Source organism: Callospermophilus lateralis, chromosome 4, assembly GCF_048772815.1.
Source record: "Callospermophilus lateralis isolate mCalLat2 chromosome 4, mCalLat2.hap1, whole genome shotgun sequence".
Lineage (NCBI taxonomy): Eukaryota > Metazoa > Chordata > Mammalia > Rodentia > Sciuridae > Callospermophilus > Callospermophilus lateralis.
In genome coordinates this window covers 41,518,917-42,095,632 of record NC_135308.1, presented here as the reverse complement: position 1 = coordinate 42,095,632, position 576,716 = coordinate 41,518,917, and the positions used below count along the sequence as shown (strand labels likewise).

Sequence of the window (576,716 nt, the reverse complement as noted above, 5' to 3'; positions counted from 1 at the left end):
CATTGGTAGGCCTTTTTTGGCAAGAGTCTGTTAAAACCTTGACCATTTCTAATTGGCTGTTGCCTTTTCGTTATTTCAGTATCCTATTGCAAAGACCTTTAAAACATTTTTGAAGTTTGAATGTATGAACTTAAAGAATAGTGAAGTAGTCAAATGTCTATATAAAATATTTATCTCATTAATATTGATAATACATGCATATCTCAAATGGTATATCATATATAATAAGATACCAGTATAGAAGTACTGAACTTTTCCCCCTTTCTGATCTCATGAAATAATTTTAGAGGTGCCTGATGTCTAAAAAGTAAGGACTTAAGAATTTATATATTCATTTTTTTTCACAGGGTTAACTTAGAAAAGTATAAAATGTCTCACCGATTTGAGCTTATGAAGTAAGAATCAAAGATTTTAAGAAATATAACTTGTCCTACATTGCTCCTTGGAGCTGGAGAGGCATAACTACAATTTTCACCCAGAGGTTAATGAACAATTTGAACAATGATTCTTGCATTTTTTAAAAACATATTCACTATCGATTATAGCAGATCACTCCCAAACTTAACAGCTTAAAACAAAAAATAATTCATTTATTCACATGGTTTCTGTTATTTGGGATTTTAGAGAAGCTTTAGCAGGAAAGCTCTCTCTCTCAAGCAGAAGTCCTCATGCAGGCACAGAAACATATCAGCTGTGACTGCAGCCTTCTGAAGACTTGACAGAAGCTGTACAACCCACTGTCAAGACAGCTTACTCATGTGCTCCATCATTGCAAGCTGACAGTGAACTGGGAGCCTCAGTCCTCGTGAGGTTGTTTGGGTTTCCTCCTAGCATGGAGACTGACTTCCCAAGAGTGAGTGGTCTGAGTGAGATCGCACCTGGCTCAAGTCACATTTCCATTTATGATCCAGTCACAGAGGCAACACGGGTCACATCTGCTGTTTGCTGTGAGTTAAGACAGTTAGAAAAGATAAGGGACACAGACAGCTGCCAGACGAACTTGTCAATGTCAGACTGTAATGGGATGGAACAGGTATTGTCTCAGTCATCTTTGTTAAACACAATCTTTCACAGCTCTACTTTAGATTCAACCAGCAGTAAATACCCACCATGATCTAGGTTACTCTGCTTCGTCTAACTTGATCTTCAAAATAACCTCTGGATCTTTTTTTTTTCCACTTCATTCAGTGGAAACTGAAGTTGAGAACAATTCATTTTTCTGAGCTCTTCCCATAAGCAATATGGAGGGGTACGGCATAATTCTTTTAGATTAAATATAGGTTCAAATTCTGATCCCATTACTTATCAATCATGTGATCTAAAACAGAATCGAGTAATTAGCTAAAATAAAATAGAACTTTTAGAAACATATGCATGTTTTATACTAAATAAAATGTGATTTGCTTTTATATTATTTCACAGTTTGCAAGGGTCACTCACCTTATTCACAACTGAAAGATTATGTTACAGATAAGGAAACAACAATGAAGTGCCCTGACAAGCCTGTGCCTGGGAAGAGGCAGTCTTTGGCATTACATCCATCTTTTGACTTTTAGGGCAATACATATGTCCTTACTATTATTTTACGTCTTGCTGCTAATTCAGATTAGCCTTTTTCTATTAAGGAAATTTGAACTTAAAGCAATTTTGATAAAATTTTAAAATTTGCCATTTGAAATGAATGAAAGAACACAGTAAATAAAAAAACTTGTATTAATTATATATTACACAAGTGAAGAATAGTAGATATTGCAAAGCTTAAGGGAAAAGCTTTCTAGCAGTTGACGTATACCACTTATTTCATCAGATAAAAGCAAAAGAGAATGAAAACTTGAGGCTTTCAGTCTAGTCAGTACCTATTTCTACTCACTACATTTCTAAGTTTTTTTTTGTTTTTTTTTTTGTTTTTTTGCTAATGCATTTGACATGTTTCTTACTTTTTCATGGTTAATGTCATTATGAAAGACATTCATTATTTTATTCTGTAGTTATAAGTGCTTAGAGCTCCGCTTTTTGATTAGAGCTTGAAGGATACAGTCATGATAAGGATGTTCAACTTTCTCCTGTACTACTTTAGACTTCCAAAAGCATTAAGAAAATGTAGAGCAAATAAAATACATTAGGATAATCATCTCACAGTAAGATTTCCAGCTCTACCTAGGTATTAAAATGTGTATATATAGCTAAAGGCAGTACTGGGTTTGAGACCAAAAAAATCTTGTTTTTACATCCATCAAGCTATATCCTTGGGTCAGACCCTTGTTTACTCATGGTAACTAATATTCAGACCTTGGATTTTATATTTTTTTTTCTGCCATTATGTCTTTAAGTACTCAGGAGAGAACACCTGCATTGAAATACTAATCTATTAAATTCATCTCTACTCTTGCATAAAATGAATGTACCCTTTGGATAATGTGAAAAAAATCCAACTTTAAAAAGTTATACCAAAGTAGCAGTATGAGAAATACACAGAACAATGCCTTTGGAACTGGATAGGCCTTTGTTTTAAACTCTTTCTACTTCTTGGCAGCAAATTGTTCAATTTTTCTGAATATTATTTAGTCAATGGTGAAATGGAATTGTTAGGTATAGGAGACTCTGCTGTGAAATACCAGCACTGTGGCTGGAAGTACTCCTCCGAAGTTCTTATTGCTGCTGAAGATTTCAGGAACTAGTAAGTGAGATATTTTTGATGCTCCTTAAAGCACCTACATCTAGTTGTGTTATTCATAAGACCACCTTGGCAAACCAAGGACAATTTACATCAGTAATAGATTCAGTAAATTGAATATTGTTGTGCCAGGCATGATATTCTATATAATGATAGCCTTTGGCTTTATACAGAACTTCATTTGCTACAGTTCTGAAAATGCACTCAAAACATTTTATTATAATCCAGAAGTTAGGCAGAGTAGATACCATTATCCCCATTTCAAAGATGATAAAATTAAGCATGGCAATCAGAGTTCCAGCAGAAAATACATGGAACTTTGATTTGAATAATGTGAAGAAAGTTTAATAAGGACAGTATTTACAATGGTGTCATCACCATAGGAGGAAATCATAGTGTATTAGTCTTCCAGTGCTGTTTTTCAGGTATCAGCAGAGTCAGTTGGTACTCTCCGACTGGAAGGAACAAGCAGTGATTGGGGGGCATTACCTAAACCCACAGTCAAACAGCTGCCTAACTAAACTGTGACTATAGTTGAGGAAAGCAGCCAGGGCGTATGGCTTCGGCAGGGATGAAGCCAGGAGAATAAACATCTGATCTTCCTCTATCTTGCTTTGAACTATTGCCATTTCTTTCATAAATCAAACTCAACTGGTAGCCAGGGCTCAAAGAAGCCCAATAATGCAATCCATAATAATCAGTCAGCTAAATCACAGGGCAAGATGAAACACAAAACAAACAAATAAAAAAACCAAACAAAAATAGGATCAAAAAAAGGGCAAAGAGAAGTTATTCACAAAACAAATTTAATGAATTCAGAGGCTTTGGACTCAGATGTTTTAACAAATTCAGATATTTTGGACTATATTATATAAATTTGGGAGTAAAGACTGGACCCCAGGGGTTATGTATTATAGACCACTGTTTTAGTCAGCTTTCTCACTGCTGTGGCCACAAAACTTGACAAGAACAATTTTGAGGAGGAAAAGTCTATTTGGGAACTCATAGTTTCAGAGGCCTCAGTCCATCCATCCCTTGGGGTCTGACATGAGACAAAATATCATGGTGGAATGTGTGGCAGAGAAAAGCAATTAGGAACCTGGCACCAGGAAACAGAGATAGAGAGAGACAGAGACCAATTCCCCTCACCACAGACACAATGTATACTCAAACTCACACCTCCAATGACCCATCTCCTCCAGCCATATCCCACTTGCCTACAGTTACCACCCAGTTAATCCTTAAAAGGGATTCATCCTCTGATTAGGATAAGGTCTCGTAATCTAATCATTTTACCCTTCAACTTTCTTGCATTGTCTCACATATAGCTTTTGGGAGAATAGGTAATACATAAACCATAACAATCATTTTCTTTTATTTTTTAACCATACAATGTTACCTCTCTTTATCTTAGTATTTCCCTCCTACATTTGTCTTTTGTTTTGTTTTGTTTTGTTTTGTATACTCTTTTCTCATTTTTGACTTGCACTATCTTGTCTCCATATAAATCTGTCAATACTTCTAAACAGTTTATTGGTTCATTAGTAGTAAGAATCCCTTTTTTTTTTTTTTTGGAATCATTGTATCATTTCACTCATTAGAAATAATGCAATAGCTATTAGCTTAATTAATCCACTCATTTTCACTCATAATTATGTAATAAGTGCTAGCTGTGTACCAGGAACAGACATATGTAAAAGCACCCATAGCCCCTGCTTCCACATCTTATGTGAGATAGGCTTTCATCAAATGATCACTGAGGTTAAGTACTCTAAAAACAGGCATATTTGCACAATTTTGATGTGAGATTTTGTGGACTGCTTCCCCGAGGAGGATATGCTTCACTTGAGACATGAAAGGAGAGCAGGAGTTAAGCCAAAGATCTAGGATGGAGGACTTTATAGACAGTGGAAACAACACATGCAAAATCTGTGGGGCTATATGAAAGAGGAAATATCCAAGAAAATACAGCCTGTGTCAAAGGGGCACAGAGAGAAAGGAAGGAAAAAGTGAGAGAAGGGCCCAAGAAAGCTGCCAGAATGGAGAAGACATAGTGCCCTGAGGATCTGTCCAAGATTTTGGTATTTTTCCCAAAAGCAATGGAAAGCAATTGAAAATTTTAAAGTGGAGAGCACAATGACCAAGTTTTTATTTTAATAAATAGCACAGACATTGCAATGTGAACAATGTGTTTGGAGGGATCAGAGAAACAAGGAAATCAGAAATCTGTTAAAGAAAATGAAGCATAGTATTTTACAGAATGGAATGCCATAGTTTACTTAACTTTTCCTTTATTGTTTGCATGATTTTCTTATTTTAAACAATGCTATGAAGAACATAGTACATGTGACTGCTAATTTATGCATCTGAGTATGGATTTCTCTAGAATAGGCACCCTGTTTTTCCCTAGGAAATATTTTCTTCCTTACTCAGGATGATTTGACTGGCCCTGAACTCACCTTAGATGTCAGGGTGCAAATGTGACCAAGGACTTGCCAAGAAAAGCAGAAATTTTCAATTATTGAACAGTTTTCAGGAACCATTGGGAAAGAAAGGAAATAACTTTGATGGGGATGTTAATAAATAATAGTTTAAGTGACAACCTCCACCCCAAATAGAAATGCTTGCTTAAAGATAGATCCAACAAAGAGGAAAGCAATGCCAAGTTATGGTGATAAACCAATTTCTAATAATTTGTTTACAGTTGTGGATTTAGAAGTACTGAGGGCATGTATTACTTATGGAATTGTATGGTGTAATAAATTTCTTATTTTTGTTTAAGTCCATTTGAGTTTTGTTTCTCTAATTTGCAACTGGAAGTATCCTAATAAACAAACAACAAATTGAAAACCAAGTAAGTGATATCTTTTACTAGGTTGTTATAAAAATTTACTGCTATGAAAAAATATTTTACTCTGAACAATATTAGTTATATTCTTGAAGTGCAGACATTTGAATGGAAAAAAATTACAGAGAATTATTACAATGCATAGTGAGGCTATGTTAGGAATTAAGACATAAACAACTGTGAGACAGATTCTTTTAACATTTCCTAATATATTAGGAATACGTTTTCTTCCTTACTTAGCATGTATGCCTACAGAAATCATTCAAATTGGAATGTCTAACTATTATCTAGGTTGAAAATACTTAAATATTATTACAGAGGACATACTGAAGCTGTGCTCTGTGTGTTCCACACCAGATGGTTGACTCAACAGGTGAAATGATTTAGAGCTTCTTGGTTGTGCCTTTCTAAGCCAAATGTAGACCCAAAAGGTGACCAAAATAGATGCTAACTATACAGGTAGACATTACATTTAACAATCTGAAAATGACTCATCAGGAGAAATTCCAGTCCAGTCTGATTCCTCAAAATAGCTATTTTCCTAAGAAGTTACTTTGTTTTTATCCTCTAGGTCTCTGAATCATATAATTGACCAGGTTTTCCTGTTTTGAAATGGTTCCCAGAAAAAATTTAGTGCTAAAACTGATATAAAGCTATTAAGATAAGAATGTTGTTTAATTCTCTCATGGATTTAGTTTTTTTTCAATTCTGATTAATTTTCTTCTTTTGTTAAAGATACATTGCATATTTTTTGGTCAATTATCAATTTATATGAATTTATACTATCTAGATTATTTACCCTATTATAATATATATTTAATTTACAATTTAATGTACATTCATTATTTCTATTAAAATAATCTGAAAATATTTCTGAAAGTGACTTGAGGAAGTATCTTAAAAGATACAGAGTTAATTTATTAATTTATTTGTTTATTTAATTATTTATTCGATAAATTATAGGAGAGTAAAGAGTAAGAATAAAGAGATAAAGTTATTAGAAGAACTTATTTAAAACACTGGGTGGATTCTCAAACTGAGTGCCTATTCCTCCTTCATTTTAAATTGTCATGAAAGAAATATGGCACTAACTGTAAACTCATTGCTTTTTAGTAAAACTAATAAAGTTCTGCAGGAGCTAGTAAATATCTGGTTATCTGTTCCCAGTGAATTGTTTCCTTTCATGCTATTCACATGTAACCATAGTATAGATAAACATGCATAAGAAATAAGACTGATAAATAACCTAATGAGAGAATCCAGAAGCAATTAATGACATAGACTTTCTCCTTGATCAAAACTTATTCAGGATCCTCTGCGATCTCTTCTCAATTGGACCTTACCCTAGGCCTTCTGTATCCAGAACCTATTGAAATCCAGTTTGAACAAGAACCCCCCCCACACACCCTATATGTCTGATCAAACTTCCCATCTCCCACTCTTGATAGTGAACTCCTCCACCTATCTGTAGCAAGAAATTTGTTAAGCCAACTTAGCAAAACTCTTCCTACCCATTCCAGCTCCTCTTGATAATTTTCCATCCACAAACCCTCTCACTCTGCTTGTCAGCTATAAATCTACAGCTATTTTTGCTATATTCAGAGTTAATCTCAGTTCTATACTGAAATCCCCTCCCTTACTGAAGTTTTTTGAATAAAATATGTCATGATATTTTAACGTGTCCAGTGCAGAACTTTTTATTATATTCATAAGTAACTGTTTGATAAAATTATACACACACACACACACACACACACACACATACACACATACACACACATCCTACTCAAGCCATAGCACATGATACATTGCATTTTGCTTTACAAAATGGAGTGCCTAAAAAGTAGGAAGAGGTTTCTTAGTGTTAAAGACAAAATTATTCATGGCACTTGTTAAAGAACAGTAAGGCAGACATATTCAGGAATATTACTGTGATACCTATAGCCTCTATTGCAAAAATAAATAAATAAATAAAATAAAATTTTGCAGTAGGGAAGAGTTTGGGGTCAACAACAAAGAAAACAAAACAAAGTGGAAATTTATAGCCAAAGAGCCAGGAGTTGGGTGGGGAGGAGGGATGTCAATGGGTTGAATAATATTCAGAGGAAATATCAGAAATAAAGGGAGACTCTGTCTAAATCAATTTAGCAGGATTCTTGCTACAGGCAGTCCAAGGTGATCTGACATTAAATGGAGTATGGTGAAGGATAAGGAATCATACTAAGCGAGGTTAGCCAAAATTCCCACTGGGATTAGAGCTGCATAGTGGGGATCTTGGCTAAACTCACATAGCAGGGTTCTTCTTAAAACTAGACAATATAGAGATAAAGAGAAAAGTTCAAAAGTTAGGGCTTATTTGAGAAAAGAGCTCAGAAAATCCTGACTAGAGTTTGGGCAAAGAACCTCTGTCAATATTTTCAAAACATTTGTTCTCTGACTCAGAAATATAGCATTTATTATATGCAGAGAGGAAGATAAATATCATCCTACTCTCTTAAAATGATATCCAGTGAAGCAGGTAGATACTGTTTTGCCTTTCCTTCATCTTTCCACTTGTTAGTTTTCTCCATCTTGAAAGAAATATGACAGTCCCTCAAACCACCAGAGAGGAAGTGGGAGCAGATTGATGGCACCGTGCATTTGGGGAAGTGCATTAATATGTAAATCAATGGATGTGCAACTGATGTGATGGTAAAAATGGGAGTTCATATCCCACTTGAATCAAAGTGTGAAATACGATATATCAAGAACTATGTAATGTTTTGAACAACCAACAATAAAAATTAATTTAAAAAAAAACTCATCTGCCCACTTCACAATATGTAATTGGAAAATTAAATTAAAAACAAAATTGTAAAAAAAAAAAAAAGAAAGAAAGAAAAAGAAAGGAAGTAGGAACTGAACGCTGGTACAGAGTGCAGCCTGGGAACTTTAGATGCGCTGAAGTTTTTGCCCCAAGCTGGGAAAGCTTTTTTTTTTTTTTTCCCCTGTGCTGTGTCAATTTAGGTATCAGAGTATAGGCATCAGAAGCAGTTGAACTAAGAGAAACCTTATTAGAAATTTGACAAAAGGCTATGAACATCAAAAACTCTCTCACTGAAGATCTGAGAGTCACCTCCAAATACATTTGTAGAAAGCAGAGAGAAGGAAGGAGGACAATCAAAAGACTGTCTAGAATTTATCGAGTCCCAAATCTGTTTTAAATAACCAGGAAACATGTTTGGAATAATCAACAGCATAAACATCTGGCCTCTTTGGAAGAGAGGCAAAGTTCTTGTGGAAAGAAGAAACAGAGATGAAAGTGAACAGAAAAGATGAGTAGGACAAAAATGGAGGTAAATGAAATAAATAAGAATTTTAAATAAATAAAAACACAGCATTAAAAGGGAAATTCACATTGGTAGTAAAGAATGAAAGAACTACTGAAGAATAATCAATTGTTGATGGGAAACCAATACAATTGCCCAAATGCAGCGGAAAAAATGAGATTAAAATAATGAGATGACAGAAATTATACAGTGTACATATGCATAATGGTGTTCTTAATCTAGTGCAAGATAAGCTATTTAAAAACCTAAAAAACGGGCTGGGGATGTGGCTCAAGTGGTAGCGCGCTCGCTTGATATGCGCAGGGCGCTCGGTTCGATCCTCAGCACCACATACAAATAAAAAATAAAGATGTTGTTTCCACCAAAAACTAAAAAATAAATATTAAAAAATTCTCCCTCTCTCTAAAAAAAAAAAAAAAAACCTAAAAAACATCCTTTCAAGAAAAAAGGAGATATATAAAAAAAATCAAAACAATAACTATATGTTTCAAGGATATAGTCTTAAAATCCAGAAGACAATACAGCAAGATCTAAGGAGTATTGAAGGGAAAATGTATAATAACTCAATAAAATTTATACACATAAAAGTACTTCAGCTGGCAGAAAAACAAAGACAAAAATTAAAAATAAATGAAACTACATAAATGAAGATGATAGGGCATTAATGGAATTAAAGACACAAGTTTAAATTCCTGTTATGTACTTCATCATAAACCTAAAAATAAATGTTAAAAAAGGTTTTCTGAGAAGAAATTTTAAATGCAATAAAATATTTTTAAATTGAAATGCTGAAAGACTAAAAATATGGTGGCTAATGAGAAATGAAAAGAAAAAAATACACTGGATGTCTTGTTTAAAACTAACTTCACACAAAGATTCTGTCACCTTTGATGTTCTTGATAGTAACATGTCTCAGAAATATAGGTTAACAATTATCTCTAAAAAACAAAGAATCAATTATGGCATTTTTTTTTCTAGTTTTCTTTAGGAGCAGCTATCCCTATCTCCTTGTAAGAAATCAAATGTACATGACATAAAATGTCAGAAAACTATTACAAATAAAAACAGTAAGTTTTTTTGTTTGTTTGTTTGTTTGTTTTTAATTCTAAATTGAGATGCCATCAGATAACAGTGGCTCTGGTACTTTCAATCCCTACATGAACATACCAAAGCCCAATGTAAATGATCGTTTCCAACTAAGGTGCACCTATTAGAATCTACAGCTAAACTCTAAATAGGAACTTACCACCCTAGTAAACTAACCAATCAAAAGACTTTCTTTGTCTTGCTTCTGTTCCCCTTTTGACCCTCTTAACCATCTGATGCTATCCTGTTTCATGAGCCTCTGATGCACAAATAAGCTCTTTAAAATTTAAATGTACTATATTTTTGTCAGGTATCATGGAAGATCATACAAAAAAAGAAATGGACTTCTCATGTTTATATAAGACAATGTATAATGTAAAAAATAGAAAAGAAAATCATAAAGGAAGCAAAGATGCACTGTGCAAAATGGAATCTCCTAGGTATATGTGAATATTTAAACTAAATTAAAGCTAATTAAAGGTGGATATGGGAGAACAATCTAGCATGTGACTGGGTCTGACTCCCCTGCTGAGCAGTGTGGCATCCAGCAGTGGTCACCCTGCTGGATAGCCTGGTCTTCTAGGGTTCCAGAGACTGTGTCTTCGTGCAGAGGCGTTTCTCTCCATAATCCCAGGGATCCAATCACCTCACCTGTACTTGTAACCCTGTCCCCCTTGACTTTCATTGGATGGGATTTCCTAAGAATTTAGATTCCTCTAATAAAAGCTCACTCCAAAGTGTGCTTGCTCTCTCTCACCAACCTCACTCTCCCATTTGGAGAACTTGAGGCCAAGGGCAGAGGAGCCATTCTGGAGCTTGGTTTAAAGGTAAATTGTGTGTCTGTGTTTTATATTTAATGCCTTGGGAATTTCCCCTGAGTGACCCTGAGTTAGCTGTTTGTGCTGGACGCAGACAGCAGAGAGCTTTGTACAAATGAGAAATTAGGGCTGTAAACATCACAAGTGGTTTTTAAAAAAAAAAAAAAAAAAAAAACTCTTCTGTAGTTTTAAAAGAAATTAGACAAACAGCAGGTGGGCTTTAAAGAATTTAATTCAGTGGCCAACATTTGAAAACTGTTAGATTTCACATTAAAAACTTCATCTTTTGCATAAAAAAAAGATAAATTAAGTAACTGAAGCTAATTAAAATATACACACTAGCAATATTTCAAGTAATCAGTGACCACACATGGTCAGTGGCTAATACATCAGATGTTTCCATTATGACAGAAAAGTCTACTGTACCGTGAAATTCTAAAGGGTAAACTTATTTGATATAAGCGAAATCCACATATCAAAATCACTTTGGGGAACTTTCCCTCTCTCACAGGTAAACCTCCCAGTCTTTCATATATTCTAGTATTAAAAAATAGTTAGGCCAATATGAAAAAAAGAGTACGTAGAGAAATGTTTATTACAACATCAAAATAGTAGAAATGTTTTGCCTTTAAGATAGGTTAAATAAATAATGTATCTATCATGTAGAACATTATAGAGCATTTTGATTTAAACATTTTAATTGAAATGGAAAGATATATATAATGCATTATAAACAAAAAGAAAAAGTATTCCTAAAAAGTATGTGTGACACAAATTTGTATATATATTTGTATATATATATACATACACAAATTTGTGTGTGTGTGTGTATGTATTTATATCACACTCAGAAACATTTGGAAGGATCTACTGTCGATATCATTTCCGTGTGAGTAGTGGAATTTTGAAGTGTGTGTGTGTGTATCTGTTTATCACTATTTTCTATTATTTAGTTTCAGAAGGATCAAATTCTACTTATGTAACAAGTTTAATAAGTAACAAGTTTAATAAGTATTTATAAAGAATGAATCAGAAAACTACCACTTTACCCATACATGGTACATACATTTTTTGGTGTATTATTTAGGGCTGACACTTTCCCATTCAAGATGGTCTTTTGAAGAATACAATTAATATATTTTTATGAAGATAGCTTCAATTACAAAAGTTCTATTCATCAGAGATTTTAGTTACACACCAACAGACACTAAACAGAAAATAAACATTAAAAGGGCACTGGGTAGCTCCTGGAATTTCCAGCTGGCTGAAGAAATACACAGAACCTCTACAAGCAGAAGCAATGCCCAACATATCCCACTGCGAGGACACCAAGCTCTGACAACCTGCTTGCTGAGCTGACCCTGGCAGAGAATCTAAGGCCAGGATTAGCATCATCACTCACCTGTTTGAGAACTGTCACTGCCAAAGAGGAGTGTCCACAATCCTTTTTCTATACATCACTAGTTTTGGGTTCACAAGGAAGGGGAGAGATTGGTCAACAATGTTACAGTCCAATAGGAGGATTAAATTGGTATTCTATGGCACTGTGGAGTGAATACCTAGAAGATTTTCAAAGAAATGATAGAAGGTTAAGGTGATGGGCGAGCTAATTACCTTAATGTGATCATCACTCCATGTACACATGAATCAAAACATCATATTGTACCTTACAAATATGTATTACTTTCATGTGTCAATCAAAAAATTAAAATCTAAATTCAACTCATCATGCTGGGTCATAAGCCTGCATCGCCCTCTGCAGAGGGAGGTTAAAGGAGCCATTATGTGGCTTTGACATTGTGATATTATAAGAAATAAATATTTTGGTCTTCTCCCAGGTTCCTGGCACACAGCTGCTAAAACCATTGGAATTTAAGTGATAGCTTGATAAATGGGTCTTTTGACTGATAATGAGAAGATTGTGGCTGAGAGATCCTGGATAGCCTCAGGATAAGGGCTGATTGCCAGGAATATCAACCATATATTAGAAGGATGGAATAATTAGTCCCAACCCCCTAACCTTTGGAGAAAGAAAAAAGACTGAAGTTTCAGTTGATCACAAATGGCCAATGATTTAAGCAGTCCTATGCAACAAAGCCTCCATAATAAATTCAAAGGACAGGGCTGGGGATGTGGCTCAAGTGGTAGCGTGCTCGCCTGGCTTGTGTGCAGCCCGGGTTCGATCCTCAGCACCACATACAAACAAAGATGTTGTATCCGCCGATAACTAAAAAATAAATATTAAAAAAAATTCTCTCTCTCTCTCTCCTCTCTCTCCTCTCTCACTCTCTCTTTAAAAAAAAAAATGAAGAAGAAGAAGAAGAAGAAGAGTTTCGCTCGCATTGAAACTTAAAAAAAAATCCAACGGACAGGGTTTGTAGAGTTTCCTGATTACTCAACATGCTCAACATGTAATATGCTGGGAAGGTGGAATACCCAGAGAGGGCACGGAAGTTCCACTAACATTCACACATACCTTGCACTGTGTCTCTTCTTCTGGGCTGTTTCTGAGTTGTATTTTTTTCAATAAATAGATAATAATAAATTATACACTTTCCCAAATTCTGTGCACTATTCTAGCACATAGCGGAACTTGAGGAAGAAGTCATAGAAACCTCTGAGTTACTGCTTGTAGGTCAAGAATAGGTGACAAGTGGTCTTGTGATAGACGTCTGAATCTTGTGGAGCTGAACCTTTAAACTGCAGGGCTATTTGCTATCTCCAGGTAGACACTGTTAAAACTTAGTTTGTAGGACATTCAGTTGGTATCTGATCAGAAGTAGAAAATATCTTATTGTTGAGGGAGAAAACTCCACATATTTTGGTGATCAGAACTATTATCCGAGTATAAAAGAGAAAAAAGAGTTTTTTTCCTATACAGTAGCATTTTCAGCATTCACAGCGTGAGGTCTTTCCAGATAATAGGCAGCCCAAGGGGTAATGATGTTGCACCGAAGTAATGAGAACAGACTAGAAAGTTCTCAGTACCATGGTCACTGCCCATCTCCTCCAACACCCCTGCCATTGTGGGGACTACTGGTAGCAGTGTTTCCCATGGATTGAAGTATGAAATTACTATTTGCTATGTGTGTAAAAAGCACTTCTTCAAATATTTTACCTGTAATATCACATTTAATTTCCATAAACCACCATGTTAAGTAGTTATTAGTATCCTCACAAAATTTAGCCACAGAGAAATTATGAAAATTGACCAGGGTCACAGAGTTAATGAGCAAGCAGTATCACAGAATTTTCCTCCAGGAAATGTGGTTATAGAGCTTAGACTGTGAACTCTGAGGCTGAGCTGCCTCCTATACATTCAAATAATTTTTTTGTGGTAGTGGTAAAGTGAGTATGTTTTAGTCTTAGCAACATGTCTTAAAATATCTTTCCACACCACTAATAAAGAAGTTGGGGGAGAGGGGATTGATCACTTTGCTTTCAGTGTCCCATCTTTATCAAGGTGGACTTGGACTTGTTTTATTTGTTTGGGTTTATCTTGGATTTCCTTCTTGACCATGAGGCTGTGATATGCACCCAAAGTGTCAGCCTTATTTCTTGGAAAGAAAACCTTTGTCAACAAGGGAACATTTTCTTTGCTGACTATCTTCCCACTCTCCCCTCTTATCTAATTGGTTTAATTTTTTTTTTTTTTTGAGTTTCAGGCTCAAATACTGCATTTCTCAAGGTCAAAACCAAAATTTGGATGAATTTCAAAATTAAATACAAGAAGAGATAATAGGAAGGAAAGCATAGGGCAACTGATTACTAACACCTTTAATGAAGTGCATGTGGAAATTATTTTCTAGATGATATCTACTTAAAATCTACAACTTTCTCCAATTTTAAAAGAAGGGACAGCAATAAGTTCTACTCCTCTTCAAGTAGTGTAGTACATTCATGCTACAGTATGCTGGGGATCTAGATATGGATGAATAAGCCCTTCCATTTTTTTTTTTTTTTGTAAAGGTCAACACACAGCTTATACATGTGATTGCTCATAAACTGTCAACTGGGACAATGTTTTTGAAGAATGTCTGTTCATTTGACTTCACATTAGTGTGGTAATGATTATTATTTATCATAATTATTTCAAATTTTAAAAATGTCCCCAAACTGGAAAAAAATAGACTCTTCATCCCCAGTCACTGAAAAACATGTTGATCGAGTGTATACATTTATTCAATGTTCATTTAATCTAAAAGGCATTGCATGCTTACTTTTATAGCACCACTAAAATAGCAAGTAGCTCCTGGCTGCTTTCCTGTCAGCATCTTTCAAGAAAAAGTGGTAATTTTCCATCAGACTTTTGACTCTTGTCAACTTGTGCAAATTGACTTGATGCAACGGCTCTAAAACATTAAAAAAAAAAAATCACTTTCTTTTCCCATCCAGTTGCAGTTTCATTAGCTATGACTGTCACATTTTCAACACATGCATATATGCATGAATTTCTTGAATAGCCAAGAAATAGACAAACAGGACCTAAATATATTCATAGAACATTCTACTTAGGGTAATCACTTGGGACTTTGTAAAATTACACAGAGGACTAGTTCTCAAAGATAGGATGACTGTTTATTCCCAACACGGTCCTATAGATTATATATAGATTATATTTAGCTAAAGGAACTTATTTTGTCATGCCAGATTTTCTGGTAGAGATCAATGTTCAAACTAATTTCCAAATAACTATTTGTTTCAATTCTGTCCTCCATCAGGAACAGAACTTTTCTCTAGCTAGCTGTTTATTTTCTGCTTCAGGGTTCTTCTTTATAAAAATCAATCAAATATTACTCTAACTCAGATGGAACCCTTATTGTGTATGCATTCTATAACTGGAATAGTTTTGATAAGGAGATGTTGTACTTGCCTGCCCAATTCTCAGAATTAAGTATGTAGGCAGAGTTGGTTTGGAAGCTTATAGACTAAATTTGTTGGGATTTAATCAATGATATTTCTCAGCATGTCAATTGCCTTATATGTATTTGTATACTAACTATAAGCCTTTTTTATGTCTGATTTCCAAGTTTGTTTAAAGTACAGAGCCCAGTTTAAAATTTTAGGAAGTGTTCCTAGTAGCTATTACTGGCTCCCTCTTTCAAGGTGAATTCTAAAAGAATTAAAGAGAATAAGAGTAGAAGAATTCTATGAGGAATCCTAAAGGCAATGGAAAATGGAAGGGAAGAACCTTTTTCCACAATTGGAAAGGTGACTGACTTAGACCTGAGGCAGGAGATAGCCTCAGAGGACAGGAACAGTGGTAAAGGAATCACTGTTGGAGTTTGTGCTTATTCCTACCTATGTCTTGGAATACATGCCCTTGTATGAAGATCCCAGAAAAAGGAGTGCATATCACTGATGTCTAGCATTTGTTCCATCCTTCTTCTTTCAAAGCCCCAAGGCTGGTGAATCATAACCTGAGAAAACCTTAATATAACTTCTCTTTGAGAGACGCCAAGAGTTAAGCACAATGTGTAGATATGTTCCATCCGCTGAGAAGGGAGAAGTAGTCTCCCTGTCATGTGGGTTTCTTACCAGGGATCCCAGGGATCTAGATGATAAGATATTCAAGGAGCATAACTATTTAAAGTGGAGAAAAAGGCAGACTGAATTACAAGTTTCTATAAGAAACAATCACTAGGAAAGATGAACTAAGAACACAAAATGAGCCTGAAAAAAATATTCTAAAAAGTAATTAGGAAGAGATAAATAATATATCTGTCAATAAGAAAACATAAGAAAAGGCTGAGCAGAAATACAGATATAAATTTAAAAGAATGAATAAAATATATAGAGTAGATATCTGAAAATATAAAATTGAAGGATGAATTAATACACTGGAAATCCAGGCTGAGGAAATCCTTTTGAATAAGAGTCAGCAAGCTCTTTCTATACAATGCCAGATAATAAATTTTAGGCTTTGCAGGACACACGTGGTATTAGTCAACATTTTTATATAAACGTTTATGATTTTTTTTAGAAAACTACTTAAAAAGTAAAAGCCATTCTTAGCTTCTGACCATATGAAAATAGTTTTCAAGCCAATTTGACCCTTGGATTACTTTCCTTTTGATTAGATGGAAGAAGAAAGAAAATTGAACAGAAAATGAAGACCACTATAAAATTTATGTGAAAAACAAAAGGAAATAGTAATAATTGACATACTACAGAAAAATGAAAAGATGACTTGCTGATCAGCATTCTGGATCTATTATAAAGTTAAGGTAATTAAGAAAGATTGGTAATTAGATAGGAAAAAACTGCATCGATGAAATAAAATAAAGAGTTTAGAAATAGTCTTTCATTTGTGGAATTTTGGTATAAGCATAGACAGGTAGGGAACAGAAGGACTCTTTGATAAGTGAAGCTGAAAAAAATAATTATTCATATGGATAAAGATAAAATTGGATTCCTACCTCACTTCACACATTAAAAATCAATTCCAGATGCATTAGGAAAAATGAACCAAAGCAAAGAAGGAGGTACTGGAGGAAGTGAAGGAAGAGGTGAAAGTCTTTCTTCAAATAGAATTTGTTGCATATCTTTTAAATCTAAATAAATCTTAAATAAGATACAAAAGGCATTGATATGAGTAAGAAAAGATCATGTTAAAATGAAAAACATTCACTAAAGGACACCATTTATGAAAGTGAAAAGACAATTACAAGTTGACAAAAGATATAGATGATGCTGAAATGTTAAAGACTAATATCAAGGATGTATAAAGAACTCTACAAATTAATAAGAGAAGCACAAACAGAAAGGTGGATATTTCTGAAGGAAAAATAATATGGCCAGAAATCATGTAATCCAGAAAATGCAAATCAAGACCAAAATTTACTACTATTTTAAAATTCTTTCAAAAAACCTAAAAGTCTTATAATACTGTTTTGGAGAAAGTATAAATTCATATTTCCATACTCTATCACTGAGTAATTTATGCAATCAAGAGAAATTGTTGCTCATATACTGCAACATAGATGTATAGAAAATTTCAAAGTTGTTAAAGCACTTATCTAGTATGTATGAGGCCTTGAAGTATCTATCCCCTGTACAGGGAAAGAAAGGAAGGAAGGAAGGAAGGAAGAAAGGAAGGAAGGAAGGAAGGAAGGAAGGAAGGAAGGAAGGAAGGAAGGAAGGAAGGAAGGAAGGAAGGAAGGAAAAGCACCCTGATAGGAAAGAAAATAAATTAAAAACATAATATTTACAAAACAGAATACAAGACTTAAGGGTGAATCTTAACAAAATAATATTAAATTTTAAAAAATACTGTATGATAACATACAGCCAGATACACTTACTTTTTATTTATATTTTAATATCTACATGACAATAGAGTGTTTTTTGACAGTGATATGGCCACATCAGTGTTTACACTAGCTCAATTGACAATATTATGCATACATGGAATATAACTTATTATAATTAAGATCCCATTCTTGTGGTTGTAAATAATGTAGAATTTCACTGGTCATGTATTCGTATGTGAACATAGGAAATTTATGTTTAATTCATTCTGTCTTTCCTACTCCCATTCCCCTCACTTCCCTTCATCTCCCTTTGTCTAATCCAATGAAGTTCTATTCTCTATCCCCTCTTATTGTGTGCTAGCATCCACATATCAGAGAGAACATTTGGCCTTTGATTTTTAGGGATTGGCTTATTTCACTTAGCATGATAAGTCTTGAGTTCCATCAATTTACCTGCAAATGCCATAATTTCATTGTTCTTCATAGATGAGTTATAGTCCATTGTGCAAATATATCACATTTTCTTTAACCATTCATTTGTTGAAGTGCACCTAGGTTGGTTCTATAGCTTAGTTATTGTCAATTGAGCTAGTGTAAACACTGATGTGGCCATATCACTGTAGGATACTAATTTTAATTCCTTTGTGTATATACCAAGGAGTGGAATAACTGAATCAAATGGTGGTTTCATTTCAAGCTTTCTGAGGAAACTCCATACTGCTTTCCAGAGTGGTTGCACCAATTTGCAGTCCCTCCAGCAATGGATGAGTGAATGAACCTTTCCCCAACATCCTCATCAACATTGATTTTTACTTCTATTCTTCATAATTGCCATTCTGACTGGAGTTGAGATGAAATCTCAGTGTAGTTTTAATTTGCATTTCACTAATTTCCAGAGTTATTGAACACATTTTCCCATATTTGTTGACCATTTGTATTTCTTCTTCTGTGAAGTGTCTTTTCAATTCCTTTGCCCATTTATTGATTTAGTTATTTGTTGTTTTGGCATTTAAGTTTTTTTGAGTTCTTTATGTATCCTGGAGATTAATGCTCTATCTGAGGTGCAGGTGGCAAACATTTTCCCGCATTCTTTAGGCACTCTCTTCACATGCTTGATTGTTTCCGTGCTGTGAGGAAGCTATTTAGTTTGATACCATTCCATTTGTTGATTCTTGATTTTATTTCTTGTGCTTTAGGAATCTTGTTGAGGAGTCTTTTTTCCTAAGCTGACACGATGGACAGTTGGGTCTGTTTTTTCTTCTAGTAGGTACACAGTCTGTGGTTTAATGTCAAGGTTCTTAATCCACTTTGAGTTCAGTTTTGTGAAGGGTGAGAGGTAGGGGTCTAATTTCATTTTGCTGCATATGGATTTCCAGTTTTCCCAGTACCATTTCTTGAAGAGGCTATCTTTTCTCCAGTGTATGTTTATGGCACTTTTGTCGAGGATGAAACAACAATATTTATGTGGGTGTGTCTCTGTGTCTTCTATTCCATACTATTGGTCTTCATGTCTGTTTTGGTGTCAACACCATGCTGTTTTTGTTACCATTGCTCTGTAGTCTAATTTAAGGACTGGCATTGTGATGCCTCCTGCTTCACTTTACTTGCTAAGGATTGCTTTGGCTATTCTGGGTCTCTTATTTTTCAAAATAAATTTTATGACTGCTTTTTTCATTTCTATAAAGACTATTATTGCTATTTTAATAGGAATTGCATTAAATCTGTATAGCACTTTTGGTATTATGGCCATTTCTTTTTTGGTTTTAGTTTTTAAAATATTTATTTAGTTGTCGATGAACACACAGTATCTTTATTTATTTTTATGTGGTGCTGAGGATTCAACCCAGTGCCTCGCACATACGAGGCAAGCACTTTACCACTGAGCTACAGCCTCAGCCCTAGTATGGCCATTTTAACAATATTAATTCTGCCTATCCAAGAACATGGGAGGGCTTTCTATCTTCTAAGGTATTCTTCAATTTCTTTCTTTAATGTTCTGTAATTTTTACTGTAGAGGATTTTTACCTCTTTTGTTAGATTGTTTCCCAAGTATTTTATTTTTTTCTGAAGCTACTGTGAATGGGTTAGTTTTCCTAATTTCTCTTACTTGATTACATTACTGATGTATAGGAATACAGTTGACTTACAGGTGTTCATTTTATATCCTGCTACTTTGCTGAATTCACTTATGAGTTTTAGTTTTCTGGTGGAATTTTGGGGTTCTCCTAAATATAGAATCATGTCATCAACAAAAAGGGATAATTTGAGTTCTTCTTTTTCTATTTTTATCCCTTTAATTTCTTTCTCCTGTCTCATTGCTCTGGCTAGAGGTTCCAGGATTGTGTTGGATAAAAGTGGTGAAAGAGGGAAACCCTGTCTTGTTCCAGTTTTAGAGGGTATGCATTCATTTTTTTTTTTCCATTTAGAATGATATTGGCCTTGGGTTTAGCATATATAGCTTTTGCAATGTTAAGGTGTGTTCCTAGTATCCCTAGTTTTTCAATATTTTGGCATTGAAAGGGTGTTGTATTTTGTCAAATGCTTTCTTCTGCATCTATTGAGATACTCATACAATTATTATGTTTAAGTCTATTGGTGTGATGAATTATATTTATTTTTTTCCATACGTTGCATACCAACCTTGCATCTCTGGGATGAGCTGTACTTGATCATGGTGTGCTATCCTTTTTATATGCTTTTGTATGTGATTTGCCAGTATTTTTAAAAGAATTGTTGGATCTACGATCATAAGGGATATTGATCTGAAGTTTTCTTTCCTTGATGTGTTGTTATCTGGTTTTGGTATCAGGGTGATAGGGTTCCTTCTTTTCTATTTCATGGAATAATTTGAGAAGGATTGAAGGTCTAGTAGAACTTGTCTAACAATCTATCTAGTCCTGGGCTTTTCTTTCATTGTCTGAAATTTATCTGTTTTAATTTTCTATGTCTTCCTTATTCAATTTAGATAGGTCACATGTTCCTAGAAATTTGTTGATATCTTCAAAATTTTCTAGTTTATTTGATACATTTTCAAAATAATTTGTGATTGTTAACTGTATTTCAGTAGTGTCTATTGTGATATTTCTCTTTTCATCACAAATTTTGGTATTTTGAGTTTTCGCTCTCTTTCTCTTCATTAGTTTGGTTAATGATTTATCAATTTTATTTATTTTTTTCAAAGAACCAATTTTTTTGTTTCATCAATTTTTTTGGATTTTGTTTGTTTGTCTTTGTTCCAATATTATTTATTTCAGTTCTGATTTTAATTATTTCCTGTCTTCTACTGTTTGGGTGATGAGTTGATCTTCTTTTTGTAGTGTTTGAGGTGTTATGTTAGGTCATTTATTTGTTGGCTTTCTATTCTTATATTAAATGAGTTCGATGCAATGATCTTTCCTCTTAGAGCTATCTTCATAGTATCCCGGAGATTTTGATAAATTGTATCATTACTCTCATTTACCTTTAAGTATTTTTTATTTCACCCCAATTTCTTCTGCTATTCATTGATATTCAATAGTATATTTTTTAGTCTCCCAGGATTCAGAGTAGTATCTATTTTTTATTTTATCATTGATTTCTAATGTTTTTATTATGATATGATTCAATGCAAGGTATTATATCATTTTTTTATTTGCTACAATTGCTTTGTAGCCTTTCAATTTTAGGAAAGCATTTGTGTGCTGTTGAGACGAAAGTACATTCAGACATTGATGAAGAAAATATTATATACATATTTATGTCTGTTAAGTCTAAATTATTAATTGTATTTTTAAATATATAGCTTCTTTCTTTAATTTTTGTTTGGAGGGTTTAATCTAGTCATAAGAGAGGTGTGTTAATGTCACCCAGTACTATTTTCATGTGGTCTATTTGATTCTTAATATTAAGATGGGTTTGTTTGGTGTACATAGATGCTCCATTGTTTGGGGCATAAATATTTATGATTATTATGTCTTGCTCATGTATAATTCCCTTAAGCAGTATAAAGTGCCATTCTTTGTCCCATCTGATTAGGTTTAGCTGGAAGTCCACTTTATCTGATATGAGGATAGAAAGCCCTGCTTGCTTACGAGATGGACATGAATGATATATTTTTCCCATCCTTTTACCTTCAATCTATGGATGTCTTTGCCTATGAGGTAAGTGTTTTGGAGACAGCGTATTTTAAATTCAATGTTAGTATTGAGAAATGATTTTTTCCCTAGTATTTTCCATTTCTGATTTTTAATTTGAATTAGTATCTTCTTTGATTGGCCATTCTTCTAGTGTAGCTCATCCCTTTGCTGGTTTTCACTTTTATTATTTTTCATTTCTTCTTCATGAAATGTTTTATTGAGTATGTTTTGTAGTGCAGGATTTCTATCTGTGAATTCTTTTAAGTTTTGTTTATCATGGAATGTTTATATTTCACCTTCACGTCTGAAGTTTAATTTTCCTGGGTATAGTATTCTTAGCTGGCATACATTTTCTTTCAGATCCTGGTATATATTATTCCAAGACTTCCTAGTTTTGAGGGTCTGGGTTGAGAGTTTAGCTGTAATCTGGATTACTTTCCCTCTAAATCCGATCTGTTGCTTTTCTGACAAGCTTTAAAATTCTATTCTTATTCTCTCTGTTGGGCATCCTCATAATAATATGACTTGGTGTGGGTCTGTTGTAATTTTTTTATATTTGGGGTCCTATTAGCCTCCTGTATTTGATTTTCCATTTTATTCTTTAGGTTTGAGAAATTTTCTGATATTATTTCATTGAAAAGATTCTACAATTTGCATTTGGGGTAAAAATGGGAGTTCATAACTCACTTGAATCCAATGTATGAAAGATGATATGTCATGAGCTTTGTAATGTTTTGAACAACCAATAAAAAAAAAGATTCTGCATTCCTTTGGTTTGTATCTCTGAGCCTTCATCTATCCTGATAAATCTTCAGTTTGGTCTTTTCATGTTATCCCAAAATTCTTGGAAGTTCTATTCATGGTCTTTTCCATAGTCAACTTTATTTTCAAGATCATGTATTTTTGTTTTCATTGCCTGAAACTCTGTCTTCCAAGTGGTCTGGTCTGCTAGTGATACTTTCCAATAAATTTTTAATTTGTTTTATTGATTTTTTTTTTATTTTGAGGATTTCTGCTTGTTTTTTTTTCCAGAATCTCTATCTTATTATTGAAGTGATCTTTTGCTTCCTATATTTTCTCCCTTACATCATCCTTTACCTCATACATCAATTTAGCCATGATTATTCTAAACTCCTTCTTTGATATTTCTTCCATTGTTGTGTTGATGTATTCTGTTATTAAAGTTTTTTTTTATTTTCTTAGGGTAATTTATTCCCTTGTGATTTCAAGTTGTGTGGGTGTCTACCTATCTAACAGTTGGTTTTGTGGCAGTATAGTTTCTACCCTGTAGATTTTTAGTATCCCTGAAGTTTCCAGTACCTCACAGTTTAGGGAGAGACAGATAATAACAACAACCAATGCAAACAATTTACAGCATTAAACCAAGTAGTGCTTGCTATGAAAATCTACCAAGTTGATATCATTGTTATCACGAAAAATATAATCAGTTCTTGCTCAAGGAAAAAAAACAGTAAGTTTAAAAAAGGGTTTATAATTTCAAGTGATGAATAAGGATAGAATAAATGTGATAGAGGATGTTATCCTTATGAGGGAGGAGGGGAGAAAATAAAAGTAAAAAATTAAAAGAAGAGTGACAGAGAGATTAATAGAGATTCATTGTTAGAGGAAAAGAATAGAGTCAAAGGAAACAGACAAGTGAGAAAAAAATGTATAAAATAAAAATTAAAATATAGAAATGAAAAATAAATAAATGAATATGAGAACAAAATCAATATATAATAATTAAACACCTTAGTCTCCAAAATACTGACACATAAAAATAACTGCCTTCAAAAAATGCTAGAAATGAGGAAAAATAAACAGTTATGAATATGTATAAGTATCTAGTTAGAGTTTTTAAGAGGAAAAAAGAAGAGATGGAGTGGGGTAAGGGGTTTGTAGATTCAAGAGGTGAATAGGGCAAATGCAGAGGTGATATAATATGTGTTTATGAGTGGGTAAAAATAAAATACAGAAGTAAAAAGAATTAAAGGGAGAATGAAAGAGAGAATAATAGATTTTGGTGGCTGGTAAGAAAAAAGACACACACAAACAAAGGGAAACAGAGTTGTGAAACAAGACAATAGAAAATCAATCCATAATATCCTAATCGAAAACTCTAACCCTCAAAAAACAGATAATGGAAAAATAACTACCTCAAGAAATGCTAAAAATTAAAAAGCAGAAAGAAATATGTGTGTGTGCAAACATATAAATGTTCATCATGTATCAATCAATGCACATTCAAAAAGAAAACAAAACAACAGAATATTCAATGAGAGTATATGCACACTGTCTGTGCCCAACCATCTTTCCTTTCCTCTGATTCCCTTCTCAGCTGGACAGTGTGAGGAGCTGTGGAAGTACTTTCACCCTGCTTCCAGGTTATAGTTGCTACTGGATTCTATGAGATGAGTTTCTACAAGTGAAGTTCCCAAGAGTGAGGCTTAGGTCTGGTATTGTCCCAGGTATTTTATTGTGGGTGAATGATGAATCAATGCACTTTTAGGACTGTACTCCACTACTCTCCCCAGGAACACCACTTGTTCTGATGGGTTCTGTTGTTCAGGGATACTGCCCTTTCTAGCAGGCCTCCCAAGTACTGTTTCCCAGCACTGAGCTCACTCACTCAGCTTGTTCTGATTCTCCCTGCTGCTGGAGTGCCTTTTTGCACTCACCTTACAGAGAGGTAGTTTTCTCACTGTTTGAGACCCAAGTCATAGAGCTATGAGAAAATTCACTTCTCACTAATCCAAATCTTATCTCTCCCTAGCCAGATAACTTTCTAAAACTAAAACAAAAAACAAACAAAACAAAACAAAACAAAACCCCTAATACTTAATATTGTCCTTTTTGGAGCTACATGGAGATGCATTAGCACCAGATGGATGAGGTTGAAATCACATGACAAAACAGGTTAAGTTCAAGTCCCTCATTTTGGGATAAAATGCCCACAGATCTTTATTTCATTATTATAAAATCTGACTACATAAAAGCAGGCCATCATGCATGGGTCCACAATGAGTGAGTCACTTAATAATAATCAATCTATCATCCAGTTCTTATACCTGAGGTCCAATTTTAAAAATTTAGTGCATAGCAGTCCTCCTAATTTTTTTAAAATAAAAGAACTTTCTATAGAACTCAGAATTCAGGTAAATTAATACCAAAAAGTAATGTTTAGGATCATCCATTTATCTTTACAAGGATGAAAACTCCAGTCCCTTCTAAGTTATATTTGGAAAAAGAAGTTGTGAGTTTTAGCCTTACAGAGGACAAAGCATTAGTATATAAACTTCTACACTTTTGAAAGGCCATTTTAAATCCACTAGTTTCATAAGCCCAAAGAGACTAAAGTGGGCTTAAGCTTGTGAATCTTGGAAAAAGTGTTAAAACCAAACCTACTCTTGCCTTTCCTCATATAAATTCAGCTGTGAATCTTCTCACCAAGTGGACCAATTTTTTTTATAATATCCCAAATGTTCTAGATCCAAGCTGTCCTTAGAAGTTAGAGTATCTATAGTTTTAGCCCTATCACTGAGTTTTATGCTTTGTAGAAAAAGCAGAAAAATATCCCTTTTTAGGAAAAAAAAACTGAAAATATCCCAACTGTGATAAAATGTCATCATTATGATATTTTCTATGTTTGGTTTAACCTTAACAAATTCATGGCTGAAGTAATATTAGTTTGTATCCAGTAACAATGTTGACTTTCTAGTTCCAAAGCTCCTTCTGTTCTAAAGAAATAATGGGAATTGTTTTCAAACATCTATTTCATTATTATTAATGGCTATCAATCTTCTTGTTCAATTTGAAGTTGAAGAAACTCTTTTCTTAATAAATAATTAATGTAGATTTTATATATATATATAAAATTTTATATATAATATATAAAATTTTATATATATATATATCCGATTAAAAATAGTAAGAAATATAAGGCTTGAATATATATATTCAAATTAAAAGATTGAAATGTTGGATTTCATTTTTAAATGAATTTACTTCATATAAAGAACTTTTTCATGCTGCTAACAATTATTAAATTTTACAGAAATATAATATGGATCTCTGGTGAAAGTCACAGTGGTGAAAAGTGAAGGAATTGCTGAGGTATGGTAACTGCTTCAAGTGACAGGACAGGCATCAGTTCCTCAGCTATAATTGCTTTCTTTATTTAATTTCTTCTGAGCAAGTTGTATTCTAAGACACTTGGATTCTGTGAAATATCAATCTTTAATAGATAAAGAATAGTAATTAGAAATACCTGATCCAAGCTTCATAGTAATCACTTGTGTCAGGTGGATGAAGGTATCTTAGGGAGGAAGCACCAAGCAGGCTGCATGCAAGAAACATCAATCAGGCTCGAATGGAACCGCCTGTCAATCAGCGGGGTCTCCTGGCCAATCCTAGATCTCAGCCAGTTCCCATGACCAACTCCAGTGGGACAAGAGACTCTAAAAACCCCTTTTCCTGTCCCAAGCCCTCCCTTCTTTCCCTAAACCCCATAAAATTCCAGTCTGTTCTATTCCCACCCACCCCCCTTTGCTGGGGTTTCTCCTCAGACCCTCTTCCTATCTGCTCTGTGGGTCTGATAGAGTTTCACCTGGGAGTCGAATCTCAAAAAAGCCTCCTTCAGCAGCCTTTTTAAATCTGCCTCCTTTTGGTTGCCACCATTGGCTGACTTTGCAACTTGTATAAATACTATGCTCAAGTTTGAGCAGTTTGCATGACATAATCATTTAATTTCTTACAACAATCAATGAGGAAAACAATTTTTCAAATTGTCTATATAAATAGATATTACAACTTAATAATAAAAAGACAACTCTAAAAATTGGACAAGGGATTTGAACACATATTTCTCCAAAGAATATGTGCAATTAATCGATTGCTATTTTTATCTTCTATATGAGGAAACTGAGGCACAGAGTGCTAAAGAGACCTTCAGGAGTTGAACCTATACAGACTAAATTGTACCATCTATATGATAACTGCATCTTGAAGTTATCTCCTATGAAATAAAATATATTTTCAGAATTTGGAAGGGTATTTCTCTAGAGGAATCTAAGTATTTTTGGCTTAATGAACTGCAGTTTTTTGGATAGTAACCAATTCCGTGTTAAAATTAATATGGTATTTTTGTACAGACATGACAAAAAGTCGGTTTGCAGGAATTTAATTCTTGAAACTCCATCTATTATGCTGGCATGTGGTGTTACTAATATCAATTTCCCTGCCTGACAACTTATCTTTGCACCTGTACAAAGCTGTTAAAGCTCTGGCTTCAGAAATGTGTTTCAACAATGAGCAGAGGGATGCTAGACTCTTAGCAATAATTCTGAGTCACCAACTCCCTGGGTCAGTGAAGCTAAGTGAAAGAGAATTTGCTTTTTTCTAGTAAGTGTGGAACAAGTCCAAAACCAAAACCAATTTCTCAATTGTAAAAGGAGAGTAAAGAGAGAAAATAAAATGACTTCGATTATTTCTTTTCTACTCTTTTTTCTTTTTTATTCTTCCTCCTTCCTATTCCTCTTTCTTCTTCCCCTCTTCTTTTACTTTTTCCTCTCTTTCTCCTTACCTTCCTTTATTTCTTTTTCCATTTTTCTAGAAAATTTTTGTTTTGACCTAGAAAATCACAAGTTTGTCTCCAAGTAATTATGGAATGAAATTTTTCGTCAGGAGACTGAATTACTACTAAATTACTTAGCATGAATATTAAACTACACATATTCTCAGGTATAAAGACATATGCCATTATTTTTGTTAGCCTAAAATTAGAGGGGTCATTCATCTCTGATTCACATCATAAACTGGAGTCAGTGGAATTTTTTTCCTAGTAGCATAAAACAGTTTCTATATGACCAGTGGGAAATAATTATTTCTTGGTCAAAATTATTTTTAAAGATAATTTTATTATTGACACCTTAATTGGACTTGATAAGCTCATCTGATTGTGCGATTCATGTTATTCTCATTTTATATGTTCTTAATTAGAAAGCATCTGGCAAATGAACACCTGAGTGGCAGAAAGGTAGTAGAATAAAATAACAGCTCTTCATATTGTTTAATGGGCTGTTCTGAAACAACTTCAGATCATGAAGACTTTTGATTATTACCAAATAATTAGTTCTGCAAAGCACCATTAAGTTATCTTTATTCATGCATCTGCATTAAGAGAATAGAAAAGGAAGAATCACATAACTTGTCTTACCTTCTGCTCTCAGAGATGGTTATCAATGTATAATTTCTCTAAAACCATAATAGTCATGCCACTGTAGTGCAGTGACTTACCCTCATTTTTAAGCACTTCAGAGCTGGCTTTGACATCACATCTTTTCAAAACTAAACATATGAAGTTTGTTCTTTTTGTCCCCTCAGGCTGCAGTTGCCCTTTTGTACATTAACGCACTTGTGAATTTCTTTATTAGCATGTCTTCACCATAACTTTGCAGAAGAAGGGCCTTTTTAACCTTCCAAAAAAAATCCTAAAATTACAGAAAGATGCTATGTTGTTAGACTCTAACAAACCGTACTCTAAAAGCCTCACAGTTAATCAACTGTAAATGTAACAGTAATGCCATTTAGAGCATGGGAAACCAGTCAAAATGGTTTACTGGTTACTGTGATTACTGACTCCTCCAGAATAGAACTGAAGTATATTCAACTAGAATATATCACAGTAGAGCAAATAGAGAGTGACTAATGTCTGCCAAGTGGATGGATCTGCTTACTGGACTGTTGTGATAGGTTAGATCTGGAATGTTCCCAAAGACTCATGTTGAAAGCATGGATCCTAATGCAGCTGCATTCAGAGGTGGGGGCTGTAGGTAATGATTGGATCAGGAGGGCTGTCACCTCATCTGTGGATTAATCCATTTGATTGATTAATTTGAATGGACTACTGATGGTAACTGTAGGTAGATGGGGTGAGCTGAAAGAAGCTAGGTCTCGATCTTGGCAATATTAGAAAGAAGAAAAGACAACATACGTCCTCAGAGATTTTGTAGAGATTTTTGTGTATATTTTGTTTTATAGAGCTGAGGTCTCTCTGTGTTGCCTAGGCTAACCCCAAACTCCTAGGCTCCAGCAATCCTCCTGCCTTAGTCTCCAGGTAGATGGTATTATAGTCGCACAACACCAAGCCAGCTTCCTTGCAGATTTTGAACCAAAATCTGATTCTTGCTCTGAATTTGTGTTACAGTGTGCTTTAAAGAGTCATGAAGAATATTCAATTTAAGATGGTCTCAATCTATCCCAACAATTAAAAATCATTATTGATTGTAAAATGCAAACTGGTTTAAGAGATGTTAAAATATTTTTAAATAAATACACCTTATATTCAATTCAATGTGATCAAAGTTTTGCTACATAAAACTGCATTTAGTATTCCTGATATTAAATTATAAAAGGCTTATTTTTTAGAACAGGAAGTCAAGTTCAAGTAGAACTTTCATCTGGAAACATCTTTCATCAAGACATGCTTAAAATAACCCATAGCATTTTGGAATTAAAGATCAAACATAAAAGTACTTTATGAATTAGTTACTTCTCTGCCGTGCATCCCTGTCCATTTCTCTTGACTTACATGCTGGTTTGGTTGATTTCTTTAAGTTCTAGGTGTCAAACTTAACAAGCATTTCCTCTTGTTCTGTCACTATACAGTGGCCTCAAATTCAGCACATAATATTGAGGGAATGTTCAATAAATACTGAAATGAATTTAATCCAAGAGCTTTATAATGTTTTGGTTTATAGTAAGCCTTTCAAAGAAAAGCACTATTAAAGTGACTTAATAAAAAACTCAAATGCAAAAGTTTTTGCCTGAGGCAACTTTTATAAATTGACTATGTGCTTCTTTTACAGTTACATCATTTTTACTGTAACAAGTTGTAATGAAATCACTATCATTTTAGAAGGTATATTTTAAAGTTATTTTTCTCATAATGGTAGTATATTTTCTACCAAGGCCTTACCATAGCAGACACATTCTTTTTGAACAATTTCAGTACAGTTAAAGAACTACACATCAAGAGGAAATCGCCTAAAAATTACCTCAACCTAGTGAATTTCTTTAGAACTGAAACCGTTTTCTTTAGACTGCCCAGAATCTTAATACTAAAAACAATTTTGTGACTTTTATAACTTAGAAATATATAGATGGAGATATAAATTGGTATTTGGAGCTATAGAAAATTAATTTTAGTATCAAAGCAGTTATGTCCAATGTATGAAAAATGCTTATAGAAAATGATTCTTAACTGATTTTTAAAGTTAAGTTCAACAATACATTTATAAGCCACAAAGAATCTTGAAGCAGTAATTATCAATAATATTGAGTTCAGAGACTTTCACTCTACTCTTAAATAATATTTCAATTAAGCAGCAGATTTCTCAAACACACTTCTGCATTTGTCTAAAACGTGGAAACGGCAAAAGTATATGAGCTTTTCTTTAATTCTCATTTCTTTCTGTCATTATTGAAAATGAGTCAGTCTTTGTTAAAGCTTTGTTAAAACTTTGTTAAAGTTTTTCCTTTTCTGGTTTTCTTCCCTTGGACTGTACTTCTCTAGGTCATGACAGAGAGTGTGAGTCTGTTGTACTGCTTTTAATTGGTCATTGAGAGGGCCATTGTGATGGATCATTATCTTGTCCTTCAACGTAAAAAAACTTCTTTCCTTTAGGATAAAGAAATCACTTTCTGAATATTTAAATTCATGACTTCACCTTCCTTTTGATTGTCATTTCATTGACATCTGGGAAGTAATCCCATTCTGTGCAGCTAAGGACAGAGCCAGAAAAGTGTAGAGTCCTCCGGGCCACCCAGATGAAGAGCTTGACATATTTGGAAAGGATTCAGAGAAGAGGCCTGCATTTGATTAAAAAGTAATACAATAAGATCTTTGAGTGGATGAGATTACTAAAAAGCAATATTATTAAGGTTATTTTTCAGGGCCCTCAACAAGTATGCACATCCTGGTAGCATTCTGTTCAGATTCACTCTTACCTACTGTCATTCCAAGGTATTAAAAAGTAAATGTCTTTAGATCAAAAATTTAAGTCTGGACTCATCCTTTCACAACAACATTTCTGGGTCTGGGTCTTCCTAAGTCAACAACTGGATCAGAATGCAAAATAAGAGGGAATCTGAGTGAACAAATTCTAATCAGAATCAACTGCTGTCAATTATAAACGACTCTCTATATTACAACTGTGCTTTGGGATGGGGCACTTTTCTAATTCCCAAACCATATGATAGTAGTACTTTGCATCAATTTATTCTTTCCTTTACCCCCGCCCCCCAGTTTCAACAAAGATAGTCATATTAGTCCTGAAAGAGGAAAGCCTTGCTTCTTAGAGACCTTAAGAAAGCACTTATTTGTTTCCAGTAGAAACCACTGAGACTCTGATAAACTCCTCTACCAAACTCAGCAAGTAACACTGTGGTGTTGACTCTGTACCTGAAATCTTTACCCTCTAAGGTTCTTGTGTGTCTGATCATCATCTTGAATTATGTTTCTTGCCCACACCTTCTCATTTCTCCATTTTTTCCCCTCAGAACACTATATCTTATTTTGGATAACTATGCTTCTAACTTAGGATTTGTTATATAAAATATCTTTTTTCCATACTCTCTTATTTAGAATTCAACAGTATAATTTACTCTGTTTCTCATGAAGTAAGCCAGTAAATAACAATTTTTTAAAAAATACTTAAAATATAGACTTGCCAAGAAGATGGGGATGTCAGCAAAGGAATGTACTACAAAGTAGAAAAACAACTTATGAATGGGCAAAATATACACTAGTTAATTAAAAAGAGAATGAATGCCACATACACATCAGAAATCTGAAGTATTTCTGCTAAATATATTCTTGTGACCATATTGAAGAGTAATACTAAAAACCATTGTGTAATGATCATCTTGAGAAAAATATGAATTATTTGTTTGTTTTGTTTTTTCCCTGGAGAGAAGAGAACAAATTCCCTGGCAGAATTCCAACAGTTTCTTCATGTGAGAGGGAAAAAAAAAAGGTATTTATGTAAAAGATGGAAGCTCACAGAGAATTGCAGAGCTACTCAAGGATCCCAATGTCACTGCACTGACTGTACCTCTATGGACAAGAACACTGGGGCACATTACTGAGAGGGAACTGCTTCAATTCAAGGACAGCCTGGATATGACCCAGTCCCTTAGGATACCTTCTTTGCCTATGCAGACACATGACTCATGATCCTGGCTCTGCCTACGATGGGGAAATAGCTGAGTCTTGGGTGATATTCATTTTGGTGACAACTCATTCAGTCTTGCCATACCACAGAACAACACTAGTTCAGGACACATACTTCCAGACAAGGATAAAGAAGCTGAAAAAATGGCATGGGTATTTAGTAAATCCTTCGTATTAGTAGAAGGGGCACTTTCTGGAGATTAAGGAGATTTATGTGAGCATATAATTTTATACTATTTACTAAGGATCTTTTATTTTTAAAATATTGTTTAAAGATTTTAATTTCTCAATGAAAAGGGAATTATCTGAATTGAGTAGAAAATACAGATACATAGAAAAATCAGATGCTGATTTAAAAATGAGGGAGGCAGAATAGAAAATCTAACCCTGAAGAGAAGTAATTAATAAAAATAAGACATGCTATAACATTCTCTCAGAACACAAAGGAAAAAATGAAAATCAAGACTAGTAGTCATACTAAAATAGGCATTTCACCCTGAAGATAAATAGCTTCTCAACATACCAAGTCATCGTGCATAAAATAAATAATTGAGAAGCTGGACTTCATTTAAGTTGAAACCTTTTTCTCTTTGAAAGACATCGTCAAGAGAAGAAGAAGATAAACCACAAACAGGGTGAAAATATTTGCAAAAAAAAGAACATGTATAATAAAAAACCCAAACATCCAAAGAACTCTTAATATTCAATAACAAGAAATCCAACATCTTGTAATAGACAAGACACATTATTGAAGAAGATATGCAGATACCAAGTAAGCATATAAAAATGTGCTCAACATTATATTTCACCTGGGAAAAGCAAATTAACACCATCGTGAGATAACATCACATAAGTATATCAGAATGATCAAAATCTGAAATGCTAACATCAGTGCTGGATATGGAATAACAAGAACACTCTGTCATTGTTACTGGGAATTCAGAGTTCTATTTGAGACAGTTTGGCAGTTTTATTGTTCTTGAAAGAAGGAAATTTAAAAAAAAAATTTCTGAAGTAGAAATGTTCTGTCTTATTACTATTAAGGTTTTTATTTCATGTCACCTCTTAAATTTAGTTTATCTTTTAGGGAGGAAGTAGACATTTACATAAATCATTTTATAGTATTATAAATTTTTTTAAAAGTAAAATTAATTTCATTTCCACTTTTATAACATAATTAAATAACATAATTTACAAGTATCAGCTTATCCCCTGAATACGTAAACAAGGACATTAATTAAAATATGCTACCTTATTCAAATAGTATAAACATACCAATTTTTTCAGTAATATATGTGACATAAAATAATTCTTATCTGTGAGAAAAAAAATTGGTGCATTTCCAATGGGAATATATGAGAAGAATTTGTCCAACTAGAATTAGTATATTTCAAATATCAAATAGAGAAAGCAAAATGAAAATCTTAACTTTTGCCTAAAACTTGATAAATTTGCTTTTTTCTGGTGTCTTCCAAATTATTTGCCTCAAATGATTTTTATCATTTAAAATCCAAGGTGTGCTCAAAGATTTGTACAACAAAGATAATCAACCACAAAAATAAAAATCAAATAAATTTAAAAACTTCTGTCCATAAGAATGAACTAAAGTTTCTGTATTACCCTAAGGTAATTTATATTAATTCTATGAATTAATTAATTTTCAGGTGATATTTTAAGATTTAGATTTTTTGACTTTTCCTTTTGGTAGAGAAAAACGTATGCCCAGCATCGTGAAAACCCTCTCCTATCATGGCAATTTCCTTCTTAATATTTGCCAAGTCAAAATTAGGAACATCAAAGCGAATCATAGTTTTTCTTCTGAAACAAAACACACTTCAGTATGCCCAAATGACGTAAGAACTTATATAAGACGATAGTTTGCCTGGTACTCTCCAGTCTAAACTTGAAATTAAGTTAACTTTTAAATTTTTTACTTCATTTGGTATCAACTATTCACATTTCTACTCCTAACAAAGAAGATCAAATGTATTATAGCATATACATGGTAAATGCATAACAAATATAAGGAGAAGAGCCTATGTGTGGGGTGGAATGTACACACAGATCAGATGCAATCAGTTTACATTTATGTTATATAAAGTCACATCTAAGATTGCATGTGAACACTGTATTCATCTGAAATAACTTAAATTTTGCTATTTACATAAACTTCATGATATAGTCACTATTTCATTTATTCTGTTAAATGATAAATTGTCATTAATATGCTGCCTTTAGATCTCTAATCTCAGCTGTGAACCTCAACAAGGATGTGAGTTTAAATTTCAGATTATGAAAAATAATGATTCCATTACATATATATTCTTAAAATACACAAAAATGTTTGTAGAGATAAAAATTTATTTAAGCTTTGTGGCCATGGAACCCATAAACAGCTTCCCAAATTTATTGAGTTAATCTGTATAGTTTTCTGTCAGAAATATTTGCCCAAACATGTCTACACACTAAGGATGGAAAAAAGTCAATCCAGTGTAATTTTAAATTTGCAAGAGAAAAGACCAAAAGTCATATTCTTTTTTTATTTCTCTTTTCCATATTTTTTATTAATACAATTATAACTATACATAATGGGGAAATTTACAGTTACATATTTATATATGCACACAATATAACAATAAAAATCTGGCCAATATCACTCCTCAATACTTCCCCTTCCCACCCACGCCACCTCCTTTGCTCTACTGATCTTCCTTTGATTTTCATGAGATTTCCCTGCTCAAATTTCTTTTCCTTTTTTTCTCTCTCTTCCACATATGAGAGAAAACATATGATCCTTTGCCTTGAGTTTCTAGTTTGTCTTATTTTGCTTAACATAATGTACTCAAGTTTCACCCATCTTCCTGCAAAAGACATATCATTCGTTTTGTTTTTATGACTAAATAAAACTCTACCATGTATATGTACCACATTTACTTTACCCATTCATCTGGAATACTTAGGCTGGTTTCAGAGTTTTGTTGTTTTAAATTGTGCTGCTATATATATGTATGATGACTTTAATTCTTTAGGATAAATTCTGAATGGTAAAGCTGGGTCATATGGTGTTTCCATTCCTAGTCTTTTGATAAAAGCATATACTGATTTCCATAGTGGTGGTACTAATCTACAGCCTACCAACAGTCTAAAAGGGTTCCTTTATCTCCATGTCATCTCCAGTATTTATTATTGTTGATGTCTCTGATGTCTGCCATTCTAACTGGAGTGAGATAAAAACTCAATGTAGTCTTGATTGGCATGTCCCTAATTGCTACCAACATTGAATTTTTTTCATATATTTGTTGGTGTTTGTATTTTTCTTTGAATAATTCTCTGTTTATTTCATTTGCCTAATATTAACTGGGTCACATATATTCTTGATGTTAAGTATTTTAGTTCTTTATATATCCTGGATATTACTCCTCTGTCAGAAAAGTAGCTAGCAAAGATTTTCTTCTGTTTTCTGGGTTCTTTCTTTACATTGTAAATTAGTTCCTTTGCTGTGCATGATCTTTTTAATCTGATGCCAACCCACTTATTAATTCTTGGCATTATTTCCTGAGCTCTAGGGGTCCTATTGAGAAATTAATTTCCTGCACCAATATGTTAGTGTGTTCATTCTACATTTCCTTCAAGAAGTTGAAAGGTTTTTGGTCTAATTCCCAGGCCTTTGATTTATTTTGAGTAGGTTTTTGTGTAGGGTGAGAGATAAGAATCTCATCTCATACATATGGATAATCAGTTTTTCAAGCACCATTTCTCATAAAGACTGTCTTTTCTCCAATGTATGTTTTGGTCAACATTGTCAAGGATCAGATGACTGAGACAGAAAGATGGTGGAATAGAGAAGTCGCTTCCCTGGAGGCTCCATGTTATGAAATCAAGAAAAACAGAGAGCTTTTCAGCAAAGTGTGTGAATAAACAAAAAATTAGGGGGTATTTTACTGGACTTTAATACTGGACACTCAAAAGAGAGTGGGAACTCAGGAAATTGAATATAATGAAATGAGGAACACAGTTTATAGTTGCGGCAGCAGCTGGAGGCACAAGCCAGAATGGTCCCTCCTCTGATGCAATAATGATAAGGGAATTAAAGGAACACCCATTTCCAGAGGACTGAAGGTATGGAGAGTTTGGAGATCAGAAACATTGTCCAATCAAAACAGTAAGGTGCACTACACAGTATCCTTGTACAGGAAACAGCTGCCATCTCTCCCAGAGGCATGCACAGAGGACAGCAGAAGGAAACATTCTGCAGCTTCAGCATGGGAGCCAGCAGCTAGGAGAGCCAATTTCTGGAAGACACAAGTCTGGCTTGTAAAAGAAGCCAGGCAAATCCATGCTGCATTACAGAGTGTGTGCCTAAGTGACCAGGAAAAAAAATCAAGCATGAAGAAAGGTTTATACAGGGGAATACTGGTTATGGAAACCCATGTGGCTTCCCTGTCCCCATCCAATCTGCTAACTGCAGGCTTAACTGGAAGAGAAGTGCTGGACTGGGAATTCAAAATGGTGAGAGCAGGAGAAGCTGAGTTTGGAGACTGAATCACAGACCAGGAATTGTGGGATCCAAAGGTAACATAGTGGGCTAAGAAGGGCTCCTATACCACCTGAGTGGAACCCAAAGATATTCCTGTGGTTCAGTCTTCCAGCAAGGACCACAAAGTGCTGGGTCCTGAAAATGCAATGATTTAAAATCTGCAGACCAATTGGTATTCAGTAAAGAGACTGGAGCATACATAAGCCTAAACCTTGTCTCCAGGAATTTTACTTCCAGGATTAATATTCTCAACCTAGCAACTCCTCCACCCTTAGGGTAGAGCAAGTATCATACTCCAGAAAATCCCACCTAACTGCTGAAAAGGGAAGCTGAGAATCTTTTGAACTCCAACAGAAACAAGCATTCAATTTTTCACTGGGAACTTTTTTCTTTTCTTTTTTTCTCTCACATCTCTACCATTTTTTAAACCAATTATTTTTTCATGCGTCAATTTACTGAGAACTAGGATATCTAATTAGTGTATTTCAGTTTTGTTTTGTAACTTTTTATTTTTACTTTTTCAATTCTTAATTTTTTTTAATTTTTACTTTATGTATGTTTTTCTCTCACTAATCTGTTTTCCTCAATTCCTTTTTACTCTTTTTCTCCTGCTAACAGCCAACCAATATTATTCCTCTTTCACTCTTTATTTTTTTTTACTTCTATCTTCTGTTCACCTTCCTCATAAACATTGTATCCTACCACTTCTGTTCTCTCTTTGTCCACCATTGAAATTGTAAACCCTTTTGCATACTTATTGTTTTTATTGTAGGCAATAACTGAGCATATCATTTCTGTTTATTTTGTCACATTTGTAGATGTCCTAGTAGGAACTATTTGGCTTAAGGCTGTATATTGTTTGCACTCATTTTAAGGAAAGGTACTGGAAACTTTCAAGGACATTATAAGTCTATAGGGGAGAAACTGTACTGCCTCAGATACATACTGATAGATGGGTAGACACAAACAAGAAAAAAGAAAGAAAGAAAAAGAAAAAAACAAGGGAATAAATCACCACAAACAATCCAACATGCTCCAATAATATAATACTTAAACTACAGTGAAAGAAATGTCAGTTTAGAATGTACATAAAGTGTACTTAATGTTTTCTATGATATGCAGATGCTAATTTACAATAAGGGGTGGGAGGTTATGGAAGAATAGAAAACTTTGGATTAGACAAAGGGGAATGAAGAGACAGGGGTGGGTGGAAATAGGAAAGATAGTAGAATGAATTAGACATTACTATCCTATGTGCATGTATGATTATATGACCGATGGGATTCTTCATCATGTACAACCAGAAGATTGAGAAGTTATACTCCCTATATGTATAATATTTAAAAATAAATTCTACTATCATGTATAACTAATAAGAACAATTAATAAATAAAAAACAAAGGATCAAATGACTATATCTATGTCATATATTCCATACCATTGATCTACATGACTGTTTTTTTTCTATTTTTTTATTTATATATGAAAGCAGAATGCATTACAATTCTTATTACACATATACAGCACAATTTTTCATATCTCTGGTTGTATACAAAGTATTTTCACATCAATTCATGTCTTCATACATATACTTTGGATAATAATGTCCATCACATTTTACCATCATTAAAAACCCCATGCCCCCTCTTTTCCCCGCCAACCCCACTGCCCTATCTAGAGTTTGTCTATTCCTCCCATGCTTTCCCTCCCTATTCCACTAGGAATCAGCCTGTTTATATTAGAGAATATATATTATATTATATTTATAGTCAGCATTTGGTATTTGGGGATTGGCCAACTTCACTTAGCATTGTCTTCTCTAACTCCATCTATTTACCTGCAAATGCCATGGTTTTATTCTCTTTTCATTATATAGAATTTTCACCTCTTTTGTTAAGTTGACTCCCAAGTATATTATTTTTTTGAGGTTATTGTAAATAAAGTAGTTTTTCTCATTTCATTCTCAGAGGATTTGTCACTGATATACAGAAATGCCTTTGATTTGTGGTTATTGATTTTATATCCTGTTACTTTGCTGAATTCATTTACTAAATCTAGAAGTTTTCTGGTGGAATTTTTAGGGTCTTCCAGGTAGAGAATCATATTATCAGTAAATACTGCCAATTTGAGTTCTTCTTTTCCTATGTGTATCCCTTTAATTTCTTTTGTCTGTCTAATTGCTCTGTCCAGTGTTTCAGGAACTGTGTTAAATAGAAGTGGTGAAAGAGGGCATCCCTGTCTTGTTCCAGTTTTTAGAGGGAATGCCTTCAGTTTTTCTCCTTTAAAAATGATGTTGGCCTTGATCTTGGTGCACGATCTTTTTGATATGTTTTTGTATTTGATTTGCCAGAATTTTATTCAGAATTTTTCCATCTATGTTCATTAGAGATATTGGTCTGAATTTTTCTTTCTTTGATATGTCCTCTTTCTGGTTTTAGAATCAGGGTTATATTGGCCTCATAAAACAAGTTTGGAAGTACTCCCTCTTTTTCTATTTTCTGAAATAAATTGAGGAGCACCAGTATTAGTTCTTCTTTAAAGATCTTGTGGAACTTGGCTATGTAACCAACGGTCCTGGGCTTTTCCTAGTTGGTAGACTTCTGATGGTGTCTTCTATTTCATAGCTTGAAGTTGATCTGTTTAAATTGTGTATATCATCCTGATTCAATTTGGGCAAGTTTTATGACTCTAGAAATTTGTCAATGCATTTGATATTTTCTATTTTATTGGAGTACAAGTTTTCAAAATAATTTCAAATCATCTTCTGTGTTTCTGTAGTGTCTGTCATGATATTTCCTTTTTCATTATGTATGTTAGTAATTTGAGTTTTCTCTTTTCTTCTCTTTGTTAGCATGGCTAAGGGTTTGTCAATTTTATTTATTTTTTCAAAGCACTAATTTTTTGTTCTTTCTATTTTTTCAATTGTTTCTTTTGTTTCAATTTCATTGATTTCAGCTCTGATTTTAATTATTTCCTGTCTTCTACTGCTTTGGGTGTTGATTTGTTCTTCTTCTTTCTTTTTCTTCTTCTTTTTTTTAGGGTTTTGAGATGTAATGTTAAGTCATTTATTTGCTGACTTTTTCTTCTTTTAAGGAATGAACTCATGCAATGAATTTTCCTCTTAGAACTGCTTATAGAGTGTCCCAGAAATTTTGATATGTTGTATCTACGTTCTCATTCACATCTAAAAATTGTTTAATCTCCTCCTTGATGTTTTCTGCAACCCATTGTTCATTCAGTAGCATATTATTTAGTCTCCAAGTGTTGGAGTAGCTTTTATTTCTTATTTTATCTTTGATTTCTAATTTCATTCCATTATGATCTGATGAATGCAGAGTTAGTCTCTCTACTTTTTTATATTTACTAAGAGTTGCTTTGTGGCATAATATATGGTCTATTTTGGAGAAGGATCCATGTGTTACTGAGAAGGAAGTGTATTCTCTTGTTGCAGTATGAAATATTCTACATATGTCAGTTAAGTTTAAGTTCTTAATTGTATTATTGAGTTCTATAGTTTCTTTGTTCAGCTTTTGTTTGGAAGATCTATCTAGTGATGAAAGAGATGTGTTAAAGTCACCCAAATTTATTGTGTTGTGGTCTATTTGACTCTTGAACTTGAGAAGAGTTTGATGAATTAGATGCTCCATTGTTTGGAGCATATATATTTATAATTGTTAAGTCTTGTTGGCATATGGTTCCCTTGAGCATATGTAATGTCCTTCTTTATCCTTTTTGATTAACTTTAGCTTGAAGTCTACTTTATTTGATATGAGGATGAAAACCCCTGCTTGCTTCTGCATTCCATGTGAGTGGTATAATTTTTCCCAACCCTTCACCTTCAGTCTGTGAATGTCTTTTCCTGTGAGATGAGTCTCTTGGAGGCAGCATATTGTTGGGTCTTTTTTTAAATCCAATCTGCTAGTCTATATCTTTTGATTGGTGAGTTTAGGCCATTAATATTCAGGGTTAATATAGAGACATGAGTTGTATGCCCAGCCATTTTTGTTATTTAGCTTGACTTGGGTTCTCCTTTGATTAGTTTTTCCTTTAGTGTAATATCTCTCTCTGCTCATTAATATCATTGTTTTTCATTTCCTTTTCATGGAATATTTTGCTGAGAATGTTCTGTAATGCAGGCTTTCTAGTAGTAAACTCTTTTAACTTTTGTTTATCATGGAAGATTTTTATTTCATCATCAAATCTAAAATTTAATTTTGCTGAGTATGATTCTTGGTTGTCATCCATTTTCTTTCAGAGCTTGGTATATGTTGTTCCATAATCTCCTGGCTTTGAGGGTCTCCGTTGAAAAATCTGCTGAGATACAAATTTGTCTCTCCCTGTTTGTCATCTGATTCCTCTCTCCTGTGGCCTTTAATATTCTATCCTTATTCTGTATGTATTTTTATTATAATGTGCCTTGATTGTAATTTTGTACATTTGATACCCTGTAAATCTTTTGTATTTGGTTTTCCAATTTGTTCTTCATGCTTGGGAAATTTTCTGATATTATCTCATTGAAGAGTTGTGCATTCCTTTGGTTTGACATTCCATTCCTTTGTCTATTCCAATAACTTTTAGATTTGGTCTTTGGATGCTCTTCCATAATTCTTGGATGTTCTGGTCATGATTTCTTACTATCTTCACTGTGTGGCCAACTTTATTTTCCAGATTGTATGCTTTGTCTTCATTATCTGACATTCTTTCTTCCAAGTTATCTAGTCTGTTGGTGATGCTTTCTATTGAGTTTTTTAATTTGGTATATTGTTTCCTTCATTTCAAGGATTTCTGATTGTTGTTTTTTTTTTCCCCAGAGACTCTATCTCTTCTTTTTTTTATTTTTTAGAGTCTGTATCTTTTTCTTGAAGTAACCTTTTGCTACTTGAATTAGCTCTCTTATCTCTTTGTTGGATTGATCAATTTTTGCCTATATTTTCTCATGTAGGTCATTCTTAATTCACAGATCATTTTAATTATGAACATTCTGAACTCCTTCTCTGACATATCATCAATTTTGCTATCCATGAGTTCTGTTATTGCAGTATCCTGGTTTGTTTGGGGCACTTTTCTCCCTTGTTTATTTATGTTGTCTATGTGTCTTCCTTTCTTGCAGTGTGGATCTGAGATATTATGGTTTCTACCCTATAATTTTGTACTATCCATGCAGATTATCTGTACTCACTTTGATATCAGGCTTCCAGCTTCGGCAGCTGTCCCTTGATGTATGCTACTGCAACTAAAGGTGGTGGTGGCAAAAGTGAAGGTAACTCGAGATAATAGTAGAGGTGCCCTAACATGGATGCAGGTCTTTCAGAGATGGGACTGAAAGGGTGTGCCTTACACTATCTTTGGGATGCCTGCTTTGAGATTCAGCTGCTTCTAGGCCCTGTCTGTGGTAGAGGGTACTTCATGGGGAAGGCTATGGCAATGTCTGCAGTGTCCCAAGATGGAAGTGGGTTAGGCCTGGGCTCCCAGGTAGAGAGGAGGGTGATGACGGACTCAGACCTACTCCGGGCCTGGGGCCTCAGCAGCTCTGCAGAGGCAGTCCTGCACTGGAGCCTGAGCTCCAGCGGGTGTCTCAGGTTGTTAGTTTCTAATTTCATTCCATTATCATCAGATAAGATGCAAAAAATTAACTCATTTTTTTAAACATTTGTAAGGGTTCTTTATGACCTCAACTATGGTCTGTTTGGGGAAAGTTTACATAAGTAGCTGAAAAAAAAATTTATTGAGGTGTGGTTGAATAAACTATTCTAAAGATTTTTACTAAGTTCATTTGATTTATAATATTTTTATGTTTAAACAGTCTTTATTAAGTTTATAGTTCAATGACCTATTTATTGGTGAGAAAGGTATATTGAAATCAACCAGTGTTATTGTACTGGTTTCTGTCTTATACTTTAATTTGAGTAGTGTCTGTTTTATATAATTAGGTGACCAACATTTGGTGCATAAATATTTACTATCACTATATTTTCATGTTGAATCTTTCCCTTTACTGGTATGAAGCGATCTTCTTTGTCTCTTAGGATTATTTTTGGCTTGAAGTCCACTTTGTCAGATATGAGAGTAGCTTCTCTGCTTTGGGGGACTTTTGGAGATGGAGGCTCCATTTGCATATTATCTAAATTTATATCATTTTGCTTTCAGCCTTTGGATGGCTGTGTTTGCCTCTAAGATCAATCTCTTGCAAGCAACACATAGCTGAGTTATTTTTAAAATCCATTCTGCCAGTCTGTATCTTTTAATTGGATAGTTAAGACCATTTACAGTCAATGTTATTGTAGAGAGATGTTTGTTCATTATTGCCATTTTTATTTATTTCTAATGTTAAATTAGGCTCTTCTTTTCATTTGCTTAACAAGTCTTCAAAAGAGTTTTGTTCATTTGTGAGTTCTGGAGTTTGTTTTTTATTTCTTCTGTGTATAATATTTCTTTAAGTATTTTCTGTAGTGATTTCTTCAGAACCATGAGGTAAGTAAACCTCTTTTCTGTGTCTATTTTCTAGCTTTAGGTGTTTTATTATGGCTGTGGAAATCAAACTAATGCAATATCTAGTAAAAACCATTTTTTGAAAGGGTGAGACTTCTACATGCAGAAAAATAAACACAAAATTTACCTCTGGGTAAAGATAAGAAAGGAACAACAGGTAAAAATAAGAGCACTGATAATATTCTATTTTATTCATCTGGTGATGTGTTCAAAAGTTTGTATATTATTATCATCATCATCATTAATATTATTTTACAGAGTTCCTACATTCTCTTATATTTATTAAATTGTTATGAAGTTTTTCAAAGTTAAGAAAGAAGAATATTGAGTCAGGATACATTTTTGTTTCTACAGTGAATTTCTAAAACCAACCATCTCACAATATGGAAAAGATAGAGTAGTCAGTTCACTTTTCAAAGTTTTATCTCTTTCTTTTTAATGTACAGACTGAAATTTGTTAATGTTTTACATATTTCTATGAGTTTGGAGTATTTGTAGCATGTGTACCATACCTATGATGAAAATACAGAGAATTTCCATCACCCCCCTAAATTACTTTCTGCTTCCATGTTTGAAGTCAATCTATCCTCCAGCTCTTGAAAATCACTATGTTCTCCATCTTTAAATTTTAAATATCCAGAATGTCATATAAATGTGGTCTTTATGTATATATCCAGTGCCTTCACTTAGCAATGCAATTGGGATTGATTGATACTTGTTCTTTCCTATTACTCCATTGTATTGATATACCAACATTCATTTATCCATTCCCCAACTGAGCACTTGTGGATTTTTTCTCACTTTTGGCAGTTGTAAACAAAGTTGCTCTAAATGTTCATATGCAGTTTTTTTTTTTTTTTGTATGAACATCAGTTTTACTTTACCTTGAATAAGCTCCTGGAGTATGATTAATTGGTCATGTGTTAAGTATGTTTAGCTTCATAAGAAACTGGCAAACAGAAATTGTACTTCAAATACTTTTTGCATTCCTCCAGCAATGTAGTAGAATTTTCATTGTCCTGTATCCTTGTGAAGATTTGATATTGTCATGGGGATTGGCATTGTAGTTATTTTTTGTTTGGTTGATTTTGCTATTCTAATAAGTATGAAGTTGTTTAATTGTGGCTTTAACTTACATTTCCCTATTGGGTAACAGATGTTTTTGCATGTGCTTATCTGCCATTACTATATTTTTCTCTGGTAGAGTATCGGTATAAATCTTTTGCCCATATTTTAAATTTGGTTGTTAGATTTCTTACCATTGAGGTTCAGAGCTAAATAATGTTTAATGATAAAGTAAAATTGTATTGGATGGAGAATTCTGTAAATTTCAAATAATAAATTTGGCTGATTGTGTTGTTTGGGTATTCTATCATTATTATCTGTCTGCTTGATTTATTGGTTACTGAGAAAAGGGAGAATTAAAGTTATCAAGCATAAGTTGTTTTTACTATCTTCTGGATACCATGCGTTTTAATATGGGGTCTAGACCCATTAACATTATTGTAATGTGGATATTTTCCCTTGATGCTTTCAAGAATTTTTCTTTATCACTGGTTTTTAGCAATTTGGCTATGATGTATTTGAATTGAAGTTTCTTTGAATTTATCCTTCTAAAAAGCATTCACTGAGTTTCTGAAACACAAAAATTATGTCATTTACCAAATTTGCAGATTTTTAACCATTTTTTCTCCAAATACTTTTACTTCATCAAACTCTTCTCTGTGATTCCAATGATACTAATTTAAGATATTCTTGTACATTTAAATTCATTTTCTTCAGTTTTTTTTTGTTGTTGTTCTTATTTGTTTGTTTTGTTTCAAATTGAATGATACCTATGGATTTCTCTTTATTTAATCCTTTCATTTCTGTTTTTTAATTACTGTTGTTGTTGCTGTTATTTTTCTTTTACGTGGTGCTGAGGATTGAATGAGGTACTTAGATATGCTGGTCAAGCATTGTAACACTGAACTACATCCCCAGCCCAAATCTTTCATTTCTAATGTGCACTCTGCTATTTATCCATCCAGTAATTTAAAAATTCCAGATATTGTATTTTAGAAGTTCTAAAACCTCATATGGATCTTTTTATAGTTTTTGTTTATTGACTGAAATTTTTCTATCATTCCATTAATTTAAAATGTCCTTACCTTTATGTCTTAAAATATTTTATTTCTCTTTGCAGTTTCAAGGAAAAAATTATCAACATATTTTAACCTGAGATAAAAGCCAGATAGTTTCTTATAATGGGTCGTATTATAAGGGAGGAGGTTCACATTCTAGGAGACTCTAATCTTTCACAGACTTCCAGTAGATCTGAAAATCTTCAGAGTGAGAGAGAGAGCAGGAGAGAGAGAGAGAGAGAGAGAGAGAGAGAGAGAGAGAGAGAGAATGCTCATTAAACTGAAATGTAAGTAAAAGTCCTCCAGAAACAGAAGGAAATTACAATTCTGGAGTATTTCCAGAAGTCTCAGACTTAGGGAGATACAATGTCTAGCTTCCAAGATATTTTTCTGTTCAAACATGGTCTTTGTTCAGAATTTTCAGACTATGAAGGAATTTGAAAAATCCATGGAGAATTGCTTTATAATCCAAGGAATAAAAGAAGGGAGGGATTACAGAGGGAAGGAAGAAAGGAAAATATAAATCTTAGAAAATGAGCAGATACAGGAGGAATTAGGCGTTTAGCAGAACCACAAACAGTTATTTCACCATTCCAATACTGAAGATATTAACACTATTGCCTAAGTTTATATCATTTCTCCCATTCATTCTGGACACCATTGTTAGAAGACTGTGAATGATGAAACTATGAAATATCTGTCCCTAGATATTCAGTATTGCTGCCAACTCTACCACCATCTGCTCTCAAATGGATGTTTTATTAGCTCTGAATCTTTGCACAAAAATTCTAGATTCAAAGTCTGAGATGAGTGCACAGGAAAAAGGAATTAGTTCATGTTAACTCCACAGCATCAAAAGAGATTGAGAAAGTGATTATCTACTATTTTGGGTTTCTACAGAGAGGAGCAACCTCAGCAAAGTGCCAAGAAACAAGGCTCACAAGTTAGGAAATTTCCCAAATATAAGAAATCCAAATATCCAAAGGGCCAAATATCCATCAAAATGTATCCTAAGTTAATCAATTTGTCTAAACATAAATTAAAACCAAAATATTATCATCATTAGCCAGATTTAAAGCTAAAGATATTTGTTTTAAGACACTAAGTACAAAGAGATAAAAGTATTGGCAGATATGGTCCAAGTAAGTTCAGAAGTGTCACTCTAATCATCTGCTTGGAATTATAGGTTCATAAAGTAAGTGGAAAAACTCCAGTTTTCCTCAGCAAAGTAAGCTAATACCATTGACACAGCAACTGTGTCACAGAACTTCAATAGGAACAACAAATGGAGCAGGTATAGGAAAAGCTGCATGTATCCTAGAATTTAAAAAGTTTATGATTGGGAAAATTTAGAGATTATAACGTATCATTTAGGTCTGGGAGCTTGGGATCATAGCTTTTAATAAGGAATTGCATGGCATTTCTTTTCATAATAGAAAAACTTTGTGCAAAGAAATAAGAAAATATGTTTTAAAATAAACGAAATAACCATGGAATATTGACAGTTTAGGACTTGATATTTATTTCATATTCTATCTTCTTATATATTTGCCTTTATATGCGCATACATCACATACACACACTACCCATCCCATTCTCATCTGATCTCAATTCTGAGCAACCGAACTCCCAACGTTAGTCATTTTCATAGTGACAAAATCATTCTGCTAACATTTTTTCATCTATCTTTAAGCCATTCCTCTTCTGGACATTCAGAGGTTTAGAGTTTAATTCACCTTATTTTGCTTTTAACTACTAAAATGTTTTGATGTCCCTGTGTCCTGCACAAGGAGGAATCGGATAACTGCAAGGAGGTTTGAGTGGCTGAGAAATTAAAAATCTGAACTAATAAGAAATAAAAGACAAAATATCCAGGAAAATAGTTTGAACAGCGAGGGCCTGGTGGGAGGATTGGACCTGACGGATCCAGTCGCTAACAAAGAGTGAGGCTCCTTTTGCTTTATTTGCAGGGGGGTACACTAAAGACTTATTGTGAGGAAGAGTTCTTCAAGGTAAACAAGGAGTGAGGCCCTGGGAAAGTTGGCCTGAAGGGAGCCTTATCACTTGAGCAGTAATTCTTCCTCCTCCAGGCAGAGGGCGCCTCAAGGCTACTTGGGGGCACTGATATCTCTTTCCACCTCTGGGAGTTAGTTGTGTTTGAACCAAAGACTGTTTGAACCCATAAGTTCCGTCCTATCAGAGAATCTTTTGAGCAGGACATTGCAACGGAGCCTTTCTGCTCGGTGAGATGACCCTGAGAGTTCTCCAAGGGGCACACGTGCACCTAGAGATGGCTCAGACAAGCCCACAATTCATTCGGGGTTCCCCGTATTTTGATAATTTTAATTTCTGAGTTTACAGGTATTCCTTTATACGTCATTTGCTTCTATATGACAATAGTAGCTAATTCCATTGAACAATGATTATGCTGTCAATTTTTTCTTTCTTGGCCTGTTTTTTGTTGCTATTATAGAATACCTGAGACTGGTAATTAACAAAGAAAATAGGTTTATTTTGGCTTATGTCTCTGGAGACTGGAAAGTCCAAGAATTGCATGCTGGCATCTGCTTAGCTTTTGCTTGGCCTACTGATACTTCATCTCATGGTTGAAAGGAGCAAGGCAAATGGGTATGTGTGAAAGAGGCAGACTATGAACAGCAGCCTCATTTTTAAACAATCTGTTCTCTTAGTAACTGATCCAATCCCACAAGAGTGATAACTCACCAACATAAGAGAAATGTTAATAAAAAGGACTCTGCCCCCACGCTCCAAATATCTCCCATTAGGCCCCAAACCCCAAGGCTCCTACATTAGGGACCAAGCCTCAATATGAATTCCGGTAAGGTCTAAGCATATTCAAAGCATCACAGACAATAATAACGTGTGTGTGTGTGTGTGTGTGTGTGTGTGTGTGTGTGTGTGTGTGTGTATCCGCCCTGGGATTTGAACCCATGGACTCATGCTTGCTAGGCAAATATTTTAACAACTGAACTAGATCTCCAGCACAATGATGCTAATTTTATTGAGCAATTTTGCACTGTCAGCACTGTGATAATCATGAAGGTTTAAATTATCCTATGTTTTCTTCACAACATCCCTAGAAAGTACATATGATTATGAAATTCACTTTACAGCTATATATACCTTAGTCTAGAAATGCTGAGAAACTTGCCTGAGGTTACTGAACTAGTAACAGGCAAGCTAATTCCAGAATTCAAATCAGCCTGTCCCCAGAGTAGAGCTACTATTCTACACTATTTCTCTATGCCCTTTGTATGGTGCTTACACAGTTAAGTCAGGATTTGAGACAATTTTAAAGTAATGACATCTTTTGCTTCAGTTAATTAGCACCAATATTATTCTTCCCATATGTCAGTTTTCTGTTTATCTCTCAACCACTTAGCCAAATTCTAATAGAGATTTTTAATTCCCCTAGATAAACTTTGAGATCATAAACTGTTTAACCCTGTACAGATACTTTCATTTCTGCTGAGTTAAAAGAAAGAGTATAAGTAAGTAAACTGAAAAACCCCAGCTTCGATATATTTTTGGAAACATAACAATACAATAGAAAATTTAAAAAAATGAATCATTTTCATTTTACATAAAGACTATTGGCTTATGTATGTTTTGCTTTAGTTTAAATTGTGCACATTAACATAAATACACAGAGTAAAGGGAAGTAACTAATTTGCATTTTATAAGTGTAATTAGCATTAATAGAATGAATGTACTCTGATAGTCTAGATGACATAGTTGCATTAATTCTCTTCCCTGGAAAGATTTAAGTGATTCAGAATATATTCCTTTCTAATTAGATTTTCTAACAAGGATAATTCAGTATGATGTACATTTAGGACTCAATAGAATAGGACTTCCGGAATTTTAACAACATAATGAGTTTCTTTCTTTCTTTCTTTCTTTCTTTCTTTCTTTCTTTCTTTCTTTCTTTCTTTTTTGGCTTTCTGTACATCAAACTTTCAAAGATATCTTTAAAATTATTCCTACAATACTTATTTGTTCCTACTTAGAAATTTCATTTTGAATAAAGTGCATTTTTTTAAAAACAGACCAAAATGCAGCCTGTTCCCAAAGGATGACTTTGTAATTGTGTGATTTTTCAAAAATGTTTTAGGTTGTTATGTAAGAAAATAATCCATTTAAAGAACTTAAAAAAAAAAAAACACGTAATATCTAATTCAGTGGGAACACTGAGTAGAATAGAATTTAAAAACTACAATAATTTCCAGAAAATAAATCACACAATATGTGTCATTTCAGAGTACATTGTATTCCTTTATGTTCTTTTTTACCTAATTTTTTTTTATAATCCAAGGGTTGAAAGAGTGTGATGGCTTTAACATACCATGGGATTTGTATTTATTAATTAAGGTCATTTTCCCCTCAGTGGCATTGTAGCTATATCACTAAAACTAGTAAATTCACAGGTATTGAGGTTTAAGATAGTGCTCATTTATATTTTTTAAGTGTTATTTACATGGTGTTTATTATGTATTATGCTCAAAAATTGGAATGTTCTGCGAGTACTTAGGACTAAATCAATCAGTATCACTCTGAATGAATTTTGGCTGACTAAATAAAGACACAGAAACAGAAAATACCTTTTGGGGTTTAGTGACCACTCTGCAGGCACAGCTCCCACAAGGGGGGCAAGGCAGTCAAGAAAGAGAAAGAGCACACCTGGAACCCAGGTTTTATTGGGAGAAGCCATTCAAATGAAGCAAGGGGTAGGGTTACAACAAACAAATGGGTGTAATCCACTCCATTGGGTGATGCCCACCCCTGGAGCTACACCTCTCTTATCTGAGCCGAGGTAAATTCCAATTGCATTGCAATGGGTGCAATACCAGTTCAGTACCTCTTTACTCAGGACTTAAAGGTGTGTACTTAGCTCCTGTCCAAAGCGGCTCCCGACAATTTTCCAAGTCCATTGATCAAAGAGTAAATGTGTCTCCATCTAGATGTCCATGAAGATATAACCAATGCTTTGCTTTTTTTTTTTTTTATAGTTTTCTAGAATAGAAGCAAGGAATGTTGCCTACAACTTAACAACCCAATTTCACTGAAAAAAAAAGTTTAATTCTTCAAATAATTACTTGTAGTCATTTAACTAACCTACAGAATTGACCCTACTCTTTATATTGAAAGATTATAAGAAATAAATACAGTAAGAAATACATTTGTACGTAAGTGTTTGTTTCCTTGAAAATTATCAAAGAATTCTAGATGTTAGTAAAATGATCTCTTTTATTTCTTCTGGTTTTGTGTTGTTTCACCTTATTGCCCTCTTTCTTATTTCTTTTCCAATTAGGCTTTACAATGTTGCAGAAATCAATAAAATATCCATGGAAAGTTTTGTGAAAAGATGTTATACTGGATTTTTCTATGTCATGACTGCCATAACATAATTCCACAATATGGGTGATTCAAGCAATAAAATTTCAAGGACCAGTGCAAAAATTCAAGATATAGGTGCCAACACGCTTGGGTTTTTCTGAGGCTTAGATTGAGGTGACTGCCTTCTGGCTACCTTTTTGACCTGTTCATGACTCTAGCTCATATCCTTGGTGTCTCTCTGTATGTCCTAACCTCCTCTTCTTGTGAAGAGACTAGTAAGTTTGGAATAGAGGCATTCATGTGAATTTATTTAGCAATTTATATATCCTACCTCCCAAATACTATCTACATTTAAGATATTTGGAGTTAGGACATTAACATACAAATTTGGGGGTGAAATAATTTACTATATAACATGACTACACTAATTGTCTACAAATAATCAATTTTTCCTCATTATAGCATCCCTATTTATGAGAATAGTAGCATTATGCAGGCCTGATCTTGATCCTTGAGATAGCCAATGAAATATGAGAAAAACTAGTTAGTGACTCACATGATCTCTTGTACTTGGACAGTGTTCTGCATGAAGGCTTCTTTGCTAGTATCCATTCTAGAATAAATGCAACATGGAGCTGATTCCCAGCCTACCTTCAACTGACAGCGAGGGTGGGCAAGAAATATGTCTTCATTGACATAATCCACTGAGATTTGGAGTGTCACTTTCTTCCTGCAGCATACAGTATTTATGATTAACCCAGATGTATATATAAAATCACTGATGTGCTATTAAGTTCTTCAAGTTACTTTATAAGATGAGAAAAAAAAATTGAACATATGGTTCCTTTTTTTTTTTACACTGGCCTTGAAAACAGAAAATTAAATTCTTTTATAGATTAACAAAATAGGCATATGAAATTTTATGAATTAGATGCTTTGTTTTCAACCCAAGAATCTTCAACATTCAATCTCATTCTCCAAGACATATTAAGACAAGTTATAGCTTCTAATGGTAATTTTATAGTTAAAAAGATAAATTAGAAAAAGAAGTCAAGTATCAGCATGTCAATCACTCTTCCTTTAATCATATGTTTCAACCACCGAACATCCAAGGTTATTTGTATAGTTACCCTTCCAACTGTATAAATTATACTTACTTAACCTAAATCATTGTACAGATATTCAATGAAATATTTTTGATCATCGAAAGAAAGTATATGAAGAGTTTATAATAACATAAAAAATGAATGCCATGATCTGCCTAACATGCACAAGGCCCTACCCTAGGTTCAATCCCCAGTACAACAACAACAACAACAAGCTATAGTAGAGGAAAGCACAATATGAAAAAGATCAGAAAATGGTGGAGTGGATTGAGTGGACCTAGATCACAATCCTCAACTCCTCCACAGCCCAGAAATGAAGCAGTGAAAGAACAGTTGAACAGAGAGAGCAAGACGGAGAAAACACTCTAAAACTCAACAGTGAACAGCTTGAGACTTGGAAAGCTTTGGCATTTAGTTACCAGAGCAGAAAATAAGGACAATATTCCTTGACCCAGAACCCTGACAAGGATGGGGGCATAGGACAGGGGTAGCAGGGAGGAAGAGTCTAAAGGCTTACTTCCTTAAAAACAGCTGAGGGGAAAAAAAAAAAAAAACAGAAAACAGCAGCAAAGTCAGTGATCACACAGTATGGGCAGCCATTTTGTAGAGTCCACTGCTGGCCAGCCATCCTAGAATAAATTATTTCAATACAACTTCTCCCCTCCTATATATAATAACAAAAATAACCAGAGGGAATACCTCTGAAACAGGTTGTCTCAATAATCCATCTAGAAGGAACTTTTAGAGGGGTTGCTACTTAGTGGAAGTTCGTGGAAGGCCTCTTCCTCTCACCTCAGACAAAGTGAATGGGGTATGACTTACCAAGAGTAAAACACTCCCTGAGAGTATGAGCCCCAATCTATCACTTTTCACAGCCTTTGTAGGATCTCAGGCAGAAACAGGCCACCTGACACCCTTCACTCATCATGTCATGGAGACAGGTAAAATTCTGAGGCTTCTGCGCTACAGACCGCTGGTAGGCCACACTATCACTGACAGCCACCAAGTACATTTACAAAGAAGCCCCAGTGCGGGGGAGCAGTGGCTCAGTGATTAACATTTGTGGGTTGTGGAAGCTCATACGGAGGTGTGTCAACTGACTGCCTCCATCATGGGGCTGGGACCCTGGTGATCTACATCAGTCAGGGTGGAGGTTTCTGTGCCACAGATGGAGCATAGTGAGCCTGTATTCACAAGTCTCACAACTGCAAACAGTCTCCCAGCTATATGCCACTATAAAGAAACCCTTTAGAGGGAGAGTGGGCGCTCAGAATCCCACAGCAGTCAGAAAGTTCTGAGCCCTACACCCTGCACCCTCACACCCAACAGAAACCACCAGCAGATGCAGCACCCTTCGAGCAAGCAGACTCGGGCCTCTAGGCTAACAAGCACCAATTGGAAAGAAACCCATAGCAAACATGGATGTAGCTCCTGTGCTCCAGCATTTATAAGAGGATCCACAGCTATGAGTCCCAAAGTTGATGGTTAACTCAATACTCAATTAGATGCATGGACTCACAAAAGGCATTTCCTGAGAATAATTCCAAGCAGCCAATGTATAAACCTCAGTGCTCACACAACAGCAGTATATCACAAAAGGGGGCTCCGAGAGGAGCATTCCACAGACACCAGACACCAACCAGTGTGCCCAGATGTAAACCTAGTGACCTTAACCTGGGCAGTCCAGAGGGGGTACATACCCCCTCACAGGTTCTGTCAACCAGACTACATCTACCTTAGACCAGTATGTGTGTGCCACAGTCTGGCTGGGCACAATTCAGGAGCCACTTGTCAAAAGAAACTAACTTTATTTTTAGAACCACACACGCCAAACAAAACAGCTCCTCAGGAAAAACCCTCAGAGCCCAACTGCCACCACCGGCTTCCCACCCGCCACTCCCCCAACCACCAGCCTCTCCACCTCCCACAATCCTCCTGCTCTTGAGGCCAATTGGTTGGGTTGCATGGGCGGAGCCAAAAAAGTCCCCCAATGAGCAGCTCCGTGGCCTGAAAGGGCAGGGAAACAGCCCAATGAGCATCACTGCAGAGGAGCCAATCAGCTAGATGTTGCTGGGGCCTCTGTGAGCCAATTATCAGCTGGCAGTCTGAAAGTTTGCTGGGGCTCTCAACATGTGTGTGTGTGTGTGTGTGTGTGTGTGTGTATCCCCACACTGAGTTTGACAGCACTGGATACATAGAGTTTCTCCTCAGCAGGTACCAAGACTGAAAGTCCTAACAGGGAGGAACCTGGCTGCTATATCACAGTCCGTTAGGAACTGTCTTCTCAGACTCAACAGAAAGCTGGTAGTTACCTGGTCACACCAACAATCAGAGGGGACCTCTTAGAATTGTATCAGAGTTGATCTGGTGTGATCACTACCTATACACCCAAGGAAACTTAGAAGTAAAGCTGATGAGTGATGAGCATCTTCTAAAGGGCCCAAATCCTGATAAAATACAAATCAGGAACACTCAATAAGAAATCTTCCCACTTTGTAAAAAGTTACATTGTATAAAAAGTATAAAAAGTTATACATTGCTGGTGACACTGCAAACTGATGCAACCACTCTGCAAGGCAGTATAGACATTCTTCAGAAAACTTGGAATGGAACCACCATTTGAACCAGTTATCCCACTCTTCAGCATATACACAAAGGACTTAAAATCAGCATACTACAGTGAACTCAGGCACATAAATATTTATAGCGTATTTTCATAGCAGCTTAATTCACAATAGCTAAGCTATGGAACAAACCTAGGTGCCCTTCAACAAATGAATGGATTAACAAAATGTGGAATATATACACAGCAGAATGTTACTCAGACACAAAGAAGAATGAAATTATAGCATTCGCTGGTACATGGATGGAGCTGAAGATTATCATGCTAAGTGAAATACGCCAATCCTAAAAAAACAAAGGCCAAATGTTCTCTCTAATATGCAGTTGCTAACACACAATAAGTGTGTGGTGGTGGTAGGGGTGGAAATAGAAGCTTATTGGATTAGACAAAGTGGAATAAAGAGATGGGAGGAGGGATGGAAATAGGAAATACAGTAGTAGGTCCTGACCCAGTGATTGTCTGGAGTCTGGGCTCTGTTTGTGTTTTTCCACGGGGGGAACAACAACCGATTTGGATTCCAGAAAGACTAACTAAAACGATTTCTACAGATCAAAAAGAAGATGATTTGACTCAAATCCATAACAACTGATATCCAGAACTCCAGCTTGGCCATTCTTACATCTGTGACAGTGATTAACCAGGATGCTTTTTTCAATATCTATTTTATTATTGCATTTTTCCACATCATAAGGTTCTATTTTTATTTTTTGAGCTCATACACACCTAGGTTAATGTTTTTCTGATCAGTTTTATTTTTTGACTGGAGTTTTTAAACATTGCAATGGAGATTTCCCCTAGGTAAAGCTACAAGGCCTTTATTATTATCTTATGTGTTGTACGTTTGTTTGCACATTTGTGTTTTGTGTTATATGTCTGTGTGTGCATATGTCCATATTTCATATATGAGGAGCGCTCATGAAAAATGGATCCAAATTATTATTTTTTTTTATTCACGTGATTTAAATGGCTTAATTTAAATTAGGTAAACAGCTGTTAAGGATTGTTTTTAAAGGTGGTTAACAGACCTGTTTGTTTACTAATTTAAATCAGGTAAACAGCTGTTAAGGATTGTTTTTAAAGGAGGTTAACAAATCTGTTTGTTTACTTTCATCTTTCCTTTTCATTTTATTTAATAATTCTTTTCAGGATAATGTCTCTTTAGCATCATTGCCAGAATTCCTATCTTCATCCCAATGAATATAACTCAACAAGTATGCTCAATCAAGGAGTCAACTTACTTTGGGAGGAAACGGACTTTGGGAGGAGACACACATATTGATAGATTCCTCCACTTTGAACCGCTTGCAGTACTTGCCTGGACTATGTAACTATCGTTTAGCGCAGCAAATTGTGGTAATGCTGGCATATCTTTGCTGATGGTGTCATCAGTGATGCAATTTTTATTTCCTTGCCAGCGCACCACATGTTAATTGTGGTAATGCTGGCATATTTTTGCTGATGGTGTCACCAGTGATGCAATTTTTCCAAAGGAACTGTCAATTGGCTTGGTGTCGTGGCATTTCTGTATCCTCCTCCTTTCTGCTAGTGATGGTCTAAATTTGGGGGCCAATGGCTATATGCTGGACCGGTAGTCAGTGACGGGTATAATCCACTTGCAGTGGTATCAACCTAAGACAGGAGGCTGACGCCTAAAGGTCAGTTTTCCGATGACGGGTAAGAACCATATGTTGAATTGGACAACCTACCAGGCACGGTCCTTAAGCCACATTACTTGTTGTTTAATTAATCAGAAGGGGGGAGATGCTAGGAGCCATCAGCCAAGTAGGTATGACAATTTCCTTGCCAGCGTACCCCCATGTTTCTTTAGTGGAAGGACTCGTGGAAATAGGACATTTTGCAGCGACATTGCATGTAAGGTGACCTTGCTCAAGGACCAGGGCGGATCAGTGTTTAGGGTGTTCCCGGTTTAGCATAATAGGAGATTAGGGCGTTCCCCGTTTAGAATAGGGCGTATCCTGCTGCCTGAGTTCCTCTTGAGTTCTTAGGGTCAGACAGTATATATTTGGGAGACAGAAGCCCATGAGGTGTGGATTTGGGCAGAGAATGTGGATTTCCCCAGAACGTGTTTGTAGACGGCCGGTGTGAGCTCGGGAATAAAGAATTGCTGTTTGAATCTACAAGCTGTGTGGAGACTCGTGATTTGTGCCCAGCCAGACTGCGGCACTTTTCTATGTTCATATATGAACACATGACCAGTGTACTCCACATCATGTATAAAAAACAAAAATGGGATTCTAATTACAATAGGTTATACTCCATGTATGCATAATATGTCGAAATACATTCTATTACCATGTATATCTAAAAAGAACAAATAAAAAGGAAAAAATCTCACCTCAGTATGGAACATCATAAATATCTTAAAGGTCAGTTTTGATCTTACACTTTTTTATATTTAATCAATAGTTGTCCCATGTTTTTATTTTGCAGATATTAACTAAAATTGATTGTATTTCTTCTAATGTTTTAAAAGCACTAACTGGGATCATTCTTTCTATCTTTGTTTTCATAACTCATATTTTCACTTGCTCCATTTAGATTATCTTTTCCCTCTTGAATAAACTTCTTCTGCCTTGTATATCCTACCCCCATTTCTTTATATTAGTTTGTATTTTTTTCTCTCTGTTTTCTCTTTTTATCTTTGTTCATTTTTCTCTTCTCCTTTTACAATCACTATATAGTTTAATAGTAATTTTATTATTTTTATTAGCTAATTTCTCAACTTATTCAAAAAATTACTACAATTATATACTTGGATTAGAGAAACTATGCAGAACATTTTCATTTATTCCCCTAACATTTACTAGTACATGGCTTTTTTTCTGAAGATTGCAGCTAATAAGTGGTGCTGATACTAAGCATAGCAGAAGATATACATTGATTAGGAGTATTGATACTTGTATATTTGTACACCCTAGTGTACTTAAGAGAAAGATGCTCATTAAATAGACCTTCATATGAAAGAGAGAGAGAGAATATAATCCCAGCGATGGACAGACATGAAAAATACAAAAAGGCAAGGAAACAAGTCACCCCAAAAGTCCACAAAATTTCAATAGTTGATCCCATCAAAAAAAAAAAACCAGTGGAGAAAATGTTGGATAAAGAATTTAGAAAGTTCATCATTAAAATTGTTTTGATTTAAATATGAGGTGCTCCTGAAAAAACTCATGTATGAGAAGTACAAGAAAGTTTAGATGTAAAATGATTGAGTTATGAGAGTTTTAACCTAATCAGTGTATTAATTCACTGATAGGGATTACCTGGGTGGTAACAGGTAGGTTGTAACTGTAGGAAATAGGGCACTGGAGGTATGCCTGTGGAGTTTATATTTTGTTCCTGGTGAGTAGAGCTCTCTCTCTGCTTCCTAATAGACATGTCTTGAGATGCTTTCCTCCACCACACTTTTCCACCAATATATTTTGCTTCACCTTGCCATAGAGCAATGGAGCCAGCCATATATGGACTGTGACCTTCAAAACCATGAGTCAAATAAACGTTTCCTCTAATTGTTCTTTTCAAGTCTTTTGGTCACAGTGACAAAAAAAAAAAAAAAAAAACTAAAACAGAAATGTTCTGTAAATCAAAAAAGATGTAGAGAATAAATTAAAATGATGCCAGCAAAAAAATACAGAAATTTTTTAAATTTAAGAAAATTAAGAATAACAAATCACTTAGAAACACCAACACTCATAGATCAAAAACACCTTACCATTTACAGAACATACAAAATATTATTCTATTTGTATATTAAACAAGAAAGAAAGACTATAAACATTATTTGAAAAGAAAGTGATAACTCATGTGTTCTTTTTAAAAAAATTTTAATTTTTTTAGTTGTAGATGGACACAACACCTTTATTTTATTTATTTATATGTGGTGCTTAGTATCAAACCCAGCACCCCACACAGGCCAGGTGAGTGCTCCACCCCTGAGCCACAACTCCAGCCCAACTTACATGTTCTTTTAAGTTAAATCTCATTGTATTTTAGTGTTAAGTGAATTTCACAAAAGAAACAGGAACTGGGCTAAATAGTAACATATCCCTAATTTTCAGATAATTTTTTTAAACAACTTGAGTTTTTATTTCCTTAAAAAACCCATTTGAGATTAAGAATTAATAAAACTGCCAGGGAACAGAGAGATGAGGGTTGTGGGAACACAAGATTAAGAGCATAATTCTATAAAATGGGCGCACATGCTTTCTTTCCCAAGAAGCAATTTACCCTCAACCCTGTCAGTCCTAAGTAGACAGGATGTGTCTCACATTCCTCAGCAGGACTACTGTTAACAGCAGAAGTGCAGGCCCAAAATTATGTTGACAAGAGGAACCCCAGTTACCCTGAAGGAGGACCAGATTCTGAAACTCTGGGAGATAAGGATAGCTCCTCCCATCCATAAATTCTATAAGAGTGTACGGTTAAGAATCCAATTAAAATACGTCAGCATGGGCCACGGTGGTCTTGAGTTGCCGTGGCAGCGGGGACTTAAATGTCTGATGTCAATTTGTTGTCCGTCATAAGTCCAGAGGTGGACCTGGGTGGGACTCTCTGGAAACTTCTCTGGGATCACCAACAAAACTAGAGAGCAGAAGAGGCGTGTCCTCCCCTTCCTCTCTGAGAGGACCCACTCTCTCCCTGGTGAGTGCTCCCTTTTCTCTTTTCCTATCCCTTCAATAATAAACTCATTTCTTTTAATCTGTGCGACATGTCAGAAATCTTTCTGAGTTGATTGCAAGAATCCAGGTTTGAAGAGGGGATCCTCACCGTGCCTCAGTTTCTCGAAAGGCCCCGGCTTTGCAACAAAACCACAGTAATTTTTAAGTACATATTGATTGAGTCACCTGGCAAATGTTAAGGCAATAGCATTGCTCTATGTTCTTTTTCTTTTCTCTCTCATTCTGTCATGTAAGTTATATTGTGTCAGCTTCAGTGAGCTTTTGAAAATTCACGTGTGTTTACACAACTTAAAAATTTTGAATTGTTTTTCAAATCCTTTTCATGATTCAAATCTTAACTCAAATTCCCTCTTCACCCTAAGCTGAATTTCCTAGGGAGCCTTGTATTATATTAATCTTTCCTTATCAGAAGGGATCTGATTTAATATTTAATTATTCTCTAGTTGCTTCATTTGTGCTCATTTATATTTATGATTATTTCATAAAGCTACTGAAACAAATGCTTTTGTTTCTTCATGTTTTTTAGCACAACTGAGGATACACAGTAAGTACTCAATAACCCCATGTTATGTTTGTGAGATACCTCTAAGTAGTCTGTGAAATGAGACCTAACGTATTTATCCTTTTCTCATTCCTGTGTAGGACATAGATGAAAGATAAAATTAATCTTGAGAACCACGCTCTTTGCACGAAATAATTTGGCAAAATGCTATTATTCTACATATAAATCAGTTGCTAAATGTAGGCAATTCTTATTTTGCCCAGTAGTGCAGAAACATAAAACTGACTATAAGCTGAAACCATGCAAAGCAATCTTAATAATTAGTGAGGAAAAAATTGTAACTGTTCAGTAATCTTTACATTTTTGTCAAAATATTAAAAACACTTTTACTATTGATTATAAATATGTATGAAAATTGAAAATAGCAAAACTAATATACATCTTGATATTATAATTTAAACGTTTAAAAATTGAGGATTAATAGTGCTTTATCCCTTTGTAAAGAAATTGTTAAGAGCAATATGAATAAGTGATTACTTTCTGCTTCGGATAGCATTGCTGATGATGTGAAGTGAGCATCTTTTCCACACCTTGGTAAGATGTCATGCTTCCTTCTAAGTTTGGATCAGCTCATTCATTTATCATATGCACTATCAGTGTTATATCTTTAAGATTTCCTGGGAAGTGCAGGTTTTTTGTTTGTGGGTGTTTTTGTTTTTGTTGTTATTTGTTTTGTTTTTACCAGCATCATTTCCTCTGGGATACTTTTATCTTTTTTGTCATAGCCACATCCCTCATTTGTATCTGTAAGGTGGCCTTCACCAGGCTCCTCTGCCTATCTAGATATCTACAGTCTTTTGCAAAGCGGCTGCAGCAACAACATTCCCATAGCAACTACGTTTTAGAACCCCAATTATGTTCAACTAAAATTTCACTTCCCATGTTATCCTTTTCCATTTATTTGTATCACTTTCATATTTCTTAGCAAATTTCCTCTTTTGATTATCTATTTTTGTAAAATGTCACAGGGATTTATCACTGGAAGAGAGGGAAACAATGTAACTACACACTTGATTGTCTCTGGATGAACTGAATAACACATGCACAGTGGTTAGTTACCCATGGACTTTGAAAGAAAGAATGTGATTGGTCATTGTTCATGATGGGCATCTGTAATTTACACAGTGATTTGCAGACTGAAGAGTTAGCAGTGAAGTTTGTACTTCATAAAATTATTCACCATTATATATTGGTAACTGAAACTTGAACTCTATTGTTGAGGGATTGGTATATAAGTAAAATGTGGTAACTAAAATTTGTGCATCTCTGACTAAATAAAGCCTGTACTTGGTTTAAGTATTTCTTTAGACTGATGATTCGACAGTCCACAAAAATAATCTTTTCTTCCTCTTCAATGTTTTCTGAGGTAAACATATAATTTTCTTTGTAAAAATTTCAGGAATATATCGATACTTTTTTAAAAAAATTGAAACTAATAACACAAATCTTAAGCATCTTAAGTATGCTTGACTATTGAATATTAGCAATATATCCAGATACTCTATATATTTTCCTAATAAATTAAATATTGCATTTTAATATAAATGGAACATGATTCAGCTAATCATATAATATGTAAAAGGACTAGAAGATTTATATAAATATATATACTTACTTATATATTTATATATTTATTTATATTAAATATATATTTATATAAATCTCCAGTTTTTATAACACCATAGATTATTAGTTTATTGGTTTTCCCTTTTGTGACAGAGCAATAAAAATTCTATCTATTCTTTCTTCACTGACTATTTTATTTGAGGAATATATTCCTGTTTTTTCTTTTATTTTATTTTTGTGTTTTAATGCTCTTACTTTATTTCATATCTTTCTTTTTTTCAGTTATCTGACCTAATGTCTACTACTTTGATTTTTTTCTGTTAACTTGAGAATATTGACTTTAAATCTGTAATGCACTGTTTTCTTCTTTTCCAAGGAATACATTTGACTTGAACACAAGCCCTTTTTAGTTTCTCAATCTTTCTTTTCATTCTGCATTTAAAGTACATGTCATGCCACTTAATATGTTGCTCCAATATCAGCACAACTTTTTTCATAAGCTAACGCCCCATCTCCCTAAATTCTGTCTTCCTGTATTTACCTACAAAATATATTCAAGTTATCTTAATTTTTTTTCTATATTGTCTCCCCCATGTTAGATGTTCTAAAGAATCATTTATCTTTGGCACAATGGCTATACAATGTCAAGGCAAACTATCCCTAATTTGTTATCTAGTCTTCCTTTATTCATTTTTGTCACTGGAATAATCAGTATGCTGACAAAGAGGTTTTCCCACTGAAAAGAAGAACAGCAGTGTGCAGTCATTGAGTGCCCAATCACCTAAGATCCTATTCTCTTCCTAATTCCATCTAAGCAGTATGGCCTTTAGAAAATCATTTTTTCTTAGCATCAGTTTCAATATCTATAAATTATGTGTAGTTAGGAAGAAAAGGGAGACTTACAGCAAATCATGTCTATATTTCTTTGACTCTGTGTCCTATCCTGATTGAATTTCTTTTTCCTAAATCACCTAAAAATTTTCTCCACTATCAACTCTGAATATATGCATAGATCTCTAAAATGTTTCTCCACTATGGTGGTGATATGGACTGAATGTTTGTTTTGATATTCTAATCCCCAATGTGAGAAGATCTTCTGGATGTGATTAGTTTTAGAAGCGGTGATGAGGGTACAACTCCCACAATGACATTAATGTCCTTATATGAAGAGGAAGAGATCGCAGCCCTCGCTCTTTCCCCGCTGTGAGAATACAGCAAGAAGACAAATACTCATTGTCTGCAAGCCAATGAGTGGGCCCTCTCTAGACACTGAATCTGCTGGTGTCTTGATATTGGACATCCCAGACTCTACAAATAGATGCTTGTTGTTTAATGCACAGTTTATGGTGTTTCCTGACAGCAAAGTGGTATACGGTATTGTTATATCTAATACAGGTACTTTCTTTCTCCCAGCTAGGAATACAAATAAAAATGTTGAATTTGAGGCCAGCCCTTATAACCTCACAGCTTATTTCTAAAGACTTTTATCTACTACAAATATACTCTAATCACAATTTATTCCATCAACAAATTTTATGTATAAGATATCAAGATTTATTCCAATATGACTAGACATTCATGGATGGTTAAGTTTTGTAATTCCATTGGTTGATAGGAAAAGAGTGTGTTCTTTTGTGTTGTTTTACTAAGGTATTTATGGTAAGTCTTTAACCAGGAAGACAGGATCCTCAACTGTTTTTTATAACAGGCAGCTGATTCACAAGGCAGAGACTAGGAAAAATAGAGTTAAGCACCATATGTGAACCTTAGATAGTTTTCAGTTTCTGCCCATTAACCCAGAGACATTAACTGAAGAGAACAGGTAATATGGCCTGAATACCTCAAAAAGTTCTACAGCCAAAAGTAATAGCTAACATGTTAAAAAATTCTACCTGCTGAACTCTTCTAAGTAGTTTAAATGGCTGAGCTGTTCCAAGTGATTTGCATTGATTTATATGTTAACAACTTCAATATTCTTTAATGTAGTTTATTCTCTATAACTACTTAGAGTTACCTCAAATTACTATATTGTTTTATACTTCCAAGTTTTCAAGCGGTTTCTGCTCCCTGAAATGCCTTTAATCCTAATTTACCCAGCCACATCTTATTCACCAGTTGATTTGTGAAACATTTGTTGAGTACTTACCACATGGCAATCTTTTGAGCCACCATCTTGGACTTACCAGGTCATCCATATGTTCAGAAGGCTGTGGAGCATAAAGAAGAGGTATCTTAACCCTATTTGGTTGTAGTAGTGATACAAAGGACGAGGAGAAGTATCACCAACTCAACAACTCCTCACTCTTTATCCTTGACTGATCACTCCTCATTTCAATAATATTAATTTATCAGTTAACATAAACCTCTTGATGATAATGTTACTTCTATTTAATTATTTAAAGTGCTTATAGGCGGTGCAGGCTTGTCTATTTACTTTCAGAATGCAGATTAAGGTCAATGAGAAGAAAGTCAACAAGCATTCTAATTGTTTTCACCTTAAAGATTAAATATTCTAATTTTAAGAGCTATCCCCAAACTTGAGACTTAGGTAGTAAAAACCATGTTTCCAGAAGCGTTCAAACAGAAATTGAATGACCCATGTGAGGGATATTATAGATAACATACTGAGTGAGAGATTTCACTTGGTCATCTCCTGAATGACTTCAGACATGATTATGAAATTTTAAAAATACGTCAATTAATGATATCCATATGAGGTTGCATCCTTGCATATTCCAAAAGTGCAAAGGTACAATGTATGGGGAGTTGACTTTCTAGTGATGATGCTTTACTTTCTTCATTAAATCCAAAAATACATCAAAAGACATAACTAATCGTAGTAGTTATCATTTATTAAGACTATATTCCATGAACAATGTGGAGTGCTTGGCAAATTTAATCATTAATCTCAGTTTTAAAAAATTCTGCAAGGGAGGTATCATTAAAATAATAAAAAAAATAGTTAAGCAGTTTATCCAAAGTCACACAGCGAATAAGATCTAAAATTTAATCTACCTTGGTCTGACTGCTGATTCTGTGTTCTTTTACAAAGTTACAAGACCCACCTTTGGACATCATCTTAAAAAATGGATCACCAAATATTAATCTAATGTTCAGTATTTGAACAACACTGGACAGGTACAATAAAATTTTAAGTAAATATAAAATATAGTTCCTGCCCTCAGGGATTCAACTATCCAGTTAGGAAAAGAAGGCACTATATATTGAAAGGCTAACTTCACCCTTGAGGGCAAATAATGAGTATAACAGATGAAAATTACATTAATTTTCCATCTAGAATATATAGTATGTGATTTTACTTCTTAATCAATTATCCAATTATAACCTTTAGTTTCTACTGGGTTTGGAAACTAAGATTTAAAATGTCTAAATATTACCATTCTTCCAGGATAAAGGACTCTTACTGATTTTTTTTAACTGAAAATATCAATAAATATGCTAAACCTCTGTACATTGTATGGTAAAATTTGCCCTTTGATTTACATGTCTGGCTGTTATTTGCACAATACGATGTGATTTGTACTTTCTTCTCTTAGATGCATAACATTTTTGAAATCTTTGTTCAAGAATAACCCACCATACCAGCCTGCTGTTCCACCAGCTGTTCTGCTCTCTGCTGCTGCCATTGTCCTCACAGTATCTACTATGCCATGCCATTTCAAGTGGTCTTTAAGTTGCTTACATAGTCAATGAAATTTGAATTTGAATTCCTTCTTAATATGTGGATGCCATATGGAATCTATTAACTAAATTCGGTGAGCAACATGGAGCAGTGTTTTATCTAACAGGTAATAAAATTAGATCCCTTAGATAAAAGATATCTTTGCAACAATGACCCACATCTAGTCCATTGATTTTCAACATATGAACAGTGCATCACCACTGGATTAAAGAATTATTACTAGCAGTTCTTAATTCATATTCATGACATAGGCAGTAATATACATATATTGTCATATATGTATCAGTAATAAAGCACAAACTTAGTCATTACTGACTTTACATAGCTTTTTGCCATTTTTAATCAATGGATGCTTAAAGATCTCTGTTGTAGATTAACATTCCTGGGAAGCAGACTCTGAGAGTAATTCTAAATATTAGGAACAATAAGAAGTCACCAACACCCCAAGGCCGGAGAGACAAAACTAGGCACTGCTACCAAAAGGCAGGAGATGAAGTTTAGCTTGCAGAATAATTATTAAGGGGTGCCTGTGGAAGAAAGGATAGGAAACAAAAGTGAACATGGAGAGGAAAAGAGCTTTGCTGTAGAACAATGACAGGTCTGGGTTGAGGGCACATGACTGAGCATAGGAGATAGGCATATTAAGTGAATACTTGCATCATATGCTGAGCCTCAATAGAGAGCATGTATCAAGGGAGAGATATTGGCTTCACAGAAAGATTTGGCTAGTTGATGTTAGATAGCTTCTGTCATTAGTCAAGCCCATTATCCTTTCTGTGTGACTGCAAACTGTTTCTGTTTGTCTGCTTTGGTAGAAATGGAAATAAACTCATTCATCACATCCAGAGCTACATACCATGTTAACCTCTTCTAGCAAAATGGAGCACATATGGCATGGAAAACACACTTGTGGATTCTGGGGGGTGGGGGGCTGTTGTTTTGTTTTGTTTTGTTAGCACTAGTCACATTCTTAGATCCCTTGTGGGTTTTGCATGAGCACCAAACTGGCAAATTCAAAGGAGGTGTGATAGAAACTAATATCCCTGTAACCTTTAGATGTTTAACAGTGACACATTTTTTTTTGCCATCCATCTAGGATAAAATGTTTGTTTATATTTGTTTCTTGGCTCAAGTGGGAGGAACAGTTTCTAAGGCTCCCATTTTGGCTTATCCAGATATAATAAATCTGAACCTGATCTAATGTTAGTGTTTTGCCAACCATCAATTCTTTCTTCTGAGGGTGTATACTAAATAATCATGAAAACGACCTTTCAATAAGTTCACAGACCAAGTGAATCCACTGTGCCTGGACCTTGACCAGGACTTTACATATAACCTGTCCTAAAACAGAGGAAGGGCGGCAGCTGAGTAGAGGCACCCAGAGAGGTTCTGGGTGGGAACGATTTCCAGTGATACACAAAATAGCAAGCAAAGGTTTGATAGAGCAAGAAATGAGGTGACAGTATAGCATAGGAACTTCACCAACCACCTCAAAGAGATCATGGTGTGATGCTCACAGAGTTGGAGTTTTTAAGTAAATGGGGTCCCCCTGTCCTTGCCTCAATTTCTCTTGCCCCTTTAATCAATTTATTACCCTTTGCATAACCCTCAGAAAACTTTGTGAAGGTTGATATCCTGATCTCAAGGGTGGTTGTGTAATAAACAGTGTCAGTGATAAAGGAGGGTCCTGGTGACCTGGTTACAAGAGATAGTGATGCTTCTATTTTGGAAAAAGTTTTCCTTGAGAGGTTACAATGAACTATTGCTGCCGGAGGTTCCAACACATAGGCCCACTTTTCTGAATCTTGTCTTCTTTGATAAGATTCTGGATGATTTTATATAATAGTTTCCTGAAAGGGTTATAATTGCTTCATTTGGGAAAGGTTGGGCATTCTAGCTTTCACACTCCTAATGACTGTTTTGATAAGATTCCCCGCACTTTTAGGACTTTTAGGACTCACGGATTTTTCTTAACACATATGTCTGATATCTGCCCTTCATTTTCTTTTTCCCTACCAACCTGTTCACGGCTAACTAATCACCTAACAGTCCTAGATATGCCTACCTTGAGCGGGACCCATGATGGTGATCATAGTCTCCAGGTATTAGTGAAAACTTGGATATTCTTTGTGTAATGGCCCTTGAACTGTTTGCATAGTCCCCTTCTTCTGGTGCACAATTTTGTCCAAGAAAATGTCCATAGGTTCCTTTAGGGCAGAATGAAATTTTTTTGGTCAAGGATATTTGTTATGATATGGCAATTATTCTTTCATGGACATGAAACGTCAGTGAGCTCCAGGTTCAAAAATGGCTGAGGTATAGAAAGAGAAAAAGATGTGATAACTTTGTATTTGAGAGTGCCCACAGATTCATAATGATCTACCTTTAGTCCCTTTCAATAGAACAAATTGAGTAATACCTTTGCCATTCAAAATGAAAATTGCATCTACCTGACTTCTGAATGTTAACCCAAGGAGCCTCAATTGTTTCAAGATTCTATCATCTCTATTTTTACTAGTGAGTCTAGTTCTCAACATTCTTTCATACATTCAGCCCTGAACTACACAGGAGAGAGGGTACCTTCCACGACACACTGGAACATAGCGTATATGGTCTAAATTATTCAGAAACTTGGAATCCACATTTACTAAGACAACGGAAAGAAGGATATTTCCCCTGTAGTGTTTCATTTAAAAATGTGAATTTTTCCTATTGCATTTTAGTTCCCTGGCCACAGAGGGTTGTTATAATATGAGAGAGAGAGAGAGAGAGAGAGAGAGATATTGAGAACTTTGATCCTCTTATAATCCATGCCTTACCAAAATTCTCTTAATATAGATTTGTACAGTTGAATATTTGCTGAAAAATCAGGCAGATTGTGATCTGGGAAAACATCCATGTTTTGCTCTATTTTTCAGATCTCAGTTACTTTTTATAGTTAAAGAAAGTCATGATTCTGTGCCCTTTCTGAGTTTTATCAATTTTTTCAAACATTAAATGAAGCTCTTTTAAAGTCAAAGGAGTCTGTAAAGACAGAAGATTTAAGTCAGGATGATTTCTGTAACTGTCCATATTCTAATTCAATAAACACTTCATAAACAAGGAGAATTTTTAGTTCAGGAGAGACAATAAATAAGCCTTTGCACTCTGAGTTAACAATATGCTTGAGAAGAGAGAGAAGTAAGAAAAGAATTATAGGATAGTGAGAAACATGCAAAGGAAACAAAGAGAAATAGCCTAACCAAGAGGTACAGTCAGGTGGAAAAGAGGAGAGACGAACATGCCTTAATAGAAGAGGTAATAGTTGAGCCTAAATAGTGAAAGATGATGTAAAATCTATTCTAGACATATTATGGTAACAACAACAGGAACAATTCTGAATGGGATGTACCTAAAGATAGTTTATTAACTGAGGTGAAGGCCCTTGAGAATAAGAGGGATGAATGATTGACAATATTTCAGTGAAGAAAAGGACATGCAGGATTTAATAGCAGAAGGTCAGATTAGCAAAAACCAGAGATGGAGACCTTTTCCGCTGCAAACTGTCAAAATGGTTGAATTGAATTAAGTAATATTATAGATAAATGTATAGGTCGAAAAGCGAAAATGAAGTCGTTAGAAATCTAAACCTTCCTTTTCAAGTAAAATAGGAAAAAAATAGACATGAATAAAGACAATAAAAACTGAAGTATATTAACCTTACTATGTTACTCATTGTGTTAAGAGCTTTAAATACAGAACCTTAATTAACTCCTCCATATAAGTTGGCACTGTTACTGTCTCCATTTTACCAAGTGGGAATTTGAAAGTTTAAGAAGTTATATGACTGCCCCCAGGTTACAGAAGTCTTGCCTGGTGGAGTTGTCATTTAAAATAAGATTGCCAGCTCAGAACTAGAGGGTAGAGTTGAAGAGTGTGCATAAACTGCCCTGGGCAGTAAGAGATGAAGCTGATAAGGAAAGAACAGGAAAAGGTGAGGAACACAAAGGAATCTGATAAAGATGAAGTCCTTTGCTCCAAAAAATCAAGATGCTTTTCCAACAGAGTGAGGTAGGATACATATTGGAGAACAATGAAGGACAAGGTTTTTTCCTTCTCTTTAAATGTCCTTCCTTTCCAATAATTAAATGGCAACACTGTGACACCATTCTTTTTATATTAATCTAGTGCTCTGTGAAATTCAAAATCATAATAGTATAAAAACATTGGACTAGTATTAGCAGAATAAAATATTTTATTCCTAACTTTGACTTCCTAATTTTTAATATCTCTGTGATTTACTACTTTAAAATACATGAAATTTTGAAGATCACATTCACCTCTATAAATTAACTGGCCTAATAATTGAAAAGTAAGATAAGTATCAAGTACTAATTTGAGGAGGATTGGCATCAGGTCTTTTTAAAGATATGATAGAACTCAACTAAAAATCTATCTGGTCCTGGGCTTTTCTTTGTTGAAAATATTTTGATACCTGCTTCGATTTCATTATTTATACTTATCTATTTAAGTTCTCTATATCTTCATGGTTTAACTTGAGTAGGTCATATATATCTAGGAAGTTGTTCCTATCTTCAAGATCTTTCAGCTTATTGGAATATAAATTTTCAAAATAGTTTCTGATGATCTGTTGCAGTCTGGCTGGGCAAATAACCGGGAGGTGACAAGCAACTTGAAGGTTCAAGCGGGAATTACTTTATTGCCAGTGAACTCAGCAGGAACTGAGCGAGAACTCAAAGTAGTGGGCACCCGAGATAGCAGGCTTTATTGTGGGACAGCAGGGGTATATATACCCAACTGATTACACACAGCTTGACTCAATTAACATCATCTAGATACAGCAGCAGTCAGCCAAAAGGAATCCTCACCATCTTAATGGTTCCCTTAATGGTTACTTCACAAACCACTCCTCCTAGCAAGCTGCCAGATGTCATCTTGACTTGTATTTCAGTGGTGTCTGTGGTGATATTTCCTTTGTCATCTCAAATTTTGTTAATGTGAGTTTTTTCTTTCTTTTGGTTGGTTTGGCTAAGGATTTATCAATTTTGTTCATACATTCAAAAAGCCAAATTATTGTTTTGTAGAACTTTTTTATTTTTTTTGTTCTCAATTTCATTGATTAGGCTCTAATTTTAATTATTTCCTGTCTTCTGCTGATTTTGGTGTTGACTTGTTCTTTCTTTAGTGCCTTGAGATGCAATGTTAGAATTTTTTATTTGATATCTTTCTATTCTTTTATTGTATGATCTCAATGCTATGAACTTTCTTCTTAGAAATTTATTCCTATTGTCCCAGACATTTTGATATACTGTATCATTATTCTTATTTACTTTTAAGAATTTTTTTCTTTTTCTCCTCTAATTTCCTTTACTATCCATTTATCCTTCAAAAGTGTATTTTTAATCTCTAGGTCTTAAAGTGTTTTCTGCTTTTCATCTTATCATTGGTTTCTAATTTTATGCCATTATAATCTGATAGAATGCAAGGTATTGTCTCTATGTTTTTTATGTACTTGCGAAAATTTGCTTTGTGGACTAAAATATGGTCTATTTTAGAAAATGTTCCATGTACTGCTGAGAAAAAAAAGTTAATTCAGTCATTGATGGGTGAAAGATTCTGTAGATGTCTGTTAACTACATGTTATTAACTGTTATTTTTAGTTATGTAGAATTTTTACTAAGTTTATGTTTGGATGATCTACTCAGTGGTGAGAAAGGCATGTTAAAGTCAGCCAGTATAATTGTATTGTGTTCTATTTTAATCCTTAAAATTGAGAAGGGTTGTTTATTTACATAGATGTTCCATTGTTTGGGGCATTAATATTTACAATTATTATGTCTTTTGATGTATGATTCCCTTAAGGAGTATAAAATGACCTTCTTTGTCTCTTCAAACCAATATTCTTGATGAACATAGATTCAAATATTCTTTATAAAATATTGACAAAGTGCCTGCAAAAACACATTGAAAAGTTAGTACACCATGATCAAGTGGGTTTCATCCCAGGAATGCAAGGTTGGTTCAATATACAAAAATCAAATAGACATAATTCACCATGTAAATAGACTTAGGTGAGAAATGCATGATTATCTCAATAAATGCAGAAAAAGCATTCAACAACTACAGCACCTGTTCATATTTAAAGCTCTAGAAAATCTAGGAATAGAAGGAATTTACCTCAACATTGTAAAGGCTATACATGACAGAGCCAACTCCAACAGTACACTGAATGGAGGAAAAATTGAAAGCATTTCCTCTAAAAACAGGAACATGAGAAGGATGTCTATCCCTATTCAATAAAAGTCCTTAAAATTCCAGCAGGAGCTATTAGGCATGATAAAGGGATACGAATAGAAAAAGAAGAGCTCAAATTGTCTCTGATGACATGATCCCATGTTTAGAAGGCCCAAAACTCTCCACCAGAAGACTCCTAGAACTTATAAATGAATTCATCCAAGTAGCAGGATATAAGATCAACACCCATAAGTCAACCAATGATAAATCTTCGAAAAAAGAAATTAGGAAAACTATCCCATTCATAATAGCCTCAAAAAAAAAAAAAAAAAACAGAAATAAATCTAACAAATGAGGTGAAGGACTGCTATAATGAAATCTATGTAACACTAAAAAAAGAAATTGAAGAAAACCTTAAAAGATAGAAAGAGTTTACATGATCTTAGATAGGCAGAATTAATACTGTCAAAATGGCCATACTACCAAACATATAGATTCAATACAAGTCCCATCAAATTCTAAAGACAATTTCAACAGAACTAGAAAAAGCAGTTAACAAATTCATTTGGAAAATTAAGAGACTCAGAAAAGCCAAAGCAATCCTTAATGAGAAAAGTGAAGCAGAAGGCATCACAATACCAGAACTCAAATAATACTACAAAACTAGCATGATACTGGCACCAAAACATGTATGAAGACCATACTGTTGACTTAATAAGAACAAAGTATATTCCATGATTTTATAATTTTGTCAAAATTAATTCTTATGTTACATATAACTAAAAAGAATCAATAAAGGATGGATATGAATGCATAAGGATATCATTTTCTCATATATTAGTTGATCAAAAGTGTGCCATTTTTTAATAAGTTATTTCTTCATCTAACTAATGATGTCTTGAAGATTCTAGAAATCTTTTCCTGCTCAAATGTCAAACAGTAATAAAATTAATCCCTTTATTTTATATAAGCACTGGATTGACAAGGCTTAATTTTCTCTATATATTTTAATCTGCCAAATGTCTAGTTTAATTCAGTAGCCAGATTTAAAGTAAACCTAAAGGTTTACTTAAGGCAAAGAGAAACTCAATATTTAAGTTACTGAAGAATAAAGAAATGGAATCCTTTTTACTAAAGCTTTAACATTGCTGAGCAACTTCAAAACTTGTACAATAAATTTGTTCTTGGCTACAGTTATTACTAAACATCTTAATTATAATTTTATCTTTTTTCACCTTAAACTTGTTTAGTTTATAAACAAAAAGTAAATATAAATAAGTTTAATCAAGTCATTTTTGTCCAACACGGAGATTCAAAGTTTGAGTGCATGCTAACAGAGTTTAGCCCTAAGCCCTTCAATATATTAGTACAATTATTCAATATATTAGAAGAGGCAGTTTATACTTAGCACATGTATTTGATTTAGTCTTTTTGTTTTTTATGTTTTTTTTCTGTGTACTGGGGATTATACCTAGGGCATCACACATGCTAAGCAAGTGCTCTACCATTGAACTACACCCCCAGCCCCAAAAATGTATTTTAGGTACCACTTTTTTATCAAAGTTTAATATAAATATACATTCAGAGATATAGATATAAATCAAAATCATACATCTTAATGAATTTCCACACCCAAATAAACAGTGATACAATCAGAAACAGAAAACAAAAGTCATAAGAAACTTTAAGACCTCCACCAAGGTTAACAACTATGTTGTCCTCTATCACTATAGATTAGTTTGCCTGCACCTGAAATTTCCATAAATAGAACAGAGGGCTGTGTTCTCTTTGCATCTTTGATGCAATATTATTTTTAAGATTCATCCTAGTTATGGTATATATTAATAATTCATTAATTATCATATCAAGCACAGGAACATCAAATGAAAATATGAGTCTTTGCAAAGAAATGAAATTTTCCAGATATAGTAACTAAATGAATTCGTATTCAAGATTTTTAAAATTGTTTAGTTCTCCTTAAAAATGATTGTTTCAAAAAAATTAACAACAGAGTGTGACATTTTGTGACGTAAGGAATATATACTTCATTTTTGTCTTTTATGCCTGATGCAAAGCTCAATCCCTTGAACTTTCCTGGTTGATAGAAGCATCTTGTGTTCTAATGAGGCAACTGTCTGTCGTGGATTGCTAGATTCTGAATAGAGGTTTAACACCAGAAAGATGAAGTCATTATTAGAAGCTTGGAACTTTCAACCTCACTCTTCATCTTCTGGCAAGAGGAGAGTGGTTGGAGATTTAGTTAATAATCAATCGTGTATATATGATGAAACCTCCAAAAAAAAAATCCCTATACCTTGAGGTTCAGAGAGTTTGCAAATCGGTAAATGCATTCATATGCCAGGGTAACAGCACACCCCATCTCCCATGGGGACAAAAATCTTGGGCTCAGAACCAGACATTTTCCCATGTAATTTTTCATCTGACTATTCATTTGTATCCTTCCCTGAGTTGTGTGAGGCATTAGAGAAAATTATTGAACAGGAGGATCAGGTCACAGTAATTCTTGATTTACAATTATATCAGTCACACTAAGAACAGAATAGGGAGGAAGAGCATGAGGAGAAGATCACCATTAAACAGGGTCGAGAGGGGGGAGGGAAAGAGAGAGAGAAGGGAAATTGCATGGTAAAGGAAGGAGACCCTCATTGTTATACAAAATTACATATAAGAGGAAGTGAGGGGAAAGGGGGAAAAAAACAAGAGAAAGAATAAATTACGGTAGATGGGGTAGAGAGAGAAGATGGGAGGGGAGGGGAGGGGAGGGGAGGGGGATAGTGGAGGATAGGAAAGGCAGCAGAATACAACAGACACTAGTATGGTAGTATGTAAAAAAAGTGGATGTGGTACCGATGTGAATCTGCAATATGTATACGGGGTAAAAATGGGAGTTCATAATCTGCTTGAATCAAATGTATGAAATATGTTATGTCAAGAGGTTTGTAATGTTTTGAACAACTAATAATTAAAAAAAAATATTTTAAAAAATTTTAAAAAAATAAAACACTGCAAATCTCAAAAAAATAAAAAAATAAAGAACTTAAAAAAAAGAAAACAATTATATCAGTCAGAAGTGTTAGAGGCTCAGGATGTACAGTTAGCATATGAACTGGGAGAAGCCTCAGAAACTGAGTCCTTAACCTATGTGGTGTGCAATGCACCCAGGTAGATAGTGTCAGGATTTAGTTAAATTGTAGAAAATCCTGATGAGGTTATTAGAGTTAATATATATATATATATATCAGGAACATGGCCGCGGGCAGGGAGGTAGCACTCCTATGACCTGGGCCATTGCGCTTGCAGTGAGTGAGTTCAGAACAGAACTCAAATAATACTACAAAACTAGCATGATACTGGTACCACAGATGCTGTCTTGTCAGGAACATTCAGCAAAGCTGGGCTACAACGAAACCTAAGGGAAGAGTTTGAACATCACAGAGGCTGCAATGTGAATCCAAGCCATCCCGTGCATGGAGGTACTGGCTAGTTGATCAACAACCCGCCGCAGCTGGAGGCGATTCAGAGGAAATGAAAAACAACAACCAAAACCAACAGTGGGAAGTACCTCAATAAAGGGGGAAAAAAACTAATCAAAGAGGAAAAACAAGCCAAATTAAATAAATAAATAAACAAACCAACCTGACTGGAAGTATAAACCATATATTAATAGTAACCCTAAACGTTAATGGCTTAAACTCACCAATAAAGCGACATAGGCTAGTAACCTGGATTTAAAAAGCAGATCCAACAAGATGCTGCCTTCGGGAGACTCATCTGATAGGAAAAGACATACACAGGCTGAAGGAGAAAGGTTGGGAAATTCATACCACTCACATGGACCTCAGAAGCAAGCAACGGTGGCCATACTCATATCAAATAAAATCGATTTCAAGCTTAAGTTAATCAAAATGGACAAAGAAGGACACTATATACTGTTAAAGGGAACCATTCACCAACAAGACATAACAATCATCAATATATATGCCCCAAACAATGGCACTGCTACGTTCATAAAACAAATTCTCCTCAAGTTCAAGAGACAAATAGACCACAACACAATAATTATAGGTGACTTCAACACACCTCTCTCACCACTGGACAGATCTTCCAAACAGAAGTTGAATAAAGAAACTATAGAACTCAATAGCACAATTAAAAATCTAGACTTAATGGACATATATAGAATATATCAACTTTTATCAAGTGGATATACTTTGTTCTCAGAAGAACATGGATCCTTCTCAAAAATAGATCATATATTATGCCATAGGGCAACTCTTAGCAATTATAAAGGAATAGAGATAATACCATGCATCTTATCTAATCATAATGGAATGAAACTGGAAATCATGGATAAAAGAAGGAAGGAAAAATTCTACATCACTTGGAGAATGAACAATATGTTACTGAATGATCAATGGGTTACAGAAGACATTAAGGAGGAAATTAAAAAATTCTTAGAGATAAATGAAAACACAGACACAACATATCGGAATCAATGGGACACAATGAAAGCAGTTCTAAGAGGAAAATTCATTGCTTGGATTTCATTCCTCAAAAAAAGAAAAAAAACAACAAATAAATGATCTCACACTTCATCTCAAAGCCCTAGAAAAAGAAGAGCAAAACAACAGCAAAGGTAATAGAAGGCAAGAAATAATTAAAATCAGAGCTGAAATTAATGAAATTGAAACAAAAGAAACAATTGAAAAAATTGACAAAACTAAAAGTTGGTTCTTTGAAAAAATAAATAAGATTGACAGACCCTTAGCCATGTTAATGAAGAGAAGAAGAGAGAGAACTCAAATTACTAACATACGGGATGAAAAAGGCAATATCACAGCAGGCACTACAGAAATACAGAGGATAATTAGAAATTATTATGAAACTTTATACTCCAATAAAATAGAAGACAGTCTTATGAAGACAGTCTTATGATCTGCCCAGATTGAGTCAGGAGGATATACACAACTTAAACAGACCAATATCAATTGAGGAAATAGAAGAAGCCATCAAAAGACTACCAACCAAGAAAAGCCCAGGACCGGATGGGTATACAGCAGAGTTTTACAAAACCTTTAAAGAAGAATTAATACCAATACTTTTCAAGCTATTTCAGGAAATAGAAAAAGAGGGAGTACTTCCAAATTCATTCTACAAGGCCAAAATCACCCTGATTCCTAAACCAGACAAAGACACTTTAAAGAAAGAAAACTACAGACCAATATCTCTAATGAACATAAATGCAGAAATCCTCAATAAAATTCTGGCAAATCAGATACAAAAACATATCAAAAAGATCGTGCACCATGATCAAGTAGGATTCATCCCTGGGATGCAAGGCTGATTCAATATATGGAAATCAATAAATGTAATTCATTACATCAATAGACTTAAAGATAAGAACCATATGATCATCTCAATAGATGCAGAAAAAGCATTCAACAAAATACAGCATCCCTTTATGTTCAAAACACTAGAAAAACTAGGGATAACAGGAACTTATCTCAACATGGTAAAAGCTATTTATGCTAAGCCTCAGGCAAGCATTATTCTAAATGGAGAAAAATTGAAGGCATTCCCTCTAAAATCTGGAACAAGACAGGGATGTCCTCTCTCACCATTTCTATTCAACATAGTTCTTGAAACACTAGTCAGAGCAATTAGACAGACAAAAGAAATTAGAGGCATAAAGATAGGAAAAGAAGAACTTAAATTAGCACTATTTGCTGATAACATGATCCTATACCTAGTAGACTCAAAAGGTTCTACCAAGAAACTTCTAGAATTAGAAAATGAATTCAGCAAAGTGGCAGGATATAAAATCAACACCCATAAATCAAAGGCATTCCTGTATAACAGTGACAAATCCTCTGAAATGGAAATAAGGACAACCAACCCATTCACAATATCCTCAAAAAATAAAATAAAATACTTGGGAATCAACCTAACAAAAGAGGTGAAAGACCTATACAATGAAAACTACAGAACCCTAAAGAGAGAACTAGAAGAAAACCTTAGAAGATGGAAAGATATACCTTGTTCACAGATAGGCAGAATTACTATCATTAAAATGGCCATATTACCAAAAGTACTCTATAGGTTTAATGCAATGAAAATCAAAAGCCCAATGGCATTCCTCACAGAAATAGAAAAAGCAATCATGAAATTCATCTGGAAAAATAAAAGACCCAGAATAGCTAAAGTAATTCTAAGCAGGAAGAGTGAAACAGGTGGTATAGTGATACCAGATTTTAAACTATACTACAGAGCAATAGTAACAAAAACAGCATGGTACTGGTACCAAAACAGGTGGGTAGGCTAATGGTACAGAATAGAGGACTCAGAGACCAATCCACAAAATTACAGAAAATTATAACTACCTTATATTAGACTAAGGTGCTAAAAGTATGCAATGGAGAAAGGATAGCATCTTCAACAAATGGTGCTGAAGAACTGGAAATCCATATGCAACAAAATGAAATTGAATCCCTTTCTCTCACCATGCACAAAATTTAACTCAAAATGGATCAAGGAGCTAGGAATCAAACCAGAGACTCTGTGTCTAATAGAAGAAAAAGTTGGCCCTAATCTCCATCTCCTGGGGTCAGGCTTCAAATTCCTTAATTGGACACCTGTAGCACAAGAGTTAAAATCAAGAATCAACAAATGGGACATATTCAAACTAAAAAGTTTTTTCTCAGCAAGAGAAGTAATAAGTGAGGTAAATAGGGAGCCTACATCCTGGGAACAAATTTTTACCCCTCACACTTCAGAAAGAGCTCTAATCTCCAGAGTATACAAAGAACTCAAAAAATTAAACAACAAGAAAACAAATAACAGACACTTCTCAGAGGAGGACTGGTGGAGGCGATCCCCCACTCACTGTCTTGACAGGGTCACAGTGAGAAAAAGTGTTGGCAAAGCCGCTCTCCCACTGTCTTGACAGGGTCACAGTGAGGATGAATGCTGGCAAAACCATGCTGGTTGGTGGGTAACCGAAACCATGAGACCCTTTTTTATGTAATTGGGACTTTGCATTTTCATGCTTATGTTTCTCACAGGAGGAATGAGTATGTCAAATGCCAAACAAATTAAATTTCAGATGGCTAGAACAGAACAGGTAGTTCATGCCTTGGAGGCCGTTCTACCCACCCCTCAGCATATCTAGGACAAAGTAAAAGGCTATTCTTCTATCTTAGTGCATTGTGGACAAACCTAATAACGGACAGCAATCATCCTCTGAAAAACAAACTCTTTGAGAACTAGTGCACCTTAACTGAGAAACAAATTCTTTGAGAACTAGTGTACCTTGACTGAGAAACAAAGAAACTCTTCGAGAAAGCAGCTCAACCAGTTTTATGAGAATAAATTTAGGAATCAATTAAAATAGGTTTATAAGACACAGTTTTAGAATAATGTTAAAAATATTATTTTATTTAGATTCTTAAGTTTAGAAATTCTTAAGTCTTTAGTTGTATAGGTTTCTGATATGTTTTAAGGATGATTCATAAACTTTAGGATATTTTAAATATAAGATTTAAAGGGACTTTTTTAGATGGGAATTTTAGATTAAAAATAAAGTACAAGTGCACTTTAGGATAATGATTGGCTAGGAGACTTAGAGTCTGGTTACGTAGTTTGGCATTAGTTAATAAGGAAATAACATATCTTGGGAAAAATAGTAAATCTTGGGAAAATCTGAAGGATGTAAATTGGTGACATGTTTTATTGATGATTCTGTACTTTGATGATTGTATGGCTGGGGGTCATATCCTGGAAAAATGTAGATCGGTGTGCTCTCAATCATGGTTAAGGAAATGTCATGTCTTGGCAAAGTTTTAAATTATATAATCAATGACGTATTGTGAATCTATAATGATGAGAAAAATTGTAATAAAAAGGGGACCCAGAGAAAGCAGCTTTAGCTCTCTCTCTGGAGATTGCTCAAACGGAACGACTCCTGTCTCATCATTTCGCCGACGCCACTCCTCCTTCAGGACTCCCTGGACCCCGCTGGGGCTGGACCCCGGCAAGGACATACAATCAATCAACAAGTACATGAAAAAATGCTCACCATCTCTAGTGATCAAAGAAATGCAAATTAAAACCAGTCTAAGATACCATCTCACTCCAGTAAGAATGGCAGCCATTATGAAGTCAAACAATAACAAATGCTGGCGAGGATGTGGAGAAAAAGGTACACTTGTACATTGCTGGTGGGACTGCAAATTGGTGCATCCAATTTGGAAAGCAGTATGGAGATTCCTTGGAAAGCTGGGAATGGAACCACCATTTGACCCAGCTATTCCCCTTCTCGGACTATACCCAAAAGACCTAAAAAGAGCATACTATAGGGACACAACTACATCAATGTTCATTGCAGCACAATTCACAATAGCTTGACTGTGGAACCAACCTAGATGCCCTTCAATATATGAATGGATAAAAAAAAAAGAAAGTGGGATGTGGCATTTATATACAATGGAATATTACTCAGCACTAAAAAATAAGAAAACCATGGCATTTGCAGGGAAATGGATAGCATTAGAACAGATTATGGTAAGTGAAGTCAGCCAATCCCTAAAAAAACAAATGCCGAATGTCTTCTCTGATATAAGGGGGGTGACTCAAAATGGGATAGGGAGGAAGAGCATGAGAAGAAGATTACCACTTAACAAGGACAAGAGGTGGGAGGGAATGGGAGGGAGAAGGGGAACTGAACAGCAGATGGAAGGAGATTCTCTTTGTTTTACAAAATTACATATATGATGGTGTGGGGGGTAGAAAAAAAGAGAGAGAAATGTGTCACAGTAGATTGGGTAGAGAGAGGTGATGGGAGGGGAGGGGAGGAGGGATAGGAAGGGCAGCAGAATACAACAGACACTAGTATTGTTGTATGTATAAATGTGGCTGTATAACCAATGTGATCCTGAAATCTGTACATGTGGAAAAATAAGAATTCATACCCCATTTGAATCAAATGTATGATATGTCAAGATCATTGTATTATCTTGAGCAACGAATAAAAAAAGTCCCACACACTTAGTGTCAGAAATGTTGTGAGTATAGAACATAGTTTTTCCTTTTAGGTTAATAAAATAGCATAAAAAATAAAATGAGTGACAACAGTAAATTAAAATCAAGAAAGGAGAAATGGAAGTACACTGAAGTAAGTTTCTACCATACATGAAGTGGTGCATAATTTGAAAGCACACTGTGGTAAGTTAAAGATGAATACTATACATCTAATGCAACCACTAAAGAAACACAGTTCTGAGTTATAAATAAAAACCAAAAAATTAAAGAGAATCATGAAAAATTATTTCTCAAAAAGGGAAGAAAATAAAGGAAAATGGAACAAAGAATGAACAAGATAAATAAGAAAAGAATGATATTATAGGGTTAGAGTTTGTCAGTTATCTTATTGTCAATTCCATTTTAGTTAAGAGACAGAGATGTCCAGATTAGCTATTTTTAAAAAGATAGTTCCAAATCTATGCTGCCTGCAAAAGATGCACTTTAAATCTAAAGACAAAAGTTAAGTGTAAAAAATGGATATGCTATGCAACATAGCATGCAGAAGCACCAATAAAAAGTGTGAGGAATGAAATTTTTGATGATTGATTTTCAAAGCAAGATATTTAGTCTAAAGGATGTAAATGGCTCAGTTCGGAATGAGGATTACTGGTAGCCGATTTGCACAACAGCTTGCTGATGAGACCACCACAAAACATAAAACCAATAAGCTATCAGCATGTCCTTATCTTGCACTGATAGACATTAGGAGTAAACCCTCTCATGCCCATTCAAACTCCCCACCTTAGTACAGCCTTGAGCATACACCTAGACTTGACAGGTGGTTAGCCTGTACAGCGCTGTTTTTCAAAAACATATACCTAGCTTTGATTGGTTCAGGGGCCAACCAAAAAGGGAATAACCTCATAAGGAAACATAGGCGATGTCCGGGAAGATCATAAACCCATAGTACTCAGTCCTATGAGGAACTAGGGGAGGGTCCTGTGTGCTAGGGAACAAATTAATTCCTTTAACTGTCCTGGAGTGACTCTCACCAGATACCGGATCTTGCACAACAGGCATTAAAGTCTCGCTTCCACTGCACCTCGTACTCTAGAGTCCATTATTTGGGTTTGGGAAGGTAAGTATGTTTCTTATGAAAAGAAAGTTGGAGTGACTATGTTAACACCATACAAACTATATAATAAATGTCCGTTCATCAAAAGAACTAATAATCTCAAATACTTATGCATTTAATATAAGAACTTCAAAATGCAGAGAGCAAACCTGATAGCACTAAAGAAAAAATAGATAATAACACAGTTCTAGTCAGATTTCGATAGTTCTCTCTCAATAATTGATGGGTAATTATAAAGTAGACACAAAGTGATAAGGATACAGAAGATTTGAATAACACTATCAACTTCGCCAACAAGAAAATACACCTTCTTTTTCAAGTATGCATGGAACATTTATCATATTCTGAACCACAAAACATGACTCAATAGATTTTAAAGGACTCAAGTCAAAACAAATATATTCTCTTGGAAAATGTAACTGAATTAGAAATCAATGCTAGAAATATATCTGGAAAATTCTCAAATATTTGAAAACTAGCTAACACACTTGCAAGTATTATGTGAGTCAAAAAAGGAACTAAAATGAAAATTAGAAAGCATTTGAAGTCATAAGAGATTGAAAACACAATATATCAAAATTTCAGGGTGTACTTAAGACAGTATTTAGGAAGAATGTGCGGTACTAAACACCTCTGGCCGAAAAAGAAGCGGGTCTCAAATGAATGCCTTCTGCTTCAAATTTTGAAAAATCGAGAAAAAAGGAAATTAAAACCAAACCATGTAGAAAGAGAGAGAGAAAAAAATCAAACTGGAAACCCATGCAATACAAAACCTCAAATGAAAAAAAAAGGTGAGGGGAGAATCAATGAAAGCAAAAGCTGTTGAGAAGATCAGTAAACTTGATAAATTCCTAAAAAGACTGATCATGAAAAAAAGGGAAGATACAAATCACCAACACCAGAAATGAAATAATGACATTACAGTAATTATATATATTCAAAGTTATAATGAAGGAATATTATGCATAAAGTATGCCAATAAATTCAACAGCTCATATGAAATGGATTAATTACTTGAAAGATAATTTTCAATTCTTACTAAAAGTACAAAACCTAAAAACACACTTACTTTTCATTAAAAAAATTGTAGTTAAAAAATAATAACCTGAAGAAAAATTTAGACCCAAATGTCTCTACTGGTGAATTATACCAAATACTTTGGGAAAAGTTGGTACCAATTTTGGAAAACTTCTTCCAGAAAATTGAAGAGGAGGGAATACTTCCCAACCTATTTCATGAACTCAGCATTAAGCTCTACACCAATCTAAAGATGTTATAAGACAATAAAACCAGACTAAAATATCCCTCGTGACTATGAATGCGAATAATCTAAACAAACTGCACCAATTTAATTCAATGATATCTAGAAAAAGACAATATACATCATTATGAATTTTGGTAGGGGAGGTTCATTGCTGGAATGCAAGATTTAATTCTATAAAAATCAGTAAATGTAATTTACCATATTAACAAACTAAGAAAGAAGACCATTTAATCGCCTTAACAGATACAGAAAATAATTATAAAAATATTTGTCATCCACTTCTGAGAAAATATTTATCCAACTAGGAATAAAAGAAAAGCTCTTCTACCCGATCAAGAGCATCCACAACAAAACATGTAATTAATATTGAACTGGATGAAATCCAGAAAGTTTTCCCTAAGTTCAAGAACAAAGCAAGATTGTCCACTCTCCACTGCTGACCACTTCTATTCAACACAGTAGTGGAAGTTCTCCACAGTTCTTTGAAGGGAATAAGAAAGGAATAGAAGGAATGAAGGGAAGGCATCATGGTTGGAAAAGCAGCCTTTGGAGTATTTTTGGTAGATGATGTAATTGTGCAGAAAATGTGGAGTTCAACAAAATAGTTGTAAGAATACATAAGTGAGTTTAATAAGGATGAAGAAACCAAAAATAATATACAAAATGAGTTCTATTTCCATACATTACTAATGAACAGTAAGAAACTGAGATTTAAAAAACAAAAATCCCACCAAGTTTGGTATCAAAAATGTTAAAACTTATAGAAATGTAAAGGTGGTTGAGATCTGTTCTCTGAAAATTTTGGAATTGAGATTAAAGAAACACCTAAATAAATGGAGATATACACAGTGTCCATGGATTAGTAAACTAAATATTAATATATTAATGATCCTAAATTTATCTATAGGCATAATGCAATCACAATAAAAATTTCCCTAGGAATTTGTAGAAATTGACAAGGAGAGTCTAAAGGTCATATGGAAATGCAAAGAACCTAGACAATATAAAACACCTTGGAAAAAAACTTGTACTCTTTGATTTTGAGACTTATTTTAAACCTACAATAATTGAGACTGTGGGATATTTGTGAAAAGATAGAAAAATAGATTAATGAAACAGGAGAGAGATTCCAGAAATAGACCTACAAATGTTTGGACAATTGATTTTTGGCTAAGGTGCAAAGGCAATTCAACTAAAAAAGGAAATTCTATTCAACAAATGGTGAGAGAAAAATTGGATTTCACATGCAAAAAAACAAACTTCAATTCATACTTCATAGTATATATAAAAACACCAAATGGATCATACACCTAAATTTAAAAACTATAAAGCTTCTAGAAAATAACAGAGAAGAAAATCTTTTGGACCTTGGACAAGACAACATTTTTTTTTAGATATAACACTAAGAGTATGATACACAAAAATAAAATAAATTGAGTTTTGTCAAAATTAAGAACTTTTAATTTTTGAAAGACAATCAAAATAATGAAAAGATAAGCCACAGGGTTGGAGAAAACATCTGTAACCCACATGTACCACAAAGAACCTATTTCCAGAACATGTTAAGAACTCTTGAAATTATATTAAAACAAGGAACCCAATCAAAAGTTGATAAAAGACTTGAACAGATACTTTATCAAAGATAGTAGATGAGTTGAAATTAAGTATAGGCAGAAAATAATAAGCATTACTAATAACTGGTAACATTCAAAATAAAACCACAGTGAGATATAGTGCAGGAGAGAAAGCGAACAGGAGAAAAGGTTTCAAAAGTGACATGAGTAATCTTTTGATAGTACTGAATATGTTTATTGTCTTAATACAATAGTTTCTTCAGTATGTACCTATATAAAAACTTACACACTCTGTGCTTTAAATATTCTAATTTTGTTTATATTAAGTATACTTTTTAAAATGCTGTTTTAAAAATCTCCAAAGAAGTTGCGGAAAGAGCTATATGTGGTTGCCTCTGAATGGCAAAAATGAAATAAGGAGGCTTAAATGTAAGCAATTGCATCTACATGAATGCACTTTGACACATCATATATAGATGGAGCATAATTCCTCATTCTTCTGGATGTACATGATATAGGATTACACTGTTTGTGTAATCATATACATACATAGGGTAATAATGTCTGATTCATTCTACTATAATTCCTATCCTCGTACCCTCTCCCCTCCCTTCACTCCCCTCTATCTAATCCAAAGTACCTCCATTCTCTTCGATCCTCCCACAGACACTACAGAAAGCAATATGAAAATTCCTCGGAAAACTTGGAATGGAGCCACCATTTATTTGACTTAGCTATCCCACTCCTTGGTCTATACCAGAAGGATTTAAAATCAGATAACTACAGTGACACAGTCACATCAATGTTTATAACAGCTCAATTCACAATAGCTAAATTATGGAACCAACCTAGGTATGCTTTCACAGATGAATGGTTAAAGAAAATGTGGCTGGCGTATATACATAATGGAATATTACTCAGCCTTAAAGAAGAATGCCATTTTCTGGTAAATAGATGGAACTGGAGAATATCATGCTAAGCAAAATAAGCCAATTCCAAAAAAACCAAAGGTCAAATGTTTTCTCTGATATACAGATGCTAATTTGCAATCAGATTTTTTAACACAGTGCTTCTGATATTACTTAAATGTTTAGTAGAGTATTTTGATGAAAATAAAAAATAAAATCATCTTTTTAAATTCTAGGTAAACAACACGAGAAAATATAAAATTGTTAATTTTATATAATATTTTCAAGTTCAAAGTGATTTCTCCATCTGTCAACTCTTATATTTTAATCTATCAGTGTCTGTGGATGACTGAATCTTCCTAATGTTGTTCTTCAAACATTCAAATCCTCTTTCCTGAAATTTTCCTTGGCTCCACACTGATTTACAAAAAATATCTGAGTATCTCAGAGGAGTGTTTGCTACATGGCAGGTGGGCTACTACTGACTGGTAGGAAAAGATAACATGCATAGCTCTGCTCTAAACTCTGTGTCTATGAGGCCTGAGGTAAGGATCACAATAGCAGAGAGATGTCACAATCTACTGGAACAGATGGGCCTCACATTAGAGAAAGTTTTCTCGTGCACCTGAGTCCCAAGAAGACTGCACACCTGTCTGTAACTCTTCCACATTGTACAGTTAGGGATTCTGAAAAATCAGGGCTGAGAAAAACACTTATGTCTCACTACTCAACAGCCCTTCAATAATCAGGCTTACATCATCACTCTGAATGAGAAGACAGAGTTTGCAAATCATTAGGAACTCCTGTATCATCAAGGAATCCCGTACTCCTGGGATGAGAGTGAAACTTGTATAATTTTGAACCTTGACACATTTCCTCCTACTTATCTTCCCTAATGAAAGAAAAAAAAATCAGAAAAGAAAACAAAGATAGTTAATACCCTAAGATGTAAAATAAATTTAACATTAAGATCAAGATTGTGGGGAGACATTTCTTAATAGGATAACTTATGTTTCCTATAAGAACTGAGAGCTTTGTTCCAGATTATGTTTTCAAGGATATTTTAAGCAAACAACCTTGGAAGATAGAAATAGTGTTTTCCATCAAGTTTGAGGGTACACATGTCTTGACCTCAAAGATAAAAATTTATAACTCTGAGACAAAGTTTAGGAAGGTTTGCTAGCAGTCCATTATTAACTTTTTAATTTCTTAAACTTAATACCCAGTTGAGAGGTAAACAGGCTGTATGCATGATATCCACCTGCTGGGATTTTCCGGGCAAGGAGAACCTATGCAAACATGAAGCTCATGCTGATGTACCATGAGTAATGAAGCACATTGTCTCTGCTCCTAGAGTCTTCTGTCCTTTACCAGTATCAGTGCTACTGTGGCACTCATTCATTAGCTTGCACCTAATATAAAAATCACTGACCTTTGAAAGTTATTGACAAAGAAGTGTCACACATTTCAACTGATTGTGCAAAAAGACAGTCGCTACTGGGGGCCCAGAAACAGTTCTTCCTTAGAGAAGATTTGGTGATATGATTAGACTTTAGTAGAAGCCTAAACACTGCACTAGACAACCTGTAAAGGTCTAAATATAGAGATGGAAAAGATTCACAGGGTGAAAAAAGGAAAATCAATCATGCCTAGCAGACCCTGGCTAAGATTTTATAATTTAAGTACAAAACAAGAATCTTGTAAGAATTAAGAAAAAAAAATGAAATAGTTCCTTACCCATGAAGGATGAAGAAGGACATAAAGATGATGAGGAGCAGGAATAGGAGAAGGACAAGATAATCACAGGGTCTTTTGAGTAGAAGGAAAAAGACATGACCATTGAAAATTAATTTTGTGTCCCAGCTTCTCAGGGACGGGATTCCCTGCCCAGGTATTTGGCCAAATATTAGCCTGGATATTTCTGTGAAGGTATTTTTTTGGATGAGATTAACATATAAATTGGTGGCTGGATCTGGTGGTGCACTCCTGAAATCCCATCGACTGGGGATGCTGAGGCAGGAGGCTGAGGCCAGCCTCAGCAACTTAAATAGACCCTAAGCAACTTAGCAAGACCCTGTCTTAAAAAAAACAAAAAAAAAGGACTCTGGAAGGAACTCAGTAGCTCGGTTGTAAAGCATCCCCAGCTTTAATCCCTGGTACCAAAATATCAACAAATAAAAATAAAAACATATGAACTATTGAACTTTAAGTAATGCAGATTATTCTCCATAATATGAATGAATATACCTCATCCAAACCTATACTGGTCTTATTTGAGCAAAAACTGTTCTCCTGCAACAGAAAAGAAATTCTGTCCATAGACTTGACCTGCAACTAGTTTCCATCTCCTGAGCCCACCCTGTCAATCTATCCCAACAGCTTTTTAGGTTTTTGACTTCCCAACTTCCATAATTGTATGAATTAATTCTTTAAAGTGTCTCCTCTCCCCCCACTTCCTATATACAGCCATGCACTCTATTACAATGTTTGGTCAGTGATAGATTACATGTACAAAGGAGGTCCCATGTGATCATAATGTAGCTGAAAAATTCCCATCACCTAGTAATGTAATGCCTCAGCCATCATGACATCATATCGCAATGCATATCTCATATGCTTATGGTGATGCAGGTACAAACAAACCCACTGTACTGTCAGGCATACAAAAGCAGAGCAAAGTTATTTCCAATATAAAATACAGAATAACTATATAAATAATAAATGGCTAGCTTACTAGTTTATATTTCTACCATACTATATATTTTTAAATTTGTTCTACTTAGTTATACATGACAGCAGAATGCAGTTCAACTCATTTTACACAAATGTAGCACAAGTTCTCCTATCTCTGGGCTGTACAAGATGCAGATTCACTCTGTTCATGCAATCATACATGTACATATGGTAATAATGTCCATCTCATTCCACCGTTATTTCCACTCCCTCCACCTCCCTCCCTCCCCTCACTCTTCTATGCTCAATCTGGAGTTCTTTCATTCTTATCTTGCCCCGTCCCATTATGGATTAGCATCCTAATATCAGAGAAAACATTTGGCCCTTGTTTTTTTGGGATTGGCTTATTTCGCTTAGAATGATATTCTGCAGTTCCATTAATTTACTGAAAATGGCATGATTTTAGTCTTCTTTAAGGCTGAGTAATATTCCAGTGTGTGTGTGTGTGTGTGTGTGTTTGTGTGTGTGTACACACACACACAAACACACACACACACATATATATACATCCATTCATCTGTTGAAGGGCATCTAGGTTGTTTCCACAGTTTAGCTATTATGAATTTTGCTGCTATAAACATTGATGTGGCTGAGTCATGAAGTCTGCTAATTTTAAGTTCTTGGGTATAGATGGAGGAGTGGGATAGCTGGGTCAAATGGTCGTTCTATTCCAGGTTTTATAAGGAATTTCCATACTGCTTTCTAGAGTTGTTGCACCAGTTTGCAGTCCCATTAGCAATGTTTAAGGGTACCTTTTCCCCAAAATCCTCACCAAACCTTATTGTTGCTTGTATTCTTGAAAATTTCCATTCTGACTAGAGTGAGATGATATATTAGAGGAGTTTTGATATATGAACATTTTTTCATACATTTGTTGATCGATTGTATATCTTCTTCTGTGAAGTATCTGCTCAATTTCTTAGCCCATTTACAGGTTGGGTTATTTGTTTTTTTTTTTTTTTTTGGTGTTAAGTTTTTTGAGTTATTTATATATATTGGAGATGTGCATCTATCTGATGTGCACATGGTAAAGATTTTCTCTCATTCTGTGGGCTCTCTCTTAACAGTATTGATTCTTTTTCCTTGCTGAGAAGAAGCTTTTTAGTTTGAATACATCCCTTTATTGATTCTTGATTTTATTTCTTGTGCTTTAAGGAGTCATGTTAAGAAAGTCTGGTCCTAAGCCAACATGATGAAGATTTGGACCAACTTTTTCTTCTATTATGTGCAGGGTCTCTGGTCTAATGCCTAGGTCCTTGATTCACTTTGAGTTGAGTTTTCTTCAGGGTGAGAGGTAGGGGTTTAATTTCATTTTGCTACTGCTTTAACAGCACCATTTGTTGAAAAAGCTATCTTTATTCCAATGTATGTTTTTGGTAACTTTGTGTAGTATGAGAGAACTTTATTTATGTGGATTTGTCCTTGTGTCTTCTATCCTGTACCATTGGTCTTTGTGACTATTTTGGTGCCAATATCATACTGTTTTTGTTGCTATACCTCTGTATAGTTTTAGGTCTGTATCGTGATGCCTCCTGCTTCACTTTTCTTGCTAAGGATTCTTTAACTATTCTGGGTTTCTTATTTTTCTAAATAAATTTAATATATGATTTTTCTGGTTCTATGAAGAATGACATTGGGTTTTTAATAGAAATTGCACTAAATATGTATAATACTTTTGGTAGTATGGCCATTTGACAATATAACCAAATGGGAAATCTTTCCATCTTCTAAGGTCTTCTTCAATTTCTTTCTTTAGTGATCTGTAGTTTTCATTGCAGAGGTCTTTCGCCTCTCTTGTTAGATTGACTTCAAGTACTTTAATTTTTGTGAGGCTATTGAGAATGCAGCAGTTTTCCTAATTTCTCTTTCAGAGGCTTCATCACTGATGTAGAGAAATACATTTGATTTATGAGTGTTGATTTTATATCCTGCTACTTTCCTGAATTCATTTATTAGCTCTAGAATTTTTCTGGTGAAGTTTTTTGAATCTTCTAAAAATATAATCATATTGTCAGCAAATAGTGATTGTTTGAGTTCTTTTTTCCCAATTTGTATCCCTTTAATTTATTTTGTATGTCTCAAGGACTATGTTGAATAGAAGAGGTGAAAGAAGATATTCCTTTTTCCAATTTTTACAGAAAATTAATTCAATTTTTCTCTATTTAGAGTGATGTTGGCCTTGGGGTTACCTGTAAATAGCTTTTACAATATTGAGGTATGTTTCTACTATCCCTAGTTTTTACAGTGTTTTTGAACATCAAATGGTGCTGTATTTTGTCAGCAGTGTCCCAGTGATTTTTCTGTATCCATTGCAAATATATATTTCTTTCTTTAAGTCTATTGATGTGATAAATTATGTTTATTGATTTCCATAGGATGAACCAATCTTGCATCCCTGAGATGAACCCAACTTGATCATGGTGTGCTATCTTTTTAATATGTATTTGTTTGTCATTTGCCAAAATTTTATTAAGAATTTTTGCCTCTATATTCATCAGAGTTATTGGTCTGAAATTTTCTTTTCTTGATGTGTCTTTATTTGATTCTGGTATCAGGGTGATAGTAGCTTCATAGAATGAGTTTGGAAGGACTTCCTCTTTTTCTATTTTGTGGAAAAACTAGAGGGATATTGATGTTAGTTCTTTTTTGATGGTCTTGTAGAACTCGGCTAAGAATTTGTCTGGTCCTGGGGCTTTCCTTGCTTGGTAGTCTTTTGATGTTGTCTTCTATTTGATTGCTTAAAATTGATCTGTTTAAATTTTGTATGTATTCCTGATCCAGTTTGGGTAGATCATATGTCTCTAGAAATTTGTCAATGTCTTTGAGATTTGCTATTTAATTGGAGATTAATTTTCAAAATAGTTACTAATTATCTTCTCTGTTTCAGTAGTGATTGTCATGATATTTCCCCTTTCATCACAAATTTTAGTAATTTAAATTTTCTCTCTCTTTCTCTTCATTAGCATGGCTAAAGGTTATGAATTTTATTTATTTTTTCAAAGAACCCGCTTTTCCTTTTGTCAATTTTTTAATTGTTTCATTATTTCAATTTCATTAATTCCTGCTCTGATTTTAATTATTTCTTGTCTTCTATTACCTTTGGTGTTGATTTGTTCTTCTTTTTCTAGAGCTTTAAGATGTAGTGTTAGGTCATTTATTTGTTGACTTTTTGTTCTTTTAATGAATGAGCTCAATGCAATGAACTTTTCTCTTAGCACTGCCTCCATAATGTCCCAGTGATTTTTACTATGTTGTATTGGTGTTCTCATTTACCTCTATGAATTTTTTATTTCCTCCCTGGATTTCTTCTGCTATCCATTCATCATTCATAGTGTATTATTTAGACTCCAAGTGTTGAAGTAGCTTCTATTTTTTTAATTTCATCATTGACTTCTAATTTCATTCCATTATGATATGATAGAATGCAAGGTAGTATCTCTATTTTTTTCTGGTTTTGTATTTGCTAAGAGTTTATTTTTTGGCAAAACATATGTTCTATGTTCCAGAAGGTTCCAATTGCTGCTGAGAAGAAAGTGTATTCACCCATTAATGGATGAAATATTTTGTATGTGTCTGTTAAGTGTAAATTATTGATTTTATTATTTGTTATAGTTTCTTTGTTTAGCTTTTGTTTGGAAGATCTATCCTGTGGTAAGAGAAGTGTGTTAAAGTCATTCACTATTATTAGTATTGTGGTCTGTTTGATTCTTGAAATTGAGAATTGTTTGTTTGATGTACATAGATGTTCCATTGTTTGGGGCATAAACACTTATGATATGTCTTGTGATGTATGATTCCCCTAAGCAGTATAAAAATGTCCTTTTTATCCCTTCTGGCTAATTTTGGTTTGAAGTCCACTTTGTCTAATATAAAGATGGAAACCCCTGCCTGTTTACACAGTCCATGTGAGTAATAAGTTTTTTCCCAACATTTCACCACCAGTTTTGGATGTCTTTTCCTATGAGATGAGTCTCTTGAAGACAGCATATTGGTTTTGTTTGTTTGTTTGTTTGTTTGTTTTGTTTTGTTTTGTTGGTAGTAGGGATTGAACTCAGGGGTACTCCACCACTGAGTCACATCCCCAGCCCTATTTTGTATTTTAATTAGAGACAGGGTCTCACTTAGTTGCTTAGCAACTTCTTTTTGCTAAGGCTGGCTTTGAACTCATGATCCTCCTGCCTCAGCCTCCAGAGCTACTGGGATTACAGGTGTGTGCCACCATGCCCAGTTAGTGTCTTTTTTTTTAATCCAATTTTCAGTCTGTGATTGATGAGTGTTAGGCCATTAACATTCAGGTTATTTTGGTTTTTAATTTGACTTGGTTTCTCCTTTGATTGGCTTTTGCATTAGTCTAGTTCCTCCCTCTGCTTATTTTAATTTTTTTTCCATTTCCTCCTCATGGAATATTTTGCTGAGAATGTTCTGTAGTGTAGGCTTTCAAGTTGTAAATTCTTTTAACTTTGGTTTATCATGGAAGGTTTTTATTTTGTCCTCAAATCTGAAGATTTTTTTTCTGGATATAAGATTCTTGGTTGACATACATTTTCCTTCAGAACTTGGTAGGTGTTGTTGCAGGACCTCCTAGCTTTGAGGGTCTGGGTTGAAAAATCTGGTGAGATCCGGATGGGTTTCCCCATATATGTAATCTGATAATTTTCTCTTGAGGCCTTTAAAATTCTACCCTTATTCTGTTGTGTGGTAGGCATTTTTATTATAATGTGCCTTGGGGTAGGTCTATTATAATATTGTACATTTGGGGTCTTATAAGCCTCTTATATTTGATTTTCCATCTTATTCTTTGGGTTTGGAAATTTTTCTGATATTATTTCATTGAAAAGATTTTGCCTTATTTTGGTTTGTAATTTTGTCCCTTCCAAATCTTAAATTTGGTCTTTTCCTGTTATCCCATAATTTGTGGAAGTTCTGTTTATGGTTTCTTATCATTTCACTGTTTGGTCAACTTAAACTTTATTTTCAAGATTACATATTTTATATTCTTTGCCTGAGGTTCTGCCTTCCAAGTGATCTAGTCTGTTGGTGATGCTTTCTATTGAATTTTTAATTTGGTTTATTGTTTCTTTCATTTCAAGGATTTCTGTTTGGGTTTCTGTCTCCCTCCCCACCCCCAGAATTTCTGTTTGATTTTTTTACCTCTTTATTGAAGTGATCTTTTGTTATATGTATTTGCTTTCTTAATTCATTTTTTACTTCATAGATCAGTCTAACTATGTACATTCTGAAATCCTTCTCTGACATTTCTTCTACTGTGTTGTCAATGGATTCTACTATTGTAGCATCTTGGTTGTTCAGGGTGATTTCTTCACTTGTTTTTTCATGTTGTTCATGTGTTTTCCTCCCTAGCAGTGCAGATTCGAGGTATTACAGTTTCTACCCTATAGACTTATAGTGCCCCTGCAAGTTTCCAATAGTTTACAGCACCAAAGCAAACAATATGCAGCCTTAAACCAAATAGCTCCTATTAAGATGTTTACAGTTTTGTTGCAATAAACAGAAATAATGTGTTCAATTATTGTCTACAATATAAACAATAGGTTTGCAAAAGGATCTATAATTTCTAATGGTAGAAAAAGAGAGAACAGGAATGGTGTATGATATGATATTTATGAGGTGGGGGAGAAGATAGAAGTATGAAATCATAGAAAAAGTGAAAAAGAAATCAATAGAAAATGGCTGTTAGTAGGAGAAAAGAGAGAAAGAGAATCCAGGGAAACAGATAAGTGAGAGGGAAATATAAAGAGTAAATAAAATAATATAAAATAAAAATAAGTAAGAAAAAAATTAAAAAGAAAATGAAAAAAATGTAAAAATAAAAGACTATATAACAAAACTGTAATACACTCTTTTTACTTCCTGGTCCTTGATAGCCTTGTGCATGAAAAGTACTTGGTTTCAAAAATGGTGGGGATATGATAGTGGGAAATGAAAAAAAAAAAACTCAAAAAAAAATTGAACAATTAATTCTTTGGGAGTCCAGTAGTTTCTCCTTCCCTTCTCAGTGGACAGGTGAGATTGTCTGGAGTTTACTGGTATCTCCACTTTCAGGAAGGTGAGTGTTACTAGGGTGTGAGAATTAGTCTTGGAGGTAGAATTCCTGGATGCATGGTGTAACAATTGCCAGTCTCTGTTGGAATACTGCACCCAAAAAATCTCCTTTGGATCTACTCATGTGACATAGGAGCCTGATCTGAGCCCCTTATGTCACTTGCAGACTCCACAATTTCTTAGTCTTTAAACTGTCTTTCCCACCCCCACCCTTTCACTTCCCAATCAGGCACCTCTCTCTCTAGATGCCTGGATCTGTGGACCTGTTATAGAGAGTTGTTAAGTATCAGGAGGATCAGGACCAGGCATTGAGAGCTGCAGACTGGCTATGTAGCTGCAAGCACTGGGCCAGGTTTCTGGCTAGGGAGAGAAGTTGGAGGTCCCTGTTGATTGTCAAATCATTGGACCCAGTGATTGATGGATGCTGGATTAGGAAGGGCATCAGGGACTGCGCTTGTGTTGGGTCCTAGCACATGCAGATCCAATTTGGCCCTGGAAACCCTGTGGGTGCCAGACTGATTGGCTAGGAGCTGAGAGCAACATGCCCTCACCCTCTTCCAATGTACCAATAATTTACAAGGCTCTCTCCTGCCTCTGCAGCAAGATGGTGGCTATTAGCACACCTAGCAGGGAGACCTCAGGTATTACCAAGCCTGCAGGCCCCTTAATGATGGTCTTCTAGTTCCTGGTGTCTCTAGATGGAAGCAGCCACATCTCTAGGTGGTGGCATCAGCAGTTGCAAACCTGTAGGTATCTTGACTTAAGACTTCCAGGCCCTGGTCCATATCTCAAGATGGAGGCTGCCGCAACTGGAGATGGCAATGGTAATGGTGGAGGTAACCCAAGATGGTAGCAGAGATGTCCCAAATGGAGGTGTCCACTTTCAGAAATAGGGCAGTGAGGCCAGACCTTGTGGTAATGGTGGGCGGCCATGTTTGGAGATGCAGTGCTGTGGCAGGCACCTGTCCCTAGGCCCTATCCAGTGTCCCAATGTGGAAGCTTCCTGTTGGTGGCTACAGTGGCAGCTGGTTGCCGTGTTAGTAGATGGGGAGCCTGCTGCGGAGTAGGTCTGCTCTGCATAGTAGGTCGGCACTGTGCCTATACCATGCTTTTATTCATTATATTAGATTCTTTTTTATTCATGTCTCACAGTGGCAGCCTCGTGGATGCTATATTTATTGTCTCTTGAAATCATTTTCTCTTGTGCTTGGTTTAATTTCGTGTTGTTTTGTTCATTATGGCCCGAGGAATAATAGGCCTTCATAGGGTGAATCAAGAGGGAGTATTTAATTTGTTGGAAATCAATTGAGAATTGTGGACTATAATTGAAAGATATGAAGGCAAAATCTAATGTTAAAAAAAAAAAAAGAGTAAATTCAAAGTTTTCAGAAAGTGCTTATGAAAAGGAAAGTGACCAGAACACTCGGAGTGACAAAGAGATCTTTATTGCAGCAGTGCAAAAGAGAAGAAAGGACGGCGGGGGATGGGGTGGGGTTGGGGGGGTGTGGAAGGGAGGGAGGAGAGCAAAGCACAAGAGAGAGAGAAAGAAAAAGAAGAAAGAAAAAGAGAGAGAAAGTGAGAAAAGAAAGAGAGAGCAAGAGAGAGGGGCCCAGCAGGAAGGAGTTTTTATAGCCCAAATCTAATGGGGTCTTTGGGTCTGCAAGCTGCCTTGTTGGCGTACAATGATTAAATCATACACTAGTTGCTAAGGGTGTCATCTTGCGTCTTCAGTCAGATGGGGCAGGGGTCAGATGTGGGTTTCCGTTGCACCAGACGGGTGAAGGTCGAGTGTTCAGCCGACTCTGCAGCCAACATTTGTTCAGCCTCTTCCGCAACTAACACTCATTAAGCTGTGAGTCAAGAAGCAAAGAAAAATATACCCAAACTTATGATAGAAGAAGTCCCAATCTTCCATTTTAAGATTTAATAATTTTATTAAGGATGTAGGTGTTAGCTTATTGACATGAGGTTTAATGGTCTTCAAGATACTTTTAGAAAGGAGTCTAGTCATAAATTTGGGATATCTATATATCCATATAAATGTATATAATAGTTTTGGGCAAAGCTTATTGTATGTCTTAGTCTGTGCACAGATTCCATCCCAGTCAAAAGCAGCTGGTTGGTTTGAAAAGAGAGAAGTCACACATCAGTGGCAAAACCCACAGGACTCCAGGGCACCTATATCTTCTAAGGTGTGAATGAGCAGGCTCTGTTTTCAACCTACTGCTTAGTTGTCCCCAACTTTTGCCTCTTTTTTCATCTCTACCTCCTTTGCCTGGTACATAGTTTCTCTTCCTCTCTTTTCTTCCTCCCCCTTCTCATCTGCTCCCAGCTTCCTCCCCTCCCTTCTTTACATACATTCTTCCCTCGCAACATCTTGGACCATATACTTTTCACTCTAGCGGTATAATACTCCTTCTGTGCATCATTGCTTCCCAAATTATCAATAAAAAGAAAGTTGTTTTCTGTTGGTATTTAGAATTTACACTGTAGAATCTAACTAGATTCAATGTAATGTTATTTAGATGTTTTACTTTGTGTAGCATTTCTTGAAGGAGCACTGCGTTCTTATAATTCTGTACTTAGATCTGTTTTGTTTTCACATGTCATCAGTGATGAAAGAGTCAGTAGGTGTAAGCTGACAAAATATATATTTTTTTCTTTCAAAATAACACTTAGACTTGTGGTAGCAATTTATTTTTATGTTTTAGATATTTTCTCATAACACCGTGCCAAGAGTGAAGTTCAGCAAGAAAATTAATATAACAGGGATACGAAAATTGTTCATCATTATAAAGCATACAAAATAAAATGGATTCCTGAGGATGCTGTGATATTTTAAAAATATATTAACTATAAAAGCTAAAAGTAGAAGTCTGTGGAATTTGCCATGCAGACTCAACTTGCAATCATTCAGGAGGTGTGCATCATTTCTTCAGGGTACAGAACTTCCTGTCTCTTGCACATTCAGGATGCATAGTCACTGTATTTTGTTCTGTTTACATTTTTCATATGACACATCTTACGACATGTGCTTATGAAACTATACTTAAAATTAGGTTTATTTGGTGTTTAAAATATTTTGAATATTCACTTCATTTATTTTATAGATTTGTCAAATTGATGTTGTATGAGGTCTCATGATTCCTTTTAAATCTAGCTGTATCATCAAGTGACCCAGGACCCAAATTACCATTAACTTCTACGTGGTTCATTTAAACTCAGCCTCAGATTCCTTATCAATTAAAGCAAAATAATAAAAACTACCCTGCTTGGCTGCAGCTGAGATTGGAAGAAAATATGTAAATATTCTAGCTTAATAACTGGCACATAATGAATATGCCATAAAAGATAATATTATTATTTAATTTTGATAGGACAATGCATAGATCATGGTATTGTGGGTTTACTTCTGAACGCTTAATTTTCCCCCCATTGATCTGTATGTCTGTCCTGAGCTCCAGATCACACTGTCTTGATTACCAGTAGCTATATGGAAAGTTTTAAAATCACAAACTGTGAGTTCTTTGCCTTTGTCCTTCTTTTTCAAGATTTGGCTATTTGTGGGGTCTCATGAATTTTCATATAAATTTTATGATGAAGTTGTCAATTTCTACTTTTAATATTTTTCAAATAATAACTTAAAATCGAGTTCTGTCAGGTGCCAAACCTCAGTGAGCCATTGATACTCCTGAAGTTAAACACACTTAGATTTTTTCCTAACTTGCTTCTCTGAGGAATGAAGACAAGACTTATGGATGATGGATTTAAGGATGATTGCCTGATAATCTAGATGTGCATTTTGCTCAAATTCTTCTGTATTTGTAATATGAACAATCATTCAGCATCTTCCTGACTCTAGAAAATGGCTGTTACATTTTCCTTGGCTCATTATTAGGTGTACATTTGAAACCAAATTTGGAGGCTCTTATATTAACAACAGCCTAGAGAAAATGAACATGAAGTTTTGTTAATCATGTGTTTTCAGACAGAAGAATGTATACAGTTTATTACAAAAGAAATTTTATTCATCAAAAAAATTGTTTGACTAGAACTTAGTGCTTTCTCACAATTTCCTACTGGATGAAATTATACTAAACAAGTTGTAGAGAACTTTGGAAAAATGTGCAATGAGGTCAGGTAAGTATAGATTTTTATAGTAACTCTTTGTTAATGACTTTCATGGTTGAGTCAACTGAATTTGACTCACCTCATCTATCGTATGAGAGATGCTTCACTGATCTTAGAATTGACATATATTTCCTATATTCTGTCCTTGATATTTGCAGCATAGAGTGTGTATTAAAATAATTACAGAGGAATGCATTGACAATCAATAGACAGAATTCATGTTTTATTTTAACATTTTAAAGCAAGTTATTAAAATGTTTCTAATGTTCTCACCTGACTTTAATTACTGACAATTTCACTTTGTTTACTAGCTTCCTTTGTTGAAGAACGCTTCTCACTTTGATTACTTTAGGGCATTATTCATTTACAATACATTACACTTGGGCTCTATGAGTTTCTCTTGATACATACATAGCTTCCTGGTACTATGGCAGGTGATTTTTTTTCCTTGAAAATGGTTTGGGTTTCCATTACCATACAGATTACTTTTCTTAATTAAAGTGGGTAGGTTTATAAATTGGAGCTGAAAGCACTGGGCTCCTTCTTGAAAATCTCTGTTTTGCCATTCATTACTTGAAGTGTTCTGGCTCGCATTCACACTACCATTAACCACAGAGCAAGAATGCTTCTGATTTAGACAAGCTATATTTAGACAAATTAATTTTATAAAGTATAAAATTTCACTCTCTATTCCTCCAACATTTGTTGAAGAAAATGATGAGTATTATACCATCAGACACAATGTAAAAATGATGGTTTTCCATTACTAAAGTTGTACTTCCAAATAGGTCTACGGCTTTACCTAGTAATATGAGGATGCTCTTATTATTTAATTTTAGAATGAAATTATTAATTTTTTTGTGGTGTTGGGCATTGAACCCAGGGCCTTGTGCATGGAAGGCAAGCACCAACTGAGCTATAATCCCAACCCAGAGATTATTAATTTTATACTCTTTTAAAAATTGTTTGGTTGTTATGCAAACATTGAACATATTAATAGTACTCTGGGTTTACTTCTGAACCATGTGATGTTTTGACAACATGAATTCATTGTACAGTATTCAAATCACGATAAATATATATATCTCCTCACACATTTACCATTCCTTTATGTTGAAAATATTCAAAATCCTTTGTTTTAGGTTTTTAAAAAACATATAATGTATTATCTTTATCTATCTCCAACCTACTATGGAGTAGAACACCAGAACTTCTCTCTTCTAGGTACCCATTAATCAACCTTTTGCCATCTCCCCGAACCCCATTCTGGATTTCACTTGTGAATGTGATCATGCAGTAGATGTCTTTCTTTACCTTGTTTACTTCATTTAACATAATGACCCTGGGCTTACGTTCTTTTAAATGCAATTATTTTAACTGAATGTTAGCTAGGCAAAAAGAAAATTATCAGTAAGTGATAAAATTTTAGGAATAAGAAATTCTTTGATGACCATCTACTTTGTGGCTCTAGGGCTTTGATTCCTTTCTTCCCTTTTCCCCATGATTGATGTTACTAATCAATACCTGCATCTTCCTTGGGAACCTGTGTTACAGGCTCAGTGGGTTCTTGGGTTTTCTATCAGAGAAATCAGATACAAAAACTGTAATGAAACAAGATCCATTATTGGATCTTCTTGCCAGACTGGACACATGGCAGCACTGACCAAAGCAGTGTTAAGCTGGTTCCTGTACAAAGAATGGAGCTAATTCTATTCATGTGAAAGGGTGGTAGGACTGAACTAGAGTTTAGCAATAGTAACTGGCATTAGTTATATTTCAAAGGTGTTTTTCTTTTCGTTGTAAGCACTTCTACCTTGAGGGAAGAGTTGCCAGTCAGTCTTCCTGGTACTAAACGTTCTATTTCTCGTATTGATGCAACATCCTGCATAAACATCTTTGCCCTGTGATAAGGACAAGTTTCTGTATAGCTGTTAAGAGAACACACAGGTGGGGAGTGGAAGCAAATGCAAATCACAAGTAACAAACAGGTCCTGGGAACTTGCTGTTTCAGGGACTCCCCAACAATTTTATCCTGCATGTTACTAGTCCTTGTAGAGTAATGGTGACATTATCCTGACTTTAGTGATGCACCTGGTTTCTGAGGCCTTAGTTAAACTGTTGGAGAGTAAGCGAGTGAGAAGGCATAAATGGGCACATAGGATATTAATAGCCAACAAGCCTTGAGTTAAGTTTGGAAAATAGGGAAAAGCATGCTTTTAATAGCTAAGGAGCTTTGTATGAGTTAAGGCCCAGGAGCTCATTTGCCTTTGGGCAGGAGTGACTATCTTTTTCCCCCAAGAGCTTTTATTCTTTTATTCTTAAGGGATGCTGGTTTTCATGGGGGTCCCCGAATATCTCACCTGGACCTCCTCTGAAGAGAGAACTCCAGGGTCCTCTATAAGTAGCTCAGAGTCATAACTTGATATTATATGCATTTTCCAATTTCTTTATTTTATTCCTTTATTTTTTTAAATTTTATAGGTGACAAGTAAAGCAGTAAGTTGATTTACTTACAACATCATGAAAAGTTATTTCCATAGCTAAAATGAGAACTCAAGTTGTCTGCGTAGTGCTACAGTTTCTGTACCTCATAAAGCTGAGTTCTATCTCAGTCTGCACTATTCTATTCACAATTTCATATGTGCACATGTATAAAGTCAGATATGAACATATGTACGTATACATACCTATTAGGGAGAAGATGACAATAATTGTAAATCTAAATGACCTTGAGAGCTTTCTCATATTTAGAATGAGACAAAACTACCACAACTAGTACATTCAAGGGTTGACAACTGTTGGGTGATTGTAGTTTCTGGAAAAATAACAACATTCAACAATGTATACCTCCAAATGAGATGTTTTTTTATATTTCAGTAAATACTGCACACTAAATAATTGTTAAACATCAACTGTATCATAAATTTCATCTTTGATTAGATATTTCACATTTTGTGCTTGTTTGACTTCCTTTCCCTGGGAAATTGACAGGTTTCTACCAATATTGGCATATATAGTCATCCTCAAATAAAAGAGTAAAAGATAGAATTTTAGATTTTTTATTGAAATATAATTCACATGATATAAAATGTATACTTTGAAGTATGCAATCCTGTAGTTTTTGCTATATTCATAAAGATTTGCTGCTATTACCCTTATATAATTCCAAAACACTTTCAAACCTGCCCTCAAAAGAAAATCCATACCCATCAGTATTCACTCCCCACTCCCCAATCCCAGCCTCTGGTGACCTGTGTTCCATGTGTCTATATTTACCTAGTTTGTGTCCTTTGCATCTGGATTCTTTCACTTACCCTAGAGTTTATACTCCTCTCTTAAAATCCCCTTCCAGCTTTATAGTTTGCTTAGTATTTATATTATTTTTACCCTTTATCTTTTAAAAGAAAGTGTCTGTCAATCACAATAAAGTATGTTTTTAATTTGCTAGATCGTCAGTTTACTGTAATCTCAAATTATGATATAGTTTATTCTTATAGAAAGTGATGTTAAGAAAACAGAAGTATAATATTAGATAGAGATTTCAAAAACAGAAAAAACAGAAAAGTTGTCAAGGCTTTTTTTCAAATCTGTATTTTATTGTCTTTAATGGGAGAAAAAATATATATGCAAATGGAGAACGTTTTCTATATATATATGTATATCTATATATTTTAATTACTTGGAAATTTTCATTTAATTTATTCACTTAGTCATGGTCTTGATATTTTGCTCAGGCTATACTTGAACTCCTACACTTATCCTTCTAAGTAGCCGGGACTATAGGTGTGTACTACCAGGATGGGCTTTGGACATTTACATTTTAACTAATTAGATTACATAAGGACATCATCAAATAATGTCTTACAAAACAATGCTCTGCTTCCACAATGTGTATGTTCTTCTCTTTCTTTCATAGAATTATAAAGAGTCATAAATTAGTACACATTTGTAGGGATGATAACTAGTCTGAGCAGAAAAACAGAACTTTGAGAGAAAACTATAGGGTTACAGCAATTTTATGTCACTAAAGATTTATGCAGAAGGACTTGTGGTATATACCTAAAGGAATATTAAAAGTTAGGAATGCTAACAATCCCTCATTTTTTCATAAAATTAAACATAAATTTTATGCTCAAATTTGCATATAAATGTGAAGATATAACTCCATTAAACATGGAATCAATCTAAATTATACTATTCTCTCTTCTCTATTTGAAAATGTTTATTAAAATAGGCCCATGACATTATAAGTCCATCGTAAAATGGAATCAATAAATGAAATCTCAGTATGCAAATAAATCACAAAATAGCATTTGCTTATACAACAAAAACGTTATTATAACGATGTTGTGTGGTCCTGATTTTGGCTCATTGATTTGGCTCACTGCTCAACCTGATATACACATCTGCTGACATAAGATTTATCACCCATCTTTTAATTAAATTGTTGAAGCATGATGTAGAAGTCATGATTGAGGGAATAATGATTGCATTTTACTCTCTTATTTGGCTAATTTTAGGATAGTTTAAATATTTTTGAAGATAAAATTCTAATTGAAAGTTATTAAAGATTGTAAGTATTAATCCCAGAAGTATATTTTATACAATTAGCATTTGTCATAGTTCTTTCTTAATTATACCTATGTAGGCTTTCAACTAACTGATTATACTTAAATTATAGAAACCTGAAGTTTTAATGAATTAAATGATTATTTAAGTTGTAGAAAGGTAGATATCTGCCTTTAAAGGCAAGTGGACTTCTGTTTTATTTTCACATGGGCATGAAAATTCTCCAGTTTTTCAAATGGCCTATTTGGTATCAAATACTATTGTTGGAAATATCCTCTTTCTTCAAGGAATTATGGAAATACCAAGGAAGGAGAGGGGGGGGGAGAGAGAGAGAGAGAGAGAGAGAGAGAGAGACATATTTTTTTGACAATAAGGATTTCTGATTTTGTAAGTATATAGACATATTTGAGTATCTTTTAAAATCACAAAAACAAATTAATGCTACATTAAGATCAGATTTTCCTTCTAGTTATATCACTTAACATTTTGACCTTGAATAAGACATTATATAAACCTCCAAAATCTTTCATCTTGTCATTTGTAAATGAGATAATTTATGCAAACCACTTAGTCTAGTGCTTCATACAGTTCTAACAAATTATTGGCCATTGTTACCTAATGTTATTTAAATGGTATCAATCTGTATTTGTATGACTGAAATATGGCATGAAACATTGCCACTTCAGTATTGTATTAAGCCTCTGCATTGCGAGATAACAAAATTTTTATTGTATTTCCCTTGGAAAATAGATGAAATTTAGGGTTTAACTCCTCCAAAATTGTCTTCAGCCATACAAATTTCTCCCTACCTATCTAATTCAAGCCTGTAGCCTATATTGTCTCTACTCAAAAAAAATTCCTAGAAATGCTATCGCTTATTCAACAAAAGTAGAATAAGTGTTTCCTGTGTCTAGGAGATCTAGAAATAAATAACTCTAAATTCTTGCTCATATAGACTTGTTGACAGAAAGAGAGAAATAAAGAAAGAAAGAGAAAAAGAAAGAAAGAAAGAAAACTAACACAATGAAGGGGCAAAACTGATGGATAGTGCAAAGCCAGAAACAAAGACTATATGCACATATCTTTATTGGAAGTGATCATAGGGAAGAAGTGAAGGGCAGTGGAAGTGAAATATAGAAGAGGGAAGTCTTAAAAGGATGAGTTATCTAGTTTGTTCCAACTATTGGTATATCATCCCATTGGACTGAGATACTTTATTAAATGTTTCAAAACTGATACTTTGTGTTGGTATTGACTCCTTTTTCTCACTGGTCCCCTTCCCCATTGGTCAAGTATAGCCTGTCACTGGAAAAGTTCCTGGAGAGGGGAACCTCTACTCAGGACAAGTGGGGTTCTTGAATAATATGATAGAAAAGAATTTCATTCAGCCACATGCTGGACAGAGACATAGATTTATTTAGGAAAGCAATTACACATTCAAGAGAGAATGCAGGCTATCCTGAAAGAGAGAGAGAGGAGGGAGAGAGAGTGGGGAACAGAGGGACAGAAAAGGAGAGAGAGAGAGAGAGAGATTTGGGGGTAAAGTAAAAAAGACATTCCCCTCAAACTAAAGGCCAAATGTTTTCTCTGATGTGCAGATGTTAATTCACAATAAGGGGAGGGGTGTTAGGGAAGAATAAAAGTACTTTGGATTATACAAAGGGGAATCAAGGGAAGAGAGGGGAAATGGGAATAGGAATGAAAGATAGTAGAATGAACTGGACATTACTATCCTATGTGCATATGATTACATGACCGATGTAATTCTACATCATGCACAACAGGAAAAATGAGAAGTTATACTACATAAACATATAATATGTTAAAATACATTCTACTATCATGTTTAGAACAATTTTTTAAAAAAGAAATATACATTCAAGGGAGAATGCCAGCCATCTTGAGGGCAAGAGACTTTTTAGGATAAAGCAAGGAATACAGGTCAACTCCAAAGGGAGAGACAGCAACCCATTGTTCTACAATGTCTATATTTATAGAAGAATGGTAACTAGGGGCTGAGCCGCAGGTAGAGTCAGGGTGGAGTTACACAAGTTCTCACTAGTTTTTCTAGGACTTGAGTATTGCCATCACTTACTTACTGCAGGAAAAGGAATGAACTCAGGCTAGGTCGCTCAGATATACCTCTTTTGCATTCCAACTGGCCACATGGGAATTTACTTCTCTTTTTAGACTCTATTTCTTTTTCTGTATCCTTAGATTCCTGTCTCAGTCACATGGCTTTAACTCCCTTGCACTGTCCACTGGTATATAACTGAGTGATTAGCTGACCTTGCCAGTAACTCAAGCCACAGGGGTAGGAAATGTGAAGTATGTTCCAACATTCCAACTTTCCAATACTCCAGTCCCTTCCTTAATATTATGTATAAGCATTTCTGGAATCTTAACCTCAATTACTGTAGACTTTTGTACCCAGATTCAAAGAACTATCAATTTTTTTGTACCATACCCAGGTATATGGTGTTCCATGATAATAGCATGTTAAATGATTAATTAAATAAAAAATTTATTTTCAGCTTCCCAAAATTTATTTATTTATTTAGGGACTTATAACAATAGTAATTTCTTAAACTTACCTAAAATCCAGGGCTTTGCTTGAGGTGATATTAAGACCTACATATTTTGTTCTTAGACAGGATAGACTATGTGGAAATGATGCCCAATATTAGTATTGGGAAGGAGTTACTTAGGTTTAAAATCTTAAAGAAGGTAATCTATACTTGAATATTTGTGAACCCTTGTGATTTCCTTTTTCCTTCTATATTTTGCAAGTAGAGGAGTAGAGTACTGATAGACTAATTTTTAAATATCCAAAGGGGTCTCTCACAAGAATATATTGTGGAGGATATATTGTGATGTATAACTAAGTCTTTTATTAAGTTAGAAATTAAGAAGATTGGTAAAAATTTTCAACAATCAGATCTTTCTGATTTTTTGATAAAAATATGCTACTTATGTCAACAATAAATAAGCTTACTATTATTTTTAAATAGTTTATTTTTGTTTTATTTTATAATATGGCAAATAGAAACAACTATAGGCAACATAAATTAAAGTTCTTAGATCCTCAATATTTTTCGGGAGTGTAAAGAGGTCTCCCTATATTGAGATTTGATGCAATATATCACTAATTGTCCAGTGACAGGCAAAGAATTCAGAAATAGAGCCAATGGTGATTGGAAGATTCTGTGAAGACTTCTTGGAGAAATAGAAACTTGCATGAGGTATTCAGTGAAAAGAGGGATTTAAGTATTGTAGAATGGAAAGGATTTCTATGCAATGAAGCTGGTGAGGGCAAAAACACAGGTACAAAACACTGAATGTAGGAGTAGGGAGACCGGATCAGTTTGGCTGCAATGGGAAATAAAGTAGTAGCAAAATACATAGAAAACAAATGAATGGTGGGAAAGACAAAAGCTGGAACACAGGACTAGGGATTTAAATTTGATCATATTAGCTATTGGGAACCATTGAACATTTTCATGGTGTTGGGGGAGTGATATGAATATAAGTGGATTCAACTTTATAGAGCGGGAAACTAGTAGAAATCTTATCACATTAGTACATATGTAAAACGATAAGAACCAATGTTGAGGGTTTACGGTTTGAAGCATGAATGATGTGGGAGAATTGAGCATGAAGGGAAACAGTACTCGGTAGGGATTTGAAGAAAGGATAAACTATTTACAATGATGCTAAATCACTATTTGGTGTTAAAGATGCTCCGGAATCATAAATGCAAAATGATATTTGATATAACTTAAGTATTTTTTATTTTTATATCATTAGGATTTTAAATTATGTGAATATATAAACAGAGTATATGAAAGATTTAAAAATTAATTTGAATAACTGGTTAATTAGAATTCCTTATATTTTTAAACATGCCAGGTTTACTATAATTTGCACATGGACACACATTATCAAACTGTCTCATTTATTATGAATAAAGTATAGTTCTTGTTGATTTAAAATAGTCACTTCATATATCATTAACCCTTTTCAATGTGAAGTTTGAATGCTTCTGAAACTTACTTTATTCTCAGTTGGAAAAGCACTATATGCAAGAACTAAACCACTACTGAGAAACAGTTTCTAAGACTTTGGAATAAATAAATTCCTTGCTTAAAATAATGTGGTTTGTTTGTTTGTTTTACTCCAACATTGTGCACACATTCTCCTTTTCTGTCCTACACACACACACACACACACACACACACACACACACATATCCATTAAAAAATGAACAAATTATTTTTTGGAATACAGCCAATGTAGATTAAGCCCATTAACTAATAAATTGGTACCCTTAAAATTAGAGCTTCCTGGTCAGTCCTGGTTTTAGTACAAAGAAATATATTTAACATATTTCTTCATAACCAATCTAGCCTCTGAAACAGATGATGATGAAATCTTGCAGGAAACCAAATGGATTTGTCATAATATTCTACCAATAAAACTTAATGACTGGTTATAATTTCAATTAAATATTTCATTTTGTTAATATGAAAAAAACCTCATCCACAGCTTAGCATTTGTGGTGTTAAGGAAAAAACCTATTCATCATTTCTTTCCTTGAAAATGACAAGGTTAAAATGAACATTTATTCGGTGAAATAAAATTATTGGCATGTAAGTTATTACCTCATTTGATGAGTGTAGGAAATAAATTGAGAAGAAAGCCATGTACTTGGAGATTCAGCATATGGTTTACTCATTAATTTTAAAAGTTCAATTCAAACTTTTATATATAATTCAAAAGAAAGGGATAATTGAAAGGAAGTCAGAATATGTTGAATTGGTCATTTGTACACAAACAAATTACAGCATTTTAAATCCAGGAGAACCAGAAATCAAAATACACTGTTAAGTATTCTGTAGCAAACTCACATCTATCCAAGCCCACACAATTTGTTTGGCATAATAAGGATAGCAAAATTATCTCTGTTGCTCACCTGGCTTCATAGTTTCCTTTCCAATGTTTCCCTGGCTCTGTAGAACCCTTTTTCAATTATTTCCAGAATCTTAGAGATACTCTCTAAATACTCCTGTGACCCTCTTGGATTCTTTTCTCTTTTTAAAAAAATTCCTACAGTTGGCTTAAATTAAATGGCTTCAATCATTTGTCCATATTCCTACCCTCTCTCTGTATAATTTCATTAAGATAAAGTGAATCTTCCTAGTGAGTCTTGGAAAGCTCTGAATGCACAAAAAAGTAGCCACTATTGGACTTTGACCTCAGAATATCTGATATACCAGAATTTAAGAAAATAATTCCTTCCCTTTTTCCCCTTATTATTATTCCCTCCTTTGAGTTACTAACCAATTTACAGTTCTTTGGAATTATATTTCTTGGCCCTTATGTATACTCTATGGGCTTCTTTAGATACATGGAACAAATACGTGAGATACTGTTTGAGATAACCAAATGTTCAACATAACTATACTGCATGCTGGGGGTTGTTTCTGAAAACATCTCAACCACAAATACTGGTTAAAATCCAATTGCACAGGTGCTTGCTCTTTGTATGATCATTTCAGTTAGAAATTGGACTATTCCTTAATACAATGTTTTAAAGATAAATTTATATTTGCCTTGGCAGAAATCCTAGGGCAGAAATCAAACTATATAAAGAAATCAAAGCATTTTATAAATGTTACCATTATATAAAAATGAGAATATTTTAATTTAATAGTATGGAATGTGGCATTAGGTTGCAAATAATTTAATTGCTGTTTATTGTATGAACATATTACTTTGAAATTTCAGTTATACAGTTTAAAAATAATTGAATGAATTCCTCATAATATACAAAATCACTTTTATGTTAGAATATTTGTAGAAAACAGTATGGAAACTTAATCAACTGTTTGAAAACTACTATTATTACTAACCTATTATTATGTTTAGGGAAATAAGAAAAGGCAGGTAAGTTTAAATATGAATGACTGATATTTTCAATTGTTGGTTTTTAAGCTATTTTTTGGGAGTTTAGAGGTTTTTCCTTTAAAATTGCATTCGTATGCACATGTTGTCATCTATATAATCGTTCTGGAGACAAAAAGGTTTCTGCTCTGATATGGTGTCACAGACAGTAACAGGAACTTGGAGCTGAAATCTGCTCCCATCCTTGTTCTTGGTATTTGATTGTTTACCCATCAGTTAAAGAGACACTTTGACATCACTGTTCTCTTGTTTCTCTAATGGGAACATGCTGAAATTTCTGTGTATGCTTTTCAGAGATGGATATTTCATTTTTGCCCCTTCTCTTGTATTCACCCAGTATCTCACATAATGAAGGAATTATTGTCTGGAATTCAGTCAAATATTTATTGAGTACCTTCTACCATAATGGAAGTTAAATACATAGCATTTACCAGTTTTTAGATGCTGTTCTAAATACTTTGCATGTATAAACTGATTCCGTCTTCATGGTACATTATTATCGTCATTTTACAAGAAAATAAATGAGACAGATGGGAAGAAACCTGTCTAAAGTCATACAACTAGAAAGAGTTAGAACATGGACTTTAGCAAACACTGTACTGTGACTGGCACGGGGAGAACAAAGATGAACACAACAGAGTCCCTGTTCAGCAAGAGGGAAACTAACATACTTTTAATGTAACTGTAAATCTAGTAATAATAACACTAGCAAATACTTATGAATTTTATAGCTATTCTGAACCCTGTAATCATCTTTTTTTTTTTTTTGGTATTGTTTCACTCTCACAAGAATCTTATGATTTTCTTTTTTTAGGAAATAAAGATAATTTTGCCCCATGTGGGAAAGAACAAACCACTCTTTGATTGTCAGTTTGAAGCTGGTCTGGCTCTGAAAACAGTCCCCTGAAAACCAGAACACTAAAGAGTTCTTTTGGATATCAAATATCTCACAGAATGTTACTTTCAGGCAAAGCTACATGGTGACCGTGACAGAGCAAGATAAAATTGAGTACTCTCCACCATCTTGTCAGAGCATAGATAAAAACAACACTGACCAAACAACAAAAATGACCCATCATCCACCTTTCTTGGATAATATAATGTGACTGCTCCCCTTTAATCAATTGTAGCTTTAGATCTACTTTGTTCTTTCCATTTTCTAGCAAGAATCAGTAAGATACCCTACATAAAATCTTTCATTTCTGCCAGATTTGAATCAAGCAAAATCACTCCTTGAATCCTCTTGAAAGCATACAAAGAAAGTCTATATGAAGCCCCATCTATCATCCTCTTTTGGAACTTCTCACAGTTCCTGTAGTGTTGCCTTCCTTGCTGCAATGAACCAACAAATCCAAATCTTACTTGGTTTGATCCCAAGTGTGTTCCTATGGTCTTTTGCTCGAGGGTATTAACAGAAAGGAAGGTATTTAATCAAGGATGTGCTGCTGGAGCAAGACCCTAGACACAGTTTACAATGTGTGTATTGTAGGCCCCTGGGGAGCTTCTCATGTTCAGGTTTTCCAGTTGACTCTGGCATATGTTCTCATGGGACTTTTTTTGGTTTTTGGATCAGAATTTTATTGTTCCTCATTGAAATTGTTCTCTGGCCTTGAAGTTCTACTTCTATGGTCTACTGTTTAGTGTTTTGTCTACATAAGGAAACGCCATAAGGAGAAAATGGATATAGACCTGCATTGTCTACTTTTGAGCCAGTTCCAGGAGGAATTCAGAAAATATCATTAGATTGGTGTTCTTCAGATAAAAGTTGCCAGGGTCACCATTTTAGAATCTTAAAAGGACTTTTCTCTTAGCTTTATGAGAAATAAAAAAAAAACCCTGGACTCTGGAGAGATGAAATAAAATAATTTCATGAAATAAAATAATTTAATCCCTCCAGAATCCAGGTTTTTTTTTATCAAGTCCCTGATCACTTAGCTTTTGCCCAAATTCCAGATACACATAATTACACAATTATCAACCTTATGGACCCCTTGAGTTCCCATATGGTCCTCTTAATCTAAAATTGCACCTTTTAAGCCAAACACTTGTTTCTTCTCTGTTTTCTGAATATAAACAATACTTAGGCTCTGACTGGTAAAATTTCCCAGAGCAATTCAGAATTGTATTGACAACTGGGGGAACTCTGACATCAGCAAAACATAAAGTATTTACAGAGTGTGCATAAAATGTCCCTGTCTCATGGCATTTGTATACTAAAGTAACACGTTAGGCTACAAACAAAATGAATATAAATGGTATGATGTCAGGGAGTGAAAGGCCAGTACTATAAAAAGTTTGGGTGTGCCTAAAGAGAAAGGTGTTTATTTTTTAGATATTTGAGGGTCTATAGAGAGATATAATTTTAAGAGAGGTAGACCTTGGCCTGAATAAAGGGATGAAGTACACCAGGTGAACATCTATCTAGGTGAAAAGGATTAAAACAAAGAGCAAAGCAGTGCAAAACCTAGAATAGAGTGTGCATTTTTTTTTTTTTTTTTTTTTTAGAGAAAACAAAACAGCTGGTCTGGCTGGAATACTGTGAAAAAGCAGAAGAAAAATAGAAGATGAATTTGGAAAGGTAGCTGGGAACAAGGTAATGTGAGGTTCTGAGGGCATGGAAGATTTTGTTATTTCTAGTGTAGACAGAGGAGATACTTTGCACTGATTTATGTATTGAAGGAGACACCCTGGCCGCTCTACTAACAATAGAAATCAGGAAGGCAGCATTAAGGACTCTTGGATTATGCTGGTTGAGGATGTAATTAAGATTGTAAGAAAAAGGAGGATCAACAAATAAAGCTGTCTGGTGTCCTTCTAAAGAATGCTAGAGTTACAAAATGGGAAAAGGAAGGCAAATTCCTAAGACATTGCAGAGGTAGGGTAAATTGGAAAGTGAATGTGCATGGCATCAGGATTAGAGGGAATAAAAAAAAGGAATACAGATGTGAGGCTCTGAAAATCCACAATTGGGACAGTGGTTCCAATAATTACAAAAAGGGATTTAAAACAAGTTTGGGAAAAGGGAGATAATAGATTTTATGTTCACTATATTTAGAAGTAGGGGTAGAATTGATAAAATCATAAGTTCACTCAAATACCAAAAGTTGAGTCTAGTTTCACAGGTCTCAAGGAAAAAGCAAGGGGCTATACTTTGGGAGTGTTTTAGCAAAATAGGCAGGAGACTATTAGCCAGGAGTTGTTTCTATACCAGAACTCTAATGTAAGCATACTCTGAGTTGCCTTGGAAACATTTCTTGTAACCAATTAGGGAAACAACTACTATAAATGGAACCTCAGCCAATCACAAGCATCCCAATAAGATGACTGGATACAATCACCCACCCCCAAACCATGTCTAGCTGTGCATAATCAGGCAATTTCCTCACTTTGCTATTATAATAAGCCTTGTATGTTGTCTGCTAATATTGCTGGAGCTGAGCTCTCTGAACCTCTTCTGGTTTTGAGTGCTGCCAGATTTATGAATTGTTCTTTGTTCAAATAAACTGTTCAGCTTAACTTTTTCTTTTAAAAGAGTGATAACTAATATAAGCAAAATGTTCACAAAATAATGGGAAATGAAAAGCCTGGGAAATAGGAAAGAGGGATTTATTTGTAAATGCCTTTTAAAAATGTGATGTAGCATAAACATGACTGCAGAGCTAGACTGCCAAAGTCCAAATTTCTGCATTAACCTTTTCTAGCTGTACTACATAACCTTGGATAAGATCGTCTGGGCCTTAATTTTTGCATTTGAAAATTATTATACTAGAACTTCCCTGATAAAAGTGTTGTGGTGCAAACATTCTTGATCTGGAGGCCTTGAAATTTCATAACATCTGTAAACATTATAATGGAAAGAATTATAATCCTATTTCTATTAACCATTCACAAAATTTGATTCCTTTCTTCACAAAAACCCCATATAGTGTTAGTATCTATGACTTTGTTTCCTATAGAAAGTATATTTTCATATTGCAATACAGTGGTTGCAGACATCATGAAATATTGTGGTCGCTGTTACTTCAAAATTACCAAATTTATTGCAACTGCTGTTAGATTGCATGTGATGACTGAATTTATCTATATCCTCATAACATTTAGTAGGCCAAGTCTCCTGTAATTTTATGCCTCTTGGTCAAACACAATCATGTTGGGTTGCCTGAATGTTTATAGAGTCACATATCTATATTGCTGTCCAATATCCACAAAATACAAATATTTGTTCATCAACATGAGGAAGGAGAATTGTTTTAATTTGATATTTCCATTATGATGGATTCTTTGAAAATCTTATACATTTAATTTCATACATTTAAAATATTATTTTCAGATTAGGTCCATAGGGTTAACCCCATTATCAGACATGTTCATGGTACAAGAAATCTTGAGGTAGAAGAATAAAATGAGTACGCATGACAACACCTGGCCCTTATCAAAAGTTCAATAAAATGTCTGCTACTATTCTTAAAATTTTAGAGGGACAGAAATTGAGTTAAATTCTATTCATTCTTGCATTCAAATCAGCTAGAGCACTGGTCTGTCCATTGGCAATCAATAAACACTGAAAGAATGAAGCCAAGTCTATGTTGGCTTCTCAGGATCTTCAGTTGGGGTTGGAAAACAGGTGTCAAGTGGTGGGGCCACTTCTTATGCATCCAGAAAACTCCAGAGTATGTTACAGCGCTTGAGGGTTTAGACGGAGACACACATGTGTCCCTAAACTTATCCCAATAAGAATATGAATGCCAGTGGCTTAGAGGGGCCACATCCTTAATTCTTCAAAGCTCTCCATCACCCAAGAAGGCAACCAGGTAAAGTGTTGGACTGAGAAGTCCCTTGCTTATTCCTGGGACCTAGTTTCAAAAAGACAGTTTCTGATTGAGCAAGGGAGACAACAGCCTCTCTTCCCAATGTGGGGCTCAGGGTACTCTTGTGGTGAGAACTCCGCGCCGCGCGCGCACCGAGCCCTCTCTTCCTCGCCACGCCCACTTCCTGCCCCATCCAGCGCCTTTCCAGGTCTCTCTCCCGGTGAACCGGATGCGCTGTCAGTCTCCTCCTCCGTGTCCTCGGCCTCCACCCAGCTCCTTCACTGAGCCGTTGCCACCCCGAGGCCCCAGCCAGGAGGCTCCCGGCGGCTGGCCTGGCAGGTGTGGGGCGCAGTAGGAGCTGGGCGCTCACGGTTACCGCGCGTGGAGGAGACACTGCCCTGCGGCGATGGGTGCCCGGGCCTCTCCTTCACGCCGGAGACAGGCGGGGCGGCGGCTGCGGTACCTGCCCACCGGGAGCTTTCCCTTTCTCCTCCTGCTGCTGCTTCTCTGCATCCAGCTCGGGGGAGGACAGAAGAAAAAAGAGGTAGAATGAATCCCGTTGGCTTTCTCGAGTGGGCCTGGGCGGGCTGGGGCGGGACACGTTGCCAGGAAGCCTCGCATAGTTGCTAGGCAGCAGGGCCGCGGGGCGTGGGCGGTGGCAGCCGCGTGGGTGGAGGCCTAGGGGCGGGTGCTTTGCGGTCTGCAACCTTTTAGTCCAGTACTGTCCTGAAGGAGAAAGGACGCGTCCGCTTGGCTGCACTGGGCTGCTCCTGGGAATGTCACTTAGGACCACTGAGAGTCCCTCTGTGTGCAGGCCGAGCTTTGGGCGCTGGTGTTGCTGAAAGGGGTGTGGTGGATGTGAAAATACCCTTGAGAAGTATTTATAAAGCCCCAGGAACTATTTGATTCTTTATTTTTCTCCCTTTCTAGATTAAACAGAATATTGAGAGTGTTTAAGTTTTTGTGAATTCTGAATTATACCTTCTAAAAGCGTACGTTTATTTTTATTTTAAACTCAATGTATAATTGTGAAATAACCTCACGTTATTTACGTTATGCACATTTTTGGGTGAAGTTCAGATCACCTGATTTCAATCTTAGTCTTTAACTTTGGGCAGAGTGAGATTTGAAACGACTGTGTTTAAAGTAATTGCAGAGGTATTTGTGAATTCGGTTATGCAACATTACTATGGATGATTGATCTAGAAGCTTCAGAAGAAAAATTCAGTGTTTCTAATTGTGGACCATTTTGGTTAACATACTGTGTATATAATCCAAGATGGTTTTTCTTTGGTGGAATTACACAACTACACATGTCTCATAATTTGAATCAAGGTATTGCCAGAAATTTCTTAATAGCTGGATAGAGTGTGAAAATAACTTTCGAAGTAATCGTTTTGTCTTTTCTCATTAATCATCGCAGAAAAAACTGTGGTCAATATTAACTTTTTTTTTTTTTTTCCCTTTTGGGTCCTGGGGATTAAACGCAGTGGCACTTAACCACTGAGCCACATCCTTAGCCCTATTTTGTATTTTATTTAGGGACAGAGGCTCACACTAAGTTGCTTAGGGCTCACACTGAGTTGCTTAGGGCTGCTTTTGCTGAGGCTGGCTTTGAACTTGAGATCCTCCTGCTTCAGCCTCCTGAGCCACTGGGAATACAAGCGTGCACCACCGTACCTGGCAATATTAATGATTGTTAGTTTTTTGTTTTTAATTTTAGCATGAAATTAGGCCATACAAAATTCCTTGTGGAGTTTTGACAACAACGTTTAGAGAATCACTAGTTTTGTTAATTGTATTTAGAAATATAAATTGAAGATATATTTTTAATACTTGGTATTTATATGCTATATTTCGAGAGTTTTAGGTTTTATAGTTGTTGATGAGAAAAGTAGAAGATTGAGTAGTAGACTTTTTTTTTCTTTTTCTTTTTTTGTGAGTTACCAGAGCAGACAGCAATAAAATATGATGAGGAATTCCATGGAAATTCTGATGTTTTACCTCCTGGGAATGTCACTTAGGACTACTCTTTAAACTGCAGAGGGAAAAAATGCAAAAAAGGGTACAGGTGCATGGCTTCTTAGTGTCTCCATTTGTAATATTACTTGAATATGTAAAGATGATACCAGTATAATTAATTAAATCTAAAAGTCAGTAGTATATTTCCATTAAGATATATTTTATAGAAGGTATTTTTAAAATGAAAAACTGGGGAGAACAATGCTGAAGATTGAAAATGAGCATCTTCCAAAATTATTCTTTTTCTCATAAAAAGGAGAAGCTAATACTAATGTATGGTGGTGTTACAGTAACCATGTATTTTTCTTTATGGAAAAAAGGCATATTAAAAAATATTTGAAGTTTTGATACTTAGGTCTCTGAAGTATTATAGGCCAGTTCTGTATATGGTACTCTGTTAGCAAACTGTGATATCTTCCATTATTGGAATAAAAACAGTATACATTGGAAATAATGAGAAATGATTGTTCACCAGTATGATGCTTTTTCAGGGGTACCTCTGTTTTGTTTTGTTTTTTTCCCTGTATGTGGTTTCTTTCTTTGCTAACATTAGAACCTGATGCCCAGTGTAAGATTTGCCATTGAACCAGAAAGTATAGCAGCTGAAATGTAGTTTACTGCAATGAATATGACTACCATTATATATCAGAATAGTTGACATGGCATGAAGAGCTTTTCTTTCTTGGGAATCCAAATTGTACTCTAAAATTAAGTCTGGAGTCAAGAATGTATATTATTTGCTTTTAAGGAAGTAATAATTGTGGTGGTAATATTTACAACATGTTTTCTTGAGTCAGACAAATCATACAGTTATAACTCAGTCCTTGATTGTATGACACCAGGCAAACCATTTAATGTTGCTGAATTCTGGTTCCTTTTTTTAAAAAAAATACAGACATAATACCTATATCTTAGGATCATTGTTGGGATTAAATAAGTTTATGTAGTATTTAGTGTGATGACTAGAACATAACTGATGATCAATAAGTGGTAAGTAGATATTATGTGTTTCTTATTTAAATAAACATGTTAGTATGGTGAAATTCTAAAATGTAAGATTTTTAAAAATTATTTTTAAGCTTTATGATGATAATAAATTATATGGCTTCTAAAATAGATTATCTATTACTTATGATGAAACACTGAGAATTCTAGACTTTTATGTTGAGAATTTTGCACATAGAGATTTTGCATCAGAATTAGTGATACTCCATGCATTTGTGTATATGTATGTGCATGTACACGTGTATGTATTATGTATATGTTTATACACACGTTTCTTCATGATGACATTTTCATTCCTTAAAAATAATTAGTTTTGTTATGTCTTCTGTTTAAGAATATATGTAGGAATAGTTAGGTGGATAGACAAAGAAAAGTGAAAATTCTTACAGCCACATCTCTTAATTATATTAAATACAGTCATTAAAAAGTAATTTTTAATTCTCGAATTCAGTGATGTGAGTGTGGAAGACTTTGGCCTCTTGGTAGTTTTCATTTGTATATTAATGCATTTTGCTTTTCTTTTGATAGTTTTTCTATTTCTTAGATTATTATATCAGTTAATCAGCTTCATTTGGAATTGTTGTAATTTATAATGACCTCTTCTGATTATGTAAACAGAGCTCAAATTGTATAATGAATTACAGTAGAAGTATTGACTTTGTTAGTCATCAAAAACAGCCGTTATAATAATTTATTATATTTGCAAGGAATGTAATTAGTTAATAGGCTAGGATATGTAGATATAATGAATATGCAATATGAAAAATTGATTTGCTCATAAATGCTTTCTGGGAGATTAGTAAAATATTTGCTTAAAATTGTTCAGCTGCCTTTGACATAATTTTGTATGCCATTAATATTTTTAAACATGTTTTACACTGGATGAATGATATCTAATTTCTAGTGTCCCAACTGTGAATTAGAAATTTTACTTAGAAAATGATAACAAGGGAGAAGATGGAGGTAAGCAATAGAAGTTCCCTTTAAGCAAAGAACTTAAGTGGAAGAAGTATGCAAACAGTACAACTTTTAGAAATGCATAACAATTTTACATTGATCTGCATACATATAAAAAATAGATGATGCTGATGTCAGGCAGTTGTTTCATTTAGGTTAGATTATGTGTGTGATAATCTTTGAAGAATGATTGAAAATGACAGGTCTTACTCCGAATAGCCAATGTGCCTGTCCAAGAGCTCCAGTTTCTTGGATGATGGCAGAAGGTATGGTATTCCTGTATCACGGCATTCCATGAGGAATGTGTCACAGAATTCCATGACTTTTAGGTACATGAATATATTACAGCACTAGAGTTGCCAGAGTATCAACATATGCTTAGTTCCTTGAGCTTTAATTGGTTCAGGGCTGTGTAAGAGGGCCAGGTGATCCTCAGGTATGTAGTAGTTGAATTACAGGAGAGCAACCTTGACTGTAGGGAACCCACATATTTTAAAATGCACAAGCTTTTTAAATTTTTTTTGATACCAGTGATTGAACCCGGGGGCGCTTTACCCTTACATCACATCCCCACCCCTTTTTATTTTTTTCTTTTGAGAGAAGGTCTTTCTAAGTTGCTTAGTGCCTTGCTAAATTGCAGAGGCTGGCTTTGAACTTGTGATCCTCTTGCCTCTGCCTCCTTAGCCACTAGGATTACAGATGTGCACTACGGAGCCCGCTTTTTTTTTTTTTTTTTAATAGAGAACTCTGTCTTACTAAGACAGTTATATATAATTTTCACATGATGGCTTTATACTACACAACATCCTTAAAAAGATAATCCAAAACCAAGTTAAGTCTGTAGCTCCATTCAAAAGTTGTGTAGAAACCCATGAAGAATTATCTCTTGGAGAAATTTCATCAAAAGGGAACATTTTTAGGATATTTTCTTACAGGTAAATATACCACTGGCATGTATAGTCCCATATATGTGCTTAATTGTATGTGTATGTCATAGAGAAGGATGGAATGGAAATATGTAACACAAAGCAGACAATAGTAACACTTAACCTTTTGTTACATTTACTTTTTCATTCTTTCTCTTTTGCCCTAAATATTTAATAATTTGAATGCCAGTGCAGTCTATTATGCCCGTGACTGATGTTGGTTTCTTCACTGTATTAGACTATTGTGATTAGCTTATCTGTATAAGAATTCCTCTTGGAGCATCATGGTAATTCTACAAAATAGAAAATTTACCTTTGGTTAAGTGTAGGAGTAATGTATTCCCTGGTAGAAAATGGGTAGATGAAAAAAATGACTATTTGTTGCATAACAGTAGTGTGAGTGTGTGTGTGTGTGTGTGTGTGTGTGTGTGTGTAAGTGTGTAACAAATGGATAATACTTCTGCTGATCTCTATGTAGTTTTTATTTCTGTTGTTAGGACAAGATTTCTGCAATTCCTCAAATTGAGCATATTTATTGAGCATATCATCCTTTCCTCTCTCCATCTGGTCCATCTGATTTCTCATTGCTATTAACAGTGTTGTTTTATGGGAAGCAAACTTTTTTTTTTTTTTTTACATCCTGGGAACAAATTTTTACTCCTCACACTTCAGATAGAGCCCTAATATCCAGAATATACAGGGAAGCAAACTTTTAATGTTCAAGAGCTTCGGGCTGGGGGTGGGCTCAAGCAGTAGCACGCTAGCCTGGCATGCGTGCGGCCCGGGTTCGATCCTCAGCACCACATACAAACAAAGATGTTGTGTCTGCCGATAACTAAAAAATAAATATTAAAATTCTCAAAAAAAATGTTCAAGAGCTTCATTTTTTTAAATCTAGCCACCTGCCAGTATAATACATCTTTGCAGTTTTTTTTAACATTTATTTAGTTGTAGATGGATACAATACCTTTATTTATTTATTTATTTATTTATTTAATGTGGTGCTGAGGCTTAAACTCAGTGCCTCACATGTCCTAGGTGAGCACTCTACCACTGAGCCACAACCCCAGCCCTCTTTGTAGTTCTTGAATTGTATTTTGCAGATAGTATGTAGAGTCTGTGTTTACATGATTTCTTGTGGAATTATACATGGATTTAAGGAGAGAATTTTTAAAATAGGGTTCCTGTTATTATACATAAATATGTAAAACATTTAAGTATTTAGGTTGAATATTAAAGCTTCAACATTGTTATTTAGAAGAATAGATAATACTTTTTTCATAGTAATTAGTTTCTCTCTGCCTATCTGTATTTCTCTTTAACTCTGGAAAAAAAAGATCATGAGCTAGCTTATTGAGTGTTTTGGAATCTGTAACTTAATAAATATTTTAGTACAGAATAGCATCCTGAAGAATCTCATGAGCTGAAGACAGTTTTGAATAAAAGTAAGTCCTTACTGACATATTTATTAAAGTTTTTGTTGATCATCAAAAATACCTATTGAGTTTTATACTTGAAGATGTCAGAAATTTTCTTTTTCCTTCATGTTACCTTGAGAAATCAAGTAACTGTGATGGAAAGGGGCAGTTCAGTATAAGTTTAAATAAATGTGGTATTGATTGTATTTAATGCAAATGTTTGTTGCTTATTTTATATCTTTTAGAGATGGTTTATTTAGATGTTAACATTATGTGACTTAAGTTTTGGAAATATTTTGATATTTTTGGCTCTGCTTGCAGACACAGACAGCTATTGGCAAGTTAGTTCACATGAGTGGTAAAACTTATTTTTGTAATTATTTATAAATTGTGTAATCTGTTTAAATTTTAAATAGAGTGTAATACCTTAGTATAAATTCCTGAATTTGGTAAATTGGGAGTTGAAAATAAGTGTTAAATTGTATCAGGAAAAGATAAAGAAAGTAGCAATACAGTAGACAGGATGCTAGGCCTTTCACTTAATTAGATTATTGAAATGCATTGCATGTTTGTGCCCTTCCAAAATTTATAACCTGAATTCCTAATCCTAACGTGATGGTATTAGAGATATTGTATGGTATTGGAGAGCCTTTTGGAAGTGATTAGGTCCTGCAGGTAGAATTCTTATAAAAGGCACCTGAGAGTTCTTGTTTTTCTGCTCTGTGAAGATACAGTGACAAGTCAACATTCTGAAGAGAGCCCTTATTAGAACCTGACCATGCTGGCACCCTGATGTTGAACTTTCAGACTCTAGAAAGGTGGGAAATAAATCTGTTTTTTAAGCTCCCCAGTCTAAGGTAATTTGTTGTAGCAGCCTAAATTGACTAAGACAGTTTTATATATAATTTTTACATGATGGTTGTGGCAGATAGTCTTGTTTGCCTGACTTTTGGTTTGGTTTAGCTGGGACTATTGCAAGCTCCAAGTAGTAATTTTTAGTAGTCAAAGATCATAATGATTTTTCCAGCATCTTTCAAATTGTTGTTTTAAAAGTGATAGATGATACAATTTTGGGCAAGTTTCTTTGTTCTTAAAGGATGCAAGAAGGTAAATTTTCTCTTTCTGTCTTTGAGTATGTGTATGACAGTGGGATGCTTGAGTTGCTGATCTCAACTTGTAATTATGATGGTACAAGCTTGAAGCAAAACCTTTGGAGGAAAATAATAAGAATGTGAGGTCTTCATTATGTAACTTAGCTAACCTTGTTATTGTTCTAACTCTGGACTCTTGTGTTCTGAAGTTAATAAGTGTTTTAGTCAGCTTTTCTCGCTGCTGTGACTGAAAGGACCCAACCAGAGGGGAGGAAAAGTTTATTAGAGGGCTCACAGTTTCAAGATCTTAGTCCATAGAAGGCTGGTTCTATTCCTTGGGGCTCTAGGTAAGGCAGAATATCAAGGTGGAAGAGTGGCTGAGAGAATCAGCTCATATGATGATCAGGAAGCACAGAGAGAGGTCTCCACTTGTCAGATACAACTGTATACCCCAAAGCCACACCCCCAATTCCCACCTCCTCCAGCCACGCCCGACCACTTCAGTTACCACTCAGTTATCAGGGGATTAATTCACTGATTGGGTTAAGACTCTAACAACCCAATTATTTCTCCTCTAAACCTTCTTGTATTGTCTCACATGTGAGCTTTTTGGGGACACCGCATTTAAACTATAACAATAACCTTCCTTATTGTTTAGGAAATTTCAAATTGGATTTATAGTTGTATCATAAAGCATTCTGCTAATGAAGAAATTACTAAATTAAAGTTTTTTTTTTTTTTGTATCAGTGATTAAGCCTAGGTGCTTTACCTTACCCTTTTTATTTTAAGACAGGGTCTCACTCAGCTGCTTAGGGCCTTGCTAAATTATTGAGGCTGGCTTTGTACTTGTGATCCTCCTGCCTCAGCCTCCCAAGCTGCTGGGATTACAGGTGTGTACTACTGTACCCAGACAAATAGAGGGTTTTGACCCTGTTTTTACAATTTGTACACTTACCGTTTTACTCTAAAGTTCTCCTTCTACTCTGTGTTTTAATAACTAGCTTCATAATCCTATTTATGAATTAGTAGAGGATTATTTAAATATTAGTAGATGATTATTCAAGTGTGCATAACCCTTTCTGATCCTTGAATCTCAGTTTCTGATCCTTGAATCTCACTTTGTGCAGAAGTCAATTTTTCCATGTGTTTCTTCTATTGATAGAATTTTGTTTCATTGTATGTTTGAAATTCTATTTAAATATTGTATGAACCAAAAGCTTTTAATGAAAATACTGCAAGCTTAATATGTCTTAAAAGCTGCTAGTCTAAGAAAAGAGTGAAAGAGTAATATATGCCTCAGATATATTTTCTGTATATGATGCATTTTATATGTGAATGCTTTTAAAAATATTTTGTGTGTATAATAGATGAGCAGGTGGTTTCATTTTAAAGGCACACCAAATAAAATATAGGGAAATACCTTTATTTTGAAAAAAGAAATCATATTTTAGTAACATTCTTTTGATTAACATTTGAGTTAGTATTAGGCAAAACTAAAACGGATTTCTTAAGAAAGTATGCTGATTGGGCCATGTTTTCTTAAGAGCTGGGGTTTTCAAGGGGAATAAAGGGACTTTTCATCCTGATGAAACAGGAGTGATTGTGCTCTGTCTTGTCATTGTTTCCAATACATTTTTTTTTTTTTTGGAGTCTTTATGGGAAGGTAGCACTGTCATAATGGCATTCTAATTCAACTTTGCTTCCAGCTGACAGCCACAGGAGTTGCATGCTTTCATCCTGGAGCACAGTGCACATCAAAATAGTAACTATAGAATTTTTCTTAATACTACATTATACAATGTAGTGAATGGGAAATGTTAGATTTTGGGCTAAATAAGGGAAGCTGGGACTAGAAATAAGATTTGCTGACACCAGAGTTTTTGTTTCTATATTTCTATGATCTGTTTTAAGAGAATTTATGCTGTCATGGTATTTCCTCCTTTAACATTTTCATATTATTACTGTCATTATTCCTTTTTTTTATCTTTACATAGTTTATCATTTATGGAATTCCTGTTCCAGGGAACTTGTTTAAATGTGTTTTTTTTTTTAATTCCAATTTAATTTGTTTCAAATGGATCTGTATATGAGTTGGATATCACATAGGATGCCTTGTGATGATTCAAAATATGTATACATTGTGTAATGTTTGAATCAGATTAAATATTTCCTTGAACATTTTTTATTTATAGTAAAAGCATTCAACATTCTTCTAGCTTTTTAAAATACACAATACATTGTTGTCATTTATAGTCACCTTACTGTGCAGTAGCACACCGTTACTCCTAGCTAATATAACTTAGTATACCCATTGATCAACCATTCCCCATGTTCCCTCCTGCCTCCTTTCCCCAGCCGCTAGCCACCAGAATCAATGTTTTAAAATTATATTCTGCATATGAATGAGATCATGTAGTACTTATCTTTCTGTGCCTGACTTAATAGTTCCATCCTCATTGGCAAAAATGACAGGATTTCATTCTTTTTTTATGGCTGAATAGTATTGTATTGTGTATATGTACCTCATTTTCATTATTCATTTAGCAGTTGATAAACACTTGTGTTGTTTCCATTTCTTGTCTACTGTGAATACCCGTGCAATAAACACGAGAGTACAGAAGTCTCTTTGACATATTGATTGAACTTCCTTTGTATATATAAACTCAGTAGTAGGATTGATGGATCACATGGTTTTTGAGGAACATCTATTCAGTTTTCCATAATGGCTGTATTAATTTACATTCCCGCAAATGTGTACAAGAGTTCCCTTTTTGCCACATACTCATCATCACTTGTTATCTTTTTGAGAATGATCATTCTTATTAGGATGAGGTGATATTTTGTTGTGTTTTTAAAATTTTTTTTTAATGATTAATGACACCGAGCAACTTTTCATATACTTGTTGCCAGGTTGTATGTGTTCTGAGAGATGGCTATGTAGTTCTGTTGCTCATTTTTAATTTGGATTACTTTTATAATTTTGAAATTTGAAGTGCTTTATATATTCTGAATATTAACCCCTTGTGAAATGTATAGTTTGCAACTATTTTCTCTCATTCTCTAGGTTGTCTCTTTGTTCTGCTGGTTATTTCCTTTGCTGTTTAAATGCGTTTTAGTTTTGTGTTATCTCATTTGTCTCTTTATGCTTTTGTCTCCTGTACTTTTGGGATCTTTCTGAAAACATCCTTGCCCATTCCAGTGTTTGAAAGTGTTTCCCCTGTTTTCTTCTAATAGTTTCAGGTCTTACATTTTACTCTATCCATTTTGAATTGATTTTTGTACCGTGTTAGAGATAGGTTTCTAGTTTCATTCTTGTACATGTTTTTTTGAACCCAAAGAGTGACTAAAGTTGTGGCAGACAAGACTTTTAAAACTTCTTAAACTTAACCACTGTAAGAATATAATTTATAAAATTAGACCATTTGTTTCTTTGTGAAGTTATTTAAATAAATGAAGTTAGGCTCAGGTAACTTTAGATCACTCTTAACATCTAAAGGATTTAATCTATATGGTTAATAATGTAGGAGGGGTAAGGTTCTGTTCTGACTTTCTTGCCCAAACTGTTATAATTCTATCACAGATAAAACACTCTCACACATCTATTTGCCAAATGCAGATATCTGGACACATTTCTCTGAACCTCAAACTTTTTTTTTTTTTTTTAATCGCCTCTGTCCCACCTCAGCCAAAGATATCTGCTGGGACTTCTCAGGAGAATTCAATCTTTGAGGAGTACAGTTTAAATACCAGTGGCCTTGTAGGACACAATCTAAAATTCTTTGCATGCTCTTTAGTGCTTTTTCCTGTATGAGCATTGGTCTACCTTTCTTACCACTCTTAAATGCTTCCTACCAGTATTAATTTAGGTGAGTGACCCTTCTTCTCGGATTTGGATGAAGTGCTTTTTGATGCTTGCCTAGGCATATCTCTGTTTTGTTATAGCCTCATGTGCAGTGTTGTCTGTTGTCATCTATTTATTAGATATGCCCTTTGAGGAGAAATTGTTTTTCCCCCCATAGCATATTCAATCATAATGCCTTACGTTTGGTAAATGATTAGTAAAGTTGTTTTGGTCAAATTATTATATATAAGTCTCAATTTCCTTATCTGTGAAGTGGAGATAGTCTGATGGATCCTGCTATAGAGTTGTGTGTCATAAATGAGATGATAGTGTAAGTAGTAAAATCTGGTGCATAGTGAGTGCTTAATGCATGTTAGCTTTGGTGCTGAGATTGGTGAATGAATTCTGGGTGTGTAGTATGGATTTTTGTCCTACTGTTGATTTAATCATTGTGTTTTTTTGTTTTCGTTTTTGTTTTTATGGGTACCAGGGATTGAACTCGGGGCCACTGAGCCACATCCCCATCCCTACTTTGTATTTTATTTACTCACAGGGTCTCGCTGAGTTTCTTAGGGCCTTGCTTTTGCTGAGGCATTCTTTGAATTTACAATCCTCCTGTCTCAGCTTCCTGAGCCACTGGGATTATAGGTGTGCGCAATGGCACCTAACCTAATTATTGTTTACTTGGGCCTCCAGGTCAGACCTGTGATATTTTATATAACTTGCTTTGGTGTTTCTCCCTTTCTCTGTTGGGTTCTTATTTTATTTTTTTTATTTCTTTTTTTTTTTTTTTTTTTGGCACTGGGGATTGAACCCAGGGTGCTTAACCACTGAGTCACATTCCTAGCCCCCTCCCTGCTTTAATTTTGAGAGAGGATCTCATTAAATTGCTTAGGGCCTTGCTAAATTGCTGAGACTGGCCTTAAACGTGTGATACTCCTACTTTAACCTCCCAGGTCTCTGAGATTACAGGTTTGCCTCCACCATGCTGGCTTTGTTTGGCATTGTTATGGATGGAATTAAAGTGAGAAAAGCAGATAATGTGAAGTCTAGCCCTATTGCTTATCTTTGCAAATTATTAGTTTAGATTATAATTTCTTTTTTAGAAGGAGTTGTAATAATACTTGTACCTGGTTGTTTTGAAGATGATCAGAAGTTACCAACCCATGATGGAGATTGTGCATCTTTAATTATTTTAATTACTGATGTTTGGAGCTGTTAGTGCATGGATTATAACCTACCTAAACTATTTCAATTGTTTCTTAGATTCTTGACATCCTTCCCTTTTTAATACAGTTTTAAATATTATTGTGAGACAACGTAATTTGACTCAGAAAATAATGAAGTATTATTAAGTTATTGGAGGGACTACTCAAATTTGGAGTTCTAGAGAAGAGATTTGAAATATACACATTAGTTGTGATTTTGACAGTTTTCAGTAGGATTTTTCCCTTGGTTAGGTGACTGTAAGTATTTCCTAAAAGAGAACTTGTTGGTCTGGGGATGTGGCTCAGTGGTAGAGGGCTTGCCTAGCATGTGTGAGGTATTGGGTTCAATTCTCAGCACCACATATAAATAAATAAATAAATATCCATCAACAGCTAATAAAAATATTTTTTAAAAAGAAAAGTTGTTAGGCAATATTAACAGTAACCTTCATTCTTTCATATCTTCCAAGGTCTCAAACCAGTTTCCTAATGATAGGACAGTTTCATGAATCAGATAGACCTTTTAATATTTATATTATTTTCTAGCTGTATGAAATATTACTTCTGTTTATATGATCTTGTAGAAATAGACAACATTTGATCATTTACTCTAAGCAAGTGTTTGTATAGAAGTATTAGTTTTAGCTAAATTTGTTATAGATTGACCCTTTTAGTTGTGGGCCCTTTTGTGAGATGTATGACAATATGAATTCATAATAGTTTATAGTTTCATGATAAAAATATACCAGTAATGTATGATTTTTTGAATGTAGGTTATCAAAACCATTAATAAGTAGAGAATATAATTCATTTTTAAGTAAACTTTCAGGCCTTAGATAAAAGTGGAAAAACAGCAACATTGACACCAATTATACAGGAGTCTGGCTTCATGGATTTTTGAGATTAAAAACTTCTCAGTATTGTTTTATGAATGGGATATCGTTATGCAAATACTGTATGAAGTTAAGTACAGCAGTGATTTACTGACTACTATTATCTCATGGTTTTCTTCTGAGATGTTATCATTTGTGGATTGTACATAAAATGCCCTGTTCTAAAATAGTCTTGTCTCTTAGAAGATGTGGTATAACTAAATAAAACAGCTTTGCAGTTTTTCTTTCTATGACTCTCATATTCCCCTCTTAAGCTGAATAATCTATGAACATTAAGAAATAGGACATGAGTACATGGGTGGTTTGTGAGTATGTTAATTTAAAACAAACACATAATAAATTGCAACAAATGGCTTAAAGTTACACCCAGGTCTTGTCTTATAGTTTCTCTATAAGTCTGGGTATAGCATAGCTAAGTTCTCTGTTTAGGGTGTTAGGAGGCTGAAATTTAAATGTGGTTTGGTTCCATTGTATTCTAGATCTCCAGGTCTTTTTTTTTTTTTTTTGTCTCATCCAGGTTATTGACAGAAGTCAGTTCCTTATTTGTTAGGGACTAAGTTTCATGTTTTCTTGCTGTCTGTGCTCTCTGTTCTTTGCAGCCAGCCTCAGATTTTCTCTCTCTTTATATGCATTTCACAACATGGCTTTTCACATTTTTTCTGGGCCATTAGGATGACTCTTCTGATACTACCTTTTAGGATGCTCACCTGATTAGGTCAGGCCCACCCAGGACAATCTCCCTTTTAAATAACTGATAGATCACTGACTGAACTTTGAATCTGGAAATATTTACCATAAAGATCAACAAAATTTCGGAAATGATATTCCATTGCATCTCAGATTTTTGTCTGTATTCTAGGGGAGAGAATTATGTAAGAATATGGGTCATTAGGGATTATTTTAGAACTCTCTCTACCAAAAGTGAACAAATTAGCTCCTTTAAATATTTATGTACTTTTAAATGGTGGCATAAATATGGGTATTAGTGTATAGCATGGGAGTATTTAATATGAGACATTTATTAATGACTGTAAAATAAACGTATTAAAATATGTGCATCACTCAGGGTTCAGTCAAAGAGACACAAGGCTACAAAGAGTTGAGTATATGTATCTATTTATTTGGATTTGTTCCAATGTCTTTACCTTCACAAAAGTGGGAACTGGTTCAGGGGTCTCTGCAAGGCTCTTGTGTGCATGTTGGTGTTGGAGCTTGTGGCCCTTGACCAGGTAACTGGGAAGGGCACATAACTATAAGGTGGGGAAGAATAACAAGCTGGAACCTATGAGGTTAGACCAAATTATCCTCAGAATGATTTCAAAGCTAAGAGTTCTGAGAAAATAGTTATTCACAAAAGTAGTTGTAAATGATAGTTATTAAACAGCTCACTTATCTTGCGGTCTCAGTATACCCATTAAACTAATCCAAAAGTTTGAAAGAATGATAGACATTTTTTCCCCATAGGGGAATGAAAAATTAAAACTCACAATTAAGATGAACACTGTTTCAGTGTGTAGAGCAATTGTTTGGTGGAATATGATTTTAAAGTGTATTTTCTTACACTAAAAACTTTATAGAAATGTTCTCCTCCACCTCATTACAGGATAAACAGTTATATTTTTAGGAGATATTTATTTGAAGCTTTACAAGTAGAAATAAGTGTATTTATTTTGAATATCAGGTGTATTTTTTTTTATTTCTATGACTTATACCTATGTAAGCCTAATAAAATGAATGCTGTTTTCAAATTGAGCTTATTAATAATATTATAGACAATATCAGATACTTAAGATGGACTACTCATTGCTTTTGAGTTAACAATCAGCTAAAATAAAAAATAAATGATCTGATGTCTTATTTGACATATTTGTATATGCGTCTTACCTTCACTGAGCTGCCAAAATACTGATATTATTAAAAAAATTACGGTATTTTTTCTCATTACTAAGCCTGAATAGTATAGAATTGAAAGCTAATACTTGAATAGAATTAACACTTTATATGTATGCTCTACTGTGTTGAAAGATACATATATCTTTTTAATAATCAGGTTTCTTTGTGCATATCAGTGATTATTTGTAATATTTGTTAGCAGCTTTGAGAGAACTACTTCTCATGTTGTTTTCCTGCTGTGCTTTCATACTTTAACCAGATTGAATTATATATTTTTTTCCTAAAGTGTTTTGCTGGTTTACCAGAGATATGTAACATTATCAGTTTTCTCTTCTTTAAGGTGTAAGCTGGATGGCGTTTCCTCATGTCCCATGTTTAAATAGGGCCACCTGACAAAGATCTGTGTCATCTCTAACGTGACCTGTGAAGATTCCTGGGTGCTTGGACTGGATTGTCCATTATCACCCTGTTTTAATGCTCCTCCACTTGGAGTTACAAGTTTCTCTGTGAGGTTCTGAGATAGTGTGCCACTGAGACATAGAAGTTATAAGGCAAGGAGAGAGGCTCTTGTTCTTCACAAATAAATGAGACAGACTCATGGCCAGATGTAAGTTTTTTTTTCCCCCAGTGTTGTTCAGGAAGGCCAGGATGACCATTGTATTAGTTTCCTATTGTTGCTATAACAAATGAAAACTTTTGGAACTTAAAACCACAAAGTTAATTATGTTAGTGGTCTGAAAGTACAGTGTTGTCTCAGTGGGCTAACATCTAGGTGTCTGTAGGGCTAGCTGCCTCAGGAGGCACTTTAGGGAAAAATCTGTTTTCTTACTGAGAGAGATGGTTTACTGAAAATTAAATACTAAAACAATCTGATCTTTTCTGTATTTTAAAACATTTAATTTAGAGTAGTACATTTTCCTTACATTTGCATTTGTGAATGTATTGTATAAGGAAATTGTGTCTATCATGTATTAAAAAATTATTCTCTCAGCCTTCAGTCTAATGTAGAGATGTGCATTTGTAGCATCTTCTCTGGACTGTGGTATTAGAATATGGTATTGCTTGAACTGTGGAATCAGAATATGGTATTGTTTACATATTTAGAGCAATGGCCTCATATAATATACTTTCAGCAATGTTCAGACTACAGCAAGAAATTCAGTACCTATTATTTAATAGTATTCTACTCTTTCTGAGGTCCAGCAGTTTTATTGCCAGTATATTTTTCCCAAAACATTTAAAATGTTTCTGGAGTTCAGAAGTAAATTTCAATGACTAGTGTTTGGGGGAACACAGCTTTTAGCATCATCTTATTTATTCCTCATGGCTTTTTTTTTCTTTTTTGGAAAAGGTGGTATTGTTACCATTTTAAGATGAGAGAGCCTAACTCAGTTCAAAGATTTTTATCCCAAGGTAACATAGTTGATAAGGGAAAGAGCAGGGTCTCAATCAGATGTAAGTTGTTGATTATCTACCTCTATAGTCACTATTTTTTCCTTGATATACAGAGTGGGCTTGTGTACCTTGCCTCACAGAAGATGTGTGCTCTTAGCATAAATCATATTTTAACCTTTTAATTGATGTTGTATATGTTGAATATATTCTTGGCTAAGAAAATGGTGTAGCAAACTGGGAATCTGCAACAAAGGTTTTAATCAGATAGTCTTTAAATTATCAGCTTTGGATCTTCATTAAGCCACCATATCTTTCTGGGTCACAGTGCTTTTATCAGTAAAACTAGAGATGAACCAGATTCAAAGATGTCTTTGATTTCCCATATGTTACCATTTCTTTTAATGAAAGAACTGAAATATACTTCAGGGAGGTAGAGAAAGTTTTGTTTTAAATACTTTAAAATTTATTTTATTTTCAAGGGAGCACTGAAATTAATATTTTTTTTCAGTTAAATAAGTATGTTTCCTAGCAGTGTTCTTTACTTAGCTACCAAGTATTGATCATTCTCTCAGTGCTCTCATAGTACTCCGAGTCATGGTCTTTGTCAAATGTTATTAGTTTAAGGTTCTTTATGTTGTTTATCTTCTAATCTTCTATATAACCTGGCCCATTATCATGCTCAGAGTTAGTTCCTTGCTTAAGTATTTGTTTAGTATTTAAAGCACTAGCAATTATTTCTCCTTTAAGATTCACCTTTAATTAAATAGTACTTGGGAGGAGGCCAGTTTATGAAATATAGTTTAAGTGATGTGCAATATTTCAAAATAGTGAAAAAGGATTTGGAGTTCTTTCTTTAAAATTAAACCAAACTTATGAAAAAAATGTTAATTGATTGCATTCTTTAAAACTAGCTTTTAATTCTAAGTAGTCATGTTTTATTGGAATGAACAACGAATGAAATTAAATGTGATAGATTCTGGTGTGATTTTTGTCAATAAATTATATGAAGCATAGGACATTTTTAGTTAATGTTTAACTTTTTCATCATGATTCTAGAGGTCCTTTCTGTGGAAATATTTTTGGTTTTACTAATTTTCTCAGGTGCTGCTTTGAATTCTTTGACATTCATGTCATTCTTTATTGAAGTATGTAATATGATTATTCTTGTTGACTTTCTTTTTTCACATGTTGTAATTTTTTTTCTTTTTTGAACCTGGAGGGTTTGAACCAGCCCTTTGTGCATGTGAGACAGGTGCTTTACCTGGGAGCTACATCCCAGCTCACACCTTATAATTCTGACAGGTCTTGTCTTTACTTTGCATATAATTTGAGCAATTCTCTTGTATCAGTTTGTAAAAATCAACTTGATGAAATTCTTTGCATTTATAATGTTGTAGTCAGTATGGGAGTGACCAAAAAAGTAGTATGGTATGACAAACTGGGATAGAAGCTGGTGGGGAAATTTGGATGAAAGTCTGTGATTGGTCCATTTGAACTAATAATATAATTATCTTTTTATTGTCTATATAGCTTTGTGTGTGTGTATGTGTGTGTGTGAATGTATTGAATTAACTGTGGCATATGCAAGACTAAAAACCACTGTATGTTGAGATGAGCGATTTATTTATGTTGCTGGTAATGAAGGACACGTTAATGTTTGATATCTATGTTTTTGTCCTCTGTAGACCTCCCTTTCCCTTCTTTTTTTTCATCATAAGAAGCTGCTCCTTTATGGCTACATATTATTAGGCCAGGTTCAGATCTTTGTCAACTCTCTTGTGTCTTGCATAGGATTGGCATAAGATTGGGCTAGTGGCTAGAGCACTCCCTGGAGTTTTTCTAAATGTAATTGGCAGGAAGATTGCCTTGCTGATTGGTTTATAAGGTTGGAAGAAAGTGCTTTTTTAGATTATTACTTTTGGCACAGAAAACACTCATGTTTAGTAGCTAAGCTGAAACAAAGAGGGGATATTTATTCAATAAATATTTAAGTACTATGCCAGTTTCTATGCCACTAATATAGAAATAAAGCATAAAAAATTTGTTGCTGTCACTGAGCTTCTATAACTAGAAGAAGTATTGACACCTTCAAATTCTTGGGTTTAGTTCTTCCTAAAACCATATTTTTCTCTATTTTTTGTCATATGATGTTATCAAGTCTCTTTTTCTAAACTGGATTATATTAGGCTTACGTCATTTGTTAATTCCAGGATTTTTGAAAAATATAAAAGAATATTTTAATTTTTTTCCTATTTTTATTAAGAATGTAATTTAGAATTTATGTGAATTCTGACTGATGAATTTGGGTAAAATCCTAATATTTTCACATTTCTTTCAGTTTTTGGTATATGGATATTATCCTATTTTTTCTCTCATTTTCATTTCAAGCTTTACCACATTGTTTTCTGGTAAGACACATTTGTTGAATTCTTTTTTAGTCATTCAGGAAAATATATTTGTTTAGTAAGCTTTTAAGTGACTATACATTATCTAATACTTTTTTATTGATTGATAAAAATATAGCAATTTTAATTGAATATTTATGTGTATTCAAGTAGAATAGAGAAAAAAGATTTATAAATAATAAATTTTGGGTTGTATATACAAAGCATTGCTTTTAATGTTTGTTCAGAAAGAGACTACAGATTTCAAAAAGTTACACATATTATCACTTCTTATGTGTTGTTTATAGCTTTTCCATAACATTGTAAATTCTTGGTTACTTCTTAGTATAGTTGAAATGATGTGTACATCATGTCTTCTCTGAATAATAATTTTTTTCACAGAATGCCTTAGCACATATTTTAGTCTTTTTCTAGTGTTAAAACAATATTTTTATAACGTGTTCTATGTGTACTCATGTAAAAACATATGTAATTGAATGTTGACTGATTTTCTTAATTATACTTGATGGAAATTTGTTGAAAGATTGTATTATTATTTAGTTTGAGTATGCTGCAATTATATTTATAGCATCTGAAATTGTGTATATTCAAATAGGAGCCTATGTTTCCCCCATCCCCTTTGTTTATCTAAAGAGCTTAGGAGAGGAAATTTGGAAATGATTTTTAAAATCATGTAATTGTTTGGATGTAATTAAAGCAGTCACTAATATTATATATTATTGTTATTTCTTAATTAAGTTGAACTACTGATAATTACCATTTATTACATGCCTATAATGTAAGTATTTTGTGTGTACCCTATTATTTAATCACAACCTTAGTATGATTTTAATTTATAGATGAGGTTAAGAGATGAAAATGTTTTATAAATTAGGGTAATTTACTCTGAATCATACAACTAGGAACTCTGCAAATATTCACGTATGGATTTGACTTCAAAATTGTTCTGAATCAATTCCTTTTCTTTCTTTGCTTCTCATACTGAAGGGAGAAGAGAGTGAATGTGTACCTTTCGGGATCTTGAGGTGTAGCACAAAGCCACTTGATTGTTTAGAATATTATTATGATCTTATATTTTATATTGAAACTGTTTTGCAAACGTTGCTTTCTATTTCACTGTCAGTTTAGTCCTTTTTTTTTTTTTTGGTACTGGGGATTGAACTCAGGGCCACTCGACCACTGAGGTACATCCCAGCCCTATTTTGTATTTTATTTAGAGACAGGGTCTCACTGAGTTGCTTAGTGCCTCACTTTTGCTGAGGCTGGTTTGAACTTGAGATCCTTCTGTCTCACCCTCCTAAACTGCTGGGATTACAGGCGTGCACCATTGCATCCAGCTACTACTAGTTTAAAAAAAGCTTTTTTAATAATATTCTCAGTTGAATATAAGGATGGCATCAGGATGGTGTACTACATTTTTCTTGGCATACTATCAAGTCATACTCTAGGGACAATTCTGCAAAGCCATCTGGTCATATCTGGTCATATCTACATCTGGAGTAATTACCAGCTTCAACCATAAAGGAGTTGTGTATGTCAGTTAACGGCTCCTAAACAAGTGTGATGGGATCTGCTAGGTTGACTTGCTGTACTTCCAATACATTCTGCTGCTCAGGAGCCAAGTGGATTTAGGGTAGTGTGTTTGTTTTTCAGGGCCCAGCAGCTGTTTGAACCAGAGCCTGCCATTGAATCAGTGGGTCTGTATCATAGCTGAGAAACCCAGAGTTTAGGGACCCTAAGATATTAAAGGAGCTGCTTTAAATCTCTCCAATTTTTGCCTTGCAGAAGATATAGCTTTATTATTCTGGTCTAGGAAACAAATTCTGTCCTCTGCCTAAGAGGGAAACTATGCTTCTAGGCCATTTATTATGCAAATGTTCTTGAGAGAGATTTTGGAAGAAAAGCTGCCCTGAGACATGCAGAAAGGTCATGGAGAATTATTTCCCCAGGACATGTTATCAAGAAACTCCCCTGATTGTTCCAAAATGTAAGGGGGCGGGGGAAGCACTTATATTCATATTAGTAGAAGGTAGAGAATGAAGAAGGTGGGTAAGCCATTTCTTTTTTTAGGTAACTTTAGGTGCATCCTTACCATTTTGAGGTCATCATTTGTTCCTAGAAATTATTTCAGACATTTTTGTTTGAATGTTTATCTATCTTATGTGAACTTAGGGCAATTTAAGAGACATTAACAATTGATGTGTATTCAATTGTTAACCTGCTTAAGTCACCTGTTAGCTTTTATCCATTAATGTACAATAAATCCCTCCTTCTCCCTCTTTTTCCTGCCCAGAGATTTGACCTATTACATTGTTCATTACTGTCTCAAAGTGTGCAATTACAGATATAAATAAATGAGTAATAGAAAATTGAATAGTTTGTAGAATTGTTAGGAGGCATCATTCTTTAGTGCTTGACTTTTTATCTTCGTTTTATTGTCATCCTGCTCTCAATTATTCATTCATCAGACTCACTGTCTTGCATAGGCTCTTCCCTATAAATGAAATGTTATTTTTTACTGTAAGACATTAGGTTATGGTGGGTCTGGATAATATATGTGATGTAGTAAAGCATTCAGCCACTTTTAACTCCATCAGAGTGATTTTTTAAAATTGGTGATTCTGGTTATACTGCCTCACCAAGCTTACTTTTAGGGTTTTGATCCTTGACTCTTACCATAAGAGCTAGTTCTCATTTTGTAGCTGGCATTGTCTTATTCCACTTGAGAATTTGAGTCAGTTTATACTATATTAGAAAGATAGATCAAACATTTTGGGTTACATTTACACTTTGTGTCCAAATGGGTTTTTATCTGGGTGCAAATCACTTGGAAAACATCTAGAAAAATTAGCCAATTAGAACCTAAATAAACATGTTCAGCTTTATGCTTTCAATTATAAGGAATGTCTCCTGCTGTTAAACTGCTCTCTTTTTATTATATTTTAAGGTTATTTTGAAGGAGAAATATATATACTAACTTTGGGATGGTTATTTTCCTGCAGAGTTTTCACTTTTATTTAAATTTTTTTTCTTGAAGTCATTGTTTGGAAAATTTTTAAATTTTATTGTAAGGTTACTCATCAAAAATTAATTTTTAAAATACACTGCATTGTAATTTAAAGGGAACATTTAGTAGGACATATTCAGTTAAATAAATTTCTGTGTATATATGGCATGGAATTAACAGGAATTTTGTGAAATGCAAGGGGCTGGCGTTGTGGCTCAGTGGTAGCACCTCGCCTAGCAAGCTCGGGTCCCTGGGTTCGATCCTCAGCACCACATAAAAACAAATAAAGGAATTGTGTCCAACTACAACTAAAAAATAAATATTAAAAAATTTTTGTGAAGTGCAAAAGTACATTTCATGTCTTCTATTATGTTTTTGAGGTTAGGAATTAAACACAGTGTCTCATGCATACTAGGCAAATGCTTTACTGCTGAACTACATCCCTAGCCATGTGTTCTCTTCTTAAGAATTTGTGGTTTTAGGAAAGACTTAAGTCTGCCTTATAAAGTTACCAATATTGTATTGAAAGATTTCTAAACTGGAATTATTTGAATTTATTTTGCAGTGATTATCCAAATTTGTTATTTTTCAATTCAAATGTAATATTTTCACAGCAGCTAGTTTAAATATTAAAGAAGTTAAATATCTAATGTGTGTGTTTATATAGTTTCATTGTAAGAGAATAATTCATTTTTTATTTCAAACGTTCTTTTGAGGTGTATAGCAGTTCCCACTTAGTTTTGTTATCATTTTCCCTGGTTTCAGTTACCTCTGGTCAATCATACTCCAAGACCATTAAGTGCAATATTTCAGAAATAAATAATTCATGTTTTAAGTTAAAAACTTGAATGATGGGTCTCACTAAGTTTTATATTTTGAGATGGGGTCTCACTACATTTAAATAATTCATAAGTTTTATGCATTCTGCTGAGCACCATGATGAAATCTTGCAACATCCCACTTCTTCCCGTCTACAATGTGAATTATCCATCATATCCATGGTGATATGCCATTGAGCAATTAGTCATGTAGTAACCCTCTTGGTTTCAGGTAAGAGAGAGAGAGAGAGAGAGGGACAGGGACAGGGCGGGAGGGAAGAAGGAGGGTGGAGAGAGAGAGGGAAGGAGGGAAGAACAGACCTCTGGGGATCCTAAAACCTAACCCCAGTAGATTAGGGAGGATTACTGTTACTTCTTTTCTAAATATATAGTGCATATCAGTTTTTGGTAGTATTATATGTTTAGACTTTTAAGAGATACATTTATTTATGTCCAATATTGAAATTAATTTTGAATTGAAAGGGTTATAAAAATGAATCAGACACTTATGATTTATATAACATAAATAAATTTTATAAATCTGTATGAATAGCACATTGATATAATAACAATTGAATAAGATACTGATTTCAGATTTTAAGACTGATGTCAGTTTTTCAAAAAAGTATAAATGATGCCAGATATGGCTGTGTACGCCTCCAAACTACTCAGGAGGCTGAGGCAGAAGGATTGCAAGTTTGAGAACAACCTCAGCAATTTAGTGAGACCTGTCTCAATATAGAAAGTAAAAACATGTGGGAATGTAGCTCAGTGGTGAAGCATCCCTGGTTCAACCCCAGTACCATACTTAATTAATTAATTAAAATATGATTAACTGGTTTATGTGAGCCTCTTATCACTAAAGTTTCCATTTAACTTTTTCTAAATAAAGATTTTTTTTCTAAATAAATTAAAGCAACAAACCAGAGGTTTTGAATGATTTCTGAAGAATTCTTTCTCACTTAGAAATTGGAGTCTGGCTTATAAATTTATTAGCTAATGGTCTATCTTGCTTAGCTAGCTAATTAGGCATCTAATGCTTTTTATGTAGGTATGAAATTTGGGCTAAGTTAAATACATTGTTTTTTGTGAGGAATGAGACAACCTGTTTTAATAAATTCTTTTTTTTTTTGTTCCAATACCTTTTTATTTTGAGATGGGGTCTCACTACATTGCTCATGCTGACCCTGAACTCCTGGTTTTAAGTTATCCTCTTACTTCAGCCTCCTGAATAGCTGGGATTGCACCATGCTTCTTGGGAGTTAATGCTTTTTTACTTATTGTTTGTAAATGGATTGAGGATGCTTTAATGCTGTAATGAAGGATATTTTGACTACTTTAAATATGAGCACCTGCATCTTAAGTTTCTGAAAATGTCTGTTAACATTTTAAATGACAGTTAAAGATTAAAGAGTCAAAAAATTTAAAATGCTATAAATAACATATAGCTGGATGACTATATAATTGATAAGTGAAACTACAGCACATTTGGGAAGGAAGGGAGATGCTAGTAATAATTACCTCATAGCAATAAGAATAAACTAGAGGGGCTGGGGATGTGGCTCAAGTGGTAGTGCGCTCGCCTGGCGTGCGTGCGGCCCGGGTTCCATCCTCAGCACTACATACAAAGAAAGATGTTGTGCCTGCCGATAACTAAAAAATAAATATTAAAATTCTCTCTCTCTCTCTACCTCTCTCTCTCTTTAAAAAAAAGAAATATAAAAAAGAATAAACTAGAAATATTCAAAGCAAATCTAATACAAACAGACTGAGATGTTACAGTGTAAAGACAAAAGTTAATAATATATTTTGTTGTGGATATATTTTAAAAGCATACTTGTGTTTTACACAGGACATCCTAGCATTAAAAATAGAAATCATACTTTGTTTTGATATAGTCATGTCAGGACAGTTTCATTCTTTTTAGAATTTTTGAGGTAGAAAGCATCTTTTAAAGTTTGTACTTTTTATTTGGTTATTGTCTTACTCTATTTTCTGCTGTTACAACAGAATTCCACAGACTGGAGCAATGTGTAAATGATATTAGTTTATTTAGATCACAGTTCTGGAGTATGGGAAATCCAAAGAGCATGGTGCCAGCTTTTGATGAGTGCCTTTCTACTGTGACACTATATCTTAGAAGGACAGGCAAGTATATGTAAAACAGAGTCATATGGAACTCATTGTTTTTATCAGGAACCCACTCCCGTTATAACTAATCTACTTCCACAGTAATGACATTAATTCATTTATGAGGATAGAGCCCTCATGGTCTAATAACTTCTTAATATTACCAGCTCTTTTTTTGGTACTGAGGATTGAACCCAGGGATTCTCAAACATAAGCCACATCCCTAGCCCCCCTTTTTTTTATGTTTTGTTTTGAGACAGTGTCTTGATAAATTGCTTAGGGCCTCTCTGAGTTGCTGAAGCTGGCTTTGAACTCTCTATCCTCCTGCCTCAGCCTCCTGAGCTGCTGGGATTATAGGTATGCATCACCATGCCTGGCTAGCATTACCATCTCTTAATACTTTTTTAATGACAACTAAATTTCAACATGAATTTTAGAGGTAACATTCAAACCATAATGTTTATGTTTTATAATTTTCTGTTTATCTATATTCTGTATTTGATGAGTCATTGCTATTATACTTTTAATTTTCAGGAAACTTTATAGTTTTTCAAGAACAGTTTCCTTTAGTTCTTTGAATATAATAGCTAATTTGAAGTTTTTCTGTTGCTTATATTTTTTTCCTTTAACCTATATCTGCTTAAGATTTTTCAGTTTGTACTTCTTTTAGTTATTTTTATGCATGCTGTTTTGAAAACTGGACATTTAGATACGAAATTTTCATAACTGTAGATTCTTATTAATCCCCCTTTACCTCTGGAATACTGTTTATTTTTTATGTTTATTTGGATTACTCATAGTTCTGGATGAATTTTTGTGGAGTTTGGCTGCAGTATATAACTTCTGATTTTAACGGTCAGCTTCCCACACCCACTTGTTTTTATTTTTAAGCCTTGCTTCCTAGAATTTGCCAATGACTGGTCAGAAGTGTGTACCCTAGATGCAGTAAGTTTTCCATCTTTTGCCAGTTTCTTGGTGTGTGGTTTGAGGAATGCTTTGAAAGTTCAGGGACTTTTAACCAAGCTTACCAACTGTCAATTATCTTTTCCAGCGGTTACTGAGCAGGTTCATTTTATGGCCTTCCAGACTAGTAGGCATAAATGCAGTCTTAGAAGGATTACTTTTGGCTATGTTTTTCCTTAAATGTTTTTTGTCATGACTGATGTGCTGCTGTTTTCACTGTTATGAGTATCTAATTGTTGCTGTAATTGCTCAATACTTTAATCTTTGTTCTTTTGCATAATTGCAGAGGCAGTACTATAGATGCTCTTCCTGGAGATCCTCTCTTGTATTTTCCTGGAGCTGAGGAGGAGAAAATGGTAGCCCTTTCATCCTAGCAGGAGGAGTTAGAACAGGATGGTAGCCCATGGTCTTCTTAGCTTGCCCCTCTTGGGAAAAACTAGATCTAGTAGATGGATATGACATAGGTGGATGTATATACTCGATATAAGGAAGAATTTTGAAATGTCATTGTTTTGAAATGGAGTTGGCTGCTTAGTGAGAGAGCAAGCTAAGTTTTACCAGAAGTCTTCATCTTTGCTGATCAACTGTCAAGATAGTGCACAATGCCATGTTGTGTAGGAAGTTTAATTAATTATTTCTATTCCAGTATCAATTATTCTGCTGCATAAGGGAATGGTAATGAATTAATAAAGAAATAGATATTTTTTCTTGGACAACTCTTGAAAGCATACATTATAAGAAGCCAAGTCTTTTTATATCATAAACCATTTTTTAAAAAAATTTGAGATGAATCTTAAATGAAGATAAAGTTTTAGGAAGGAAAAATCAGAAATGATTATAAAGAAGGTTTAGTATCACTTAGTAATCACTTGATGGATGGTGTAACTATTCTCTTTTGCAAAAGAATGTTGTTTAAACAGGTACTTATAGGAAGTCACATCAAACCTGGTGGCTTAACTATTGTCCTATTTCTGTGGGAATTTAATATATTTAGATGTTTAATTGAAGTTAAACTTATTTAATATCCTTGTAATATTCTTAATTGTGAGCCTCATAATAATATTGTTAACACTCAGTTGCTAATAGTTAGTATAAGTAACTTAGAGGACAGGTGTGTTGGTGCCTATTTAATTATAAAATTGTCAACTAGGCAGAATGCTGAAGTAAGGCAAATTAATTCAGGAAGATTGGTTCCCACCCCCTGCTTTTTGTATTATATTGTAAAAATGAGAAAATATTCCGTGTGTGTGGAAGAAGTCTCTTAAAAATTTTCTTACCAGGTATGATTAATTTGCTCACTTAATATTTAAATGTGCACAAGCACTCTTTCAGGTTAGGGGAATCCAAAGGTGAAGACAGTTCATTGTATTTAGAGACTCAGTAGTGTAAGCACTACAGTAGGGTCACTTTATGACCTAATAAGAAATCCCTGTCTCTGCACAGTGGGAAATGGAAAATCTTCATGGTTAGGCAAGTGGCTAAATTTAGCCTTGACTAATGAGGAGAGTTTGACGTGATGATAAAGGCTGCAGCTTAAATCTGGAATTTGTGTGTGTAGGGGGTGAAGTTAGTGAAGGAGAAAAGTGAAATGGAGTATCACAGATGATAAGAATAGAATTCACAAAGGTAAAGCAATTTGAAACTACCATTAGTTTAGAGAATTTCAGAAAGTAGGACCTGTTATGTGTACAGTTTTTTATTGGAAGTACCATGAAGTAAGGCCAGAAAGGTACAAATCAAAGGTATTTTGAAAAGTCTGAAAAAGTCTTGAAACAAAATTTTGAAATTTTATGTTGTTAGGAGATGTGAACACGTTGAAGGATTATATGCACATGTATAAGATAAAGCATATCTGCATTTAAAGAGGTAATTCTATAGAAGTATTGAAGGAATTTTGAATCAGAGGTACTCCAAGAAAGGATTCTTGGGATCTAGATTATGAATATACTAGTTTGGAAGAGATAATGAAAGACTGATGGTGTTTGTTTAAAAGCAATGGAGAGGAGGTGATAGAGTAAAAAATTCACCATTTCATCAGTTAAACATCCAACAAATTCACTGGCATTAAGAATATAGGTGTGGGAGCTTTATTAGGGGGCACATGAGTTCAGTTTTTGATAATGGCATTTGAGACCCTTGGCAGTTTTATTTAAGGGTCAGGAGAGATAGAAAGATTGGAGATTGGTAATAGGTGTCATAATTGTGTAAAAACTGATAAAGCTGTATAAGTAGATGAGATCTCCTGGGGATTGTTTTTTTTTTTTTTTTTTTTTTTGACCAGAGATTGAACCTGGGGCACTTAACCTCTGAGCCACATCCTCAGCCTGAGTTTTACTTTGGGACAAGGTCTCACTGAATTGCTTAGGGCCTAGCAAAGTTGGTGAGGCTGGCTTTGAACTTGTGGTCCTCCTGCCTCACCTTCCTTAGCTTCTGGGATTACAGGTTTGTAGCACAATGCCTGGATTACCTGGGGAATTCTTATGGAGTGAGGAGAGCAGATGGCCAGAGAAAACAAAATTCTGAAGAAAACCAGTAAAGGCTGAGAAGCAGCCAGGGAGGTAGGAGGAAAATGGAGAGTGTGGTATCACCAAAAATTGGAGAAGATTTTTGAGTGAATGATTAATGGTGCCAAATAATATATTTAGATAAAGCAAAATCAGAGAAGTATTCATCATATTTGCTAGCTAAGAGGTTATTTGTAAAGAACAGTTTAAGGGAGTGATAAGTAGTGAGGACTGAACATTGTGGGTTAAGGAGTAAATCCAAGGGAAAAACATGAATGGATAATCTTTTAAAGATACTTATCCAGGGGCTGGAGCTATGGCTCAGTGGTAGCATACTTGCTTGGCATGTATGAGGCACTGGGTTCGATTCTCAGCACCACATATAAACAACTCAAATAAAGGTCTAATAACAACTAAAAAAAATTTAAAAAAAGATCCTTATCCATATATAGAGGAGAAAAATACTATTAATTTGAAGTAAATGCAGGTTCAAAGGAGTTTTCTTGGGATGGAGTAGAAAGACTAGAATGTGGATATTGGAAATCATTTGAAGGAGTTAGTAAAATAAGATGAAGTGTGAGGGTAGGAAAGTAGGGGGTCTAAATAATTGATCATGGTCCTAAAATGATTGGATTCCTGGAACACAATTAAAGGGGATGTGTTACCTTAGAACCATGTGGAACTATACTTCTAGATCAGGAAGGAGTATGGATTAGTATGGATTCAGATAATTAGGGTTAGGAATTTGAGAAGGCTTATGCAACATGCTTCACTTTTCTCTATGAAGTAGGAAGCAAGATAGTTGGATGTTGTCTAAATCTTATATGTCATTCAAAGCTGAACATACCTTTTTGTGGAGCCAGGACTGACCAGAACCCATAGCTGGGTAATGCTTAGTAGGCATTTAACTGTTACCAGCTTTAATTTAATACAGTGGTTTTCATTTTAGTCCTTAGACCCTCACCTTAAACATTATTTGAAGGTTATTAGAATGAAATTTCTTGGTCCCTACTGACTTGACTTCGAAAGACTTAATTTTTGAAAAATAAGTCCTCCTGATTTTTAAAAAACATTTTATAAGTTGTCAATGGACTTTATTTCTTATTTATTTATATGTGGTGCTGAGAATCAAACCCAGTGCCTCACACATGCTAGGCAAGTGCTGTATCACTGAGGCACAACCTCAGCCCATCTCCTGATGGTTTTGATGAATGATAAATTTTGAGAACTACTGCTGGTCAGGAGATTACATTTTAAAATGCACTATTCTCAACATGTTAATAGCTAGTTTTCCTGGCTTCCTTAGATAGGCCTAACTCTGAATGTGTTGAAGAAAATGTTTCTTCTTATCTTGAAACAGAATTTTCACAATAATCAGCTGGATAAATTCTCAGATTGTACTATAGGTTCAGTATCCCTTATCCAAAATGCTTGTAACTAGAAGTATTTTGGATTTTTTTCTTAAGATTTTGGAATATTTGCCTATATGTAATGAAATATCTTGGGGATGTGATCCAAGTCTAATGAAATTAATCTATATTTTATGTATACATTATACAGATGGCCCGAAGGTAATTCTGTACGTTATTTTTAGTGAGTCTGTATTTTGATGGTGACTTATTACATGTGATTAGGTATTGAATTTTCCACTTGTTACATCATGTTGATGTTTAAAGAATTTTGGATTCTGGAGCATTTTGTATTTCAGATGGTTGGATTAGGGATGTTCACTTTGTTCTTATATATTGATTTACTTCTGAATATGGGGCAAAACTGAACCTAATAAACTGCTTATGGACTCAGTTCCTTACATTGATTTTTCTTTCTTTTTTTAAAATTTAATATTTTTATTTTTTTTAAATACTTGACAGCAGAATGCATTATAATTCTTATTACATGTGTAGAGCACGATTTTTCATATCTTTGTATATGAAGTATGTTCACGCCAATTCATGTCTTTATACATGTACACCCAATTTGTGTCTTCATACATGTACTTTGGATAATGATGTTCATCATATTCCAAAATCCTTGATAACCACTTGCCCCCTTCCTTTTCCTTTCACCCCTCTGCCCTATCTAGAATTCATCTATTCCTCCCATGCTCCCCCTTTCTATCCCACTGTGAGTCAGCCTCTTTATATCAGAGAAAACATTTGGTATTTTTTTGGAGGGGATTGACTAACTTCACTTAGCATTATCTTCTCTAAAGCCATCCATTTATCTGCAAATGCCATGATTTTATTCTCTTTTATTGTTGAGTAAATTTCTATTGTGTATATATATAACACATTTTTTTAATCCATTCATCCACTGAAGGGCATCTAGGTGGGCTCCACAGTTTAACTATTGTGAATTATGCTGCTATAAACATTGATGCAGCCAATATGAAAAGCAGTATGGAGATTCCTTGGAAATCTGGGAATGGAACCACCATTTGACCCAGCTATCCCTCTCCTTGGACTATACCCAAAGGACTTAAAAACAGCATACTACAGGGACACAGCTACATTGATTTTTCTGTTATCTGTCCTGATCTTTAATTTTTAAAAACTTCTTTCCAGACATTAAAATTTCAGAAATGTGGAATTCTATTTAATGTGTCCTTGTAACATTCAGTTTGTTACTATTTGTTAAGTATCCATAGTCTTTTCACACCATTCATACTTAAATGACACCTCCATATTTTTGGACTAATCCTTATTAAGGCATATCTTGTTTCCCTCTGCTACTTAGAAACATGCTAAAAGGAAAATTTCCCCCAAATAGTGTTTTAAGTGCTTGAATAGAATAACTGAGTGAAGTTTTAGAAGCTATTTTGCTCAAATCTTTCTAGAATTAACACTTAAATTAGTATATAACTTGAACAGCATTATTAAAGAATGGAGTAAGTTAATAATGTTTGTTGCATAATTATATATGAATACTATTTTAAGATGTAATTTTAAAATTTTTAAAATTCATAAGTGTTAGAAGTTTGTTTTTTAATTATAAACATTTGAATTTATCAGTTTCACATTAACACAGCTTCATTTTTTTTTTTTGCCTCAGAAACCACCCTTTTTATTTTCAAGGTAATTGTTCTGAGTTTTCTAGTACTCAGACCATTGCTGTTTAAAGTGTGGTTCATGGATTAGCATCATCGGCCTAACCTCAGAGCTTAGAATTACAATATTTTGAACTGCACTCTGAGCAATTAAACAAGATTTTGAAGTTATCCAAATGCACATTGAAGTTTGAAAAACATTGATTTAGGACTAGAACAAGATTAGAATGTTAAGTGGATTTTTGTGAATTGATCAGTTAGAAACCTAACAGTGTTTAGGAAGGAAATGTATATTATGAATAAGTATTAACATTAGGCTAATATAGGTAATTAAAACTTAAATTTTAAATTAATATTAAATTTACCTTGAGCTAGACAATTAGCCTGCTATGACATTGGTATTCATAAATAGTGTGCTGGATCTTTAAGCTAATATTATTATAATCTATACTGATTAGATTCTTATCAAAGTTATGTGTAATTCCAAGCTCTGGGACCTTAGATCATTTGGACAGTATATGTAAGTTTGAACCAAAAGTTTAAAACTTGGCAGCTTGATCAGACCCCTGTCTTGCTGTCACCTTTCGTGTCTCTTGTCCCTTCATTCCTTTCCATCTAGGTTCGCTGCCCACGTTGATGTGTCCTGCCGGACGGGACAGCTGAGGATGTGGCTCAAGTGGTAGCGTGCTCGCCTGGCATGCGTGCGGCCGGGGTTCGATCCTCAGCACCACGTACAAACAAAGATGTTGTGTCCGCCAAGTACTAAAAAATAAATATTAAAAAATTCTCTCTCTTGGGGGATCCAACATGGCGGCCGGCGAGGAAGCTGCACTTTCAATATCTCCACATTAACGGGATCAGAAACACCAATTAAAATAGCTACATTCTACCTACTGAGGATCTTCTAGCAAAATTCCGTTGAAAGGAGACCTGCCGAGAATTAGTAAGTTTATTAGACGTGACAGTTTGCCCCAGACAAGTGAAACTTGACCGGCAACGCGGGCTCAGAGTCCAATCCCGCGGCCACCCGCCGCTTCTGCAAGCGGCAGGCGGCCCAGAGCAGCGCGGCAGAAGGGTCCCCGCCCGGCCAGCAGACAGCTCCCGCCATCCCGGCTACCCTGGCGGCCCTGCTTTCGCTCGGCGAACAGCCACCCCACCCGGCTGGTTCTTAGCCACGCGGCTGCAGTCACCCGGCTTTACAAGCGGCCCCCGGCGGCCCTGCTCGGCGAGAAGGGTCCCCGCCCGGCCGGCAGACAGCTCCCGCCATTCCACTCTTGTTCTGCAAACAGCCACCCCGCCCGCTTGGTTCTTAGCCACGCGGCTGCAGCCACCCGGCTTTACAAGCACCCCCGGCGGCCCTGCTCGGCGAGAAGGGTCCCCGCCCTGCCGGCAGACAGCTCCCGCCATTCCGCTCTTGTTCTGCAAACAGCCACCCCGCCTGCCTGGTTCTTAGCCACGAGGCTGCAGCCGCCCGGCTTTACAAGCGCCCCCGGCGACCCTGCTTGGCGAGAAGGGTCCCTGCCCGGCCAACAGACAGCTTCCGCCATCCCGGCTACCCTGGCGGTCCCGCTCTTGCCCTGCAAACAGCCACCCCGCCCGCCTGGGTCTTAGCCACGCGGCTGCAGCCACCCGGCTTTACAAGCGCCCCCGGCGGCCCTGCTCGGCGAGAAGGGTCCCCGCCAGGCCGGCAGACAGCTCCAGCCATCCCGCTCTTGCTCTGCAAACAGCCACCCCGCCCGCCTGGTTCTTAGCCACGAGGCTGCAGCCGCCCGGCTTTACAAGCGCCCCCGGCGGCCCTGCTCGTCGAGAAGGGTCCCTGCCTGGCCGACAGACAGTTTCCACCATCCCGGCTACCTTGGCGGCCCCGCTCTCGCCCTGCAAACAGCCACCCCGCCCGCCTGGGTCTTAGCCACGTGGCTGCAGCCACCTGGCTTTGCAAGCGCCCCCGGCGGCCCTGCTCGGCGAGAAGGGTCCCCGCCCTGCCGGCAGACAGCTCCCGCCATTCCGCTCTTGCTCTGCAAACAGCCACCCCGCCCGCCTGGTTCTTAGCCACGAGGCTGCAGCCGCCCGGCTTTACAAGCGCCCCCGGCGGCCCTGCTCAGTGAGAAGGGTCCCTGCCCGGCCAACAGACAGTTTCCGCCATCCCGGCTACCCTGGCGGTCCCGCTCTTGCCCTGCAAACAGCCACCCCGCCCGCCTGGGTCTTAGCCACGCGGCTGCAGCCACCCGGCTTTACAAGCGCCCCCGGCGGCCCTGCTCTGCGAGAAGGGTCCCCGCCCTGCCGGCAGACAGCTCCCGCCATTCCGCTCTTGCTCTGCAAACAGCCACCCCGCCCGCCTGGTTCTTAGCCACGAGGCTGCAGCCGCCCGGCTTTACAAGCGCCCCCAGCGGCCCTGCTCGTCGAGAAGGGTCCCTGCCCGGCCAGCAGACAGCTCCCACCATCCCGGCACTCCTGGCGGCCCGCCCACTCTGCGAAGGGTCACCCTGCCCGGCTCTTAGCCACGCGGGCGCCATCTGCCTGGCTCTGTGGGCGCCCCCGGCGGCCCAGCGCAGCCAGAAGGGTCCCCGCCTGGCCCGACAGAAGGCACGTGCCCTTCCGGCTCTGCTAACGGCCCTGCCCACCCGGGAAAGGGCTCCCCCCCCTTGAGAGGATGGGAAGGAAATCTAACCAAGCCTCTATGAATTAGCGAACTGGGATCTAAAACCAGAGATTGTGTCAGACCAGAGACAAGCCAGTTCCACCTCTCCCTTCGGTCACTCCTGCAAGGAGCCAGGGGCCCGCCATAGCAGACAGGGGAAGTCACCAAAGATCGGCCAAAGAGATTCCTTCCCAGCGGATTCTAAATTAGCAGGAGCGGCGAGGGAGCCGGCCGGAGCTGGCGGGAACCGCGGCAGCGGCACGGGAACCGGCGGGAGCTGAGGCGGCGCTGACGCAGGAGCCGGCGGGAGCCGCGCGGAGCGGGTCTCCCAGCGACAGCTCCCACCAGTGCTGACAACTGAGGTCTCTTGCACCAGATACGGGGGCGTGGCTACCAGAAGGTAAGCAAATTTGCTGGGGGTTCTCAGCCCCAAGCTCTACAAACTTAGGGCCTGAGGGAGGCAAACAAGGAGAGTGTGCCCAGGCACTAATGAAACAGCTGCTCCACGCGTGTGCAAGGTAGGCGGAACCGTGACCACCGACAAAACAGGCCCAGTGGCCCGCCAGATACATCGCCCCGGTCGGGGGAGGGGCAGAGCCGCCACCAGCGCCTTTTAGGTAGACAGATCTGCAACCGACAGACAGAACAGGCCTAGTGGCCAGCGGAGGGGCAAAGCCGCTGCTCACGCCTGCAAGGTAGGCGGACCTGTGACCACCGAAAGAACAGGCCCATCGAAAGTACAGGTACAGCGGCCTCCTGGCGTGGAAGGCACATTGCCTCAATTGGAGGAGGGGCAGAGCCACCGCCAAAGCCTGCGAGGGAGACTTTGCAGCTATACAAGAGCAATATAAATATATAGGGGGAAAAATCAATAACACAACAGTTTCACCAAGCAGAAAGAAACGCGATCAGTATGAAAAGACAAGGAAAGAAAGGACCACAAGCAATGCAGGTCAACTCAACTTTAGAAGAGGTAATATCTGCAGCAGATGGAATGTCAGATAAAGAATTCAGGATATACATGCTTCAGATGATCTGGAGTCTCAAGGAAGACATTAGACAGCAAAATCAGACAATGAAAGACCACTTTGACAATAAATTACATAAACAAATCCAAGAAGCAAAAGATCAATTATACAGGGAGATAGAGGTTATAAAAAACAAACAAACAGAAATCCTGGAAATGCAGGAAACAATAAACCAACTTAAAAACTCAATTGAGAATACTACCAGCAGAGTAGAACACTTAGAAGATAGAACATCAGACAATGAAGACAAAGTATTTCAACTGGAGAAGAACATAGACAGCTCAGCAAAGCTGTTAAGAAACCATGAGCAGAACATTCAAGAAATATGGGATAACATAAAGAGACCCAACTTAAGGGTCATGGGGATACAGGAAGGTATTGAGGTCCAAACCAAAGGAATGAGCAATCTATTCAACGAAATAATACGAGAAAACTTCCCAGACTTGAAGAATGAGACAGAATCCCAAATCCTAGAAGCCTACAGGACGCCGAATGTGCAAAATCATAAGAGATCCACACCTAGACACATTATAATGAAGATGCCCAACATACAGAATAAGGAGAGAATTTTAAAAGCTACAAGAGAAAGGAAGCAGATTACATTTAGGGGTAAACCAATCAGGATAACAGCTGATCTTTCAACACAGACTCTGAAAGCTAGAAGATCCTGGAATAACATATTTCAAACACTGAAAGAAAAGGGGTTCCAACCAAGAATTGTGTATCCCGCGAAATTAAGCTTCAGGATGGAAGATGAAATTAAAACCTTCCATGATAAACAAAAGTTAAAAGAATTTGCAGCTAGAAAACCATCTCTTCAAAACATCCTCGGCAAAATATTACAGGAAGAGGAAATGGAAAATATCAATGAAAACCAACAGCGGGAGGTAGTACAGTAAAGGTGGGGGGGAATAATCAAAGAGGAAAACAAACCATGTTTAGTAACATAAATAAACAAATATGGCTGGAAGAACAACCCATATCTCAATAATAACTCTAAATGTTAATGGCTTAAACTCACCAATTAAGAGACACAGGCTAGCAGAATGGATCACTAAACAAGACCCAACAATATGCTGCCTTCAGGAGACGCATTTGATAGGAAAAGACATACATAGACTGAAGGTGAAAGGTTGGGAAAAATCATATCACTCATATGGACTTCGGAAACAAGCAGGAGTGTCCATACTCATTTCAAATAAAATAGATTTCAAGCCAAAGTTAATCAAAAGGGATGAAGAGGGACACTACATACTTCTCAAGGGAACCATACACCAACAAGACATAACAATCATAAATATATATGCCCCAAACAATGGTGCAGCTATGTTCATCAAACAAACTCTTCTCAAGTTCAAGAGTCTAATAGACCACCATACAATAATCATGGGAGACTTCAACACACCTCTCTCACCACTGGACAGATCTTCCAAACAAAAGTTGAATAAGGAAACTATAGAGCTCAATAACACAATTAATAACCTAGACTTAATTGACATATATAGAATATACCACCCAACATCAAGCAGTTACACTTTTTTCTCAGCAGCACATGGATCCTTCTCAAAAATAGATCATATATTATGTAACAGGGCAACTATTAGACAATATAAAGGAGTAGAGATAATACCATGCATATTATCTGATCATAATGGAATGAAATTGAAAATCAACGATAAAAGAAGTAAGGAAAAATCATGCATCACTTGGAGAATGAACAATAGGTTACTGAATGATCAATGGGTTATAGAAGACATCAAGGAGGAAATTAAAAAATTCTTAGAGATAAATGAAAACACAGACACAACATATCGGAATCTATGGGACACATTGAAAGCAGTTCTAAGAGGAAAATTTATTGCTTGGAGTTCATTCCTTAAAAAAAGAAAAAACCAACAAATAAATGATCTAATACTTCAACTCAAAATCCTAGAAAAAGAAGAGCAAAACAACAGCAAAAGAAGTAGAAGACAAGAAATAATTAAAATCAGAGCTGAAATTAATGAAATCGAAACGAAAGAAACAATTGAAAAAATTGACAAAACTAAAAGTTGGTTCTTTGAAAAAATAAATAAAATCGACAGACCCTTAGCCATGCTAACAAAGAGAAGAAGAGAGAGAACTCAAATTACCAGCATACGGGATGAAAAAGGCAATATCACAACAGACACTTCAGAAATACAGAAGATTATCAGAAATTATTTTGAATCCTTATACTCCAATAAAATAGAAGATAGTGAAGGCATCGATAAATTTCTTAAGTCATATGATTTGCCCAGATTGAGTCAGGAGGATATTGACAACCTAAACAGACCAATATCAATTGAGGAAATAGAAGATACCATCAAAAGACTACCAACTAAGAAAAGCCCAGGACCGGATGGGTATACAGCAGAGTTTTTCAAAACCTTTAAAGAGGAATTAACACCAATACTTCTCAAGCTATTTCAGGAAATAGAAAAAGAGGGAGAACTTCCAAATTCATTCTATGAGGCCAACATCACCCTGATTCCTAAACCAGACAAAGACACTTCAAAGAAAGAAAACTACAGACCAATATCTCTAATGAACCTAGATGCAAAAATCCTCAATAAACTTCTGGCGAACCGGATACAAAAACATATCAAAAAAATTGTGCACCATGATCAGGTAGGATTTATCCCTGGGATGCAAGGCTGGTTCAATATACGGAAATCAATAAATGTTATTCACCACATCAACAGGCTTAAAAATAAGAACCATATGGTCATCTCGATAGATGCGGAAAAAGCATTCGACAAAGTACAGCATCCCTTTATGTTCAAAACTCTAGAAAAACTAGGGATAACAGGAACATACCTCAACATTGTAAAAGCAATCTATGCTAAGCCTCAGGCTAGCATCATTCTGAATGGAGAAAAACTGAAGGCATTCCCTCTAAAATCTGGAACAAGACAGGGATGCCCTCTCTCACCACTTCTGTTCAACATAGTTCTCGAATCACTGACCAGAGCAATTAGACAGACGAAAGAAATTAAAGGCATAAAAATAGGAAAAGAAGAACTCAAAATATCACTCTTTGCAGATGACATGATTCTATACCTAGCAGACCCAAAAGGGTCTACAAAGAAACTATTAGAGCTAATAAATGAATTCAGCAAAGTGGCAGGCTATAAAATCAACACGCATAAATCAAAGGCATTCCTGTATATCAGCAACAAATCCTCTGAAATGGAAATGAGGACAACCACCCCATTCACAATATCCTCAAAGAAAATAAAATACTTGGGAATCAACCTAACAAAAGAGGTGAAAGACTTATACAATGAAAACTACAGAACCCTAAAGAGAGAAATAGAAGAAGATCTTAGAAGATGGAAAAATATACCCTGTTCATGGATAGGTAGAAGTAACATCATCAAAATGGCGATATTACCAAAAGTTCTCTATAGGTTTAATGCAATGCCAATCAAAATCCCAACGGCATTTCTTGTAGAAATAGAGAAAGCAATCATGAAATTCATATGGAAAAATAAAAGACCCAGAATAGCAAAAACAATTCTAAGCAGGAAATGTGAATCAGGCGGTATAGCTATACCAGACTTCAAACTATACTACAGAGCAATAGTAACAAAAACAGCATGGTACTGGTACCAAAACAGGCAGGTGGACCAATGGTACAGAATAGAGGACACAGAAACCAATCCACAAAACTACAACTATCTTATATTCGATAAAGGGGCTAAAAGCATGAAATGGAAGAAGGATAGCATCTTCAACAAATGGTGTTGAGAAAACTGGAAATCCATATGCAACAAAATGAAACTGAATCCCTTTCTCTCGCCATGCACAAAAGTTAACTCAAAGTGGATCAAGGAACTTGATATCAAATCAGAGACATGGCGTCTGATAGAAGAAAAAGTTGGCTATGATCTACATACTGTGGGGTCGGGCTCCAAATTCCTCAATAGGACACCCATAGCACAACAGTTAATAACTAGAATCAACAAATGGGACTTACTCAAACTAAAAAGTTTTTTCTCAGCAAAAGAAACAATAAGAGAGGTAAATAGGGAGCCTACGTCCTGGGAACAAATCTTTACTCCTCACACTTCAGACAGAGCCCTAATATCCAGAATATACAAAGAACTAAAAAAATTAGACAATGAGATAACGAATAACCCAATCAACAAATGGGCCAAGGACCTGAACAGAAATTTCTCAGAGGAGGACATACAATCAATCAACAAGTACATGAAAACATGCTCACCATCTCTAGCAGTCAGAGAAATGCAAATCAAAACCACCCTAAGATACCATCTCACTCCAGTAAGATTGGCAGCCATTAGGAAGTCAAACAGCAACAAGTGCTGGCGAGGATGTGGGGAAAAGGGTACTCTTGTACATTGCTGGTGGGACTGCAAATTGGTGCGGCCAATTTGGAAAGCAGTATGGAGATTTCTTGGAAAGCTCGGAATGGAACCACCATTTGATCCAGCTATTCCACTACTCGGTCTATTCCCTAAAGACCTAAAAAGAGCACACTATAGGGACACTGCTACATCCATGTTCATAGCAGCACAATTCACAATAGCAAGACTGTGGAACCAACCTAGATGCCCTTCAATAGACGAATGGATAAAAAAAATGTGGCATTTATACACAATGGAGTATTACTCTGCATTAAGAAATGACAAAATCTTAGAATTTGGAGGGAAATGGATGGCATTAGAGCAGATTATGCTAAGTGAAGCTAGCCAATCCCTTAAAAACAAATGCCAAATGTCTTCTTTGATATAAGGAGAGTTACTAAGAACAGAGTAGGGAAGAAGAGCATGAGAAGAAGATTAACATTAAACAGGGATGAGAGGTGGGAGGGAAAGGGAGAGAGAAGGGAAATTGCATGTAAATGGAAGGAGACCCTCAGGGGTATACAAAATTACATACAAGAGGAAGTGAGGGGAAAGGAGGGAAAATATAAGGGGGAGAAATGAATTACAGTAGAGGGGGTAGAGAGAGAAGAGGGGAGGGGAGGGGGGAGGGGGGATAGTAGAGGATAGGAAAGGCAGCAGAATACAACAGACTCCAGAATGGCAATATGTAAATCAATGGTTGTGCAACTGAAGTGATTCTGCAATCTGTATATGGGGTAAAAATGGGAGTTCATATCCCACTTGAATCAAAGTGTGAAATATGATATATCAAGAACTATGTAATGTTTTGAACAACCTACAATAAAAATTAATTAAAAAAAAAAACAAAAGTTTAAAACTTGAGGAATAGTAATAAAGTTTTTTAAAAAAATAGTAATAAAGTTTTAAAAACACATTTATAGCTTAAAATTAGAAATTATGTATTTAAGTACTTTATTTTCTTCTTGGTAGATTGCTTATTGTCATACAGCTGAGCAAACAGCCTAGAGAACTTAATGTAGTCAGTGTCCTATCAAAGTGATTAGTTGTTAAGCCAGTACATGTTCCAAATTGTTTTTAGAACATCTTTAGGAAAAATTGGAAGAAAAAACTACTTCCAAGTTAGGAACAAATCAGTATAAAAATCTAATTGTCTCTTAAGAATAGGAAAGAACTTATTTAAAGTAGACTTGTTCTAGTTGGTGGGATAGATTTCACTTCATAATGCTGTCTAATATCTGATGACTATTTAAATTTTGAATTGGGCCCAACTCTATTAAGGTTCTGGTAAAAGCCTCTGGCTTAGTATTTAGGAGGCCACAAATCTCAATCTCAATCTCTCTCTCTCTCTCTCTCTCACACACACACACACACACACACACACACACACACACACTCTCACACAGAGTGATCAGGTTACCCTTATATTTCTATGAAGCTATCTCAAAAATTAAGTAAATTTTTTTAGTATATCTGTGGAAGCCAAAATGGACTTAACCATTTTTTTCCCTAGTCTTAGAAAATGCACTTCAGCTCTCTTTGTTGTTGAAATTAAAATGAAGGTTTTTGTAAATTCAGTGTATACTATAAGGAGTTAATGGTTTTAATGGATGACAAATTTGACCAATTGAATAATAAAGGTCGCATGAATATCTTTAACGTACTCTAAAATTAAGGTTATGTGTAAAATAGCTCCATGATGAGAGCTAGCATTTCCTAGGTGTAGTTTTAAAATTTTCTAACTTTTACCTAATATTTGTTTTCTCAACATGTTTAGAAGAGATGTAGAAAACTAAGTACTCTTTCTTACTTTAAAGTCACAAATTCTAATTGAATACATTATTTGTAATAATGAAATGAAATATCTAAATTGGATGTCTTTTTAAAAGGTTGATTTTATTTGTATAATCTCCCACAGAAAGAATGAAATGTTTTTAGTTGCGTTTTGATAAAAAATATTTGGAACATGAATTAATACATTGTATACTAGTAGTAATGATAATTATAGGGCATAGTATGAATTGTAACCTTAATTTTTCCACATTGTTATTATGCTTTTGCCATCATTTATCAATTGTAGTCATATTTTCCCCATAAAATCCCAAATTTAACTGGATTACAAATAAGTGTTCAAAGTATGATACTTGGTTTAAGTATTTGGAGATTTTACATTGCTTAAGTGAGTGGATATAGTGTTTTTAGAGGATTGACTGTAGTTTTATTTATAATTCTTTTTACCCTTTTCCTGATTGTTTCAGAAATGAAATGTTCTGATTATACTCAGTTATCATGTCAAGTATGAGAAGGTCTTTAGTAATTTAATTGTAAACTGGTCTGTGGGTTGTCATAGAGACTACATGATAAGTAATAGGATTCATAGTCCAACGTAAAGCTTGGTCAGTATCGGCAGTTGAAAGAAAATAATTAGTGTGGAAAGCCAGGAGAAATTGGGTGAATTCAGAAGAAATAGTAAGACTTCTGAGAATATCATAAACTAGTGCATTGTAGGTTAGAGATATCAGAGATAAGCAAGATATGCAAATGAGAGAGTACTTGGACAAGATCAGGACTGGAACAGTGGGAAGGGGCTAACTTTAATAATAGAGATTTGCTGCAGATTTTTATGGAGGTAATTTAAATCTCTTATAGACTAACCCAAGAAATGTCTACAGCCCTTGGCCCTTTGAGCCAAAGGGCTATGAACCAGTATCATTTGGTTTATTATATAAATGTTTGAAACTGCTGCTTTGAAGGTAAATTTTGTATAGTTCTTAGGCCAATTGGGTGCTTGTTTATGAAGTATTACTTTCTAGTTTCAGTTTGTCTCTTATGCTTAGGTAATTTATTGAGTAATGAATGCTTCTTTTTCTCCTTTGTTCTCCTTTAGTCCCTTTGGTATGGTGAACTTTGTGTTAAATAAATTTTTTGAAAATCATTTTTACATGGTCAGATCTATAGCATTTTATTAACCTAACCTCCCAAAATATTGGTTGCATAAGCCTAGAACATAGGATATGTATAATATGCTAAATATACATCAAAATCAGATTTATGCTGTTTAGAAAAACTTCCATGAATTTGTTTTTAGAAAATGACCATATATGTAACATTGGAATTAAGGACATGTACTAAAAGCATATGGCTGAGTCTTAGCATCTTGAGCTCTAACTAGTCCATACTTTGTCATTTGTCAAAAATAAATATGGCCTAGATTTTTAAGTCATTGGAATTCTAAATTGGTAATTAGGGATAAAAAAAAAACTACAGTTAATACTATGCATTGTTTTTTTGTATTAACATGTAGTCTGTGTTTATCTCTCAGCATTTTTATATTTGTATGTATTTACAAATTTTTTTCTGTGGTCTGGCATTGATACTTTCAAGGTATCTTGAAACTAACTTTTCACATAAGTTGTTTTTTTCTAGCTTCAATATAAATAACATCAGATTACTTGTAAATTTTAAGAGCTTCTGGGTAAATCTGACTGAAAGTAGAATTTGGAGGGTATTATGTAATTTGTATTTTATGTGATTATCTAAACTTCATCTCTTCCTCATCTTCCTACTCCAATCAAATGTTTATTAATTGATATGTTAAAACTTTTTTCTCTAGGATTTTATTTTTCTGTACATACTTTGGTTTCACAATAATATCTCACTTAAAAATACTTCATTTTGGGGGGAGCATATTTAGATTCATATCCAAATCAGGGGAAGGTACAGATATTTTACCTATATCTCCTGTCCCAAACATTTATATCCTCTTCATTATCAACATCCCTACCAGAGGGTACATTTGTTATAATTGATGAACCTAGAATGACATAATAATCACATAAAGTCTAGTTGGCTTTAGTGTTTACTCATGGTGGTGTACGAGTTTGGACAAATGTCTAATGTGTCCATCATTACAGTGTTATTTAGAATAGTTTCACTGCCCTCAAAATCCTGTTTTCTTCATATTCATCTCTCCCTCTCTCCCTATCCTGGCAACCATTTGTCTTTTTACTGTCTTCATAGTTTTTCCTTTTCTGGAATGTTGTATAGTTGGACTTGTACAATATATAAGCTTTTCAGATTGACTTCTTTTACTTAGTAATATGCACTTAAATTTCCTCCATATTTTTCTTAGTTTGAATAGATCATTTCTTAGCACTGAAAGATACTGCATTGTCTAGAAATATCATAGTTTATCCATTCACCTATTGAAGGACATTTTGCTCTATTGTGAGGTTTGGCAATGAAGCTTATAAAATAAATTTGTTCAATTTTTTAAAATTTTTTTTTAAATTATTTTTTGATGTGTGTGTGTGTTTGTAGACACAAGTTTTCACCTTCCTTGGATGTATACCAAGGAAAGAGATTGTGAGTATGCTAGATTTGTCCATCTGGTACATGTGTAGTGATATTCCATTGTTTTCATTTGCATTTCTCTGTTGATACATGGTGTATATAACCTTTTCATTTACTTATTTGTCATTCATATATCTTCTTTAATATTTATTTTTCAGTTGTAGGTTAACCCAGTATCTTTATTTCATTTTTATGTGGTGCTGAAGATTGAACTCCATGCCTCACGTGTGCTATGCGAACACTCTACCACTGAGCCACACCCCAGCCCCTGATGTATCTTCTTGATGGGAACTTTGATAAGATCTTTGGCCTTTTAGGAAAAAAGCAAGTTATTTGCTTTCTTGTTAATGAATTTTATGGAGTTTTTTGTATATCGTGGATAACAATCTTTCATCAGATACATCTTTTGCAAATATTTTCTCCCAGTTGCTTGCTTGTCTTCCCATTTCTGTGACATTAATGATGTCCAGCTTATCAATCATTTCTTTTATGAATCCTGTCTTTAGTGTATGTAAAAAGTTATCATCATGCACAAGGTCACCTGGATTTCTTCTTCTGTTATCTTCTAGGAGTTTTATATTTTACATTTAGATCTGTCACACATTTTGAATCACATTTGTGAAGGATATAAGGTTGTATCTAGATTCATTTTACTTGCGTGGAAAAGTTCAAGTGTTCCTGTATCAATATGGAAAAGACTGTATTTGCTCCACTGTATTTCCTTTGCTCTTTTGCCATAGATCATTTGACTATGTTTAGGTTAATCTATTTCTTGACTCTGTATTCTGTTCCATTGAATCTGTTCTTTTGCTAATACCATGCTGTCTTGATTGTTGTAACTATGGTAAATCTTGAGGTTGAAGGTTGGGTAGTGTTCCCCAATTTTGTTTTTTACCTTGAAAGTTATATTGGCTATTCTGGATCTTTTATCTCTCCAAATAAACTTTAGAATAAGTTTGTCCAGATCCATAAAATAATTTGCTGTGATTTGGTTTGATATTACATTGAATCAGTAGATCAAATTGTGAAGAATTGCCATCTTGACAGTGTTACATCTTACTATTTATGAAAATGAAGTAACTCTCCCTTTATTTAGTTCCTTCTTTCATCAGAGTTTTATAGTTGGCTTCGTACAAATTTTGTGAATATATTGTTAGATATTTTTCTAAATATCTCATTTTTTGATTTTGCTCATGTAAGTATTGTGTTTTTTAATTTCAAATTCCACTTGTTCATTGCTGATATTTGGGAAAACATTTGAGGTTTGTTCTTTACCCTGTGTCCCACCTTTTACTATTATGACTTATTAGTTTGAGGAGTTTTAATTGCTCTTATTGATTCATTTGGATTTTCTATATAAATGATCCATGTGATCCGAGAGCAAAGACAGTTTTATTTACTCTTTTCCAACATACTTTTAATTTCTTATTGCATTAGCTTGGGCTTGAGAGTGAGTGGTCAGAGGGGACATCTTTGCTTTTTTTTTTTTTAGTGGGAAAGTATTTATTTCCTCATCATTAGATATGATGCTAGCTTTTGGGTTTGTTTGTTTTTTTGATGTTCTTTATCAAAAGTTGTAGAAGGTCCCCCATTTTCCTAGTTTCCTGAGAGTTTTCTGCTTATCATAAATAGGTTTTGAATTTTGTCAAATGCTTTTACTGCATCTATTGATATGATTATTTGCTTTTTTTTTATCTGAGCCAGTTTTTATGATGGGTTACATTAATTACATTAATTGATTTTCAAATGTTGAATCAGGTTTGCATACCTGGAATAAATATCACTTGGTTGTGTTGTATTATTCTTTTTTTACATTGTTGAGTTGGGTTTTCTAACATTCTGTTGAGGATATTTGAATCAGTGTTCATTAGAGGTAATATAGTCTGTAGTGTTCTTGTAATGTGTGTTATGACTTGGATAGGAGGTGTCCCCCAAAAGCTCCTGTATTAATGTGGAAATGTTTGTAGGTGAAATAATGAGGTTATAAGAGCTGTACTAATCAGTCTATCCTAGTTTGAGTGAATTGAGTGTTAACTATAGGCAGATGGGGCATAGTTGGAGGAGATGGGTCACTGAGGCTATGTCCTAGAAGTGTGCATCTGTCCTGCAGCCCCTTCCCCTGCTCTTTTTCTCCATATCACTCTTTCCTGTTTCTGCCATGAGCTGATAGATTCCCTCTGCTGGGTTCCTCCCTCAAGAAGTGCTGCTACCTGATGCCTTAGCCATCTATGGACTTAGACCTCTAAAACTGTGAGCTCCAAATAATTTTCCCTCCTCTGTTTTGTTCTTATTAGGTATTTTGATCACAGCACTGCAAAAGCTGACTAAAACAATGTCTTCATCTGATTTTGGTATTAGGGCAGTGTTGGTGGCATCAAGTGAGTAATGAAGTGTTCCCTTTGTCCTTTGAAAGAAAATACAGAATTGGTATAATTCCTTCCATAAATGTTAGTAGAATTCCTCTCTGAGCCTATTTGGGTCCAATGCTCTCTCTTTTGGAAGTCTATTAATTGTTGATTTAATTTCTATCATCAATGTAGGCCTTTTTAGATTGAGGATATTTGCATCTTTGTTCATAAGAAATAATAGTCTGCAGTTTTCTTGTACTCTCTACTATGGTTTAGATATGAGGTGTCTCCCCAAATCTCCTTTTGGGTGTGTTTTTGCAGATTGTGTTTTCGAAGGGATTGGTCCATTTTTATGTAGTTTATTAAATTTGCAACCATACAGTTATTTTTAGTACTACTTTTAATCCTTTTACTGTCCTTGGAATTTTTAGTGTTATCATCTTTTTTTTTTTTTTTAATTTCAGCTCCACTTTTTCCTACTTTGATAATCTCCCTTTCTTTGTATAGAGTGAGTTTAGAACTTATATTATTTTCTTTCTCTCTAAAGAACTTCTTTTAGCATTTCTTGGAAGACAGGTTTATTGGCAACAGATTTTCCTAACTTCTTTGGCAGGTAAAGTCTTTATTTCTCCTTCTCCTTTGAAGCATGTATTTTCAGGCATGCAATTCTGGAGGTTGTTTTCTTTTTTCAACACTTTGTTTCACTTCCTTGCCATCTTTTTTTGTATGGTAAGAAATCAGATATAGTTCTATCATATCTTTGTTCCTCTAATAGGTAAATAGGAAGGAAGGCAGAAAGGTTGGCAGACAGGGGAGGGAGGAGAATGTGAGAGATAGTGAGGGGAGGTTGTTATTCAGTACTTTATCTTTGATTTTTCTATAGTTTGAAAATAATATTCCTGGTGACTTTTTATTGTTGTTTTTTTAATGGCACTTATCCGTTGGTGTTTTTAGAGCTTTTAAGTGTATTTTTTTTTATCTGATATTAATTTAGGGAAATTCTCAGTTATTCTTGTTTCAGAGATTTCTTCTACTTTCCCTCCTCTTTCTTTGCCTTTTGGTTTTCTGATTAATATATGTTAATTTTTTTGTAATTGTCAATAGTACTTGTATTTTCTGTTCTGTTTTTTAATTTATTTTAGTCTTTGTTCTCTTTGCCCTTCATTTTAGAGATTTCTTTTGATAGAGCCACAGGTTAGAGATTTTTTCTTCAGCTGTGTTCTCTCTACTGATAAACCTATCAAAAGCATTTTTCCTTTTTGTTAACAGTGCTTTTGATCTCTATCATTTGGTTTTGGTTCTTAGGATTTCCATGTCTCTTTTTACATTGCATATCTGTTCTTGCATGCTGTCTACTTTATCCATTGGTGCCCTTGGCATATTTATTGTAGCTGTTTTAAATGCCTAGTCTCATAGTTCCAACGTCCCTGTTATGTCTGTTTCTTATGCTTGTTTTATCTCCTTAAAATGTGTTTTTCTTCTTTTAATTATGTCTTTTAATTTTTTTTTTTTTTAAATCCAGAAATCATGTACCAGGTTAAAGGAACTTTAGTAAATAGGCTTTAAATAATGTGGTGGTAATGCATTCTGTCCTCCTTTAATTAGGTTTCAGTTTTCAGTGAGCCTGTGTTCCTGGACTATGGACTGTATAAGTAAGTGTTCTTCAGGTTTTTCTTCTCCTTTTAAAGGTGGAGCAGAATATGTAAAGTTGAGGTACAACTGGGAATTTTCTTTTTCTCCTGGATGAGTTAGCCTCTGATAAAACCCCTATATGTTAAACTCTGGATAACTAGTTTCTTCTGAGAATAGGTCTTGTGTCAACATAGTGCTTTGGCATATTTCAAAATGCTCCTTTTCTTTTCCCTTGCTATTTATGGTGAAAAACTGGTGAGTTCCTACAGACAAAACTCAAAAATGTGCGAGTCTTCCCCCATGACTGAGGCCTCATAAAAGTTTTGAACTCTGGGTTGTCCAGTTTGGATCTCTAGCAGTTTGTTAGTTACAGCTCAGGTTTTCCTGTCCCTGCAGTGGTTCCCATTGCAATTTCTACTGTTGAGACTGCACTAATGAGCTGTGACTCCCTTTGCTCACTTGTTGTTCCAGTCTTGAAGGCAGTGACTTTTTGTATGGATCCAAGAAGTGTTGATTTTTTTAGTCAGTTCACTTAGCTTTAGGATGTAGTGGCTACTTAGAATTTTCTCATGTGTGGAACTGGAAACTAGAAATATGCTATGCCTTTTTATTGAAATTTTTCATTTGCTTAAGTGACCTTTTAAATTTGTTTCAATCTAGACATACAGTATTTTGTTACAATATTTTCCTACTTTGGAATTAATCGAAACCGGTATGTTATGTTTTGTTCCATTGCACATTGGACCATAAGAATCGATGTACCCTCTGAACAAATAGTTCAGTTACCCACTATGAACTTTTTTGGTGTTTAATATCACTATTGATCATGCTTATAAAGAATATGATCTTGGTAGATGGGTTTAATGGAATATTAGTGTTAATAGAAATAGCTGTTCTGAATTACTTAATAATTATACATGTTGAGAGATAATGTACACATGTTGAGAAGTACTGTATTGAAATGCTTTTTGTTTAATAGTTTAATAGAAAGAATTCTCCCCCTCCCAATGGACATTGAATTCAGGCCCACTGGATTTAAAAAAAGTAATTCAAAGTGCAAATCCATAACACTGCAGAACTTTAAGCTATGAGTTTATTTTATAAAATGTGGATTTATTCTCACAGTATCCGTGGTTTTCAAGCCCAACTAGGTCTGTTACCTAAATGCTTCTTAAGAGATGAGATCTGAACTTCCAAAGGATGACCGTTATTTTAATTAGCAGTGTTTATATTCATTTGTTATGAGGCTGTCTTATTTGGCAGTATATAAAATTCATTCCTTGCTCCCCCTTAACAGAAATGTTTCCCCAAACTATTCTGTGACCAGTGCGCTTGAGGAGGGATGGAAGGACTAAGGTTTATGGTTTGTGAGGATCTCAGGAGAGATCCTAGCCCAATGAAAATGAGAGTAGTGTCAATATTACCACCTAGAGTCAGATACTGGCAGCGGAAACATAGTAAGTCTGAGGTCCCATTCTATGGAGAATTTTTTATTTGTGTAAAAAATAAGTTACAGACCATATAACTGTTGAGGAGTAGGTCCTGGGTTAATATCATAATTACTTAGATTTATAGTTGATATTTTAGATTATTATCCATTTATAAAAACTACGGTCTCTGGTAATAGAAGATTTTTAAAATATTAGATGCAAGCTAAATCTTAGGCTTATGAATAAAGTAGAGAAATGTACAGTAGTATATTGAAGTGGTATATATATGAATGCTAAATCTAAAAGAGAGACACAGAAAGAGTGAAAGCAAGCAATTGATTAATAAGAGATTTCCTGAGTTTCTAAGGAATGATGGGATTTCAGATCTTGAGAATGATGATTTTTCTAGCTTTGAGAATAAAAACATAATATAATAAATGTTTTATATTTCTGCTATTTGTATAGTTATACCAGTCACTAAAATAGAATTTCTAATAGAATTACTTTATCTTTCCAAGTATATCATATAGAAAGTGAAATAATTGCTTCTACTACATGTGTGTACATAATGCTGGTATACCTTTATTATATTGCTATATGCATGGAGCCATTTTTTCCCTCTGAAATATTTGTTTTTTTCGTGTGTGTGAATATTAATCAGATGTTACATATTAATTGCTACATATTTACTGCATTTTACAACTTGTTTTATGCCACTTCTTATGGATATATTTGCTTTGTCTATACTGTATAAAAACTTATTCATGAAATTGGTAGTTTTTTTTAATATCATAGTTTTTCAGTTTCCACAATTAGCTACAATGGAGAACCAGCATTCACTTTTACATTACAATTTGTAAAGTATATAGTTTTTCATTTATTAGTAAGTTTATTGGGTTTTATTTCCTGCTGTTCATTTGGAATTATTTATATTTGTGGCATACACAATAAATGATTATAATATGGTTTGTCTGGGTTATACCTACATTAAATGAGTTTTAATATACATGATGAAAAATATAGGTTTTATTTCCACATAATTTATCAAGTGGACTATAGTTTTCACATCTCACATTTTACATCTACTTATAAACAGTATTTTGAGTTTATTTACAGATGATTTCTTCTGGTGATAGAAGAAAGCAACTTAGTCGTCTGAGATACGTAGTATAGTGTTAGCAGTTAGACAGGTACAAGTAACTATCTTTGTGACCTTGTGCAAATAGCCTAATCTTTATAAAGGTGCTTGTGGTAGTTGCTTTTCTACTGGGTTATTATGAAGATTAATTTTTTTATATGTGAACATGTATATATTACGTGTGTATCCTCATCATTTATTATTTACTATATTTGTTTTATATGAATAAAAACAGGCACTAGAAATTGCCCATGGAAAAATAGGATCAGCATAAATTAAAAAGACAAAAATAAAAATAAGGGTAAATGAAACTTTAAAATTATTAGATTGGGAGACTATCCTATGATGTCATGGTAGAGAAGTGCTTTTTTTTTTTAATTTATTAAGTACTGGGGATTGCACCCAGGGGCACTCAACCATTGAGTGACATCCCCAGTCCTTTTTATATTTTATTTAGAGACAGGGTCTTGCTAGTTGCTGAGGCTAGCTTTGAACTTGCAATCCCCTTGCCTCAGCCTCCCCAGGCACTGGGATTAATGGCGTGCACCACCATGCCCAATAAGAAGGGCCTTTAAAATAAGACCCAAAGAGATTATGAATTGTAGAGGAACATATTTAACTTGACTGTATTAAATAACAAAATTTGTGGGATAGAGTATATCGTAAATGGATTTATATATCGTCATAAAAGATAGATGCCATACATGTAAATAATTAATATTTTTAATACATTACTAATTAATTACCAAGATAGAATAATTACAAAAAAAATAAGACAATCCCACTGAAAAAAAGTAGTCTGAAAAGGAAGTGTATATTGGAAACCTGATTGGTTAGTAAACATTAATATGTGTAATATCATTGATCATCATGGATATGAAAATTACAAGGTTGAGATACCATTGTTACTTGTCTGTCTTGCAAAAAATTTAAAAATTATGAAAGTGCTAGAATTGATAACTGTGAGAAAATGGGGACATCTACATTGCTAGTAAGAGTATAAATTAGTATACAGTTAGCCCTCTGTTTTTGTAGGTTCCATGTCTTTAGGTTCACTAGTTGTATTAGCAAACAAGCAAAAAAATTGTTTAGGTATTGAGTATGCACAGACTCTTTTCTCCTGTTGTATTCCCTAAACATTACAGTATAATGGCAATTTATATAGCATTTACATTGTATTAGGTATTATAAGTAATCAAAAGATGATTTATTAAAGTACATGGGAAAGTATACAGAAGTTATAAGCAAATATTATACCATTTTAAATAAGGATCATGTGAGCATTTATGGATTTAGTATTTATGGATCCTCTAAAGTTACTAAGGGACCACAGTAATTAGTCTGGAAAAGCAGTTTGGCTAGATCTTATATTTGGTTATTACATTTTTGTATACCATAGGCATATGTCATAGTCTGGTAAATAAACCTCTATAAACGTCTTTACAGAATAATTTTTAAATGCATAAAATAGAATATGTAGATAACTCTACTGAAATGTAGTTATCAAAATATAAAACAATATAGTAATTTTTATTAATTAGTAATAGAAATCTAACAACTGAGCTATAAACATTGTGATTTCAAAAGAGTGATAAGTATAAACCATATTTTGAACCATCAGCAACAAATGGAATAGAGTAGGAAAATATCTATGATTTCCATTGGTTATGAAGTGGCAGGTACTGCTAATTCTCCTCTGTTTTTGTGCCTCTACTTAAAACAAAATGCTAACTTTTAGTTAGAAATTTGTGAAAATGAAGCCTTTCTTATTCCTTCCATTGTTCATGAATTCCTAAATTATAATCATGGAAATGTGGAGTCCCAATTTAAGAACCTTGTAGAATGTCTCACTTATTAACAATACCAATGGTTATAACTTTGTTTGTTTTTTTGTAATTATTCTTATAAACAAACAAAAAACAGAAAAACCTGTGACCATTATTAAGAGAAATGAAAGATTTAATGTAATATATAAATATGATGAAGTGCTCTACAGCACTGGGAATAATTGAATTATACTTATGTATCAACATGCATAGGTTTCTTTTTTTTGGTACCAGGAATTGAACCTCGGGCACAACTACTGAGCCACATCCCCAGCCCTTTTATTTTATTTTATTTTGGAACAGGGTCTCACTGAGTTGCTTAGGGCCTCCATCAGTTGATAAAGACTGGTTTTGAACTAAAAATCCTCCTGCCTCAGCCTCCCAAGCTGTTAGGATTACGGTGTGTGCCACTGTGTCTGGCTTCAACATGCATAGGTTTCTGAAACAGAAATTTTGAATTAAAAGTTTCAGTATGATATTTTAGAAGTTTGTTATATAAATTAAAATGTCAAATTAAAAACAAATCTTATTATGTTTTCATATATAAAGATAGATTTGAAAACAATAGTATTTTTTTCCTGATTGGGAGATAGGAAAATAAGATGGGATAAAGAAGATCAAAGGTAATTGTAATATTTTAATTCTCCATGTTTAAACAAATCATAACAAAACCAAAAAGCCAGGCATATTGCAAATAAAGAAACCTGAGTGGTGGATGCTTGGGGGTTTATTTTTATTTTTTTGTAGTTTTTTTAAATTAAAACAGCTCAAAGTTTCTAAAATAATGATTATAATCTGAAAATTTTTATAGTAAGAAATAAATATTGCAATGAAAAAGAAGTAGCATCAAGATATGTAAGAAATTACCAAGAAATTATAAAGATTTCTGTCACATTGCTTCATGTATGGGTTGCTCAAGTACATAATTATAGAATTGATATTTTAAAATTAATGTTAGGTTTTATTTGCTTTTTACTTTTTAAAATTTGGAATAAAAAAGAAAGTCTTGAATAGTCTTTGATGATTATGGTAGCAGAATGTGGTTAGGTACTCCCAACAACTTAATAGCCCTAAATATATCCATTTTCGGAATCTTTATCATCAAAAACAACAAACAAACAAAAAAGCCAAAACAAAAACAACAAAAACCAAAGCTCAAAACTTTTATCTTACTACATGCAGGAAAACTGTTATATCTGTTGGACTTATATTGGTTTCTTGTATCTCTTCTTTCTAATGATTCACTAAACTAGATATGAAGTATCTGGAATTGCTTTCTTCAGTTTCTTAGCAAAGAGATACATGAAATTCTTGTTATTGAAGAACTTCTGATATATACTCCAGGTCATTTTTTTTTAAATAAACTAAAATGTTAGACAATAAAGATGAATGTAGTAGGAACTGTGCAAGTTAGACTACAAAGAAACATCCTCACTTTTTCAAATAGCATTCTGATCCCAGTAAGAATTAGATTGAACTGAAGTGAGCATAGCTTCCAAAACAGTGCAGTCAGGCAATATATTGGAAGATGACTATAGGAGCAGCACAAAGACATACAGTTCCTGATGCCAATACCTAGAGGAATCAAAATTTCTTGATTTTTCACTACTATCTTTTGGATATTTCTTGCACTGTCCCTCTCTAATTGACAATTCTGCTGCTATATTGTTCATAGGTGATATAGGTAAAACTTTCAATAACATAGACATTTATAAAATAGAAATATACATAGCCCTATAATCTTATATGGAAATAAACCATTATCAATTATCAATGTATCCTTTCAAATATTTAGCTTATATATAAAAATGTTAGTGAATAAGTACATATGTGTATTTTTAAAATACGAATTGTATGTTAGTGTCCTTAAAAATAGTTTTTAGTTGATAAATAACATTTATTGAATTACTTAAATTTTGTATACCCTGTTAGATAAGAGGTATTGTTTAATAAATACATTAATATTTAATGTACTGTATTATGTTCTAACCAAACTCTTTATTTTGTAGGCACAAATATTATTTCCTAATATTTGCAATTATAAACAGTGCTGCAGTGAATATCCTTTTACATAAACATTTGCATATTGCTTTATTTCTTTAGATTTCATAGATATAGTACTAAAGGATGCACATCTTTAAATTTTATATGTCTTAATGTGCATTATTTTTATGTGTATTGATTTCATCAGTGTATTGATTTCATCAGTGTGTGTACATATTGTGTCCCATGATATGTTTTCAAACATTTTCACTGGTATTTAGAATAGAGCATATTTATTTATTAAATAATGTATGATTTTATAATATTTTACCCACTGAATATTACCATTAAATATTGTATTGTATGTAAAGACTACTTCCAAGTTTTAATGATCTGCTTTCATCCTGGCTTCTGTCTCTGATCACAATACCAAGTGTTTTGCCACAAGGGATTAGGGGAGGTTGTCTGATCCAAAGAAATATGCATTGTTAGTAAATTGTTGATTTACTTAGTTAGTTTTACAAATATTTCCTTATGAGGCAGGAACTATCTGGTCATTAGAGATTCAGTGAAGAACATAGTCATAGTTGTGAGCTTTCAGGAATTTATAGTTTAGTGATAGAAACTACTAAGTATCTGAAAATAGTCACCTCTTTTAAAAGCTACTGTTATAAAATAACTGTTAACACCTTAGTTTCCATCTCCACCTCTAAATATTTTATAACTTGCTCTAAATTTGGAAACTAATGTATCATATCCAAAGTGACCATATAACTTACTCAAACTGAAATATTTTTGAGAGAGTAAGAGGAGGTGCTATTATTAATAGCTAGGTAGGGATTCCAAGTGCAGTTTGTAATTTGGGGCTTCCAAGACAAACCAAGATGCAAGATTGTCTATAATATTAATTACTAGAGTTGGTGGTTTTATATTTAAATGTATTTGTATTCAAGAAGCATTATACTTACTTAACATTTAGTATTCTACTCCAGAGCTTATTTTATGAGTTCTTTATTTTGTTTTTTTTTTTTTTTTCTTTTTATTTTTTTTTTATTTATTTATTTTTTTTTAATTAATTTTTATTGTAGGTTGTTCAAAACATTACATAGTTTTTGATATATCATAATTCACACTTTGATTCAAGTGGGATATGAACTCCCATTTTTACCCCATATACAGATTGCAGAATCACATCAGTTGCACATTGATTTACATATTGCCATTCTGGAGTCTGTTGTATTCTGCTGCCTTTCCCATCCTCCGCTATCCCCCCTCCCCCCTCCCCTCCCCTCTTCTCTCTCTACCCCCTCTACTGTACTTCATTTCTCCCCCTTATATTTTCCCTCCTTTCCCCTCACTTCCTCTTGTATGTAATTTTGTATACCCCTGAGGGTCTCCTTCCATTTACATGCAATTTCCCTTCTCTCTCCCTTTCCCTCCCACCTCTCATCCCTGTTTAATGTTAATCTTCTTCTCATGCTCTTCTTCCCTACTCTGTTCTTAGTAACTCTCCTTATATCAAAGAAGACATTTGGCATTTGTTTTTAAGGGATTGGCTAGCTTCACTTAGCATAATCTGCTCTAATGCCATCCATTTCCCTCCAAATTCTATGATTTTGTCATTTCTTAATGCAGAGTAATACTCCATTGTGTATAAATGCCACATTTTTTTTATCCATTCGTCTATTGAAGGGCATCTAGGTTGGTTCCACAGTCTTGCTATTGTGAATTGTGCTGCTATGAACATGGATGTAGCAGTGTCCCTATAGTGTGCTCTTTTTAGGTCTTTAGGGAATAGACCGAGTAGTGGAATAGCTGGATCAAATGGTGTTTCCATTCCGAGCTTTCCAAGAAATCTCCATACTGCTTTCCAAATTGGCCGCACCAATTTGCAGTCCCACCAGCAATGTACAAGAGTACCCTTTTCTCCACATCCTCGCCAGCACTTGTTGCTGTTTGACTTCCTAATGGCTGCCAATCTTACTGGAGTGAGATGGTATCTTAGGGTGGTTTTGATTTGCATTTCTCTGACTGCTAGAGATGGTGAGCATTTTTTCATATACTTGTTGATTGATTGTATGTCCTCCTCTGAGAAATTTCTGTTCAGGTCCTTGGCCCATTTGTTGATTGGGTTATTCGTTATCTCATTGTCTAATTTTTTTAGTTCTTTGTATATTCTGGATATTAGGGCTCTGTCTGAAGTGTGAGGAGTAAAGATTTGTTCCCAGGACGTAGGCTCCCTATTCACCTCTCTTATTGTTTCTTTTGCTGAGAAAAAACTTTTTAGTTTTAGTAAGTCCCATTTGTTGATTCTAGTTATTAACTGTTGTGCTATGGGTGTCCTATTGAGGAATTTGGAGCCCGACCCCACAGTATGTAGATCATAGCCAACTTTTTCTTCTATCAGACGCCATGTCTCTGATTTGATATCAAGTTCCTTGATCCACTTTGAGTTAACTTTTGTGCATGGCGAGAGAAAGGGATTCAGTTTCATTTTGTTGCATATGGATTTCCAGTTTTCCCAACACCATTTGTTGAAGATGCTATCCTTCTTCCATTTCATGCTTTTAGCCCCTTTATCAAATATAAGATAGTTGTAGTTTTGTGGATTGGTTTCTGTGTCCTCTATTCTGTACCATTGGTCCACCTGCCTGTTTTGGTACCAGTACCATGCTGTTTTTGTTACTATTGCTCTGTAGTATAGTTTGAAGTCTGGTATAGCTATGCCGCCTGATTCACATTTCCTGCTTAGAATTGTTTTTGCTATTCTGGGTCTTTTATTTTTCCATATGAATTTCATGATTGCTTTCTCTATTTCTACAAGAAATGCCGTTGGGATTTTGATTGGCATTGCATTAAACCTATAGAGAACTTTTGGTAATATCGCCATTTTGATGATGTTACTTCTACCTATCCATGAACAGGGTATATTTTTCCATCTTCTAAGATCTTCTTCTATTTCTCTCTTTAGGGTTCTGTAGTTTTCGTTGTATAAGTCTTTCACCTCTTTTGTTAGGTTGATTCCCAAGTATTTTATTTTCTTTGAGGATATTGTGAATGGGGTGGTTGTCCTCATTTCCATTTCAGAGGATTTGTTGCTGATATACAGGAATGCCTTTGATTTATGCGTGTTGATCTTATAGCCTGCCACTTTGCTGAATTCATTTATTAGCTCTAATAGTTTCTTTGTAGACCCTTTTGGGTCTGCTAGGTATAGAATCATGTCATCTGCAAATAGTGATAATTTGAGTTCTTCTTTTCCTATTTTTATGCCTTTAATTTCTTTCGTCTGTCTAATTGCTCTGGCCAGTGATTCGAGAACTATGTTGAACAGAAGTGGTGAGAGAGGGCATCCCTGTCTTGTTCCAGATTTTAGAGGGAACGCCTTCAGTTTTTCTCCATTCAGAATGATGCTAGCCTGAGGCTTAGCATAGATTGCTTTTACAATGTTGAGGTATGTTCCTGTTATCCCTAGTTTTTCTAGAGTTTTGAACATAAAGGGATGCTGTACTTTGTCGAATGCTTTTTCCGCATCTATCGAGATGACCATATGGTTCTTATTTTTAAGCCTGTTGATGTGGTGAATAACATTTATTGATTTCCGTATATTGAACCAACCTTGCATCCCAGGGATAAATCCTACCTGATCATGGTGCACAATTTTTTTGATATGTTTTTGTATCCGGTTCGCAAGAAGTTTATTGAGGATTTTTGCATCTAGGTTCATTAGAGATATTGGTCTGTAGTTTTCTTTCTTTGAAGTGTCTTTGTCTGGTTTAGGAATCAGGGTGATGTTGGCCTCATAGAATGAATTTGGAAGTTCTCCCTCTTTTTCTATTTCCTTAAATAGCTTGAAAAGTATTGGTGTTAATTCCTCTTTAAAGGTTTTGAAAAACTCTGCTGTATACCCATCCGGTCCTGGGCTTTTCTTAGTTGGTAGTCTTTTGATGGTATCTTCTATTTCCTCAATTGATATTGGTCTGTTTAGGTTGTCAATATCCTCTTGGCTCAATCTGGGCAAATCATATGACTTAAGAAATTTATCGATGCCTTCACTATCTTCTATTTTATTGGAGTATAAGGATTCAAAATAATTTCTGATAATCTTCTGTATTTCTGAAGTGTCTGTTGTGATATTGCCTTTTTCATCCCGTATGCTGGTAATTTGAGTTCTCTCTCTTCTTCTCTTTGTTAGCGTGGCTAAGGGTCTGTCGATTTTATTTATTTTTTCAAAGAACCAACTTTTAGTTTTGTCAATTTTTTCAATTGTTTCTTTCGTTTCGATTTCATTAATTTCAGCTCTGATTTTAATTATTTCTTGTCTTCTACTTCTTTTGCTGTTTTTTTGCTCTTCTTTTTCTAGGATTTTGAGTTGAAGTATTAGATCATTTATTTGTTGGTTTTTTCTTTTTTTAAGGAATGAACTCCAAGCAATAAATTTTCCTCTTAGAACTGCTTTCAATGTGTCCCATAGATTCCGATATGTTGTGTCTGTGTTTTCATTTATCTCTAAGAATTTTTTAATTTCCTCCTTGATGTCTTCTATAACCCATTGATCATTCAGTAACCTATTGTTCATTCTCCAAGTGATGCATGATTTTTCCTTACTTCTTTTATTGTTGATTTTCAATTTCATTCCATTATGATCAGATAATATGCATGGTATTATCTCTACTCCTTTATATTGTCTAATAGTTGCCCTGTGACATAATATATGATCTATTTTTGAGAAGGATCCATGTGCTGCTGAGAAAAAAGTGTAACTGCTTGATGTTGGGTGGTATATTCTATATATGTCAATTAAGTCTAGGTTATTAATTGTGTTATTAAGCTCTATAGTTTCCTTATTCAACTTTTGTTTGGAAGATCTGTCCAGTGGTGAGAGAGGTGTGTTGAAGTCTCCCATGATTATTGTATGGTGGTCTATTAGACTCTTGAACTTGAGAAGAGTTTGTTTGATGAACATAGCTGCACCATTGTTTGGGGCATATATATTTATAATTGTTATGTCTTGTTGGTGTATGGTTCCCTTGAGAAGTATGTAGTGTCCCTCTTCATCCCTTTTGATTAACTTTGGCTTGAAATCTATTTTATTTGAAATGAGTATGGACACTCCTGCTTGTTTGCGAAGTCCATATGAGTGATATGATTTTTCCCAACCTTTCACCTTCAGTCTATGTATGTCTTTTCCTATCAGATGTGTCTCCTGAAGGCAGCATATTGTTGGGTCTTGTTTAGTGATCCATTCTGCTAGCCTGTGTCTCTTAATTGGTGAGTTTAAGCCATTAACATTTAGAGTTATTATTGAGATATGGTTTGTTCTTCCAGCCATATTTGTTTATTTATGTTACTAAACATGGTTTGTTTTCCTCTTTGATTATTCCCCCCCACCTTTACTGTACTACCTCCCGCTGTTGGTTTTCATTGATATTTTCCATTTCCTCTTCCTGTAATATTTTGCCGAGGATGTTTTGAAGAGCTGGTTTTCTAGCTGCAAATTCTTTTAACTTTTGTTTATCATGGAAGGTTTTAATTTCATCTTCCATCCTGAAGCTTAATTTCGCGGGATACACAATTCTTGGTTGGAACCCCTTTTCTTTCAACGTTTGAAATATGTTATTCCAGGATCTTCTAGCTTTCAGAGTCTGTGTTGAAAGATCAGCTGTTATCCTGATTGGTTTACCCCTAAATGTAATCTGCTTCCTTTCTCTTGTAGCTTTTAAAATTCTCTCCTTATTCTGTATGTTGGGCATCTTCATTATAATGTGTCTAGGTGTGGCTCTCTTATGATTTTGCACATTCGGCGTCCTGTAGGCTTCTAGGATTTGGGATTCTGTCTCATTCTTCAAGTCTGGGAAGTTTTCTCGTATTATTTCGTTGAATAGATTGGTCATTCCTTTGGTTTGGACCTCAATACCTTCCTGTATCCCCATGACCCTTAAGTTGGGTCTCTTTATGTTATCCCATATTTCTTGAATGTTCTGCTCATGGTTTCTTAACAGCTTTGCTGAGCTGTCTATGTTCTTCTCCAGTTGAAATACTTTGTCTTCATTGTCTGATGTTCTATCTTCTAAGTGTTCTACTCTGCTGGTAGTATTCTCAATTGAGTTTTTAAGTTGGTTTATTGTTTCCTGCATTTCCAGGATTTCTGTTTGTTTGTTTTTTATAACCTCTATCTCCCTGTATAATTGATCTTTTGCTTCTTGGATTTGTTTGTGTAATTTATTGTCGAAGTGGTCGAAGTGGTCTTTCATTGTCTGATTTTGCTGTCTAATGTCTTCCTTGAGACTCCAGATCATCTGAAGCATGTATATCCTGAATTCTTTATCTGACATTCCATCTGCTGCAGATATTACCTCTTCTAAAGTTGAGTTGACCTGCATTGCTTGTGGTCCTTTCTTTCCTTGTCTTTTCATACTGATCGCGTTTCGTTCTTCTGGTAGCCACGCCCCCGTATCTGGTGCAAGAGACCTCAGTTGTCAGCACTGGTGGGGGCTGTAGCTGGGAGACCCGCGCCGCGCGGCTCCCGCCGGCTCCTGCGTCAGCGCCGCCTCAGCTCCCGCCGGTTCCCGTGCCGCTGCCGCGGTTCCCGCCAGCTCCGTCCGGCTCCCTCGCCGCTCCTGCTAATTTAGAGTCCGCTGGGAAGGAATCTCTTTGGCCGATCTTTGGTGACTTCCCCTCTCTGCTATGGCGGGCCCCTGGCTCCTTGCAGGAGTGACCGAAGGGAGAGGTGGAACTGGCTTGTCTCTGGTCTGATATAATCTCTGGTTTTAGATCCCAGTTCGCTAATTCATAGAGGCTTGGTTAGATTTCCTTCCCATCCTCTCAAGGTGGGGAGCCCTTTCCTGGGTGGGCAGGGCCGTTAGCAGAGCCCGAAGGGCACGTGCCTTCTGTCGGGCCAGGCGGGGACCCTTCTGGCTGCGCTGGGCCGCCGGGGGCTCCCTCAGCGCCAGGCAGATGGCGCCCGCGTGGCTAAGAGCCGGGTGGGGTAACCCTTCGCAGAGCGGGCGGGCCGCCAGGAGTGCCGGGATGGTGGGAGCTGTCTGCCGGCCGGGCAGGGACCCTTCTCGACGAGCAGGGCCGCTGGGGGCGCTTGTAAAGCCGGGCGGCTGCCGCCGCGTGTCTAAGACCCAGGCGGGCGGGGTGGCTGTTTGCAGGGCAAGAGCGGGACCGGCAGGGTAGCCGGGATGGCGGAAACTGTCTGTTGGCCGGGCAGGGACCCTTCTCGCCAAGCAGGGTTGCCGGGGGCGCTTGTAAAGCCGGGCGGCTGCAGCCTCGTGGCTAAGAACCAAGCGGGCGGGGTGGCTGTTTGCAGAACGAGAGCGGAATGGCGGGAGCTGTCTGCCGGCAGGGCGGGGACCCTTCTCGCCGAGGAGGGTCGCCGGGGGCGCTTGTAAAGCCGGGCGGCTGCAGCCTCGTGGCTAAGAACCAAGCGGGCGGGCTGGCTGTTTGCAGAACAAGAGCGGAATGGCGGGAGCTGTCTGCCGGCAGGGCGGGGACCCTTCTCGCAGAGCAGGGCCGCCGGGGGCGCTTGTAAAGCCGGGTGGCTGCCGCCGCGTGTCTAAGACCCAGGCGGGCGGGGTGGCTGTTTGCAGGGCAAGAGCGGGACCGGCAGGGTAGCCGGGATGGCGGAAACTGTCTGTTGGCCGGGCAGGGACCCTTCTCGCCGAGCAGGGTCGCCGGGGGCGCTTGTAAAGCCGGGCGGCTGCAGCCTCGTGGCTAAGAACCAAGCGGGCGGGGTGGCTGTTTGCAGAACAAGAGCGGAATGGCGGGAGCTGTCTGCCAGCAGGGCGGGGACCCTTCTCGCCGAGGAGGGTCGCCGGGGGCGCTTGTAAAGCCGGGCGGCTGCAGCCTCGTGGCTAAGAACCAAGCGGGCGGGCTAGCTGTTTGCAGAACAAGAGCGGAATGGCGGGAGCTGTCTGCCGGCAGGGCGGGGACCCTTCTCGCCGAGCAGGGCCGCCGGGGGCGCTTGTAAAGCCGGGTGGCTGCCGCCGCGTGTCTAAGACCCAGGCGGGCGGGGTGGCTGTTTGCAGGGCAAGAGCGGGACCGGCAGGGTAGCCGGTATGGCGGAAACTGTCTGTTGGCCGGGCAGGGACCCTTCTCGCCGAGCAGGGTCGCCGGGGGCGCTTGTAAAGCCGGGCGGCTGCAGCCTCGTGGCTAAGAACCAAGCGGGCGGGGTGGCTGTTTGCAGAACAAGAGCGGAATGGCGGGAGCTGTCTGCCAGCAGGGCGGGGACCCTTCTCGCCGAGGAGGGTCGCCGGGGGCGCTTGTAAAGCCGGGCGGCTGCAGCCTCGTGGCTAAGAACCAAGCGGGCGGGCTAGCTGTTTGCAGAACAAGAGCGGAATGGCGGGAGCTGTCTGCCGGCAGGGCGGGGACCCTTCTCGCCGAGCAGGGTCGCCGGGGGCGCTTGTAAAGCCGGGCGGCTGCAGCCTCGTGGCTAAGAACCAAGCGGGCGGGGTGGCTGCTTGCAGAACAAGAGCGGAATGGCGGGAGCTGTCTGCCGGCAGGGCGGGGACCCTTCTCGCCGAGCAGGGTCGCCGGGGGCGTTTGTAAAGCCGGGCGGCTGCAGCCTCGTGGCTAAGAACCAAGCGGGCGGGGTGGCTGCTTGCAGAACAAGAGTGGAATGGCGGGAGCTGTCTGCCGGCAGGGCGGGGACCCTTCTCGCCGAGCAGGGTCGCCGGGGGCGCTTGTAAAGCCGGGCGGCTGCAGCCTCGTGGCTAAGAACCAAGCGGGCGGGGTAGCTGCTTGCAGAACAAGAGCGGAATGGCGGGAGCTGTCTGCCGGCAGGGCGGGGACCCTTCTCGCCGAGCAGGGCCGCCGGGGGTGCTTGTAAAGCCGGGTGTCTGCAGCGGCGTGGCTAAGGACCAGCCGGGTGGGGTGGCTGTTCGCCGGGCGAAAGCAGGGCCGCCAGGGTAGCCGGGATGGCGGGCGCTGTCTGCTGGCTGGGCGGGGACCCTTCTGCCGCGCTGCTCTGGGCCGCCTGCCGCTTGCAGAAGCGGCGGGTGGCCGCGGGATTGGACTCTGAGCCCGCGCTGCCAGTCAAGTTTCACTTGTTTGGGGCAAACTGTCACGTCTAATAAACTTACTAATTCTCGGCAGGTCTCCTTTCAACGGAATTTTGCTAGAAGATCCTCAGTAGGTAGAATGTAGCTGTTTTAATTGGTGTTTCTGATCCCGTTAATGTGGAGATATTGAAAGTGCAGCTTCCTCGCCGGCCGCCATGTTGGATCCGGCGTCGAGTTCTTTATTTTGATTCACCTCTTCATGGAATTTCATCCATAGTTTTTCCATTCCCGAATACATTTATTTCTTGGTTAGATTTTAACCTCAAGTAAGTTTTTGTCTCCATAATGGCCCGATGTGTACAGAATTTATTAACTTTTTGCCTTACATTAGTTTTGTACTTGTTATAAATAATACATTTCAAGATGAAATAGTTTTTTATACTAAAGTGATATATGGAATGGTAGTCAGGTATTTGAGGCTGTCCTGGGCCATGTGATTAGAATATTGTCTCTAATATGATATATTCCACACTAAGTTCCATGTAAGATGTTCCTTTGAACATTTTATTGCTTTGGGGAGCAGTACAGATTGCATTTAGTAGGTAGTTTGATACTTTTTGATTGTATATCTTTTGTACAAAATATCCAAAGCAAATCTTTTGATCTACTGAAAAAACTGGACTTGCTCCTTTGCCATTTTGAAATAATTTTGGTAGATAAAAGTATATTCAACTTGATGAAAAAAGCATTGGGAAACTTTTTAAGTATGTTTAAAGCTTTGCTTTTGCCTTGTTTTGTGTTGGATTCTATTTAATTTTCTTGCTCTTAATAACTTAACCATTATAGACTTTATCGACTATGTGACAAGAATAAGCTCACTGAAAATGTATCTCTCAATTTCTCAATTTATGAATCATTATTATTTTTGTTTTTCCATATTCTTGTAGTAAAACTTTTTTTTGCTGTAGCATGTATGTTGCCATTTACAATGCAGAGTTGCATACTTTGACTTTTGGAGCAGCACAGATCATTTTATGATATGATATATTATTATAATATGTTACATGCTGTACTCATTTACACTAGTAATGATCATCATGTCTGGATCTGGCTTCCCACTAGAGTAAGACCAGATGGCTGTATACAGCTGCAAGTAAAATTTCTTCATTGCTCTTAACAGCTGCTGTGGTTTTTTGTATTTGGTACCTGCTTTTTTAATGGGATATTTATTTATACAATGATGACTGTTCAACAGAAGGGTTAAGAAAAAAAGTGACAGAAGCTAAAGCTGTAGTAGAATAAAAATAAGATTATCATTTATCCCATTTTATGACCATCCCTGATAGAAATGACTTCATATTTTGAACCTTCAGAGAAAATATGGTCTTCATCAATGATGCTGTCTTTTTACAGGAGGGTATTGCACTTCAGCATTTTGAGAGAGAAGAATAGTCAAAGGACAACCCACATGTTTTTTAAAGACCTTTTTACCTTGTAGTAAAAATAAAATAGAATAGCTCCCATTACTTCAGGAGCCTATTTCAACTATGACTTTATGAGCTATCTTTACTACGCATATATATTTTTGTGTGTGTAGTTGTAATTAGTATAAACATATTACCTTCTATATTTCCACTTCGTGATAGAATTTTTATTAGCCACAGACCACATGTGTCATCGTAGTCTAATATTTCACTGTACTAATATAATCTCTTCACTATTAATATTTTCTTTTTTTTTTTTGGTACCAGGGATTGAACCCATGGGTGGTTAACCACTGAACCACATCCTACCCTTTTTAGAGATAGGGTTTCATTAAGTTGCTTAGAGCCTCACTAAATTGCTGAGGCTGGCCTTGAACTTGTGATTCTCCTGCCTCAGTCTCTGAGATGATGGGATTATAGGTATGGTTCACTGTGCCTGGCCTAATGTAGCCTTTATTTCCTATTATTTGTATCTTTTGACATTTCTCTCTTAACTATATTTAGATTTTTTTCTCTTGAATTATATTATTTGGGTATGTTAATAAAGGTATGTTTAGTAAATCAACAATTATCAATTTAATGCATTTGTATCATTAGGGCTTTAAAATCAGTGTACCTTCTGAAGAGATGTTTCTCTTAAAATTTGAGAACTTAATCACTATTAAAATTTGAGAAATATAAAATCATTGAGGGTAGGGACTAAGCCATATTTACTCTTGGACTTAGGTTCTCATTCTATGCCTGGTACACAGTAATTATTATTTCTTTAAGTTAGGTAATGCTGATTACTTCTAATGTAAATACACACACTCTTGGAACTGTGTTCCATTATTTCAGAGCATGCATTAAGAATTATTCTGATGTGCCGCAGTCCGGCTGCAGCAAAATAACCGGGGGGTGATAAACAACTTGTGTAGATTGATATAGCAGGAGTGGAAGCTGTTTATTGTAGGACAACAGAGGTATTTATACATTCCACACAGCTTATCTTAATTAGTATAAACTAGATACAGCAGTCAACCAATAAGAAATTTCCACACTTAATGGCTGATGGCGTTACTTCACAAACCACTCCCCCTGGCATTTTGCCAGGCGCCATCCTGGCATTTTGTTACAGACCCTAACACTGATGATTTCCCAAAAAGTCTATCAAGATCTGTTGAAGTAAGAATTTTGCCTGATTGATTTCTTTTTTCTAATCTTCATACTATTTGGGAAACTTCAAAGTAATTCTATAGTTTTAAAATTTTCTATTTTAAAGCAACACTAAACTGTAATATCAAATCTGAATTTGTAGCACAGAAGTTTTCATCCCAACATAGAAAAACCAGTAGTCAAATTTTTGCATATTAAAAAGTTTATGCAAATAATGTGGTTTTATATTGCATGCCTTTCTTTTACATTATGAAATAATTTTAGACTCAGAAAAGTGTTACAGAGCACCTAGCTGTCTTTCATTAAACTTTTCCCAAGCTTAACAATATGCATAGTAGTTAAAAATAAGTATTGTGTATATGTACTAATATGTAACAGTAAATCTCACCATTGTATAAAATATAATGCATCAATAAAATTTTTGGAGAAAATGAAGTAAAAAAAATAAGAATCAACATTAGTTCATTATTAACTAACATTTAGTCCACATTTCAGTTTTACTAGTTTTCCACTAATGTAATTCTCCTGTTCCAGAACCCAAGCGAGGGTACCACATTGCAATAGTTGCCATGGAATCTTAGTCTTCTCTAATCTATGACAGTTCCTCAGTCTTTACTTTCTCCTTTTCCAGGAATTTGGCTCCTTCAAAGAAGATTGGTCAGTTATTTTATATAATGTCACTGCATTTGGGTTTCTTTAATATTTTCTTGTGATTAGATTGAAGTTATTCATTTTGGGAAAACACTCTACCCAGGTAATCTGTTCTTACTAGTAGATCATGTGGAGAGTGCATGAGGTTGATAGGTCTTACTACTGGTATTGTTAAGACTGATTATTTGGATAAGGTAGTGTTTACTGGGTTTCTCCACCATTAGAGTACTACTTAAAACTTCATTATTAATGAACGTCTTGGGGAAGATAGTTGGGAACTATGTAAGTATTCATTTTCTCCTCAAAATTTTACCTAAACTTAAAATCTTTTGGTAGGTATTATTGTGGAGTTATGATGATTTTCTGCTTTCTTTGTTGCTTCTACTTTGACTGTTTGTAATTCTTCTGTAAGAGTTATCCCTTTCTCCCAATTTTGTATTCATGTAGTTATTTATCAATGTAGGTTAGACTTGTGGATACTTATTTTATTCTATGGTTTAGAATTTAATGCTATTTGTCATTTCTCTTGTTCTCAAAATTTTCCAGCTTTAGTTATTGGGATTTTTTCCCCCCTGACGGAGGACTTTCTTTTTCTTTATTTGTTTGTTTATTTATTTATTTCTTACATACATGACAATAGTGGAATGCATTACAATCATAATTATTCATTCACAACACCATTTTTTCGTAACTCTGTATATAAAGTATGTTCACTCCAAATTATGCCATTATACGTGAGTTCTATTATTATTATTATTATTGCATTATAATTCTTAATACACCTTATTCCTCTTCTTGGACTATACCCAAGGACCTAAAAACAGCATACTATAGGAACACAGCCACATCAATGTTTATAGCTGCACAATTCACAATAGCTAAACTCTGGAGCCAACCTAGATGTCCTTCAGTGGATGAATGGATAAAAAAAAAGTGTCATTTATACACAATGGAATATTACTCAGCAATAAAAAGGAATAAGATCATGGCATTTTCAAGGAAATGGATAGCTTTAGAGAAGATTATGCTAAGTGAAGTTAGCCAATCCCCCAAAACAAATGCTGAATGTCTTCTCTGATATAAGTGGGGTGACTCAAAATGGGGTTGAGAGGGAGACCAAGGGAGGAAGATTACCTTAATGGGATTTTTTAATACTGGTTTTTAGGCCCTTTGACTTGCCTTTTTTGAACACTTATTTAGTTTCTGTTACATAAGAAACTACCATAAATTCTAATCTTCTGTCAATTTTCTCTGCTTCAGCCTTTTAATCAACCATGTCTTCAGAGAAAACCCAAGTTCCTTTAAAAAAATTTGCTCTTTTTAGTTATATATGACAGTAGAGTATATCTTGATAGATTTATACAAACATGGAGTACATCTTTCATTCTAATTAGGATCCCAGTCTTGTAGTTGTACATGATGTGGAGATTTATTGTGGTGCACTCATATATATATGAAACTTATGTCAAATTCATTCCACTGGCTTTCCTATTCCTTTCCCCCTCCATTCCCTTTATTCCATTTTGTCTAATCCACTTGGTTCCTTTTAATGAAGAATGGTGTTTAGAAACCAAGGTCTTAATATTAGGTGTGCTATCGGTGTGCCAGTGTTCCTCAGCTCTGTCAACAAAATGAGCTAGGAAATAGATGTATACAAATTTGTTGTTTACCCACGCAAGTTGATACTTATGTCTGTATCTATTTGTAAAATATAGATATTCATATTTCTATTTTAAAAGCCACAATTGATAGAGATTCTTCCAACACCTATCCAAAATGCAGGATTTATCTTCACCTTCTTTATTTGTAAATTCTTTTCTGATAGTGATAAATCTGGCACTCCTTATCTGGCATTTACTTATTTGTTCAACTCTGTAACCATGGAATGACAGATGTGAAAAACCAAACCCCTGAAAGGAACAAAATAGCTTTAAGTATGTTTTTGTGTACAGTTCTTTTAATTAATTAATTAGTTTTTTTTTTTTAGTTGTGGATTGACACAATACCTTTATTTTATTTATTTTTTTTTAAGTGGTGCTGAGGATAGAGCTTCACATGGCTAGGCAAGTGCTCTGCCACTGAGCTACAATATCAGCCTCTGTACAATACAGTCAGAATCATTTGTGAAGGCTTATATTTCATCTTGGTAAACCCCACTCCAGTTCTGGTTAATCTTTTTTAAAAAAGATCCTATGTACAATAAAATTTATTTTCGTCTTGTATATTTCTATGAGTTTGAACAATTGCATAGTCATGGTTATACCACCAAGTTCATGAGACAGAATACTTAATTTCCTGAGATGCTATGTTTTGGAAGATACTTAAAATTCACAGGAAATTTTTGTGTGGATTTCTCTGATATTCTCATCTGGTATATATAGTGAAATTAAGAGAAAAACTTGTTTGAATAGGCAACGAGAATAATAAGAGTGATTAGGAATGAGATTTTACTTCCTAATGTACAATTATTTGATATTCATTGTGGTGCTAGAACATAGATTTTTTTTATGAACTGAAATTTTTCTTTTTAAACAGAAATAATTCAAATTATATAATTATATGTATTTTAAATCTTTATTTATTTTGACTATTTTCCTGGCTATTCTGATAGGTATACATTGATATCTCATTGTAGTTATAATTTTCCATATATATTTTTATATTTATAAATATAGCTTATATGTAGAAACATTACACACACACACACACACACAGAGTTTTCTCATGTATTTTACCCTGTGTTTTTCCTTGTTTCACCTATAAGCAAAGAGAAGAAGGTTTAGAAGAGAAAAAATTTTATCCTGTTATTGTTTTCTTTCTGATTAATCTGGAAAGGTTTTCATGTATTTTTATCATTTCTCTTGAACAAGTTGATTTTAATTATATTTGTAATTAATTAATGATAAAAGACATGGGATAATGGAGACTACATGAAGAAATTTGGAAAATGTTCAGTTTTGCCAGAAAATACTGCTAATTAAAACATTGAGATACCATTTTCACTTATTAAGATTGAGGTGTATACATGTATGTACGCAACAAAGAAAAAAAATGGGAATGAATAAGGGGCATTGTAATATATTAATACATTACAGATAGCATTGGAATCTCACACTAATAATGTTTTTTGGCAGCACTGAGTATTCAAAAATGTTAAAATTGAATCTGTTGGATAGTGCATGATGATGGACTTTTTCTTTTTTTAGGGAGAGAATTTTTTTAATATTTATTTTTCAGTTTTCGGTGGACACAACATGTTTATTTTTATGTGGTGCTAAGGATCGAACCCAGTGCCCTGCGAATGCCAGATGAGCACGTTACCACTTGAGCCACATCCCCAGCCCAGATGGACATTTTTTAAAAAAATATATATTCTAGATTATCTGTAATAGGAAAACAATATAATTGGACTTCTTTTCAAGACATAATTCTTTTCAAGACATTCTTTTATTTTCAAGGCATAATTGTGTAAAAGTTACATTTTACACAGATTTTTGATATTAAACATGATTATGTACCCTCAAGTTAGAGCACAGTGCTTGCAATCTTTTCTTAAACAAATACAGTGTTGTCTTAGAAGCCAATTATGAAAGTCAAAATTATTTACTTACCTCTACCACTCAAGGTTAGTTGTTTTTGAAAAAATTTGTGTATATTTCCATATTATTATTAAGCATACATAGCAGAACAACCTATACTTAGTGTTTGACTTAGTTTTTTTTTTTTTAAGGTTATGTTTTCAAATTATGTGTTCTACAGAAATTCTCTTCAATACTGTTAGGAGACAATTCTCCATGGATCTCTCCTGTTTCTGAAGATTCTCTTGAGTACAAGCATTGACATGTTTTGTGTTGGACTATTGTTTTGCAAAGCCTTGATAGATGGAGATAATGTCTTTCTTAGCTAGAGGGTGGATTTGCTTTCTGCCCAGGAAAATGGAGATAATTTTTTCCTTCAAGGTGGTCTGGCATGTTTACTAGCAGTCCTTTTAAAAGATTTGGGTTCCTAATTATTAAGTACTTCTGCTAGGATGTAAAATCATTACTGTTGCATCTTTCACCCAGGCTGCTCCATACCATCCCTTGGAATGTAATTGACAACAGGAAGCTCATGTTGACTATTGTGTCATAAGAAATAGCTCTAATTCAGGATATTGTTTCTTCTAGCCCCCATGAAATTATGGTTGGCTTCTTTGATAACTTGTGAGTAAAATCTTTGAGCCAGTATAGTTATTTTATGTTTTTGTAGACACATATTGGTGAAATTATGTGTTTTTTTAAAACATATTATTGTAGGAATTCAGAGTGGTATGTGTAGATTATTGTAGGAATTTGGAATGGTGTGAGTAAGTTAGATTATTATGGGAGTTCAGAGTGATGTGTGTGTGTGAGTATGTTTAATGAGAAAACTATACTAAAATAGTTTAGGAACTAGATTATTTCTTAACATCAGTTCCCTCTCCCTCTATTAATGGATGACCCTGTTCAATTTCTAGTCTGGAGAGTCTGTCTTTGTATCAGTGGTCACAATTCCTATATATTTAAAATATGAAGTTTGGGCTGGGTTGTGGCTCAGTAGTTAAGTGCTCCTGGGTTTACTCCCTGGTACCAAAAAAAAAAAAAAAAAAACCCATAAAATACGAAGTTATCTAATGATATTGGCTTGCTGAGTTATAGTAAAGAACAGTGATATATTTATATATAATACTTATATTTTTAATAGCAAATCCTATTAAATATATACCTGTTTTCTGTAAATTATACTTAATATGGAAAATACCCTTGCTTTTTTCCTCAGATATAAAACTAAAAACAGTTAGTAAAAATTCTTTTATGTAGTTCTCATTTTGGGGTATATTAATGAGAAAGAACAATATCTTCTAAAATAACCTTTATTTTACATTATTAAGAGGATTATTGTACTTTGAAAATATAGTATGTTCACAGGCAGAATTAACACTCTTGACAGTTAAATATAACTAAATCTAAGTAATTAGTTTGTTTTGACTTTAGGATCAATTTCTCTTCTTGCCTTTAAAAAGCTATGTCATTTAAAAAACTTAATAATCACCCTAGTAATTAGCCATAATTTTTCTTTTTCATGCAGTTAGTATGCCATTGTATGCTTATCTGAATGTTCCATTTCTACAAAATTACTAATTTGAGTACTCTGTCTTTGGCCAGATTATTTTTCCTCCTCTTTGCCCTTCCATTCCTTTTGATTTGTCTTTTTCCTTTGCTTGGGTGGGTACATAGCACTAATATGTCTGTCTTCTCTTTTCTCTCCTTATATTCATGCCCAATTTCTAAATGATTCATGAGGGAACCACCCTCACTTCTCTACTCGAGAGGGGAAGAGAAAGAGATTGCATTTTTCCTGAATTCTGTAGTAGAGCTTGCTTAAACAGTGCAATTTAAGCCTTTCTCCTGATCACTAGTATTTGCATGGTTTTGCAAGGGCAGGGAATTTTTCTTATACAGATACAATACTGTAGAATTCTTTCTTAGACTTTTTCAGGTAAAATGAATGATCAAAAGACAAGAGCCTTCTCTACAGAAGCTAGAGTGCTACCTCCTCCCTTTGACCCCATCTGAACAGGATGTCATTAGTACTCCAACCTACAGAATTATATTACTCCCAGCCTCTCTGCCAGGACCATGTTATTCACTATTCTGACTTTTATCACAGTAGATTAATTTTTCTTGTTTTTGACCATATATAATCAGTACTCTTTTTTGTGCAGTTTTAGCTTTGTGTTTATTGAATTTTTTCCTATGCAATTGTATGCAAATGTTTTGAAGAGAAATTTATAGTCAAATGGAGGCTTCCCTTTTAGACTTAGTGAGGGTGGTGAAGAGACCACAATTGTTATTAATTTATTTTTTGTGGTGTTTTGGCTGGAGTACAGGAGTTATTATTTTTATCTTCCTAGGCTGCTCTTTTCCTTGTCTTTGGGTAGAGAGAGCAGAGTAAGCTTTATGAGAGGATTTTGTGTGTGTGTGTGTGTGTGTGTGTGTGTGTGTTTTGGTCTGTATCCATTCGCATTTTCGTATTGTTGACTTCTCTAATATCTGGTCTGGGAAATATGAGACCAAAAGAACCCAAGGAACTCCACATTCTTCAGGCCAAGTTGCCTTCTCTCTACCTTTCACAATCTCTTATGTTTGTTTTATACATAATTAACAGAATTTTTAGCTCTGTTTAGTAGGGAATTAGGAAAATGTATATCTATGGTATCTTTATGGAAGCAGAAATTGAATTGTTTTACTTTTACTTTTAGTATCTTTTTAAAATAGTCTTTTTAAGTCATTAAGAAAAGTAAAATGAAATATTTTATGCAATCTGGTCAGTTAATATATTCACCAAGAGAAGAACTCTGAACAGAAAGTAATTTATGATAAAAGTGTAATCTGTTTATATTCTAAACTGAAAAATTGTAACCCTTGGGCTGGGGATGTGGCTCAAGCGGTAGCACGATCCCCTGGCATGTGTGCGGCCTGGGTTCGATCCTCAGCACCACATACAAACAACAATGTTGTGTGTGCCAAAAAAAAAAAAAAAAAAAACTGAAAAATAAATATTAAAATTCTCTCCCCCCCCCTCTCTTAAAAAAAAAAAAGTAACCCTGTGTAAATTTAAATTCCTGTGTTTAATTACAGAATCTTTTGGCTGAAAAAGTAGAACAGCTGATGGAATGGAGTTCTAGGCGTTCAATCTTCCGAATGAATGGTGACAAATTCCGAAAATTTATAAAGGCACCACCTCGAAACTATTCTATGATTGTTATGTTCACTGCTCTACAGCCTCAGCGGCAGTGTTCTGTTTGCAGGTAATTTACATATTTAAAATTCTTAAAACTACTAACTCAGGTTTAGAATTGTATTTTATGATTAATATGTATAAGAGATTTAAAGAGTTGTTCATCATTGTGAAATGTAGCAGTGTGCATTCTAGTATATTCTAGAAAATGACTTTGATAGGCTAATATTTCTTCATTCTGGGCATATAAAATATTTATTGCATAGTTATGTAAACAGTCACTAAAATTGATACGTTATCTTTAATTCCTACATGTTGTCTTGTAGATTGCCTCATTATATCTGTGGCCAATGAAGTAGCTCCCTTAAATATACTCTGTTTTAACAATTTTATAGAGAATACTCTTTTTTTTTTTTCCCTGAGGGAAATCCATTTACTTTTTGATATCTCTGGTGATCAGCATTTTTTCCCTAGACTGTAGAAATAAATAAACTGAAATTAATGAAATACTTTTTCAGTATGTATACACTGAAGAAAATTTTGGGCAAGTATAAATATGATATATATGCAACAAATACTTTTTCAGTTAAACTTATTTTGAGATAATTGTAGGATCACATGTACTAGTAAGAAATAATACAGAGATATTCTATATATCTTTTCTAGTTTTCTCCAATGATAGCTTCTTATAAATCTGTGGTGTACCATCACAAGCAGGTATTGGCATTGATAAGTCAAGTATAGAACACTTATAACATCATAAGAATAACTTTCTTGCTCTTTATAGCCAAACCCACTTTCTCCTGTTCCATTCTCTCCTTTGAATTTCACCTCTAGCAATCATCCATTTTCCATTTCTTTAATTTTATTTCAAGAATGTTATGAAAATGGAATCATATATTGTTTGACCTTTTGGGTTTAACTTTTTACTTATATAATTATCTCAAAATCCCTCCAAATTTTGGCATTTATCAACATTGGTTCCTTTAAGTATTCAGTAGTAGTTAATGGTGTGAATATTCTTTAGTTCCTTTAACTATCCATCTGTTGAAGGACATCGGATTTTTTGCACTTTTGGGCTTCAGACTATGTATATAAGGTATACATGAAATGTAAATGAGTTTCATAGTTAGGCTTTAGTCCTGTCCCTATATATCTCAATATATATTCATGCAAATATTTCCAAACCTGAAACCCAGTACACTACCAAAGCAACTTTGAATACTATGTCCTAAGCATTTTGGGTAAAAAATACGCAAACTATAAAATAAAACCACTGTGAAAATTCACTTCATAGCTAATGGTGTTGAGTCTTTTCCTATGTTTATTAATCTTGTTGAACATGTTTTTGTGTGCTTATTTGTCATTTGTGAATCCTCTTTGTTGAAATATCTATTCATGTGTTTTGTCTATTTCTAATTGTATTCCTACCCCTACCCCTGGTCTGCTGAGTTCTTTATATATTTAGTTACTATTCCTTTGTCAGAAATGTGGTTTTCAAATATTTTCTCCCAGGCTGTTACTCCTGTTTTTATTTTCAGCACAAGGTTTTATTTGTTTTTGTTTTTGTAGGTTTTAATTTTGATGAAGTTCAGTTTATCAGATCATATTCTTGCTTTAGTTATCAAATTGCAGAAGTCTTTGCCTTGTCCTAGGTACCAGATATTTTCTCCTATGTTTTTTTCTAAAAGCCTTATAGTTTTTTATTTTAAATTTTGATGCAATCTTTAGGAGGAAGCATTTAGTCTTTTAACATTAAGTTACTAGCTATAGACATTTTTTTCTGAATGGTCTTTATCAAGTAACTTCTTCTTTATACGTATTTTGCTGAGAATTTTTATCAAAAATTGATGTTTTATTTTCTTATCATTCTTTTTGGTGTCAGTAAATATAATTTTGTTCATTAGCATTGTTGGAGTAGTAGATTATGTTGATTGACTTTCAAATGTAGAACCAGTTTTTTATACAGAAGTTTGTGAAATATTATTCTTTTATGCATTGCTAGATTCTGTTTGCTAGTATTTTGTTGAAGACTTTTGTATCTTAGGTTAGAATAAAGATGGATCTGTAATTTTCACTTTTTTATGTTGTTATTTAGTTTTGGTATCAGGATAATTCTGACCTCATAAGGTGAACTGAGGAATGTTCCCTTCTCTTTACTTTTTGGAAGATATTATGTGAAATTAGTGTTATTTCTTCTTTGATTGTTTGATAGAATCCTCCAGAGAAATCATTTTGGCCCAAATATATATTTTTAAAAAGCTTTTGAACTACATATTCCTTCTTATTAAGTTTAAGAACAGTGTAGGTTGCCTTTCTTCTTGGCTGAACACTTTTTCTTTTTAGGAGCAAACATATTTTTTATTTTTCTTCTTCAGGAACAAACTCGTTTTCATGTTATGCCATGACTCTCTACATTGTATGTTTACTGTAGACCTTTAAATCATTTTTGGACTTTTAAGTCATTTTGAACTCCAGTGGAGACTAAAGTTATCAGTAATTGGTAATGGAAAATAGTCAGTTTTACACAAACTAACTTGCAGAAGGGAAATTTCAGTGTTCTGAAATTTTCAAGAAGGACATTATAACAAGCTAATAATGTATATTATAGCATGACTAGAAGTCAGTAGATAAGATAGTGAGTAAAAATATTTTGAAAAACAGAACTTCAGATGATACTAAGTATCAAATTTGAGGAACAGTGCCTAAATAGATATATAGCACTGTTGTTAGAATTGGACTAGCACATATAGATAGTGCTTATATGCCTTAGGGATGCTGTAAGGTTCCTACTCAGACAAAAATACCACTGTAATAGGTATTTTGTTATAACAGTGTAGTTTCCATTTAAAAAAAGGTGTTTGTGTGTCTGTGTTTGTATTTTGGAAAAATCATTAATTTGCTTCCAAAATTAAATATGTTAATGTGGAAAAAATTAATTTAACCAAGGTTTAAAAAATAAATATATTTTTTCCTGTTGTTAGTACTATTATGAAGAAATATTTGATTATATTTTTGTTACTGTAATCTAGAAAGATTTTATTATTCAAATACTTATTTCACAGTGACATATAATTGTATGTATTGTGAAAACATAGTCCATTACATAGTGTTAAATTGTACATGCTTTGGGTATTATTTTACTAGATTATTCTGTTGCTAAATTTGTTTTTCAATATAGACCCTGAATTTTTTAATAATAGCTAGCTTATAAAACCTTTATTTATTTTATTTCCATTTACTGTAGCCTTTATAGTAATATACATTTAAATGTTAAATGTTTTAAAATTAGAAGAGAAAAAGATATTAGAAAAATTTAATTAATGGATCAAGGAAAGAGCTGGGTTATTAGCAAAGAAAGCACAGGTGAAGATTTAGAGGCAGATAAAAAACATGTAGCAGATTTATGGGCCCCATACCCATGCTTTCTGATGATGTGGGTAGGCTAAGGAATTATTATTCTAAAACGTATAATCTTGACAAACCTAGTATGTGTACCATTATGGAGAATGGGAATGGGAAAGAAGCAGGTTCATGACTCATAGCTTTTATTTATTTTATTTCATTGACAAGCGATGGGAATGGAAAGGCTTATGAAATGGGATTCAGTGTAGCATTGAAAATCTTTATTGAAACTAGAATACATAACTTCTTAATGACAAATCTGCAAAAGTAAATTGTTTTCTTTCTCTGTACTGAGCAATTTAGGAGCAAGAACCACTCTGCTTGGAGATCATTACGTTTGCTTTATGGTGTGAAGTAAACTAGGAAAATGATCAGTATATATTTGAAATTGTGATGCTAGTTTCAAAGTTGTATTGGGGTTAAAGGGAAGCTGGAAAAAATAGAGCAACTAGTTGTGTTGCAATTAAGTTAGATTTTCAACAGGATAGTGAAGAGGTTTTCTGTAGTAGTAAAGTAGGGTTGAAAATTAGAAAGTTGGTATAAATGGTTTATGTAATAAATGAGAAATTGCTAAAGTATGATGATGGTATAGAGAAGCATGAGTTACTATGAAATTTTGGTAATATCTACATTGTAAAATTGTATGTTGAAATTACTATGATGATATTGGAAATGGAGAAGAAAAAAATTGAGCTATCTAGAGTATGGCTTTGAAATAAGTTAGATTAAGCTAATAAATTTATTTTATAGGGTGATATAAATTATAAATGAGAATATTAAGTAATCATTATTGAGCAATGGTCTTGAGTTCTAGGTGGGACCCATATGACACTGGGCAAAGTGATTCAAAGAGACCTTGAGGTAACATCTGAGATGAAAAACTAAAAAGGAGCTTTAGGAAAAATTCTTCAAGAAAATTATTTAAATTATGTTTCTGAATTATTAATTAAACATTAGTAATTTTTAATTATTAAACAACCATCTTCCCAACAACCATCTTCCTCCCACCACATGAACTAAGTTTTTCTGGGTCCTTCTGTGTCAGTGGAATTTGGACTATTTCTATAATACTGTTCTAATCTTTTATAATTATATAGAGTGTTTGAAAAGTTCATAGCTATAATTTAAAAAATATGCTTTCCTTTGTGAGACTTTTCTGCTTTTTTCTTTTCTTTGAGAAATTTGCTTCTGTTCTCAAATTATACTTAAGATTCTGCAGTTGCTTTTCTGTGTTGAAAGGCTGGTGAATGCCTTGCCTTCCGTTTAAGTTCTTTTAGCAAATCATTCTGCTCTTCCTTCACACAGTCAGTTTATTCACAAATTTCAGTATTCAATTCTCACCTCTCTCAGTGCTAAAATCAAACTCCTTGGCTAAATAAAGTTGTTAATTATGACTACTCAGTACAATTCTCACCTCCCTTAAGTGTTAACTCCAAACTACCTTTATCAAATTATACTGTAGGGAATATTCCCAATAATTGCTAAATCTTTTAAATTATTTTCCCATTAAGTAACTCATCTCCTCCAGAGTTTCTTACAGATAGCCTCTTTTAAGAATATTAATATTAATTAAGGAAAATATTCAGATGAGGGAAAATCAAAAGCTGTTTGTAGAATCAAGAAACGAACATGCAAAATCAAAATTTTGGTGATTATTTCTAGAAATTATTGTATTTTAAGACTCCAAATAAATGAAAAAAATAGTAAATTACAAAGATATTTTAAAAGAATTGTGAATAATGTATTACATTGACATATTAGATGTTAACTGGATAACGTCTCCCCACCCAGTTGAATAAAGTTTTTTCTATTTGTAAACTTTTTGGGGGACTTACGTTAAGTCAGAAACATACACAGAATCTCTCTCTCATGTAACTTGTGAATCTAAAAGATAGATCCATTTTATAGATGAAAACATTAAAATTGAGGGGTTATGTAATTTATCTGAAGTCACAAACTTACACTTGTCAGTATTGGGATTTGTGATTCTAAGGCTATTAGATATTAATACTTTCCTTACATACATATATATTCATCATCATCTGTGAACCATAATTTATACCTTGGTCTTCTGTTCTCCACTTATTAGTCTTCGATCAGGGCTCCATCTGCTCGCATTTTTTAAACTCCTAAGATTCATGAAAGCTTTTGTTCAAGGAAGTATCTCTTAAATGGGACTAAGACATTGAATGTAACTAACAAAACCATGTGGAAAAGAGCTCATTAACCTTTGGTTTCATTACAGTGAGGTCACATCTCTCATAGTATTAGATTCTAAAATTAACAGATAAGGTAAAAATCATGTATGGATAAAATTATCCTTTCTGTTACTTGAAGCACATATAAGTACATTATTTTATAAGTGGAAACATTGCTTATTGCTAGCTTAATCCTTAGAAAAAGGAGTAATGATCATTACATTTTTTCTCATTTTCTTGGCTACCTGAGTAAGCTGTTTCACTTCTTTTTCAAAGACTAGAAAATACCTGTGTCATTCACACTTTTTCCCCCTGTTTGATACATGAGAATTGTTTCAAGCTTCAGTAAAACATGTACTATATAATACTTTATATAGTGAAGCTAAGGTTATTGCTGAATCTCTATTTTTTATATTAAAGGCATATAATTTGTTTTGTTTTAATGTTCTTCTTAGGTGTTTCTTTTTTTAGATTGTACCCTCCTCTTTGGCTATTTTCAGGGAACTTCCCTAATATTCTAGCATTCCTGAATTATTTTCTGTTTTCTGAATTCTTTCAATTTAAAGTTTAACTTCAATCTTTCTACCTACCTCTGTAATTTCAAACCTGCAGAAAATTGAAAGAGTAATATATAGTAGATGCCTGTTTTATTCTTTATCAATCAACGTTTACCAATTATTAACATTCTACCACTTTTTGATTTTGTTCTCTTCATACATATGTCAAATATCAGCAAAGTTACCCATGAGTTGTAGACGTCATGGAATATTGCCCTAAAGAACTTTTAGTAATACCTTTTAAGAACTGTAGCCATTCTTACACAATCATAATACTGTTACATCTTTAAGCAAATTATCATTAATTCAGTGATGTAATTTGTTGTATACTCCTACTTAAAATTTAGATTTGTCTCCAAAATATTTTTTATAGCACCCTCCCTCCAATTTGGGACCTTATGAAGGCTTATCTATTACCTTTGGTTGATGTGCTTCTTTAGTTTCTTTTAATCTTCAACATTTTGTGCATTTAAAAATATGTGTTTTTGCTTTAATGACATTGAATGCTTCTTTAAAAATATTTTTTTAGACATTAAGTGTTCCAAGCTCTAGATTTGTCTGATTGTTTTCTCAACATTAGTTTCAGGTATTTATTTTTGGGAAAAAGTACTATGGGAGTCACTGGTATATTTCATATTCTTTCATGTCAGGAGGCATATAATTTAGATTGTTCAGATACCATTGTTGAGATTGATCACTTGAATTATGTGATGGTCACCAGATCTCTTTGTTGTTTAAGTGTATTTATCATTGTTATAAATATTTGGGAGAGGCAGGTTGGCTGGGAGGGACAGTTCTTAGTTATCATGTGAATATCCTGTTTCCTAGTAGATTTTTTTAAATTAGTGATTGTAACATCCATCAATAATTCTTGCTTGAATTTGATATTTGTGAAATGGGGATTGTTAAATTGTCATTCCTTCTATTAATTAGTTGCCATGCATCTGTAAAGGAGAGCTTTTTGTAACTCAACTTCTCTTTTGAGTATCCCAATTCAAGGATTCTTCTTTGTTCACCAATCCATTACTATGATTATTCTTCTTATGTTCAAATTGTCCTAAATTTGGCCAGTGGGCATCAACACCTATATCATAACATTTTTGTACAAGAAAATCTAAGTAATTTATGCTTTCTTTACAATGAAACTGTGATCAATACCTTTTCTCAAGGAGTTGTGGTTCCTCTTGGTTAGGAAGCATTATTTAAAGACAGTAAGTTATGTGCTAGGTATGCTCATTACTGGTGGGGTACTGTCATTGTGGTCAGGCTACAATGGTATCCCCAGAAGAACGTCAAAGGCCCAGTATCATGCAATTGCTAGAAGTGGTTAGGTACAATGATATTACCATTATGGCCTCTTTCTTCACAAAGTAAATACATCTAGGATGCATTGTAACTTCTGTTTGAAGTTAGGATAGTGGAGCCAGTTGGCAGTGGTGGTAATCGGGGCATTGCAGGTTCAATCAGCAGCTTCATAGCACTTGGTCTTATCAAATAACTGGTTCTTACTCTGAGCATCTTTGTTAGTGATCCATTAGTGATCACTGGGCAGGTGCAATGTTTTTCCAGAAACAGAGATGTTTTCAAGGAGAGGCAGAAGATTATATGCATAGGTCATTTGCATTTGTTAATAATAAGGTAGGATAGTTTTTCAAAGTCAGCCTTGGTCAGGACTGAGATCTGTTTGGAGTTCTGCCCAATATACAGAATAGCTATATCACTTTGGATATTGCGTTAAGTATTTCTAAATCTCAACAGCCTTAGTAGCTCTTCAAATGCTAGTGTATTTCAAATTAGAGTCATTAATAAACCAGGCCCCACTGGGCTTTGTTTTAAGTGGCAGAGTTGGGGTTTCCCCAAGATATAGCTACTGCTATTGTATATAAAACTGAAAGGCTTCTGTGGCCAGGTCAGCGGTAATTTTTTTTTTTCTTTTTGTTTTGGCACTGAGGATTGAACTGAGGAACACTTAACCACTGAGTCACAGCCCTTTTTTTTTTGTTTTGTTTTATTTTGAGACAAGGTCTTGCTATGTTGCTGAGGCTAGCCTTGAATTTCAATCCTTCTTCCTGCCTCAGCCCCGACTTGATGAGATTACAGGCATGTACCACCACTCTTGGCCAATTGTATTCTTAACTTTGCCATTTCTACAAGCAAATTCTGTTTGATCCTTCACACTTAATGAGTTGACCTGTCCCAAAATTGGGATATTAGGCATTTCTATTTGGGGTTTATGTCAGGTGGATAGAAAATTCAGAAATCAAATGGGCACTGGTAGGGACAAGACAACTTATGTTATCATAAGCTTGAGTCAGAAGATCTTTAGTCACAGAGACCTGTGGTTTAAAGAGGTTGTTGGTTTTGTGTGGCCCCAAAGGCAGAGGATGTGCAATGGCTTCCTGGACATTCCCAGTGCAGCCTATTGGATTAGGACTGATTTATGGGTTTTTAAAATAAATGATCATGAACAATATTCAAATGAAATGTATACTCTTTTTTTCAGTATTTAAAAGAATACAGTCAGGGGTTGGGCATCCTTTTGGTGATCAAGTCTGAAGTAAGCAGTTTTTCTTTAACTTCTGAAGAAATTAAATGTTCTTTGCTGATAATAATCCCAAGTATTTTTATTTGGCATGGACATGAAATTGGTGCCAATTTAATTCTCTTAATGTGATTATGATTTGTTTTTTCCCCTAAGAGCCAAAGTATGCTTACAGTTTTTCACTGAAGGCTAATAATTTTGTTATGCTATGTTTCATAGTTGACAATGCTTGGTCACCTTTTGCAGGTATACAGTAGGCTCTTTCAATGTGTAGATAAAGGTTTCCATTTATTTCCAGGAAATTTAATTATATTACAGCTTAAAATATCAGTTCTGTTTCATTATTTTGTTTTTCCACCTCAGGGATTCAAATTCTCTGTTTAATCTTTTTTTATGTGTGTGTGTGTATGTGTGGCGGGAGGTACCATCTTTTATACTTAGCATGGACTTTTAAACTTTCATTTTGTTTTTTCTCTTACCTGCTTCTAATTCCTATTCTTAATGTACTCTATTATTTTTTTTGAGTCTATTCTTTGGGACCTTGTAATATAGCTTTAATTTCTTTATCATACAGTCTTCTTTTTGCCCCTTTCCATTAGTATCCTAAATCTGATTAACATTTTTTTCTATTTCAAGTTTTTGAATTTGAATTTCTGATTAGAGTTTTATTTTATGTCTTCAAATGCTTTTGTAATGACATTTACTTTAGATTATTTATGTTTCAGTTTTCTTTCTGGCTTTTAAAATTTTTTAAAGGGGAAATGTTTTATCAACTGAAGAATTTTGATCCCCCCACCTGTGGTAGTTTTTTTTTTATAGATGTTGTTGATTATTTGCTGCTTCTTAAAAATATCTTAGACTAGAATAACAGTTTATATTTAAGGGTGATGGGGGCTTACTAATTTCATAGTTCAAGTGCCCATTTTTGTTTATAAGTGAAATAGTTTGAATATAGCAAGACTTTTTTTTTTCCTTCTAGTAATTTTTCCTGTTAGATGTCCACTTTCTTTGCAGTGGTATGTTTTGAGATAAATTTTGTTTTTCGTAGGTCCCTTAATTTCCAAGACTTTGTTTTCTGTTTTGTCTATCACTAATCCTTCAGTGCATGTGTGCCTCTTATTAAGCTGCCTTCTGTTCCACACAATATATATATATATATATATATATATACATATATATACACACACACACACACACACACACATACATACTCTTTCTTCTGTTACCTTTTAAAATTTACATTTAATAATTATACATATTTACAGAGTATAATGCAATACTTGATATGTGCAATGTATAATTATCAAATCAGGGTAAAGCATTTCCATGTGCTTACAGATTTATCAATATTTATGTTGAGAACCTTTGGATCGATCTATTCTAGGTCTTTATAAAATATAATTATTGTAAATTCTAGTCACACTACAGTGTTGTAGAACCTTGTAATTTATCCCTCCTGAGTAACTTTTATTTTGTTACCTGCTATTCAACCTGCCTCTAAGTCCCCTCTTCTCAGTCTTCCTTAACTCTGGTGCACAGTATTCTGCACTCTACTTTTGTGAAATCAAACTTTTAGCTTCCACATGCGTGAGAACATAACAATATTTGTCTTTCTGTGCCTGTCTCATTTCATTTGACATAATGTCTTCCTATTCAATTCATGTTGCTGCAAATGACAGGATTTCATTCTCTTATAAAAGCCACAAATATTACACTGTGTATGTATTTTACATTTCTTTATTCATTTGTGTACCAGTGAATACTACACTTACTGTTGATTTTGTACTTGCTGTAAATATTGCTTTAATAAACATGGGAATATAGGTACATCTTTTATACACTGCTTTTATCAGTAGTGGATTTTGTGAGTGTTCTATTGAGGAATCTCCATACTATTTTCCATCATGTCATACTAATTTATATTCCCATCAGCATCATATAAGAGCACCCCCTTTTCTGAGTTCTCATCAACATTTACTATTTTGTATCTTTTTAATTATAGCCATTTCTAATTGGGGTGAGGTGTTGTCTCAATGTGGTTTGTATTTGCATTTCCCTGATGATAAGTGATGTAGAAAATTTTTTCATTTACATGATCATTAGTATATCTTATTTGAAAAATCTTTTCAAATCATTTTGTCATTTGTAAAATCTGATTATTCGGATTTTTGCTGTTGATTTTTTGAATTCTTTATATATTCTGAGTATTAATCACTTGTTACATAAATATCAGCATATATAAATATTGGCATATATTTTTCTTCCAACTTGTAGATCGTTCACTCTATTTTCTTTGTTGTGCAGAAGCTTCTTAGTTTGACGTAATGCCATTTATCTATATTTGCTTTTGTTGCCTTTGCTTTGGAGGCTTATCCAAAAAAATCATTGGTGATATTAGTGTTTTGATGTGTTTCCCTTAGGTTTTCTTCTAGTATTTTCATGTTTATATTTGGATGCATTTAGAGTTGTTTTTGTGTATGATGAGAAATATAGGGATCTAGTTTCATTCCTCTGCTTTTGGACACAATTCTTACAGCACTTTCTAGGGTATGTTTTTGACACTTTCATTGTAGAGTTGACTGTAGGTGCATAGATTTGTTTTTTTGGCTTCTGTGTTCTTTTGATCTGTGTGCCAGTTTTTATGACAATGCCATGCTGTTTAGTTACTGTAGCTTTGTAGTACATTTTGAGTCAGATAGTGTGGTGCCTCTAGCTTTGTTTCTTTTGCTCAAGATGGCTTTGGCCATTTGAGGTCTTGTTTGGTACCATATGAATTTTAGGACTGCTTTTTCTATTTCTGTGAAGAATGCCATTGGTATTTTTATGGGATTTCACTGAATCTGTAGATTACTTTAGGTAGTTTAGAAATTTAACACTAGCAATTCTTTTAATCCTTGAACATGAGATATCTTTTCTTTTTGTTTTCAATTTTTTTATCAGTATTTTTAAGTTTTCATTGTAGAAATCTTCTACTTTCTTGGTTAAATTTATTCCTAGACATTTTATTTTTTTGAGCTATTGTGTTTGTGTTTATTTACAAGATTCTTCCTTTACATTGCCTAATAGCCACTGTTATTTATCCATCCAGTATTAAACCTTTTTTCCGTATTTTCCAATTTAGAAAAGTTTTTTTTCCTCATCATCTCGTCTCTCTCACCTCACGCCACATTTCACCTCTGTTAGGATCCTTCTTTTCCTGTGGTTGGTTTCTAAAGTTGCAGGTGTGAATTTGTGAATTTCCAAACTCTTGTGTACCTTTATATTCTGTATGATTCTCTTTATCCTCATTACATTATCAGCATGAATACTTTGTTTGTTCTTGGAAAAACTTAAGTGGTTTGTAGAAGTTGTTGGTTGTCATTATCCTACAGGAACTCAGTAATTTTCTAGGCATAGTATTAATCTTAGTAGGCAAATTTGGAATCTAACCACAAGTAAGGTAGTTCTTTTAGTAAAAATTATTATACTGATGATGATGAAGAAGAAGATAATGTATTTATGCTAGATCACATGAAGTTTAGAGTTTTCCACTTCCCGTGTGCTTAGTAGAATTTTATTAAGTGAAGTGAAAAAGAATGCTTTCATATTGGCATAAAACTCATTGAAGAGTTTTTTATTCTACAAAATAGTGCTTTATTTGTCTAAAAATGCTGCATTTATGAAAGTTATAACAGAAAGGATATAGTTACTTTGAGAAGTATCATCTTGATAGCTACTCAAACATTTAAAATAAAGATCAGTGATGCAGCCACATCAATGTTTATAGCAACACAATTCATAATAGCTAAGCTATGTAGCAAACGTAGGTGCCCTTCAACAGATGAATGGATATAGAAAATGTGGTGTATACACATGGAGTGTTTGTCATAAAGAAGAATGAATGACTTTATAACATTTTCCAGTAAACAGATGGGTATAGAGACTATTTGAAATAAGCCAGGCCCCAAAAACCATAAGTTCAGTATTTTCTCTCATATATGGAAGCTCACCCACATCAAGGTGAGGGGTATAAGAATAGAAGTTCAATGAAGCAGACAAAGGGAAATGATGGGATGAGATGGGAAAAGGAAAGAGGGATGGGAAAATGAATACAGTGGAATGAATCTGACATAAATTTCCTATGTTCACTTATGAATATACGACACTGAATCTCACCATTGTGTATATCAACAAAAATTAACTTTAAAATAACTATGGGTAAATGGCAGAAAGATAAATAGAGGAAAGGGAGCAGGGTGGGGATAGGGTAGGGAAAGGAGAGATACTGGGGTCTGATTAGAACAAGATATATTCCATGCTTATATAACTATGTCAAACTGGATTCTATTGTCATGTATAACTAAAAAGAATCAATAAAATGTCAAAGTTTTTTTTACATTTTTATTCCTAAAGCTAGAAATGTTATGTACTAAATAGAAATTCATGTTAATAAATTATACTTAATATTCATGTTATTTTGAGGCTTTTGTTCTCTCTTTTCATTGTTTCAGAATGCTAGTCATTTAACATATTAAATAAGATTAACTATTTTTTATGATTTCAGACCTTAGTTCTGAAATATTTTCTCTTAGATAGACAGACTTTTGCTCCCACAGGAATAACTTTACAAAATATAATACTTTTTCAAGTAAAATTTCTTCAGATATATTCTTTGTCTGTGGTAGATTGGTATCTTTGTGAACAAAATACAATGAAGAAATGACTTGCTCGTTTTATGTCAGAAGATATCTGTGCAGAAAAGAGTTAACATAGCAAGCCTGAAATTGCTATCTTTAGACAAGCCAGCTCATAAGGTTTGCATTCGGATTATATATTGGAACGTGGAAATTATAAACTGTAACCACTGTTCCTTAACTGATAGTGGAAGCTCTCTGTTCCTAAACTGTTGTTTAAATAATGAAGTTAATGCTGAACACCTACTTTCCTTATGGGAGTCTGGAATTTTGTTATGTGCTGGCAGAGGGTGTCTGCATGACCAGCCTTGTTGGGCACTGAATCTTTAATGAGCCCCCTAGGTAGAATGTGTTTTATACATGTCATAACTCTTTGCTAAAGGAATTAAGTAAGTCCTGTGTGACTTGGCAGGGAGTCACTCTGATAAGCTTTCATCTAGTTCCCCTTAGAGTTTGCTTTAGGCAATTTTTTTTCTTCGATGATTTTGTTTTATATCATTTTGTTGTAGTAAATCTTAACCATGAATATGACTATATGCTGATTTTGTGAGTTTACCCACCAAGCATGTGGATGTTATTGGGGATCCTCAATATAAATTTAATAATTCTGAAATGTTTCTTAATGCTGTTGGCAAGAGGTTACATATTTAATATTCATTTAAGAATCTTAAAAGGTATTAGGGGAAAAGAAATCAAACTATTTCATATAATCAGAGATTAGGCACTATTGCAGTGATACAGTTTTGTATCAATGTTGATATTTATTTTTTGTACCAGTAGATACTGAGCAGTCAATATGTATGTATAGATATTATTATGGTTACTAGGGAGATAATGGGAACAAAATGATCTGGCTGCAGCTTTCATTAATCTCAGAATCTAGGAAGTTTTGAACACTATTCACATTACATAGTTATTAACTTATAATAATCTAACTTATAAACACCATTAAGGAAAAAACATGGAAATTTATGAGAAGTCTCTTGTCATATCTCTTAATTTAAATGTATTATGGTCTAACCAGAGGATCACAGAAATGACTTTCTCCCAAATTACCAAGTGAAGTAGAACTCCAAATAGAACACTTGGAATGTAGCCTTTCAATCACCATTTAAAAGTCCCCTGTTCCTACTGATGGGGAAAATCAGAAATCCCCTGTGTTTCTCCTTTGCTAGCAAATCTGTAAAACTTCTTTTTCCTTTTTCTAAAAAATGATAAAAAAAAATGTATTACGATCTAGAGGATGTCTAGAAATCGATGAGACATATTAATCTGCTGTCATGCACTGAAAATGGCTGTGTGACTTATGTTCTGTATGTATTATGGATGTGTTATGTGTGCTCTGTAGCAATAGTAAGTTAGTTTAGGAGAAGGGATACAGAGCACATTAACAAATTCTCTACTGAGAATAAGCCACTTTATTGAGGAAATTGAAAACTTTGAGGTCTGGTGCAGAGAATGAGGGAGAAAATTTTAACTGGCTACAAAATTTTAAAATTCCAAATATATAGTAAATGGATTTTAAGGTAGATGATGAATACACCAAGATTTGCACAACCTTTGTCATTTTCTAAAGAATTTGATTTGTCTCATGCTTTGTTATTCTTGGGACTCCTCTTAATTATTAGTATTACATGCTAAAAAAGAAAAATAAACAAATTTATATAACTTATCCACGTTTATACATTATGAAGTGCAAAGCCTACTTACTATACAAGTCCATATTTTCAGAATTCAAGTGCTAGTTCTCTGTCCTTACAGTTTGACTTCGTGGTAATAATGGATTTGTATTACATTGCTTACAAGTCATGATAGTGTTATGGTGGTAAGTTTTATGTTTGTTTAATTTTATGCTAAATTGTTGTAATATTGCACATTATTTTTCATTTGAACATATACTGATATATTTAACTGAAGAATGAAACCTACAATCTAATCAGATGAATTACATTATAAAAAGAAAACTTTCCATTTTTTTCCTCCAGCATTCTTTTATACCAGCTATCCTCTCTTCTGTATGCATAAATGGTATTTTGAAAGCTGGTTAAAATATATATTACTGAAACCCATTCTTAGATCTAATATAATATATGTGTTCAAGGATTTGCGTTAAAAATAATTTCACATTATTTCTGATTCATGTGGACTGGGAACAACTCTGAGAATTAAATGTATAATCTCTATCTATAGCAACAGGTATAGTCAACGTTATGTCTTTCTGAGTTTGAGTCTTTTTTACACCACTAATTCTTGGCCATGAGACATAAACAAACTGCTTTACATTCCTCAGAGAAAATGAGGATAAAACTAGTACCTGTATCATAAAGCCTTAGCAAAAACAACCCCCTGCAGCAATGACACAAAGTGATACAAGAAAACTTCTGAAGGTCATAGAAATGCTTATTTATTGCCTAGACTGTGGTGATGGTAACACAAGTGTACATATATATGAACTCACCAAATTGTACAGACTATGGATATTAATTTGGTGCAGTATTTTTTGGGGGAGGGGAATAGGACTGGGGACTGAACTCAGGGGCACTTGACTACTGAACCACATTCCCAGCCCTGTTTTGTATTTTATTTAGAGATAGGGTCTCACTGAGTTGCTTTGCACCTCGATTTTGCTGAGGCTGGCTTTGAACTCGCTGCCCTTCTGTCTTAGCCTCCCAAGCTGGTGGGATTACAGGTGTGTGCCAACACTCCCAGCTAGGTGCAGTATTTTTTGAAGACAGCTATACCTCATTTTAATTGGGGGAAGAGAAAGTAAGAATATTCCTTTAATGTTTAGCGTTAAGACATTCCTCTGGGTACTCTAGTAATTCAGAATCTAGGTAAAGCAATAATACTGGATCAAAAAAAGTTGCTCGTAAAATATATGTTATATAGTAAACAAGATCAGTTTACTATATAACATATGTAATACATATAATCAAATGGTTAATTGGTACACCAGTAGTCCCAGAATTGTTTTAAAATAATATGTGAATCCCTGTACCTTTTAATTAGTTTTGCTATGAACCTCTAACTGCTCTAAAAAATAAAACATCTTATTTGAGGTGATGGAAGTCTTAATTAGTTTGATTTAGTTATTCTATATTGTATTAAAAATCATAGCATCGCTTTGTACCCCATAAATAAACACACTATAATTTACCAACATGTATGAAACAGGGGTCTACCAAAACCAAAATACATTTGATGAGGAAAGCATAAAAAAGAATGAAGATTAAATTAAATATGTATAAAACATAAACGGATTCCTGGCATATACTACAATGAATATTGCTGATGATTTTGATACTTTCAGTCAGGTAGACAGCATATGATCTCCATCTCTTGGGACATGGTGTCTATAACTTTTTGTCTGCTTTTTTGATTCATTTCAGTGAAGTTGTTTAAAGTTTGCCTATATTCTGTTTTTTAGCACATGAAGCTAAAGCATAGATTTGTTGGGTAATTCTAGAGGATTTAAGGTGTAAGTTAATGCTTTCCTAAATTTTACTTTCAGGTTTTATAATAAATGCATTAATTCATTTATTCAGTAGATACATTGTAAATACCATACATTATTATAATAAGATTTATTACATTGTTTTGAACTTATTTTTTTGTAATCATTATTTAATATTTTAAGTGTTTGTATAAAGTTTTGAAGTATATTGCAGCAAGTGCCTGTGTCTACCCCTTTCCCACATGAATTAATTCATGTTGATTCAGCCATTATTAATCTTCATTATTAGTTATACAAATATTTATCAAATACATAATATAATTCTATCTATAGTATGCATATATAATAGGTTATATACACTTGTTGAATGAGTTGGGTAAATCAGTTTTTCTCTTTATCTGTTTAGGTCTGATAATGGAAAAAAATGGATACACAAGAAATAAAGTTGTAATAGACACAACTCTTTATTTACTAACCAAGCAGTAAATTATGTAGTCAGTTGTAAAATGGCAGTGAGCTGTTGATTCCTCAGCTCTGTAGCAGCATTGGGTCTGTTTAATATATTTGGGAGTATATTCAACTGTTTACCCTAAGTATGTATAGCACAGAGTATTGCATAGGATACTGTTAATCCCCCATTTCTGCCTTTTATTTCCCCCTACTCAAGAGCACCAGAACCTTAAATATTAGGTAAGTCTTCTCACTTAAGATCTACGTATATCATATCAATAGAAATTATTAATTTGGAGTTTTATGAAGTCTTACTTTTGTATAACTAACCTATATTTATGTCTGTGTATAATTTGTAAATCTATGACTAAAAAGGCTTATTATTCTAGGAGTTTAATATGAATCTGTTCCCTGATATTCCTAGTTTTATTAATATTATCTTTTGATAGTTTAATTAATATTAAAAAGAGAAACCATATTTACCATACTTTTAAAAACATTCCTTCAAGAGCTTTAAAGATAAGAATTACATTCATCATGAGAAATATTAAATATATACTACTATAGATGAGTTAATAATCCTTTCTAGTTTTACATAACTTTTTAAAAAGAATTATAATAGAAAAATTATAGCATTTGAGTTCACTGATGTTTTGTCTTGTTCCCATAATAAAAAATGGAGAAGATTCAATATAACAAATTTAACTTAACAGTACCCAGCAGTTACTGCTTAAGCGCTCCTTGATCCTTGTGATGCAGCATGACTGCCCTCTTCAGGCTGTATGCAAATATATTAGAAAACCCTAAATTCATCAGATTTGACCATGAATGTTCCTGTGAGCATTAACATGAAATGTTTTTCAGTTAGCAGTGTTGTAAATGTAGTTATTTGACTTAAGTGTGTGGAACACTTGTGGTTTTTCAGTTTTCAATTTAACAATGAGGTCTGAAGTGTGCTAAAAAGCACTAGTAATGTCTTACTTTGTATTATTAGTTTAGGCTGACATAGAATCCACATGCGAGAATTCACTGAATTAAAATTCTTAAGCCATCTCTTGTTAGATTTCCTCTATCCCCTATTAAACATTAAGAAATTGGAAGGGGGAGTATAAGGGATAATGGGGTAAGGAGAAATAGAGGATAGGGTCTTTACTGGGGCACATATTTTCTACTAAATCTTTTGTACTCTGAACATATGTCATTAATATTAAATTACATTTCTCAGGCTCATCAGGTCATTTTTAATGCCCCAGATTTGCTTGCTGCTCTTATTGCTAATAAATTACATACATTAGAAGAAAGTCCCCATTTACTTTGTTGGTATTAAATGTTCACTAAGTATTTTATTTTAGTTGGAAAGAATGTTTTTTACTTTGCTTCCTATAAAATTCTTTATTCATGATAGAGATATTCCCAAAAGATTTTACTGGATGTTTTGGCCTTCTAGATACCAAAGGAGAGAATGTACAAAATAGATCACATGTTTATATATTATTTTAATAGCCTATGTTTTCCCTACTAGGCCATTATAATAATATTTAGTTGAATTCCAAACATTTATTTACTTCTCCCTCAATATATTACATGCATGGTTGCAAGGTAGAATGTTTTTAAAAATAGTATTTTGTATAATGCACTTCTTTCAAAAACAGCATGAAATTGTTCACTATTTATGGAATTAAAGTCTTGGTCTTATTTTAACATTTACAGTCTTACTTTCTAGCATGAAGTTTATCCTGTTATTTGAACACATTAAGAAACATTTCAGAGAGTGGGGCTGTGGCTCAGTGGTAGAGCATTTGTCTCACATGTGTGAGGCCCTGAGTTGGATCTTCAACACCATGTAAATAACATAAAAAGGTATTGTGTCCACCTACAACTAAAAAAAAAAAAAAAATTAAAAAGAAAAGAAACATTTCAGAGTGAGTAATTTTTTTAATACTGTTTCTGTTACTTAATACTATTTATACTACTCATTGCCAGTTCTTTCTTTCTTATTATACTTTTACACTTTTAAAAAAAACTTGTTATTTTTCAGATTTTTTTCACATTAACTCTTAGCTTCATTCTACTATTATCCCATCTTCCTTTTTATGATAAATAGCACCTACAAATCTTCATTCTTTTTGCATATATATGTCTTATTTATATATTACAGTATATGTCTTTTCCTTCCTTGAACAGCCTTCATAAAGGTAGAGGCTTTGACAAGGGAATTATTCTTTCCCGGCAAAAACCTAAATAGAGTAACATAAATCTAACTTGGGCTTTTAGTCAGGCTTCTTATATTTGAGAGTTTTTAATGTTTTAAATTTAGTTTTAAGGTATTTATGATACAGTGGTAAGGAAAGTACATTATTTTCCATCACTATCAGCAAAACTTCATTGATGCCTGTTTTATACAAGGTCTAGCCATTGGACAGTCACTATGTACAAAACAAAACAGATCTGTGCATAAAATAAATAGTAGTATGCAGTAACTGAGAATTTTTGTTTTAATCAGTCACATCAGCAAGTAGATAGAGATAATTTGAAGTGACTTTTGAGGAAGAGACAGTTTTTGAGTGAGCTTTGAAGGAAGACAGGGCATTCTAAGCAAAATTTTTAATACATGGGATAAGAATGGACCTGGTATGTTCATGAAACAGACTTCTTGAGTGTGGTATGTATAGATAGATTATCCAAGTTGTGTCTGGAGTATAGAAGATCTTCACTTCTGCCAATTGTCTTCTATATTATATAGGTAGTAGGAAAGTTTTTCAGGATTTAGGAATAGGGAAACATCTACAGTTTGGTTATTGAGCACTTAAATCTGAAAAAAAAATGGAATCATACAAAATATAGAGTTTGAAGGCAAAATTCATCTTCTTTGCTCATTATTCTACCATATTTCTTTCTTTCTTTCTTTCTTTTTTTTTTAAGGAGTACACATGAGTGGCTGGGGCTATAGCTCAGTGGTAGACTGCTTGCCTCACACATGTGAGGCACTGGATTCGATCCTCAGTACCACATAAAAATAAATAAGTAAAGATATTGTGCAAATAAAAAAAGACTCTGATATTATTTTTTAAAAAGTACATATGAGGCTGGGGTTGTGGCTCAGTAGTAGAGTGCTCAACTAGCCTATATGAGGCAATGGGTTTGATCCTCAACACCACATAAAAATAAAATAAAGACACTAAAAAAATAGGTAATATGATTATCTGATACTTGGTGTTTATTTGCATGCAGACTCTTAGAAGAATGTAAGCTCTTTGAGATCGATCAGGGACTTTGCATTTATTATTCACTCCAGCATTATTATGAGGCAAATTACTTGTGCTAATATGGATTTGTGGATTCATAAATGCATGAACGTATACTTACTAGATTTTTGTAGGTCTATCCTCGGTTATAACAATATGAAGAAAAGAAATTCAACATTATCCCTGTCTCAGGTTATAACATAAGATGTTATACACAGATGTTGAAAAATCTAAACTAGGGTTATTTTCATCCTGATAATTTGTTGAAATTAAAACATTTTTATTTTGTAGAATATTATCACAAGGATGCTAGTTTTTGCTGATTTTCTATTTTCCTAGGTTTTTTTTAAAGTTAAAATGTTTTTAATGAAATACCCTAATAAAGCAATTTTGTTTATGTACTGTTTTCTTAATTAAAATGCTATCCTTGTAGTATTGTTTAATAGTAGTATTGGTATCTCTTAAGGTTTATTAGTATGCCAGATGTTGTCCATGCTAATTCACTGTGAGGAATTATATATTTTTTCTTTAAAAATCAGTGATGAATTCTTATCAGTAATATTGTATTCCATTGGACAAAAATAAAAACAAACTAGGACTTATGTTGGTTTTGATTCAGTTTTTATTGTAGGATTGTAAGAGGAACAGCAGCACTTAGAGAGGGCCTAAGTTGTTCATTCTGCATGTATTCCACTAAGAAATAGCACATTTTCATTCTTATGTCAGCTTCATTGTACCAGCATCTTAAGTTCTTTCCCTCTTTGGACCTTTGTGCTTGCTATTCTTAATGTCTGAAATGTTCACTTTCCATCTGTTTTCAGTGATGACTTTTTATCATTCTTAGGATTTCACCTTTAGTAGCATCATCTAAAAAGCCTTTTAAGACCATACCATCAGTTTCTCTGTCATACTGCTTATTTTTTGTCAGCATATATCTTACCTTTTAATTATTTTTATTTATTCATTTAGATATTTATTATGTGTCTTCCCTCTAAAACATCAGCTCTATAAGAGCAAAGACCTTGGAGACTAGCTTACACCTTAATTTTTCATGCTCAGTAAATATTTTTTTCAGGGAATTAACAGTGATTTAAATCTTATTAAACTATCAACATTTTCAAAATTTGTGACCATTTTCATAGAAAATATTACAAAATCTATCCTGTGTATATTTCTATGTACTTAGCAAAATGCAGTCTTACAGTATTCTTTACAGTGATCAGTTTTTGTACTATGCTTTGAGAAAATGGTGTCCTTAAAATATTTACTTTATGCTACGTAATCTCAGATTATAGCAGTGCTCATATTCAGTTTTCTTAAAATCATCAGCTATACTGCATGCTCCTTTTTAATTAATAAAAGAAGAAAAGAAAAAGGAACTAAAATGAAGAACTGCAGTCCTTGACTGTTGCAACTCACCTGTTTATAAGATCTGCAGAGATGATCACTGTTGTTTTTTTGTGTTTTCTTTTGTTTTTCTCCTCATGTCTCTAAATCTTGTTCCTTTTTTTGGTACCAGGGGTGTCTAACCACTGAGCCATCTCCTTAGCACTTTTTATATTTTATTTTGAGACAGGATCTAAGTTGCTTAGGGCCTCTCTAAGTTGCTGAGACTGGCTTTGAACTCGTGATCCTCCTGCCTTAGCCTCCTGAGCCACTGGGATTATAGTCTATATCTTATTCTTAAAGCAATATTTAATATAGTGAACTTATGTTTACATTTCTTGCTGTGATAGGTTAAGATTTAAATCCTCTCACCTCTTCTGATTTTTATTACATTTTCTTTCTGCTTTTGATTAACATTGTAACAATAAATAGCATTCTTGTTATGTCTTGTCCATTAACTGTAGTTGACACTTCTTGGTTTTCTGATTTTGACATAAAGATCAGTAAGCACAACCTTCCCTATCATTTCTTCTCTTTTTCTTTTACCTGCCAAATTTTGTCAGCAATACTTCTATATTGTCATAGTTAATACATTTTCATTCTAGAATTTAAGCATAATATATCTATTCCCTGTCTATAGAGAGAATTAACAAATTTGAAAGAAAAATAAACAGCACTTATTTATTTCCACATAATAGCATTCCTTCAAAAATAGGAGGTTATATTTATGTCCTACTTTTCTGTAGGACAGTTGTGTATGACACCTGCCCCAAACAAAAGACAGCATTCAGAATAATTAATTGTTTTCTTCACCGATTGATGGAAATTATGCTCCATTTTAATTTGCCTCTTTTCTTGACCTTGCCTCTTACGTTCATTGTTTGCTTCTTTTCCTTTTGTGGTAGCAAGTATGTCTTTCTTAATATAGTAAATATTACAGCAATTTCTGATTTTAATTATTGTCTATCATCTATTCTCTTCATCTACATGTACAATTAAATTCTTATTCTAATTAGTAGTGACTACTTCATAGCTTCAGAATTAGATTACAGCTTTTTTACACATCTTCTACCTTTCCCATCTCACCACATTTTTGCTTGCTTTTTCATCCCCTCTGATAATGTTTCTCTCATTGTCTCATGTTTTCTCACTTTTTCATTATACTGTCTTTTCTCTTGATTATGTCTTAATGTAATTTTCTAAACAAATGTGCAGGAGGTAAACTTTATATCCCTTACATTTCAACCTGTTTATTTCAAATTTGATTGTCTCATTGTAGAATTTTAAATGGAAAATATTCCCTCAGAACTCTGAAGAACTTGTTTTATCTGTCAGAGTCTAATATTGTAAGTGACCAAACATCAAATTTTACTTTTTGCCAGTTATGAACTTTTTTTTTCTGAGAAAACCGTTAAAATCTTCTGTTAATCCAGTGTCTTGAAATATCACAGTGTTTCTTGATGTTGATCTTTTTTTCATTCCTCTTATTCAAAACCTGGGAAATCATTCTAATTTGAAGGAGTAGTCTCTTTTAATTATATCTAAAATCATCATCTGTTTCTTTTTTCCTCCCAAAGGATGTCTTAAAAAGCTTTTTTGTTGATTGGTAAAAATGCTTGTATATTTTGTGGTGTACAAGAGGGTATTTTGTTATATTTTTCATATCAGTTTATGATACTTAGATTGCCTGTCATCTCAAACATTAATCATTCTTTCATGATAAAATTCAAAATTCTTTCCTCTAGCTATTTAGGACTATGTGATACATTACTATTAGCTATAATCATAATGTACAATAAAAACCAACATTCATAGCTCTTTTCTAGCTATAAATGAAAATTATTAAGCAGTTTCTCCATATATCCTAGTCCCACCCTCTGCCCTCTGACAATAATTATTCTGCTAACAATTTATGTCAGTTTACCTTTTTTATATTCTTCATGAGTGAAATCATATTTGGTCCTTGTTTCTATGTGCTTGCCTAATGCTCAGCATTACTAATCTCCAGTTGTATTCATACGTAAATGACAGGACTGTGTCCTTTCGATGACTGACTAGTACTCCATTGTGTGTATCTACTATATTTTCTTTACTCATTGATGAATGGTTGATTTTATATCCTGGCTATTTTGAATAGTGCTATAATACATATGGGAGAACAGGTATCTATTTGATATTTCATTGCCTTTGAATAAAAATTCATGAATGGGATAGCTGCATCACACAATAGTTGTGTTTCTTTTCTTTTCTTTCTTCCTTTTTTTTTTTTAAGGCATCACCACACCATTTTTCATAGTGGCTTTACTAATTTATATTTCTACCAACAATGTCTAAGAGTACCTCTTTCCCCATGTCCTCGACAGCACTTGTTTTATCTTTTTGATTATAGCCATATTTTGGGTGAGATATCTCAGGATATGGTTTGAATTTCATTCTTATATCCCTAATGATGTGGAGGACTTCTGTCTGTATCTTTTGAGATACTCTACTCAATTTATTTGCCCATTTTTAAGTTGGACTATTTGCTTTTTTTTTATTGCTGTTGAGTTCCTTATATGGTCTAGATATTAATGCTTTGTCAGATAGTTTGCAGATATTTTTTCCCGTTCTGTAGGTTGTGTCTTCACTGTGTCAATTATTTCCTGTACTGCCTAGAAGCTTTTTAGTTCTGTATAACCTCATTTGTCTATTTTTGTTTTTGTTGTTGTTGTTATTTATGCATTTAGACTTGTTTTGAGGTGGTTTATTGGATTATAGTTCCAGGTTACTTTCTTCCCTCTTCCACTTATATTCTACCTCTGTCTTTTTTGTTCTATGAATTTTTAAAAAACTATCTTCTAATGTTCATATTTAATTTGAGCTATCTTTTACTTTGTTTCTTATATTCCTTTTCTTCCTTCATTTTTTTTCATCTTTCTTTCTTTTGCGGGTGAATACTGTTGGTTGGACAAATATGTGTACCATGTGCCATGAGCATCCTGCACATTTTTCATGGGTATGCCACGAAAGGCCTGGCTGCTCTTTTGCCTGTGCAGTTTCTCAGGGTTTTGTGTATAGCGATAAGCTTTAAGGAGTTAGATGTCTCAGACAACTAAAGCACAGAGCACAGGCTTGTTAACAGTCCTCCCAGCTCAGTGTTTCTCTCCTGTAACACAGGAGACTGTAAGTGTAGGCATCCATGAGGGACCTTTGTGTTACTCTATGAGATTGGGGGCAGTGAGAACTAATGCAAACAAAAATGAAGTAATAAACTCTTTCTTCTTTTCTCTCTGTCTCTTTCTTTCTTGCCTGTCTCCGACTCAACAGTATTATTTCACAAGAATTTATGCTTGTCTTTTACTTTTTCTAAGTCTATCAGCATTTTCTTTTTAGTGTTTTGACCTATGGAATCTGCTTTTGTTTGGGGAATTTGTCTTAAAATTATGTGAGGTCTTCCTCTGATATCTGATGATTTTTTTTTTTATATAGTCTGGTCATTAAACAGTAGAAAGGCTGACACCAGGATTGGGGAGGTCAAAAGTTTATGTGTACTATTTATACAAACAGTAGAAGTTTAATTATAAGACCCTTATTTTCAGATCATTTTTTTATCTCTAGACTCTGCTGCTTATGAATCTAGTGTTTTTCCTCATTTTTTACTGTTCCATAATTGCCTCTTAGATTGTAGCTTTCTCTATCAAATCTGTCCACTAGTTGTTTTCCAATATTTCTTTAAATTTCTTATCTGCTGCTAGTTTCAGTCTGTTTGAGACTTTACCTTTGTATTTCTTACATTTTGGGGGAAGAGGACGAGAGAAACACTTGAGAGTAGTTAACTATATAGAAGATGCATTCTTTTTTAAAAACTTCTTGCTTCTGGTTTCTATTATGTTCTTTCCTCAATGCCATTTCTCTGTTTCTCCTCCCCCCTGGATCTAGTAGGAAATATCATCATCTGGAAAATTGGCAAATGTTCAATAAAAATGGGTTCAATACAGGAATAAATATTATCTTAGAAAAAGTTTGTTGCAGCTGGTTTAGGTACTCAGAGAAATAGGTGCTTAATTTTAGGTTTATTAAAAGCATTTTTACATAAATACATAAAGGTGAAGTATACCTGTATTTATAGCTTTAAAACTTACATTTTCTTAGGACTTTTGTTGTTCTGTTAAACTCAATTGAAAATATTTTTAAAAATTGCTCTGTGCCTTTTACCAAAAATTATTGGAAAATTTCATATATATGTATAGCAAATGCCACAGAATGTTTTTATTCCCTTGAACAAATGTTAGTAAATTTTAAAGGAGCATGTCGAACTTTTGGCCCAGCAGTTTTTGTTACAACTATTCACCTTTACCTTACAGCGTAGCCCTAAGAAATACTTAAATCAGTCGGTATGACTGCACTGCACTATAACTATTAATGGGCAGCAAAATTTGAGTTGTATGTAATTTCATATCATAAAATATTTTCTTTTTTCTGTTTACTTATTTATTTTTATAAACATTATCTTGTAGACCATACTTGTATTACTAGCTTGCAGTTCATACCAGAACTTGTCAGTTCTTGCCCTAGATTACTTGTCCTATTAGAGACTTTTGTATTTGAATATTGATATGTTTCCTATTTGCTCCATTACCTTTTTAGGCAAGCTAATGAAGAATACCAAATATTGGCTAACTCCTGGCGCTATTCATCTGCTTTTTGTAACAAACTGTTTTTCAGTATGGTGGACTATGATGAAGGAACAGATGTTTTTCAACAGGTAAAAAAAGTTGTATTTCATTTTGGTAATACATAGTGTAGTTGGTTATATTTGATACATTTTTGCTTGCCAGATAAAACTATATTTCATTAAGTTAATAAATATAATAAGTAGTTAAAATAAAATATATGATTTGATTGAAGTTATAGTTAATATTATCTCTATCATTTTAGTTTCAGCCATTGTGAGTAAACACATTTTGAAGTTTGTATTGTAGAGCAAATGTGTTTTTATCAGCATACAGTGGCAGTTTACATGCATTAATATTATTTTTTATTTAATTATATGTGGTCTAGGTAATATTTTGCACAAATTTATGATACTTTGTATAAAACCTAAGAGAAGTTTTACTTAACCTTAATTTCTCCATTGTGGTAAATATAAATATTTTTAATATAAATTATTATTTATTTAAAAGTGTTTTCTCTCTATTATGGACTGAATTTTATCCCATTCCAAACTCATATGGTAAAGCCATAAATCACAACATGACTATATTTGGAGGTAAGGTGATTAAAGAGGTAATTGAGGTTAAAGGAGACCATTAGGGTAAGCTGCTAATCCAATAGGACTGATGTTCTCATAACAGAGGAGGATACATCAGGAGTGCATGTTCGAAGAAAAAAAGGCCACTTCATAGCAATAAGGTTGCTTTCTAGCAAAGCTAGCAAAGGAAGTTTCATCAGAAACCAAACCTCGCCACCACATTGATTTTGTATTTCCAGTCTCCATAAATGTAAGGAAACAATTTCTGTTTTTTTAAACCTCTTAATCTGTTGTGGCAGCAAAGTAGAAGGATGTAACTTCCTTTACAGTCTTCTCTATAAACAAAGTATTGGATTTGGTATACAGATGCTAGTTGCCATTGATGTTGTCAAGTTGTGTTGTTGTCTTTGCTAATGCTGAGTGCTTATGTTTCTGCTTCTGTTCTGAGTGCTTTGGATTATGGCTTTTGTTCAGGGGTTTAAGCACTTAGACCTTTTTGCCCACCCAGGGACATCACTTTCAGGTTGCTGGCAACTAAAACACTCAGGGGTCACTCCAGGGGAACTGGGCTAATTGGGCTGCTCAAAATACCACACAAGAGACAGAAATACATTTATCTTTGGGGGTGCTGTGACAGCTCCTCTGACCTTAAGGGTCTCTTGGCACAGAGAGAGAGAGAAGAGACCATGTGCTGACCCCTTTTATGGAGGAAAAGCTATTCAAATGAGGTAAGGGTTCAGATTTCAAGGGGCTGAGTCTAGCTTCATGATGTCTGCTGTCAGCAGGTTGATTGACATATAGACAGGCCACACCCAAGGGCAGTGTAAGAGAAGGGGATACACAAAAGGCGATTCCATGGAACATTCTATCCAAAACAGGGCAAGGAGTAATATTGCAAAGGAACAGGTGAGTGTAGCTCAACCCATGGGGCTGTAGGAAGGCACGCCTATGCAGGAGACATAGTGGCTGGAACCCTAGAAGATCCAGGCTATCTAGCAGCATGACCACACCACTCAGCAGGGGAGATGGACCCAGTCACAAGCTAGTCAGCCTCCCACATCCGATATATTCTTTTCATTTGGCTTCACAGTGACCAATGAGAGAGAAATTATGTCTCCATTTCACAGATGAGGAAATTAATGTATAAAGAGATAGTTACTTTTTCAAAGTTAGAATGCGAGTGTAATTTGTACCTAGAATTTGAATTCATCTGCTAGCACTCAGGTCTCTAGCTCTTAATCAGCTATTTTTCTCAGTTAATAATTTGTTTCCAATCTGACTACTAGAGCAAAGGCTTCCAGTCCAAATGTCTACTTGTTTTAGGCTATTCTGGTCTCTTGTTTTTCCAGAGGAATTTTATGACTGCTTTTTGTATTTATATGAAGAATGTCATTGGAATTTTGATTGGAATTGCATTAAATTGTTATAGTGCTTTTGGTAGTACGGTTATTTTGACAATATTAATTCTGCCTATCCAAGAACAAGGGAGACTTTTCTCTCTTCTAAGGTCTTTTTAAAATTTCTTTCTTTAGTGTTCTATAGTTTTCATCATAGGGGTCTTTCATCTCTTTCATTAAGTTGATTCTCAAGTATTTTATTTGATTTTTTTGAGGCTACTGTAAATGGGTTAGTTTTACTAGTTTCTCTTTCAGAGGATTTGTCACTGATGTACAGAAATACTTTTGATATATAGGTGTTGATTTTATATCCTGCTACTTTGTCGAATGCACTTATAAGTTCTACAAATTTTCTGGTGGAATTTTTTGTATCCTCTAGATATTGAATCCTGTCATTGGCAAATAGTGATAGTTTGAGTTCTTCTTTTCCTATCCACATCTCTTTAATTTCTATTGTCTGTCTAATTGCTCTGGCTAGAGTTTCAAGAATTATGTTAAATGGAAGAGGTGAAAGAGGGCATCCCTGTCTTGTTCCAGTTTTTAGAGAGAATGCTTTCAATTTTTCTTCATTTAGAGTGATATTGCCCTTGGACATAGCATAGATAGCTTTTACAATGTTGAGATATGTTCCTTTATCCCTAGTTTTTTTAGTGTTTTGAACATGAAGGGGTGTTGTATTTTGTTGAGTGCTTTTTCTGAATCTATTGAGATGATCATATGATTCTTTTATGTCTGTTGATACAATGAATTACATTTATTGAGTTCCATATGTTGAACCATCTTTGCACCCTTGGGATGAATGCCACTTTATCATGGTACACCATCTTTTATATGTTTTTGTATTTGATTTGCTAGAATTTTTGCATCTGTGTTCATTAGAGATATTGGTCTGAAGTTTTCTTTCTTTGATATGTTCTCTTTCTGGTTTTGGAGTCAGGGTGATATTAGCCTCATAGAATGAGTTTGGAAGTATTCCCTTTTTTTCTGTTTCATGAAATAATTTGAGAAGTATTGGTATTAATTCTTTGAATGTCTTGTAGAACTCATCTATGTATTCATCCGGTCCTATGCTTTTTTTGGTTGGTAGGCTTCTGATGACATCTTCTATTTTATTGCATGAAATTGATCTGTTTAACTTGTGCATATCATCCTGATTCAGTTTTGGGAAATCATATGACTCTAGAGATTTTTCAATGCCTTTGATAGTTTCTATTTTATTGGAGTACAAATTTTCAAAATAATTTCTAATTATCTTCTGTATTTCTGTAGTGTCCATTGTGATATTTCCTTTCTCATCATGGATGTTAGTAATTTAAATTTTCTCTCTCCTTCTCTTTGTTAGTATAGCTAAGGGTTTATCAATTTTATTTATTTTTTGAAAGAACCAACTTTTTCTTTTTTTAATTTTTTAATTGTTTCTTTCGTTTCAGTTTCATTGATTTGAGCTCTGATTTTAATTATGTCCTGTCTTCTACTGCTTTTGGCCTTGGTTTATTCTTTGTTTTCTTGGGCTTTGAGATATAATGTTAGGTCATTTATTTGTTGCCTTTTTCTTCTTTTAAGGAACAAACTCCTTGCAATGAGTTTTCCTGTTAGTACTGCCTTAGTAGTTTCCCAGAGATTTTGATATGTTGTGTCAGTGTTCTTATTTACCTCTAAGAATTTTTTAATCTCCTCCTTGATGTCTTTTGCAACCCCTTGTTCATTCAATAGCATATTATTTAGTGTCCAGGTGTTGGAGTAGTCTCTGTTTTTTATATTATCATTGATTTCTAATTTTATTCCATTATGATCTGACAAAATACAGGGTAGTATTTCTACTTTTTTGTATTTGCTAAGAGTTGCTTTGTGACATAATATATGGTCTGTTTTAGAGACGGATCCATGTGCTGCTGAGAAGAAAGTGTATTCATTTGTTGACGGATGAAATATTCTCTTCTATATGTCTGTTAAGTCATTGATTGTATTACTGAGTTCTGTAGTTTTTTTTTTTTTTTTTTTTTTTAAGCTTTTGTTTGGAAGATCTATCTAGTCATGAAAGAGGTGAGTTAAAGTCACCCAGAATTATTGTGTTGTGGCCTATTTGATTCTTGAACTTGAGAAAAGTTTGTTTGATGAATGTAGATGCTCCATTGTTTGGGGCATATATATATTTATAATTGTTATGTCTTGTTGTATGGTTCCTTTAAGCAATATGAAATGTTCTTATTTATTCCTTTTGATTAACTTTGGCTTGAAACCTACTTTATTTGATATGAGGATAAAAACCCCTGCTTGTTTCTGCAGTCCATGTGAGTGGTGTATTTTTTCCCAACCTTTCTCCTTCAGTCTGTGGGTGTCTTTTCCAATGAGATAAGTCTCTTGCAGGCAGCATATTATTTGGTCTTTTTTTTTTATTTTCCATCTAATCTGCCAGTCTGTCTCTCTTGATTGGTAAATTTATGCCATTAACATTCAGGGTTATTATTGAGACATGATTTGTATTCCTGGTTGTATTTGTTTATTTTTGGTATTTAACTTGATATTTCCTTTAGCATAGTACCTCCCTTTGCTGATTTTTATTGTTTTTTTGTTTACTCTTTATGGAATATTTTGCCGAGGATGTTCTGTACTACAGGCTTTCTAGTTGTAAATCCTTTTAACTTTTGTTTATCATGGCAAGTTTTTAGTTTGTCATCAAATCTAAAGCTTAATTTTGCTGGATATAAGTTTCTTGATTAGCATCCATTTTCTTTCAGATCTTGTTATATGTTGTTCCAGGACCTTCTAGCTTTCAGGGTCTGGGTTGAAAAATCTGCAGATATCCTGATTGTTTTCCCCCTATATGTAATCTGATTCCGTCCTCTTGTGGTTTTAAATTCTCTCCTTATTCTGTATGCTAGGCATTTAAATTATAATGTGCCTTGGTGTGGATCTGTTATGATTTTGTACATTTGGAGTCCTGTAAGCCTCTTGTATTTGATTTTCCAATTCATTCTTCATGTTTGACAAATTTTCTGATATTATTTCGTTGAATAGATTGTTCATTTTTTTGGTTTGGTTTATGCCTCCCTCTATCCCAGTAACTCCTAAATTTGGTCTTTTTATGTTATCCCATATATCTTGAATTCTGTACTTAAGGTTTCTTACCATCTTTACTATTTATCTTACCATATTTTTTGCTGGGAATGATTGAAAAGTCATTTTATTATCATTTTTTGGAACCCTTTTTTTCCACTTAGGCCCCACCCATTTTATCAGTGCCACACCCACAGACATTCCAGGTTGTCAAGTGACTGCCAACTGTCAATCCAGTCAAGCCACACCCCTCCTCACCCCCTCCACACAGTACCCACCTTCTAGCTAAAAAGGAGCACTTCCCGCTTATGCTCATACCCACGTACTTTCTTAGGCTGGGTCAGGGATGGGCCAAAGCCCCAACCCCCAATGCACCCGTGCCCTGGCATGGACAAGTGCCATAGTCAGCTGCCCTCATACTACTGAGCGGGCGCAAGGATTCCTAAATTTGGAGGGGCTTGGACAAAGGCCGGGGAGGGGATGAGGAAGTCAGGGCAAAGCCAGTTTCAGTTGAGCAGGTACCAGTGCTCAACAGTGGAGAGGCTACCCCACTTCTAGGGGCCCCTTTATCATGCACATACATGGTCAACATTCTTTTCAAGATATATTATATATTTTGTCTTCATTGTCTGAGGTCCTGTCTTCCAAGTGACCTAATATGTTGGTGGTGCTTTCTATTGAGTTTCTAATTTGGTTTATTGTTTCTTTCATTTTAAGGATTTCTTTTTTTTTTTTTCCAGAACCTCTATCTCCTTATTGAAGTAACCTTTTGCTTCCTGTATTTATATAGCTCTTTATCAAAACGATCTTTTGCCTCCTGTATTTGCTCTCTTATATCACCCTATAATTCACAGGACATTGTAATTATGTACATGCAGAACTCCTTTTTGTCATTTCTTCTGCTGTGTTGGTCATGGATTCTAGTAATGTAGTATCTTGGTTTGTTTGGGGCACTTTCTTCCCTTGTTTCTTCATGTGGTTTGTATGTCTTCCCTTCTAGCACTGACAGTTTTTACCCTATAGGCTTTTAGTGTCCCTGCAGGGTTCCAATACCTCTCCTTTAAGGGGGAGAACAATATTAACATCCCAATACAAACAATAAACCCAATAGCCTTAAAACAAATAGCTGGTATTAGGACATATGTTTTTTTCCCCTTCCGCAATATACAGAAATGGTGAGTTCAGTTATTATCTATAATATAAACAGTAGGTTTACTAAAAAGTCTACAGTTTCTGATAGTATACAAAGAACCAGGGGTGAGGTGTAGCAGGAGCTGTTGAGTAGGTAGGAGATAAGGATATAGAGTTATTATATATTAGGAAGCATGAAAGAGGAATCCAAAGAAGTTGGTTAGTAGCAGGAGAAGAGAGAGAAAGTGATTTTGGATTGACAAGTAAGTGGGAAGACAATAGAGAGAGTACAAAAAACATTAAGTATTACGAAAAATAAAAAATATAAAAAGAGGAGATAAAAGAATATACAACACAATTGTAATATACTATTCAGACATCCCAGTCCTCAGTAGCCTAATTCATGAAAAGTACTTGGTTTTACAGATTTGGGGAATGTGAGGGTGGGAGGAGAGAGAGAAAGGAAAAAAAAGAGAGAGAAAAAAAATCTGGACGGAATATAAAAGATTGTTTTTGTTGCAAGCCAGTATCTTTCTTGCTTCTCTTCTCATCCAATAGGTTGGGTTGTCTATTGTTTGCTGGTATCTCCACCCTCAGAATGGTGAAGGTTATTAGGGTGGGAGGGTTGGTCTTTCTTGCAGGGTAGAACTCCTGTAGGTGGGGTTTAGCTGACTCCTTTGGGATCCTCTTATGTGATGTAGGCACCTGGTCTTATCTCCTTATATTGCCTGTAGACCTCACAATTTCTTGTTTCTAATTTGATCTCTAAATTGTATCTCACTCACCCCTTCCCTTTCTACTTCCCAATTAGGAAACTCTCTCTCCCGAGGTCTATGGGCTGTGCTCTGGGAGCTGCACATCTGTCACCGAGAGCTGTTTTGTATTGTGTAGTTCTGGACCAGATTTTGTAGCTATGGATGGCCATTTGGCTGTAAACCCTGTACCGGGTTAGCGGCTGTAGGGGAGAGTGGGGAGTTGTGGATTATAGGTACCTTGATTTTGTTGCTAAGCCCCAGCCGATGTCTTGTGCTGGGAGTTGTCCCAACTAAAGATGGTGATAAAGGTGTCCCAAGATGGAGGCGGCTGCTTTTGGTGCGGGGGTGTTGGGTCTAGTGGGGCCTCGTGGTGGTGTTGGGCAGCATGTTCAGAGATGCTGCTCTGTGGCTTACAGTGTTATGGCTGGCGGTTGACTTCAGACTCTGTGTAGTGTCCTCAGGTGCAGGCTACTGCATGTAGGGGACTCCCACAGTGGTTGCAGTATCCCAAGATGGAGGCGACCTGGGCAAGCCCCACGTTAGTAGATGGGGGTTCACACAGACATGATAGCCAGAGGTCCAATGCATGGGCAGCTGTCTAGAGTCCTCTAATATCTTGCAGAGGAACAGTCTTCCCGCTACTTGAATCCCAGGTCAAGGAGCAACACAGAATGCAGCCTCCCTCTGGCCCATCATCTTGGATCCTCCCAGAATTCTTAATAGAGATCTGCATTGTCTTTTCCGAAACTTTGGTTTTCATTTTAAATGTGGAAATCCACAAAGTTTTAGAAGTTAATGATTTTTATGAGGAATTTTATTCTGCAAAAGTGGGGAAATATGTACTTTGTTCCTCTTGAGAACTACTAAGGGAAAATATAATGCTTATATTTTCTTTCCCAGTGAGTCATGTTTTATTTTGTTGTTCCTTTAAATCAGTGTTTTAAAGTACTGTCAGCAATAATTTGGTATCTCAAGATAAAACTAAGACGTACAGAAACTTTTAATTCCTAGCTTATTGGGGAGACCTTCTCAGAGTTACTTCAGTTACGTGTAATTTACATGGGAATGGCTGAGGCTAAGTATTGGATGATAGGCCAGTGGGTTAATAAATATAGTGTGTTAGAAGCAGCTATTAAACAGATATATGTTGTGCTTTGTTTAGTGTGCCCTTGAAGAACTTCTTTGAATTACATGACTAAAAAAAACTAAAATATTAACCTCTAGTATGGATTTTTCTGATTGTTATAAGAGAAGGAGTATGAGGGACTTCCTCCCTTTTAATTATACTTAGATGTTGAGTGTAGCTCTCTCTTGTGTATTCGTTGAAAAAAAAAATGCAAGTGAACAACTTCTAGAGTGGGAGAAATACAGGAAAGAAAGGAACTAGTAACCTCGTGCTTTTTTCAGTTTAAGCAAAGTTACTAAATGTCCATGTGTGCAAAGTTCACTGCAGGAAAATGGACTAAAATAGACTCTTAATGTAGAGTATTTATGTGTGTAAACACGTATATTTGTGTATATGTGTGTATGACACTTCTCATATATATGTAATGTGTCTGTTATATGATGTTATCTTTTATAATCTGTCTCATGTTTGCAGCATATTGTAGGGACTTTTTATAATTTACTGTTAAAATGAACTAGCTTAAAATTTTTTATAAAAAGTTATTTTGAAAAAAAATTGTGGACAATTTACAAGCATCATCATAGAGTGGCATTGAACTATGCATGCCTGTAATCCCTGTGGTTTAGAAGGCTGAGGCAGAAGGATTGAAAATTAAGTCAGCCTCAGCAACTTCGTGAGGCCCTAAGCAACTCAGTGAGACCCAGTCTCTAAATAAAAATATAAAATAGGGCTGGGAATGTGGGTCAGTGGTAGAGTGTCCCTGTGCTCAATCTGGTACCAAAAAAAACAAAAACAAAAACAAAAAAAGAGAGTGAGTTAGGAAACCTGAGTCCACATCAAACTGAACCTTTGTATAGCTGGCTGTGTGACCTTTGTAAATTGTGTGATCCTTTCTTTAAGCCCCTCTCTTCTAATCTTTAAGAGGTAAAATAATAGTGCCTTTCTCTTAGGACTTTTGGGAAGATTAAAATGAAATGCTAATATATGTAGGTGTTTAATTCTCTGCCTGGTGTATAAATGTGTATTCAGTCATACTGGTGTGGCAGTCTTCCTTCTCCCCAAATTATATTATTGTTATTATTATTATTATTATTTTGCAGAAGTTAGTTAAATCTAAATTCTGTAGAATAAATGAAAAGTTGTATGGTACAGGAATGAAGAGCAAGAAGAGAAACCATTCCAAAAATAAATAAATAAATAAACTGTGTATCCCTTTGGAAAAAATAATTCCTTAAATGTTTTCTTATTCTGTGCTACTGTAACAGAATATTATGAGTTTATAATGAACAGAAATGTATATAAATGTTTTATGTAAAGGTGCCAGAATCTCTCAAGGGCCTTCTTATTATGTCATCACGTGATGAAAGACAGATAAAACAAGAGGAGTCAGCTTTCCCTTTTATAATACCTCTAATCTCACTCAGAAAGGTAGAGTTTCGTGACCTAGTCATCTCTCAAAGATCCCACCTCTTCCTATATAGTAGCATTTTTTTTTTTCCGTACTGGGGAATTAATTAAACCCAGGGGCTTTTTATTACTTAGCTACATCCCCAGTACTTTTGATTATTTTATTTTGACACAGGTTCTTGCTAAGTTGCTGAGGTTGGCATCAAATTTGCAATCATTCTCCTCAGTTCCCTGGAGTTTCTGGAATTACAGGTGTGTGCCCAAATATACCTGGCCCAAATATTATTATTTACTGGTAGTATTTATAAAGTACTAATGCAGATAACATGAAGGTAAATAATGAAAATTTGATTGAATTTGTAATACTAAAAATGAGAAATATTTGGAATAGATTTCTGTCAAGTATGCAACTTGTAGTGAGCTGAATAAAGCTGTATAAATTGGAAGTTATTGTAAATATGACAGCTACAGTCAGAGTTCATTTATAGGGCACAAGCTGTTTTAGTCCTGACTGTAAACTTTGTTGCTCTTGGTAGATAAACTTTTACTGTATCTTTACCTTGATGTCAATTCTTAATTTAATTGTGTAATGGATGTAAATTGATTTGATTTTGATTTCATTCCGATTATTAGGAAATGATGAACTATATTTAACTGTTGGCCTTCCATTTTAAGGGTTTTTAAAAATAATTGCTGGGCAACAGAATGTTAATCTGTGTATACTTTTGTAGTTTGCTCCTCAATATAAATTAATCTAATACATATTTTTAGACTTCATATCATTAAAAAGTATTATAATTACTATAGGATAGTATTCTGCTTAGTATGCTTTTCAAATGGAAATTACCCATGGAAAACATTCCGGTGATATAACTATTTTAGACATTAGAATTAATAGACATGTTGAACAGAAAAAAGCCTATATTGTCGGTTTCTTTTGTAATCTCTGGTAATTTTAAGTTATTTAGACAAAAGATATCAATTTCTATTGTTTAATAATTATTACTACAAAAAAGATTTTCAATTTTATAGGAAATTAAATCTACTTATAATGTGTTTGAAATTAATTTCTTAATATGTATATTTTTGCCAAATTTCAATAGTTGGTTAAGAAGGAAAATAATGTCTATATGTTGTAAAATCACAATATTTCTGACACTTTTAGTACCTTTTTCTTTACCTTAATTACAAAATTCTAGAAAGATGAAGAATGAAATGACTGTAAAGATGTAGAGGATGCAGTTGAGGATATTAATAATGTATGTTAAATGTGAGAGTTCAGAGAAGTTAGTCAAATTCACCATTTTTTTTCATTCAGTAGTGCATTGGGATGCATAAAAACAAAAATTAAGCTCTCAAAAGCCATTTGGATTTTTAAATAAAGTCTGTTTCCAAAATTCAGGCAAAACGAGTATAAAATGTTAGATCTACAATAGATAATGTTGGGATGATATTTAGTGTTTTTTATCATGTTTTACAGCTCAACATGAACTCTGCTCCTACATTTATGCATTTTCCTCCAAAAGGCAGACCCAAGAGAGCTGATACTTTTGACCTTCAAAGAATTGGATTTGCAGCTGAACAGCTAGCAAAGTGGATTGCTGACAGAACAGACGTTCATGTATGCTTTTATTCCCCACATTGTAATAATAGACTGATTAGCTTGTTTTATTAGAGTATTTTAATAAGTCTATAGGATTTTAAAATGTGCGTATGGATATTTGTTCTAGCATAGAGAAAACTATGTTTGATATCTAATGAATGATAAGCTGAACTTCGATTAGGTGAATTCAGATGGTTTTTAGAACAATGGTTGGTTGATATTTTAAAAACCGTTAAAAAGTTCATGAGTTAGTCCCAAGCTAATTGGAGGGGGGGGGTGAAAATGCATTGAAAGTGGTTTAATAATATTAGCAATTTAAGAAATTTAATTAAAAACCAAGTGATAAAATTTTTTATCTTTTGTGCAAATAGGAATAGAATTTAGAACCATATGAAAAAAATACCTACTTATGTGTACTGCTCTAACAACTGTAAAATGATGTAACTATTTTAACAGTATATGTTATAAATCTGTCTTTTGTAATTTAACTTAATTCTACTTCTAGGAATTTAACTTAAGGATGTAATTAGGGATGATTCAGATTCTTAGTCATAGAAAATTTTTAACAGCTTTCATTTTAATGGAAAAAATGGAAATAAATCAAATGTCTAAAAAATAAGAGACTCAATAAATGTGCTATGGCATAGCCAAAAAATGATTTGCAAGAATATTTCTCATAGGATCAAACTCACGGTCTACCAAGTGAGAAAATAATTTTGAAAGTATTTATAGTATGATCTAGAATTTTTTAAGAGCATAAATGTAAATATAGGTTGAAATAGACTGATAATTGTGGAAGGAGATGATGTTAATGATAACATCTAGGACTTAGAGCTATTTCTTTCCCTAATAATGTCATTATTTTCTGCATTGAACAAATATAACCAGTTACTTTAAAAGTGCATTCATACTCAAAGTAATACAGAAACATTCATTTTTACCAGTAGGTCTGTATACATTTAATCTAAGATAGTTGTCTCTCATATGGACCAATTGGACAAATTGTGTTCATAGTGGTATAATAATTTTATTTGAGCTGCTACTGTCCATATTAGAATTATTGGATCCTATTATGTAGTTCCAATTAGAATGTTATACCCTTTATAACATTTTCCCACCTTTCAAGATCTATTCTAGAATAAGTCATTTCATTTAGTTGTTATCTTTCTTATCTTGCTTTAATCTGGAATATTTCTATAGCCTGTTGGCTGTCCTTTAGACACATTGACACTTGGAAAAATGGAATTTTTATCCTACTTTTTACAAAGAATGATTTCTCATTTGATCTACCTAATGTTTAGTCATATAGGATTCTGCTTATGCTTTCTTAGCCACCATATTATGTAGGTCATGTTTTTTTTTTTTTTTAAATCATCTCCTGTATTTGTCCTATAAATCGTGAGGGGATATTATCTTCATGCCGTAATCACTCCAAGGTCAGGTACTAAGCAATTGGACACCTCCTGCAGCCCAAAGCCTTTGGAAGTTATCCAAATCATATTTTCTGTCACGTTATCACTTCTGGTATCTTTTTCATGTGGTGTGTGATGCCCCTTGTTTCTTGAACTTGTGAGTACAATCAACTTGTTTTTATCTTGAACTTTTCCACCTGCATCTGACTAATCATATCACAAAAGAATACAAAACATATTATTTCCCTCTGTGGTTTGTAATTTATTGCTATTCTTAATTAATTTGGTTCTAAGTTATATCAGAGTTCACTAGTGGGAGTCCTTCATGGTGACTCCTGTGTTCTGTGACATGCCTCATCATTCTAAATACTTTATTATTTTCTGACCTAACAGTTAATTCTAGATTCTTCTTGTATCTACCCATTTACTCAACCTAACTTCAAAAGCCATCTCTCCAAAGATCCTTGGTTCTTTTTAGGAAGGAAAAGTTACTATAATCAAGAACTATATGTACTTTACAAATCATGAGTTCCTATCACTTGTATCTATTTCTATTAAATAGCCTTTACACTTTAAAAGACAACATCAAGAGTGAGTAGACAGCCCCCAGAATAGGGGAAATATTTTGCAAATCATTTTTCTGATTTATATTTAGTAATATATAATAAGGTTCTAAAATGCAATAAGGAAAGGACAAAACCCATTTAAAAGTGAGCCAAGGATCTGAGTAAATATTTCCATATGGAGATTGTACAAAAGGACAATAAGCCCATGGAAAGATGCTGAACTTTGTCATTCCTTAGGGAAACCAATCAAAAATCCAATGAGAAGGGCTAGTAAATGGGAAAAAAAACTTGATTATTTCTCTTTCACTTTTAAAATTTTCATTTCATTTTTGCAGATTCGTGTTTTCAGACCACCGAACTACTCTGGTACCATTGCTTTGGCCCTGTTAGTGTCACTTGTTGGTGGTTTGCTCTATTTAAGAAGGAACAACTTGGAGTTCATCTATAATAAAACTGGCTGGGCCATGGTATCTTTGGTATGTTATCACACTGTCTCTTTTTCACCTATTTCTTTGCATAATAGTTAAGTTTTATAATATTAGCAAAATGAGCCAGATTATTAATATAATGGATTCAAGTATGAATGAGAATTCATTTTTTATGACTGTGATGATATAATAGTATAAGTTCATTGTAAGTTTAATCTACACTATCTTCCTTCCACTTTTCACTATTAAAATGTAATGTTCCTAAGCACTTGGCACATTTCAAGTGCTAAATAACATATATTGAACATATTTAGAAATTCAGTAAGAATTGATAATGGTAGCTTGAAGTAATTTGCAAACGGAAGCAATTTGCAAATGTATTCATTTTTTTTCCAACTACTATTTCTGCTGTTTGCCTGATGTTTCTTAGGTAGTGGGGTTAATAGATAAAACCCAGACTCTGCCTATAATGAATTCATTGTGAGGATACAAACAAATCAATAGACAAATACAGATAAGGTTATTCCTTCTCTAATGGAAGGTAAGCAGGTAGAACTATAGGAATATAGAGAAAGAGTACTTACTCTAGAGTAAAGGGTATTCCAGAGTGTGAGAGGAGCTAAATTTTAAAAAGTAATGAAATTCTGAAATTCTTAAGGTCAAGTAATCAATGATATGGATTATGGACTATCCAGAGGACTATATTTCTGTGTGGCTAGAGCAATGATGACAAAGCAAGTAGCAGTAAGAGATGATGCTGGGGAAAAAAAGAAGGCAGTTTTTGATCACAATGCTAAGACATATGAGTTTTATCCCACAGGCAATGGGAATCCATTAAAATACTCCTGAGACAGATATCATGATTAAGTTTCTTAGAATGATCACTGTAATACATTTCATTTAAAGCAGTGGATTGATTTGGCAGATGGAATACTAGTTAAGATAATATTGGAAGAACCATATGAACATACTCCTTTCTGAGTTGCTACAGAAGTACTTTTCTTCCTGATTCTTATGATCATGCTAAATTTCTTTAAATAATTAGCTAATAAAATAAAACATAAATATTATATAAGTAAAACTGATAGGTCTGGTGCTCACTAGTTATATTAATTAAGATGTTGGTGTTAAAACATAAATATCACAAATTTCATATTATACATATGGGGCTTAAACTATTCCTGGAAAATAAATAAAATGATTTCCTGATGTAGAGGGGATTATTATTAGTAGTAGTATTATTTTAATGTAACTATTTTGAAAGACATGAGAGTAAAGCAAAAAATAGTAACATTAATAAATTGATGGGTTTGTGTGTGTGTGTGTGTGTGTGTGTGTGTGTGTGTGTGTGTGGTGTGTGTGTGTGTCTGTGTTTTACTTTAAGTGGAATAGTATCAAATTTAAATTAGTTGGGATGAGTTTAAGATACATACATATTGTAATCTCCAGATGAACAACTGAAAATTAGCAAAGAGATATAGCTAGCAGGTAATAGAAGGATTAAAATATAAAACTAAAACTTACCTATAATTACAGAAGAAAAGAGGAAAAACACAAGAATAAAAAACAAATGAAGCAAGCTGGGTGTAGTGCCATGTCTGTAATCCCAGCTACTTTATTCCATTTACTGGGAAGGCTGAGGAAGGAGGATCACAAATTTGAGTCCAACCTAGGCAAATTAGAAAGACTTGCCTCAAAAAAATAAAAGAGGTTGTGGCTGGGGAGGTAGCTTAGTCGTAGAGCATTTGCCTAGCATGTGCAAGGCCCTGGGTTCAATCCCTAATACTACAAGAAACAAACTCCTCATGAAACAGTATAAATTAAAAAATGGGAGAAAACTATAATCATATCAATGTGTTTATGTGCATTTTGTAAACAAACATAATACTCTAATAAAATGCAGTTTTCCCACTGGATAAAAGTCAGTGACAAACTGGGTGCGAGAGAAATACTTTAAAGGCAAAGGTACTAAAAACAAAAGAATAGAAAACTATAATACCCAAAACAGGCCTAAATAAATGAAGATATACCCTATATTCAAGATCACAAAATTTTATATTATCATGTTATATTCCCTTCAGATATACCTATGGTTTTTGTTTGCTGGTTAGAACTCCTAAGATGGTGATTGGGCACAAACATTAATGGGAGTAGTTTCTGGCACTGCTTTGGCTTCTGTATGAACAGGGATATAGCACTTCGGAAGTTGTAGCCAAGCAGCTCAGATGCATTCCCCATGCCCAGTGCTGTTTGGTACAGTGGCAGAGTTTGTGGATGCATCCTGGTTGCCACCCTTGTGCCACTTTTTTTTATGCTGGTATATATTTGAGGCAAAAAGTTATAAACTCTACCTGAGTAGCCACTATCACAACTTCTCGAAGCCCACCTGAATCCAGCACAGACATGTGTAGCATTCAGATTACATGGAAATGGTGGTGTCATTGCTGCTGCTACTCCTGATTGTGCTCTGCTATCTTGATGCTGACTCCGGGGGCGGGGGAAAAAAAAAAACCCACTGCAGTAACTCACTCTGCATGGCATCACTAAGTTGGACAAGATGATAGTTCTCTTTATCTTGAAAGAGAACTAATCAAATTTCTAAGGTTTCTTGAGGCCTTTGCAGAGGAGCAACTGAAGGTGCATATATATTTCCTCCATTGAAGTTGTAGTCATTTATCAACACTCGATACTCATTCAAAGTTAATAGTTATTGGTACAAATCAGCTTTCAGGGACTCCAACTGTCTTTGGTCCCTTTGTCATAGGGCTATAAAAAGTGGCTAGGAAACTATGTCTCAGCATTTTTAGAGTTTCTTTACTGGATTTTTTATTTGATCCAATAGCAAGTTTGGGTGGGGATTAGGAGCTTAAGAGAAAGACAGACCAGTGGTTTCATCTCTAACCCAAAAGTTTCTGTAACAATCTGTAAGCACTTCCCAAACATTGCTGGTGAGTGCCCCTTGGAATCTATTTCCCATGAACATTTGATGAAATGTCCCATGAGACCCTTAGGCTCTTGGAGAACGCAGAAGTCATCTCATGAGTGCCCTGAGAGGCTTTTTTATTCTTCTAGAACAGCCATTTTGTTTAATTGCCCAATCTCTGCACTATGTCAATTTGCTGAGCTTTCAGATGTCAAGGCGTTAATTTAAAACAAGTAGCAGAAATGAAAGTAACAATCAATATTTATTTACTTACTAGGTCAGTTTTTAAGCAAGACACCAAGAAGAACTGATTCATTTTTCCCCCGGAATAGTACTGGGCAAGTATCAAATGATACTCATTGCAGACAGGGAAATCATCTTACTATGAAGGAGTCTGTTAAAGGTATCTGCCTTTATTAGACCTGATGGGGTAAAGGAATTCTGAGTCAACAGGGTTCCCAAAAAGGTATCAATGTCTCACCTAAGGCTCCTGGATAGTCTAGGAATGAATACACACACACACACACACACACACACACACACACACACATACACACACATATATATATAAAAGCCTGACTGGCCTAGGAAGGGGAGCATGAATATCTGACTACAATCAGAAAATGAATGTGCTGGCTGGGCACCAAGTCTGGTATGAAAAGGGCAGCCTTCTCTGCTCAACCATCATGAGGCCTTTGGTTGCCTATTACAACATTTGAAAGATGAACACTTAACGCTTGTGTCTTGTATGTAGACTCATCACATTTTAACCAAGAGAAAGTTAATGTGGCCATAAGGCAAATAAGATTTCAAACAGATATAAATAGTTACAGTGAGAATAGAGTATGCCGTTTTGGCTTTAAGGACACAAACATAACCTGAAAGAAAAGATATCCTATGTAAATTGCCAACAGAAAGACAGCAGGAGTGGCAGCATTTACTTTAGACAAAATAGACTTTAAGTCAAAAACAAGACAAAGAAAATTATTGTATAATAACAGAAGAGTCAGTTTATCAGATGTGTTTAATAATAACATAAATATATGCACTCACAACATTGGAATGCATTTTATATATAAAGCAAATATTAATAGAGTCAAAAGGAAAAATCGACAGAAATACATAGGGAACTTCAGTGCCTCATTTTTTTTTTTTTTTTGGTACTGGGGATTGAACCCAGGACCTTGTGCATGTGAGGCAACCACTCTACCAACTAAGCTATATCCCCATCCCCAGTGCCTCATTTTTAACAGTGAATAAATCATCCCAGTAAACCAATGAGGACACAGATGACTTGAGCAGCACCTTACACCAAATAAAACTAACAAGAATATATAGAAATTCCATTCAACAGTAACAGAATACACATTCTTCTCAAGTATACATGATGCATTCTTTAGGATAGATTATATGTTGGGAAATAAAACAAGTATTAACAAATTTAATAAGATTGAAATAAACTCAAGTATGTTTTCTGACTAGTGATGTGAAACTATAAATTATCAAGACACAAATTAGAAAATTTACAAGTATATGGAAATTAACACACAAGCAAGAAGATTAAAGAAGAAATCAAAGGGAAATAAATAAAAACATAAACATAGCATGTTAAATTTTGTGATATTTAGTGAAGGAATTCAAGAGAGAAGCTTATAGAAATAAACAACTCATGTGAAGAAAAAAATAGATCTCAAATAAACAGGCTGACGTTTTACTCTAAGGATGAAAAAAAGAACAAACTAAGCCCAAAGTTAGCAGAGGAAGGGGGGAAAAAACCCAGTAAGATATATAAAACAAAGACAATAATAATAGAATGATCAATGAAACAAAGAGTTATTTTTTTAAAACATAAAGTAAACAAATCTTTACTAGCCTAACTATGAAGAAAGAAGATTCAAAAGGAAAAATGAAAGAAGAGACATTATAATTTATACCACAGTAGTACAGATAATCATAAGAAAATACTCTATAAACAATTGGATGGCCTAGGTAAAAGGTAAATTCCTAGAAACATTCAACTTATCAAGACTTACTAAGGAAGAAATAGAAAATCTCAGCACACCAGTAATGAAAAAGGAGATTGTACCAATAATCAAAAGCCTCCAAGAAAATGAAACCTAAGACCAAATGGCTTCATTAGTGAATTCTACCAAACATTTGAAGAAAAATCAATACCTGTCTTCCCAATATTTTCCAAAAATTGAAAAGAAGATGTTTTCAAGGTCATTTTATAAGGTTAACATTATCCTGAAACCACAGACTCTATAAGAATACTACATGCCAATATCCCTGATGAATATGAATGCAAAAATCTTCTACAAACTAATAGCAAACCAAATACACCAGTACATTAAAAGGATTGTACATTGGGCTGGGGCTGTAGTTAAGTGATTGAGTGCTTGCCTAGTACATCTGAGGCGCTGGGTTTGATCCTCAGCATCATATAAAAATAAATAAATAAAGACATTTAAACAAAAAGGATCATACACCATGATCAATTGGGATTTGTTACTGAATGCAATTATGGCTCAACATGTGATCCTGAACACATTACATGTGGAAAATAAAAGGAACACCAATCATCCTGAAATTTTTTTAACGTACTATCAGCAATTGATAGATTCCAAGACCGTCCCCCCCAAAATAAAATCTTTTTGAACTTAAACATGTTATATGCCATAGGTGACATGAAAACATGATTTAAATGCTATACTCAATAAGTAAATGTTGTGTGTTGTTCAAGCATATACAGTGTATTCAAAAACTTTGATCATGAAATTCATCATGAAGGATGAGTTCACAGATTTCAAAAACCAATATAATGTTTTGAGACACTAGTGTAGTGAATTTAGAATTAATATAATACACAATTGAAAAAAAACATGCTTAGAAACTATCAGTGCCCTAGGATTTGAATGTATAATAAATGAAATGTATACCAAGGTCCAGAGAGAAGAAATGAGTTGATCCATATTGTAGCTAACAGCATAGTATTTCTGCTTAGTGGTCCAAAAAAGAGTTTGGGTCCCAATTAAATTCCTTATAGTATCTAGATAATAAAACAAACCTCCTCATACAACTAGTGGTTTTCCAGCCTATTCTCTGAGAATTCTTGGTGAAGATACAAGTTTCCTATAGTCTTAGAAAAATATGTAACATGCTGGATTCCCTTCACTGAGAGGCTTCTAGGCTGCCACCACCTTGATATATGGCTAGGTAGACATTGAGAAAGAACTCTGACTTCTCCCACTGAATTCTGATTGCTCAAGACACTTCTTTTTTTTTTAATTGTAAAATTATTATACTTCTTACTAAAAGTGAAAATAAGTTAAATTATAAAATGAGATTAAAGAAGCAAGTATTCGAATAATTACTCAAATAGGAAGAGGGTGCTTAAAAAAAGCTGGCTCTATGAAAGCATCAATGAAATGGATATACTTAGTAAGACTGATCAAGGTAAAAACATAGAACAAATAAGATGGGTAAAATAGTACCTAACTCTAGAAACAGTTCTTTAAAATTTAATACTATATATCACTATACACACACATGTAGAGACAGAGAAGAAAAAGGTTTTTATTGAAAACAAAATTATTTTATGAATATATATATATATATATATATATATATATATATATATATATATATAAATAATAAAGATAGTAACCCTTAATAAATTCTATCAGCATCTGCAAGTTATCCTTGAAAAAGTCGCTTGTCCAGTACTTGTTAGGTCATTTTAAAAGAAATATTCATGAAGGAATTATCTAACCATGAAAACCTTTTTAGAGACTAGTAAAATAGAAAATTCGCACATTTTTAAAAAATAATTTTATTATAATTATTCAATCATGAATTCCACACATTAATGGGTTTCACTGTGACATTTCTTTATATGAATATATTGTTCTCTTACTCCTCCCTTCTCTCCCTCCTAAATCTGGTGTCCTTTCCCTTCCCTAATGGTCTTCTATGTTGTTCTAGACATCTTATTTTTTTTAATGCTTTCCACATATGAGAGAAAACATGGGTCACTTGTCTTTATTTATCTGACTCATTTTGCTGAACCTATAACATGATGATCTCCAGTTCTTTCCATTTTCCTGCAGATAACATGATTTCATTCTTCATTATAAGCCCCAACTTCTTTTCCTCATAAAAGTTTTCTTTGGAATATGGTTCTAGTTTAGGTCTGAGCATTCCCATTTTCCTCTTGAAAACTAAGTACATAATGAAGAACAAAATAAAACCTCTGAAAATCCATTTCCAAATGGCTGGAAGAGAGAAAAAACCATCAGACTCCAAGTTACCCATGAATTTTGGGATTGACATAGGAGAAGAGCAGAGACAGTGTAAGGTGCCCACCCTCCTTTTAATGACCTTTTATCATAATGAACAGGGAGTTCTGAAGTATGGGTGGCAGATCTCAAAAACTATAAGGATATATATATTCCCAGAAAATGAAAATGCTCTTTTAAGAAGTAATAGCTATGATTTCAAACTTCTCTTTGGACAGATTCACTAGGAAATGATAAAATGAAAGTGTAGACAATGCTGAGGAACCCAAAGATTAAAAGAACAAACAAAAAAAACTTAAGAAAATATCCCATCTAAACTCACTACTAAGGTAGTGAGTGTATTTTCTTGGTAGCAGTGGCTCTTAATGGAGTAAAAACTTGGTTGCATTTTAAGGAAATAGCCAGTGTTCTTAATAACAAAAATCAACTACTGAGCTTCAAAATATTTTCCTACCCCAGAGTAGCCTTTTGCTACTAGCCAGTTCAGAAGAAATAAACTTATTTATAATTTAAATATGAGCAATAAGAACAATATTACAAAGGAGATAGCAGTGTCTGCACACATTTACTACAAAATTATTTATAAATGGCAGAAATACTTCCCCACACATAAAGAAAAGTTAACAGAAAAGTTTGCCACAAACTTTATGGAAATTAAAGAAATCAGTCTGCTATGGATAATGAAATGTTATAAAAAAGACCATAAAACCAAATGTGAGAATTTAGAGAAGAGATGGCCAAAGTACAGGAATAAGTAAAATAGCACATGGCAAACCTTACTTATGAATGTAGAAGCAAAAATTCTTAAAAAAAAAAATAGTGCTAACCAAATTCTTAAGTTATTCAAATTACAAAAGTTAGGGTTTAGGAAAGGTTAAGAATTTAGGGAAGTATGAAGTAATTATAAGCCCTCACATTAATTGTTTCAAAGGGAAATATGATTTATGATTATAAATATGATTAGATATCATAAAATTACTTTAATTCATCAGTCATTATTTTAAGGTTAATAAACTATAAATTCTTAATTTACCTAATTCTTAAGCAGGTAAAGTGTATCTATTAAAATATATCTTAGTGAAAATTGAAAAATGATGTCTACATGTAGTTTCCTACTATTTTTTGTTTTACTAGGGGTATTAGTCAATGTATAAGATCAGAGAAAGAAATAATGGAAATAACAATTGTAAAGGAGGAAGCATATCACTATTTACTGTAGTAAGATTTGCCTATGATATAATTGTACACAGGAAAATTCATGAGAATTGATGGAGTTCCAACATTTTTCTGAATTCATGTTCAATATCCAAAAATCATGAGGGTTCTTATATACTAAATCATTTAGACACATTTTTAAAAATGAAATATCTTTTACAATAGGAATAAAAATATATGGTACTCAAAAGTAAATCTAACAAAACATGCACAAAATTTTTATTTATATCTATCCATCGGTCTGTCTGTCTATCTATCTACCTACCTACCTATTGGTACCAGGGATTAAACCCTTTTATATTTTATTTAGGGACAGAGTCCTCCTCACTAACTTGCTGATGGTGGCTTTGAACTCCAATCCTGCTACCTCAGCTCTCTGAGCTTCTGGGATTATAGGAGTGTGCCACTGCACCGGGCTTGTAGGAAATATTTATAAATAGGTCCTTGAAATGGATATATATATGTATAATACCTTATCTATAGCAGATTAATATATTGTTACAGCTAATAATCAGTTTCTTTTGCCTTCTTGGAATAGCCATTCATCCTTCCTATTTTATTTTTATCAAAAAAAAAAATAGGAGTCTTTTAAGATTGAGAATTACAGAAAATTCTATTTCATGCTTTTATAATTATACAAAATGAATGCTAATGTTGCATATAACTAAAAGGAAACTGCCTCATAATAAAAAAGAATACAACTATACTATAACAGGATTGAATTAGAAATGACAGAACAGAATGAAAACTATCCTATGCAGTAGGCACAGTAAAGCAGTTCTCCCTTCTGCAATAATAGTTTAAGCAGAGCCTCTTTGGCCTTCTAATAGATAAAGAAAATATAAATTTAAAGTTTGTATTTTTGAGAGCAACCAAGATAAGATCTATTAATTATATAAATTCTTAATATTTTCTTGAATGATTTAAAATTAATTTTCCTCTAGTGAAAATAAATGGACACTATTTGTGACATTGATCATCTCAGTTGTTAATTTCAACAGTATTTTCGGGTTTCCCAGGCTTTTTTTCAAGTTGCCTCTCTTAGTAAAGCTACCCAGCTACAATATCTCTTTTAAAGTGTTGTTGAGATGTTAAATTTTTTTTTGTATTTAAACATTAATGCTTATCTCCTTTTCAGTCTATCAAAAAACGATATTGTCTCCACTCTGAATTCTTACTCTTTGAGAGATACTCTGTAATTATATTTTAAATTAGTAACTATTGACATTACTATGTTGAATATCTTTCATTTTTTAGATATGCCTTACGTTTATCCTTTACAATAATTGCAAAGAAACTTATGTTATTTTCATTTTGTAAACAAGGAAACAAAGATTAGGTTAAAGGTAACTTGTAGGAAAGTGATTCAATTCTGAAATTTGATTCCACATATCTGATGAAGTTCTATATTCTTTTCACAAAGCTGAACTTCTCTAAACCTGAGCCCATATCTTATATGTTGGATATTAAGTAACTGGATATATTGAGCCATTATGATTGCAAATAAATGGATAAACACCATATGATTTATGTGTTAAATACTTGAAGAGACCAGTTTTCTTGCATTCTGTCACACAGATGTTGTGTTTTACTGTGAATCCTTGAAAGCTAATTAATTTGGTGAAGCAGAAGGTATTATAACATTCACAGACACATACTTCAGGAGGCAATCTTGGCAGGTATACCTGCTCCCCAATGGCAGCCTTTTAGAACTCAATAACTGGCTGCAGAAAGCCAGACATATTTTTAAACAGTAACTCTGCACTGATAATAAAATGTTGAATTAAAAATTTTTTTTTGCATCTCTCCCTGCTTTTCTTATTAATATGGAGATAAACAAAACCATGGTGGCTTTGACTTATCTGTTGATTCACAATGTAAACAATTTAAATCATCTGAGAAGTAAAATTAGATATATAATTTAATTTTTTTTCATTTTCTACCTTCTTCCACCAGCATCACCATTACCACCAAACTTAATTCTTCATTTATATGGCGGAAAATTGGATTTATTTATTTCCTATCTCTCTTAATCTATTTTTTATATTTCCTTAGAAATTTAAGACATAATCTAAAGTGATGCCTCATTTATTAAGATTCTCAAATATTTGTTTACTTAAAATAAACAATATCTCATTCTTATTTGGAAGTGTGAGTGTATTTCTAAAAAAATGGTAAAAATATTCTCAGTGAATATGTAGCAATTCTGATGAAAGTCTTGGATTGCACAGTTAAAGCAAAACTCTTAAAACAGTGAGGAGTTATATGAAATTAGATCACTTTAAAATTTTCTAAAAAATATACAGAAGGGAGAATAATTAGAAAAATAGTGTAGTACAAACTATCTCCTTGATACTTCTTAATAAAGAACAGGACTAGCTACAAATAAGCTGTTGCATTTTTTACTAGTGAACCAATGCAAAAGTACTTCCTAGTGGTATTTCCTAGTGATAATGAGCCCTCAGTTTGGTGTAGACTATATTCTAAGAGTTTATTTTCATTGTTGTATTCACTTTATTTTTATGACTCACAGGAAGAATAAGAATGATATGTATATTTGGGAAAGGAATGACTCATAGGATAAGAATGAAATGTATGTATATTGAGGATAGGAAGTTATTGCTTTAGTGTATAGGACAAACAGTAACTTCCTGATAAAGAGGTATTAAAACATAGATCTATTAGGGCTTCTGGGTGTTGAATTTTAAAACACATAATAGAAATGTACTTGTGAATAGATCCTTCTGGTTTCATGCTTCCTAGAACAGGGTGGAGGGAACAGAAATACTTGTTCAGTACTGTTTGTAGAAGCTTATGATTGTTTCTGGATAAAATATGCATCATTGATTGGTTATGGTTTCACTCCCTTCTCCCTTTTGCTACCCCCAAACATGAAGGTAATGGACAGTAAGTGAACATAATACCTGCTTTTTGATATGTTTAATGTAGAATGGTTCAATAAAATGTTGAACTATGGGTGTACATAATATTATAATTCATATATGCACAATAAAATGTATAGTGTTTAAAATGCTACTTACTTGGAGCCTATAATGCAGATCTTCATGGAATCTTAAAGCTCTTCATAGATTTTTGTCATTTCAAACCAGATATTATTGTGATGAGTAATAACACTCATTTTCAAACACAAAGAAAAGCATCCTAAGAATCTATTGTTAAAAGCATGTAAAATAAAACATAATTAAAAATATCTACTAACCCAACCTTTATTATCATAGTAAATCACAGTAGGTTAGAAGCTATTTTCTGCCTGTTAGCTCAGATTATCTGTATTAGTAGGATGATTCAAATACCCCAACATTTATTCTGCACCAGAAGAAATTATATCAGTTTCATTACTTAAATTTTCTGAAAAGCTTAAGAGCTGAAGATTATATACATTACTTAATTTTTACACTTATGAAAGGTTTTTTGGCATATATGCTTTGTGATTTATTAGAATAATTATATTTCTTATTTCTTATTTCAAAGCTACAGGATGGCTGTGGTCTAAGAGGTGTTGGAAGAGGACTTTTATTCTTCCAAATTTATTTGAAAATAATTATATGCTTTTAGTGTTAATGGTTACTATCTTTGTGATTTATTGTTTTGTTCACTATGAGGAGTGAATAATTGATCACTGTTGTTTGTGGATGACACTTAATGCTTTGGCCATCAGGCAATGGAGTCCTCTGGCCATACGAAGATAGGAATGTCTATTTGCAATAGGTAATTTCTATGTACAGGCAAATGAATATTTGTATAAAGACTTATGACTATAATATAGTGAAATGAGTTTATATTTTTCTTAATAAATCTAGTTACTAATTTTTCTGTAATGAAGAGAAGCAATGGCCTCAATAACAGAATTAAAATTACCCATATTATGGACAGAAATTTGTAGAAATTTTTTTAGCGTTTGAATGTGGTTGCCTGAATCTTTTGCTTCTAACAGTGACAATTACTAAGTTGTGAAGTTCCTCAACACTCCATGCTACTTCTAATCTTAATTGAACTCATTGGTGATTATAAATAATACTTATTGAACAGTTATCCTCAGTGTATCCTTTGGTTAGCCTTTCTATCAAATTATATACCTTATCTTAGGAAGCCTTTCTTGGTAACTGAAAGAATCATAAACCATTTCCTACCTTTTTTCTTACAAATGTAGTCTATACAATGAGTACAGTACAATAATGATAACATTTTTACAGAACATTTTTATAAAATTGAATATGTTAACCACATTTTTAAAAACTCAGTACAAATAATCCACTTGTGAATAGTAGAAATTGAGTAGTATATGAATTCCCTGACAAGCTTTTCGGCTGTTACTCTGGTCATTTATACCAGTTGTTAGTTAAGTGATGAAATGTCATTAAATTACTCAAAATTTAATAATATTATATTTTAAAGATAAGGAATATAAAAGAATTGCATAAAATCTATATAGAATATTAAATCTTGTTCTATAAAATTATGTCCTTTGATATCTGTAGGGAATTGGTTTACAGATTCCACATGAGTATCAAAATCTATAGATGCTTAAGTCCCGTATATAAAATGAAATAGTTTTTGTATATAACCTATACACATGCTCTTGTGTATGTTAAAATCATCTTTAGATTACTCAAATACCTAGTACAGGGTAAATAGTTGTAATGTTATATCTTTAAGAATAAGTGTCAAAGAAAAAATTCTGTGTGTGTTTTTAGTCAAAATTTCTTTATTTTGAAGTGTTTTTGATCTATAATTGAATTTGCAGATGTGGAACACAGATATTGAAGGCCAACTGCATTTAATTTTTCACGTGTATGAATAGTTTACTGAACATTTGATTAATTAGGATAACTTCAAATTAACTCATGATCTTATTTATATTTTGTGCTTTGCAAGAAAACAAAAACTTTTGATTTTCAAGTTTATATCAATTTCATATTGGAAATCCAAAACGTATAAACCCAAAGTGTTAAAAGCATGTTGTGATTTTTTTTCTTTTTCTTTTTCTTAAAGATACAATAAGAAATATCTTCCCAAAATTAACTCAAGTTCTGTTTTCTAGGATAGTTAAAAGCACAGTTACTATAGTGGAAATGGGCATGAAGCACATTGTCCCTCTTTGGTCAATGTAGGAACTGAGGAACTCATTTTGAAAAACAAGGAAAATAGATACATAGAGGGAAACACCTCAGGCCACTGGTGTTCTTAATTCAGTGTTACAGAAACCTGCATTTGAGAAAGATACCAAGTTATGTTGTGTTCAGTTTAAGGTTTATTGAATACTTACCTATTATAAATACTATAAGTTAACTATTCTCTTGCTACATTGAGGTTGATATTCTGTCAGTTTTTGTGTAATCCTGATGTTTAGATTGTTCATGGCATGAAGAAAGTGCTCAGTAAATAGTTTATGTGAAAGTTAAATGGATAAATACATTTCCTTAGGTTTAAGGAAAATTTAATATATGGTTGTTACTTTCATTGGTATTTATATCGTTGTTTTTTATGGCTTAGACTAGTACATGTTTTTATTTTTCTCCTTAGAAGTACTAGCTTATGTTATTTACATTTTTTAAAATGTATTTCTAGTTGTAGATGGACACAATACATTTATTTTATTTATTCATTATTTATGTGGTGCTGAGAATTGAACCCAGTTCCTCACGTGTGCTAGGTAAGCACTCTAGCACTGAGCCACAACCACAGCCTATGTTATTTACATTTTGATTAGTTTTAAAATAGCAATTATGGGTTTCAGTGCATTAACCTTTATTTATTCTTGTTTATTTACTGACTGATTAACTAGAATTTGAAAGTCTACTCTGTGTACTCAGAACTACGAAGAACAACATGGAGATACAAAGATAGAACAAGGTAAAAAGCAGTGGGACATGAGCTCTGGGGATCTGTTCTCAGGGACTTTACTTCCATAGTGAGGAAGACAAATCAGACAAGTGCATCAATATGCACAAATGCTATGAAATAGCATATTATAGCATATATGTATGCTATTGTATATATAGTATACATATGATATATACACCAATTATTGTTTTTCTAAGATGGAACTATTTTTATAATTCTCAAGGAAAATAAAAATCTAGAAAATAAAATACTTTCCAAAGAGGCAGTCTCTAAAAGTGTTCTTTGAAATGACTACAGTAAATAATCTGAGTGCTATTTTTAACATTTCTATTTAGTCATTTGGTCTGAAGCCAGTGTTCAAAAAGAACAATTATATGAAACTTTAAACCCTGAAGTGTCTGATTCTATGAAGAAGCAGAAAAATAAACATAATTGTTGACAAAAACTTCACAAGTCTTGAGATTTGGGAATTTGCTGAGGGATAATAGCTAAAAATCCTAAGTGAAAAGCTTCTGAAAAGCAGATTATTTTGTAATTTTGTGAACCAAAAATTAAATTTAGGCTCACTTACGGGATCTGACTTGAAAATCCTTAAAGGCTGGATTCAGTCAGACAGACTGAGTTTTATCAGAGCCATAACTTATCATGACTTAGTACATTACCATATTGGATTAAGTGGTCATATCACCAATGAAGTTGATAGTATCAAGGAAGTTGAGCATCTTTAATAAATGAAGCTAACACAAGCAGAAAGAGAATGTCTGCCTAGTGCATTATTAATTAAATTAGCTAACACCTTCACATAAAGAGGCTAATATTTCCAAACATTTAAAAAATAATGCCAGTGTTATTTAAATTTTTTTTTAAATGGAAAAAGAGGATATGCCTCTCAACTTATTTTTAAAACGTTTTAAAATCTGATGGGGTCATTTTAAAAACATAAATGATAGGTCGATCTTTCTCATGAATTTAGGGATGTAATTATTTTACACAAAGTACTAGCATTTAGTGATTAAAAATAGTAATATGTCATCAAATGTTTTTTCAGTAATATAAAATAGTTTCATATGTGAGAAATTATCAATATAATTCTCTACACTAACAAGTATAGAGAAAAAATATCTTGGTCATCTTGATATATGCATGTAAGCATTTAATGGATTCACTGCCAATGGGAATAAAAGAAAAGGATGGAATCTAAAGTCAATATCATAATTGATAACTTGAAGCTCCAGAGATAAAGAATGAGATGGCTTGTATGGAATATTGTATTAAGGCCCAGAGTGATGCATGAAGACAAAAATAAAATATATATGCATTCTACAAAGACTAAAAATAAAAATGCCCTATTAGCAGAAGATTTTGTTGTGGACATGGAAGAATTATTAGACCTAATAAGTAAATTAAGCAAGGTTGAGATAATCAATCTATATTGAATCAAATGTATTTGTATGTACCTGCAAAAAAAAATAAATAGAATTTAAAAAGAAATCATCTGTTGCTATAGTATTAAAACAGTCATGTATCAATCTAATGAAAAGTATGTGACACCTGTACACTGAAAACTACCAATTATTATTTGAAGAAATTCTTTAAAAGATTTATACTAATGGTGGGTATAACATGTTGTTAGATAGTTGTCTCAATATTTTAAATATATCCATTTTTACCTTGAAAAAATATCTTCCAATTTCATTTGTGAAAATTGGCAGATATTCTAAATTTTTAATGACATGCCAAATATAAAGAGTAGAATAAATTAAGATCATATCAAAAGGAGGAACAATGCTAGATGGTTTATACTTACAGATAATCAACATTTATTATGGTCTTCTATAATTATGGTTTTGTAGTGTTCATTTCACACACAAAAAAATCATTTAGAACAGAATTGATAAGCCATACACAGGGTCATATTTATATGGTCACTTGATTTATGACAAAAGTGGCTTTTCCATAGAGTAGGTAAGTATGTTGTTTTTAATAAGTATTGATGTACCAACTGGATATCCAATATGGGGGAAAAGTGAATTTCAATTTCTGTCTCCCTTCATATATAAGAAATCAATTCAAGCTGCATCATGAATCTAAATGTTAAATATAAGCAGTAACATTTTTGGAAGAAAGCATAGGTATCTATCTTTATAACAGGCAAGGAACTTAGAATGTAAAAGAATTAGCTTCTATAATAGAATAAATACTTGATAAATGGAACTTCAATATGATTAAGAACTTTTGGGTTGAGGGTATATCTCAGTGTTAGACTGCTTGCCAAGCAAACAAACATGAGCCATAGGTTTCATCCCCCATACCCCACCAAAATGAGAGCTTTTTGCTAAAATACATTATTTTGAAAGTGAAAAGAATGGAAAGTCACAGTTTTGATAAAGATTATTTTCTTTGTATATAGTGAACAAAGAATTGCATCCAGAAATATAAATAACTTTAACAAAAAAATAACAGATAGCCAGGTAACCAAATATTAAGAGAGGTCTTTTGATGGGAAGTTCATAGAACTATCCAGATTTCAATCAAAATTTGAAAAAGTATTCAACTGCATTAATCAGCATAAAAGTGCAAAATAAAACTGTAGTTTGACGCTACCACACCTCAGTCACACTAAACATGAATTGTTTGTGAAGATTTTTATCCACCCAAACTCCTATTTGGAAGATAAATTTAATTTAGGCTCCTGAAAAATGTTTCATTGTATCTACTAAAGGTGAGTATACATACTCTATAATGTTGCATTTTCAAGAAAATGTTAGTAATGTTTAGGAAGAGACACAAGAGGGCTCCTGTCTTTCTGACAGTGTTCCATTTCTTGAATTCAGCTGATTAAAAAAGTGTGCTAATTTTCTAAAAATATATTTATCTGTTTACCCTTACGGGTTAGGCCCTTTATTATATAAATATTTTAGTCAAATAAAAATATGAAATTCTATTAAAATTAATTGCAAAAATTAAAATTTCCAGATTAATGAAAGTAATGAAATGGTGATATTCATTTGTTAAATCAAAAAAGGAAGCATCATTTATACTTATTTATTTAAAGAGTATTTAAATGTGGGCTATTTTACATTGCAGAGGTTTATGTTTATTCAGTTAATGTTTGTTTATGTTTATGTATTGTCTTATGAGAAAAGTGCTATAGTTATATGAGTAATTATAAGTACTGTAAATGCATCTGTTAATACTTCAAATGACTCAGCAGAGTATTTTATATTTAAGCCTGCTTTTATTAAACTGGTTCCTGGAAACTTGAATAAATCATATATTAAAGTGCATATTAAGGAGCATACCATTATAGCATTTATATCTAATTTTAATATCACAGTCTTTTTAGAGAATTTAAGCATCTCAAGTACTAGAAAAACTGTGATAATCTGTTTCCTTATTTGATTTATTAAAACATGAGACCCAATGTGGATCTAAAAACTACCATAAATTTAGGTAATTATGAGTATAGATAATATTTTGAGATATTAGCTATAACTTATAATTTGGGACTCTTATGATCTGAAATATATTTCTCTCTTTGGCAAAACTACAGGTCCTAATAAAATTATTGTGATCTGCTACTTACTTTCATAGGTGAAGGAAATTACATATGTTAGTTATAAGATAAAGTGAATATTTGTTTTTGTCCCATTGAAGAGCAAAGGTGTTCAGGGTCATGAATTTAAAGATTTTATGTGGTTTAAACAAATCACCCTTACACATGTGTTGTAGTGATTGATCTGTAACTTCTGGTTTATATATTCTCTCCCCCCACCCTCTCTCTTAATGCCTAGGATCTTTGAGATTAGTTTTTCAAATATACTTTTTTTTTTTTTTTTTGGCTCATAGGCCCAGCCGGCATAAAAATGATCTCTCAGTTATCCCTGGCCGTATTTTTTCATGATTTCTTCTAACTCTAAACATCTGCTGAAGTTACTGTTACACAGTGTGCTTCAAGCAGTTAAATACTTATGGGGATATAAGTGCTTTAACCTAAAAATGTAGGCTTTTGGTGATATAAACTAATAAAGGAATGAGTTTTAGAAAATCTAGATCATTATCAGGTCCTTATCAGGTCTCACTGAAACATTAAAAATATCATCTGTGCTTTTGACTAGCTCAGATTGGCACTTATCAGATTGTCTGTCACCATGCCAGATACTTTACATGTGTTATCCAGTTTAACCATTAGTGTATCTCTTTACTAGAGTTGGTATTTCAGTTCTATAGACATGGAGTCTGACAGGAAAATAAGTAATTTACCAAAAGTTCCATGGTTATATGTTTAGTAAATTTGAAAACTTTTAAAGTGGATGCTAATGTAAAATATTTTTAATGGTGACCATTATTTTTTAAAAAAATACATCATTTTAGTATTATCTAATTTATATATTGAAACATCGTAACCTTTTTTTCAGTGTATAGTCTTTGCTATGACATCTGGCCAAATGTGGAATCATATTCGTGGACCTCCGTATGCTCATAAGAACCCACACAATGGACAAGTGGTAAGCCTGTTTTCTAACCATTGGTATTCTAAACTTAATTCCTACTTAATGATAGGAATCAGAAATTAGGTTTAGCATTTATAATAGAGGTTTCTATTCATAACTATATATTTTGTTTATTCTCACCACCCCTGTCACATGTTTACATGTGCGTGTGCACACACATACCCACACTCATACACTATATAACTATTTTTTAGGGTGAAGACTGCTCTCATGTTGAGTTTTAAGATCAATATATCTATCACATCAATATATGTGATGCATATTCTACTTTTTAAACTTTTTTAACTTCATAAATTGCTATGGTGATAACATGTAATGCCACAAAAGAAAATGCAAACACCTTGTAGCCAGTGTACCATCAATGGTAAATTTAACTGACTTCAGAAGAGGTTAATTAAACCATCATTAAGATTCCTAGCTGTCATTATGGTAGAATGTTAAGAATCCTTTGCCAGAAAATGAAAAGTGGAATTGATATGTTTTTAAATTACTGGCAGATTTCATGTTAGTCACTCACTGCTCCTGGATTCACTTGATATGTTTATTGCCTTTCCTTTTCTTTCGATGGGTAGGAAATACAGTAATAAATCAGCATAGTCTAGTACTTTCCATGAAGCTTAGTATTCGGATGGTGAAGATTCAAAATACTTTTAAAATACACATTTTTCTCTAACTTAAAAAAAAACAAAAACTTATTTTATCTGTTCTCCCACTTTGTTCTTTTCTCTTGCTGCTGGAGTTTTTGGAAAGAGTGCTTACATTACATTTCATATATAAATGTTTCAGTAGATATCCCTTGATGGGGGATAGCTTAATCAGGTTTTAGGAACTAATTGCATATTATCAGAATAGCAGTCACTTATACTATATAATAAGCAATTTGGTCTTAACATTTTTGCAAACATTTTCAGATGTCTCCTATAGATGGTGAAGTTACAGTCAGCATTAGACTCTATGGATAATCATCTGCCATAAGTTAATCACACATGACTTTTATATTGTTGATGGTTTTGAAATGTCATTATATAAAGAGAAGAATGATTTCAAAATGCCTTCAACATTTAAAATCAAGTTATTACAAAGGAAATTGGATAGTTATGGAGCAACAAATCATTCCCTTATTTTTAAATCTTCTCCATAAATTAAATCTCGTCAGTGATACCATTCCCTACCACCCTGTTTGAAAAGTCCTTTCTTCCTCTTTCACCCTAGTCCTTATACTCACTTTCTCCTTTTCCTGTTTTATTTTTCCTTAATAGCATTGATTACCTTATAATATGTTTTAATTTACATATTTTGTGTCATTTCTGTTGTCTTTCACCATGACTCCAATATTATATATAAGCTCCTGACAGCACAGATTTTTGTCTGTTCTGGGCACTGATATATTCCTATCATATAAAAATGGGACCAATGCAAAGATTTGGCACTGTTATATTAATGATATTTTTAAATGTGTATGTTTAGGAAATCTCATAAATTTATCATTACTGATTTTTTAATATTTGTTTTTTAGTTGTAGTTGGACACAATACCTTTATTTTATTTATTTATTTTTATCTGGTGCTGAGGATCGAACCCAGGGCCTCGCACATGCTAGGCAAGTGCTCTACCAATGAGCCACAACCCCAGCCCCATCATTACTGCTTTTTTTTTTTTTTTAATAAAAAAAGCTTTTTACTCTTGAGTTTTATTATTTAGAAAAACTAGTTTTAAGGGAATTAGGATTTATATAATTTTGGTTAAGCAATAAATTTTATTTTAAAGTTTTACATTCCAAATTTCAAATTTTTCTTTAAAAGCTGAATTTAGATAATATAAAAACAACAATGTAACTATGATAATTATTACTCACTTGGTATATATTAATTGTATCTTTATCTATCCAGTGTAAAAGTCTTTAAACTGTAAGATTTCTTTAAAAAATTTTAAATTGTTCTTATTAGTTATACATGACAGTGTTTTGACACATTGTATACAAATGAAACACAGCCTCTTATTCCTCTGGCTGTACATGGTGTAGAGTCACACCAGTAGTGTAATAATACAAGGATATAGGGTAATAATGTCTGTCTCATTCTACCGTCCTTCCCATCCCCACAGTCTTTATTATTTTTTAATATTCTTCTAGAACAGCATATCTTAGGCTAAAAAACTCTTTTTATTAATGTTTCTATTTCACTAAAATATATAAAATTGATCGACTTTCTTATGTAATATTTTAATATGTCTACGTGATCTCTGTCATTGTTTTCTTCACCGTTTTGTTCATGAGGCTCTGTCCTCATGCATATGGTTTACTGAAGTATGCTTTAATGATGAAACTTGCACTGATAATGACAACAAAAGCCACCTATTGATTACTGAATGTCAGGCACTAGGCTATGTAAATGAATATTTTAGGCTATCACATGAATATTCCTAAAGCATACTTTTGCGGTAATTATAATAGTGATATATGTGCATTTCAGTTATCACTTAAGTTGGAAATCCTAAATGGCTCCTGGTTTCCTGCCCATTATAATTTTTTTTTCAACCTGATACTCTGCTACTTTGTAGAGAAACTCAGTGTTAGCCTATCTGTACTGTTCATTGTTCTCCAAAGGCATGATTTATTTTTCTGCTTCCATTTCTGGAGTATTCATTACTTTTAAAAAATCATGCCCACCATTCAAATATCATCTAATCTACCATTCCTCTGAGATTCATTCCTTCTTTCTGTGTTGTCTCTCCTTTCTTATATATATTTATGCGTAGATTGTTATTCTATTTAGATATTGTAAGCTTTCTTTTAGTAGAATAATTTTTAATGTTTCTAACAATGCTTATTAGTCAAATCCTTAAACATACAGAGTTTCTCTTAAGCTGTTTTTCATCTGTAAAACATGAAAAAGCTGACCCTTAATAAATATTTTAGTATATAGTGGACCCATATGGGAGATTTTTGTTTCTTATGTTGTATTATGTTAATTCACCTTTAAAATATTTTTTACTCACTAGTCAGGTGAATGATAGGATCAGCATGTCAGTGTGAATTCAACATGAATTCGTTAGTAACCTTAATGTGACAGGAACATTTATTTTTAAGGAACATTTACTGATTAAGAAAATTATTTTATCCCCCTCACCTTTTTATGTTACCATTTTGAAAGATTGGCACGGCTCTTGAGAAAAGGTACTCTGAAGGTACACAAAGAACCATAATAATAAAATAAAAATTTCTGTAAAAACCATTTTCCTCATGTATAAATCTAATTTTCAAATATGTTTGTTTATCTTGTTAACACTTTAATAAAGAATTTAAAGAAGTTGAGCTTATAGGAGTAGAGTAAAATAGTGGTTACCAGAAGCTAGGGAGGGGAAACAAAACAGGGAAGGAGTTGAGAAGAGATTGGTAAAAGTGTATGAAATTATAGTTAGTTAGGAAGACTAGGTTCTGGTGTTCTCCTAAACCATAGGGTTACTATAGTTAACAATATTGTATGTTCCAAAATAACTATAAGAGAGGATTTGCAGTATTCTTGCACAATGATGAATGCTTGAGTCAATAAATATGCTAAATAACCTGATTCGATCATTACACAGGGAGTACATGTATCAAAACATCATTGTGTCGCATAAATATGTACAATTATTAGGTGTCAAAAATAAAATTTAAATTATAGTGCCCTTGTACTAAATTTTGCAAACTTATTTATAGTTTATAATAATTATTATACCCCTAAAGCAGCAATAGGATTCTAATTTTTTTTTCAGATTTGCTAAATGATTGATGTCAACTATATTTTGATTTATGTTCAATGGATTGAGAAGTTTATGCTAAAACTATTAATGAAGAATTATGTCCTTTACTACTGAACTTTTTTAATGCGTTAGATTTTCATTATCAGATTCTCCATAGTTTCGTGAAATATTTTCTCACTTTCTCTGAAGACATAGTTTCTAAAAACAATTCTGAGTAGGGATGAGTTATTTTGTGTCATGTTTTTCCTGTATTTGTGAGGTGTTTTGTTTTTCCAATTATAGCAAGAACACTTAACATTAGATCTACTCTCTTTAAATTTTAAGTGTACAATACAACATTTTTAACAATAAGCAAGATTTCCTGGATATTTCTTGTGAGAGTTTTTCCTTTTTGAGTATTAATATTTCCCCATTTCACAAGTACTAGGTGTTTAGCCATCACCATAGTACTCTCTACTTCTGAGTTTTGACTGTTAGATACCCTAAATAAGTGGAACCCTGCATTTTTTGTCCTTTGGTATCTAAGCTATTTCACTTAGCATTTTGTCTTCAGGTTTCATCCATGTCACGTATGAAGATTTCCTTCTTTTTAATTCCCAAAAAAACATTCAATTATATGTATATGCCACATTTTTATTTATTCACCTGTTAGTGGATATTTAGTTTGTCCCATTTCTTGGTTATTGTGAATAATACTGCAGTGTGTATAAGAGTGCAGATTTCTCTTTGAAATTCTAATTTTAATACTTGGGACAAATACACAGAAGTGGGATTGTTGGGTCATATAGTATTTCTGCTTTTACTTTTTTGAGACATTTCCATACTGTTTCCCATTAGATGCACTATTTTACTCTTCCACTAAAGTGTACTATGCTTTTCTTTTATCCACAACCTTGCCAACACTTATGTATATGTTTATTTCATAATAGCCTTCCAAATGTATATGCCGATGATATCTCATTGTGACTTTCATTAGCATTTACTTGGTGATTATTGATGTTGAACAAACAGCTTTTTATGTATATGTGGGCCATTTGTATTAATTCTTTGGAAAAGTATCTATTCAAGTTCTTTGTTCTTATTTTAAATATAGTTGTTTGTTTTTTTGCTGTTGAGTTTTAGGAATTCCATATATATTTTGGTTAGCAGCCCATTATTTGATGTGTGATTTGTAAATATTTCCTTCCATTCTGTAGATCACCTTTTCTCTTTATTCTTTGTTTCCTTTGTCATGCAGTTTGATGTGGTCCTACTTATCTATTTTTTACTTTTGTGTTCATATCCAAAAAGATTATTGCCAGGACCAGTGTTGTGAAACTGTTCTTCTGTTTTCTTATCACAGTTTCAGGTATTATATTTAAGTCTATCATAGATTTTGAATATAGTTTTATATGTCATGTAAAATAAGGGTTCAGTATTTATTTGTTTTTGGTATTGGAAATTGAACCCAGGGCACTTAACCACTGAGCCACATCTGCAGCACACCCCCCCCCCCCATTCCCCAGCAACTACGAGATGCTAAGCAACTCAGTGAGACCCTATCTCTAAATAAAATATCAAGTAGGGCTGAGGATGTTGCTCAGTGGTCAAGTGCCCCTGAGCTTAATCCCAGGTACCCCCCCCAAAAAATAATAACAACAAAATAGCAGGATAGAGAGATTCCAGTGTGTTCAGACATTGGAACATGTATAATAGTAACTGCTATTTTCACAAAACCATAAGGATGAATCTCTATAATGCCAAGTGAAAAAAGCCAGAAACAAAAATGTATCTATTGTCAAATTTCATTTATTTAAGTTCAGAAACCAAACAAAATAATCTGTGTTTCAGAGTCAAAAAAAGTGCTTACTTTTGAGCTGGTTGGATAAGTAATTACAGTGTAACATCAGTGGTCTTCTAGATAACTTATTGTTTGTTCTAGGTGATAGGTACATACATGAGATCAGTTAAAATTCATCCAACTTTATATTCTTAAAATATGAACTTTTTCTATGTCATATTTTCTTTTATTTTTTCCTAAAACAAAAGCTTTAAATAGAAGCTTTAAAAAAATGTTTGATCTTAGTGAACCTAATTCAGCTCTTTCAAAAAATATTTTTATAGGTGTTTTATAATAAAACCTACTCAATTGATGGTTTACAATGATTAAGAGAGATTGTTATCATTGTGTTCAAATTTTTTTTTCTTTATTAGGCATTTAGTAAATTCCCAAATCCAATATTATTCACTTGGAAATGTATATAGTACATATTCAGAGATAAAGGAACCTAAATTAACTCAGTACCTCTCACATTTATTTTTGTCCTCTGTTCACCTTTTATAGGCACTAGACATATTCTTGGTAGTCCTCATAATTAATGTATAAAGAACTTTGACATATATTATCTTACAAGCAAAAGTACTATGGATTTGGAGAATAGGTATTTTATAAATGAGAAAAAGTATTATTCCATGAGATTGCAGTAGATTCAGAATTAGAATTATGAAACTTATAATGTGACTAAGAATTACTCAGGATTAAACTGATGATATCAAATTATTTCAAAATATAAATTTAAAATTAAATTTATTAAATATATTATTAAATATATATATATAAATTTAAACATATTAAATATATTATTAGCAGAAATGATTAATGTTTGAATCTTTATGCTTATGTCTTTTAAATTTTGATTGAAGTTCAAAAAAACTAAAGATTCTGAACAACTTGTGAATCCAATAATACCTTCTATTTTCTGTATGGATACTAGTTAAATATGGTGAGAGAGGGCTGGGGGTATAGCTCTGTGGTAGAGCATGAGGTAGCATGTGGGAGGCCCTAGGTTTGATCTTCAGCACAGCTAGAAAACAAAAACAAAAAACATCCATGTCGTAATACCTGTACAACTTAACTAATATGATCCTTTAAAAACACATAGGTAAGGACTACTTAGACCCTTGAGGTGGCTTAAAGATAGGTCAGGAATAAGTTCTTAAATCTGTCATCATGTTCTAGGCTTTTTTTCCCCCCTAATTATCTGATTCTTCCAAGTTTTTCTCTCTGATATATTTTGATTGTTTCTATTTCAACCTTTGTTTTTTAAATTTATTTTCTGATCATAGAACGAATATGTGCTTATTACCATGGAAATTTAGAAAATTCTAAAAAAGGCACCAGTATAGAACTATAGTTTCTTGTAAAGGAAAGAATATGTTAATGTGGTTAAGTAAACTACCTGTTCATAGATAATAGGTTAAAGAGAATGTTACTGGATTAAGTAATAAAGCATTGAGAAATATTAAGGGCAGAATATTAATATCCCAGCTAGTCATTTAAACTATAAGCAGAGTACATAAAAAGCCATTGAGGATTGAATGTTCTTTCTTACATCAAGCAAATACCATTCATATATGTGTGTGTGTGTGTGTGTGTGTGTGTGTGTGTGTGTGTGTGTGTGTGTATATGAATCAGCCTTGTAAATATATGTATTAAATGATTCTGTATAAATTCCCAAGGTGATGTTATAAAATGATTGAAGACAAACAGGTGAAGAAAGATTTTCAGGCTTAAGATTTTCGTAAACTTCTGCATTTCTTCTTATAACACAGATAACACAATTACAAAATAAAGCTAAGCTTAGATCCCCAATTGCAGTAGAATTTCCATTAACATTCAAATCTATTAAAATGAACATAGATACAGTTTCTTTATGCTTATAAACTTCTTCAAAATTCATATGAAATTTTGCAGTAGCATAGTTTTCATCCATCTTATTCTCCAGAAATATTGCTGCATGTCGTGTGTCCTGTCTTCTTTATCTTACCAGAGAGTTTTGTATTCTTCTTTGTGCTGTTATGAACTGTTACACCAGAACTGGAACAATAAACTTGCTCTATATAAACTGACAGTGGATTCCACTTTTGAATCAAAACATGAAAAGCCATGACTCTTTCTGTGTATTACTATTAATTTATGTTTCAGAATCATAAGTTTCCCACTCATGGTTATTTTTCTGTTCTTGGTAATTTCAGAATCCTGAAACACTAGATAAATGTTATTAGAACTTAAATTTTCCGCATTTATAAAAATTTCAAGGTAGATATAAATAGTTGTGTTCCAAAGCCACATTAAACTTTACTGCCCTTAAGACTGGCTGTATTTTGTGAAATGTAGAAAGGGTGTTTGGTATATAAAACTAATGTCATATGACCTGGCATGATTTTGTTCCCTGCCCCTACCACAGAGCGTTTGGTAGTGGCTGTATACATTTTAGATTGTCATAACTGCAAGGACAGATACCTACAACTTATAGTTAGTAGTAGAGGACAAGATACTGTTAAATATCCCACAGTACAAACAGCGCCACATGCACATATCAGAAAAATCATCCAAAATGTCAGATTATTGAAAGTTCAAAGCGGTTTTAGATCTTCGGAGAACCTTGGATATGTTAGTTTTAGATATAATTTTGTTTTATATATTTTGTGGCCAAAATCAGATCACATCTAGTATATATACCCAAAGGGCATGACTTTTGTTTTCTCTTAAAAAAAATGAGTGAAATAACCCATGCTTAGGATCTTGCTGACCTTTAATTTATATTTAGGAAGATTGTATATATTGAATGTCATCACAAAATATGACTTCTTTTTAAATGGACTTGCTAAAGTAACCGTAAACATGATTTAAGCTGTGGCATTTTTGAAAGACTGACTTATTCCTTTGTCTTGAAGTCTATAGGCAAGGAGAAACAGATGGAAGGAAAGCAGGAATGAGCTCTTCTCCAACTTCTGCCTCTTACCAAATGTGTTGCTTTGGGGAAGTTACTTAGTCTTTCTGTTCTTCTGTAAAATTAGTCTAATATTATTTTTCTTACTTTATCATTTTTTATGAGATGAAATCTAGTAGTAGGTTTGTTTGGTTCAAGGAGGAAAATGCCAGCACAGACCTGGTGGAGACTAGTGCCATCGAATAAGGAGGGAAGGCTATGTCTGATAAAACCAGACTGTGCCAGACTTAATCCTGGGAAAGACAAGAGTTGGTAGAGTAAGACAGAAGCTATAGGTAGTGAGGATGAGTGGCCTGGGGTGGAGCAGCAGAGAAGGGGTGGGCTGTATGAGTGCTTTTTTAACATTTAAAATATTTCTGTCTTCATTTATGTGTTCCTTCCCAAATAAATACAAAGATAGTGATTCAAGTGAATGTGGTTTATATTGAAGATAAAAGAAATATGGGAGAGGAAGGAGAAACTGAGTCTCAGAAGAGAGGGGGGCCAAAAGTAGTGTTACCCATTCAGTTAGTATTGTGAGTCATTGAAGCTTATTTCTTCTAGGAGTGCTCTTGAAGCCAGTGTAGAACACACTAGCTTTCCCACTCAAGTAGTGATAGAACTGAGGTTTTTATCTACCAGCAATCATCAGTCATTTTTGAGTGCTAGTTGTCTGGTGAAGGCATTACTTTCCTGGCACTAGTGAACTTCAGCTGTCAAAAAAAGTCAACCAAGTAAAAAAATGATGAGTTCGATCCTCAGCACCACATAAAAATAAAAGGCATTGTGTTGTGTCCATCTACACCTAAAAAAAATAAATACATATTTGGGGCTGGGGATGTGGATCAAGTGGTAGCGCGCTCGCCTGGCATGCTTGTGGCCCGGGTTCGATCCTCAGCACCACATTCAAACAAAGATGTTGTGTCCACCGAAAAACTAAAAAATAAATATTAAAAAAATTCTCTCTCTCTCTCTCTCTCTCTCTCTCTCTCTCTCTCTCTCTCAATAACATGCTAGTTTGATTTTTTTTATTTAGTATATTACGAAACAGTGGAAAAATACATATAAAGCCATATTTTCATACTGGTATGTTTTAAAGATAGCATACTCTGAAAAAAACAGCAACAAATAATACTTAAAATATTTCACCAACTGTAGTTTTACTTCTTAAAGATAATGTATGTCTGGTAAACAATCATTCATAGGAGTTTAATTTCATTTTGTTGCATATGGATTTCCAGTTTTCCCAGCACCATTTGTTGAAAAGGCTATCTTTACTCCAATGCATGTTTTTGGCACCTTTGTCTAATATAATTGTAATTTTGTGGGTTAGTTTCTGTGTCCTCTATTCTGTACCATTTGTCTACCAGTCTGTTTTGGTGCCAATACCATGCTGTTTTTGTTACTGTTGCTGTGTAGTATAGTTTAAGGTCTGGTATAGTGATGCCACCTGCTTCACTCTTCCTGCTAAGGATTGCTTTAGCTATTCTCGATCTCTTATTTTTTCCAGATGAATTTCATGATTGTTTTTTCTATTTCCATGAAGAATGCCATTGGGATTTTGATCAGAATTGCATTAACTCTGTATAGTTCTTTTGGTAGTATGGTCATTTTGATAATATTAATTCTGCCTATCCAGGAGCAAGGTAGATCTTTCCATCTTCTAAGGTCATCTTTGATTTCTTTCTTTAGGGTTCTGTAGTTTTCATTGTATAGATCTTTCACTTCTTTTGTTAAGTTGATTCCCAAGTATTTTATTTTATTTTTTAAGCTATTGGAAATGAGGTAATTTTCCTCATTTCCCTTTCTGAGGATTTGTCACTGATATACAGAAATGCCTTTGATTTATGAGTGTAATGGGCCAAGGACCTGAACAGACACTTCTCAGAAGAGATACAGTCAGTTAAAAAATATATGAAAAAATGTTCATCATCTTTCACAATTAGAGAAATTCAAATTAAAACTAATCTAAGATATCATCTCACTCCAGTCAGAATGGCAGCTATTATGAAGACGAACAACAATAAGTGTTGGCGAGGATGTGGGGAAAAAGGCACACTCATAATTGCTGGTGGGACTGCAAATTGGTGCAGCCAATATGGAAAGCAGTATGGAAATTCCTTGGAAAACTTGGAATGGAAACACCATTTGACCCAGCTATTCCTCTCCTCAGTCTATGCCCAAAGGAACAGCTAAAGCAATTCTTAGCAGTAAGAGTAAAGCATACTACAGGGACACAGACACATCAATGTTTATGGCAGCACAATTCACAATAGCTAAACTGTGGGACCAACCTAGATGCCCCTCAATAGATGAATGGATTAAAAAATGTGGCATATATATCCAATGGAATATTACTCAGCAATAAAAGAGAATAAAATCATGGCATTTGCAGGTAAATGGATGGCGCTGGAAAAAAATAATGCTAAGTGAAGTCAGCCAATCTCAAAAAAACAAATGCCAAATGTTTTCTCTGATATAAGGTGACTGACCCATAGTGGGGTAGGGAGGGGGAGCATGGGAGAATTGACGAACTCTAGATAGGGCAGAGGGGTGGGAGGGGAAGGGAGGGGGCAAGGGGTTAGCAATGATGGTGGAATGTGATAGACATCATTATCCAAAGTACATGTATGAAGATATGAATTGGTGTGAACATACTTTATATACCAACAGAGATATGAAAAATTGTGCTCTATATGTGTAATAAGAATTGTAATGCATTCCACTGTATTGTATTTAAAAAATAAAATCAATTAAATATTTAAAAAAACATTTATAGTATTAAAAATGCATACATATTTAAGAAGATCTATATCAGAAATAATTTATCCTTACTACACATTTTAACAATTCTTTATATAGACAGATCATTTGTTCCCTTACTGAAGGTTTGTTATTGATGCTTTGTCAGTAGCATCTGTGTTTTGAATTGTTTTTTCAGAAGTGCTATCCCTTGCAGTTCTCTGAGCTTTAACTTTATGATCAACTTTTCAACAATGAATCCTTGAGAAATAATGATCAGAATAGCACAGAGTTTGTAGTCACATTTGTGGGTGGAATATATATTTTTATATAAATATGTATATATACAGGAACATATATACTCACATTAAGTATATTATGTATATTTTATACAATCAATATAGACCTGTGTCATCTCTGAGCTTCTTATTCTGTCTTTCATAAAGATAGAATAATGTTTCCCTTATTGTTTAATAATAATTTTTTAAATAATTTTCTAACTGGATTGAGCTTTCTATACCAGACAGATATACTCAAAAACTGTGGATTATGTTTTTGGGTCTTCATTTAGTTATTAGTTTTATAAAAATTAAATGTATTTTAAAGTTTGGTGATTCTTCACATTATCAAATATCGATTATTAAATAAAACCTGACTAGAAAAAACTGAAAATATTAAGCTTCACTTCATTGAACTTAAATGTAAATGAATAAAAGAATGTAAAGAAAATTAATAGTGCATGCAGTATGATGCTGTGCTGATTTGCAAGTTTATTTGTTTGTTGCTATTAAGATGCTATGTAATGGCACAAGCCAAGTACTAATGGTCCACTTAACAGCATGAAAGTCATCACAAAACTAGTCATTACTATGTAGCTGAAGGGTAAGTATACAACTGTATAGTTACATGAAACATAAAAACATTTTCCGCCATTAAAAGGATCATCTTAAAGAAAAATGCACTCAATGCAGTGAAGCTTATACTTACATTATAACTTCCACTGTAAACAAACTTATTGTTCTTTTTGTTTTTGTTTTCTGAAATTTGTAGTTTAGATGCTGCCTGAGGATTGCTAGGGGTTTACCATACATAATCCAAAATTTTTCACTGCATTGGAGTTAATTTATGATTAAGACTGAGTGTTGTGTTCTACATACAAAGGCAGAAGCATTTATTGTGAAATGTCATGCTGCTCATTTAATCTAGAATTTATCATTAGTAAGCACCAAAGTCTTACACTTTCTCCAGTGTGCTACACTTTCATGCCTCAGGGATTTTGCACATCCTAGATCTCAGGGATGTATTAAGGGTACTATAATTCCTTGTCTAGTTTTAAATTGAAAAATATATAGACTTAAACTGGATATTATTGTTATATTTTGAATGGAAATATTTATAAAGGCTCTTAAGTAGTTTTAACATTTTTGCCACCCACAAAAAGAATGTTATTTACATTATCCTGGTTTTTTAATGAAAAACTGATAAGATGAGAGTAATTGACACACTAAAGATATGCAGAAAACTTAGAATTTGGAATGGAGATTCTGTCCTCTCTTTTATTCATTCCTTATTTTTTCATACAAAAAAAATTGTGGAGAGCCTATTAAATGTTAGGTACTATATTTTTTCTGGTATTAAAGCTATATCATGAAGCTCACACACTAGTGGGAAGATGGAATGATACGGATGGGCACAAAGTCTCAGTCTTTTGAATCTCACTTATTATATCATGTAGTAGGATGTAATACCATGGTTACTTGATGTAATCCTGCATTTGATCTCTTGGAAAGTTTACCATATATATTCCCTTTTATTTTTTCTATTTTTACCTGCCTAATTGGGTTTGATGAAATTCCTTGCCTTAATATCTAGCATCTGTTGCTGGGCTGTATGCCTGCCTTCCACCTGGTTTTGACTTTCTTTGTCATCATTAATTTTAGGAACTCTTGATCCTAAACTCTGGTTTTATCTTGATTGCCAACTTATGTTGCTACCACAAACTGTTTCCTTTCAACTGTTGCTACATATAACCTGATTAATAAATTAAAAAGAAGGCCCTGTGGTTTATATCCTTACCTCTTCATAAAGAAGTTCACACATGAGAGAGATTAAATAAATAATAGTTGAATAGTTGAGTATTTGCAAACAAGAAGACAAGTTATATTTCAGCCTTTTAGGAATTTTAATTATACGTAAGAATTTTCCTTTTAAGATTCATTTGTACTTTTTAGTTAAAACCTCAGAATCTCATACACACAGGCATTATCGAACTACAAAATGAGAATGCATTTTAATATGCCAAATTTCATCTAATGCAGTTAAATATTCTCTGAAAATCTAGAAGAAATGTGAGTTCATAAGAGAAAGTATAAGAACAACAACAACAAAAAAATGAAGAATTAGCCCTCCCACAGAGAAGGTATAAGTTCCTTATTAACCTGTTCATGTCATTTAATTTTTTTTCAATCAGAAAATTATTTAATAATTAGAAAGAGAAATGTGCTAAATAGAATCCTGTGGTCTATAAGAACAAAGATATTTTTAAGCCTATCAATAAGATCAACTATATTGAAGATAATTCATAATAAGCATATATATGGAGTTTTGAAAAAAGCACTTTTAAGTTATATCTTTGAAATTAAAAAGCAAGACTCTGAAATTTCAGTAACTCAGACTATTTCTTACTCTATATATGTTTGCCAAGCATTTTGATTCTATACAGTGAATTTTATATAAAGTTAGATAAATAAATATTCAAAACTATTTCCATATTTATATTACCTACATTACCCCTGTCTAAATAAAAAAAGAGAAACTTTTGTGTAAAATTTAAGTATTAGGTTACATTAAAATATTTTTTAGTGTTTTTATATGGCTAAGGAGTCTTTTCACTTTTTCCCCCATAAATTCATATATTATATATAATTATCAAAACAGAGAGTCAATATATAATGTCCCTCTTCTATTTAAAAAAGTCATAAAAATAGTATGATTTGATTATGTTGTAGACAAAATTGCTTTAGTTAAAAAAGAAGCCCTAAAATTTTAGAATAATTATTAATACTAATGGGATGGACGAAGTAATAGATATACGTTAGGGAAATGTCTCATTCTTGCAAGAGTCATACTGAATATTTAAAAGTTTAGCAATAGATTTCTCTTTTGTTTCTCATTCATTTCATCCCTCCAAGCATTATAAACCGTTAGTGTCATTTTTAGTTATTTGATAAAATAGTATAAAGCATACAGTAGAATTGGATACAGGTAAAAGACTGAATGAAGCATTTTTTGTTTTAATTTTGGTTTCTAATGAACAAATAACACATTTTTGCTTAGTATAAATATTGTAATCTTGTAATGGGAATCCTCCTCTCTTTGTACTTTTTAAGTCCCCTTCCTCTGTCATTGTTCAATTGTCTTTGTCTTGACATAGTTATTCTTTAGCTCCTTGGCTAAATATAGAGTTCTGTTCTGAGTGGCCATGGTATGGGCCAAGGATGTAGCTTCTTATTGGTGGAACACTTACATAGCAGGTGTGAGACCCTGCTTTTATCTTTAGCAATTAGGGTGGGGCTAAATGTCCATGGTAGTTGTTTGTCATAGTTATTTTTAATCTTATCTTCTTTTTGCATAATCATATCTACTAATAAAATGAAAACATTTTGACCACAGAAGTAGAATGCTTACTCATCTTTATAATCCTCTTCATGAGGATTCATTGTGGAATAAGTGAAGATTCCAAAGAATGTTCACCCAAGATAACTAGGACTAGTGGATTATGTACATTTTCTTTTTTACTTAGGTATGTAATATTGTCTGTTTTGCCCTACATGTTTATAACAAGATTGAGGTTTTCTTTTGCTTCTTTTGTTTTGGGAGTAATTTGAGAAAATAAGTTCTTTAAATTTATTTTGTTTTACTAACTAGACAGTGATTACATAGAATATAGAGTTTATTTAAAAATTAGTTCTGTCTCTATAACAGTATTTATGTTTAGTCTGCTTAAAAATTTACCCAATTCAGGTTGTAATTGTTTATTTTTTACATATGCTAAATCTATCTGTTTTTTTAAAAAGTTTATCCAAAAGTAACTTCATTTAGACTTACCTGAAACTATATTTATGTAAGATACTTTTGATACTGTGTGTCAAAATAGTTAATATATATCAAATGATATTAAAAGTTTAAAATATTGCTTGCCTTTACTATAACTTATAATCTTTGATCTCTGAAAGCATAACTTAAAAACAACCTTGAAATTTGTAATATTCAAAGTAAGCCTCATTCCCCAAATGAATTTTATAATAGATGTACTAGCAGAGCTGCTATGTTAATGTGCAAAAAATGTTTTAATTCTCTACCCAAAAGCAATTACTGTGAAAAGCAATATTTTATTTCTTCCCAAAATAAAATTATTGTATTCTACATCAAGTCTTGCAAGAATCTTTCAAAAGTTATGAATATTGGGTAACATTATAGTCATTTTTCACTAAGAGATGGAAAACAATCATCTTTAAAATAAAAATTATGAAATATGTAGTAACTATATATTGTGTCTGAGTTTGATATGCAATTTATATAGTTGGTAAATCTTTCAGTTATGATTTCAAGTTCAAATTATAATCTGTAAATCTTTAGGAATGCTTCTGTCATCCTGTAAGATTTTATCTTATCTATGCTCTCTCAGGGATGATGCATATCAATTCAGTTGGATAGGCAGTCTAATTCCTACAATTCCATCATCTCACATGTTCAAAATTACATTTGACAAAATATGTTACATACTTTTTAACAAATTTAATAGTAACTACAAATAGATCAGATTGTACCTACAGTGCCATACCACTTTCTTTTATTCTTTAAAATTATCCAGTAAATTTTCCTTTCATACAGCCCATCTCTAGCCTCACTAAGGCAATACCACTAAGGAAGAAGAAATGTCTGCATTATTATCAAGTAATTTCTGTGGCATCTAAATTGGGTGAAACTGTTATATCTCAGTAATATTTGTTGTTGGGGAACTTTAGTATGTGACACTGTATTTATTTATGATACTTTTTCTATGTTGTACCCTCATTAATTATTATGTGCAAATTAAATGCTTTTCATATCTTTGCACTGCATCTTCACTATGTTCTTATATTGCTTATAGTTTAAATTTTGATAACTAGAAACCATTATTGTTCTACAGTTTGCTTATTGTTTAATGATTTAAGTTTTTAAAGCATGGATCATCTTCAACATATTTAAATAACTATGTATTTATTAAAATATTTTGCATATATAATGAGCAATAATTTAACTTAGTAACTCCTGGATGAGTTGTTGTTTATATTTCATTACTTATTATGAAGTTATACTAAAGGCATTTTCAAGTGCTTTCTTGGTCCAGGAAGAAGCTTAAATGTACAATGAAACTTACTTCCTTATTTATTTATGACTGGATTTATCAATCAGTTTTAGATCCCAGTAGCACATGACATTTTCCATCTTACATAAAACTTTGGAAGATGAGCCAATTGTGTAAGAGATAGAAGCCATTGGAATGCTTTGTGGCTTTTTTAGAAAAATTAATGAAGTTTACAAAGAAATGTAAATAGACTTCCACCTTCCACTAGGCAGTAACTAAACACTGAAAAATCAAGTTCTTAGAGGTAAAACAGATTCTTAAAGTTTTTTGGGTTTTTTTGAACATGTGGTTATCCTTTTAACAAATGCTATAGAAACAAGAATTACACAAGCAGCAACTAAAACATATGAATAATATCCTGCTAACTCATTTTTATAAGCAGGATTTGAGTCAGAATAAAGGGCATTTTATTTATTTTATTTTATTTATATACTTTTAAAATTTTCTGAATCTTTTTTTTTTTTACTTTATTTATTTGTTTATTTAATTTTTTTTTTTTAATGTGGTGCTGAGGATCGAACCCAGGGTCTCGCACATGCGAGGCGAGTACTCTACTGCAGAGCCATAACCCCAACTCCAATAAAGGGCATTTTAATATTGCAATCTGTTTATAGTATACACTTGAAAATAATTCATTGTTAGTTGTAGAACTTGCATACCTTGTCCTTTGCATGTTCCATAGATTAAAAATAGAGGTTGAGACAGCAGGATTGCAGTGATAGCAGAAGGATGAAATTATGAGTCCAAATACTCTTCAACTCCACATGACCTTGAATCTAATAAACAGACAGTGAATTTCAGAATGTGTTCCCACTGGAAATATTTATACTTGAATTCATTTCTCTTTTATCTCTCTTTGCCTTTCATGTTGTGTTGAGTATATCTTCTGGGCTCAATTCTTGGATTCAAGAAGTTCATAATTGAGTCAAGGATGCAGATGAATGCCTGGTTATTTCTTATAGAATTTGACATGAGCCATAATCATACATACAAGTGAAGGGCTATGTGAGCACAAAATGAATAGGAGTGAAAGACCCTGTCTCTTAGGCTTGGTTGGCAAAATAAAATTTTCTCCGTGGACAAGTGGAAAGCAGATTCAAGATATGACCAAGAGCAAAGTCCACAGAGAGTAATTGGATGTGATTAGTGCCTGGGAATGTTGAGAAGTGAAGCTAGAAAGATAACTTGGTGCTAGATTATGAAGGACCTTGGCAAAGGTGATAATTTGCTCTTAATCATATGAACTTTAGGAAATCATGAAATAATTTAAAGTAAGAGTAGAGTGGGTTGAAGATACCTAAGAGAATATGTTCCTAAAAGAGTCAAGTATCTTTTACAGTATTTGTCTAAAGTTTTGTGAGGATACCCCTTTTCTGGAAATTTAGCTGCAGAGATTAGGGTCAGTGGCAGTCCACCTCCCTTTATCTATGTCCATTTGTGTTTCTGTGTTGCTGGCTTCTTTAATAATGTTATCCAATCCAAGAGCCAAGGAGCTCCTAATGTTGTTGCTGGGTCCTGAGGTCACGACCTGTATGTTTTTTTTCTGTCTACATGTCAGAATCTTCCAGGGGTTTAGACAGTATTTAACCAGATGAATGAGGAAGTAGATAACCTTATCTGGAACTAGAAATCTTAAAATGGCTTGTGCAAATTTTTATGGAAGGAGAATGTTAAAACAATGTAATACATAGATGTTATATATATATTTAAATAAATGTGTATATCCCTATAATAATTCAGATACCAACCATCTTATTTCCCCCCAGTTTCCTAAGACCTTCTTCTATTTTCAACTCCTCTTATTCAAAGGAAGTCACTGTTGTGATTTCTGTCACAATAATTTGCCTGTGCTTGAACTTTCCATCAAATTTAATTCTATCAAAAGAATTACATACCATATTTCTGAACATTGTAATTAACATCATGTTTTTGAAATTAAAGATTATTTTTAAATATTTATGCTACAGTTTGTTTCCCCTAAAGTTCATATATTGCAAATTTAATCCCCCCTGCAACATTGTTGAAAAGTTGGAACTTAAAGAGGTGATTTGGTCAAGAGGGTTCTGACCTGGTGCATGGATTAATGTAGGTTCATTGTTGTGAGAGTGAATTTGTTATAAAAATAAATTTTGCCTTCTTTTTCTCTTTCTTGCACTTCTACACTCCTTCATGGGATGATATAGCATAAAGGCCCTCACTAGATGGCAGCCTATTGAACTTGGATTTCCCAGCCTCCAAACTATAAGAAATAAATCTCTATTCTTTTTAAATTACCCAGTCTTGTGTATTCTTTTATGCCCAAAATGGACTATGATGCTTTGTGAGTATATATTTTTTAGTATTAAAATTTAAGTCAAGGGCTGGGGCTGTAGCTCAGTGGTAGAGTGCTTGACTCATATGTGTGAGGGACTGGGTTTGATCCTCAGCACCACACATAAATAAGTAAAAAAATAGAATAAAAGTCCATTGACAACTTAAAAAAATTTTTTTAAAAATTAAATCAGTTGGCCACAGTGTTGCACACCTGTAATCACAGAGGCTCAGGAGGCTGAGGCAGGAGGAGTACAAGTTAAAATCCAGTTTCACCAATGGCAAGGAGCTAATACAAAATATGGCTGGGGATGTAGCTCAGTGGTTGAGTGTAAATCTCTGGTAACCCCCTTCATCCATGAAAAAAAAATCCAAGTCATTGGATAATATATTAAAAGTGGAGTTTTAGGAAGAGAGTTAGTTTTATAGCAGGTATAATAGGTGTTTGGGGGCAGGAGAATGTTGATTCTGGAAAGCAGCAGGTACTGGAGATGTTTAACTTTCCAAAATATCAACAGAACACTTTGTTAATAAAGCAAAGCTAAATTGTATTAGAACTCACTAAGAATTTTTTTTTTCCTTCAGTGACTCAAAAGTAAGAAGTAGAAGTAGGAACTTTAGATATCTGTGGGAACTGGGACTGAATTGTTTAAGGTGGGTTTTTCAAGGCAGGCAACTGATATGGATTAGGGAAATTTTATGGTATAATAGTTTAGGTTTGCTGAACTGTAAGGTGAGGATATTAAAGTAAGCTGTTTATCTAGGTATGTGGACTATTGTCTATGATAAATTGATGTGTACAAATTTCCTGAAGCATACAGTGAGGTTATTTCTTTGGTTTATAGTCTTATCTTTGCCAGGCAAAGATTTCCTTGAACAAACCACTAAGTCATGTTGACACAGATGGTCTCAGTTCTCAGAGATAAGTTAAGAGGTTGTTGATGAATTTCAGGTTATTAAGGCTGCAAACAAGATAATGGCATTGTGATGAGAAATGGAAGAGCCATTATATAAGGAATGAACAGAGTGTTTATGGAGTAAAAATAAAGAGATTTGCTTTTCAAGGGCAGATGGGGCTTATTTTTGTATCTTTTACTTTGGCATTTATCTTCAAGATTTTTCATAGATCTTAATAGATGGAAAAGACTCTGTAAGTACAAAGAAAGAAGCCTCTACTTGTAATAAAGCCTTTTACAGCATCCACATTGAACAATAGTTGTTGCGCCTCCTAAACAATTTAAGTGACAGGAAACTTGCTTTCTCATGAGACACCACTTTTAGCTTTAGGAAGCTTTATTTTTTGGAAAATATTTCTTACGTTAAGGTGAAACTTGCCTTGAAATCCTTTATAATTCTCTCTTCACCTTTTCTGGAAACTTGTAGGATAAATGCCTTCTAAGTTTCTCATTTCAGCTAAGCAAATGTTTTAGTTTAGTTTATCATGCTGGACTCTAGTTTTCTATATGTCTATTTCTGTTTTCTTAAGTTGTTATGTTGATTTCTAAAGCTTCTCCATCCTGGGTTTCTTTTATCCATTTTACTCTTTGGTTTGTTAATGCCACTCTTAATAACTGCAGTGTTCCAGCTGAATTATATTTCTAGATGTGTTCTGATCAGGGAGGAAAGGAAATAACCATCTTTCTTTCTGGGTATTGGAACTTATATTACTTAAAATAACAAAACAAGCAACAAAGCTAACTTCCTTTAGCTTTTCTAATAGCTACATCAGACTATAAACTCATGGTTCATGTGGTTTCAGCATTACTAGGTAGATCAGAGATGGAAGCAACAAAATTCCAGAAAGATCAGTTGAAACTGTTCAGGTGGGTGATGCTGAGAAGTGTATCTTCCCTGTTTACTAATAGAGCATAGAACAGTTGCTGTTTTCTTTCTGTCTGTACTGTCTAAAAGTGAATGTTATAAGAAAGTGTTTGTAATGATTTTGTGTGAGTAAAAATTAGACTGCTACAAGTTACAAGAGAAAAAAAGAATTGTATTCCTGAAGTAATTTCCAACAGTGAGTTAGCAGTTTCAATAAAGATACTACAAAGTATTGTCAGCAGAATCCCACATGCATATAGATTTGTGGTATATTATTAAAAGAATTCTTTGTCCTTTGGTAAGGGTGAGGTACTCCACCTTTTAACTCCACTAGTCTTTCTCTTCTTGAAATAGAAAATAACTGTGTAAAGAGGCAGTATTGAAACTGTCTTATTATTATTTATTTTTGACCCTAGTAGAGGGAAGACTGCTGCAATTCTTGCATGTTGATTCCCCAAATGATTGCAGAATCTCATTTTAGTTGCATCACTTGCTATTATTAGAGAAGAAAGTGTCTTCTGAAGTCTTTAGAATTCAAGGTTGTTGCAGAAGAAATAACAGGGCACAGTAGTACAAACGTTAAAGAGATATGTGACTTGAACCTAATTAGATATAGAATAGAATATTGTGGACATAAAATTAAAACAACAGTATGTATTCCAACAATTCTGCGCATCTCCTTTTCTGAAGTATTCTGCATGGGATTTTATTTTTTCAAAATTAATGTACTATGTACTACAATTGAGTTGGAAAATTTGAAGTTTTAGTCTTGTTCTTAACATGTGTATTTTATATTTTTAAGCCATGCTGAAAATGGCACTTTGGGCAACCTCATATTCATTTTTTTATTCATTTATTCCTTCCACAGAAGTTTAAAGAGTACCTGCTGTGTGCCACATATTTTTCTAGTCAAGCTGCTAAGCATTCTTGGCTAGGCACTGCCAATTAGGTGATGAACAAAATAGATAAAGTTCTAATCCTCTAAACATTTTTATTTTAGCTAGGGGATACAGACAGTAGAAAAGCAAATGTGGCAGATGGTAGTAAGTACTTTGTGAGGAAAGCAGAGTGCTAGGAAATTTGGGAAAGTGTTCTTGTTGTTTTGTTTTTTGTTTTGTTTTTAAATAGTGTTCTGAGAAGGCCTATCTGAAAAGGAGTCAGTTAGGCTGAGATTTGAAGGAAATGAGAGTGTGATTTGTATTGGTATCTTGAAGAAAAGGATTCACTAAGTGCAAAGGTCCTGAGGTAGACATATTCTTAACTATGTTTTTGGACTTGCAAGGAAGGTAATACAGTTGTAGTGAAGAGAGTAAAGGAGAGAGTGATACATGAGGTTAAGGTGATAGTAAGGTGCCATGGTTTGGGCAGGAGTGTGGGTTGGCATGTGTACTATAGACTGGGGCCTTGTGAACTCTGATAAATTTGGTGATGGCATACGGATCACATTCAGACAGTTCTATTTTTTAGATATTATGAAAATAGATTTTCTGCTGTAATCTATGCTCTTAGTCTTATTTCATCTAAGTCTTATTTCATATCAGGTCAATCTGTATTCCTCTTCCTGCTTGTAAACCTTGAGAAATGTCTATCCTGTGACATAAAAGAGATTATATTTCATTCATCCACTTTCTACTGATTATTTTCTTAAATATAAGCACTTTGGATTCTGGTTTCCAGTTAAATGTTTAAAGATACTCATACTGTAGATGGTTGAATCTCTTAAATTTTAGTAGTAAGTCTACAGAAATAGTTATCTTTTGCACCTAATTGTTCCAGAGTGTAATCTAGAGACAGGAGCATTTTGCCTGTTGTTTTAGTCCTATATAGTATAATATTGTATAGTGCTTTCCTGAATTTTCATTGAATAAAAATGATTATTAAGGTGTATATTATATATATGGTATATATCGATGGATGTTTATATATCTGTTGCTCATTTTCATTTCATAGCCTAGTAGTAGCATTCTTTGTATTTATTGTAATCAGTAATCCAGTTAAAGAAGCAAAAGGAAAAAATGTCATTTCTCATAAGTAACATTCCATTTTAAAGTGTTTTCCCTAGGAAATGAAACAAAAGTTTCTCATAATATTCAATCTGACAAGAACATCCAATTACATATTAAAATATTGGTTCTAGGCCAGGTGCTGTAGCACATATCTGTAATCCTAACAGCTCAGGAGGCTAACGCAGGAGGATCACAGGCTCAAACCCAGACTTAGCAACTTAGCAAAGCTATAAGCAACCTAGTGAGACCGTGTCTTAAAATAAAAAATAAATAAATAATAAGAAGAGCTCGGGATTAGCTTAGTGGCTAAGTGCTCCTGGGTTCAATCCTTGATACTAAAATAAATATTTTAAAAAATAAAATACTGGTTCTAAGTAAGCTAATTAAGAAAGTACACTTCAACCTTTATGACTGTGCTTTTATCATTCAAAGATACTGGTGTCATAATGTTGATGCTTAAATGGGTTTTGAAATGTCAATATAAAAAGTACCACTCTAAAATTATGTTTTCAAGAGTGGGAAAAAAGGTAACAGTATTATCAATGTTTTCAGAAGATATCCAGTTTCATTATGATCATACTGAAATGTGGATTGTGATATAATGTGAATACAATGATAAATATTGTGTAATTGGAAAGTAAAATCATAAGTATGCCTTCTATATGGATGAAACATGAACTACATTGAACTCCCAATTGTGCAAGAACAAGATATAATAATGAACATCTTCTGAACAGATTTCCATTTTTATAACAGTTTCAACATTTTAGGAAGTAAATTCCTTCTCAATAAACGTGTACTGAGTTATCAATGTTATTCTTTTTTGTACATTTTATGCTTTTAAATTTGGGAAATCACCTTGTAGGGAAACATACAAAATTAATTCAGCCATTCAGAATACATGAAAATAATAATAACGGGAAGAGTATTGGTTTTGCTTATTTTATTGTATGAAGTATCAATCACTTATTGTCAAAAGTGTGTGTGTTGTGTATTGTAGGCTCCATATTTTTTTCTAAATACTGGCTTCATTGTTTTTTGAGTTACTATGTCACTTATAGCTTAATACCATTGTTCAGTAGTATATTGAAAGTTTATCAAACTAACCTAATTTTGTATCACATGGCATTTTTAAGATTTGCCTTCTTTCATAAAGTAATTAAATTAGATAACAGGTTAATGTGAACACATATGTGTCTGAAAAACGTTATTCCAAGTGATTTTCAATGAGCTTTAAAATGTATATTTAAAAAATCTGGGACCCTGTAATATCACATACTCAAAAAGGCTAACAACATAGGATCTTAAGTTTCAGGCCAATCTGGGCAACTTGGGGAAACTCCTTTAAAAATGAATGAATGAAATAAAACAGGATGGAAATATTACTCAACTGTAAGTCCCTTATCTGGTAGGTTTGAAGCCCTGGGTTCAATTCCCAACACCACAAGGAAAAATAAAATCTGATATTAGGTTAAGGTTGTTGGACTTCTGTTTTCTCTCTTGATCTTTTGTGATAAATATTGTAATGATAATTTCTTCCTATTATCTGTCTTTTCAGTGATTCAATACAGTATAAGAATTGATAAGGAACATATACTTTGTTATATTTCAGTAAGTAATTTATGATGCTCTATTATCTCAAGCACCACTAAATAATGGAACAGTGAGTCATTTTTCTAGACATAGTTATAGAGGAAGTGACATATAAACAGAAAACAACCATGCAATTCAGTAACAGTTGCAAGTATCAAGTTGAATATATTTCTGTGGGAGCAAATATGGAACAATAGCTTACTGCCTGGATCAATCTGCAGAAAACAAAAAGGAAATGGAAAATCACAGATCTTTAAACTTAAGTATGAATTTAGAAAGTGGATAACAGAATATATTAATTTCCTAGAACTGTCACATCAGAGTACCTTAAAACAATAGAAATTTGTTTTCACAGTTCAGAAGACTAGAAGTGTATAATCAAGATATTGGCGGTGTTGGTTCTTTATGTAGTTTCTGAGGAAGAAACCATCCCATGCATCTCTCCTACTTTCTGATAATTGCTTACAGTTCTTGGCATTTCCTAGCTTGTTGATGCATCAATCCAATATCTGCCTCCATGTTCACAAAACAGCTCTGTGTTTCTCTGAGTGTCCCTACAAGTCCGATGACTGAAAGATTAATTTGGATACTGAAGCAGCAGCTGATGGAATCATGAACAAAAAGTGTTGTAGTGATGCTACAGCAGCAATTATGGAACTCCATAGATACTTAAATAATCAAAGTTAAGAAAGGATTGTAATGATTTGGGGATACAAGTAGATAATGTTTGCTGTAATTAAGAATTTTTGTGGGAAGGAAAAGCATAGCACTGATATTTTAGATAGAGAATTTGGATGAACAGTCATTCTAAACTTAGTTATATTTTCTCTCTAGCATTATCCAAAATATTTTAGAGATCATAATTATAGATCCCATTTCAAGAATGTTTTGAAACATTTATAATCATGAAACTAATAAAAATGAAACAATTCAAATCAGCATATAAGTAAGTATGCACCTAGTGATTCTGACTTGTAAATATAACAGAGTTTCAAATTAGGAAAAAATCTATATGGAGTGTAGTGCTATAAACAGCTTAATTGAGAAGAGGTACTTAACTTAAATTTGATAAATCATTTGAATTGGTTATAAAAGGAGTAGAAAGTACTCTACCTGATAGGTGATCATTAAGATTGGAATACATAAATAAAAATGTGTACTACTCAGGAAAGATAGTGTGACTAGAAAAAGAGAGGGCAGCCAAATACAGATTGCATTAAGTTTAAGAAGGAATACGACAGACAACATACTCTAACTTGGGAGGTCAGGTAACAAATTTGTACTCATTGAATAGCTAAATGAACCAGTGGTGGTGGTGGTGGTAGGGTGTTCTTTTAGTATATTAGCTCAACAGCAATATATAAATCTGTAATTTTATTAGAAAATAAAAAGATTGGAAGAAAGCTAAAAATCTGAAAGTATGAGATGATAACAAATATTACTAGAGAAGAAGGATTTTATGTGTTGGCTTTTTCACATATTTCCTCTTTCTGCTTTGACTTATTAAACCGGATCTAGTTAATCCATCTTCTTGGATGTATTTTACATCTTCTCAAATTGTTGTTCTTCCTTACTCTTTACTTTCCCCATCAGAATTTAGCTCCTGACAAAATTCTTGTGTGAGCCATCTAAATATATCTTCTACAAAAGCATAACCTAGCTGAGAATGTGAATGTTGATGATGACAGACTCCCTCTAATATTAAAAGCTTCATGTTATCTTTTTCAGTCTTTACCCTTTTATGAAATACTCACTATTATCCCCACTTACAAATAAAGGAACTCTTTTTCAGAGAGCTTAAATAGCTTATGCAACCTAGATCTGCCTAATTGCAGAGCCCAGATTCACAGTCACTTTATCTTTTTTTTTTCATTAGTTGCTCAAGACAATACAATGATCTTGACATATCATACATTTGATTCAAATAGGGTATGAATTCTCATTTTTCCACATGTACAGATTGCAGGATCACATTAGTTATACATACATGTATATACATATAGCAATCCTAGTGTCAGTTGTATTCTGCTGTCCTCCCTATCCCCCGTCCCCTCCCCTCTCATCACCTCTCTCTATCCATTCTACTATGACACTTATCTCTCTCTTTTTTTTTCTCCCCTTCCCCCTCACACCATTGTATATGTATTTTGTGAAACCATGAGGGTCTCCTTCCATCTTCGGTGCAATTCCCCTTCTCCCTCCCATTCCCTCCCACCTCTTTTCCTTGTTTTGTGGTAATCTTCTTCTCATGCTCTTCCCTACTCTGTTTTGAGTCACCTCCCTTATATCAGAGAAGACATTCGGCATTTGTTTTTTAGGGATTGACTAACTTCGCTTAGCATAATCTGCTCTAGTGCCATCCATTTCCCTGAAAATGCCATGATTTTGTTATTTTTTAGTGCTGAGTAATATTCCATTGTGTATAAATGCCACATTTTTTTAATCCATTCATCTGATCTGTTGAAGGGCACCTAGGTTGGTTCCACAATCTAGCTATTGTGAATTGTGCTGTTATGAACATTGTTGTAGCTGTATCCCTGTAGTATGCTCTTTTTAAGGCTTTTGGGTATAGTCCAAGAAGGGAAATAGCTGGGTCAAATGGTGGTTCCATTCCCAGCTTTCCAAGGAATCTCCATACGGCCCTCCAAATTGGCTGCACCAATTTGCAGTCCCACTGGCAATGTACAAGTCTACATTTTTTCCCTCATCCTCGCCAGCACTTGTTATTGTTTGACTTCATAATGGCTGCCATTCTTACTGGAGTGAGATGGTATTTGACAAAGGTACTAAAAGTATGCAATGGAGAAAGGATAGCATCTTCAACAAATGGTGCTGGGAGAACTGGAAATCCATATGCAACAAAATGAAATTGAATCCCTTTCTCTCACCATGCACAAAAGTTAACTCAAAATGGATCAACGAGATAGGAGTCAAACCAGAGACTCGGCATCTAAAGAAGAAAAAGTTGGCCCTAATCTCCATCTTGTGGGGTCGGGCTCCAAATTCCTTAATACATGTATAGCACAAGAGTTAAAATCAAGAATCAACAAATGGGACATATTCAAACTAAAAAGTTTTTTTCTCAGCAAGAGAAATAATAAGTGAGGTAAATAGGGAGCCTACATACTGGGAACAAATTTTTACCCCTCACACTTCAGATAGAGCACTAATCTCTAGAGTATATAAAGAACTCAAAAAGTTAAACAACAAAAAAACGAATAACCCAATCAACAAATGGTCCAAGGATCTAAACAGACACTTCACAGAGGAGGATATACAATCAATCAACAAGTACACAGAAAAAATGCTCACCATCTCTAGCAATCAATCAGAGAAATGCAAATTAAAACCATAGTCACTTTATCTTAATCATCTTATGATGATGTCTTACAAGAAGGCTTGTCCCCCTCTCCACTTTTCTTAATTTTTTACTGCATTGTTACCACTTAGCTCTTACTTTTATTTTAAATAATATATACTTACTTAAACAAGATTATAAACTTATTGAAGGCAGAAATTATGATTTTTTTCAGTTTTGTTATCCAGTGTTGATCTTTGACCTAGAAAAAAATAAAAAGTTAAAGTTGATATGAGCACTGACCTAAAAAGAGTCCTTATTCTGTATTGAGTGATGAGCCTGCTTGCTGGACAAGTTGGAAGAAAAGTTTAAAATAAGCAGATTCGTTGAATGGTATCAAAATGCCTATGGCAGGGAAGAAAACATTGCTGAAAATTGATAAATCATTTTTTAACCTCTCAAGTATTTTTTTAGTTACATTTTTCAGATTGAATACATAAGTCCATAAGTACTTAATAAAATGTAGATTCCAGGAAATGAGATCCATAGAACTTCAAGTAGGTTACTTGCTTATCCTCACATAGTTTCTATAAATACATTAAAGCAGGGAATATACAAATGCCGAATTCAGTTAATTTTCATAAAGTGTGACCAGCACCAGGTCAAGTAATGGAATATTATCTCCATTTATAAGCCACTTCATACTCCTGTATCACCCAGTTTTCCATCCAAGCAATCCCACAAGAGTTTCCTGCCCCTAAAAATTTCTTCTCCAAATCCAGGCTTGCTCCTGGTAATGAAATAACAAACATTATTTCCCAAACCATTACCACCGTTTGTATTCTCTTCCCCTTTTTAGCATTTTCCCTCACTCCAAGCATTTTCCTTGGTTAAAAAAAAAAAAGAAGAAGAAGAAAAATTTTTTCTTCAGAAAAATTCCTGTAGGTTTCTCCTCAGCATTAAAATCATTTGAGACTAAAGTTATAGTTGAAGAGCTCTCTCCTTTCTTTGGTAAGATTCAGAATTACTCCATTCGTCTTAGAAGATTCTGGTTTTTTTGTCAAATGTTATTAGAAAGATTGAAAAGGATAAACATAATTTTAAAAAGTTATGTACCACTGATAATTTATTTTACTGCTTCTAAACCAAAAGAACAAATATTTTGGACTATATCCAATCAAAACGAAAGAGGTTACTAGGTATTAGTGAGAAAAACAAAGGAATGTAGACATTTTTAAATTCTATTAAGCACCAAGTAAGACTCTTAGTTTTAGAATTAATGATAGTTTAGCATCAGCATTAGATAAGTTTACCATTGAACTGTTCAGGTATGCTTTACTAAGCACGTTTAAGTGTATGAACACGTTGTTGGAATTATAATCAGTTTGCTCAAGAAAATATTCATTAGAGAATAGAACTAACTTTATTGTTTATGTCAGTAAGGATAATTCTAATTGTGAATATATTGAATATTGCATATTGAATCAAATTTTCATTTGAGATTTTTAATAGAGCATTATAATTATGCATGATGGTAAGTTTCATTATGATATTCATATATGCCTATAACAAGTTCCTCAGACTTTTCCCTCTTTCCCTTCCCCTGATTTCCTTCCTCTATTCTTTTGTTCTCCTTCTATTTACTTTTTGATTTGGTGCACTATACTTGTACATCAAAATGGGATTCATTGAGATATATTCTTATATGATTAGCATAATTAGGGCAGTTTCATTCTACAGTTTCTCTTCTTTTTCCTCCCTTCCTCCCTCTCCCAGATCCCCCTGTATTCTACTGTTGTCCATTCTGTTCTTGTGACATCTGCTCTTTTTTTTTTTTTTTTTAATTTCTTATTTCTCTCTAGTTTTCCCATGAGAGAAAATATACAGCCTTTGGTTTTCTGAGTCTGGCACTTAATTTAGCATAATGTTTCATCCTTGATGTAATTTCAGTCTTCTTAATGGCTAAATAGAACTCCATTGTGTATATATACCACATTTGCTTTATCCATTCATCTATTGAGGGATACCTCCTCTGGTTCTATAACTTGATTATTGTAGATTATGCTGCTGTAAACATCATGGTGCTGATAACACTGTAATATGTTGGTTTCACTTATTTTGGATAAATACTGAGGAGTGGAATAATTGGCTCATATGCTGATTACATTCCTAGTCTTTTGAGAATTATTTTTGGCAATTTTACTACTTGAGAATATAAATGTATACATTGCTCTTCCCCACAGTTTGATAAAATCAGGTTTTTACTCTAATATTAGAAACCAAAATGGAATCATAAACAAGAAACCTTTTTGAATAATATTACTGTTATCAAAGAAAAATACTTAAGTACTAAATAGATGATATACTAATTCTAGTTGTGTAGGATGATTTATAATTGTTCAGCCCTTTTTTCATCTTTTCAACAGAAAAACATTAAATTGATTTATAATTTCTTTACATGATATAATTTTATATTTCTTAAGATTAAAATAATACATATTTATACTCAGAAAGTGGGATTAATCTATTTATAATAGATCAACTATTAACCTATTTTAAATATTTATAATATTCAAATTAATCATGTAATAACGTACTCAAAAAATACAATGAAGGGGTCTTAAAGGACTTTTAAAGGTTATCTGTTTCTTCTATTATTTCAGCTTATTTTGATTTTCATTTCTTATCTTTTTTCTTAGATCTCTTACTTTCCTATCTCATCTCTTTTAAGGGATTTACTCCTATCTATAGGACACTAAGATTTCTTTTTCCAGAATCTCCATCCTCTTTCTATTCAACCATATCTTCTTCCTCCATCTGGAATCCTATTAAGCCCTAGCCTTTATTCACTGCCACTTGTAAAATATTGTAGAAAGTCAGAAATAGAGTTTTGATTGGATGTATTTGAAAATATTTGTTCCTAAACATTAGCATATTTCTACCTTAATCTTTACACCTTGTATTACAAATAAATTTAGATGACCTTATTTTCTGTATGAATTACTGTAATTGTTTTCTATACCCATCAAGCTGCCCACTTGCTCTTTCCATTTTGTTAAATTAATGGGCATTTTAAAATTTGATTTGTCCATAGCATTTGCAAGCAATTCTTACTTTTGTAGAATATTATAAACTCCTTAATGACAACAGTAAATATTTTTGCATTTCCTTACAAGAGAACATTGGGATGAAGATCAAACTCAGTGGTAGAATGCCCTAAGTTTAAGCTGCAGCACTGCAAAAAGAAGAACAAAAACAACAACAGCAACAAATGGTGGGTAGGGAATGGAAAAAGGAACATATCAATCCCCATAAAATCCACATATTCTTTTTAATAACTGTTTCTAAAAATTCAGATAATACACTCTATATAAAAAAGGCTTCTTGTCATTATTCTTCCTCTAGTTCGTCAATTTGTTCCACAGATAATTATAGCACACAGTTCTTAATGGATTCTTCCAGTTTATTTTCTGTGTTCTTCTACACATGTTCACTTGTAGACATGCTTATATTATACATGTATATAATTTCTAGGTTTGTATTAATATTGCATTTGAAAAGTAAAATCTAAACATGTTGTTATTGTTCTAAAGGAAGCTGACAAGAAGATTATCAGTCATTAATTGACAGACTTTTAGAAAACTATCATTCTGCCATTTGGACCATATATTAGTTTGCTTGAGCTGCTATAACAAAGTACCACTGACTGAGTAGTTTAAACAAAGGAAATTTTTTGCTCAATATTTTGTATTCTTAAAATCTGACATCAAGGTGTCAGCAAAGTTGGTTTCTCTGTGGCCTCTTTCATTGGACTTTATATGGCCATCTTCTCCCTGTGTTTTCACTTTGTCTTCTTCTGTGCATGTCTTCATTGGGATCTTTTTTTTGATAAAGACACTACTCACACTAGTTCATCCTAATGAACTCAGTCTGACTTAATGACCACTTTTAAGACCCTGTCTTAAAACACAGTCATATTCTGAAGTACTATGTGTTAGGATTTAAACATACGAACTTTGAGGGCCGTAATTCAACCCATAATGGAAGCTTAATATTCATTTGAAACACTAAAAATATTTCACACATGGGCTGGGGGTTTGGATCAATGTTAAACTACTTGCTTATCATATGCAAGCCCTGTTGTCCCCGGCACTGGAAAAAAATTGACACAACAACAACAACAAAAACTAAACCTAAAAAACAGTTGTTCACTTATTAATATGTTTTGTCTTTACAGTTACTTAACACTACATGTTAATGTCTTAATGATTAAATTTTCTTATAGTGAAAGCACATTTTGGAGGATGTTACCTGCTCATTGAAGCTTTGACTTTTAGTAACTTTACTTTTAGTAACAAACTTTAGTTTGTTCCCCCTGTGATATCTTGTCAGTGGTATAAGGCAATTTGAAAACAGGTAGTATATTAATATTTTATTGTTTATCTTAAAGTATTATTCACATTCTGTATGATATCATTGCAAAAAAAATGTTCCATTGTTGGGAATACAAAGATAGAATTGTTTTTATAGCCCTTTACCTCAAACAAATTTATAAAGTAGTTGGATTAACTTATAAAGTCAATTTGTCTAAATAACAAATATAGCAATATATTGAATTATTTTGTTTTGAATTTTTAGTTTTGGATCTCAAGGATATTTTTGTCATCATCGAAAGGTAAAGGAATGAAACATAGCTTCTCTCCACCCATAAAATGTTTTAATTACCTTAAATTTTACATTATAATACAGATACTATATTTTACATATTAGTTATATTTGCTGGAAATGCTTACCAGAGAGAGTCTTTAGCATTGATAGGAACATGGTTCTGAAATTATTATACTAATGAATATTAGCAAGCTATTTTAAAGCCTCTGGTATTAACACAAAATGGAGTACAATACTGACTAAATAATTTCTGGAGTTATACTTCTTTCTTAAAGGAATGATAAAAATACAATTTCTTATTGTATACTGGGTAGTTTGTAGTCTTTCAATCTATTCAATTTTATTAGGAATCAGTTTAGTTGAAAACATAGATATTTTTAAAAAATGATGTGGACTAACTAAACCTGGAGAATATCTAAAGCAACATCTGTCTAACCAATATTGATAGTACTAGTTTTAAATTCTCAAGTACTTAGAATTTTATTTTTATTTGTATTTTATTTTTAATGATTCCCAAGGCAGGATTTCTTTCTACTCCTACCTCTTATTTTATTTCATTTTATTTTGGGGTGGGTGGGGAGAGTACCAGGGATTGAACTCAGCGGACACTCAACCACTGAGCCACATCCCCAGCCCAGTTTTTGTTATTTCATTAGAGACAGGGTCTCACTGAGTTACTTAGTGCCCCACTATTGCTGAGGCTGGCTTTGAACTCTCAATCCTCCTGTCTCAGCTTCCCAAGCTGCTGGGATTACAGGCAATTATCACCATATGCGGCCCCTACCTCTTTTTTTGATTTTTTTATTTGTTCTTTGTAGTTATACATGACAGTAGAATGTATTTCAACAGTAGAATGATTTTATACACACACGCGCGTGCACACGCACGCACACGCACACAAAGTATAACTTTCCATTTCTGTGGTTGTACACGATGTGGAGTTATACTGGCCATGTATTCTTATATGAACATAGGAAAGTTATGTCTGATTAATTCTACTGTTGGCTTTTTCACATTTATTTTTTGGGGGTAGACTACAATACAGTGATAGCATATGAGTTTCATATTTTATACAGCCCTGACTATGGACATTGTTACTTATTATTGGGCAAGTTACTTAGCCAGTATAATACATTTCCTTTCATGTAAAATGAAAGAATATGTATAAGGGTTTTTTCCTTTGCTTTTTCTTTTTCCTTTTTTTATTGGGGGTGGGGAGGGTTTGAGGGTTTACTGGGGATCAGATCTAGAGTTTCTTAGGGCCTGGCTAAATTGCTGAGGTGTGCCTTGAATTTAAGATCATCCTCCCTCAGCCTCCAAAGCTATTGGGATTACAGTGGTATGCCACCATGCCCACCTGTTTGTTTCTTTTTTATTCTGTTTTGATCATTGAATAAAATAATGTGTACACATTATCTGATGTAAGACAAATTTAAAAGAATCAAATCATTTCATATTTTTCCTAGTAATATTTTATTTTAGAAAAAATGTTTCATAAATACAAATGAAAAATTTACAAAAATATTTTCCCATGGATATGATAGAATATGATGAATATGATTCTCATTTATTTATTCTTTTGTTAGTACTATTTCTTAGAAAACATTTCTCTTTCATATTCAAGTATAATTTATATACTGAAAAATATATAAAGATCTTAAATACACTATTTAAGATAAGTTTTTAACTATGTTTGAAGATGCCAATGGAGATTTTGTGAATGCTCTTTTCTCCCCAATATATATATTGAAAAAAAAAAATATATATACACACACACACACACACACACACACACACACACACACAAATTAGCCAGTCTAAAAAAAAAAGCCACAGTTTAAAGAGAAGTTGCTCTTATTGTTTAAAGAAGGTATGTTTACAATGTACCACACTGCTAATAAGTATGAAAGTAAATTATGATTTTAATTTTTGTAAGCTAATGTAGGATATTTGAAATTGATAAAGAAAAATACAGTGTTTTAAAAAATTGGGAGTATATTCAGTTAAACCAGTTTATGGATAAAACGGTAAGTGCATCAATGTGCCTTTATAAAGTAATATGCAAGTATAATATACTAGTAATGTTGGGATATATTTTTAAAATGTTTGGAAAAGTAGAATTTTTAATTGTATGCTTATAAATAAGTGCATAATAATCACCAAATATCAATATTTATTTTGTTAAGAAACTTTTTAGACAAAAAATTGCTTACTGACCTTATATACAAACAGAAATATGATAAATTTTGATATAAAAGTGTATTAAGAATTATAATGCAAAAAAAATAAGAGAGCTCATCTATAATGGCGTGATTTGGCGTGAACATACTCTATATACAGAGTTATGAAAAATTGTGCTGTGAATGGATAATTATAAATGTAATGCACTTCACTATTGTTATGTATGTAAGAAAAAAATTGCTTGCTAAAATGAAAATCATTTAATGAGTTAGCATGAATCTAAGGAGTAAACTGTGGTTTTATCAACCAATATTTATAACTAGTTAAATCTTTACTTTTCTCTCTAGGATTTTATATAATTTTCTGAGATTAATTTCTTCATATTATTCTGAGAAAATTTAATATAAATTTCATTTGATAAATTAAAAAATAAAAATGGAATTATAAGTAGATTTGAATTATATTAAAAGATTTTGATTTTCTCTAAATATATAAATTTTTATAATCATTTCGTAGTTTACTTTAGGTTTTAAATTTCTTTTATATTGAAATTGTTTTGAAATATATTGAGATAAGTATTTTAAATCTGTTTTTTTTAAAAGTAGCAGAAATATTTTTCTCATTCTATAAATTTTTCCCTATTTCTGAAACGGTCATCAGTTCTGGACTTAAGATTCATATAAATAACACTGGACATTACAAATCCATATATGATTAATACATAGATTATTATAGAAAGTAGATACTAAGATAGTTTAGCAGCAGTATGTATTATCTTCAGCAAAATTTTATTACTAAACTAGGTAAAATTTCAGTGACCTTCAAGTCAAGGGGAATTTTGTTTAATCCGTAAGAAGAAAGATCATTGGTTGATATGGGTCAGGAAATAAGATGAAATAGCCTTAAGAACCTATATAAAGGTCAAAATAGGGATAGGAAATTTGGGAGACATGAAGATACAGTTTTTACTAAAACATGTAATTATGTTAATAGAAATAATGTGAGAGAAATTGTTTTTAATCTTGCATACCAATTATGTCTGCCTCCTATCACTTGCCAGATAGATCAGATAAACAGTTTTATTTTTCATTGTCTATTAAATTCCTTGTTCCATCATACCTATTTGAAGTTCTTTTCTAATATCCTTTACTTATGTCACTATAATTCTACATTGAAATAATGATTTTAGTTAGCAGTCTCTGGAGTCTTTGCCTTTTACATTTTTCTAAAAATTATTTGAGTATATAGCTAAATTGATAGCCAAATTTATACTCTTTGATAAAGACTGTGCAACTTAGTGTAGTTACTTTTATTAATTTATGATCTATTTAATTCTATAGCAGCTCTCAATGAGCAAGATAAGTATATTATCTCCATGAACAGTGGCAACTCAAGCATAGGTTCAGATCTGAGTCTTCTAAATTTTAAAATGTTAAAGCATGCTATTTAAAATATAATGAGGATTCTATTATGCTTCATATGATTAGGTAGCTTTGTATGTTTTCTTTTGCTTATAGGTGCTATGTTTTACATTGTTTTCTCATATAAAACATAGCACCTATAAGTGAAAGACTGAAGCACAGTCTTTCTTTTAAATATATATTTGTTGGTTGTATGATAGATTCAGAAGTATTGACAGGGCTTTCAATGACCTCTATGCAGTTTCAAACTTTCTAAGGTTTGTGAGTGATAGACTTATGAAAGTAGTGATTTTGAGAGGTTGGAGAGTAAAGATCAGAGAACCCATAATCTAACCATGATGTGGTGAGCATTTAGGCAGTCAGTTGTGTCAAAGTAGTAGAAAAGTGGCAGATATAAATCTGGAAGTGCACACTGGCTTCATGGTTGGTTGTAGACAGAGATGTCCAATTTGAAACTCAGGTCATTAGAAGAGTGATTATATTGTTGACAACAGTGTCAGAGATAAACTAGTTTATATGGAGAATATTTATATTTATTTCTGAAGTTTTGACTTTAGAGAAGATGTGAAAGTTGACTTGGCTGGAAAGGGTTATGTCACATATAAAAGCTGTCAATTCTTTTCTTCTTAACTTTTTTATTATGGAAAATTTTAAACGTGCACAAAGCAACACAAAAATAGTACCATGAGATCCTACAGATTTGCTTCCAATCTTCAACAGCTGTTAAGTTATCCACTATCTTACTTTTTTTTTTTTTTTTTTTTGGTAACCAGTATCAGACACCAGTGATTAAAAGCAGGGAACTCAGGGCTGCTTAACCACTGAGACACAACCCTGGCCATTTTTTTTTTTTTTTTTTTTTTTGGAGACAGTCTCACTAAGTGGCTTAGAATCTGGCTAAATTACTGAGGCTGGTGATCCTTCTGTTTCAGCCTTCTGAATCACTGGAATTACAGGAATGTGCCACCACACCCATTAACTATCTTCCCATATATACTCTTTTTTTTTTTTTTTTTAATTAATTTTTATTGTAGGTTATTCAACCACTTCCAGTCCTTCCCTCCAGGTAATTGTGAAGCATATCTCAGACATTATATAGTTCATCACTAATACTTTTTATTTGTTCTTCTTAGTTATACATGACAAGTAGAGTGTATTTTGAAGCATTATACATACAGGGAGTGTAATCTAATTAGCATCCCATTCTTGTGGTTGTACAAGATGTTTTGATTCACTGTGGCGTATTCATACATGAACATAGGAAAGTTATGTGCAATTCATTCTACTGTCTTTCTGTTCCTATCCCTCCTCTCTTCTCTTTTCTTCACCAGTATTTCAGTACACGTGTCTCTTAAACACAACCACAATACTATTATTACACACAATAATTAATAATAGTTCTTTGGTATCACTGAGTCCAAATCTCCCTTACTCTGTTTTTTCGTCTAGTTTTTGCTTGTATTTTTGTATCAGTCAAGTTCTGAATAAAGTGCTGTGTCTGAAGTCCCAAAGACTACTCCAAGGTTTTATGATTCATTAGGAGGACTCATAGGACTTAGCATCTGATCATCCACATGACTTGGTTTATGACAAAGACAGGACATAAAGCAAAAGCTCAGCAAAGAGGAAAGGCACACGGAATGAAGTCCAATGGAAGTCCAAAGGCACAATGCGATGAAGTCCAGACACAAGCTTCTGAGAGTTTTCTCTCCAGTGGTGTCATGCAGGACTCAATTCTTGTAACGTCAAATTGTGAGGAGTGTGAATTGTTGTCTCCTGAGAAAGTTCATTGGGAACATGGTGCCCAGGGTTTTTTATTGGAGGCTGGTCCTGTAGGCATCCTCTGCCTAGTAGGTACCAGAGTTCTGGACTATGGAAAGGAAAGCAGGCATTTGCCATAAACCATTTTGTGGAATAGTTTAGGCACAGAGAGCCATCTTCATCCCTGAGGGAATGATGGTAACATTCCTGAAATCCAGGTTTCTAGATGCAGCCAAGAACCAACCTTTTAAGAAGGGCTTTTCAAGGATAGCAGTCCCACATCTGTTTTCTTCACAGGTGAATACATTGTGACTGTTGGTATATCTTTAATCTCTCTTTTTAAATGTTTTTATTGGTTCACTATAGTTATACATAACATTGGAGTTTACTTTGACATAACCATACATGCATAGAATATAATTTGCTTCACTTTAGTCCCCAGTACATCCCCTTTTCTTTTCTTTCTTCTTCCCCCTATTCTCCTTCCTCAACTCTACTACTTTCCACCTATATGTCTTCCAAAGGAAAAAAAAATAAAGCGACTAGAACTTCATGGACAATTTTTTTTTGAGAGAGAGAGAGAGAGGAGAATTTTAATATTTATTTTTTAGTTTTTGGCGGACACAACATCCTTGTTTGTATGTGGTGCTGAGGATCAAACCCGGGCCACACGCATGCCAGGCGAACACGCTACCGCTTGAGCCACATCCCCAGCCCATCCCTTTTATAGTTACTGTACAATTTAGCATTTTAGTACTCTCTTCAACTTTAATGAACTTAGATGTCTACCTAAATATATATATATTTAGGTCATGTATCCTAAACCGAATTTATAAATATTCTACATTTATGTTACTGTAAATATTGCAGTATATATTTACTATGTGTTTGGACTTAATAACTAAATGTGAGAGATTTTTATGAGTCTAATACATACATATAACATAATTTCCTCCATTCCATTCTCCAATAACTAAATTCTTACTGTACATTTTATCAGTTATGAAATCGTCTCCTTTCCCATAAAAATACACCAGGAACAAGAAATCCACTTGTTCTTCCTTCAAATATATGTCTTCCTTCAAAATATATGCAGGGTCAGATCACTTTTCACAACTACCATCAACCTGCTTTAAGCTACCGGCATCTTTTGTCTATATTGCTGCAGTAACCTTTCTCTATTCTCCTTCTTCCTTGCTCCATAGATCATGTTACTCTTCTGCTCAAAACATATTTTATATGTATGTATAATCTAAGTCCTCAAACAATGTATTGACCCTCTTACCCTTTTGTGAGCATGTTTCTGTCTTAAGACCTTTGTATTGGCCATTACTCCATCTGCCTCTTTGGTGCTTTCCCCATATGGCTAACAACCTTAATTGATTGAAGTCTGCTCAAATGCCAGATACATTCTCTGTGGTGTTTTTGCTGACTCTTCTGTCATTTAAATTGCATCCTCTTCCCCACTCAGAACATCCCTAATCCCCCTACTTTGATTTACCTTTTTTTTTGTATAGAATTTTGAACTGATACAGTATATAATTCATATTGCATTATATACACACGTGCGTGCAGCTTTTATGTATTAATTGTTGTTTGTCTCTCTTCTTCCAACCCAGCATACAAATACACACATGTACACATACACTATGTCTAACCCCATGAAGCCAGTCATATTGTTTTGTTCAGTATTTTATCTTAAGTGCCTGGAGATACAGCTATCACATGTTACACAATCAATAAATATTTGTGGAATGAATAAATACAGCAACATTAATAGCTAACACTTCCTGAGAGGTTCCTTAATGTCACGCTTTTCTAAAAACTTTATTATAACAACATAGCAACTTTGTGAAGAAGATACCTTTTTATCCTCATTTTACAAATGAGGCAACTAAGCTATAGGTCGGCTATGTAATACACCCAGTTTTACACAACTAGAATTCAAACCTAGCAGCCTAGTTTAAAATCACAGTTCCTTACTATTGGAGTATGGGACTTCTATCAAAGATGATTCTCATGCTTAGTGCTATAAATTTTATAGTAGAACCTGAAGTTGTGTAACATATTGTTATATATGTTATATATAGAAAGTTTCTCATAAGGCTGGATTCACAGTGATACTATACTATTTGAATATAAAGATGAATGTTGGTAATTTGTAAATTTTCAAATAATAAGCTTTAAACAATAGAAATTTGCATAAAAAATGAAGTTCTCATTTGACAGATTAGCAGGCTTAACCAGTAGCATCCATTAGTGGTTAAACCAAATCCAACACACTTCAAAGTCATGGAACTGTCAACTAAGTTGTACTGTTATAATATCTGAATCATTATCAGTGCCATTTTTATTTCTGAGGAAGGTTTCATTTATCATATTTCACAAGAAATTTTGTGCTATATTTCACAAGCAATGTCAAGATAAAGGCTGTGATGTCAAAGATTTAGAGGCAGTGACTTCCCAGATTTGTTCATCAGACTGCAGTGGTCCTGGTCATATAAAGGAAATGAATGGGACTGGACTTCTAAACCTGTTGGCATTAGGTGAACTTGAGGGAAAGTATCATTCTTGAGACCATAAAAGAAAAGTTTCATGAGTGTGAACTAAAGCTATGTGTAGTACTAGAATATAAGACTTTCTGTAGCAAATAGGCATGATAACAGGGCTCAGACTCAGCAGTATTTTGCTTGTATTGCACTCAGTGAAACGTCTAACAAATACTGTAAAAAATTTATTATTAAAGAATAAACACCTGGCCACCCCAAATTCATTATCTATGAATATGCTTAAATATACAGAGAGAGGAGTAGGGAGAGAGAAAAAGAGAATCATGAAAACGTTAGCATGAGTACTAGAGTATTGTGGACATCATATTCATAGGTACATTAAAAAAAACAAAAAAGAGAAAATATGGTAAATCATCCATCTAAGAGAACATGATCATTTTTTAAAAACATTTGATAGCCATCTTTTTTATTCCTTAATATTCCAATGAGTGTCAAAATATGATCTGTAGCAGAAAATTAATCACAGAGACATTAAATAGCTTTTCTGGAGTGAGGGAAATCATTCTATTTACTGATAACTCTAGATGAGAGTTCCTTAGGCTTATCACAAATAAAAAATATTTGGTAATATGAAATGAGTAACTTTATTTTTAACATAGAATGATGCAAATTTAAGCTACATAAGTTTCCTTGCATTTTAGATTTATATTTATAATAATCTTATGAAAATATTAATCTTCCCTGATAGTTACTCTTTTTCCAGGATAAAAACTTTTAAAAAGCACACATTTTTTATTATATTTTTCATATATACCTTATGTGACAGACCTACAAAAGCATTTGAGCTATAGGTTTACATATAGACTATATCTTGCATTAAAAGCTATTCAATTGGATTTTCAAATGCTGAAGAATATAACAAATAATTTTCCACTTTGGACTTTTTATTAAATTAGTTACAAAAGAAAATTCTATGAAAGTAATTACACTATGCATTTCAAATTTTGCTACTGAATAAAATGAAACCCAATGTCTAGAAATATATTAGCAACAAAATATTAATTACTGAAATTACTTAGAAGGTTAATCATAGGACAACCTTTTACACTTTATACTCAAGGGAAGCTTTCTTAGTCTTGTTATGTTGTCATATTTTTGTTCTTTGAACATTTATTTTGAAAGCACAGAGAACAAGGTGTTCTAATTGGTTATATAATCGGCTTTGTTCATAAGCTAAAAAGTGCTTCTCTCAATAGAGTTTATTCCCAACCACTGTCTCATCTAGTGTCTGGGGCCTAAGGTTGTTTGTGTTATCCTAGGAGTTTTCCAACCATGCCATCTATGTCTTTACAGGCCGACTTTCTAAGGAAGGGAAGTTAATTATGAACTATTTCAACATATTCTGCTTAGAATCTCTTCAGTATTGGTTGATTTTCTTCTCTTTTCTTTTTTCTTTCACTTAAAATACATAGATTACCAGTCTTACTGACACTGTAATTAGGGAAAGCTCAAAAGGATAGAGGTTTCTACACTTTACCATCTAAACATACAACTTTAAGGAGAAGAGTCTGATGACACCAAGCATCCCCTTCCTAGTCTTGGGCTGAAATTACAGAAAAACAGAATTTCTCAAAGTCCCTGGTTAGGAGCTAGTAGCCCTCTATTGGTTCTTCCATTTCCAGTTGGTTCAGTTTCTATAATTTTACCATGTCTTTTATAGTATCCTAGAGATTCTCAGAAAACTAGATAGGATAAATAAAATACAAGTTCTGATTTACTGATTCACCCTGATGTTATTTGTAGGTTACAAGCCTAATTTACTTCATGTAGTTTTTTTTTTTCCCCCATGTTGTTAGGGGTCAATTTACTGTCAGCACTCTTATATTAAATCTAAATTACTGCAGTTCCACTAGGAATCCTTTTATTGTTTAAACACACACACAAACAAAAAATACTAGAAAGTTGTTTCACCTGAATATATGCCTTTCTTAAGGGATTTGATAAGATTACAACATTGCCTCTTCTTGCACAGCTTTCTGCTAAATGTAGTTATATAGATATGGCCTGCAACTCACCCACAGTACAAAGTTCTAGTCCTATCACAGACCCTACTGTATTGGAATATTCATATATCAAATCTGAGAATCTGTTTTATAAACAAGTATACCAGGGAAGTTTCATGCATGAATAATTTTCAGAATTCTTTTGAGATCTACCAACATAGGTTTAGTGATCAACCTTTTTAACCCTCAGTAGGATAAAAAAATTTAAAGAAAACTTCTTGGAGCATAGCTGGGGATTTAACATGCCTCAACAGGTCATGTGATAAGTACAGCTGGAAAAGGGCTATCTTAGACAGCTTTTTTGTTACTGTAACAAAATATCTGACAAGAACAACTTAGGAAAAGATTTATTTTGGCCTACAATTTCAATTCATAATCACTTGGTCCAATCATTTGGGCTTGTGGTAAAGCAGAACATAATAGCAGGGAGGGTGTGGAAGAACAAAGCTGCTGACCTCAGGGCAGCCAGGGAGAAGAGGGAGAGGGAAGGAGGGAGGAAGAGAGAGTAGAGAGTGTGCCTGACTGACTAGAGCTCTCATGATTCTGTCAATTTTCAACATCTTACCGCTGTATATCACTGCATTGAGGAAGTCTTTAGAGGAATGTGTACATCGTAACAAGGGCTAAAAGATGTCTCCAAAATTTCAAGTAACAAGAAAGCAGTGGCCTACTACTACCAGATAACAAAATCAAAATATATTGGCCAATAAAGAAGCTTATCTCTGTTTTATGACAAACTGTTTTATTTTGTGTCAATTATCATCATCATCATTATTTTAGTTAAACCAATTATTAAATGAAGTGCTAAGAAATTTCTAGTAGAACACATGTATAGCTTCTGGGGAAATCAAACCATAGATGAGTTCTTTGTCAACTGGATATAGGTAATAATCTATTTATCTCTCTTTCTTCAAGCAAAATCCAGAAGGACTTACCCTAGCTATTTTATTATCTGTATTACATCTGCCATTTGCTGTAACATTCTACTTATAATTAATCCTGTCTCAGAGAAGTTGATGTAGCTTGATGAATGCAAAGTCCCAAAGGACAGAATGAGAAACTTGCAAATATCAAGAAATAGAGGAATCTTTTATTGGAATGTAAGTGAGGGATTTCGGCTTATTTTGTACAGTGACAGTGGTGATCAGGACACTTGATTTCACTACAGCTTTAAGAGAAGCCTACCTACTGTCTTGTAGGTGGGCTTTCCTAATTCCCTTTCCTTATTCCCTTTCTCCTTTCTTCTCACTTCCTTCTCTCATACTGTTTTCATCATTTTTCGTATTTTTTACTAAAGACTCAATTAGTTGGTTCTACCTTAAGCAAGATTATGTTATGATACAATGAGAAGTTCCTAGGGTGTCTTTAGAGTATTTTATTAAGGCACAAACAAAGTAAGATAGTCTGTATTATACTAATAATTTTTAAAGTATACTTTCCTGAATATTAGTATTCTAAGAAAGAAATGAAAAAGGAAATAAGAAAGATTATTTCATTTTAGTATTTTGGGTACCTTGGCACCGAAAAGAGACTCAGGACTAGAATGCTGTGACTACATTTCTACTAGATGATGTTTGAAAATTTTATCATATTTACTTAGAATTAACCTGTGATTTGGGTTAATTGCCCCGAAATTCATATGTTGAAGCTTAATGCCCAACATGATTTTGTTGGAGATAGGGTCTTTAGGAAGTGGAATTAAATAAATTCATATGGAAAAGGCTTTTGTTGGAAAGGATTGATGACTTTATAAGCAGAGCATCCTTCTACCCCAACTCCTGTGTTTACAAAGAAAACACCACTGAGCATACATTGAGAAAGTGACTATCTATCTTCAGCCCAATGGGAGCCCTCACCAGACTCCAGTCCTGGGGAAACCTTGACCTTGGACTTTTCAGTCTCCAGAACTATGAGGAAGAAAATTACTATCCTCACTTCCTTTTTTTCTTCCTCTCCTTCCTTCTTTCCCCTCTTTTCTTTTTCCTTTTCTTTCTTTCTTCTCCCTTTCCACCATTGAACCCAGAAACTACATCCCCATTGCTTTCATTTTTTAATTTCAGATATGTTCTTGCCACTTAGCTGAGAGATTTACTAAGTTGTTGAGGCTGGCCTCAAACTTGCAATCCTCTGACCTCAGCCGCTGTAGTTACTGGCATTACAGGTGTGCCACCATGCCCCGCTAAATTTACACTCTTTAAGACACACAGTACTGGTATCTTGTTTGGGCTATCCGAGCAGATTAAGATACTTGATAAACACAGTTGAATCTGTACTACTCAGAAAAGTAGTACTTTCATTTTGTGTAGTCCTTTGAGCAAGGAAGCTAGGGTGCTTTTACTGGAAAATCTTAAACATCGAAGATGAATTTCAAAGACCTCTAAGTTTATTTGAAAGCAGTAAGGCAAGCAACCCTTGAAATTCTTTTTTTTTTTTTCACTTGCTATTGGAATAATTTCTATATTTGCAAAGATACAAAATCATATATTAGATAACTGAGATATTGTTACTTAGAGGATTTTCTTAGGTTTCAAGAATATACTACCCTCATACTGGCAGGTAGTGAAACAGTGACTAAAACAGGCTAAAGGGATAAACACTGGTATTTTTATGATGTTTTCAAGGAGGGGTAAAAGAAATAGAAAGAAAGAATTTACAAATTATTTTATACTGATTGAATAAAACTACATGAAAAGATTGGACACAAAGAATTCATATAGATAGTGTGAAAGATAATCACAGTACTGTTTCTGATAAAAGCTATTGGTTCTTTTTATAGTCATATTTTAACATAAAAGAAGATACCAAGTGTGTTTTGTGGATTTGACCTTGAAGTGAAACAAACTGTCATTTGAGTAATACCCAAGAATATTAAATTTTAATTTCTTTCATGTGCATTTTCTTGATGTTACGAACAGTTCTTTTTTAAATAATTACATTTTTTTAAATAACCAGAATTAAAATATTACATCCCCTGGGTTTGGTTTAAGTATATTTTTTTATTTTTTGTTGTTAAGTAACTTGTGCCAAAGCAAATAGATGCCAAAGTGTATTTTATCAATGAATTAGGGAGAAATAGCAATTAATTTGAGCTCTACATTGTACTTTGTCTTCAGAAGAGCTGTTTCTGAGATATATATCTAAATAGATAGATTGATTGATTGATTTTGTATTAACTAATGGGTATTGATTTTACCATCTATGAGTTCTATGATTAAGATATAATAAATTTTTTAAACTCATTTGATAGTCTCCAGATCCATCCATTTACTGGTAGAATGTCATAAAGTTATTCTTCTTTGTGGCTGAGTAATACTGCATTGTGTATGTATACTAATACAAATTGACTCCATAGCTTAACTATTGTGAATTGTGCCGCTATAAACATTGATGTGGCTGTGTCATTGTAGTATGCTGATTTTAAATACTTTGAATATATACCGAGGAGTGGGATAACTGAGTCAAATGGTAGTTCCATTCCTAATTTTTTGAGGAAACTCCATACTGCTTTCTAGAAAAGATAACCTTTTTAACAAATGGTGCTAGGAAAACTGGAAATCCATATATAGTAGAATGAAATTTAACCCCTCTCACTATGCACAAAACTTAACTCAATTAGATGAGTGACCTAGGTATTATGCCAGAAACCCTGTACCTCATTCAGCCTTTTCCCTTTCCTCATTCCTCCCCCTGTTCCCCTTCTTCTGTGTTGTTGTTTTCTATTTATTTATTTTTTTTAATTAGTGCTTTACAGAGATATATAAAGGTTAAATTCACTGTGGTATATTCATATATGTGTGTAGCATAATTTTTTCAATTTAATTTCATTTTTCAGTCCCTCCAGCAATTTTTGAGTGTACCTTTCCCCCCACATCCTCATCAACCTTTTTGTTACTTGTATTCTTGATAATTTTCATACTATCTGGAGTGAGATGAAATCCCATTGTATTTTTAATTTGCATTTCTCTAATTGCTTAAGGTGTTGCTTATTTTTCATATATTTGTTTATGTATTTCTTCTTTTGAGAAGTGTTTGTTTAGTTTCTTTGCCCATTTTTTCTTCAATTTAATTTTTGGTATTAAGTTTTCTGCATTCTTTAAGTATCCTGGAAATTAACACTTATCTGAGGTGTAGCAAAGATTTTTTCCCTTTCAGTAGACTGTTTCTTCATGCTCTTGATTGTTTTTTGAGCTGTGAAGAAGCTTTTTAGTTTGATGCCATCCCATTTATGAATTTTATTTCACTTTTTGCACTTTAGGAGTCTTGTTGAGAAGTCGGTTTCTAAGCTGACTTGTTCAAGTGTTGGGCCTACATTTTTTTCTAGTAGGTGCAGGGTTTCCTGGTATAATACCTAGGTCATTGATCCAATTTGAGTTGAGTTTTGTGCATAGTGAGAGTGGTTAAATTTCATTCTTCTATATATGGATTTCTAGCTTTCCTAGCACCATTTGTTAAAAAGATTATCTTTTGACCAATGTTATATTTTTGTGTCTTTGATAGTATGATAGAACTGTATTTATGTGGGGTTATCTCTGTATCTTCATTCAGTATGATTGGTCTACATCCTATTTTGGTGCCAATACTATGCCATTTATGTTACTATAGCTTTGTAGTATAGTTGAAGGTCTGGTATTGTAATGCCTCCTGCTTCACTCTTCTTGCTAAGGATTACTTTGGCTATTTTGGGTATCTAATTTTTCCAAATGAGTTTCATGATTGCTTTTCTATTTCTATGAGGAATCATATTGGGATTTTAATTGGAATTGCATTGAATCTATATAGCACCTTGGGTAGTATGGCCATTGACAATATTTAGTATGTCTATCCCCGAGCATGGGAGAACTTTCCATCTTCTAAGGTCTTCTTCAATTTCTTTCTTTAGTGTCCTGTAGTTTTAATTACATTTATGACTGCTTACTGTGTTTTAGGCCAATGCAAAGGGTTTTGAGTTTGTTATATTATTCACTTCTCATATGTTTTTTATTTCTGTCAAGCAGCTTAACAGTTTGAATCCTAGAATAATTTTTTGAAGGTTTCACTTATTGCAGATATAAGACAAGAATACCACTTAAGGTATTTTTAAATGGTCTATTAGTGCATTATAGTTACACATAATATTTGGGTTCTTTTTGACATAATCTATATGCATGCAATATAATTTGTTCCATTTCAGCCCCAGTGTTTGCTTTTTCACTTTCCTCATTCTTACCTCTATTCCCCTTCTTCTGTGTTCTTGTCTTCTATTTACTTATTATTTTAATTAGTGTTTTATAGATATAAATAAAGGTGAAATTCACTGTGGTATATTCATATATGTGTAGCATATTTTTTTCAGTTTAATTTCATAGTTTCTCCTTTCTCTGTCCTTCCTTCTTCCCTCTCTATCCTGTCCCTGTACTAAACTGATCCCCCTTCTATATTCATGGGTCCCTCGCCCTGTCTTTTCTACCCCCCTTATTTTTCTCTAGCTTGCATGTATGAGAGAAAATATTCAGCCCTTCACTTTCCTAGACTGGCTTATTTCTGCTATAACTTCATTCTTTTTTATGGCTGAGTAAAACTCCATTGTGTGTGTGTGTGTGTGTGTGTGTGTGTGTGTGTGTGTATAGATGTGTATATGTATACACACACACACACATATATATATATATACACATATATCCCTATATGTATATATGTGTATGTGTATATATGTATCACATTTTCTTTATCCATTCATCTGTTTTGGAGTACATAGGCTTGTTCCATAACATTGGCTATTATGAATTTCATTGCTATAAATGTATATGTGCCTGTATCCCTATAGGATAGAAATTGGATAGCTATGTCTTACTGTATTTCCATTGCTAGTCTTTTGAGAATTCTCTATACTGCTTTCCAAAGCATTATGCTAATTCAAAGTTCCAACAACAGTGTATGAGTGTATCTTTTTTCTTATTATCCTTGCCTGCATTTACTAGTATTTGTATTCTTGATAATAGACATTCTGACTGGAGTGAGATGAAATATCAATATAGTTTTGATTTGCACTCTTCCAGTTGCTAGAGATGTTGACAATTTTTTAATGTATTTGTTGGCTATTTGCATTTGTTCTTTTCAGAAATGTCTTTTACCCATTTATTGATTGGGTTATTTGGGGTTTTGGTGTATTTTTTTTTTGAGTTCTTTATATACCTGGATATTAATCCACTGTCAGAGAAGTAGCTGGCAAAGATTTTCTCCCATTCTGTGGGCTCTGTCTTCATGCTTTTGTTTTCTTTCCTGTAAAGAAGCTTGATTTCTTCATTTTAGTTCTTGAGTATTAGGGGGTCTTAGTAAAGAATTGGGGCTTGCCACAACTTGTTGACCCTCTATTCGACCAGCAGTTGCAAAGTTTGTGGTCTAATTCCTAGGTTTTGATCCACTTTGAGTTGACTTTTATGCAGGGTGAAAGACAGGAATCTAGTTTCATTCTTACACAGTCTCCCCAGTACCATTTGGTTAAAAGGCTGGGTTTTTCTTTCTTTTTTTTTTTTTTTTTTTTTGCAACATGTTTTTGACACCTTTGTCAAATATGGGATGACTATCTGTTATCTACATGCGTTTATTTTTGTGTCTTCTATCTATTGGTCTTCAGGTCTGTTTTGATGGCAGTACCATGCTGTTTGTGTTACATAGCTCTGTAGTATAATTTGTTGTCCTATATTATAATGCCTTCAGCATAACTCTTCTTGCTCACAATTGCTTTGGGTATTTTAGGTCTTTTGTTCTTCCAAATGAATTTAGAACTTTTTTTTCCTGCTTCTGTGAAGAGTGTAGTTGATATTTTGATGGTTATTTCACTGATTCTTTATAATGCTTTTGGTAATATGGCTATATTTATGATATTAATTCTGCCTTTCCAAAACCATGGGAAGTTATTTCATTCTTCCAAGGCTTTCTTCAGTTTCTTTCTTCAATAGTTTTTATTGTTAGAGGTCTTTCTCCTACTTGGTAGGATTTATTCACAAGTTTGATTTTTTTTTCTTTCTTTTTTCATAAATTTTTGAGGTTATTGGGAACAGGACAGTTTTCTTCATTTTTCAGTAGATTCATTATTGATGTCTAGGAAAGCTATTAAATATGAGATCTTGTATCCTGCTACTTACTGAAATTGTTTCTGGTATAGAAATCTGTCAAAGTGTTTTGGGATCATCTAGGTATACAATGATGTCATCAGCAAGCAAATATAATTTGACTTTTTCTTTTCCTTTTTGTTTCCCTATAATTTCCTTCTCTTGCTTGATTGCTTTGGCTAGAGTTTCAAGAACCATGTTGAAATAGGAATGGTGAGAATGGACATTCTTGTCTTACTCCTGATTTTTGAGGAAATGTTTTTATTTTTTCTCTGTTTAGTTTGATGCTGTCCTTGTATTTGTCATATGTATAGCCTTTATAATGTTGGTAAGTTTCTTCTATCACTAATTTTTCCAGCATTTTAAATATGAATGGGTCCTGTATTTTGTTGAAGGTTTTTTCTATAGCACTGAGAAAATCATAGGGTTTTTGTCATTCATTATATCTGTGTAGTGAATACATTTTTGATTTGTACATGTTGAACCAACCTTGCATCTCTGAGATGAAACCCAATTGATCATGGTATATAGTTTTCTTAATGTGTTTTTGAATGCAGTTTACCAATATTTTATAGAGGATTTTTGCATCCCTACTCATCAAGGACACCAGCCTGTGATTTTCATTCCTTGATATTTTCTGGTTTTTAGTATCAGGTATTTTGATTAAAATCCATTTAGCAAACCACTATGCTATTCTGTTTCCTTCATTTAATCAGTATTTCTGTCTGATTAGAGATTAGAAACTCTAATTCAAATTATTGAACTGACCAAGTAAATAACTAGTTTCTCAAATTGAATGGTTGTTATCAACACTAAAACCCAAAACTGGTAAATTCATTTCATTACAGTTGCTCCCTATTCTGACAACAAACTATTTAATCACAATGGCATTATTGTTTTCACAACAATAAGTATTTAAGGTCAATTAATGAATATTTACTAAAAGCACAATTTTCAAATATTACCAGAAAAGCAAAACATGTTGACAGATAACATCTTCCCAAGAATTTAGGAGTGAATTAAGTGGAGTGAAATTCCTTTCATCTATTGATATATGGTATAGTTAGTTTAATTTTTTTTCATCTTGATTCATCCTTAGCACTGCTACTAAGAGGTATTAGAAACACTATATTAAACAAAATATACTGTTTTTATTTTCAAATATGTTACTTGAAGTTAAGAAAATATTATTATCTATACATATACTTTCATGTCATGCTGTGTAAAACTTTATTTAATTTTCATTGTAAGTAAAATTAGGCTTTTAAGTTAGCAGTCTTATAAAATGATTTAGGAGCCATTTTTAAATTTTATTTTGGCTCATGTATGCTGTGAACTATTCAATAGACTGGACAAGTAAAGAACATTGTTATACATGTTCTGTTAGAATATTTGTCTCTATGAAAAAATTTATGTCTATCAAATGTCAAAGACTGCTGACATTTTCTTAACTATTTATTTGATCTGCAATTGCCATTGAAAATACAAATTAAATATATTTTCTTGAGTAAGTCACCAATAGCCATTGATATTTCCTCATTCATAAGATTTAGTAAAAGACAGGAAAAGAATGTAAATGAATGTTGTACTTTAATTACAAAGGAATTCATTCCTCAATATTCCTTTTTCAAATAACTTTGAAGGAACATGCATTTGTTAAATACAAATTTTTAAAACTATTTTAAAATTATAGAGCTTAGTTTAATCCTATGTGAATTAGACGATTGCTTTAGGTGTCCTCATAAACGACAATGATGCATGGTAAGGAAGACATCTAAAATGCTTATTTGTCCTTACTGCTCTTATGGTTGCTTTCATGACTTTTAGTATTCGCAGTGTCTTTGCTGCATTTTACTGTACAACAGTTGTTTGAGTGTATAAGCTCCTTGAAAACATAGTTGTTGTTATTTTTCTTTTCTCTAAGTGCTGGATGCCCATTGCCTAAATTGGTCCCTGTTACATACTAATTACTCAGTAAAGATTATCAAATGAATTCTGGTTTATTAAATCCGAGAGTCTTGGGATATCTGGTCTTCATGAGATTTTGAAGACTAAAAAAGATGAATGAGTCCTTTGGGTATAGACCAAGGAGTGGGATAGCTGGGTCAAATGGTGGTTCCCAAATGACTTAAAAACAGCATACTACAGGGACACAGCCACATCAATGTTTATAGAGCACAATTCACAATAGCTAAACTGTGGAGCCAACCTAGATGCCCATCAGTAGATGAATGGATAAAGGAAATGTGGTATATATACACAATGGAATATTATTCAGCATTAAAAGAGAATAAAATCATGGCATTTGCAAGTAAATGGATGAAGCTGGAGAATATAATACTAAGTGAAATTAGCCAATCCCAAAACATCAAATGCTGAATGGTTTCTCTGATTTAAGGATGCTGATCCATAATATGCTGGGAGGCCAGTCAGGGGAGGGGAGATTAAATGAACTCTAGATAGGGCAAAGGGGAAAAGGGAAGGGAGGGGTATAGGGGTAGGAAAGATGGTGGAATGCAATGGTCATCATTACCCTAAGTACATGTAAGAAGACAAGAAGGATGTGACTATACTGTGCGTATGGAGATATGAAAAATTGTGCTCTATATGTGTAATATGAATTGTAATGCATTCTGTTGTCATTTATAATAAATTTAAAAAAATTTAAAAAGGATAAAAAACCTCAAAAAAGATGAATGAAAGTCAAGTATTAGTACTTGTTTATGAATATCATATTTTAAAAATATCAGCTTAGTACACAATTCATCTGTGACAATGTATTTCCAAATGTATTTGAGCTTGCTTATCTAATGTTTAGAAAATGGAGTTTATTTAAGTGTTACATGCTTAATTACTTTTGATTATTTACTATAGGGAGTGCCATGTACTATACTAGTAACATGATAAGACATCTTATTTAATTTTTAGTACTTTGAGAAATATTCTCTTATCTTTTTAAAGATGAGATAATTAAAAAATAAAATCAATCAAAAAATAAAAAAGATGAGATAATTGAGGTTAAATTATTTGTGCTAGGTGACACATGTAGTAAATGGCAAATTGAGGATTCTCCAAAACTGCTCCTTGCTACAGTCTTATACATAAAAGAAATAAGCTACAAGAGTAATAGGTGATTTTGGTGAAATAATAAATCCTTAGTGAGATAAGCTTCTGAGAACCAAGTATGATTTTTTTTAACCTAGCTATCCTTTTCAATTGGAAAAAAAGTTTGTAAGTTCTGCCTTATTGTGCATTACATGATAAAGTAGTATTCTCACATGTGAAAAAAGCATTCAAGGGTTTTGAGCAATGTAATGATAATATTTGCTTTCTTTTAAACTGTTAATTTGGCAGACAAAATATAGGGTAGAGACAGAATAACAAAGAAGGCTTTGCAATAGTGGAAGCAAGAAATGATGATAGTTTGGGCTTTATTCCATAGGCTTCTTTGACACTTTTTCCTAGAAATGGCAAGAAGTGTTGAATTTGGAATGAATTGTGAAAGTGGGGGCAACACTATTTTCTGAATGATTGGATTATGGGGAGGGAAGAAAGAAGAAAGGGAAGAGATGGGAGACAAGGATAATTTCAAGGTTTTGACCTAAACAACTGGAAAAATCACATTGATGTTTCCTGAAATAGCAGAGAAAACCCGTTCTGGTATAGATATGAAGACAGACTGCAGTTGATGTGGCCATTTTAAGGTTTAGATTTCAAGGTAAAGACCATGAAACTAACAAATAAAAATGGGTGTATATCACCCTGGGTATAAATGTGAGAATCATCCATATAGACTTGATAAATTACAGCCATGAGATTGAGTGAGAATATGAGGGAAGAGTGATTATAGAGAAAAGCCTTAAGTGGAATTCTGAGACTCCAGAGTCTAGAGAAAATGAGAATTAGGAAGGGAATAGCCACAGGGACTGAGGAAGAGGAGCCAGTGAAGTGGGAGAAGCAAGAGTGGTATCCATAGAAGACATGTGAAGATATGAACAAAAAGGAGGAAGTAGTCAGATGTGACCAACTTTTCAGATAGAGTATGTCAAATAAAATTGAGAAGTGGCTATAGAATTAGGCAATGGGGAAATCCATTGATAACCTTGACAAAAGCATGATCAGAGAAAATCCTCTTTCTTAAAACAAGAAAGTGTGAAACCATTCACTTAAAAAAATCTCAGTTCTTCTGTAAATTTTTAATTCTAAGATAAGTGAAGTATCTTACAGTTTTAATAAAAATGTAAGCATATTATCCTGTACTATTAAATCTAGATATTTTAATTATATAATTTTAACTCCTTTATTTGTCAACATTTTATTATCTGAATGCCAAGGAAAACTTTAATATTATTCTTCTTCATGTTTGTTGTGTTCTTGGTTTTCAGAGGGCAAAAGGGGCATGACCTGTGTAGACAGACCCAGGTTTCAGGCCAAACTTCACTAATTATTAGTTGTACCATTGTTTGCAAGGAGTTGTATTTCTTCTAATCTATTTCCTTGTTGGAACAGGTAATAACTATTATAAATCATAGTAGATATGATGAGAACATATGTGAAGTTTCTAATGAAATGTTTAGCAATTAATATAGTAAATATGAGCTGAGATTATGAGTCACAGAGACCTAAGTTCCACCCCAGAGCTTACATATACTATACATGAAAATCAGGGCAACCTTCTTGACTCTTTTAAACCATTGTTAGCTTATCTATAAAATTGATGTGATCAAATTACCTACCCTATATGGTAACTAGAATTAAATTAAATATTTCATGCAAAGTTCTTACCAGTCTTAGACAAAATGAGTGCTCCGTAAATGGTAGCTACTATTATTATTTATACTTATGTTCTATTAATTATCCTTGCTATTATAGTTATTCCAAGAATAAAACTTTAGTCTTAGTTCTTAAACTCTGAGCTTCTAATCATACTTGATATCAAGTACAATTTATAGTGTTTGTATTTCTTTTGTTGCATGTTTGTTTTTCTTAATAATTTTATTGTTGTCTTCCATTAGTAATATTAAAAATCTTACATGGTTAGTTAGCAGCTACTTTGTCATTTTTTAAGTTACATTGGTCATCACTTGGAAAATCTAAATGGATAGAGTCAGAAGAAGAAATATGTATGATAGGGTTCTTTAGAAGTTACATGAGTGAATCAGAAGGGGCTCTTAGCCATTTTGCCTAAAACTGTGCTTAAAAATATCTGAACACATCTACAAAGGAGGAAACCGATTTAATTGTTGGAAAAATTAAAAATGAAAACGAAGGATGGTTTCGATCAATAAACAAACAATAGATTTTATATAAAATAATGAGACAGCTTTGATGACAAAACTCAGACTTTTTCCTTCAAAAAGACCATGGGAATCATCTCAGTTTTTGATTTAATTGATGAAAGAGTACAAAATTTATGAGTGATTTGTTGTCTTGTCCAGGGTTAAGTGCTGGAAGGAATAATTTTCTGACTCCAGTTTAAATACTCTTCTCATTAAAACACACTTAGTTCCAGTCAGTTATTGTTATAAATAAAATGAAGGAAAATATTGAATAAAAGAAATGTTGAAATGACACAGTGAGGCAGTGCAAGTGATGTAAAACTTGAGGATATTGATTTATGTTGTAAGGTGTTCTATTTTTCTCCAGTAATGTTTTATAAGTTAAAAACTTAGAAAAGGACTTTTGTTTTAAAATAATTTTGTTTAAAACTATAATTAAAGCAACTAATTATCATTGGAGAAATTAATGGCAGAAATATTTGGGGAATTAGTTTAAAAGCAAAAAATTCTAAATGGAGATTTGTGTCAGATTTTCTGTAATTAAGTGGTATTAAATACATATATGTAAAATTCTTCCTAAGTGTAGAACTAAATTATGTATTTTGAAATAGGAAAAATACAGTTTCAATAATTGTACTTTGAAAAAAATGAAATGCTATCTTGAAATATGTGCATTTTATGAAGCTTACTCTTTATTGTAAAAACTTTGGTAAACTGGAAAAGAGTAATTTGACAATTTTTGAAACTTATTTAAATGATGAAAAATCAGCAATTTTATTATAAGTTTACTCTGTTAAATTTCTGTCTACGGTTTTTAGTAATATCATCAACCAACATTTTCATCTATTTCAAGTTAACTAAGAATTATTTTATTCAAAAGAATTATAAATAGGAACTTCTTTAGTGGATGTTTATATTGCTTATCTTCATGACATGAAACTCTGAAGTAATTATGTCTTTTTCCCAGATTGTTAATTTTGTTTCTTTTTCTTGTTTTATAGAGCTACATTCATGGGAGCAGCCAGGCTCAATTCGTGGCGGAGTCACACATTATTCTGGTACTGAGTATCCTTTAATACAACTGATGAATTGAAAAGGGCAAAACAAAGCTGCATACTGTCAAGTTGATTTTATTTCTGGCAGTAAATATCAAGACTTTTAAAAGATATTAAATTTTAAACTTTATGATTAGCTTTCTAATTCCTTTGCTAATTTCCTATTACAGTGTAATTTTATTGTTATGCTGAATCATTAACAAACTATAATTTTCTTTTTTCTTCTTCTTTTTCAACTGACTTGAATCAAAAGTATTGCTTTTATTCTGCCTTGACTACTACTGGCTAGATATTTAGTTTGTTTATGTGGTTTTCACTGCAGGATCCCTGTGACATAAATAGCATAAAAAAATAAGCAGTTATCTTCTATGTTCTGTATACATTAAGTAAAATAGTATACATAAAACATTTAGTACTCATAAAAGACTATTTGGTTAAATTTCCTTTTTTTTTTCTTTCATCTTTCTCATTCAGAATTTTACTAGGTTGAAGATAGTATGCATAAATACATATTTGTTGTTTTTTTTCTTCAGCACCAAACAAAGTATAGATGACCAGAAGAATATTCCATATATTTGTAAGAAATGTAGCCTGAACTATCAATTACAGTGTTACTTTTTAAAAAAAAATTTTAGATGTTTATGGACTTTTATTTATTTGTTTATATGCAGTGCTGAGAAATGAACCCAGTGCCTCACACATGCTAGGCAAGTGCTCTACCACTGAGCCACAACCCCAGCCCAATCACAGTATTACTGAAGTATTCGAAATGTTTAAATTTTTCCAGAGGAAGATTTATTGAACCCTTCTAATCATGTACTTTACATGATAATGAAAAAAAAAATACTGTTTTAAGACTGAACTTTAGAAATGAAGTTTGAGGAGATTCTAAATGTCCAGTTTATCCTCTGGAAGCTAAATGTTGTGTTTCTGAAATTCATCTAGAAAACATTATCATCTTTTTTCTCTGTGTAATTTCTCAAAATTTTAATTTTTCCCATCTTAATTACCATACTTGGATGCACACACAGAATTAGGTATATCTATAGCTGATGCCTTGTTTGCATTACTTGTGCACATAGGATATCAAAATTGAGAAACTTCCATGATGAAACTAAAAAGAACAAACCTAAAATTCATATGAAAGCAAAGGAGACAATGAATAGCCAGCCAAAACAATCCTGATCAAAAGGAGTAAGGCTAGAGACATCAAATACCTGATTTCAAACAGTACTTAAAACAGAATGGTAATGGCATAAAAACAGAAGTTTATTCCAATGGAATAGAGAGCATAGAAATAAACCTCATACAGCTATAGGTATATTATTCTTAACAGAGGTACCAAAAACATATACTGGCAAAAAGTCAGCTGTATATAGGGAATTGAAAGTAGATCCCTCTCACAAAAACAACTCCAAATAGATCAAACACCTAAAATGTAAGTCCCAGAACTTTGAAACTGCTCAAAGAAAATAGGAAAAATCCTTAAAGACATAAGCAAGACAACAGCTTTCTGAATATGACTATAATAGCTAACTGAGTGTAGTGGCATCTAATCCCATCAAGTCAGGATGCTGAAGCAGGAGAATCACAAATTCAGGGCCAGACTCAGGAAATTAGCAAGGCCCTAAGGAACACCAAAAAAAGTAATAATCCTATCAATAATTGAGCAAATGAACTGAACAGACACTCTCAAAAGAAAAAAGTACAAGTGACCTTTAAATATATGGAAAAAAATACTTGATTTCTTTAGCTATCAGGAGAATACAAAACTATATTGAGATTCTTGCTATCATCAAGAATATTCAAAATAATAAGACTGGTGAGAATAAAGGGGAAAAGAAACCCCTGTGCATGGTGTGAATGTAAATTAGTATAGTCACTATGTAAATCAACATGGTGGTTCCAAAAATAACTACAACTACCATATGATCTAGCTATTCTACTACTGGGTATCTGCCCAAAAGAATTAAAGTCAGAATACTCTATAGAGATAACTGTATAATTCAAAATAGCCAAGTCATGGGCTCACCCTAGGTGCCTGTCAGTATATATACTGCACAATACAGTAATATTCAGAACGAAATGGCATGTGTTCCCTCATTTGGAATCTAAGGGAAAGAAAAAGATAACATGAAATAACAGGGAGAAGAGAAGGGCATTAGGAGGATCACAGTTAGGGGAGTAGATATGATATTTTCATATATTAATATTTGTATTACATTTCATAGTGTATTTGCATATACTAATGAAATCCATTGTTCTGTGTAATTAAAAGGCACTGATTTAAGAGGAAAAAAAAGAGAGAGAGAATTGTTCCACGGTAGAGGAGGCTAAAGACACGTGACAACTTAATGGAATATGTTATTCTGGTCTAGATTCTATAATAGAAATTTAAAATAAAAATAAAGTCACAGGGGCTAGGGCTGTGGCTCAGCAGTAGAGCGCTCACTTACCACGTGCCAGGCACTGGGTTAAATCCTCATCACCACATAAATATAAATTTTAAAAAAGGTATATAAAAAAAAGCTTTAAAATATAAAGTCGCAGAGGATACTATTGGATAAACTAACAAAAACCAAATGTGTATGAAATATTAATAAAAGGTTTTATGCCAATGTTAAATTTACTGAACATGATAAATAAGTACATAAAATAATTTTCCTAATATACAATGGAATGTGCTCTAAAAAAAAGAAAAAAAACCTGTGATGATGAGTATTTTTTTGCTTTAGTTTTTCCATAGATAGGAATTGGAAATATCTACATTTGAATATACATTTCTCATATTTTGTGATCTTGTTTAAACAGTACTATATTTCTAGACTCCAACTTTAATATGGTAAAAGTTAGTGTTTTTTGTGTATAAGAGGAGCCTTAAGTGAGAAAATATATATGAACATGTCAGTTTTCCTCTTTATTAAATAATAAAGGCATAGCCTTATTTAGCCTTTTTTTAAAAAAGTTTGTCTATGAAAATACATTTGTGCTAAAACAAATGGTAAGAAATACTAAGTATTTGTTGCAGGTAAATTGATTTATGCTAAAACAAATGGTAAGAAACACCAAGTATTTGTTGAGGTTAAATTGTTTTAAACTCTTATTTATGTACATATTATTGTTTCATTTTTTCATGTTCCCTAATTTGTTTCAGTCCATGGGCTATACTTTATCCAAAGTAGCAAGTCTATTAAAACACATCAGGAATACCTAGCAATGAAAAGCTGTGTTGAGACTATTATTCCATTGTGTGGCAGGAATTCGCCAAGGTTTCATTTCACAGATCATTGACATCAAGCTGAGATTTAGGATGCAAAGACATTTCACAAGCAGTATGAAGTGTTCAATATATATTTTAGCAGGAATACAGAAAAGAATTAAAAGTCCCTGTTTTCTATATGCCAGCGGTAATTATTTGCTTTATTTCTCCTGTGTATTTTTATTTTAGAGATATAATAGATACATAAAGAGAAAGAAAAAAATTCTTTTAAAACCATGGACTTATTAATATTATCAGTAAATGTTTAAAAAACACCATTTTATGGTAATTTCTTATTTTAATTTCACTTAAGAAAGTCTACAGGTATTTTTGAACTTAGCACATTTTAAAAATTTTACATGTGTATTTTTTCTGTTAGTGCAAAAAAAAGTAAATATCAGATGGTTAGTTTGTGTTTATCTGTACAGAATATTTCTGCCTTTTGGTTTCCTCCTTCTAATTTGGTAAGTCAGATCATTATATGCAGTTGCTATAAACAAAGTTTTGTTGTAAAAACCTAAGGGAAAAGAGATGAAGTTTTTTGGTGTCATTGGTTAGAAATTCATATTTAATCTCAGTAAGATTTTTCTTTTTATCAGTAGTGTTTTTTTTCTTATTGTGTTGTTTTTATCCTTTTTAAATAATAATTCTAAGTATTGTATAAAAGAAAACTATGACAAAAGAATAATGAAGTATTGCAGGAGGCAGCTATAGAAGAGCAGCTTGCTGCCTAGAGAAGTTTGACTAACTTTTCAGCTCTGTTTTGAAGTGCAAAAAGGAGACTCACAAAGGAGTGCAATCAGTGCAGAAGTACATATTGAGATTTAGGTGCCTTATTTATTCATTCATTTATTTATTCATTCATTGATTTATGGTACTGGGGATTGAACCCAAGGGTGCTGAAACCACTGAGTCACACCCCCAGCTCTTTTTAGTGTTTTATTTAGAGACAGGTTCTCACTGAGTTGCATAGTGGCTTTGAACTCGAGATCCTCCTGTCTCAGCCTCCTAAGCTTCTAGGATCATGGGTATGCACCACCAAGCCCAGCCCCATATTAATTCTTCAGGATGTATTGTAAGGATGTAACCAGAGTGCCCTGATAAATTTTGATGTGGAAAGGTAAATAGTGTCACATCTTTTTTCTGTTCAAGCAGTCAATCAAGGAGGTTCGTTCTAGTAATAAATTGAGGATAGAGTTCAAAAGAGAGAGCAGAGAAATTGGGAGGTACTAACAATTGACTGTAGAGGAGAAACTTAAATAATGATGAGTGACTCAATGACTCATTGAAAGGAAGAAACATCAAAACTTGATGGTATGTGTTACAAGTGAGGTTCATGAATAGGAATAATATGACTCAGGGATGCAGAAATGTATTGGAGGATAGCTTTACATTAACAATCTTAAGAAATACAGGAGGAAAATAAGGCATGAAGAGAAATAAGCCTAACAAAATCTTAAGTTTAATAGGCTTCATATTTGATGGATGAAAAGGGTTTACTTTGTTTAGAGTGCTTAATATCATAACGTCAATCAGTTGCATAGTGAAGAACTTAAATTTTTCAACCCACTTTTTGTACTCATATTTTCCCAGTACGTCAAAATTTCTGTGAACAGGCCACTGGTAGTCTTTCAAGATTATAGTGTAAGTACATTTTTTAGGCTTTTCTAAAAATTGTTTCCCTAAAGATATAGTGGATATGTTTGTATTTGTTTAGTTAGTCTGTCATATTACTGTGCAAAATACCATATCTTCTTGCATTACAAAATGAACAGTTTTTTTTTGTAGAGCATAAGTGTGTAGATATAAATACCTACATGTGAGCATCTGCTAGCCACTGACGTATAAAAGTTGCCAAAATTTATTGACAATGTCCTTGATGTGTGTGTAAATGAAGAGATAGTTTACAACAAATAATGATGCAAATTATTTATTTCAATTTATGTTCTTAAAAAAGCTTTCAAATGCCCCAGATGTGATAAATCTCAGGGTTAAGATAATGTGTCTCAACTGGAATTATTAAATTATAGTCATATGATTTTTGAAACTATAATTTCTTGAATTAATATGTATATGAAATACATTAGCATATAACATTATCTATAAAACATTTTATATAATTTCACAAAGTAGGAATTTTGAGCTATAGTGATCACATGGGAAAGCAGGATATGCTTTTTTTTCTTTTTTTTTTATTGGTTATTCAAAACATTACAAAGATTGCAGAATCACATCAGTTACACATCCACATTTTTACATAATGCCATAATAGTAACTGTTGTATTCTGCTACCTTTCCTATCCTCTACTATCCCTCCTCCCCTCCCATCTTCTCTCTCTACCCCATCTACTGTAATTCATTTCTCTCCTTATTTTTTTCCCATTCCCCTCACAACCTCTTGTATGTAATTTTGTATAACAATGAGGGTCTCCTTCCATTTCCATGCAGTTTCCCTTTTCTCTCCCTTTCCCTCCCACGTCATGACTCTGTTTAATGTTAATCTTTTCCTCCTGCTCTTCCTCCCTGCTCTGTTCTTAGTTGTTCTCATTATATCAAAGAAGACATTTGGCATTTGTTTTTTAGAGATTGGCTAGCTTCACTTAGCATAATCTGCTCTAATACCATCCATTTCCCTGCAAATTCCATGATTTTGTCATTTTTTAGTGCTGTAGTACTCCATTGTGTATAAATACCACATTTTTTTTATCCATTCATCTATTGAGGGGCATTGGGGTTGGTTCCACAGTCTAGCTATTGTGAATTGTGCTGCTATGAACATGGATGTGGCAGTATCCCTGTAGTACGATCTTTTAAGGTCTTCAGGGAATATTCCGAGAAGGGCAATAGCTGGGTCAAATGGTGTTTCCATTCCCAGCTTTCCAAGGAATCTCCATACTGCTTTCCATATTGGCAGCACCAATTTTCAATCCCACCAGCAGTGTACAAGAGTACCCTTTTCCCCACATCCTCGCCAGCACTTGTTGTTGTTTGACTTCATAATGGCTGCCAATCTTACTGGAGTGAGATGGTATCTTAGGGTGGTTTTGATTTGCATTTCTCTGACTGCTAGAGATGGTGAGCATTTTTTCATGTACTTGTTGATTGATTGTATGTCCTCCTCCTCAAAGACCTGTCTGTTCAGGTCTTTGACCCATTTGTTGACTGGGTTATTTGTTTTCTTATTGTTTAATTTTTTTGTGTTCTTTGTATACTGTGGATATTAGGGCTCTATCTGAAGTGTGAGGAGTAAAAATTTGTTCCCAGGATGTAGGCTCCCTGTTTACCTCTCTTATTGTTTCTCTTGCTGAGAAAAAACTTTTTAGTTTAAGTAAGTCCCATTTGTTGATTCTTGTTATTCAACTCTTGCGCTATGGGTGTCCTATTAAGGAATTTGGAGCCCAACCCCACAATATGTAGATCGGAGCCAACCTTTTCTTCTATCAGACGCATAGTCTCTGATTTGATATCAAGGTCCTTGATCCATTTTGAGTTAACTTTTGTAAATGGCGAGAAAAGGGGATTCAGTTTCATTTTGTTGCATATGGATTTCCAGTTTTCCCAGCACCATTTGTTGAAGATGCTATCCTTCCTCCATTGCTTGCTTTTAGCCCCTTTATCGAATATAAGATAGTTGTAATTTTGTGGATTGGTTTCTGTGTCCTCTATTCTATACCATTGGTCCACCTGCCTGTTTTGGTACCAGTACCATGCTGTTTTTGTTACTATTGCTTTGTAGTACAGTTTGAAATCTGGTATCACTACACCTTCTGATTCACACTTCCTGCTTAGAATTGCTTTTGCTATTCTGGGTCTTTTATTTTTCCATATGAATTTCATGATTGCTTTATCTATTTCTACAAGAAATGCCGTTGGGATTTTGATTGGCATTGCATTGAACCTATAGAGAACTTTTGGTAATATCACCATTTTGATGATGTTAGTTCTGCCTATCCATGAACAGGGTATATTTTTCCATCTTCTAAGATCTTCTTCTATTTCTCTCTTTAGAATTCTGTAGTTTTCATTGTATAAACCTTTCACCTCTTTTGTTAGGTTGATTCCTAAGTATTTTATTTTATTTTTTTGAGGATATTGTGAATGGGGTGGTTTTCCTCATTTCCAGTTCAGAAGATTTGTCACTGATATACAGGAATGCCTTTGATTTATGCGTGTTGATTTTATATCCTGCCACTTTGCTGAATTCATTTATTAGCTCTAGTAGTTTCTTTGTAGACCCTTTTGGGTCTGTTAAGTATATTATCATGTCATCCGCAAATAGCGATATTTTAAGTTCTTCTTTTCCTATCTTAATGCCTTTAATTTCTTTTGTCTGTCTAATTGCTCTGGCCAGTATTTCGAGAACTATATTGAATAGAAGTGGTGAGAGAGGGCATCCCTGTCTTGTTCCAGATTTTAGAGGGAATGCCTTCAGTTTTTTTCCATTTAGAATGATGCTAGCCTGAGGCTTAGCATATATAGCTTTTACAATTTTGAGGTAAGTTCCTGTTATCCCTAGTTTTTCTAATGTTTTGAACATAAAGGGATGCTGTACATTGTCGAATGCTTTTTCTGCGTCTATCGAGATGATCATATGGTTCTTATCTTTAAGCCTATTGATGTGGTGAATAACGTTTATTGATTTCCGTATATTGAACCAGCCTTGCATCCCAGGGATGAATCCTACTTGATCATGGTGCACAATCTTTTTAATATGTTTTTGTATACGATTTGCCAGAATTTATTGAGGATTTTTGCATCTAAATTCATTAGGGATATTGGTCTGTAGTTTTCTTTCTTTGAGGTGTCCTTATCTGTTTTGGAAATCAGGGTGATATTGGCCTCATAGAATGAATTTGGAAGTTCTCCCTCTTTTTCTATCTCCTGAGATAGATTATGGAGTATTGGTATTAGTTCTTCTTTAAAGTTCTTGTAAAACTCTGCTGTATACCCATCCGCTCCTGGGCTTTTCTTGGTTGGTAGTCTTTTGATGGCTTCTTCTATTCCCTCACTTGATATTGGTCTGTTTAGGTTGTTTATATCTTCCTGACTCAATCTGGGTAGTTCATATGTCTCAAGGAATTTATCGATGTGTTCACTATCTTCTATTTTATTAGAGTATAGGGTTTCAAAATAATTTCTAATTATCTTCTGTATTTCTGAATTGTCTGTTGTGATGTTGCCTTTTTCATCCCATAAGCTAGTAATTTGAGTTCTCTCTCTTCTTCTGTTTGTTAGAGTGGCTAGTGGTCTATCAATCTTATTTATTTTTTCAAAGTACCAACTTTTAGTTTAGTCAATTTTTTCAATTGTTTCTTTTGTTTCGATTTCATTGATTTCAGCTCTACTTTTAATTATTTCTTGCCTTCTACTGTATTTGCTGCTGATTTGTTCTTTTTCTAAGGCTTCGAGGTATAGTATGAGGTCATTTATTTGTTGGCTTTTCCTTCTTTTAAGGAATGAACTCCATGAAATGAATTTTCCTCTTAGTACTGCTTTCATAGTGTCCCAGAGATTTCGATATGTTGTGTCTGAGTTTTCGTTTACCTCTAATAATTTTTTAATTTCCTCTTTGATGTCTTCTGTAACCCTTTGTTCATTCAGTAGCATATTGTTTAATCTCCGTGTGATGTAGGATTTTTCCTTTCTTATTTTATTACTGATTTCCAATTTCATTCCATTATGATCAGATAAAATGCATGGTAGTATCTCAACTCCTTTGTAATTGCTAAGATTTGCCCTGTGACATAATATATGGTCTATTTTTGAGAAAGATCCATGTGCTGCTGAGAAGAAAGTGTACCCGCTTGATGTTGGGTGGTATATTCTGTATATATCAATTAAGTCTAAATTATTAATTGTAATATTGAGCTCTATGGTTTCTTTATTCAACTTTTGTTTGGAAGATCTGTCCAGTGGTGAGAGAGGTGTGTTAAAATCTCCCATGATTATTGTGTTGTGTTCTGTTAGACTCTTGAACTTGAAAAGAGTTTGTTTGATGAATGTAGCTGCACCATTGTTTGGGGCATATATATTAATGATCGTCAAGTCTTGTTGGTGTATGGTTCCCTTGAGCAGTATGTAGTATCCTTGTTTATCCCTTTTGATTAGCTTTGGCTTGAAGTCTATTTTATTTGATACAAGTATGGACACCCCTGCTTGCTTCCGGGGTCTGTATGAGTGACATGATTTTTCCCAACCTTTCACCTTCAGTCTGTGTATGTCTTTTCCTATCAGATGAGTCTCCTATAGGCAGCATATTGTTGGATCTTTTTTTTTAATCCATTCTACTAGCCTATGTCTTTTGATTGGTGCATTTAAGCCATTAACATTTAGGGTTACTATTGAGATATGGTTTGTATTTCCAGCCATATTTGGTTATGTATGTTACTTAACATGATTTGTTTTCCTCTATGTTTAGTTATTCCTTTAGTTTTTCCTTTCCTCTCCTGCTGTTGGTTTTCATTGTTATTTTCCATTTCCACTTCCTGTATTGTTTTGCCAAGGATGTTTTGAAGAGCTGGTTTTCTAGCTGCAAATTCTTTTAACTTTTGTTTATCATGGAAGATTTTTATTTCATCTTCAATCCTGAAGCTTAATTTCGCTGGATACATGATTCTTGGTTGGAACCCTTTTTCTTTCAGCGTTTGAAATATGTTGTTCCAGGATCTTCTAGCTTTCAGAGTCTGTGTTGAAAGATCAGCTGTTATCCTGATTGGTTTACCCCTAAATGTAATCTGCTTCCTCTCTCTTGTGGCTTTTAAGATTCTCTCCTTATTCTGTATGTTGGGCATCTTCATTATTATGTGTCTTGGTGTGGATCTCTTGTGATTTTGTACATTTGGTGTCCTGTAGGCTTCTAGTATTTGGATTTCTTTTTCATTCTTTAAGTCTGGGAAGTTTTCTAGTATTATTTCATTGAATAGATTGCTCATTCCCTTGGTTTGGACCTCTGTACCCTCTTGTATCCCAATAACTCTTAGGTTTGGTTTCTTTATGTTATCCCATAATTCTTGGATGTTCTGCTCATGATTTCTTAACATTCTCACTGAGCTGTCTATGTTTTTTTCAAGTTGAAAAACTTTGTCTTCGTTGTCTGAAGTTCTGTCTTCTAAGTGTTCTACTCTGCTGGTAATACTCTCATTTGAGTTTTTAATTTGGTTTATTGTTTCCTGCATTTCCAGGATTTCTGTTTGTTTGTTTTTTATATCCTCTATCTCCCTATAGAGTTGATCTTTTGCTTCTTGGATTTGTTTATGTAATTCATTGTGAAAGTGATTTTTCATTGTCTGAATTTGCTGTATAATGTCTTCCTTGAGACTCCAGATCATCTGAAGCATGTATATCCTGAACTCTTTGTCTGACATTCCATCAGCTGCAGATATTACCTCATCTAATGTTGAATTGACCTGTATTGTTTGTGGTCGTTTCTTTCCTTGTCTTTTCATACTGCTCATGATTCTTTCTAGCTTTGTGAAACTGTTGTCCTAATGTTGTTCCCCTTATATATTAGTATTGTTCTTGTATAGCTCCAAAATTCCTTTTTTGCGGAGAAAGACAATGTTAACAGTTCCCAATATCAACAGTACATTATCTAAGCACAAGTTTTCATTATTAATACATTTATAGTTAGATTCTAAGACTATAGATATTGGTTTTAATTATTACTTAAGAATATATTCATTAGTTTCATAAAAGGCGTACCATATCTGGTGGCATATAGAAAACTTAATTTCAAACGAAGGATGTTATACTTAGAGGGAAAGGAATGAGGGTATGAGGTTAAACTAACTAAGCAGCTTTGGAGAACTCTAACCACTAGACTGGTAATTTATGGAAGAATGTATAGACTCAACCTCCTATCTATTTAGATAGTTACCCTATGTATAGATAGCAAAAGTTAGGAGATTGAAAGTAGGATAGAGAGAATACGAATGAAAAAAAAAAGAAAAAAAATAACAAGGAAGAAAAGAGAAATAAGAGAAGGAAAAGGAAAGTAAGATATAAATAAAGAAAAAAATGGGGGAAGGTGGGGTATATGCAATTCCTCTATATTATATTACTTTGGTAATTCAGTTGTTCATGCACAGTTCTTGGTTTCACATATGCTGAAGTTGTGGAAGAGAGAGAAGAAAAGAGAGAAAGAAAGAGAAAAAAAAAAAAAGTCTCTCAGAACACTGTTTTCCTTACTTCCAGTAGGTGGCGTTGTCTATTCCTAGCTTGAGCCTCTGTATTCAGGGTGGTGGGTATAGCCAGTGTGAAAGGAAATGAGCTTCCACCTGTATCTTCCCTACTCTAGTCTCTGAGGTAGAAACCAGGTGCCTGTACAGTTGTTGTTTTTCGTTGATAGCTACAACCCCCAAAAGCTTGTGGGAAATATTTTGAGTTATCGCAGCTAAGGGTGGGGGAGTTGGAAACTGGGTACCTGGATCAGCCGCAGAACCGTGCTGGTAGCCACACCCCCTTTGAAGGGTTTTAAGGGTTGATGGGCTTCCTCTGAACTAGCACTTGGGGCAGGGCTGGACTTCATCCTCCGGTCTGGCTGGGCACCTGGCGTCTTCCTCCTCTGGTCTGGCTGGGCGCCTGGCATCCGCAGGATATGCTTTAGGTTGTAGAATCTTCTCAATACAAAACTTCATGTATGACTTTTAATGAGATAACTTGTTTTTTTACTAAATGTACTTACAAGCATGTCACAGTAGAATAAACAAAATTGCAAGTAGTGATCTTTTTTTATTATAGAGCAACTTGTTTTAACAATTAGAGGAATATTTTCAGAAATGCATTATTTTATTACCTTAAGTATCTGCAGTTGTTTCTACCAGTAGATAAGAAGGGTAGTGGTGGGTAGGAGAAAATTGTCATTTAAAACTTTATTTAAAATTCCAAATTATAGTGAATGTTCATTGGTCATAGTTTTTCCCACTGAATTAAGATATGGCTTATGTCTGCCAGTGTGTGTAGTACACATGAGTTCTAGGATTAACTTTGTTGTCATCTGTATAAGCTTTGACTTTTACTGTACTTTAATTCTTCACATTCTTAATGTTATGGAATCACAAGAAGATCACATGAAGTAAGTGTCAGTTGGAAATAAGAGTATTGATACAAAAAACAAAAGTTTTACTAGCAATAGTTTTTAAATATTTTAATATTTACTCTTACAAAAATCACATTGCATTTCCTATAAGATATATATTTGTTTTCCATTTATTATGAAAGAATTTTATTCTGCATTTGTTTCCAATTTGTGCTAAAGAGCATTTTTTTTATTTTAATGAGTGTATCTAAGGAGAAGTATACTACAGAAGAAAATTAATGATGAATGCAAGTTAAAGATAATTTTAGATTTAGATTCTTAAGTATTTTATAATGTGCTAACATTTTTTCCAACATCTGTTCTCATTTATCTTTAAATTGACAAAATCTCAATTTTCTTCCTAGAAGCAACAGTAAATTTACCATAATATGCAATTGAGAATGAATTATAATGAAATGTAGATATATTTGTTACTAATTCTGTAGGATGTATAATGCTTCTGTGGGTTGTATGTAATTCACACAATACCAGTTTATTTTATGTGGACATCAGTATTTTGACTTTTAAGCAGTAGGACAATGATCAACAGGATCAGCAAAGAAAATGTGGAGTATACATACTAGTTTAAAGTCTATATTGTCATAATATTAGTAGAAATGTGCAAACCAGGTCATAAACTGGATCAGTGGGGAGCGGGCTTGGAAGGTTGAAGTTCTTTCTCATATTCTCTTTTAATGTTGGGACACTTCAGTTAGATACAGTTAGATAGCTATACCCATCAGTCTAATGGCAGAAAAGAATCTGTTACTCCTCAGTTTTCAGATATGAAGCGGCTTTCATTAGTCATTAAGCCTCTCACCCATCCTATAAAAAATTCTACCTACATATTAACCCTGACAGATGATGGTTATTTAGCTATTTCTATCTAAAAATACACATTTTAATTTTTTATTAATTAATTATTTTATTTTGTTAATGCAGTATTTTTCCAAAATAAATATTGTATGCCAGTTTTAGCCAAAAATATTTTAGTTGATACAGTAGAACTAAGCTAAATTAGATTCTCAACTCTCAACAGCCTTAAGTTAAAAAGATATCTGTAAATAAAAGAGAATGAGGTTTAGCAAGTTTAAGGCCACTGTATTTTAATTTATATGTCTTAATTACAGCCAGCAGGTTTAAAATAGGCTGGCTGTTCTTTTCTCATTATGGGCTAGAAAACTTACTTTTGCAAGAAACTTCAGGAAGAAATAGTGCCTGTTTGCTGATCCTACAGCTAACAGCATATTTCACTTTGGGGTTGTACACAGCCTGTAACTCCTGGAGTTTAAAATTCCTACTTCAGGACTGGGGTTATAGCTCAGGTAGCACTTGCTTCACATGGATGAGGCACTGGGTTTGAGCCTCAGCACCTCATAAAGGTGAATAAGTGAAATAAGGGATTTTGTCCACCTACAACTAAAAAAATATTTTTTAAGATTCCAACTTCAGAGTTGTACACACAAAGATTTTCTAAATTCTTGCATTTTTTTCAAGGAAGAATAAAGATAAACTTCTGTCATATATAATAGCAGATGGTTTTTGTGGCACCAGCGTAGATTCTCTGTAGCAGAGGTTTGCACACTAGGACCACATCTAGTCTACTATTCTTGTACATAAAGTTTTATTGGAACACAGTCACATTCATTCTGTGCATTGTCTGTGACCACTTTTGCAATGAACACCAGATTCGAGTAAGAGCAACAGACAGCATACAGCTTGCAGTGGTTGAAAATATTTACTTTCTGTCTCTTATTAAAAGTTTACGAACTCCTGCTCTGTAGAATGTGGTCAATAAAGAAAAGTGAGGTCCATGACTTTATCACTCTAAGAACAGTTCCTGTTAACTTTTTGATATCTTTCTTTCTTCCCACTGTGATTTTTTTGCATTTGTTTTGAAAGAGATGAAGCTATATTTTATATGCTTTTTATTTTCATTTGGTATGGTGACAATTGTCTTACTTCATGATTAAGAACTTTTTATCAACTTCATTTTATATGACTACTTAGTCTACCACCTATAAGTACCATACACTATAATTGACATTTGTGTTTTTAATATTTCACTAGTATAAATGACCCTTAAGTAAACATTTTTATATTGTCAATTTGAAAGGCAGATTGAGTTGCACCAAATGTGAAAACAAAGACTTTTTGAGGCAAAGTGCAGATGGCTACCCTGAAAACACATATACTAATGTCCAGAATACATTCTTCAAAATGGTACCTGAGGGGTCTGGTTTTTATAATTAAAAAGAGAACACATTGGTTGAGATAGTTACATTAAGTGACAGGAATAGCACAGATTGTTGATTGGACATGGCTTACTTGTTATGCATTTCAGGGAAAGAACTGCATAGCAGGAAAGGCTTTTACTGGGATATTTATTATCTTTATAACATTGGGGAGTTGGCAGAAACCTGCCTTGCCAGGTCAGAGTGACCTAGGTGACTGCAGTCTCACGCCTGATGCTTGATGTATTCCCTGGGTCACAAAATTTTTTTGGTATTTTATAGTTTGCTTTTTTTACTTAGAATGGCCTTATATGAGTGGAGTTCCTAGGCATATTCTTGGAATATGCATCTATTCCTGACACATAGTGAATTATCATTGAGATCTGCTGAGTTTTTTGACATGCTGCAACCTCTAATATTTAAGACTTGACAATTCCTTTCCCTTCCTGCCTTATTTATTTAGTATAATAGGGATTTTGCTTATATATACACTTACATAATTTAAAAATACTGTATCATTATTGCATGTGCTTCCAACACAAATAGTACATTATGAGAGTTTGATTTAAAAGCAACATGTAAAGAAATGATATAAAGGTAAACCATAATCTAGACAGACGTGTTTGAGAAAACAGTTTTGTGAATAATTTGCAAACATATTTGGAAAATCTATAAAATGAAAATGATCTTGGAGTAGTAAAAGAGGTTTTTAATGCTCTATGCTTTATGAAAAAAGATTTTTATGTTTAGCATAAAAATGTTTTATGCTGAAAATCAAGCTAGCTACTTTTGCTCCTTTAACCCACTCTCATCATCATTTTCATCTAACCCTGATTCATTTGTTGTCATTTATTTTATCCTTTTTTTTTTTATTTGCACCTTTTGCTCTCTGTAACTTTGAGAAGGTTATGTAGACTTCTCTGGACTTGAATTTCCTTTTGTATAAACTGGTAATAATATATACATCAAAGTGTGTTGGGTAAGATGGTAAACAAAACAATATTTCTGCTCTGTAGGGGCTAAAATTGTAGTGGTAGGAGAATAACAAAAAGTAAAGAAGAAAAGATGCAGTCTGAAAGGTTTTTTTTTTTTCAAAACAATGTTATAATAATAAGTAAAAAGAATTAGGGCAAAGAAGGCTTCTCTGATGAGATCATTTGAGCAGAGAACTGATAGAGGTAAGGAAGGGAGTTAGAAGGACATGTGGGAGAAAACAATTTCAAGCAGTGGGAATAATAAGTTCAAAGATCCTAAGGGAGAGGAATGACAGTCTTGTTAGAATACTAGTAAAGATAAGAGTAAGACCAAAAAAGGTCAGAAGAGTGTGGGCAGTGATTTGAGGTATAAATCATGTATGAACTCAAGGTTATTTTGAGGTCTTTAGATTTTATTCAAAGTGAGATAAAAAGCTATTAGAGTAAGAATAACATTATCTGACTTAACTTAAAGGTACATGAAAAGGCCATAGATGTTTTTAATACATAAGGTTAGCAATTAATTTCATAAGCAAGAAACAACTAAATTCATAAAGAAAAATGTTACTGAGTTTGGCTGTGTTAAAATTAGGTCTTCTGCTTGATAAAATCATTAAAAAGAAAAGCCATAAAGCAGTAGAATCTTCAGTCAATTTGTGATCAGAAAAAGTGAAAGACATTCTACAAATTAATGAGAAAATAAGATTTGCTTAAGTTGGCAAAAGAAAACAAACAAGCATGAACAAATGATTGAACACAAAAATAAGAATGAGCATATCAAAAGATGCTCAGACTCAAGTGGGGAATATTAATTCAGCTCCCCACTTACCTGTTTGATAAAATGAATAGTACAAAGGTACTGTGTTCATTGAATATAAGAAAAATGGAAATTCTTACATTGCCAATTTTTTAAAAACTATGATTATGCCTAACAAATTTTAAAATACATATACCTGACCTCAAAAATTCTGTGTCCAGGTGTACACCCTTCACAAAAAATAATGTGCATTAGGAGAACTATAAAAAAATATTTCTTTGTAAGAATATTTGTAATAGCAAACATTGGGAACAAATTGAATGTCATCAATAAGAGAAAGCAATTAAATATATTGCACTCTTATGAAAAAATGTTTAAATTTTTATGAAATTAAAAAGTATTTTAAATAAGAAGCCATTGCTCACAATTCAGAGGAAGAATAGTAAAAATGGAATGAAGATACATCCAGTTACTATCCATTAAAATATACTTTTGAGTAATATACTTTTCACTGAGATAGTGTCTGTATGTTTATGTGTATAAAAATTTAACCTCGAGGATATCTTAATATATGGTTTTTGCTTTTAAAATTGTCAAGCATTTAATTTTGTAAATTTTATTTTCCCTAGTAATAGAAATAATGCCACCCCCCATTTTATTAATGGAATTGGGGAAAGTACCTAGAGTCATTTAATGAATATGTCTTATTTTTAATGCCATTTATGTTTTAAATATTTACCAAGATGTTTGTTATGGATAAAATGTTCTAGAATTCTAGATGAATTATCAGTAGATCAAATATGTATAATGTGTGTATTCAAATTTATATAAGAATATAAAAGAGAAAAAGAAGATTAAAGGCGAATCGTAATAGGATCCACATTGGTCCCATCTTTCTGCACCAAACGTCTGCGTTAAGCAATAGTAGACATTCTCTACATATGAACATTTTTAGTGATACAGATCTTTAGTTCTTTTTTTCTGTCATTATTTACAATGTGCAATGATTAGGAAAATTTATATAGGTAGATTGTCCAAAACACTATAAAATAATGAGTCCTTAAGGTCTACAGACTTGTACTGGTACTACAAAACAGTCATTCTCTCAACCATATCCTTTGCAACATGATTGAAATTCAGTAATATCTAAATTTCAGTGGTTTAAAAACTGTATCGTGGTCTCTTAAGGTTTAGTGGTAGCATTTGAAGGCTGTGGGGTGGGGGACAGGGCAGAACTTCATAGTGCTGGTCAGGTGTTTTTCTCTGGTATACCTAAGCTTCCAAACAGGTTTTGTTTGTTTTTTTGTTTTTGTTTTTTCCCCCCCAGAAAGGGTTCCAATACTATAAATAGAATAGTTTGAAAACCTTCTGTATAGAGAGCTCTTTGTAAGCAAAAATGCGTAACTTGTGGAGTCAGGTATTTATTATACAGAAGTTGGTTAATACGGTCATGAAAACAGAGTCAAATGCAAATAATTTATTAATAATCAAATTCAATAATGTGGTTATAAAAACTGACTCAGTGTAGAAACATTGACCTGTAGAACTTTGTCTGACTTCTACTTAATTGTATAGATATAACCCAGTGATATCCTTCCAGGTTTTGCTATTGGGGAAGAGGCATCCTGCCTCTATTACTGTGTGTCTTAGAGACTATTGATACTATTTGTACACATATAGCTAGAAATAAGGAAAAAATCAAAGCAAATGGAGGAATTTCTGGGCTAGAATTACTTTATTTTTTCCTTCATTTTTTTTAACCATTTAGTTCTTTGAACAGAATACATAATAAATACATTTCCAGAATTGGTGGGTTCTAAATCTTAACAGTAGACAATGTCAAAAATGTTGTAATAACATGAAGAAGAATGTTCTTAGTTGAAATGCTCCCATGATTTTCTTAATACCTGACATCTTTCAACATGGCATGAATAAACCCGTGATTTGAAAGTAGACAAAAAGTAAAGAAGATATTTTGTCTTCTCAGTCTCAGTTTTAAAATGGGATGGAGGAGGTGGGAATTGGGGCATTCTTTGTGATATGTATTTGTATCTGGCAAGTGGAGAACTCTGTCTGCCTTCTGGTCACCACAGTGTGAGCTGCTTTCCTCTACCACCCTATCCTGCCATGTTGGGCCCTAAGGAATGGAGCCTGCCTTCTGTGGACTAAGACCTCTGAAACCATGAACCCTCAAATAAATTTTTCCTACTCTATAGTTGTTCTGGTTAGAACCTTTAGTCAGAGCTGTGAAAAAAAAAGCTGACTAGAACAGAAAGTAACACAATTTTATGTATAACAACATGAAATGTTAGAACTGGTTTTGAAATTTCTTAAAGTGTTATGAAAGTTCTGAATTTAAAGAGTATTTAGAATTAAACTCTCAAAATCTAGCAGATTAAAGAACTCTAGTTATAAGTATTAAAACTTAAGACATACATAAATAATGGTCATTTTATGTAATGTAAATATGAGTTGCATTTACCTGTGTTTGCATTTGTAATTTAACCATTCTGGAACACTGTATTCAGTTCCAGAAAAATTTATAGATTTTATTGGCATCTATTTCTACTGTCTCCTTGACAACTACTACAGATGCTGCTATCACCATGGGAATGGTTCTTCTAAATGAAGCAGCAACTTCCAAAGGAGATGTTGGAAAAAGACGGAGTAAGTCTCTATTGGTACTTTTTTAATTTTGTTTTTAGCTTGAAGATTTTTTTAAAGCAAATGGGAAGTATAGAAAAATTTCTTTATAAACATAAACTTCTAAAGAAGTAGTATAATTTGAAGAAGGTTAAGATTTTTCTGTTTCTTGGATGTTTGTGTGAATATACTTGAAAATATTATTTCTTCCAAAATGGAATTGGGGTGATAGTCTATGGAATTATATATAAAAAAGAGATGCCATCACCCTTGTCAGGGATGCCTTGATCCATTTCTGCTGAACCATTGTCTTTGTAATAACATCCAGACTACAGAGATAGAAAAAGAATTTCTGAGTAGCATCTTCAGAGATTTTATTGGCAAATAATGTGTTCCTTATGTCGGGATAATCAAGGAACATTAGAAACCTGACTTGGATTGAGGGGTGCTTCTGCATAGGTTTTATACTTAAATATCATTCTTTCCTTCCAATTTCCTTCAGACCTTCTTTTATCAACCTTTTTAAAAGGAGGTCATCTTCTGATACTATCTTTTCCTGGGGCTTTGCTTTTCTATTGATATACCAAGATATACAGCTCTATCAAGTTCCAGCTTTATGATTTTAAATAAATTAACTGTTTTATCCTTTGATGAAATGATTCTTCTCAGAGGGTTGTAGAAAAACAAATAGTTTTATAAGGTAACAAATTTTGGTAGGTAAAAAATAATGCATAGGAAATATATTTTTCCTGGAAAAACATAGATTAGCAAAGAAAAGAGGCCTTAGAGTCAATGTTTTCTCCCATAAGCCTTTATAATTAAGTCCATACATGATTTTATGATTATACCTCCACAAAACTATAATTGAATTTTTGCCAATACATTTTGTATTTCTGAACACTTTTTAAGACCCAGAGTTTCTGTTTAAAAGCATAGGTATCTGAAAAATACTAATAATTTTTTAAGATATTTAAAATAAAAATCTAGGTATTTTCTTTGAGATTTTTAACACATATAAATGTACATAAAGGAATCAGCGATTTTTTTAATACTTGAAAGTGTTAAGTATTGAAATGTTTGGATGTGTAATGTACAAAGTTCACCTCTGTTTTCCCTTAATACATTCTACACACTGTTGTAAAGAAACTACAGGAGAAATGAGGGAATTACTTTGCTTCTTTAAACATTGTTGAGGATGGTAAAATGATGTATCTTTTGAATAAACAAGGTCGTGTTCTCTGGGAATGATCAATCACGCTTATGAGGACATACTCTTAATGTGATGATATATTTATCTTATGTCCTGTCATATCAAGGTAAGTAATAGTAATAAGAAATATATAAAGTTTTTAATCTCACAATATGCATGATACAGTAGAGTTTATAAAACCACTACTTCCAAATTCCCTCTTGATAGATGTTTCTATCATGACTCCTCCCAATTACCTCCAAGTTTTGTATTCTTGTGTGCACATGGATACATGTGTGTAAGTGTGAGTGCATTGTCACATAAATGAATTAGAAAGTATATTTTTAAATTACTGCTTTTGGATTCAGATGTGATTTCTTACTTTGATATTGCATAACTGCTATGATTATTAATATTGCCCAGTTCAAAATGCTTCCATGTCATCATGGCATTTTCTTCTTACAGGTGTGTTATCTCATGATCTGTCATGGTTCATTTATTATTCTTCACTATGCTCAGTTCTTCTGACTTCCCCATGCACAAACACTTGAGTCGCATTATTTTGTTCCACTGCCTAATATTAAGTAAATAAACTGTTTTACTTGATCACATATTTTGAGCCTCATCACTCATTTGAGCACAACCTAGGAGGCTAGCTAACAACAGTGAGGGCATAATAAAGAATGCTTTATCCCTCTTCTGAAAAAATTAAAAAGGGGACATAAAGGAAAAGAAGTGTTTGGTAAAATATCTTAATTTGGAAAAGTATAAAGTAAAGCATTTTGTAATTAATTCTAAGATTAGTAAGATTGATGTAAGTGGTTTTTCATGTTATGTCTTAGGGTCTGGTGTCTGTCTTACTTGGCTATTGTACGATTTTTTGAAAGCACGTTTTTCATTTGTGGTATTTGGGAACCTTTTTTTTTTACTTTATTTTCTGCTAATATTCATTTCAAGTTCAATTGCATCAGTGTTGTCTAAAATGAGAGGTCACTGAGGCTACAATTGAATACAATTAAATGCTTATGTTTTATAATTTGTACTCTAAACTTAGATATTCATGCAGAGTTGAATGAAAACTGGCAGAGTAGACCATATTTTGGCAATGCTGTACCTTATCTACTCACTGATTTCCAGGATTGAGATTAAACCTGTATTTATTTATATGCCAGGAAAAAATTTAAAAATCATATTTCATTGTTATAGAAGCATATATGTCCATTTAATTTTCCTTTCTTCTTCGTCCTTGGTGTTTTTAATCTCTTTTCTCCTGTCTTCCTTTCTTTGACAGTTATTTTGGATTTTTTATAAAACCAGATTTTAGAATTCCCTGAAACTAATGAAAGGATATAAGTATTGTAAAAATGTTTTTTAATATGTCTAGATACTTCTTATTGAGTATTAAAAAACACATTAATTTCTGAGATTATAGAAATTCTATAATTCTAAAAAAACAATTTCTCATTGTGTAAAAGAAATTTAGATAGAATTTAATTTACTTTTATTGTTTTGTTTCATTCTAAACATACCTACATTTAATTGGCTTAGACTTTTAAGCATTTAAATTTGATAAGCATGTTTAGATATATTTTACTAGTAACAATGAATCTTCTTTAATTAAATATCAAAAATGTACATGCAAAAGAAACATAATAGATTTTATCAATCATTTACTTTTGAGTAAAATATTCCCAACCATAATAGAAAGGAAATGAAAAAAATAAGAAAGTATTGTCAGCTTTTCTGGTACAGAGTAATATAGAAAACACGGACCACAGCACGTAGTACCATAACATATGCCTTTTGTTTCTCTGTAAAACATACTGAAATACCCAGACATTATTACCTGCTTTGGGAAGGAGGGTGGTTCTTCTTTTTGCTCTGAGACCTTATTTTCTTACTCTCCCAACTTTTATTTCTAGCTTAATATAGGCTAAAATGAACTATTTTTTAGTAACATGCTTTTATACTGAGGCAAAAATCTAACCAGTAACTTAAAATTATATTTCTTTGTGAATACTGCATGGCGTCTGAGAAGAATAAAATTTAGCATTTCTAATAATGCAAATGTTCCTGCTGTTACAACCAATACTTCAAAATGCAGGGGCTGATAATCTTGTTTGTGGTTTGTTATATTTTGTTTTGTTTTGATCCCTTTGGGGCATTTTAGTACTTGTAGGAACTCTGTTAAAAGAAGAAAACCACCAGAAGACTTAGATAAGTCCATTTTGTTGTTTTCATACCCCAAATAGTAGATTTTCATTGAGAAGAATGTGGAAAATAATGAATACATTGTATTGTGGATTATCTGGTTTGTTGTACCTGTGTGTGCCATGAACTATTAAATGTAAGTATTCTGTAAATTGGATGCATTTTAAAAATATGAACATTTGGGTTGTCATTGCATGTGTTTAGACTCTAATGGCATTTTCTCTCTTTTTCTAGTAATTTGCCTAGTGGGATTAGGCCTGGTGGTCTTCTTCTTCAGTTTTCTACTTTCAATATTTCGTTCCAAGTACCACGGCTATCCTTATAGGTAATATCTTTATATTATCATGAATGGTTTTATATTTAACTCAGAATAAACAGAATTTCAGTAGTTGGTATATAATTAAGGATTAGTATAAGGTAGCTAATTAATTTGCTGTGTGGTCTTAAATTCAATTAAGCAAATTTTTGAGCACCTACCATGTGTTCAGCATAGTAGACTAGACAAAGGAGATATAAGGCATTTTCCTGTTCCTAAGGTACAGTTTCACTTTAGGGATATATCACCGTGTATTTATATGCACATATAGTGAAATGAGTTTTAAGCTCTATGGATTTCATCAAAATTTCTTCTTTCTTTGGTTTGCATATTTATCATGATTTTGACTTCATTTGCAAGATTATTTTTTCATGTAATCTCCCAGTGTCAAATAAACATTCATCATCTTTTGAATTCAGCAAATTTATAACTTTTCCAAATAATAAAAGCCAACTTGAAAGAGAAAAAATAAATGATAAACTAATCTCTGGTCACTAGAATTCATCATAATGAATATCTTGTAAAATTTTCACCAACATGTTGTCCAAATTGGAAGATGATGAAAATTCAATCTGAGATCATATTACTATTACCAAACCACACTGACTAAAGCACACTGCAGTAAATGTGTCAGATTATACCTATTGAGTTTATGAATTAGGCATGTTTGTCTTTTGGGCATATTCCTGCCTTAGCTTTTTTTTTTTAAAAAAAATAACTTTTACTTTCTCTAGAGAATTCTTCTTATAGCTTAACCTATGTTTCTCTCTTATAAAGAAATAAAAGCCATATACTTCCTTCCTCAGAGAGTTTAAAGACGCTATCTGCTGAGGTGATAGAATCAGTGAAATGTGGTTAGGGAAAAAAAGCTCATTATACCTTAATATACCTTCCTCACACGAACAGTGGACATTTTTTAAAAAAATTTATTAGTGCATTATAGTTATGCATAATATTGGAGTTTAACATAATTAGCCAAAGCATGGAATTTAATTTGCTCCAATTCAGTCTCAAGGATTTCACATTTCCTGTCCCTTCTCCCTCCCTCTGATGCCTTTCTTCGATGAGTCCTTCTTCTGTTTATTTATAGTTTATTTTTTAATTTAGTGTTTTATAGACATAAAGTGAGATTAACTGTGGTATATTTATAAATACATAACAGTGTGATTTTGTCACATTCATTCTACATTTCCTCCCCCTTTCATGTCCCTCCCTCCTTTCTCCTCATCAGTCTCTCTTCTACTTCATTGACTTTCCATGTATCTTTATATCTGATCGCCGCCTCCCCGCTTTTTCATCTCCTTTATTTTGCTGTAGCTTCTTCATATGAGAGAAAACATTTGACCCTTGACTTTCTGGGTCTGACTTATTTCACTTAGCGTGATATTCTCTAGTTCCATTAATTTTACCAGCAAGTGCCATAGTTTCATTCTTCTGTATGGCTGAGTAAAACACCTTTGTGTATTTATACATTTATGTATCTATTTGTCTGTTGACATGTGTCCAAGCTGTTTCCATAACTTGGCTATTGTCAATTACACTGCTATGAACATTGGTGTGGCGATATCCCTATAACATGCTGATTTTAGATCTTTTAGACATATACCAAGGAGTAGGATACCTGGGTCAAATGATGCTTCTATTTCTAGTTTTTTGAGGAATCTCCATATTGCTTTCCAGAGTGGTACTGATTTGTAGTCCCACCAATAATGTATGAGTGTACCTTTTTCCCTATATCCTTGCCAACATTATTGTTTTCTTGATAATTGTCATTCTGACTGGAGTGAGATGAAATTTCAGTATAGTTTTGATTTGCATTTTGCTGATTGCTAGAGATGTTGAATGTTTTTCCATATATTTGTTGTTCATTTATATTTCTTTTTTTTTTTATGAGAAGCATTAGTTACTTTGCCCATTTACTATATCTTTTTTTTTTATTATTTGACTGTTCATGTTTTGTTTTTGGTGGTTTTTTCAGTTCTTTATATATTCTTGATATTAATCCTCTGAGGAGCAGATAACAAGGATCTTTCATTCTGTAGATCCTAAGTGTCTACTGTACAGAAGCTTTTTAATGTGATGTCACCCCAATTATTGATTCTTGGTTTTATTTCTCATACTTTTGAAGTCTTGTTGAGGAAGTCAGTGACTGTGCTAATGTGTTGAAGTTTCTGGCCTACATTTTCTTCTAGCAGTTGCAGGGTTTCTATTCTAATTCCTAAATCTTTGATCTACTTTGACGTGACTTTTATGCAGTGTGAGAGAGGGGAGTCAAATTTCTTTCTACATTTGTTTTCTTGTATTGTTCCTGTTTTTAGAGGAAATGCTTTCAGTTATTCTACATTCAGTATGATGTTGGCCTTGGCTTTGTTGTATATGGCCTTTAGAATACCAAAGTAAGTTTCTTGTATCCCTAGTTGCTCTAGTGTCTTAAACATGAATGGGTGCTGGACTTTGACAGATGCTTTTTCTGCATCTATAATCATGTGATTTCTAGCCTTAACTCTATGTGGTGAATTTCGTTTATTGATTTGCATATGTTGAACCAACCTTGTTTCCCTGGGATAAAACCCACTTGATCATGGTATACTGTCTTAATGTGTTTTTGAATGGTTTGCCATTATTTTATTAAGGATTTTTGCATCTTTGTACATTAGGGATATTGGTCGGAGTTTTCTTTCTTCCCTTGAGCTGTCTTTGTCTGGTTTTGGTATCAGAGTGAGGCTGGCCTCATAGAAGGAATTTTAATGTTTGTACATGCATGATGGTAATGGTGTTTAGCTTTATATTTAGTATTATCTGGAAGACAAATAATCCCATAAAAGGGATATCTAATTATGGAATTATATAATCCAAGTGTAAGTCTTCAGTGCTACCTGTTTTCTCACATGGATGAAGGTACAGTTCTAATTCCCTTCTTCCCACATCCATTAAAAATAAATGTATTGTGGGAATAGAGGCAACGTGGGTATCAGATCTGAGTTGTGGGATCATCTACTTTAAACTTTGTTGATGATATAAACTTTTTAAAACATTATTTCTGGGGGCAACAATAGATAGGCAAAGTGTCCAGTTTCTTTCATTTTATCCTTAATGTTAGCCAGCCAGCCAGTTTTTTCTCTGAAAATGTGAAAGTATTAAATTAATCAAATCCAGGACAACTAGTACTTTAAGAAAGATGAAGTTACTTTTTTCCCCCATTCCTCCTACCTTGGGATTGGGAATTCTGGTGCTGTATGAATTTTCTTAGTTTGACATATACTAGTTCTATAACAGAATCTGTAAATAAAGAGAAATACTTTGTATTGTTAAGTCTTTTATCTAGAATACCAAGAGCATTTAAATATCAATTCATTTTGATCTATAGCACTTAAAATATGTCAAAGGTAAAGATTGTATCTCTATATTCATTAAAATATAAACTACAGCAACATCTGCTATGAGATCTTAAACCACATTAGTTGACAGGAAGAAAAGTAAATAGCAAATTCTAGCTTTCCTTGTATTTCAGATCACATTATCATACCAGAATATCATTTACTATGTAGATTATTTTGACATAGCAATATGAGTAGGAAAAGTAGAGAAAAAAATTGAGATTTACCAGTTCCTTATATTGTTATTTTTGATGGCAGTATTTTTGGAATTATATGAATAGTTTTCAAGTTTGTGCTTTCTTTCAAGTCATGACAGTCATTTACTACAATAACTCTCTACTACTCTGGATTGTTTTTACTTTTTTTTTTTTTTTTTTTTTGCTTGTTTTTTGTTAACCAGGTTAAACATGTAAACCACCTGAGAAGCTTTTCCAAATTCATATTGTAGGCTTACCCAGATACACGTAGTAAGCATATGTAAAATAGGATATACCTGTTGATTTAATTGTAACTTTCTTATGTGTAACCGGTCCCATGCTCTTGCCAAGATTCTACCATCCTAACGAGATAGGAAGCCAGCTGAAGGCAAGCCTAAGACTTGAAATGTATATCAGATCCTCTTAAAAAAAAAGAGAGAAGGAAATCATGGCCACTAATGGCTTATGAATATGAAATTTTACATAGTTTGATGTAAATCCATAAATAAATCAGGAGCTACCAAGTAAAGAATCACAAGAGGAACTCAGTGTGCCAAACTGAGGTGTGGTATAGAGAAGTGAAAGGGAGACTTCTGGGTGCTGCAGTGGCCCTGCAGTGTTGTCTTTGATGTGCTGTTGTGTGGGTTTACCAGGTTGGTTTAAATATTCTAAATAGCATTTGGCTGATCTGTGGGGCAATTTTAGATTTAAATAGCATAGAGGTAATTAAGCCATTTTAGAAAATGGGAGGTTTATTATAAAGGCGTGGAAAGAAGTAAAGACAACTAAAAGCCTACTTGCCACACAACTAGATATCAGAGAAAAACGGGTTTAGAAAACAGGTCATAAGGATAAATTTGCTGCCCCTATTTTATGCTGCAGAGGTGACGCAATTACTTGGAGGTACAAACCTCTAATTTTTCTACAACGGTAATTGAGTAATTTCTTTTCAACTCTCCCACTCTTGCTACCATGAATAATTTGTGAACTTTTTCTGAGAAGGGCCTGATTTCTTAAGTTTGTTACTCCCCAGTATGTGGCATGAAAGTTAAAGAGAACTTTCATTATTCCTCCTGATCGTAGGCCCTGGTCCTCCCTCTGAACTCCTTAAAGGTATCTCCATCACCACAATTACTTTCCATATTCATTAGTGTTATCTGTATATGTCAGGTGTCTGACTTTGTTGGTGCCATTCAAAGCTGAATGTAAATTAGGCATCTATTTCCATTGAAGGGAAGTCAAATAAAATGACAGATGCCTACAAAAGCATTAAGTGAACAGAGCAGTATTCAATTCAGCTAATTTGTGTATGTAATATAGCTTTTGAAGATACATCATTCACTTTCCTTAGAGGTAGTTCTCAAAACTGACTTTACAAATACATGTAATGACCTCCATGAAATGGCAAAAATAATTGAATTTTTAAATGACATGAGTTAGCATCTATATGAAGATTGGTCAGAAGACAAACTGTTTTGAAATGTGATTTGTACAGTATTCCAGCTAGCATCCAGTGTAGTTCAAATTATAAAAGTTCAAGAATAATTTGTGATGTCCTGTGCAGCAAATTAATAAATTTACTCAATGTTGGATCAAACAGTTACTGTGTTCCAGGTATTAGGGATATGACCATTAATAGGATAACCAAAATCTCTGCCCTCACCAAGCTTACATTCAAGTGGGGTGGGTGATGAGACAGAAAAACAAGTGAAAAATATATTTCACTAATGATAATAAGGAGAAAGGGAATAGAGATGTGGTTTAAATCTGGATGATATTCCAAGGAGGTCATCATTGAGAAGGGACATTTTATTAATGACATAAAGGAAATGACTAGAATAAGCCTTATAGATACCTGGAAGAAGAATGTTCTAGGCACAAAGAACAGCAGGTTTAAGGACTTTTACAAAGGAATGAGACCCTAAGAAACAGACAATTGTCTGGAGTATAGAGCAAGCAAGGGGTAGAGTATGGGAAGTGAGGCTGCTGAGGTCAGAGGTGAGGCCAGGCTGTAGATCATACGGGTTTTCATAGGACTTTCTAAGAACTTTTTTCTGAATGATAGGGAGTCATTGGAGGATTTTAGAGAGCATTGACATATATCTGTCTTATTTCTGTGCATTATGAAATTTCAGGATGCTTTATAAACATCCTGTATCTGACTGCTAATAGACCAATCCTCAGAATTGTTGTACAGATTGAGAAATTTTTTTTGATCCATTACTGGTAGGATTGAAAAAGTGCTTTATGCATTTTAAGATCTTGAAGACATTTTTCTTCCACTTATTTTGATTTTTAAAAGAATCTCTGAAAACAGTGTTATTTTTCACCTTATGAAAGAAGCACTATTTTGATAAGGCAGCAAATTCAATTTATTACACTTTAAAAAATAAAGTTCCTTTGAAAAAAAATAAAATTTTAAAGGGACAAATTTGGGGCATCATTTTATCATATTTATATAATTATTTAATGTTTGTTTCTTCCATTAGACAAAAGCTCTCTATGGACAAGAGCAAGCTTTGTCTTATTTGCTACTTTTCACTAGATTCTGGGACAAAGCTTACCACAGTACGTAGTATTTAACAAATAAGTGCAGTTTAATTTGTAATTACAGTATAGAACAAGTATTTTGCTGATAAAAATCTACTTCATGAATTGAAAAATGTATACAGACTGAAATCAAAACATGACCTAGAGTCTAATGAGGTTGAAGGGATGGCCTTTAATTTCTTTTGAATTGTTTTCCTCAGGCTTGCATGAAAATATTATGTACATGCACTTGTTTTGCCCATATGCTTTCTTGAAGAGCAAAATTCTGTTATGTTGAGGGAAAAAGTAAGACGACTGATATGACAGACATTAAAACCTTAGGGGTTGTTTAGAACTTTTACCTTACATAGACCAGGCAGGTTATCTGAAGTGATATGAAAAAGATTAGCTATTGTGTGTAAAAACTTGAACTTTACATTTTGTATTCTTAGAGTAAGAAATGTATCTGTACGGGCTGGGGCTCAGTGGTAGAGCACCTGCCTTACACATGTGAGGCACTGGGTTCAATCCTCAGCACCACATAAAAATAAAGATTATGTCCATCTACAACTAAAAATATATATTTAAAAGTGTAGCTATAGATATAATATGGATTATCAGAACATTTTTCTTATGGTTCTTGTTACAAGTTTTTAGTTTTTTGTTTTAGTTTTTTGTTTTAATATGTAATAGCTAATACTGTTACATGTACTATCCAGGTTTTGTTTTTTTATTTTTTTAATGACAGTGGAATACATTACAATTCTTATTACACATATACAGCACAATTTTTTATATCTCTGGTTGTATATATCTCTGGTTGTATATAAAGTATGTTCACACCAATTCATGTCTTCATACATGTACTTTGGATAATGATGTCTATTATGTTCCACCATCCTTGCTAACCCCCTGTCCCCTCCTTTTCCCTCCCACTCCTCTAGAGTTCATCTATTCCTCCCATGCTCCCTCTCCCTACCCCACTACGAATCGGCCTCTTTATATCAGAGAAAACATTCAGCATTTTGGGGGGAGGATTGGCTAACTTCACTTAGCCTTGGAGAAGATAATGCTATCTATTTACCTGCAAATGCCATGATTTTAAACTTTTTTTCCTGAGTAAAATTCCATTGTGTATATATGCCACTTTTTTTATCCATTCTTCTACTGAAGGGCATCTAGGTTGGCTCCACAGTTTAGCTATTGTGAATTGTGCTGCTATAAACATTGATGTGGCTGTGTCCCTGTCGTATGCTGTCTTTAAGTCCTTTGGGTATAGACCAAGGAGAGGGATAGCTGGCTCAAATGGTGGTTCCATTCCCAATTTTCCAAGAAGTCTCCATACTGCTTTCCAGATTGTCTGCACCAATTTGTAGTCCCACCAGCAGTGTTTGAGTGTATCTTTTTTCTCACATCCTCGCCAACACTTATTGTCTTCATAATAGCTGCCATTCTGACTGGAGATGATATCTTAAGAGAAATGCAAATCAAAACTACTCTAATTGCTAGAGATGATGAACATTTTTTCATATATTTGTTGATTTGATTGTATATCCTCTTCTGTGAGGTGTCGGTTCAGGTCCTTGGCCTATTTGTTGATTGGGTTATTTGTGGGTTTTGGTGCTTAGCTTTTTGAGTTCTTTATATACTCTAGAGATTAGTGCTCTGATGAGTGATGGGTAAAAATTTGCTCCCAGGATGTAGACTTTGTCTTCACTTCACAGATTGTTTCTTTTGGCACCAAAACAGACTGATAGACCAATGGTACAGAATAGAGGACACCGAGACTAACTGTCAAAATTACATTTATATTAGACAAAGGTGCCAAAAACATGCATTGGAGAAAAGATAGCCTCTTCAACAAATGGTGCTGGAAAAACTGAAAGTCAGTATGCAACAGAATGAAATTAAATCCTTATCTCTCACAATGCACACAAAACTCAACTCAAAGTAGATCAAGGACCTAGGAATTAAATCAGAGACTGTCTAGTAAAAGAAAAAGTAGGCCCTAATATGACTCCTTTAGTGAAAGAATTAAAAATCAAGAATGGGATGGATTCAAACTAATAAGTTTCTTCTCAGCGGATTCTGTTTTTTGACTGGTAAATCTTTCAATGACAATATCCTTTAATGGAATTTTCTAAATTTCACAGTGTGATCAGAGGAATCCTTATCATCCTTACATTGTATTTGTCTGGTAGTCATACTGGCATCAATTGTAGAATTTCCCCCCAAGAAGATTGTAATTACACATTAATTTCAGTTAGGATGATTTATCCAAATAGGCTTTGGAATCAGGAATACTCTTCAAAGCTCTCATCAGTGATGCCCTGTTGAAATATCTTCTGTTACTAGTGCTATTTAGCAAGAATTTGGAATTTTGCAAGGGTAGTCTATAAAAAAGTAGCTTATATCCTTTATTACTCACACTTAAATCCCTTATTATATGATTGAGCAATTGAAATTGATCAAATTAAAGTTCACCTGTGCAGTCTTCATTCCAAGTTCTCTAAACTGTAGTGGTCCCTAGGTAATCCAGACCTTATGTTTTTGCACAAAACATTCTGTCTGGAATAGGTTTTCCTTTCCCCTCAAAACAAACACCTTTTCAGAACTAACTCCAGTTGCTTCTTCTGAAAAGCCTTTTTTAAACTCCAGTAGGGAGTTCTCTCCACACCTGATACCTCAATACCCTTACAGTACTTTGGTATGTATCTTATGTGTACTACTTAGAACTCAATTTTCATATTGTCTGTTCATCGAGTTCCTTTGGGTTTAGGAATTTAATGATTTGCCTTGCACAGAAAAATTATAAACATTTGGCTAAAAGATTTTGAAAGACTGAGGGATGAGGGAAGTTGCCCTAGTTCTAGCTCTGATTAACAGGATATTGGCCAAATTTTCTACTTTGCCTTAAAAACTAATAGCTTTAAATTAAATACCGATAACAAATTCTGCAATAGAATTTTCAAGTTGAATCCATAGAATTTTGATTTTAACATTACCTGATACTAAGATCATTTTTTTTTAAGTCTTGGACCAAAGCAACTATTGAAAAGTATGTTTATAAAGAGATGTTTCCAAATGTCCTTGCCTACTTTGGGTTAAACTAGTTGTTTTCAGTATTTTGGACATAATCTACCCTCAAAATGATACACAAATAGCATTAATAGTTACATGGAAATAGATACATTAGAGTTGCCTTAGTAATAAAGTTTCAGACATCTGTGATTGCATCCTCTCAACTTCATGCTTTGGTAATTCACTTCCCTGGGGTTTAATTTTCCACATAAAATGAGGTAATAAGGTTGGATAAATCAGATTTCTTCCCTGGTTCATGTGGTAGTCAGCTTTATGTTGCTGTGACCAGTATACCTGGCAAGACCAACTCAGAGAAGGAAGCATTTATTTTCACTCATGGTTTTGCAGATTCAGTTTGTGGTCAGCCAACTCCATTTCTTTGGGCCTAAGATGAGGCAGGATATCATGGTGGAGGAGAGCTGTTTAGTTCGTGGCAACTAGGAAGTAGAGAAAGAGTGATGAACAAGGTACCGGGGACAAAATATGAACCCCAAAGGCACACCCTCAACCCCACAGTTACACTCCATGTGCCTACAGTTACCACCCAGTTAATCCATTTAAGTGAATTAATTAATCCACTGATCTAATTAATATAATTTTATATCTGAATATTCTTGCATTATCTATCTCACCCATATGATTCAGGTAGGCAGTGCCTCCCAAAAGCTTAACATTTGGTCATTTTCAAGGAAATTTTTAAAACATTAAAATTATGTCTAACAATCATAATCTTCAAATGTGGCTCTTAATCAGTTGAATAGTTTCTGTGCACAAAGAATTATGTGCTAAGTTATTTCATATTTACTGTCCAGTTTCAAATTTTTAATTAATAAAATGCTTTATAGACACATTATGCTTACTATAAATAATTTTGATCTGTTTGGCGAAAGTAATTATGCCCATGAAACTAAGTATCAAAAGCTAATGGCAGTCTGTTGTATGGAAATAATCTAGAGGTGGCAAAAATCACTGTGAGTTTGAATGAAAAGGGCTGACTCCAGAACATGGCTCAAATTAGATTAAAATTCCAGTCTTTAGACAAAATAGAGAAGAGTGGCTAACAATATTTCTTAAGCAGAACATTGTAAGATACCGACAGAAATGTGTGACTGGTATCTTGTGAGGTTATGAGTCATTGCTGTGGCTTGATAAACAGTATGGATTGCTCAATGTATTTTTAGCCATAAATGCACTAATTAGTCAAAAGGATACGAAAAGAAATATATAACACATGAAAATATTCTTATCACTTTGGGTGAATTTTAGGATAATTTTGCAATTCAAATTCTAAATATTTCCAGAATTAGTTGTTTTTCCAGGTAAGTTTTGAGTCTTCTTCATAGTGATCTGGAATTTAGAACAGGAAAGGACCATGGAAATATTACCCTCAAACTCATTTTACAGATGAGCCTGAGAGCATTTATTGTATTTGAGGTAGAAGTAGAACTTCGATGATCAGCTCAGTTCTCTTTCTCCTGTGCCATATTTTTTTTTGTACTTCATCTAATTCTTATACACCTGTAAATAAAAAGTTGTTTAATACTCATTCTTTTCTGAGCCATATAGGATATTAATTCTATTCATTACAATATAGAGAAACATTATAATCAAAGAAAAATCAATTTTCCACTTAATTATTTCTCTAGCTGAAAAATTTCTGTGAGGTCTGATACACAGTGACCTCAATAATCTGGTAGCCAACGCATCTTGACAATTTGATATTGAAGACCATGGTAATAGCTTCCTAATCTGTTCTCTTGACTCCTTTGTGAGCTTGAGTAATTCAAGAGGAAGAAGCAACTTTACTTAAGTTAGAATTTATCTTATTTTTTCCTTCATGATAAATTTTACAGATACATTAAATGGAACAATAGGAGATAGGCAGAAGAACTGAGTCATTCACAGCATTAGCTGGTTAATAAAAATTGTTTTTATGTCCTTCAGTTTACTAAATCAAAGCCACTATAATTTATATGGTGAAAGATGTGATTCCTTTAATTTTTCTTTAATGTTTTATAATATTCTCCTTCAAATTTCTTCAGATCTTTACTGAGATTTCAACTGTTTTCCTATCCAATTGAAATTATTCCTCTAGCTTAATTATCACTTCCCATATTAAAGCCTTCATGTACTTATCTTCAGCTTTTATGAGAATTACATATGATTCTGGCAAATTGCTCATCATGTGTCCATAAATCCTTAATAGTATATATAGATAGCCCTCCTTATGTTTCATACTCATTTTTTTTTGCTTTGTCAGGCCATGTAGGATATAAATTCCATTCATTACACATTATAAAGGAGCATTATGAACAAAGAAAAATATCTATTTTCCACTTAGAAAACTTACTTGCTTTTATTAACTATATGTATGCTAATGTTACCTTTATAATGATGTATAAGATGTGTGGATCTACTTTATTCTGTTGAAATTTTGCTTTCAGGTTTTTCCCTTCAGAATTGTTATCAATTCTTATAAATTATGTTAATATGTAAATTTCAAAAGTAGTATTAAAAAGGATTACAGAGATGTATATACCAGAATTCTGGACAAATCCTGAGCTAAATTCTAAAAACCTGGCAGAACAAGTTAAAAATATATGTATCTGTATAATTAATTAATTGGAGAAAGCAAAAATGATGGTAAAAGCAAGAGTGAAAAAGAAAAATAATTCTGAGACAAGTAGATAGGCAAGATGATAAAGGAAGAGACCTTTTCCGTTGACTTTTCCTGTGAAAGTAGCTCGTTCAACTTTGAACATAGCACCACATAGTTAAGGGACAGTCCGTATTCCCGGAAGCATTCATCTATACTTTTAAAAAAGCAAATAAGCCTTCATATTAGGTAAAGGCAGGTTGTGAATGAAATGCAAGAAGCCATTATGTAAAAGGAATGTCCTAGAGTTATTTCTGAAAAGGCATTGGTAGATGTCTATTTTCAAAGAGCATCAAGCCTTATAATCTTTAACCATAGACCTTGGGATCCAAGAACTAAACCAATTCAGGCATTCTATGTCAGAAATACAGTGTGCTATGTTTATAGCAGGAAAGAAAGCTTTTTTTGGCCAAAATCAAATACTTGACTTTCTTAATTTTAACATGTATACCTAATTAAATAAGAGGTGAACTGCAAAGATAGTTACATATTCTCCTTCACAATAGCTCTTAGAAAAACCTCCCATTTCTACACACTTTACAAAAATGATTTGCTGTATGCTTAAAATGATGGAGGTTGTCCAACATCTTCTAAGTACAAGGAAGAGGATATAATGGACAGTATGGGGCAGTTTCAGAGATTTAGAAAGTAACAGGTTAATTTGAGTATCTTTATAGACAGGCATTTTGGAGGAAATAAATGTACTTTGGGGAAAGTGGGAAGGTGACTTACTCACATTGGGTCAAGTGAAAGAAGCATAAAATTATCTCTCAGAAGGGCTGGGTGGTAGCTCTGTGATAGAATACATGAAAGCTTGAGACTCTTATCCCTAGCATTCCCCCCACCAAAAAAAAAAAAAAATGCTTTGTAATAGTTCAGTATAGATTGGTTGGAAAGCTTATGAGTGAAAATGAAATTGGGAATAATTTCAGTGGAAATTATATTGATATTTCTTAGCACTTTCAGATGTGCTGGGATGAATTATTCTTGGTTTTTATGACTGGACAAATGATTCCAGTATATACTACTTGACTGGTGGTGTAATCCAAGCCAAAAATGTCAACCTAATGCTACATGATTCTACTTCAGAATAAAACAGTATCTGGACAAAAAAAAAAAAAAAAAAAAGTCTATGCTTGGGATAAGACCCTTGAGGTACCTATTAGTAAAAATGTACATTAAAAATCGCTTGCAGCTATGGATTATTAGGCTTTAAGCCTAATATCAGATTACTTTCTTGAGTATTATGTCATTGTTCTCTGCTATTTATATCCTTCAGAATCTTCCTTCTGAATTGCTATAAATTACAGTTTTTGTACCAGTCTGATAGATTTATATGGATAATTATTATTATACATAGCACCATGTCGATGATCATCTTTAAACCTTTTTTTTTTTTATTCTTTTCTCACAATTTTGAATTCTGTTTAATTTGAAACCCATAGTTACTTCTACCTGGAGTGATCCTTTTCTGATTTTCATTATTTTAATCTTATTTTTATAAATTCTTGAACATTTATGCCCCCATCATATTTTCTCAGTATTTCACACTACAGAATTTGTTTCATCTTGATATATGTACACCGCTAAAGGCATAAAAAGCTATTTTAAATATATATGTTTACATCCTATTTCTGTAAATCTTCCCTAAGTTTTAGTATTAATGGTGTATTCCACAGCAGCATTATGTCTTATACCATTACTAAAATCTCCCAGATTCCTTTGTTTCAATAAGCAAACTTTCCTTGTGTGTCTCCTTGAACAAATTGTGTGACTTTTCTAATCTTATGTTTTCTTGTTTGTAAATTGAAGATGACTTCACTACCTCATTCTGTGTACCTGAGAGAATGCATATAGATCACTGTTGCTTGCTACATAGTATTAATTAATGTTTGATGTTAATTATCATTAATTTTATATAATTATTTCAGATGTGTTTAATCTACTTTTTTCTAAACAGGGCTTTAAAAAAAACACTAAACATTAAGTAGCTTTGTTTCATATTTGCATAATTCAGTTGAGTGAAGCAGTTTTTCCCTGAACCTTTTGATGAACTTAATTGGACTCCAGAGGCCCTTTATATTACCAATGAAATATAAGGTTTCTTATGAATTTTATCTAATTACCATCTGAGTTATATTGAGAAATTTTGCATGTTGAATAAAAATTGTCTTTAGTTCTTGCCCTATTTTCTAAGAGCAAAGTGCTAATAAGGATACCTGATAGTCTTTACTTACTAGTAATTACCTTCTCTGTATTTCCCCCTGGCACCCTTACAAATTTTCTTCAGAAGACTTCTATGACACAAATCTCTACTAACTATCCTTTTGATGCCTAATCATCCTCAAGATTCTTTAACTGTTTTACATAGTGTGATATAAGGCAGGAATAATAATAATTGAGTTCAAGTTTGTTTAATTTGGTATATTAGTAGCTAAAAGCTCTGGTTCTTCAGTTAGACAAATCTGAGTGTACATCTTGGATCTTAACTTTAGGACTTCTGAGTTTTGTCTTTCCTCCGTTCTAAAATAGTGTTTTTCTGGTGTTAGAGTAGTCTGTTATTTCTCTCTCTTGCAATATATTTAACTTTCTTGAGCCTCTTTCTTCATCTGTAAACTTCATATAATATTTACCTCAGAATTTTAAGGGAATAAATTTATAGCCACTGAAATACAGTGGGTTCTCAATACAAATTAATAATGTCATCCACATCTCTCCCTGTACCAGCCATTTTAGCACTAATTATTCATAGCACTTTACCAATTTACATTTTTTATTGTTTTCATACACAACTGCTTCATGTGTTTAATTTCTTTCTAGAACACTGTAAGGCCTTTGGGAAAGATTCCTTGACAAATAAACCTTTTTTATATCTACAAAGTGCTATGCACATAGTAGGTGCTCATCCTATACTTGTTATTAATTCATTGTTTACTTAAAGATGTTAATTCTTATCAACTTCCAGTAAATGCAAAGTAACTATTAAATAGAGTGAAGAGCGCTGGTTTGCCAAATTGCATGACTTCAGGATATGCAATCCATATTGAATGGCACCTTCTAGAGTTGTGAGGTGGTCCACACAACCAAAGGCATGTATGTGTGGAAAGATAGCTCAATCAGGTTTCTGGAATAACTATCTTACAAGTAAAAAGCAGAATGCAGTTTAATTAAACATACAGTAGACACAGTCTCTCCTCTTATCTTATCATGAACTATAAGTATCTTTATACCTTTGGTTATTTTGCAAGATGATTGAAAATAGAAATGAAAGGCATTCTTAAAAATTCCAGGTAAAATACAATAGTGAACGAACAAGCATAGCAAGGCCAAAAATTCTCAGGATGTACAGTGTATAGCAACATAACATTCATCTGTACATCTTGTATGTACCTTTCATCTATAGAGAAATGAAATAGAAAAATACAGAAATAAATGTGGTGATCAGACCACAACACAATGTATGTCATTGACAAGAATTTTGCCATATTGCCTTTCTCATGCTGAGTCCATAAAAGGTCCAAAGATGTAGATGTGGTTTAGAAAAAGTGGGAGTGCTATAAAGGCACCATCTTGTATCTTATCTAGGTAAAGAATACAGTGCTAAATCTTGTGATAATATTGTACAAATGGAAATTGAATCTTAAGGATTATTTTTTCCATATTGTTGTATTTCATTGTGGTGTATTGGAAAGTGATCTGGACTTTGAGTGAGAAGATCTGATTTGGACCATGGCACTTAAAAACTATAATCCCAGGCAAGTCTTTTAATCTTCTCTGAGCCTCAGTATTCCTCATCTTTTAAATAAAGACCATATTTTATCTCATAAGACAAGTTATAGTAAATTACTGTTTTACAAATGTAAGATAATTGTGAGACTCCTATAATTACAGTCTTATGCTGTCTTTGTTGCTACAGGGATAAATCTTCAGTATAAATTTCTACCAGTAGACTTTGACCCCTGGAATTAACCATTTTTGTAAATATCCAAACATATCCCCTCCACCTCAAAATGTACTTCTCTTTGTTATCAATTTGAAGAAGAAATGAAAACCTAGATCAATGAAAATGTGCTTAATTCTGCATAGGAAAAATAGTCAAATCCCTTTTCCCCTTAACAATATAAATAATATATACAAGATTAATAAAGCAAAACAAGTCCTCCACACAGTTAACTTAATTACTCTTTTGTAAAACCAACATTTGATCATTTTAGATATAGATAATAGGAAGTTCTACATTAACTTAAGTTTTGTAGAAAGTTGAAACCAGTTTGATTCTACACCGCATATCCTAATTCCAGCATAAGAAACAGTCTGAGTTAACATGTACACAGAGGTGCTCTAGCAGACTGTTTCTGTTGGGGAAATTTAGCTCATTTACTCTGGCAGAAACAGCAACATTCTGCATCCCACTGGAAGCAGGGAAGGAATAGAAAGTTCCTGTCATGCAAATGTGTTGTTTTTCATATATCCCTTGCCCCACATGCTAGCTTTATTGTCCCCCCACCCCACCCCACCCAAACCTAGTGTCCATGTTTCTTGCCATTCTTAACTATTAATAGTCATGTAATCACAACTCCAGTGTGCCTCTCTTCAGACTGCATGGAGAACTGGCCTTAGCAATAAGCTTGATAGCTATTACCCCGTATTACTTGTAGAAAGGTTTCCGTTTTCAAAAATCTCTTTTCTTGCTAATAAAGGTCTGAATTTCTGTAGGCCTTTTCAAAAGACCGTTTATTTCAGACTTGAAGACTTTTCTGGGTTCAGGAATCTTCTATTGTAGAGAAAAGAGCCCCAGGACTTTTGACTAAAGAGATCTGCCTAACGGCTCTAATGTACTGCTCCCTAGCATTCCCATTTAACACTTATAAATGTGAAGATTAAAAAAAAATTACAAGTTGATTTGCACTAATCATTGGCCAATGAAACAGGAGTGAAAATTCAACCAGTGACCTGTGAAGAAATGAGGCCTTTCTTTCTGCGCCCCCTTTTTTGAATACAAAATCTGAACAGCTGTTCCTTTCACCACCTAAGTGATTTCTGGACAGAGTGCGTTTATGTAACCACTAGATCTCCCTGATTCCTTCCCCCAGTTTGAGACCAAAGGTAAGAGCAGTGTACAAGAAAATTCTGGGTAGCTGAAAATTAAACTATTTCCCAATTGGACAGAATGCATTCCTTAGGAACATTGTGTACATGTTGGTTTTTCAAGACACCAGGAACAGAATAATTAATTCAAGGAAAAAAAAAAAAAAGCAAACCACACATTCCCAGTTCAGATATTTCACCAGAAGGGAAAAGGACATGTTTTTATTATATCCTCCAATGACCACCCAGTGACCCAAGAAAAGCCAGAGTTCTCTTCATGCAACCTTTCTAACAATTTAGGTGAACAGCCTCCCCCATCCCCTTTGAAACTTTTTACCCTGGATTTTCTAACATGACACTCTTATCCCTTCCTTTTTTCTTTTAGGTTGCTTTTCAATCCAAAATGTGTGTCAAATCTTGATCTTTCACTTGAGATCTAGATGTGAATACTACATTAACAGCTCACCTTGTGTCCAAAATCAATGTCATGTCTGCCTCCAAAACTGTTGTATTGCCACTTCTTATTTTTCCTAAGACATTCTCGGTCATATGGGATACAGACCTTGGAATCATTTTGTACTGATCCCATACCCTTGTCCTGTATTATGTCATTTGATTTGGTTTTCATCCCTTTTCTATTCCCACTGTTGCCATCTTAATTTACAATTTACAGCTAGCTTCCTAATATATATCTTGATATTTAGTCATTATCCTTGGTATTATCCTAGTATAATTCCGGAGTTATTTTAAGATATGTACCAATTATGTAGCAACTTTCTTCAAACCCATTGGTAGCTGATGAGGAAGAATGGTGGCTGTGGGGGGGGGGAGGTTGGAGAATCAATGTATTACAGATAAGCAAATGGGAAGAAAATAAAATTAATCAATAATCCCCACACCCAGGTTATTAAATAACAGTTTAGCTTGCATATGCTTTAAATCTAGGGAAGGATTCTGTTACACACATCTTGTAAATCACATGTCTTTCATGTATCATGAGCATATTTCAGTGACACTAACCATTTCCAAAGTATGATTTTACTAGCTATACAATAATATTGGATGATAAAACATGACTTTAAATTTGGGCTCATCTACACTTATAGTACAGTACAGCTTTCAGTGTAACCTATGTTTTAGTTCAGGAATCAGCAACTAATTCTTGCTTTGGTTTGCCCCACATTACTAATAATGGATTTTAGTTTAAATCATTGACAGAATATTCTATGATAGGTGAAAATTATATGAAATTTAAATTTCAGTGTCTTAATAAATTTTATTTGACGCACATCCAGATTCACGTAGTGTTCATGGCTGCTTTTATTCTACACCAGTTAATTTGAGTAGTTTTAAAAGGATCAATAGTCCAGAAAATTTAAAATATTTTCTTTCTGGACTTTTACAGAAAGTATACCAACTCCTTGTAACTCCTTGTTTAGCCATACAAAACATAGCACTTAATGAATTTTTGTGCTGTGATACCTTTGTGTATTCAGCTTCTTTAGACTAGATTAGACTATCCCATCATTTTACTTATTCCAATGTCAGCGTTGTTTCATTTGTTTTTAAATTCTGTAGCCCTATGACTCAACAACACATTAACTAATTTGAGCAGGTTTATCCCCTTTAGATAAAAACATAAGAACTATGTCTTTCAGTCCTTCCATTTCCAGTCCTGCATACCTTCTGTGTATAATACTCAACATTACTGATAAGCATTTAACAAAGAACTATTATTTAAATTTTATCCAGACTGTAAAGTCAATTTCATCAAGTTTCTTAGAAAAACTTATTTTGAATTTCAAATAACAAACTTGGTAATGAATTATTAGAACATCATTCCTCAGCAAGTCAAGGCAGCATTTTTATCTAAATCCTGGATATTTGAGGGAGTCATGAGGAGAGAGCCATTCTTAAAGAGAATTGTTTAAGATCATCATCTCATTATCTTTTTGTATACAGGTATTCGTCTGCAGCCCTCACATACTTTAAGAAAGTTATGCAGACCGAAAGGGGATAGTTGAAAACCTTCATGCTGAGGGAAGGGAGCATGTGAGAATTTGTGCTAGTTCTGCCCTGCTATCAAAGCTCAGTGTGTACAGTTTACTACCCATGCTTCTATTTTATATTGCTACCCCAGTTAAAGTCACCCACGCATGTTTTCACTCCAGTATAAGGTGGCCACAGTCATTAATGATTATACATATACAGACTTATATACTTTTTAGTATTTGTGACTTTTTTTTTTAAAAAAAGTACAGTTTAAAAGCACTTATTCATTTTTGTGATAAACATTAAGAAAAATATCCAAGCACTGTTGGGAGTATAAATCAATAAAAACTGTTATGCTTTTGGATTATACATCAAAATTATCAGACAAGTAAATGTGAGAAGAGAAAAAATTCAGCTAGATAGAAATGAGAGGTTAAATCCCTTGAGTGGTGATATCAGTATAAAACATTCATATTGAGCATTATCTTTGACATTTAATATTTATATATTGAAAATAAAAACATGAAATCCTGAATGATTGATTTCCTTAAAAAGTATGAACTCTTATTCGTTAACATTTTAACAAAATTGACACTTTTGTGCTCATGTCTTTACATGTATATATTCAAGATATTGGAAAGATTTTTATACCTCATTTTTTATGAAAAGAAACCTAATTAATAGATTTATCCTTTGTTGTAGGACAATAAATAGAATGTGCAGTTGGAGATTGAACATACTTATCATTTCATAATAAGATATAAACCACCAATTATTGCAGCATGTTTTAGAAGTAATCACTGAGCATTTCAGTTTGGAAGAATTAGAATGAGAAAATAGCATAATAAGGATTTTAGTCTATTTTCATATAAAATGTAGTCGTAAAGACCTTTTACTCTGTAAATATATCAGCATCTAAATATCACATAAGTTTGACCTTTTTAGATCTAAAAATTCAGGCATTATAAAATTATAAAGGGTCATATTATTTTTGCTTTTATGCAGGTATATTTTTAACAGTAATCAAAGGTTAACTTTATTGGTGTACATTTTGAAACTTTCAGTTTTTTTTTTTTTTTTTTTTAAGAACTAATCAAAAACCCCACAGGTCCTCCATTTCTAGTTCCAGTTTTTCCAACTCTATGGTTTAAAATACTTTATGGTTTCTTTTTTCATTAGCCATCATTCTTCCATTAACTTTATCTTCAGGTTGAGCTTATAATTGAGGAAAGGAAATGCCAACAAGTTTATCTGTAAGTGACATACCTATCCTTTTTGCCATCGGTATTGTGAAAGGTGGCATGAATTAAGCAGCTACCAAAGCTTGGTGTTCTAATGAGGTTTATTGCTGGCATTCTTCATGGAGATGGTTACCCCTTCAGCACTTTAGTTATAACTTATCTTGAAAAATAAAAGAAGTATCCTGATAATCAGCATGATTTGATAATTTCTTAAATACAGGTATACTAATTATTCTTCTTGTGTTGTATAACTTTATGAATAACACTACAATGTAAATAATTATGTAATTACTAATATTGATGTAACTATTTTGTACTTTAAAAATAATGTATAAATATATTTTATGCCTTATAATAAAATGCATATTTTAAAATATGTTTAGTTTTAGCACAATATAAGAATCATAAAATACTAGCACTGGAAAGAACTTTGGAAATCATTTAAAACAAGCATACCCTTCACTAATGAGGAAACCGAGGTTCAGAAAGACAATACAATATGCCTAGGATATAATAAATTTAAACAGTTTGAACAGTTTTCCATAGTATGGTTTTCAGCTGCAGTAATCACTAGTTTCTTTTGCTTTTCAATATTTAATTAATAATTATTTGGTCTTATTCATTTGTGAAAACTCAAAAATGTACCACATCTTGGCAGACAGGTACAAATATAAAATTTAAACTTAATAAATTATTTAAGATATCTTACAAAGTTAAATTCTTGTTTACAAAATAAAATTTTGCTTAGGGATATTAAAAGAATATTTCCATTTTCCTTTTAGTTCTATATGTACTAGCATCTGCTTGTAATATTGTTTTATCAAAATCTATTGACAATTTTAATTACATGTACATTGTTTTTGACTGTCCAGTATAATCAAATTGCAAACCACAGTAACAAAAGACCAAATATTTAAATAACTATTGTTTATGTAAGGAATTATAAATAAGAAAAACAATATTTTCTTTAGGACATTCAAATTCAAATATTTCAGTCCATTTCCTTTATTCCCCTACATTATCATTCTAAATGTTTAACTATTGTTCTAGCCAGCCCAATGATGAGAGATGCTTTTATAAACACAATTCAAATCATCACATCTTTTCTCACCTCTGACCTTATTCTCACTATAAGCCTGACCCCATTACAGAAACTAGTTCCAAAAAATAGCCCTGTTAGCAAAGTTACAATTAGATGGATTTATATAATCATGACATTTGTTGCTTTTACATGTACTAATTTAGAATGGATTAAAAAGCATATCATGTTTTTCTTATGTTCAGTACATAATAATTTTCTTTCTTTTTCAGCTTTTTAATTAAATGAAGCCAAGTGGGAGTTGCATAAAGTGAATGTTTACCACGAAGATAAACTGTTCCTGACATTAAAATATTTGTACTTCTTGAGTTCATTTCTTTGTCAATTGTGATAAGCTAGCTTATTCTTGTATACTTTTTCAAAACTGTGGGTTTTCCTAGTAAATTTAATTTATAGAAATAGATAGTAGCATTTAGTAATCTACAAGAGAAACAGTGTTTTTCAAGCATATTCAGTGTATGCCACAGGATTGAAATAAGTGACAATGTAACTATAAACTGTTTTAGAACTGTTCACTCATTTGTAAGGGAAACCACAATGTTAGTTAAGGAAACCTATGGAATGTATGTTAAAGAATTATTAGTGTTGTACAGGGATAAAGCATATGCATGAAAACATGTCATGTATGGAAAATTATACTACTGCAGTTTCAGTTATAAAGGACGTGCCCTGTTGCAAATAGTGTTTTGGTCTTATTAATCATAACTAGTTCAAAGTGTATAGGATGAATGATACCAGCAATTTGGATAACTAGCCTAGGAAAAAGAGTTTCTTCATGGATTCTCAATCTAAAGCAAATATGCACTAAATCAACATGTCTCAAAGCCATCACCCAATGGAAGCAAAATAAAACTACAAATTAATATTTATTCATCTTTATAAGGATCATCCAGGAATCCAAATTTATAAGAGCAAACCTAACCCAATATGGCCATTTTCCTTTTGTTTTATGGAAGCAACTTTCATCAAAGCCCCATGCCCTAAATCCTTATGAAAGGTTAGTTTTCCTGGGATGAGTGAATAACACAATGAAGCTTTTTTGAAAACCAAACACAGGAATGTAATATTGTGTTTGTATCCTGGTTTAGTTTATAAAGCACATTCACATACATTATGATATCTGTCCTTCACAACAACCTTGAAATTTAGACAGGAAATGTAAATTTTGTCAGAGTTATAGGAATAATGGAAGCAGAAAGCCAAAAATAAAATGTTGAACTCATAACTAGCATTTCCAAACTCTCAAACCTCTACTTTTTACTCTGTAGTGCAACTCAAAGATAGATAAAGGAAAATAATTCTTTATTCAGTAAGTCAAAACTTATCTAATTTTCATTAAGAGCTGAATAATTAACCACAGAGCATTTTGTCTATTGGGAGTTCTAGCTATATACTCTCAGACAGGAATTGGGTATGTTCCACTGAGTTTACCTCTTTGGTACCTGTGAATTTCAGTGAAGAATGGGGGATATAAAAAATCTACTGATGCATGTTCATCAAGCTGTATCCCAGGGCAATGTGTGTGCTAGCAGGATGAAAGGTATCTTTTCAAAACATAATATTCAGTGAAAATAATTCAGAACTATATTAACCTTATCATATATTCCCCAAGTTTATTATTAAAAACACTAATTTCCCTAGTTCCTAATCACAGATTAATAATAAATTCATGGAAATTATGGAAATGGTACTTATGGAAAAGTGTATATGAGAATAATTATTTGTTTCAAGCTTATCCCTAGGTAGTAACTGACTTGTAATTCTTAACTGCTTATAATTTTAAGCCACTTAATATTTTTATGGTCCTAGAAGTTCACTTGGGACTTCAGACAATACAAAGAGTTTGAGGCCAAATTTTTTACCTTAGTTGGTCCCCTTAAATCTCAAAATTATCTTCTAGCTATTATGCATTTGATTAAATGACGATGTTGACAAAGCACATTAATTTCTCTACAAAGCTTTTTTTGTTTTAAATCATGACCAATCAGATCATTCTCAGACAGACCCTACGACCAAGGTAATAAATACTTCCTAATCCCATATAAGTTTTCCACCTTCTATTTTATAATTGCCTCTGAACATTAGAAGTAATTTCATCAATAAAAAAATTATTTCTAAAGTGCATAGTTTAGCTTCACTATAGATAATTGTTGCACTGGTGATATTACTCTAGAGAGAAATAAACTGTCTCAACAAATCATTTCTAGTAAGTGCTGTAAGCAAAACTGCCAAGAGTGACTCAATATATAGTGTGCTTACAGAATGCAGTTATGTGCAAAAACATATACCTAATGTGTTCCATTTCCTTTGCTGGACAATTAGAATTGGTTTGTATCTGCTATGTTACATCCTGAAGTATCACTTCACAGGCAGATTCATTGTATTAAACTCATAAAATTGATTGTATATTTATCCAACTCCAGTTAGAATTTTTAAAAAAAAAAAAATACTTTTCTGCCTGAAGAAAAAAAATCCTAGTACAAAATTTCATCCAAAGGAGTTTCATTTAATAACCACATATGATGAATAACTTGTTGCATTTTGTTTGGCATACGGTTCTTTGCATTAGATATTCACATGAGTAAGCCCAATAGTGTTTCACGCTTACCATAATTTTCTTTTACATATAAAGAATATTCCTTGTCGATTATAATTCAGTGGGCATGGCAATTGGGGAAATTAGATCTTGCTTTAACCACACAGCTTGACAAGTGTTCCTTTTCTATTACGAGAACCTCCCTAAGGGTACTTAAAGAGTAGTTATTCTTAATTATTTTTAAAAAAAATAACATCATTCCTTATTATTTTTTAGTTGTAGGTGGACACACAATATCCTTTTTTTTCTTTAATGTGGTGCTGGGCTCAAACCCAGTGCCTCACGCGTGTTAGGCGAGCACTCCACCACTGAGCCACAACCCCAGCCCGTGACATTATTTTTATATCAGTAACATTAACATATGGTGTTTTAGGAAGGACTATAATAGGCAAACACATCATCGAAAGAATTAGGGACAAAATATTTGAAAGGATTTTTAGGAGCCTTAATGTACTGCAGAGTTCACATAGCTTATAAAGTTTTAAATATTGAAACATGGTTAATTTTCATACACCAGGAAAAGTTGTATCACATAGACTAATCATGTAACTAGTGATTTTTTTCTGATAGTAGGGAAAAGGGTGTTATTGCTAGTCATACTTGAAAATGGTATAAGTATGCCTCCAAAAGTTACAAATTTCTCATATAATTCATAAAGATCTGTTATTAGTTTTTCCATATTCCTTACATATATTTATATATTGAGAATACACACATTTATATCATGTGTAAACATTTATATTATATGACGAGAATCTAAGTAGTTACATAGTGTTTTTTAAAAGCATGGGAGGAATAGATTAATTCTAGATGGGGCAGAGGGGTGGGAGGCAAAGGGAGGGGGCAGGAGATTAGCAAGGATGGTGGAATTTGATAGACATCATTATCCAAAGTACATGTCTGAAGACACGAATTGGTGTCAACATACTTTATGTACAACCAGAGATATGGGAAATTGTGCTGTGTAAGTGTAAGAAGAATTGTAATGCATTCCACTGTCATTTAAAAAATTTTTTAAAGCATTTCACCTTCAGAGTGTAATAGGAAAATCATGTCACAATCATTTAGATGTGAGTATATTTCCATTAAAAATTAAGCATATCAGTAAAAATTACATTGTCAGGAAGGGACACACTCCTCCATGGAAACACTGGCCAAAACACTTGTTTTATTACAAGTTTGTAAAATAGAGGTTTATAGCATTCAAGCAAATGTTTAAATCAAGTTTTAAGGTAAGTGAGAGCCAGTAGTTTACCTTAATGGCTTTTATCTTACCCCCTACCTCCTTTTTCTTCCCCAGTCATTCCCTTCTTTCAACACGGTGGGCAGCATTTCTGGTGTAGGTTTCCGTTTCTGAAGGAAGCAGAATTGGTCTTGTTCCCAAGACTTAGATGATACAAGGGCAAGTTGCTAGACTAACAAATGAGTCTGTGGCTAGACTAAAACTATTCTGCAGGGGAAAAAAACGGCAGGGGGGGGGTGCTGTAGTGAGAAAGATTTCTTAAAAGAAAAGTATTGATAGGTAAATGAATAAACCACTGTTGCTTGGGGCAAAAGATTGTGTTGGGACAAACAATAGACAGTTGAAAGGCTGGGAGGAAAAGCTACAGAATGAAATACTCTAGAGAATAATCTCTCTCAATGTTCCCACATATGCCAGGGACTCTAGAGTACCATATAGATTGCCAGGGCAGGGTGTTTTTCTAAGGCAAAACCCTGAGAAGATGCTGAACTTTGACTTCTTGCTGCTCTTGACAACTTGCCCAAGCAGGAGGTGAAGTCTAAATCAGCATTGCTGGGTACATATTGAAGGAATGCACTATACAGTCATTCTGCAAAGATGGGGAGAATATCATTTTTTTTTTTTTTTTTTTTTTGGTTTGCACACATTTTAAGGAAAGCTGTCAAATGTGAAACCACTAGACAACTACTAAGCTAAAGAAGTAGAAACCCCATTGACCACACATAAAAAATCGTTTTTACAAAAGTAGTTTTAAGTCAGCGGGCTGGGGCTGTAGCTCAGTGGTAAAGCACTTGCCTTGCTGGCACTGGGTTCAATCCTCAGCACCACATAAAAATATATTCTGTGTTCATCTACAACTAAATATAATATTTTTAAAATTTTATTTAAAAAAAAGTCACTAAGCAAACAGTTCCAGTCCACAACATGCAACACTGACAAAACTTGAGAGCAGATTCCGATTCACAGGTGCCATAATAACAATATCCAGTTTATTAAAAACAATGCATAAGGTATATACACAAAGAGACAAAATATAGCTCATTCATAAATAAAAAATTAACAGAAATCCTGTGAAGTATTATATTGAAATTACTAGACAAGGTCTTTAGTATATAAAGTTAAAGGAAACTATGAACTACGAGCTAAAGCAAGTAGGGAGAATGATCAAATTGAAATATACCAATAAAATTATAAAAAGGTGTCAAGTAGAAATTCTAATGTTGATGATTATAATAATTAGTAGCATATTAACAACCAAAATAGTAGAAGTAACCATAATAAAAATAGAAAAAGTTACTACAAAAGGTTCAGCAGCAGAACAGATGGAGAAAAGAACTTGAAGCTAGGTTAGTTAAAGTGATACAGTCTAATATAATTAGAAAAGTGAACAGTAAGTGAAAGACAGGTCCATCAGACCAAACATATCAATATACATATTGCACGAGTTCCAGAAGGAGAAAAAATATTTGAAGAAACCTGAAAAATATACCAAATTTGGAGAAAGACACAAATTCCTAGTATTAGTGAGCTCAAGAAATTCTTACTAATAGAAATTCAAGGAGACCCAGAGTTGAAGCACATTTTAAGTCAAACATATACAAAGAATTTTGAAAGCAGGAAAAGTAATTCAATATGCAAAGATTGTTTAATAAGATTAACATCCAATTGCTTATTACAGACAATCAAGGAAGAAGGCATTTTAAAGTGCTGAAAGAAATTGTCAATAGAATTCTTTATCTGGCAAAGTAGCCTTCAAAAGGAGTGATAAATTAATACTTTCCTGATAAGGAGTCTGTTGTTTATAGGTCTGTGCTATGAAACACAAAGGGAGTACTTCATTCTACAGTAGAACGCAGTAAAAGCCTCGAAAAAAAAAAAAATGAACATTGGTAAAGAAATAAAGATGAAACGTTTTAAAAACATATATAATATAATTATAAATCTATGTTAAAAGATAATATGTTCATGTAATTTGTGACAACAAAAGAATGTATGTGATTGTATAGGAAACTAAGTTGACATAATTTATGTATTAAATTCATGCAGAAGAGGAAATAAGGGAATTAAATTGTATGTTAAATAACTAAAAGCAGTAATTGAATAATTGAGGAACACCAAAGATATTTAACATATAGAAGACGATTTGCAGAATAGCAGAAGTCTTTTCCTATCAGTAATCACTCTAAATGTAATTGCATTTATAGCCTCAATAAAAAGCAAAGATTGGCACAATGGATTTTTAAAATAGGGCCAACCTTCCTGCAGATTGTTAGAGACTCCCTTTAGATCCAGGCATGAATAGGTTGAAAGTGAATGGACAGAAAAAGATATTCCATGTAAATAACCACCAAAGGAAGATAAGCAAATAGAAGCCAATGCAGTGTACAAGCCAATAAGTTCAAGCAACATACATAACATTCCTCTAAAAAGAGCAGAATATGTATTTTTCAAAATTCACCTGAAATATTCTTCAGTATAGACCAAAGTTGAGACAATTCTCCAATTTAAAAAAAAATGAAATCATACAAATTATCTTCTCCAAACTACAAGGGAATGAAACTACAAATGAAAGCGGTAAAACTATGGATTAGCCAAAACATGTTGATCATAGAAGAAATAAGGGAAATTAGCAAATACTTTGAGACAAGTGAAAACAAAAATGTTACATATGAAAACTTTTGAGATCTAATGCAAACAATGCTCAAAGAGTTATTTGTAACTGCAAATGTTCAGATTTAAAACAGTTGCAGATTAGCATCCTAAATTTTTCTAATTTTTATGAATATACATTAACTGAGACCAAAACGAGCAGATGGGTAGAAATAATCAAAAGTAGAGTAGAGCATTTATGCAGAACCTGCATCCAACATTCAGAGTGAAAGGTGTAAAGATCTTCATCCAAAAATCTGGATTAGGATGCACAATTGTACTACTACTTTTCAGCATTGTGCTGCATGATTTAGACAGTGTAGTTAGATGAAGGAAAATATGAATTAGAAAGGAAGACAAAATTAAATCTATTCACAGGTCACGTGATCTTTATATACATAAATCCTAAAGAGTCTTTTAAACTATTAGAAATGTCACAAATTTGCAGAATGCAAAATTAACATGTAAAAATTGATTGTTTTATATACTAATGTTTTATAGTCTGAAAATGATGTTAATAAATCAGTTCCTTTAATAGTAGAATCTAAATAGATAAAATAATTTGAGATTCGTGGAAGAACAAAAAAAATTGTGAAAGAAATAAGACCTAAACAAATGAAAAGACATCCTGTACTCATACATTGAGATATTGTTAAGAGGGTAATCTCCTCTAAGTGGTCTATATATTCAATTACCTATTAAAATCCAATGGTTCTTTAAAGGGGGAAGGAGAACTAGTTCTAAGGTTCATATGAAGAACATGCATCCCTAAATAAGCAGTGCAATATTGAAAAAGAGCATAGTTGGAAGACTCAGATTTGTGACTTCAAAACTTATTATAATCCTTTATTGATAGGAACATTGGTACTGACAAAATACCAAACAGATACTAGCATAGTGACAAACTTACAGATTAATGGAATAAAATTGAGGATCCAAAAAACATCTATAATCTCATCTATTGCTTTCCAACACAGGTGCCATTCAATGGGGACATACTGTCTTCAACAAGTGGTACTGGTACAACTGAATTTTCACTTGGAAAGAATGAAGTGGGTCCCTTCCTCTTGTCATATATGTGCTAACCTATAAAACTCTTAGAAGGAAAAGTAGCTGTCAATCTTTATGACCTTGGATCTGACAATGGTTTCTTAGATGTTACACCAGAAGAACAAGCAACAAAATAGATACATTGGACTTGTTGAAATTTAAAAAAAAATAAAAATGTGCAAATGATACTACATTGAAAGTGAAAAGACAACTTGCAGAAATAGAGAATATTTGCAAGTCACTTGTCTGATGAGGACCTAGTACCTAAAATATATTAAAAAATGTAACTTAGAAGTTATTCATGAAAAGACAGAATTCCAATTTAAAAATGTAGTATGGGTCAAATTATGTTTCCCTAAACAAAGATATGGTAAATCCTAACACCAGTACTTCAGAATGTGACATTGTTTGAAGAGTTGATGCAGGTGTAATCAGTTACAATGAGGTTCATGATGACTAAAAAAGTAGATTTACAGGTGTATGCAGTGTCCATAGTGGTGAAAAGTCCAACATGTAATTATTTTAAACAAAAGAGGCATTGATCCTGAATTTGGTTTTTTATTTTACTGTGCTTTTGTATAGATTAGTGTGAGATACAAATGGGCAGAAAACAATACAATCAAGTTCAATAAAGGAGAATTAAATGATGAGGAAAAGATTAATAGTTTTCTATTCTTAAATTCCAAATGAATAGTTTCTATATATTGCAACCCTTTTTGCTGATCATTATGGAAAAGGGGAGTAAGCAAGAATGTCTTAACTGCTGATTATGAACAATCAGCTGAGGATATAAAAATCAAAATTCAACCTAATGTTAAGCCTTAAAAACAAACAAAAAGGATTCCCAGTATTTCCGTTTCATCAGTAATCATGTAACTATACTTTTGTTCTGATCCCTCATGTAACTACACTTTTGTTTTGTGATCCCTAAAAGTAATTTCTACCTTTGATGTATATGTTAGTTTCCTTTATGAAAGGGTAAGTATACTGGGCAAAAATAAATAAATAAATAAAAGTGGGCACATGGCTTAGCATTCCTCTGGGAGAGGGAACTGTTGCTTGATACCTCTGGAATACTATTTTTGAACCATCTTTGCAGTACTTAGTATATCCATGTACTATTTTTAAATTTTGGTGCTATGGTATTTAAAATGCATGATTTAAATTTCTCCTCATGAATACTTATTCATATTTGTAAGTTTTGATATAGCTAGCTTTAAAATCTTCATCTTATTGTGTAGTTTTTAAAACCCAGCATTACTTTGCTTTATGTTCAAATCGACTAACTTTTTTTTGGGGGGGGGGCAGGGGTTACTGTAATATTTTTGCTTCATCTCTAGTGTGTAATTGACAATAAGCTATATTCTCACTTAAAACAAGTACTTTTATCATCAACCATCCTACATTCCACAATTACAAAATACAATATCCAAAAAGGGCTTTAAAGTGGGTAATTTTAAATATCTTCCAAAAATTCCTGTGTGTGTGTGTGTGTGTGTGTGTGTGTGTGTGTGTGAGAGAGAGAGAGAGAGAGAGAGAGAGAGAGAGAAAGAAAACAGGAAAAACAAATTTTAGTTCACCATCATTGAAAAACATCACTTACCTTCTGTGTGTTGCTTTTTCTACCAATATTAAAATAAAGTGGTGGTGCTTTGCTAATGCAGGCAGGTATGCAACCCAGAATACACTTTACATGTTTCTTTGTATATCCCGCCACCCTACCACCACCACCAAATTGGATTCTCACAAGGTTCCTTTCCAGCTAGAGTTTTCTTTTGAAGAGTAGAAGACAAAGAGAGGACTTTTTCCTGACAATTTTAAACTGTGGAATAGGGTAACTAAAGGACAAGTCAACTGCTGCTTAAAGTCTTCATCTTCTAAGATATCAAAAATAACACTCCAAAGGAAATACACCAATGCTCTAGAAAATTCGAGGTATAATGATTACCTTTACCCCTTTGTGGGGAGGAGTGGGGTAGAGGCTGAATTGGGAGGTGTTCCCAAGTATTACCAAAAATGAAGAAGGAAAAAAGGCATAATTTGCCTCAGTGGTTTTTCTGTACTACACACTTCCCTAACTTCAGTCATTGTTACTCATAAAGGGAGACTTTTGCCATATATTGGTGCTATTGCACAAAACTTACTAGGTAAAAGGCACCTCCTTATATGCTGCTTAAACATAAAACCTGAACAAACATGTTATTCATGTTTGTACTATGCTAGATGTTATCAGGTAAAAGAGAAAAACAGTCCCTGTGTTCAAGCAGATATAAAGTATACAAACAATAGTATTTCCTCCAGTTTTGTAAATTTTTGCAGGTGAATCATCATTTGATCCCTATAAATATGATAATCGAAGTGTTCAAGTGTAACTAAACTTTATAGATGTCTAAAGCTCAGAAAAGTAATGAGAAATGCCTAAAACTTAAAGGATTGTGATAATTCCTGAATCATTTTAAAGTTTTATCTTAGAATATCACATAAACTCATTTAATAGTATAAATTCATGAAAGTTCTTAACTAAGACCATTAATGAATGTTTTCTTAGTCTCTTGGCTGACATAGAACTTCAGTTTAGATGGACCAGATTAAATATACATGAAGAAACTATGCCTGTACCTTTTAAAAAAATTCCTGAAAAACATCTTTTTACTCTCCTTGCCACCCCAACCCCCACCTCTCTGTGTGTGCCCTTCCATTAGACACTCAGAGGCCTTGCTATGAGGCAGTTAAACTGGCTACCACCAACCATGCTTTCATCTAATTAGAAACCATTTAAGTTAATTGCTTGAAAAGAAGAGGAAGAATAAAAATATGCCATATTCCTAGCATTCGATGAAATTGTATCAGAAACTAATCTTATTTTTAACTCCATACTTTGAAAAAGATTATTCAACTTTTTAAAAAAAATGTAGAAAAGTCATGTTTTAACGGTCTGGATTTAACAATCCAAATCACTAGAGAGAAATCAACATCCACTTCAGATTAAGACTCTTACTGAACTTGGCAGAAAGGAACTTCCTAAGGCTGATGAAGGGCAACCATAGAAATCCTACATCAAATGCCATACTAAATAGGGTAAGCCTTAATGCTTTCCTGAAAAGATCAGAAACAAGAATGATCTTATTTATAGTCAACAGTATACTGAGGTTCTAGCCAGTGCAGTTTGAGAATAAAAGGTGTCTCATATGAAAAGACTGAAGTAAAACTATTTCTATTCACAGATAATAGAATTCTGATATAATCAACCAAAAAAAATTACTACAACTAGGTAAGTTTAGCAAGTTTGCAGGATATCAATACACAAAAATCAATTGTACTCCTGTTTATTAGCAATTTAAAAAATTAAAAGTTGAGATTAAAAGACCATTTATACTATTAATGAAAACAGTTGAAATACTTAGGAATAAGTGTAATGAAGGAGTAATAAGTTCTATATACAAAATAACCAACTTAAAAAGGACAAGGGATTAATTGATTCTGTAACAATATAAAATGGGGCTGGGTGCAATAATGCATCCCTGTAATTTTGGCTGAGGCCCGAGTGTTAAAAGCCTGGGCAACTGTCTCAGAATTAAAAAAAAAAAAAAAAAAAATGAAAAGGGTTTGCAGTAAGGCTCAGTAGTGAAGCGCCCCTGGGTTCAATGCCCCATACCAACAAAAAAACCACCTCCTACAGAAACTCCAGTTGTCAAAACTGACATGTGTTTAAGGATAGATATATAGAGCAGTAGAACAGAGTAGATGATTGGGCCTATGAGTAGCAACAGATTTTGGACAAAAGTATAAAGGCACTGAGGTGGATTGAAGATCCTCTCAGTGAATGTTGCTGGAACAAATGGACATTCATGTGCATAAAAATTAACTTGGAGCCACAACTCACATCATGTGAAAAATTTAACTTAAAAATGGATAACAAATGTGAAATTTTTACAAATCTCTTAGAAGAAAACCAAAAAAGTCTAATTTTGAGTCAGCAACGATTTCTTAAATATAACACTAAAAGATATTAGTCTTAAAAAACAAATTGATAAGTTCTTTTTAAAAATTTAAAATATCTATTCTCAAAAGGATGCAGTTAAAGAAAAAAACCTCTGGCTGGGAGGGAATCTTTGAAGCGTATATTTTATGAAAGGATGAGTATCAAAAGTACATAAATCTGAAAACTTGATAGAAATAAAACCAACTCAATTTAAAAATAAAGATTTGAATAGATGCTTCCCAAAGGAGACATTATAATAATGATTACATGAAAAGATATCACTAGGGAAATGCCCAAGGTAGGATTACATATTTGTTGAAATGGCTAAAATAAGATAGACTGCCTCTACCAATTATTGATGACAATATGGGGGAATTGATATACTCATTCTCTTCTGGTGGGCATGGTATTAAGTCACTTAAGTTTGGCATAGGTCTGCCATATGCTCCTGCCCTTCCAGTCCTAGGTATTTACACACAAGACATGAAAGTGTATGTGTATATAAACAAACATTACTACTAGTTTTATCCATAATAGCAAAACTGCAAACAATTCCAATCTCATCATCAGGTAAATGGATAAAGAAATTGTGGATTCGCTTTACATTGAAATGCTACTAAATTCTCTATACATTGAAATGCTACTAAGCAGTATGTATACGCAAAACATGGACAATTGTGGTGATAACCACAAAAGAATGCGGTACATTTATATAGACTGCTAGGAAATGTAAGGTCATCTATAATAACAGCAGATCACAGGTTGTTAGAGGAGTAGCAGAGAGGCAGACTTTACAAAGGGAACAAAGAAACTGTGGGGTAATGAATATACACCAAGTTATGCCAAAACATCAAGTTGAAATCTTAAATATGTGCAGTTCATTTTAGGTCAGTGAGGCATTTATAAAGCTTTACAAAATGAAATTCACTTCTAATGGGACAAAAGACTAAATGTAAAGTTAAATCATAGGCAAAATTTCAACAAGAAAACGTAAAAGCAAAGTATGGATAGCAACATATCTGATACTCTGTATATTTTATTTGGCACATTAAGTGACAACTTATAAATAAGAGAAGAAACTACCAAAAATAAAAATCTCAGTGGGAGATTTTAATACCTCTACCAACTTTGACAGGGTAACTGTACAAAAAAAAAAAAATTCTTTTTCTCAAATAAAGAACACTTATTTTGAAACCATCCACAAAACAATACTATATATGAAATTACAAACAAAAGCTTCAATACCCTAAATCAAAAGATGCATGAAATAATTATTTAAAATTGATACTTTCACATCTTCACCCCACAAACTACTTCATAAATTCAATGAAAGTTACAAAAAAATTACAATTAAGATTTATGCAAATACTTTTGGAATTATACATATGGTAATTTTAGAATACAAGGTTAAACTCAGTAAAAATGTACTCTTTAAATGTTTACTTTTAAAGAAAGATAAAATAGCTAATGCAATTGAAGAAATTGATATAGAGGATGCATAAGGAAGACAGGAAGAATATAAGCGTAGAGACCCAACTCAAAAAATAATTGAAGATTTTTTTGAGGATAAAACAGAAGTAGCATGAATTGTGAGGATAACAGATTGTGGGTTGTAAAAATAGCCATTTTACAAAAGTATAAATGATAATAGCACCACAAAATTTTAGATTCAAGAATATGAAATAGTTTATTCATATTAATTCAAGTGACAAGGAAATAAGTCATTTTTTCTTAGATATACAAAAGACATTTTCAAGTTGTCTTCATGATGGTTTTCTCCTGAAAGTTAATATCATACATAGCTATTACTAAGTATCAGTATGCACAGGGGTGTGTTACAGGTGCTTAAAGTATCCCACAATCAATTGAAGAACCTGGAATACCTTAAAGACCTAATTTATATGGTGTCTGGCTGTTTTTAATTTTTGAAAAGCCTTTGCTGTCATTCTCAAACAAAGCTCATTGCTATTCATTGACCATAGTGAATATGTAAACAAGTTTCATTGTCAAAAATAGACTATTAATGCTTAGAACTGATCCTAAGCAGAATCATGTATGTCTCTTGTAATAGAAATTTTAGAATAAATGGAAGTAGCTTATTTCTGGATCAGAAGATTGAACAGTTGAGAAGTCCATTATTTCTAAAGTAATTACAACTGGATTATTTTTGATGTAACCAATCCATGTTAGATTATTCAATTTGATGAGTAGTTAAGAATTTCTTTAATTTTATATAACAAAAGATCAGTACACTTGTAAAAATAGAAAAGAAGTAGTGCGGACGTTAAATAATTGTCACAGTAGTGGAATTAGTGTGAGTTTTGTTTTCTTTGACAATAGGTTTAGTTTAAGATGCTCAAGGTCATAGTGCTAGTTAATGATGTAATATTGGATTACTTTAATCATACTCCAAATAGCAGTTTTTAGAGGGCTGCACTTGGGGCCATGGTATCTTAAAAATCGATACTTAAATTGTTCTGCCTCACGTAGATTTGGGGTTGAAAAAGTAAAGTATCAAAAGAATAGATGCCAAGAGCCACAAACGGCAGTGCCCTGTGGCGAGAACCCAGTGGCACCACATGCCCAAAGGATGCTTTTCTGCAGACAGTCCACAGACCTCTCTTGTGATCTGGGAAGGACAGCACACCAAAGGGCTGTCATCTGTATGTCCAGAGTGCCTCAGAGAGGCAAGTAGAATAAATTAAGAGCTACAGTGGTGGTAGATGTAATATATCTGGAAAGAAAAACAAGTATGAAGAATCAGAAAGGAAAAGACTCACATTCGTCGTCGTAATGGAATCAAACATACTATGGAAACTCTTTGAATCTACTCATAAGTTCCTGATCTGTAAAGTAGTGATTCCTGTTTAAAAGTGATACAGTAGACTCGGTGGATAACTCTCTGTAAAAGGAACCTAAATTATGGGCTTCCAAATTAGTATATGGCAGAAATGCAGAGTAAAAATGAAAAATATCTTTGGAATAAGAAAAAAGTAAGTATCCTGACACAGTTTAGGATCATTCTCTTCTAAATAAAAGAATGTGTTATGTGTAAATATATAAATACAGCACTTATTCAAATATTTAAAAGGACACCCAATATTTTTGAGCTCTTGTGATTTTATCTCACCGAATATCACCAGCCAGTTTCTAGGTGTATAGGCAGATGAGACTGCTACAAACAATTGATCAAACAACTCCTCACATTTATTTCCTTGCACTTCAAATTATATTGTGGCTACCACACACCTTTTGCAATCTGGCCTTAAGTTGCCTTTCCAGTTTTACAACTCAACATCATTACTCTTATCCAGTCAGCTCACTGAAAATATCCCAGCCAACCAAACTGTTCGATAACCTTGAATAGACCATGCTTGCTCACTTTTTGGCCCTTTATTTCTAATTGAAAGACCACTTCTTAGTTCAACTCTTACTATTCCCAAATACGATTAAAAGACAGTTCAAACACTACTTTCTGTGGGGTTTATCTGTCCCTCAAATTTTCACCGTTTATTACATATCTCCATATCCTTCTATAGTTGTAATACTTTCTATTCTTATAGTATTAGGTCTCATATATTTAACATGTAGTAAAACAAACACCCAATAGACTGATTACATAGTAAATAATCAATAAATATTGGTTAAATATAGTTGAAGACAAAATAACAGAAAAAAAAATGACCTATTTTATCAATAGCTCATGCAAGGTCATAGTCATCTGCTGCCTGAATTTTTGTGGTTAACTTCCTGTTCTAAACAGCTCACAATACCATTTCCATTCTTCAGTCTATCACTCATTAATCCATTCTACTCTTTGCAGCAAAAATTAATTTTAAATAGAGTGTGTTACTCCCTGGTTTAAAGCATTCAGTTGTTCCCAATGCATTCAAAATTAGACTCCTTTCCAATAGTCTATATGGAAAGTCTGATATGGTACCTTCCTCTACCTCCAGAATTTGTCTTACCATTGTGGCATACCCAGTAGATGTCATTACACCTGGTATCTAGTAGATACTCAATGAATATTAATCAGTAAATTAGTTAATAGTTCTAGAATTTAGATAGCTTGGTTTTGTTCAGCATCTTTTGGCTGTCCAGTGTTAGAATTTAAAAAAAGGTGAAAAATTGACACTAAAATATAATTATGTAAATTTTTGTTTGGGAATTTTTTTTAATCAAATGCAAAATTTTGCACACAACTTTTTAAAATTCTAATCATTTTTACTATAAACTTCAATCATTCCTCTACCACAAATATGACTCAAGCAGATACATTTAATGATACATTTAATGGTAAGATAAAAGTATTTTCAAATAACAGAATACTGATCGATAAACATGTGGTTTCTCTCTCCATAGAGAATACAAAATGGTATATTTCAATTTTTCCTCTAATTAGAAAATAGAAGCTGTAATTATTAAAGAGAATATGAAATATCTAGGAAAAATTATTATGTTAAACCTGAATTTGCAACTGGATGTGGTAGTGCATGCCTTAATATCTGTGGCTTAGAAGGCCTAGGCAGGAGGATTGAAGTTCAAGGGCAGCCTTAGCAATTTAGCAAGGACCTGAGCAACATAGAGAGGCCCTGTCTCAAAATACAAATTACAAAGGGTGGTGGTGTGGTTGAGTTATAGAGCAACCCTGTGTTTAATCGCCAGTACCAGGAAAAAAGAAAAAAGCTGAATTTGCTAAAAATTTATCTTTAAACACTACATAAATGGTTTTCTTCATCCTTCTACCTCACACCAAATTAGCAATATCTTATGCCTTTCAGAAAAATAATGTGGTGATGTCAACATGTGATCAATAGGAGATCTGACACTCTCTCCACCTCAGAAAACCAAATAAACATCTATTAATGGATCAGCTCCCTCTGAGACTACGTCAGAAATGAGTTGAGAAACTCCTGTGCACTAGGCAACTGAGAAAATATTCATATCACATGGTTATGAGAAACTGAGGCAGAGCCCCCTGGGTGCACACATACACCACCTGGCACTGACAAGGAATTAGGAAAGAATCTCTTAACAACCAGTTTCTCCAGAGAGAAGAGTTTGGACCAGACATCTACTACACTAACAGAAATTCAACAATTTAGCTCTTAATTCAGTCTGAGAGCAGACAATTATAGGCATAGGCCTTTCTAGACCACAACAGGGTAAGTGGTAGTTTTAGATAGGTGTACAAGCACTGTCAGGGTAACAGAGACTAACAAAAGTTCCAATTTCTCCCTGCAAGGGACTTGCAAGCATATTCTGCCAACAATCGCTACTGACAGTTGAACCTCTAACCTGCATCAGGGAGATGACAGGAACAATAACTGTAGATCACTGACAGTCTGAGCAAGACCTTAGCGCTTCTCAGTCCTTCCCTGGCTTGCCCCAGCAAGAACCCCATGTCTAACAATTCTTCCTGAGAGGAGTTTTCTTATTTATCAACAGTATACTTACTATAGCCTGAGCAGGAGTCTAGCACTTCCTGAATCTTCTCTGCTGACCTGCCCCAGTGATAAGTTGTAGTCCATCTATTCTTCCTGGAAGGAGCTTGTCCATGCACAAGTGCCACAACTTCTATGGCTCTCCCTGGAGCCACTGCCCCTTTAACCACCCAGCTGATGGGGATCTACATTTCTAAGACTTCCTACACCATAGAAACAAAAAGGTGGGCAATAAAATGGGCCGACTTGCAGTGCCTATCTCTACAGAATTTGAGGGCACATTCTGAATGTGACTGCAGGCATCTGCTGTAGGTCACCTCCCTGAGGAGAATGGGGAGTAAACATCCACTCTCGGCTTTACTGTGGGGATTAAAGAAACTTAAACACATTTAACATCCCAACCATTACAGCTACATCTAAAAGATCAGGCTTCTACCTTACCCGTCTAATGGTACTGACAGGGTGTGGTACATTCTAATCTGGTGGGCCATCAAGAACAGAGGCAGGCAGTTTCAATAAACACAAAGATCCAGATCCAAGAGGCATGTTAGACTCTCTGGTTGGCTAGATTGCCATCTCTGTATGTGGCAAGTCTGACAAGGCTAGAAGAAACCATCACAGAGAGTTAAGGAAGAGAAATATATTATGATTAAAAGAACAAGATAAATTCCCAGAAACTGATTCCAGTGAAGTGGAAATATTTGACTTGACCAAGAGGGAATTCAAAATATTTGTCATAATGATGCTCACTGAGCTCTGGAAAGCAAAGCAAAATTAAAGTTTCAACAAGTATTTTTAAAGCACTAAACAGAAATTATAGATTTGAAGACTATAATTGAAGTGAAAATTCAATGTAATTTATGCACAACCATGCATAAAAAAACATTCTAGAAGAGCAGATATTTAAAGGGACAAAAAACATTTAAAAAAATTAATGGCAGAAAAGTTTCCAAACTTGGTAGAGGTTATAGAATTCCTAGCCCAGGTAGCTTAAAATACATCAAATACATCAAATAAAATTAGAGACTTCCTGAGACAAAAAAAAAAAAATCATACTCAAAAATCATACTCAAAAATCATACAAAAATCATACTCAAAATGTTCAAAAATCAAAGTCAAATAGAAATTTGAAAGCAAGAACAAGACAATGTGTTACATACAAAGGAGCCTCCATAAGACTCAGTGGGTTTTTCGTTTGTTTAACAAAAACTGCAGTCCATTAGGGAGTGGGCTGATACAGTGAAAGTTCTGTAAAAACAAAACAGACTATCCTGATAACAATCCTATACCAGTAATCTTATTTTCAAAAATGGATAGAAGGCAGACTTTCTCAGACAAAAACTCAAGATGTTTATCACCTCTAAAGGGAACTCTCTCATCTATGGAAAGACACCAATTAGTAACAGTGAATATACTTTCATGTACTTTTATGTTAACAGTAAGTACATTATCACATTCAAAACACTAATACTGGGGGCTGGAGTAGTGGCTGCGTGGTAGAGTGCTCACCTAGAATATGCAAGGCCCTGGGTTCGATCCTCAGCACCACATAAATGTAAAATAAAGATATTGTGTCCACCTAAAACCGAAAAATATTTTTTTTTAAAAAAACCCAAAATACTAATACTGTATTGGAAGTGGCAGTTATCTCTGATAACTATAAAACTATTAAAAGTAAAAGCTTCAATAATTTGTTAAGGGATACAATTTTTTTAGATTACTAATATAAAATTGTATATATATGACATCAAAAACAAAACATGGGAGTGAAAGTGTAGAGTTTCTTATTTAATTAAATTGATTATCAACTTAAAACAGTCTGTAATGTTTTATATAAGCAAGCTTAGAGTGACCAAAAAGCAAATGCCTATAATGGATATGCAAAAGATGAAAAGATTTGGAATGTAGCACCCATAGAAAACCATTAAACCACAAAGGAAGAAAGCAAAGGAGGGAGAAAAGGATTTTCAAAAGAACCCAAAGACAGTTAAGAAAATGGCACCAGTAAGTTAATAATTACTTTGAATATAAATGGATTTAACTCTCCAATCAAAAGGCATAGTGTCAAGGGATAAAACAATTTCTTAAAAGACCCAACTAGACACTGCTTATAAAAGGTAAAAGATATTCCATGCTAATGAAAACCAAAGAAAGGTATAACTATAATTTTATGAGACAAATAGACTTTAGGTTGAAACTGTAAGAAAAAAAATCATGTTGGGACAAAGGGACAAATCAACAAGAATTTACATACAATTATAAATATATATAAGCCCAAAATCAGAGCACATAAAGCAAATATTAAAGATCTGAAGCAAAACATATACTGCAATGCTAGTTATAGTAAGGGATTTCAGTACTCAACTTTCAATAATAGATCAATCATCCAGATGAAAGTCAATATGGAAACACTGGACTTGAATTACATGTAAACCAAAGGACCTAACATATACAGAAAGTGCCATCCAATGGGCGAGAATACAGATTCTTCTCTAGTGCCCATGGAGCATTCTTGAAGGTAGAGCATATGTAAGGCCACAAAAGTCACCTAAACAAATTAAAGATTAAAGTCATATGGGGGAGCTTTTCTAACTGCTCTGATGAACTATTTTAGTTCAATGACATAAGGAATCAAGAAAAATTGAGTGGAAATTAAACAATAGCTCTCAAACACCAATTGTGTGAAGAAATAGGAAAATTTAAAAATACCTTGAGACAAAAATGGAAACAATATACAAAAGTTTGGGAATGCAGCAAAATCTTTTCTAAGAGGTGACTTATAGCATTAACTGCCTACATCCAAAAGAAATATCTTAACAACTGTCAGTCATTGTAATTCAAATGTTAATGTAGGAAGGAAATAAACAGCAGGGAAATAAATATAATAGAGACTAGAAAAATAGTAGAAATAAGAATTCTGTTGTAGAAAACCTAGACTAAGAAAGAAAACTCAAATGAAATAGGAGACATTACAACTGAATGTAAAAGAACAAAAGTTATAAGTATACTAGAAAATATTATATACTAATGACTTGGATAACCTAGAAGAAATTAATAAATTCTTATAACCTACTGAGTTTGAATCATTAAAGAAATTGGAAATATTGACAAAATGGGAGACTACTTAGTAGTGTTTCAAAGTCCAGCATTAGATGAGCTCACTACTGAATTCTACCATGCACTCAATGGAGAAACAGTACCATTTCTTATCAAATTCTGGGAAAAAGCTGAAGAGAAAGGAACACTTCCAAACTCATAAGGCTAGCATCACCCAAATATCAAAACTAGGCAAGGAGTATTTTTAAAAAAGAATTACAGGTAAATATTTTTGGTGAACAAAATGTAAAAGTTGCCAAGAAAATGCTAGCAAGACAAATTTACCAGTACAGTAGGAATTATTAACTATAATAAAATGGGATTTATTCATGGGACATAATGATGGTTCAAAATACACAAATCAATAAGTATAGTTTACCATATTAACAGAATGAAGGGAAATGCATTTGATCATCTCAAAGGAAAGACAAGGAATCCCACTCTTGCCTCTTAAATTCAATGTAGTATTAGAAGTTTTAGCCAGATGAATTATGCAAGAAACACAAAAGGCATCCAAAACAGGAAATGAAGTGTAAATTTCTCTCCTTTTGGGGGATAACCTGATTTTACATATTAAAAAAGCTAGTCTCCACCAAAAAAAAAAAGACACCTCTTAACAACTGATAAATGAATTCAGTGAGATAGCAGGATACAAAATCAACACAACAGAAAATGTTTTGCTTTTCTAAAGAACAACAAGGAACTATCTAAAATGAAATTAAGAAAACAATCCCACTTACAATAGCATCAAAAATACTTAGGAGTAAACTTAAGAAGATGAAAAACTATATACTGAAAACTATAAAACTCTTGAAGATGACAAATAAATGGAAGGATACCCTATGTTCGTCGATTAGAAAAATATTGTTAAAATGTCCATACTAGCCAAAAGTATTATGCAGGGTCAGTGCAATCCCTGTCAAATTTCCACAGGCATTTTTCATAGAGATGGGAAAAACAATTGTAGAATTTGTCTGGAACCACAGAAATTTTGAATACCCAAAACAATCATGAACAAAAGAACAAAGCTGGGGACACCACACTACCCAATTTCAAAATATAGTACAAAGTTATAATCAAAACAAATTTGTTCTGACATAAAAGCAGATAGAGTGACAAAAGAAAAAGGATAGAGAGAACCAAAATAATCCCACACAAATGTGATCAATTGATTTTTAACAAAAGGTACCAAGAACACACAATTGGGAAAAGGACAGTCTCTTTAATAAATGATACTGGGGAAATAGTCTATCCATATGCAGGGTAATGGAAGTGCCCCTTTAATCTCACCCCTTATACAAGATTCCACTCAAAGTAGTTAAAGACTTAAGCATAAAAGCAGAAACTGTGAAAGTACTAGAAGAAAACATGGGAAAAAACTCCATGACATTGAGCTGGGCAGCAGGGATTTCTTGGCTAGGACTCCAAAAGCACAGGCAATTAAAGCAACAATAGTCAAATAACAGTTTGTGGGCGCAGGGTAGGGGTGGGGGTGGGTGTGGAGGAAAGAGGCAAACCACAATTTGGGAGAAATGTTTGCAAATCATATTAGAAAAGGGTTATTATCCATAATATGTAAGGAACTCAATGTACTAAAAGAGAAAATAACCCTTTTAAAAATTGGGCAAGGTTTCTCAAAGAAATAAAGACATATCAAAAGGCCAAGAAATAAAATGTGCATATCACTAATCAGAGAAATGAAAATTAAAACCAGTATGAGATAATTCTTCATACCTATTAGAATGACTCATCATAAATATGAAAGATGTGTTGGCAAGGATGTGGAGAAAATAAAGTCCTGTGTATTATTTCCTGAGAATATAAATAAGCATAGTTAGTTTCTTTTAAAAAAAATATGAACATTCATTAAAAAAATGATTACTAGCAATCCACTAAAATTTAGAAATCCTACTTCTGGATATATATCATCAAAAGAAAATGAAATTAGTATCTTGAGAAATCAGAACTTCCATATTCATTGCAGCATTATAGTAACGGAAACAAGCAAGAAGCTCATTGATGAATTAATGAATAAAAATCTGGTATTCACATACAATGCAATACTATTCAGTCTTTAAAAGGAAATTCTGTCATCTGCCACAACATGGATGGATATAGAGGGTATTATGCTAGATGAAATAAGCCAGGCACAGAAAGACATACTACATGATCTCTTACATGTGGAATCTGGGGGAAAAAAAAAAAATCACAGTAGTAGACAGTATGGTGGTTACCAGAAACTAAGGCACAGGAGATGATAGTGCAGGGGGAAAGGAGAGATGATGGCCAAAATTAAGAATTTTAAGTGAGGAAGAACAACTTCTGGTTTTCTACTAGCACAGAATAAGAACTATAGCTAATAATAATGCATTTTTTTTAATTTGCTGAAAGAATGGATTTTAAATGTTCTCTTCATGAATAAATGAGTACACAAGGCAATGTCTACATTAATTAGATTTGATATTTGATCATTTTACAACATATACATGTGTAAAAATATTCACATTGTACCCCATAAATGTATGTAATTATTAATCTGTCGATAAAAAGTGAATTTTAAATGACAAAAGAATATTGTGGTATTACTCCATTAAGAATTCCCAATGCTATTAGCTCAAATATTTAAATGTACTATATGAAATTCAATTTCAATAGAAATTGACTTAATTCTTTGCACATTATTGAGATGCTTTAAAAATTATACGTATTAACTAATTTCAATAGTTACACTGGCCACCAAAGCTAATACATTTTGTATATAATAAAATGAGTACATTTAAAACATTTTTAAAATAAACTTTGAATCAGTATTATACTCCACTTTAAGGTGGTCAACTGAGCACACATGTTTTCTTTAAACCCTCACATGAGCACTGCAGCTCCATTACATGCAAAATAGGCCCTGATAGAGGTGGAAAACAAATGAAAATTTGCTCAGGTCATGAGACACCATCTCAATGAAGCAGTCCATTATTACACATTAATAAGAAAATTTTTACGAATTGGAAACATTCATCTTAAAAGCTATATAAGGAGAAATATACCTTTAGAGTAAAGTATCTTAATATATCTTTAAAATAATATGGAAGCTTAAAATAGCAGAGAGAAATGTTTCTCCTAGGGATTCGCAACCATAATAGTTTCTTACCATTGGAAGCAGGAAAAAAAAATTACAGGATGTGTTTCTAATTCCCTTAGTCTTCACACACACACACACACACACACACACACACACACACACACGTGTGTACCTGAAACCTAGTATACACCAGATAAGCTATGGTAGAATAAAATGGGATCTGAAAGTTGAAAAGGAATCATGAAGCTTCTTGGCTATTTTATTTGCTATTCTGCTATGCTTTTTATATTTTTTAAAATTCATCCATCCACCACATCTCAAAATACAGAACTTTGGCATTCAAAAAAAATTTTAAACACTTATAAATTTATTTTCATTTAATCCTTCTGAATTGATTTATACTTCTATTGCTAAAATTAGGGTACTAATTAGTCTATTTCCAAAAAAAATCTTAGAAATTAAATATTGCATTTTTAGTGTTAAATTGAGATATTTTTTCAGCTCGATTTCAAATATAATTCTTAAAACCAAGCTATTTTTATAATCAGAATCATACACACTAATTATAGAACAATGACAGTATCAATGCACCAGTGACTGATGAATTAAAATCAATCTTTTATGATGAAGTGAGGCATAGAATATGAAATGAAACAATATAAAATATAAATGGAATATGAAATGGGAAAATCAAAATGATGATTATTTGGTCAGTGTGAAGTGGTAAGCAGATATTTATCATCAATTGCATTTTCTGGAGTGTTTGGGTCAGTCTTATTAAAAAGAAAGAAAAAGGTCCAGAAAATATATTATTTGAAGGATTTTATGATGTTCCTTAAAGTCTTCAAAGAGTATTGAAGCTAGTACCAGTAATTACTATATATTTCCTCCCTACAACCTATTATTTCTTACTCCCGTTGTGTTTCAAAAAAAAAAAAAAAAAAAAAAAAAAACTAGAATTTGATGCTTTTACCTCTTAAGAGCCGTTTTGCATATTGAATCATAACTCACAACAACAACAACCTTGGTCACAATGTTGGACTCCTTATTCCCATTTAATACACTCTTCCCAGTTCATACTACAAATAACAATCATGTTTATTTCAAAAATCTAGAAGAAAGGCTTTTGGAAGTTTTCACCATAAAGAAAGATAAATCAAGAGATGAATAAGCTTAACCTGATTTAAACATTATGCAATGTTTGCATATATCAAACATTATTTGGTACAGCTAATATGTACAATTTTTACCTTTTATGTATCTGCTGAAAATATATTTTTTAAAAAATTAACAGAATAAAAAATAATCAGTTCACATAATCCTTCTCATTCTTCAAAGAATTATTATAAGTCAGTCAGGCTGAACTTTAGTCATAAGCGCTAGTTGTTAGGGAATGTCATTCTCTACAATTTGGAAAGATGGAGTTATAGTCATAATAGATATATTACTGCTCCCAAGTGTTCCTTTTCTTTCTTAAATAGTTTTAAAAATGATTCAGAAGGAGCATGTAACTTTCAGGAGATAGTTTCCAAACTTCCTGAACTCTGGCCTTCCCCCTCTGCCCTCTGTTTTGCTTACCTCCATGGGAGAAATCAGGCTTTTTTGACATTAGAATACAGGGATTCTTCCAAATGTGTGGTGGGTGGGGGGTGGAGCAAGTACTTATAAGTTTTAAAACTGGCTAATCAAAGGAAATCAGGTCTTCATCCAGATTGCCTATCTGGGAACTGATCAGAATGTCAAGGGCGAGTACTGAGTACAGTCAGGTGAAAGATTTATTTCTCCTAAAGGTCTGTCTTTTAATCAGCCTCTTTACTTCAAACACAGTGTTTCAAGAATGCTGTGGGCTCCGAGGAAACCTGACTTAATGCCAGTGATGTCACTTGCATCATTTTAGGGTAAAAAGGCACATTGGAAAGCCACTCCTCTAGAAATGAGGGTGAGGAGCTCTAGAGAAGTTATTATTGGTGTTTCCACAATCCTCAGCCATTTGGGGATAAAAGAGAAGTCTCACTTGCAGGTTTTAGATTATCAGGAAAAGTAAGCAAATGGCTTTGACTAACAATGCCTCCCCTTTCCTCCATTGCCAAGAATCCCTACCCTCAGGCTGAGCTTCACATTTGCTTGTTTAAAAGCTCCTGCCATTTTCAAGGATACAGAATTGATGTCATCATTCAAGCATGTCCAGAACTATGTAAAAGTAGCATCATCCACATTTTCCCAGAGTATTAGGTGAGAACCTTTTGCTTTTTGTGTCACTCATAACCTGCCAGGATGGATTCTACGGAGCAGCTCACATCACTACTGTTACAGGAGGTAAGTTGGTATGATGCATCCCAGGGATCATTTGCAGCGTGCAGCATGATATAAAATGGACCTGACACTGCAAGTCATCACACAAGCAAGGGCAGCCAAGCCTCATGTCTTGGCACAAAGACGACAATAAAATAACAGCATTTCATGTTGTCTAAACCTGGCCACTTTGGTAACATTGTCATTGCATCTTAGGTTCATTTGATTTATTAGCCAGTCTTAAGAGACAACTCCCAAGTTTGACAGAGGATCTCATACAAATGCTTAATTAAAGCCATTAACAAAATGAAGCCATGAATTGTGAATTAAAAACATTCTGAACATTTAAATCATCCTAACAAAAATTAAAATAACCTATGACTGTGTCGATTATATTTGCATGTGTAGGTATATACAATCAAAATGAAAGATATATATAGTCAAAATGAGCAAAATGTTATTTATTCAACAAAAATATATAAATCCTTTACCATCGGTCTAGCACTATGAAATGCATTGGGGCTACAGTAAGGATGAAGGAAGACCACAGTTCCTGTTCTGAGCAAGGAAAAAGAAAAGCTAATCACAAGGAAAACTATTCATTGTCAGCCTATCTCCAGAAGGTTGAGGTAATGGGGAAATGGCCTTTTGATACCAGAAGGATGGTAGCAGTAGGCCAAGCAAAGCACATAAATGACAGAACTTCTGGTGGAAGCCCAAACTTGAGGGGAAGCAAATTATGCTCAAGAATGCAAAATTTCTTCACCATGTCTAAATATCATGGTTGTAAAGATAAGGGGGCCAGAGATATGACTGGAGACATCTTGGGGAGTTACTATAGTCAAAGATCCTAAGAGTTGATATTGAGCCCTTCAGCAAGCACCCGGAGGTTTTTCCAGCAGAAAGTGACCTGGGTAGATCTGCATTTTCAAGACAGCACTCTGACCACCCTATGGAGAATGGATTGGACTGAGGCAGGAGTGGAGGAAGTTGTAATACTCTGTCCAAAAAGTGATGGATTAAAACTGGGACAATGAAAGTGGAGATGAGATGATAAGAACTTTATCTTAGAGAAAAATTCACAACCTTCCTCTAACAACATTTTAGGAGAATTAACAGTTAAATAACTTCTGCCAATTTGTCCTAGTCTTTGCCTGTTTGCTACTATAAATGCTAATGTAATTTTTATAAAAAGCTGCATCAAAAAGCAAAAATAACATGCAAACAATAATCAGCACCTTCTCATCCCACCGACTGTGGTTAAACATGCATGCACACACACATCCTATCATCTATGCACAAAAACAATAGTAGAAAATGCTTCGAGTTGTCTTTAGAATGTTAATATATATACACAGTCCTGCCCACCTAAATGTGTGGCATGGATTTAGTTCTAAACTAATTAACAGATCATCTAAATCCATTTCCTATTGGGGAGATAGGACCAGGCGGACAACTATTGTAAGCAATACTTTTCCATCATTGGCCAGCTCTTATAAAATTTTTCTTTCTTATATTAAACCCAATACCTTTCACAATGTTGTTAATGCTGAAATGTAAAAATCATTCCCTTTTGCATCTTACACATAGAAAAAAATTGAATATGAAAAATAAAAAGCTCATTTAAGCTCTTGCCTTTCCCATTAAAAAAAAAAAAAATACCTGTTTGACCTCTTCATGAGGTCAGGGGTCTTCTGTTAACAATGACTTTTTCTCTTTGTGACAGGACAGGTATCTGCCTTGCTATCACTCTAGCTTGTAAGCTCTGCTTCACACAACAGATTGTGTGGCCAACCTTCATCCCTTCCTTTCTTTGCCAGTGTGAAAATTCACCTGTTAAGGAAGGAATTAAACACTGGCTCCAATACAGTCCTCTTGCTTTCCAGGACACAAAAGGCTACAATGTGCAGGCAAGCATTGTGGTTCGCAGGCTGGGTGTCTATATGCTGGCTTGGAAGTATGATTAGAGAACAGTTGGGAACTACTGTTAGGCACACACGCACACACATGCCTACCTACTAGTGAACACCTAATATATACCAAATGATGTTTTAAAACATTTCAGTTGAGTGAGGTAGAAACAAATCTTGCTCTCATATTTCCATTCAAGAAACTGTAAACACCTGTACAAACAAGGAGATAACAAAAATACATATTTTTACATGCTATGCAGGGAATTAAAATAGGCTATTAGGGAAGAGAGTTCCCTAAAATATATATATAAATAAAATACTGATGTTGAGATACGAGGGCTGGTTTTCATCTTACCTGTACTGACAGCTGAATTGAATGTGGAACAACATGCAGAATCATGATGAGAAGTTTCATCTGAAATTCATGATCGCAGACCTCCAAAGGACTCAACACTGCTAGCTCTCACACTACATTTCTCTAGTCCATTTCATACCTGCCATTTCTTTAGAACACCAGTATCTTATTTTGTCACCATCTGCTGAGAATCTTGCTTCCTATTTCACTGAGAAGTAGAGGCAATGGAAAATATCTTTGGCTCTTAACACCAAATCTACCCATTTTGCTGCCTTGTCCCCTGTTGCCAGGGAGGATGAACTTGGCATCCCCTTCCCTCGCTAAATCCCTCGCCCTCCGACTTGCTCCAGTGTAGGACTTTTACTTCACCCTCTCACATCTCCCATTTTTCCTACTTCCCTTGGTGGATCCGATCAGTGTTATTCCATTCTGCTGGAATATAGAAACTGCGTCCCATCCCATATAGCAACAACCACCTACGAGGACTAGATGGCTTAACACAATGCAGCCTCAGTAGTTTTATGAGTTTGGCTCCTTCCTCCCCCCTTTGTTAGACTCCAACAAAATTGGGTTCTTTGCTGGTCCTTGAATATGGCATAGCACATTTCCACATCAGGGCCTTTGTACTTCTGATTCCATCTTCCCTAGGCCTAGCTTCCTCCAATATCTGCATCACCTTCGCCCCCCTCCCTTGTTGTGTTCTTAGTTCACATGTTAACTTGTGAAATAGCCCCCACATCCTACTCAACAGCCCCCTTACTTCCACTCTTTAGACACCTTGTTTTTCTCCATAGCATTTGTCATCATTTGAAACATGATTTGTTTCATTTCTTTTATGACATATAGCCGATGTCCCCATACTTCACCAGAATATAAATGTCAAGAGGGCAGGGATTTTGTTTTTATTAACTCAGTTTCTTTCTTTCTTTTTTTTTTTTTAAACTTTATATTCAGAATGTAGAACAAAATCCTGGCACACACACAGAGTCATTTATTAAATGTTGAGTGGACTGAACTCATCAAAAATGAACAAATCTTGCAAAAATCATGGGAAGGAACATTCCAGGCAGAAGGAATGGCTAATAAAATGTCCCTGTAAAGGGAAAAAATTCACATGCTTGAGGAAAACAAAGCTAGTATGGCTGGAGCAGAGAGGGAAAGGGGAACAGGATCCAGGATGCTTCCTCCTAAAGACAAAAGGATCTGCCAGCTGCCTTTCCCACTCCCTGCATATTGATTGCGCTATGCCAATGCTTTCCTCCTGCAACTAGCTGGGGACTCCAGCTGTTACTGAATGAACTGTACATCTCAATTGTAGCACCTTCACTTCATAATGGCCCTTACTGAATCTCAGCAGGACCTCAAATGACCATGACCCTTGAGAATCACTTTCTCCTTGGTCCTTGTTCTCATACACCACTTTTCTGAGAATCCAGTCATTTTTAGAGTAAATATTTCCACAAAAATACAGTCAGTCTACAAACCACCCCCCCTCAATAAACTGTTTAGTAAAGGAGACCATTGGGGTCTTCATTTCCCCCTCTAACTGGAAAGTCAGATTATATTTTTATCATATAAAAACAATGATTCCTCCAAAAGAGAAGATAAGTCTAACATGTAATTTGAATGCACCAGAACTTATCGTCAAGTACTGTAAATGATTTGAGATTATTATCCTACTTGCACACTAACCAGGAAACCTGCCACACCTTCATGGATAAAGGTAGAAGACATCGGATTACTCTTAGACCACAGTTTATTACTTTAAGTGACTCAAAGCAATAGAAATAACCAGAATAACTGCCTTTCCTTCTGGTTTCCCCAGTGCTAATTCTCAGCAACAAAAGAAGGGCCAAATGACACCCGCACATGAATCGGTTGCATTACAGGAGAGGAACCTCAAGCTTTGAGAGCCCCAAGATTTTACAATGAGAAAAGCTTGGTTGCTTTTTGCAGAAGAGAAGAACATTGCCTTTATTATTCTAGACAGTATGTTCTTTGCTCCAGATTAACAAATTATATCTTTCATACCCGTTTTCTATACAAAGGAAAGTCCAAGCCCTGCTCAGAAGATGTGCAGTAATAGATTCCTGTGAAGAGGACAGCTCTTTTCACTTCTATACTTTTCTGGCCTCTGATGAATCTTCCACAAGTATGCCACTCCAGTAGCCACTCTGCTCAATGTGGCTGACACGGGATGGGACACATTCTTTCCGTTCATCTTATGTAGCCTTTAATTGAGTCCATTACCCAAAAAACTCCACACAGCAGTCATGACCTCAATCATGGCCCTTGAAATCCCAGTCCTAACCAGCTAAACAAATCCCATAACCATCAGTTTCTGCATTGACCTTTTCACTTGGCCCAAGGCATTAATCCAAGTACAGAAGGGTGTATTAGCATTTGCAGACTCTTCATTGGCCTGTGAGCAGAAAATATAAGGCAATTCTGTCATCCAAAAAAAACTCTGCCCAGTGAACTGAAACTGATCTGATCATCTTCCAAGTTGGCATCATTGATCACTTCAGCTAACATTAGGGGCCAATTTTATACTAACATTTTTATTTGGAAGACTCCCAAAGTATAGATAACTGTCTGCAGATTACACATAAGTATTGTATCCATTACCCCTCCAAGAAACTCTTTTGATAAACTAAGTATAGCCTCATTTTGGAGAGATCTCTGAGATCTGAGAGCTCTCTGAAGACCAACCTAAAGACATGAGTCACTACATTTTCAAGTAGAAGGTAAGAGATGCTTAGCATGTTTCCTGGAGAGATATGGTACCTCTGGAAAGAAGCTATTGCTTACATTTGTTGGTATATCCCAAGTAGTACCTAAGGCAGTTTTTGTGCAAAGACTCCCAGAGCCTCCAATGTGAGCTCCCGTTTGGCTGCTAAGTTCTAGAACTTCCAGTTCAGTTTGAAAAACGTATTTCATCCTTGTTTTAAAGGGGTTGCATGAAGTCCATCAGTCCAACATGTCCTTTCTTTTCATGTCACCAGCTGAGTGGCATTTGTCTGCCCCACAGCATGATCTAGCATCAGATGACCACATTGGGACAACAATACAATCTTAAAACATATCCAGAGTGGGTAAGTACCACAAACAGCTCTGAAAGGGGATCTGAAAATTCAGTATAGTCAATCTTCCAGCAACAGATTAAGGCAACATCTCAAACGACATGAGCTCCCTTACCCTAAGACAAACACATCGGTCTCTAGCAGAAGTCATAAATTGGGCTTGTGGTTATGGTCTCTGTATCAGAAATATTTGGTCCTTTTCTGTGTACTCAGTATATGGTGGTGGACATGTTACCATGCCTGGTATAATGATGGATTCTGACAGGAAGAACAGCAATTTGGGTAGTGTAGGCCCAGTCAGCTGCCTAATTCCTATTGGTCTCATCAGAGAATGGGGTCTCATTGTGTATTTTACATTGGTGACTCAGATGTTTTGATAATCAGCTGCAAATTATCTTTCCAGTTCTTAGTTCCCAAGAGGGCTATCTTTAATCTGTCAGTCTGTATTGTTATAAACGACATACTAAACAGCCAGTCCATTGAAAACAGTGTAAGAGTCAGTGAAAAATGTAACAAAGTTCACCAAAGTTTGTACTTCCAGAGTTAGGTGAATGGCCATGATGGGAGTGAACCACACCCCTTTTCTGTAGAGCCACACCACTGCAATTAACAGCCCCAGAAGCCTAGTTGATACTATTTGGATTCAGCTCAGCCAAATCTTTAGTTAACCAGGTCTAAGCACTGGGCATTCAGTCTTCACTTAAGGAGCAACTTGTTCTTAGGTGGCAGAAAGGGGAGGTAAAGTTTGTACCTAAAGCTTGGTTACCTTTAGTAAAGTTGCTGCCATAATGCTGAGGCTTATTGGACTCTTCTTATCCTATCAGTCATTGATTCCGAGTTGATCCCCACCCAATGGGAATATTAAAACAGAAAGTCACAAGGTTCCTTTTGTAGACAAGTAGCTGCTTGGTGATGAGGTTATACTTGATAGACTTGTCAGGGAAATGACAAGACCGAAACCCAAAGGGGAGTCTCTGGATGGAGGCAAGTTCTCTTTGCTAGAGTTCAAAATAGAAAAAACATTGGTCACTTGAAGTTATTAATATCATGGGACCCCAAAATAGAGAGCATGTGTTTGCTGGAGAGCTTGCAATGGAGACTGTTGTTGAGGCCCTATTCAAAAGATGTTTTGTGCCAAGTGCTGAGGCAGGAGGATTGCAAGTTCAAGCCAGCCTCAGCAATTTAGCAACTCCTATGCAACTTAGTGAGACCCTGTGGTCAAGTGCCCCCAGGATCAATCCCTGGTACTAAAGAAGAAAAACAAACAAAAATAAGTGGTTTGTGGATTAGCTGCAAAAGGACCAAGTAGAAATTCTAAAGGTACATTCTGTCTCCAATTCCTGAAGGGACCAATGAGGTTTTAGGCCTCATTTTGGTTCTGGGGTTTTGAAAAGAGCATTTTTTCTTCAAGTGCCAGAGTGATTGAACTTTGTGAATTCACCCACATAGTTCTTGAAACTGTACTTAGTAAGCTAGTCCTCTGCCATTTTTCAAGATCCATAATTTACTCTGGAGGAAATGTGTGCTAATACAACAGTAAGGGCATTGAGGATGAGTATTCTGACTTGATAACATTATGCATATAGTGAAAAGTTTGGAAATTAGAGGATGAATAAAATTTTGATAATCCCCAAATGACTCACTAATGGCAAAGGGCAGGAAAGTTTAGGTAAACGCTGGGGGAGAACTACCACCACACTTTGAAGCCCTTAGCACGTGAGCAAGAACCAATTGCAAATCCTTCCTTGCAGTAGTATGGTAAAACAGGAGTTGGCAGTGTGTAAGACCACACACCAAGTGCTATCAATCTATGTAATGGATTCAATTACTCTTACAATGTCTGCTACTGCTGAGGCCATGAGAACAGCAACTGAACTCAATTGGTAATTGAATTCACTATGAACCTCTAGGTCCTGTTAGTTTTTAAACCAGCTGTAGAAGACTGTTGTATTGAGTGATTGCATCTCTTACTACCTTTCTTACCTTCAAATCCTTCATCAAAGTGGTGATTTTTCCTTCCTCCAAGATATTGCACTATTTCTGTTAGGTCACCTAGGGGAGGACAGGGATGAAAGATGGGAGGAATTTCCAAGTCCTACTAAGGGTTCTCCACTGGTGGCTCTTCCCAGTCAACAATGCCCTGCCCCTGGCATTATGGGACACTGTCATGCGACACATTCATATCTACTGTACATTCAGACATAGAAGCACCACCAGCAGAACATGGAACAGAACTGCAAGGTTGTATTAGCTTCTTTTCCCATTGTGAATCCCTTCTAAAGCCTGATTAGTGGAATCTGAGTACACCTTTCATTGTCCAGCAGAGAATAATGTTGGAGGTGCCCATATCCAAAAATCTAAAAGTTTTGAGCTCCTCCTCTTTTCAGTGTTTTCCCAAACATAGTGTGGTGGGTGGATATCACCTTCAATTCCACCATGGGGACCCACAAAAAGAGACCCTTAACTCTGCCCCTAATTTTCTTCATTGTTATACTTTTGGAGGGTAGAGAAAGAGTGAAGGATTAGAGGCACAGAGAAAGGAGGAGGTGAGAGAGCAGCCCCTGCTGTTAGTTAAAGAAGACATCACATTTACCTTCAGTACTGAGCAGAGCGGCAGCTGCTTTGGTTGAACTTGAGGCATTTTGTTCCACCCTGTTCCTCACATTAGTGAGGTCCTCTTGCTTCTCCCACGGAACCCCTTGACTCAGCATCACAACCAAACTGCTTTCCAGCCAGGACTATGCCTGCACCCCTAGCCAAGGCATGCTTGGCTGGCACAGGGGCAGCTTTTATAACAGTTCACTTTAATGTGAGACACCTGCAGCCCTAATGCCTGCTGACGTCTCTAAAGCTCTCGCCTGTTTCGACATAAAGGTTAGGGAAGTTTGCCATAGAGATGGGGCTGACTGTGGAATTGATGTACATTTTGTTGGGTTAGTTTCTCGTTCTCCAACTGGTCCCTTTTATCAGCACTGTAAATCAAATGACAGCAATAATAGTCAGAATCCAAGTCAGTGTCTCCTCCATGTTTTCCCTACGAGTAAAACTGTCTCAGAGGAATCTCCCTAAAAGGGAATATACTCACTGATGGCCACCAGGACCCACAGCAAAAGACAAAACAAAAGCTAAAAATAAAAAAAAAACAAGCACCTCTGGGTCCTTGTACTATTGTCTTCAAACAGCCAGCATGATTGACTACAGGAGGGGGGAGGCAGAGCTTCTCCACAGCTGCTGATTGTCTTCCTTATCATGCTGTACCCCTGATATCTAAGGGAACCAACCAAGGTTCCAACACTCAGCCTAGATCTGCTAACAGTGGTCCTAGATTTCCTTCCTTTCATACTCAGTGTAGACCTGTCCCTTTACAATTGTTGACAGAAAAGTGTGAAAACCTTTGCTAGCCCAGAACTATGCTCAGTACTAGTTGCTACAATGTAGCTGACTGGTAGGTACTCAAGGAAGTTCCTCTGCCCAGAGGACAGTTAACAACTTACCATTTAGTACTTAAAAAAATTTCTTTTGTACCAGGGATTGAACCCATTTAGTACATATTTTGATATTTTTGAGTCTGCTTCCTGGTACTGTCAGCCTACATTCACCTCCTCAGTTTCTTCTCATCAATATACAATGGTAAGAGACCATTTATTGTCCCTTTAATCCTACAATCTGAACAATATGTTCACTACCAATTCCCATGGACTTCCCTCAAACCCTGTTTATTAACCCACAAGGTCCTCACTCTTTATCTTCTAGAAAGACATGTCTTCGTCACCATCACCCCCTCATTGCCAAAATTGCCAAGGACTGTGAAGGCTCTGAAATCTTTCTGTCCTGGGCAGCTAACAAATTGTCCTGTTCATTGATGTTGACAGATGGCATGAGACTCTAGGTTAGAGACAAATGACATTTTTTTTACTTCAAACAGTAGCAAAAGCCAGAGTATCTGTATATTTGGTGGCACTTTCCTGAGTTCAACATCCCACAGGACAACACAAAGAAGGCCAGGTGACACCTGTGTGTATAGCAGGTTGCAAAGAAAGAACCTGGAGTTTGAAAACGCAAATTTGGGGGGGACATCCTCCCCTGTCTTCCAAGGCTGTAAGCAGACTTGCCCTTTATTATAAAGGGGAATGGTCCCATTTTTCCAAGGTTGCTTCTTGAATAGATAGGCCAGGATAAAGGGCAACCAGAACCTTGATCAGAGACATAGAAACACAAGGGACTCATGGCAAATTAGCTTCTCATAGTTTACCCTGACAACACTAGTTGGAAAGCGCATAGATAATGCTTTCTCCTGGGATGAGCCTACATCACAGCAATGCCGGTTTTATGACTCCTTTTCCCCCCACTATATGACCTGCCAACTTGCTAACCTGAACTACAGATGTAAAAGCTTGACAGGTACTTTCTCAGTAGTTTCTGCAAACTTAGAAATACACAGCACAGCTGTAATAAAATCATTCTTTTTTAAACACAAGACACATGTAAAGTGTTGTTCTAAATCTAATGCAGTTTTCATTGCCTCCCATTTGTTTCAATCCTAAGATTCTAAGATGCTGGATCTAAAAACTTCACACAATGTGGCTAGAGACTGCTCTAGTCATATATCTTTGAGCTCTTCGTACCTGTCTGGTACTGTTCTAGCCACTGAGGACAAAACGGTAAAATCCAGAAAAATTCTTACCCTCATAGGTTAATATATTCTATGGGAGGAGGGAGAGACTGAAATAAACAAGTAAATAGAGGACTATGTGTGATAAATAAAAATAAAGCAAATTTAGGAAGATAGGGGTGCTAAATGGGGCCATGGTGCTACTTTAAAAAGTGGCTACAGAAGCCATCCATGATAGGGAGGGTTTTTTTAAATTTTCTTCTCTATTTTGTATTTTATTTAGAGACAGGTTCTCACTGAGTTGCTTAGCAGCCTTGCTTTTGCTGAGGTTGGCTTTGAACTCGCAATCCTCCTGCCTCAGCCTCCCAAGCCACTGGAATTACAGGCATGCACCACCATGCCCGGCTCATGTTAGGGAGATATTTGAAGGCAGGTCTAAGGTACCTGAGGTTGATCAATGTCACTGGTTGAGCCAGGCAAAGAGAGAACAGCAAGTGAAAGGCCACAGACTCATATCTTCCATGGTGTTTTTGAGCCAAAATATACTATTGTATTCGGAGCAGAATGAGGACTTGGTCAACTTGTAAGAAATACAATCAGGGAGGTGGCCAGAAGTGAAACAGAGACAAATTTTGGAGGTCCCTCTAAGCCAATATAATAGCTTTCAGATTTTATTCTGTGTGAAATATCAGTAGTAGGTTTTGGGCAGAGACATATCATCCATCTAATATGTTTAAATAGTAATTCTGGCTGTTATGAGATGATGGGCCAGGGGCATGTGGTGAGGATGAAGGAACAGAAGAGAGATCAGGAAGCAGATGAGAGTGGCTTACATGGAGGAGACAGTCTGGGTGTAAAGGTGGACCATTTGCTGATGCTTTAGGTATGAGGGAAAGAAATCATGGATGACTGGAAGGTCATATTTTTCTGAGTAACTACATAAGTAACTATAGGAGTTGTCCTATACTTGTTCTGATCTCAGGGTGATTGCCAGAATGTGGGTGGGTTGGGATGAGGAACCATTTTTGAGGAGTCTAGTTGATATTTAAGAAGGGCAGTGGGAATGTGAGTATGAAGATCAAAGGAGCAGTCCAGGCCAGAGACAGAAATTTGGGAGCTGTCCATTTACATATGTATTGAAAGCTGTGAAAATTGAAGAGATTGCCTAGGAGAATGGTGGAAATGCAAATATTTGCAATGAGAGCTCTGAACCTCCAGCACTGGAGACGCAGAGTGAAGATCTGCAGTAAAGCGAGAGAACCAAAAGACAATGGCCAGGTGAAAAAAGTTTTGAAAAGGAGAAAATCATCATCAAAATCAAATGCTGCTGGAAGATTCAATACAATGAGGACCACGTGCTGCTCATTAGATTTGGCCACATGAAGAATCTTGGTCAACTCGCCCAGAGCAAGTGCAGCAAGGGGCTTGTGCAGAAACTTGACTGGAGTTAGTTCAAGAAAATGCAAGAGTGTTGAAAAGCAGTAGACTGAGACAATTCCTTTGAAAATGTTTTTCGTTGAAAACGCAAAGAAAAGTGATACTAATTAGAAAAATTTCAGGGAGTTGAAGACAATTCGTGTGAAGAGGTAGAATTTCTAGAGCCATGTCCTGAGTGAGAGAGAATGGTATCCAGGGATCTGTGGAGCTGGTAGCCTAGAAGAACAGAGAGGGAGAGCCATTCTATGGGGACAGGTAGTGACGATGGGACAAACACCATTATTGGTGGGAACTTGTGGTAAAGCTCTTCTGATTAAGGCAAGGCAATGCCCTGTATGAACTAGAAACAAGGTTTATTAGGACAGAATGAGAAGGGAGGCCAAGTGTTAGAGGTTAGAGTCAAAGGGAGAATATAGGACACAATCATAGAGGGGAATGGAAGAATAGGAGTGGGAAAGGTTACCATGGTTGCCAGTTGAGAATTTCAAAAAGTAGCCTTGAGAGTAGGCTATGAATTTGAACTGATGTCAATCTGAGTGCAGACAGCTTCCTCAGGCAACTTTAGCTGATAGGTTACAGGAATAGAGCAGGTCGAGAGAATTGTTTTAGGGTTTTGAGTTGGTCTTTTATTTTATTGTTTTGTACTGATTTAACCCAAGAGTATTCTAACACTGAGCTACATCTCCAGCCATTTTCTAAATTTTGTCTTGAGACGGGTCTTGCTAATTTGCCCAGGCTGGTCTTGAACTTGTGATCCTCTGACTTCAGCCTCACTAGTAGCTGGTATCATTGGTGTGTGCCACTGTGGACCTGCATTGCTGGGTCTTTTTTAAAGGACAGGAAACCTAGAATGTTAGGGGGAAGGAAGGCCAGAGGGAGCCCTGTAGGACTTTGGGCTGAGTTTAGAGAACTGAGTTTAGAGAACATGCGCATACACTGCAGGCTTCAACTTACGGAAGTTTCTTTTGAGCTATGCAATAAATATTCCCCATTATTTGGCCCCACTGGAATGGTGCTGAGCCTTCCAGACTTCATTCAGATTCTCCAGGAGTGAGAGCTCACCCTGCTGCCTTCTCCTGGGTCACAAGGAATATTTTATATTGCAAGCCTGCGCTAAGCACTCTGCATACTTCATCAGCTTTAATTCTTGTAAAAGCCTTGTGATATATTTATTGCAAATTCATTTAATAGAAAAACAAAAACAAGTGGAAGTGAAAAGGGGGAAAACAATGCCAGACATGTTACAGCATCTGGATTCAAATCCAGGTCTCTCCAAATTCAGTCTGTGGACTTATTAAACACTTCAGTCTTTCCCACATTCCAATATGAATAACAAGTCAGGCCAAGCCTTATTTTGTGGAAATATCTAATATTTCTCAGTGGTCTAATACATAACCAGTGTGATTTTGGTACAGATTGAGGGTTGGTCTGTTCTGATAGTGAAGAGTAGCATTTATATGATGCAAAAAAGATATAGTTGGCTTCTGCTCTGCCTGGAAAACTTACCCTACTTAAAAAAAAAAAAAAGAAAAAGAAAAAAAAAGACTTTCACTCCTACATCAGGCTTTGATAGTATTTATTTATTTATTTTTGGTGCCAAGATTGAACCCAGGATGTCCTTAACCATTGAACCACACCCCAAAGCCCTTTTGAGACAAAGCCTCGCTAATTTACTGAGGCTGGATTTGAACTCATGATCCTCCTGCCTCAGCCTCCCAAGCTGCTGGTATTACAGGCATGCACCACCATCCGGGATTTGATGACTTTTAAAAATCCAGTGCTTAGCTGATGAGCAGGGTCTGTCACTCAGGTGTTCACAATCTAACCTGAAGGGCCCCCGGATGGATGGAAAAAAACAGATGAGGGAAGTTTGTAGCATCAGAGACACACTTGCCAAATTCATGTCTGAAATGCACAATTCTGCAAGCATTTATCTAAAATAAGTGTTTCTATCTTTCCAAATTTTGTTCCCTGTATGAGGGAAATAAAAAAAAAACTTAAATAAATATAAACATTCATATTGAAGACTGTGACTAGAAATATCCTCTTAGTCTAGCTGGTGAGATTCTGAAAGCATGGAATGGGTCTCATGCATTTCATGTAAATAATGTCTAGCAGACTGGTCGTCCTCATTAATGCACCATGGCTAGGATGTGTTCTGAGCTCATTTTCTGAATTAAGATGCAGAAAACACCATGGCAAAGTTGCCTACCAATGAAGATGGCAGAAAATATAACTATATCCCCAAGAGACTAATATAATTGTAACTACAGTTATTCCCCACAGTTCACAAGACAGTCACCAACTCGCAGGTCACCACAAAGAGACATTTAGTGAGGAGATTGAATCAGTCTCGCTGTCTCTTAAACACTTTAGTGAGTCTAATGCCTGCTGTGTTTCTCAACTTTTGATGGATAAATGTTGTAATTCTGTTTAGGCCTCTAAAACCTGCAAGCATATTGCGAGGTTGGTGGTATAGGGTGAAGGGGCAGCAGGAGGGACAGTTGGAAGAAGGGTGCAACCATGCACGTGGTTGCTGGGAGCATGTTTATTGAAGAAGTCCTATTTCTGGGATGGACCAGTTTCACAAATTAGATTAAACTCATTGTGCTCTTGTTGCTATTTTCCATAAATCATTTTAATTAATATTCATGACAAAATAAAATAAGATGATCTGTCCATTTGGGTACCTTGTATTTTTCAGTGAATATGACATCTTGCTGTAGAAGACAGGGTACATTGGAAACGACATGGCAGATAATTTGACTAAAAAGCCCAGATGGGCTGGGGTTGTAGCTCAGTGGTAGAGTGCTCGTTGATGCTGGGAGGGGTTTCATGTCACAGAATCTTTTGTAGCAGAAGAGTATAAATGGGCATGAGCAACACTCTTAATAGGTTGGATAAATAAGAACCTTGAAGAAGATTATGGTGAGAATTTTGCAATGGACTGGAGGACTCTGGAGTCCTGCAGAAGGATACTGCCAGCTGAAATTAGATCTGCTTTTAGTCTCTTAGTTCTTTCTATCTGGCCCCTAAGTCTCACCTCAGAACAATGTTCTCTTTGAAGAAGAATCTTGAGAATATTTGCATGAGAGAGCACATTAGAGACCCAAGACAACAGCTCTGCTAAATGTCCATGGACTCTTGCTCCTTCCATGCCTTTTTGAAGTCACCACCAAGTGACATGGGAGATTCCTGAAACCTCAGTCAAGAGACAGAACATTCATTAAACACACTTTTTAATCCACATTGGAGAGTGAACAGGTATATAGGAGATTCCAGATGAAATTCCACTTTGAGGGCATGAAAAACCCCAGATAATCACCAGGTAATCAACACCTCCCTTCTTTCTTATCAAAATTCATGGGATTAGCTAGGCACAGTAGCAATACTGGAGGCTGAGTAGAAGGATCTCAAATTCAAGGCCAGCCTCCGTAACTAGCCCCCAGCAAATTTGTGACACCCTCTTTCAAAATTAGAAAGGAATGGAGATGAGACTCAGTAGTAAAACACCCCTCAGATCAATCCCCAGTAAGCCAATCCCCAAAATCCAGAGCTTGAATGTTCTCTCTGATATATAGATGCTAACCCAAAACAAGGGGAAAGGGAAGGAAGAATAGAAATTCAGTGGATTAAACAAAGGGGAATGAAAAAAAGGGGGGAGGTGACAGGAATAGGAAAGACAGTGGAATGAATCTGACTTAACTTTTCTGTGTACGTATATGAATGAATACACCACAGTGAATCTCAGCATGGTGTACATCCACAAGATTGGGATCCTAATTAGAATAAAATACATTTCATGCTTCTATAAATATATCAAAATCAATTCTGCTGTCATGTATAACTAAAGAAAACAATTTTTTTTTTAAAAAGTTAGCAAGAAAGTAGAAAAAAAATTCCCTGTACCAAAATAAGATAAAAACAAATGAATAACTTTGTGGGATTAATAAATGGCTGGTTGTCTGTGGTTCTTAAGTAAATTCCACTAAGATTCAGGTATCTTTCTCAAAGATTATCTGTATATACCATAATATGGGAAGAAATGAATGTTTGCAAAATCTCTATAAAAGATTTTCCTTCACCCAGAAATTAAGCATGTTTAACTTTCAGTGTCTCTATTAGATTATAGAGATGAACCCAGCCCTTTGTTCTTCAAATGAAGTGAAATCTGTGTGTGTGCTTATGTACAGTCACAAACACACAAACATGTTCAAATTGTTAAGAGTGTTGTGAAGTGCTGGGGGAGATGAGGCTTTCTGGTATTTCTTCTTATCAGGGCATTAATCCCATTATAAGAGCTCCACTCTTGTGACCTCATCTAAATCTAATGACCTCCCTGAAGCTCCACATCTAAATAGCAACATATTGGGATTTAGGGCTCCAACATGTGAATTTTATGGAATTTGTTCACAGCATTTGACATTTAGGGCCCATGATTTCTTCTGAAAGGAAATTAATAAAAAGTATCCAGAAGACCTCTTCTTTAAAGAAGACTTCAAAGCAGTTGCCAAGTCATTAACTGTGTGTGCCACCACTCCAAAGACCACTTGGAATGCCAAGTAAACCAGTACAGCTTCTGGTAGGTGACATGGTGGTCCCCTAAAAATTTTCACATCCTAATCCCCAGAATCTGTTTCTTATGTGGCAAGTGGGACTTTGCATATGTGATTAAATTAAGGATTTTGAGTTGGGTCCTTATAATAGAGAGGATCTGAGACAGAGAAGATGTGATGATGGAAACAGGTCACAGTGATGTAGAGACTTGAGTCAAAGAACTCAGGTCCTTAAGAAGCTAGAAAGAACAAAAAGATGAATTCTTCCTATAAGGTCTGGAAGAACATAACTCTGCTAACCCTGACTGTAACCCACCCAAGCTGATTTTGAACTTCTCACTTCCAAACAGTAAGATAAATAAATTTGTGTTGTTTTAAGCCACGAATTGTGTGGTAATTTGTTACAACATTACTAAGAAATCAATTCAAATTTTGATACCTGGATAGGTGGTATTGATGTAAAAAATACCTAAAATCGCAGAAATGGATTTGGAATTACCCAGTGAGCAGAGGCTGGAAGCATTTGAAGGATAGTGGGGCAAATCCACAGCCTCCCACTAGGCTGAGCAAACAGCATAAGTAAGGACAGGAAATTCTATGCATTCTTGACATGTTTGAAGGAATGGTGACATTTGCAGAGCAGGAGCCTAAAGTAGACAAATGGCAGGTCTAGAGACACCGGATAGGGCAGATAATGCTGCATAGCAGGAAACATGCTGATTCTGCTCCCAGGATTAGAGGAATGATAGGGTATCTTTGTAAATGGTGTTTCCTCTATTTGTAGACCCACACTGAAAGTTTAGTTTTTTGGGCTGGGGATGTGGCTCAAGCGGTAGGTTGCCTGGCTTATGTGCGGCCCGGGTTCAAATCTCAGCACCACATACAGGGATGTTGTGTCCGCCGAAAACTAAAAAATAAAAGTATTGGGAAACTCTCTCTATTTAAACAAAACAAAACAAAATTCCAGCATCTAAATTTTCCATATATATATATATAAAAAAGAAAATCCAGTTTTTCTTCACACGGGGTATGTCTATAATCGCATCTATCGAAAAAGGGTAGATGACTTTTTTTTTTTTTAATCCCTGCTATTCATATAATTCACCCATGGTCAGTCTGAGGAACATTAGTCAGAAAACAGAATCCTTAGGTAACTCAAATGAAGCATATCTTCTTAAAGGAAAGGTCATTTGTGTAATCAAGTACCCAGGATTTGGCTAAATGTAGCAGAAAATCACTAATTGCAGTCATGCTCAGTGGTCATTCCAGCTGTAAAATTAAAAAAATAATAATAATAAGTATATGCAATTATTATGTGTGCACTATGTAACCTGTGGGTAATTGCTAGCTAAAACCAGTATTCACTTTATCTGTAGGTAAATCTGTGGTTCTTACAAAGAACTTATGGAAATATTGTCTGGGAGAAAGTAGAAAAATTAAATATAAGAACAAGGTCAATGCTGATGTTTGCTCTTCTCTTTTGAGAGTTTACCCCCCTTATATCATCATAATAATGCAGCAAGTGAACAATGAGGAAGGAGTCACTTTCAGATGACTCAAAATGTGCTTCATTTTTTGAAAATAGGATTTCTCTTTCAAGAAATAGACTCTTGCAGCCATTCTGGATCATTTATTTTTTTTCCCAGGAAAGGAAAGCCTAATAAGAAATATCACATTGAGATGCTTATATCTTAGTAAATTTAGTATTATCATCCTACTTAGACACATATAAGATAGTTTAAACAACTATAAAATCTGTTATTATTAGGATATAAAATAACCTTGTAAACTCACATACAACTGTAAAAATCAGGACCTTCTTTCAAACTTCATTATGATTTCTGAAATTAAAACATGCCTAATTAAATATAAGAAAGCCCGCAGTAAGCAACAAGAACTAAACTTTTTACTATAACAATTTTTTTTCTTATGCCAAGTTGAAATAAAAATAAGCAGGACATTTCAGTCACATAAAAGATTGGATTTTTTAAATGTTTACACTAGAATAATTTTAAAGTGTCCTACATATACTAGCTTTTTTTTTTTTTTTTTTTGTACCAGAGATTGAATTCAGTGGCATTCAACCACTGAGCCACATCCCCAGGATTTTTTTTTTTTTTTTTTAATTTAGAGACAGGGTCTCACTGATTTGCGAAGGCAGACTTTTGAACTTGAAATCCTCCTGCCTTATCCTCCTGAGCTGTGGGATTACAGGAGTGCACTACTGCAGCTGGCCACATACTAGCTTTTGAACATGTTTTTTTTTGTTGTTGTTGTGTTTTTTTTTTTTTTTTATTGGTTGTTCAAAACATTACAAAGCTCTTGACATATCATATTTCATACAGTAGAGTCAAGTGGGTTATGAACTCCCATTTTTACCCCAAATACAGATTGCAGAATCACATCGGTTACACATCCACATTTTTACATAATGCCATATTAGTAACTGTTGTAGTCTGCTACCTTGAACATGTTTTAAAATACATGTTTTTATCTTTTTATTTTAGAAATTAGGGTGGCTTTGTTTTCTGATATGCATTGGAAAAGATTTAATTGCATACCAAGTTTGTCTTTAATACAAACTTCCTTCACCTGGTAAAACATGTTACCTATGGAGCTTAACATTTGTTCAGATTTTTTTGTTTATTCTAATTACTTATACATGACAGCAGACTGTATTTTAATTCATTGTACACAAATGGAGCACAACTTTTAATTTCTGTGGTTGTACATGATGTAGAGTCATAACATTCTTGCAATCATACATGTACCTAGGATAATGATGTCCATCTCTTTCCCATTCCCATGCCCCCTCCCTTCCCCTCTTTCCCCTTTTTCAAAAATATTTTTTTCAATTGTAGATGGACACAATATCTTTATTTTTATTTATTCATTTTTATGTGGCGAGGCAAGAGCTCTCCCACTAACATACAACACCAGTCCCCTTCCCTCCTCTGTGCCCAATCCAAAGTTCCTCCATTCTTCCCATGCCCCACCCCCATTGTAGATCAGGATTCACTTATCAGAGAAAACATTTGGCCTTTGGTTTGTTCACATTTTGTTACAAATTTGGCAAATAATTATTTTAAAATATTAAACATAAAAAGTACATAATCTTTTTAAAAATGTTATTTCCTGAGCAGTAGGGAATAAAATGGGTACATTTAATTGATATTTAAGTCTTCTTGATACTCCTTTGAACTTCCTTAATATCAGTTAGGGTTTCTTTATATTGGACAAAGAAAAATTAAGAGGATAAAAAAATTCCTTCCTTTATATGCCTTCCTTTAATCACTTCTGTCCCCAGACTTAGAGTTAATCATATGGTCTAGAATTATTCTATAACTTAATACCTTTTCCTACTCTCAGATCTGCCATTGTTAAAGTCTTCCCTGAGATAAGAATATGGATAACAGAAGCAATTCATGTATGAGTCTTTTATATTCCTCAAGGTTTAGAGCACCAGAGATTTGGAAATGTCTTTGATGGCTTTTCCATCCCAGACAATTTCTCTGCTCAGGTGTGGGTGAGCATTAGCAGAGACCAACTTCTGTTAAAGCGACTCTCTCTCCTTCCTGAGTTCTCTCGCAGATTGCTAGTTGTGCTTTCTGGGACTCTAAGCTCCTCAGTCTGCAACAAATTATCTTTTTAAAGGATAAACTGTTTTCATAACCATGAAGAAATTATATACATATAATTCTACATAAATATATTGTTATATATTTTCTTTAATATGAATTTATATTATTTAACAGTACTCAACATTCTTTACGCTAGGAAATGCAGGACTTTGCTTAAGCCTCAGGAGACAATTTTACCCTACATACCTTCTATAGTTTAGAATTCTAATAATTTTCAAACTAATATGCAAAGAATCACCTGGAGAATGCACCTTATTAAGAATGCACATTCTAATTAAATAGCTTTGGGATAAAGGCTGAGATTCTGAATTTCTTCCAGCTGATGATGCTGACACCACTGGACTAAGAATCACACTTTTAGTACCAAGCTTTAAACAGTAGTTCTCAAAGTATGATCCTTGGACAAAGGGCAGCAGGATACCACCTAGAAACCTGAAAAATCACTTTCTGAGATTTTATCCTAAGCCAACTAAATCAGAAATTCTGGGGATGAGAGGGAGTGTTTTAATAGATCCTCCAGGTGACTCTCATGTACACTGTAGTTTGAACACCTCTAGCTTAGAGTATTGAATGTTAAACTATTTCTTCCACACCAATTTATCATAGGTAAGATGTTGAATATTCTGGTAAAAATCACTGTGTACACTGTGAAACCAAAATATGTCTCATATTCAACCAGTAAGTTATGATGTGAAGTAATTACAAATCATTTGTAATCTTCATTTTTCCTATGGAAATTTGATATGTGAATAATGACATGTCATGAAAATAGATCAGGGTACTCTGGAATATTTCTATTTGTGATACAACTAGATTATATCAGATATAGAAGAAAGTGTAGTGTCCAGAGAACTTAAATAGTTCTTAAAAAAATTTTTCCACTGTATCACTAGAGTATAGTGATAAAACAGATAAAAATACTTAACCTCATGACCAACATATTCTAAGAGGTGTAGGAACAAAACAAAATTTAAAAACAGCATAGCAGAAGGCAAGAGTGTCAGGAAACTAATCAGAAAGGAAATAGATAGTGAATAATATTTTAAATGTAGGAGTGGGTAAAGGATATTTAGGAAGATGTCATTGAGAAAGTGACTTTTGAGCAGAGATTTGAAGGAAGGGAGGAATGAACCATGTAGACAGGGAGAGTTGAAGGAGCATTCTAGGCCAAACCAAAATCCAGTGTAAGACCCAAAGGCTGGATCATGCCCTGTATGGACCAAGGGAGATTCTGCAGTGAGTGCGATGGGTGAGGAGAGAGCATTAGGAGAGGCATTGGAACTGAGGTCAGTATATTAACCTAACATTTGACAAGCATGGGTCTTACTTTCATGAAAATAAACAAAGGCCACCCCCAACTAACAACAAGCAGAGGCTACAGATTCAAGGGAGTAGGCCACTGTCACTTGCAGATTCAAAGGCAGGCAGGTAAGTGGGAAAGATTTTTGTTGGAGAAAACAAAGAGGCTTCAGCGATGTTCTGTTTGGAATATGTTGGCCTGGGGAGGCCTGAGGTGGGCCATCTAGGACAGGGACACATTTGGTTCTCTAAGGTAGGTTCACAATTGGAAGCAAGGTTAAAATAACAGGGAAACTCTCAGTTTTTGTCCAAATCCTGAACATTCTGGGCCAACTGCTGCAGAATTTGTGGTTTGACATCCCCAGCCACATGTCTCCCTCTCCCTCTCCATCTCCCTCTCCTTCTTCTTCTTTTTTCCCTAGTACTGGGGATTGAACCCAGTGTCTCCCTCATGTCAGGCAAAAGCTCTATCACTGAGCTACATCCCCAAACCCCTAGTCAGTTTCTGCAGGTTGTATATCATAGTTCTATTGTCATATTGTAACAGCTGTTCCTTTAAAATTAGGGAAATATAGTAAAAGGTGAAAGATTTATATGATTTGAAGAGATACTAGAGTGTATTAAATTTGGAAAGTTAAAAAGAGCCATTGTTCTGCTAACCTGTTCTGGAAGTTATTTCTCCATCCCAGCCTTCTACAGGCAATCATCTCAATCTTCTCATCCTGGGAGCAGGAATTGTCCCCCTCCCCCAGTCCTGGCACCAATAGAACCCAGTTTACAACATACTTCTCTGTTCACAGGCCCACAAGCCTGATATTTTATATATATATATAAAATATACTTTTTAAATAAATATACTTTTCAATTTTGTTCTACAGGAATGATCTCTCCTATAAATTGTAACACTGCTCTGGGGGTTGGGGAAAGCAGAGTGAAAATTGCTGCCTTCCTGGTTTTCGCCAAACTATCATAAATTCATCTCTTATCCTGCCATTGTTTCTTTCTTTTGTTACATAGACTTCCTACACAGGCAGCCATCTGAATTCAGTCTGCTGGGACCTCCAGTGTCCCCAGTTACAATATATGTCAGAGCAGTTGTCTTTTACATATTCGGTTTGTCACTCTGAGAAAAATAGGACATCATCCTAGGGCGTTGAACAAAGGGATGTGATAATTTGATTCATGTATTCACATGATCATTCTGGCTGTTATTTGGAGATGAGATAGTAGGGAATCAAGGAGGGATGCAAGGAGTCCTGTTCTGGGGCTAATCATAATCTGGGATTATTCATAAGAATAATCCATGCAAGATGTGATCTGGCTGGGATGAGGGTGCTATTGCTGGAGGTGTGAGCAGTGGTCTGATTCACAGAAAGCAACCAACCAAGTTTCCTGACAGGTTGAATGTGAGGTGTAAGAGAAAGAAGAGTTAGAGGTTGACCACAAAGAATTTGGCTTGAAAGAGTATACAAAATATTGAAGTGTCATCAACTGAGGGGAAGGGTGTATGGGAGGTCAGTGGTAGGGAAGAATGTTCAGCTTCAAGTGTCACAAAGAATCAGATAAACATGTCATGGAGAGAGCTGAATAAAAATTGCTTAGGAGAGAAACCTGGATGGCAAGTAAACTTGGAATGTGCCAATATATGGATTATATTTAAAGCTGTGAGACTGTATTGGACCCTCAAAGATGTGAGTGTAGGGACAGGAAAAAAGTTCTTGAGTGACCTACAACAAGAGATCAGGGTGACAAGGCAGAGCCAGGAAGGAAGTCTTTGAGGTAGGGAGAAAGCCATGAGATTCTAGTGCTCTGGAAGCATCTACCATGTTCCAGGTTAACCTGAGAGAACTGACCATGGGGTTAGCAGTGCAGCATGAAGAGTGGAGAGAAAGGCTGCTATGACAGAGCATAGGGGGCAAAGATTGGGGTAGTTTTGAGAAAATTTGGAAGAAAGAACTGGAGACAGCAAGTACAGTTACCTACCTATAGGAGCTTACTTAAGACTAGAGAATTGAGAGCATGTCCATTGAGCGTAATTGGACAGAGAGATGGATTTTGCAAGAGAGGTTGTTACCAGTGAGAGGGCAGAGCGTCCAGAGGGTAGTCGTGGGGGCACTGGGCACCAAGGGAAGCAGGGAGATTACTGCAGATGCAGATGAGCAGGTGGATGCAGCAGCATGAACTTACCGAAGTTCTCCATGATTTAGCACACAGTTTGTTAGACAAACAGGGATGCAAGATGTCGACAGAGTGAGGCAGAAGTGTGTTGGAGATTTGAGGAGAGCGGAGATGTGGAAGAATCATTTAGGAGACTAGATGTATGGTCAGGCTTGGGAAATGTGGCCTGGCTCTCTTGTAGCATTCGAGGACCCGTTGTCTGGGGAAATTACACTCGATGGGGTAGGCAGATGACTTTAGCAAACACCTTCATATCTTTAGGATGTAATAAAAGGGGTTTTTTGTTGTTGTTGTTGTTTTCTGTTTCCTTGTCATATTCCAAAATGGTTTAAGGGAAGAGGAATGTGCTCCACACACACTTTCCATCAAGGGTCTCCCACGGTATCCCCGTACTCCCCACTCCTCAGGTTCAACACTCTCCACTGACATTTCTTCACAGATTGATCAGAAAAAAGAAGAGGAGATGGACAGTTTTACAGATTTTTCAGGAGTCAGGCTGTAGGTGCCAGAGGTCACTTTTGCCCTCATTTCACTGACCAGATTCCGGTCCCACCAGGGGCTTTGGCCAGCTGTGAAGGAGAATAAGAAATCTAGCCAGGCTTGTGTTGGCTGAGTTGGATCTGACCTGCACTAGGGGTTTGTTTGCAGAATGAGTGCAAGGGACCAAGTTGGGGGCAAGGAAGTAGAGAGGGTGAACAACCAGGAGAATATCATAAAAAACCTTTGAATACCATTAAAGAAAGCAGGCAAATGAGGAGGAAGTATAGGAAGTAGAGAGGTGACAGGATCAATAGATTATTATTATTATTAAGTCATACAGTTCTTTGATAATGTGATAAAGGTTAAAAGAACCCTGTGGGATAAATTATGTCTTCAAGTTTTCTTATGGGCTGGGCTGTCACACTTGTCTAAGGAGCAAATGCTTGCCTAAAATGGCCAAGCCAGGTCTCCAGTAACTGATTTCTGCCAGATTAAAAATAGAAAGGAAAAAAAAAAGTAATAGGTATTTGAGGAACAGAGGGTTTTATGTTCTCTTTGATGATGATCCATTAAAATATTTTGCCTATGGTTTCTCATTGACTTAATTTGCATTCCTTTTATTCTCCAAAGAAATAGGACACAGGATGCAAGACTACTTTTATTGGTTTTCTTGTCAAGGTTTTGGGGACATCCAACTTAGATGAGAAGTTTTAATTTTATTGTCAGCAGGCATTAAAGTGCATCTTAAGTTGAAATGTATTTGCTGCCATGAATATAAAGCTTATAAACAAATAAGTACTCGATGTAAAACTCTGTGTTTCTTCAGCTGGACGATTGAAGATGGAAAGTTTTAAAAGAATCAAACAGAAAACATTAGAGTGTTGCAGAAAAAAAAAGTAGAAGACTTCCTATATATGTTCTAACAATTTATTTGGGAACAAAAATCTGAAGGAAATGAGAGTGTGCATATTGAAACAACTAAGAATGACACAATTTTGAAAAACTGTTTTTGATTCCAATGTATCTATTTTCTTATTGAAGAAATACTCTCAGAAAACAATAGGTTGACATAGACTTGTGGTTGCCATAAAAATATGGCATAGTGGCAACCAATTAGATCATAGGCTATGTCTGCCTCAATTGCAGATGTCAAAAATGTGCACCTGGCCATCTGCATTTTCATGGCCACCAGTGGTCCACAAAAGGGCAACTTATTGGGGTTGGGAGGACAATGGATATTCCAACAACCCCCAATAATAGAAAATCAGTAGAAACCTATTGACAATAGTATGAAGGTGGTAATAGCTTAGAGCACATTGTGCCTTATTCCACTGATTCCAGTATCTCTTGGGATGTAAGATGCTACGATGATTTTAAATGTTGTCCTGAAAGAGGGCAGGATGCTCTTGTGTCACAGGAAATTTGCATTTCAAAATTGCTACAAAAGCTCACTTAGGTTTAGTCATCCTATAATCAACCAAAAGAAAACGTAACAGAATTACAGTGTTTAATATGTTCCTGAAAATTCTTCCAATTTGGAATATGACATATCCAAATTAGCTTTACAAGATATCCGAGTCTTTGGTGCCACCACTAATATAGGTGATACTGTATTTCTTACCAAAAAAAGCCAAACAAACAAACAAACAAACAAACAACAATAACAAAAACATGCGTCACTGGTTTCCTGGTTTTCTTTTAAGCTTTTGAACTTACCAGAAAGTAAGAAAGTGTCAAGTGATAAAAATTGTCTCACAACTGCCCTCTTTTGGGCAGTCATGGGAAGATGCTATAAACTTAGGAACATTTTAATTTTAGAGTAAAATGAGTACAAAATTTAAGAATGTAAATGATTCTAAGGAGCGTATCATATTATATTTATTTCTATGAAATATAATGTAGGGGAAAATGGAATCATTTTAACTCAACAAATTTGTATTGAGCCTACTATCTATACACTCTTAGAACAATCAAGGTAACTTAGTACCCCTGATATGAGAGTTTTCCTTTAGCTATTAAGTATTGTTCATCAATCATTTGCCATTTGTGCTATCAAAGTATTAGGGTGACTTTGCACAATGAGGTAGTGAAGAGTACTATCTCTGGGGAGAATCTCCTTGTATCTAAAACTTAGCTCTGCCATTGCTAGTTTTGTGACATTGAAACAATTAATTGACCTATGAGTCTCAGTTTCCTCATAATAATAGAGTCTTCTACAAGATGACTGTGAGGACTAAGTGAACTAATACACATCAAGTATTTAGAACAGTGCTTGAACATTTCAGGCTTTTGTACTTTAGGAGTCCTATGTTAGAACACTACACATTTATCTGTATCTTTGGGACTTCATTTAAGAACTTACACATTGTTGTTGTTTAGCCTAATACAGAATAAACCAGTTTTTCCTGCCAAAATCAAGAAATTAAGAACTCAATCTAATGTTATATGCATATATGAATATGCCACAATGAAACGCACCATCCTGTATATTTAATAAACACCAATTTTAAAAAGGTATAAAAAGCTATACTGATATTACAGCATAAATGCTTTCTTATTAAAAATCTGAAATTTTATTTCCTAAAAACAAAATGAATTCAGCTTAAGAGCTGGGGGTATGTCTCAGTGGTAGGAGTGCTTGCCTAGCATCCAGAAGGTCCTGTGTTTGATTCCCAGCATCAAAAAAGCAAACCAAAAACCTTAATTTAATTTTTTACTTACTTGTAGTGATGGTTAGTCTTTCTGTAACAGTGGTATTCCTATTAAGTTCTATGATTAAAAACAGTAACATTTTTCTTCTAGAATAATAAAGATGCAAACCAAACAAAATAAATTACTACTTTAATATTACCTTACCCCTTGCAAGAAAAAGAACTATATTTGAAATTGAGTATCAAGTAGGAGAAATGAAAAAATACAGTCTTCAATAAGATTTAAATATAGATGCCTTATAATTTAACCTCTCTCAATACATTTTTGATAAATATACATTCAATTAAAAAGATTTCTGAAGAAGAGAGTTTTATTCTGGGGATTTGTGTGCTGGTGGACTTAAAGCAATTCAATTTGTTCAAGTCCATAAATGCTCATTTGCTCAGGAGTTGAATAAAAAAACTCATGTTCAACACAAACGCCCATGTAATATCAGTCCTTTTGTTTGTCTATATTAATTATTTAAAAAGTTGCCTTATCCAAAATTTTTCCCTTGAGCAAACAAAGATTCCATCCTACCTGTGGACTCAGATATTTACCAGCATTAAAGATTTGAAAAGTGGGTTTCTTCTCACATAATTAATGTGCAAAGAAAATTGGGAATGGACCACAATTAAATTATGTAACTAATGCTTACTGCATTCTTAATAGTAAAGTTAAGTCTATGCTAAATGGTACTGAGTTTGAGAGAAATACAGTACCTATTGGTTATAAAAAATTGTGTATTGGTAGGTGGAGAAATGTATCCTGAAACAAATAAGTATACACATAGTCACATACAAATTAATACTCCTCTAAAGGACTATTGATAAAGAAACTGTGATATATCAAAAATATTAATTGAATGATAAACTGTTAGTAAGTGCCTAGTTCATAAAATCTCTGCTGCCTTCAAAGAAAGTATTACACAGGAGGAAAAGCTGAAGGATGCATAGTTATATTAATTAGATGATAGAAGGGAATTCTAACTGGGGAATTCTTCAAGAGCAAATTCAGAGATGTGATCAAGGAAAGTCTTGAGGTATACCATAGGGAGAAAGAATCAGGGAGGCAATATCCTGAATCCGAGGGGGTTTGTGAGTAAAATAATAAGTGATATTTAGTATTAAAGATTGAGTCGGATTTTAGAGAACCTTAAGAGAAGTAGACACTATTGTATTTAATCCAGTAGACTATTATAGGCTATTGTAAATTCTTGAATGAGCCAGTAATTTGAGAAAGCTCAAACCAACAGAAATATGCACCGAGAAATTCAAGCAAGAAAAGGAAGGGCACAGGAAGATCAATGAGAACTGGGCATGGAAGTGTCTGCAGTGATCTTTGCAGGGTACTCTTTACCTATTCCCAGAGCAAACGTTAGACAGATCTGTGCATTTGTAATATTCAGTAAATCCCTTCTCTGGCATTCTGCTTCTCTTTTTTCTTGTCCTTTGAACATTAAGTTCAAATCTCTTGATTCAGATAAATTTCATCTTGGTCCCTTATTAAAGAACTTACAGACAGCATCACTAAATGTTTTCTAAAGGTGAGTACTACAAATTATAGAATAGCAAACTTGGCATTGTTTCCAGGGAAAATTCCAGAATAAATTATCTTGTAGAATACTTAATATGGAAAAAATGTTCTTTAAGTGCCAACACGGGCCCATAAATAGTAAGTCATGGGGCAAAACTAATTGCCTTTTCTGGCAGGGTTGTCAAAAAAAGGAAGAAGAGGTACTGGATATATTGAATCCAAATTTCAGTGAAGCAATTTACCCAGTGAATATGGTGAGCTTTCAGCATGAATGGCAGCTAAGATGAATGACTGTATTTCCCCATATAGCTGCTGTCTTTGAACAAATTTAACCTGGAAGGAGGTCTAGGAACATCTATAAGCCTCTATCTTTCGCTATGCCATGGTTAGTGAGTCGGATTCTTAAATTATCTCGACAGAGTTAGATGATGAAGAGGATTAAAAGTGAATTTTAAAATGGATAATGGAAAATCTTGTTCCTCCATTTGGGTCACCCATTGTACAACTATAGACTGAGAATACTGGAAAATTGAGGAAATTATGAAAGGGGTATATATTTATTCTCCTGAGAACAAATGCTCAACTATGGTCATCTAATATATTAATAATCCTATTGGTAAAAATTCAGGCTATAATTAGGAAAGGAGGTATTATGGGACAAGAAAACTCTTCCAAGCACCCCAGCATAGGTAACTATCACTGGTTAGTAGTGAAAGGGGTGCCTCTCTGTCCCAGAGATTTGTGCAGTGTGCTGATTAAAGCTATTGGGAGAACTTAATTCATATGACAGTTTCCTCCAAATAGCAGTTCATTCATATAAACTTTTAGGGTAAGGCTTTTATCCACATTTTTATCTCTAGCATCTAGAACATAATACACTCACACTTTCCCCACTTAGAGCTTCCCCACTAAAATCTGTCACAGAGTCGCTGAATCTTTCAACATTCAGCATGTAATTCAGTGTCATTCAAATGATAGTATGTAAGTAACTCACACCCAGAGTTTAGACTGAGCCTGTATTTATAGCACTCTGAGGATTTATGGTGCCCCCCAGCACTAGCTCTCTGATGTTACACATGAAAGCTAAAAAGTAAATTCTTTATTTCTGTTTTTGCTGCCCTAAAATGTCCTTTTCTTTTATTTTGCTGGAAAATGAAATCTAAGATAGAAAGCCCAGGAACTGAAATTTTTGATTAGTAATTTGGAACTTGCTGTAGTAAATCCAGCGGCAATTCACATATAATCTTACCATTATTTGAAGAGAACCTTGGGTCACTGTTGATAATGAGGACACTTGTGGTGTTTCTTTTTAAAAAATGTAGGTGGCTTTTGTCTGTTTGTAATGTGGAAGTGTCAGATGATAAAATAAACACAACTATGAAACTATCAATCAGTATTTTGGTTAGTTACGGTGTTTAGTAGTGGTCCAGCCTGCTCTCCTAAATAGTAATATTTTGTTTTTGTACAACCAGAGAATAAAGAAACTAAGATTTGAAAGTATATCTTAAAAGAGTAACAATAGCATACTTAATTAAATTAAGCAAAAATAAAGTGAGCCACGAGATAATATAAGCAGAAATTATACTCATTTTATGTTTACAATGTCTTATAGGTAACAAATTAACATTCACTGTTCATAGTAAAACATTACGCATGACTGAATACAAATGCATACAAAACATAAATATGAACTAAGCCATGAAATACATTACAAAAGCCCATGTATATGCATATGCTGTCAAAAGATGTACTTTATTTTTTAACCTGTGAACTTAATGTTAATATTCTGGTGGTAAATGGTTCTTGTTTACTTCACTTCAATGTGATTTTATGTATTTTTGAGACATTGCTTAAGATGATGAGTCCATTTGCCATACTCACCAAACAATCTTTGAAACTTTTATAAGTACTGTCTGTTAATATCAATTATAGCAATTGTTTTTCTAATGTTTTCAATAGCCCAGACACTGGCTAAGTACTTTACATACCATAGTTCATTCATTCCTTACATGATTCTTTATCTTCTAAATGAAGAAGTGAAAGCTTAGAATTGATCACACTAATGAGTGTGTGTCTGTGTGTGTGCATGTGCACATATACGTATGCTGGAGAATGTTTTATGTACATTCTATAATAGTAGTCCAAATTTTATGTGCATTCTATAATAATAGTCCAAATTTCATGTGGACCCCAAGGAAAAAAATTAAATTAGGAACAGATACCAAGGAAATAATGTTCATTTTTTTCAATACTGTGTATTATAATATGTAAAGTTATGAATATTTTAAAAATATAGCAACATTTTATTAATATTATGACAAGAAACGATTCATTCATTTGAAAGTATTCACCATAATAAGTTGGTAAAGTCAATCCCTTCCCTCAAAGAGCACAATATACAACAAATAAGAAAAAGAGCAAACTCTCAAGTGGTTGAAGAAGTAGAGGCTACAAAAAGGGAATCCTAAAAAAAGAGAGATAGAGATTTTTAATGTAGGAGAGCAATGGTCTTTCTTGAAAATACATTCTGCTTCTGTCATTTTGATGTTGACATTTTCCCCAAATTTCTATGCACTTCAAAAATAAAAAAAAATTGGTCCTCTATCCAGATTTCTTATTTCTTAGGTCAGTGGTTCTTTAAAGGTGGTGTGTTTAGTGTGTAGCAGCTATAGTTTCAACTGAGACAAAAGACACGTAAATCTTCAGACCCTAACCCAGATCTACTGAATCATAAATTTTTATGTAAATTCCAACAATATGAAATTTATCAAGACTTCCTACTGATTCTAATATATACCAGAGTTTGAGAACTTCCGTCTTATATGAACAGCAAAGGTTAGAATTTAAGGAAACTGCAAAATATACAATTTTAAATAGCACACACTGAAAATTTTAGTGTAAATTCATTGTTAATAGAATGAACAAAATAAATTTATCACTCACATTATTATTAAAAACAATGGGAAAGAGTCTCATATAAATAACTGTACAAATAGTAACGGGATATACTAAAAGCCCAGTGGCTTAGGACTCAAATATTTGAGTGCCTACTATATATTCAATGTTAATAAAGTTATGTCTTTACCAAACATCACCTAACATAAGAGAAATATGAGAAATGTTGACTTACTTAAAATATTTGGAATCTAGTTGATGGTCAAAATACATATATGAAACATCATGTTCTTATACGTAGCTGCATTAACCATTACTATCAATAAGATTGCTGGTATAGACTACATTGTAATAGTGAGGTATACAAAAAGGTATTAATTGCATGATAAATTGCCAATGAATGCTTAATATAAAAACACACTCACCAGGACAAACATAAATTAGGCTAAGCAACCAAGGAGATTATCATGTAGGAGGAAAAACTGGTGTTCACTCATTGAGGTTGAGTGTCAACTGATAAATGAATAGAAGGTGGAAGAAAATTTTAATAGAATAAATATCTGAACTTGGACAGTATTATGGACATAATATTTTTAATGCTGTGTATCAAAGGGTGAAATAGTGTATATTGTGTGAAAAGAGTCAGGGAAGAGAATGTAAGAAAGCAAGCAGTCTGAATTAGATGGAATTTGTGGTCAAATCACAAAAAAACAATATTGACTTCTTAGAGCAGAGCCAGATTTTAAAGACCTTTAAACGCTAGAGGTGTTTTTAAAATATTTTTATTATATGCTATAGACTACAAGGACCTATTGTGAACTCTTGACTAGAGGGGTATAAGATGAATATTCTGCACTTAAAGTTCAAAGTAACAGCATTATATTGGAGAGATTCAAACTGAGGAAAAAAGGGATAAGGAGACAATTATGAGGATCTTTGGCTAAAGTAACTGTAATTTTCTTGATCTGGATGTTTCCAGATAGAACATTTTTGGAGAAACAGGGCCAGGAAGTCAGAGAAATTCTTTGTGTTAAGCATAGATTTGGAGAATGGTTACTAGTTTGGAGATGGGCAAGAACAAAGGTGAGTCTGGGAACAATGATGCGAGACTTTACCATGCAACCTGATCCAAGGGAATATGACAACCTGGGTATGCTTATGTTGAGAACTGAGAGTAAAGCAAAACCTAGAACCCAGTATGGCAAATCCACTCTTATAGGGGACTTGATCAACATGGCTCTAAAAATGTTGGCAGTTGGTTACTGTTAAATCGAACTTGAACAGGGGAAGTGATAAAAATGCATAAAAGAGCACAGTGCTTATGCACAACAAGGTCACTAGAAATGGACTGGTCACAGTGCTTGATATAGAAGTGCATCCATGAACATCATTTTATATCCTAGAAAATGTCTGGTCTTTCAGTCAGTGATATATGACAATTAGTAACCTGATTTACACTATCCTTACAGAACAAGAGACTGGAGAAGTAGAAAATTAATGTATAAAGAATATCTTCTTGATCTTGAGACTCTAGATAAAAGCATAAAACAATTTACTGGAAGCAACACTTGGTATTACTTTCTTTTCCTGTTTCCTTGATGAGTTCATATCCTTTATACATTTTGAAAGACCTTCTGCCTTTTACTGGCATTTCAACTGTTCTTTGGTCATCCTTACTTAATTTTCAAATTGTTTTATCATAAAAGTCAAGTTCTTTAAATTATTAATATTTAACCACTGTCACTCTCCTAGTTAAAGTTTAAAAGAGGACTGGGGCTGTTGCTCAGTGGTAGAGCACTTGCCTAGCACGTGTGAGGCACTGGGTTTGATCCTCAGCACCACATATAAGTTAATTAATTAATGAATTAATTAAAGGCATAAAAAAGTTTAAAAGACTGGGGCTCAAGGCTGAGACTTTCTTTCAGAGGGAAAATGGGGTCATATACTTAAACACTAAGGAGATTTTAGGGAGAGTTGAACAACTAAGAAAACTGGGCAATTTCTCAAGTTTTTTTTCAGAGAAGCAAAATTTTCATAATGTGGCTTTATTAGTTTATTTCATGTAAATTTATTAAATATTAGACTTCCTCAGATTCAAACTAAATAAAAAATATTTTAAGCACATTTTTAATATTTTGTACCATAAACTCTTTTTTTTTCCTTTCCATTGGCATGAGTTATTAGGATTACTCACTGAGGGAAGTATGTTGCCATTGACAGCAGGCTTATTGATCAGAATTATGAATCCATTTTGGGACAAGTGATATCTGCCAGGTTTAGATGGCACTTTAAATGAGTTGTGCTAGGGATAGTCATGTAAGAACCCTCAGGAAAAAGGCAATTGTTAGAAATTTTATCTTGAATATAATTGATGATTAGTGTTCTTATATTCGTATTAGAGATTATTGGTTTCCTTTCTTTTTTTGATTTTTGGTGGTATGATAGATACTCCACACATTATTTTTAGTTCTTAATTTAAATGTTTTATAAATTTAACTGATAAGAAAGCTGGAATTTGAAAATGTAAGATACTTTCCCAAGGATGCTCAGCTGTTGGAAGGAGGATTCCATGTTGGTATTGTCTGACTCCAAATTCCAGGACTCCTTACCCTGCCATGCTGCCACCTAAGACAGGGGATACCAAGGAAAATATGAATTGAAAAAAAAACAACCTGTGATGAACATGGGAGAATAAGTGAAAAGGACATCAGAGAGGTTGTGGGAAAACTGGAAAGAACTGAAGTTGTAGGAGACCCAGGAAAATACAATATCACGAAACTGATGAGATTGTGACATTTTGACAAAGAGAGACTGGCCAACAGCAATTAATGCATTAAGATAGCCAAGGAGGAAACAAGGTGTTTGCTTAAGTCCTACTTTAGGTCAGCACTATTCTAAGAAATCTACATTCCTGGTCCCAACAAATCTTCATGAAATCCAAAGAGACATGTGCAGTCATTTCTTTCTTTCTTTTTCTTTTCTTTCTTTCTTTCTTTCTTTTTTTTTTTTTTTTGCCATATGAGGAAAAGGAGACTTTGAATAGTTAAGCAATTCACCTACAGTAAATTATGTAGTAAAAGAAGAATTGGAGATTCAAATATTTATTGTCTTTCTGTTGCCTGCCTGAGATATGACCTTCTCTCATCTAGGTAGAGTATGATAGTAACACAGGACAAGTATGGCATTCTCTAGGCAAGCCACTCCAGAGCTTCACATGATCTTAAGGAGATTTATCAGACCTGCCTCATAGTCTGTTTGCCCTTTTCCTCTCCAAAATCCTGCTTCCTCCTTCTTCCTTTCACAGTTACTGATCTCTAGTAAAGATCTTGTCCCCAAACCTTGCCTTGAGGAGAATTTGACCCATGGTGCCATAGTAAATTGGGGAAAGATGAGAAGAAAAACTTACCCAGGAGGCCTCAATGGTCCCAAAGGCAGGTCAGAACCTCTGACTTGCACTGGTGACCACAGGAATAGAAGGGCACAGACAGCTGAAGGTACTCATGAATGAAAGGATATCAAATAGCTGTCAAGATGTCTGTAACACCTAGGTCTGAACTCTAGAACCCTGGAGAAAAGCAGAGACACAATTAGTGAAGACGAATCAGTAGTGAAACACAGAGATTATTATGAGATGCTATCATGGGATGATGTAAAGACAAACTTTTAAATTTTTTTCTTCTTTCCTCAGTACATTTACTAAGAAGAAATTGACATATAATATAATCATTCTTTTCAGTGACTGAGAGCATGTCTCAGGGGCAAACATCATGTAAAAATTTCACATATCATTATATGACTTCAATAGAAATCTTTTTTTTTTTCTAGCAGCTTTTCAGTTTTTTTGCTTAGAGCTGACTTTCTTGTATAAATTATTGTTGTACTTTCATTACCTTTTTAAAATATTTCAAATGTACTCTATTTTTAATTTTCACAAAATTGGCAAAATTGAATGTTCCTAGATCCCTTGATTGTACAGCTTGAATCTAATCATTTTCCTCATTCTTATCACTCAGCTACTGCATTTGACAGGTGGTTAAAAATGGTTTTCTAATAGAAATCTTTCATTTCTCAAATCCTTTATGATTGACACTGAGGATCAGAAGAGGAAATTTAAGTTTATTGGTACAAATGAGATTACCTCATCTTTTTAGTTCAAACATGTGGAAGGCAACCACAGTAATGTCTTACACACTAGGATGTACATATGTTCCAGTCTACTTATTCTTTAAGAACTAAATACTATCATTGTAACCTGTGTTAAAAATATGAACTGAATTGTTGCTGTCCTAACTCAGCACAATTACATACTTGTATTCTGATTTTTGTACATTGCTAACTTAATTGTGAAGACTTTATTTAAATATTTAACAGGTTCACCTTGTCTTTTTTTTCCTGTTTTTAATTGGTGCATTATAGTTTTACATAATGATCTGTTGATTCATATTTATAAATGCAAACAATATAACAATATAATTTGGCCAATATCACTCCCCAGCATTTGCCCCTCGGTCCCCACCTACCTCTCCATGGTCCCTTTCTTCTACTAATCTGTTTTTTATTTTCATTAGATCCTCCTACTGACCTTTATTTATCTTTTTCCTCTCTACCTTCCACATATGAGAGAAAACATACAACTGATGACTTGCATTTGGCTGTCTTTGCTTAACACAATGGTTTCAAGTTCCATCCGGGTCCTTCTTAAAAAGACAAGCCAATATGGGCAAAATATTTCCTTATATCTGCTGAAAACTCACATAATTCTTGATCCTAGAGTTTAGTTTCATCATCTTCCATCATCAAAATTCCTTGATGCTTCTCTGGAAGTTCATGTCTAAATACAATTTTATGTTCTTCTAGATATAATGTCAGTAGACTGGATATTGGCCATTTTCTTTGATTCATCTCTGTCTCCAATCTGTACCACTTCACATATTTGTCACTTCTTGTTATTCCTTAATCTCACAAAATTAAAATACTAATACTGTTTTATTCAGCATTTTCACTGCTGTGACTAAATGACATGACCTGCACAATTGTAGAGGAGGAAAAGTTTATTTAAGGGCTCACAATTTCAGAGGTCTCAATCCATAGACAGCAGACTCCATATCACAGGGCTCAGGGTGAGGGTGAACATCAAGGAGGAAGAGTGTGGCAGAAGGAAGCAGCTCTCATGATGATCAGTAAGCAGAAAGAGAGGGAGATTCCACTCCCCAGATACAAATGTATATCCCCAAACCATACCCCTAATGTCCTACCTCCTCCAGCCACAGGCCACCTGCGTTCAGTTACCACTCAGTTAATTCTGTTAGGTGATTAATTCACTAACTGGATTAAGGTTCTCATAACTCAATCATTTCTTCTCTGAACCTTCTTGCATTTTCTCACATGTGAACTTTTGGGGGACACCTCACATCCACACCACATTACATATACAATAGTGAAATATTTTACTATTTACACTCTACATCCTCTTCTAATTTGGGTTCTAGTACATTTCCTACATCTGATTTCTTTCCATCACCCCATCCTCTTCTTTCATACCTTCAGGGAAGATCACTAATTTATATTTACAACTTACTTTTGCTGAGTGTTAGAATTAATTTTTACCCATCATAGGCATATCCACTAGCATAGCCCATCAACGTCTTATAATTTGATGACTTCATCAGCTCCTTTATTTCCATGTTAACAAATAATCTCTTTGAAGATGGTGAAGTTTCTCATGTTTGTCTTTCAATGCCGTGTGTAGTCAGTGTATGGAATTGGAAGTTAATGAAACTTTGGTTCAGTGACTTTGACTGAATTTGGTGTTGTCTCTGATAGCAGTCTAAATGAATATCCATTTTATAAAGATGAAGTCAAATGTTAGAGTAGCTGTGCAATGCTTTTTCCAATTAAAAGTCACAATGTGGGCATTTTAGAGAGGTTGAAATTTTCTAGAATTTGGGCTTATTTATTATAAAGGACAGAGGGATCTGTCATTTTTCATCGTCATATTATTTTTAGTTTTTGTTACCTTTTACAAATATTTTTGTCAGTCAACTGGTTTTATCTCAAGCATAGCACCTGATTAAAGGCAGCCTTCAAAAGTCATTTTACTTACTCCAGGCCCAGTAAAGCTAAAATGACTAATATTAGTGATATATTTATCCTTTCTCAGCCTTCTAGTAGGATTATAAGATGAAAGCAGGTATTGCCACAAGAGAACACTTCACGTCAGTTTTAATCTGACTTGTTACATTATCCCAAGGACATCACTTTCTCTCAGCTGTTCATTTGCAAATCAAGTGTGGCTCTGTCTACTTTCCTTGACCCCACTTCACTACTGGGGATAATCAAGATCATTCAGGAGTCTTTTGTCAAAAACATATTTAGTTATCTAGGAACTAGGCAGAAACCTACTCATCCTGAATGAATTATGATTTCTGTCAATTGAGGTATTATGGAAAAGGAGATTGCAGATGGTTATAGAATCAAAAAAACAAAAACAAAAACAAAAACAAAACCTCACCTGGTCATCAGCTACTTGTATGACCTTGGTGACTTCACCTGTCTTTAGTCCTATAGGGTACATTAATTGGACTATATAACTAAAAAAGATGAGTTTTTGAAAGTTAAAATGGTTAAAAACATTTAATTGATATAACTATGTCAGTAGAAACCCATTAGGGTCTGTAATTTATTGAGGAATATGGACTGAATTCATAGGTCAGTCAAAATCACACACTCTCTCTCACATTGCATGTTATTTGACCTTCATATACTTCATTTTTCTCATCTGTGATGTGGTAAGACAAACATGTATGGGGTTCTTCATAGGGTCAAAACAGAAAAGGCATGTAAAACATTCATAGGATGTTTTACAAAGAATAAGCCTTCACATTCCCTCTAAAATCTGGAACTAGACAGGGATGCCCTCTCTCACCACTTCTATTCAATTTAGTTCTTGAAATACTAGCCAGAGCAAGTAGACAGACAAAAGAAATTAAAGGCATAAAAATAGGAAAAGAAGAACTTAAATTATCACTATTTGCGGATGACATGATAATATACTTACCAGACCCAAAAGGGTCTACAAAGAAACTGTTAGAGTTAATAAATTAATTCAGCAAAGTGGCAAGATATAAAATCAACACGCATAATAAATCAAAGGCATTCCTGTATATCAGCAACAAAACTTCTGAAATGGAAATGAGGAAAACCATTCCATTCACAATATCCTCAAAAAAAAAAAAAATACTTGGGAATCAACCTAACAAAAGAGGTGAAAGATTTATACAATGAAAACTACAGAACCCTAAAGAGAGAGATAGAAGAAAATCTTTGAAGATGGAAAAATGTACCATGTTCATGGATAGGCAGAACTCACATCATCAAAATGGCGATATTACCCAAAGTTCTCTACAGGTTTAATGCGATGCCAATCAAAATCCCAATGGCATTTCTTGTAGAAATAGATAAAGCAATCATGAAATTCATATGGAATAACAAAAGACCCAGAATAGCAAAAACAATTCTAAGCAGGAAGTGTGAATCTGGAGGTATAGCGATACCAGAGTTCAAACTGTACTACAGAGCAATAGTAACAAAAACAGCATGGTACTGGTACCAAAACAGGCAGGTGGATCAATGGTACAGAATAGAGGACACAGAAACCAATCCACAAAATTACAACTTTCTTATATTTGATAAAGGGGCTAAAAACATGCAATGGAGGAAGGATAGCATCTTCAACAAATGGTGCTGGGAAAATTGGAAATCCATATGCAACAAAATGAAACTGAATCCCTTTCTCTCGCCATGCACAAAAGTTAACTCAAAATGGATCAAGGAGCTGGACATCCAATCAGAGACCCTGCAACTGATAGAAGAAAAAGTTGGCTCCGATCTACATATTGTGGGGTCAGGCTCCAAATTCCTTAATAGGACGCCTATAGCCCAAGAGTTAATAACAAGAATAAACAAATGGGACTTACTTAAACTAAAAAGTTTTTTCTCAGCAAGAGAAACAATAAGAGAAGTAAATAGGGAGCCTACATCCTGGGAACAAATCTTCACTCCGCACACTTCAGATAGAGCCCTAATCTCCAGCATGTACAAAGAACTCAAAAAATTAAACAGTAAGACAACAAATAACCCAATCAACAAATGGGCCAAGGACATGAACAGACACTTCTCAGAAGAGGACATACAATCAATCAATAAGTACATGAAAAAATGCTCATCATCTCTAGCAGTCAGAGAAATGCAAATCAAAACCACTCTAAGATACCATCTCACTCCAGTAAGATTGGCAGCCATTAGGAAGTCAAACAACAATAAATGCTGGCGAGGATGTGGGGAAAAGGGTACACTTGTACATTGCTGGTGGGACTGCAAATTGGTGCGGCCAATATGGAAAGCAGTATGGAGATTCCTGGGAAAGCTGGGAATAGAACCGCCATTTGACCCAGCTATCGCCCTCCTCGGACTATTCCCTGAGGACCTTAAAAGAGCATACTATAGGGATACTGCCACATCAATGATCATAGCAGCACAATTCATAATAGCTAGACTGTGGAACCAAGCTAGATGCCCTTCAGTAGATGAATGGATAAAAAAAATGTGGCATCTATACACAATGGAGTATTATGCAGCACTAAAAAATGACAAAATCATGGAATTTGCAGGGAAATGGATGGCATTAGAGCAGATTATGCTAAGTGAAGCTAGCCAATCCTTAAAAAACAAATGCCAAATGTCTTCTTTGATTTAAGGAGAGCAACTAAGAACTGAACAGGGGGAAAGAGCATGAGGAAAAGATTAACATTAAACTGAGACGAGTGATGGGAGGGAAAGGGAGAGAGAAGGGAAATTGCATGGAAATGGAAGGAAACCCTCAGCGTTGTACGAAATCACATATAAGAGGTTGTGAGGGGAAAGGGGGGGGGAAGGGAGAGAACAGAACAACAACAGATGAGGTAGAGAGGGAAGATGGGAGGGGAGGGGAGGGGGATAGACAGCAGAATACAACAGTCAATAATATGGCATTAAGTAAACATTGTGAATGTGTAACTGATGTGATTCTGCAATTTGTATTTGGGGTAAAAATGGAAGTGCATAACTCACTTGAATCAAATGTATGAAAGATGAAAAAAAAGTAATTAAAAAAAAAGAATAAGCCTTTAATGAATGTTGCCTATTATCAATGTTGGTGCCACCTTTATTACCTCAAATTCAGATGACAAAGATGTTATCTAAAGAAAATGCAATGAAACTAGGATTATAACAGAGGTATAATCTGACCTATTTAGTCAGCTTTTTTTTACTGCTAAACTGTTTTGCAAAAGGACCCAACAAAAATGATATAGAAGAGTGAAGGCTTTTTTAGGGTTCATAGTTTCAGAAATCTCAGTCCATAGATGACCAACTCCATTGCTGTGGGCCCAAGGTCAGGGACCAGGAAAGCAGCTCAGAACATGACCACCAGGGGGAGGGGGGAGAGAAAAAGGAGGAGAAGGAGGAGGAGGAAGAGGAGGAAGAGGAGGAGGAGGAGGAGGAGGAGGAGGAGGTAGAGGAAGAGGAGAAGGAGGGGAGAGGAGATGGGAGGGGAGAAGAGACACTCTACTCTCCAGGCACAAAAAATATAAATCCCCAAAAGGACACTCCCCACAAAGACCTACCTACCTTCTCTAGCCTCACCCTACCTGCCTACATTTACCATCAATTTAATCCCTATCAGGGGATTAAAGCACTGATTAGGTTAAGAGTCTCATAACCCAGTCATTTCACCTCTAAACTTTCTTGCATTGTCTCACTGTCTCACACATTAACTTCTGGAGGACAGCTAATATCTAAACCATAACATTACACATAACAGTTTAAAGGGGAAACAGAATCCCAAAGTGGAGATTCTAGAGAAGCATTAATTATCATTTTGTTTCTCACAGTTTCAGGATACATGATCCTTTGGCTACTTTTTGATGGATATTCATTTATTCAGCAAAGATTATTTTGTACTTTCTATGTGCCAGACATTATTTTAGATTCTGGGAATACAGGAATGTATAAAGCAGACACAATCCCTGAACTCATGAAGTTTATGGTCAAGTAAATTTGCAAGATAATTCACAAAATAAATGTTATAAGGTAACATTTATTTAATATTCCCCAGATAATTATAGGAGAAAAGTAAAATAGGTAGGTGTGATGGACAGTTACTGCAGGGAAGAAGAAAAAAATTTGCAATTTTAAATAAGGCAGCTGGAGTAGATGTTATAGAGAAGACTTTGAGTTTCTTTTTTGGTGGACATTTGTTCAGTTTTTCTTAGGAGTTGAAAGTCTGTGGCATAGGGAATTCATGTATAATATTTTACAAAACTGCTAAACTGTTTTGCAAAATGGTTTTATCATTTTAAATCCCCCCTAGCAATGCAAGATAAATTCCCATTGTTTCACATCCTCATTGACATTAGGTGTGAACAATCATTGTGATTTTGGGGTTTTCTAATGAGCATGCACCTCATTGTGGTTCTAACTTGTATTTTTCCTATAACTTATGATATAGAACCCATTAGGTATGGTTCATCCTTTTGTGTATCTTATTTTGTGATTAAACCATTCAAATTAGTTGTCCAATTTTAAATGTATTATAATTTTATTATTGAGCTACCAGAGATTGTTACATATTCTGGGCACAAGCCCTCTATCAGTCATATGTTTTGTAAACATTTTCTCCCAATTTGTAGCTTGCCTTTTCATTTTCTTAATGGCATCTCTTGTAGAGGACAAGGTTTTAGTGAAAATCAATTTATAGTTATTTTCTCTTCTGTGTGGTGATGGTGTTCTCTCCAGGAAAGCTTTGCTTATCTCAAGTATGGAAATTTTTTCTCCTTTGTTCTTTCACAATTTTTCTTTGAGTCCATGATACTTTTAAACAATTTTTATGTATGGTGTGAGATAAGTGTCACTGTGTGTGGGTGTTGTTGTTGATTCAACACTTATTGGAAAGACTTTATTTCCACATTGAATTGCTTTTCTGCATTTATTTCAGACCAACTGACCAAATATTTCTGTGTAATTTTATTCTAGTCTATTTATCTATATGCTTAAATTTTAAGCAGTATCAAACTTTTAAATTACTCTAACTTTAGAATAAAACAAAAAATTTCAGGTATAGTAGCTTTCTAACTTTATCTTTCATTTTTTTTTAAATGCTTTGTCTATTATGGTTCCTATATGTTTTTTCCTGTAGTTTAATTTGAGGATGATTATCTTTATAATAATAAGTATTTGAATACTGAATGTACTACTAAAAGTTTATAATTTATGTTTTTAAAATAACAATATTTTCTCCTATTACCTTGCTTTATTAATTTATTAAATTTACTCATCTTTTCACTTGCTTGGGATTTTCTACTTGAACAATCAAATCATTTACAAAGAGAGAAAAAAAGGCTACCTTCCTTTCTGATCATTATGATCCCCTCAATTCATACATCAATAGTTAGGACCCTCAGTAGAATATTGAATTGAATTGAAGTTTCCCCTAATTTCAGGGGAAAAATATTCAAATCATTCACCAACTGTGATCTTGGCTGTATGTTCTTTATAGATGGATTTTATGAATTTGAGGAAAGGATCTACTATTCCTGACTTGCTGGGAGTTTTTGTTATGAATTGCTGCTAACTATGATCATGTTTTTCTTTCATTTGCTGAAATTATCATATGGCATTTCTCCTTTTTTGTTAATATGCTGAACATTGATACATTGATGAACTTTTGAATGACAGATATTCCTGGGCTAAATACTACTTGTGCTTGATGTATTATGCTTCAGATATATTGTTGGAATCAATGTACTAGTATTTTGTTAAGAACTTCTACATGCATATTTATAAAGGATATTGGCCTATACATTATTTTTAATGATTTCAGATGGCATTTTAGTTTATTAATGGTATCATAGATTCTATAATTCATTTTTCCCATATTTCTAATTGGTGTGTTCTAACCATACAGAACAGTGGAGCAAGACATGGTAGCCTATACCTGTAATCCCAATGGCTTGGGAGGCTAAGACAGGAGGATCATGAGTTCAAAGCCAGTCTCAGCAAAAGTGAGGCACTAAGCAACTCATTGAGACCCTGTCTCTAAATAAAATACAAAATAAGGCTAGGGAATCCCCGATAACCACCCCACCCACCAAAAAAAAAAAAAAGCCTGAATAATGGGACTAATTGTTACATATTAGTAAATGCACATGATATTATAGTATACTTGGTCAATATCATTCCCCAGAATTTCCCCTTTCCTTTCCCTCTCCTCTCTCCTGGTCCCCTTTCCTTTATTATACTGACCTCCCTTCAATTTTGATGAGATTCCCCCCACCATTTTTTTTCCTTTTTCCTCTCTAGCTTCCATATATATGACCCTTGATTCTGAGCTTGGTTTATTTCATTTCAAATATTCTCAAGCTCCATTCATTTTCTTTCAAATGACCTAATTTCATTCTTCTTTATGGCTGAATAAAATGCTGTAATATATATATCACAGTCTCTTTATCCATTCATCCAGTGACTGGCATCTAGGCTGTTTCCATATTTTGGGTACTAGGGAGTGTGCTGCTATACACATGGGAATTTGTTATGGATTGGACCTGAGATGTTCCCCAAATCTTCTGTGTTAATGCAGGAATATTCAGAGCTGAAATGATTAGATTATGAGAACTGTAACCTACCCAGTCCATGGTCATTTGAGTGAACTAGCTAGGTGGTAACTGAAGCCAGGTAGTGCTTGACTGGAGGAGGTAGGTCACAGGACACATGCTCCAGAAGGGTTCATCTGCCCTTCTGCCCCTCTTCACCACCACCCCTACCTGAGCTTCCTGGCCACATGAGCTGAGCAGCTTTCCTCTGACACACCCTTCCACCTTGAGGTTCTGCCTGGCCTTGGGCCACAACAATGGAATCAAACTACCCCGGATAAAACCTTTGACACCATGAGCCAAAATAAACTTTTCCTCTTGTAAGCTGTCCTTGTCAGGTATTTTGGGCACAGTGACAAAAAGATGATATAATATATATATATATATATATATATATATATATATATTATATCATCTATAGTGATAGATACTTTATATATATATCTCACTATAGCATACTGACTTTAATTCTTTTTTTTAATGTCTTAAACAAACAAAACCTTTTATTTTTTTACTCATTGAATTGTACTTTAGCTAAAGAGAGAATTCTAGGATCCCTCAGTCTTCTGAGGAGCATGCTCCATTGGTTTTTGGCATTTATTAATGCTGACAGTCTTTTGTAAATAACTTTGCAAATATCTTCTGAATTTTTTTAAATTATTGTTTCTTTTTAGATATACATGACAACAGAGTGTATTTTGGCATATTGTACATACATGGCATATAACTTATTCTAAGTAGAATACCATTCTTTGGTTGTACATGATGTGAGGTTACCTTTTTATGTATTCACATACAAGGATAGAAAAGCTATGTCTGATTAATACTACTGTCTTTCCTATTCCCCTTCCCCTCCCTTCTCTTCAGTCCTCTTTGTATAATCCATTGAACTTCTATTCTTCCTGCCCTCCCTTATTGTGGGTTAGCATCCACATACAAGAGAGAATATTTGTCTTTTGGTTATTTGGGACTGGCTTATCTCAGTTCCATCCATTTACTAGCAACTGCTACTTTATGGCTAAGTAATATTTCCACTGTGTGTGTGTGTGTGTGTGTGTGTGTATTTCCACTGTGTGTGTGTGTATATATATACACACACACACAGTGGAAATATTACTCAGCCATAAAGTAACAGTTTAAAAAATGTGATATATATATTTCCAAATAAATTTCATGACTAATTTTTCTGTTTCTATGAAAAACATCATTAGAATTTTAATAAGAATCATGTTGACTCTGTGTGATGCTTTGGTTATGGCCATTTTGATGATATTTTGTGTATATATATATGTATATATCATATTGTTTATATCAGATCATCTGTTGAAGGACACCTAGGTTGGTTTCATAGCTTAGCTGTTGTGAATCGAAATGCTATTAACATTGATGTGGCTGTGACACTGTAGTATTCTGATTTTATATCCTTTAGGTATAAATCAAGAAATGGGATAACTGGATAAAATGGTGGTTCTATTCCAATTTTTCTAAGGAATCTCCATACTACTTTCGATAGTGGTTGCACCAATTTGCAGTTGCACCAGCAATGTATGAGAGTATCTTTTCCCCCACACCTCTCCAATATTGTTACTTGTATTCTTGATAATTGCCATTCTGACTAGAGTGAGATGGAATCTCAGTATAGTTTTATTTTGTATTTCTCTAATTGCTAAGAAAGGTGAAACATTTTTTCATATATATTTTGATCATCCATATATCTTCTTCTGTGAAGTGCTTGTTCAGTTCCTTTGCCCATTCATTGATTGGTTTATTTGTTTTTTGGTATTAAGTTTTTTGAGTTCTTTGTATGTCCTAAAGATTAATGGTCTATCTGAGCTGCAAGTGGTAAAGATTTTCTCTCATTCTGTAGGCTCTCTCTTCACATTCTTGATTGTTTCCTTTTCTGTGAAGAAGATTTTTAGCTTAATACAAAGCTTGCTTTCACTTCTTGTGCTTTAGAAATCTTTTGAGAAATTTGATCCTAAAGTGAGATTATGGAGATCTGGGCTTAATTTTTCTTCTAGCAAACACAGGTTTTCTAGTCTAATACCTAAGTCCTTGATCCACTTTGAGTTGAGTTTTGTGTGGGGTGAAAGATAGGGGTGGATTTCCAGTTTTACCAGCACCATTTGTTGAAGAGGCTTTCTTTTCTCCTATGTAAATTTATGGCACCTTTGTCTAGTGTGAGACAGCTGTATTTATGTGGGTATGTTTTTGTGTCTTCTATCCTGTTCCATTGGTCTTCATGCCTGTTTGTGTGCCAATACCTGCCATTTTTTTTACTATATCTCTGTAGTATAATTTAAGGTCTGGTAGTGTGATGCCTCCTACATCACTTTTTTCATTAAAATGTCTTTGCTCTTCTGGGCCTCTTATTCTTTCCAAATAAATTTCATGACTGATTTTTCTATTTCTATGAAGAACATCATTAGAATTTTAATAGGAATCACATTGACTCTGTATAATGCTTTGGTATTATGGCCATTTTGATGATATTAATTCTGCCTATGCAAGAACATGAGCAATCTTTCCATTTTCTGAGGTCTTTAATTTTTTTCCTTAGCGTTATGCAGTTTTCATTGTAGAAGTCTTTCACTTCTATTGTTAGATTGATTCACAAGTTTGATTTTTTTTTTTTTTTGAGGCTGTGAATGGGATAGTTTTTCTGATTTCTTTTTTAGCTGATTCATCATTGGTGCATAGTAATACAACTGATTTATGGGTGTTGATTTTATACCTTGCTACTTTGCTGGATTCCTTTATGAGTTCTAGAAGCTTTCTGTTGGAGTTTTTGGGTATTCTAAGTATAGAATCATGTCACTGACATATAGGGATAGTTTGAGTTCTTCTTTTTCTACTCGAATCCCATTAATTTCTTTCTTTTATCTAACTGTTGTTGCAAGGGTTTCACAGACTATGTTGAATAGGAGAGGTGAAATATCCATCACTATCTTGTTCCTGTTTTAGAGGGAATGCTTCAATTTTTCTCCATTCAGATTGGTGTTGGCCATGAGCTCAGCATAGATAGCTTCTACAATGCTGAAGTGCATTAATACTATTCCTTTTTTTTGTAGTGTTCTGAGCATGAATGGATGATGTATTTTGTCACATGCTTTTTCTTCATCTATTGAGATAATCATGTGATTATTTGATGTAATGAATTATGCTTATTGATTTCTATATGTTGAAATAAACTTGCATCACTGGAATGAAACCCATTTGATCATGGTGCACTATCTTTTTAATATATTTTTTCATGTTATTTGCAGTATTTTATTGAAAATTTTTGCACCTATGTTCATTAGGATATTGGCCTGAAATTTTCTTTCCTTCATGTGTCTTGTTGCTATGGTTTTGGTATCAGGGTGATACTAGCTTCATTAAATGAGTTTGGAAGGTTTATTCCCTTTCTATTTCATGGAATAATTAGAGGAAGATTTATGTTAGATTTTCTTTGAAGGTCTGGTGGAACTCAACTGAGAATCCATCTAGTCCTGGGCTTTTCTTTGTTGGTATACTTTTGATGGCTTCTTCAAATTCATTGCTTGAAATTGATCTGTTTAAATTTTCTACATCCTCCTGATTCATTTTGGGTAGATCATATGTCTCTAGAACTTTGTTTTAATTTTATTAATTTTGGCTCTGATTTTAATCATTCCAGGTTTTCTACTAATTTTGGTTTTGACTCTTCTTCTTTTTCCAGGGCCTTAAGATGTAAAGTTAGGTTATTTATTTGGTGACTTAAAAAATTAAAAAAATATATTATTTAGAGATGGGACTGCTGAGTTGCTTAGGGCCTTGCTAAAATGCCGAGGCTGGTTTTGAACTTCCAATGTGCCTATCTCAGCCTTCACCTGAAGTATCGTTAGTTTGCTTTCATCCCTGAAGGATATTTACAATGTACATGTAATTCTGGGTTGACAGTTCTTTTCTTTCATTATTTTAAAGGCGTTGTTTCACTCTTTTCTGACCTCCATGATTTTTGATGCAAAATTTTTAGTCATTTAAAATTATTTCCCTGTTTGTAATGCATGTCTTTTTGATAGAAGCATTTGATTTGTTTTTCCTTTATCTTTGACATTTAGTAGATTGATGATAATGTGTTAAGGCAAGTTTTCTTTCAATTATTTTTGTTTGTAATTTGCTGAGCTATAAATTTATGCCTTGTATACAATTTGGAAGTTTTCTACTATTCTATCTTCAAGATATCTTTTCTCCCCAATCTTACTTAGCCTTGTGCTGATTCATACACAGAATTAGACTAGCTATTTTTATTCCACCTATACAAGACTCCCTCTCTTATTTCCCAGAAAGATGAGTTATTTTAAAGAATTTTATCTAACCATGTTGATACCCCCATGCCAAATCCTATAACTAAAACCCCTTCTTTATTCAAAACCGAAACAAACAAACAAAAGCAATCACCATAAGCCAAGTTGCTTTTCCTAAATTTTGACTTCCCTCCACAATCTGACTCCTTAATTTGCTTTTGAGAGTCCACATATAGTTTTCTTTTATTTACATTTATCTTTGTGTTTTGTTATGAAATTTTTACTGGAATTAGCAAGCAGATTGAATTAGTGGGCTTATACCATCAAGTTGAACTGAATATCCAAATTCTATTTTTGAAGAATAACTTTAGTTGCTATGGTGAAATTAGACTATAGAAAGGTAAGAAAGAAGACACATTGGAATGCTATTACATATCTAGATGAAAGATGATGGTGATTTGGTAAAGTTGGTAGCAGTGGAAACAGTAAGATGTAGTAGTCACATTCTTGATACAATATGAAATCCAATAGGATTTTCTGATAAATCAGATATAAAATAAAGACAAAAGCGAAACATCAATGATATCTCTAAGAAGTTTGATTTGATCAACTTGAAGGAAGTTTAGCAATTAGCTGAAATGGGGTATAAGGTAAAAAAAAAAAAGTAATAAAAAGCAGGGGGTTTAATCTTTATCTTTGACACATAACAGTTGAAATGCTTATTATATATTCAAGTGCAGAGTTCAAATTTGCAGTTGATGTAGAAATCTAGTCTTCAGAGGGAGGGTAGTCAGGTATATATAAAAACAATTTTAGAGTCCACACCTCGCAGCTGGCATCAAGAGTTCAGCCTCTAAAAGATGTCCTGGGGAAATTGTTTTCAAACTTTAGTATTCAAGAGAATCACCTGCAGTGCTTGTTAAAACTCAGATTGCTGGGCCCCAATCCTAGAGTTTCTGATTAATTAGGTCTCTGGAGAGATCTGAAAATTTGCATTTCTTACAAGTTTCCTGGTTGTGCTGATGATGCTGGTCTGGGCACTGCACTTGGAGATCTACTGCCCTAGGAAGTGAATGTAGATACAGAAGAGAAAATGTTCAAGGACTGAGCTCCAGGGAACTTGTGTTAAGAGATCAGAGAGAAGATAAGAAACCAGCAAAGGAGACAGAAAGAGCATCTTGTGGTACAGAAAAACCAGGAAAAAGGTGTCCTAGAAAAGATTGTTTCAAAGAAGAGCATTTATCAGCTGCCATTTATTGTTGATAGTTCAAGAATTGACTATTGCAAATGACAATAAGGAGATTATTTGGTGACCTTGAAAGGATCAGTGTTGTTGGCAGTTTAAAGACAGAAACTTGCTTGTCATAGATTTAATTTTCCTATAATGTAGTCAGATTAATCAATCTTGTATCTCAATGACACCAGGCCCTAAAATACTGTGCTCATATGATATGCTTAACACCCACTGTTCCTGGTAGATATTCTAAAGGAAGAGGAAAGCACGTTAATCAGTGTGATTTTTCAGTTCTCTTTATAGATAAAAAAAAAAAAAAAACTTGAATTCAAACCAATACTTTAGCTTCATGCTTATGAGATCAGTCTCTAATGCCAGTTTAACTGTGCAGTTATTCTGATCCTGATCCTCTCCAGCTCTGTCAACAGAAGGGATTTCCTGGAGCTCTACCTAAGCTTAGTCTAAACAGTGGTGACTCTTTCAGGTGCCCATCTTCCCATGAAGTCCAATGTTATCTTTATCTTATTTGTTTATTTTAAAAGCAGTATAACCTCAGTTTTGTATTATGTAAAGATTTTGGACTGTGCAGTTTTAAAAGTTGTGCTCATCTTTAAAGTTTTATGATTTATGACTTGACATTAAGATATTTGCAAAGCTTTCACGCAACATTACTTTCTCAAATGAGTTTCCATGTTTTCATTCTGTAGTCACTGTTTAGTTGATAAGTCTTATTTATTCATTATTGTAGATTATTTGAAATAAAAGAACCCATCACATGTTTGAAGTATTTGGTTTACAAAAATCTGAATTAACAGAAATTTTGGCAAAGATTATTGTATGTAATTACAAAGCTGATGTAAACATCTCTATTATTTAGAAAAAAGTAACAATTGTATAGAAAATAATAGTGCGTGAAGAAATCAGGTTTCTGATTCTGCAGCCAAATTGAAATTAAAAAGTTCAGTTAATTTAAGAATCATCAGCCTGGTTATTGTATATTAGTAGTAAATAAGGAACTATCTATAACAGATCTCTTCTATAAAGCAATTTTACTTACTGCTGTGATGTCCAGTAAGGAAAAATATGATCTTAAGATAAATATTATGTCATTCCTATAGTGTCTAAAGAATTAAGAAAAGAACAATTGTAAGGTTTTTTTTTTTTATCAGTTTATAATATTTTGATTTTCAAAGAAAGAATTTTAAAATTTCAAGCAAGAAATATTTTAGAAATAAACTATAGTTACCCTGCATTTTAGAGAGAGAAGATGAGATCTAATAAGGGTGTGGTGGCCCTAATTCATAATAGAGCTGAATTGAGAATTTTTTATTATCTCATAAAGCTGACTAATCACATATGCAGATGATATCTTGTTATTTATTATTAGTATCCAATTATTCTCTGATGCATCATTTGCCCACCATCTCCCACTAAGGCATTTTCAAACATCTGGTAATACATGGAGTACAGATGAACTGGCTTAACACTCAGCAATGTCTGCCCAAAGCAGGTGAATCCACCAGCAAAATAGGAGGATCCATCAATAGGCTTAAAATGACAATCGTTTGTGCTGGGACTCTAAAATCCTTGCAAATGTTTACTGTCCTTATCTTTTCTATGTAATGATCATAGAGTTCCCATCACAAATTTAAGTCCACCTGTCAGTTCTGTAGGTGAAATTCAATATTCAGTAACAATATCATGTGCTACAAATCTGACTCTGCTGAAGTAGAAACTTAAAAGTCAACCCCATTTGAAGGTTCTTTAATATTCATTAGAGTAGTAACTAAGCTTTACCCAAATCCTATGGCTATCCTAGGTGTCCTCTTAGGCACTCCTGTTCCTACTACCAGAGATTATATTTAGTGACAAGGTGAAGAAGTGCAGGACTATGATCATTCTACTCATTCATTCATTCACTCACTCACTCCATGTTTATAAATTAAGCACTTACTATGTTTTAGGCTGGCAACAAGGTGCTGGGACACTCAAACAAAGGCTTTAATAAATGCACAACCTTTATTTTTAATTAAGTAAGTCAAGGTTCATGGAGGAAGGCAAAAATGCACCGTACCTTAGAGAGTGATGCTATCTGGAAACCAAGTCTTTACAGCCACTCAAGTTAAAGTGGGCAGGGTGGACTTTGATCCAATATGATGGGTATTTCCATAGAAGGGGAAATTCAGGGTTGAGGGTGTAGTTCAGTGATATAGCACTTACCTAGCATACAATGAGGTACTGGCTTTGGTTTCTAGAACTCCCCCAAAAGGTGGGCAGACTTTGGACACTGAGGCAGACACACTCAGAAGATGCCATTCTAAGTCAAGGCACACGGGAGGCTGCTGGAAGCTGGGCAAGAGCCTGGGACACATGCTTCCCTAGGCCCTTCAGAAAGAATGTGGTCTTGCCAACACTTTGACTTTCACCTTTAGAAGAGCGAGACAAGGAATTTCTCCTCTCTGAGCCATCTCGTCCTGGTGCTTTTTATGGCAGCCCTAGGAAACCAGCACAGAATTGGATGCCATCTTTGAATCTGCGATTTGTGTCATTGGGTTTTCTGTCAACATGTGTAGATGCTCTTAGATTTTTCATGCAATGTCCCAGATCCCTTTACCACCTATTTGACTCTAAGAGTTGTTTAGCGCCTCTCTACGGTTTTCTTCAAGCTGCTCTTGCAAATTTCTCATAGCTAAAGGATTCCAGTGAGCTTTCATTTTACTACATAGTGAAAAATGCGAACTTTTTACAAGAGAAACCGAATTATAAGGTCATGCCTTTACTATTGCTTTTGGGTCAAGAAACAATAAGATGTCAGCAAATAGGAAATAATATTTTCCTTAGGAAAACTAGAGTAAAACATAGTGTCAGATACTATCTAATGTTTGACTCCAGTTAAACCGTAATACCAGAAACAGAAGGCTGGAAAGGATGGCTGGCTGCTTATTTATATCTTGGTAGCAACTATCTTAGATGCTGGCTGCCTTACAAATCCGATAAAGCTGAAAACAGTTTCTTTTGTTTTTCTTTCTTTGTATGTTAAGTCTTGTTTATTGTGCCATTTGTTTTGTCACTAGGGGAGGAAGGAAAGCCAACCAAATAAATTTTGGAGTGTGTGTGGTGGGGGGAGGCTAAAACAAAAAGCCCACATGCTTTCACTTAATATTGAAATGGCAGTTTCCTGTGTTGACAAAAGTATGGATTGGCAAAAGCATCTAATGATAACAGAATTTTTGTCAACCTCCCAGCTCACACTCTTTTTTTTCTATTATCTCCAAATTTTCATTTGTGTATTGTTCTGATAACTGCCATTTTTCTTTTTCCATTTTTTATTATTATATAGTTTTTATTATGGCTTTGTTATGACTCCATTGTTTACATAAGGAAAGGTCTTTTAGGGGTTCCTTATTAAAGATACTTTGTTTCTAGTTATTTTTTATTGAAAACACCCTTGCAAATATTGATTTGCATATTTGTATATGCTTAAACATATATGTGTGATAGAATCCTTGAAGTGGCAGTGCTAGATGAAGGTTTTGTGTACTTTGAGATTTCAGACATACTGTCAAAGCACTTTGCACAGAGGGTGAGCAGGAGGGACTGTCCTTTTACTCTTACCTAAATATATATTATCAAACTTTATAATTGTTGTCACAGATAAGAGGAAATGCATCTCATAGCAATCTGGCTGCATTTCTCTTACTATATGTAATGTTAAAATATTTTTATATAATTTTTTTGTAGCATGAGTTACAAATGTATTTATGAATTTTTCATTTACCTTATCTTTAATTACAGTACATTTCTATGCAAATCTCTTAATTTTTATATCTCTCAATTGTTTCATTCAGTTTTTATGATGCTGTGACCAACGACCTGACAAGAACAATTAGAGGAGGAATAAGTCAAAACTATTTTTGCTCATAGTTTCAGAGGTTCAGGCCATGGTGAGCTGAACCCATAGCTCTGGGCCCAGGGGGAGGCAGAATATCATGGCAGAGGGCATGACATCAGGGAGCAGAGAGATTTTTGTTCACCAAGAACAAAATATAAACCCCAAAGGCATAGCCCCAGTGACCTACCTCCTCCAGCTGTACCCGACCTGCCTGTAGTTAATATTTTATCAATGGATTAATCCTCTGATAGGTCATATCTCTCATAGCACAATTATTTAACCTCTGAAAATTCTTGCATTGTCTTTCACACATGAGCTTTTATGGGGCATCTCCCATGTAAACCATAAAAAATCAATATTAATGTCAATATTCCTGGATTTTGTATCATACTTAAAGTGTCTTTAATTGTGAGATTAAGAAAATATTTTTTCATTGATTTCGTTTTATATTTGTCTAGTTTTATTTTCATTTTTAAAAACAAAATCTTTAATTAATTTGGAGTCAGTTAAAAGTGTGAGGTATAAATCCAATTCAGATATTTTTTCCTTAGATGGCTGCCTTGAATCTCAATAATAGTTATTGACCAGGTACATCTTGCCCATTTTAGTCTAAGGTGTCAGGTTTATCAAATAAATACCTAAGTATAATTGGATTTGTTTCCATACTTTCTTTTTAGTTTAAATTGTCTGTCATACAATTCAAAACCTACTACCATACTAAGACAACTTTTTGTTTTTATTTTTATTTTTTGTAGTACTGTCCCAACCCTTCTCATTGCTTTCTTTCCAAGATTCTAATTTTGAAAAATTGGACTCTTCATGATACTGAGATTTTTTAGTTGAGGACTTGATATAAATTCTCATTTTCAAGTCATTTTTATTTATTAATAGAACTTTGGATTCTTGACACATTGACATTGCATGGTTCATATTACATTTATTCCTAGACTTTCTAGGTATGCAGAAATTATAACGTAAGCTTTTTCTTTCAGTCATTATTCTCAGTTTCTTTCTCTTGCCTCATTATATTGACTAGTGGGTTCAGAACAAATCTACAGTGGTCATCATGGTACCCTAGTCTTATTATTGCCTTGAGTGAGACTGTTTCTCTCATATCTCATGTACAATGCTATCTTTAGATTTGAAATATATACATTTCATCTAATGAGGCAAGTGTCAATTTATATTGTATTAACAGTTTTTTTAAAAATCAAGAATAGCAATAAATTTCATTACATTCCCTTTTAGCATCTGAGTAAATCATTATTGAATTTCTTTTTCTATGAATATGTCATATATTTCCCCAAACAATTTTTTGTTTCTGATTTTAGTGTATCATTCTTTTAATATACTGTTGGATTATTTTCCTAATTATTTATAAAAAATAGTTTCTTTTTCTGTGTGCTATCATTAATAGTATACACTTGTATTATACATGTGTATAATTTACCATGTTTTTGCTTTCTTTCATAAATAATTTTTGAGAAAACTTTTTCTAACTATGCTACTCTTCAGTAACTTTTTTTATTGATTTTATTATTATTTTTAAATACACAACAGTGGAATGCATTACAATCCTTATTACACATATAAAGCAAAATTTTTCGTATCTCTGTATATAAAGTATGTTCACATCAATTTATGCCATTATACATGTATATTTTTTGCATTACAATTCTTAATACACATACCACAATTTTTCATATCTCTGTATATAAGGTATGTTGACACCCAATTCAAGTCTTTCATACATGTACTTTGTATAATGATGATCATCACATTTCACCATCCTTGCTAATCCCCTTCCCCCTCCCTTTCCTTCCCACCCCTCTTCTTTATATAGAATTAATCTAATCTTCCCATGCTCTTCCTCCCTACCCCCACTGTGAGTCACCCCCCTTATATCAGAGAAAACATTTGGCATTTGTTTTTTGGGGATTGGCTGACTTCACTTAGCATTATCTTCTCCAGTGCCATACATTTACCTGCAAATGCCATGATTTTGTTCTTTTTTAATGCTGAGTTATATGCCATTGTGTATAATGCCACTTTTTTTTTTTATCCATTCATCCACTAAAGGACATCTAGGTTGGCTCCACAGTTTAGCTATTGTGAATTATGCTGCTATAAACATTGATATGGCAGTGTCCCTGTTGTATGCTGTTTTTAAGTCCTTTGTGTATAGTCCGAGAAGAGGAATAGCTGGGTCAAATGATGGTTCCATTCCCAGATTTCCAAAGAATCTCCATACTGCTTTACAAATTGGTTGCACCAATTTGCAGTCCCACCAGCAATGTATGAGTGTACCTTTTCCCCCACATCCTTGCCAACACTTGTTGTTGTTTGTCTTCATAATAGCTGCCATTCTGACTGGAGTGAGATGATATCTTAGAATAGTTTTGATTTGCATTTCTCTGATTGCTAGAGATGATGAGCATTTTTTCATATATTTGTTGATTGATTTTATATCCTCTTCTGAGAAGTCTTTAGTGACTTTTTGAAAAACAGTTCTCTTTTTAGACTTATCTTTTTTGAAATCACTTTTGGAATTCATATCTTATTAGCAAATTACCCATTTCCTATATTTTCATACTTATTTATACAGAATTGATAGTTATTTTCTATGATTCTTGAAATTTCTTTTATGTCTCAGATGCTATGTCTTTCATTCCTTTTATTAATTTAGATGATGGTTAAAGTGTTTTATTGATTTTTAAATAAAATAATTAGAATTTGTTATGAGTACATAGGTTTTGTCTTTGTATTTCATTAATTCCTTCTGTTTTTCTTTGCTTCTTTTTATCTTGTTATTTCTTGAGTTGATTTTCTAATTATTTTTATTTCTTCACTAATATTGCTAGTGATTATGAATTTTTGAGCAGTTTTACTTCTGCCCATCATATTTCCTTTTGTTTATCTTTGCTGAGTTTATTGTTATATTGTTGTTTTATGTTAAGTTTACCAAATGGTATGAGCACACACTTTAAAAATAATATGAGACCGGTAGAAGACATAACATAGTTTAGAGGCTCCTGCCCCAACCTTTCCTAGTCCCTCTCATTTGGACGCCATCTATAAAACTTTCAAGACTCAATCTGGTTGACTTACTATGAAAGAGTATCATATCTACCTTATTTTTTTGCCTTCCACTATTTAAATAATCAATTTAAATTTTTGTTCATTTATGTACCCAAGTATTTACATTTTTACTGTGAAATATAATTTTGTCTCTATTACTTAACTTCTAACTTTATGAAATACTTCTAATTCTAGTTGTAAAAAAATAAATGATTTTGTATTTTTATATTCACCTCCACTTTTTCTCTACTTTCTCTACCACACCTTTTTGCTTTATTACCTCTTGTTTGTATACAATTCTGTTATATAGTTTAATTCCTACATTTATTTGAATATTAGAGTTGAATTTATTTAATATAAATAACTAGATTTTTCCTATGTTCAGTAACATATGTCTGACTTTTTAGTTCTTTTATTATTGTTTCTTTGAGTATAGGATTCTTAAATTATTTTTTATTTGCTTGAGGAATATTCAGAAGCTATTTTTTAGTATCTTTTAGTATTGACTATTACAGGGAATAAGTCTGAGCCTGGCAATACATTTTTAGTATTATAAATGACTTCAATTTTGCTGAGATTTGAAAAGGAATATATTTTTTAAAAATTAAGATATCTATATCTATAGGTATAGACACACACACACACATACACACACACACACATATGTATATATATACTCTTCATTTAATTTCTCTTATGGCACAATGTGCTTTTCCACAATATAAATTGTATGCTTCTATTTCTGATGAACTTTTTTCATATTATACTTTTAAATATATGTGGTTTATTGCCATTATTATTTCTTTTTTTTCAGACCAATTACACATCTGATGGACCTTATTTGCCCTTCTTCCATATCATTTTATCTTATTTTTTAAATTCTTTATTAAATTCCATTTAATTTTGCAGATTCTCTACTTTCTCCCATGCTCTTTACTGTGTTTATCAATACCAATTTTTCTTATATTACTTCAAATTTCTTCCTAAGTTCAAAGGATTTTCCCTTCTACACCTTTTCTATGATTTTCCAGCCCAGCTCATATTTAATATTTTTTTCTGCTACCTTGCTATTACTTTTTAAATTTCTTTGTCTTTGCTTAGCACTCTTGCTTCAGAGTCAATTGATGCAAATTAAAAAATAAAAAAGTTGCTGGGAACAGTGGTGCACACCTGTAGTTCCAGCGGCTTTGGAGGTTGAGGCCGAAAGATCACAAGTTCAAAGCCAGCCTCAGCAACTTGGTATGACCCTGTCTCTAAACCAAAATATAAAAAGAGGGCTGGGATGTAGCTCAGTGTTTAAGCATCCCTGGGTTCAATCTTAGGTAACAAAAAAAAAAAGTTCCTGGAGGACATTTGATTATAATTTGTGTCTTTGTGTCTGACCTGTAATAACCATTTTCTGGAGAATATTCTTTTGTTGCTGTCCCCCCAACCCCAACCATCCTGTTTTTCTGAAGTGTTTTGATTATATCTTATTCTAGGTCTTTCTTATATTATCCACCTTTAAATAAAAAAAAAAAAGTTTAAGGTTGCATTCTAGGCTGGCAGGAACTTAAATTATGACCTAATATTCTTTTATACTTCTTCCCACTGTGTGGGTACAGCCAACTCTACAGTTGCTCATAAAGTGAAGTCTTGGTCTCTTCCCCTTTCCTTTATTAACACACCATCCTGCTAGTGTGGCTTGTCTAAAGTATCTATTGTCTGTTCTCTGAAAATATATCTTAGTATCCTTTGCTTAGCTCTCATTATAAATCAGAGATTTGGGTTCAGTACCACAGGGTGTGTCATTTACCTTTGAGAGTTATACTTCTGTGCATTTATGGGGACATCTCACCAATGTGGCCTTTCTTTGATTCATTTTGTAGCCATTAGAACATCAATGCTTGGATGTTGTCCCAAATATTTTGTGGCTTTAGGAAATCTCTGTTTTAATAAAGCCACAAATGTAATGCCACAATAGTTCAGATGTAGCTATGTATCCTAATCACTGACAACCTTTTTCCATTATTTGTCTTTCCAGATTGCTGAGGGACAAAGTGTCCTCATAATTAGACCCAAATCATTACCTATTTATATTTCCAGGAAATTGACCTGTTTTTCTATGGGAACTTTTCCTTTAAAAAAAAAAATGGGAGAACAGAAACAGTGAAAAATCTCAGAGAGAGATCTGTTAAGAGTGACACTCTAGGTCTAGGAGTAAGGTCTGGGGAATGTGATAAATAATGTTATTTTAAAATGTAAATGCAGTGAAAGCAATAGGGCAGTGAGGAGAAGAATGATACATAGATTTCTAATTTTTGAACTTTTTTAGTGTTAAATTTCTTATTTTAATTAGATATGAAAAAATAGATCCTGCTCAAAAGAACAAAAAAAATAATTTTCATATGTTTATCTAGAGAAAATCCCATCATGCCCATGATTTTTACTACTTGAAAGAAACAACAATAGCTCCTTCTAAATTAATCATGTAATTACCTGTATGCCAATGCCAAAGTAATTGTTAAAAATGTATGTAGGCCCCTCTGAGCTTAAGTTAATGATGTAATAAATAAGAGGTAGAGTCACTAACTTAATGGTAAGTGATCATAAATGGATTAAGTTTGAAACAAAAAAATTCTTTTTGGAAGTCTGCTTTATTGAAAGCATTTGCTAGAGGACATTTATTTTATGTGTTTCAATATCTATTATTAGTAGCACTAGAAGTCCCTCTATTCCAATTAAAACCTCTGTTTATATTTTTCATTAACTAAAGTTGTTCCCTAGTTTGGCATTAATTATCACAGCCATGTAGCCATTATCAAAATTTATTGTTTATCTCTTTAGCTGCTTTAAATTATAAAATTACATAAACTAATCTTAGAATTCATGTATACATATACTAATCTTATTGTTCATATATGTATATATTAAAAATAAGGGTGTTTTTAGTTTGTGTATATCCTGGGACATAGTTCCAAACTTTATATTCTGTAGATTGAGTTGGGTAGGAGTTGGATCCTGTATTTTAAAATAATTCATTTTGGTGATTAATGGATTTCATGCAAACATGCAGTAAATATACTACCTAAGGACAAATCCTTTCTCATTTCAATTTGCATAGAAATTTAGTTCATTTAAGTTTTATTCTAGTATAATCAGCAAAAATGACCTAAATTTCATTACTTTCTGAGGAAACTGTTAAACTATGATGCTAAAAATTAATCTTTACTCTGTTAGGAGACAGCAATGTACTTTCTTTATTGTGTAACTACAAATGCTTTTCATCCATTTAGAATGAATTTAGTTTATACACCAGCCATATGTAACAAATCTCAGTGTTTCCTACATGAGAGTGATTTTAAAATTCTTAATAGTTCCCTAATATGTTCTTTGAAAACTATAAAAGAATGCATGATTGAATTAAATCTGTCTCATAAGATGTCTTTGTTAGTGACTTGCAAACTGAAATTAAATTCCCAAGAATGCTACTCATATTCCTAACTCCTGATAGTATTACAGCAATTGTTCAACAAATGTTTATAGGGATACATCAATGAGCAAAATATAAAATCCCAGCTCTTAAGAAGTAATATCCTAACAGAGTGATTATGAGTCAGTCCGACTTCTGTTAGAAATGCATCCCACCTGACATAGAGTAGTGTGACTTTGGTCTGATCACTTAATAGCTTTGACCCTTAGTGTCTTCATCTACAATTCAATGCCAGTATTAACTTTATACAGTTATTATAGGTATGATATTGTCACAAAACATTTAACATAGTCACTGGAACACAATAAAGTCTTGATAAGTTATAATATCTATGTTCTATCCTGACAACAAAGTTCTAGATCAGAAGCAGAATATTTACTAACTGGTGATCTTAGCATTGCTTTCTCATGCCCCAGTCCCCCACAGGACAACATGGTAAGGGCAGATATTTCCTGTGCATGCAAAACAGAATTTGCATACAGGAAAGAAGTCCTAAAATTATGATCTCAGATCTTCTGGGAACTAGACATGTACCTTGCCTCCCTGCTAAGGAAGGAAGCAAAACCTATGCTTTCTAATGCAAATGAATCCTCCCTAGGAAAAGAAGAGATAGGTCCTTAGGTGTTTACAACATTTTGGTATGTAAACAAATGCCCCCACCCCATCTCTCTCCAAGAAGTTTCACTATCAGGCTTTTCCTTTTAAATATTCTTTCCACCAGATTGAGAGTGTTTTGGCTCAGAAAGCAACAACCATGTTGAACATGAAAATATACACATTATTTTAAAATCATGCTTGGTAAATATTAATGATTATTGTTGTTATCATTATTAGCAGAAGATTCAGCATGAAAACATGGGTATATGTTCCATATTTTTTTTCCAAAGAAAGGAAGAGAAGACTTTCCAATAATGATCCATTCTTTGCAAAATGATGACATTTACCTTCAGGATCTTTTTTTTCTTTTCCTTTTTCCTATTTTTAAGTATCTTCTTAGGATTTCTGTATACATGAGGTGCTCCCCATACCCTGCCATCAAACTTTGTCTTTAGCAGGAAAACCATAATACATTAGTGTGAATTAGTTCAGAGTATCCATTACAAAATGGCTGTTTTATACAACACTGTTGAAAAATATTTTTTTGAAAAAGTTTCTGAGTCAACAATATGATTCTACAACATGTACACTCAGAAAAATGAGAAATTATATCCCATCTATGTATATCAAAGTGCATTAATGCATTCTACTGTCATGTATAACTAATTAAAACAAATAAAAAAATTTTAAAAAAGGTCCTGAGTCAAATAAGTTTGAAAAAGCCTATGGCATATATCTTCTCTCTTAGATAATCACAAGACAAAAATCATGCTACGTGTTGTAAAAAATTCTATGCAATGTGATTGATCTCAGTTTTCAAAAACTCCAACTGTAAGAAGCCAAACTTAGAAGAATGAATCTATAACAATGGAGTCTCAGATTCTTGTATATTTGATAGGAGAGAGAAATTTAACAGTGGGACTGTCGTAGCACCTTTCTCAACAATCACTTGAAAGTAACTCATCAATTCAACAAAATATAATATATGAATATATACATATAGATGCATGTTAACAACGTTTTATATATAAAATATACATTAAAATCTATTATGGAATAGACACTATATTTAGTTTGGGGAATACAAAGAGTTTTATGAAACATGGCTTTGCCCTTGAATACTTGATCTATCCATAAGATCTGTCCTGATCTGTTAATCAAACCTTCTATAAGTACCGCATAAAACCTCAAGACAATCCTACTTTGATCCCTATTTGTGGCATTTTTGTTGAGTAAATCAATCTCTTGGTTTATTGGAGGCTAGAAATCCAATTTCTGTCAAATCCATTAGATATCTTTCTCAAGTATTCTTGTTAACTTTAGTGAATCTATAATTTCTTTACTTTCTGAATCTAGATTATTTCTGAAAGAGCAATGATTCCTTTCTTCCCTTTGTTTTTTGCAGGTATAGCTAAATTCCCTACAACAAATTCTTTTAAAGAGGGCATGGCCAAAAATAACAAGAGTAAATAACAAAACAAAACAAAACAAAACAGCTCTCTGGAATGTTAGGACTAAAGCTTTAGTGTGATATTTGGTTAAGCCCCCAGTCCATGGGAGTATGCGAAACATTGATTTATTTACTTTCTTTAGTCAGTGGTTAATTCAACAGATATTTACTGAGCACTTAATGTTAAGATCAGCATACTAAAGTGATGCAGCCACATCAATGTTTATAGCAGCTCACTTTTTATAATCGCTAATCTATGGAGCCAACCTAGGTGCCTTTCAATAGATGAATGAATAAAGAAAATGTGGCATATATCCACAGTGGAGTATTAAGAAGAATGACTTTATTATGATATTTGCCAGGAAATGGATGGATCTGGAGACTATCATGCTAAATAAAATAAGCCAGTTCCACAAAACCAAAGGTCAAATGTTTTCTCTGATATGTGGATGCTAACCCACAATAAGGGAAGAGACATAGAAGTTCAGTGGAGTAGACAAAGGGGAATAAAAGGAAAGGAGGGAGAATGGGAAAAGGAAAGCCAGTGAAATGAATCAGACATAATTTTCCTGTGTACATATATAAATACACCACCATGAATCCCACCATCTTGTACCTCTAATATGATTGGGGTCCTAATTAGAAAAAAGATATGTTTCATGCTTATATATAAAAATGGATTCTACTGTCATGTAAAAGTAAAAAGAACTAGTAAAAAATGTTAGGTATTGTCTTGCTCACTGTACTTTCATAGTAGAATACAACAGAGCCTCAGTTTTTAATGAGCTAACAGTCTATTTGAGAAGACAGAAAAATAAAATATAATATAAAATGTAAAAATTATAAAAATAAAATATGGCCTTGTTATGCTCGAATTTGGGACCCCCAAAGACCACCAGAGACCAAGATCCATGCAGCAAAGAGGTGTTTATTGCTAGCTAGCTTGGTCCTCTGTGCGCACACAACAACTGGTGACGCTGAGAGGCCCCGAGCCCAGGGTTTGCAGCAGTTTTATACACTCTTTGGAGAAGGCAGGGACTTCACATACATCCTAGCATCTCTTAGCAAATCATCACACACTGCAGGAAAATCAAACAACAACTCTAAAACATGATTAGCTCATTCACTGGTTACTGCAAGAGGGGGTTTCGTTTGAATTGACTGATTTAAGCCAAAAGGGGTGTTCGTGCTGAACTACATAGTTTCCCAACACCATAAACTACTGGGAGGGTCATCTGGCATCCCAGGTATTTCCCTGTCTCATGCTGATTGGTGGCTGCTAGGGGGCTGCTATGGGTCCCCACCTAGCCTGACTGAGTCAGGGACACCTGGCACAGCAGATCTCTCCTGTTATTTGTAGATAAACAACTTAGCAGGGTGGGAATGTGCCTAGGAGTGTTCTGTGGGTCTTTCCAAGGACAACCGTCATGTCCCTTCCTTGGACAGGCTTTGCTCTGAGGTAGAGGCTGTTTTTTCAGCCTAATAAGGGCAGGGCCATTTTCAAGGTAGAAGGGGGTAATAATAGAAGAGGTGCAATGAACCCAAATGCTGGCTGAAAAGAGGGAAAAGGAGTTAAGACCCTGTGTCCATGACTCAGAACTTTGTCACTTTTTCTTACCCATTGATGTTGCTAAAGAACGAGATAAAGGCTACTTATTAGTACATGGATAATCTCTCATTCATTGCAAGGATTCAAAATGTCACAACCCTGGGGTCTGGTAGTCCTAGGAAAGTCAGTCTTTAAATCTGTGTATTAAGATAAGCATGTTTACCTCTTCAGAAAACCTGACAACACCTACTTTAGATTACCATCCTATGAATTTCAATAGACATGATGCTGCTTCAGATATGTTAAAGCCTATTTATTCTAGAATTCATTTTACTTTAAAGCAATTTAATGGAGCAGCATGAATATCTGATACTCTGAGAAGTAGGCCTACCATGATCATGAGTGATCTTAAATTTTTTTCTGTTGCCTCTTAAAGAAATATGTTACCCTGACATTTCAAAACAACAAGAAAAAATTTAGAAATTAAAAAAAAATTCTAGGGAAACATCACAAAATTTGATCAAATAGAACTATTATAACCTAATTAAAAATCTCTATTAATGTAAACCCATATGGAAGGTAACTAATGAGCATAATCATGAATTACAACAAGAAAACCCTGTGGTTACTTAAGCAGGTGACCTTGAATCTCTTGGATGAGAGCTGTAATTCAGGTGGTAACTCTAATGAGATGTGGGCTAAGTATTGGGACACCTGTCCTCATTTTCCTCCTACACCAGCTAGCTACAACCCAGGACAAGGGACTTGAGCTCTGAAAAATGAGGTGTTCTGATTTAACTGAGGGTTTTTTTTCTAGTTTCTAGAGTTCTTAATCTGGTTACAAGGGGTTAAAGAAATGCCTGAACACTCTAAAATTATGTGCAGTTATATTAATATGCATATGTGCATTCTTCTTCTTCTTTTTTTTTTTTAGGAAGACTCCCTGAATTACATTAGATTCTCTTCATTCCCAAAAGGTTAATAACTACTGAAACAGATGATCTTTAACATTTCCTCTCAAGTCTAAAACATTTTAAGGTTCTGTGATTTTTACAGTTTAATTCTTAAGTCACATTTTCTCAGGGAATAGGAAGTATTTGGAATAAATTGGGTCCCTCGAAACGACAGGCCCATTTGAAGCCTCGAGGTGTCATTTATTTTAGGGGGGAGCAGTATTTTGTTCCGCTCCAGGGGTCTGGAAAAGTGAACACAGTAGCCGTAAGCCGTTACTCTTTTTCAGTTTACTTATTTCACCAGGGTTCTTTGTGTATTAAAACATTCTAGGCCAGCGTTGTTAGCACGCATTTCAGGAGAATGTCAAAACGCCTCTCAGGACAATTCTATTTCTCATAGCAGTTCTTTTAGATGTAAAGATTGCGTTTCTTGCATTTGCATATCCAGCCCTAGTACACATGACTCGATTTTTTAAAATGGTGCCTCACTTAAGAATTGTTAACACCAGCAGATAAAATCGAAACCAGAGCAGGGAAAGGATTCCATCATACTTTCTTCTTGTTTCCCACACACACATATGTGTTCATGCCCAACTTTTGGGCACACAAGAGACCTTGATCCTCAAGAGGATTCTTTGGGCTATTTCAGTGTGAGCCCAGAAAAAAGCACAGAAAAAGCCTCATGATTTTGAAATTAGATACATCTTTATCCTTTCATGCTGCCTGATACATTTCAAAAAGAGAATCTGGGGCAGGTTTGCATGAATTTCAGGGATTGGTGATAGGTAGGAGAAGAAGAGGGAGAGCTTTGAACCACCAGCTCCTAGCCAGCATGTGAGGGGATGTGGGAGACAGATGAGAGGAGAAGAAAATGTATTTTTATGTAAATTCTGCAGTCAAGAAAAATGATCTTGGTTGCACTGAGTTAATTTCTCTTTGGTTCCTTTTGATCTTCTGGACACAGTATCTGATTCCTCTCCCAGTATCTTCCTAAATTTGCATATCTTTCTCAGGGTGCTTGGGTCTGAACTGGCTTAAATAGCTAGCTGTCTCCTGTGTCCTTGTCCTGGACACACTGTTCTCTGTGTTCCTACCCCCACTGGCTTCTGTTTTCACCTGCCTGTATTTTCTAACTAAAGTAAGTTATACTAGATAATATCATATTTTTTTTCTACCGCCTTCTCAATTGCCAGACTGGGAATTGTAATGGAAAGATAGGAAATTTAAAAGCACTTTTATAAAGCTCTGATTTGGAAAGCTAAATTTTCCATTTTTAAACTTTGTGGACTTGAAAACATTATATAACTCCTCTGAGTTCTTGGGAATACAGCTCAGCGGCAGACAATACGTACATTCTGAAGTTCAAGCTCCAATATTGTCTTCTTTCTAACGTAGTAGGAATAGGGAGCTTCATTGTACTCCCAAGTCTAACGCAAAGCCTGGCACGCAGTAGGCTTACATAAACATTTCCTGACCGAGCAAGTTGGCCTTAATATCTTTATTGAAGTTAGAAATAATCATACTTTATGTTGCAGTTTGCATCTGGAATATTCCCCAAAGACTCATATGTCGAAGGCTTGCTCCCAAGCTAGTGGCACTAGTGGGAAGTTGTGGAAACTTTCAGAGCCGGGGCTGAGTTGAAGGAAAAGGATCAATGGGGACCTGCCTCTGATGGGTATATTTTGTCCTGGGACTCTTCTCTTTCTCTTTGCTTCTTGGCCACTATGAGATGAGCAACTTTATTCTAACACACATTCAATGCCATGATGTTCTACATGACCACAAGCCCACAGTGATGGAGCAAGTGACTATGGACTAAATTCATGAGCCCAAATAAATCATTTCTCTCTTACTTTGTGCAGGGATTTTGTCCAAGTGACAGAAAGCTCAGTAGCAAAATTTGCAGGGTTGTTGTGAGAAATAAACGAGCTCATTCGTTCTTTTAGCTAATATTAACTGCTGAATTACAATCACTCATCAGTAGGCTGGGACTCTGTGGACAGATAGTGTGTTAGCTCCATATTTCCTTTCTTTCTCCTTTCCATGACTCACTGAGGGAGCATTCCTCTTTCTTCCTAGTGTCAGTTCTGGCCGATTGTACTGTCATCCTCAGCTTCTCCACAAGTGAAGTAAGTGCATGTCATCTGTCTGTGGTCAACTACAGGAGGCCAAAGTACATGACACCTCAGCTGTCGTGGATCAAGGGCCTGCCTTCATTCTTCCCTGCATGGGACAGTTCTCCAGATGGTCTTGGACTCCTTATTTTCTTACTTACAGTTCTCAAGAACAGCTGTAGAATATGTTGGGAATGCAAAATCCTGAGCTAAAAATTGAGATTGGTCAGCAAAGCCCAGGCTCTGTTCTGGCCCATACCTAGAAACAGGGTATCCTTCAGTGCTTTAGCCTAGCATGTCCTATTGCCCTCAGGTATAAAATCTAGGGTGAACTGCTTTTGGGAATCCTTCAGCTATGGTGCAAGCAGGGCATGTACTGATGAAATTCTATCTGCCCTAGGAAGTTTCCCTGAGTGTTGGGGAACTGCCTTGGAATGAATCCAAGGCTTGTGTTGTCCCTTGGTATGAGTCTGTAAGTAATAGATCCGTTTTGTGTAATTTATATGTGTGTGCTCTGTCTTGCTCACCAGTGGACAGCAAACCTTCCTCAGGCCCTGCTATGACTGACAGCAGTGTAAAAGTAAGGCTGGAAGTAAGAGCCCTCAACCTGGAGCCAGGATACACTGGTTTGAGTAGGTTTCAGTGTTTATTTGGAGATAATTTCTTTGGGACTAACCTTTACCTTCCATGAAACAAAGAGGTTAAAATAGTTGATCTCTAGTGAGTTTTCTATTTTACATTGTAAAAACCCACCTTATTATTTAATTAGCAGGAGGAAGAAGACTTTTTCTGATTTGTGTAACAACCTCCAAGACTTAAAAGTCGAATATATATTCCAATTGGTTAAATTTTATTTGGTTCGGTGCATTTAAAAAGTGATATATTCTACTTCCATCAACACAATTGGGTCTCATTATACTACATGTGCTGTTTTACACCTGAAATCACATGAAAAATACCATTTATTTCACAGAAGGGACATGTACAGGGCTAAACTTGAACTTCTTAGAATTACAAGAGCTCTATAATTCTTGTAAAGGTCAATCAGTTTCCAAATAAGAAAGTTTCCACATGGTGAAACTGTAAATTAATCATATTTGGATCTGAGAGAAAGTATTGTGTTAAATCCACAAAAGATAAACTACAAACAAACAAACAAATAGCAACAACAAAACCCCATGGAGCCTAAATCAAAATCAACTAGGATTTCTCCCCTAAAACAAAATGTGACTCAATTGACTGTCCTTGGGCAGAGTCTTCTACATCCTTCAGTCTCTCTCTTTCACCTGCAAACCCTGTTGGAGATACTTCAGGATTAGGGTGGGGGTGAAAGAGGGCCTCTACAGAGGCCAGTCTAGTGTCCATTGACAGAGAGTGACTCTACTTCCTGTCCTGACATGGTGAACTATTCTGACGGCTGGGGGTTCTAGAATGTAAAAGTTCTAGAATACAAATCAGCATCTTGAAAAATCTGTGTGACCCTCCCCATTGATGAGCTCCAGAGATTCTGAGCAGCATCTTTGAAGTGGGAAAGGCAAGACAAGGGTTTCAAGGAAATTGCAATAAAAAAGTGCAAGTGTTTCTAGCATTTTGTCCAAGTTGTTTTCCATTAAAGGTAACATTTGATACAATTCATCTTCAACTTCCTCTGGCTCCTTGAAGCCTCGATTCCTACATCTGCTGTCTTTGTCTTATTGTAGTGGTTTATCAAACTATTAGAACTTCTGTGTGTGTGTGTGTGTGTGTGTGTGTATGTGTACTTTTTTTTTTGTGTGTGTGTGTGTTAGAACTTCTTTTTGTGTGTGTTGGGGGGTGGCTACCCTATTTTTCAAATATTAAATTTCTGAAATGCCCAATGCAATCTGTCTAAGTAAAGATGATGCTGTTGTGAAAGTATGAAATTAAATATTAAATCAGTTGTTATTATGTAATGTTACAGTTGATAGAAAACAACTGATTACACTCAGGAACCTTAAGTCAGTGTCTTCAAAGTACATATTTGTTCTCAGTAAATCTTTCCAGTTTAGATTTATTCAGCCACAGTTGATTGTATAAATGGCTACAATTTATACAATTTAGTTATACTGTTCCCTGTACAATAAAAATTACCTGCTGACATTTATGTATTTCCTGCTTTTTAAACTCTTGATATTTTTCTAGTACACTCATTACTCAAATATTTTGATTCTCTGATTTCTCATATATTATATTCAGTCTTATCACTGTATGAAAAGGTTCACTCTTATCAACTCTGTCCCACTCTTTCAATTCACTAGCCATGAATTATTGTTGGTTTTATAAAAATTCTATTTGTCTGTCCTAACTTGTAAACCCACATTAATTAAAAGAAAGAAATGAAACAATTTGGAAATAAATGGGAGAATGAAAATGATAACCAACTAGTTTTCAAAGTCTACTGTACAAAGAATTTTAAATAAAAGTTCTGATACTAAGACTAAAAAAAAAAAATGTTCATTGTATAGTGTGAGCAACAGAAAGGGCCACATAGTTTTGAGAAGCAAATTGGTTCCATTTCAAGCACCTATGATTCAAAACCTCCTTGAAATTTCTGTTCTCTATGTTCCTTTTATTATCAAATACTGGCCTCTTACATAAAGGGAGATAATTTCTTTATGAGGACCAAGAGCTGGTTGGTGAACATAGTCTTTATTGCACTTGGGTTTTTATTTTCATGGGGATGGTAGGTTTCCTGATTGATTCTCATAAGCAGGTACAGCATATATTAGTAAATAGACAGAAGCTAGCACTTTCAATGACAGCTCAGAATCAGTGATCTAAAAATGTTTCCTCATATGGCCTCTAAAATAGTTTTACCTCTGTTTTGACCAAAGCTGTTTTCTTCCCAGTTCCATCTTCCCATGTGACAATAACAACAATTCACTCACACATTATTTATTGAGCATCTGCAGTGTGCTTGACATCATTCTAGGTGCTAGAGGACATTAAGAAAGTAGACAAAATTGCCTGATCTTATGGACCCTGCATTCTAGAAAAAGGAGAAAGACTAATGGCAATTATTTTTGTGGAAATTATGATGATATATGATGAGCACCTTTATGATGAATTGTGGTGAATTATTAATACATGTTATATAAATTCGCAAACACATATACACACAACTGTAAAGTGTTGTCATCCTCATTTCACAGATAATGAAACCCAGCTCGGAGAGATCCAAATACTTTGATCAAGGTCAATGGACAAGTGGGAAGGCTAACCAGGGATTGAACCTGATCTTTCTGACCATGAGTCCTGAAATTATGACTGTGGTGATCCAGTGCCTCTCAGATCAAGGGACACTGACTTCATTTCTGCATTTCTCCAAGTTGGGTTGACTCTTACTCATTTCACTGCCAGCATTCTAACATCACCTGGCAGGTTGCTGACTCCTTACACACACTTCTAGCCCTCCTTCCTGCTTCTGAGGTAGCCTCTCCAGAGCACCCTTCATGTTTCCTCAGCTTTCCATTGTGTGCACCTTGGTTTTAGCACCTTGTCTTGATGTTCTAAGGTCTTTTTGATGTCATCTCAATCTACTTTTCCAGTCTTACTTTCCATAGTCACCATATTCAGGATTTTCACTCAAGTTTTACCATTTTTCCTCCATCCCTCCCTCTCTCCTTCCCTCTCTCCTCTCCTCCCTTCCTTCCTTCCTTTCTTTGTCAGCATTGGAGATTGAATCCAAGACTCTACTCCTGAACCACACTCCCAGCCCTTTTTAATTTTGATTTTGAGGTAGGGTCTCACTAAATTTCCAAGGCTGGCCTTGAACTTGTGATTATCCTGTCTCAACCTCAACAGTTGCTGGGATTGCAGGTCTGTGCAACTGCACCCAGCAATTTTTATCATTCTTAATCCTCCCCATTACAGCATGAAAATCTTACCTATCTTACCTCTTGGTCTATTTCACATGTATGTAAGGGTTTTTGTTTGTTTTTTTAAATTTTGAAACCTCGTTTAAATACTATAACTCTATGAGAACTCTTTTTTAAAAAAAAAATCTTTATTTTATTTTTATGTGGTTCTAAGAATCGAACCCAGGGCCTCGCATGTGCTAGGCGAGTAACCTACTGCTGAGCCACAACCCCAGCCCTGAAAACTCCTTTGATCATCCTATTTGTCGCAGTCTTGCTTCTCCCAAAGTTTAGCATGTTATGCATCCTATATAGTGACTTGTTTAGCAAGGTATTATTTTAATAATCATAATTTCCAAATTTTTATAAGCTATACAACTCTCATGAATACAAGTTCAATCTGAACAGCAGACAGCTTAAGATTACTATATTTGTTCTTTATCACAATCATTCTTCAAGATCCTTGGCCTTTGGAAAGTTGCTCTCACCTCCGTACCCCTCCATTTCCATTCCCTTAAAATATCACACTTTATGCCTTTCCTTCACCACGGCCTTACTTTGCTTTTAATCCCACACCTGATGCTTCTGTTTCTCATCTCACTCCAGAACTGCTCCAGGGAAAATGTGCGCTGGCATTACAGGTAGTGATGAGGAATTAGGGAAGGGCAAATCAAAGAAATCATTTAGTCCCTCCTAATTCTGCTCCTGTGACACTTGCTCTCTTTTTCTAGTAAAGATCCTTATCCTGTCTTCTCCCCTTCCTCTGATTCCAGCCTCAGTTCAATTCTAGTTTGCTGTAGACAACTTAACCAACACTCTAGCCCAAGAGCCTCACTTTCTTGCTATTTTGGAGTACAGGGAAAATTCATCTTTAACAATCTATGTATGACCTTGCTTTTATCTACCATGTCTTAACAAAAAACAAAGAGAGCAGCATTTGTTTTTGATATTGTATGAAAAGGAGAGATGGAAAGGTAGTAACATGTACTGAATTCTAACAATATGCAAACAATGTTCTAGGCATTTTTAAAGTGTTGATTCAATCATCACCATAATCTGATGAAGTAGGTTGTTATATTATTATAAAATACAAATTAATCATGATTCCTATTTTGTAGATGCAGAAATGAAGGCATAAGGGGGTTAAGGAAATTGTCCCAAATTTTACAGATATAAAGCGCAAGATTAAAATCTCAGAAAACCTAGATCCAAAACTGCAAACTTCTCCTCTGCCTCTATCAATACAACAATCCGCAGAAAGGGGGGAAGCTTAAGAAAAAACAAATGATATGTCTGGGTAGCTGCCTAGGGCAAGTGACATTCCCAGGTATTTTTTACAATTTCTCACCCTTTCACTATGAGGAATCTATCCTTGTTCCTCACCCTGCTAGCCATGGGTGTCACTGCTTGACCTGGTGGAGAAGGGAATTCCAATTCTGTATTTAAAAAAAATATAAAGAAATAAAAAATTGGTTCCTTATGCAACTTGTGATAGGTTCAGTTTCTAGTACTCTTTAAGTAGTTCATTTCAGAAAATATATTGACCAAATAAGCTTTATGTTGTGTTAGAACACAACAAGTCTGCAGAAGGTGTCCTTTGCATTCCAACCTTGGAAACTGAAGTCTGCAATGCCCATGTTTCTTCCATCCTGTTACATGACTCTGAACTTGGCTAAGCTTTGGTCACCCTCACCAGGTACTTGACCGGGTTGATGGAGGCATGATTTGCAATTTAGTCAACTTCCTTCACCCCCTATTTGACAACCATCTCACACACCGATGCCACCAGTTACTAAGGGGTCAAGTGAGTCTGCCTTTTGTCATAAGAAATATGGACATTAAATATTAAACGTATGTTCAGAAGTTAAGGTTCTAAATTCTCCTTTGAGTTGAAGTACAGGAAACACCCCTCATGGTTCAAGCTCCACAATGCCAATCCATCTCAACCTCCTTTCATTTAGTGCCTACCTTGCCCAGCATGACCAAAGAGGTAGGAGACATAGAAAAGGAGCAGGCTAATAGCACAGTTGTGAATATTAATCCCTTCACTGTGAGCTATAAAAGTACAAATTCATTTAAAATATTTTCATGGCTTTTTTTAAAAAAAAACAAAAGTAGGTAAGAAGCAATTGAATTGTCATGTAACAACAGATATTTTAGTAAGAACATAAAAAGATGTGTCAAAAGATCTTGTAACAAACAATTGTGTAGCCACTCCTTTTTTTCAGAGAGGAAAAAATAATTTTATTCATACATATTCATAGCTGAATAAATTATTACATTTTCATAAATATAACAGTGAGAATTAGAAAACATCAAATTACTTTTGTTAGAATTTGCATAAGCAAAAGAAAAGATGTATAATGCAGTTCTACACCTGAACACAATGTCCCTCATTATAAGGGTAATAGATCATATTAATGTTACCTTTATAAAGAGAAATAGACCTGGTCAAATTTAGCACAAAATTTCCCAATAAACAAAAAGAACAAAATAATAGTGAATATAGTCATTTTTTCCATTTATTGCTGCACATGATCTTCATTTAAATTAATCACACCATTATAATACTATAAGGATTGCAGAAATATTACCTTAGAATAAATGAGATAGTTTTAAACTTTAATATATGAACAGCTTATGAACTTCCCTCCTTTGTTCTGTACAGTATCATAAAAAACTTCTGTGGAATTTTAAATAGATCAAGAAGAAAAATAATCTTGATTAACTTCAAATTTAGGTTGACTCTACATAGTCTGTATTGACGGGGTGGAAGGATGATTTCAATGTGCCCACCTGTTCCATCATCTTTGGCCCATGATAACAAGTGTTTCTGATAGTCTCATCTTTGATTCTTGGACCCCACTGAATGGAACTGGCTCAAGAATATTCTTTTGAATGAGTTTTAAAAAATAAATGGTTTGAAAAGAAATGAAGTTAATGAACAGCTTCCATTCCTCAATGTTATACGAGAGTCCAAAGGCAAATATTGTTCAGTAGTGCCCACAGATTGATTTATGTTTAAGATTTATTTCCTTGCTCCCAAATGAAAGGGGTTCCATGTGAGCCAAGAGCCAAAGACCAGCCAAGTGCTAGAAGTTCACATTCTTCTACTTTGACAGATGTTTCATCAGTCAACATGGAAACAATCCTTCTTACCAAATGTTCTTCCCTAGAATAAACTGTCTCCTGGATAAAAATTTCCCTTTCAACTACCTTTCTGAATCCAAGATTCTGGGGATGCTCTGTGACCTGTGACTATGTGGTTTCTCCTGGGTTGATAGTTAAAACAATACCAACTTCTCTTTCATAATTATCTATGAATCATCATTTTGATCAGAAAATTAACTTATTGTTTAAAACTCTACCCATATTTATTCCCATTAGTGATTCTGTTGTTTATGATAACTAGCTTAAGTATTGACTTTAGAGTGTTTGCTGTAGTGAATGAGGGAGTGTAATAGAGTGAAACTAATCACAGACTTTGGAATCTAATATTTTGTGGGTTTGTCACTTAGTAGCTATATAATTTTGGATGTGGTACTTAATCTTTCCAAAGCTTACCTAAATCACCTCAGAATCCAGCTCAAATCATTCTTCATTAGCCTGCAAAGGTGTATTGGCATCAGATACTGAAGACACCATTTCGATACTCATGAAAAGTCTTTCAAATTTATTATGAAAAATGTAGGCTGTTGGAATAAGTATACCCAGTGTTTCTCTTCTCTTCTCTCTCTCTCTCTCTCTCTCTCTCTCTCTCTCTCTTCTCTCTCCTTGTCTCTCTCTCTCTCCTTGTCTCTCTCTCTCTCTCTCTCTTCTTGTCTCTCTCTCTCTCTCTCTCTCTCTCTCTCTCTCTTTTTCTTTTGTCCTTACAAGTACATGGAAACTTAAAAGTTGGGGTGAGACCAACCAAGACAGTTTATTTATCATTGCATTTCACAGAATCAAGGTAGACTTGGTCTCTTCACGTGGATTTACTGCTACCATGGGGACACTGTGGCACCAAAGTCCTCAGAAGCAACTTTTTAACGGACTTACTTGTTCTCAATTCTAATTTTGCCCCTTCTATTTATTTAATCTGTGTTAATTCCCATCTAGGTTAGTCCTGTCTAGTTTTTATAATGGTAAGGAGAAATTTGTGTCTGTGGTAAAAGTTAATACTTAAGAAACAAACAAACAAAAAATCTTGCTTCTGTTTAAACAGGAACATTTGGGTCTGCATCTAAGCAGTGCTCTGATCAGATATTCTGACTCTTTCAAATTTGAGTAGCTTTATGTAAAACTTTCCTTGATCATTTGTGATTATGACACCTGTCAAATCTAGGGGGTTTAGGAGTTAGCCAGAAATAACATTTGTTGGCATAAGAATTTTGGGATAAACCACAAAGATTATCTCAAAACTCCAAAGATCTAGACAATGTCCATAGAACATGATATTGTATAATTTATTGTATCTAGGATATACTTCTGGTAATTTGACTTTCAGAAAGAGATAATATGAGAACAGGACTAGAATTGGATGCCAAGACAAAAGAATGAAACACAATTTTGTGAAGGTCAAGTTTTTCTCCAGGGCTTTCCCCCTTATCCAGATAAATGGGTCTCTACAACCTATATATTACACATATCCATAGCATTCTGCTGAGTGTGTGCTGCCAGCGTTACACACTACAGTGGTTTATAACCTGTTAGCCTGTTGAGCTCAAGGTATTCTGTATTCCCAAGACCTAGCATACAGAAAGGCTTTGAAACAGTATGAACGGATTGTATAAATGAGGGTCGGCTCTGATTTTACTACTTTAATTGCCCTTGTTATAATGAGAAACGCAGCAGTGGACATGGGGAATGTCTCAGTAATCTACCTGGACATAGTAATAAGAGGCTTTTTCAAGCAGTGGGATTTGAGCCTTTTATAAATTATCATTATCCACTTATTTTAAAACTGTCATAATAAACCTAAATAATAAACCTAATATGGGTTGCTTTTGTTTTGTTAATCATAGAAAAGAGCTCTAAACTGGATCTCACTTGCTTCTTCCCTGCTTACAAGCCTCCATATTTCATTAGGATTATTATTATTTTCATTGTTTCTGGGGACTGAATCCAGGGGCCCTTTACTACTTAACTACATTCCCAGTCATTTTAGTTTAGTTTTTTTTTTTTTTTTGAGACAGACTAAGTTGCTAAGGCTGGCCTCAAACTTGGGATTCTCCTACCTCAGTCTCCCAAGTCTCTGGGATTATACGCATGAGCTTCTGTACCTGTCAACCCCATATATGTCAATTACAGCAGTTGTCTTGTGGAGAACTATCTATCCATCAAATGCTAAACCTATGTCCTTTGGTACTCTCACTCATTAGTTTTATAAGAGCATCAATGACCTTCTTCTTAAAGAGCTATCTTTATGTTTATGAAAATAATTAATTCACATTTAATCAAGTTGGTTTATTAGCGTTCTGAAATATGTAAGTGTCAATTCTGTTTAGAGTGAACTACCTTTTCAAGCAACTTCCCTCCAAAATTCCAGTGGACAAAAGACACCAAAGTTCATTTCTAGGTCATGTATGATCCAACATGAACAAGCAATATCTAAAAGGCAGAAAAGTAATTTTTTTTATACTACCATACATTTACCAGGAAGGAAAGCTTTGTTATGTTCTACTTGGCATTTGATTAATAGTAACTTACATAGACTAATTTTTTTGCTATAGAATAATCAGGCTCATACTGAATAAATATAATAAATTATTAATGATGTTTACAAATATTAGCATATCAGAATTAAATGGTATATCCTTACTGAAGTTTTTTCCACATTCTGTTCAACTCTCAGAGGAGAATTGGTAGCATGTGTTCCTCTTACAGATGTATATGCAGCATCTATTTTTTATGCTTTTTTTCTTGGAGATAACCTTTAATTTTAAACTAGAACCTGCAGACCTGATTTGCAGACCTGCTTTGCAGAAACATTTCCATGGTAAAAATAAATATTTTCTGTACTTAATGTTAGAGTAGACAAAAATCTTACATTTTTTATTCTCTGGTATTTAAAGATCTCAACGTGACTTGTCTGGAAATCTGTACAGAATAGCCAATGGACTCTATTGATGACAGTCTTTCTAGTGAAATGCTAACACTGAGGGGAGGGGATGCTGGCAGAAGAAATACAGAATTCTAAATGTACCCATAAAAATGAAATACTGTGGTGAAAATGTAGGTGGAAACGCACTGACTTCTTATTACTGATCTTATAGCAGAAACCACTGTATTGATACAAACTTGAAGTGGGCATCAATTTCCCATTTTAGACTTCCATGCTTGGACTTAAGCCTGCCATTATGCTATTTGTTTTTGTTCATCTCATCTAGGTTGTTCCCATTGTTCTTCTTTTTTTTTTTCTTTTTTATTGGATTTTTAGCTATTCTTATCCATAGCCTCCTGACCCCCACCCATTTTGGAGGTGTCTTTAGAGATTAAAATGTCTCTTCAATTTATCAAAATCCACTATAAATACTTTACTACAGTATAATTCTATTTACTTCTTTCTATTGTTTGTACTATTTAATATTTACATACATTATGAACTTTGTCCTTTATTATTTTGCTTCAGTTAGTAATAATTTTTTTAAAAACACCTTAAAATATTTATATATATTTATATTTTTCAGCATATTTGCTGCTTCTGTTCTTGCTGCTCCTTCCTGAAGATGTAACCTGTGTATGGGACCATTTACCTTCAGCCTGAAGAATTTCCTCTAGTGTTACGAACCTTCTGTGAGAAATTCACTCAGCTTTTATTTTGCTTTAGTTCTGAAGAATATCTTGCTGACTATAGAAATCTGATAATTTTTTTTGCTGACTATAGAAATCTGATATTTTTTTCTGACTATTTAAATCTGATTTGATAGTTTTTTTTCAAGTACACTAAAAATATCACCCTGTTGTTTTTGGCTTTCATTGTTTTTAATGAGCCTCAAGAAGTCAACTTTTATTCTTCATATTGTTCAACTGAATTTAGTAATGCGACTATTCTCTGGTTGCTTTTAATGTTTTTTCTTCACTTTAAGATTTTTTGTTTCAACAGGTTAACTCTGATGTCTATATGCCTCAATGTGGTTTTCGTTGTATTTATCCTGCTCCAAATTCACTGAGCTTTGGGGATTTTTGGATACTGTATAATTTTTATAAAAAAAGTCAATCATTGCCTCTCATCCATTTCTTTTATTCCATGCTTTATCTCTTATGACTCCAATGTTGTTTTATTTATATTATCCTGTAGATCTCTGATGCTCTATTGTTTTTTTCTCTTGATTCAGTTTATTAGTTCAAATTGACTTTGATTCACTAATGCTTTCTTGTATTATGTTTAATTTTCTTTTACACCTGCCCAATATGCTTTTCATTTCAAAAAGTGTATATTTCAGTTGTATAATCATTTAGTTTTTTAAAATAAACTTCCATTTCTATATATAAAATGACATTTTTACCTATTTTCTTCTTGATCTTTTCCTCTATACTCATTGATATATTTATGTTAGTTTTTGTTAAACTTCCTATGCTAATTCAATCGTGTAGTTCATCTCGTGACTTGTTTCTACTGGCAATTTCTGTTTTCTTGATTTTGGTTCTTGATTTGGCTTCTTTACAAATCTCAAAATGTTTATTGTATGCTAGATACTATGGAAAAAAACAACAGCTGAGATTAAATGTGAAATATATGTGTGTATTTATGTCTATCTCAATATCTGTCTGTCTGTCTGTCTGTCTCCTCTCCGGGAGGTTGCATTGGTCTGTAGGGTGAGATCTCTGAATGTATCAGGAGTTATATTGGGTAGGGATGGGTTGCAACTTTAATTTCAGTTTATTTCCGGTTTCAAATGTTTTCAGGGTTTGAAACATGGGTTTGGGGCCAAAGCATCAATTTCAAGAAAATCTCTGCTTTCCTACATAGCTCTAGTTAACTGAAACCCAAGGATTTGACTTTCTTTTTAATCTTATGAAGAAATAAGCTGGGTGGAGCCTGGATTGCTACTTTAGTTAGTCTTATTTCACTGAGTTTTAAGTGTTTTGAAGTAGGTCAAGCACTTTCTTTCAGCAGAACTTTGGGACCTAACCACCATTATATCTCCCTGTTTTCTTGATTCCTTCTTAGTTAAGTATTTATTCAACAAAATACTTGTGGGAGATTTGTGAATTTGGGATGATTCATTTTTCCCTTGGGGCTATTCTATACTTCAATTCCTTACCATAGCCCAACATGTTTATTTAAAATTTTGTTATTTTCCATATTCAAAAATGATCCCCTGCCTTTGATAAAACTGTTTCTCTGTCCTCCCTTGAACATACGAGGCCACAGCCCCAGACTTTTCAGCAGCTGAGCTTTATGAGAAAGGTCTCCTTCTTCTTTTGAACGTGGTACATGTTGGACTTCTTTTCATTTATAAGCAGTTGGAAGTTTTTAAAAGAAGGAATGATGGCTAAGTTTACCAATGTTCTCTTCTGACAGTAAAAGCAACCATATTTCACTGTGTCATAATCTCACTGAAAATGGGACACCCTCATTAAGACTTTAAAGACATCAAATGGTTGGGCCCTTGCTATGAATTGTTTTCAAGGTAAGTTTGTTAAAGACCCATCCACTGGCCCCATTTAAGGAGTTTCAAAAGGATTTGGAATAGCACTTTTCCCCCTTAAATCTAGTCTGCACTTTTTGAATAGTCTGAAACAACTAGAGCTATTTTGGTTTTTTTTGGTGGGGATGGAGAATCCTGCACAACTGTATGAGGACTCTAGTCAAATCATATGCAAACCATTAGCTTCTCACATCACATTCTCCCAAGAGACTGACAGGCTTTAGAAAGTTTAAGAGCTAAGAGCACAGCCCAGAAAAAAACAAAACAAAACAAAAAAACATTTTGTGTGTTTTGTATTCCTTTCCAAGGCACATGTGTGTAAAACTGTTTACAAGTTAAATCGTTTAAAGTGTTGGGAAGATAAAAGAACTTCTAGCAGCTAGCAGTCATGGGATATTGTAGAACTGTCTTCTTTTAAAAAATATTTTTGGCATTTTATTTTTAAAATTTTTGCATTCAGGTTTTTTATTGATATAATGAAATTATACATAACAGGAGGATTCACTGTGTCATATTTGCACATGCACATAACAATCTTTAAGACTCTTTCAAATACAACTTTTGCTATTTGGAATGGTTAAAATATTGGCTTCTGGGGAAGAAGGGAACTATGCAAGATTGATTTCTTTGTTTTTGTGTTTTCTTGTTTTATGATTAAAATTATTTCCTGAATGTCAAGTTTAAATAGTGGTGAGACTATGCTATGCTATAGGAAAAACTATCAGGAGGCTTCTTATGTGGACATTTAAAAAGATTAGGCCAACATTTTGAGTAGATAAGTGTAGTACTGTGAATTATAAGGTGTTGGGCTGAGCTTTACTTGGAATTCTTTTCTGACTTTCTGATTTTAATATAAAGTAAAAAAAATGCAAATATGTAACTGAAGAGAAAATGGAAATCCATTAGTGAGCAAGAAGCAGAAGATAGACTCAATTCATTGCTAAGGTCAATACACTTTCTGTAATGTAATCTGAAATATGAATTTTACTATTTCAGATATCTTTGTATATTATTAGAAATTCAAATTCAAAGTGGCTTAAACATAAAGAGTCATTCCGCATTATAAAATATCCTAATGTAGAGAGACTCTAGAATGGGCAAGGTCAACAGCTCAAGGATGTCATCAAGGGCTTGCCTCCTTTTTGAGTCTATAATGGCGTCTGGGTACATAATGCAGTCAATCTCACACTGATATGAAAATGTCTGATGAAAGAAAACAGCAACTTCCTGTGTGCTTCATTTATTCATGGCGATACCTTTCCTCATCAACTCCCAAGTCTCTCAGAAGATATTCTTTACCTCTCTCCCCCCCTTTTTTCCCCCTTTTGATGCTTATGTTTTCACCAATCTCTGGCTAAATAAGTAAATGGCATAAGAGATTAAATGAAGCACATCTCCTTTCAGTCTCCTGTAGCTATTCTCAAACACATGGCCAAGTAGTTCAAAGGGTGGTAGAGAATAGAGCAAAGACAGACATGAAATGGAGTGGGTCATTGGTGGTGACAACTGAGTGAAATATCGATAAGACTCAGCCAAAAGGGTCACCTTCCTGTACTGTAGATAGAGATCCTCTACACTACATGGATGGGAGCAGGAGGCAGGGCAGGGATGCTGGCTGTAGGACAAGCTTCTCTGAATCTCATGGCCCCGGATATCCACTATATGACCTGATATGGGTGAAGCTCCACATAGGTACTTTGAGACACTTCTTTTACCATTCTCACAGGAAGTTTTTACAGTCTTTCTCATCCCTCTCTACTCTGAAAACTCTGGCTATATTCCTGGTAGCTCATGGGTAAAAATCCTAATATCTTCCTTATTTCAAAAATGGGTGAATAAAAGGAAAAAAACACAACCTTTCAAGTTTTTTGTTTCCTACATAGATATTCTTTTCCTTATATTTATATTAGAATCTTTTGATGCTTTATAAAAATTCCAATGTCCACACTGCACTCCATATTAAACTAGAAACTCCAAAGATGGAATGCCAGCATCAGTACTTTCTAAAGCTATCAATGTACATCCAGTGTTCAACCAATGCTAGCCACTGGTGCAGCAGGCATAGAGTTTAGACTCTGAAAAGACATTCTGCAAAGGATCATAGAACAAAATTAGATGGCAGTTTGGAAGAGTGAGGAAGATTGAAGATAACTGGGAAAGAATATTGGTTGGTTGACTATCATTTCAACCTTGAAATGCATTTAAATATGGACAGTATTATATATTAGAAGAATATATGTTTGCTGATATTGTTTTATATTAATTATGTTGATAATAATATTGTTATAAAAAGGAAAATTGGATTTTAACTTAAAGAAAATCAAAGAATCTAACCATAAGAAATTGCAAGTGGGATGGTTTGCTTTCATGAAAAATCAACAACTGACTTTCTTCAGATAATAGTCTCAGTTGTTACTGCTTGGCTTCTTATCAGTCAATGTTTATTTTTCTTTCTACCTATTTGTAATATTCTATGTTATGGTAGAGGTGAAAAGAATCAGGGAAACAGTTTATTTTAAGGTGTATTTTATTTTCTTGTGTGCTAATATTGATATATTCCGAGACTACACTATGTGTTCTATTCTTAAGAAGTTAATAAACAAGGTAAATGCACATTTTTCAGAATTTTATGAAAACCTCAGGTGTCAAATTTTGTAAAAACTCTTTGTGGATAACATTGTATTTGTCTTTATTACTTGAAGAAGTAATTAAATTGATTACAGAAGAACAAAGGGACTTGCTTCACAAATACACTGTACATTTGTTTCATTCCTCTGTTTAAATTATTTTGTTCATAGATAACAACATAATAGAGCACCTGTCATGAAATTATGTTCTGAAAATGAATATCACCTAGAAATTATGGACTCCAGGAGATATTCTTCAATGATAATTCTTCCAAAAGGCAATGATGTCTCATTGCATTTTATTGGCTAGATGTGTGCATCATAGTAAATAAGTTTGGAGTCAGATAGAGAGAAAAGCCTATCTGTTTTGAATATTCAAAAAGTGCACTACAGAAGATAGCTTTCCAGGGTGAGACATTAACACACAACACTTCTCTGGAAAATATACCTCACCTCCCCTAATAGGAGTAGGTGTAGCAGTAGACACAGGCAGTTATGTTTGTGCTATATCAATACTAAGCTCTCAGATATATTCTTTAGAAATGAGGGAGACACAAGATGAGCAGATCAGATTCTTTTTCAAGAGAGTCTGAAACTAAAGGTGCATAGGTTCAGTATGAGGAGTCATGTGAACAGCAGTACAATGAAATATAGATTTCTGTCCCTGCCATTCCAGAACTAACTGGTTCCTACCCTTTCTGAGTCCTGCGTTTCAACATTTTATTTTATTTCATGATACACTACAGTATATTTTTGATAAAGTGTTTTCTGTTTGTTTAAAGTAGATTGATGTGGTTTTCTGTGATATGCAACCAAGAGAACCATGACACAGAATTTCAGCGTATTTGAAATCCTCTTGTGTATCCCTTCCATTTTTTAGATTAGTGAACTGAGACTTGAGGAGGTTTAGTCAATTGCACAAAGTCATAAAACTATCTGAAAAGCACATATCTAACTTGAAGTTAGTTAGAATACCCATAATAGATTTTCAAGTTAATATCTTTATAATATTTTCAACATAATATCTTGTGTTGCTAAGGCAAAAAAAATCAATTTTGCTTCATGAAACAATATAAAGTAATAGAGGCAATAATTAGGTACTTATTATGAATTAAATGCACATTATTTAATGATAAAAATAGAATGCAGACACAAGCCTCTATAAATTCAAAAACTCAGGACAACGTTGTTAAAAGCTTCAGTTTTCTTACTAGTAAATCATGATGAATTTGGAATGTAATTTTAACTCCATAACCCACAGTGTTTTTGTTCCATGTGTAGACTGTGAATAGAATTTTAGAAACCAACATTGAATCTCCATGTTGATTTACCAATTAAAACTTGCCCATCGCTGTTTTTAAGTCAAAGTAGTTGTGCATTCTATGCAAGTGTGTTGACAATTTTCAATTATATACATGTCTTCTTTTATATATTAAAAGTAATTTTGATAACATCACTTGATTAAAGATCTGGGCGAACTATGAGTGATAATGAAAGACATAAAAATCACTCAAGTGGATTCTAAGCAGTGAAATTAAAATCTAGATGTAGTAAGAATCTTTCTTATTTTTATTTCCTTAATGCCATTTTGTTTTCTAATTCACTTCTAAATTGAAGGTTTTTTTTTTCAGTGAACTATTATTCTCTCAGTTTCATCTGACTCTTCAAGTTCCAGCTTCATCTTATGGCCGCAGGGAATATTCACTATAAAATCATAACAAGAACTCCAGTTGGCACATCTATTTCCTCACACTCAAGGAAGTATGTGTACATAAATGTATTTGTGGATACACTTAGATGACAAAGCTCTAAACTAGGTGTTAGGTACACATTCCTTACCATCAAAGAAGTTTAGGATTTAGAAGTAAAAAGGGACATGTACATATAATAAAATAGGCAGGGAAGGAAAGAGTGACCGACAGAATGTGTATAGAAGAAGCCAACATCATAATCCCAATATGTTTTTTTCTTTATTGTCACTGGTTGGATCAGGTAAATGATTTTGGTTACTTAAAAAATATCATAATCATTCTAAACAGATACATGTAATATACGACTTTAGTACTGTCGTTCCATAACATATAGCAAATCTATACAATAAAACCCTGTAAAATACTTCTTACATTATCTAACAATATGGCACTTGTCTAAGGGCAGAAACACTTGTAATACAATATATTAATGGTTCATTCTCTTCCATGTATTTAAATAGGTATATATGGATTTTTAATTCAATAACCTGATATAAACAAAAATGAGTTAATAATAAAATAACTCATAGAATTACAAATATATATGTGTATATATATATGTGTGTGTGTGTGTGTATGTATAAATACTAAACCATATCTAAACACTTGAGAATTTTTAATTAAACACACACACACACACACACACACACACAATAGCTTAAATTGATTCCGAAATTATTATAGAATGATGATATAGGGGAGTTCCTTTAAAAATAGCTGTGTTTGAAGCACTTTCGGAATTAAAGAATAAGTGCTTCCAGAACCCTACAATAATTGTGAAAAACAATTTTCTCAGAACTTTGGAAACAACCCAAAAGTTTGCAACAAGTCTTGGAGCATTTATTTAAGAAAAGCTGATGAATGTCAGTAAGAACATAGCATTTTAACCTGCTCTATTCCCATTTCTGTATTCTATACTCTGCAGCAGCTTTTAAAACCAACACTCACAGGAAAATGGTGGTTGTAGAGACCAGTAGCCTAGCAGCCACAGGATAGAACAGAACAGGTTTGGAGCCTCCCCCATCCCCAAAAAGTTCATTTCAACAAATTTGTTCCTCTTTTGTTACTTCCCTGCCTGGAAGCATTCTGAAAATCTCACACCCTTTATTTGACCTGATTCAGAGCTTTCTCAATGTGATCAGCCATATCCTAGGGACATTTATTAGAAAATACCAGTGACAATTGCTTAATAGCATAGTTGCCTAAGGCAGCAATACTAGGTGGAACTAATAAGAGACCGAACAAAATCTTTAAAAGGAAACCTAGGGAATGAGACGTTCATAGGGAGTTTGAAAAGTTCTGACAAATTGCTAAGAATATTGAAGGCTAAGAACATATGCAGGGGTATGTGAATTCCAAGGAAAAGTAGGAAAGTTGTCTTAATGATCTGGCAGTAGGAAGAAAGAGCAAACCAGAGTCGTAAACCTCCTGAAGCAGCTTTGGAAGCATGCTTCGACACACACACACACACACACACACACACAGCCTTGCCAAAGCCTGAGAATTTATTGGTTCAAGGCACTTAAATAAACCTCTCTTTAATGATTTGTTACACACTAAGCTAACTGATCAGAAACTGCTGAAGCTATATATGAGAAAATGCAGACTTTATTGATTCATTTCACGAAAATCACTACACAAAAATCAGCAATAATAACAAAACATAGTGGAGAGGTATGAGGAATCTGATTTTTAGAGCTGACATACTATATTATTTTAAATTTCCAGTTCTAAGCCAAAGATTATGCAACACACCAGGAAACTATGGCACATACACAGTTAAAAAAAGCCAATAGAAACTTTCCTTGAGTAATCATAGACATTGGATTTATTGGATGAAGCTTTTAAAATCTATCATTTATTCAGAAATCTAAACTAAACCAGGTCTACAAACTTGAGAAAAATAGAATCACGGTAGCTCACCAGAGAACATAAAGAAACATAAATAATATAAAACCACAGAGGAATTATATAGTTGAAATGTATAATTGAAATGAGAAAAAAAACCATGAGAGTATTTTGTTATGTGTTAAATTGTGCTCCTTCGTTTATACAATGTAGTTCTAACCTCTAGTACTTCAGAATGTGATCCTATTCAGAGGAAGAATATTCAGAGGTTACCAAGTTTAAAAAGTCATCAGGCATGGACCTATCCAACTGATATCTGTGTAGAAGGGTGATATTTGGAGATAGGGATATACTCCTAGAAAAACTCATGAGAACATCAAGGCAGAGAACAGGATAATATGTCTACAAGCCAAGGAACAGCAAATACTGCCAACAAACCACCAGAAGAGAAGAGAGGCATACAACAGAATTTCCCTAAAAGACCTCTGAAGAAACAATCCACTCTGCTGACATCTTAGTCTCAGGCTTCTAGCCCCTAGAATTGTGAGACAATAAATTATTTAAGTCACATAGTTTATGATACTTCCAGCATCCGTCTTAGACTGCAAATACAGGGCTCAAGATCAAATATGAACAGGTGGAAGAAAGATTTAGCTAACTTGTACCTCAGTTAAAACTATCCAATCTGAGAAAAGAAATAAAAAAGAAGAAAAATTAGCAGAACCATAGAGACCTGTAGATCAACACTAAGTGTACTGATATACATAGTGGAGTTCAAGTAAGAGAGAATAGAAAGGGACAGATGAAATATTTGAATTGCTCCAAACTCCTCAAATTTGATGAGAATCTCTAATCTACACATTAAAGAAGCTTAGTGTACTCCATTTAGGATAAAATCAAAGATATGAACAAGTAGATACATAGTCATACTGTGGAAAGACAAAGATATAGTCACAAAATCAGTAAGAGAAAAGGGACTTTGTATAAAAGGGATTCCCAGTAATATTTATCTGCTTATCAACTGTGGAAACCAAAATGAAGTGTGATGCTATATTCAAATTGATTTAAAAAACGACTTTTAACTGTGAATTCTATGCCAGGCAAGACTATCCTTCCCAAATAAAGGAAATATCTATATTCCCAGATAACAAAAACTTTGAGGATTTGTCCCCTGCAGAATGTGGTGGAAAGGTATAAAGGGAGTCCTTAATGCTAATAATGCTAATATAAAAGTATCATAGACAGTAACTCAAATCTATATAAATAAAGAGTAAGATGGTAAGTTGAGTACATAGGTAAATAGAAACAGGTAACTGTATTTTAAATTCTTTCATTCTCCTCTTAAGTGACAACTACATGCATAAATAATTATAAAACTGTCTTATTAAACTTGTATAAAAATAAAATAGGTATGACTATAATTGCACAAAGGAAGGGGGAAATGGAACTATCAAGGAATAAATTTTCATATACTATTAAAATTAATTTACAATATGAAAGAGATTCTCTTAAATTAAGACATCACTAGGAATCACCAGATCAAGAACTAAAATGGTAACTCAAAAATCTCCAGTAAAAGAAGAGAATTAAAATATTTTTCTAAAAATATTTGACACCAAACAGGCATTAACTGAGAATAGAGGAACAAAAAAGACAAAGAGATAGAAAACTAACAGTAACAGAGCAGATGGAAATCTTATCTTATCAGTAGTTATATTAAGTATAAGTTGAATAATTACTCCAATCAAAAGGCACTGATTGGCAGAATAGATAAAAATCATGAAGTCACCACCTACAGTCTATAAGAGATAAACTTTAGAAAAATAGTTTGAAAATAATAAGATATAAACATAAGCTGAGAACAAACTTTTTAGTTTAAGTAAGTCCCATTTGTTTATTCTTGTTATTAACTCTTGGGCTATGGGCGTCCTATTAAGGAATTTGGAGCCCGACCCCACAATATGTAGATCGGAGCCAACTTTTTCTTCTATCAGACGCAGAGTCTCTGATTTGATATCAAGCTCCTTGATCCATTTTGAGTTAACTTTTGTGCATGGCAAGAGAAAGGGATTCAGTTTCATTTTGTTGCATATGGATTTCCAATTTTCCAAGCACCATTTGTTGAAGATGCTATCCTTCCTCCATTGCATGATTTTAGCCCCTTTATCAAATATAAGAAAGTTGTAATTTTGTGGATTGGTTTCTGTGTCCTCTATTCTGTACCATTGATCCACCTGCCTGTTTTGGTACCAGTACCACGCTGTTTTTGTTACTATTGCTTTGTAGTACAGTTTGAACTCTGGTATCGCTATACCTCCAGATTCACACTTCCTGCTTAGAATTGCTTTTGCTATTCTGGGTCTTTTGTTATTCCATATGAATTTCGTGATTGCTTTATCTATTTCTACAAGAAATGCCGTTGGGATTTTGATTGGCATTGCATTAAACCTATAGAGAACTTTGGGTAATATCACCATTTTGATGATGTGAGTTCTGCCTATCCATGAACAGGGTACATTTTTCCATCTTCAAAGATTTTCTTCTATCTCTCTCTTTAGGGTTCTGTAGTTTTCATTGTATAAATCTTTCACCTCTTTTGTTAGGTTGATTCCCAAGTATTTTATTTTTTTTGAGGATATTGAGAATGGAGTGGTTTTCCTCATTTCCATTTCAGAAGTTTTGTTGCTGATATACAGGAATGCCTTTGATTTATGCGTGTTGATTTTATATCCTGCCACTTTGCTGAATTCATTTATTAACTCTAGCAGTTTCTTTGTAGACCCTTTTGGGTCTGTTAAGTATATTATCATGTCATCCGCAAATAGCGATAATATAAGTTCTTCTTTTCCTATTTTTATGCCTTTAATTTCTTTTGTCTGTCTAATTGCTCTAAGTTTTTTCTCACAAAGAGAAACAATAAGAGAAGTAAATAGGGAGCCTACATCCTGGGAACAAATCTTTACTCCTCACACTTCAGATAGAGCCCTAATTTCCAGAATATACAAAGAACTCAAAAAATTAAACAATAAGATAACAAATAACCCAATCAACAAATGGGCCAAGGACCTAAACAGACACTTCTCAGAAGAGGACATACAATTAATCAATAAGTACATGAAAAAATGCTCACCATCTCTAGCAGTCAGAGAAATACAAATCAAAACCACCCTAAGATACCATCTCACTCCAGTAAGATTGGCAGCCATTAGGAAGTCAAACAACAATAAGTGCTGGCGAGGATGTGGGGAAAAGGGTACACTTGTACATTGCTGGTGGGACTGCAAATTGGTGCAGCCAATATGGAAAGCAGTATGGAGATTCCTGGGAAAGCTGGGAATGGAACCACCATTTGACCCAGCTATAGCCCTCCTCAGACTATTCCCTGAGGACCTTAAAAGAGCATACTATAGGGATACTGCCACATCAATGATCATAGCAGCACAATTCACAATAGCTAGACTGTGGAACCAACCTATATGCCCTTCAATAGATGAATGGATAAAAAAAATGTGGCATCTATACACAATGGAGTATTATGCAGCACTAAAAAATGACAAAATCATGGAATTTGCAGGGAAATGGATGGCATTAGGGCAGATTATGCTAAGTGAAGCTAGTCAATCCTTAAAAAACAAATGCCAAATGTCTTCTTTGATTTAAGGAGAGCAACTAAGAACTGAGCAGGGGGAAAGAGCATGAGGAAAAGATTAACATTAAACTGAGATGAGTGATGGGAGGGAAAGGGAGAGAGAAGGGAAATTGCATGGAAACGGAAGGAAACCCTCATCGTTATACGGAATCACATATATGAGGTTGTGAGGGGAAGTGGGGGGAAGGGAGAGAACTGAACAACAACAGATGAGGTAGAGAGGGAAGATGGGAGGGGAGGGGAGGGGGGATAGTAGGGGATAGGAAAGGCAGCAGAATACAACAGTCACTAATATGGCATTATGTAAACATTGTGAATGTGTAACTGATGTGATTCTGCAATTTGTATTTGGGGTAAAAATGGAAGTGCATAACTCACTTGAATCAAATGTATGAAAGATAAAAAAATAATAAAAAAAATAAAAAAATAAAAAAATAAAAAAAAAACATAAGCTGAAAGGAGTAGCTACACTAATAGTAGTAAAAACAGTTGTTAGACAAAAATTACTATTGGAAACAGGATATTATCCGATAAGTTAATCCATCACAAAGACATAAAAATGCTAAAAATATATGCCTCCAATAACACAACTCTAAAATACAATCAAAGATGACAGGAATCAAGGGTTGTATAGACAACTCAACAATAATTATTGGTGACTCTAACCACTTTCAACAAGAGAGAGACAAACTAGAATAAAATCAACATTGAAAAACAATACTATAAATCAACTACAGATGATAGATATTTATAGGACCCTACTAAAAAAACAATAGAATATACTCAAGAGCACATGGAACATTCTGCTGGACAGGCTGTTAGGCCCAAAAGTAAGTTTTGATAAATTTAAAATAAGTGAAATGATGTCAAGTAGGCTCTCTGAACACAATGGAATTAAATTAGAAATCAATAAGAGAAGAAAAAATGGTAAATTTACAAATACATGAAAACTAATCAATATGACAGTAATTAACACCATGATTGAGAAGAAATCACAAGGTAAATTAGAAAATCTTTGGAAAAAAATATGAAATAAAATATTTCAAAACTAATGGGATCTAACAGAATTAGTATTTAGAAGAAAATTTACATGCATAAATCCATATTTTTTAAATACTTAGTTCAATTACTAATGATTTATTTAAACTACCAGAAAAATAAAAACAAACCAGATCCAAAGCAACAGAAATATGAAAATAATAATTAGAGAAAGAGGGGAAAAAGTAAATATATGACAGAAAGGCAATAGAAAACTTGAATAAATAAAAGGTTAGTTCTTCAAAAAGATTAAGAAAATGGACAAAACTTCAGCACTTTAAAAGTTAACAAAGAACAAAGGAGACAGGAGTCAACACTAAAATCAGAAGTGAGAAGGGATATCATTATTGACTTTACAAAAATAAAATTGTGTAATACTATAAACTATTGTATCCCTCAGATTAGATTGTCTAAGTAAAATGAACAAATATCTAGAAAGACTCACACCCTCAAGACTAACTCAAGAAGAGAGAAAATCTCAATAAGCTTAATACAATTACATAATGAATTAGTTATGACAAATTTCTCACAAAGAATAGACCATACACAGATAGCTTCAGCAGAGAATTTTATCAAATATTTGAAGAAGTATTAACATCAATCCTTCATAAACTCTTCCAATACCTGTCTTCTCATACTATAAGGACAGTATTTCTTCATGCAAAACTAGCAAAGAAATCACAGACAAATAAAACTACAAGCCAATACCTGCTATCCTAGGGGTAAAAATACTGATAAAAAATACTGATAAAAAATATAGCAAACATATCCAGCAATCTCTAAGAAGTCCTATAGGCCATGACTAATTGAGCTTCATTCCAAGAATAAAAGATTAGACAAATATATGAAAATCAACCTTTTTATTACACCTTATTTATAGAATAAAGAAAAACACATCATCTCTCCTATAGACACAAGAAAACATCATTTCCCCAAATTTACCACCATTTAATGGTAAGAGTATTCAACCAACTAGCAATTGAAGGGGGATTTTAAAATCTGAAATGCGCATATGTGAAAAACTCACAGCTAACATCAAGCTTCATGTTAAACAAATGAATAATTTTCTTTTAAGATCAGAAGTTACATATGGATGTTATCTCTCATCACTTAAATGTTACATTGTACTCGAAGCCATAGCCAGGCAATTAGAAAAGAAAAACAAGTAAGTCACTTTGATTGAAAGGGAAGAAATTGAAGTATCTCTATTCACAGATGATATAATCTTGTACAAAGAAAAAAGCATAACAAATGAATTCATCAAAGTTTCTGGTATAAGATCAGTGTACAAATACTAATTACATTTCTACATACATGCACCAAAATATCCAAAAATGAAATAACAGAGGGAAGCTCAGGACTCCAGTTTCAAGCATGGTAGGTATGAAATATCTACACATGATAGTGTTTGTGCCACATAAGCAATTCAACATCTGATTAAACACTGGCAGAAGGCCTGAGCCTTGGATCTATTTGGGCACTATTTATTAATGTATGCTGTTAATTCAAGTGATGATATTGTATTAAAAATGAAAAGAATGAGTATACCTAGAGGTAGAAAGGAAAATATGTGAACCCTGATCCAATAAAACACTGGCTGGTTACATACAAGAAAACAACAAAATCCAGCTGAATTTCTCCATAATCTTTGTGAACATTATCTTCTAGGAAACTAAATCCATCTCCCTCCTTTGACTCAAATGTCTAGACAAAGACTCACACCATCAAAACTGACTCAAGAAGAAACAGAACATCTTTCATGAAACTTTTCTTGAAGGGTGTTTTCTGTGTTGTGTTTACATTTTAATAATCAGATGCATGCTCAAGTCAATGAAAGCTGGATTTTATTTTCTCACATTCATGGTTATAAGAAGAAGAAAAAATAAGCCATTAGTGGGGACTACTAAGATTTTGCATAATATAATTCTCGATGGATTATTAGATCACCTAAAGTGACTTTATGCTTTTCAGTATAACAAAGAGGGAAGTTTTCTTTTTATCATAGTTTTAAACTTTTTCACTGGATAAATGGAGAGACCTGTCTATATAATTCTAGAAATGTAAGAAACTGAATTATGAAACTCTATAAAGAAAATTTAGGACTAACTCTCTTTGGCCTTTAATTAGGCAATGGTTTCTTAGATATAACACCAAAGACACATGTAACAAAAGTTCAAATAGTTGGACTAAAAAAGTTTTTAAAACTTTAAGCCTCCATGTGAAAGCATAACCCATGGTATGTGATAAAATAATTGAAAATCATATATCTAATGAATGTTTCACGTCCAGAATATATAAAAATCTCTAACAGCTCATTAATAGAAACATAACCCACCTAAAAGCGGGCAAAGAATTTGAATAGATAGTCCTCCAAAAATATATTTAAATGGACAAAAATAATATGAAAAGATGGAAAACATCTAATTTTTCTAATGAATGATTAGGTAAATTCATATCAAACCACAGTGTATACCACATCAAATTTACTCAGGTGACCAGAATAAGATTAAAAAGTGTTGGTGAGAATTGGGAGAAATTGAAACACTTATACATTACTTTTGAGATTCTAAATTGGTATATCTTTTTTGGAAAGAGTTTGGCCATTTCTCAAAATGTTGACCATAGAACCCAGCAATTTCATGTCAAGGCATATAACCAATTTCATTGAGAATTAAACATTTATTACTACATAGAAACATGTACATGAATGTTCATCACAACATTAGTCATTATAGCCAAGACTGTAAATACTTAAACATCCATTAATTGATAATGGATAAGTAGGTGTGGAATATCAATATAATAAAATATTTTTGAGCAATAAAAAATAATGTGCTTAACACATTTGTAAGAAAATTAGGTATAATAAATTTTAACTTATATATAGAAAAACACCTTTTCCTAGTTCAAAGTTTTCTCTGCTGTACTTATATATATTTATGGAGAAAATTTTAAAAAATATTGAAATCCATTTCATCAAAAGTATCTCATTGAGACTTGTTCAAAATCACATATTATTTATAAATTAATCAGAAGAGTGCTACATATATATGCTATTAAATATTTTTATCATCCATCCAAATGAAGGATATCTCTCTATTTAGCCAATGTGAATATTCTATAGAAAAAAGTAAACCTACTTTGTCATTATATTGGAAAACAAGAAAAGGAAGCAGTGAAGTCAATGTAAATGTTAAAAAAAGTTGTACTAAACATTTAAGTAATAATAATCCACATGGTTAGACATACTTATTTAATATATGACAGATTTTCAGATGTTGTCAAATAAGTACAACTCTATATTGTTTAAAGTAATGCTATTGAAGTAAAGGTTTAAAGGAAGGCTATACGTAAATATATAATAGGAAAATACACAGTAAACTGGATAGGATTGGCAATAATTACAGGTTAAAAATGAGTTTAGAGAGGCTTGACTTGTGTCTCAGTGGTAGAACGCTCGCCTAGCATGTATGAGGTGCTGGGTTTGATCCTCAGCACCACATAAAAATAAATAAATAAAGGTATTGTGTCCAACCACAATTAAAAGAAATAAAAAAGAAATGAATTTAGAACCAGAAGCTATGTAAAAGAGACATGTTGCTGTCAATAAAATGTGCTATACATAATAAAGAAAAATCAGTCAAAAATTCTTATGTATTAAAAAACAAATCATCAATAAAACGTGAAATAAGCATTTGCTGAATAACTTCTCAGTCTTTGAATAGATGGAGTTGCATAAAAATAAAACATAAATCTGATATCAAAAATATGTTGAATTTTGTCCACTATAAATTATGTATAGTGAATTCTTATAATTTTGTTTTGCCTTGGCATCCATACATGTTGAATATAGCTTTAACTTGCTGTACCTGAAGAAGGGTTTAGTCACGTTGCCATTTTTCAGTTTTCTGCCTCCTCTCAGTTCCTCCATGTAGTCAAACCAGATGTCTGTCTCCTTGGTAGCCACCTTCCTACAGGATAGCTAGATAGAGCCTAGTTGATTTGTCTCAATGACCCCCACATTCTGCAGGGACTGTGGAAATAGAGTGTAGTAATCACTGCTTAGTCACACCATGACTCTGTGGAACTCAGTACACTTACGAGAACTCCCCTCAGCAAACCTGCTTGGGTAATACCATGGACCAAAATAAAGACCTTGAGTCCCCTTCCCCCTCATTGCCTCACTCTCGGTATCTCCCCTGTTTCTCTTTCTCATTTCTCTTTTTGTTCTATACCAGCTCACTGAGGACATGTATCCTGGTATTCTGTTACCTTTCAGGTGGCCCTGCCAAGTGCGCTGTCCTCTAATTCCTGGAATCTGTAAGCAATAAGTTGCTTCTGTTGTCTTTTGTAAGATTGAGCTGCTACCTCTGTGTTTCATCTAACTGATACCCAGTCTTCCTTGGTTGGAGTTCCTTTCCCAGTCAGCTCTCTCTAGACAGTGACTATCTTGGCAGGAATAAGTAACACAGGTCATATAAGAGCTGCAAAGTTTTCTGCCTGTACAAGTACATTTTCTGTTAGGATACCTGGTTACAGGTCCAATACTTAGGAATTAGGCCAGAGGCCAGGATAAAGAAGCATCTGTGAGAGGTGCATTGTAAACATCCATGAACAAAGTCCCTGAAGATCCAGAAGTTCAGGACTAGAATTTATAGCCACTCTCACACAGACCTCAAGACCAAATTAGAAAACAGCAACAACAACAAAACAAAGTGATGTGTAAACTTTCCGAATGTTGGAAAAATATTATATCGTTAAAATTTAAAATGTCCTCCTAATAATGCCAAGCATTATTATATGATAAAATTTAATTTATACATTAGTGTATGTTTTTAATCTCAGCAACTTGGGAGGCTGAGATGAGAGGATCTTAAGTTCAAGACTAGCCTCAGCAACTTAGTGAGACCCTATATCTGAATAAAAAATAAAAAGGGCTGTTGATGTAGCTCAGTAGTAGAGTACCATTGGGTTCAGTCCCCAGTACCACAAAACAAACAAAAAAACTAATCCAAAGCCCTCCTGACACAAGAATTTAAATCTGCAATTTACAGATCATTCAGAAATTAAGCATAATTAAAACCTAGAAAACCTCATGATTTTTTATTGTAAAATGGCTCAATAAATTATGATATACAGAATGTATATATTATGTATAATAATTAAATATATATTATATATAATAAGAGTTGCTTTGTAGTGATTTTAACAAATATGGCATGAGGGAGTGAAAAAACTTGATGCCTGTTAATAAAAAATTAATATAAATCGATAAATGTGTTATGACCTAAATTTTGAAAAATATATATATATATTCATATGTATGTGTGGGGTGTGTGTGTGTGTGTGTGTGTGTGTGTGTGCATGTATAAGCAAAGAGTATTATGGATTGATGCCCACCAGATCACAAGTAATGGTGACATTGAAAAGGAAGAAACATTCCAGGAATTTTGTTTTAGAAGCTTCTATATTATTTGTGCTTTTTAAAAATTAAGAATTGCTTTTCTGTTTCTAATTATGAAATAAAAATGATATTAAAGAGAGGGACTAATGAATATGAGAATGTCAAACTATATAGTAAAAGTTTATTTTCTAGCTCTTAATGTTTTTAGTTTTAGTTATTAAATAATGAATCACATTCATTCTTTTTTTTAAATTTTTATTGTTGGTTGTTCAAAACATTACATAGTTCTTGACATATCATATTTCACAATTTGATTCAAGTGGGTTATGAACTCCCATTTTTACCCCGTATACAGATTGCAGCATCACATCGGTTACACATCCACTGTTATACATATTGCTATATTAGTGTCTGTTGTATTCTGCTGCCTTTCCTATCCTCTACTATCCCCCATCCCCTCCCTTCCCCTCCCATCTTCTCTCTCTACCCCATCTACTGTAATTAATTTCTCCCCCTTGTTTTTTTTTCCCCTTTCCCCTCATTTCCTCTTGTATGTAATTTTGTATAACCATGAGGGTCTCCTTCCATTTCCATGCAATTTCCCTTCTCTCTCCTTTTTCCCTCCCACCTCTCGTCCCTGTTTAATGTTAATCTTCTTCTCAAGCTCTTCCTCCCAACTCTGTTCTTAGTTACTCTCATTATATCAAAGAAAACATTTGGCATTTGTTTTTTAGGGATTGGCTAGATTCACTTAGCATAATCTGCTCTAATGCCATCCATTTCCCTGCAAATTCTATGATTTTGTCATTTTTTAATGCAGAGTAATACTCCATTGTGTATAAATGCCACATTTTTTTTTACCCATTTGTCCATTGAAGGGCATCTAGGTTTGTTCCACAGTCTTGCTATTGTGAATTGTGCTGCTATGAACATCGATGTAGCAGTGTCCCTGTAGCATGCTCTTTTTAGGTCTTTAGGGAATAGACCAAGAAGGGGAATAGCTGGGTCAAATGGTGGTTCTATTCCCAGCTTTCCAAGAAATCTCCATAATGCTTTCCAAATTGGCTGCACCAATTTGCAGTCCTACCAGCAATGTACAAGAGTACCCTTTTTCCCACATCCTCGCCAGCACTTGTTGTTGTTTGACTTCATAATGGCTGCCAATCTTACTGGAGTGAGATGGTATCTAGGGTGGTTTTGATTTGCATTTCTCTGACTGCTAGAGATGGTGAGCATTTTGTCATGTACTTGTTGATTGATTGTATGTCCTCCTCTGAGAAATGTCTGTTCAGGTCCTTGGCCCATTTGTTGATTGGGTTATTTGTTTTCTTATTGTTTAATTTTTTGAGTTCTTTGTATACTCTGGATATTAGGGCTCTGTCTGAAGTGTGAGGAGTAAAGATTTGTTCCCAGGATGTAGGCTCCCTATTTACCTCTCTTATTGTTTCTTTTGCTGAGAAAAAACTTTTTAGTTTGAGTAAGTCCCATTTGTTGATTCTAGTTATTAAGTCTTGTGCTATGGGTGTCCTATTGAGGAATTTGGAGCCTTACCCCACAATATGTAGATCGTAGCCAACTTTTTCTTCTATCAGACGCAGTGTCTCTGATTTGATATCAAGCTCCTTGATCCATTTTGAGTTAACTTTTGTGCATGGCAAGAGAAAGGGATTCAGTTTCATTTTGTTGCATATGGATTTCCAGTTTTCCCAGCACCATTTGTTGAAGATGCTATCCTTCCTCCATTTCATGCTTTTAGCCCCTTTATCAAATATAAGATAGTTGTAGTTTTGTGGATTGGTTTCTGTGTCCTTTATTCTGTACCATTGGTCCACCTGCCTGTTTTGGTACCAGTACCTTGCTGTTTTTGTTACTATTGCTCTGTAGTATAGTTTGAAGTCTGGTATTGCTATACCGCCTGATTCACATTTCCTGCTTAGAGTTGTTTTTGCTATTCTGGGTCTTTATTTTTCCATATGAATTTCATGATTGCTTTATCTATTTCTACAAGAAATGCTGTTGGGATTTTGATTGGCATTGCTTTAAACCTATAGAGAACTTTTGGTAATATCGCCATTTTGATGATGTTAGTTCTTCCTATCCATGAACAGGGTATATTTTTCCATCTTCTAGGATCTTCTATTTCTCTCTTTAGGGTTCTGTAGTTTTCATTTATAGGTCTTTCACCTCTTTTGTTAGGTTGATTCCCAAGTATTTTATTTTATTTTTTTGAGGATATTGTGAATGGAGTAGTTGTCCTCATTTCTATTTCAGAGGATTTGTAGCTGATATACAGGAATGCCTTTGATTTATGTGTGTTGATTTTATATCCTGCCACTTTGCTGAATTCATTTATTAGCGCTAATAGTTCCTTTGTAGACCCTTTTGGGTCTGCTAGGTATAGAATCATGTCATCTGCAAATAGTGATAATTTAAGTTCTTCTTTTCCTATTTTTATGCCTTTAATTTCTTTCATCTCTCTAATTGCTCTGGCTAGTGTTTCGAGAACTATGTTGAACAGAAGTGGTAAGAGAGGGCATCCCTGTCTTGTTCCAGATTTTAGAGGGAATGCCTTCAATTTTTCTCCATTCAGAATGATGCTATCCTGAGGCTTAGCATAGATTGCTTTTACAATATTGAGGTATGTTCCTGTTATCCCTAGTTTTTCTAGAGTTTTGAACATAAAGGGATGCTGTACTTTGTCCAATGCTTTTTCTGCATCTATTGAGATGATCGTATGGTTCTTATTTTTAAGCCTATTGATGTGGTGAATAACATTTATTGATTTCCATATATTGTACCAGCCTTGCATCCCAGGGATGAATCTTACTTGATCATGGTGCAGAATTTTTTTGATATGTTTTTGTATCTGATTCGCCAGAATTTTATTGAGGATTTTTGCATCTAGGTTCATTAGAGATATTGGTCTGTAGTTTTCTTTCTTTGAAGTGTCTTTGTCTGGTTTAGGAATCAGGGTGATGTTGGCCTCGTAGAATGAATTTGGAAGTTTTCCCTCTTTTTCTATTTCCTGAAATAGCTTGAAAAGTATTGGTATTAATTCTTCTTTAAAGGTTTTGTAAAACTCTGCTGTATACCCATCCGGTCCTGGGCTTTTCTTAGTTGGTAGTCTTTTGATGGTTTCTTCTATTTCCTCAATTGATATTGGTCTGTTTAGGTTGCCTATATCCTCCTGACTCAATCTGGGCAGATCATATGACTTAAGAAATTTATTGATGCCTTCACGATTTTCTATTTTATTGGAGTATAAGGATTCAAAATAGTTTCTGATTATCTTCTGTATTTCTGAAGTGTCTGTTGTGATATTGCCTTTTTCATCCCGTATGCTAGTAATTTGAGTTCTCTCTCTTCTCTTCATTAGCATGGACAAGGGTCTGTTGATTTTAGTTATTTTTTCAAGGAACCAACTTTTAGTTTTGTCAATTTTTTCAATTGTTTCTTTTGTTTCGATTTCATTAATTTCAGCTCTGATTTTAATTATTTCTTTCCTTCTACTTCTTTTGCTGTTGTTTTGCTCTTCTTTTTCTAGGATTTTAAGATGAAGTATGAGGTCATTTATTTGTTGGTTTTTTCTTTTTTTAAGGAATGAACTCCAAGCAATGAATTTTCCTCTTAGAACTGCTTTCAATGTGTCCCATAGATTCCGATATGTTGTGTCTGTGTTTTCATTTATCTCTAAGAATTTTTTAATTTCCCCCTTGATGTCTTCTATAACCCATTGATCATTCAGCAACCTATTGTTCATTCTCCAAGTGATGCATGATTTTTCCTTCCTTCTTTTATTGTTGATTTTCAGTTTCATTCTATTATGATCAGATAAGATGCATGGTATTATCTCTACTCCTTTATACCGTCTAAGAGTTGCCCTGTGACATAATATATGATCTATTTTTGAGAAGGATCCATGTGCTGCTGAGAAAAAAGTGTAATTGCTTGATGTTGGGTGGTATATTCTATATATGTCAATTAAGTCTAGGTTATTAATTGTGTTATTGAGTTCTATAGTTTCTTTATTCAACTTTTGTTTGGAAGATCTGTCCAGTGGTGAGAGAGGTGTGTTGAAGTCTCTCATAATTATTATATGGTTGTCTATTAGACTCTTGAACTTGAGAAGAGTTTGTTTGATGAACGTAGCTGCACCATTGTTTGGGGCATATATATTTATGATTGTTATGTCTTGTTGGTGTATAGTTCCCTTGAGCAGTATGTAGTGTCCCTCTTTATCCCTTTTGATTAACTTTGGCTTGAAATCTATTTTATTTGATATGAGTATGGACACTCCTGCTTGTTTCCGAAGTCCATATGAGTGATATGATTCTTCCCAACCTTTCACCTTCAGTCTATGTATGTCTTTTCCTATCAAATGCGTCTCCTGTAGGCAGCATATTGTTGGGTCTTTCTTTGTGATCCATTCTACTAGCCTGTGTCTCTTGATTGGTGAGTTTAAGCCATTAACATTTAGGGTTATTATTGAGATATGGATTGTTCTTCCAGCCATATTTGTTTATTTATGTCACTTAACATGGTTTGTTTTTCCTCTTTGATTATTTTTCCCCCTTTACTGTACTACCTCCCACTGTTGGTTTTCATTGTTATTTTCCATTTCCTCTTCCTGTAATGTTTTGCTGAGGATGTTTTGAAGAGATGGTTTTCTAGCTGCAAATTCTTTTAACTTTTGTTTATCGTGGAAGGTTTTAATTTCATCTTCCATCCTGAAGCTTAATTTCGGTGGGTACACAATTCTTGGTTGGAGCCCATTTTCTTTCAGTGTTTGAAATATGTTATTCCAGAGTCTTCTAGCTTTCAGAGTCTGTGTTGAAAGATCAGCTGTTATCCTGATTGGTTTACCCCTAAATGTAATCTGCTTCCTTTCTCTTATAGCTTTTAAAATTCTCTCCTTATTCTGTATGTTGGGCATCTTCATTATAATGTGTCTAGGTGTGGATCTCTTATGATTTTGCACATTTGGCATCCTGTAGGCTTCTAGGATTTGGGATTCTGTCTCATTCTTCAAGTCTGGGTAGTTTTCTCGTATTATTTCATTGAACAGATTGCTCATTCCTTTAGTTTGGACCTCTATACTTTTCTGTATCCCAATGACTCTTAAGTTTGGTCTCTTTATGTTATCCCATATTTCTTGGATGTTCTGCTCATGGTTTCTTAACAGTCTTGCTGAGCTGTCTATGTTCTTTTCAAGTTGAAATACTTTGTCTTCATTGTCTGATGTTCTATCTTCTAAGTGTTTTACTCTGCTGGTAGTATTCTCAATTGAGTTTTTAAGTTGGTTTATTGCTTCCTGCATTTCTAGGATTTCTGTTTGTTTGTTTTTTATAACCTCTATCTCCCTGTATAGTTGATCTTTTGCTTCTTGGATTTGTTTATGTAATTCATTGTCGAAGTGATCTTTCATTGTCTGATTTTTCTGTCTAATGTCTTCCTTGAGACTCCAGATCATCTGAAGCATGTAAATCCTGAATTCTTTATCTGACATTCCATCTGCTACAGCTATTACCTCTTCTAAAGTTGAGTTGACCTGCATTGCTTGTGGTCCTTTCTTTCCTTGTCTTTTCATACTGCTTGCGTTTCTTTCTGCTTGGTGAAACTGTTGTGTTATTGAATTTTCCCCCTATATATTTATATTGCTCTTATATAGTTGCAAAGTCTCCGTAGCAGGCGTGGGCGGCATCTCTGCCCCTCCGTGGGCCTCTGGGCCTGTTCTGCTGGTGGGTCGCAGTTCAGCCTACTTTGCAGGCTGGGGCATTGGCTCTGCCCCTCTGCGGGCCACTGGGCCTGTTCTGCCGGTCTGTCGCAGTTTCGCCTACCTTGCAGACACTGGCGGCGGCTCTACATTCATTCTTAAAGAAATTAAATAAGCCTTTTGTACAAGTAGCTAGCGGAAAAGACCCATAATATTTCTAAAAATAGTAAAATACTGAAGGTAAAAAATGCAACTAGATATAATTAGAAAAAGATGGTATTAGTCTTCTAACCTTTGCTTTTTTGCTTTATTTTTATTTCAACACTAAGGCTAAAGTAGAACATATCAATTCTCCCTATGATCGATGGAAAATTTAGCAATCTTCCTTTTTTCATTCCTCCTCTATTTCTCAGTTTTCATTTAAATAATATATTCTAAGATCCAGTTTATTATTTATTTGGTTTATATTTTTTATCTTCTCATTTAAATTTTTTCCTTAATACTTGATTTCAATTCCATAAAACATTAGTTGTATGACAATATGACTTCAATTTTAGTTTTTTTGTGGTGTTCAAATCTTAAACTATTTTGTTTAAATCATGTCTTTCTTCTAATATCATGTATATTCATGAGTTATTTCTTATTATTATTGATATTTTCATGAATTATTTTGAAAAAATTCTTTTTAAGAAAAATAAATGAATAGTAAACTTTTAAATCCTCACAAGTCTACTTATGCTATTTCCCCTTATATGGTAGCTGTTTCCAGAATATGGATATAGGCTGAAAATTGACTCATCTCTGTGCAGATTTATTATATAGGAAAACAAACAGTATAGAAGAAAGTCCCTTTTTTGTGAGGGATACATTTCAAAATCTTCAATAGATGTTTAAAACTAGAGATACATACACAATATATTTTTCCTATACATACATACCTACCTATGATAAAATTTAATTTATACATTAGGCATAGTAAGGATGAACATCAATAAATGAAATAGTGCCATGATACATCTGATACAAGATGTCCACTAAGTGAGCAAAAGGCAGGTATCATAAACAGCATGGATACACTGAACAAAGGGCTGAATGATGTCCCTGGTGAGCTGGAGCAAGATGGCATGAAATTTTATCATGTTACTCAGAATGGCATGCAATTAAAAACTTGTGAATTATTTTTGAAAATTTTCATTTAATGTTTTCAGACTGTGGTTAATCATGGTTAACTGAATTCACAGAAAAAGAAACTATGTGTAAATAAGGATTAGTGTACATTTGTTTTTCTTGCTTGTAAGAATTTAAGGGCTTAAGTTCAATTGTAATATACATGTTATATAGGTTATAATAAAACATATCAACATACTTAAAATAGCACTCAATAGATGTTGGTAGTTGAAAATTATTCCTCAAGGAGAAAAATATTTATGATATATTTAAGTAAGAAAAAAAAATGGTTCTATCTATCATTTGAACTGTGGTTTACAATTTCAGTAAGCCATGGCATGTATCTGGATTAAGAATAATCCAATAAAAGGAAGAGAATATTGAAAAGTAAAATAGCCACTTTCTCATGCTTTTACTCATTACCTATTTATTGAATACCAGCCTGATATCTGTTATGAATTGGCTATGAGGTATTTGCCCAAAACACCCTGTTAATGCAAGAATGCTCAAAGGTAAAATGATTAGATTATGAAAGCTATAATTCATTAAGTGAATTGATTAATCCACTTTTTGTAATAAATATTTGATTGAAATAATTGTGTGTGAACTGGAAACAGGTAGGATGTGGCTGCGAAGGGGGTTCACTGGGGATGTGCCCTTGGGTATTATATCTTGCCACCTGGTTCCTCTTTCTTGCTGCTTTCTGGCTGCTGTGAGTAGAGCAGCTCTTTCCCCCCGTGTCCTCCTGCCATGATGCCCTGCCTCACTTGGGCCATTCCCCTGAGCAATGGAATCAGCTGGCCATGGACTGAAAGTCTGAAACTGTGAGCCCCTCATTAAACTTTTTCTCCTCTAAATTTTTCTTCTCAGGTGATTTGGTCATGGTAACAAAATGCTAACACAGTTTTAGGAACTTATAAATACCATTTCTTCAATTACTGATATTCCTGGGGCTATACCCTTATAAATGTGAATTATCTTTAATAGAAGAAAAACTATCATTTTGTGTTGGTATCAGAATTCTGTTTGTATCAGAATTTGTTATACATGATGGCAGAATGCAATTCATTTCATATTACACATTTAGAGCAAAATTTTTCAAGTCACTGATTGTATACAAAGTATTTTCACACCATTCATGTCTTCATACATGTATTTAGGGTAATGATGTCTAAATTGAGGGCCATCTCTTGATGCATAAATTCGAGAGCTGTTTATAATGCCTCTTTTAATGCATTGCTGAAATGTTATTTCAATGTCTACAACTCTAGCTCAATCAGAAAAAAAAATAATAATAACTGCTAATGTCCCTTGATGATTCCCTTGTGTTAGATTCTTTACTATTTAAAAATTACCAGTGTTGATATTCCACAATAAGCCAGGCATGTGTGAGACTCTATAGCACCCAGGATTATTATAAGAGACAAAAACAATATTATAATGTTGTTACATTCAAAAATTTAAGTGAGTGGGCTGGGGGTGTAGCTTAGTGGTAGAGTGCCTGCCTAGAATGGGAGGGGTGCTGGGTTTGCTCTCCAGTCCTGGAGGAAGAAAAAAAAAAGGCTTCCAAAGGAAGAAGTGTTACAAGTACTTAGTTGACATTCAAATTTTTTCATACACATATGCATGTTTCTAATTTGCCGCCCTCCCCATTACATCTCCTGGGTTAAATATGTGCTCTGGCAAATCTGATCCTTTATTGAACCTCAAGTACATTTTGATTTTTCCTGCCTTCAAGTTCTCACCTACCTTACACTATATCAAAGACTCAGTCAAAATTTTACTTCCTCCAGTAATTCTCTCTGCTTACCTTGGATAAGTCTTGGAAAAGCATGTTTCTTTCAGAGCTACAATAGAATATATTGTGGATTCTGTGGTGATTATATATGCACACACACATGCACTCTCTCTCTCTCTCTCTCAACACCCACATATATTATCTTCCTCTCCTCATTAGTATTTAGCACAAAGCTTTGTAGAGAGCAGGTACAGGGACTTAATAAATATTTAATATCTTGACTGACATGTTTTCCCTGATAATTTTTTCTGGACTTGCCATTTCTTTTTGGTGGTGCTGGGGATTGAATTCAGGGTTCACACATGTTATACAGATGCTCTACCACTGAGCTACACGTGCCCCCCACCCTAGTCACAATATTCACAAAATACTATTGGCACATACTTTTATCTTCCTTTCTTCTTTGCCTACAGTTTAGGAGCTCATCCTAGATATGACCAGGACTTGCAAGCTCCATCAAATCTTACATTTCTTTTTCCTTTGAAAGTCTTCAATGACTATTCTATTCCCTTTCTTTTTCCCCAAATGAAATCCACTTCTATTTCACATTTTTGTGGTTATTTTCATTTGCATTCAGGAATGAACCTTTCTGACTGAATTGGCATTTACTTAAAAGATCTGTCCTCAATGTGAAAAGCCTGCATGGAATTCATTGCCCATGTTAAAATGTGAGCTGTTCTTTCCTTTTCATGTGTGCTTTCATTGTAGCATTCATTCCCTTAACAGTATTTCACCAGGATCAAATCTAACATTTGCTTTTCCCTGATTGGAACAAGTCTCACATTTACCTTATTATTGGTAAAAAGATTTATTTTCATTGATATTTCAACTAATAACTATATACATTGCCTACAAATGGTTGAAATTATTTTCAACTCATTATTCTCATTCAATTTCCCACTTTTAAATCCTCTATCATAATATAAAGAAACATTCAGTGACATGCTTTTTCTGTGATGTATGTGTTTATTCATGTGTGTGTGTGTATGTGTGTGTATTTAACAGAGCTAACAGAAAAGTTCACAAAAATGTGTTTCTCACAGGTTTACACAAAGCACATATTTGTGTCATAAGTCAAAGAGGGAATATTTGTCAGCATCAAAAAAAGCTCCTTCCTGTGCCCTCCCAATTACTAGTCACCTTTTCCCCTGACACCGGTAACCATAATGTTGGTTTTCTCCCTTTGTTTTACAGCTTTGTCTCCCAAACATGTATTCCTAAACACCATAGTTTAAATGCAGCCCTATAACATGCAATATTTTATTGTAAGCTTCTTTGCTCAACCATATGACTGTGAAATCTAGTCGTGGTGATGAGTACAGTGGCAGGGTCGTTCCTTCATATGCAATTTTCTTGTACAGGATACTATTGATAAACATAGCACAGTATATTAATTCATTCTGTTGCTGAGGCACATCTTGGATTTTTTATGTTTTTAGACTACAAATAAGATTATTATGAAAAATTTTTTCATTTTCTTTCAGGCATGTGCAATTTGTTGAGTGATTTTCAGAATTAGTATTGCTGGATTATCAATTGCACCTCTATTCAGCTTTTGCAGACATTGTTAAACAATTTTGCAGACATTAGTAATAATTTACATAATTCTTCTAACCCTGTAATTCATTCACTTTGTTCTAGATCTGTAATGATAATTTGATCATTCTTTTAATTTTTAGCAATTCTGGGTATAGGGCTAGATATATGAAAGTATCTCATTGAACCTTATATATTTCTATGGTGACTAATTGTTTATTCATGGGTTTATTGATCCTTTGGAGATCCATTTTTGTTAAATTTTAACCTGGGTCTCTTGTTCATTATTCTACTAGGTTGTCTGTCTTTTCCTTGATCTGCCATTTTTAAAAAATTCTGGATGTAGGTCATTAGTCAGGTATAGAAAACTTGCCTTTTAACTCTCTTACTTTGTTTTTGATGCATGGAAAAGTCTTAATGTGTCAAACCTAACAATATTTTCCTTCTACTTAGTGGAACTAAGAAGAAAGATTTTAAGAAGGAACATTTTGACTTCATGCAGATACACATTTTATGATTTCTTTCTCATTTAAATCAATAATCCACTTGGAATTGATTTTAGTGTATGATGTGAGATAGAATTCAATATTCAAAATTTCCTCCTTAAGAATAAGCATTTATCCTAGGATCAATCTTTTAAAAATTGATCTTTACCCTCCTACTCTGCATTACTATATTTCCCATAAAAATATTAATATATGTTTTACAAACTGTTTCTGTTGACTACTAGTAAATTTATCTAATTGTCTACTCTTCCTGCCATCTGCTTTTGACTTTTATAACTTGATTGTATTTTGATATCCAACATCAAAAAATCTTTTGGTTTATTGAGAATTATTTGATATATGTGATATTATTTTAAGTGATATTTTAGTAAGTTCATTTTACTTTAGTTTTAATCTCTTAAAAATGAAGCTTTGAATTCTTGATATACCCTAGAGATTAGTGCTGTGTCTAATGTGTGAGGAGTAAAGATTTGCTCTCAAGATGTTGGCTCTCTATTCATCTCACAGATTGTTTCTTTTGCTGAGAAGAAACTTTTTAGTTTGAATCCATCTCATTTATTGATTCTTGATTTTAATTCTTATGCCATAGGAGTCTTATTAAGAAAGTTGGGGCCTAATCCCACATGATGAAGATTAGGGTCTACTTTTTCTTCTATTAGACACAGGTCTCTGGCTTTATTCCTAGGTCCTTGATCCATTTTGAGTTGAGTTTTGTGGATGGTGAGATATAGGGGTTTAATTTCATTTTGTTGCATATGGATTTTCAGTTTTCCCAGCACCATTTATCAAATAGGCTATCTTTTCTCTAATACATGTTTTTGGCATCTTTGTCCAATATAAGATAATTGTAATTATGTGGGTTAGTCTCTGTGTCCTCTATTTTGTACCCAATCAATAAATGGGCCAATGACCTGAATGGACACTTCTCAGAAGATAACATACAATCAATCAACAAATATATGAAAAAATGCTCATCATTGCTAGCAATTATAGAAATGCAAATCAAAACTACTCTACGATTTCATTTCACTGCAGTCAGAATGGCAGCTATTATGAAGACAAACAACAACAAGTGTTGGCGAGGATGTGGGGAAAAAGGACACTCATACAATGCTGGTGGAACTGCAAATTGGTACAGTCAATCTGGAAAGCAGTATGGAGATTTATTGGAAAATTGGGACTGGAACCACCATTTGACCCAGCTATACCTCTCCTTGGTCTATACCTAAAGGACTTAAAGACAGCATACTACAGGGACACAGCCACATCAATGTTTATAGCAACACAATTCACAATGGCTAAACTGTGGAACCAATCTAGATGCCCTCCAATAGATGAATGGATAAAAAAATGTGGCATAAATACACAATGGAATATTACTCAGCAACAAAAGAAAATAAAATCATGGCATTTGTAGGTAAATGGATGGAGTTAGAGAAGATAATGCTAAGTGAAGTTAGCCAATCCCCAAAAACCAAATGCTGAATATTTTCTCTGATATAACCAGGCTGATTCATAGTTTAGGGAGCAGGAGCATGGACAAACTCAAGATAGGGCAGAGAAGAGGGAGGGGAGGGGAGGGGGATGGGACTAGAAATGATAGTGGATTGTGATGGACATTATTATCAAAGTACGTGTATGAAAACACAAATTGGTGTGAATATACTTTTTATACAACCAGAGATATGAAAAACTGTGCTCTATATGTATAATAAGAATTATAATGTATTCTGCTGTCATATATAAATAAAAAATTAATTAAAAATAAAGAAATTTTTTTTGAAATTTTGTATACCATTTTAATATTGAAAACCTTTCACTAATTTTCTAATTTTTCTTTTATAGATAGCTCTATATATAGTAATACCATGTATAAATAGATACAATGTCATTCCTTTCTTTCTAATTTTTATGTTTATTACCTTTCCTTTTCTGACCTAATAAGGACCTAAAGCCTAATGTTAAATGAAACTGATTATGGTACCACTGTTCACTCCCAATATAAAAGGGGATATGTTAGAATTTCACCATTTAATATAATGTTTATCAACTTTATCAGATTGATGAAATTTAAACTGAGTGCTTTCTGAAGTGAATGATAAAACTCTGAGCAAGATTTTAAAACTTCTAAAAATTTGTGTTTTTCCCATGGTCTAGAGAAGATCTGGAATGTGCTTTAAGGTCAAGGTTACAATGAAGACCCTTCTTGGATAGTGGGAGAGGTTTGACATGGGAGAGAATGACTCTGAAAAGGATTTATTGCGCTTTCCTACCAGAATTAAATTAGTTGGGGGATGGTGAGTGAAAGAGGGAAAATTGATAGAAGCACTGTGTTCATAGGATCAGTAGATAAAAAGGATTTTTGTTCTTGAGAAATTCCATGGCCCTCGAAATTCGTATCATCACAAGCAATTAAGAATGGTTTCAGAAGAGCTCTCCCAAAGAGAAGCTATGGGCATCTCTCTCTTCTCCAACGGGGGCTCCCTAAGTTCAGGGTAGAAAAAAAAAAAAAACTACAAGAAAGGTACTGGGCACTGTATTCAGAGTCAGTATTTCTCCCAGATGAAACAGTCAAAGGAGTAGACCATTGAAAGGCAGTTCCTGGGGGTATCCTGTGGCTGTTTCAGGGTCACAGAACCAGGAAGAGATAAAGGGGCTGAGCCACTTGAATGCCATCACTACATCTCCCCAAGAAACGAGAATGACCCACACTGGGGGTGCCAGACAAGAAGGAGTGAGACAACACCATGGTAACCAAACAGCAGGAGGGCCACATGCCTGTATCCCTCCTCATGATTTTATATAAACTTCCACTGTGTATCTAGATCTTCTTCTAGGAGGGGGTGGGGTTGGAATAATACTTAAGCATTATTGGATAAGAACTCAGCCTTGAAAGAAACACACAGAAAAATCTGAGGGACCAAAAGTTAATATTTTCACAGAGAGTCTGGGCAAAGTAGAGCAAATTACAAGGCCTCTGTTAAATTATCTTTGCTGGCTTTCACTTTCCTGTGATACCATCTACCCTTATTGAAAGATGGTATAATAAAATTTGTAAGAAATTCATCATGGTTTACTGTGAGAAGAGGTTATTCTGACACTACTTTGTTATTATATTTTCCAATGTTCTCTTTATGAGAATCCTCAGGAAAGATTTCTGTCTGGTCTTAACAAGAAACTTCTAAAAATTTTTCGTTTTTCCCAATTTCTTTATTGACATTTTGAATTCTGTAATTGAATATTATTTTCTTTTTGTTCTTGTCCCTGAAAAACTTGGAGATAATTTTGAAGACTTCCCATCCCCACAGGCATGAAAAGGGAAATTTCTTTGGCTAATTATATCAATAATATTTGAGAAATATACATTAAACAAAACACGATTTGAGAATCGAACAACTCTTAGAACCAGAGCAGGTTCTGAGAACTCCAGCCAAGGCCAGATGGTATTGGTGTCATAATGGAAAGAAGTAATAGAAAACAGCTTGTTTGGCTACTCCTTAGTTAACCAATCAGTCAAATTGGTTACAGCTTAGTTAGTTAATGGGCTATTGGGTCTCATGCAACCAACCAAAATACTCAGGTGCTGTTATTAAACTATATTGGTTTGGTCTGTTGGGCCCAGTACAAGTTGCCAGTCCAAATTCATGACCTCTTATGATTTTACTTAATCCAAGTATTAACATCTTTGTAGAAGCCCTATTTATTATGGAAACTATATTCAACCATATACAAAAGTAGAGAGAAAGGTATCATAAACATCCATTTGCTAAAAACCCAGTTCAACAATAATACCTACTATGGACACACTTATTTATCCCACCTAAACTTCCTTCTATCCCATTGGACCACGTTAAAGCAATTCCCAGATATTTTCAGATATCATCTGCACTTATTTCAATATGCATCTCTAAAGAATAAAGATTCAACTGGGAAATTTCTACCTGCCCTGGGAAGGTAGAAAGATGTCTAGCAATATGGCTAAAAGAGAATTAAACTAGATAACTTACAAAACCATCTTAAATTATATCTAAGGAGGCAAAGTAACAAACAAACAATAAAGAATTCCAGAAAATGAGCCTGTTTTAGGAGAGAAAAGATCCCAGTCTCCTGTCATTTTTGCCTGAGCAGTGAGAGGAGGGAGGAAAACCCACCACAGATGGAGTGAAAAGAAATCACCTGACAATTTAGCAAATTTTTGGAAGGTAAAGTAGGATAGGTGGCTCAATAGTTTAGAATACCTAGAAGCTCCACTAAAAGAAATATAAATATAGTTGGGCTCACCTCTCCATTCTTTCCCTTTGTTCTTCATTCATTGCTCACACAGAAAATTAGAGGTGGGGCAGGAGAACTGAGAGAAAGTACCTAGGGCATGATTTAGAGGAGGCCTACAGCTGAGGAAGGAGCAGGAGGGCCAAAAACTTCCCCTGGGAGCCACCCAGCGCTTGCTTGAGGCTGGGGGGCAGGGCAAAAGAACTGACAGCTCCCTGGTCTTAGTAAAGTACTGCTGAAGGGAAGCTTCTTCTCCTGCCACCAGTCACCTGAAGCCCGTCATCAGCGGAATTGAAAGCAACAAGGTGCAAGGCCCAGTGAGGCTGAATCAGCAACCCCACACCAGCAGCTTCAGAGATGCACCCCTTTTCCTGAGGAGTTTTACTTTGATTTTCACTGATATTTTATATGCAATGTCTGGCACACCATAAAACACTGTGAGGCACTGAGATGAGTAAACTAAACCAGTTTTTAATAGTGGATCAATAGAATCAGACCTGTGGTGGCCCAAATATTGAAACTTTCAGAGAAATTGAAGAACATATTAAACAGAGGGTACCAATACACATGAACAGATGGGCAATTCCAGCACACACCAAAATTATTTTAAAAACAAACAAAAGGGAATGCTACAAGTGAGTAAATGCCACGTCAGAGAAAGAGAGGAATATAGCCAGGAAAACCATTATGCTAAAAAACTAATTTCTTAATAGCATCAAATACCTAATCAATATTCACATGTCTTAACAAATGTTTGACAAGTTGTTAGAATGTTCTGTACATGAAATTTCTTGGTTTGTGTCTGAGTTTTCCCTTAATCTTTTTTTCCCCCATGCAATTAACAAACTAAAGAAATTGTATCTTAAGATGATTCTCAGAGTCGGGATTTTGCTAATTTACCTTCCTGCCATCATTTAACATGTTTCTCTGTCCTTTATTCCTATAAACAAGCTTTGCAATCTAGACATTTGATCAGATTCAATTTCAGTTGTTTGAAGATAATACCTTATAGGCAGTGTTATGTATTTTCATTGTGATTTTATTATTTTTCTAGTAGAGCATTTTTTAAAAAAATATTAGCCCATTATGTAAATCTCCAGCAAAATGTATTGGAAAATTACCTATTTGATTATGTCAATCACTTTCAGTTTGATATTTAAATTTGTTTTTAAAATTTTCATGCCAGGTAATTTTCCCCCTCTGATATAGTGGGTTTGCATTTGTAGAATAAAATTGGGGCTTTTTTATTTTGTTTATTTGTAGTTAAATTTTGAGATAATAGCTCCACTTTCCTTCAGATTTTCTACTGCATTTTTACAGAGAGATGATCAGTCACTACCACGAGCTAGTCTACTTCTGAGTGAACAGTGCCTTTGGAATCATAAAGTTTGCACTAAAAATAAGTCTATCTTGAAGTTCATAACTCTGCTAAGGCTGAGTGGGGGTGCTTGATAACATGCCCCTGGGTAGTAGTCTACAGTCTGGGAAGCTCTGTTCCTGCTGCCAGCCCCAAGGGCAAAGCCCTCCTTACTTGATACAACTGGAAACTGCTTTGGAGACCACTCTAAGTTGGCAGTAGTACCATAGTTCTGGTAAAAAGCATACCTCTTCTGTAGTCTCAGAGGAAAAAAACAACATTTTTCAGGAGTGAAAAAAAATTTCATTTGCTTGCAAGTATCTCCATTGCATTGAGCAGAGAAACCAAAACCTACTTCAGGTAAATTTGTGGTTGTGAATTTTAGTAAATAAAAGTGTTTTGGTTAATCTTTATGTGCCTTGGATGGTGATATGAGGGTAGCCTTTATTCTAGCCACTTTATTTAGATGAGAACACAAACTGGCAAGATAAGCAGAGGAGAATGAAGGGAGATAAAACAGCTACCTATTTACAATGATTTCTGTTATTGATAAAGCCTCAGAATAATTTATTTGACCCAGTGGTCTTAAATCTTGAATCAGTTTGTACTTGTTGGCCATCGGGCCCTTTTGGGCTTTGCAGCAGCTTCAGATCATCAGCACCGATACGACTTAGGTGCAAATCCTCCTGTCCTGTGCGCCAATAACCTTTTAAAATCATTCCTGAAGCCTCATATCCATCAGACTCTTTGGGTTTGTAGTTTCTGCTTGCTTAGAATAAAAATATCAGAGCAAGGGAATGTAAATAAAAAGGAGATATACAAATGTAGGAACTGGGGGGTAGGAAGGGGTACATAAACATCAAGAAAAATGAGTGATAATTATATTACTAAGCTATAACTAATATTCTATGTTTATATAATATTCATACATGGATACATTATGCATAAATAATAATTTCTTCAGAGATGCTTTTAAAAGAAACTGTTTCCGCTTATGAACATCTTCTTTTATGTCACCTTGTTTTCACTCATCACTAGGGAAGCTATGGATTAGAGTGGCTCTCACTGAGCTTCTGAAATCAGACTTTCAAAATCAAAATCCAGCTTCATCACATTAGCTGTGTGAATTTCAGCAGCTCCAACTCTTGCATGTGGGTTTCCTCATTCTAAAACGAGGATAATGAATATAAACTTTTCATAACATTATGACAATCAAATTGATATAAATGATATCAACTACTATCAATAATTGATGTAAATGATATCAATTATCTACCATAATTGATATTTATTGTCATCCCTATTTTAGGATGAAGAAACACATATGAAAGTTTAGTAGCTGCCCAAGTTCACAATTTATATTTTTAAAATTAAGTGCAAAATTATTTATGACTTTCTTGTTCAAGAATGGACTAGAACCTGCCATTGTCAGATATAAAATATAATTCACTGGAATCTCATAAATGTGTTTGAATTGAAAACTAGAGTCTGAGAGGGCCTCAGTTTCTCCATTTGTAAAATGGAGCTACTACTTCCTAACATGAATACATGTGAGTATTAAATGTGGTAATTTATTATGTTTGTATAATACAGTAGGTACTTAAATATTACTTACTTCTTTCTCTTTCCTTTTCCTTAATTATTAATGATTTGGTGGTGATATCCAAAGCTTTCTGTCGTAAAATGTTTACCATAACATAACTAATAGCAGTAACTAATAGAAAATTTTCAAAACTGAAGCTAGCATCTATGACTATGTAGCCTTAAATTCTTATTTTGCCCTATGTACTCTAAGTGCACTTAATTTCCACAATAGAGACTGGAGTATATGGCTTTGACAGTGAGTCAGAAGTGTCTTCCCTTCTGTAGACCACATTCTGCCCCTCCTTGTCCACAAAGCTGCATGACCACAAACATGTTTTCTCTTCTACTGGAATCTTGAAATTCTCCTTTTACATGAATAGTTCTTATAGTGATCACAATTGCCTCTCATAAACATGAAATATCTCTTGATCCATTGGTGTTGTTATAATGATCTAAGTTTAAGAAAATTTTTAGCCATTTTTGAAAGTCTGCATCATTTTTTAAAGTAAACTAAATGCATGTTATTATGTGTTTTAAAAAAAGTACTTCAAAAAACTATCCTATCTTAAAATCCATAGTTTAAAATGTCTCCTTGATTAAAACTTTTAATTTGTACTTTTATTCTTTCATTAAGAAACTGATGCTGTTAAACTAGTTATATAAACCCAAGATTCACATGAATTATCATTTCAAAAGGTTCAACAGTAATTTGTTTAGAATCCTTAATGAAAATTTCAGCTGCAAAATTATTTTACTCCTTTGGAAGGGTCTTACACTTTATAAACATTGGTGTAAATGCATAAATATAGGGACCATCACCACCATTTAAAAACTGGGCTATTTTAAGGTGTCAACAGAGACTTTTTTTCAAATTGTCATCTTAAAATAATCATTGTAACAAATACATATTCCTGCTTAGATGTACTTGTGTATCTAGTAAAAATCCGAACATGATGAACTTTAACAATAAAACAATTTGAAAAAAAAGGTTTCTCAAGACATCTTGTGTACTATGAAAACCCATGTAGGAAAACTAGAATGTAACCAATTCAAGGGCTAAGCTGTGGTGTTCTTGTGTAAAGAGAATATTATTGAATTGAACCTATCAGTGATAATTTCAATAGTATCTTCAGATATTGATTCTCAAATCCTAGATTCTTGCCACTTCTAATTTGGTAAACCCATTCTTGATCTAAATCCAAGGATATGGGCTTGGGAATAGAGAGCTGGAATTCTCATCTAGAGATCTCTGTACAAGTTCACATCATTTCAACAGTCAAACCAACGAGAATGTAATTATTTAATGTACTTCTAAATGCTCTCAAAGATATTAGTTTACCTTGTTACTTTTTCTCCCAAGTTTGTTAAACTGAGCCAAAATTTGCTAATATGCAACCTTCCAGTGCCTTTTCTGTTTGCTAAGATTTCTCAAAAATACTGGGTTCATGAACTAACCTATAAGCTTTTTCTTCCTTGACTACTTTTCCAAATCCCCATTGGTAGTTTTAAACTACCTATGGTAGCAAGAAACAGAAGAAAGAAAGTGACCATAGCAAGCTGCCACATTGTAGTAACTAAAGTTTGACTGTTATCTGAAGCTATTTAGAAAAATGAAATCTACCCCTTCCCTGACCTGAGGTTCCTTCCCATACAACCATGCACATCCAAGACAGAGAAAGGCCATGGAGACTAGCAAAGACCCAGATCAAGGAGACACAAAAGACAGGAGCTACAAAAGACTTATCAGCAATTGAGATGGCTCTGAATGGAAATGCTCAGAAAATTTCCTTTTATTTAGAATTCATTATAATTTATCCCTGAGGTCTTCCTTCATTTGCTGCAGAGATCTTTCCTAAACTTCTTCCCTGACTTTATGCCATAGTGAAATTAATTAGAACATGCATTGTGGAAGCCCATGTTATTGTTTGCTCACTGCTTTCTTCCTCTCTGTATTAAAAGTCCCCTTGTCAAGGTAACCTTTAGGATGTTCTAAAAGCAGTGGCACAGGCAGATGAACTCCAAGTCTCATTTTTGTGAGAACATTCCAGTCTACGTAGCTTGTCTGCTTTCCTCAATAGCAACTCTGAGTTTCCGATATTCAGTTTCTATGTACTAAATATAATCCATTTTCCTGCTCAATTACAATAGATTGCCTTGCGGTCAACATCATCCTGGTGTGGAGCACTTGAAAACATCAAGAGGAGCCTCTAAGCCTAGGCTTGCATTTACAGAGTTTCAATATTTATTCTAATTGTTCTCATGCAAAGATCTGCTTCCTTTACAGAAAAAGAGAAATATGATTTAGAAATTCTGTTTTATCCATATTTCCAACAAATATTCATCTCTCAATTTCATGGATACTTGAATTGTTCTCTTCTCTTCCCCCTTTCTATATCTAGACTCAAACTCTTTCTTTTTGTCACAAAGATTGCTTATATTAAACTCTAACCTTCCTTACAGAATTCTTACATGCTGTACCACCATCCTGTGTTTGGTTTTAATTATTTTCTCATATTTATTGTCTACTAACATTTATTATTGATTTCCAACTTTAAAAGCAGTGTAGAAACCTGTAGAAAATGTTTAGATAGAAAAGTCCTCCCCTCCATAATGGTCCTACCACATAGAAGTGAACATCAATATGTTTTATGTCTTTCTAGTTATTTTACTATTGTTGATTTTACCTTTAAATTAATTTTTCATATTCAGAGGATTTGAGGTTTCTTCCTCTTCAAGTTTTTGAGATCAACTTTCCAAATTCATGGTCCTCACAGCCAGCCAGATCCCATTCTTTGTATTAAGAAACTGAAAGACAGCCTGATCCCTTTTTCTTGTGCTTCCTGAGAAAATTCTTCAAAAACCAGTTTTCCCTTGTTGGTCATAATTAGTTCTGGAGTTGCTACTATGTCCCTGGTTACTGGATTAGTTCTTATTGTCTCAAGTCCTGAGCTTGTGATTTCTTTTTTCAGTTTTAAGTATTTACTTGTTTTGTGCCTGTTTTGAAATCTTCAATTATTGCTGGATAAACAACAACAACAAAATAATAATATAATTTCTTGGTAAAAATTGCATTCCTCTGATGAAATTGCATCTTCTTAGTGGTTTCAGAATAAAATAGAACCTCCCTGCCATTAGCATTTATCAACAGGATCCATATCTTGTCAGTGTCATTGCCGTGGAAATGGTATTCATTAGTTTTTGATCAATATTCTCTCTAGTATATTTATATGCTAGCACTCTAGCATAAAACTACTATTAAAGTCTAGTTTTTTATTAAGTATATTTATCCTTGAAATGAGGAAAATAGAATATAGATTTTTTAGAGGAAAATATATTTTATGCACTCTAACATAAACTAACAAAGATACCTGGTAAAATTTTAATTTGTATAATAACAATAAATATTAGATTTAAAGTGAGGCATGAAATTTAGGAATAATAAAGACTGCTACAATTATTACAATCAGTATGGAAAAGTACTTGGGCTTGTTATATTTTTAATTTAGTCATTATATATATATATATATATATATATATATATATATACATATTATATATACACATATATATTTATATATATATATACACACACATATTATACACACACACACACACACACACACACACATATATATATATAAACTAGTGTCTAGATGTCTAGTGTCTATATAACTAGATGTCTAGATGTCATGATACACAGCACTATTATTGAAAATAAGGTTATGATGCTATATTAAATATTAAGCATTTAATAGGAGTTAGTCAGTGATGGATGGTGATGATGACCAATGAAAACATGTCTCACGTTGTTAGACTTTTTAAGAGAAATAAATCCACCAACTAATGCATTTATTTACCTCCATTCAGAGAATTTCAAGTGCAAAATTTTGACTGAAGTAAATCCATGTCATAACATATTTGAAAATCAGGACTACTTTCCCACATTTAAACTATGGAGACAATTTTTCTACATCTAATCCAAATGGAGCTACTCAAATTTCTTTTGACCAATTGGTTGTAGCTTCTTTGACAAATCTTGCCTCAGTCTGGCTGGGCACAAAATCACGAACCACTCAAGCAGGAACAAACTTTATTTCCAAAACTCCCGTGAATTTTGCCACGCATGCAGCCTTCTCTTGGGACACACTACACCAACTGGAAATCCCTCCTCAGGAATTCCCTCCTACCGCACTTGCACTTCCCCAACCAATGGGAACTCTCCCAGGCCGAGGTGGACAGCAGGGGTCTAATCTCCAATTGAATGTACATCTTAACATAATCATTATCATCTCAATGGCTTGCTGGGGTCACCTTTCAACCAAAAATGCCATGTGTCATTCCTACGTGGCTATGGCTCTCAGCAAAATCTGGAGTCTAGAAGTGATGAGAAAAGTCAAAGTTAAAAGCTGTTAAAAATAGACTCAGCTCATTCCAGCATCTTCTCCAATAGCACTACCTGTCCATTATATTAACTTCCTTTTCTCTCCAGTGTCAGTCCAATCTTTCAGCCATTAGGATACATTTGGTAAGTAAACGAGGAAAGCATGTCACTAGTGTTCAGGGTTTTTCACTTGGTCACAGGTAATTTGGTAACTAATGGTGCTGTAAGTATGAATAAAAGGCATTTCTCAGAAGAACCATCTATTTAAAGTAACATGCTATAGGTCTCCTTTACCTTTGTACTCAGTTCCAGAACCATGTCATTTCCAATAATGAGAATTTTTGCTTTTTGAAAATTAAATGAAAACAATGTTTAAATGAGTTACTTTGATGTAATTTCATTTTACTATAAAGATATTTGCATGTCATTTATCCTAAGCTATTTCTGTTTATGAAAACAAATGGAAATATATAACATTTTCAGTGTAAAAAATGCATGTGATAATTTTTCTGATAAAAAATATTTTCAAGATTTGTGCCTAAATAAAATTATAAGCCAGGTCATTTTAGGAAGGTCTCTTTAAATAGAGCAACAAATGAAACTGTGGGTTTGAGGGTGATAGAACCCAATTCAGAAAAACCTGAAGATTTTTCTTGCATGAGAATTTTTAGTCAACATACTTCTTTTGGTTTTAAAAATAAATGTTCATAAGTTTTGTAAGAGGGTATATGATAAGTGTTTTTTTAAATATTATACTACCAGTAATACTGTCATTTCTCCAATTTGCTTCAGTTCTGCAAAGGTAAGGAGAAGAAAGACATTTTTGTTATTTCTTCTTCCACCTGCCAAATCATTGGAGTAGCATAAATCATATCATATTGGAACACTTCAGAAATCTTGAAAATAAATTTAGCTAAATTTGTTGTCATTACTTCACAGGAAAGGCATATGATAGTTTCTGTGTTCACAAAAATAATGAATTTCAAAATAAAAAAATACGAGTATAAGTTAAAATAACAAAGTTTAATCTATGTAACAATATAAAACCTTTGAGAGTAATCACAATTGAATACAAATGTATTATTTCTATTCTGGCCATGCCATATCTCCTGGTTATTTACAACCCTGTGTCTCTTTATGACATCAGGAAGTAGCAAGTGGTTTACTCTGGTGTGTTCCTTAATTATAATTATAAATTCCCATGTTCTCTCAGACCTTCCACAAAATGAAGAGTACCAAGTATGGTTTACTAGATATACTAATGACAGAGTTAGTGAGTGAATAAGTATTCTGATATCTGAATACAGATTTAATATTTATAGGTATGTGAATACAGATATTTCATAGGTGATTATGAAGGCATTCTTTGTATTTAGCCTTGTGTGAATTTTGTTAGATTTTGATTTTTAGGCATTGTAATGGGAAAGATACTATTGAACAGATACTGGAAAGAAACAACATATAATGTCTCATGCACAATTGTGGCTTTTTTTTAAACAGAGTTAGAATTTTAGGTAAGTAATGCTAAAGAGTATTGGGCTTGTACATTGACATCTTTTTTTGTCATATAAATTAATTATATTGCATTCTACTATTTAATGCTTTGGGTATGTATCAAGCAAGTTATATGCTACCAGGCCAGAGAATATTAAGTAGTAAAACATTTTAGACTTGAAGTGAAAAGGAGTAGTCTTGCATTTTGATGCTGCATTAGAATGGAGATTGCTCTTCTATTCATCTCCATCTCCAACTGTAAATGGGGGTAATAACAGCATGTTTTCCTGCTTCCCAGTTTGTCACAGAAGTCAAAAACATATGGCAGTGCTTTGGTAAACTTTGAAGCAATTGTAAACTCTTTTCAGGAGTATCTTATGTGCAGATACATTGATCTGGGAATGAAATTACACACAAAAGCTGTAGCATTAACACTCACAATGTAGTGATACCAACAACCCAGAGAGAGGTTAACAACATTAATAAGATGTGAGACCAGTACATACCTAAGTGGAAAATGATGTGTTCCCCCCCTTCCTTCTTGCTACATTGCAGTAAAATTAATATGTCCAAAATTCAGAGAAAGCTTTTTGTCTAGTTATGCTACCATCTATGACCCCTTGTCAAGGAATGAGTGGCAGGTCAAGGGAAGTGGATATACTATCAGAAATATCATTGGGGTTATAAATGAAAGTATTAGGAAACTTCCTTGGAGAGGGCTTAGTTGTAAGAAACTGAAAATGGGAAATACTTGCCCTAGAGATAAATTCTTCACACAATATTTAGTTTGCCTCCTCAGAGACTATCCCTTTCAATTTTAGAACAGTACTGCTCACTGAGATTGTGAATTTAAATAACTTTTCTACAGTCAATTGTGGGCTCTGTTCTAAAAAAAAAAAAAAATGAAAAAGCAAAAAGAAGCAAAAATCGTTTGTTGAAAAAAACGCTGCCTGTCTTGAAATACTTTACATGGCTCCTTTGTCTAGGCTTAAAATATGCTTAATATATAGTATACTTGCTTTATTTTAACACATACCCTACCTAGATTTACCTACTTGCAGAAATGGCATCAATTCATATTTCTGGAATGCTACCAGAAATCTTCTGTGAATTTCTTTAGCGACTTCAAAAAAGGAGACATTGATAGAATACCTGTAGTTCACAGAAAAAAATGGATAGACTGTTTTAGACAGGACTAATCAATTTCATTCTCAGAAAACAGAATGCCTTTCTATGCTTTCAAGAAAACCCATGCACACACATGCACACACAATGAAGGCCAGAACCTTCTCTCTAGTTAATGAGAAAGAACGGAGTCCTCAAGAAATAACTTTGCCTTTCTTGCAAAGCTGCAAAGTCCCAGTAGACTGGATTATATTCCACAGCCAGAAGCAATACAGCTTATTCATGGGGGTAGATGAATGATACAGTAGAAAAAGGTTCTCCAAAACTTTAGGTAGTGAAAACTTCAAAAGATACTAAAAAATTTCTCCAACATCTCTAAGACATTACTGATTTGTAGTATTTCCTAAATCAAGGCAATGCATAAATGGAATATGAATTTCTTTTGTTAGAATTCACATTAGGACACGTTGAGTAAACAGAACTTGGAAGTATAAAGTAACTGTAAAGAGAGTACACACCTTAGGTGGGATTGAGGAGTAGAAAGCTTCTTTTCATCTCATCCTTGTATTTTTGTTGATCTCAATATAGGAATAACTGTGACTATTTTGTGGATGACCATAGACTTTTCCTTTTATGAGTCAAGAGAAGTCCCTCAATACCTACTCATGAGTTCTGTGGTTAATGTTCTAAACCATTATAGACCTGGAAGGTAGGTGTTTGAAAAGTCGCTTCCAAATGTATTTAAACAAAGTTGTGTGCTGGTTTTATCAAATGAGTCTGTTAAAATTAAAACAGTTAATAACCCATTGATTTCTTGTAGCTGAAATCAATAACGTATCTACAACAGAATGCATTTCTAAAAATGTATCTGCTAATAGTTTCATTCAATTTATATTTCCAGTAACTATAATGCTTATTCTAATTTCCTGTTAATGGGACATTTTTGCTTCAAAAATTTTAAAGCAGATACATGAATCTTTAATTGGGAGGAAATCTGAGTAACCCAAGGATTTTCACCAAAAGCTCTGAGGTAGTTTCCATATTGAATCTGGTGGGTTGGAAACGAAGGTGTTAATTATATGTCTTTAAATACACAGGGAAGGAATTTTCAGTGGTGGACAGATGTACCAAAACAAATAAATATATAAATATACTGGCAATACTGTTTCTTTAAGAGAGTGTGATTACCAAAAAAGTTGATTCCCATACTTATGGGTTAGTATTAACACAACATTTCTTTAGTGAAAATTATTCTATGAAAACAAGTGTTGTGACTAGCTCTGGTCAACTGGGATTATCCTTTAAGAGTTAAGAATGTGCATTTATTGAGTATATTTAAAAACCAGTTCTATCCTATTAGAATACTAAACATTTAATAATTCAGCTTTACCCAGCTAATTGAGCATTTCAACTTTTTTTCAGGGATGTGTCATACCTCAGAATCCCCTTACTTTGATGACTTCTAAGTAAAATGAAGTCTTTGTTCAAATGTCATCTTTTAATTGAGGCCTTTCCTTACTACCTTGTTAAAAATTATAATCTTCCCACCCCACAGTCAAGGTCTCCTCTAATTGTCTTTTTCTTTTCCTTTCCAAAATATTATCTAATTATAGTTTTGCTTATTACTTATCTCCCTTGTGAAATATATGGATATTGTGTGCTGAATAGCAAAGAAAAATGACTAAAAGTACTTTCATCCTTCCTGCGACCTAAATAAAACACACACACAAATCAAAAACTCAACTGTGGTGTTGACTAGCACTAGGGAAGTACGGCCTGGAAGTGGTGCTTTGTCACCTCGTCTTTTAGGTAGGAACTTGCAACACAGTGAAAGGTTGGGAATTGGGGTCAAGGTAGGAACTAGAGAAGCCTTAGGCCTGAACTCTCTTCCAGACAGGGGATCCTCTCTCTATGGACATCAAGAACTAGTGCCTACTCTCACTGCAGTCTCCGAGTTTAAAAACAAGAGAAGGAAGGACAGGAGACAAGGAGAAGCTAATGCCCTGATCACTTGGGCCAGAAAATTCAAGTTAAGTTTATAGCTGCCACATGTAACCTGAATATTTTAAAGATTCTTAAATCTGAAAATTTTCTATATTTTGCAATATAAAAATTCTCAGATATTGAGATCACAGACATGGAGATTTAGACTTGGAGAAAAAATATATTTTACATATCTTAGGGTAAAGAACACTGTAATATTTGAATATTTCTGGGTCTTAAGCTTCAGTAATTTGAAATAAAGTAGTATTAAAAAATCGAATTCCTCCATCACACTATGTCATCATTTAACAATTCAAAGAGTTGCATTATATTGCTAGTTATTTATACACAAAATAATAATAATTACTATTTGTGTGTGTAAGTGTGTGTGTGGTGGTGGTGGTGGTGCTGGGGATTTGGGGATTGAACCCAGGGCTTTGTGCATGTGAGGCAAGCACTCTACCAACTGAGCTACATCCCCAGCCCCTATTTTTTTTTTTTTTTATAATGGGGATTATTGCTAAACTTTACAATTTCTGAAATTTAATGGGCTCCTAGAAGTTTAACTACCATTATCCTCTGTGTACATGTTGTTACAAGTGTAACACATGCGTCAAAATAGACAACAATGATACCCAAGAGAGAAAACATAAAAGTAAAACTAAAAATTTATACACAATATCAGTAAATTTATACTTTAAAGACTCACATAATTTATTTAATGAATTTAAACAATACATTAAAAACTGGTATGTGGAAAAAAATCTCATGGAATAAACTATATTACATTTGAATTCAACAGAATTCTCTTTGCATCTGTGTATCTTTAGATAAACAGAGGGAAAAATGGGTGAATGTCACTAGCACTCATGGGTTGTCTATGAATCAGACTTTAGGAAAGAAGTGTTGGGCAAACCTAAATGTAGCTGTAGTCTAGAGAGAACTTGGAAAATTTTGTGTGTGATAATGGCCTGCATCTGTGCACAATTTTACTCTAATACCCTATAATTATAAAGGACTGAATGTGTGGAACTCACATGCAGGGAAATGTTGCAATATGCCCTTTGCTACCTTACTAGCATTGTTTTCTGTCTCATACCACTGCCTTAAAATCACTGGGACTGGCAAAAAATTCTAAGACCTGATGCTTATAAATTTAAAAGTTGGAATAAAAATGCTCTTAGAAAAATGAGCCTATTTTCCTTAATATATGTCAAGTAGGGAAGTGTGGTGTGGGTGAAGAGAAAAGTTTACAGAAAAAGAAGAAAGTTCATATGTATCATGAGAAGGAAGAATTTTAAGCAGTCTAAAAAAGTTTTATTTAAGAATTTGACTTCAAGTGCAACCCACTCCATTCCACAGTGAGACGGAGTGATGTTTCAAATGTAAGAGGTAGATCACTCCTGACATATTCGGGCCAGGTGTGAAATTAAAGTATTTACACTCTGAGGGACTCTCGACAATTGTTAAAGAGTCATCCTACCTTTTGGTGTAATAAGGAGCTCTTCTCCATTTAATTTGCCTGGTACAGCTTATGTAAGCAGTTTACAATGCTCTTTTCTGGAATGTAATGAGGATTTATTCATTTTAGCTTCCTCCTAATTTGCTCACTTATGAGCAAAAAGAAAAAAGATGTGGCTTTGACATGGAGAAAAAGAACCCTTCACGTGACAGGGCAGCTCCAAATAGCATTTCTGTGCTGACAGCTTGAAACTACTCATTATGGTTCAACAGGGATGAGATTTAGCAAGAAAGAAAGCTCCCCAGTTCTCTAATTAAAATAATAGACAATTCAAAGGAGAAATGCAATCTGATATTTTTATAAATGAAGAAAATTGCTCAGTATGAAGAAAAATGGTAAGAACTTCATATTTTCAATTTTTTTATGTAATTTGGTATATTATAAGGACATCAATATGCCCTGCAGTGTCATTTCAGGTCAAAGTGTTACTTTATGTGATTTATGTTTGGTTACTATGTCAAAGACGAAGCCTAATTTTGTGTGTGCAACAAATTGCAACAACTTTCAATATTTTTCTAAGACCTTGGACACACCTGATACTCCCAAAGGGCTTCTTTCTGCATTTAGGAATTTGGTTCAAAACTCATCCATTTTCTCTTGACATTTGTTAGGCAATGAACAAACTGCTAGGATTCTGGATGTCTTTTGAATGAACAATATAAAGAAAATGCTACTTCCGATCTTCTGGCAAATTGTCAAGTCAATGTTTGCCGTGCGGGGTGTGGCTGGAAACTGCAATTGAGACAGAAACCAGAGTCTTTGCTCAGATAGTGTAATACCTAATTTCTACAATCAGAGATTCATATCCCTCCAGGTATATTTAGGAACAAATCACTGTGCCTATAATAGACTGTTGTGTGTTTTCTGCAAGGTAATGCTATAGTCTTCCTCAGCTGTTTTAGGTTTTGAGCATAAAGAAATAAGAAACAAAATTGTTACTGCCCTTTTTAAAATATAACCTACTGAAGAAGATTACCTATACTCAAAATGATCAAACCTTGTTCCTCCCAACACTCCAGGTAAAAAGAGATTGCTTTTTTTCCCCCTGTCCCCGTGAACAACTATGTCCAAAGGAATCCAAGGGATTTTGAATTAAATATAATCTAAATCCAGGTAGATCACTTCCCCCAGGTGTAGACAGTGAGAAATAAAGTCTTATTATTGCTCAGAAGGAAAAAAAAAGTTAAAAATTGTATTTTTAAAGAAGAACTGGGAATAAATCTTCCTTTTGTTTATTAGGAGGATTATTTAGTGAGGAGAAAAGGGTATGGTGAAATGATCTCATGATTTCCTTTTGTCCTCAACAAGTTCCTGTTTATTTATGACAATCAGCAATTCCATGTGGTGGACAAAAATGTTAGAATACTCATCAACATAATTCTAAAGAAGCTTAAGAAAAAAAAATATTTGACAAAATAATTTTGAATTCTTGTAATGAGTTCATACAGAGCAACTGTTTAGCACAGTTCCTGGTAGAAAAGGTAATAAAAATACTGGCATTTATTCTTAATAACACCCACTAGTTCATCTTATTATAAACCTGTTTTCAGTGGAATGATCCACTGGGACCTAAAATGCCTGTAGGAAGAAAGTATATTTACTGAGAAATAAGTTCAAAAAGAGGCAGGTTATATACTGGAAAGAAGGAAAAGAATTAGTATTTAAGGTTTTCTACCGTGAGTCAGTTGCTGAGCTGAATGTCATATACTTTTTTCATTTAGTAGGGAACTGAAAAGGAAAAACTCTTTGGAATGTTTCTAAGGCCATATCTGTGCAGCAGTGTAAAATGGAGCCCAAACTTCAGAACACCACTGGCTGGAGTCCGACCCCAACCCCTACAGGGTCACTTAACCCTGCATGCCTCACAGAGTGCTCACACACATAATGAGAATAAGTGCTGTTATCACACACGCTATGGGACTAACTGGGATAATGAAGGTAACATCTAGAGTAATCCTTGAACAGAATACATACTCAATGAAGTTAGCTTTCACTATTCAGTAATAATCCACTTTCAAGTACCAGGTATCAAAGTACATGATGTGTTCTCTCATTTGATATTCTCTACTTCCCTATTTCCTGCATGTGCCGTCACCCACACATCTGTAAATGGATCATGATAGTTATGACTATCATGCTCTGCTTGATGAGGCTTAGTTTTGCATGGCTTGGATAATACATGATCTAAAGTCACTATTTTGAGTCTTAGTCCAGTGCTTTTTTTATTGTAATAGTCTGGCCTAGGAATCACTTGAATGATTGACAATTTGTCTAATATAGACAGCCAATCTAGGTAACAATGGCCCAATTCTTAAGTAAGAAGCTGATGTACACCTTAGAGTGAATTGGGTTCAATATTACTTAAACATGGAAATATATCCCTTTCTGAGAGATGATAATATAATGAAAGAAAATGCTCTGTGGGTTTATACAGTACTTGTGACTATGTTATCAACTTGTCAAACCATTAAAGCCCACAGATTTATACAAGGTGAAATAAGACTGAAAAATGAGTATATTTTCTTCAGTAATTTTCTCATGCAGTTTTATGTTAATCTGTTCACATTCCTCAAATGGAGACTCTCTTTGTTATATTAAGTCTAATAATGAGGTAATTCTAAAATTATATTATCAAAGCAGCATGCTACAAAATTTCAAGCAGTTTATTCCCTCATCTAATGAATATCTAGCTATCAGAACACCCCAAGTGTTTCCTAGGTGTTAAAGATATGTGGGGACTAAGACAGACATCTTTCCTGCCTTTCATTTTAGTTAGGAAGACAGAAAATCAAAAGCGGACAAATAAATGTTATAATTTCAGATTGTATTAAATTCATGAAAAAAGGTAGAATAAAGGAATAAAGAATGATGGCTGGTCTGGGGTGAGCGAAGACAAGTGATATGTGAACAGGTAAATTGTGGGCAGCCTCTTTGAGGAGATAGAGTTACAGTAGGTACCTGCACAAGAGGAGTATAGAGATGGGTGAGAAAATTTTCAAGCAAAGGAAACAAGTGGAAGTCTCTTGTGGCAGAGATAAGGTGGAATGCTGGGATACCTGGGGGAGCTGAGCAGAAGCTAGAAGGACAAGAGGTAAGTTTGGACGCGGGCAGGGGTAAAGTCTGATATCTGTGGTGGATTTTGTCTTGTCTCGGACAAACAGAGACAGGTGTGTGAAAAAGATGATTCTAGCAGCTAGGTAGTGAAGAGACTGTAAAGAATCAAGTAGGTGAGAAGAAAGAGCAGCTATGAAGTGGCTAACAAAATCCAGATGAGAGTTGATGGTGTGATGTTAAGATTCTCCAGAAATATGGAACCAATAGGAGGCCCTCGTGAATAGGGAGATGAAATCAAGGACAATGGAATGGGGCTGAGGAGACAGGATGCAATAGAGAGCTCAAGGTGACCAGAAATGTCCCAATCTGATCCTTCTCTGTATATAGAGGACAACTCCCTTCTTGTGAATTCCCTAACATCTTATCTCCTTCTTCCCCCATTTCTTCCTCTCTAACAAATCAAATCATAATTTTCTCATGGACTACCTAATGAATAATTTAAATCTGTTAGTTCCATTCTATAATAGATATCATGAGTGGCAAAAATCAACAAACAACTTTTAAAAAATTAAATAAAACCACAATTTTTAAATTTTCTTCAGGATAAAAGATAGGAGAGAAGGTAAAAACACCTTAGACAACATTTAAATTGCCAAAATGTGACCTGGAGGATTTACATGCAGCATTTAAAAATGGTCACTAAAGAAAATGTATAATAGGAGAAACTAAAATTTGGTATGAATAAATTGAATAAGAACTAAATTTTAGCTGGAACTCTTCGATGGAAAAAACTGAAACTGAGAGGAATGACTCTAGTAAATTACTAAAAATTAACAACAGTGTGACAAGTTTATGATCATTAACAGGAAATTTAATCACCTTAATGCAGTTTATTTCTAGGAAATAACTTCTGGATGAAAATTTATCAATATAGGTATGATTATCATATTATACTATATTAAAAACGGTTTGGGAATTATAAACAATAGAGCCAAAATGTCTCTCTCCACCTAACCTGACATATAATGGAAATGAAATACATATTTTCATCTTTTTCAAACTTTCTCCATACTAGGAGTATAAAGGTAAGTAAAGAAACACCAACAGAAAACCAACCATTTCCTGCCCCTGGATGCTATAGGCTTACAGAATAAATAAATGAACACTCATAAAAATTTCAGAATGTAAAGTGCTCTGAAGGAAGCAAACACAGTCCTGTTCTATAAAATAACAGTGTTTGTGCTGGGGCCACTTAGAAAGTCTGATTAAAAAAAATGTCTCAAGGACATGTGATCAAAGATGTCTACGAAGGTGAAGAAAGGTCATAGGGTTTTTGCATTAGGAAAAGACTATTTGGGTGGGAGGGTATGCATGCCAGCAACATCTCACAAAGCTGAACCTAGGTTATATGGAGACTAGAAGCAGATGACACTAGAATAACACTAAGGATATATTAGATTTAAATACCAGGGATTTATACTTTATCATGTACACAAAAGGAATCAGTGAGAGAGGTATACTTTAAGAAGATTGGACAGTAATTTAGAGGGAAGACAATAAAATGAGGTCATTCGAACAAAAATGACCAAGAAATAATGAAGTCTAAAAGAGTAGTATAGTAAATGAAAGAAAGAAATAGATTTTACAGATGTAGTAAAGTTTCAAAAATAAAAACAGGACTTGTATATGAAGAGGATGTAAAGGGTAAGAGAATGAGAGGCTCTGAGATGACCTCAACCTTGGTCTGTTAAGAAGGTGATGGTATTTATAGAAACAGAATGTAAGACAAGGAGCTGGTTTCAGAAGGAAGCTTATGAATTTGCTTACTTATTTTGACATGTTCAACTTGATGCATTCCTGAGATATAAAAGGGCAAAATCCAGCAGAGAAGTGGATATTAGGTCTGTAGTTGAAGAACTCAAAGGAAAGACTGATAACCTCCAAAGAAATAAGAGTAGATGAACTTCACAGAAGGAAAGGGGAAGCAGAGGTTAGACTACTGGACAGCCTCTAGGAACTTTTTCCTTGGGGTCTGCCTAACACTGTGTTTAGTAGATGTAAGTAAACCTAGTACATTTAGAAATGGAGAACAGAAGTTAGTGGAGGAGCCAACAGGATTTTCAGACAGGGAGATTATGGCGCCGTGGTGGCCAACCTAGAGCAATTTCAAGGGAGTCTTTAGTAGTAGTGCAGGAGTAGTGGACTTAGGGGTGGGCTCACTGGTTTTCCATGGCACTATTCTGTAAGTGTCACTACAGCACTGTTGATAAAATACAATATCCTGGGACACTTGAGACTTTGGTTAGGATCCTATATATTTGTAATAGGAAGGGAGATTTTGATGAGCTACTTAATTAGGGAGTAGGAACCAGTATCAGGGACAACACTCAAACACAAAATAAATATTGCTAAATTGCTTTCAAAGGAGCAAGACTGGTTGACTTTTTGGTTTGCTAAGCAGTGTATTCAAGTTTGGGGTACAAAGTCAGAGTAGCTAAATTCTACAGGAGATGTATGTAGTTGTGTTCTTCCTCTTCCTCAGCCTCTAGTCCTATCCATGAGCCCCCCCCCCTCTTCTACAGAATGCTGAGCAAATATTTAATCAATATTAATTTGAAGATGAGCTACCTCTGGAGAAGAACTGTACTCCTATACTCATTTGATGAAGATGAAAACCTTGATTATAACCAATTACTGCTAATAAATATGATTTTGGAATTTGGGAATTATTTGTTGAAGACTTAAGAATGGGAATTATCACTACCACTTAATAATAATTCAGATGCTGGTTTGGAATAACATGGTCTGTTCCTGAAAATAGACTTAATTGTATTAAAAATTACCTTTAGTGTGAGTTAAGTGTTTAATCCCCACCCCCCCACATTTACAAATTCAAAGATTTGGTAATAAGTGGTTAAAATGTTTTTTTTTAAAAGGAGAATATTTTGGCATTGCAAATTATATTGTGTTTTCTAAGAAAGTATAAGAAAAATTGTTACCTTCATCTTAATAGGTAATGATGCTTTGCTATATAAAAAATTTGAATGATTTATTTTTATTTCTTTTAGATATACATGACTGTAAGAGTGTACATATTATGCATAGATGGAGTATACCTTATTCTAATTAGGATCGTATTCTTGTGGTTGTACATGATGTAGAGTTAACCTGGTCATGTATTGAATGACTTCTAGAATGAGGAGCACTTTGTTTACTTAGTAAGGGTAATATAAATGTCAGGGACCTGTAATGATCTTGTGAATTTGATGGGCCAAACTCTTAAGTAAATTAATAAAAACAATTTCTTTTTTTACAATGTAAAAGTATGGGAAAAAAACATGGTCTTTAAGAACTTAAAGGGTAATTTCCTTAGGGGAAATGTACTAAAGCAAATCTTTAAAAAAAAATCTTATTTTAACCCTAGAAAGAATAATAGGAACCAGAACCTCTTGGTCTGTGGTTGCGAATTCACATCTCATTTCTAATTATTTCTCTAAATAGATAACCACAACATTGTGATTTATTCCAAACTATAAAATGGTTTTATGAAAGATTGAAATTGATTTCCTGTATTTTCTCTTTATAAATAAAATGATCCAATCCATAAAGATATCAGAAGTATAAATTCATTAAAATTATTAAAGCTGATCTAGTGAGATGGCTTTTATTTTTTCAGGATGATTGGTATCAAATGGGCTCTCAAAGAAGGGTAGAAGCTTCAGTTACAGGTCCTTGAATGATTTGATAATTTGACCTCAGAGTAAAAAAGTATCATGGCCAAGTATTTCTTTTAATCTACTTTTGTAATTTCCCATGTATTTCTAATTGGCATTTTAAACTGCAGATTTGTTCCTTAAGAAGTAGTGATGCATCAATCAATAACGGTGTTTGCTGAAATTCGACTTTCATCTTAAAACACACACACACACACACACACACACACACACACACACACACTTCACTTTTATCAGAGGAGAAACTGGTAAAGTGGGGAAAACATTTCAGAACAGTTTGGCTTGCTCCTGTGAATGTGATTTCTTCTTGTGAAATTTAACAATTTAGTAATAGTTTTTCTTTTGCAGAATGAAAATAATCTTCCTATAATTGTGAAGCTATTTGAAGCTCTTATTTTGTAATGAAACAAAAATTGTATGTGCTATTAGGTATGAAACTTCTTTAATTTCATCTTTTCCCTTCTTCCCTCTTCCCCACTTCCTCCTCCTTCTCCTCGTTCCCCTCCTCCTCCTTGTTCTTCTTAGAGCAGGGGACTGCACCCAGGGCCTAGCCCATGCTAGACAACTGCTGTAACAGAGCTACACTGGCACCCTAATCCTGTATTTTCTTTCACAACAACTGCCATACCATATTTAAATTGTAGCTTATGAGCAATGTCATAAACAGTATTGACTTAGCCCTAACATGCACACACCCAGGCAGTTTGTTTCTCATTATTTGATCTTCCTATCCATCCTGTTTTACAGATAAGTAAACAAATCCAGATTTATAAAACTTTCTCAGACTCAAGTAAAATCAAGCAATAGAACCTAGATCGGCTCTTTCTCATTGCTCAGTTCCTGAATATTATTGTGTTATGTTCTCTCTTGATTTATTCATAATTTCTACTAGACTGTGAGGTGTTCTAAATAAAGGGCTTTAAAATATAAAGGCCTAGGGCTGGGGTTGTGGTTCAGAGGTAGAGCGCTCACTTACTACGCATGAGGCACTGGGTTTAATCCTCAGCACCACAAAATAAAATATTGTATCCATCTATAACTAAACAATAATTTTTTTTTAAAAAAGTCTATTCTATGTAGAAATTCTGTTGTGATTTTACAAAGTTTATGCAATTTACTACTACTTTGACATATGAAACAAATTCAAAAATTAGGGTGGTACAATATATATATTATAAACTTAAATAATTAAAACTGAAAGAAGAGAGAAATAATTTATGTATTATGAATAATTATGTATCAAAAGCAGAATATGAATATTGATTAGGGAATATTTCCAAAGCAATGCAATTTATTATTTCATAAATAAATAAAAGTGTGGAGATTACCAAATATAGAACTTGATTCTTCCATGTAATGACTTGGGAACATTCCATCAGTGCATTTATAAGTATTTATTGCACAACATAGAGAAATAATTTAATTTGGGGATTTTGAGAATACTATCCTGTATTAAAGGAGTTTAAAAATCGAATTAAAGAAACACAAAATAAATAGAATTTCAGTGCTTAAGCAATGGTTCAAAAACAATTGAATGCAAGGAGTCAAAAAAGGATGCTATCTTTAAGGGTCTGCAACAGGAGCTAGGAGAATGGAGGGATGGGGTTTGAGGAAAACAAATGGAGTGATGTTTCAGGCAAGCTTGTTGCAGTGCAGACTTAACATCTCATTGTGGCAACTTCCTTGACAATCAAATGCTACTTGGTATTGCTCATCTTACTGAATACTCCTTTCTCTGCAACTTTTTAAAACTGGGGATATGTCTGTAATTACTCATGTCTTTTAATATTCAAATTCCAAGTGCAGTCTCTCTCAGGATGAGCTTCTTTATAGCACGGACCAAATCGCACTCATCTTGGTGACCTTGGTACTCACCATTACTATTGGCCTTCTCTGAGTGCTCAATGGCAAATAAACAACAAATGAATCCATATGTTCATAAGAAATTAGAAAGAATTTGAGTTGAGAGGATTCTACATATTTTCTGCTATTTTTCCTTCCAGGATCAGTCTCTCTTGCATTGCCCATTGATCATGTGTAATTTACATTTTAAACTTTATATGGCCTGTGTAAGATTACTGAAAATCCAGATGGTCACAAATATTTCAGTGGCACTTTTCTTATATTAACTTTGGATTTCTCCATCAAAAGGAGAACAAAGACCCAGATAAAATATTAGCATCTTTACTCCTTCCCTATATCCTACAGAGGATGTGTAGTTAGATTAGCTAGTTCACACAAGTCTAGCTAGTTCACACTAAATATGTGGAAACAATACAATTGGTTATTTAACTCACTGAGTGAATAGAACCTGATCCAAATGAACTAGAGATCTAGAGGACAAAACTAAATCAGATAAATACTAGAAGAAAATAAGAATAAAAACTTCATAATCTGAGAGCAGAGAAGTATTTTTGATTATAAATTAGAACAGAACTGATATACTGAACATATTGAATAAAAATCATTTTCAGAGAAAGAACAAAGTCAAAAGAAAAATGATATAAAGTAGGACAAAATATTTGGAATATATAACAAAAACATTATGGGAATCTTAGCCAGCAGGGACCTGATCTCAGGTCTTGCTCTTTGTTCAAAAACCAAAAGGAAAAAGTAATGGTGGAAGTCAGGAAAGATACTTGTTGTCAAGAACTCTCTCATCCAGAGTTAAGGTCTGTCCCCATTTCCAGAACCTCTTTAGACTCCCTTCAGTGGCAACTGGACAACTGTAGGCCCAAATGAAAAGTCAGTGTTTTAGCAAAGGCAGCTTCCATGTCCCCCTCATAAAAAGGCCAATTCCTAAAAGAGAATTATTAAAAACTAATTTAAAAAGATAAAATCATAAAAATTGGCAAAATACATAAAAAACTGTTCACTCCGAAAGGCAAGTATTTTTCAACTTTACTTATATAATAGAATGTGAAATAAAACACAAAAATATTTCTCACTTGTTCAATTGCCAAAATTTAAAAATTGATAAAGTATTCTTACTTTGAAATGGTATAAAAATAGGCAAGTTGTTGGAAGTTGAAGGAAATATGTGGAATACAATTTGGGTAATGTATTATAAAACTACAGGTATGTTTATTCTTTGACCCAGTAATCTCATTTCTAGACATTTACCCTGAAGATATACCTTTATGAATACAAAAACATTATATAGTTCATTTGATTTGTTAGGGCATTACTGAGACTGGGCCTATTCAAAGATGCTTTCAGGAACTGCAGATTTTTTTCCCCTTCAAACAATGGGAATTCATTTAGGGAATTAATATTGAAGTCAACTAAGGCCTGAACACATCTGGACATGAATTCTTTAAGTAGAAAAGTTCATAAGTTGTCTTCCAGGAAAAAAGAATTCCAGACCTTTCACTAATAATTCTTATGGTTTGGAACTGGGTTTTCAAGAATGGATATGAACAGAAGGAAGCTAGGTTATTGGGTCAATGTTGTCATGAGCTCAAATTTTCTCATGAAGAATATAACTCTCCCCCCCAAAAATATGTGCTACCTTTCATCCACTAGGCAAGCAAGGACTCCCTTCTCCCTTAATATAAATTCCCCCCACCTCCTATCAACCAACGGAGTGTAGCATATTAGGCTTTATAGTTTCTGGCCTCCTTGTTAGTTGACCACACAATAAAGCTTTTCTTTTTGCAGAAATCTGGTGCTATCTGGTCACTAGGCAAAAACTCCTTTGACTTGCTATATATGAAGGTCAATTAATTGAGTGACAAGGTGGTGATAGAGAAAGAACTGTGTTATAAAGAGTTTGATTGAGGTGATTGGAAAATAGCTGGTCAATTGTCCTAAAGACCATCTTAATTAATAACCACAAGCAAAGAGCTTACATAGGGAATTTAAGAAAGTGTGTTTTTAGCCAATAGGTAGGTGTAAGAGGTATTGTTAATCCTTCAGTGATCCACTTCTCTGACACACATTGTGATGTTGTCTGATGGTCACCAGAAGTTTTGGGTTCTAAAAATCTAAAGAAATGGTTACTGGATAGGAGGTCTTATGATAGATTTTACTTTTGTACCTTTTTTCTGGAATAGCTAAGTCTAGCAGTTAATATCTTAAACATTTAGGTGTAGCTTTACTTTAGAGTTTAGAATGTTGGGCAAAGGTAAAGAAAAAAAAAACGTAATTTTGGAAAGGACAATTTACAAGGGGCAAGTTAATTCATTAGGCAGCTTCAATTTTCTTGCCTTTTATGTGCAGGGCAGCAATTCCTTTCTGGATAACAACCTGAGAGCAACTTGCTTTTTGAAGGTTCCCTGTACAGTCTAGAGAGTCGAGTTGGAGGAACAAGATTGTAGAGACCAAATTATTAGAAGGTTATTAGAATGATCATTAATATGAAATACCATCCTACCAGAAAACAGAGGGCATGTGACTGCCATAGACTTAGAAATTTTGTCTGTCACATCGTGTTCTGGACGACATAGGAATTCACCAGTGTCTTAAGATGAGAGATTTGTATGAGAAACTTTATAAATTCCTAAATAACCACAGCTTCTTAGCTGTCCTCTCAGTTGCCATCTCTGATTAGTGGAGCCAGTCACTGTTGCTATAGACTGTTGGGGAGGAAAAAATTTCCTTTCCCCTTCAAGGTTCAGTACTGGGGGGCATGTGAATTTTTAAATTGACAAATGACAAATTAGCAAAGAAAAAAGACAAAGTGTACTTGTTATGTACACAAGAGATTATAGAAAGCAGTTAAAAGCAGTTAGAATTGAGACTTACGTTCCATCCTAATAGGGAAAGAGAAGGGGGAGAAAGGGCACTTATGGTAATACAAATGGCCTTCAGGAAAGTTCCCTTAGAAGAACAAATGGGGACATGGTAGTTAGGTGACAATGTTGTACAGGTGATTTATCATCCTCAATTCTCTTGCCCCTCATCTCTGGTGACAAGAGTCAATCTAACCTGGTTGTGAAATTCCTGGGGAGGGGATTAATAACAGGTCAATTCTGTTGGGAGTCTCCGTTGTTAGGTAGATGAGGAGAGTTCAGAATGAAAGCTTTTCTTGCATCTGTTGATTCTAAAATTCTTCAGTGTAAAATAATCCTTACACCCCAAGAGTAGATTCTGGACGTCTTGAGGGCCATCACTACAGTCCTCAGTGACTCATGTCAAACTTATAATTTTAGAATAAATAGTTGAAAGTGACACTTCCCCGTGTTTCTACACACACACACACACACACACACACACACACACACACACAAGAAAAGAGGAGAAAGTGTCATTTTAAACTATTTAAACATATATATTTGTGTTTAGAAGACTCATTACTAAATGAGTAATTTAAGACAAGGATCAGCAAACTTTGTCCTAGAGCACATTGTTGTAAGACTTGAGAGCTAATAATTTTCCCATTTTTAAATGGTGAAAAAAAAATCCAAGAATAATATTTAGTGACATGTGAAAATTAGTCCATACTTTTTTTTTTAAACTAGTGCCTCCTCACGCATTCACATATTATCTCTGGCTGCTGTCATACTGCAACAGAACTGAGTAGTTGTGACGAAAACAGAAAAATATTTACCACTATGCCTAGCTGGGTCAAATACCACATTTGTTTCACAGAGATATTCTGACTTAAATACTGGAAAGAAAATGTAAGTTGGTTATTATGCAAATGTCAATTTATTTAAAGTAGTTATCTTACCTTAAGTTATCTTTCTTTGAGTAGATGTACATAGTATATGTATATATACTTAATGTTACATGAAAGACGTAGTTTTCTCTTGATATCTACAAGGGACTCATTCTAGCATCCTTTGTGAATATCCAAATCTATGCTACTCAAGCCTCATATAGCTTTTGTATGTGACCTACACATATCCTCCCATATGCTTTAAGTCATCTGCAGGATACTTATAACACCTAATTCAATACCTATACACCATTTCATTTGAGTGGATTCAGTAAAGTACTTGGTGAACAATAATTTAAGTTTTACTTTTTGGAACATTCTGAATTTCAAAAAAAAATATTTGTATCTGTCTGTGGTTGGATGAATCCATGGATATGGTACTTATGGGTATATAGGACCAACTGTAGTGTATTTCACAATTCAAAACATATTTCTACATTAGGCATCAATTTTTATAATTTCTGGTTGGGTTGTAGAAATCATGACACTCAGTTCTCCACTTTTTCAGGCTTATTTATAGCTAGGTCTGTCAATATGACCTCATTTTGGCCAATGAAACATAAGTAAACATAAGTACAACTCTGTTGGAGAATGTAAGTCCTGGGAGAGCTTTTCTTTCCTAATAAAAAGATTTAAAATTTCTAGAATCTGTTGCTTTGGGTCTCTGGGAAAAACTGCTCACCTCATGAGACAGAAAGAAAAGAGCAAGACAGGAAGAGGAAAAGACCAGGGTTCCACAATCTCCTTTGAAAGTGTACCCTCTCTGTTAGTTTTTTATTGCTGTAACAAAATGCCTGAGAAAAATAACATAAAGGATGAAATATTTATTGTGGTTCACAGTTACAGTGTATGTTGGCCAGCTCCGTTGCTTAGGGCCAGAGGTGACAAAGAAAATCATAGCACTAGAATGTGGCAAATTTTCTCAACCTGTGATGGCAGTGAAGCAAAAAGAAAGCAGAAAGGGTCAGAGACAAGATATATACTCTTCAAGAATGTGCTTCCAATGACCTACCTATTACAATGCCAGAATTATTCAAACAGAATAGTAACAGAAAATGCAAAGAGTTTCACTCATTTTAGTTTTAGTGAAAATATACCCAATTTTTAAATGGAATAAAATATACCACAAGTATATAATATATAAAACAATCATAGTATTTGTACAACAATTAGAGAAATATAATATGTAGCCATTTATCTTCAAGACCACAAAATAAGGTACTAATGATACAATTAATAATGCTATGTAAGAAAACTTCAAAATTGGGTAGGATAACATTCCCCCACCCCAAAATATGGCATCTATTTAGTAAACAAACAAAATCCAACAATCTGCCAAATGAAATGAGATGGTTCAAGTATTTGAAGAAATTCTCCACCTGCCTCTTTGCAACTTTAGTAGTTGTAATGTTGGATTTTGGCAAGTGTACAACATCTTTTAATTTTTAAATATATCTGAAGGGGAAAAATATTTCCCAGAGACAAATTCCAACAAAATAAAGCCAATTACCAGAAAGCTATGAACTCATGCTGTGATAGTATTCCATTTTTTTTCTCAGTCTTACACAAGAGCAAATACATTAACAGTAAACAAGCATTTTGGACACAAAGTATGGGATAGAAATTCCTTGTCTGCTGCAGATTTTAGCAGGCAAGAGGGACCTGCATCAAATGTAAAGTGTAGAAGCTTTCCCCCAATTTAGAAGGTATAGCACCATGTAATAGAAATAGATTTAATGATGATTTTTTTTTTCCAGAAAGGAAAAATCATGCTGGTATATCCATTATGAAACTTAAGGTTATTCATCTGCCTGTGAAAGAAATGAAACTTGAATTAGTTAAGCAAGTTGGGGGAATTTACTGTCTTTTCCAACTGGAAACCAGACAATAGAAAAGACTGCTTTAGATGTAGGAAGCCCTGGATCCAAGAACTCAAAAAAAAAAAAAAAAAAAAAAGTGCTTTCAGGGCTGGGGTTGTGGCTCAGTGGGGGAGTGCTCACCTAACACACATGAGGCACTGGGTTCAAACCTCAGCACCACATTAAAAAAAATGAAATAAAGATATTATGCCCACCTACAACTAAAAAATATATATTTTAAAAAAAATATATATATATATATAAGTGCTTTCTCTGTGTCTCCCACACACTCTATTTCTATCCAAATATGTTTATTGTTACTCATGGACTTCTGCAAGATCACAGAAGGACATTATCTTAAAATCTAGGGGCTCCATACAATATGCAAAGGTAAGAATGACTACTTTCTTTCTCCGGAATGTGCCTCTCCTTGAACCATTTCCCATTAAAAAAGATATTGGGTAATATGTTGGCTGCCACTTGGATCCCATCTCTGGAGACACTAGAGTAAAGTACTGTGCTTGGTAACATTCCATCAGAAGCATCTGATCAGAGTGAGGGTGGAAGTTCTATAAATACTAAAATACTGTCTCTCCTTGCTATTCATGGGAGTTTGGCTCCAAGACTCCCTGTAGATACAAAAACCAGCAGATGCTAGAGTTTCTTATATAAAATGTTGTAGTATTTCCATACAACCTAGTCCATCCTCCCATTTGCTTTAAATAATGTATAGGTTCCTTATAATACTTAATACAATGTAAATGCTGTGCAGATACTTATTATATTTTATTATGTGTGGAGTAGTAACAAGAAAGAAAGTCTGTGTATGTTCTGTATGGGTGCAATTTTTCCCAAATATTTTGTATCCAGAGTTAGTGGAATACATGGTTCTATAATCCACAGATGAGGAACCTATGAACAAAGGGGTCCAACTGTATTCATACAAATATATTAAAATTTCTTAAAGTTTACACAAGTTTTGCTTTATACCATAGCACAATGTTTGTTTAAAATAGTACTCTTAAAGGAGTCAATGATTTAAAAATCCTTCTGGTTTCTGTTTTTCAGATAGGCCCAAATAACTAATTTCCAGGCTATGAACATCAAGCTGTTCTTAAAGTTGTTCTTCAGTTATAAAAGAAGTGAACTCACATTTAGAGAAATACACTTGAGGAAAAGTTTAATATATGAGCCTCAACTCTGGTCATATCTCCAAGGCATTATCTCAATTCCTAAAAGAGCCTATTATATGCCATCCCACAGGACACACCAACCTTGCTGTGGCCTTACTTCTGACTTTTCGTGTCAAGTTTTCAACACAGCCACAGTGCAAGGCCCCTCACACGTATGCTGAGATTACCAAAAAAAAAAAAAAAAAAAAAAAAAAAAAAAAAAAAAGCAGTTGCCCTTTTAAATAACAGAGTAAAGGTGAATTAATTAAAAAATGAGGATGCTTTCCACACTTCCTATTTTCCTGCCCTTTTAAAAAACTCAGGCAAGGACTAAGTTAATTAAAAAGAGAATGTAATTTCTACTTTTCTAATTTTCCTAGGGGTTAGAGAACTCTTCGTTATTCTATGTCACCATAAATGAAGGAAGTTGTTTCTTCCCCTAGTACTTCTTTCTTGCTATATTGAGACATTTCCCCCTCCCCTACCTTTCAAAATGTAGATCATTGGAGTACATATTCTTCATTATCACACTGAAGGATCTTGCTGTATGTTCTAAGTGTTCTTGATCCAGGGTCAAAATTCACAGGCCCTCCAACTTAACCTCTGTCCTCTGAAAGCCATACCATGGCGCATGCCAGTAATCCCAGTAGCTTGGGAGGCTGAGGCAGGAGCATCGTGAGTTCAGAGCCAGCCGGATCGTGAGTTCAGAGCCAGCCTCAGCAATGGTGAGGTGCTTAACAACTCAGTGAGACCCTGTCTCTAAAAACAAAATAGGGCTGGGGATGTGGCTCAGTGATCAAATGCTGCTGAGTTCAATCCCTGACACACACCCCTGCCCCCCACCCCCCCCAAAAAAAGAGTAAAAGGCATATCATGTAGTTAGTTTTAACAGTAGCCACAAACATTTCCTATTTCTATTTGTGCTGATTGGTAGTTCTCGTACCATCTGACCTACATTTAATGACTTATTTTGGCCAGTGGAACCTTAGCAAGTTTGACACAAAGGGATGCTTGAAAAACCATGTGCTTTAGGGCTTTCCCGTGTAACTTGAGCCACCATGGGAATAGCCCAAGGTAGTCTGTTGGAGGATGAAAGATATATGGCCCAGTCAATCCTGTTACCCTAGCTAATACCCAAGTCTATCCTCCAAGCAGAGACATAGGTGACTACTGTTACATATGTGAGCCCATTTGAACCCAACTAAAATTGCCAAATCAGAGAATCACAATATATTAATGGCTGTTGCCTTAGGTTTCTAAGTTTGGGTGTGCTTTTTCACAGTAACATCTAATCAATAAAAAGTGTTATAACTGGATGTTGGCAACTCTCAAGTCATGTGACTCAGCATTGTGCCTAATCCTCTAAATGCTGTCTCCCAACACTACAAAAAAGAAACTAAAATAGGGAATGAGCAAGAATAAATAAATTCGGAGTGGGGAAGGAAGTGAAATTCCTGAAATAGAAGTGAGTAACCATATGGAGGCTCTGGAAACAAATTTGAAAATGTAAAGGGATATAAAATCTCTTAGAAAAATAGAAGATAATGGAAGCAAATTGACTAAATATGATAAATGATAAAATTAGTTACTTTACCAACTAGAGATGATTTTCTAACTAACAAAAAGCATGTCACAAAAATCAGGATGCAGAAAGTGTCAGCTTCTTCCTTAGTATAATTATCTTGGCATCAGCAGTGAATTTGGAAGGAGAAGAAATTAATAAATGGAATAGCATCATAAAAATAGACGAGTATTGTTTTGATGATAATATGTGTGTATCTCTAGGATACATCCAGTTAAAAACAAACAGACAAAATGACAAACAAAGAAACTTATCTAATTAATAAGGGAGTCTGATAAGTCACCTCCCCGAAGCAGAGCTCCTAGGTAGCTGTAGTCACATATGAGTATAGCTAAGTCCTGTACAGAAATCATTCAACTGAGGTAGTCAGCACAATATATGACACACAAATATCAATGCAGTTTACCCATATGAGCAATAGGTACATGGAAATGGAAAAGCAAGCAAAGACCCATACTCCATATTACTCACAATTGTTAATGACATATGAATAAAATAACATTGAAGTACATAAACATGTTCTGTCACAAGTAAAAAAGACACATATGCTCTGACAGTTGAAGATTTAATTTTATAGTGTTACTTTTCCCAAAATTAATCAATGATTGAATGTTAATTCCAATTATAAAATGTTTTTTTCTAAAATTGGACAAATTATTCAAATTTTATATAAAAGAATAAATACTTAAATTTAACAGAGAAAAAAATAAAAAGGATTTTCATTAATTGATATTTGAAATAACTATAATCTACTGTAATGAAATCAATACATTATTAGCATAAGGATAGATCAAAAGAAAAAGTACAATATGTAATGATGATCATCACACAAATATTAGGAAGAAAATAAGCCTAGTTACCTAGAACATTTACAGACATAAATGTAAAGTATGAGATAGCAATACCAAAGACATTTTCAGAAAATAAAAACTGAGACCTACTTCATAAGCTCAAGGAGAAATATTTCTTGCCCAAGGCTCCATGCAGATATGCTAAAAGATAAATAACCATAAACAAGATGTAAGTTTGTATGGATACCATACATGTATAAAAAGTGAAATTTTCCCACACATAAGTGAAGTTAAATTTTGTATAGATAAAACCTATATTTGCATGAAGAAAAATAAGAGAGAAACAAATATAGGAAATTAGTTAAAAAACAAAAATACCATGTAGCATATATGATATGCTAAGTATCACTTCAAATTATTTACATGTATCCAAATCACTTATTATTTAAAACAACTCTTTTAGGAAATTAAAATTTAGTAGATTTGGGTTGGTATGTCATAGAATACTATAAAGAATAGAAATTTACTTCTTAAGGTTCTGGATGCTGGAAATCTGAGATCATCCATGCCAGCATAGTTGACTTTTGAGAAGGACTCTCTTCTGGGTTCTGCACTGACAATTCCTCCTTGTACCCTCACATGGAGAAAAGAGTTGACTAGCTTTCTGGCCTCTTCTTTCATGGGCACCCATCCCATTCATGGGGTGCCACACTCATGACCATAAGTATCTCCCAAATACCCACCTCCTAATACCATCACACTGGAAATTAGGGTTCAACATATTCGTTCTAAGGAGTTGACACAAGCACTTGTCCATTAATCTTAAACCCACTTATAATACTTCTTCTCAAATCAGAAAACTTCAGGTAGCTGGTGTAGCTCTCCATTGCTCTTCAGTGAAATATGAAGTTACACTTTTTACAATGACCCATTTTCCTGTGTCTTATCTCCTATTCTCTTCCATGAATCAACTCTAGATTTTCCATTCTTAATACTCTTGTTTCTGTAATAAACCGTGATTCAGAGGCTGTCATTTTTGACTTGAAATCGGATGGTTTTCTCAAGTTCCATCTTCCCATGCACTTTTTCTTGACCTCAGAGCAGGTGTAATCTCACCTATATTCTACCCCCAGGACATTTATGGTGTTTTTGTATGTGTACATTGTGAGTTCTGTACTGTAGGTTAAGCTCTTGGAAACAAAATGTTTTACATCTCTCTACATGTTTAGAAAAGAGTAATTACTTGAGATATATTTATGGAGAAATGTAGAAGTTTTCTACTCAGAAAATTTCAGTGGCTTCTTTAAGCTTTTATTCTACATTTTTGTACTAACACGGTATTTGAAATTGGTATAATTTACTATTCTAGTATTTTATAGATATACACTTTAAAAATGTTTTTATTAGTGCATTATAGTTATGCATAATAGTGGGTTTCATTTTGACGTAACCCTGCATGCATGAAATATAATTTGTTCCATTTCAGTCGTCAATAGTTTCTCCCATCTGTCCCTTCTCCCTCCACCTGTTTGCCTTCCTCTACTCTACTAGTCTTCCTTATATTTATTTTTTAATAATCCACTGTCTTTATTCCACTGATCTCTTCTTTTGATAAATACCTATTTGGTTGTTTTGTCTATTTATTGATTGGGTTATTTTTTATTTTAAGTTTTTTGAGTTATTTGTATATTCTGGTATTAATACACTGTCAGGGAACTTTTCTCCCACTCTGTAGACTGTCTCTCCATGCTCTTGTTTCCTTTCCTGTGCAGAATTTTTTAAATTTGATGCTGACCCATTTATCGATTCTTGCTTTTATTTCTTGACCTTCAGGGGTCTTATTGAGGAAGTCGGTGCTTGCACCAATCTGTTGGAATGTTGATCCTATGTTTTCTTCTAGCAGTTAGGGTTACATGTTTGTGTGAATTCTTTCTGCTTTAATAATTTATAGTCTGTCAAATGCATGACCTTTTCTGAACTTTCCTCTATTTGTGATTCTGTCTTTTTTAGTATTCTATAAATTCTAAATATACAAGATATATTTTCTCTATCTTAGTATTTTTGACTCAACTGATCAATGACACGGTAATGACTCAGAAATGTTTCTTGAATGAATAAATGCTATTTCACTAATCCATTATGTCTTTCCATCTACTCTCTAATCACCACAAAGGAATTGTTCTTTGAAACTCAGTTCAAATACTCATTGATCTGTAAGCCTTGTCTGACCACTTCATTCAAAAATAATTACATTTTCAGCTATAAGTATATTGTGTCACTTTAATTTGGAGATTTTAAACACAACTACTTAGCATCTTAGTTTCATATGATTTAAATATTTCTTCTAGGTAGATAAGCGCCTTGAAAACTAACCCACTACCAATATTGCTTCATTTTCCAAGTCTGATAAATGACAATGTCTAGTCTAATTTCATTCTATTTAATGACCAAACTGAGCCTCTATCATTTCCAGAATAATGCAGCACAGTTTTTCTTATTATTTCTTATAGCACTTTAATAAGTTTAAATTATTTTCCATTCTTGATATACATTCATATATACATGCATCAGCTCTCCAATGAACCTAAAGGTCCTAGAAGCCAGGAAACCCTGTATCCAGTCCATTATTTTATCTCTCCAGTCTTAAAAGACAGCATATTGGATCTATTAAAACTTTTAAAACTCTATATTTTAAAATAGAATTCTAATATATATATATATATATATATATATATATATATATATATATATGAGCTTTTTAATATTTTCTCTTATATAACTATGAGATAATAAAAGTTATATAAGGGAACTATTTGACATACATGTTACCAGTATATCTTAAGCATACATGGAATCAGGAGTCTATAATTCTATTTTCTACACTTGCTTGTATGAATTTTGTCATGTCATTAAAAAAGTTTAGGTTGGCTTTAAACACATTAGTTTCTTAGTCCATGAATGGACTGAAAAATATGAGCACTGTCTTTGCTATAGGTGGCTATAATGCTTTGTAACTGTGATTTATAGATGGAAAGTGATTCAAAAGTACAAAATTTTTATGATAACAAAGCTAGCTGTTCTTGACAATTTTTTTTTCTAGAACTTAGTATTCTTTAAGATGATGATTACTATGGAGAGTAGGCTGTACCCTGCTTTGAGTTAATTCATAATATATAAAACAGTAGTTTTCAAGCTGTGCCTAACCCTGAGTTACTCCATTACATAAAACAGTAGTTTGCCATGAATTACTCCATTTTCAGTACAAATTCCAAGGTAGAATGACTCTACACCTTGTTCTTACAAGTAAACAACAACCATCTGCTTGGCATAACCTTAAGGTACAAATTGACACACACATATGTGTGCCAACTAATCAAACTAAATCAGGAGCACCTGGACACGTGAACATCCCAAATCATGCGAGGCACACTGGGTTCAGGGACTTATCAAACTCACCAGATGCAGCCCTATCACCTAAGAATAATAAAAGGAGAAGCCCCATCCCACCAGACTAGACACTGCTGTATCCTGACCCTGTCACCTGGTCATTCATTATGAGCCCTGACCAGGAAAATCACTACAGTGAGGAACTTGTTTCTGTTCCTTCATGTCTCAGCACAGTGTGGTTTCTCCTGCCCATTACATCTCCTGCCCAATGTGCCATGATGGCATCCTCCAAGCTGACACCTCAAGCTGATACTCAGAAACTGCCATCCATCTGGACCCTCTACCTTGACCCTCTGTGGAACTAGTTTGTGTTAAAATTTGTATCTCACTATCTACAGTTACTCTAAGTCTGCATTCATTTCTGCTCTCTGCCTGTGCTCTTGGCACAGCATCCTGTAACCCGGTAGCCACCTTAACCCTTTCTTAATTTTTTTGTGACATATCACATCACACTTTGCCCAATGATATACAAATATCATGATATATATAATTGTGTGTACCACTGGGTGAAGTATGATGTGTGACTTGAGTGTCGTAGGTATTAGAAATTAAGATTGGAATGGAACAAAACAAACAAACAAACAAACAAAAAAAACAAAACAAAAGCTGTGATTGCTTGGCTTCTGATTATAGGTGACCTACCAGTATTTGGTAAATTGCTACCACTGAGAGTGGTGTAGTTTGTGAATTTATGGTTATTCAATATATTCTGACATTTTGAAAGACACAAACATATTTGGTCTCTGTTAATGCTATAGATCTCTCACAAAAAATTATTTTATTTAAAACAAAGAAAAATAACAGAATCATCTATATTTAAGAAATGCTATGTAACACATTTCAACTCTATAAAAATTATATTTTATTGTATTCTATTAAAACAGTATAAATTTGTTCATTCAAATAGCCTGCTTAATTTTTCATAGCATTGTGCTTACCAAGAGATGTTTCTCACTTCTTTTTTTTTTTTTTTTTTTTTTTTGATGACATACCTGGAGGAATTAATGTTTCTTCATATGCATTATAAGCAAGTTTGGACTAGACACTAAAAGCTTAACCTTTTATTTAAATTAAAAGAAAGAGCAAGCAAGTGCTTATGGCCCAATACAACCTTAAAAATGCAAATTACCGACACTGTCTGAACAAATTGCTATTAGGGAGTTAATTTTGTCATTTGGGGAGATGTTCTAACTCTCTTTGGCCCCTCTGGTGCTATATGCCATACTGGAGCAGTAATTTCCTCAATGACACCCTAGTGGCTAGAAGGTGTTAATGCTCTGCTCAACATGCTTAATTGACTCCCAGATGTAATTTACACACTGGGGTAATCCCAACGAATATATAGCTTTTTTCTAGTTTTCCCCAAATCTGTAAAACTTTGAATGATTCACATAGGATGAATTATCAAGTGGTACAAATTAACAATCATCAATTTAGTTCAGAACTTTAAAATAATTTTTTGAGGGCAACTAGTAATACAACTTTTAAGACACACACATACAAATCATAAAATTTAAATAATATTTCTGAAATAATAAAATACTCAATTGTTTTCTTTTTTTATGTTAGACCCAGAGGAAAAATACTACAGTTTGGAGTGCCATCTTAATGATATTTATTCATCAAGATTAGATTGCCTTCTTTCAATTCAAGTATGTATCAAGTATGTTTCATCTCTTGGAAGAGCATTAGAAACTTATTTGTTTATGTGGAGTTGGATAGATGGAACGTTTATATCCCACTTTGTACCTAAGGGAGAAGCAAGAAGTCCAGCCATATCAGAGAATCTTGTAGAGATAATTAGGATGGGAAAGAGAAAACAGAAGAAAATTATACTCAGTCAAAAAAATATATAAAGTTTTTTGCTTTATTTTTAGTTTAAACTGAATATTTTTTTTCTTTCAATTGTGTTAAAAGAGGTGGAAATTGCTATTTAGTTATTCTTCAGGAAGAGTCTTTTAAAAATGTGGCTCTTCACTCTGTTTCTGCCTCATTTCTGCTGGGCCATGCTGTAGTCTCCCAGTATTATAAGTTGTTCATTAATGTGGGAATTTCAAGCACATCGGCATCCTTTTTACTGAAGTTTATCAGAAGAAGGAAAGCCTACAGAGACCTCATTGGTGATTCCATGTGCCTGTTGGACATTTGGGCCTCTCCGTAACACCATTTCATCCACTGCCATTAGCCAAAAGACATAGCTTTAAAAATTAGTGTCTCTTTGTGGAATGGTGTTCAATGTTTATTAAATGCATAGATGGTTTGCTTAAAAAGCTACATAGAACCCTTTCTTATCCTTTTGTCAAAACAAGCAACAAAAAATGAACCTCAGGGGCTGGGAATATAGCTCATTTGGTAAAGTGCTTGCCTCACAAGCATAAGACCCTGAGTTGAATCCCCAGCACCTCCAAAAAAAAAAAAAAAAAAAAAAAAAAAAAAAAAAGAATGAACTTCAGTGTCTCCTACTTTCCTACTTGGATTTAGGTCAAGTTAGGTGTTTTATTCAGATTTTTCATAGATATGACTAATAGACCCAACCAGAACAATTGTAGAGGAGAAAAATTTCCCATTCTTTGGGGCTGTAGGTATAAGACAGGACATTATGGCAGAAGAGTGGGCAGAGGGATGCTGCTCACATGATGAGCATAAAGCATAAAGATACAAAATATATACTTGCTGGGTACAAAATATATACCCTAAAGGCAGGCCCCCAATGACTTATGTCCTCCTGCCACACCCTACCCACCTTCAGTCACCACTCTGTTAATCTCATTGTGGGGGGTTAAATCAAAGATTGGATTAAGACTCTCACAACCCAATCACTTCTCTAAACCTTGAATTTTCTCACACATGACGTTTTGGGGGACACCTCATATCCAGACCATTAACACTAGATCTCCTTAGACTATCATAAAAAGTCTGTCAAAATTTGGATTTTTTAAAATATTTTTTCCATGTAGTTGAGAGAAAGGAAGGAGTATATTTGTTGTAGGTAAGCAGAATTGTGAACTTGATAGTTCCTGCAGGATTTCCTGGTCAACAAGCTAGCGAAGACCTAAGCAGTCCTTTCTCTTAGAGCAAGAAGGCCAAATCCAAGCAACATAGTTTCTTACTAGGCAGGAGCTTCCTCCAAGGGTATCCTTGCCAGGAGCAGAAAGTACTACTATGTCATAAAATGCAAGCTCTTTAGGAGCCCAGAAGCTGGGGATTCAGATAACTCTTATAGATTGCTTACCAGCACAAGGTAATCTACTTATTTCCCCTGTGCCATGGCTTCTTTCTTAGTAAGAGAGATGGATGGTGGGCTCCCAATCATGCTTTCATCCCTTATGCTTTGTCTCTCAGAAATTATGGCTCTGACAAGATGCCCAAAGGGATTGTAGAGATTAAAGTATCAAGTATGTTTCTGTACTGACTCTAGCCTTCTGAATTTTCTCTTCCCCAAATACAGTGCATTCCTAATCCATGCAATGTTAAATTGTGGAGAAACCCAGAAAGGATTTCCATCCATAAAAAGCAAAATTGAAACTATCAACCAAAATTCACCTAAAATTCATGCATGGAATAAAGGAATAATCTTAAGCAAATATTCAAGGCAAGAGATAAACTGCTGAATAAACAGAACTTCAGGAATCAAAGGCACAGCTAAGTTCAGAGTTCTGCAGATATTTGAAGAGACTGTGAAAGATGGGAGAAGGATGTTCTTGGCTAGGAAGACATTGTTTAAAATGAATGGCATATCTATCATTTTAGACTATTGTCATTTCTTTATGAATTGATTTCATTGTTATACAATGTAAACATGAATTACAACATCATACAAATATAGAAAATCATGGGTTGACAAAATATTTTTTTAAATAAAGAAATACCATACATGGCACAAGTCTTCTTGAGAGTAACATGGAGAAGGTTTTATATAATTATTTCCTTGAACCCAGAATCAGAACTATGGCTTTTTCCAAACAATCCTAATAGAACATTTAAGCTAAATTAGTGACAAAACCAGATTATCCCTAGAAAGGACTTTTTGTTGAAAGAGCAGTCAAAAGAGCATTAGTAGCAATATCATCCTGTCTCCTCTGTCTGGATATCAAGGCTCTTTCCCTTATGTTAGTAGAACTATTGGGGAAGACAAAAGTGGTAATCCCTTTATGATGAATGGTATTTGGCCTTCACTTGGGCTACTTTTAAAAGGAAGAAGCAAGAAGTCCAGCCATATCAGAGAATGCTATAGAGATAAGCAGGATGTACCCTGACTATGGCCAGGATATAATCTTCTTATAATTTCCATTTTCTGTTATTAGGAACAATACTTTTATTCTCCCTATTAATTTTGCCCAAGCGCCTTATATTGAAAACAGGCCCTGAACTTTTATTGGATCAACTGCTTTTATATTTTTTAATTATAGGAAAATTTAACATATGAAAATATACTATTTAGCAAATACTGGTATAAACTGCTGCTAACTCTGTTACTTAAAAAACTTACAATAATTAAAAAAGTAACAGGATTACAGTAATTTCTCTTATCCAAGAAAGTATGTTTCAAGATCTGTAGTGGATGCCTGAAACTGCAAATAGTATGGAACCATATAGGTATTGTATTTTTCTTAAATACCATGAAACGTTGCCACATAGTATGAGAGTTAATCTGTCCTTACATGTCTTATTCCCTGGGACCTCTTTTGCATTACTTCCCTTGCTTTTGGGGCTATTTGCATTGTGGGGCCTTTATTAAAATAAGGGTATCTGAACACAAGCACTATATACAGTCAATCTGATCATAGGGATGGCTAATAAGTTACTAAAATGAGATGCCAGACAAAAGTGATGATTCACTGTGGGGCTACACAGAATGGGATGGTGTGAGATTTCATCATGCTATTTAGGAGGGCATGCAATTTAAAACTTATGAATTATTAATTTCTAGAATTTTCCATTTACTATTTTTGAAACAAGGAGTTGACAACAGGTAACTGAAAATATGGAAAGCCAAACCTTGTATAAGTAGAGGCTACTTTGTTTCTTCTTTTTCCTCCTCTCTTAGAGAAGGAAGAAAATATTTGGAACAAGTCCACCTAAGAGTTTGGAAGGGGTCCTATCAACACTTTGGCTCTCCTTCTTTGGTTTGGATTCATTCACTTCTAAACTACTTGATTTTGTAAGATTCAAAAATGGACCAACATGATTAAAATTCTTTCCTATGTGAGAGGAGTGGGGAGAAAGAAAGGAGTAGGAAACTGTGGACTAGGAGCTTAGAAAGAGGTGACTGTGTAGATGGAAAAATGTGGTGGGTAATTAGGATTGTCCTCCAAACATCCATTTCAAATACCTTCTGCCATGTTTTCTTGGGTTTTATGGATTAGAAAGCTAAATTTAAAAAAATCCATTTATCAGATACTCTCATTCTAGAGTTCTGGAATTAAATTAATCACTGTCAGTCTTGTAAATTGAGTTTTATTAAAAGACGTGACATTCATTAAAGCTAAATTCCTTAGAAGCGAGTAGTCATTGGGGTCATTCAGTGTTTTGACTCTTGTTACCTGCTTTGGCTGTGTCCTAATCATGGCACAGGTGGATTGTTCTGGAACTTTTTCCCTGTGGTGGGAGTCCTCTGATTCTGCCACTTCCTGATTAGTGGTAGAAGTAGCATATATCCTGTGATAAGGATGCTAATTGTCATTTCTTTAAAATTAATAATTTGTTGATAGATAATACCCTAGGAGCCTCTTACATTTCTGTGTGTTTTGCTGCTTCCATTTATTGACTTTTCAAAGATAATAGTACAGTGAACAACCTTGGAAGATACAGATAGTGTTGTTCCTCTGGAGCAAAGAGACACATACTTAGTGACCAAAACAATAACACTGTCAGATTGTGGAGAGGCCCACATGGCATGGAACAGAGGGTGGCCACTAGTCAAGAGCCAACAAGAAACTTGGCCTTGGAGTCCAATAACGTTAGAGGGATCAGAACTGTGAACCCCAACAGGAGTAAGCTTGAGATCACGCGTGCCTTGACATAAATGCCATCCTAAACAAAAACATGATTACAGTTTGTACTGCATGGATTCCTGACGTACGGGTACTTGGATATAATAACTGTTGCTATTTTAAGTGTCTAAATCTAGGGATAGTTTATTACAGAGCAACAAATAACAAAAACAGTCCTTGTGTGAGTTTCTGGCCCTGGAAGACAGATGGTCTTCAAAAGATAGGGAAAGCCTCAATCTCTAAGTAAATGTTTAAAGAAAAACTGCCTGACCAGGAACATCTGTTTTGAAATTTTATGTGAGAATTATGCTTCTAATGCTCAAGTTCCTGAAATTGGGGCTGGATAGAGAGCACAGCTAGAATTCTTTAATAAATATGCTTTGTCTTAGTTACTTTTTAATATTCCCAGCCCCACAATGTGCCGCAAAGATTTCTCCAGTATTTTTCAAAATGATTTTAATATTTTTGAAATTTTTCTACTGTTAATTTGAAAGTTATATATTTCACTTCTATTTATCTTAGAGCTTGTTCTTACATTTTTAACATATGTGTGTAATGAGTCAGTGAATAAGCATTCATAAATTGTAATTAGAAAGCAACTTTATATTTGTCTCCTACTATCCATTAAAATTTGATTGAATGAGGAGAGTTTACTGGTGCCAGATAAAAATGCAGACCCTCATGCAGGAGAGGGCCTGGTATATGTAGTTTTAATAAGTTCCCCAAATTTTACAAATCTTCCCAGAATCTGGGAACCACACAAAATGTCTTAATATAGAAATTGGTATATCCAAATATATTGATTTCCACCTTAGTCATCCTTTGAAGAGAAAACCTCTCTCCCAGTATGGCACTCTCTGCTGGAAGTCCTGAGAAGCCTTGGGTCCTTCTTCCCAGCCTTATTATTATTAACAAGATTCTGACCCACCCAGGGTCCAAGCAGGTGGGAAGAATATCAAAAAGAAGAATAACTTTTATTTAACTGTTATGCTTAAAATTTTTTATATACATTTTACTAGTAAAGTATTAATCAGTATAATGATCTTCCACCTGAAGAATATGAGAAACTTAGAATACTTTAGCTTTACTTATCCTATTTAATCATTCATGCTATTGTTGCTTAAGACATTTATTTATGTATTTTTAAATCTTACCAAATTAGTAGTTGTGATAATTATTTTATAGAGAGTGTATTGAGGTTTATTTCTGCATTTCCCAATTATTTGGTTTAATGTTACTTTTGTTTTATTGTACTGCAGAAGTTGTCTTTGTATCTCTTTCCACCACTACTCTTTCTCTCTTTGCTGTATATAGTCAGTATCCTAAATTCAGTATACTAGATTACACCTGTCCATTTGTCCCTTCCTTTTAAGAGATTGTCACTTGCTGTAGAATTTCAGATTGTCATTATTTTCTCTTCACCTCTTGAAGATATAACATGTATACTGTGCCTATGCAAAATACATCTTTGCATTTTCTCTTGCTAAGAAAATATAAAAGCCAAATCCTAGCTAAATATCTTTATTCCTAGACTTCCCTGTTTCTGGGATAGTCATTAGCATAATTCTTGTTAATAAATGTAGGTAAGACTCTATTGGTTACCATCTATGAAAGGTTTTATTATCATGGCAAAAGAAGATGATATTGCTGAATAATTCTGCAATTTATTCTTCCCACCTTGGAGGTGTATTTGACTTCTGCAGCTACACAGCTATGCTGTGATTTCAAAACTACAAGTATGAGAGAATGAATTTTAGAGACGCCAGCTGAACACTGTTGAGCCACCCAAACAATGCCAATAACCACAGATCTGGTTTTATTTAAAAACCTTGTATTTTACAGTGTCAGATCTGTGCATTAATTTTTTGTACTGTCTTTCTGGTAATTCTTTAAGTCCGATTTCAAATTTTAACCCTTCTGTGCACACTTCATTGATTCACTCAGACAACAGTTCACTCTTTCCTCTGTGTGCTGGGAAAATTTATCACTTTTTATTGTGACTTGTTCTTTGAATTTGTCACTCTCACCTGATTGCTCAGAAACAGGTGTCATGATTTCTTTTCTTAAATCACAAAATAGATGTTTAACACTTTAATTAATCTATGTCTGATTGGCCTGGCTACCATGCCCAAGCTCAAAAACTGTTATTGATTCGTTTTCTCTGGAGGTTCCTCTTTTTATGAGTATGTTGTGTTTAGTGAACTTGATTATTTCTAGGGGACTTGGAAAATAAAAAAAAAAAAAAAAAACAAGATAAAGTAAAATGAGATTGTCTAGGAGCAAAGTGATTTTACCATTTCAAAATTAACTTACTGTTTTACTATATGTTTAATGAGACTGGAGAATATTTGTCTTTGTATTCTTTGTATGGGTTTCAACAAGTTTTCTAACTAGGCTTACATTAATGCTTGATGATTTTTTTTTCTTTTCTAGGACATTGCTTATGTTTTTTTTTGTTGTTGTTGATTGTTTGTTTTTTAACTATAAGACTGTAAGCCAGATTCAGATGATCAGAGAACTTATTGTGAAAGCCCAAAGGCCTCTTACTGTACAGGATTAATATCTGAAGGAAGAAGATAAGACAGATAAGTAGCAATTTACTTAAACTAAAATAATTTGTGCCTCAGAATGGCAGACTGCATTTAGAAAATGATACCTAGATACTACTAGACTGGAGTAAATGAAATAGACTGAACATGGATACAGTCCTTCAATAATTGCTAGGAAATGTTTGAAAGATTGCTATATTTTCCTTGAGTTGTCATTCTGATGCAGTATACAGTCAAACTTCAAATTCTTTACACATTATACCTTTGGTTTAGTAGTCATTCACACATATAATTTTTAAACTTCTACCATCCAAAATATTATTTTTCTATATAATTATTTTCCCAACATTATACTTCATCATTCTATTCTAATTGCTCTTTGTTTACTTTCTTTAATTAAAACAAAAAAAAATCAACTATGTTGTTTTCATTTAAGCAGAAAGTTCTGCAAGAAATATTTCAAATTTAAAGCCCTACAGGATATTTGCAGGGGATATAAATGAGAGAGTGGGCCAAATGTAGGCCATTGGAACATGGGTTTTGGCGATTACTGGATCCAGAGAATCCATTTCTCATCTAGAGTGGGTGGCTGCTAATTAGCTCTTGCTAATGTGTTTTGTAAATGTGTCATGTATCCAGATATTTCTGTGAAAACTTCATTTAAAATGCTTCCATATCTAGACATTGAGCATCATAGGCATCAGAGGCTGTTAATACCACATAAAGAGAGAGAACAGAAGAACAATCACTGGCTATGAAGAGGTCCTGTTTTCTTTTTTATGGTTTGTTTTGTTATATTTTTTAGAATGTGAACACAATGTCACTTCTAGATCCAGGTCCCAATTTACAAGGGTACAGGAACACAGGGACTTGTTAAACTCCACCACAGGGATGCAATCTGCAGATCCAGGCTGTGGGACATACAGGACAAAGAACACAGTTTTCTCAAGAAATAAATGCAAGGGAGGGAGAAAAGAAAGAGATGGAAGGGGAATTTATAGACAAAAAAAGAAGAGATTTAAAAGACACATTAACCAATAGCAATCTGTGGATTTGTATCCATCTGATTCTTAAAAATTGTAATATTAATGAGATACTGAGTGGGTTCTCACTATTAAGGAATTGAGTTTTAAAAATGTGATAAGGTTCATGAGTTTATGTTGGAAAATTCCTTTCATGTGGTTTATGTTGAAAAACCTCATCCTTATCTTTAGCAATATGCAATAAGATATCGATGGGTGGAAATTTAAGAAAGGCATTTATATTTTAAACAAAATGCTACACAAACATGCCATGGGTCTGTGAGGCAAGTGTGGTTGTGTTCTATCAGTCTGCAACTTCTGATCTTTAAGGACATGTGCAATTAATTTACAATTCTCATTTCTCATCAGCAAAACCTAAAATATTTTAATTATAGGTAAGAGATGCAGATATATAGATGATGATTCTTCTCTTGGAGAATAAGAGATATATGAATCAAACCTTAAAGAAAATGGTTTCATCGCCCTCCCATCTAAGGTTTTAATATTTAAACTCTGTAAATGGATCTCCAATGGCCAGACTGTCTGAATGTTTCCCCAGACATTCAATCTTGCAACAATAATTCGGTGCTTCTGAGTAATAACAGGTTGAAGATAGTCAATGGCTTATGGGTCACTTCTGCTCCAAAGTATATTTCTGAGCAAATAGTCCCAGGGCTGTCAATCATAGAGCATGACACATTCAGAGTGCTTACTGCCACAATACAGCATGTTGCAAAATTACACCATTTGGGGACCAGTAATATCTTCCTCCAGTGTCTCTGGGGACAAGTTAGAACATTGCTTTGTTAGAATCACTGAATTGTATCATATTCCCTAAGTCCTACTTGAGAGAATTAAACTTAGAGATTTTGGAAAATATCACTGCTACAGACCCTCCTGAGCCCCATTGTGTGAAAAGTAGCCAGCATAGCAACTGACACTTGTGCAGTGCTCAGAATGGCTGGTTTCTTTCCTTTCATCCTGCTGAATGGGTAAAGCAGGATGGCTAATATACTGCTTCTCAGTCTGGTGATGGGAGGTGCATGGTCAGAGTGGAATACACATATATATTAACTGATCTGGGTGGATCTTTTAGTATCTACACCCTTTCCCTGTAGGTGAGTCAGAGCTCTGAGAAGCGAGAGGATACATGAAGTCTGAAAAATCTCTCCCTATGATTCTAACACTTCATCTTTGTGTTGATGCTCCCAGTTCCTCCTCTTTCATCCTTTACTCTTCTTGGCTGAGACCCATTGCTATAACAAAATAGGTCTCAAATCTTAAATGGGAAAAATTGAAAAGATATTTGTATTCAGTTCTCATCTATCTACCTTAGAAATCTGTACATTACTTCAGCATACTCAATTTAAAAGGAAGTCTTTAAATTCACAATGGTCTTATTCTATTGGGCTCATTTAATGTTGCAAATGTTAAGATGACTTTATTTTTTGGGGGGGAAGAATTATCTGTATGCTTGACTTTGTGATTATTAGAAAAATAAAATACTTGCAGTCAATCAAGGAACACTTTTCTACGAAGCACCGTAATTTCAGTTCAGATATAAAATAACTCACATAGAAATAGAGCAGAAGAAAAGAAAAGGCAGTTTTTCCATTATTAACTAGACAATCAATTAAAAAATAAGGAGCCTGAAGCCAGAAGTTGATATGAGCTAAGAAACAGGCCCCATGTAGATGCAATGTTGACTATTTTACATATGGAAATAACTAAGAGATGGAGTATATGGGAAGGAATAGCCCAATGGACAACTAGACAAAATTACTATGTAATTACTAATTACAAAATTAATTATTACTATTAATTCTGGCTTCTGTCTAAGGCTTCCATGGTCGGTGGGCTGTAATTTCTATGGGTGGTTCTTGAACCTTTAATACCTTCACTATAGATATTCAAAGGCAGTTCTGCCCATTTCCCTGTAACACTGACTTTTTTGGTGTGTGGTGAGGGTGGGAAGCAGGATATACATTAACAGATTTTTTACTTTCCCTTCTGAGGCAGAGAGTCAAGATATGCAAAGTTTGGTTCTTCTCAAAAATCCCTGCAAGACCTCTTCCCCGCCCTGTTCTTCCTTCATGGTTCTCCTTCCTTGGTCTCAAACTTTTCTTAAGGGGCTTCAACAACAGGCTGACCATGCTCCATCTCGGCTGTGAAAAGTGGTCCTCTGGACCCTTCAGATTAGCCTGAGGGCTCCAGGTTTGCTTATTTCCATGAAAAATAGTAAGATGTGATATGAAAATACAATGTCTAAATTCATACATCTGACTTGTTCAATGCAAGAATGTTTAGAAAATATATCTATAAATCTCATTTAATTCTTAAAATAATCTTGGAAATATCTTTAATTAATAAAGGAGGAATCTATTATTTCACATAACATATCTTATACAAGGAAAGAAAATGTTTACATGAAATCATGAAATATTTAGCATTTGAAGAAAGAGCAAAAGGCATTCCTGGTATAGCACCCATGCAGTATATGCACCCAAATGGAAGCAGACAGTGTCTTATTGCCATAAAAATAAATTTTTTAAAGTTTTCGACTGCTTTGGCTGTAGCTCAGTTGCAGAGTCCTTGCCTAGCATGTGCTGATCCCTAGGTTTGGTTCCCAGCACTGCAAGAAAAGTTTTGGCACAGTTCAGTTAATATAATTTTTGAAAATGAGAAACTAAGTGGATATTTTTTCTAAAATGCTTGTGATTTCTATTGTGCTCCTCATTAAAAGAAAAAGGAAAACTGACCTACAAATAAACATTTCTTTGAAGATCATAAATATTTGAAGTAGCAATCTCAGTTGAAATCTCAGAGGTGAGAAGTACAATTTCTTTAATTTCCTATAACCCCTCTCAATAACTACTTACACCTTCACCCATCATGGAAGGTGGACGTTTGGGACTCCAGTCCCCTTCCCTAGTGTTGCGTGTTAGGTCTGAGAGACTTAGTTATTGAAGCCTTCGGTGCTGAGAGGTCTTGATCCTGGCTTTCCCCTGGACACACAGGCAGGCACTTGCTTCGCAGGTGACACACCCGGTTTCCCACTGTCCCCACACACAGCTTGCAGCTGTGTCACCTCTCATTCCTGTCAGAGGTACTGTTGTCCTCTGCTCAGCAAGGGATTTATCTGCTACTTCTGCACCATGCCGAGTTATGTAATTGCCTGAGAAGCAGTTGCAAGGCTTTTTCTAATTGCTCATAACCCTTGAGGCAGGGGACAATTTTTGCTACTTCCAAGCCATGCTGGGCATGTGAACTTTGGTGACACTCTCAGGACCCTCTGTCTCCATACACTCCATAAACCTTGGTCATCTTGCCTCCACAGTGCTGGGCCAAAGAAGCAAGGTACAACTTTACTTTTATCTTTATATACCAGAAAAAATAGCTTCTGTTATGGAGCTTGATCTGGCACAGGCTTCTTGTTCTTTTCCTCCTCCCTCATCTTCTCCTTTCAATCAACTTTATTGTGATATAATTTATGCACCATAAAACGCACCCCTGTAAGTACTCGGTTCAATGAGTTTCGACAAATATTCATTACCCACATAATCATCACCACAATCAAGATATAGAACATTTCCATAGCCCTCCCTCATATCCTCTGTAATCAGCAACTACTCTAATCCCAGAACTAGGCAATCACAAATCTGCTTCTTGTGACTGCAATTTAGCCCAGTCTACAACTTCATATAAATGGAATTACATAATATGGACTCTTGTTTTTACTTCTTTTATTCTTATAAGTACTTTGAAATCCCTACATCTTGTTTAGGGTAACAATATTCCATTCCTTTTTATTGTCTTTTATTGTTATTTAATCCATATTATTGCATGAATATGCTCAAGTTTGCTGACTCAATGCCTGATGATTGATGTTAGTGTGGCTTTCAGTTTTGGGCTATTATTATCGAAGCATTTATATATAGATATTGTTTGGATATAGTTTTTGGTCTCTCTAAATACTTTGGAGTTGATTTTTCTAGGTTGGATGATAAGAGTTTGATTAACATGATGGAAAAATGTCAAATTGTTTTCCACTGATTGAAGTTTTACATTCAGCAATGTATAAGAATTCCATTCCTCTGCACGCTTGCCAGGGGTTTCATTGTAGCCATTCTAATGGGTCTGTGTTGGTTTCTCATTTTGGTATTAATTTGCATTTCCCTAATGGAAATTGATAATGAGCTTCCCCACATATGCTTGTTAACCATTCATATATTTTTCCTTTGCGAAGTATCTGTTCAAATATTTGATTAATTTTGTAAATATATTTCTGACTTGCTATTGAGTTGTAAGAGTTTTCAATACATTATAGATACAAGTAGCTTTTTTTTTGTCAGATACACATATGAGTCAAGTATTTTCTATCCATTCATAGTTTGCCTTTATTTTATTAACTGTTTTTCAAAGAGCAAAGACTTTATTTTTATTTTTTTTTCATTTTCATTTTTTATTTGTTTTAATTAGTTATACATGACAGTAGAATGCGTTTATGAACTGTGGTATATCATACATAGATGGTAGGTAATTTCACATTTTTCTGAGTGTACTTGTTGTAGAATCACATTGGTCATGCAGTCATACATATACATAAAGTAATGATGTCTGTTTCTTTCTACTATCCTTCCTATCCCTACATTCCCTCCCCTCACCTCCCTTCACTTTCTTCTACCTAATATAAGTAGCTCTATTCTTCTCTAGTGCCCCCTCTTATTGTGAATTAACATCTGCATATTAGAGAAAACATCCAGTCTTTGGTTTTGGGGGGGATTGACTTATTTTGCTTAGCATGATATTCTCTAGCTCCATCCATTTATTGGCAAATACCATAATTTCATTCTTCTTTAAAGCTGAGTAATATTCCATTGTATGTATGTATGTATGTATATATATACATATATATATATATGTATATATATATGTCATATATCACTATTTATTTATCCATTCATTTATTGAAGGACACCTAGATTGGTTCCAGAGTTTAGCTATTGTGAATTGAGCTTCTATAAACATTGATGACTGCATCACTGTAGTATTCTGATTTTAAGTCCTTTGGCTATAAACCAAGGAGTGGGATAAATGTTGGTTCAAATGTTGGTTCCATCCTAAGTTTTTTGAGGAATCTCCATACTGATTTTCATAGTGGTTGTACCAATTCGCAGTTCCACCAGCAATGTGTAAGTGTACCATTTTCTTACATTCTCACAATATTTATTGTTGCTTATATTCTTGATGATTGCCATTCTGACTGGAGTGAGATGAATTCTTAGTGTAGTTTTGATTTACATTTCTCTAATTGCTAGTGATGTTGAACACTTTTTCTTATATTTGTTAATCGATTGTATTTCTTTTTCTGTGAAGTGTCTATTCAGTTCTTTAGCCCATTTATTGATTAGTTTATTTGTTATTTTGGATTAAGTTTTTTGAGTTCTTTATATATCCTAAAGATTAATAGTATATGGGAGGTGCATGTGGTAAAAATTTTCTCTTAATCTGTAGGCTCTCTACTCACATTACTGATTATTTCCTTTACTCATAAGAAGCTTTTTAATTTGAATACATCCCATTTATTGATTCTTGATTACTTCTTATGCTTTAGGGGTCTTGTTAAGGAAGGCAGATCCTAGACTGATACAGTGAACATTTGCACCAACTTTTCTTCTATTAGGCAGAGGGTTTCTGTTCTAGTGCTAGGTCTTTGATCCACATTGAGTTGATTTTTGTGCAGAGTGAGAGAGAGAGTTAAGTTCATTTTGCTACATATGGACTGCCAGTTTTGCAGCACCATTTGTTGAATAAGCTATCTTTTCTCCAGTGAATGTTTTTGGCACCTTTGTCTAGTATGAAATAACTGTATTTATGTGGGCTTGTCTCTGTGTCCTCTATTCTGTATCATTGGTCTACAAGTCTATAATGGTGCCAATACCATGCTGTTTTTTTGTTTATAGCTCTTTAATATAGTTAAAATCTGGTATTGTAATGCCTCTTGCTTCACTTTTATTGCTAAGGATTGCTTTGGCTATTCTGGGTCTCTTATTTTTCCAAATAAATTTCATGATTGCTTTTTCTATTTCTATGAAGAATGTCATTGGAATTTTAATAGAAATTGCATTAAATCTGTATAATGATTTTGTTAGTATGGCCATTTTGACAATACGAATTCTGCCTAATCAAGAGCATAGGAGATCTTTCCATCTTCTGAGGTTTTCTTCAATGCTTTCTTTAGTGTTCTGTAGTTTTCACTGTAGAGGTCTTTCACCTCTTTTGTTAGATTGATTCCCAGGTATTTTTTTTAATGCTATTGTGAATGGGGTAGTTTTCCTAATTTCTCTTTCAATGGATTCATCGCTGATGTATAGGAATGTGTTCAATTTATGGGTGTTGATATTATATCCTGCTACTTTGCTGAATTCATTTATTAGTTCTAGAAATTTTCTGGTGGAACTTTTTTGGATCTTCTAAATATAGAATCATGTCATCAGCAAATAGTGGTAATTTGAGTTCTTCTTTACTTATATCCCTTTAATTTCTTTCTTCTGTCTAAATGCTCAAATGCCTGGGACACTATGAAGAGAGTAGTAAGAGGAAAGTTTATTGCATTGAATATATTCATTAAAAGAATAAAAAGTCAACAAATAAATGACCTAACACTACATCTCATAGCCTTAGATAAAGAGAACATATTGACACCAAAAGCAGTAGAAGACAATAAATAATTAAAATCAGAACTGAAATCAATGCAATTGAAACAAAATAAACAATTCAAAAAATTGACAAACAAAAAGTTGGTTCTTTGAAAAAAATAAATGAAACCCTAACCATGGTAATGAAAAGAAAAAGAGCAAACTCAAATTACTAAAATATGAGATGAAGGAAATATCACAATGGACATTTCTGAAATACAGAATATAATTAAAATCTATTTTGAAAATTTATACTCCAATAAAATAGAAAATATTGAAGACATTGACAAATTTCTAGAGCATATGACCTACCCAGACTGAATGAGGTGGTCATGCATGATTTAAACAGATCAATTTCAAGTAATAAAATAGAAAAACATCACCAAAAGCCAATACCAATCAAGAAAAGCCCAGGACCTAGACCAATTCTCAATTGAGTTTTAGGAGACTTTCAAAGAAGAATTAACATCAATACTCTTCAAAGTATTCCATGAAATAGGAAAAGAGGGAAACCTTTTATGTATAACTAATTAAAACAAATAAAACTCATTCTATGACATTCATATCACCCTGATACCAAAACCAGACAAAGACACATAAAAGAAAGAAAACTTCAGACAAATATCCCTGATGAACATAGACACAAAGATTCTCAGTAAAATTCTGGAAAATCACATAAAAATACATTAAAAAGATAGTGCACCACAATCAACTTGGGTCCATCCCAGGAATACAGGGTTGGTTCAACATATGGAAATCAATAAATATAATTCATCACATTAATAGACTTAAAAACAAGAATCTTATTATTATCTCAATGGATGCAGAATAAGCATTTGACAAAATACAGCAGAACTTCATGTTCAAAACATTAAAAAAACTAGGGATAGTAGGAACATATCTCAACATCATAAAAGCTATATATGCTAAACCCAAGGCCAGCATCATTCTAAATGCAGAAAAATTGAAAGAATTTCCTGTAAGAACTGGAACAAGACAAGAATATCCTCTTTCACCACTTCTATTCAACATCATCCTTGAAAGTAGGCAGAGCAAAGGTTTTTAATTTTAATGGCTTAAATTATATTTTTCCTTTTATAGTTTGTGTTCCAAGAAATGATTATGTACATGAAAGTTAGAAAGATCTTGTTCTGTTCTCTTCCAGAATTTTTATAATATTTTTGATATACTCTATGCCTTATTTTGAATTAAGTTTTGAATATATGTGAACATTAAGATCAAGATTCATAGTTCTTTTCATATAAACATGTACTTGCTTTAGCATCATTTATTGAAAGATTTTATCATATCCTCATTTAATTATCTTGAATATATTTTGAAAATTGCTTAATACTGTATTGAGTGATTTCTAAACTCTATACTATTAATCTGTATTATTAAACACATAGTACATCTTTACTTTTTTAAGGTTTATATTGATAGACTTGTAACTTTTTTCCTAAGTTTTGTGCATTTTCAGGTAACTTTGGAAATTGTTAATTAATTCTACATTATCACTTGCTCATATTTTAACTGAAATTGCAATGAATCTACATATAGGGAGAATTGACAAGTTAATAATGTTTGGTTTTTTATCCCATGAAATTAGTTTATCTCCATTTATCTTAATTTATCATAGGAATATTTTTGACATTTCTGGGTAAGGTCTTGTGGTTACCTTGTTGATTTTATCTCCAAATATTTTATATCTTTAGATAAGACTACAAATAACAGTTTTTAAAATATGAATTTTCTAATTATCATAACATACTGAAATATACAGTATTATGTAATTTGCTAAATCTGCCTATTAGTCCTAGTTTTTCTTTTATCTCCTGTAGACTCTTTAGGGTTTTCTACATATTTATTTTGTCTGGGAATAGATGACAATTTACTTGCAATCTGTATGTGCTTTCATTTTTTTCATGTACCATTATACTAGAGAGGACCTCACATAAAATAAGGGGTAAAGATTTCTGTACCTTTAAAACTATTTATAATAAATAATTTTTGGTGTTCTGAGGAATAAAGGAGAAGTTTTATATGACATGTCTTTTAGATCCTAAAACCAGGTTTGTTATTGATTTAACTTCCTTGTTGGAATCTCTTAAAATTACTTCTAAACCTAATAAAAACATATGACAGAGATCCAAGATGGCAGAGTAGAAGAGATACCATTCCTGGATGCTTTGTGCATGAATCCAAGAAAGCAGTTGGGCAGCTTCTCCACAGGGTCTTGCCTTGATGAAACACAACATCTCAGAGCATGTGACAGGACCCCATACAGTGGATTTTCCCGGAATCCACCAGAGCTGTGAGCACTGAGGAGAACTCAGACAGAGCCTCTTCGTTCCAGTAAGATTCCAGACTCTGGTCCCAAAGGCTGCAGTTTGAGCACAGGTGCGGCTCTCAAGAGGCAGAGCAGAAACACCAAATCAGCACCTCTGCAGAGCGGCAGAACTCCAGACTATGCTCCTCTCCCATGCAGGTCACCTGACTGCATGCTAGCCACAGCACAAGGACATCCCAGCTGCCCCACCTCACCAGACACCCTGATGCGGGAAACAGATGGACTCCATCTTGGAAAACCTTTCTCACTGTCTTTTGATCAGCGTGGCTACAAGCGCAGATCTGCGACTGAACAGGTACCTGATTTCCAACTCCCCCTCCCCCCAGGTGTGATAACTCGGCAAAGTAACTATCAGCACAAAATCAGCTCTCAGTTGAACAGGAGCATGGTGGACCAGGGCGCTGCCCACTGGTGCGAACCAAGGGCAGAGAGCTAGAGGTCCCACAGTTGAGATCTGATAAGCAAGAGAGAGGAGGGATCTAAAATCCTGGAGCAACTCAGAGAGGCTAAGATTAGGGAGGCTCCAGGCAGGAGAGGGAGAGCTCAAGTCTTCTGACACTGGTTACATCCACCACCCTGAGGGCAGAGACTCAAGCTGGAATAGACAAGTCCATCTACTGGAAGAGAAGAGAAGAAAATGGAATTCTAAGAATATTTTTTGTTTGTTTGTTTGTTTGTTTTTTGTTGTTGTTGTCTTCTTCTCTTCCATTTTGCCCTCTTTCTTTCTCCTCTACCCTTCCTCCTCTGGTCCTCACAACCCCAACATATGTGAAACCAAGAACTTTGCATGAAATAGAACTTTAGGAACTGAGTCACTAGAATAATATAATATAGAGGAATTGCATAAGGCCCCCTCCCTTTTTTTCTCTCTCTTTCTTTTTTCTTTCCTTTTTATTTTTCTTCCTCCCTCTCTTCCTCTTTCAACCTCCTAATTTTTACTATTTTTACTTCTTATAATTTTCTAAATACATATATGTGTTTGTTTTTATGCAGTCTACTGTCCTCCCACATACTTGTCTGCCCTAAATTACCTGCTGTCTATTCCCCACTACTAACCCTCTTCATTAGAGTTCTCCTCCAAATTTCCTAAGTTATATTAACCCCAGACCCTAATGTCTTTCCCCCTTAACATAACATCATATGCCCGACACACAGTTCTCTACCCACCACCAGAAACTATACACCTTTTATGAAACTACTGATTATATTTTAAATAATAATTGAATACAACATTTCTAGACATTGAGACTAACTATGAATGTCTTAATAACATTAATTTGATCATAGGTGATGTATTGTTGATACTGGGAACTATCAATATTGTCCTTCCCCACAAAAGAGGGATCCTGGAACTATACAAGAGCACTATGAATCTATAGGGTAAAAGCAATAACATAGCAGTCCCACAGAGCTGGAAAGAAAGAAATGCAAGCAACATGAAAAGACAAGGGAGGAAAATACCACAAACAATTCAAGACAACATATCATTAGAAGAATTAACAGCTACAGCAGAAAAAATGACAGATAAAGATTTCAGGATATACATGAATCCAATGTTTTGGAATCTCAAAGAAGACATTAGATAACAAATACAGACAGTGAAAGAACACTTTGACAATGAGCTACATAAACAAATCCAAGAAGCAAAAGATCACCTCTACAGAATGATAGAGGTTATACAAAAAACCAAACAGAAATCCTTGAAATGAAATAAATAATAAACCAAATTAAAAACTCAAATGAGAGCATCACCAGCAGAGTAAACCACTTAAAAGATAGGACATCAGACATCAGACAACAAAGACAAAGTATATCATCTTAAAAAGAACGGAGACAGCACAGCGAAAATGATAAGAAACCATGAGGAGAACATCCAAGAAATATGGGATAGCATAAAAAGATCAAATTTAAGAGTTATTGGGATAGAAGAAGGCATAGAGGTCCAAACCAAAGGAATGGGAAATCTGTTCAATGAAATAATATCAGAAAACTTTCCAGACATGAAGAATGAAACGGAAATCCAAATCCAAGAGGCCTATAGAATGCTGAATGTGCAAAATCACAACAGATCCACACCAAGACACATTATAATGAAGATGCCCAACATACAGAATAAGGAGAAAATTTTAAAAGCCACAAGAGAAAGGAATCAGATTACATGTAGGGGTAAACCAATTAGGATAATGGCAGATTTTTCAACACAGACCCTAAAAGTTAGAAAATACTGGAACAACATATTTCAAACTCTGAAAGATAATGTCTGCCAGCCAAGAATCTTGTATCTAACAAAATTAAGCTTCAGATTTGAAAATGAAATAAAAACCTTTCATGATAAACAAAAGTTAAAAGAATTTACAGCTAGAAAGTTTGGGGAAAATCATACCACTCACAGGGACTGTGAAAGCAAGCAGGGGTCTCCATACTCATATCAAATAAAGTAGACTTCAAGCCAAAGTTAATCAAAAGGGATAAAGATGGACATTACATACTGCTCAAAGGAACCATACACCAACAAGACATAACAATCATAAATATATATGCCCCAAACAATGGTTCAGCTATGTTCATCAAACAAATTCTTCTCAAGTTCAAGAGTCAAACTGACCACAACACAATAATCTTGGGTGACTTTAACACACCTCTCTCACCACTGGACAGATCTTCCAAACAAAAGTTGAATAAAGAAACTATAGAGCTCAATAATACAATTAATAACTTAGACTTAACTGACAAATATAGAATATATCAATCAGCATCAAGCAGATACACTTTTTTCTCAGCAGAACATGGATCCTTCTCAAAAATGAACCATATACTATTCTACGGGGCAACTATTAGCAAATACAAAGAATAGAGATACTACCATGCATTTTATTAGATCATAATGGAATGAAATTGGAAATCAATGAATGACAAAATAAAGAATAAAAATTTCTGCATCACATGGAGACTGAACAATGCGCTACTGAATGAACAATGGGTTACAGAAGACATCAAGGAGGAGATTAAAACATTCTTAGAGGTAAATGAGAACACAGACACTACATATTGAAATCTCTGGGACACTATGAAAGCAGTACCAAAGGAAAATTCATTGCATGGAGTTCATTCCTTAAAAGAAGAAAAAGTCAACAAATAAATGACCTCATAGTACATCTCAAAGCCCTCGAAAAAGAAGAACAAATCAGCAGTAAAAGCAGTAGAAGGCAAGAAATAATTAAAATCAGAGCTGAAATCATTGAAATCGAAACAAAAGAAACAATTTAAAAAATTGACAAAACTAAAAGTTGGTTCTTTGAAAAAATCAACAAGATTGACAAACACTTAGCCACACTAATGAAAAGAAGGAGAGAGAGAATCCAAATTACTAGCATACATGATGAAAAAGGCAATATCACAACAGACACTACAGAAATACAGAAGATAATTAGAAATTATTTTGAAACCTTATATTCTAATAAAATAGAAGATAGTGAAGGCATCAATAAATTCCTAAAGTCATATGACCTGCCCATATTGAGTAAGATATACACAACTTAAAGAGACCAATATCAAGTGAGGAAATAGAAGAAGCCATCAAAAGACTACCAACCAAGAAAAGCCCAGGATTGGATGGATACACAATCAAGTTTTACAAGATCTTTAAAGAAAATGTAATACCAATACTTGCCGCAGTCCGGCTGCAGCAAAATAACTGGGGGGTGACGAATAACTTGTGTACGTTGATACAGCAGGAGTGGAAGCCATTTATTGTGGAATAAGAGCGGTATTTATACATTTTACACAGCTTATCTAATTAGCATAAAATAGATACAGCAGTCAACCAATAAGGAATCTCCACACTTAATGGTTTGCTTTTGTTACTTCACAAACCACTCCCTCTGGCATTTGGCCAGGCGCCATCCAGACTTGTTTACAGACTCTAACATTTCCCTGGCAAAATACCAGGTGCCATCCTGACTTGTTTACAGACCTTAACAAATACTCTTCAATTTATTCCAGGAAATAGAAAAAGAGGCAGCACTTCCAAACTCATTCTATGAGGCCAATATCACTCTGATTCCAAAGCCATAAAAAGACACTTCAAAGAAAGAAAACTTCAGACCAATATCTCTAATAAACATAGATGCAAAAATCCTCAATAATATCTGGCAAATTGAATACAAAAACATCAAAAAGATTGTGCATCATGTTCAAGTGGGATTCATCCCAGGGATGCAAGGTTGGTTCAGCATATGGAAATTAATAAATGTCATTCATCACTCACATCAATAGACTTAAAGCTAAGAACCATATGATCATCTCCATAGATGCAGAAAAAGCATTTGACAAAATACAGCATCCCTTTATGTTCAAAAGACTAGAAAAACTAGGGATAACAGGAACATATCTCAACATTGTAAAGGCTATCTATGCTAAGCCTCAAGCCAACATAATTCTAAATGAAGTAAAATTGAAAGCATTCCCTCTAAAATATGGAACAAGATAGGGATGCTTCTCTCTCACCACTTCTATTCAGCAGTTCTTGAAACACTGGCCAGAGCAATTAGACAGATGAAAGAAATTAAAGGAATAACTATTGAAAAAGAAGAACTTAAACTAGTACTATTTGCTTATGATATGATTCTATCCCTAGAAGACCCATAAAACACCACAAGAAAACTTCTAGAACTAGTAAATGAATTCAGCAGAGTAGTAGGATACAAAATCACCATCCATATCAAAGGCATTTCTATATATTAGTGACAAAACCTCTGAGAAGGAAATGAGGAGAACTACCCCATTCACAATATCCTCAATAAAAAAAATATACTTGGGAATCAACTTAACAAAAGAGGTGAAAGATCTATACAATGAAAACTACAGAACCCAAAAGAGAGAAATCAAAGAAAACCTTAGAAGATGTAAAGATCTACTTTGCTCATGGATAGGCAGAATTAATATTATCAAAATGACCTATACAAGTTTAATGCAAAAAGCACTATACAGGTTTAATGCAATTATGATCAAAATCCCAATGGTATTCCTCATAGAAATAGACAAAGCAATCATGAAATTCATCTGGAAAAATAAGAGACCCAGAATAGCTAAAGCAATTCTAAGCAGGAAGAACGAAGCAAGTGGTATCGCTATACCAGACCTTAAACTATACTACAGAACAGTATTAACAATATTAACAAAAACAGCATGGTATTGACACCAAAACAGGCCAGTAGACCAATGGTACAAAATAGAGGACACAGAGACTAACCCACAAAATCACAATTATCTTATATTAGACAAAGGTGCCAAAAACATAAACTGGAAAAAAGATAGCATCTTCGACAAATGGTGCTGGGAAAACTGGAAATCCATATGCAACAAAATGAAATTGAATGCCTGTCTCTCACCATGCATAAAACTTAACTCAAAATGGACCAAGGACTTAGGAATTTAACCAGAGACTCTGTGTCTAATAGAAGAAAAAGTAGGCCCTAATCTTCATCATGTGGGATTAGGTCCCAACTTCCTTAATAAGACTCCTATAGCACAAGAATTAAAAAAAAAGAATCAATAATTAGGATGGATTCAACTAAAAAGTTTTTTCTCAGCAAAAGAATTTGTGAGGTGAAGAGAGCCTACATCCTGGGAGCAAATTTTTACCCCTCACACATCAGATAGAGCACAAAACTCTAGGGTATATAAAGAACTCAAGAAGCTAAGCACCAACAAAACAAAACAAAACAAAACAACAACAACAAAAAAAAAACAAATAACCCAATCAATAAATGGGTCAAGGACCTGAACAGACACTTCTCAGAATCAATCAACAAATATATGAAAAAATGCTCAGCATCTCTAACAATCAGAGAAATGCAAATCAAAACTACTCCATCATTTCACTCCAGTCAGAATGGCAGCTATTATGAAGACAAACAACAATAAGTGCTGGCGAGGATGTGGGAGAAAGTGTACACTCATAAATTGCTAGTGGGTCTGCAAATTGGTGCAGCCAATTTGTAAAGCAGTATGGAGATTCCTTGGAAATCTCGGAATGGAACCACCATTTGACCCAGCTATTCTTCTTCTCGGACCATACACAAAGGACTTAAAAAGAGCATACTACAGGGTCATAGCCACATCAATGTTTATAGCAGCACAATTCACAATAGCTAAACTCTGGAACCAACCTAGATGTCCTTTAGTGGATGAAATAATTTTAAAAATGTAGCATTTATACACAATGGAATATTACTCAGAAATAAAAAAAATCATGGCATTTGCAGGTAAATGGATGGCATTAGGGAAGATAATGCTAAGTGAAGTCAAACCATTCCCCAAAAAGCAAATGCTGAGTGTTTTCTCTGATATAAGGGAGGTGACTCATAGTGGGGTAGGGAGGGAGAGCATGGGAGGATTATATTAATTCTAGATAGGGGAGAGGGGTGGGGTGGAAAGGGAGGGGAAGGGGATTAGCAAGGATGGTGGAAAGTGATGGTTATCAATATATAAAGTACATGTATGAAGACTTGAATTGGGTGTCACTATACCTTATATACAAACAGAGATATGAAAAATTGTGGTATATATGTGTATTAAGAATTGTAATGCAAAAAAGTACATACATAATGGCATAAATTGGCATGAACATACTTTATATACAGGGATACAAAAAATGTGCTCTATATGAATAATAAGGACTGTAATGTATTCCACTGTTGTGTATTTAAAAAAAGCATGACAATGCCCATATTTATATCTTTTTCTTGTTCAGTTCACGAATGTTTAGGAAATATATTCCTTATATACATTCCTAATTCTTACAACAATCTTGGTATTATCTTTCGTTAATATAGGAAAATTCTGAAACTCAGATGTACTTACTTTGTTCTATTACAAAAATAGTCATAGTATAGTTAGCATTTAAAGAGGCAGAAATAAAATTCAAATACAAATTCATTCTAAACTACCTACTAAATAAACCAGAATGCTTTGGCTTTCTTTTTCAACAAAACACAATATACTGTCATTTTATAACCTTTTATATTTGGTACTAATCACATATTTTGATTATTATTTGAATAATTCTTTATAAAATCTTTAATATAAATATAATAACTAAGGCCTTAGTATTGAAAATAGTTGCTATTTATTCACAAAACAGTACAATTCAAATAACTTACAATAAAATATTTAACGATCCATGACTCTGTGCTTTCATTTACCAAATAATATTTTTGCACTCTTATGAAAGTTTCCATAGAGATGGTTCCTATAGAAATGTCAATTCTGCCTTTGTAGACTAATATTTTGGTTTCTAGGCCAACCTGGAACTGGATAAAAAAAATTATTTCATTCTTTGAATCCATCAATTATTCTATAAAAGTTACATAACATTAATAAGATAGTAATTACAAATTCTATTTGGAGATTGATTTTTCTGAATTATCTGTTGAATGATAATAATAAAAAAAGACAGCTGGGCATGGAGGCATACACATGTCATCCAGGCAGCTTGGGAGGTAAGGCAGGAGTATTGCAAGTTCAAAGCCAGCCTCAGCAACTTAGTAAGACCCTGTCTCAAATAAACTTAAATAAATAAAGGGCTACAGATGTGGCTTAATCCCAAGTATCAAAAAAAGGAAAAAAAGAAGACAACCATATGTCTTATTTTTAACAAAGCTCTATGACTATCACTTTTTGACTCTAGATCCACAAGACATGAATATTTTGGCAAAGAATGAATTAGTGCTTACTGAACCAATAGAGACAAACTGATGAAATAGTATTTGTTAAATATTTTTACTTAATGTGGGCAGAGTTGTTCATGCCTATAATCCCAGCAGTCTGGGAGGCTGAGGCTGGAGAATTGTGAGTTCAAATGAGCCTCAGCAAATTAGGAGGCCCTAAACAACTCATCAGGACCCTGACTCTAAATGAAATATAAAAAGGGGCTGGGGATGTGGCTCAGTGATTATACATCCCTGGGTTCAATCCCTGGTGTGAAAAAACAAATAAACATTTAAAAAAATTTTTTTTGCCTAAAAATATTTCTAAACTGATATATTGGTGCTATTGATATGGATTTCCTACTAATATTCTTTATATTCAGTGAAAAACTATGAAATGTATATGCTGTGAACTACATTACCATATTTCTCTTTTGGAAATTCATATCCCACATTAGTGGATTAAAGGCTCTGAGAAGTCTTTTAATAAATCTCTTAACTTTGTTCAACTAGGTGTTTCCCAAAAGAATTTGACTATGGATGCTTTCTTGCTTAAGACTCATTGCGTCATGTAAAGTTCTGAGGAATACAGTGTTTGAAAAATAGTTAATGCCCAGGATTAAGCTCAACATAGCCTGAGTTCATTGTTAGATGGAATGAGACAGCATGTCATATGGTGTCTCTGATCTTGAGGATGCATTCAAATACCAGGATCCCTTGGAAAAACTGAGACAAGAGGCAGAACTTGTTCTGCTGGGGTAATCGTGTAAAATTTATTTTTCCTTAGGAATCTCACTTTGTTTTTCCAGTCACTCAACCCTTGAGAGCTGGCTCAATAGAACCACTAGGGTTCTAGTTATGGAAATCAGTACAATGTATGCTTACTGACAATCTGGTAATTGACCCATAATTTTCAGGGATGAAGTTACTGGAAGAGCAAAGGAAGATTCCCAAGCATAAGTAAATTTTACATAATTTGCCCTAGCAGAGCAAGTTCTGCCTCTTGTCTCATTTTCTTCAAGGCAACTTGGTATTGGGATGCATCCTCAAGTCTAGAGAATGCATATGACATGCCCTTAACACAGAGTTAAGTAGTCTCTGAAGGATATAAGAAACAACCTAAAGCCTTTTTTTTTTCCTGATCTTTTAATGTGCGAGGTAAATGGAGATTAGAAATCTGCTTTAAACTAAATCAATAGGTGGAAATGCTTATCTTGTCAAAGTGAGGTCTTAACATTGAGAAATATACAAAGTAAAATAAAAACTTTTTTAAGGATTTGAAAAATATGCTAGAAGTGTCAGCATTTAAAAATCCAAGGAGACAAAGAGATGAGTAGAAATCATTTTGACTTCTGCTTATAAGAAGATTCTCTGTAGTATGACAACGCTATTTTTGGCAAAAATCAGTGTAGAGAGATAGATGAATTTGTTTTTGAAAGTGCTATTTTTTTTAAACAAGGGCTAAACTTTACTGAGTTCCCTGGCAGAACATCATGACCACTTGCTAAGATGGTATATGGTGGGCTGGGGTTGTGGCTCAGCGGTAGCACACTTGCCTGGCATGTGTGAGGCCCTGGGTTCGATTCTCAGCACCACATATAAACAAATAAGTAAAAATAAAGGTCTATAAACAACTAAAAAAACAAAAGATGGCATATGGTGCAAGGAGATCTTCAGCCTGGGGTGGGGGGGAACTGGGGTCCAGAGAAGGAAGAGGGAGAATGAGAGAATATGAATGACCACAACCAACATATTACAGAACAAATAATTTCACACCTTCACTGTTGTGTTTTATATTCCAGCACACCATTCCCACGTGTAGCTCATTCCACACTTGTTCACATGCCACAGATTCTCAAGATTATAATCACTGCCTTCTCTACAAGAGAAACAATTGGGTTTGGGTCTAATCCAGGTCCATTGCTTTTTTTTAAAAAAAAAAAATCCTGTCTTCCTCAGACTATTTGTTTTTATGACTCTAACACCTTTTGGAATCCATTAACTTATTACTATTGGAAGAGATGATAAATATATTCAATTATACACATTTTCCATAGTGCAATGCATTTTATTTCATTCACACTTTGTATCAACCTCCAGAGGTTAAGTATTGTATCACTTTTACAACTGAATAAAATCTTAGTGAGGTTAGGTGCTTTCCTAATATCACATAGCTTGGCGGTGGTAGAATTGGGATATGAAATTGGGCTATGAAGTTACCTCTGACTGCAAACCGAGGCCTTGCTTTGTATGGTGCTTCCCTGCAAGAAGATGGTGTTTTGTTTTGGTGGAAGAAGAGAGCTTTTATGGAAAACAAGGCTCAAACACATCCATTTCTGCTCTTATTTTCTTTCTAACTCATTCTGCATAGCAAACAAAATAAGCACATTGATGGAGACTTAAGAATGTGTCTGACCCTGTGTTTCCCCTGGGAAAGAACACTTGCTAAATATTTTCTGGTGAGAGGCAGAAACAAACATCAGAGCAGACATTTAGTCTTTCTAAAGCCTTTGGCAAAGACCAGATCTCTTGATACCTGAGGAGGTTAACAGAGCTGTTCATGGATACTTGAGCTAAAATATTTAAAAGAAATTCTAAAAGTGATTTTTGTTCCTAAGGAAAGTATGGAACAGATTTACTTGAATTCAAGATTTTTTTTTTTTGCACATAGCTTTGAGGATGTGTAAAAAAGAGAAGTAAATATTTCCAAGTTTTGCCAACATCTATTTTTTAAAAGGAAAAATCTATCATGATGTTTCTTTCGGCTTTGGAGAAACATACTTGGTGGTGTAAGCAGCAAATGTAACCAGTCTTATATAAAATGCATTCAGAACTCTAGTTGAGATGCATCAGAACAGTTCCCCCCAAATTTCTCTTCCATTCAGTTTCTGTACAAGGTATCTCCTGCAACTTTCGTATTTTGAAAATCTTCTCATCTGTTATACCAATTCCCAAGGAAGCCATATTAGGTTCATTTTCTGAAAATATTCTCAAAAGAAGCTTCTAAAGATGAAAATGAAAAAGACTGTTTTGATGTCACATCTGGGAGTCAGTAGCACCGTATCAATTTATGACTTAAGGTCATCCGAGAGTCCCTTAAGAGGCACAGGGACAAACTGGTAGACAGGATTACACACTCTGAGAGAGAATGCGTGGCCTGAGGGAGAAGAGTTCTGAAAAGTCTAGGTATCAGGGAACACAGTAGGAACATCTTTAATTAATGTAGTCAAAGAAGTAGACACATAGGCTGTAAAACTCTTCAACATAGTCCAAGAGCAAATCTCTTATTTTTCAGATGTGGAAGTAGAATCCCAGAGAAATTGTGTTTATTTGCCCGTGGGTCACCCAGTGAGTTACGCAGTTCTGTTGAACTTCACTCCTTCTCCTCATTTCATGACTATCTAGCATCTTAGAGAATTAAACAGCAAACTGGTTCCTCTTCGCTAGTTGAGAAGCAGCAGAAAGTCTTATAAAATACTTTCCAGCAGTGAATGACATTTTTCATATACATATCTATGTACTTTTTAAGACAAATCTATGAACTTCAGGAACAAAACGAATTAACTAAGGTACTTCAGTGTCTAATGCTGTTATAAAATGACAAAATATATAGAAAAGTTTCAGACATGAGTAAAATAAAAGTCAACAATAAGTTGTGGTTTTCCTTAAGCATGATTTCACGTAGTATAAAGTGTTACCTCAGTTCTTACTTTAGAATTTCTCATGTGTATATGGGAAGTCCAAATTAACTAGTTCCATATATGTACAATAAGAACCCTCATTTTTCAAGGGGTAGGAGTTTTGAAGTGGATTTCAGAGCCCAAAATTTTCCTGTAATTTTTATTTGCTTGTAATTGGCATTGTTTTCAGTCTCATATACTTTTTCTAGAATTAGGAGCAACATTGATTAGCCATAATAATTAAAATAATCAAATATGTCACACAGTGAAGTCATGCTTTAAAACAGCATTGTATAAATAATATCTCAATCTAAAGAACATTCAACAAACAAACAAAGCCACAGGATTAAGCTGCTTTTAAAATATAAAATTGTATAGGTCCTATTTGCAGCCATTCTTTCCCAAATATTTTAATTATGTACAGTGAGTCCTATGCTATCTGAATTTTTTTTACCCATTAACATTTGTCTGACAAAACTAATCTCATAAAAGATAGCAAGCTATATTTTCTAAAAATTATTTTCAATTGCTAAATTTCCTAACTCTGTTATTAGGCTTCAATTATTTAGATGATTAGATGATTAATTTCTAAAGCATGCTCCTAGCTTCCTGGGAGACTACTGAAGTTCTAGGCAAAAGTGAGAAAGGTCAAACCTCTCTTAGGAAAATAAATAAGTGTTGGATATAATTATGTAAATATGAAGGGAAAAGGCCGAAGAATCCATGTTTACCAACTATAGTTCATGACAATATTTTGCTGCTATGAAGCAAATGAATTTGCTCAAAAGTAGACAGCAAGTGAAATAAATTTGAAACCAAATAGATGGAATTCTTTTTCTCTTCTTTTGAACTTCCACTCATTAAACATGTTCTTACTGTCTCATCAATTTTAATTGTTTTCCATTGATTAGGCACCTGACATATAAAGAATCTTGTTGGATGTAGTGGGAACTATGATTCATACACAGTACCCTAAAAGAAATTAGGTTGATGGGTAGCAACCCACTAAAGAACAGCCTCTGTTTGATTCCTGGAGGCATCTCACAAGAAAACTTCAGAGAAAGCTAGGAGAAAAAATTAGAAAGTGATCTGATGGATTGGAGGGGTTTAGTTAGGTCACTATTTCTCAAACATTAGCAGACTTATGGATCACCTTGCAGGATTTTTGTAACAGTGTAGGGTTTGGGGTTCCGCCCCCAGAATTATTGATCAAGACTGGAGAAGATACTAGAATCTGCTGTTATAACAGATTCCCACTTGATGCTGTGGTCTATGAACCACTCTGAAGAACTGTGGTGTTTGGGAGATGGCTTCCTCAATTTCTGACCATTTTTAAATTGTCCTCAAAGTTTTCCTCATCTCCATCCAGGCCATTACTGAACCTGCCACCATGTGGATTCCCCCAGGTGGTCCATCTCTGGGAACAAGGAAGAGCCCTTCTTCAGGACCTTGGAGGCTTTACAGCAGCAAAATATTTGCCACTCGGCTGGAAGCTTGTATGTTTATGTTACTTATGCACTTTCTTTTCCTAAGGAGAAAAATGATTTCTTGAAGAGATGAATTTTATTGCTTAACAATAAGTGAGCTGTTTAGAACTAAAGTAACTAATTTCCAGAATGTCAAATTAAAAGACAAAGTAGCACTTGAGCCTGAAACAGCTGCAGAGGCAGTTGCAGAAGTCCTTGCTCAATCAGTGGAAATCCAAAGCAGCTGAAGCAGCTTTTTCCTCAAACACTTAAGTGCTTTCTCCTTTCATATTACTCATATTCACTCAACTGCATTATGGTACTCTAAAAAATGCCAACATTGTCATTTCTGTATGCATTTGTAAACCAGTTCTTCTGAAGAGATGAAATTAAATTTGCAGTCTCTAATGACATAAACTAGCCCTGCCTAATATCTTGCTGTGTATAAAACACCCTCCCATTCTCCAAGACCTGAAGGGAATGATGAAAGATGCTAAAGAGTATGGAGAGGCTGCATTTCTGTACACTCTGTGCTCTCTGACTCTTAAATTGAAGGAACTTGATGATTTTGGCTTCTCCTCTGCAGGTTCCCTGTTCTCTGGCCCTGATGTAGCTTCCCAACTGGGGTGACCATATTACCAATGTCTGTATTAGTTTTTCCCTGCTGCTATAACAAATCACCACCAATTTGACATCTGAAATGAATTTATTACTTCACAGTTTTGTGACATTATAAAATACTGTAAAATTTCACCAGGCTAAAATCCAAGTTACTGTAAGGGTGTGTTGTTCCTGTTTGGAGGTTCTAAGGGAGGATTTATTTCCTTGCTCATTTGGGTTATTGGTAGGATTTAGTCCCTTGTGGGTGTAATACTGAAAATACCATTTCTTTACTAGCTGTGAACAGAAGGCTGTTCCAAGTTACATACATTCTTTGACTTTGGTCCTTGTCCTCCATCATGAAAACCAGAAAAAAGAAGTTGACCCTCTCATGCTTGAAATATTTCCCCCTTTCATTTTGTCATATCTCTCTGACCTTCATAGGAAAGAAAGACTCATGTGACTAAACTGGGTCCACCAAGTTAATCCAGGATACTCTACATCTCAAGATCCATATTGTGAATCCTATCTGCAAAATCCCTTTTCCATGTAAGATAATATATTCACAGGAATATATGTCTAGGAATTTGATTTGGGGGGCATATCATTCTGCTTATCACACTCTTTAAATAAGGTCACCTCTAAAAATAATTGTGGCATGTGTGTTACTTTTCAACACTGTGACAAAATACCTGGGAAAATCAACATAGAGAAGGAAGGAAAGGTTTATTTTAGAGAGATCCTGGGACAGGGCACAATTCTAAAGATCTAGTCTCTCAACTAGTTTCCATCTCCTACAGTTTCCATCACCTCCCAACAGTCCATTCAGTTATGACTCCATTGATGGATTTGATGAAGTTAGATTCTTGTGATCCAATCACTTCCCCAGTTCCCCATTTCTGAACATTTCTGCATTGGGGACCAAGATTTTGATACATGAGCCTTTGGGGGATATTCCAGATCCAAACTATAATAGCATCACAACAAGAATAAACCAAGGCACATCATCACTTATACACAACCTAAAAAGTTGGAGTTAAGAGTCTAAAATGAGGGTGTGTGTGTGTGTGTGTGCGTGTTTGTATGCTGGAGGAAATCAGTTAGCTCTATCATCAATTGGTTGGATTAAAATAAATATTTTAATAGTTACTTCTATGGACCAGGAAATGGTGATGAAGTACCAGAGAGATGAATCACACAACTGTGCCTTCAAGAAGTTTCCAGCTAGTTTTCAATAGATGTGTTTATGAACGTCCACCTGTCCTCTAAATATGTTCTAGTTCCATATGAGTTAGTAGGGAAGGACAAACATTTGATTTCAAAGTAAGGGCATTGGTTTCAGAAGAAAAATAAATTTTCCTTGACCGTGAAGGCACACAGAGAGCAGGATGATGGGAATCTATTCTCTAACCATTAGGCTGGCAAACCAGGCCCATTGGGTATTGCTGAAGAGAAGATAAAATGAGTGTCCTATTTAGAACATTCCTTTAATTAAGAAGTAGACTATTGGGTATTTTGCTTTAATTAACCACACAGTACCACATTAACCTTTTCTGATGTTGTTGTAAAGTTGAAACTGCCTTCCCTGAGGTAGAATTTTTTCAAATGCATTCTGCTCTCCTTTAGGCATAAGCAGATTGAAGAAGAAATGAAATACGAAGATACTATAGCTACTATTTCCATTAAAAGGTAATTAAAAAACTCAAATTATGCATATATTCATACACGATTGTATAATGATTTAAAATGAGGCAATTAGTTCAAGACATTCATTGGTTCTAGTTAGAAATGCTTGCATATTTTATACAAATTAATGTTTTGTATTTATTTACATTTGAATAATACTGCAATATGAGACTTTCTGGCTTGATTATCATAATGCTATTAATTTGTCATAATCCTATTCATACAAGAATAGCTATAATTTTGAGTTGTGTATTATTTTAATATTCTTATGATCAAATGGTATCTTATGCATTATTTGAAATATTTTTTTCATAAGCTGTTACATCATTTATACAAAATTTAGGTGGTGTTTCTAGCTAACTGTATTTAGAGATAAGTATTGTTAAAAAGCATATACTTTAATAGTTTAATAAGTAACAATATATTTGCATGCCCATCACTAAACAGAAAATTGAACATTATGAAGTACTTTAACCTTAAACTCTTCGTAGTTTAAGAATTTAAGTTAGTAATGACTTCTTATTTTGAATAACTATTTTGAATACCACATTATTTCTGCTAGATATTTAAATTTTAATTTCTGTAATTGTGACTGATATGAATTACATGAAAGTGAGTAATGCCAAACTTGAAATAGATCTATGAAATAAGCCAGTTTCATTACAGGAAAAATATGATAGCAAACAAAGAAAAGTTCTCTTAATTATGTGAAAACAAAGACATTGAATATGAATGTGTACATCAACACTGAAAATGATGTAATTTATATCAAGGGATATAAAGTTTTGGAATAAGCTTACAATCAGGAGAGAAATACTATGTCAAAACAAATTTCAGTTTACAGAGTAGAAAATACAAGTATTGAGTTCTATTATCATTTTCTATTATATGCACATAAATCATTATTTTTCAGGTTTTTAAATTTTCAAAAAACATTTAACTCAAAATGCATATTTATCAAAGAATGTGTTTATGTAATGAATGTAATTATGAAGGAATTAAAATTTCTTTTCATTTGGTGTAAAGCATCACAAATAGTAAACTGCATTTGGAATAGGTTCGGAAGCAGCATGTCATGAGGGATGGGAACTTAATATGCTCTGGGAGAGCAGTTGAAGGAGCAAGGATACTGAAGACAGCGTAGAATGAGGAGGTAAATGACACTGGCTGATAATGAAAAATTGGAAATGGCTGGGCCACCCAAGAGTTTGCAGAGCAAGAGTCTGATATGAAAGCTATTCGGAATAGATTTCAAAGTTTAAAAATGGCAGGGGGAGTATTTTAGTGGGGCAGTAGGAAGTCAACCAAAATATTAGGTTCAAAATGTCTTTATTATTTCAACACTAAAAAGTAAATTTAGGTATTCGAGGCATACAAAAAGCATGTAGTATAAGTAAGATAATAGGCTGAACATAAAAGATGCAAATATGAATTTGTGATGGTCTTGCATTTCTGATAAATTAGTGAGAAAGAGATATATATATAAATTATTATAACATGAAAGGTTCCATAAAACAAATGGGTACAATATAATATGACATTATGTATGCCACAGAAGGTGCTGATAGTTGAGCATGTACCTTAGCATGGCACTATAGAGGTGGAAACTTAAGGTTTAAACTGTAATTTATGGAGTTTAAGGTAGAATAAGGACATAAATACCACCAGCAGGGAGAAAACTGATTATAAGCACAGAAGCCCAGGTATGCATGCAGGGACCTGTCAGATGATGTCAAAGGGTTTTCAAAAAACAATTAGGTCTAGTCATAAAGGGTCTTGAAAGTCATAACTTGTGTTGTGGGCTTTATTCGTGGTAATGTAAAAACATCAAGAATGTTATTGTAGGGGGTTTGTATATCAGATGGTTCAGAATAGACTGAAAAAAAAAAGATTTGCAAAGAGGGTAAACTGTTAGAAAGGCTTCCATGGTCCAATGAGAGCTGGAAACAATTGCTATAAAAAAAGGCTTAGCTTTTATAGTGAGAAGAGAAAGGCTGGAGAAAAAAATGGTGGAGATATAATTGGGTTCTTTAATGTTACTCACTGAAATAAGCCTGTGTGAATAATAGCCAGTTTGGAAACGAGTTGGAAAAGAGATCAGAAGTCAGTTTTATTTTGTTCATGTTTAATTTGAATTGACCATGGGCCTTTCCATTAGATGTATTCAGCAGGCAGTTGAATATCTGAATCGTATGCTTCAGAAGGGAGGTCAGAACAGAGATATAGATTTGGGCATGTTGTAATTGAACCTTTGAGGATGGGATGAGATTACCCAGGGAGAGCCTATACATCAAGAGGTGACCTTAAATATTTAGAAGGTGAGTAGGTGAAGAGCTATGAAAGAAGTTAGAAATAAGTTGCCAGAAATGGAAGAGGAGAGTCAGGAGAGGGTAATGTAGGACTGAGCCAGTCGATCCAAGCCAGTGTGTAGCCTGTTTCAGCCCTCTTGTGCAGACTCAACTCCACAGATTAACACAATGTCTCCTTAATTACATTGAATTTTCTTAGTTACTGGTTGAGGATTTGCATCCAAAGGACTGGCAATCAATTTCTTTTTAAGGATGGAGTTATCAACTTAAAAAAACTAAAAATAAAAAGCCTTATGATGCGAATTTCTTATCTTTACTCCAGTGTCTCAGGTTGCACTTCCGTGATTTTATTAAGTGGTCTCCAAATACTATTATTCAAAATTGCAGTCACAATCCTACATATCTATTGTTATTTTCATGTAACAGAGGTAATGGGATGCTTAGGTACTTCACAACTCTTGTTTCTAAGCACATATTTTCTATGGTCCCTATTAGCACTAGCAGAAATGGCTTAAAAGTGACATAAGCAAAAGCTATGGTATAAATGCACAGCTGTTTATCTTTGCCTAACTCACATTCTTCACACATTTCCAATATACATGCTATACTTAGGCACACTCTTTTATTTTCCTGTTTTATGTATACTCAAGGCATCTCACATTTGTTCTGTTTCCTTGCAACACTGTCACTTAAAAGAACTACCTTTTAAAAAGTGGAAGCTTAATGCAGTGATTTTTTTTTCTTGCTAACCTTTTAACTGTAGTTTTCTTCTTCTTTTTTTTTCCACATTATCTCCAAATATTTCTTCTTGACCTCAGTACTGCTGTTTTAGAGATCTTCTGATTTCCCTATTATTTTAGCAGGTAATTTTCAATTATTCCATGAGCACAAAGAGTAGAAATGAAAAAGAATCAAAAGGTAAACATACCCTCCAACACTCTGCCAGCACAGTCTCTAATACAATTGGCAAAGAGTTTTGAACTATTCAGAAAATTCAACCTGAGCAGACCTGGGAGTGTCTACAGATCTGATGACTCTTCACTCACTGAATATTAGAGATAAATGGGGAAGACATGGTGAGCCTCAGGTTTGCTTCCTTATTTCTGTCCTGGCGGTTTGTCAAAGAGCATCTTTGGAGACGTCAGGGAACAATTTGTCCTATGGATTTGTAGAAGAGGCTTTAATAATGGTCTTCATATAATTCTCTTTTAGTCTTCTAATATTATTGGTAGTCAAAGCATAAAGGGACAAAATATATAAACAAATTAGAATATTTAACATATAAACTGGAGTGGACTGCCAGGGTTTTAGAAGGAAGGGGGTAGTTGTAATGGTTCTGAGAAAGAATGGGCATGTGACATGTGTGAAATCAATTTCCTCATACTTGGGATTGGGTTGCTTTGAGGAGACTTATGGAGAAAGTGCATACGGAGAACTGGGATGATCAGATATTAGTGATACAGGGATGGTCCCATTTTCTGTTCCCTGGGAAGCACACTCTAAGACATTAGTGTGTGGAGATTTTATTAAAAACGGCTTCTGAAAAAAGTGTGTCAGTCAACTTATATGTCTCTGTGACCAAAATAACTGACAAGAACAACTTAGAAGAAAAAGTTATTTTAGGCTCACTGTTTCAGAGATCTCAGTCCATAGATGCCTAACTCTATTGCTCTGAGCCCAAGGTGAGGCAGAACATCATCACAGAAGGCCCCTGCAGAGGAAGCTGCTCAGCTCATGGCAGACTCAGGAAGTAGAGAGTGAGAAGGAAGGGGCAAGGGAGAAGGGGCTTGCAGGAAAGATGAACCCTTCTAGAACACAAACCCAGTGATCCACCTCCTCTGGCCATGCCCCACCTGCCTACAGTTACCACTTAGTGCATTCAAATTAGATAGGCTGATGTGGTCACAGCAATTATAATCTAATCATTTCATCTCTGAACATTCCTGCATTAGCACAGGAGCTTTGCGAGATAACTCATACAAACCATAACAAAAAGAGAAGGAAAAATGATTGGAAATAGAGAGGAATTGGACTTTGGTACTGTTTTAATTTCTATTGTTAGAGTTTCTCTCTAACTTGGTTTTGAGATCTCTGCCTTTTGAGTGGCCAGAGGCTTTAACCCTGTTCTGCCTGATGTCCAAATATCTGACCTATGACCAGGTGCCCCTTTCTCAGGAATCTTATTTGAACTTGCAGATGCTGTTGGGCTTCCGTCTGATGTATCTACTCCTGCCAGTATTTCCCCTCTCTAAGAGGGCCTGTGTGCTGGTTAGGGGAGACTCATGAGTAAATAAAACACAAAAATACATGAAACAGGAGAGATTCATTACTAAGCAGTCCCAGGGAGTTCAGGGGTGCTGATGGGAGGCTTACCGGAAGTCTGGAGGTTTCTGGCTCTCAACTGGTTGGGTGAAGGGAGGAAGGCAGGCAGGGAGGGAGGGGAGCATGTGGGAATTTGCCTTTTCGGGGGGAGTTTTCCCTTGGGCTTTCCCAATGGGGATTGAGGATTCGCTATTAAAAATAAAAAGAACTCACATGGGGCTGTGGTATGGGAGAGCTAGTTTATATAATTCAGGTGTGGACTGCTAGGTTTCACCCTTGTCAGCAGCTGTGGGACATGTTAGGCTGTGGAATGAGTAACATTCAGGCTACAATATAAATAACCACACACGTTTAAATGAAGCTCAAAGTGATGAGGTACAACTTGGTTTAAAACAATGTATTTCAGGTCTAAAAATGGATGCTGAAGCAAGAGCTTCATTAAACAAATCTATGGCACGTGCTATGTCAATCTAGTCCTCAGCCAAACTTATAGGCGCTCAAAGCTGAGGTGGCCCCTGCAGCAGCCATCCTATATGGCTGCCCCAGGAGGGGTGAGACTTTTCAGCTGGGTCATTTCCTGAAGAGATGTGACAGCTAATGGTCCTACCAGCAACATCCTCAGTAGCTAATGGAATAAATCTTCAAGTCCTCAAGGGGACTCTGTGTCATATCACAGTGTCCGCTACAGTGTGCCAAGCTTATCACTCAGACCCACTTTTTCATAAATTCTGGGAGCTTCTCCTCTGAGGATTTGGAGAGTCCCTTTTGATGGAGACGTAGAAGAGAAAGTTAGTAGAACAAATTGCTGTCCCAATGCTTCAGATGGTCTTAGAGAAGCAACTGAAGCCATCCCTTGGCCTATACCTACCACCTCTCCTAATCTCAGTGGCTTGCTGAGTGGCATGGTCTACACCCCCATCCTTGAGGAGTCTGAGTCCCTGGTACCAAGTTCTTCTTAGGTGATAGCTTTTGTACTTGACATTTTATTGTCAAATCCATGCAGTGGTGTACCAAGGAGACTCAGGGGGATCATCGGGAAGCAAAATACATTCTTCCCTGCCCCTGTTTATAAGCGCATTCCTATCTCGTTCTCTGTTGATTTGTTCAGTCACATCTACCAGAATGACACCTTGTCTGGCCAGCAAGTCTCTTGGAGTGAGACTCCTACGGTGCCATCAGCTTGTTGTTCAGTAGTTCTCTTTCTGCATATGCTGTAGAAGCACCATGGCTTTGCACATGAGGGTGTCGGATACCACAGAATCCAGATGTGTGAGGATGGGAAGCATAAGTGAGTCACCGAGAGTGATGGTTACCAAGGCCAACCTGCTTGGTTCCTAGACACATGAAATCTACTTAATGCGGACATGTCACCATATTCAGGCTGCTGACTTCAAGCATACACTGCATTCTGGAGAATGATGGTAGGTGAATGGGTGCTATAAGCAGGTAAAGTAATTTTGTCTGGTTGTCTAGCTGTGTAATGCCTCTCCTGTGGTCACTGCTTTGGGGTGGAGACCATTGCACTAGGTGATAAGAAATCATCACAATTCCTTATGTCCACTCTAATGTCTCCATCCCAAATATTTTTGTGCTCAGTCTTTCTTTTTCCTTGAATAACTGGCCAAGCCTTTCTCTATTGCCCATGAATTTACCATATATTTTAACCACACATACACCTGGGGAGGTCTATAGTATAGCAACTGTCCACTAGTGGCTGACATCCACATATTGAACCAACACATTAATGAACCAAGCTGGCTTTTTTCCTTCCTCCTCCATTATCAGGTCATATCCTGCTGTCACGGAGTGGCCTACTATGAGCTGAGAGTTACAGCAGTGGTGGATAACCTGTGGGTCTGGACTACTTGATTGCGTGGCTTGATTTTGCCCTCTGGCCTTTCCTATGCCAATCTTGGTAGCAATATTTCCATCTTATAATAGAATGCTAGTAGCAAACCTCATCTTGGAACTTGGGCAGTTCTAGACGGATGGACACTGTTTCTTTCAGGGTTCATCTTCCAGGAATACTCTGGGAGTTGTTTTATTAATTGCTCAATAATTCTTCATCATAGATGGTCCTATTACTTACATTTAGAGATCTGTGCTATGATTCTCCAATTGGACTCTGCAGTAAAGTTCACATAATAAATTTTCTACCTACTCATGCCCTCTAATATTTTAGAATTTTCTGGGTTTTATGGGATAAGTGGAAAGCTACTTTTACTACAGCCTAAAATAGCTTCAGAGCCCTTTATTTTTCCATATCCACAGAAAACTGGCAGCATTGCCTGTTTCCTGGTACGTGGTTTGCAACAGTGTTTCCAGGTGTGAAATAGGTGGTCTCCAAAACCCAAAGAGACCTAGCAGGCATTGGGCTTCTTCACCTTACAGTGGGAGTGGCATAGAATGGCATAGCACATAAGGTGCTAGAATATCCCAGACCACTTGACCTTTCAAATTTTGCTGAAGAGGTAAGCCTTTGAATCTTCATGGAATTTATCTTTCACCCTGAGACACATGTCTCCTTAACTAAGACACTATGGTAAGAGATAAGTTTGCTAGAAGTTTACTATGGACTGAGGAAGCTGGGATGGGAAATGGAGATGCTCTTCTTCAATACAACCTAAAAAAGACCTCAGACAACTTTATGGTGGGGGGACTCTGAAATCAATGTGACCCTGTACCGATTGGTTATGGGATAGAGGCTGCTCCAAGCAGATGCTGTTCTCTTGGACAATCTTCAGCTGAATGCTCTCTGCTGAGAGCACTTAGGCAGGCATCTGGGAAGCATTTTTTATTTTTTCGAAAGAGGATTTGGGTAGCACATGATGGTGTCCACCACAAGCCATTATTGACTCCTTCAAACTGCTCACATTTACATTCTCTTCTATCATCTGCATAATCCAAATAGTGGAAACAGCACTCTGCCTAGGATTCTCTCCCTAGACTTCAAATACCATTTACCTCCAAGCAGCATCAACGCTCCTTTCCCTCCTTTATTTATTCTTCTTAGCACAATGCCTTTGACCTCTCTCTTTTTGTGTATTATTCCTCTCTAGACTGTGAATTTCATAAAAATGAGAATTTTTTTTTCTGTTTGCTGCTTGATTTTTAAAAATCTTTATTTAAAAAATTCGAGCACCATTTCTGGCAAAGAATTGTACCCAATAAAATATTTATGAATGAGTTCAGTAAGGTGCAGGATTATGTATATATTTATATGTAATATTTCAACTCTCCCAGGTTCAGGCAAAACTATAAATAACTGTAGGTTCAATTCATAGGAAAGTGATTTGAAAAAAAATGATTTAGGCACTGCTCAGGCATATGTAGTCAGGCCTGAGAGTTATATAACCTGAGACATGAAAAAAAACGTTTGCTGGCCCAGATACAATAGTGCTTAGTTCTGCATGAGATTTCAACATTAGTAGTTCACTTCTTTAGATTAAAACTTACTTCTCTCAAAGAAATTTATAAAATATTTTGAAAGACATTACTCGCCTTTCATATTTTTAGTAAGATGAGTTCATCAGATTGCTTTCTAAATGGCAATCATCTAGGAAGCAGTGGGATATAGAACAGAGAAGACTAGATGTAAGAGAAAGGAAAACTGAGTAAGAAAAGAGCATTTGATGTGAGTCAGCTATAGGAGGAGGTGATAGAATCTGGGACAGGAGAAACCAAAAAGGATGAGCTAGTGTGGTAAAGGAGGAGGGCTGGCTTCTAAAAATGAACTTTAGGTACTTGAGAATTTTGCCCTTGGGCACTCATCATTATTTCTGAATTTTCAATCTTCATCCAATATATTCATAAAATATCTTTTCCTCGTAGAGGGATAGGAGAGAGCATGTCAATTCAGGTCAGAAATGAAGTATCAACATAAGCAAACTGCCATAAAATTAGGGAACACAAGATGGTAAAGGTGGTGTTAAAGATTATTTTCAATAACTTCTGAAAAATGTATCACAGAATATCAGCCAATGCCCAGAACTCAAGGTCATAGCAACCAAATTGGTGGCAGTCACAGAAACAAACAAAACAAATCCAAATATCCCCAGTTCACAAGTGATTTATGTTCTTATTACTTCAAGACATCTTCCAAAGTTATAGCTGTTTTGGTTCATGATTGAACATATTTTCCTGTCTCTCTGTGCTCTATGAGTAAAAGAACACTAAATTCTAGTTAGTAACCCAGGGATTTCATGAAAAATTCAATATACTAATAGAAACGAATTGTTTGCTACTAATTTTTAGGGTTGGCAAATACCTGAAAATTGTAGACCTGTGTTGTGATAGGATCATAATCATTTTTTACTTCATTATTTTTCCTTCTATTAGATCAGCTGAAACAGCTAATTAAAAATAATAAAAAAGCTTTCTGACCATGCCCCCAATTATGTTTGTTTCTTTAATCATAACTGATGCTCTCCTTTTTAAAATCAAAAGTAAAACCATAGTAATGAATTGAAATTTGGATGCAAAATATATAAACAAACAATACAAATGTGAATATTAAATTGAAATAAGAATCATGATTGAGTGATCCCATTTCTAAGAGTTAAGAGAAAGGAAAATAATTTTTTTTTTTCCTGTAACAAGATGGTTCACAGATACTTCTTTCTCCAAAACTAGAGGTAGTGAGAGCATTGAAAAGCAAGAATGATTCAATAGCATAAATTTGGCAGGAAAAAAAATGCCCTATTTTATTCTGCCAGCCTTCCCTAGAGAAAGGAACAGAAAAAACGAGCGAGGAACAAGCCTAAGGCACCTTTACATATATTTCTTTCCACTAAGTCACAAAATCACAGTGCAGGCTGAATGGCCTAGGAGACAACACTTCTGGATGAGAAATTTCTGAGATGAATCCAAGTAACTAATATGTGAAATCAGTACTCTTGTTAGAATCTTTGCATTTCACTTGAGTGAAAGAAGAATGTTTTGAAACATTTCAGCCTGAGTGAAATTATCATCTACGTATACAACATTTAACATCTTTTCTCAGGACATAGGTGTAGAATTGAGAGCCAGAGAATACATGCAATCTCATGATTTATAAAGTAAGACTTTCTACAACTGGAAATATAAAAAAAAAATCCTTGAAATTTATAAAGACAATGAGAATAGTAGATGAATCAGTTAACAAAGTTTCAAGGGGAAGATTTAGAAGTGCTTAAATGTAACCCTTCAAGTTTTTTTCAGGTAAATAAGTCAGAAGGTGTTTTCAACAAGAATTTAAAGTCTGAATATTAACCTAAAAATTCATGTTAATATTGACTTCATATTTTATTAAATCATGAAAGTGAGCAAAGAAGACAATGTCTCCAGCATTTTCTTTGTTCATTGAATTGTCTTTTGATATACCACATGCTCTGATCCTTACTGTCGAGTCCATGTTCTCAGGAAATGAAATCAAAACTGATGTATTGTAAAGGTTTCCTTTCCACTGAGTCAATGCTCTTGCTGGCTTTAATGGCATCTTCACTAATTTCCAGGGAAAATAAACTCACATTTGTTGTTTTGGTTTCACATGGACACAGTCAGTGTTATAACATAAGTCAAATATTAAATCCTCTGCCAGTCTACTTCTACTTTTAAAAAAATATGTCTTTTGGCTCTAAATTTAAAAAAATCATAAGAAACATATGACAAAATCTATAGGTATAATTTTGCATGCAGTCTATATGATGAAATACCTGTTATTACTTCATTCTTAAAATGCTTATACATAGGGCATTTCATTTTAGAATCTTGACAGAGATAAATAAATAGCACTGGATCCCAGGGGATTAACAATATTAGATAGGAACTAGAAAGCTGTGTGTGTGTGTGTGTGTGTGTGTGTGTGTGTGTATGCACTCATGTGCACATTTATACACATGTATATTTATATGTGTTTCACAAAAGGTAAGATGGGCAGTTTTGTTAACAATGTAGCAGGGTTTATGCTAAATTTAGCTTAGTCTTATATTAACAAAAACTTCACCTTTTGTTGAATAGCCATGTAAATATTGGATCCTTTAAAAAGAGCTCAAATATTTAAAATATAATAAAGTCACTGTTTGAAAAAAAGCTACTAGTTCATAAGTGAGGTGAACTTTGTAAGGTATTCTTTGAGAATAAAAATAGGTTATTAAGGTGGAAGAAGAGTGTTTCATGAACATCACTGAACATACCCATGTCTGTCAAAAGCTCTGTACCTGTCTGTGTCATCTTTCAAAGTGATCTTTAGAAAAGTTGTCAATATCTTATTTTTAGACAGGTATTCCTGTCATAGTCAATGGCCATTTTCTTATAAACCCTTGTCTTATGTTAGCTCTTTTCAGACACCATTAGAATATATTAATATTACTGTTGAACAGAATCTATTTCCAAACCCCACAAAGTCAAGGAAAACATAAAACATGCCTAATTGTCCCTCCTTTGAAAATGGCATTGATGTAAAAATTAGGGCTTATAAAACTCGGTGAGCTTATCTCATTTCATCCTTTTTGAGTTTGAGAAATTTTTCTGTGGATGAATTTTCTGATGAGTCTCATCAACTTAACTTTGACAGTTTGAACAGGTGGTGCAGGCCCTGTTCACCTGAAATGTACCCTTTCCTCCATCCCCTTCTGCCCATTGCAACTTTAAATAGTCCTTTTCCATTCTCCCCAGCATCATTTTTGTATTGATTCTCTAATAATCTTATTATTATAACTTGATGTCTTTTGGGGTTTAGTGAAAGGTTCCAATGTGGAGATTTACTTATAAAACATGTCATAGGATTTATTTATAAAACATGTCTAGGATTATTCTTTGTAATTTTTTAGTTTTGTTTCATTTTGAACTTATAGAACAGTTGCAAGAAGAGTATCAACAATTTCATACATTTGCTACACAAACTCATTAATTATTTATAGCTTGCTCTATTTGCTTAATCCATTTCTCATTCTATTTATCTTTCTGTAACTTTTCTGAACTTAGAGTAAACTGGAGATATTGCACCTATTTGTCCTGACATAATTATTTATTTCTTATGAGCAAGAACTTTTTCTAAGAAAAAACACAACCACACTGCAATTCTCAGAACTGGAACTTTTAGCATTAATACAGAATATTACCCAACTCGCTATCTGTATTCAAATAATTATCATTGCCTCCTGGGTGTCTTTTAGAGTTATTTTCTTCCATGGAGAATCCAGTTCAGCATCATGTTTTGGATATGCTTGCAGTATTGCTTGAATTTTTTTTAATCCTCAATATTTTTCTGACCAGGACATCTTTGAATAGGGCAAGCCAGTTACTTAGTAGAATGTCCCTCTATTTAGTTTTTTCTGGAGTTTCTTCAAGATGAGATTCAAGTGAATCATTCTGAGTGGGCATACCTCAGAGAATAACGTATCTCTCTCTGCACATCATTTTATAAAATATGATGTTACATTGTTCCAACCATGCTCTTTTTTTTGAGTCCTTTTCTATCTTTGTCCTTTTGAACAGTAAATGAATAGTCCTTAAAGCCACTCACCATGACTGTATCTAAATGCCTTTAAGTTTCTATTTCTCTTTAATTCCTAGTTCAGATGAACACATTTTAATTCCCATTCTGTTTACCATATTGCTCCTTTTGCTCCATTTACCATTCCTATCATAAAACTTCCCTAGATGTCTACAGCCTCATTTCCTCCTGAGTCACCTTGTATATTTCTGATAACTGCTAGTTATTCACTTCAGTTGATTACTAACAGACTGCTTCTAAACCACTGCTGTATTCTATCCTTCCTTCCACATGTTCTCCCTGAATAATCTCCTTCTCTGAGATTAGTATCATACCTACCAATTTCTTTCCCCTGGAATCCCAGGCCCATATTTATAAATGCCTTCTAGAAATTTCCACTTTGCTGTTTTACAGCTACCTCAAAGTCAACCAAACCACTTGCCTTGAACTCTGCTTTGCTTCCCATAATTCCCATACTGGTTTGTGGCATCCAGCCTCTTGATAATGAACCACACAATCAAATTTCTCCATTTAGTTAACACATTCATGTTCCCCAGCACCTGGGAATATTGGCTGCCAACAGCGACCATCTGAGTCCCTCCCCAGGAATATCCTGATGCTGATGTGAGTGCTTGCTTTCCAAGGTTATGCTCCTTTCCTGGGAACAGCTTATATCTGCTGATTGGTCCTGGGAGTTTTCCTAGCTTCCATTTAGAACGTGCTGAAAGCACCCCAAGAGATTGGCTGCTATTGCAACTCCACCTCAGTCAACTTCTCTTCTGGTTAAACCCTGAAGCCTGCACCACTCATTTGTGTTTCTAAGAGCAGTTGCTGATAAATGCCTTGCATGGGAATCTCTCAAGATCTTCTAAGAGATCCCAACATATGAGAGAAATGCTAATCTCTTGGATTTGGAGGAAAAAGAAGTTAATGATGTAGCAGAGAATATGACCAGAATAATGTTTTAAGGAAATGGAGGCGATTAGTGTCTTAGAGTTGATTGGTGAGACACTGTTGAAAAAAGTAGGTAGGGTAGCATCTCTACCCAGAAGCACTGTGCAGAGTAAACCCCCACATTGCCACTCCCCCACCCCTATCAAAGCAAGCAGAAATTCCATACAGATTCCCAAAGCGGAACAAATTGGACCCTGAGCTCTGCACCAAAGAAGACTCTTAATGCTTTCCTGTCTGTGTGGGCTCTGCTCCTTGAGGTGCTTAGAGAATGCAGCACTTTAAAAATCCATTTTGAAACTTCTAGAGAAACAAAAGTATCTCCCCATGTATTTTTGAAGTACTGCAATGGTCGATAACATTTAAACGTTAAAATATCTTGTCTCTTCCTAAGCCTTAAAGCTGAGAATAGATTGACTCCAAGAAATGAAGGAAAGTGAATTATTCAATGTACTAAATATTAATTCTATTAAAATGGATTTCTATTAAATGTATGTTAACTTTGATAACATTTTTGAAGCAATTATGAAGGAGGAAAATATTATGATTTTTCTTCGCAGCGATAAACAATATGCACAAATATATTTTATACTTGGGCATAATGAATTCCTAGAAAGCCATTCAATTTGAATATTTTAAAATATATGAATTTATAAAATATTATTCTTTAGATTCTTGCCTATATAGAAACAAGTTTCCTTTTTACTGAGGCTGAATAAAATCTGTACCAAATCTATTTTTAAGGAACGGGTTTTATCATATCTATGTCCAGCATAAATAGTTTGATATTTTCTCATCTTTTGTGAAATTTGTAGTTTGTAGCAATAATAGATTAAAATAGCAGATATATTTTGAGTACTTTATATATGCTGGGCACTCCATCACACCAAGTCATGGGGCTATAATTCAGAGTCAAGGAATCTGTGACCCTTTCATTGTCACAAAATTGTCCTTTTGAAATTGTGGATTTTGTTGGAACCCCAGAGGAATTAAAAGAGAAAATATTCAGCAAGCATTGATAAGGTTCCTCACTATTAGGACATTTTTTATGTGATTAATAGTAAGTGACTAAGTTTTTACTCTAAGCTGCCCACTCTTGCCAATGGTTAGAATCACATTTCTCTTTATTTTTCCTTCACTTAAAAATATATCATGTGTACTTTTTTTGTCATACTGGGGACTGGACCCAGTAATGTTCTATCACTAATCTTCATCCTCAGCCTCTTTCTTTCATTTTTAAAATTTTGAGATAGGGTCTTGCTAAGTTGGCCAGGTTGGTCTTGAACTTGGGATCCTCCTGCCTCAGCGTCCCCAGTTGCTGGGATTGCAGGCATGCATTAACATACCTGGCTATGCTTTTGTAATTTTTGAGGGGAGGAACAGCTTGTGCCACATTTTATTAGATGATATGTGCCATATTTTCTTAGTAATACTTAATATGCATTTCTGATTTCTGTTAAATATATGTTTACTAAAAAGTTTCTCTATTTAAAATGAATGTAGAGCTGTGCTGTTATAAAGTCAGAAATTTAAAGAAGTCTCTCCATTTTTCTGTTAAAGATAGTATCAGTGTCAGCTCTCCAAGCATAGAACAATATCTCAGCACCACAGATATAAAATGAAATATATGAAACATCTAGAAACATCTGCCAGTCTCCAGTGAATACTCTGAAATCAATCTGTGCTATCATAAAATAAGAATAGAGGTCTTTGCTTAGAATTACTAGCAGACAGTACCTCATTAACTAACCCAGCCAATCAATTAGAGTCACTGAAAAGAGCATGATAGGACTTTGGGGGAATATAACCATTTTCCTCATTAAGTACTAACAAGCCAGTTCTCATACTTTTCTGATATCATTATGTTCCCAACATTTCCTCCCTGCCCATTAACTATAATCCTAATAATCACATATCTGCTTATAGCAGCCTGTCTTTTTAATTTAGCTATGGTATCACTTTTGAACACCTTTCCCTAGTAGTAACAGGTTTTCTTCCTTTGGCAAAACTGTCAATCCAAAATAATCTTACCTTTTTTTTTATTAACCTGCTTGAATCTTTTAAACCGTATAGTGATAAAATGCAAAATGTTAAAAATTTGAGTATAAAATGAAGTACATTGGAAATTGGTATAATGACGAGCTGCATTAATAATGTCAGGCTGAGTCCCACATAGGACACACTTCTAATTACACAGGAAGTCCCCTGTGAATTGGCAGAGGGCATTCTGTTTACATGAGGCACTATAATGATGTTGTGCCAATGCTGAAGAACTTCCTCTCTGGTCTTAACAATAGGATATAAAAATAAATCTCTTGCAGAGATTATTTACACAGTTGAAGATAGGATACATATCCATTAAGTGACTATTACTATTTAGAGTCTTTTAATTAAATGTGTGTGGTTATTTTTTTTGAAATGAGATTTAATGGAGATAAGTTATTTATATTTGAATTGGAGACAAAATCATGCATTACTGTGTGTGAGCCCATGTCCTTTAAAAAATACAGGTTCTCTTTCCTGCTTGCTCTCTGCTCCTCTGTCATCCCTGTCTCTTTCAATTTAAGGATATGTGGTTGATTGCTGTAGGAGCACTGTACGTTGTCTTCAGGGTGCCTGAATATAGGGCTCAAGCTCCCACATGTGAATTCTTTAGAATATAGTAATTGGCCCAGCCTGTTTTGTGAAGAGGAAGTACAACTTGGAGCTGAGGCATTTTTGTTCATTTGTTTGTTTTCCTTTTATCATTTTTCTAATTTATACAACATTTTCTCTTTTTGTGATATTGCTCCCATGTAATAAAGACATAAAATTCTTAGCAAAGTTAAACATCAGATGGTATCTAATTTCAGTTCCCTTTTTTGAGTGGTTTTTGGGAACAGAGGAGTCATTTGTTTTGTTTATTGTATTTGGAGGATGTATTCAAACCTGCACATAGCTCAGAGACAGACTGTCCATAGTCTAGAAAATTGGGAAAGTGGTCATTTTGTCTGAATTATTTAAATAGTTTCTATCACTTCCTGGATTTACTTTGCCTATAGACATCTTCTCTACACAAACCCAGTAAGTGTTGGCTACCAATACTGAATAATGTATTTTAAGTGACTAAAAAGTAATAATATTCCTATGAGTGGTTTGCATGAATTTTAAATAGCTAGTACAATATCACTTGGCAAAATTTATTATTTAGCATGTTTCCAAGGTCCATCTATCACATTCCATATATAATCAAGCCCTATATTGTTAAAAAACAACAAGAAAAATCTTACTCAAAACTTATTTCAGATATAATTAGATGTTAAGATTTAAAAGATAAGTCTACAGAAAATCATAAAGTACAAATAAAAAAGTATGTTATAAATTTAAAAACTGAAAATATATAATCATGATTAGAATTGTGCTATATTCAATATTAATTTGCATTATAAATAAAAAGTTGGAGGAAAGCAAAGCAAATTACTCTTAATCCTACCACTCCAAAATAAACATTGATATTCATATCCTTTCAAATTGTTCCTAAGCATATATATTCTTATTGATTTCCTATAATAGCAGTACTTAGGCATTGCTGTTGATGAAATGTTTGTGCATCTCACACCAAATACAAATGCTGAAATCTTAAGGTACAAAAAGCTCAGCTAGATGTTAGTATATCATTTGGCGGAGACGTCTTCAACTGGAAAATCATATTTTTAATTCATAATTGTTATCTCAGTAGCCAACAGACTTACTAAGGCGGATACTGCCTGAAATTCAGCACTCACCTGTGGCCTACACATGGAAGGTTAAATCTTGTATGCCACAGTGCTTTATTTTCTTAAAATTAGACTAAAGTCCTGACTTAGCTATTTATATTTATTAGTATTGGACAAGAATCGTATTCCTTGAATTTTCAGTGTGCTGTTCATTATTTTATCATGTGGTTAAAGATTTTATATTCTTACATGAATGCTCTCCTTCCTCTCCTGTTCTTACTCTTACTCTATTTCCTTCTCCTGCTTATTAGACTGCAGACTTTTGAATGGGGCGGGGCCTGCTCTGCTGTCTCCATGGTAGCTTAGTCAGTATCTGGTTAATGGAATTAACTTTCTGAAAGTTATTTCTTAGGGATGAAGAGGGAGCGGTCTGTATTTAATCCCTTACTTCTTTTCAGCATTCATGCTAACTGTTGACTTTAATCATATGAAGAGTTAAGCATCCTGGTGGCTGTTTACTTTTAAGTAGTCTTTTTGACTCTGATCAATGAGGTGAAAAGTAATTTACATTTGATGTGTGGCTCTCTTATCTTAACTAGAATGACAGCTGCCTGAGTGATAACTTGTTAAATGTAAACTATGCAGTTACCCCTTGCTTCCACAAGATGCTTTGTCTTAATACAATCAAATGTAAATACAGGCCTGTAATTACTTTCTGTTATGCTTCTCTGCATTTATGGTGCTGAGTATATACAGATATTTCAACAAATTACTGCATGGTTATTTTACCTCCAATTTGGTGGCAGAAAGACATCTTTTAGGAATTCAGGGATTAAGAAGATGCTTCTAAAATAGATTTCTGAATTATTTTAGCTAGTGTACACTTATCACTAATTCATTCAAGATCAAATGAACTTTGATCACTAAATGTATGACAAACCATGGAAATTCGGTTGTACATCTCATGAAGGCATTTAATTACTTTATTATGAAAATCATCTCACACGTTTAGAAAGTCATAATTGTGTTTTTAAAGCAAAGAGAACGTTGATGCTTGTTAAATCATGAAACTTTTTACTAGTATTCCTCAATGTATTATTCTTGAGGACTTTGACACAAATGATGTCTCTGGCATAGGATTAAATATGTTGTATTTAAGCCAAACCATATTGAATGGCATTTATCTAGAGAATTCAGAGGTTGGGAGGTCTTCTACATCATACAAAGAAGATGGAATTCCTGTTACATACTAATGAAGCTTTTATGAAACACAAAGGCAAAGGGTATCTCCAGTAAAGTATTACTGCACATATGCAAAGCTCTCAAGATCTTTTCCATCTGGTTCCTCTGTGACTCTGTGCTCATGTCAGCAACCTTATGCCTTTTGACCACAAAAGACATACAAGTGAAAAATTTCAATGACAAAATAAATGTAATTAAGAAAAATACCACTTCAGATTTTTTATTTAAATCTTTCTGAAATTTATTTATTTATTAATTCTTCTTATTTGTTATATATGACAGCAGCATGCATTGCAATTCATATTACATATATAGAACACAATTTTTCATATCTATGGTTGTATACAAAGTATATTCACACCATTTGTGACTTCATACATGTACTTAGGGTAAATCTCATTCCACCGTATTTTCTACCACATGCCCCAGGCCTTAAACCCCTCTGCCCTATCTAGAGTTCCTCTAATCCTCCCATGCTCCCCCTCCCAACCCCACTATGAGTCAGCCTTCTTAGAGAAAACATTCAGCATTTGTTGTTTTAGGATTGGCTAACTTCACTTAGCATTATATTCTCTAACTCCATCCATTTACCTGCAAATGCCATGATTTTATTCTCTTTTTATTGCTGAGAAATATTCAATTGTGTATATATACCATGTTTCCTTTATCCATTCATCTATTGAAGGGCATCTAGGTTTATTCCACAGTTTACCTATTGTGAATTGTGTTGCTATAATATTGATGTGGCTGGGTCCCTGTAGTATGCTATTTTTAAGTCCTTTGGGTATAGACCAAGAAGTGGAATAGCTGGGTCAAATCGTGGTTCCATTCCCAGTTTTCCAAGGAATATTCATACTGCTTTCCATATTGGCTGCACCATTTTGCAGTCCAACCAGCAATGCATGAATGTGCCTTTTTCCACACATCCTTGCCAACACAAGTATTCTTAATAGCTGACATTCATGAGATGAAATCTTAGTGTAGTTCTGATTTGCACTTCTCTAATTGCTAGAGATGTTAAATATTTTTTCGTATATTTGTTGGTTGATTGTATATCTTCTTCTAAGAAGTATCTGTTAAGTTCCTTGGACCATTTGATTAGATTGTTTTAGTGTTTAGCTTTTTGAGTTCTTTATATACCCTAGAGATTAGTGCTCTATCTGCTGTGAGAATGGTAAAAATTTGCTCCCAAGCTGTAGGCTCTCTATTCACCTCATTGATTGTTTCTTTTTCTGAGAAGAAGCTTTTTAGTTTGAATCCATCTCATTTATTGATTCTTGATTTTAATTCTTACATTATAGGAGTCTTATTAAGAAAGTCAGGGCCTATTCCAACATGATGGAGATTTGGGCCTACTTTTTCTTCTATTAGACACAAGGTCTCTGTTTCAATTCCTAGGTCCTTGGTCCACATTGAGTTGAGTTTTGTGCATGGTGAGAAATAGGGGTTTAATTTCATTTTATTGCATATGTATTTCCAGTTTTCCCAGCACCATTTGTTAAAGAGGCTACCTTTTCTCTAATGTATGTTTTTGGTGCCTTTGTCTAATAAAAGATAACTGTAATTATGTGGGTTACTTTCTGGGTCTGCTATTCTGTACCATTGGTCTACTAGTCTATTTTGGTGACAATACCATGCTGTTTTTATTACTATTGCTCTGTAGTATAGTTTCAGGTCTGGTATAGTAATGCCACTGACTTTACTCTTATTTTTCCAGATGAATTTTATGACTGCTTTTTCTATTTCTAAGAGAACTATCATTGGGATTTTGATATGAATTGCATTAAATCTGAAGAATGCTTTTGATAGTATGGTTATTTTGACAATATTAATTCTGCCTATCCCAGAACAAGGGAGATCTTTCCATCTTCTAAGGTCTTTTTAAATTTTTTCTTTAGTGTTCTGTAGTTTTCATTGTAGAGGTCTTTCACCTCTTTCGTTGATTCCCAAGTATATATATTTTTTTGAGGCTATTGAGAATGAGGTAGTTTTTCTTATTTTCCTTTCTAAGGATTTGTCACTGATATACAGAAATGCCTTTGATATATGGGTTTTGATTTTGGATCCTGTACTTTGCTGAATTCATTTTACTAGTTCTAGAAGTTTTCTGGTGGAATTTTTTGAGTCTTCTAGGTATATAATTATATCATCTTCAAATAGTGCCAATTTGAGTTCTTCTTTTCCTATCTGTATCTCTTTAATTTCTTTCATCTAATTGCTCTGGCCATTGTTTTAAGAACTTGTTAAATAGAAATAGTGAAAGAGGGCATCCCTGTCTTGTTCCAGTTTTTAGAGGGAATGCTTTCAATTTTTCACCCCTTAGAATGATGTTGGCCTGGGGCTTAGCATAGTTAACTTTTACAGTGTTGAAATATGTTCCTGTTATTCCTAGCATTTCTAGTGTTTTGAACATGAAGCAGTGCTGTATTTTGTCAAATGCTTTTTCTACATCTATTGAGATAATCATATGGTTCTTATGTTTAAATATATTGATGTAATAAATTACATTTATTGACTTCCATATGTTGAGCCAACCTTGCATCCCTGAGATGATATCGTGGAACACTATCTTTTGATATGTTTTTGCATTCAATTTGCCATTTATTGAGGATTTTTGCATCTATGTTCGTTAGAGATATTGGTCTGAAGTTTTTTTTCTTTGATGGGTATTTTCCTGGTTTTGTAATCAGGGTAATATTGGCCTCATAGAATGAGTTTCAAAGTGCCCCCTCTTTTTCTATTTCCTGAAATAAATTGAAGAGTGTTGGTATTAGTTCCTCTTTAAAGGTCTTGTAGAACTCGACTGTGTATCCATCTGGTCCTGGGCTTTTCTTGGTTGGTAAGCTTCTGATGATGTCTTCTATTTCATCTCTTAAAGTGATCTGTTTAAATTGTGTATATTATCCTGATTCAATTTGGGCAAATCACATGACTAGAAATTTGTCAATTCCTTAAAAATTTTCTATTTTATTGGATTATAAGGTTTCAAAATAATTTTTAATTACCTTCTGTATTTCTGTAGTGTCTGTTGTAATATTTTCTTTTTCATCATGGACATTAGTAATTTGAGTTTTCTCCCTCTTCATTAGCATGGCTAAGGGTTTGTCAATTTTATTCATTTTTAAAAGTACTAACTTTTGTTTTGTTGATTTTTTTCAATTGTTTCTTTTGTATCAATTTCATTGATTTCTACTCTGGTTTTAATTATTTTCTGCCTTCTTCTGCTTTTGATTTTGATTTGTTCTTTTTTTTCCTAGGACTTTGAGATGTAATGTTAAGTCATTTATTTGTTGACTTTTTCTTCTTTTAAGGAATAAACTCCATGAAATGAACTTTCCTCTTAGTACTGCCTTCATAGAGTCCCAGAGATTTTGATTTATTGTATCAGTGTTCTCATTTACCTCTAAAAAACTTTTAATCTCCTCCTTGATGTCTTTTGCAACCCATTGTTCATTCAGTGGCATATTATTTAGTGTACAGGTGTTGGAGTAGTTTTATTTTTTATTTTGTCATTAATTTCTAATTTCATTCTATTATGATCTAATAAAATTCAGGGTAGTATCTCTACTTTTTTGTATTGGCTAAGAGTTGCTTTGTGGCATATTATATGATCTGTTTTAGAGAAGGAACCGTGTGCTGCTGAGAAGAAAGTGTGTTCACTCCTTGAAGGATAAAATAGTCTAGGTATATCATTTAAGTCTAAGTTATTGATTATATTATTGAGTTCTATAATTTCTTTGTTTAGCTTTTGTTTGGATGATCTATCCAGTTGTGAAAGGGTTGTGTAAAAGTCACCCAGAATTGTTTTGTGGTCTATTTGACTCTTGAACTTGAGAAGAGTTTGCTTGATGACTGTAGATGCTCCATTGTTTGGGGCATATAAATTTATTATTGTTATGTCTTGTTGATGAATGGTTTCCTTAAGCAGTATGAAATGTCCCTCTTGATGTGTGTTCATTATAATGTGCTTTGGTGTGGATCTGTTGTGATTCCATACATTTGCCATCCTGTAAGCCTCTTGAATTTGGTTTTCCAAATAATTTTTCATGTTTGAAAAAATTTTCTCGTATAATTTCATTAAGTAGATGGCTTATTCCTTTTGTTTGGAATTTTATGCCTTTCTCTGTCCCAATAACTCTCAAATTTGGTCTTTTTATGCTATCCCATATTTCTTTAATGTTTTGCTCATAGTTTCTTACCATTTTCACTGTGTTGTCTGCATTCTTCTCAAGAGTATATATTTTGTTTTCATTGTTTGAGGTCCTGTCTTCCAAGGGACCTAATATGTTGGTGGTGCTTTCTACTGAGTTTATTTTTAATTGAAAATATTGGATTTAATAGAAAATATCACATTGTAAACATGTCCACTGATTGATTAGCTTAACATAGAATGACAGCACAATCACATATAAAAGTTAAAGGACGAGATGCTGGTGTCAAAGGCAGCACTTAAAGAGAGGCCTGGGCCAGAATTTTCCCAGAAATAGGCAGCAGTAGCTTCAAACAGGCACAAGAACAGGAAGGCTGAGGCAGCAACCACTCCACAAAGGCTTAAGAGCATGAGAGGAAGACAGCAACAAAATATTTGGGAAGGAGGGCTGAAGGACAAATGGGAAAAGGGTTTCTGTTTTTTGAAATTATTTTTTTGTGGTGCTGGAAACAGAACCCAGGGCCTCACGCACACTAGGCAAGTGCCACATCCACAGCCCAGGCTTATAATTCTTGACGTTCTGACAACATCAGATCCTACCACACAAACCTGAGAGGGTCAGAGAAGCAGGGTATGTTAAATGGGGCAAAAATACTAGAAGTATCTGGTGTGTGGCCTTGGCACTCAACTCTGAGGGAGCCAGGAGAGTGTGGCCCTTGTGTGTAGTGACTAAACTCAAAACTGAGCTGCTTTCTGCCCCAGCACCTTGTCTGATCAGAACACTGAAATTGCCAAAGTGTCTGTTGCCCCGTGCGGCTCCTCCAACTGATGAGTATGCAAAAGAGACCTCTGACAAAAACACAGGACTCTAGAGGGAAAAGGTTTCCACCTCTCTCCTTGTGGGTCCCCAAAGGGAGAGAAATTTGTCATGGATGGACCCCTGGAGGCTTTGGAGTTAATAGCAAAAGCCACCTCTTTAGCCCCAGTCACCCAAATCCTCCTCCAAGGAGTCCTCCCAGTTCATGGAAAAGCCGCCTCGAGAGTAGAAAAACGACTAGGAGAAAGAGAGTAAGAACAGTTTTCTTTCTGTGGTACTTGTTACTGACCAGAGAAGCTGCTACCTTGTATGTCATTTAGATATCAAGTTCACACCTTAACCTGAAGCAGCAGTTCTCACATAAGGGGCAGGTCTGCTCAAGGGGAGGTCTCAAGACTCCAAAGAGATGGAGTCCAAAATACACAAGCCTCTAATTCCCACCCACTTGAGAATAGGTGTACGTAAGGATAGAGATTCCTGACAGGAGTGTGTTGTACATGTGAACAGTGGCTAAGGCAGAACAAAAAGCCAAGAAGCCCTAACATGGGAGTGGTGGACATCAAAATGATGGAGAACGCTGTTCAGAGATTGATTCATGTCATTCCACAACTGAACTCCATGATAAGGCTTCTAGCCTCAGAACCAAGAAGAGTAAGTTCACCTACTTACTGCAGTGACCATACAATTCTGTTCTCCTAAAGAAAATTTCCTATGAGGTACTTGAGAGTAGGTCCCAGCATAGGCTAATCACTGTATGGTTTCTTAGAAGACTAGCTTTTCTCAATTTCTTTCTCTTTGATACTATACAGGGGGTCCACCAACTTGTTATGAACAAGCATTAAACCTTTGAAATACTTGACAGTCTTCACTTTCAGCTCCAAGGTGGCATCTTCAGCACATATAAACACGGTGTAGGGATGCTGCTGGAAGGCAGACACAGTCCACCTATGGTTCACCCCCTCCTCAATGGCCTTGTTCAAAGCAAAAGTCTTGTGAATGCCTGTGATGAGGATCATCACCTCTCTAGCATCCATGACAGTGCCCACACCCACTATCAGGGCCATGGTGGGCACTTTGGCAAGATCACCATCGAAGAACCTAGCATTGGTCAGCATGGTGTCCATGGATAATGTCTTCACACAAATCCTGGACACCAGGCTGGAACCTGGCTCATTGAAGGCAATATGTCCATCAGGGCTGATGCCTCCTGCAAACAGCTCAATCCCGCCTGCAGCTTTGATCTTCTGCTCAGAGGCATCACACTCAGCCTGCAGGTCAGCTGCATTCCCATGCAGAATGTGGGGTATTCTCTGGATGGATATCAATGTGCTTGAAGAAGTTGTTCCACATAAAAGAGTGGTAACTCTGCGTGGTCCCGAGGAAGGCCCACATACTCGTCCATGTTGAAGGTCTTCACTTATTTAAAGGACAGGTCTCCATTCTTATAGTACTCAATCAGTTTCTTATAGCAGCCAAGTGTGGTGCTCCCAGTGGGGAATCCCATGGAGAAGTACTTGTCTGGTTGTGGGTTAAACTGGATGATGCAGTTCCTGATGTATTTGGCCGCCCACTCACTGGCCCGTGAATAGTGCTTCAGGATAATGGGCTTCATCTTGTCATACACACCTCCATTGGCTGCCGAGGCGACTGCTCTACTGAGTTTTTAATTTAGTTTATTGTCTCTTTCATTTCAAGAATTTCTGTTTTTTTTTTGTTGTTGTTGATATTTTGTTTGTTTGTTTGTTTAGAATCTCTATCTTCTTCCTATTGAAGTAATCTTTTGCTTCCTATATTTGTTTATGTAGCTCTTTGTCCAAATGATCCTTTTTGCTGCCTTAATTTGCTCTCTTATATCATCCTTTAATTCACAGAATATTTTAATTATATACATCCTGAACTCCTTATCTGTCATTTGTTCTGCTGTGCTGGCCATGGATTCTAATAATGTGATATCTTGATATGTTTTGGGGCACTTTCTTCCTTTGTCTTTTCATGTTGCTGTGTGTCTTAACTTCTATCACTATGAATCCAGGGCATTACTATTTTTACCCTAAAGGCTTATAGTGTTTCTGTATGGTTCCAATACCTGTCCTTTTTGGGGAATGAGAATGTTAACAGATCCCAATATAAACAATATACAACCTAAAAACAAATAGTTGCTATTAAGCTGTTTATAGTTTGGTCACAATGTACAGGAATGGTGAATTCAATTATTATCTACAATATAATCAGTAGGTTTGAAAAGGGTTTACAGTTTCTTCTGGTGGACAAACAACCTGTTGTGAAGTGTAGGACAATAAGCTGAGGAGATAGGAGGTGAGGATATAGAGTTATTATATCTTAGGAAGTGTGAAAGAGAAATCTAAAGAAGGTTAGTGGCAGGAGAAGAGAGAGGAAGTAATTTTGGGTAGTCAAGTAAGTGGGAAGACAGTAGAGTACATAAAAATAAAAATGTTAAAATCATAAAAATTAGAAGAAAAAAAAGAATATACAACCCAACAGTAACATACTATTGAGACATCCTAGTCCTGTAAATCCTAATTCATGCAAAGTACTTGGTTTCACATATGTTGGGGATGTGCAGGCGGGAAAATAAAGAGGGGCAAGAGAAGAAATCTCAAAGGAATAAACAAGGATTGTTTTGGTTAGAGATCAGTGTTTCTCCTGCTTTTTTTCTCATCCAGTCGGTGGTGTTGTCTGTTGTTAGCTGGTATCTCAACTCTCAGGATGGTGAAGATAACCAAGGTAAGAGGGTTGTTCTGGGGTGGAGGATACCTGGAAGTGGGGTGTAGCACCCGCTAATCCCTGAGGGAGACTGCACCTCAAGGATCTTTTTTTGGGCCCACTGGTATGATGTGTGTGCCTGGTCTTATCTCCTTATCTGACCTGAAGACCTCCCGTTTCCTGGTCTCTATGTTAGTCTCTAAACTGTATAACACACACCCTCTCTCTTACTACTTCCTAATAAGTGACTTTTCTCTCTGGGGATCTTGTGTATGGCACTTTGGGCTCATTGTGCACCTGCCACTATGTTGTGTTCGGCCGTCAATGTGCTGGGTTAGCAGCCTACTGGGGAGAGGGAGGAGTTAGAAACTGGGTACCTGGCCAGCCGGAGTTTCAAATTGGGAGTTGCCCCCCTAAAGATGATGATGAAGGTGACCCAAGATGGAGGTGGCTGCTTTCAGTGATGAGGTGTCGGTCGGGTGGGGGAGCCAGGTGATTGCAGTGGACTATGAGTTCAGAGATGAGCTCTGTGGCATGCAGTATGTGGCTGTCACTGTCTTCAGAGCCTCTGTGAAGTTCCCAGGTACAGACTACTGCACATAGGAGACTGTCTCTACTGCTGCAGAGTCCCTAGATGGAGGTGACCAGGGGAGCCCCACGTTGGTAGATGGGGGTCCACACAGGAGTGGTGGCTGGAGCTCCTGCGCGTGGGTAGCTGCCCGCTGTCTTACATAGGAGTGGCATCTGGGACTTCTTCTTGGGTGTGTGGCCAAAAGTTCTGTGCAGCTGCTGATGCTGATGGTCCTGCTGGAGCACCCAGTGGTCCTGTGTGGTCGAGTAGTTGGGAGACCTAGTCAGATGCTGGGGCTTGGATCCCTGCATGGGCACACGGTGGCCTTGATCCCTGTGTGGAACTAGGAATTTTCACTCACAGAGAAGCAGTCTTCTCACAACTTGAGTCCCAGGTCACAGAGTGACACACAATGCGGCCTCCCTCTGGCCCACCATCTTGGATCCCCCTCTTTCTGATATTTTTGTATTACTTTATCTGGCACAGAAGACTTTTTTTTTTTTTTTTTTTTTTTAAACCAGGACCTGATATATATGGTTTCTTTCATTGTCTTACTAAGAGGTACAGCTCTGGTAGGAAATTTTGGAGACTTTCACCTGAAATTATATTCTCACAAGCATATGTATATATTGCTTATATTTTAGTATTAAGAATGTTTTTTTTTTCTGGAAGTTTTTATTAGCTATTCTGCAGAAAGGCATTGGCCATAATGGATGACTGTGGAAAAGGCACATACTGATGAGGAAGGGGAGGGAAGAGTTTTCCTTGTTTCTTACAGAGGCAAGCATAATATTTCATCTTTTAAAAATAATTACCAGCTATGGATTGGATATGCATAAATGAGTCCTTTCAAGTTTTCATGCATTAAAATTTATTCCCCATTATGAGGTATTAAAATGGTGAAAACTTAATCTAAATATGGCATTTAGAGGTGGGGACTGGGCAGTGATTAGAATTAGATAAAATCATCAGGGTGGAGTCCCACATAGTTTTTTTTTTTTTTTTTTGTACCTAAAGGGATTGAACCCAGAAGTGCTTAATCACTGAGACTCATCCACAGTTCCCCCATTTTTAAAATGTTTTATTTTGAAATAGGGTCTTCCTAAGTTGTTCAAGTCTCACTAAGTTGGGGGGATGGCTTTGAACTCATGATCCTCCTGTCTCAGCCATCAGAGCTGCTGTGATTACAGGCTCATGCCACAGCACCCAGCTAAAAGATAGACTAAAAGAGACACACTTATATGCTCCTATTTCTTTGCCATGTGATGCGCGGCAATTCTCCAGGACTCTACCAGCAAGAAGGTCATTTTCAGATGTAGCCCCTTGATCTTGAATCTCTAGAACTATGAGTTGAAAATAATCTCTTTTCTTTATAAATTAGTCTGCTTCAAATATTTCAT

At 34.4% G+C, this 576,716-nt stretch overlaps 1 protein-coding gene and 1 pseudogene across 2 annotated transcripts; one reads left to right on the top strand and one right to left on the bottom strand.

Annotated features, from left to right (window-relative positions):
- The first annotated feature begins 113,804 nt into the window (after nt 1-113,804).
- Nucleotides 113,805-346,050, top strand: Tusc3 (tumor suppressor candidate 3). Of its 2 annotated transcripts, XM_076852439.1 has the most exons (11): nt 113,805-114,087; nt 186,788-186,957; nt 213,424-213,541; nt 224,381-224,521; nt 226,817-226,957; nt 245,629-245,718; nt 301,375-301,438; nt 320,321-320,395; nt 324,006-324,096; nt 339,620-339,682; nt 345,560-346,050. In XM_076852439.1, the coding sequence occupies exons 1-10, from the start codon at nt 113,950-113,952 to the stop codon at nt 339,636-339,638; spliced, it is 1,047 nt and encodes a 348-aa protein (XP_076708554.1). In that variant the 5' UTR covers nt 113,805-113,949; the 3' UTR covers nt 339,639-339,682; nt 345,560-346,050. The 2 variants fall into 2 exon arrangements, with proteins under 2 accessions (XP_076708554.1, XP_076708555.1); XM_076852440.1 differs by lacking the exon at nt 339,620-339,682.
- A 226,714-nt stretch (nt 346,051-572,764) lies between these two features.
- LOC143396529 (glucosamine-6-phosphate deaminase 1 pseudogene) lies at nt 572,765-573,633 on the bottom strand (annotated as a pseudogene).
- Between the last annotated feature and the right edge of the window lie 3,083 nt (nt 573,634-576,716).

Bases quoted from the DNA above. Each gene is read 5' to 3' on its own strand.
- Tusc3 (XM_076852439.1), top strand. From the start codon at position 113,950: ATGGGTGCCCGGGCCTCTCCTTCACGCCGGAGACAGGCGGGGCGGCGG. The intron at 213,542-224,380 runs GTAAAAAAAGTT...CATGTTTTACAG, and splicing joins GAACAGATGTTTTTCAACAG to CTCAACATGAACTCTGCTCC. The intron at 245,719-301,374 runs GTAAGCCTGTTT...CTTGTTTTATAG, and splicing joins ACCCACACAATGGACAAGTG to AGCTACATTCATGGGAGCAG.